The 542,416-nt window shown below is 58.0% G+C and overlaps 25 protein-coding genes and 12 long non-coding RNA genes across 112 annotated transcripts; 24 read left to right on the top strand and 13 right to left on the bottom strand.

Annotated features, from left to right (window-relative positions):
* The first annotated feature begins 522 nt into the window (after window positions 1-522).
* Window positions 523-57,408, top strand: MARK2 (microtubule affinity regulating kinase 2). Of its 24 annotated transcripts, none has more exons than XM_070565236.1 (19): window positions 530-664; window positions 41,765-41,944; window positions 42,182-42,235; window positions 44,969-45,017; window positions 45,338-45,403; window positions 45,492-45,562; window positions 45,782-45,838; window positions 46,557-46,793; window positions 47,225-47,344; window positions 47,436-47,535; window positions 47,612-47,724; window positions 48,671-48,803; window positions 49,073-49,251; window positions 49,567-49,664; window positions 50,486-50,647; window positions 51,264-51,521; window positions 52,562-52,588; window positions 54,599-54,643; window positions 55,271-57,408. In XM_070565236.1, the coding sequence occupies exons 2-19, from the start codon at window positions 41,810-41,812 to the stop codon at window positions 55,629-55,631; spliced, it is 2,265 nt and encodes a 754-aa protein (XP_070421337.1). In that variant the 5' UTR covers window positions 530-664; window positions 41,765-41,809; the 3' UTR covers window positions 55,632-57,408. The 24 variants fall into 24 exon arrangements, with proteins under 24 accessions (XP_070421346.1, XP_070421337.1, XP_070421339.1 ...); XM_008541275.2 differs by lacking the exon at window positions 530-664 and adding an exon at window positions 2,898-3,355; XM_008541276.2 differs by lacking the exon at window positions 530-664 and adding an exon at window positions 26,099-26,239.
* Window positions 57,409-57,599: 191 nt separating this feature from the next.
* RCOR2 (REST corepressor 2) lies at window positions 57,600-62,758 on the bottom strand. 4 transcript variants are annotated; one of them, XM_070565247.1, is made up of 12 exons: window positions 62,057-62,758; window positions 61,274-61,330; window positions 60,895-60,975; window positions 60,597-60,649; window positions 60,342-60,503; window positions 60,110-60,234; window positions 59,947-60,016; window positions 59,642-59,857; window positions 59,220-59,297; window positions 59,047-59,104; window positions 58,676-58,905; window positions 57,600-58,569 (listed from the first exon to the last, which is right to left on the bottom strand). In XM_070565247.1, the coding sequence occupies exons 1-12, from the start codon at window positions 62,181-62,183 to the stop codon at window positions 58,255-58,257; spliced, it is 1,572 nt and encodes a 523-aa protein (XP_070421348.1). In that variant the 5' UTR covers window positions 62,184-62,758; the 3' UTR covers window positions 57,600-58,254. The 4 variants fall into 4 exon arrangements, with proteins under 4 accessions (XP_070421348.1, XP_070421349.1, XP_070421350.1 ...); XM_070565248.1 differs by having other exon boundaries at window positions 58,676-58,866; window positions 62,057-62,754; XM_070565249.1 differs by having other exon boundaries at window positions 61,274-61,326; window positions 62,057-62,551.
* Window positions 61,370-70,225, top strand: LOC139074478 (uncharacterized). The gene is made up of 2 exons (XR_011524115.1): window positions 61,370-61,786; window positions 69,084-70,225. It is a non-coding gene; the product is annotated as an uncharacterized lncRNA (long non-coding RNA).
* An 8,758-nt stretch (window positions 70,226-78,983) lies between these two features.
* NAA40 (N-alpha-acetyltransferase 40, NatD catalytic subunit) lies at window positions 78,984-91,913 on the top strand. 4 transcript variants are annotated; one of them, XR_011524116.1, is made up of 9 exons: window positions 79,050-79,229; window positions 84,836-84,931; window positions 85,860-85,912; window positions 88,140-88,235; window positions 88,306-88,464; window positions 88,614-88,697; window positions 89,138-89,215; window positions 89,472-90,269; window positions 90,859-91,913. XR_011524116.1 is itself a non-coding variant. In XM_070565257.1 (8 exons), exons 1-8 carry the CDS (start codon window positions 79,224-79,226, stop codon window positions 89,611-89,613), a joined length of 714 nt encoding a protein of 237 aa, XP_070421358.1. In that variant the 5' UTR covers window positions 78,984-79,223; the 3' UTR covers window positions 89,614-91,913. The 4 variants fall into 4 exon arrangements, 2 of the variants coding, with proteins under 2 accessions (XP_070421358.1, XP_070421357.1); XR_011524117.1 differs by lacking the exon at window positions 79,050-79,229 and adding an exon at window positions 79,789-79,847; XM_070565257.1 differs by having other exon boundaries at window positions 78,984-79,229; window positions 89,472-91,913.
* An 11,304-nt stretch (window positions 91,914-103,217) lies between these two features.
* COX8A (cytochrome c oxidase subunit 8A) lies at window positions 103,218-104,928 on the top strand. Its single transcript, XM_008541287.2, has 2 exons — window positions 103,218-103,464; window positions 104,583-104,928. Exons 1-2 carry the CDS (start codon window positions 103,351-103,353, stop codon window positions 104,676-104,678), a joined length of 210 nt encoding a protein of 69 aa, XP_008539509.1. The 5' UTR covers window positions 103,218-103,350; the 3' UTR covers window positions 104,679-104,928.
* A 601-nt stretch (window positions 104,929-105,529) lies between these two features.
* Window positions 105,530-108,478, top strand: LOC139074483 (uncharacterized). Its single transcript, XR_011524121.1, has 2 exons — window positions 105,530-105,696; window positions 107,909-108,478. It is a non-coding gene; the product is annotated as an uncharacterized lncRNA (long non-coding RNA).
* Window positions 108,479-110,779: 2,301 nt separating this feature from the next.
* On the top strand, window positions 110,780-119,372 carry OTUB1 (OTU deubiquitinase, ubiquitin aldehyde binding 1). Its single transcript, XM_070565255.1, has 7 exons — window positions 110,780-111,063; window positions 112,600-112,661; window positions 112,911-113,009; window positions 117,501-117,619; window positions 117,852-117,936; window positions 118,055-118,249; window positions 118,352-119,372. The coding sequence occupies exons 1-7, from the start codon at window positions 111,006-111,008 to the stop codon at window positions 118,547-118,549; spliced, it is 816 nt and encodes a 271-aa protein (XP_070421356.1). The 5' UTR covers window positions 110,780-111,005; the 3' UTR covers window positions 118,550-119,372.
* A 122-nt stretch (window positions 119,373-119,494) lies between these two features.
* MACROD1 (mono-ADP ribosylhydrolase 1) lies at window positions 119,495-265,698 on the bottom strand. Of its 2 annotated transcripts, XM_070565254.1 has the most exons (11): window positions 265,265-265,698; window positions 255,588-255,689; window positions 254,924-255,037; window positions 133,635-133,664; window positions 121,300-121,416; window positions 120,659-120,780; window positions 120,509-120,539; window positions 120,247-120,320; window positions 119,922-120,003; window positions 119,793-119,828; window positions 119,495-119,631 (listed from the first exon to the last, which is right to left on the bottom strand). In XM_070565254.1, exons 1-10 carry the CDS (start codon window positions 265,560-265,562, stop codon window positions 119,824-119,826), a joined length of 975 nt encoding a protein of 324 aa, XP_070421355.1. In that variant the 5' UTR covers window positions 265,563-265,698; the 3' UTR covers window positions 119,495-119,631; window positions 119,793-119,823. The 2 variants fall into 2 exon arrangements, with proteins under 2 accessions (XP_070421355.1, XP_070421354.1); XM_070565253.1 differs by lacking the exon at window positions 119,793-119,828 and having other exon boundaries at window positions 265,265-265,690.
* On the top strand, window positions 119,519-122,687 carry LOC139074479 (uncharacterized). Its single transcript, XR_011524118.1, has 2 exons — window positions 119,519-119,714; window positions 122,543-122,687. It is a non-coding gene; the product is annotated as an uncharacterized lncRNA (long non-coding RNA).
* FLRT1 (fibronectin leucine rich transmembrane protein 1) lies at window positions 151,097-227,206 on the top strand. The gene is made up of 3 exons (XM_070565251.1): window positions 151,097-151,312; window positions 213,720-214,620; window positions 224,468-227,206. The coding sequence occupies exon 3, from the start codon at window positions 224,517-224,519 to the stop codon at window positions 226,539-226,541; it is 2,025 nt and encodes a 674-aa protein (XP_070421352.1). The 5' UTR covers window positions 151,097-151,312; window positions 213,720-214,620; window positions 224,468-224,516; the 3' UTR covers window positions 226,542-227,206.
* A 44-nt stretch (window positions 265,699-265,742) lies between the features above and the next one.
* LOC139074481 (uncharacterized) lies at window positions 265,743-268,810 on the top strand. The gene is made up of 2 exons (XR_011524119.1): window positions 265,743-266,269; window positions 267,471-268,810. It is a non-coding gene; the product is annotated as an uncharacterized lncRNA (long non-coding RNA).
* On the bottom strand, window positions 267,198-269,157 carry LOC139074482 (uncharacterized). The gene is made up of 2 exons (XR_011524120.1): window positions 268,945-269,157; window positions 267,198-267,985 (listed from the first exon to the last, which is right to left on the bottom strand). It is a non-coding gene; the product is annotated as an uncharacterized lncRNA (long non-coding RNA).
* Window positions 269,158-276,538: 7,381 nt separating this feature from the next.
* On the top strand, window positions 276,539-290,406 carry STIP1 (stress induced phosphoprotein 1). The gene is made up of 14 exons (XM_070565252.1): window positions 276,539-277,897; window positions 280,973-281,182; window positions 281,637-281,778; window positions 281,924-282,065; window positions 283,031-283,199; window positions 284,212-284,338; window positions 284,431-284,533; window positions 284,803-284,923; window positions 285,942-286,038; window positions 286,178-286,302; window positions 288,812-288,848; window positions 289,065-289,168; window positions 289,352-289,524; window positions 289,924-290,406. The coding sequence occupies exons 1-14, from the start codon at window positions 277,889-277,891 to the stop codon at window positions 289,994-289,996; spliced, it is 1,632 nt and encodes a 543-aa protein (XP_070421353.1). The 5' UTR covers window positions 276,539-277,888; the 3' UTR covers window positions 289,997-290,406.
* A 1,412-nt stretch (window positions 290,407-291,818) lies between these two features.
* On the top strand, window positions 291,819-309,112 carry FERMT3 (FERM domain containing kindlin 3). Its single transcript, XM_070565375.1, has 15 exons — window positions 291,819-292,743; window positions 293,346-293,515; window positions 295,180-295,413; window positions 295,619-295,738; window positions 295,830-295,998; window positions 296,169-296,271; window positions 305,871-305,978; window positions 306,127-306,261; window positions 306,344-306,393; window positions 306,501-306,625; window positions 306,825-306,931; window positions 307,040-307,273; window positions 307,621-307,745; window positions 308,309-308,450; window positions 308,569-309,112. Exons 2-15 carry the CDS (start codon window positions 293,356-293,358, stop codon window positions 308,746-308,748), a joined length of 1,992 nt encoding a protein of 663 aa, XP_070421476.1. The 5' UTR covers window positions 291,819-292,743; window positions 293,346-293,355; the 3' UTR covers window positions 308,749-309,112.
* On the bottom strand, window positions 308,073-311,647 carry TRPT1 (tRNA phosphotransferase 1). Its single transcript, XM_008509282.2, has 8 exons — window positions 311,476-311,647; window positions 311,032-311,115; window positions 310,732-310,813; window positions 310,015-310,184; window positions 309,752-309,926; window positions 309,505-309,561; window positions 309,319-309,429; window positions 308,073-309,190 (listed from the first exon to the last, which is right to left on the bottom strand). Exons 2-8 carry the CDS (start codon window positions 311,104-311,106, stop codon window positions 309,099-309,101), a joined length of 762 nt encoding a protein of 253 aa, XP_008507504.1. The 5' UTR covers window positions 311,107-311,115; window positions 311,476-311,647; the 3' UTR covers window positions 308,073-309,098.
* On the top strand, window positions 311,410-314,107 carry NUDT22 (nudix hydrolase 22). Of its 3 annotated transcripts, none has more exons than XM_008509283.2 (6): window positions 311,410-311,598; window positions 311,902-312,399; window positions 312,746-312,844; window positions 313,337-313,434; window positions 313,563-313,656; window positions 313,941-314,107. In XM_008509283.2, the coding sequence occupies exons 1-6, from the start codon at window positions 311,524-311,526 to the stop codon at window positions 314,040-314,042; spliced, it is 966 nt and encodes a 321-aa protein (XP_008507505.2). In that variant the 5' UTR covers window positions 311,410-311,523; the 3' UTR covers window positions 314,043-314,107. The 3 variants fall into 3 exon arrangements, with proteins under 3 accessions (XP_008507505.2, XP_008507506.2, XP_008507508.2); XM_008509284.2 differs by having other exon boundaries at window positions 311,593-311,681; XM_008509286.2 differs by having other exon boundaries at window positions 311,596-311,643.
* LOC139074500 (uncharacterized) lies at window positions 312,842-319,659 on the bottom strand. 2 transcript variants are annotated; one of them, XR_011524144.1, is made up of 5 exons: window positions 319,222-319,659; window positions 318,835-319,076; window positions 318,584-318,743; window positions 313,537-314,160; window positions 312,842-313,181 (listed from the first exon to the last, which is right to left on the bottom strand). It is a non-coding gene; the product is annotated as an uncharacterized lncRNA (long non-coding RNA). The 2 variants fall into 2 exon arrangements; XR_011524145.1 differs by lacking the exon at window positions 318,835-319,076 and having other exon boundaries at window positions 319,222-319,359.
* DNAJC4 (DnaJ heat shock protein family (Hsp40) member C4) lies at window positions 314,543-317,726 on the top strand. 6 transcript variants are annotated; one of them, XM_070565399.1, is made up of 7 exons: window positions 314,543-314,741; window positions 314,840-315,022; window positions 315,664-315,757; window positions 316,248-316,432; window positions 316,519-316,680; window positions 317,354-317,440; window positions 317,533-317,726. In XM_070565399.1, exons 2-7 carry the CDS (start codon window positions 314,937-314,939, stop codon window positions 317,639-317,641), a joined length of 723 nt encoding a protein of 240 aa, XP_070421500.1. In that variant the 5' UTR covers window positions 314,543-314,741; window positions 314,840-314,936; the 3' UTR covers window positions 317,642-317,726. The 6 variants fall into 6 exon arrangements, with proteins under 6 accessions (XP_070421500.1, XP_070421499.1, XP_070421501.1 ...); XM_070565398.1 differs by having other exon boundaries at window positions 314,545-314,741; window positions 316,516-316,680; XM_070565400.1 differs by having other exon boundaries at window positions 314,550-314,741; window positions 316,248-316,411; window positions 316,516-316,680.
* On the top strand, window positions 318,019-321,428 carry VEGFB (vascular endothelial growth factor B). 4 transcript variants are annotated; one of them, XM_070565393.1, is made up of 7 exons: window positions 318,019-318,329; window positions 318,846-318,906; window positions 319,243-319,439; window positions 319,615-319,688; window positions 319,872-319,907; window positions 320,227-320,361; window positions 320,991-321,428. In XM_070565393.1, exons 1-7 carry the CDS (start codon window positions 318,270-318,272, stop codon window positions 321,010-321,012), a joined length of 585 nt encoding a protein of 194 aa, XP_070421494.1. In that variant the 5' UTR covers window positions 318,019-318,269; the 3' UTR covers window positions 321,013-321,428. The 4 variants fall into 4 exon arrangements, with proteins under 4 accessions (XP_070421494.1, XP_070421492.1, XP_070421495.1 ...); XM_070565391.1 differs by having other exon boundaries at window positions 318,020-318,329; window positions 320,126-320,361; XM_070565394.1 differs by having other exon boundaries at window positions 318,021-318,329; window positions 318,864-318,906.
* Window positions 320,497-323,012, bottom strand: LOC139074499 (uncharacterized). 2 transcript variants are annotated; one of them, XR_011524143.1, is made up of 3 exons: window positions 322,900-323,012; window positions 322,378-322,573; window positions 320,497-320,662 (listed from the first exon to the last, which is right to left on the bottom strand). It is a non-coding gene; the product is annotated as an uncharacterized lncRNA (long non-coding RNA). The 2 variants fall into 2 exon arrangements; XR_011524142.1 differs by having other exon boundaries at window positions 322,293-322,573.
* On the top strand, window positions 322,985-325,836 carry FKBP2 (FKBP prolyl isomerase 2). Of its 7 annotated transcripts, none has more exons than XM_070565404.1 (6): window positions 322,985-323,172; window positions 324,424-324,592; window positions 324,930-325,042; window positions 325,162-325,208; window positions 325,571-325,606; window positions 325,696-325,836. In XM_070565404.1, exons 1-6 carry the CDS (start codon window positions 323,111-323,113, stop codon window positions 325,755-325,757), a joined length of 489 nt encoding a protein of 162 aa, XP_070421505.1. In that variant the 5' UTR covers window positions 322,985-323,110; the 3' UTR covers window positions 325,758-325,836. The 7 variants fall into 7 exon arrangements, with proteins under 7 accessions (XP_070421505.1, XP_070421508.1, XP_070421507.1 ...); XM_070565407.1 differs by lacking the exon at window positions 322,985-323,172 and adding an exon at window positions 323,198-323,575; XM_070565406.1 differs by lacking the exon at window positions 322,985-323,172 and adding an exon at window positions 323,557-324,254.
* A 377-nt stretch (window positions 325,837-326,213) lies between these two features.
* Window positions 326,214-328,566, bottom strand: PPP1R14B (protein phosphatase 1 regulatory inhibitor subunit 14B). The gene is given in 6 exon segments (XM_008509133.2): window positions 326,214-326,556; window positions 326,653-326,685; window positions 326,961-327,044; window positions 328,126-328,407; window positions 328,409-328,515; window positions 328,518-328,566. Coding segments are annotated over 6 exon segments (609 nt in total). The 5' UTR covers window positions 328,552-328,566; the 3' UTR covers window positions 326,214-326,487.
* Window positions 328,567-329,472: 906 nt separating this feature from the next.
* On the bottom strand, window positions 329,473-330,477 carry LOC103542190 (uncharacterized). 2 transcript variants are annotated; one of them, XR_011524141.1, is made up of 3 exons: window positions 330,336-330,477; window positions 329,817-329,891; window positions 329,473-329,608 (listed from the first exon to the last, which is right to left on the bottom strand). It is a non-coding gene; the product is annotated as an uncharacterized lncRNA (long non-coding RNA). The 2 variants fall into 2 exon arrangements; XR_542654.2 differs by having other exon boundaries at window positions 329,817-329,912; window positions 330,336-330,474.
* Window positions 330,478-333,473: 2,996 nt separating this feature from the next.
* Window positions 333,474-350,871, top strand: PLCB3 (phospholipase C beta 3). Of its 2 annotated transcripts, XM_070565373.1 has the most exons (32): window positions 333,474-333,712; window positions 336,373-336,450; window positions 336,711-336,779; window positions 336,866-337,006; window positions 337,246-337,325; window positions 337,415-337,468; window positions 337,559-337,634; window positions 337,729-337,829; window positions 338,327-338,493; window positions 338,569-338,715; window positions 339,553-339,793; window positions 340,050-340,134; window positions 340,213-340,399; window positions 341,219-341,424; window positions 342,309-342,405; window positions 342,486-342,570; window positions 342,854-342,978; window positions 343,292-343,446; window positions 343,523-343,684; window positions 344,314-344,413; window positions 344,500-344,604; window positions 344,812-344,903; window positions 346,500-346,653; window positions 346,744-346,779; window positions 346,927-347,119; window positions 347,525-347,666; window positions 347,756-347,832; window positions 347,946-348,035; window positions 348,127-348,184; window positions 348,485-348,571; window positions 348,660-348,879; window positions 349,944-350,871. In XM_070565373.1, the coding sequence occupies exons 1-31, from the start codon at window positions 333,614-333,616 to the stop codon at window positions 348,861-348,863; spliced, it is 3,693 nt and encodes a 1,230-aa protein (XP_070421474.1). In that variant the 5' UTR covers window positions 333,474-333,613; the 3' UTR covers window positions 348,864-348,879; window positions 349,944-350,871. The 2 variants fall into 2 exon arrangements, with proteins under 2 accessions (XP_070421474.1, XP_070421473.1); XM_070565372.1 differs by lacking the exon at window positions 349,944-350,871 and having other exon boundaries at window positions 348,660-349,274.
* A 495-nt stretch (window positions 350,872-351,366) lies between these two features.
* BAD (BCL2 associated agonist of cell death) lies at window positions 351,367-360,642 on the bottom strand. Of its 3 annotated transcripts, none has more exons than XM_070565412.1 (4): window positions 360,516-360,642; window positions 360,030-360,224; window positions 352,479-352,669; window positions 351,367-351,864 (listed from the first exon to the last, which is right to left on the bottom strand). In XM_070565412.1, the coding sequence occupies exons 2-4, from the start codon at window positions 360,214-360,216 to the stop codon at window positions 351,739-351,741; spliced, it is 504 nt and encodes a 167-aa protein (XP_070421513.1). In that variant the 5' UTR covers window positions 360,217-360,224; window positions 360,516-360,642; the 3' UTR covers window positions 351,367-351,738. The 3 variants fall into 3 exon arrangements, with proteins under 3 accessions (XP_070421513.1, XP_070421514.1, XP_070421515.1); XM_070565413.1 differs by having other exon boundaries at window positions 360,330-360,573; XM_070565414.1 differs by having other exon boundaries at window positions 360,470-360,562.
* GPR137 (G protein-coupled receptor 137) lies at window positions 354,495-365,294 on the top strand. 12 transcript variants are annotated; one of them, XM_070565381.1, is made up of 8 exons: window positions 354,495-354,774; window positions 362,371-362,749; window positions 362,832-362,881; window positions 363,588-363,813; window positions 363,925-364,074; window positions 364,200-364,328; window positions 364,458-364,576; window positions 364,843-365,294. In XM_070565381.1, exons 2-8 carry the CDS (start codon window positions 362,393-362,395, stop codon window positions 365,000-365,002), a joined length of 1,191 nt encoding a protein of 396 aa, XP_070421482.1. In that variant the 5' UTR covers window positions 354,495-354,774; window positions 362,371-362,392; the 3' UTR covers window positions 365,003-365,294. The 12 variants fall into 12 exon arrangements, with proteins under 12 accessions (XP_070421482.1, XP_070421480.1, XP_070421477.1 ...); XM_070565379.1 differs by lacking the exon at window positions 354,495-354,774 and adding an exon at window positions 360,657-361,275; XM_070565376.1 differs by lacking the exon at window positions 354,495-354,774 and adding an exon at window positions 361,142-361,275 and having other exon boundaries at window positions 364,949-365,294.
* Window positions 365,295-366,595: 1,301 nt separating this feature from the next.
* KCNK4 (potassium two pore domain channel subfamily K member 4) lies at window positions 366,596-374,098 on the top strand. Of its 3 annotated transcripts, none has more exons than XM_070565389.1 (7): window positions 366,596-366,886; window positions 368,351-368,616; window positions 371,507-371,630; window positions 371,758-371,918; window positions 372,069-372,255; window positions 372,743-372,882; window positions 373,427-374,098. In XM_070565389.1, exons 2-7 carry the CDS (start codon window positions 368,428-368,430, stop codon window positions 373,811-373,813), a joined length of 1,188 nt encoding a protein of 395 aa, XP_070421490.1. In that variant the 5' UTR covers window positions 366,596-366,886; window positions 368,351-368,427; the 3' UTR covers window positions 373,814-374,098. The 3 variants fall into 3 exon arrangements, with proteins under 3 accessions (XP_070421490.1, XP_070421489.1, XP_070421491.1); XM_070565388.1 differs by lacking the exon at window positions 366,596-366,886 and adding an exon at window positions 366,998-367,118; XM_070565390.1 differs by lacking the exon at window positions 366,596-366,886 and adding an exon at window positions 367,343-368,146.
* On the top strand, window positions 374,098-377,496 carry CATSPERZ (catsper channel auxiliary subunit zeta). Its single transcript, XM_070565411.1, has 5 exons — window positions 374,098-374,548; window positions 374,783-375,125; window positions 375,973-376,052; window positions 376,269-376,335; window positions 377,258-377,496. Exons 1-5 carry the CDS (start codon window positions 374,528-374,530, stop codon window positions 377,365-377,367), a joined length of 621 nt encoding a protein of 206 aa, XP_070421512.1. The 5' UTR covers window positions 374,098-374,527; the 3' UTR covers window positions 377,368-377,496.
* Window positions 377,497-378,207: 711 nt separating this feature from the next.
* Window positions 378,208-386,663, top strand: ESRRA (estrogen related receptor alpha). Of its 3 annotated transcripts, none has more exons than XM_070565415.1 (7): window positions 378,208-378,424; window positions 379,901-380,237; window positions 383,861-383,977; window positions 384,130-384,258; window positions 384,670-384,837; window positions 384,940-385,209; window positions 385,628-386,663. In XM_070565415.1, the coding sequence occupies exons 2-7, from the start codon at window positions 379,913-379,915 to the stop codon at window positions 385,885-385,887; spliced, it is 1,269 nt and encodes a 422-aa protein (XP_070421516.1). In that variant the 5' UTR covers window positions 378,208-378,424; window positions 379,901-379,912; the 3' UTR covers window positions 385,888-386,663. The 3 variants fall into 3 exon arrangements, with proteins under 3 accessions (XP_070421516.1, XP_070421517.1, XP_070421518.1); XM_070565416.1 differs by lacking the exon at window positions 378,208-378,424 and adding an exon at window positions 378,525-378,985; XM_070565417.1 differs by lacking the exon at window positions 378,208-378,424 and having other exon boundaries at window positions 379,907-380,237; window positions 383,764-383,977.
* On the bottom strand, window positions 386,614-388,848 carry TRMT112 (tRNA methyltransferase activator subunit 11-2). 5 transcript variants are annotated; one of them, XM_070565419.1, is made up of 5 exons: window positions 388,767-388,848; window positions 387,389-387,728; window positions 387,200-387,301; window positions 386,978-387,067; window positions 386,614-386,891 (listed from the first exon to the last, which is right to left on the bottom strand). In XM_070565419.1, the coding sequence occupies exons 1-5, from the start codon at window positions 388,817-388,819 to the stop codon at window positions 386,784-386,786; spliced, it is 693 nt and encodes a 230-aa protein (XP_070421520.1). In that variant the 5' UTR covers window positions 388,820-388,848; the 3' UTR covers window positions 386,614-386,783. The 5 variants fall into 5 exon arrangements, with proteins under 5 accessions (XP_070421520.1, XP_070421521.1, XP_070421522.1 ...); XM_070565420.1 differs by having other exon boundaries at window positions 388,672-388,813; XM_070565421.1 differs by having other exon boundaries at window positions 387,180-387,301; window positions 388,672-388,813.
* PRDX5 (peroxiredoxin 5) lies at window positions 388,003-391,030 on the top strand. The gene is made up of 6 exons (XM_070565418.1): window positions 388,003-388,331; window positions 389,602-389,736; window positions 390,227-390,358; window positions 390,432-390,470; window positions 390,622-390,683; window positions 390,790-391,030. Exons 1-6 carry the CDS (start codon window positions 388,005-388,007, stop codon window positions 390,893-390,895), a joined length of 801 nt encoding a protein of 266 aa, XP_070421519.1. The 5' UTR covers window positions 388,003-388,004; the 3' UTR covers window positions 390,896-391,030.
* A 7,550-nt stretch (window positions 391,031-398,580) lies between these two features.
* Window positions 398,581-412,606, top strand: CCDC88B (coiled-coil domain containing 88B). Of its 4 annotated transcripts, none has more exons than XM_070565423.1 (27): window positions 398,582-398,732; window positions 399,025-399,167; window positions 399,336-399,447; window positions 399,533-399,602; window positions 399,680-399,738; window positions 399,828-399,911; window positions 399,994-400,137; window positions 400,357-400,502; window positions 400,681-400,762; window positions 400,893-401,051; window positions 401,606-401,752; window positions 401,913-402,021; window positions 402,133-402,269; window positions 402,352-403,485; window positions 406,283-406,410; window positions 406,488-406,605; window positions 407,335-407,430; window positions 407,517-407,657; window positions 408,258-408,514; window positions 408,835-408,978; window positions 409,174-409,360; window positions 409,449-409,594; window positions 409,860-409,958; window positions 410,149-410,315; window positions 410,835-411,041; window positions 411,185-411,253; window positions 412,109-412,606. In XM_070565423.1, the coding sequence occupies exons 1-27, from the start codon at window positions 398,673-398,675 to the stop codon at window positions 412,162-412,164; spliced, it is 4,401 nt and encodes a 1,466-aa protein (XP_070421524.1). In that variant the 5' UTR covers window positions 398,582-398,672; the 3' UTR covers window positions 412,165-412,606. The 4 variants fall into 4 exon arrangements, 3 of the variants coding, with proteins under 3 accessions (XP_070421524.1, XP_070421523.1, XP_070421525.1); XM_070565422.1 differs by having other exon boundaries at window positions 410,149-410,173; XR_011524146.1 differs by lacking the exon at window positions 410,149-410,315 and having other exon boundaries at window positions 398,581-398,732.
* Window positions 411,524-414,260, bottom strand: LOC139074503 (uncharacterized). Its single transcript, XR_011524149.1, has 2 exons — window positions 414,040-414,260; window positions 411,524-411,976 (listed from the first exon to the last, which is right to left on the bottom strand). It is a non-coding gene; the product is annotated as an uncharacterized lncRNA (long non-coding RNA).
* On the top strand, window positions 413,690-424,542 carry RPS6KA4 (ribosomal protein S6 kinase A4). Of its 2 annotated transcripts, none has more exons than XM_070565426.1 (18): window positions 413,690-413,765; window positions 414,122-414,462; window positions 414,568-414,593; window positions 415,377-415,595; window positions 415,688-415,803; window positions 416,364-416,471; window positions 416,690-416,770; window positions 416,856-416,959; window positions 417,051-417,201; window positions 419,500-419,664; window positions 420,973-421,101; window positions 421,290-421,423; window positions 421,518-421,611; window positions 422,094-422,267; window positions 422,348-422,542; window positions 422,904-423,063; window positions 423,257-423,420; window positions 423,639-424,542. In XM_070565426.1, exons 4-18 carry the CDS (start codon window positions 415,439-415,441, stop codon window positions 423,831-423,833), a joined length of 2,127 nt encoding a protein of 708 aa, XP_070421527.1. In that variant the 5' UTR covers window positions 413,690-413,765; window positions 414,122-414,462; window positions 414,568-414,593; window positions 415,377-415,438; the 3' UTR covers window positions 423,834-424,542. The 2 variants fall into 2 exon arrangements, with proteins under 2 accessions (XP_070421527.1, XP_070421526.1); XM_070565425.1 differs by having other exon boundaries at window positions 413,714-413,765; window positions 414,568-414,639.
* Window positions 418,557-421,097, bottom strand: LOC139074502 (uncharacterized). The gene is made up of 3 exons (XR_011524148.1): window positions 420,957-421,097; window positions 420,511-420,715; window positions 418,557-418,752 (listed from the first exon to the last, which is right to left on the bottom strand). It is a non-coding gene; the product is annotated as an uncharacterized lncRNA (long non-coding RNA).
* LOC139074501 (uncharacterized) lies at window positions 423,967-429,338 on the bottom strand. The gene is made up of 3 exons (XR_011524147.1): window positions 428,551-429,338; window positions 425,120-425,227; window positions 423,967-425,031 (listed from the first exon to the last, which is right to left on the bottom strand). It is a non-coding gene; the product is annotated as an uncharacterized lncRNA (long non-coding RNA).
* A 19,620-nt stretch (window positions 429,339-448,958) lies between these two features.
* Window positions 448,959-468,179, top strand: LOC103540315 (uncharacterized). The gene is made up of 3 exons (XR_542230.2): window positions 448,959-449,943; window positions 454,973-455,078; window positions 465,086-468,179. It is a non-coding gene; the product is annotated as an uncharacterized lncRNA (long non-coding RNA).
* The last annotated feature ends 74,237 nt before the right edge of the window (window positions 468,180-542,416 follow it).

The following is a 542,416-nucleotide window of genomic DNA, read 5'->3' on the forward strand; positions in this document are numbered from 1 at the left end:
CCCCAAGGGCAGAGATCTTTTTTTGTTCATTGATACACCAGAAGAGCCTAGAAGAGTGCCTTGCACATAGTAGGTCCTCAGTAGAGATTTGTCAATGAATAAATATGCAGATTAGAGAGGGGTAAATGTGTGGCAATAATTAATCTTTGAGGGGAACTAGGAGAGCTCAGGGATTTGAGAAGGTGACATTTGAACTGGATCCTAAAGTACGTCCGGAAGCTGAGGTAGGTGACTGGCAATTGATCGGCCTGAACAAGGGCATGGGGGTGAGAGCTTGGTGGCTGGGCAGGCGCCGAGGGAGGTGTCAACCCGTGGCACCTGGTTGGAGAGGATGTTTGCAAGCTAAATTGGGACCAGATTGTGCAAAAGCTTTGAATGCAGGCTAAAGGCTTTTCCTATCTCCAGGACGGGCTGCGAAATGCGTGGGGCCCATTGCACAATGGAAGGGCGGGGCCCCCTGGGTGAAGGTTTCCAGCGAGTGACCGCAGAGCATGACATCAAGCTCAAGGTCCTCCTAAGCCAGGGCTTTGTGTGACTGCACAGGTCCTGGGCCCGTGAAGCCAGCCCTGCCCGTCCCACAAGGAAGCTGGAGAGAGCCCTGTAGCAGGGCAGAGATGTCCCTGGAGCTGAACTTTAGGAAGATTATTCTGGCCTGTCTGGTGGGGTAGGTTGGAGGGAGTCCAGGCAGGGAGACCAGATAGGCAGCCTTGTGAGGAAGGGAGGGGACAGGTGGGCTGGGGGTGGGGGCTAAGGGGCAGAGGGCAGGCGTGAGAGCTGAGACAAGAGCCTGGGGCTGGGTAGACCCCCCAGCACACCTTCCTTTGCTTTTCCAACCTCTTCCCCTTTTCCCTTCTTTCCAGACCCAAGCCTTGGGGGTGACATCAGGCGCAGGAATCTGTGGTGTATCTCCCTTTGGCCACCAGAGGGCAGATCATTCTCATGGATTTTCTGAGATGAATTTGGGGTTGGGGGAGTGGAATGTCTCCTGTCCCGACCTCCTCCTCTCGTTTTTCCTCCCCTCCTCTCTGTTCCTTCATCAACTTCTTCCGCAAGGGCTGGGTGCCTGGATGGAGCTGGGGCGGGGCATGGGGAGGTGTCCTGGAGTCCCGTACATTTACTAGGACTGTAGGTGGTACCTGTTGCCCCAGGAAGTACTTTCCTACCATCCTCTCCTTGCGTCTGCCTGGCTGCCTGTTTCTCTGGTTGACTTGGCCCAGGGCTCTGCTCAAGATGCTGTGGCTGGGAGTTGGAAGTCAAGCATCGGAGGTCCAACCAACAATTCCCTGCCCTCCCCCCCCCACCCCCCCCACCCCCCCCGCCCCACCGTCCCCCCATCCCTGGGGCCTCTCTGCTCCTGCACCTTGGACTTGTTGCTTGAGCCTGGTCTCTGGCTCCTGGGGGGACTCTGGCTTCTGCCCACCTTAAGCTGCTGTTGAGCCCTGGGGGGGTGGGGTGTCTGGGATACAATGAATGGGAGCCCCTTGGAACCAGAAGAGTCAGACCAGCCTCTCCTGGTGAGACAGTCAAGGGGGCAGTGAAGTGTGGACTCTGGTGGCCACACGCACTTCCTGTTAGTCAGGGGCTCTCCAAAGATGAGAGGGACTTCGGAGCTCATGAGTCCACTGACCTCACTTTACTGATGGGGAAACTGAGGCCCAGGGAAGGAAAGGAACTTCTCCAGGGGCCCATTCTTTGTGCCATCCTGAGGAATCCTCATTTTCAACCAGTTTCTCTCTTTTTCCATGAGTTTTCTTGTCTTAGAAGGGATAACTGAAATGTGAATTAAGATGAGAGTTTCTCTCCTGCCTTACCTTCCAGGGGTATTTAAAAAGGTAACTGGCGTGACTCAACATTGCCATAGTGCCGTGTCGTTTTGTGCTATTTTGGACAACTAAAAGACTTTTTTTGAAATTAAAAAAAGGTAACTGGAATTCAAAGACGTTATTTAGAATGTCATCACTGGAACAAAGGCACGGATTTTCTCAGTATCGGGAGGTCGAGGAGCCTACGCTCAGAGATGTTAGTGATTTTTCCAAGGTCACACAGCACTTTCAGTCCACAGAGCTGGGGCTGGAATGCAGGGCTGGGGGGACCTCTGCAGCCTCCCGCAGCTGGGAGCCAAGGACACGGACCAGGACCTTGAAGAGCCCTGCGGACTAGATGTGGGGTGTATGGATAGATAAATAGAAGCCAAGATAGATGATGGCAGGTGATGAGTAGTAGGTAGACAGGTGATAGACGAACGCAGCATTTGACAGGACACATGTGTTGATAGGTTGGTTGATAAACGAGATGCATTTTATTAGCTGACCGCCAGACGGACGAACGGACGCGCAGACGGGAAGTTGTTTTAGAACCAAAGGATGCCAATCACAGGGACGGCTCACAGCCTTATTTGCTATCTAGTCAAATAACAACACGCACAGGTGATCCACGCTGCCTGTTCAAGGTTTGAAAATATCCGAAAACTGACGGAAAGAAACGAAGAGTCAGACTCCGGCTAGCACCCGAGGGAATGACCCGGGCGCTCAATCGGCCTCGGGTGTTGCCGGAAATGGCCGACGACCGCCGTCGGCTGCGGGGCGGGACGGGGGCGTGGCCGGCTCACGGCACGCGGAGCCGCTTCGGGTGTTCTCCGGAAACTGCCGAGAGCCAGCTTGCAGTGGGCGGGGAAAGGCCTGTGGGCGTGGCTGGAGTACCCGGAGTGGCTTCGTGGATTTCCGTAAACACAGCCGAAACCCGGTCTTCGGAATCGAGGAGGCGCGCGCGTCCCCGGGGTTACCTTCTTCGGGTGTTTCCGGAATTCACCCGTAGTCCGCGGCCGGGAGGAGGAGGCGCGCCCCCCTCCCGTTCCCAGCCGCTTCGGATGTTTCCGGCTGCTGCCGGCGGAAAGAGCCGAGGGCCGGCGGTGGTGGCGGCCATGTTGGGAGCAGCAGGTCCGGCGGCGGTTGCCTGTGTGCCGGGCGCGGAGCAGTGCCGTTGAGGGCAGGGGAGGAGCGAGGCGGGCGGCCGGCTGCGGCGGCAGAGAGTAGGCGGAGCGGCGCGGCCCGGCCGAAAGGCGGCACAGCCCAGCCGGGGGTCGGGGGGGTGCGGTCCGGAGCCGCTCGGAGCCGGCGCGGCCTAGCCCGAGCGGCGCATCCCCGGGCTGGCGTGAGCGGCTGCCCGGCCTCCCCGCACCCCCGGCCGGGGCCCATGCGGCGGGTGCCCCTGCTGTGAGAAGCCCCGCCCGGCCGGGCTCCGCGCCTTCCCTTCCCTCCCTTCCTCCAAGCTTCTCGGTTCCCTCCCCTGAGATACCGGCGCCATGTCCAGCGCCCGGACCCCCCTACCCACGCTGAACGAGAGGGACACGGAGCAGGTAAGGAGCCCCGAGGGCTCCCCGATTCTCTGGCTGGGCCCCTGCACCTTGCGGAGCCTCCTCCCTCCTCTGCTCCCCTCGTGCCCCTGCTGCCTTCCTGCCGGCCTCGGCTGCCCTGTCATCTGGCTCTCGGCCCCGCACATCCCCCTCCGAGTCCCGTCCTGGGACCCACCGAGTCCCGACTGCAAGCTGCACACTCGTCCTCCTGCCGCCCCCTGCTCCCCTCCCCGCCCTCCTGCGCCCTTCCGTGTTACCTCCGCAGCTCCCCCGGCTCTTCCCTTTTTCTCTCGGGGGCCTTTCTGGTCTTCCTCCACCCACGCCTGAAGCAGCCACCCTCCCGCCCCTCGGATGCACCCCGCGATGCGCCCCGCGTCGCCGTCCGCCTCTCCCTCCGGCTCTCTAGCCTGGCTTCCCCTCCGCCGGCACCGGTTCTCCCGGTCCCTGGTTATCACCCTCAGGGTCCCTCCCCGGAGTGTCCTCGGTCCCGGAACCCTGTCCCCTTCCAGTTCCTCCGCTTTTTTTTTACCCTGCTTCCTCCTTCTCCAAATTGTGCTCTCCCTCTTGCTCGCAACCCACCAGCTCCACCCTCGTCACCTTTCCCAGTCGTTCGCCTACTCTGTGCTCATCACTTTCCCTTCTTCTCGCCAGGAGCTCCCTGGTGCCTCGCGCTGGCATTTGTTGCTTCCGTGTTTCCCATACAGCTGTCATGCGCATAGTTTTCCCACAGGTTGTCTTTGGGGTTCCAGCATCACTCCCTTCGGAGTCCTCGGGTCCCTCACGTTCTCTTCCCCCCTGGGATCTGGCTTTTACGTCTCTGGGGCTCCTGCTTCTCCTGTGAGCGCCTTGCCAGCCTTCTCGCTGGGCTCTTCCTACCGAGGGAAGAGACTGTTCCAACCCCACTCCATTAGCGCAACCTGTTGCTCAGTCCTCTCCCGGGCCTCGCTGCGTCGCCGTCCTTGCCCTTCTGGCTACCTACACCGCGGCACAAACCATGATGCCTTCCTGTCGCCTCACTCCCGGATCTGTCACTTTTCGTAGTATCTTCCTCCTTGCTTGTTGCCTTCCGGTTTCGCCACCCTCACCCCGTAATCCCTCCTGTGCCTCTTAATCAGGATCGCCTTTCATCTCCGTGTTAGTCTCCCGCCTTCACCCCGTGTGTGCTTTCCCCACATATGCCCCTCTCCATCCTCTTCCGATTGGCTGGTCTTTGTAACTCCCGGCCCAGGCGTTTTGCATGCTAGTTTCTTGGGCTGCACACGCTCCCCCTCATCCTGGCAATCACGGCTGTCATTTGTCGCCCGAGTCTTAGCCTTTCCTGTGTCATCTCACCTCTGAGCTGAGAGGCGTCCACTTTCCACCCCCCCCCCCTTTCTTTCACCGTCTCCAGTGTCCCTTGCTGACTGCTCTGTGGAGAGTCCCCTGCCTGTCACACCCTTCTTGGTGGAGAACTTCACAGGCCAAAAAAACTCGGCTTAAAAAAGGAGCTCTTCTCCCCTGGGGCTGCAGTGCTTTTTGCGTCCTTTTCCCTCATCACATCCTTTCTGTTTTCCTCTGGTTCCCTTCGTTGTTCTTTGGAGCCCAGTAGAGCTGTTGTTTTAGTCTCCTGCGTGTTAACATCCTTTTCTGAAAAGTCTCCCCTCTTCATTTTTCCTACGTTTTTCTCTTGTTACCTCCTGGTTCTGGCAGTCAGGAACTCAAGAGGAGTTCTGGACCCAGTTTCTCTCTGCAGTGGGTGACCTTTCATTACTGGTGGAATGATTGCTTGTGGGGTGACACGGGTCGAGAGTGAGGTTTGGTTGATTTCCATGTCATCACTGGGCTTGGCAGCTGGTTCTGCCTGGGACTGAGGGCTCTGGAAACCGGAGCGTCGTCTGTATCTCACAGTCTTGCCCTCACTTGCCAGCTGTTTCTCACCTTACTGGGAACCACTTTCTCCAGGCCCTCTTGAGGTCGCCTGTTCCATTCCTTTTCCTATGACAGCCTTTGTTTTAGCAAGTGAACCCTGCTTAACCAGAGAACTTTCCCAGACTGTTGATCAGGAGCTGTAGGAGGAGGCCGAGTGACTGACTGGCACCCTCAGGCATTTGGGGAGTGGCTGGAGTGCCTGCTCTCTGCATGAGGCTGGGGGGCATTGTGTTCAGCGAAGTGGAGTACAGACTGCCTCAGTGTGGTTTCTTTATGCTGTTTACTCAGTGTAAATGTGTTTTTTCTTGTGATGTGTGCGTTGATTTCCCTCTCTTCTGCACATGCCTAGCATACTGCTGCGCGCGTAGTAGGAGGTCAGTGCCCACCCGCTGATTCTGTGATAGCGGTAATCTGTGAACCATTTGGGATTGTAAACTGCTGTTTGATAACTTTGTCCAGAGCAGTGGCTGCATGCATTGGCATCCTGTTCCAAATTATGATTGCCCATCCTGTTTCCATTCTTTATGGACTTAGGCTCCCCTGAGCCACTCCATAGCTGCTGCTGCTGTTCTCAGGGTAGGCGGTCACCCTGTTGACTTGATGTTAAGTGTCATCCTAGTAGAAGCTCAGACTTTGGAAAACCTTGGATACACCTGTTATGGGCAGGTGCCTGTGTTTTTTCAAACAAGAAAATAAACAAGTAGCAGCTCCTCTGGTCATGAGACCAGGGATGCCAGAGTGGTGGCTTCTTTTAGGATACATCACGCTACTGGGGGAGAATAAGGCAGCTCTCCTTGTCCTGTTGCGATTTCAGCTGAAGTATTCCTGGGAGCTCAGTCATTGCAGTAAGCCTTAACGTTATGAAATGAAAAGCACGGGATTTGGTTGGGCTGATTCCTTCTCCCGCAAAGGTCCTCTATCCCCGTATTTAAATTATTTAAACTGGTTTTAACAGAAAATAGGTAAACTTCACTGGTTGTCTTCAAGCTCCAGTCTCCTCTTGCTGTTCCCCTCCCCCTTTCTTTACAACATGTGGCTGATGAGAAGCTGTTTCCAGGAGCTCTTTGATCACATCTGAATTAAACACACACACAGAAAATGTTGAAGAATAAAAATAAACCTTGTGACGCGGGGAGATTGCCTGTTTGCTGTCAGCTCTGCTTCTAATGGCGAAAGTAGGAGATAAAAGAAAGTCAAGCCCTGTCTTTAAGTTGATTTTTGTGACACCTGATTCCGGATGTGCTTGTTCACAGCCCCAGACTCTTCTTCCATTTACAGGAGGAGGATTGTGACCTGGGGCTGGTAGTTTGGGGATTCTTAGTCTGTGAGCTGAGCTTTCTGTTCGCTTCTTTTCCAAATGGCTCTGCTGGCCTGGAGGCTTGGCAGTGGTGAAAGCCATCAGCAGGATGACTGTTTGTCTTCCAGCCCACAGCAGCAGGAATAGGCAAGTGTGGAGGGGGGTCCAGTTTCCAGAGTTCATCTGCCGCTGGTTAGCGCTTTCTGCAACACCTGGTGGAGGGGCTCCATGGCTGCGACCTGCCCCCCGTCTAGTCCTCAGGAACCACGCGAGAGGGCTCCTGAGAGAAAACAGGAGACTTGCACCCCTCACCCCGATTCTGTTGCAGTGGGCAAGGGAGGGTGTTGCTGTCGTTCTTCTAGGGGGTGAGTGGCATTGTTTCTTCTCCCAGGTAGTTCTGGGAGGAGGAGTTGGGAAGTCTGGGTGAAGGGAGCACATCTAACTTACAGGATCCTGGAAAGAGCAACTGGGCCACTCCAAACATGTTTTCCGTGGATCCCGGAGTCGATCCCGGCTGAGTGTTGCACTGGATAATTTGGTTTTAGTGTCATCTAGTAGAGAGCTCTGTTAGCTCTCATGTCACTCCCTGCCCTCCGAGCTGTACGCCGCCATGCTCTGGGTGCTGACTCTGCCCTCCGCCCTCTGCCTCTGACCCAGGGGCTCTTTGGTGGTGCTGCCTTCTGGTCAGGGATGTGGGTGGATGTTGGACCGTCTATTCTCGCTTTCTGCTGGGCCCTAGAAATCAGAAATTGCTGCTGTTAGAGCAAGTGCTCCAGGAGTCCTGGAGTTCATGGTGTCGTCATACCTCTAATCTTTGAACCTAGTAAAGGTAACTACCTAGTAAATTGTAATAATTTCTCCCTCATTTGTGGACTTTGGGAAGTAGCTAAACAGACAGATACAAGGCAGTCATCGAAACTTGGCCTGCTTCAGATTAAAACCAAGTTTGCACAGGGACCACTGAATCTCTCAGATGGTGACCAAAGATCAGGCTTGAGATGTCTCTCCATGTAAATGTCTTAAGCAGAGTTGATGCTCATGAGGCAGGAAAAGATTGAGAATTTGTTTGCCTGAGAGGTTTGCATGGTTTCTTGGGAGTCAAAAACTTCTCAGACTAGACTGTTTCCCCTTTGGACAGAACAACCCACTTCTCATTGGTCATGTGACCAGGACTAAGCCATGCCTTCATGAACTCTTTCCCATTGAGCACTTAGCCACCTGGCTGGCATTTCTTTTCTCCCAGGAGCTTCTATGACTTTCCTACATATGTATTATGTCGACTTGAATAAATATTTTATGCCTAGAGTGCAGCCAAGCCTCAGACTTTGGCCCATTATCAGCAAGTGGGGTGGGGGCTGGGCACCACCTTTGGCCCCATGATAGTGTCTCTGCTAAATGGACTCCTCCTAGCAGCACTTTGGAGCCCTTTAATGGATTGAGATGAAGTAACCTCAGCAGATGGAAAGGGCAAGGAAGATGGTCGTCCTTCCTTCCCTGAGATTGCTTGATGAGGTTTTCCTGCAGTAACCAGGGCCGGACCCAACTCCCTCTGCTTGGTTAAACTGCAGGCTTGGCTTCTAGGCGTCTGCTTTGAGATGTTGTGGAAACAGTTTGATGCTCTCTTAGCCATGCCGGTGCTGCCAGGGTCACCACTTTCCTGTCAAAGCGAAAATTGAGAGGGATGTGGAAAGGGTGGGTGGGGTTTAAACCTGGCCCTTCCTCTTTGAGCGGAAGTTCAGCAAAATGACAAACCAGATAGGTGGCTGCGTTTCCTTCTCTGGATGGGAGATTCCAGTATTTGTACATTTTGCGCTTGAAGCTTGGATTCTCCAGGCTTTCTCCCAGCCTTCATCAAACATGAGTGAGTCACTGTAGTGTTATCTATGCATTTTCCCCTTCTGTCTGAGCAAAGGCGAGAGTAAGCCTTTACAAACCTTGTGGGGGAGGAAACCACCCATTTCCCACTTCTGGCATGGGAAGAGGCCGTCTATCCCCATGTTAACTCTGAAAGTTCTAGCTCTCAGAGTGGAATGTCACTACCCCCCCCCCCCCCCGCACCCCCTTTGGGGCAGGCCATCGAATGTCATTGCTGTCTTTTCGACTTTGAGATGGTACATCTGATTCTGAAACAGCCCCAAGGGAGGGTCTGGCCTCCTGGTTTCCAGTTCTCTCTGAGAAGGAGGGATCCCAGTTCCTTCTCGTGCCCACCCGACCTGCTCCTCCTTTTGGGGGTATAAATATATCCTTCATCTGAATGTCTGCTGTTGTCTAGAGTGTTTGGAGTTTCTCAGTCCCTGTGGAAGGTTCTTTCCACAGATGTCTGTCTTCGCGTTGGCACTCATTTCCCCTATGTCCATTTATTCCTTACATTTCTCATTAGAAAATGGCAAAAAGGGCAAAAACAAATGTATTTCCTCTCGTGCAGCAAATGATTCACTTTAGCCTTAGAAAGCTGTATAACCACCGGTTTGGTAGGAGAGAGGGTGAGATGGACACTGATATTGTGGCTAGGTGAATCCTGTGGGACAGAGTGGGGATGGAGGCCGCAGAGAGCAGAAGGGGAGGAGTGTGTTCAACGACTGGCTCCAAGCCACCTTTTCTTTTTAAACAGAAGGAAGGCGGGGCAGACCAGAGGCTTCTCTGTAGAACCAGTCAAGCTGGTTTTGAGCAGCCTCAGCCTATTTTCCCTTGTGCTCTTTGGGAAGTTGGCAATACAGAGGTCTGCCTCCTCTGGGGCTCTGCTCATTGAGGCAGGAGTTTAAGCAGTGTCTCTGACAACCCCCTCCCCGCTCATACTGAATGCATCTCCGAGCTGGGCCTCTGCACATGAGTGGGCCTTCTCTACGCCTCGCGCAGCTCTAGGCAGCTGGGTCTCACACACCTTTCGTCGGAAGCTCTTAAGATACAGCTCTTTTTCTTGGGCCCCCTTTGCAATTCACAGCTTGGCAGAAGCCCCTCAGCCTTCAGGAGGAAGGGACTGGGTCTGTGGCTGGCTCCTCATTTGTGGATCTGGAAGGGAATCGGGACTCCTGACTCCTGGCTGTTGTGATCTGGCTGCTAAATCCAATGAGACCCCGGAGCTTTTGGCTCAGGACAGCGGGACTGTCTGTCCAGGCCTGCTGGGCAAGGAAAAAGAAGAGAGAATCATTTTTGGTCTTTGGCAGCTCAGCAGGTACTTCAGCCATGGGGGACAGTTTGAGTCTGTCCCTGATTGGGGTACGTGTAGGAAAGGTGGGAGTCATCGGTCCCCACGTGCTGGCCCTTCCTGAACAGCAGTAGGGAATCTTTCTCAGGGGAAGGACACAGCAGGATTCTGAGGCTGCTGGACCATCGGTTTGCCCAGTCGCCTGCTAAGCTGAAAACTCCCAAGTCTCAAACTCCAGCCTGTGCCCTTGGCCTTGGGGGCAGGCTGCTCCTGTTGCTACTACTGATCTACTCAGCGCTTCTTCTGAGCACCATTTTGTTGAGAGTTTGGTTTTGGTTACTGATATCCTGTATGCTGGGTGGCCCTCCTTTCCTCCACCTTCTTTAGGCCCGAGAGTCTGCCGGCCTTGTCTTACCCCATCCCTTCCCCACCTCCCCTCCACAGATGGCCGTCATTCGGCTGTGTGCATCTAGTGTTGGAGGCACTTGTGGCTTGTTGCTTTGTTTTTGCCCACAAGAGTTTGAATTACTGGTTCTCCAGTCACAGGAAGTGGGGCCCCATAGGCCTTCTTGGTGTAGCGTAGCATTCTAATTGAGTTGAGCTCATGGCAGAGTTGAAAGGAGATCCCAGCACTTTTGGACTTTAAATAAGTGGTTTCCTTGTGGTTCGAGCAGGCTCGCAGCTAGATTCCATGTATTGGAATCTTGGGTCAGCCCCTACTGTGACCTTGGGCTTACTTAATCTCTAGGCCTGTTTGCACATCTGTAAAAAAGGAGTAATAAGAGTACCTATCTTATAGTGGTTGTGAGCATTACAGGAGTTAATGAGTATAAAGCACTTAGAATAGTGCCTGGCAGGACTCAATCATCTTCGTCATCATTGTTCCAGTTGAGCCACTTGGTGGATTTTCTTTGCGCGCTGCACAGCTGCAGGTCAGTGTGAGGGATGTACAGTGGAATTTCCCTGTAATCAATGGAAAGAATCTTGGCCGCTTCTAGCCATTGGGTGCCATAGGTGCTTTTTCTAGCGTTTCTGTGTTTTGTTTTGTTTTGTGTTTTTACCAGTCAGCTATCTGAAAGAAAACAGAATGCTGTTGGAGAGGTTTAAGTACTTTTGAGAGCACTTAAAAAGAAAAAAGATAGTTCATTTATTTACAAGATGTCAATATTGGGCAACTTTATTGATTAAAGAAAAAAACCACGCACACGCCACCCTCTGCCCGCCCGTACTCTGTGTGGTGGGTGGTGGATGGTGGTGGTGGATATGCAGCCTCATGGATGACTGCAAGGCCAAATCAACAGTCACCAGGGCGTGGGTTTTCCTGAACGTTGGGGTCAAGGTGTTCGAGGAGCCCCATGGAGGGTAGGGATTTCTTTCATCGAGTTCCTTTCTTCAAGTGCAGTATTTGCCCCAAGAGAAAGCTCCCTGTTTCTCTTAACGACCACATGGGAACTTTGCAGCTAATGATTTTAGGTTCCTTTTTCACTAGCAGAGGGGCCTTCAAGGATAAGTTGTTACCTCTCTTGACTTCTCTAAAGTGAGAAGAAAGCCTCCCTTTGGTGAGGCCTGGAGAGGTCGCAGCCATTTCTCAGCGGCTCCTGTGAATTTGAACGCTGAACGTGGGGCTGAGATTTTGGTCTCATTTGGTTCCTTGTTTGGCTTCATCTCCTGCCCCTTCTAGAGCCTGAACGCCTTGTCAGAACAGCAAGTAAGGTGCTTAGTGTTTTCACAGAGCAACTGTGGCCAGGGAGAAAGGTAACTGTCATCAGAGTTGGGCAGTGAATTTCTTTCACTGTCTTTTCCTCTTCCTTTTGACCCCTCTGCTGACTTGTCTCACTTCCTTTTTTTCTGTTTGGTTTCTTTGAACTCTGTTCCTTCATTATGACTGTCCGTCCCGGGTTTTCGTCTCCATCTCCCAGTCTGCCTTACCTGTTCCTGTGCCTCTTCTGTGGCGGTGGCTCAGGAGAGGGATTTTGGGAGTCGAGATCTCCTTCATGGATGGAATCCCACAGCCACTCAATCCTTTCTCCTATTCCTCTGATTTTGGTAAAGTTAAGGATTCACTACTTTAGAAAGCATTTTCTTTTTATGTCTCCGGGGCCGCCTTCCTAAGTAAAGCCAGGCTTGGCGATGCGACAGCTTATTAGGGACGGCGTCCTAGTTTCCCTGGTGACAGAGTCTAAGCTAGTTGTGGGCTGTTCCTCTGACCTGTCAGGAATGCCATAACTCTAGCCCCTGTCTTGGGAGAGATCTGAGGAGGCACGTGTTAGTTTTGGATAGTACAAGATTGAACTTGGTTCTCAAGGTATAGTCTGGGAACCCTAGGGGTCCCTAAGACCCTTCCGGTGATATAGCAAGTCAGAATTATCCTCGGCGTAACATTAATGCAGCATTTGCCTTTTTCACTCTCGTTCTCTCACAGGATGCAGTGGAGTTTTCCAGAGCTGAATGATGTGTGCTGACATCATCATTCTTGGCTAATGAAATGTATGCTACTGTATTCTTGTGTTTTCTAGAATTTTTAGGGTAGTGCTTTAAGATATAAATATGAAAGTTTTCAGTGATGAACACAGTTTGTTCTCAGTACTTCTCCTGTGCTCCTACTAGCTTTCTTTGGTTGTACCTACTATAATCTCTGTAACCCTCGTTATTCTCCAAAAGATAGTTATTTTGAAGTCCTGGCATTTTCCTGGCACCTTCGAGGAAACACAGTAAGAAGTAAGTACAACTTGTAAAACTTACTTGTAAAAACTTTTGGGGAAACTTCTAATTTAAAAAGCTTTATTTACAACTTATTTTAGCACTTAATACTGTTTTATTCTAAAATAGAAGAAAATTTATAATATTTCTCTTATATTTAAGGATGAATTGTTGGCTTTAAAAAGGCAAATTAGAAGACTTGCGTTCTCAACACATAGCTGCAACCTCTCTTTACTGAAATGGACACGTGAAAGGGAGAAATCTACTCCAAAGAAACTGGGCAAAACTGTAAATAAGAAATGAAAAAAAATAAGAAAAACAAAATTATATTGAAAGCTATCTTCTCCTCAGCTTTATAGATGTTAATAATGTATCTTATTGCATCTTACACAACAGAACCTTTTCATGTAGTGTCACAGTGCCAGTTACGCTGCGGCGTCATTTGAAGACCAGTCATTCAGAGTTTAAAGAAAAAGGAGTTGAATATTTTTAAGTGTAAACACCATGAGCTCTTGAAAAGCCAAAATTTGTTCCAGCTTTTCAGTCTGGAAGTGAAACAGTCACTGAAGCCTCTTACAGGCTAAGTTGTCACATTGCTTTGGCTGGAAAGGCCACCCAATAGCAGAGAGACTAATGGAGTCTTGAACAGCTGACGTTCCTGAGTGCCCACTGGATGAAGAGTCGGTCGAATGCAGGGCAGTGCCACTTCATATGTTCCCGTGACTCGTCAAATTAAAGATTTACCTGCAAATGTGAAGACTGAGTCAGTGTCTTGCTTACCGAATGTTACTTTCACCTTACAAATGAGCAGATTTATAGATGTGGCTTGACTTGTATCGGCACCAGCTCTGCTTTAAAGAATATTTTCTTTATGTGAATGCCCAACAACAGACACGAGTGGTGATAAATATGCAAAGGCTTGAACGACTTTTTTGACTCTCGTGGTTTATCCTGGAATGACTTCATTTGCATTTGCCCTGTTGGTGCAGAAGCAATGGCAGAGAAAACTGCTGGGGCCACAACATGAATCAGAGCAGTGGCACCAAACTCTGCTGGTGGCCATAGTTGTGGACTTCTTTCCTGCTACACACTTGTGGTTAAAAAAAGAAAAAAAAAATCACTTAAGAATGTCCGGGATGAAGCACTAAAAATTATTAATTTTTATTAACTCTGAACCCTTTTATAAAGATCTTAGTATTGTGAGTGAGGAAATGCAGTGTCCGTGGAGCGTTGCTGCTGTGTACCATAGTACAATGACTGTCTTGAGAAAGTGCGCTTGGGTGTTGGAACCCAACCAGCTGCATGGATCATCATTTTTACTTGAAAGAACAACTGATGGGCAAGCTGTAGCTGTTCATACTTGAGTATTTACTGGATGTTTTCTTGAAATTGAACAAAGTGAGTCTGTCATCATTGCCAGTGATAAAATTCAAATTTTCAGGAGAAAATTAGAATTTTGGAAAACTGGTATTTATCAGAGACTTTTTTGATGAAATTACTGGTAAAACTGATGGACTGTGATTTTTTTGATATTGTATGAAATGCCAATATTTGGAAATTCTGCATAATTCTCTGAAGGAATATTCCCCAGATTGCCAGCGGGTAAAAGCCATTCAGAGCACAAGATGACCACTCGGTGTAGACACACGCAGAAGATTCGCTGATAAAATTTCAGATTGCACGTTGCCACTAGCCTTTAAAAATTACGATTTGTTGAGTTTTGGTCTAGCGTCAAAGAATAAAATCCTCAGTATCCGAAAGGCTATTGAACTCCGTTTTCCAAGTACAGACCTGTGTGAAGTAAGATTTTCTCCATATCTTTCAGCCAAAACAACACATCGAAACACGCTGAGTGCAGAAGCAGAAATGAGAAGTCGACTCTCTTCCGTTAAGCCGGACATTCAAGAGATGTACAAGAATGTACAGTGCAACTCCTGTCAGGAATTTCACCTTGTTTTAGAAAATATAGTTTTTTCATAAAAAATAGGTTATCTGTGTAAACATGTAATGGGTTTATGGTTATTTTGAAGGCATTAATAAAAATATTTTCTAAAATTATCAGTTTCGCTTTCTAATAAGGTAACTGTCAGTAGCTGTAACCCGCATGAATGAACTATTCTTTGCAGTCATCAATGATTTTTTTAAGAGTATAAAGAGTTCTTGAGACCAAAAAGTGAGAAAATCTCTGTTGTAGACAAAACTTGAGTTGGTGGTCCCCAGTCTTGGGTCGGTTCCCTGCGCTGACTTCATAAGGAGCCCTAGTTTGCCGTTCCTAGCCCCTCTGGAATTCCTGCCTGGGCCTCAGAGACTTTGACCCCCATTAGCTTATTTCCTTCTTCTCATGCATATAGCGCTGGCCCTGTGAGATTTGTTGTTGTTCTTTTATCTGTGGTTTGTTTGTTTATTCTACTGTCGCCTTTTTTGCTTTATTCATTCATTTGTATTCTTTTTGTCATTTTCTCTTTATTCATTTATTTTTAATTTTTCTCACTTTTTTCCTTTTTTTGTTTCTAATTTAGTTTGTTAGTGTTTGACCCTTAGTTTTTGGTCGGGCGTTGTGTTTTGATTTCATTGTGAGATCGGTTCGTCAGGTGGACTTCCCTTTGGTTTGTGTGAAGTTGTGGTTTGGGAAATACAGTTTTTTCGTTAAAAATAAGTAACCTGTGTTTATATGTAGTGGGTTTATTAAAAGAACTATTAAATTCTTTTAAATGAATGGATACATATTTGTCTTTTCTTGTTAATTTCTAATACAGTAAATAATGATAGATATAATCCATATAAACAAAAGCTTTTGGGGGATTCAGTTATTTCTAACAGTGAAACGGTTTCTGAAACCAGAAAGTGTAAGAGTCATAGTTGTAGACAAAACTTGGGTTAATTCTCCCTAGCTTTGGTTGGTTGATTTCTTGGTAATTTCGTAAAAAACCATTTTGCAATTCCCAGCCCCTATTTAGTCCTGGCTGGGCCTCAGGAAGGCACTTGCTGCCTTGGTTTGCTGTCATTCTAGCCGAGGAAGCTGGTTCTCAGTGACCCAAGGGACTTTGACCAAAGTTGGCTCATTTCCTCCTTCAAATACAGAGCACTGGCCTTGTGAGTTCTTTTAAACAGTGAAATTTTATTTTTTTAAATTTTGAGGTAATTTTAAACTTAGAAGAGTTGCAAAAATAGTCCAGAGAGTTCCTGTACATTCTTTACCCAGCTTCCCCTTATGTTAACATCTTATGCCACCATAAAACATGTATCAAAAGTGAGAATTAATCTTGGTATAATGCAATTAACCAAAGTATAGAATTTATGTAGATTTCATCAGTTTTTCACATAATACAATTAACCAAAGTATAGAATTTATGTAGATTTCATCAGTTTTTCCACTGATGTGCTTTTTCTGTTCCAGGTACAGTTCAGGATCCCCCACTGCACTTAGTTGTCATGTCTCCATAGTCTCAAATCTGTGACCATTTCTTAATCTTTCCATGTCTTTCATGGTGTTGACAATCTTGCAGAATACTGGTCAGTTCTTTTTAGAATATTCCTCACTTATGGTAGTCTGAGATTTTCTCATGGCCTTGTGCTTTAATTTCATTTTTTCATTGTGGTAAAATACACGTAACATAAAATTTACCATTTTAATAATTTTAAGTGTATATTCCAGTGGCAGTAAGCACATTCACATGTTATGTAACCATCACCACTATTTCCAGAACTTTTTCATCATCCCAAACAAAAACTCTGTATCAATGAAACAACTCCCCATCTCCCCCTCCCGCTCCGCCTCTGGTAACCTCTCTTCTACTTTCTCTTTGCATTTGCTTCTTCTCAGTATCTCATATAAGTGGAATCAAACAATATTTGTCCTTTTGTGTCTGGCTCATTTCACTTAGCATAATATTTTCAAGGTTCACCCAATTGAAGCTTTAATTCATTTTAAATTTAACTTAGATTTTACTATGATGATATGTATTAAGTTGATATGTTGGAAAATAAAGTTACTGAGATGTGTAGCTGTAATGGGTTTAGTAATGATATTTTAAGTGAATTAATAGGTAGTTTAACGTTTTCTCAGTTTTAATTATAATGCAGTAGCAATAGCCCACATAAGCAAAACCTATTTGAGGTCCTTAATAATTAAGAGTGAGAAGGGTTTCCAGACAGGGGTGTGAGAATCACTTTTGTAGACAAATACGGGGTTGGTCATCCCTCTCCTTAATTGGTTGGTTCCTTGCTATGACCTCATAATGAGCCTTTGTTTTGCAATTCCCAGAGTCCTGGCTGGGCTGCAGGAAGGCACTTGCTGCCTTGGTTTCAAGACGTTGTAGCTGAGGAAGCTGGTTCTCAGTGACCCAAGGGACTTTTACCAAAGTTGGCTTGTTTCCTCCTTCTAATACAGAGCGTTGGCTGGTTTTTGTTGTTGTTGTTGTTGTTTTATTCCATTAAAAAGATCATTTGGCTTACTTGGATTTCATTATGATACTAGATTTTTTTTTTTTAAGCTTATGTGTTGGTTATTGGTCAATTCCAAATTTGAAAACTGCAAAGCTTGCTTAGCTTATATCCTTGAAGAACTTTGATTCCTACCATAGCTGAAGGCTGGTAGGCTGCAGTCACTAAGGCCAGAACAGCCAACAGTCTGTTCTCTGGGTGGCTGTAGAGCCTACACACTTTGTTCCGCTTTCTTCTGTGCTTAACTCTTCCTTAGCCCTGTTGCTTAATGAAATGTGCCTGCCAAATCCCACACTTACGTAGTACACTTTGTTTTCTTTCTAAGAGGGTTTGGTTTAGCCCCACATGTAGGGTTTGTGAACTTTATCTTTACGAGACAGGTGAAATTGCAGTAGATATATAGTTTCTAAACTACCTTATAATTCTCGACCTGATCTTTGGCTTGTACTCATCCTCCAGGTTCCGTAGCCCCTCTAACTTTTAAAAGCTTCCCTTAGTACCACTAATAGTAGACCTTTGGGCCTCCTCCTGTAGTCCCTTGACTGACTGTAAGCAGATCTTTTTAAACTCATCTCACTTGCTCAGAATCGCTTCTCGGGGGGCCTGGCCCCGTGGCCCAGTGGTTAAGTTCGTGTGCTCTGCTGCAGGCGGCCCAGTGTTTCATTGGTTCGAATCCTGGGCGCAGACATGGCACTGCTCATCAAGCCACGCTGAGGCAGCATCCCACATGCCACAACTAGAAGGACCCACAACGAAGAATATACAGCTATGTACCGGGGGGCTTTGGGGAGAAAAAGGAAAAGAAATAATGATAAAGAAACAAAACAAAACCTGTTTAATCAAGTGCTTAATTTATATCAATTTGAGCCTACATATATAAAAGTAGAGGATTATTGCTCCATTTCCCATCACTCAGCAAGTCCCATAATCCTCTGCTTTTTACGCAAAGCATGTTTCTTTTCAGATTCACATGTGGCTTTCATTTCAATTCCAGAATTGAACGTGATGTGCTTTTTTTTCTCTCTTTGGCCACTGGTCTGTGTGGAAGATAGAGTTTTGCTTTCAAAGGAGATTTGTTCACTCTATCAGCTAAGGCGGTGACTCAGTAACAGTGCCTCTTGGATGGCCCTCTAAGTACATTACTCTGTTCCAAGTGGTTGGGAAACTCTTAAAGGGAATGGCCTCTGAGTACGTGAGGAGGGGACAGTGCCCATACCCATCTGGCTCACAGGGTGGGTTTGCCCCGAGGCTAGTGTCTTTAGCGATTGACAAAATAATAGGCAACATTTATTGAGCACTTATTTTGTCCTAGACACTTGTTTAGCTCTTTTACATTCATTAACTCATTTAATCTTCGTGAGATAGTAGGTCTTACTATTTTCCCATCTTTACAGAGGGAACAGAGGCCCAGAAATGTTGAGTAACTTGTTCAAGGTACAAACCCGAGTGGTCCAGAGTGTGTGTCAGTGTCACAGTGAGACTTTTTTGGCCCTGGCTTCGGTTGTGTACAGGCAGGAGAAGATCCCTTAGGATTAGCCCAATCAGTGAGGGGCTAAACAAATCGCCCAGGTTGGCTTGGGAGTGGTGCGTGGTCCCCTCTGACCTGACTGTTTCCTTCCCCTCCTGTGGCCTGTGTCAGAGCGCGAGGGTGGTGCCGTGCGCGATGCAGCTCTCTGCCCCTACCTCCCTGCTCTTGACTGCCCCGTACAGAAGCTGGGAAACTTTCTTTAAGACCTTATTTAATCCTGGCTTGTGATTCTCCTCTTCATCTCTTCTCATCTTCTGGAGTTTCGAGAACCCCTTTAGAAAAACCACAGTCCTGAGACCTAAAATTGGTAGGCAGCAAGTCAGCACCCCATAGCATAGGGCAGTTTGGTGTCCTAGATTTGACTGTCTTGCTCTGTGGCACTCATGAAATACTGGGATTCTAGAACTCTTTTTTGTGGAGCACTCCTCCTCTCCCCACCCAAAATAGAAGAAAAAAGCTTTTGTGTGTATCTCAGCTGTGTACATTGCATCCTTCTGAAACGAACGTTCTCTCTTTACAACCCTCTACGTGCCACTACAGAGGCAGAGGCCCAGAGCTCCTCGTTTTTAGCCTTGGCTGCCAAGGGCACTGAGCGCTGTAGCTGGTAGTGCCAGGCCTCTGTGTGCGTTTGGGACTTGCCAGTTCAATCCTGGGAGCTGAACTCTGGCCATCCTGCTGTGTCTGTCCCGTTGCTTGTGTAATATGCCACTATTTCCTGTTGCATTTGTTCAGTCTTTCTTTTGATTCCTGTCTCTCTGTTGAGCTTAGCTGGTCCCCATGGCTCTGCATGTGGTCCTCCTAGATGTCTGCAGTTGTGTTTAGTGAGAGTGATTGCTGTGTGCTCCTCTGTAGAATGTTAGTTAACTTGAGTTTATGAGTTTATAGTTTGATTTACTTGCTTGTCTCACCCTGGCAGTAGTGCCTTTTCCTGTATCCTGGTAGAGGTTTTGATTTTTATTAGCTAGGTTCTGAAATCTTGAGCCTATTTGAAGATGCCAGCATGGGGTGAGGGTAAAGGGGTGAGCCGCTACCCCTGCTTCAAGCATCCGTTATCCACTTGTGCCTCTCTGCTGCCTTCACAGAGAAAGAGGGAGTTCAACTATATGATTGTATTTGTGTTCAAACCTGATTCATTCCTCCAAGATCACGGTTATATGCCATTTCTAAATCACTTTAGAACCCTTTCTGTCATACTGGAAAAACCAAGACCCACATAAATGACTTTGAGAAGCACAGCCTGTTGGCTTTCTTAGGAGTGGTTCTCCCCCTCCCCGCTCCCCATCTCCAACATTTTTTTTTTTTTTTTTTGAGGAAGATTAGCCCTGAGCTAACATCGGCCACCAGTCCTCCTCTTTTTCTGAGGAAGACTGGCCCTGAGCTAACATCCGTGCCCACCTTCCTCTACTTTTTACGTGGGATGCCTGCCACAGCATGGCTTGCTGAGCGGTGCCATGTCCACACCCGGGATCCGAACCGGCAAACCCCAGGCCGCCAAAGTGGAACATGCACACTTAACCACTGCGCCACCAGGGCCGGCCCCTCCAACATAGTTTTGTCTCTCCACAGAAGTAGCTGCTGTTCACACACAGGTGTTCTTTAGTGATGCGGGCCACTGCTTCCTTGGAGAGCGCGCGGCAGTGTTTTCTTGCTAATGAAAAGGCTGTCATAATGGGTTAGGTCCGCAGGGGCTCTGCCCTTCTGTACTTGTATTCCCAGGGAGAAAAATCTCTACCTTAATTACCACATCACGCTGGCAGAGAGGTGTGACTGCTAATTGATTAGATGACAGTCTTTTGCATTGATGTGGAAGTGTTGGAGTTGTTTTGTTTTGTTTTTAAATAAACAGATAGGTTTGAGCCAGGTAAGTTGATTTCTGGAGAGATGAAGATCTGTGTAGGGCTTTCTCTTTGTTAATCACATGTCTTTAGTGCCATTTCTGTGTCCTTACTTTCTAACTCGGTAGCAGGGATCGCTCAGCTGCCTTGTCTTGCCGTTTTCGTGCAGGTGGTGCGTGATGTCTTTTCCTCCCCGGCACCTCTGGTGTGCTCCCTTTCTGTTTGGTAGCACCAGATCCCTTTATTTGGTTTGGTTTTCATTCCCTCCTTCTGTCTTGGAATGGTGGAACCCTTTTCTGAAATATATTTTTAAGATAGTGTTTAAAAGCAAACAGCCTGCCTTTCTTGAAACCACAGAAACTGCTTGTGAAACAGCCGATGGGGCAAGCTGCCAAATCCACACTGTTAAAACCAGTCCTAATGACAAAATGTCACCCGCTGATGTTAAACCTTCGTTATGGTTGTGGTGTGAGGATTTTTCTCAATAATGCATGTTTAGGTGCTGAACTCCCAGTTTCACATTCAGAATACTTACACTATAGAATTCTTCATGGTAAACCATTCCAGAAGAGTCTTGCGTAGCTAATCTGCTCTCTTCTGTACAGGAAAGGTTTGAACAAACCAGTTCCCCCTCACCTACTTTTTTTTTTAATTTAAGGAAGTGATTTTCTTTTGAGGTGATTTGGACCAAGCCTTTTCCCATTTTTAAGATAGAACTAGCTTCAGGATTCCTTTTCCCCCAACAGAGGAGGACCTCAGCTTATTCTTTAGCCCCAGGCCCTGAATTAACTGACTTTTTTTTTAGATGGCATAGAATCTTCTCCATTTGTCTGGGGATTTTTATTTCTTTCCAGGCACTTTCAGGAATGAGTATTCGCTCCTTCCTGCTACCTTCCAGAAGAGCTCTGACACTGCTGGAAGCTTGAAGGGGAAGGCTAGATGGGGGCCAGTGTGTAGCCGAGGGGTTAAGTTTGCGCGCTCCGCTTCGGCAGCCCAGGGTTTTGCCGGTTTGGACCCTGGGCACGGACATGGCACTGCTCATCAGGCCATGCTGAGGCGACATCCCACATAGCACAACCAGAGGCACTCACACCTAGAGCATACAACTGTGTACGGGGGGTCTTTGGGGAGAAGGAAAAGAAAAACGAGTATTGGTGTGCACTGAGCTGTAGTACTGATTGTGTGGGAATTAAGGAGGGAGACCAGGCTTGACAAGCAATAATTGGGAAATGAAAGGAAAAATAGATAATCTGCCTCCCTCGTCTCCGCTAGCCCTGAGGTCTGGGGGTTCTGGATGCAGAACTTCAGGAATCCCTTCCAAATCTCCAAGAGCGTCTTCTGCTGTTCTGTTACTCGGGGGGTTTTCTGCCTTCATTTCCGTGAGCTGAGTTGTGAGCAACTTTGACTTTGTGTTTATGTTCTTCCCGTGTCATCTTCGCTTATCTTTTGGGCCTGTGCCCAGTTTCCAGATGGGGATGAGACGAGGAAGGTTAGATGATTGATTCTTACAGTAAGTCTCCCTAGGTGGGCTTCCTCTTATGCCAGCATGGCACGACTCTCACCATAGTGGGCTCACTGGGTGGGCATCCCCGTTCACTGAAGCACTGGGGTTTCGATAGATTCTGGCAGACTCGTGGTCCTAGCTAGAAGCGAGCCCTAGGATCTTCAGATCTCTCAGCCAATGGTTCCCCTGAAAAATAACAGCCACAGACTTCTAGTAAACTGGGAGGAAAGGCAGACTGTAACCTTAGTTCCTGGATTTGGTCCCATGTCAGGTTGTGTGATTTGTGCTTATTTCTCCTGCTATATAACCAACTGTTTTGAAAGCTGGAATTTTATTTTATCTTTCTCTGTATCCCTTCCTCCCTCAGCATCTCTTAGAGTGCTTTGCATGTGGTCATCTCTCAATCAATTATTTGTGAAATAAAAAGTAAGAAAAATTATAACATGGCATTATTTTCCACTTACAACCTCCCCTAGGGAAGTGTTCCATATTGATTTGGAAATCAGACATCTGTCTGTCCAGTTTTTGGCCATATAAGTCACAAGTCTTAATTGGTGTCTTAATAGGTGCAATAAGGACTAAAAAGAACAACTTTTTCAGGATAAAAGGATAAGGGGGAAGGTTTACCCTGTTACTGGATTGTGTTAGGAACTCAGAAAGGAAATCACCGAGGGAGAATGCGCTGCTGAGGAAACCCTGTCTGGCTTCCCAAAGTAGGGACCAGAGCCAGAAAGCCAAGCCCTCCTGGTTTTGCTGAGTCTCTTCTTACCCCTGATACACGGCATCTCTGGCTACATTATTGCTTCTGGTTAAACTGACCTCATCCATCCCTCTTCTGAGGATGGGTGAACAGAGAGAGGTGCGCTGAGTGTTGGGAGTTTTGTCCGGAGTTGGAGAGATCATGTGGTCTGTATCAGAAGGCTGGAGTTATTTATAGTGGGAGAAGAGCTCAGGAGCATGGCACAGGAAAAACTGACTTCACACTGCCTCAGCGCCTGGGGATGACGAGGACCCAGATTTTTCTTTGAGCATCTCAGGGGAGATCCGTGGCTTTTCTGAATTGACCAAGAGCTGTGAGGTCAGGGGCCCTGTTTTCTAAGACCATTGTGGGTAGGGCAAGGGTGAGAAAGATGACCGTTTGCTCCTTCTTGATTCCCTGGCCTTTGTGACTCAGGGTGTGAAAGCTCCACCTGGCTTTTGAATCTCCTGTTTCTGAACCAGTGCAGAAGGCATCAGCTGTGTAGGGTGGTGGAAAAAGGACCTGTTGGACTGGTCTGCTTGGACTTGCCTTCCCCTCCCCCTGCTCTGGGCAGGGAGACTGAAACTGCTGCTTGCTGGGCTTTGCCAAGTCAGTTTCTCCTCATGGATCACCTACCCATGTGGGCAGGCTGGCAGCTCCCCACCCAGGAGCCCTCGGAGGAGCCGAGCTGCTGCAGAGTGGCGCTGCGGTGGGGGCAGGTGCCAGGCACTAGGTGTGCCACATACCCCATGAGGGACTGCACCTACTCAGCTGCTCAGACTAAGGCTGCAGATCCCTGGGGCCTGCTGGAAATAGACTGTCTGTCATGGTGCCTTTCCTTGCGCCTTGTGGCCACATTGATGGTGTGCAGAGAGGCTGGGAGGGGTGAGGAGCTTGTAAATTGTGGGTAAATGGAGCCTAGGGAGGGAGAGCATCCTTCCCTAGGGCACCCTGAGTTCAAGGTTTTAGTGTTTCTAAGTCCAGAGTTGTCACCTAGGTTAACTTTAATTTTTTCAGCCCTAGGCAGAAGAGATTTTCCAAGGTGTGAGCCTGGTGACCAAGGCACCTTAGGTGAGGTTTACTTATGGAGCCAGACTTGTAGGGAGGTTGATGCGATGTAAGCCAAGGTCAAGATGTGTTCAGGATGTGCAGACCTGGCCCACTTCCTGCTGCGGTCTCAGAGGCAGGGCTGGAAGGCTTGTGAGCACGGAGGCACTGAGAGCCCTCCCATTCACACAGCACAGACCCTCAGAGCTCATCTCCAGCCTCATTTTCCAAGCGGGAAACACAGGTCCCAAGAGAGCGAATGACTTGCTCAAGAGTATGACTTTCTGGATGGAGCTGGGTCTAGAATCGCTCTCTCCTGGAGACCTTGGCTGTATACCCCCATTGCTTCCACTTCAGAGGCAGGCCTGCGTGGGGGCTACCTGCAGACTTCACGGCAGAAGGGAGGCTAGGAGAGGACAAGTGGAAGGACAGCAGGCCGCAGCTCCACACCCCAGGGATGAATTCTGAAATCCTGCCAGGGACTCTGTCCACAGAGGCACCAGAAGGCCTAGGGACCAGATGTAAAACAGTGGGCACCAGCACTATAGCCCTGACCCAAGTTGGAGGGGTCACACGGATTGTGCTAAGAGCTATTGGGTAAGGAGTCACTCCGAAAAAAGCAGGAGGACCCTGACTCTGACTTTTTTCATGGATTAGGAAAGCCTCAAGGGAGCCTGTAAAGTGCCAGGCACTGTGCCTCGGTACTGAGGACAGAGATGACTTAAGTCCTGGGAATATCCCTTCCGCCGCTCTGTCTTGTGTAATGGTGAACAGGACCGTCACCATGAGTTGTGAAGACAGGGCCAGCCTGGTGGCACAACGGTTAAGTTCGCACGTTCTGCTTCTCAGCGGGCTGGGGTTCGCCGCTTCAGATCCTGGGTACGGACATGGCACCGCTTGGCAAAAGCCATGCTGTGGTAGGCGTCACACATATAAAGTAGAGGAAGATGGGCGTGGATGTTAGCTCAGGGCCAGTCTTCCTCAGCAGAAAGAGGAGGATTGGTGGTAGTTAGCTCAGGGCTAATCTTCCTAAAAAAAAAAAGAGTTGTGAAGAAAACAGGCCGTTCAGCAAGCAGTGAAGTCCTAGTGCAGGAAGAGCTGACCTCAGGATGCCAGAGGGATGGAGCAGGGAAAGCTTCCTGGAGGAAGTGATGCCTGAGCTGAGGCTCACCAGGAAGAAGAATGGGAGCGGACGATGGAGGTAAAGTGTTCTAGGCAGCAGGAGGCTGAAGCAAAGGCCTGGAGGTCTGAGAGAACGTTCTGCGTTTGAAGACAGGTACCTGGAGCCCAAAATGAGCCTCTAGGAAGGGACAAGGTTGAGGCTGGATCTGCAGGCACAGGAAGGGAGCCAGCCAACTCGTAATGCAGCTGAAGGAAAAACCCGGAAACCATGTGGGTCTAGTACGAAAATCAGCTTTCCATGTATATGTTTATTTACACAGACATTTGCACATATGTCTACACACATAGGTAAAAATCATGTGTGTGCACATGTGTGCTTAAGGGTGCTGGGTTCCTGCTGAGATGATTGTTGGTGAGCCCCCCCCACCCCGCCCATGTTGCAGGGTGAGAGGGACTGGTTTTCCTATGTGCAGATGTAGGAGGAGAGTAGGCTGTCCCAGGTTTCGGTCCTGGGGGTTGGGGGGACTCTGGCCTTTGCTTTGGAGCAGGGCTGGGTTAGGACACTGTGGGGCTTCTTCCGGCCCAGCTAGCAGGATCAGGACCAATTTCCCTCTCCTTGTGGGGAGTGACTCACAGGCCATTGCTGCTCCCGGAGGTCCTGCAGGCTTTTCAGAGGCAGCCTGCGGAGGCTGATGGTGGCACTTGGTGAGAAAGAGGAAGTACCTGGTGTCCATCCCTCTGCCACTTCTGACAGACATTTCTGTCACTAAACAGCACCTCTCTGTGGCAGCCTTGGGCTCTACTCTGGCAAAGGCTCTCTCCCCTCCCCGTGGGAGGGGCTGTCATCTGTGGCTTCTGCTTTGTCCTTGGTCACAGACTAGATTGCACAACACAGCCAGTGAGAGTCCCCCTCCCCTCCCATCATTGGGTGGCGGGGGCACAAGTGCTTGAGGGGCAGCCCTTAGCTTACTGGGTTGTAGAAGTGACCTTGCTCCAAACTGCAGGGCTCAGGGAGCAGCGGGCAAAGCGTGTGAAAATTGACCTAAGGTTAGTGTGGACTGTCGGTCTCAGAAAGGCGTACAGGGACAGAATTTCACTCCTGACTGCGTGTGGACCTTGCGCTGCAGACAGCTGGGCCGTCCCCTCTCCTGCCAGGGAGCGAGTTTTGTTCCCATGCTAGTCTGGCTTTTACTGTTTCCCCTCCTGCCTTTCCCCAGAGACCATAAACCTGCCCACCTCCTGTTATGTTCTAGTTCTGATAGGAGTACCATTCAGAGTTCTTGGCAGGAGACCAACCCACTTCTGCCCGGCTTGGATTCCCCTCCTTTCCCAGGGTGTTTGATGTGCACGCTCCCCAGAGTTCTCCTTGTGCAGCTGGTTGGCTCTGTAGTGCCCAGAGATTGGAGCTCTCCTGCAACGGGAACCCAGCTGCTTCCCTCCCTGATTTCAGGGGCGGGGCTTGAAAATAGAGACTCATAATCTCCCTTCCTCCTCCTCCCCCTCCTGCCCCCAACACTGCCAAGCAAACTGGAGTGACCGGCTCAGAGGCTCAGAGTGGGACTCAGCCCGCCTCACTACTCTGCATGACAGCAGTGATCTGGAGGCAGATTAATGGACGCGTGAGTATCTGAACTCTGGAGCCCGTTACTGTCTCAGGCCGGTCCTCTGGCGGGCGTGGGCTCATTGTGGTAGGGAGACCAGCGCTCCTTAGGGGAGATGATGGCCCAGGTGTGTGTCTGCCTACGGCCACCCTGTTCTCTATGGTGTGGGGAAATGGAAAGCACTTCTAAACACCCCTGCTCTTCAGAGAAGCTTGGTGGGTGGTTTGAGGAGTTTATTCTTGGAATCCCTTGCTGCACAATATCCCTTTTTTCTCCAAACCAGCTTCTTTAGTTCCTAACCTGGACTTAACTACCTTCAGTTTTCATAGGCTAGGTGCATCTTCCCGGGCTTCAGCAAGACTCTGGATGGACGGTTAGGAAAGTGGGAGCTGCTCCTGTGCTAGAAAGGGGATGTTGGCGAGGGAGCACAGGTGGCTGACAGGCCTTTCACCTTCCGCCTCTGGCTGGCTGGAGAAGGGACACCACCCCAGCCCTCTTCTGCTGACCTCACCAGCCAGCCAAGGGAACACCCAAATGGAAACATCCTCTTGCTCCTAAGATTTGAGTGCCCATGGCAGAGATCAGACCAGAGCAGCCCAAGCTTGCTGAGAGGGGAGGATTGGTTATTTAGGGGCTGTGACAAATGGTTTCGCAGAGCAGGGGAGAAAGAATCTAATTTCGCAGAGCCAGGGGCCAGCATCTGCAGCATCGCTGTCGAGAGCCTAGACTGCCTGGAGCCACAGGCTCAGGTGCTGCCTTCCCCTCTTCCTCCCTGTGTCTTGTGGTCAGTGCTGTCATTGTCGGGTTGACCCTCCGGTTAGAGAGGATGCCCCTGCCCTGGTCTCTGGACCTCCTGCTGCCCCAGCCCTCTGCCTTGTCTCCCAGTCCTGACTTTGTGTAGGACAAGAAATGGTCACAGCAAGTTCTGCTTCGGTAGTTTGACTTCTGATTGGGTGTTTAGGCATCTGAGAACTGAGTGCTTGCCTTATTCAAACGTACCCTCAAACTTTCGTTAGCCCCACATCACATACACTTCTTGGTGGCACAGAAAGGCTTTGCTTGGCTGTTAATTTAATTTGGGGCTCTTTATGGGGGCCTGTGTTGTTCATCCCTCTAGTCTCCCCAACCCCCCCCAAAAAAACCCAAACCTTTCACGCACAGAACATTGGAAAAATTGAGCGGTGCCTCAGGGTCACTGTATCGTAAGTGGTATTTGGCATAGTTAGCTGGTTTGGCATTTGGTGAGAGATTTCTGCTTTATATTTGAGCGAAAGATTTCTTGGCGGGAGGCCTCTCTGCTGTGTTCCCAGTGCTTGCCCTGTGCACAGGGTTTGCCCCCTTCCCTCCCCTGACAGGTTGTTTTAATCCTCTTGCCTATAAACAAGTGCAGCGGAACGTGTCGGGCCAGCTCACATGACCTTGGTTATCTCTTCCTGGGGTAACCAGCTTCAACTTTAGATACCGTGGTCACTTGACGGGGTCGAGCTGTCAGGGTAAAGAGGTGGAGACGCTGGGAGGAAGCCTGGGTCTGCCAAGGAAGTAAACGGGAGAGGATGTGCTTCCTTGGCGAGGACCAGGTAGGACAGGTCGGCTCCCGGGGGACAGGAGCGAGAGACAGCTAGACAGTTTATTCCTTCTTGCCTTTATTATCCTTGAATTCCTACTTCTGGCAGCTCATTTATCTTTCTCCTGTGTCTCAAATCCTCTCTGCTGGGGCCCAAGACGTGCAGCTGTTTCAGGAAACTGCCCCTGAGACAGATGCACACTAATTCGTGGGATACAAAACCCAACACCGAAAATCCCGTCTTCCCAAACAGTGCTCTTGTTATGTCGTGTGAAGGACAGCTGGTGGTGGGAGCCTGGCTGCCACCGAAGGCTGCCGAGTCTTCACGCCAGAGACACTCGGGAGCTGAAAGTGCGGCTGAGCATTCACCGCCACCAGCACGCCCACACGCAGGTTTCCCTCATCTCACACCTGAAAAGGCAGCGCTCTCCAGGGCCTCACAGTCAGGGACTCCAGCCATGCTGTGTGTATGTGTGTCTGTGTGTGTGTGTTGTAAATACTAGTCACATATCCCATTGTGACTATTGATTTGCAAAGTTTCCAGGTCCATATATCTGGCAGATTTTGGCAAGCTTGCTGACATTGTATATCTCAGGAGCTGTGGTGTGCACTCCGGATTTTCCTAGGGTGGGATGTGTATGTTTAAAGTGTTTTTTATCAGGGGAAAGTAGAGTGGCCTTTTATGGAAGGGATAGAATGGTTGAGTTGCTGGAGCCTTTTCTGGCTCTGCAGGAAACCCAAGTCCACGTCCAAGCCATGTGAATAGATGACCAGAACTTGGCCTTGACTCGAGAGCTCTCCGGGGCCGGTAGGAAAAGATGCATCTCGTTTTGGAGAGGTAGAGCATTTGCGGAGATCATTGGGTAAGAGAAGTTAAAGCCGAAAGCCATGTCTTTTTCTGGTAACCTGCAGACTAAGTTGGGAGAGCATATGGAATGACAGTAATAATAGCAGGCGTGTCGTGAGCATTTAGGGGATGCCAGGCATTGTTCTAAGTGTTTTGGACGCTATTGGATATTCGGTGACTTCTGACTTAACACCTTCTGTTTTCTCTTGGTAAAGACCCGTTTATGCCTGTGGGGTTTTTGTCTTTGGTGGTCTCATGGACTAGACAGAACAGCAGAATGGGTAGCAGTGGCCTCCTGCTGCCCAGCTAGATTCTTCTGATTGGATGTATCCTGTGTGGGTTTTTCCTCTCAAGCTTCAGGTCTTTATTTAAGCCACTATGCCTGTTGGCAATTAGAGCTGCCCTTCAGGATTTGGTGTGGAGGATCTGTATTCCTTTTGTAGCCATCCTTTCTTCCCTGCCCTCTCTGAGTGGACTCGGAGGTGGAGAGCTACAGACTTGGCTGCTTGCCTCCTTCAAAATAACCGGCATTCTCTTGTCTGCAGTCTGTGTAATAGTACATCTAACAGTGCCCAAAAGTGACCCCCTCCTGCCCACCCCCACCTGTTAACTGGTGGTTCTAGCTCCTGAGGGCTTCCACCACCACGTGAGCTAATCTGCACCAAAGAGCCCTGCTCCTGGGTTCATATCAGAGGGCAGAAAGCTCAGAACCTCCAGATCCCACATCTCCCCGGTGCCATGGCCAGGGCTGAGCTGGCCCTTCTCTGGACCACTCCCTTTTCTTGGAAACCAGTACAGTCAGACTCTCTTCTTAGGATTCTTTCTGAAAAGGTGAATTAACTCTAAAAAGTGCTTTTTAAGAAGGCACTTGTAATGGAAAATGGCTCTCCTCTCCCTTACTGTACTCTCTGCTCCTGGGCCAAATGCACAAACAGCTAGGGCACTAGAGAGTAGAACTGTCCTTGCCACCAGAGAATCAACAGTGTTTGGCTCCGGGGGCAACCTAGGCCGGGAGTCAGAAGCTGACATGTGCTTAGTCTCACTGAGGAGCTTGTGCTTTTCAGTCTTCTCCACCTCACTTCTGACCAGTGAGCCCTCCTGCATTGACCTGGCAGGCTAGCCGAGGCACCTGCCCACGTCATGGCCACTTAGTGGCAGGATCCAGCAGTGTCTGCCCTCCGCTCAGGGTTGAGACTGCAGTGGCAGCGACAGGCCCAGTGAGGTAGATATGAGGCACGCTCTCTGGCTTCAGTTGCCAAACAAGGAGACAGTTCTAAAGAGCATTGCCCCTGATATGTTGGGGGACTGTCTCTCTCTAGCCGAATGTTCTCTCTGGGCTTCCTCCCCTTCTGTAAGGCAGTACCCACTCAAAATTCCTTTCCTCTAGCGTCATTCCTCATCCTCACCTGGGTTCACAGCTCCTTAGACCCTCCCTGTTAGTTGAACACCCCAAATGCTTTGAAGCCCCCTCCCCCATCCCAAGTCCCCTTGTTTCAACCCCTCACCCAGGATTTGTCGGTTAGAGAGCCCCAGTTTCTGCTACCCCTGCTGCTTGGAGAACCAAGATACGTTCCTAGGTCCCACCTTGGAACACTGAATTCATTTCCCTGTTCTGGACTACAGTTTACATCTTAAGTATGGCTAATATACTACTTTAGATACGTGGTGGGCTCTCATGGGCTGGCCTGAGGACACAACCTCCATTTGAAACATATTTCTATGGAAAAATAGTCCCTTCTCAGAACGGAACTTTTGGTAATTTGGGGATTTCTTGACTAATATGCTGCGACAGATTTGCTTGTGGAAGAGTCCTCAGTACTTCTAGTTGCAGCACGATCTATCAGAAAAGTAAGTTGTCCTTCTGGATGACAACGACAAAACACCACTTCCTGCGAGAAATGTTGTTGAGCGCTGTACTCGTCTCCCGTGGGTGTTCTGAGGGACAGGTGAGACTGAATTCTCAGTTTGGGCTGATCTGACCCATTGTCAGGCAGCACCGGAAACGGGGGCACCCCGCACCGCAGAGCTCAGGTGCCCTTGCCTGCTGGGTTTGGAAGACCTGCTGTAGGAGGAAGACAACACTGTGAGCAGGGGCCGCCCAGTGGGGGTCTGCTGATGGAAACAGCAGCCAGTGGATTTTTCATGGCCACTTAGGTGGAGCAGCCACATTGCAGCCTGGCTAGGTGGGGACAGTTCTGAGGCAAGAGTAGTGGGGACAGCCTTAGGTGGTTTCTATTACTACTTCTCCTGCTTGACTCTGATCTCTGCCTTGGTGACTTCTTGGGCAGCAAACTTTGTCCCAGTGTTTCATCTGACATTTCCTCCTCCTCCTTCAACTCCCTCTTTGAAACTGGAGGAGTAGGCAGCTAGTGTTTTTTCCACTCCCAGAGAAAGATGCAGTGGAAAGAGGCACACATCTTATTCAGCACCTTCCCGTGTAGAGCTGGAGCTGGCTAGGACCCCGGCCTTCCCCAGCCTGAAGACCCTTTAAGGAAACCACACTGGAAAGGGTAGAGATAAAGGGTTAAATCTGCACCCAGGTGGAAAGGCTGTTGCATAAATGCTGAGAGAGGATTTTTTTTCTTAAGATCTTGTGCTTCTTTTTCACTTTGTGTTGGCAAAAACCCCAGGAGAAGATGGGAGATTCTGGGAGGAGATGATTATGCTGGGTGAGTCACCTGCGCTCCCCAGCTGCCGTTTTTAGTTCCTTTGCTTTTCTGTACCAGGAGGCACTTGGGGGGAGGTGGTGGATGATGCCGGTTTCTACAGCAGGACAGGAGGCAGGTGTGTATGGGTGAATTCTCTTGGCCCTCTAGGGCTGACAGGGCCTTACAGTCAGTACAGTGGTTCAGGGAGGAAATAGCAAAGCAGAGCTCTCAGTGTGGCAAACAGTAAATAAATGTCTCCTGCAAGTCACTGTCACTTCCCCAAATCAGTAGCTCTTAGAATACTTGCGCTGCATTGCATTGTCACAGCAAGACACAGCGGCTTTGATAGCAAAGCAGTGGAGGGATTGAATGGAAGAGGCAGAGAGAACTGTCTTAAGTTGGAGGGCCAGGTGATTGTTGGGCAGCAGGAAGTTTGGAGGAGAGTGTACCCCCTCTGTGACGAAAGCAGGACGTGGTTGAGAGGGGGCCCAGGGAGCAGGGCTGGGATGGGCCCTGCTGGTCCTGGGTATGCCTGTATTCTGAGTCTGTCTCCAGCCACCTTTGCCTCGAGCTTTGTGTCAGGAGAGAGCACCAAGGGCCTTATCACCACCTGAGAAAGCTTCTCTGTAGAACTGATGCTCTGTAGATGTCATCCATCCTTGGGAGAGGGGATCCTGTGGCCCACTGCCCTCTTGGATGTTGTGTGCAGAACCACTGATGCGGGTTATTGGTGTGGATCCCAGAGATGGTCATGAAGCTGCCCCAGCACATTTCTTGCTTATTTGTTCATACCCATTTATTCATTCAGTACCTTATTGAATACTTCTGCTCTGTGCTGTAGTCATCGTTGTGGGCCGTGAATCCGACAGACCAGGGTCCCTCCCTTTGTAGTGTAGTCTAGTGGGAAGGACGAACAGTAACCAACCAACTTCAAAGGGCAATGAATGCCTTTAAGAGGGGAAAGGGGTCTTGTGGTAAGAGGTGTTCATCTTCCTTCCTCTGCCCTTGGCTTATCTTTTGGGGGCTGGGGGGAGGGCAACTTTAAGTATCAAAAAGTTGTACCACTTTTATTCTGTGTGCACTTTAACATGGGCCAGCTAGGTACAGGCACTAAGGGCATATGAAGATGTCTCCGATATCTCAGAGCTCCAAGGGGTTAAGGCGTGGAGACACAAAGTCAGGAGAGACGAACAGGTACAGATAGTGTGCTGTGAGAGTCCGGAGAAGGGAGGGATCGCTCTCAGCTAAGATGTCTGGATAATTCTTGGAACAAAAGGATTTCGGATAAACAAAGGATAAGAGGGTTTACTTACTTGGATCCCTTAAAAGAAGGCATCATATGATAGCTGGAGCCTTCCTCCTAATATGTGTGTATCTGTGTAGCTCTTCCTACCACAGTTCCCATCCGTTCCCTACACAGCAGCCAGAGTGGTGGAGCTGGGGTCCCCCTGCAGGTCTGTCTAACTCCAGAGTGATGCCCTTGTCTACCACACCATAAACAGCCAGACAATGTGCTAACAACACAAACTACTAGGCAAAGAAAAGGAAGTCAGAGGGAGGCCCAGGCGCCTTGGCTGCACTGGTTAGTCTCCATCAACTCCCCACAGTCCTCTGTAACGTGAGCCAAACCTTCCTGCTGCAGGCTGCCTTCTGCCTCCCCCAGAGCCCTGGGCTGCTGGCAGGCGGGCTCTCCTGTGAGATGGAGGAACTAGTTGGTCTCCATGGCTACAGAACCCACTGGTACAGGGAGGAGCCGAATGGAGTGTCAGGCTGGCAACGCGAGCTTCCCCCAGCCCTTGGCACCATGTGGTACTGGTATGTCGGCTGTTTCTTAGGCCTTTTCTGAGAGGAAGGAGTTAAGGAACCGATGGGAAAGGGCAGAGCAGGCACACTTTCCTCCTCCTCTGGGCTGCTCAGGGGGCAGAGGTGCAGGGCCGCTTTCTCGTTCCCCCGCTCCTCTTGGCAGGAGGGGTTTTATGTTAGGAAGGAGGGTCATTTTTGCCTGACAGCCCAGCCATGGTAGAAATTTGACTTCTCCTTATTCTAGAAGGGATACCAGCTTCGCTACACTGGTACTTGTAGTCAAGTTCTTAGAGATTATAGCTCTTCTCAGGGCTCAGAGAACCCCTTGAGACGGGAAACAAAGGTTCCTACTGAAAGTGAAGAGAGATCGTAGAACCCTCGTCGAGACCTTACTGAGTACCTGGCACCATGGTGAACTCGGGCGTGGATTTCCTTATTTCATCTTCACACTAATCCTGTGAAGTGGGTACAGCTAGTATCCTCATGTCCCAAATGAGGACACTGAGACTTAGAGAAGTGAAGTAATCCTGCTTGTGTTCAGTCGGCTAGTAAGCAGCCAAGGCGGGGGTCGTCTGCCGTGCCCTCCTGCCCCCTCAGTACAGTAAGCAGAGATACTGTCGTGAGTCTCATGTACACTTCCCTCCTCTGAGTTTCTAGAAGGCGGGAACCACATCGCTCTGCACTTTGCAGCTGGCTCTGGCCCCTACCTCTGGATTGACATAGAGACCAGACCCCAGCGAGCAGATTCTCAGGGATGAAGTGGTGCTGGAAGCTCCTGAACAAAGCCCTGGTCGCTCAGGAGAATCCACTGTGTTTGAAGAGGAGCCCAGCGTTTGAGGCGGCTCTGGAGACGGGAGATCGGAGGGGTGTTCGCTGCAGTGTGGCTCCCGTGCATGCAGGGAGTGAGCTGGAGGGGCTCAGTTCTCATCCCACTCCAGGTCGGTTCTTGCCTGCTGGTCTTGCCAGGCGGGCACTTGTTCTGCTGTGGCCGCTATGAGGCCTGCAGGCTCCCCTCGTGGCCCAGGCTGCAGTGCTGGTCTCCCTGCTCGCGGTGAGGCTTGCAACTCAGCGCTAAAGGGCAGCGGACCCCCTTGCTTTCGGCTTTGTGCTTCAGTGGCAGGCTCTGCTGGTCTCTTGTGTCAGGGAGGCAGCTGCCCTGGCGGGAAAAGGGAGCAGCCCTTTGACGGTTTTGTACAGCCCCCACCTCCCCTCTGCAGTGGGGTGTTAAAGGGATGGGGGTCCCCAGGTGGGGCCATCACAGTCAATGTCGGGGACAGAGGTGCATCCAGCCTCCCCACTGATCGGTGCTTACCACAGCTTTGCAAGATCTCTCCCACCTAGAGTGTTCCGCTGGTTTGGCAGTTGAGAGTGACAGTTACCAGGATCAAAGGAGGCAGACAAGGCTCCTGGATGCGGTGAAGGAGGAAGGGTTAAAGAACTAGCAACTTGCCACAGCCATGTGACTTTTCAGCTCAGTCTGACCCCATCTCTCCCCAGCCTGTCTGTTTGAGGTCAGTGCTCAGTACTTCCTCAGTTTACAAAACCCCTTAATGCCTCCCACAAATAGGATTGAGGAAACAATCCTTCTGTCACATTGCAAAATCCTGGGGACTGGAAAAATGAAGCTGTTCCATCCTGCTCTGGCTTCTGAGTGAAGGGGCAAGTGGTCCCAGGCAGGCCTGAGCCCAGGGTCCAGAATAAATCCTGACCTCTTCCGTTGAGATCAGGGCCCACTTTGGGAAGGAGTGAAAGGAGGGATTGTTATGGGACCACCTGGGTCAGCCTTTAAAACAGCCCTCCCCACTGGCCTCAAGCGACCATCGGCATTCTTGTTGTCCCAGGCACCTTCCCGGAGTCTTCACATCTTTCCCCTCCTTGGAGGAAGAGCCAGGGACTTACCTTCTTTTAGAGGAAATAAGAGCAGATTAGGCATCAAGAAGGGTTAATGAGAAGTAGTAAAGGGGACTGTGAGAACAGCAGAGTGCTGAAGCGGGCACAGGGGCCCTGGGCTCCAGTCCCAGCTCTGCACTGCGAGGCTTGGAGACACGTTGGGCAAGTCTCTTAACCTCTGTGCTTCAATTTCTCCTCTGTAAAATGAGGATGCTACCTACCCTGCAGGTCTGTGGTGTGGAGTACATAGGAAGGAAGTGCCGGCAGATGTAGTGTCAGAATGTCGAATCTGTGCACAAGGGCTCGTATGTAAGGTGACCACTGAGTAGCATGGTCTCCCAGGTGTCTGTGCTCCGATGCTGAGGGCACAGAGGAGGCTTGGCCCTTCCCTGGAGGTGTTTAGGGCTTACCAGCACGAGATCTTTAAAGAGTTGCTCAGTGGGACAGACTGTAGCCTGGAGTAGTGGAATGAATGCAAAGTCGATCTGGGAGCCAGAAGAAAGGCCATGACCAGAGCACACAGCATAGGCAAGGGTGGGCTCCACCTTGCCCCGCGTCAGCAGACGCCTAGAGAGCAGGCTTTGCAGGTGGAAGGTGTGCGAACGGCTGCCCCCAGGCCCCCAGGCCCTCAGAGTTCTTCTAGAAAGCAGTGTTGGCGGGTGGGGTGGAGACCTGGAAGGGGGCGGGAAGCTAGGGCTAGACTCCCAGAAGCAGGGCTGGAAGGGACTTAGAAGGGACATTTCGTTTGTTCCCCAGCCTTTGGGCAAACTGTAGGATTAAACATGACATTCTGTATCGGTGACAAAGGTCCTTAATCTAGAACCCACAGACTTCTAAGGTGCTTCACAGGGTCCCTAAACCCCCTGAAACTATGTCCAAAATATTGTCCATGTAAGTAGAATATGCATTTTTAAGGTTAAACACTGCTTTTTGAGAAGTAGGAGGTCCATCTGCCACCATGGGATGCTGGTGTCTTCTCCCCCCACCCACCCTTGTTCTTGAGGGGCGGTTGCTGGTCTTCCCAGCCGCTCTCTGGGTCAGCATGTCTGATTCGAGCCCTTACCCAGGTCCCACCTGCTGCAGGTGAGATAAGGACTTGATGACAGCCCTGGCTGCACTGAGTCTCCTCACCCTGTCCCAGCTGTTACCCAGCAAAGCACCTTGGGGAGGGTGGGGCAGCCCACTTCCGGGGAGGGGGTGGGGGAGGGAGAAGGAAGTTGATCTAAACCCGCCTCTTTCTCTGTCTGTCTCCCTTCCTTCTCCGTCCCCTCCTGCCCCTTTTCTCCCACCTTGCTCCTGCTGTAGTGTCCTGGAACTGCATGCGTTTCCTGGCCACCGGGCCCTGGCCTGTGGGAAGCCGCGGGGCTTGGTCCCCATTGCTCCCCTTGCCAAGCCCGGGTTCTCTCTACTAGTGGTGGTTTCGGTTGCAACACAGTCCAGGTTCCCAGGCAGGAGCCGCTCGGCCTGGCTGCTTCGCTACTTTTCACTGAGGAGGTGGTGGAAGGTGTCGCCTGCGTCGGCTGAGTAAGGGTGGCTGGCGGAGCCAGCAGCCCCCGCCCTGGGCCTGGCTCTTCCCGGCCTCTGTACTTTGCCCTCGCTGCCTGACAGGTTCTGCTGAATGGAAGTCGCTGGTAGTCCTTGTCCCTTTCTCCAGCCGGGTATGTTTTCCCCTTTTTTGCTCTAGGATTACCCTGTCTTCTTTCCTCCCTCCTACCCCGAACACCGGATGTCTAAAAGATTGCTAAATGGAGCCAGGCACCAGCACAGGGCAGTGAAATTCATGGGAAGGGTTTCCAGACGAACAGGCATTGGCTACGGAAGGAAGAGCAAATACCAGGAGGAGTCTCCCTTAGGTGGAGTCAGCGGGCTCAAGCAGAGCGAGAGGGGGTGCTGGTGACAGGCAGGGGCCCAGGGGGGTCTCTGGTGTGAGAGTGAGGGAGACTGGGATCTGGGCAGTCACCCAAGGGTAGTGCCCAAGGGACGCCTTTCTTCCTCCACTCCACAGTGCCCGGGCTTACTCTACCTGTGGCTAGGGAGTGCCTGCCTGTCACCCCTCCCAGCTCGGCCCCTTCTCAGCCCTGGGGAAGCCTCAGGACACTCGAGGCCAGCCCTGAGTGCAGAGCCCCGAAGCGCGAGCCTTTCCGGGGGAGAACTGTTGGAGGAGCCCCCAGCACCAGGGAAGGCGCCCCGCTCCCTGAGTCAGCGCCGGGCCTCGGGGTGGAGGCTGGCTTCCGGCGCACCTGGCAGCGCGCCTCGGCCGGCTCGGAGATCCCAGGTGGAAGGGCCCACCGGATGTCAGGCTCTCTTGTTCTTTTATCCTCCGTGTCCTGCGTTCTCTCCTCCTTTTGGTCGAGGACCCTGAAGCTGTTGAGGCCCTGCTTCTGAATCAGGCCTGCCGTTTGGTTCCAAATACGTCCTCACAGGGGACCCCGTTGTTCTTTCTGAGGGCCGCCCGAGAGCTGTGGCGTGTGCTTTCAGCAGGCTCCCTCAGACCTTTGGGACCTGCCTGGGTGTGAGGTAGGCCAGAGCCCTGGGCCGGCTGGTGTTCCGTATCTTCCTGTGAGCACGGAGGACAGACATGGCTTTAGCCAGATCCTGTTTAGCTGGCCCAGAGGGGCAGCTAGTCCTCGGCCTGGGGAGATCTGGGCCCAGGCTGCACGGGTCTCTCGGAACCAGGGAAGGGACTCTCCATAGCAGCGGCCGCACACCCTTACCTCCTCGTCAGCCTTCGGGGAAGCCGCCTCGCTTGGGGTCTCGGTCCAAGAAACGTTTTCTGTTGGAGCCTTTCTCCTTTCTCTACTCCCGTTCTCCATGCTCTACTTCCTGCTGCGGGCTCTCCTCGCCCTGTCCCACATCCCTGCTGTGGGAACATCTTACGACGTAGAAGAGGGGAGCGGGTAAGAGAAGGGCTGTACGCTTTGAGTCCTGAGAGGTGGGTGGTTCAGTCCTGACAGGGGAGTAGGTGACTTCTGGCGCGGGGGATCAAAGAGCATGTGCCAGCACTCTCTGCTTCTCTGGGTCCCGGACAAGCAGAGCCTTCTCTCTTACAGTCCTAGATACCCGGCTTGGAACGAGCGCTTCACAGCTGGCCTGTCTCGTCCCCTGCTGTGAAGGCCGGCAGCAGCGCTGGAGCAGAGGGCGGCTGACACTCAGCGTGGCCCTCTCTCCCGTGGGGCGGCCCATAGCATCTCTCGTGGGCCTCCATCTGGGCTGCAGCTGGCTTACGAGGGCTCGACTTAGATGCGGAAATCTTGTTGAGATTTCTAGCTTTGCAGACAGTAGTATTTGGGAACCAAAAATAATAGCAATAATGGTTGCTCTTTATTGAGCGTTGGCTAAAACATTTTACAGTGTTCTCTCACCTACCTAGTGTGAAGTAAGGAGTATTTTATCGCCACTTTACACATAAGGAAACCATCGCTAGTAAGTGGGGGAGCCGAGTTCTGTACGACGGAGCTCCTCATCGTCCACTAGACCATCTACCAGACCACAGATGTGTGGGGTCACCCACACCGGTCATCTTTCAGATGGTTTCCTTCCCACTTTGTAATACTCTCTTCTCCTTCTGAAGGATGGTGTTGATAATAAAGTTAGCATGTGGTGAGTAAGTGGCAGATTTAGGGTTTGACCCCTGGCAGTTTGTCTCTGGCATCCACACTCTTAACCACGCCGCTCTACCCCGGTGAGGAGGCGCCCGGATGGCAGAGCCCCGCTTGTGGTTGTGGATGTTCCTTCAAGTTCATCGTGCAGCTGAGCCTGGCAGGGAGTGCTGTCCTGCCGTGCCACACTGACCAGCCCCTGGTGCCAGAAACCCCGAGAGGGATGGGCAGCGCAGAGCTCAGGATAGGCAGTAGGCTTCGCAGCCTTGGCTTCAGAGGGGCAGAGGGCCTAAATCCCCAGGGAGATGCTGAATCCCCTATTCTACATGTTGAGGACTGGAGACTGCCAAGCTCCTGCTGCCCTGGCACCTATCCTCAGAGAAGAGGGGAGTGGCAAGAAACAGGAGGTGAATTAGAGGTTGCCGGGAAGCTTTTCTACCCATCTTCCTCCTGTGGGAGTTGGGGCAGAGGGAAGCTTTGTCCATGGTTTCTCAGGCCGGCTGGTAGGCCAGGAGGCCAGGCCTTCAGGACCCTGAAGGGTGGGGTTCAGGGTGCCGTTCAGTAGACTGACCCAAATGCAGGTACCAGCAGGACCCAGAAATGCCCTTCTCTCCAAGCGTTGTGAACCCTAGAGTTCCTTTTGGAGGGAGAAAAGCTGGTCCAGCAGTACCGCGTCAGGACCGGGCAGGCTCAGGTGCGCTCCAGGGTGTCTGGAGAGCAGAGGGCAGAGAGCTTTGTGGGTGGCAGTGGGCAGGCGTCAGAGGCTTTGGGCACTTGTGGTAGATCTGAGGATTGGTGAGGACTTAAGAAAGAGCACTCCCTGAAGGGCCACGGGGATGGCGGGAACCTCTCCCGCGTCTGCCGCACCCGGGGGGAGGGGGTCTTTTCTCCTCAAGGGTTCAGCCTCATGAGCTTCTGGGATCTGAGTCAATCAGCTGCCCCCAAACCAGGCGGCTGCTGCAGTGTGGAGAGAAAGGGAGGCCGGATATTGACACAGTGAAGAAGGGGACAGTCGGTAGCAGGACACTTACTGTGTGTTACTGTTTTTCTGCTGAAGTCTCTGGTAGGGAAGGCAAGCTCCTTGTCAGGGAACCCTGGGCAGTTCCTTGGGTGGCAGCAAGTCATTCCTTTCCTCTGTGGTTTTTGAGGGCTTCACATACAGACAGAAGGGGCTGTGAGGAACTTTGACGCCCACTCCTCTGGTCAGCCTGCCCCCCTCCAGATCGTTCCCGTGAAGTTTTCAGGGCAGCTCTGAGTGATTCTGGGGTGAGGCTCTGGCAGCAGCTATGTGCAGTCTGCTGGAGCAATGGCGTCAGATAGTCTCTGAGAGGAAAATAAGAACTAGAGTTAGACCAGACTCTCAGCAGTTTGATTGAGATATAATTCACGTATCCATACAATTCACCCATTTGAAGTGTACAGTTCAGAGCCAGCCCCGATGGCCTAGTGGTTAAAGGTGGGTGCTCTCACTGCTTTGGTGACCTAGGATCGCTTCCTGGTCACAGAACCACACCACTTGTCTGTTAGTTGCCATAGTGTGGCAGTGACTCACACAGAAGAACTAGAAGGACTTATAACTAGGTTATACAACCGTGTACTGGGGCTTTGGGGCGGGGGGAAAAATTTTTTTTTAAACTAGGGACCTGTCTGGTCGCATAGTGATTAAGTTTGCATGTTCTGCTTCAGCAGCCCAGGGTTCACAGGTTTGGATCTGGGGCACAGACCTACACACCGCTCATCAAGCCATGCTGTGGTGGCATCCCACATACAAAATAGAGGAAGATGGGCACGGGTGTTAGCTTAGGGCCACTCTTCCTCAGGAAAAAGAGGAAGATTGGCAATGGATGTTAGCTTATGGCTAATCTTCCTCACCAAAAAAAACCAAATAACTAAAGTTACAATTCAGTGGCTTTTAGGAAATTCACAGAGCTGAACATTTTCCTTATCACAGAAAGAAACCCCACACCCCATAGTTGTCACTCCCAAATCCCCCGCTCTCCTCAGCCCTCCCAGCCCTAGACTAATCTCCTTTCTGTCTCTATAGATTTGCCCATTCTGGACATTTCATGGAAATGAATCATACAGTATGTCTTCCTTTGTGACTGGTTTCATTCACTCAGCGTAATGTTTTCAAGGTTCATCTGTGTTGTAGCATGTCTCAGTACTTCATTTCTTTTCACAGCTGATGAATATTCCACTGTGTGGATCTTCCGCAGTTTGTTTATCCCATTCACCAGTTGTTGGACATTTGTGTTGTTTCCACTTTTTGGCTATCGTGACTATGGGATATTATGCGTGAACATTGGGATACAAGTTTTTGTGTGGACGTCCATTTCCATTTCTCTTGGGTGTGGACCTAGGAGTGGAATTGCTGGATCACATGGTAACTGTGTGTTTAGCCCTTTGAGGAATGTACAAGTCTTTGTATGCACGTATGTTTTTGTCTGGACCACACCCCGCGTTATGTCTGTATGCCTGCTCAGTGCCGCTGTCATCATTTCTGCTTCCTCGCACCCTTGTTGGAGCTGTCAAGTATCTAGGTAGGGCAGAACATTGCCTTGCTCAAACTCTGTCCTTCACTTCATTCTTTGCACGCATATTCACTTGGCATCCACTATAGTCCACTCTAGGTGCTGGGATGTATCAATGAATAAATGATATATGCCTGCCTTCATGAGCTTCCTTTCTCATTGGGATAGACAGCAAATCAATGCAAAATGATAAATAATGGAGGTAGATGAAAGCGTTGGGTGGCGATGAGTGCTTTGAAGTAGTTCTGATCGTGTTGCACCTGCGACTTTGAGATGCAGCCTTCTCACAGTGTGAACAGGCAGCAGGCAGAACAGTAGGAGACGCTCTCCCACGTGAGGCGGAGGAGCTGTTGGGTTATTAATGGGGGAATGTATTGCCAGGCGGTGGAGCCAGTGATGGAATAGCTCAGGTCCTAAGCTCCAACACCCACAGGATGTTGGCAAGGGACCTTGGGCTGTGCTCTTGAGGGGAAGACTGGCTCACTTCTCATCTCTTTTTTCCTTTCCCTCCTCGCCTTATGATTCTTTGCATGCCCGCCAGCCCCTTGGAATCTGCCCCTACACCCCCAGCCTCTTCGATATTTTGCAGAGGGCTGAAGGGAAGGGTGTGCGGAGCTGGAAGGCCAGTGTGCTCAAAGGTGTGCGTGTTTCCACCCTGCAGCCCACCTTGGGACATCTTGACTCCAAGCCCAGCAGTAAGTCCAACATGCTGCGGGGCCGCAACTCAGCCACCTCTGCTGACGAGCAGCCCCATATTGGCAACTATCGACTCCTCAAGACCATTGGCAAGGGTAACTTCGCTAAGGTGAAGCTGGCTCGGCACATCCTAACTGGGAAAGAGGTGAGCACTGGGGTTGGGACGTGGCAGTGTCTCCCGACTGTTAACGCTCCAGCAGGTAGTAGTGGGGCCTCCACCACAGCCAACTTCTTGTTTATCAGGCAGAAGTGAGATCTGAACAAGTAGGGGTGCTAAGAGGGCAGGGCAGAAAGGAGGCAGAAATGTAAAGGAGGAAGGAGATTTGCGTCCTGGGTTAGCTTGGGCAGAGAGGTAACCTTGGGCTTTTTGTCTCATCTTCAGGTAGCTGTGAAGATCATTGACAAGACTCAGTTGAACTCCTCCAGCCTCCAGAAAGTAAGCACACCGCACCTCCTCTCCCTTTCTAAAGCTCTCTCCAGGGGTCAGTGATCTCCTAACCCCGTTTGGACCTCCTCTTGAATCCCTAGTTGAAAATCTCTGGGCACTTCACTGTCGCACCACCCATCTCCGTGGCTCTGCTACCTTTATGGCCTTGATTGGATCTCCTGTGTTGACTCCTTCCAATTGGACTTCCTGGCCACAGGCACTGGCTCTTTAGAAGTCTTTCTGCCCCTTCCCAGCCACTTGGCCTACCTGTCTGACCTACTTCCTGCATCTTGTTATCTTCTGGCCTGTGGCCAGCCCTATGCAAAAACACATGTTTGTAGCCATTACTAGAAACACATGCAGTTACTCCCAGATCTGGAATAATCCAGGGGAGTGGCTATAGGAGTACAGGGATAAGACGAGGCAGGGAGCCTGCCCCTGGATTCTGTGCCAGCTACGTTTTGGAGATTGAGTGCGGCAGACTGCGGTTTCTGGAGGGTGAGCTCCAGCCCGGGCCTCTGGCAGTGTGCACATGAAGACAGGTTCTCCCAGTCTCCCTTCTCACTTCCAGGCTCTTCTTGACCAGAAGTCGCAACGTCGTTTGCACACAGTCTTCGCTGGTTGAGGTTGAACTTCTCCTTCCCTCTTTGACTTGTGGAGGGAAACTGAGGTCTTACTTGGCAGGTTGGGAGAACGTTCCAAGTAGGAATACATACCTCCCCCCTCTCCCAACTCAAGAAACTATGAAAGCTGGTAGGAGTGAGAAAAGGAGACTTTGATTTGCAGAAGGGGGCAGCGTGCCAGCGCCTGGGGGTTGTAGACCTGGAAGCTCTCTGCGCTTTCCCCCCCCGTGCTGCGCTCCGGCAGTCAGGGGAAGGAGGGAATCTCCCGTCTGGCTCCCGAAAGCTGCCCCCGTTAAGGTCAGTCACATTTCCTTTGTGCCCTCCCGCTCCAGCTGACCCTGGCTCAGATTTCTCACCTTGATTAACCTGGTTCTTCTCATCTCATGGCAGATTGAAGTTTTCTTTTCATGAGCACATTGTGTCATTTGAGTTAGGAGAGGGCACACCTCGTGCTAACAGAGTCAGCTACAGTGAGATGGGGAAGCTTGGGACAGGGTCTGGGGGCTGTTACCGAGAGAGATGCTCTCCGATTCAGAGCGTGTGGGTTGAGGCGCCCTGACACGCTTACACCCAAATCCAAGGTGTTTGTTTTTTGTTACCCCTGAGCTCCTTTCAAGGCTCTTTGATTCAAAGGAAACATTGCTGTCATCACTGGGGCTTCCCTGTTTGGAGCTTTCCAGAAAGAGGAGAAAGAGGGCTACTATTGGCTCAGACCCCACAGAGGAGATGCCAGTCTGGCATGGGCCATTTGGTCTTTGGAACCGTCCAGCCTGCCATCATCATTGCCAGAGTCGACCAGGCCATCTTATTCCACACCTCTTTTTTGCTCCCTGCCTCTTCCCGACTGGCTGGAAGGCACCAGTACCAGACAAATGCAGCCATTTTAAAAGCCTTTTAACACACTCTGTTACCAGGCCAATCTGATTCTGGCCGCATCACTCTGTTTAAATTTAATCCCAGAATGATCCCTAAAGGACTAGCAGTGAGGAAGCTAGCCCCCTCAGGGCTCTGGTCGAGCCCAGGAAGCTCCACACTGTCCCAGGAGAGTGCCCTTTCCAGGCCAAGTGGCTGCCCTCAGCAGCAGAACGCTGGCAGCTGCCTCCGGACCCCATTTCAGTGCTGCCCCCCTTCACCGCCCCGAGGCGGTGTCCAGGATTTTTTGCCTGTTCATCCAAGACAACTGCTGGGCCAGGGAAGAAAGCAAGAGAAACCTGGGCTCTGACAAGAAAAGGGGGCCAAGGTCAGAATCAGGTTCCTGAAGATTTTGGAAAGCCTGTCTCTTCTTCTTTCCAGCTCACGAAAGCTCTGGGACCTCGTTAAAGGAAAAAACAGTGTTCACTTTATGCCATAAACTATACTCCAAACCTCCTCTCCCCGCAAAAACCAAACCAAAACAAACAAACAAAAAACTAGTTCTGCTCTTTGTGCAAGTTGTGAGGCCTGGACGTTACGAAAAACCCCACCTCTAGTGCTCTGGCCCCCGCCGAGGGGATGGAGTTCATTTCTGTCATCTTTCTTTATGGAAATGTATGGTTTGGAGTCCCTGATTTTATTTCTCAAAGAGAGCGTGAGTGTGTGGAGGTGGATTTGATTAAAATTGGCATCAGCTATATATAGGAGTGGCTTCTTCTGTCACCACCCCAGAGGCCCAGGAGAGAAAGGCCTACCCCCAGTGCAGAGCCCTGTGACTTCTGCAAATCAGGAGATGATGGGGTCCCCCTTAGAACGCCCCACCCCTTCATGCAGACCAGGCTGGAGTCTGTCTTGGCACTGAACTTTAGAAGCAGCTCAGCTTCTGAATATTCATATACATGGACTCACACTCCTGCCTTCTGACGTACCCCAAACCCGTGTGCTGTTGGGGGCTGGATTCGGGGAGACGCGCAGGTGCTGAACCTGAGGCTGCAAGGTGTGAGAGCCCAGCTCTCCCCCTCCCCGGCCCTCCTTGTTCTCCTCCCCTCCCCCCTGCTTCCCAGCCACCCGGGACGGGCAGGGATGACCTGGACAACTGTCCTGTTTCCTTTCCTTGCCTGTTTTCTCTTTGGAAAAAGAATGCTGGCAGTGGCTCTGTTTGGGGAGCAGCCTGGGCAGGCATGACCCCTGGTGTTTTATTTTCCAGCTCTTCCGGGAAGTAAGAATAATGAAGGTTTTGAATCACCCCAACATAGGTGAGAACCAGTCATCATTCCATTCTTCCCCCACCTCAGGGCTCCACTTCCCAGCGTGTCATCCTCCCCCCACCCCCCAGGCATGTGGCCTTCTGGAGTCTTCAAGGCCGCCTCTGGGGAAGCCCAGCTCAACGGCCAGCTCTGCCTCCGGCCCACTGGGCTGTCCTTAGGAATGTGGCTGCTCTGAGAGGAGCTTGTCCTTGGGAGGCTGGGCGTGTGAGGGGGGAGCGTTCATCCCTGGGATGCCCCTGTACGTGTTGGGGCTCGATGTGTTGTCCCTCCCGCTTCTCTGACTCATGGCTTGGCCTTTTCTCTTGTAGTTAAATTATTTGAAGTGATCGAAACTGAAAAAACTCTCTACCTTGTCATGGAGTACGCCAGTGGAGGTAGGTGTGGAACTGCCTCTTCCTGCCGTGTCCCCATGCCCCCCAGACCCCACAAGCTCTGACCTAGACTCTGCCCCGTCTCTTGCAGGAGAGGTGTTTGACTACCTAGTGGCTCATGGCAGGATGAAAGAAAAAGAGGCTCGAGCCAAATTCCGCCAGGTGGGTGCGAGTCCCTCCATGGAGTATGGGCCCGACCTCTGCCTTCTGGGGTTTGGCATACATGGAGGAGCTGCCTGTCTGTAAGTGGCCTTTGGAGGGTCCTCTGGGCTTTGCTTATCTATGTGGCAGCTGAGAACTAGGTCACGGGGTCACAGTTCTGCCAGCCCCTGTGGCCTACCCTCAGGTGCCACTGGACTGACCCTTCTTCCTTCCTTTCAGATAGTGTCTGCTGTGCAGTACTGTCACCAGAAGTTTATTGTTCATAGAGACCTAAAGGTAAGGTGTGCCCTTACCCCCGCGTCTCAGTCTGGGCTGGGTTCTTGGCCTTCCATTCACCATGACGTACAGAACCATCAGGCCCCAGGTGTTCGAGGAAACCCCAGCCTTTAATTTCTTTGGAGATGGTGAGGAAGCCTCTAGGGCTGCTTTTGATAGAGGCCTTACGACTGGACTTAGGATCCCACTCCAGCTGGCCGGCAGCGGGTCTCTGCCATTTCACCTTCCAGGCAGCCAGGCCTGGCAGGAGCGCTCCAGGCTTTGCTGGTCCTTCAGGCAGCCTGGCGGCTGAGCGAGGAAAGAACGTTGGCTGTTCCCACAGCTGTGTCACAGCTGCTGTGCCGGCGTACACGCTCACTCACCTCTTTCACTGAGATGTTAGGGCGTGAGGCTGCCTATGAGTCTCCTGGCCCCTGCATCCTCAGAGCTGTGACCATGATTAACCTTGGGCCTGACGCAGACGCTTTGCACAGCTCGCAGCCTCTCTGAGCCTTCGCATCCCAGCTCTCTCAGGGCTGCCTGTGTGAGGAGTGGCCTGCACTGCCCTCCTCAGCCCAGCCTCCTCACAGCGATTGAAGAGCTGCCCTGGAGTTGGTGGAGAAAGTTCTAAGACTGGAGATGACTTCCTGTTTGTTCTCCCGTTCCCCTCAGCTCCCTCCTGCCCCGGGCCTTAGTGGAGTCCACTTGGTTCCCTGACATGTTCCACCTTACCTTCCAGGCAGAAAACCTGCTTTTGGATGCTGATATGAACATCAAGATTGCAGACTTTGGCTTCAGCAACGAGTTCACCTTTGGGAACAAGCTGGACACCTTCTGTGGCAGCCCTCCTTATGCCGCCCCGGAGCTCTTCCAGGGCAAAAAGTACGATGGCCCCGAGGTGGACGTGTGGAGCCTGGGTGTTATCCTGTATACACTGGTCAGCGGATCCCTGCCTTTTGACGGACAGAACCTCAAGGTGGAGTGCAGCGCAGACTCAGGCCGCTTGTGTTACTTCTCGTTTCCTCTCTCGGCCTCTCGCCTTGTCCCTGGTCTCCCCTTCGCCACCTCTCTACGTTCTTCCCCAGCCAGGGCTTCAGAGAAGGGCTTGCAAAAGGTAGCAGCAGTTGAAAGGTCTTCTGCGCCCGGTGTCATAATCGCAGTTGTTTCCTCGAGGGATGGGATAGATCACGTGTCCCTTCACCCTCCAAGGCACTCAGGACTTCTGGCCTCGGGCAAGCCACAGGGCACAGGGTACTTGACCGCTTCTCGGGCGAGGTGCCTTGTCCTGGGCTCTCTGCCTCCTGCTGTATTTCATGTATACCTGCCTGGCCTGTCTTAAGCTCTCAAGAGCCTGAATATTAGGTTTCTTCCCTGGGCCGTGGGGTGATGTAAATTTCCCTCCTACAGGAGCTGCGGGAGCGGGTACTGAGGGGAAAATACCGTATTCCGTTCTACATGTCCACGGACTGTGAAAACCTGCTTAAGAAATTTCTCATTCTCAATCCCAGCAAGAGAGGCACTTTAGAGGTGAGCAGCCTGAGCCCAGCTGGCTGGGAGGCCCTGGGTTCCCGAGGAAGCCTCCAAGCTGAGTCTCCTTCCCTTTCCCTTTGTTCCCCAGCAAATCATGAAAGATCGATGGATGAACGTGGGTCACGAAGATGATGAATTAAAGCCTTATGTGGAGCCACTCCCTGACTACAAGGACCCCCGGCGGACAGGTGAGGCTGTGCTGGGCCAGGAAGCTGAGCCTGCCAGGACTCAGGACCAGCCTTAACTGTGTGTCCCCCCTTGCAGAGTTGATGGTGTCCATGGGTTACACACGGGAAGAGATCCAGGACTCGCTGGTGGGCCAGAGGTACAACGAGGTGATGGCCACCTATCTGCTCCTGGGCTACAAGAGCTCCGAGGTGTGTGCCCCCTGCTCCCCTCCCTGACCGGCCACCTTCCCCGTCAGTAGCTCCCCCATGCTTCTGGCAGCCGTGGAGGGCAGACGCTTGTCTCTGAATAGGTGTGCTCTCTGCTGACAAATTTTAAGCTCTGCTCTGGTGGCCGAGGGCCTCCGGCCTTTGCTTTCACGTGTCTGCAGGAGGGAAGGAGTAGGGAAGCCTCTGGGGCCGGGGCCTGGGGCTGGGTTTTCACGTGGGCAAGCCAGATGTGGCTCGCTCTCTGTTGGCTAGACTGGGTCTGGGTCAGTCTGACTGGATTAGTTTTGTGTTGATCTAGCAATCTTTGTGTCCGTTCCATGTGTTGGTGTCTCTCTGTTTCTGGAAGTGCACATCTCGGTTTGTGGGTCTGTGGGCCTGTGTGTCTTTCTTATGGGGTCTTGAGTCTGTGTGTTGCTTCTGCCTGGTGCTGGCGTCTGGGTATGTGCATCTGTGTGCACGTGTGTCCACGGGAGTCTGTGCATCTGGAGGCTTCGTGATTGTCCTTCTGCCCGTCTGGGTGATCATGTTTGTGTCTGAGTCCGTGGGTTTCTGTGGGAGTGGAGTCTTGCTCATCATCTGTGTGTCCCCACATGTGCCACGGCCTCCCCACCCTGCTGGCCCCTGGTAGTGTTGGGCTCCTTCTCTGGGTTCTCACCTTTGCGGGCTCAGGCGTTATCTGGGGCGGAGGGTCTCTGAGTATGTTCTCGTGGACATGGACATCCCTCTCTCAGGGTGGGGGTCTTGAGGGGGTGTCTTTGGCTGTGCCTGTCAGTATCTGTGTCGGGACGTGTTTTGATGCACATTGGCCTTGCAGGGCTCTGTCTCCTGTGAGCCCGGGGCGGGTTCGGGGGAGGCAGAGTGACAGGTATGAGCGAGTCCCTCTGTAGGCACCGCTGGAGGATCAGCCCTCCCTCTTCTGTTCTTACAGCTGGAGGGCGACACCATCACCTTGAAGCCCCGGCCTCCAGCTGATCTGACCAATAGCAGCGCCCCTTCCCCCTCCCACAAGGTACAGCGCAGCGTCTCAGCCAACCCCAAGCAGCGGCGCTTCAGTGACCAGGGTAAGTGCAGCAGGAGTTGCAGCTGGGGGCTCACCCCTCTCCTGAGAGGTCACAGGTCCTGGGGGCTTCAGGTGACACCGCAGAGATTCAGTCCCCATTCAGCCGCTTGCTAGTAGCATGGCCTTGGGCAAGTCACAGAACTTCTCTTGGCCCCGGTGAGGTGGGGTTTGCTGGGCTGCTGCAAGACTATAGGAAAGCACCGTGTATGTGGCGGGCACTCAGCGGGCCCCCGGCCCTCACCCATTCCCACCGTCCCTCTGGCCCAACAGCTGGTCCTGCCATTCCCACCTCGAATTCCTACTCTAAGAAGACTCAGAGTAACAACGCAGAAAATAAGCGGCCGGAGGAGGACCGGGAGTCAGGGCGGAAGGCCAGCAGCACAGCCAAAGTGCCTGCCAGCCCCCTGCCCGGCCTGGAGAGGAAGAAGACCACCCCCACCCCCTCCACGGTGAGCCATGCCATCCCTTCCCTGCTCCTGGCCAGCCCCACTCTCTCCCTCCCATTCTCTCCCCTCCTGCAGTGGGGCCTGCCCTCTCCAGGCAGCTCTTAATCCAGACCCAGCTCCCTTTTGCTGCCTCCCTGACTTCCCTCCGGGGCCACGTCTGCTTACTGTGGACAGCCTTGCCCTCAAGAGTAAAAGCAAAATCCTTTCTTTTCCCTACCCCATCTGCCCCCGGTGAAAGGGGGAGGGGAAGCAGGTCCTACAAACCTGCCAGTAGAACACTGATTTTCTGAGTACAACTCTGTCTTTTATTCCCCACAGAACAGTGTCCTCTCCACCAGCACAAATCGAAGCAGGAATTCCCCACTTTTGGAGAGGGCCAGCCTTGGCCAGGCCTCCATCCAGAATGGCAAAGACAGGTAAGCAGGCCTGGCCTTGCCTGCCCCGCTCCCTGGAACCTCTTCTTGCGGTGGTGACGTCCGTCAGCAGCACCGCCTCCCTCCCTGCTCCCTGGAATTCCGTCCCGGCTCTGTCCAGTCCAGCCTCCCACACACCAGCGCCTCCTCCCTGCTCTCCACTCCCCCCACCCGTCTCCTCTTCCCTGTGCTCCTGTGGCCGCCCCTGCGGTGCCCCAAGTGTGACTCCATGATCATCTCAGCTGCCTTCTCACTTCCTGACTGCAGCCGGGCATGGCAGCTGCGCTCCTCGAGGCATCACTCCCTGAGGCTTTGTTTTGGGGGCCCCAGCTCAGGGCAGAACTGAGATGCCCACCTGAGGGGCATACACATTGTGGGTGACTCCAGCTGTGCCCGTGAGAGCAGCGCTCCCCCAGCCTTGGCCGTCAGCATCTCCCCGTGTGTTGCATTCCTGGCTCCGCCTCTTCTGAGCTTAATGAAAATTCCCCTTAGCAACACCCTGCTCTTTCTGTCAACGAAGCATCCTTGTTCTTAGAATTCCTAGGAGACCAGTGCAGCTGGAGGCAGTTGCCTCCTGTCGGCTTCCCTGCACTTTTGGTTTCCTCTCCCAGGCTCGGGCCTGCCTCGCCTTCCTCACCCTGCCCTCCGCCTCCCAGCCCTGCTTCTCAGCTCTGACTTGCATCCCATTGCTGCTCTGGGGCCTGCTCTGCATCCTGCCGAGGCTCCTAGCTCTGGCCTTCCTGCCCTGCCCTTGCTTCCTAACCCGAACCTCCCTGCCCCCACCTGCCCCTAACCCAGGCCTCTCCGCTGCTTTTGTCTCCTAGCCTAACCATGCCAGGGTCCCGGGCCTCCACGGCTTCTGCTTCCGCCGCAGTCTCTGCGGCCCGGCCCCGCCAGCACCAGAAATCCATGTCGGCCTCCGTGCACCCCAACAAGGCCACTGGGCTGCCCCCCACGGACAGTAACTGTGAGGTGCCGCGGCCCAGGCAAGTGTGCTGTGGCAGCTGGTGCACCTGCTGCCCTCGGCCTGCCCCACCCCTGCCCCTACGATTTCTTCCCACCTGAGGGTCCTGCTCTGTTCTTGTCATCTTAGCCACAAGAAATGGCTCTGTCCCCTGCAGCCAGGAAGTGGAGAGAACCAAAAATAGCTTACTGCCCCCTTTTTCCTCCAGTTCTCCCTCTCAGAACAGGTATGCCAGAAGCCGTCCTGGGGCTCCAGAAGGAAGCCTTTTTGTTCTGAGCCTTCCTGGACGTCCTTAGGACCCTGGGGACAGTCAGCATCACAGGGACTCAACCCTTGAGGGCTGGTCAACATTGTCCCCTTGAGGTTCCAGTCTGCCCAGCTCCCACGGAGCCACTTCTCTCCAGCCTGTGCTGCTCTCCACACACGTGTCCTTCCTTCCTCCCTCCCCGCCACCATTTCCTTCCACCTCCACCCGGACGTCCTCACCAGTGTCCTCAGTGGTCACACCCCTTCCTTCTGTGTCCTCTGTGATGGCTGTCTCTGCCCTGTTCCCACCCTAGGATGGTCCATTTGGTTGGCGATGACAGCTTTCTCATGCCCTCACGCATTTCTCCCACCCCTCACCTCTTTTCCCACAGCACAGCCCCCCAGCGTGTCCCTGTCGCCTCCCCCTCCGCCCACAACATCAGCAGCAGTGGTGGAGCCCCAGACCGAACTAATTTCCCCCGGGGTGTGTCCAGTCGAAGCACCTTCCACGCTGGGCAGCTCCGGCAGGTGCGGGACCAGCAGAATTTGCCCTACGGTGTGACCCCAGCCTCTCCCTCGGGCAACAGCCAGGGCCGGCGGGGCGCCTCTGGGAGCATCTTCAGCAAATTCACCTCCAAGTTTGTACGCAGGTGAGTAGGGGGCTTAGGGTGGCAGAGAGGCTGAGGCCAGGCCTTCCTACCTGCCTGGTGGTGGGGACAGGGACACCCAGAACTGCACTTGGGTCCTGGGGTTAGAAGAGGCCTCGGGAAGCCTAAGAAATTGGGTCTTTGTCAGCACCTCAGGTGCCCAAACCCGTCCATCCCTCTGAGGCCTTCCCAGCTCCTTATACACACCCCTCGTTCTCTGGCCCCAGAGCAGATGGCCGATGCCGCCTCCTCCCTCGGAGAGTGTGAACTCAGATGCTAAAATAAAAGCCCCCTCTTCTCTCCTGGGTTCCCATGGAAACTTATATTTGGTGACGCAGCTGCAAAGTCATGAGGCCTGAGCCAGGCTGGGCCGGCAAGGAGAGTTTTTCCTAGTCTCTTGCCTCGCCCCCTCTGACCTCCTTTCCCCCGACCCACTTGGTTAGGTCTGGCTGCAGCCACTCCCCTCTGCCACTGGGAGTTGCCAAGATGAAGCCATCAATGAAGTAGCCCGGGGCGGGGGTGGGGGTGGGCCGCGCCAAGGGTGGCCTCCTCCGTTGCAGACCGATGCTCTGATGCCTCCCTGTGTGGAAACCGGGTGGGAATTCTCTTCACGAGGGTTCTCACCCGGCCCCGACCACCCCAAAGGGAAGTTTTGATTCTTGAGGGGCATCCAGCAATCTGGCCTCTTGGGATGCTGTCTCTCCATCCCACCGCTTCCTCTAAGCACCTTAGTGTAGCTCCAGAAGCAGCAGGGGGTTCAGAGAGAGCAGGGTTGCTGGCCCTACTCCTGCACTCCACTCCACTCACTGGAGCGGCCCGAAGCCAGGCCCCTTTGGGCCCTGGAACGGGGTCCAGGGCGGCGGGGCGGCCGGGAGCAGATCGGGATGTCTGGGACTCTAGTCTCGCTGAGCGGCTCTTCCACAGATGGGGCGACCCTTGGACCCTGTAAAGCCCACTCCTCACCTGCTTATCCACATACCGTCTTGTTGGTTTTTTTCTTTTATTTCTTTTTTTATTTTGTCTTTTTTTGTTTGTTTTTTTAGAAATCTGTCTTTCAGGTTTGCCAGAAGGTAGGCGTTGAGCCCGCTGTGTGTGTGTGTCTGTGTCCTGTGTCCTGCCTCCGTCACTAACTCCCCTTTTCTGGCTCTCGCTCCCTCCTCCATCTGCTAACCACGTCTGTGTGGCCCTCTCTCTGCCATCTTAAAGGGACGAAGACTGCCTCTGACCAGGCGGCGGCACGAGGCCACGTTTGCCCACTCAGGGCAGATGGCTTCGAAAATGATGGGTCTGTCCCCAAGCAAGGGGGACCTTCTCAGGGAGTTCTCCCTTTAAGATTGTCTCCTCCCCCCACCCCCAGCCCGGGTTTTGGTACAAGCATTGGGTTCCCTTTCTGGCCCTCGCCCATCTGTGCATGCGCTGTGAAGAGGCTCCACGGGGGTCGAAAGTGCGTCTGGGATGGGATCTCATTCCGGGTCTCCTGGGGGCTCCGCCTTCTCTGGTCCTTGGAACTTTGTGACCTGTTGCCCCCGTCCTACAGGATGGTAGGACTTTGGAGGTACTCCAGGGACCCTGGGATCCCAGGACTTCACTCTGAGCCTCCAGGCCCAAGGAGCCTTTGCCTCACGAGTGGGGCACAGCACCCCCTTCTGGCAGCTCCTGCAGAACTAGGCCCACCCCGCTCTCCCCCGGCACACCTCCTGCCTCCCCCAGTATCTGGACGAATGAGCCACCTCTCTGGGCTAGGTGCTCCTGATATGGCCTGTGGCTTCCGAAGAGCCAGGAGCTGGGATGTTCTAGGTCTGGGCTGCTTACCCCTAAGCTCTGGCGAAACGATGGGAGATCCCACCTCAGGCATCTCCCTTCGTAGGCCAGATTCTGGCTTTGCCACCCCTGGCCCTACCCTCCTCCTCTCTGGAGGCCTGAGTGGGCCAAATACCAAGTTGAAGACCAGCGGCCAGGTTGGGAGCCCTGGTTCCCCAAGGCTGTCAGCCCAGGCCCTGTGCTTGGGCGGGGACACCTCGCCAGGCACGTTGGTGTCCTAGCTGACAGAGGAGGGGCCAAGACAGGGTCTTCAGGCTTTCCCCCTTCCGCCCACTGCTCCCCACCCAGCCCTTCACTGCATGGCTGACTGTTGACTCACAAGGCCCCAGTGGGGGCCTGCCCTGCAGGGCGCCTCCACCCACAGGGCAGGAGCCAGGTGGGGCTGGAGAGAGCAGCCAGGCTCCTTCCCCTGCACAGCCCGGGCTCGCTGCTCGCGGTGCGCTGGTTTGCAGTTGTGCGTCTGTTGTGTCTTTGTGTTCCTTTTACATGTGCTGCTGCTGCTCTCTCTCACTCCTCCTCACATCCCTGCCCTCTTGCAATCCCCAGTTTCCCGGCTCCAGGCACCCATCTTCCAGCCAGGAGCTGGAGAAGCCGCTCAGCGGGGCCAGACCTGTTCCCCACCCACCCTCTCAAGCAAGGTGTCTGCCCTGCCCTGCCCTCCATCCTCCATTCTCTACAAGCAGAGGGCCTGGCAGGCAGGGAGTTATAAAAGAATGGGCGAGGCAGGCTGGCACAGCTGGCCTCAGGGCCCTTCTCCTCCCCGCCCAGCCCCGGGTGTCCTCAGAGCAGTTCCGGCTCTTGAGCCTGTGAGCTTCTGGACAGAGACCTCTGTCTCCCCCCTGCCCCTTCCGTCCCAGAGGACTGCGGTTCAGAGACCCGCTCACAGCGTGAGCCCTGGCTGTGGGCTGGTGGGGGAAGCTGCCTCGTGCTGTGGCTGTGTGCTGATGCGTGTGCCTGCACATCCACACCCTCTTCCTCCCCCAGAGCAGAGGCTCCTTCTCCCCAGCACAGATATCTGGGAGTGTGGGGAGGGACAGCCCCCCTGTGCTGGGCTCCCTGTTGGAAAGGGACAGTCGAGCTGCCAGTGTGAGGTGCTGCAGAGCCACGTTGGCCTGCCAGGTGACAGGCAAATGGCCTTTGGGCTTGGGTCCTGCCCACCCGCCAGTGGCGCCTCCCCGGACCCACCCTCACCTGGGTCTGCGGCGGCGGAAGGAGCGAGAGGTCCCAGCACTAAACTCTCCCTCGCTCTATTTTTTGAGGAACCTGAATGAACCTGAAAGCAAAGACCGAGTGGAGACGCTCAGGTGAGAGGGCGGGAGCAGCACTGGCCCTGCCCGGGCCGCCGGGCTCGCCACACGCCGCCTGCTCCTCCTTCCTTCTGCCACCTGGCTCTTCCCCCGGTGGTTCTGCCCTGTCCTCACCCTCTTGGGGCCTCCCTTTCCTCAGAGAATCCCCACAGCCCAGCTGTAGTCGGTGTGGGCCCTTCCCCTCAGATCTGGTATATTCTAGAAGCAGGGGCCCTGGGCTGGGCGGTCGGGGCTACAGATTCCTACCCATTGACTGGCTCACTTCTGTGCCTCAGCTGCTTCTTTCTGTCCAGGCTGTGAACTGCTCAGGGCTGTTGAACACTGCTCCCCTTTCTTCCCTGGCTCTCCTCCCCTCTTCAGAGCAAAGCATGGAACTGTCACCCCCCCACCCCCCATCAGGGCCTGGCCTCCCCTCGCCTTCTCCGCCCCAAGAGCCGGAGGGGCAGGCCTGCCCACCTGTCGCACCCTCCCTGCTCCCCCGGACCAGGGCTCGCATTCCCTCTTGCAGTGTCGCCTCCCGGGCACCCTCCGCTCCCCCATCGTCTCAGGGTCTGTCTGCCAGGGTGGCTGTCCCTCGGGGGGTGCCTCAGCCCCCGCCTGACTCTGCCTCTGCCCTCTCCGCAGACCTCACGTAGTGGGCAGCGGAGGTAATGACAAAGAAAAGGAGGAGTTTCGGGAGGCCAAGCCCCGCTCCCTGCGCTTCACGTGGAGTATGAAGACCACGAGCTCCATGGAGCCGAACGAGATGATGCGGGAGATCCGCAAGGTGCTGGACGCAAACAGCTGCCAGAGCGAGCTGCACGAGAAGTACATGCTGCTGTGCATGCACGGCACGCCGGGCCACGAGAACTTCGTGCAGTGGGAGATGGAGGTGTGCAAACTGCCGCGGCTCTCTCTCAACGGTGTTCGATTTAAGCGGATATCGGGCACCTCCATGGCCTTCAAAAACATTGCCTCCAAAATAGCCAACGAGCTGAAGCTTTAACAGGCTGCCAGGAGTGGGGGGCCACGGAGGCGGGCCAGCTGGACTTCGCTGCTGGGGCCGGCCGCTCCGCCCCACCTGGGCGAGACTGCAGAGATGGATCGGTGTGTCTCCCCCTGCTGGCACATCTCCCCTCCCCGCCCTTCTCAGTTTTTTCTTCCATGTTTGTGGGGGATGGGAGATGGCTCTTTCCCCCCCACATTTACCCCTGCCCAGAAGTCCCCCCCTTCCCCCCTCGCTCCCACAGGAGGCAAAGGAAGGGGAGGGAGGGTGGGGGGGCAGGGCTCCCCCTCGGTACTGCGGTTGCACAGAGTATTTCGCCTAAACCAAGAAATTTTTTAATACCAAAAAGAAAAAAGAAAAAAAAAAAAAATCCCAGCGGCCACCTTTCCTCCCTGCCCCATCGGGACAGTTGAGACTGGATCTGTGGGGTTTCCCGGGAGGGTGGCTCAGGGCTGGAACACTCTCAGGCAAGAGTGGTGGAGTTCCCTGTCAGGCCCTCCGCCAGGCCCACTTTGGGCTTCTCCCCTCTCCCCCTCGTTCCCCTCCAAGCAAACCACCAGAGGTGGCCTTCCCCTGACCTCAGGCCCCTGGGCTGGAGGCCTGGGCGGCTGGGGGCTGGGGCGGGGGTGCTGCGCAGCCCTGAAGCAGGTGGGGCTGGCGGCGAGGATGGGGCTCGGCCTCCCTCCACACTGTATCCTCTGCCCCTCCTTCCCCCGAGCTGGGCATTTCCTTCCACGAGCTGCTGTGGGGACTTTTGTCCCCCTCCTCAAAAGTCTGTGCCATCTTCTCCCATCCCCTCCCGGGTAGAAGGCGGGGCTGACCCCAGGGCTGGGAGAGGGGAGGGGACTGCAGGGCAGATGGGCTCCTCGGCCCCCAGGGGGCCGCCTGGGCTGCTAGTCTCCGGAACAGGGACGCTGGGCATTCTCCGTTATGGGAGAGCCTTTGTCTGAAAGCACAGCCCCCGCCTTTCCTCCCCCACTGCTCCCCGTCATTGGCATTAATCTAGGCACCAGCTAGTTCCATAGCAGTGACTTCCCTCACCACTCATCTCGGCCTTGCCTCTTCTTCCTGACACTGTCGCCCCTCCTCTCAGGAGACACTGCCCAGGGCCGCCTGGCGGGGCTGGATGGGGCAGCGGGGGCCGGGAGCCTCTGCCCTCCACGGGGTGGGGGGACAGCTAGGCCAAGTGATGCCCAGCTTGCCAACCTCCACGGCCAGTGTGGGAGTGGCTGGTGACGGGCGCTTGGCTGGTGGCGGCCGCTGCATCCCTTAATTTATTTCTCTGCTGTTTCTGTTCTTGAGAAATTGGGGGAGGGGGTCCTGCACAGAGGCTGCCCCCACCCTCACCTGAGTTGTACATTTTTTTGTGATGGGTTTTATTTTTTATTTTATTATTTTATTTTTTTTGATTTATGATGACTCCACCCCTACTCATCACCCCCACTCCCAGGCCAGGCTCCGTGGCAAGTCGAGCCCTTGGGTCCCAGGAAGGGGCCTCGCCAACCTCAGCCCTCCTGCCCCAAGCCCCGACTGGACTGCGGGCTGCTCCGGCTCCGACCAAGGGCTCCCCCTCCCTTCCACCCTCCCTCCCTCCCCGCTCCTGCCCTATGGAACAGCCCGGGTGCTCCGAGGGGCCCGGAGGGCATGGCTTGGCTCCCAAAGGGGGTGGTGGCCGGGGGGGCTCCCAGGCAAGGTGGCCCCTCCCCACCCAGCCCCCCCCTGCACTTAGTTTCTCCTCTGGATCAAACACGTAATAAAGAGAATGTTTGGAATCTGAGCTGCCTCCTGTTTCTTCTCCCAGCTGGGCAGGGACCCAGTCCCCGTGGGCAAGATGTGGCCCAGCCCGCCTGCCTCGCAGGAGAGAACTGATTCCTGTCTGGGGCCTGGGGGAGAGGCCTATGCTGGGTGGCCTTCGCTCCCACTCTCATGGCATTGACAGGTCCTTACACCAGGGAAAGAGGACTCAGCGAGCTTGGAAGGTTTTATTTATTTTTTAAAAACATTGAAAAATAAACCCATGTCTGCATATGTTCCCAGTCCTCCTTTCTCCAGGCTTGTGGGTGGGGGGCACAGTGGGCACCCTCAGAGCTCCTCGGCACTCCCCAGGGGCCCCTGAAGACAGACAGGAGAGCTGCCCCTCCAGCCCTGCTCACCTCAGGCCCCGAGGAACCTCTGCCCACCAACCCCCTGCGGGCCCCTCCCCAGCTCACCCCAGACTTATTGCTGAAAGAAGGGACGGAGGGAGAACAGCCCACACGCCGAACTGTCCTCTCCCCTACCCGCCAAGCTAGAGTCACTACCCCCTCTACACAACGGGCATGGCCCAGAGGCCAAGCCCGAGCTGACTCGGAGACAGCCATTCCAGTCCCAGCCAGGAAGAAAGTACCCTCAGGCCAGCTCAGAAGCCACTGAGTCCCAGCTGCTGGCTGGGATGGGGGCAGAGACAGGCTCAGCTGCCAGAGATGTGCAGAACCCGCGGGCCAGGCTGTGCCCATCGGCTGCTCGGGTCTTCAAAAGGGCTGGCAAGAGCTCTAGTCCCTTCTGGCCTCAGGGAAGCCAGAGGTGTCTGAGGATGTCCAGCAAAGGGGTTCTGGAGCCTCTGGTTGGTAGAGGGCCTCAGGGCTCAGAGTGAGGGTGCTGGAGGCTCCAGAGGGGCTCCAATCAGGGTGGGTGGGGGCTGAGGGCCAGGGCGGGCACTGTGGCGGGAGGCAGCCAGAGCAGGGCGGATGAGGGGTGGTGGGGGCTGGTTGGGGGCCAGCCGGGGCTGGAGGAAGCGGCCCTGCTGGAGTGGGGGTGGCTGACGAAGCAGAGTGGGAGCCGTGGGCAAAGGTGGCCTCAGCAGCGGGGGCGGCTGGGACAGCGAGGTGGGAGGTGGAGGAGGGGGTGGTGCAGGGGGCACCGATCGGGGCACCGACGTTGAGACAGATGTGATCTGGACCTGAGAGGAGAGAAAAGAGCGAGAGACCAGGCTCTTTCCCGCCCTCGGCCCAGTCCCCGCGGTTCCTCTCCTCTCTTCTCTGAAGGGTGTCCTCACCCCTTCTCACCTCGTCATCTTCCTCTAGGGCTGGGGCTGGCAAGGGAGCCCCTCTCCTAGCCTCCTCCATGGGGCCCGGGGCTCCAGGGGCCCCATCCTGCTCGGCCTCCCATTCCTGCAGCACCTCCTCCAGATTGAAGCGGCGCCGGTAGCTCACAAAGAAGGTCTTCACTTGGGTCAGAGTCTTGTTCCCAATCACCTCTGCAATAGCCCCAAAGTCTTTGCCATACCTACGGATGGCTGCAAGGGTCAAAAGGGCAGCAGACTGTGAACACCCCTGAGAACTAGTTACTTCCCTGCTCCTCCCCCTCCACCCCAGCTCCTCGGAGGGTGGGAAGACTCTGGGGGCCCTCTACTCCCCCCATAGGCGATCGAACCTACCTTGCACAGCCAAAAGCTGCTCATCCGTGGTCCAGCGGGAGTTGAACTTGGTGTTGGCCTGGAGAGCAAACAATATATCCTTGAGACTCAAAAATACAGAAGTGGAGGCCTTGCTCTCCCTTTCTGCTCCACCTGCAAGAAAACCCCCTTCTGCACTCGAAGAGCAGCCTTACCTCGGGGGGGCGGAGTGGATCAATGCCCCCCTCCAGGGCTTGGCGGAGGCTGCTGTTTGTCTGCTTCATGCTCTGCACCTGGGAAGGTCAGAAATGAAGGGATGTCAAACTCTCCGTGCCAGGATGGCCATCAATACCCAGCCCTCGCCAGGGGCCTCCTTCCCAGCCAAGCTCTTTCCCACCCATCATCTAGCTCATTCCTCCCTCACAACCACTCAGTAGGGGTGATGCTAGGGTTCACCTCTCTTTACGAACCAGTTGTTCTAAAGGCCCAGAAAAGAATGCCGAGTTACCCGGAAGCCCAGAGGATAGGGCAGAGGAAGCCTTGGCGCCTGCACCGCCTCCCTTCCATCGCAGCTGCCCCCACTCATAGTTCCCCGCTGCTGACTGCCCCCTCTGCATGGCCCCTTCTTGGGCCCCACCTGGCGCTTGAGGGAGATGAGCTGGGAGTCAAGGCCTCGAAGCGTGAGGTTGGCAAGATCCGGGCTTCCTGACACGGCAGTGAGGCCCTCTGGGCTCAGGTACATGCCCTTGGGTGGGCGCCGTCGGGTTCGCAGCGGGTGGTGGCGGTACTGAGACCCCTGCGCCTCCTTCTTCCCCGGACCTGGGCGGGCATTCAGGGGCCGAGAGGGCACAGGCTGCCAGGGAAAGGAGAGGGGCTGGGTGGTGCAGAGCCCAGAGAGAAGGCAGGCGGGCAGGCAGGGCCTACCCAGCTCTGGGACCTCACCTCTCTCTTGGGGTCTCCGGCATCTGGCTCTCCCTCACTCACGGCTCCTCGTCCTTCTTCAAGCTCATCGCTGTTGACACAGGGCCAGGGAGGGAGTGAGGCGGGAGCAAGGGGCCCCCAGGAGCTCGGCTTGCCCCCACCCAGAGCTTCCCTGGGCCCCTACCTGTCTTCTTTGTCCTTTCGGCCCCCCAGCCGCCGAGCCTGTCTGTCCATCACACTGGTCCGGCTACGGGTCTTCTTCCAAGAGTAATAATACTTCACCAGGCTGGGGATCAGCTTGTCGGGCAGCTGAAGGGGCAACGCCAGAGGCTGGGGCCCACCCAAGACTCGGGCCCCAGGCAGGCTCGTCAGGAAGGAGGGGCTAAGGAGCCGCGGTGGGGGTGGAGGGGCTTTACCATCTGCTGGATCCGCTGGAAGCACTTGCCGTGGAAGCCGAAGGCCTGTTCAAACAACACCTTGTCCTCCACAGTCCACTCGTCGGGGAAGGGGGTGAAGTTGGCCAGGTCGGCCAGCGACTTCTCCACGTCATGCTTATGCCACAGGAGCATGCCCAGTGCCTGGCCCGGGAGAGGGGACAACTCGGGCTCAGGCTCAGCCGCCCCCTGCACTGTCCCGTGCCCACCCCAAACCCCTGCGGGGCCAGGGCTCACCTGCTCAATGTTGTAGCCGTGCTTCTCCTTGGCCATGGCGATGTACTTGTCAACTGCAGGGGCGGGAGGGGCCAGAGTTTGAAGGAGGGGTTCCAACTCCTAACCCAGGCCTGTCCAGACAGAGGGACACCCCCAGGGACCAGGCCCCTGAGCCTGAGCCCCCCCTGGCAGGGGCTGAACCCACACACCTCACTCAGCCTCCAGCCCATTTCTGAGAAGAGCTGGCCACCGGCTGGCACGACCTCAAGGCGCCAGCTCCCAGGGACGTGCATGAACCCAGGGTCCTGACCCCACTCACGCTTGGCATCTGACACACAGTGGTTGGGCGACCACACCAGCATCCCCTTCAGCTCCTTGTTGCTGTAGCGTGCGGGGCTCTCTGAAAGGCACAGAAGCAGAGGAGGGAAGACATTCAGACCAGCCTGGTGGCGCTGGCCTGAACCCACGGCCAAAGGGCCGCAGAGGAGTGGGGCCTGGGAGGTGAGGCCCAGAGGGAAGGAGGGGCAGAGACCCAGACAGGAAGGCAGAGCAGGAAAACTAACCACGCCACGGGGCCACCCCCCCCCCCCCCGCCTGTCCTTCCAGTGGGCGCCAGCCAAGGGCTCCCCCAGGTGGGGCTCAGGGCCAAGCCATGGGCCCTCCGCTCCCCTCCCTTCGCAGCCTGCCCTGCCACTCACCAGGCTTGCACTCCGGAATTACGGCCTGGTAATTGGTTCCAACGCGGATCATGCTGTCTGTGAAGCCAGGGGGAGGCAGTCAGGACTCCAGGGAGGGAGGGAGGATGGGAGGATGTGGCGGGGGAGGTGGCTGGCCTAGAGTTCTCCTTCCTGACCACCCAGGGCCCCCACCTTCCAGGAGGCTCACTTTTCGCTATCTTCCCTCTTAGTTACCCTCAGCCACAGAAGGAACTGGAAGAGGGAGAGACCCTGCCTAGTCATAGCCATAGGGGGTGGGGGGGTGGGGGGGGAACGACACCAGACGGACAAGGGGCCAATTTTAGAGGCCAGGCCAAGCAGAGCCCTTTGTTCCGGCTGCGGGGGTAAGGGGGTTGGAGGGCTGCCCCTAGACCTGGACCACAGCCCTGCAGGGAATCCAAGCTCCTCCCTACCACATGAGCCTCACAGCTCGCTATGGAGGTGTCTTTCCAGCCCCTGCCCCAGCCAGACCTCAGACCCCTGCAAGGTGGCAAGGTATGAGGGACCCAATCAGGGGAAGGGAGGGGCGCCTGAGTCCCTCAGGGACTGAGGGCAGGGCGGGGGAGGGCAGGACCGCCTCCTGAGCAGCTAGGGGCCCAGCCTTCAGATTCCCTGAGCCGGCCTAGGCGAGAAGCAAGGCAGAGGTTCCAACCCAGGGAGCTGGAACCATCAGTATAACACGCCCGCGGTCGGCAACTCCCCCGCCCGACTCCGCGCCCTCCGGGCTGGTGCGGTGCGCCTTTAACCCCAGGCCGCCGGGCTCACCGTGCGAGTGCTCCTCCTCGCTGCTGTCATCCTCCGAGTGGGGCTGTCCGCCGTTGGGCGCCGTCTTGGACCGGCTGCGGGACAGGATCCCGGAGCCCGCGCTCGGCTTCTCCATCACCGAGGGCATTACCGCGCCCAGCTGCCCCCGGGGGCGCGGGAGCCTTCGGAGAGCTGCGGTGGTTGCCGCGCTCGCCTCGGGTGCCGTGCCCGGCCCGGCCTGGAGAGGTCGCCACTGAGGCTACGAGAGGCAGGAGGTCAGCGTGGCTAGGGTCCGGCGGGGCGGGAGGCCAGCGGGCAGCCCAGCGCTCCCCGCGACCCCCAGGGGCGAGGGCGTCAGAAAAGTTTGTGCAGAAGTGGGGTACGCGGGGAATGCGCGCAAGGTCCGGTGCGGCTGGGGCGCGCTCGCGCCGTGCGCTCCACCGGGTATGGGCTCCCCCGGAGAAGTCGGGGCGCCCTGCCCTCGGGGCGCCCCTGAGCCCCAGCGCCCGCGTGCCCACGCAGTTCAGCGGGCGGACGCTGCCGTGCAACTGGCGCCCCCCGCGGGCTCCGCACCTCTCGGCTGCACCGGGATGCCCCGGTCCCCGGGTGGGGACCCCTGTCCCGACCAGACCCCTGCCTGCGACGGCAGGCGGCGGGGCCCCGGCGGTGGCGGGACTGCGCGCACGGCGCGGGGCGCTGGGGCAGAGTTGCCGGGAGGCGGGCGCAGCGCAGCCGCGGGCGCCGCCTCGCACCCTCCCCGGCGCGCTCGCTCTCCCCGCCGCGCTCGGGCGCCGCTCGCTCGCCCGCTCTCCGCCGCCGCTCGCTCCTCGCGCACACAATGAAGCTGCTGGCAGGGAAGTAGTGCCGGCTGCGGCCTCAGCACCCCTCCCCCAGCCGATGCCTCCGCCAGCTGAACATCTGGCCCTGGGGTGGGAGGGAGGGCCCGGGGGGCGGGGCCTGGGGGCCGGGGCTAGACCTCCAGGGGGTGGGGTCAGGACCAGGGTGGAGAGCGCTTCCCTCGGCCGGCCCCCCGGGCTCCCAGACTTGTCCCTGGGGAAGACCCCGCTGCCCGCCAGGAGTAGCCGGGGGTCAGCCCCACCCGCGCGCACAGCAGCCCCACGCACCAGTGGGCTCGGGTTACTGCCGCCTGCCCCGGGGGCCCTGAGGCCGCCTGCCCGCCCGCCCGGGTGGAGCCCAGCTTTTCCTTCCATTTCCCTTCCTGCCAAGGAACTCCCCGCCCCCCCTTCCGCAGGGGGGACCCCCCCCCCCGTCATGCGCCCTTGGGGGCTAGAGCGGATGGGAGGCCGGACAGGCGAGGAATGAATTCCTCCAAGAGCTCCCGGGCCAAAGCCTGGCTTCTGGTGCATCTGTGGGTCCCCAGGGGTCGCCCCAATTCCCTTTAACTGCTGCAGTGTGCATCCCAAAACAGTGGCATAAGGGGCTGAGGGATGGGGAGTGGGAGGTGTAGGGAAAAGTCTGGACGGCAAAGAGAGGGAGGAGCTGGGTCTCCTCCCTACTGGGTTCACTGTCACCCCAGCTGGGATCAGCATCCCCCTCCCCCAGGACAAGCACGGGCAGAGTGACAGACCGGGAAGCGGGTAGAGCGGCACAGACGGAGATGGGGGAGGGGGGTGGGCAGAGACTTTCAAAGCCAGACCCAGCCACCCTGCCAGGCACACAAAGAGCCAGCGCGCACACCGGCGGCGGCTCCGAGCCTGCGAGCCGCGCCGGTGCCCGTCCCCGCCACCCGGGGCACGTGCTGCAGCGCACACAAGCCGAAGCCCCCGCCCGCCGCCCCTCCCACCCGGAGCCCCGGACTCCTAGACACACCTCCACCCGGGCACACCCCGCTGTGCCCAGACAGAGCCGAGCCTGCGTTCGCCCCCTCCTCTCCCTTCCCTTCCTCGGCCACTCTGTAATCAGATTCCTAAATTTAGAAGCAACCCAGGGCCCAGCCAGGGATCCCCGCCCCCACCCACTGCCTGCGGCCAGCCGGCCGGGGTCCTGCGGTCGGGCCGCGACCCGGCTGGGACCGCCTGGTCCTAGGGCTCCTGCGGGCGGCCGGGCAAAGTCAGGCACCACCCCGCCCGGCTGCGGCACTGTCGGGCCACATGGGGCCACCCAACCCGCGGCCACGTTGCCCGCCACACCTCGGGCCAGAGCTACGGGGCCTTTTTCCTCCTCTTAAATCATGGATTGGGCACCAAGCCCCAGGGTGGGGAAGTCTGGACAAAGGAGGAGAATGGATGGGCCAAGGGCAGGTCTGAGCTAAGGGGTCTGCTACAAGATGAAGAGAGCCTCTCCAGCCACCCCTCCTGCGGGGCAGGGTGCCACACCCGCCCCCAGCACCTCCAGTCCTTAGGGAGGCTCCCATAGCTGTCCCCTCCTGCCTGGCAGGCAGCCATCACTGCACACAGCCCGCTCCTAGGAGGGAGTCCATCTTGCCCGCTCCGGCCCACGTTAGGCAGGGCCTCAGTTGGGTCTCCCGCCTCTCCTTGCTTCCATTTGGCACTCATACCCAGGGTCCAGGGCCCCAGCTGCTCCCCTGCGCCCCCAGGCCTCAGCATCATGCTTGTTCTGGCCTCCCTTCTCCAGGGGTGCCCCAGGTACCCCCAGCCACTAGTGTCACTCCTTCTTCCATACCCCTCCCAGAAGGAGCTCATTCTGCTCTCCCTTCTCCCGAGAGCCTGGAGCTCAGGGCAGGAGGAAGATTCTGCTGGGGGAGGGGGCAGGGAGGGTAGGTTTATTCCTTGGAGCTGGGGGTGGCGGGAGTCCCTAGGCCTGGGTGTGATGAAGCTTCTACCTAGGAGGTGTGACATGACACTGGAGGGGTATCCTAGGAGTTTGGGGGCGACTGTGGGGACCACAGTGCCCGTAAAGGAGGCACATTCCTAGTGAGCAACCCCCTCCCCAAGGGCAATGGCACAGGGCTAGGAGGGGGAGGGGCAAGGCCCCACCCTCCCACCTGCTGCAGCCGCCCCCTCCCCAGCTGGCCCCCTCTTTTGTGCAAAGCCACACAAAGGACAAGGGGCCCCGGCCGGCCTGGCCATCTGCTCCCAGCAGCCTGAAGGCTCTTAAAGAGACAGCACCCCTCCCTGCCACCCTGGGGCTGTGGGGCGGGGCGGAGCCAGCACGCCACAGACCTGCTCTCTGCGGTACCCCAAACCCACTTGTCCCTGGCTCCCCCAGCCCCAGGTCAGGAATCAGCCTCCCCCAGGCGGGGGGCCGCAGAGGTGCCACGTGGCCAGGAACATGGGGGCACGGAAGGGAAAGAAGGAGAGACAGCCCCGGGGACCAGCCCCTCCTCTCCTCCAGCCTCAGGCAGCGAGGGGCCAGCGAAGCTCGGTAGCGCAGCGGCTGTAGGACTGGGCTCCCTCACCTCCTTGAGGCCACCTCTGAGCTTTGTGAGAGCTGCTGGTCTCCAGGAATGCCCTCCCCGCCATTTTCCTGATGAGCTCCCTCACCCTTCCTCAGGGACGGTGACAGCGCCTTCTTTTTGAGGGCTGCAGGCCAGGATGCAGCAGCCCCTGATCAGGGCCATTTATTTTCCCCGTTTTCCAGTTGAGGAAACTGAGGCTGTGCTCAGCCCCGCCCCCCGGCCTCCGCAAAGCCCTTGGCCGCGTCTGAAGTCAGCCTCCCTGCCCTGGGCCAGATAAGACGCCTCACTCCCAGGTCCCCAGGGAGGCGAGACCACAGCCCCGCTCAGGGCCCTTGCCACACTGCTGGGGACACAAGTTTACACAGTTTGTGTGATTGTTTATTTCTGGTCTGTCTCCCCACTGGGCTGTGGGCACGGACTGCGTCCACGGTGTTCCCTGCTGTGTTCTCAGTGCCTGGCATATAGTGGGCACTCAATATTTGCTGAATGAATAAACGCCAGGAGCCCAAAAAGCCTGCCTCTTCCCTGGGCTCCTCTGTCCTCTGCCTGTGGGGCCTCTTGCCTCCTCCCCTCCTCCAGGTGAGGCAGAAGGGACAAAGGTTGAACAGGGATGCTGGGAGAGAAAAGGAGGGTGACCTTGAGCGAGCCACCTCCGGGCCTCTCTCACGGCTGCCTCCTCCCAAAGGCGGGGGCAGCTCCAGCCAATCCTGAACCCGCAGCCCTGCCAGACAGACTGGGACTGTCCCGAGCGCGCTGGCCGCTGCGGTGTGCTGCCTGGGCCCCCGGCCAGGCCCTCAGTGGCCACAGCCAAGGGGCGAAGCGTGGGGGGGGGAGGGAGGGAAGCGGGCCGGCGGGGGGACGGTGGCAGGATCTAAGCAGAAACCTGACTGAGCAGTAGGGGGGGCTGGAGGGAGGTGCTCCCCTGGACTCCCCTGGACTGGAGGCCCTGGGGGAAGATGAAGCTGGGGGAATGGAGGAGATGGGCTGCAGCCGGAAGGAGCCTGGGCCCCCACCCTCCCAATCCTGCCTAGGCAGGAATTCGATTCCTCCCTCCCCCACACCCCTGGGGCCCACTGGCAGGCTGTGTGGCCCAGAGCGCTGCCCTCCCCCTCTCTGGGCCCAGTTAGTAATCCCCGGGCCTGGCCCGCACTCCCACCCAGGGCTGTGAAGAGGCTGAGAGGAGGTGACAGAGGTGACAATCCGGTGCTTGGCACGGCCTCAGCACTGTTTCCGCGTGAGGGGGGAGCCAGGCACATCTGGGACTGGCGCCCGGGGGAGGGCAGCGCGACGACCCCAGGCTTCCGACACCCACACCGAGGAAATGTGACTCCCTGCGCAAAGCAGAAGTGGGGAGGAAGGGTCAGCAAGCCCAAGGCTGAGACAGAGGGGGGAAGGCGACAGGGGCTCCCCGGACCCACGAGGGGGCAGCTTCCAGCCCCAGGAGCCCGCTCTGTTGTTCCGGAAGCCGGGCAGGGGCCTCCCCGCGCCCTCACCTGGGCGACAGCTGGCGCCCTCTGGCGGTGACCGCGTGAACCAAGGGGTCCCGCCTCCGCCTGGCCACACACGTCCTCCCTGGGAGGTCGACCTCCTGGCGTAAGGGCGTGGGATCCAGGTCGCCCTGCGACGTTTAGAGTTACTAAGCTTTAGATCCGGTCCCCAACAAGTCTCCTAGGCCCAGAGCCACCCAGAACCTCCCAGAACAAGGTCAGATGGAGCAGAAAGCTCTAGAGAAATGGCAGAGGAGATTAGGAACAGGCCAGGGAAGCCCAAAAGCAGTGCAGGTCAAAGATCTCAGACCTGGGGTAAGTCCTGGCTCTGCTTCTCCCTTGCTGTGTGGCCCGAGGTGAGTAACTTGGCCTCTCTGATCCTCAGCCCTCCATCTCTCAAAGGGAACAATAATTCTGACCTCATCTGATTGTTGGGAGACGATCCAGCATCATCTCAGCTGGAACATAAGTAGAGCCGCGGTCAATGCTGGTTTCCTTCTAAAGCAGGGGTCCCCTCTTGGATACCCCCACCCAGCTGGAAACCCCTTCATTGCTCTGTGAGGCAGCCCCTGCTCTGTGGACCAGCTGAAGGTCATCGCCACCCAGGGCTCCTGGGTCTGACCTCTGGTGCTAAAAAGCTCTTCCTCTGTGACATTTGACGCTTGACATCCTCCCTTCAGACTTGTCCAGTGCTCCAGAGTCCTGCCTTCAGTCTGATTTCTCCAGTCCCTCGTGCACACGGAGCTGGATACAGATTCTTAAATACTGCTTTGATCAGGTCCCCTTCCTGCTCCATAATCTTCCGTGGCTCTCTATTGCCTTCCGGGCAAAGTTGGAACTTCTCCTCTCCTAGCCCAGTACCGAGGGCTTTCTAACCTGTTTCTGATCCAGCCAAAGAGATCTGCTCACCATCTGCTGAGCCCTAGCTGGTGGCCCAGAATTTCCCATCCACCCTGCAAATGCTGACCAGCCCACTACGGAATGCCCCATGCCCTGCTGTCCCTTGGGACTGCTGGCTCCTGCAGGCGAGCTCTGCTCTGGCAGCACTCAGCCGGGGCTCCTGGCCTGGTCCCCTCTATCCTGGCCCTTCATGCTCCTCCTCCACCCCACCTGGTGCTTGGCTCTTAGCCCGTGACCTTGCCTCCCACTTCCAGACAGAAGTGAGGCCATCTGGGAGGAAGCCTGCCCCCACATCCAGAGATTCGGCTCCGTCCCTCTCACCTCCAGTTGTAGCCGCACCTTCCCCCTTCAAGGCCACCTCGCTCCCAGGCTCCACATCTCCCCCCTCCACGTGCACACACACCCCTTCCTGAGGGCCTTGGTCCTCCTTTACCTCTCCTCCCCCATTCCTGTCTGTCCCCTCAGCACGTCAGCCTGCTTCAGTCCCTCCATCCTCACACGCCCCCAGCCCACCCCCAGCCGCCACCTCCACTGACACGCCAACACGCACATGCACCCCGCCGGCCCTCTGTCCCACGCTCATCTTTGGCTCCGCCTTTCAGCTGAAGCTACTGCTGCCTTTCCTCTTTTTTTTTCAAGCTGGGCTTCTTAAAAGAGTTGTTCACACCCTTTATCCTTGTCCTCACCTCCCACTCACTGCAATGACACCTCACCCTCAGCTGCTCCTCGGAGACTGTTCCTGCCAAGGTCACCAGTGGCTGTTATCTCTGAACCCAAAACCCTGGTGGGCCCGGTCTCGCTCCTCTGCCTCTGGACGGGCAGGACTGGACAGAGAGGGCCAGCCGTGCTCCCGGACATGAGCTCCCGGCCGGCTCCCCTCGTGCCTGCTTCAGGGCCAGTCCACATCCTGAACTCCCCCGCCATGGACGCTCCAGCCTCCCTCCCCAGCCCAGACCCCCACCCCGGGCTCGGGAGCCCCATGTCCAACCAAGTGCCTTCTGGACGGCTGTGCTCGCTTATTTCTCAGACACCCCCATGCCAGCCTTTCCAAGTCAGACCTCAGCCTCTTGATGGCCCATTCGCACTGCCTACCCCACTCCTGATTCCCCTGCCCGCCAGGACCCAAAGTAGAAACGGGCGTTGCCCTGGACTCCTCCTCCCTTTGCTTCACTTCCGTGTCCACGAGTCTCCCGTTTCTGTCAGTCCCCTCCCTCTCACCCCATTACTGAAACAGCTCCCTTCTTGCCTCCTCTGAGCTCCTTCTTTTTTTTTTTTTTTACAGATTTTATTTTATTTTTATTTTTTGAGGAAGGTTAGCCCTGAGCTAACTGCTGCCAATCCTCCTCTTTTTGCTGAGGAAGACTGGCCCTGAGCTAACATCCGTGCCCATCTTCCTTTACTTTGTATGTGGGATGCCTGCCACAGCATGGCTTGACAAGCGGTGCCATGTCCGCACCCGGGATCGGAATCGGCAAACCCTGGGCCGCCGAAACAGAACGTGGGAACTTAACTGCTGCGCCACCAGGCCAGCTCCTCGGCCTCCATCTTTGATCCTCAAAGAAAGTCAACACTGGAGGGCACAACGAAGAGAGGGAAGAAAATTGGTTTCCCAGTGACATCTTTGAGTTGCTGGATCAACCGCACCTGAAGCCGCTTAACCTCTGAACATTTTAGTCGTATGAGCCAGCAGGTTCCTCGGACTGCTTGCGCCTGGTTGATTTCAGTTTCCTGTCACTTGCAAGCACAGCCTCTGAAACAACACATCCCTGAACACTGCTCCTCTTGAACTGATGCTTCTTCGGCCACGCTGAACCACCTGCCGTTCCTCCCTGGGGAAGCCGCCGCCGCTGCTCCTTTCCTGTTGACTAATCCTCATTGACTTTGCAAAATGAAGCTCAGACAGCGCCTTGTCTGGGACCGCTCCCTCCCTCCCCATCTCAGCCCCGATCACACTCCAGTGTAACCACCTGCTTGTTTACCTGTCTGTCCCCCCATTGAGGCTGTGAGCCCAGAGAGGGCGGGGCCTGTCTGATTCACCTGTGCATCCCCAGCTCCTCCTGTAGCAGCTGGCACACAGTAGGTACGCAACAAATGGCTGCTGAGTGAATCAGCTCGGGGGCGTCCCAAGTCCCACTTCACTGCCCCTCCCCTCTGTAACGGCCCCAGCCTCACCACGTCCAGGGAAATCCTCCTGCCCAATCTCCCTCGATTTTACCAACAGATTACGGGCTCCTGGTAGGTAAAGACTTACAATAATAATAGAAAGAGCCAACGTCTTTGAGTTCCTGTTATTAATTTTTTCATAGCTACATCTTCTGACTCTAGATTAGTCCATACTATGTCCAAGTACATAGTAGATGTTCAAGAATTACTGCTGAATAAATTCATGGATGAATAAACAAATTGAATTTTGAGATGGACCAACCACTGTGTGCAAAATGCCTGCCTAAATTTTCTCTTCTCGTTTCCCCCCACAGGAGCCCTGTGAGGTGGGTATCCCAGTTAGCTTCATTTTTACAGGCGGGGAGCTGAGATTTCAGAACAGGACCTCCTAAGGCCACACAGCCTGAAAGTGGCGGAGCCGGGACTGATCTCAACCCGGCTGATGCCAGAGCCCTGTGTTTCGAATCCCTATGTCCACGCCCTTTCAGTGAAGATGCATTTGGCTGTTCCTCCTGTAAGAGAACAGCTGCTCAGTGGTGGTTTGAGCAAAGCAGACATTTTATGATCTCTCCTAAGAAGTGTGAAGGTTGATGGTCACCACGGACAGCTCTCCGTGGTCATCAAGGCCTCTTCCTTGTTTCTCTTCTCTCAGTTCTGCCTCTTCCACGCATCAGAAGTTTTCCCCTCATGGTCGCTAAATGGCTGCAGCTGCTCCGAGCCTCCCATCCTTGAAGGACAATTTCTAGATTAGGAGGGGAGAGGTGTGGGCCTTTCTCCGTGGCATCTCTCTTTTTTCAGGGAAAATAACTTTTGCCAGGAATCCCTGAGCAGGCCCAGGCCCCTTTACCAACCCCTAGCAAAGGAGCATAGGGTGCCCACGCTTGGGTTGGACCCATCACGTCTGTGCTCCAGCACACCTGCCGTGACACCCAGGGATCTCCACGCATCACCCCAGCAGAGCTGGGGCTCTGTTTGCAAGAAAGAAGGAAGCATGGCTGTTGGGTAGACAGGCAACCCTGCCCCCTACTGCCCACCCCCTGCCCCCTCCCTGCATTACAGCATTCAGAAATACTTGGGGCCGACCCGGTGGCGCAGAGGTTAAGTGTGCACGTTCCACTTTGGTGGCCTGGGGTTCGCTGGTTCGGATCCCGGGTGCAGACATGGCACCATTTGGCAGGTCATGCTGTGGTAGGCGTCCCACGTATAAAGTAGAGGAAGATGGGCACGTATGTTAGCTCAGGGCCAAGGGCCAGTCTTCCTCAGCAAAAAGAGGAGGATTGGCGGCAGATGTTAGCTCAGGGTTAATCTTCCTCAAAAAAAAAAAAAAAAGAAAGAAAAAAAAACCGTACTGCTTGACCTACAAACAACAGAAGGACGCAGAAGGGTTCTCTTCCCTGGCAGCCATGGGCTCTGGCCCTGAAGTCAGGGCCCCCAGGTGCCCACCTTCCCCAGGATGAAAACCAGCAAAGAGGGCCACAGCTCCTGATGGGGATCAGCCTCATTGGGCCCAGTGGTAAGCCTTCAGAGACAGACGGACAAGTTGATGGATTTTGAACTGTTTGTAGGTTAGAGGTATGCAGTCATACATTCAATAAGAGCTTATCATGCATAGTCTCCTCTGACTCCTCCCTCTCCTCCACAAAGTCCTCTTTCTTTTTTTTTTTTTTTTTTTTTGCTGAGGAAGACTGGCCCTGACCTAACATCTGGTGCCAATCTTCCTCTTTTTTTGCTTGAGGAAGATTAGCCCTGAGCTAACATCTATACCAATCTTCCTCTATTTTATACATGGGTCGTGGTCACCGTGTGGCTGATGAGTGGTGTAGGTCCCCACCCAAGATCTAAACCTGTGAACCCCAGCCACTGAAGTGGAGTGCACTGAACTTAACCACTATGCCACGGGGCTGACCCCTCTCCGCAAAGTCTTACCCAGCCCATATTGGTGGGCAGATGGCCTGGAGACTGCTGATGAGGACTCTGAGTCTGCTTCCTGCTTCAGCAGAGAGGATGCTGGGAGGGATCAGATACGTCTCCCAAGGGCACAAAATGGGCGGGGGGAGGCAGAGAGAAGGAAAGAGGCCGGGAAACAGAATGAATTATGGGCAGAAAGACCATGACCCTAAAAAGGGGGTCCTGGGGTGTTACAGATTGAATTGTGTTCCCCCCAAAATTCATATGTCGCAGTCCCATCCCGCAGTAGCTCAGAATGAGACCTTATTTGGAGACAGGGTCTTTCCAGAGGTATGAACTTAAAGTGAGGTCATTCGGGTGGGCCCTAGTCCAATAGGACTGGTGTCCTTGTAAGAAGGGGCAATTTGGACACAGACAGCCGTGTAGGGAGAACACCATGTGACCATGAAAATGGTCATCTCCAAGCCAAGGAGGGAGGCCTGGAGTAGCTCCTTTGTTCACAGCCCTCAGAAGGAACCAACCTGGGCTGGCCCCGTGGCCGAGTGGTTAAGTTCACGCGTTCCGCTGCAGGCGGCCCAGTGTTTCGTTGGTTCGAATCCTGGGCGCGGACATGGCACTGCTCATTGAACCACGCTGAGGTGGCGTCCCACATGCCACAACTAGAAGGACCCACAACTAAGAATAGACAACTATGTACCGGGGGGCTTTGGGGAGAAAAAGGGGAAAAAAATAAATTAAAAAAAAAAATCTTTAAAAAAAAAAAAAAGAAGGAACCAACCTTGCTGGCACCTTGATTTTGGACTTCTGGCCTCCAGAACCGTGAGACGCTAAGCTTCTGTTGGTTAAGCCACCCGATCTGGGGTGCTTTGTTACAGTAGCCCCAGGAAATGGGTCAATGGCCTCCAGGCACAGGAGTCTATTCAGACTGGGCGTGACTTTCCCGGACAAGGACCTGAAGCGGCTTCCGGGCTGTCAAGGAGGGTTAGACTAGAAGACCAGCCGGCCCCCTCCCAGCTCTGATCCTCCTGAGGCCAGTAGGGCCAGCTGTCACCATTAAATCCAGCCACCAATTGTTGCCTCCTGTCGACTTCCAGTGCCAAGGGTGGGGCCCGAGGACCTTGAAGTTGAGAGAAACAAGCATGAAATTTAACTGGGGCCCTGTGTCAGTTATGCAGGATCAGTGCTGCATAACAAACGACCCCGAAGCTGCTATGAGTCCGACCCTCAGGCAGGATTTGGACTCGAGGTCTCCCATGGGGTTGCCGAGGCTTCAGTCACCAGAAGGCTGGACCAGTGTGGGACAGTGGTCTTCCCAGGGGCTCGCTCACTTGGTCAGCAAGTTGGGGCTGGCTGTGGGGGACAAGCCTCTGCTCCTCACCCCGTGGACATGGCGGCTGGCTTCCCCCAGAGGGAGCAGTCCGAGAGGCCAGGGCAGAAGCTGGATCTTGACATTTATAACCTCGCCTTGGGAGCCACACCCTGTCACTCGTGCAGTATTTCACTGTCACACTCGTCAGCCCTGTTCAGTGTGGGAGGGACTAGATAAGAGCATGCATACCAGCGGCGAGGGTCACTGGGGCCATTTTGGTGGCTGGCTGCCGCAGGCTGGATAAGAGACCTGGTCCTCTAAGGGGTCCTGGGGACAAGGGGTCATGAAGGAAGGGGCTTACAGATGGAGCTTGAGAAAGACGGCCCCTTGGGCGTGTGTCGGTTCCGAGGGGCTGCCATAACAAAGGACCACAGGCTGGGTGCCTTCAAACAACAGCGATTTATTTCCTCACAGTTCTAGAGGCCAGAAGTCCAAAAACCAAGGTGTTGGCAGAGGTGGTTCCTTCTAGAAGCTCTGAGGGAGAGTCCTTTCCAGGCCTCTCTCCCAGCTTGTGATGGCTGCCGGAAATCCTTGGCGTCCCTTGGCTTGTAGCTGCCTCACTCCGACCCCCGTCTCTGTCTGCATCTTCCCGCGGGATGTGCGTCTCAAATCTCCCTCTCCTTCCTCTTATAAGGACACCAGTCAACCCTAAATCCGGATGATCTCATCCTGAGATCCTCAACTTAATTCCATCTGCAAAGTCCCCATTTCCAAATAAGGCCACATGCACAGGTACCAGGGCCTTGGCTGGGGCGTATCTCTTTGGGGACACTATTCAAACCTACAGGAGGCATCCTCATAGAGGGGCTGGTTCATGCCGTGGCCTAATAGCTCCCTCTGCTTTGGCTCAGGTGTCACCTCTGCTAGGGAGCTTGCTACATGTCTTTTGTGCCGCACAGCATCTGTGCCTGCCACCATCACTGCCACCATTACTATGTCAGGCGCCAAGCTGGGTCCCAGGGGTACGGCTGTAAGGGTTGTCAAGTTTAGCATACGAAAATACGGGACACCCAGTTAAGTCTGAATTGCAGATAGAGTGTAAGTTTGGCCCACGTCTTGTGTCTGGCAACCCAACCTGCAGTGTGGGGCCAGGGGGGCGAGCAGGGCCCCCAGCTGCAGGGGGCCTAGAGCCTGAAAGGAGAGACAGCAGGGCCGAGTGACCTCGCTGCTGTGTGACAGGGGGAGGGCAAGGCATCGGGGGACCCCAGAAAGTGTGCCTGGGCCAGCTACAGCAAAGGCTTCCCACTTCTGAGCTGGGACCCCAGGGGTGAGGAGGAAAGTGGGTTTCTGGTGAAGGGAACAGCAGGGCCGAAGGCAGGGTGTGAAGAGGGGGGCCAGCCCGCAGCCCCTAACCCCTAATGACGTCTGGGACCTCCGAGGGCTTTAACTGGGCCCAGCAGAAGTGCATTTTAGGAAAAGGGGTTAGTTGGGCCAGCCCGGTGGTGCAGCGGTTAAGTGTGCATGTTCCACTTTGGCGGCCCTGGGTTCACCGGTTCGGATCCCGGGTGTGGATATGGCATCACTTGGCATGTTATGCTGTGGTAGGCATCCCACATATAAAGTAGAGGAAGATGAGCATGGATGTTAGCTCAGGGCCAGTCTTCCTCAGCAAAAAGAGGAGGATTGGCAGCAGTTAGCTCAGGGCTAATCTTCCTCAAAAAAAAAAAGGAAAAAGAGAAAGGGGTTAGGGGCCGGCTCGGTGGCATAGTGGTTAAGTTCACGTGCTCTGCTTTGGTGGCCTAGGGTTTGCTGGTTCAGATCCTGGGTGCAGACCTATGCTCATAAAGCCTTGCTGTGGTGGCGTCCCACATGGAAGAACTACAAGGACCTGCAACTAGGATATACAACTATGTACTGGGGCTTTGGGGAGAAAACAAAAGAGGAATATTGACAACAGATGTTAGCTCAGGGCCAATCTTCCTCACACACACACAAAAAAACCCACAAAACCTTTAACAAAGAAAAAGGGGGGGTATGTGGTATCACAAATGCCAAGGAAAGAACAGCATTTCAAAGAAGAGGGAGCGAATAACAGAGCAGATGTCACAGGGAGATCCAGAAAGATAGGGACTGAAAGAAAAAAAAAGGAAAAAAAGGGGCTGGCCCAGTGCCATAGTGGTTAAGTTCGTATGCTCTACTCCAGCGGCCCTGGTTTCACAGGTTTGGATCTCAGGCACAGACCTACACACGGCTTGTCAAGCTATGCTATGGCAGCATCCCACATACAAAATAAAGGAAGATTGGCACAGATATTAGCTCAGGGCCAATCTTCCTCACCAAAAAAAAAAAAAAAAGAGGACTGAGACGCATCCCTTGGAGTTACAAAAACTGCTGGAGGACTCAGGGGAGGCTTCGTCAGGGCAGTGGGAAGAACAGGAGCCAGGTTGCAGAGGGTTGAGAGTGAGCGGCATGAGAAGCAAGGAAGTAGAGACGGGGTAGGACAGTTTCCCCAAAGCTTTTGAGCCAGGCGGGAGGCTCGAGAGCAGGCAGGAGACAGAGAGGGCCAGCACTGAGAAAGGCTGGGGGTGGGGGGGACTGAAGGGAGGGACCCTGAGGGGGTGAGGCCCAGGGTGGTCTGGCCCCAGAGGAGGCTCAGCTCCCCAGGTGACAGGAAGAGGAGGGTGGGGCCCATTCAGATTCTTTTTGGGACATCAAGGGACCCTCATCTGCCAGCTGATCACACAGTGCAAAGTCTGCCTCCCGCTAGCTGTGCTGGGACACGCCCACCCCTGGGCAGGGGTTGTCTCCCAGGCCTGTTCCCCAGCACAGAGGACAACACGGAGCAGACAGCAGCCCCCAGGCCTCGCCAAGCAAAGGAGTGAATGAAGAGTTGGGAGAAGTGGAGGGCTGTAGAGTGAGAGGAGGGCAAAGCACAGAGTTTGGGGGAGTGGCTGTCCTGGGAGGAAGAGGGGTCCAGGGAGGGGGGAAGGCTGCAGGGCTGGGGAGAGAGGGGGACAGTGTCCCTGTCTGGAGGGGTCAGAGGGTAGGAGAGTGGAGAATGGGGGCGGGGGTGGGGGAGCTGCGTGGGAGCTGGAGAGAGTGGCTAAGGAGGCAGTGTAGACAGCCCGGTCAATAGGGGCAGAGGGTTGGCAGGGAAGAAGGGGCGAGGATGGGGTGGGGAGGGTGCAGAGATGTCCTTGTGTGCCATGGGAGGGCATTCCTTTCCTGCCCCAGACCGTGTCAGTGCCTTCCATCCTTACCTCTCATTGTATCTCATTTAATTCTCACGACCCCCCTGGAGGATGCTGCTGCTGCTGGAGATGATTGCTCCTGGTGATCTCCCTTTATCAGTAAGGAAACTGAGCCTCAGAGACTTGAGGCTCACTGCCTGAAGTCACAAAGCCTGTAAGCAGCAGAGAGGGAGTTGAAACCCAGGCTGCCCTGCCTCCACAGCAGGCTCTGTCCACCACCCCGGGAGACCGAAGAAGCCCTGAGCACGAGACAGCCCACAATCAGGGGTAGCCCCCAGGGAGAAGGACTCGCTGTGGGGTGGGAATAGGGTCTTGATGAGCTCACCTCCCATCGGGACTGCTGGGCTCACCTCCCAAGCCTTGTCTGGTACCCAGCCAATTCCAGCATCCTGGGGGAGGGCAGACCCAAGAGTGGGGAGCAGTAGAAGAGAAAGGGCACAAGGTGTCACGGTGACAGGCATTTGTTCCCTGAAACAGCTGACTATGAAGTTCAATGTGGGTAACAAGATGAGAGAAGCCCAAACAGGGCGGGGGACTGGGCTGGGCGTGGGGGACCTCAGCCTCACCTTGCTCCGCCCCTTCATGCTTCCCCACACTCTGCAAATACTGTTCCCTCCGTCTGGAATCTCCTTGCCTCCTCCTCCTTCAAGGGCAAATTCAGATGTCCCCTCTTCCCACCTTGGTCACCCTCCTCCCACCCTTAGCTCCCTCTTCTGGTGCCCACAGCGCCAGCAACCAGATCGTCTGACGGAGGAAGAAGACGCAGGCTGAAGATGCATGCATTGTAGTCGGCCTACATTCCCTCCGAGGTCTCATCCAACTTTAAATACCATCCATACACTGACTGTGCCAAAATTTGCACCCCTGGCCTGGACCTCTCCCCTAAGTTCCAGACTCTCATGACTCCACGTCTCCACGTGAATGTCTAAAAGACATCGCAGCCAAAACTGAATTCCTGATCGTCCCCACTCCACCCCATCTTGCTCCTTCCAGAGTCATCCACATCGCTCCATTTTTCCAGCAGCACAAGCTAAAAACCCTGAAGGTATCTTGACTCTTCTCCCTTCCTCACGCCCCACCTCCACTCTGCTCCAGCCACACTGTGCTTCCTTCTGGCAGCTCCTCAAACATTCCAGTCACCTCCTGCGTGGGGATTTTGCACTAGCTTCACCCCCAGCCTGGTCTGCCCTTCCCCGATTCCTCATGACTTGCTCCCTCACCTCCTTCAGATCTTGACTCACATGTCGCCTCCAGTTTGCCTTCCCTGAGCATCCTAGTTAAAACCATAAACCTGACCCTCCCCATTCTCCTTGCCTGCTTTGTTTTCCTCCATAGAACCTATCTCATCTGCCGTCTTCTGTATTTTGTGTTTATTACCCGCCTCCTCCTCCTAGAACACAAGATCTACGAGGGCAGTGCGTTTTCTGTTTGTTATTGTGGTTTTCTTTGCTGCCGGCAAGAGTGCCCAGCATATGGTACACGCTCAACAAACGTTGCTTGAGCGCCTGTTTCGGGGCCACCCCTAGGGGCAGCCCCTTGCCCTAGTGGTTAAGTTCCCAGTTCTCGCTTCCGAGGCCCGGGTTCCGCACAGGCGCAGACCTACATCGCTCCTCCGCAGCCATCCTGGGACGGGTACCCACGTACAAAATAGAGGAAGACTGGCACAGATGTTAGTTCAGGGACTATCTTCCTCAGCAAAAAAAAAAAAGGAGTCCTGGACCACCACTGCGCTGAGCACTGAAGATGGGATAATGAGCAAAACCTGACGAAGTCTATGAAGATTAAGTGTCGGGCAGCGGGTCTCTAATTTTCGTGTGTAGGGCCTCCCTGGGAAGCTTTTAGAAGCAAAGACCCTGGCTCCATCCCTGGAGATTCTAGGACAGGCCCCAGGGGTGTGCACTGTGCAGAAGCGCCCCAGCTGGTTCTGCCGCAGGTCGTGTGGGGGTCACAGTCTGGTCTGCTGGGACAGACTGAAATCAATACTGCACGGGACACCTGGGGTCTCATGTTCACAGCGCCACCCCTTCTCCATTAAACAGTTGTCACACGCCTGTCTCCCCTCTAAACAGGAAGTTGTGGGCCCCCGCTGCACCTTGCTCTTCTCTGTGCCCCCTGGGCTCAGCGCAGCGCAGGTGCCAGTAAATTTTGACGGGGAGAGCTAATGAATGAAGGGTGAATGAATGGGTAGAGGATGGATGAACGGACAACGGGACTCTGGTTAGAAAAGGAATTCCTGGAGTTCAAGGTCCAGAGGGTGGGAGCGTTTCCAAAGACTTCCGTGCCCGAGGGCTGCAGGAGGGGCTGGCGTCTCAGAGGGGACGCATTTGGCCGTCTGTGAAGGTGACTGCTCCGCGGGCCGCTCGGGCGGGCGGGGAGAGGCGGGACGCCCGGCGGGCGCTGCCACCCACCCGGCGACCCGGAGGCGCGGGGCCCCGGGCGAGCGCGGCCGTTGCCATAGCAACAGACACAGCCCGGCGAGGAGGGGCGGGGCCGGGCATACGTCATCCCCAGCGCGACGCCGCTCGGCGCCGCCTCCCGCCCCTTTCGCGGGCGAGACCCTCGGCCCGCCCCCCGGGCCCTCCACCTGCACGCCCGCCCCGCCCGCCCTCTCCTCCGGGCTCTGCGCCGGCGCGGTGCCCGCCGGGGCGCGCGGGGGAGCCCGCGAGGCGCATGCGCGTTGCGGGGCCCGCCGCCGCTCTGGTGTCGCCGCCGCCGCCGCCGCCGCCGTTGCCGCCTCCCCGCCGGCAAGTGTGGGAAGGAGGAGTCGAGGGCCGCTACCGCCGCTGCCGCCATGGGGGTGAGTGAGGCGGGGAGAGGAGACGCGAGGGCCGGGAGCGCTCCCCGCTCCCCTCGCCCCCTGCGCCCCCATTGTTCCCTGAAGCCCCTCTCACGTGACTCCGACCCCCTCCGGCCTCACGTGACCCCCAGCCCCCACATGACCCCACTCCCCCATTTAAGGGTCCCCACGCCTGGCCCAGCCCGGGAATCCCCGGAGAGACCCCTTCTCCGGGCCCCACCCCCTCGGGGGCCCCCGCGTCGCGCCCGCCCTGCTTTCCTGGGGGACCTGTTACCCTCTTGGCCTCCCCGCAGGCCCTGGGATATCCCCCCATCCCCAGGGGTCCCCTGTCCCCTAGCTGTCACCGGCTTTGGGGCTTCCCACGTCAGGGGCCAGGCCTGGCGTGGAGGGAGCTGAGGCCCAGAGGAAAGAAGGCCCCCAGCCAAGGTCACGCTGGCGGTGACGGGGGGCCGGCCCCGACTCGGGTCTCCCGGATCCCCGGCCGCCGCGCTTCCCGCTACTCGGATTCTCAGCGAAGCCAGTTCCCCTCCTCTCTTTCGAAACCTCTCCTCCAGGTTCCTCCTGCTCCTGAAACATCCTCTTCCCTTCCAGCAGAGGCCGGCCTTCACGGCCTCCTAGGTGCGAGCAAGTGGTTCTCGTTGTTACTGGGGTGCTTCGTGGTCTCAGCACTACAGGTGGCTTTGCGTGGGGAAGCTGTGCAGAGGGGGAGCGGGGCGCTGATGGGGAGGCCACTGGTGACGGCCCCAGCCGCTGGTGGGTGGTGACCACCTGTTCTGTGCCAGGCCGCCTGGTGGTGCGTTTTGTGCCCTTCTCTGGCATGTGCTGATAGAGGATTGGGCAGAAGTCGTTCACATGTTCCTGTGAGTTCACCCTCCTAAGTCCCAATTAGAGTAGCATCAGCCACTCTCCTAAAAATGGAACTGGCCCTCCCCCTCCCCTCCGGTATTGTGTATATTAGTTTTTCCGTGGAATTTCCACTGCCTTTGGGGAGCCTAACTTTGGAGCTGGATAGATCAGCTCCAGCCTCATCTTCGCTGGCTGGCCTTTCTGAATTTGAATTTCCTCCTCTGTGTGAGGAGGCTGATGACACCTCCCCCTTAGGATAGATGTGAGGATCCAATGAGATAGTGGATGTGGATAGCCGAATAGGGGCCTCTGAAATAGTGGCTGTTATTTTTGCTTCTATTCTCAGCCTTTAGTTATCTAAAATGGATTTGTGCTATTTTTAACCCATTGGGTTTGTCCCTACTGTTATTAACCTAGATTTTTTTTTCCTCTCACTCAAATAGTTATTGACTGAACGAATCAACTTGTTAGACAGAAATAGTGGTCTCATCCATATCAAAGTACTTTATGTAATCCGTGTCAAAACACAGTCACCCTGTTTCAGCAGGAATTTGGGATGCTACATGCTTCATAGGGAGCAAAGCGAGTCTAGAGACCCGAGGCGTATTTAACCTAGATTTTGGTGAAAGGGCCCAGACCCCAGCTCTTGTTGAAACTAAATGAAACCTGTGTCTGCGGTATCTCTGGGTAAGTGTCTGCCCAGCACCAGCCACTGCAGGCAGAGTGAAAACAAGCAGCCTAACATGCCAGTCTGGCTCCACACTTCCTCATTGGTCGAGTCGAAGCAGCAGGCCTCAGAGATACTGCCATCCTTGCTTCCTTTAGGGCCCCAATCTTATTACTCATACTTTACAGATGTGTTTCTCGGAACGGCCCCCACCTTGTCTCTTCTGGCCTGAAACTCGCTGCAAAGCAGACGCTTGAGTTTTTCTCCCTGAACCCCTCTCATTAACCTCATTCTTCATGGGTGGGAGCCTTGGGCGCCCCGCTTTGGCGTCAGGAAGGTCATCACAGTGGCCGCCCTCCAGCGAGGGCCCTGCTGCATTTGACAGCCTGGCCCCAGGCTGAGAGAGCGGCCTCGCTGGAGCCCCGTTCTTCTCACAGTTCTTGCGCCCTTCCTGCTACATGGGTGTTGTCTTTTAGAGTTAGAATTTAGTTCTCTATCTGCGTTCGCCAAAAACAGAGGTTCTTTTAGGATCCTGGGGAGTTTGTGGGTTGGAGGCGTTGAACCTGCAAATCTGGGGGATGCCTACCCCTTTTCTGAAAGGTGCCTCCTGCCCCCATCTGGGTGGTTTGTGTTTCCTGATTTCTCTGTGTGACCCCTAGCTGTCTTAGAACTGCCGTAGGAATAGGAAGGGGAGGGGTGTGACAGCTGCATGTGAAAACGACATTTCTGTCACATTTCTTCATGACAAGTGCTGTGTAAATGTAGTTGACGTCCTGGAAGGAGCATGGTCTTTAGGGTTGAGGCCTGGGTTTGAATCTGGGATGACCCATTTGGCAGGGAGAGCCCGAGTGCCTCCTGTTTGCTGAGCACTAGGTATACACTGGCGCATAAAGCAGACGTGACCTCTGTCTCAGGGCGTCTGCAGTCTGCTGGGAGCAGAGGGAGGGTCGTGGGAAGGCCTCTGAGAATTCTCTTCCCTGGCTCTGTGACCCTGAAAGCTGTGTAACCTCAGTTTTCTCATCAAAGAAGTGGGCGCACATACTTTGCTGGGTTACTGTAAAGATTGAAATAAGTCATCCTTGTTGAAGTGCTGGCAGGCTGTCTGACCCTAGCGGGCCCTTGTAAAGAGAAGTCCCTGCTGCGAAGAACTTTTCTATCTCTTAGAGTGTATCATTTCGTCCTCACGACAGTCCTGCGACATGGAGGCATCATTAGCCCCATTTTAAGGATGAGGAAATTGAGGTTCCGAGAAACTGAGTAACTTGCTGAAAAGAGATTAAATGATTTGCTCAAAGTCACACAGCTATTAAGTAGAAGAGCTGAGAATCCAACACAGATCTCTTGACTCAAAATCCCACACTCTTTTATCATATAAAGCTCCCTTGGGAAAGACACTTAACCACAATGAGCTTTCCTGTTCACTGTGCTTATTTCCCATTTAATTAGGAGAATTTTCCTGGGTCCCTGCAGAATCGCCTTACCTCCACAAGGCAGGGCAGAGCTAATTGGAACACTGGGCGCCCACTTGTCCTAGAGCGTGCGGGGTTGAGGGAGAGCCAGTCTGCCAGCCCAAAGCAGCCTCCTCGGACCCGGGCACAGGCCGTGGGGCTCCCGGGCTCTTTCATTATCGGCGGGCTCTGGCCATGGCAGCCCGAAGCCTCACTCTGAGCATCGCCTGGCTTGCCTGTCCCTTCGCGTGAGTGAGCCCATGCATCTCTGGGAGGCCCGGGCTTGGCCCTCCAGCTGCTTGTGCTTAGAAAAGAGATGCTGTGGAGGGATCCCACGGTGCAGGGCTGCCTGGGTCCCGGGAGGCACGCTTTCCTCCCAGCACCTTTGACCCTCCAGCTCTGTACCGTGCTGGAGAGAGCTGGCACGCAGGCCGGAGGAAGGGGCCTCTACTGCAAAGGTGTGCTGGCCTCTGTCCTCTCCTCCTAGCTGTTCTCTGAGGTCAGCGTTTGCGTCCCCGTTCTCCTGGAGATGGAGTTCCTCTCACAAGTCATGCAGGGAGTGTGGCAGGAGGAGCACTGGCCTGGCCTGATCAATGCCACAACTCGTGCTTTTTCTGCCCCGTGGCACGGCCCTGGGGACCTCTCGCCTTGGCTTTCCCTGTTCGTCACCCCTGCCTCAGTGTGGAGGTAGGGCAGGGGTGGTGCTGTGTTGGCGTGTCGTATCAGCCACTGCCAAAGTGGGTAAGAAGGGTAATGAGAAATGCATTGCCGAGTGGCTGCCTGAGGGCTCTGAGGCCCCAGGCCTGATCTTGGCCGGGCTCAAGCGGGAGACAGCGTGGCTGGTGGAACAAACCCTGGGTCTGTGGCCCAGCCCCTGGGACTGAGTCTCCCCTCTCCCGTTTCCTCTCCAGGGAATTCTCAACGAGCCCTGGCGTCTCTTTGAGCCTCAGTTTCCTTACGTGTAAAGGGAGGTGATGGTTTTTGCCCCGAGAATGGAACCAGATGATGTTTGTGAAAGTACTTTGTAAGCTGAGTGTATCAATGTTGTCTTGAAATCCAGATTCCCAGAGAAAAAGATGGATGCCCCGAAACCTCTGTGTGGTAGGCAGGCGGACGCTGGCCCCGGTCCCAGCGTGATGAAGTGCTCTGTTCTTTAGTGTTTGGTCCTCCTCTAGGCAAGGGATGTGCTCTAGCCTGGCTCGAGCACAGCCTGCGGGTGGTGAGTAGCTGGCAGTGGGCGAGTTCTTACCCAGAAGAGAGATCCCTGTGAGTTCCTGGTGTCTCTGCGCTCTTGCCTCCTGCCTGCTTGGAGAGGAGGACTTGAGCAGTGCCATTCCTTGGGGGCCAAGGGCAGAATTCACCGTGAGTGACTTTCCCAGCAGCTGGTTTCTCCGCTCACCCGTCCTTGGGGCCAGCCAGTGTCTGACTGAGGTGTGAGTGGAGGTAGTGAGACCTCTCTGGTGAGCTCAGGGCTTGCGGGGTGGGCTCACAGAGGCCTGCAGTTCGTAAAAATCAGAGCCGTCCCACCAGTGCCTTTGGGATGCCTTCTGGACTTGGGCTGGGTGGGCGAGCACGTCCCGGTGCGGGTGCTGCCCTGGTCCTCCTGGGAGTTGAGAATGGGAACTGCCCTTTAGTGAGCATGTGCGGTATTGACCCTCCTGGGCTTTCTCCCTCTAAGGTAGTAAGGGCCCGGGGCAACTGAGCAGGAGAGGAGGTCAGAGAAGGTCTGTGTCCTGCCCAGGGACCCGCAGGGCCTGAGGAGCAAAGAAAGGCTGTGGCTGCGGGCCGTCAGGCTCCAGCCCTGGCTCTTTTCCCTGTTCCCAGCCTTTTACAAGAGGGTCCGTTCACGCCTGCGAGAGCCCCACATGGGCCTCCCAATAGGATCTGCTCTATGTGGTTGTGGGCGGTTTGCTGCTGGCCCCACTGTGCAAGGACAGCCTCTGTTTGCTCCTCCTCTGCTGCCTGTGTGCCCTGCAACGTGGCCTTGCTGACCACGTGTCAGCATGGCCTGTGTCCCCAGGTGAACCCCTGGGGCCCTTCACTCTTCCCTTGTTGCTCCTAGATGCGTGACGTGCCTGCCACTCACTGGCCTTGGCTGAGCAGCGCTTCTGGGGAGCAGCTCCCTCTCCCTAGGCCAGAAAGGGGACCCAGCTCCCAGAGGGGCTGCCCCCAGCCCAGATGTTTGTCTCCGGAGGCTGGGAGACACTGAAAAGGCTTTGAATAAGCTTATACTTAGGAACAGCTGTCAGTGGCTACCTCAGATGCCAGCTCTTCCCTGAAACCTGCCCTGAATGTGTCTAAAACTAGTTGTTCCCTCCTTAGGAGGGAAGGGATGTGTGAATATTCCTTAGGCACCTGCTGGGGGCCTGGCTCTGCCACAGGCATTGTCACGTGCTCTTGCTGGGTCCTCACAGTGACTCGGTGGTCTGAGGGTCAGTGCTCTCCCTTCTAGTGATGCTCGCATGGCCTCAGGACTGGAAAACGCTTGGGTCTTTCCCACCCCTCAAGGGTGCAGCAGCCACGATTGGAAGTTCCTGCCGCTGAGGCCAGGCTGGGGATGCAGGGGACTGACCATTCGGTTCCTCAGAGGGAAAGTTGGGTCTGGCCTCAGCCCTTCCAGCCAGCTTTGCTTTTCCCTCTTGCAGAGGAAGTCGAGCAAAGCCAAGGAGAAGAAGCAGAAGCGGTTGGAAGAACGAGCAGCCATGGATGCCGTCTGTGCCAAAGTGGACGCTGCCAACAGGGTGACTCTCCCCTCCTTGCAGACCCTTCCTCCTGGAGCCTCAGCTTGGGCTCTGATTTGACTTCTTTTGGCGCCACCCTGTGGCGGAGTTGTGTTACTACCCACCCACGCTCCGCTGCCTCCTTGCTCCCGAGGGAAATGCGCCCAGCCCAGCCCAGAGTTGCTGGGGCCCAGGCTGGGGGAAGAGTGGATTCACATCTCTCTGTGGTCTCCTTCCTGACCAGTAGAAGCGGGTGTGGAGATGTTTCTGTTAGGATTTTGCCTGCTGGGGAGGAGACCTCCCTCATGAAAGGTGGTACGCTTCCTTCCTTCAAACTTTTATTGGCTGCCCGAGAAGTACCAGAGGTGGCGCTGGGGCCAGGAGGATGCGGCAGCCCGGTGGCAGGGGGCCACAGTCAGGGGAAGAGTAGCCGTGAATTTGAGCACCACGTGGCCCAGCTGGGAGTGGGACTGGCTTTCAAACTGGACTGGAGAGATTCTGGTCGTCCTTTCTGACCCCATTCCATGTCCCATTTTTTGTTATTCTTTTAGCCCACTCAGTAAACAGTCCAGATTTATGAGGATGTGGCTCAGGGACGTGGTGGTTCCGTTTAGGGTTTGACCAGTGAGGTTGGTTGGGGTTTCCTAGAAATGTGCAGGTGGCTTGTGGGTCCTCGCTTCTTCCCTGGGTGGTGAGCGTGAGCAGGTTTCGTGCCCCAGGCCGGCATTACTGTGAGGCTGGTAAAGCCTCTTCTTCCTTTGTCGATGGAGCTCACTTTGCTGTCCTGGGCCTCCCTCCTGCCGTGATGTCGGAGCTGAGGCAGGGGGAGGGTCCATGGAAGGGCTGCTCATGGCCCAGAGCGAGGCCCCGACGTGGGTGCGCCCCATGTCGCGCCTGGGGCAGAGCCTGCGAGTGCCTGCGTGTGTGCCACCCTGTTCTCCCTCCACAGCTCGGAGACCCTCTGGAGGCTTTCCCGGTGTTCAAGAAGTACGACCGCAATGGGTGAGCGTCCCACATCCCCGGCTCTCTGCTCCTCGAGTCTTTAGGAGCTCCCCTCCCAGGGCAGGCCTCTTCAGGCCCAGGTGTCCTGGTTGTTTCTCTTACGAGAAAGCAGAAACTATGGGTGGTGCCCTCTTGATATAAAATCCCCCGGTTAGGGTGACAGAGGAGTCCACGAGTGAGCAAAGCGTGCACGTGCTCAGACAATAGCTCATTAGAACTTGGTATTCTCTCCAGACGAAGAATCAGAGAGCTAAAACAAACTTGGAAAACCATCTAGGCGGATTCCTGTTTTATACAGGGAGACACTGAGGCTCAGAGAGATTGAAGGAGATTTCTGAGCTTACAGAGTTTCTCCCTGGCAGTTCAGGGGGCTCTTAATTCCCAATCCACTGCTCTTTCCTTGAGTGTATAGTATAATTGTTAAAAGCCACTTGCTGGCTGTGTGACCATGGACACATTACTTAACCTCTCTGTGCGTCAATTTTCTAGTCAGAAGCGGATATAATAATAGTACCTTCCTCATGGAGTCGTCAGGAGGATTAGATGTGAAGCGTGAGTGCCTGGAGCAGACTGCAGGCTGGATCAGTGTTAGCTGTTGCTACTACAGTTTTTATTACTAATCCAGTTTCCTATGGAATCTGGATTAAAGGCCCCCTTCCCTGTCTGTCTTTTTGGTTTATAAAATAGGAAGCATAACCTGACAGAGATGCTGTTGGCTTAGGGAAAAACAGGAGCGATTGTCTTAGAGAATCACAGCTGCGGGTCTGAATTGAAACTGCGCCTGTTATTAACTACCTTCGGACGAGTCACTCACACCGCTCAGGCCTCGCTGTGTGTCTGTGAAACGGAGTGACGGTGCCAGACTCCCGGGGTGGGTTCAGGAGGAAGGAGAATACGTCCAGTTCTGTAAGGAGCGGCTGGTATGAGTATCTTGATGAAGCAAATAGATAAATGCGAATATGAAGCAGACTTTGTAGGTGACACTGTCTTTGCCTTGCGTGGCTCTGTCTGAATTTCATGATGTCACAGTAACGTCTTCTTGCTCCTGTCTGTGATCAGGTGCGTTACAGTCCGTCTGGTAGCTTTGTCACTCAACTGCTGGGAAGTCCTCTGACATAGTTTTGAGATCCCTTCCTGTGATGTGTCTCAGTGTTCCATATTCCACATTTCTGCTGACTTCCAAAAATATGGAGCGGCTCTGAAGCAGTCATTGCCAGCTGACGCTGGGCTCCTTTGGTGCCTGGAATTTTGTGTGATTTCTGTGTCTGATCCTCTTTTCATGTACTAAAGAACTCAGATTAGCAGAGAATGTATACCTGCAGACCGCCTTTGGAAAATATAAAGCTAAGACGGATGCAGTGTTGTGTTTGGGGGTTTCTGACTACCACATGGTCAGTACTTACAAAGAAAGGAAGACTTCAGAGCCAGGAAGTTCCGAGTTTACTAGGCTGAGCACATGGAGCGCTCACACGACGTGCCAGTCAGCAGAGGGGACGCGGATTCCAGCGGGAGTGTCCTCTGAGGGGTCATGGCCAACAAATTTAAGTGATTTACTTCAATTTCATTTAGCAGTAGATAGCAGATTGAGATCCCTTAATGCCTTCAGCTTGTGTTAGTTTAGGACAACAGCGTGGGGTTGGACCCTGGGCCACCCTCTTTGATCAGCTGTGAGCACCCTCTGGGTCCTCAGAGGAAGCGGCAGGCGGGGCTCCTCACGGGGTGTGGGCCGTAGTCCTCTTGAAGGGCCTGAGGTCACCCAGCCACCTTCAAAGGTGAGATTGGTGGATAAGAAGGAAGAGTCCTGTGGGAGCCCAGGAAGGAGCCAGTGCCAAAATTAAAGTGACAGGGAAAATGCCAAAGGGCCGGAACTAAGGGAACAGAGAAGACAAGAGTGTTTATTACAAAGAACAGAAGAGAGGGTGGAGAGAGCAAAGAGGTGGCAGAGAGGGACAGGAGCTGACAAAGTGCTGAGTCTGATAAGGCGAGCAGGGGAGGCAGGAAGTGGGCCTGAGGTCAGGGTGGCGGGTGGTGATGACAGTTGTTAATCTCGGTCCGAAAGCCTTGGCTCCTTCACAGGCGCCTTCTGGAGTCACATCCGGGAGGACAAGGCTTGGCTTGCTGTTCTCTGTGGCTTAGCTGAGGCCGGGCGAGCCTCACGGCAGGCTCTGAGGGCAGTGGGCAGTGCCGGGCGGGAGCCGGCGCCAGACGCCTCCTTTCCTCTCTGCAGGTTAAACGTGTCCATTGAGTGTAAGCGAGTGTCGGGACTGGAGCCGGCCACTGTGGACTGGGCCTTTGACCTGACCAAGACCAACATGCAGACTATGTAAGCTCGCTGGCCGGGGGAGCCCTCCTCACCCCCGAGCGCCCCGCCCTGACTGCCCCCACGTCCCCAGGTATGAGCAGAGCGAGTGGGGCTGGAAGGACCGAGAGAAACGCGAGGAGATGACGGACGACCGAGCCTGGTACCTCATTGCCTGGGAAAGCAGTTCCGTCCCCGTGGCCTTTTCTCACTTCCGGTTCGACGTGGAGTGTGGGGACGAAGTCTTGTACTGGTAGGAGCCCCAGCAGGGGGGTGCAGCCGAGTGGGGGCACGTGCTGCTCTGGGCACCCCAGCTGGTGGCAGGGTCCACAGTGCCTGTCTGGGTCTGCGGCTGCCAGGGCCCGCGGCCTCCGCGCTCACCTGCCTGCTGTCTCCACCCAGCTACGAGGTGCAGCTGGAAAGCAAGGTGCGGCGGAAAGGCCTGGGCAAGTTCCTCATCCAGATCCTGCAGCTCATGGCCAATAGGTAAGGTCACCCCAGATGTCGCCCGGGTCGCAGCAGCTGCCTCTGTGGCCTCTGCTCTTCTTTGAGGCTCCTTGGAGGATGAGGCTCATAAGAGTGTTTGGGAAGAAAGGCGTCTAGGACCGTCTCAGTGAGATACTCCCTGTCCTGCTGAGACTCCAGTTTATATTTGGGCCAGTGGAGTGAGCCCATCTGAGCTCCTGCTCTAGCCTGAGTGGTGGGGTACAGAGAGGAGGAGGGGGAGGAGAAGCCAGTTGGGGGGGTGCCTCAGGTCGTGCGGTGAGGGAGGCGCTGGGGGTGGTCACACCCAAGACCGAGGCTTCAGTTGGGGCCCAGGAGTGCGGCTCAGGAGCAGGTGGGAGACAGCAGGCAGGCACGAGAGCGGAGGCGTCACTTCGCATCGGGTCTCCTTCTAGAAGGTGTTCTCTCTGCTTTCTTCTCAGCACACAGATGAAGAAAGTTATGTTAACAGTATTTAAGCACAATCATGGCGCCTATCAGTTCTTCAGAGAAGCGCTGCAGTAAGGAGCTGGGCCTGGGCTGGGGCGCTCTGGGTGGTGGGGGTGCCTGCCCCAGTGCCTTTGCCCTGGCCCCCTTCATCCTCTGCCTGAGCGCCCCGTGCAGTGGTCCATGGGGAGGGGCTTGGTGAGACGGCATGCCCTGTCCCTGTGCCCTCGCTCGTAGGGGTCTCGTGTGTGTGGTTGGTGGAAGAGTCCTCGGGCTGGGGAGGAGGGCAGGCAGCTCCCTGCAGCCAGCCCTTCCCTGCCTGCCTTGCAGATTTGAGATCGACGACTCTTCCCCGAGCATGTCCGGTTGCTGTGGGGAGGACTGCTCCTATGAGATCCTGAGCCGGAGGACCAAGTTTGGGGACAGCCAGCACTCACATGCGGGCGGGCACTGTGGCGGCTGCTGCCACTGAACTCCCAAGCCAGAACGCCCTCTCCAAGGCCTGTTCTCTCCCCAGTCTCACGCCACTTGCCAGGTGCCCTCAGAGCTGTGGCCTCCTCAGCCCTGCACATGCCAGGCTGCGCCCTGAGAGCACAGAGCCCTGGGGAGGAGTGGTCCGAGCTGCCCCTCCCCCTCTCCTAGAAGAGCAGAGCGCCGGGAGGGAGCAGAGAGGAGAGGATGCTGAGGAGGCGCACGTCCTTGCACGGTGCCTGCCTTCTGTCTCGGCTCTTGCGCCCTTGAGCGTAAGGTTCCCCGACTTCTCTGCAGCTGGATTGCTGACAAGCACCCACACTTGCACACACTTGGACAAATGGAGTGTTTATAGCCACCTTTATGAAAGTCCTGGAGCTCTGGGTCGGGGTCTGGCTGGTCCCCAAAGAGAAACGGACTCAGTGTAAGATCTGGGCGTAGAGAGGCTTCGGAGATACTCGCTTTGTGGACGGAATGCTCCGATGGAGACCGTGGGCAGGTCTTCTGTGCCACGACACGGGGAAGTGAGGGCGCTCCTTCTGGCTGTGCTTCTCTGCAGCCACAGAGTGGAGTCTCCCAGGGGACCAGCCGACTGCGGGACGAGGGCTCTCTCCATCACGCAGTGAGGGGCCGAGAGGACCAGGAGCAGGGCGGCAGGTGGGGCCCGCTGTGGGGACGGTTGCTTCTCTGGGCTTTTGGACTTCGCTGCATTCTAAGCTTCACCTCTGGATCTCCTGGCGGTGACTCGAGGTTTTCAGGCATAGCAGAAAGCAGAGGTCCTGCCTGTTTCTCTCCATCGCCCCGCGCCACTCTCCCCCACCCCAGATACCTCTGTTCTTACTCCCAAGGGGGATAACATCAGGGAGCCCTCGTCTTCCCCCAGAAGGACCCCTCGTTCCCGGCTCACTGAAGGCCATTTCCTCTCTGTCTTGGTGCTGATAGCTGTCTGAGCGTGGGGCACCCCTCTCCACACCACCCCGCTCCTCAGAGAGCCCCAGCCAGCAGCAGGCTGCTCTGCCTGCGCTCCCCCTGCCCCTTGCCGCCTCAGTGAGGCGCTAGTGCCGCTGCCCTGCCCGCAGCTCAGGGTGCAGCAGGAACGCCTCTTGGGGCCGACTCAGCTGCTTTTCTCTCTCTGGGATCACCCTGCGGTAGCGGGCTGGAGCTGGGACAAGCACGCCCTCCTCTTCTCTGGGATAGAGAGGGTGTGCGGGCGCAGAGCTCACACTCGCCTTTGTTCCCTTTCCAGGGAAGAAAATGACCAAATCCTTACCCAGGAAAAAGCACTCAGCGCCTCCCCTTGAGCTCTGCTTTAGGGAGTGTCTTAAAGGTTCCAGCCTTCATGAAATTGCTCTCTTGGAGGGCCTTGGTCCCTCTGACCTCAGAGTCTGCTCACCCCCCACCCTCTGCCCTGACTCAGGCAGATCTCCCCAGAGCTGTTCTCGCTTCTCCCCCGCTCCCTGCTCATGCGGGGGCCTGTGCACCCGGCCTCCCTCACCCAGCCCAGCCCAGCCCTCCGCCCAAGGCTCGACCCCGCCACCAGTGGGACGGGCGCTCCTTGGAGAGGACCTCTGCCCTGCCTGCTGGCTCCGAGGGGAGCGTTTGAGAACCATGGAATGACAAGCATGTTAGAAAGAGTTTTCTCTGACCTCTGTCTCAGAGGATGCAGAAAGATAAGTATTTATTGTCTTATATCATGGATTTCTGATACCTCCCCCTCAGGGGGACCAAAAGGGACCCTCAGTGTAAATCCAACATAAGGTGAGTTCCGTGTATGCTGTCTCTCCAGTCATTGGATGCCTGGCACTGGGGCCCTTGGTCCCACACCCCGCTTGCCAGCTTCTGCCGGCCCTTCCCACAGGCCTGCCAGGGGCGCGGGGCTGGGGCGGGAGGCGCCGCCTGAGACACAGGTCGGCTGTGTTGTCGGTGTCAGTCAGTTTGCAAACATCACTCTTTCTCCATTTCCCCCAGGTCTTGGTTTGAGAAACAGAAGGCCTTTTGTACCAGGCTTTTTTGTTTGTTGTTTGTTTGGGGCATGTTAAAATATTTTTTAAGATTTTTTTTTTCTAGTTGTATCCATCCTATTTCAGGTTATTTTTGTTGATGTCAGATGTGTCTATGACATGTGTATGGTTCTTTTTAACCCTTTTTGGTTTTTTTAGAGGAAAGTTTGAAGATAAACTCTTTCTTGGTATATATATATTTTTTCTTTAGCAACTTGTTATCACTGGAATCAAAGGGAAAAAGTGATCTCTTTTTGTGTTGGTTGTATTTGTATGTCACAAATAAAAGATGCTTTGTTCAGCTGCTGGCAGGGCTTCCTGATGCTGGGCTGCCATAAGCAGCATGGTCCCAGAGGACACCCCTGACTGCCCCAGTGTTGCGCCTAAACCCTGGGAGGCCCCATGCCCCTTCCTGTGCAGGAAGCCTCGGGCCTGAGAAAACCTCAGGGTGTCTGGGGCGAGCAGCCAGAGGTGGGACCCAGGCCGAATGCACGCGTGTACCACTTCCCAGAAGCCATGGGTAGAGGTCAAAGGTCTTCTGAGGGGTGCCTGTTTTGCGTCCTTGATAGAGTCCCAAGCCAGGCGTTGTGACATTTGACATCTGCGGTTAAACGTAAATCCCAGTGTGCTTGTGTGGGAGTTGAGTAGATGAGAATGTCGGTGTTTATTTTCTCCCTTTTACTCTATTGGGCTACTCGGAATATTCTTTGTCTCTTAAAAAGACTCCAACTCCCTCTTCCCGCCACTCACAAAAGACAAAGTCTCAGGGGCCGGCCCCGTGGCCGAGTGGTCAAGTTTGTGCGCTCTGCTTTGGCGGCCCAGGGTTTTGTTGGTTCGGATCCTGGGCGTGGACATGGCACCGCTCATCAAGCCATGCTGAGGCAGCGTCCCACGTGCCACAACCAGAGGCACTCACAACTAGAACATACAACTATGTCCTGCAGGACTTTGGGGAGAAAAAGGAAAAATAAAATCTTAAGAAAAAAGAAAAAAGACAAAGGCTCGGAGGAAGGGTAACTTGTGTCAGGCCTGACAGGCAGGAAGGTAGGAGCTGGGGGAGGCTCAGCCCCTTGAGTGTGGCAGATGGAGCCGTGCAGCTTCTCCCCCAGGCGGGACTCCTGCCAGTCCTGGCCCAGCGGGAACTGGGAGGAGACACAGGAAGTGGGCTGGGAGCTCGGGCTCAGAAGCACTTCCTGTGGACACTGGAGGGCCAGCCTCATGGTCCTGCTTGGAGACCAGGTGGAGCCCGAGCCGCGCGGAGTGTTTGCGCTCTGGTGGGGCAGTGATCCGGGGAGAGAGGAACAGGTTGATCTGTCCTTTGGGGGCCAGCATGTTGTGGCCTCAGCCCCCAGGCGATGCTCTGTGCAGCTCTTGTCGCGGAGGCAGGAAGAAAGACATAACAGGCCTCGGGAGGGGAGAGCGTGTTCCTCTGAACGTACAACAGCTCTCCTGTGATGGAATTCTGCCCCCGCAGCTCTTTGTTGCTTGAAGGCTCTTCTAATCCCAGGCAGCAGCTCCTTGGAATGGCCATCCCCTTGCCGCCAGCTAAGCGAAGGGTGTGGGGCCCTTCCGTCATGCTGCTGGCCAGGGACTGCGCCCACCTCCTCCACCACCTTCCTCAGGGGCCTGGGACCCTCTGGTCCTCCACAATGGATGCGTCGTGCTGCTGCCCTCCCTTCCCTCCAGATGCAGCCCAAGCATCTTCACTCAAGTGGCACTCACTGAAACGCCACACCTTCCGCCAGAGGCACAACTGCTGGACGAGAGGTCTTCCGTTTCAGTTGGAGCCTGAGCTGGTTTGAAAGGGATAGTGTTTCCCCAGCGGGGAGCCTGGTCACCGTGTGGACTCTGCTGCCAGGCTTTGAAGGTGGTCACTTCAAACGGGCAGGTGTGTTCCAGTTTCTTCTGCTTCTCCCTCTCCAAGTGTGACAGCGGCCGTTCCTATGCCGCCTGAGGACGAGCGTCTGGGCAGATGGGAAGGTGCTGCAGAGGAGCCTGGTAGATGGGACAGCCCCACACAGACACGTTGGTACTTGGCTGTGATGGGGAAGGAGCTGGCATTTGGGGAGCCCCTGCCGTGCCGGTGACAGCTCACACTTAGAGCTTCCTGTGTGCTTGGCACTGTGGAACGCTGGAGTACTCTCTCATTTACTCCTTACAGCAGCCCTGCTCCGTCGTCGTGGTGGCATTCACAATTTAGAGAGAAATCGAGAGTCTTGGAGTGTAAAGCAACTTGTCCATGATCCTACTACTAAGTGGCAGAGCCGAGATTGGAACCCAGGGTGGGAGGGCTTATGCCCACATAATATTTAGGTGAGTGGAAGGTCAGGAGAGCTGAGGAGGACAGGGCAGCAAGCCCAGGAACACAGCTCTCTGCCTGACTCCGAAGTCCCTCCCTCCCAAGCTGCCTCCCCCGCACAGGCTGTGAGAGGCCGAGTGTCTGGAGGAGCGGCGGGAGCCCCCCCTCGGTCTTCGTGGAGCCGGGGGCCCAGGCAGCGATCTGCATCCGGTCTGCAACGCCCTGGCGCACTTTTGTGCTCCAGACAGGACGTTGTTGGCTCACAGGTCTTTGCGGATGTCCGTGTCACACTGCATGATGGAGTTGTAAATCTACAACTGTTGATCCTGGCGGACTCCATGCCTGGCAAGGCAGGCACCTGTTGGTCTCGAGGCCCTGTCTTCCCTCTCAGGGCATGGCCTAGGGGGACAAAGCTGGCCTGTCGCCGACCAGTAGGGGTGCCCTCTCCTAAGAAAGGGGTTACTTCTGTCCCATGCAGGGGACTGCCGAGAACGATGGGGACTGGAGTTGAGAAGGCTGGTATGAAGAGCGCCGCTTACCCACAGAGGAGGGCTGGGGGAGGCTCATGGGACAGGGAAGCGCTTGTTGCCAGTGGTGACGACCTGCCTGGCAGGCGTCTGTAGTTCATCTCCAGAGAGGAGCAGGAGGCAGCCGTGGCCACCTCAGAGTCCACGGCCACCTACCCCGGCTTTTCCCTGATGTCCCGCATGATCTCCCGCTCGGCTGGGTGGGGAGGAAAGGGTGATGGGTTAGAGGAGAGGTGGGCTGTGTTGCCGACTTCTGCCGGCTGCCCTGGCTCTAGAGCCTGCGGCCCAGCTTAGCTGCCTCTGACCTGGGCCCTCTGAATCCTGTCACCTGCCGAGGGTGGGAGAGCAGCATCCGTCGGAGCCCTCCCACGGCACGGGCACACACACGCACTTCCTCCGTTTCCTGGATTCTGCCTGTGCGGAAGTGGACGAGGCGAACCTGTAAACCTGCACTGGGGCTTCGGGATCCCTGCCGTGGGATCTTAATTATACGGAGATGAACATTCACTGCGAGCTGGCAGGGGAGGACCTGCCCCTGCTGTGGCTGAGGTCAGACCACACGGCCCCGTGCTCCGTGTAGGCCTCCCCAAGGTTGGAGGGCGGAGGCACTGAAGGGACCAGGCTGAGAAGGACTTGGAGCCTCTGGCACAAGGAGGTGGGGGGCTCCGGCTCTGAGCTGAGGCAGGGCAGCAGTGCTGTAGCTGGCTGCAGCTGCCTTGGAGGATTGCGCCCGGCTCTCCTCCCCGGCGGACTGTTAGCGCCAGGGCCCAGAAGCAGGGTTGGTGCACCCGTGGGCCTGTTCTGGTACGGGAGGGCGCTGGTTCAGGGAGTGGGCCTGGGGGTGGCTTACCCACCCCACCCCTCACCAGTGGTGACAAAGAAGTAGCTGCACTCGGTGAGGATCTTTACCTTCAGGTGGTCAGTGTGGTCCCGCCCCACCAGGTGCGGGCGCTGGATGGGAGGGCAGTGCGTAGCCCTCAGAGGGGCACATTTTAGAGCCACCATCCCTGGAGTCCAGCACGATGCCTGAGGAGTGGGCTGCACAGGGGCTTCAGACTGGGAGCTGGGGAGGGGAGCAAGGAAGTGGCCTGCACTCCTGGGGCAGCCTGTGTCCTGAACGTTGGACACTGGGAGTGGGGAGGGTGGGGGTCCAGGGATGGGGCTCTCGGGTGCAGGGCCGTGGCGCCCTCTGGGGGCCTGGCTGCGAGGTGGGGTGTTGAGGACCATGAGAAGGAATAGGGGACTGACCCCAGGCTAGAGGTCGAAGAAGGAGGGAGGGGTCCAGAGCTGGAGAGTGGTCCCCAGGGTGTGGAACTGGGGGCCCAGAAGGTAGGGGGGGTCTGGATATGTGATCACAGCAGATAGAGGTGAGACTGGGGGTGCGGTCCTCACGGTGGTGTGGCCAGAGGCACACAGCGACAGCATCAGCCTGCATGGCCACCTCCATGGCAGGAAGGTTGACAGTCTTGAGCATGACCTGGTTCAGCTTCTTGCTGTTGCCTTGGGGTTGAGTGGGGCCTCTGTGAGCATCACCTGGTGCTCCTCCCGGGCCACGCACAGCTTGTTGTAGAAGCTGTGGTGGCAGATCTCCATGTCATCCCAGTTGGTGATGCCACATTCCACAGGGCACTGAGCATCAGGAGGCGTCGCTTGCTCTGTGTCATCATCCACATGCCCATCCTTCTGGCCCATGCTCACCATGACACCCTGGGGAGACAGGGAAGGGAGGCCTTGGGTGTGCTTGGGGGGTGGTCCAGCCTAGCAGCCCCACCCCTCTCCGGTTTTCTGCTTACCTGTCTGTACCACGGCGGGATGGTGGCGGGTGGGAGGGCAGCAGCTTACACAGACAGAAACCTGACCGCCTGGCCCGCCTGGCTGCCTGATCTCTGTGGGCAGTCAGCTGCGGGGTGTGGGCCAGTCCTCCAGCCCCAGTGAAGCCAGGCTCCTCAAGCCCGAGCTGAGCTGTTGTCCCACATGAGCAAGCACCAAGTGAGCTGATCTCGTCCTGTCACACATGGCTGCTGGCTGAGGGCCGGAAGGGGTTAACCGCTGCCCACCGTCAGCCCACAGTCTTGCTGTGCCTTGGCGGCAGCAGGACACCTGGGGTGCCTGGGCGGGGACAGCTGTGTCTTATGGGCGAGCCACACCCCTGCCCCTCCCCCTGCTTCTGCCCCCGCCAATGTCGCTCCACCCCCAACAGCTGTGTCTGGGCCCACCCCCTGGATGTGTGGTGCCTGGCAACAGCTGTGCCCCAGGAAGAGCAGAGGCCCCCTCTGGGACCCTGTGTCACCTCTGTCCCACCCCCACCCCAGGGGACAGCCCCAGCCAGCAGTGCCAGCTCAGGTTCCCAAACCAGCCCTTTTCTTCTGGTGAGGCCAGGCCCTCCTGCCCCTTTCTCCTGCCGGACTTTGCCTGAAAGCCCCTACTTTGCAGATGGGGAAGCTGAGGCCCAGATAGGGAAAGGAACATTCTCAAGGTAGCCTAGCGAGTCAGTGTTGGACCTGCGCCCCCTCCTTGAACCCTCCTTCTTTGGACACTGGGCCCTGCCCGAGGCTCTGCCAGGGCCTCCTGCTGCTACCCCCACCCGGGGAGACAGTCCCCACAGGCTTAGAGAGGCCGCAGTGCGTCAGTGAGAGCCCTGAGGCGGGCTCCTTCACCCTGCAGCCCTCCCCTGGCCAGCCCGGGGCTCAGTGCCCTGCACCCCCTTGACGTGCCAGGAGGAGAGTCCAGGCCCCGTAAGGAAACTGGAGACCCCTTGCTTAGGCTTGTACCAGCTCCCTGTCAGAGGCTCTGGGAGATGGCAGACTCCAGAAGGTGTGTGGGGGGATCAGCTGAGGGTTTTATTCTTGTTGGTCTCACAGGGTTAGAGTTCATCCCCCCTCAGGACTTACAAGCTCCGTATTTGGACAGAACAGTTGTTGGGTCAGAGCCTTTAAGGGACAGGGGCCCAGGCCTGGGGTGGGGGGCACCCAGTGTTTCTCTAGCCCATGTATGGCCAGAGGGGTCTGGGGGCCAGCTCTGGGATGGGGCATCTGGATCTTCCAGCCCCTATATGACCATCAGGGCCTGGGGGCCTGGACTGTGAAGCTGGTCTCAGGAGGAGGGAACCAGCTCCCCTACCCATCCCCAAGGCTTGGGATCTATTCCTTCTGTCCCATTCAGTGGAGGGGAGTGGGCAGGACAGCTTGGGCCCTTGGATCAGAGCGAGGACACAGCCTGCGACCTTAGGCCTCACCCTGTTGCAGGGAGAGACTCCCAGAAATCAGAGCAGGGTAGACAGGCCCGGGGTGGGATAATGAGCTCCCCAGTCTTGCAAGCAGCACAGCCGTTGCCAGGGTGTTAAGGGAAATCCCAGCCTTGTGGAAGCCTGTCCAAGGTCCCTGCCTCCCAGAGAGTGTCACCCCACAGGACGAACCTCCCTCACTGGACCAGCCACCCCCCTTTCTTTGCTTGTTTATCCTAATGCCACAAGAAGGGCCCAATGTGCAACCTTGGAAAATGCAGCAGAAAAAGACCCAAAATCACCTGTTTTCCCACCACCATCTAGAGAACACTGCTGTTCACAATTTGTGTGTGTCCTTCCAGACTTTTATCTGTGCACGTCTATTTCTCTAGATATTTTTCCTTTGTTTTAGAAAAACAAGATCATATCACACGTTATGTTGTCCTTGTTTTTTTCTTGTCTGTTTCAAAACTTTTGTAACCGAACTGTAACAGGCATACAGGAAAGTGTCCAGCCACTCATGATGGGATCATCACAGAGTGAACACATTCGTGTAACCAGTGCCCAGAAGCCCCATCACGCTTCTTCCGGTCCCTATGTCCTCCCTCCTGCCCCAGGATCCCCGCCACCTGACACCCCTCCAACGGCCCAGTCCTGCCTGCTGTCACACTTTATATAAGTAAGATCACACAGTCTGTGCTCTTCCGTGTCTGGCCTCTTCTACTCAACGTTGTGTTTGTGGGACCTGTCCACGCTGTAGCTGTAATTTGTTCATTTCCACTCCTATGTAGTGTGACGTCATATAAAACACCACACGGGTTCAGTGCTCTCTTGCTGAAGGGCTGTCCCTGGTTCTGGGGAGGGATGGGCGGCTTGGGGTGAATCCAGCGACAAACCAAGTACACACCCTGCCCTGGCATTCGTAGATTCAGCCGCGGGGCTTAACCTCTGCCAGCCTCTTTCCTCCTCTCTGATGGGGGTTCTGAGAGAAGCCACATCACAGGGGCCACGGGGAGAGCCCTGGAACACAGCACAGATGCGCCTGCTCAACAAACATGTACTCCTTCCTCCAGCTGCTGGCGAAGGAGACGAGCGTGCGGTTCCCCAGGGCGTAGCCAGGGAACCACAGAGAGGCCCGTCCTTCCTAAAGTATCTTCAGGCCTCTTGCCTGGCTGTGCTCTGGTCTGAGGGTCATTACTTTGTTCACAGGACAAAGGCCTGACCAAGCTCAGCAGGGAGGTCCCTGTTTCTTCCTTCTCCCAGCGGCAGGCAGCTGGGGCCTGGGCCTCCCAGCCCTGGGCCCCCTTGGATGGGGGGACAGTTTAGAGGCATCTGTCCTGGGCTGTTTGCCAGGGCCCAGGGCAGGGAGAGGGCAGGAGGCCTGGTAGCTGGGGCTGGAACTGTGCCAAGACTGCTGGACATTAACGATACCCATGAATAGGGTGGGGAGATGGGGGAGGGGTGAAGAAGGGCCTGGAGAGCTCAGGGCGTGGGAATGCGTCCATCCAGAAGATGCTCAGGCACAGCCCACTCTTGGGGCACTCTGGGTCCATTGCCACCTTTCTGTGAGCCCCCGCCTCTCTGTCCCCATGGGGCTGAGGTTTCTCCTCCAAAGCTCCCGTTTTCCGAGTCTCTTGCCACTCCACCCCACCCCCACCCCCTGCTGCAGCCTTTGATGCCAGGGCATTTTGACCAGGACGTCAAAACTGGAACTTCTGGAAACTGTCCCTCTCCGCAGTAGCTTGTGCAACAGTTACAAGCCCGAGTTTTGAAGCAGATAGAACTGCCCTGGAATCCTGGCTAGGCAGCCTTATAGCTGTGTGACCTTGAGCATGTCTTCCAGCTCTCCAGGCTTATTTCCTCATTTGTAAAAAATTTGAAATAGTTATAGCATCTCCCTCATGTTGTGGTTGTGAAGATGGAATGAGATCATATGGGTAAGGCCTGGCTCAGTGGCTGGCCTCTCACCCCCTCTCCTGTTTACCTTCTACCTATTTGAATGCTGTTCAGTCTCCTGCAATTCTTACACGTTCTCTGAGTGTCCGATGTGTGCCAGGCCCTTGGGAGACAGTGGTGAACCAGACACAGGCTCTGCCCTCAGGTGGCCCCCAGTCTAGGATGGATACGGATTCTGTGGGTAGTGCCATTGATACGAAACCTCTTAATCTCAAATTCGTGTGCCCACTGAGCAGTAAGCCAATCACTGAGACATTGGTGCTTGGAGATGGAGAAAGGTTTATTCAACTTGGCCAAAATGAGAAGGGGGGCGGGTAGGTTTTCTCAAATCTGCCTTAACAAGAGAAGCAAGCAGGAGGTTTTATAGAGCTACGGGGCTTGGCAGGAGGAGTTTTGGGGAAAAAAGGGGTAATCTGTGTTTCTTTCACTTGGGCAATCTGACTTCTGGGCATCAACATGACAGCTGGGGGTCTGGTTATCTGGTGATTGCAACTTCCTTGAAGGCATTCTTTTTCTCCTGTAAAACAAGCTCATGCGATACATCTTAGGACAGCTGATTTTCAACAAGGGAGCCAAGAACGTAAAATGGAGAAAGGAAAGTTTCTTCAACAAATGGTATTGAAAAAACTGGACAGCCACATGCAAAAGAATGAAAGTAGACCATTATCTTACACCATATGCAATAATTAACTCAAAACGGGTCAAAGACTTGAATGTAAGACCTGAAACCGTGAAACTTCTAGAGGAAAACATAGGCGGTACGTTCTTCGACACGGGTCTTAGCAGCATATTTTCAAGTCCCATGTCTGACCGGGAAAGGGAAGCAATAGAAAAAATAAACAAATGGGACTACCTCAAACTAAAAAGCTTCTGCACAGCAAAGGAAACCATCAACAAAACAAAAACACAACCTAACAATTGGGAGAAGCTATTTGCAAACCATATATCTGATAAGGGGTTAATATCCAAAATATAAAAACTCATACATCTCAACAATAAAAAAACTAATAACCCAATTAAAAAATGGGCAAAAGATCTGAACAGATATTTCTCCAAAGAAGATATACAGATGGCCAAGAGGCACATGAAAAGATGTTCAATCTCATTAACTATCAGGGAAATGAAAATCAAAACTACAATGAGATATCACCTCACTCCCATCAGAATGGCTGTAATTAACAAGACAGGAAACAACAAGTGTTGGGGAGGATGTGGCAAGAAGGGAACCCTCATACACTGCTGGTGGGAATACAAACTGGTGCAGCCACTATGGAAAACAGTATGGAGATTCCTCAAAAAATTAAGAATAGAAATGCCATATGACCCAACTATTCCACTGCTGGGTATTTATCCAAAGAACATGAAAACACGAATGCATCGAGAAACATGCACCCCTATGTTCGTTGCAGCACTATTCACAATAGCCAAGACTTGGAAGCCACCTAGATGCCCATCAAGAGACGAATGGACAAAGAAGATGTGGTTTATATATACAATGGAATACTGCTCAGCCATAAAAAAGGATGAAATCTGACCATTTGTGACAACATGGATGGACCTTGAGGGTATTATGCTAAGTGAAATAAGTCAGAGGCAGAAAGTCAAATATAGTATGATCTCACTCATAAATAGAAGATTAAAACAACAGATAATCAGTGCCAGCCCAGTGGTGCAGCGGTTAAGTTCCCACGTTCTGCTTCTCAGAGGCCTGGGGTTTGCTGGTTCGGATCCCGGGTGCGGACATGGCACCAGTTGGCAAGCCATGCTGTGGCAGGTGTCCCACATATAAAGTAGAGGAAGATGGGCATGGATGTTAGCTCAGGGCCAGTCTTCCTCAGCAAAAAGAGGAGGATTGGCCGTAGTTAGCTCAGGGCTAATCTTCCTCAAACAACAAAACAACAACAAATAATCACATAGAGACAGAGACTGGATTGGTGGTTACCAGGGGGAGGGAGGAGGGTGAAAGGGGTGATAAGGCACATGTGTGTGGTGATGGATTGTAATTAGTCTTGGGTGGTGAACATCATGTAATCTACACAGAAATCAAAATATAACGATGTACACTGAAATTGATATGTTATAAACCAACGTTACTGCAATTAAAAAGAAATTTTTAAAAAGAACAAGCTCATAAATCCTTGTGACCCTTGAGTCACCCCCCCAGTTAAACAAGAAAACAGTAAATTGACAAGATTAACTTCTCTTCATAAGAAGGTTGAAAGGTAATCTTATTGAATATTTACAGTAACCCTCAGGTACCCAGCTTTACCATCACAGTGGCTGCTGGGCATCCGAGGCCGCACAGGCCAGGGGTGCCCAGCAAAGGCTACCTGGTGACTTCTTATCATATCATGGCACTTTTGATAGCTTTTCATTAACCGTCTCCTCTCTGGAATGTCAGTTCTGTGATAAGGGAGCCTGGTCTACCTTGTTTACTATGTGTCTAGGACAGTGCCCGGCACACAGTAGGGGCTAATAAATACCTGCTGAATAGGGGCCAGCCCAGTGGTGTAGTGGTTAAGTTCCCTCCCTCTGCTTCGGTGGCCCAGGGTTCATGGGCTCAGATCCTGGCCATGGACCTACACACTACTCATCAAGCCATGCTGTGGCAGCGTCCCACATACAAAATAGCTGTTAGTTCAGGGCCAATCTTCCTCACCAAAAAAAAAAAAAAATCTGCTGAATAAAGTAAGCTGTACCAGTAAGTGGAGGCCCGGAGGTAGGAGTTGGTGTGATGCAAAAGGAAGGCTAGGTAAGGGTTGAAAAAGTGTTCTAGGTAGAGCATAAAATACAAAGTGGCAAAAGGATCGTGTGTGTGTGTGGGGAGGACCAGAGAGCAAGGAGGAAGGTGTGGAATGGTGTGGAATAGTTAGAGATGAGGCTGGAGAGTGGCGTCCAGGAATTGAGACTGTCTAGTAAGCAATAGGGAGCCACTGAAAGTTTTTTTTCTTTTAAAGATTTTATTTTTCCTTTTTCTCCCCAAAGCCCCTTGGTACATAGTTGTGTATTTTTAGTTGTGGGTCCTTCTAGTTGTGGCATGTGGGATGCCGCCTCAGCATGGCTTGATGAGCAGTGCCGTGTCCGCAGCCGCGATTCGAACTGGCGAATCCCTGGGCCGCCGAAGTGGAGTGCGCAAACTTAACCACTCAGCCACGGGGCCGGCCCCTGAAAGTTTTTTAAGTAGGTGTATGATTTGGGTAGATTTATGTTTAAAAAGGAGGGAGGGGTGGAGGTAGGGGGAGAGGCATGAAGACTGGAATTGGAGAGGGTAATAGTAATGAGGACAGTTCAGCTGCGAGGTTAGTGCCAGTCCTCCCGGCCAGAAGTAACGGAGCCCTGGCGCAGAAGAGGGTATTTCTGAATAAAGAAATTTGAGAATGAATGGAAGGAGGAGTCAATAATGCCGCCTCAGTTTCTGGCTTATATGATTGGATGGCCATAGATGTCACTCATGAAGATAGACCGCCTTAGAGGCGGGGCATAACGGAAAGGAACGCCCCCCCCCCAGGTGTCCCGCCCATCGGTGGTAAGATGGCATCGATTGGCTGTTTCGAGGAACGCGCCAAAAACTGACAGGGGCAGGCGGGAGGCTGGCCCTTCGTCATTTCCGGGAGACTCCCGGGCCGCCCTTTCCCGGCCTCCCCAGCTCCGGAACTTCCGGCCGCTGCCGCCATTTTAATTTCCCGACCTTGGGCTGTAGGCAGCCGCTCTGCGCAGTCTGTCCGGTGCCGTCATGTCCGCGCTGACGCCGCTGCTGCTGAGGGGCCTGACCGGCCCGGCCCGGCGGCTCCCGGTGCAGCGCGCCCAGGTCCACTCCAAGCCGCCGCAGGAGCAGCTCGGGACCATGGTGAGGAGCGGGCAGGGAGGCGCGGGAGATGCGCGGGCCGGAGCGGTTTGGGCGTGTCCGCCGGCGCGAGCGAGGGCGCAGCGCCCGGGGACAGTCGGTGCGCAGTCAGCCGCAGCCCTGTCGCTTACTCGCTGTGAAGCCTCGAGCAAGCCTCCTGAGCCCTCTCTGAACCCCTTCACTCATCGGTCCGCTGCGGGTGCCGGCCGACGGTCAGCGGCGAGGATGCTTATTGGGGCAGGGGGGCCGAGAGGACCCCGACAGCTCCTGTAATTCCCGGAAACGTGGGAGGGCTAACCCTTACTGACAGCCTTCACTGTGTGGCCCGTTTATTCCTTGGCCTCAGCGGCAGGACGCGGCCTTGAAGGCGGGTCTTCAGCGTCCGGGGGAGGGGCCCCGAGTTAGGAGCGGAGCCGGGGGAGCGCTGCGATGGAGGGAACACTAGCGATCCTCGCGGCAGCTGGCGTCCGCTGAGTGTCTGCCGTGTGCCGGGCGCCGTGCCGGGCTCATCCCGTCCTCCCGATGACCCCGAGAAGAGAGGGCCGTGGTCTCCGCTCCGTGGCGGAGGAAACTGAAATTTAGGAGCAGGGCGTTGACTTGTCAAAAGTCACCACTTCAGTGGCAGAGAAGGAATTCGCCCTCAAGGCTGACTGCGGGTTGTCCTGTGATCTCAACTGCTCTAGGGAATATGGAAGTGGCTGTGAAAAGTGTTTTATCCCCAGCTCCAAAGGACGAATAACGGTTCTGGAAAGGAGATGGGAAGGGGGGTGGTCAAGGCAGGGAAGGCGAGATGCGTGTTTAGCGTTCTCTGCCTGTGCAAGCGTCCTGGATCCCAGCGACCAGCTTTAAAGGAGGTCTAAAATCCTGGTTGCTGTCCTTCACGTCATCATCTGGTGGTGGACTCTCCAGGGGTCCTAACCCAGGTTGGCCCCCTGCCCCCATGTATGACCCTTTATCTCAAGGCCTGGAGCCGGCCTTGGATCTGCTGTGTCCCTTCTCTGGAGTGTGAATCTTGGCCCCCTGACGGGGGGCTCTCTGCTGCCTGGGAAGACCTCTCAGACTGCCCGAAGCCTGGGGGAATCCTCACTCTGGGGGCTCCTTCTTCCTTGTGCTCTGTGTAGGATGTCACCATTGGGCTCACCTCCTGCTTCCTGTGTTTCCTCCTGCCGGCGGGCTGGATCCTGTCACACCTGGATGACTACAAGAAGCGGGAGTGAAGGAAGCCGACCTCTCCCTCCCCCTCTGACCTGACCGCCCTCGGCCTGTCCTCATCCTGTCTGCTGCATTCCTGGCCGGCCTCCCCTGGATCATGTCCTTCAGTTACAGTGACCACGTCTGCAATCATGACCTTGATTTCTCCACGGAGACATCCTGGGACCACAGAGACATCCTGGGACCACATGTATCGGCTTATAAGGCCCTGCTCGGTAGGGTCCCCCTGTAACAATAAAGTCTATTTAAACCTTGCTTCCGAAACTTATCGTGCCTTCGGCCTGGGCTCCTGCCTCCACACTTGAGCCGAGGGTGGTGGTGGGTGGGGGTGTGGAGAGGAGGGCCCCGCTGGCGGTGTATCTGCTGGCTCTGTGCCCTGGAGGAGGTCGTGTGTGCTCAGCCGTTCTCCTTGCTGCCTGGAAGTGGCACTTCCTTTGCATGCTTTCCTGTGTTTTCTGGCTTCCTGGGAACACAGATTCTCCTGTCACTGGGCAGCCCTTGCTCATCTCCTCTAGCTCCCGCGGTGGCCCCAAGCTCAAAGCCTTGCATGCATGTCTCTGTGTCTGTCTCTTTCCCACTGGGGCCAGCTCTGCCACCGGAAGCCCCTTCTCTGGGGCCAGCCTCCCCTGTCCTCCTTGGTGGGTGGCTCCAGCCGTTTCTCAGGTGTGAGTTGCTCTTCTTAGTTTGAGGCGGGCACTTCACAGTATCTTGCCTTTTTGTGTCGACCCTGGGCCCCTTTCCTTTTCGCGCTGTATCTGTAAATGCTGGGCACTGGCTGCCTTCCTGTTCTCCCTGCCTGCTTTCCTGCCCCCTCCTCCTTCTTGGCCTGGGCAATTTGCTGTTCCTCCATCCCCAGGGCCCTTGCTCACTGCTGCTTCTGAGGGCTGGGACTGCCTGGGAAGCGCTGCACACTGAGCTGGCCGCCTGACTGCCAGCGTCTGGGAGGGATGATCAGACCTGCCGGCCCCACCCCTGGAGGAAGATGTGCCTTTTGCTCTCCTTTGTGTCCCCTGCTGGTGTGATGTGAGTGACTTCTGAACAGGCATAGGTTCAGTGTTCCCTGGGGACCTGAGGCTACCAGGACGCCTGGGGACGGGACAGTGGGCAAAGATGCCAGGTGAGAGCTGAGGGGCCTTAGGCCCGGGGTGTCAGAACGCACATCTCGCCACCCCTCTTCCCCAGGGCCCTTGGGTCCTGCTCTGTGTTGAGCGAGGCTAGAGGTGGAGCCTGCCTTCCCTCCCTTTGCGTGGTCTTCCCTCCTTCTCATGTGGTGTCCAGTGATGCCTGCAGGACCCCGTGCCTGGCTACTGTGGCCATTCAGCTCATGCCTGTGGCTGCTCCCTGAGGGTAGGGATTGGCTGCCTGCCTCCTGAAAGGCTTGTTTCCTTCCACACAAACCAGCCTTTGTGTCTAGGCCTGCAGGGACACGGCCCAGAATGCTGGGAGGTGTGCGCGGGGTGAGATTGGCCAGGGGAGGCGGGGGGGGGGGGGGGGAGTGGGGCGGGGGGGCCCCCGATGTTGGGTCTGGAGGGCCGGCCGGAGCCTCCGGCCAGGCTGGGCTGCTGAGCCGGGGGCACCTACCTATAACCTGCAGGCACCGCAACTGCTCCCTTGTCTTGGGAGATGGGAGAAGGGGCCTCATAGGCATCTCCTCCCAAACAGCAGGGTGACCCCTGTCCCATGCCTCACTCTGGGAGGCTTTCCTGTTCCCACTTCCTGAGCAGAGGCCTCCGAGCTGCTTGGCCCTTGGTTGGCTCAGCGTTGCTGTAGGCACAGAGTAGGCCATGGGGCTGCCACCAAGCAAGAATGTGACACCAGGAGAGGAGTGTTGTCTTGGTTTTCTATAGTAACTCAACTGCCCTGCCAAGGGTTTTGATTGGGTGTCCCCCATTTTTGTGCCCCTGGAACCCAAAGGGACACAGTGGTCCCCCTGTCCAAGGAGGACTACTCCAGCCCAAAGCTGGGCGTCTTGAGCCCCTCCTCAGGTTGATGGGCAGCCAGCAGTTACAAGTCCTCAGGATCCTGGTCTGAGGAAGCCCTTGGCAAGCCCAACAGCTCCTCCCGCCACACCCTCCACACCCCGCGGGCCCCGCAGCAGGCGTGGAGGTGGCAGGGTCGTACCCTGCGGTGGACGGGAGAGTTCAGGCTGCAAGTGACCTGTCATGCTTGAACCCCAATGTCCCCTTGATCCTCAGTGTGGCCTCTAGGCTGACTCTGGTCACCTTTCAGTGTCCCTCTCTCATCCCTAACCAAATCGGGCCCTGGGGCCATTTCCTGTGGAGAAAACAAGGCTCCTTATACTCCCAAACAGCACGTTATGTGTCCGGGTCTGTCTGATGCTGAGTCTAGAGAGGTGGGTGTCCGCCGGTTGTGCGCCCCGGGTCGGGAGAAGCTGCAGTCAGGGCAGATGCCATAACGTCAAGAACAGTGGACTGGGAGTCAGAAGGCCTGGGTTGGAGGCCTGGCTTGTCTGTTTACTAAATGACCTCTCTCAGTCTCCGTTTTCTGTAAAATGAAGGTGGTATGGCAGGCAGAGTAATGTCCTCCCACAGATGTCCCTGCCCTCACCCCTGGGACCTATGAATATGTTACTTTACGTGGCAATGGGGACTTTGCAGATGGGACTAAAGCTGAGCACGTTGGAACGGGAGATTGTGTGGTGGGCCCGGTGTGATCACACGAGTCCTTAAGGCGGACACGCCAGGCAGGTGATGCGCATCTCAGCGTGCCACCTGAGAATTACTAGCAGCTGTTGCTGGCTTTGAAGATGGAGACAGTGGGCCGTGAGCCAAGGAATGCACTGGCCTCTAGGAGCTGGGAACAGCCCTTGGTTTACAACATGGGGACCTCAGTCCAACAGCTGCAAGGAGCAGAATTCGGCCAACACCCTGCATGACTAGGAAGCAGATTCTCCCTGAGCCTCCTGAAGGGAACACAGCCCGCAGATACCTTGATTTTAGGCCAGTGAAATCCATGCCAGATCTCTGGCCTCCAGCACTGCGAAATTACACAGTTGTGTCATTTTAAGCCACTAGGTTCGTGGTGATGTGTCACGGCAGCAATAAGGAGGCTAATGACTCGTTCTCCTGGTGCTGCGGGGCTCTCCCGGGGACCCGCACCCCTGGATTGGACCCTCACCAGCCTTGAGGGGAGTGGGAACGGGAGGCATTTACAGGAGTGTGGGTGGTGTGAGTCTGGGGGCCCTCTCCCCTCCTCTGCTTGCTTTCTGCCCTAGGTGGCCTGGATCCTGCAGGCAACTATCAACCCCGCCAGCGGCCCGAAGTCCAGTCCCCACGCAGCTTCATCAGTCTGGGTCTGCGCCGTCACAGCCTCGCTAGACCGTGATTTTGGAGCCGGGTGCCTGGGGACCGTCGTGGGTTCCTGCAGCAGCAGCTCCAGAGGTTCCTTTGGGGACGGGCAGGCCCCCTCTTGGGCAGCTGCCTGACAGGCAAGCCTGCCTGGGGAGGGATCACCACGCCTCATCTTTGGCCCACCTTCGAGGCCTTCTGGCCATGGCCTTGCTGTGAGGGTTGTGGCTGTCCCAGGGCCCATGCTGTGTCCTCATTGCCTGGCCCCTTCCCCTGAGAGGTGGAAGAGGTTGGTGGGCTTGCAAGCCAGGTGGCCCCCTAGGGCCCCTGTGCCGTTCTGTAAACTCTTCCTCTGCGGCTGAGGTTTCACAGCCCCTGGGCCGTGCGTGGGGTCTCCTCTCCCTCCGCCTGACACACTCCGGGCCATCAGGGCTGTGAGGAGGCACCTGTGCCGTGTTGGTCCTATGGAAAATAAAGTTCTGGGCTGCTGCCTGTCACCCTGGCGACTGTATCCAACACCAGCCTGAACCCAAGCACCACTGCTGCCCGTCTCCTTGCAGGCCTCGGCAGCCAGGGCCGCCCCCGCTAGGCCATTTCTGGGTTGGCAAGTTGGGAGGCAGAGAGAAAAGTCTAGAGCTATGCTGGTGACTCCAGCAAATGTGCAGTTGGGTTTTCGATGCCTCTGGATAGAAAATCAAAATCCTAAAGTAGTAAAAGTGATAGGAGAGATGGGATGAGAGTAAGAGAACAGTTATTAATGACCAAATAAATTGTCATGGAAAAGAGCAGGGCAGAAGTGGGCCATCCTCGGCTGGATTGAGACCAAAGCTTCCCTCAGCTCATTTCCTTCCCATTCTGCCTGACAAGAGGGGAGGGCTGGGCAGCAGCCAGGAGAGAGGACCCGCAGTCACAGGCCCTTTGTACACTGAGGGTGCGGGTCTGTCTTTCAAGACCGGGACCCTTGTGTGGGAGGGAGGCATTACTTGGCGTTGGTAGCCTGGCTGCAGTCCAGCACTGGGCCCCAAGTGGGATTCCGTCTCACTCTGCAGAGCAGCTGTGTTCCCTGTCCCGGCCATTAGTCCTAACCCCAGCTCCCCCTGTGGACTTCCTAGTCCAAGTATTGGGGGAAGGGGGGTTGTCTTATAGCTATCTGCCAGATTTGGAAAGCCAAATAGAAACCACCTTTTGTCATCAATTATCTCAGCTCTCCATTTTGTAACACCAGGTCTCTTCTGACTGAACATCTGATTGGCGGTTACAGATTTCCTTGTTAAAATTGGGAAAAGGAATGAAGTTTGGTCAGTATGGGGTCCAAACAGGGCAGACCCTTTGCTTTCTTGAGTTTGGAAGCAACCCCAAGGTTCAATGACCCAGTGAATACTAACCCGCAGCGTTGCTGGGACACAGATTTGGCATTTGTAGTGCTGCTATGAGAAGGCCACCGTGGGCTGTGCGGCGAGCCCAGGCGCCAAGTGCCCCTGCTCCAGGACTGGACTCAGCTCATGCAACTTTCGGTCACATTCCACTCCTGTACTGCCACACACCGAGGGATCTCATTGGGGCCCACGGGCAGCCTCCTCAAGGGCTGAAAGGCCACTGTCATGTCATGAAAAAGGCCGTCGATAGTGAAAAGTTGGGGACCAGAGCTCCAGACTATAACTTCTCTAAATAACAGCATCTTTAGCTTTCAAGGCCATGCCATTTTTTTAAACTTTTTATCTTTAGATAACTCACAGGCAATTTTAATAGATTAACACAGAAGGATCCCATGTACTTTTTACCCAGTTTCCTCTATTGGTAACATCTTGCATCGTGCAAAACTATAGTACAGTTTCTATCAGGCTATTCATTTACAGCCAAGATTTCCATCTCCTCAAGGATCTCTCACGTTTCCTTTCTACAAGCACACCCACTTCCCTGGGCCCCCACCAGCTCTTTACTCCTGGCAACTACTAATCTGTTTTCCCTTTTCTTTTAATGGTGAGAAAGATTGGCTCTGAGCCAACATCTGTGCTGATCTTTTCCTTTTTTTCTTAAAGATTGGCACCTGAGCTAACATCTGTTGCCAATCTTCTTTTCTTTTTCTTCTCCCCAAAGCCCCCCAGTACATAGTTGTGTATGCTAGTTGTGGGTCCTTCTGGTTGTGCTATGTGAGATGCCGCCTCAGCATGACCTGATGAGCGGTGCCGTGTCGCCGCCAGGGATCCGAACCAGTGAAACCTTGGGCTGCTGAAGCGGAGCGTGGGAACTTAACCACTCGGCCACCAGGCCGGCCGGATCGTCCGCTATTTTGTATGTGGGACGCTGCCACAGCATGCCTTGATGAGCAGTGTGCAGGTCATCGCCCGGGATCCGAACCCGAATCCCGGCCGAGGAGCAAATGAACTTAACCGCTACGCCACTGGCCCAGTCCTGTTTTCCATTTTTATCAATTCCTTTCTTTTAAAAAGACCCTACTTTTCTCATAAGCCGAAGGGCACAGAGTCCAAAATTAGGTCCCGAGAATTCGGCCTTGACCCTAAGGAACACGTTCTCCCTTTGGAGGCAGGACTCCAAAGCGGCTCAGAACCGCGGCTCAGTGCAGAGGGGCGGTGATGGACGGGGCGGGGGAGTCCGGGCCCCTAGTCAGCACGATCGCCCATCTCCCTTCTCACCGCGCTCGCCTGTCCTGAGTTCTGAGCCCGCCGCAGGCACGCCGCCCTCGGTGATTTTAATTTCATCTCCCCACTTATCTCGGTAACACAATCCGCGCTTCCCACTCCCGTGGGAAGAAAACTGATTGGCTGCAGGAGGCCCTTATCACCCCGGGAACGCTGGGTGACGGAGGACGGAGCCCGGCAGGGGCGCAGGCGGCAGGGGCGGGCCGGGGCGGCCTTCCCGGACGGCGCGCCCCTCGGGTGCGGGCGCCGGAGGGGATCCCGTTGCTAGGGGCGTTGCCAAGGAGGGGCCACGAGGAGGGGCTCCCTTCCGGGAGGAGGGCAACTGGTAACCCGGAAGCGGTCGGCAGTGCGGCGCTGTTTAAAGATGGCGGCGGAGGAACCTCAGCAGCAGAAGCAGGAGTCGCTGGGCAGCGACTCGGAAGGTACAGAGCAGGGGAGGGTCGTCCGGGCCGGGCCAGCGGGGGCCACGCCGGGCTGCCCGTCCCCGAGGAGGCTGGCGCGGGGTGGCCGGCGCCGGGGCGGAGCGCGCGGACAGCCCTGCCGCCGCCGCCTCCCCTCCCCCTCACAATGGAAGGAGCCGCCGCGACCCCCGGCCGGGCGGCGAGCGGGGCGGGCCGGGCCCGCGGCCGTCCCTTCCCCGCGCGCCCGGGGCGGGGCCTGCGCCGCCGCGCCCCGCCCCGCCTCGCCCTGCCCCCCGCGCGGGGGGCCCCGCGCCGGGCCCGGCCCCCGCCCCGGTCCCGCAGTCGGCCGAGGCCTAGGCCGGGCCGGCCGCCTCTCCGGAGCAGCCCGCGCCGGGAGGGCGGCGAGTTCCGCCGGCCGGAGCACAAAGGACGGGGCGGGCCCCTGGGGATGCTGCGGCGGCCGCCGGCGTGTGCCCCCCACGACCGCGCCTTCGTTTCCGGGGAGCCCCCTCTTCTGGCCTGGCAGACCCTTTCCGCCAGCCTGGGCGCTGCTTAGACCCCTGAGGAGTGCCACCCTCTCCTTTTCACCCCTGCGTTAGGCCCTGGGACTGAGTAGGTCACTTGCAGGGGAGGGACAGCCCTGTTGCAGGGCCGCGTGCCGATGGGTCGAGGCCCAGCCGAGGATCCGCGGTGCTCACCCAAAACGATCGGCCTTACGAGTCATTCAGCACACACTCACACCCCATTCTAACCACACACTCCAGGCCCCGAGGAGGGACTTGTTCAGGGTCGCATAAGAAAGAGCCAGGACCAGAATTCGGGTCTTCCGGCTCCTCTGCAGTGGCTGCTCAGAGCCGGGTCCACAGGGTGGACCTGCCCACCTCCCTGCTAAGCAGATAATGGTCTCCCATCTCCTCTGGGACATTTCAAGGAGGGAGGCGGGTGGTGGTATCAGGTCCTCTTTACAGTTGAGGAAAGGCCTTCTGCGGCGAGGGAGCAGAGGAGCCGGATTTGAAGAGCTTAGACTCTGGAATTAGGCAAACATGGGTCTGACCGCAGGTCTTTGCTAGTCTCGACCTTGGGCGGCTTCCTTCACCTGTCTGCATTTGTCTGGTTGTCTGTAAAATGGGCACCATTAGGAATAGCCAGGACGGCGGAGGGGTATGGTGGAGTCAAGCCAGGCTCACAGGAAGCCCTCATCCAGCCCAGCCCTCTGCTCCTCATCTTACTTTCCCCAAGAGACGCTGCCTGCCCCAGCGCATTCCCAGGCTGCTGGGGAGTGATGTTAGAAAGCAGGGGGAAGGGTGTTAGGGCTGGAAGAGCACCCCTTGGGCGTGACCCCCTCCACCCCTTCACTTTAAAGCTGAGGAGGCTAGGGCCCAGGAGGGGAAGGCACTTTGCCGAGATTACACCGTTGGGTGGAGCTGGGTGTGAGACACATGCTCCCAGATGCCAAGTCTAGTCTCCTGCCCTGGGCCGTTCTTGTCCTCTATCCGGCTGCCTGGAGTGGAGAGAGCCGAGGCCCACTGTAATCCGTGGCCTTCTTCCTTCTTCCAGGTGTTAACTGTCTTGCCTATGATGAAGCCATCATGGCTCAGCAGGACCGAATTCAGCAAGAGGTGAGGGGCTGGGGCCGGCGGCCCTGCTGCAGGGATGCAGAGGCTGGGCCTGAGGCCTGTTGTTAATCTCCACTTTGGAAGGCCCTCCCTCTCCATGCTGTGCTAGGTACCGGATGCCTTTTGTTGGGGGGGGGCGGGTCACTGTGCACTGGGTGACTGCCCAGCACCCTTCACGTAGGTGTTCTGGCTGTTAGGAGTGAGTCACTCCATCGGCCTGCCACAGCGTGATGGAGTTCCTGCCCCCTGCAGATTGCTGTGCAGAACCCTCTGGTCTCGGAGCGGCTGGAGCTGTCGGTCCTGTACAAGGAGTATGCTGAGGATGACAACATCTATCAACAGAAGATCAAGGTGGGAGCCTGGCCAGGGGGCAGGAGCAGACGCGTGCCTGCTTCAGATGTGCGCCTCGCTGGCCTGGCCGCGGAGAGGGTAGGGTGTCAGGGGAGGCCTCTGGTTGCCGGTTCCAGAGTCTGGAATCAAAAAGATTTCACTTCAGATCCTGACTGCCACACAGCAGCGGTATCCTCGGCAGGTCTTTCCATGTTTGCGCCGTGGGCTCCTTGTCTGTAAAATCGGGATGAGAAAAGCATCTGCCCCTAGGCAGGCTCGGTGCTCACGGTGGGGCGGAGCTGGGGAGGAGGGTGGCGGCAGGGGCATGGGATCTTTGTGGAGAGGCAGGCAGCGGTGGGGCACAGGGGCCTTGCTGCATCGTTTACAAACTGAGGTAAGTCCCTCAGCACTCACTCTCTTCTCTGAGCCGGGAGGCCGAGGTGTGACAGTGTGTGGACAGTATCCAGTGGAGCAGGCTGGGGATTTAGTAAATGTCACTCCTCCCGCTTCTCCCAAAGATCAGAGATGCTTAGGACCTTCCATCTGAAAGGGGGAGCCCTCGAGGTTACCCACTTCTGGGGTCAGGCAGGTAACCCAGGTGACTGCAGGCGCCAGGGCAGGTGACGAACAGCAGCGCCACAGCTCGGTGTCAGCCAGGAGGAGGGAGGGCAGGCCCCTGGGGTGAATGAATGACCCTGCCTGTCACTCCATTGTCACTGGATCTGTTTTTCCAGGACACGCCAGAAATAATGATTTTGATGTGACATCTGACTTGTAACAGTAGGCAGCTAATTCACATTTAAAAGGTGTGGGCCAAACAGCATACCTGCAGGCCGGATCCAGCTGTGTGTGGCCTGTGGTTTATTCTGACTCCTTGCTCAGGATGTCTCTGATTTCCCCAAAAGGCCAGTGGAGAGATGAAGGCACTGGCTCTGGCGCATGACATACCTGGGTTTGAGTGCTGGCTTCATGGCCAGCTGGGTGATCTTGGGCAGTGCGCTGAACTTCTCGGCGCCTCCGTCGGCCCCACAGGGCGAGTGTGAGGTTGACGTTGACAGTGGTCAGGAGCTGAGCTCAGTGCCTGGGCCACAGCTGGGCCTTAGGAATCTGTGGGTCCCTCTTCCCTACGTGGCAGGTTGGTAGAGTGGGCCTCATTTCAAGGCCTGCGTGTCACTCTAGGCTCCCCTGGTGAAATCAACAGGATGGGCCTCGGGTTCGCCGCCTGAGTCATTCAGTGCATGTTAGAGTGTCCACTACATGCCGTCTGTGCAGGACATCTGCTTCCGTGCCCCCAACACCCCCAGTCTGCGCTGGGCCTGAGCCCGCCTTCTCTCCCAGGGAGGAGCCTGAGCCCGGACACAGCCCAGGCAGAGCTGAGGGACTGTGCTCTGTGCACTAGGCCCCTGACGGTGACTAGGATGGTGGCCTCCGCCCTCACAAAGGGCCTGGCACAGACCAAGTGCTCAGAGCGATTCTGGTTGCGGTTCTGGTGGCCACAGGGAGCTGGGCCCTCTGTTCCTGTTGTGTGCTGTTGGTTTGACACTTAAGAGCACACGCTGTGGGCTGGGCCCTGTCGTAGGGACCGGAGATAGAGTGATGGCCACAGCCGACAGACTGCTGCCCTCCGGAAGCTTCCAGGTCACAGTGGACAGACAGACAGCAAAGCAGAGGTCACTGAAATGCATGTGTCAGAAGGGGTGAGCGCTGTGGGCACAGGTGAAGCGGGACAAGGAGGCAGGGAGCGGGTGGTTTGTGGTGTTAAAGAGGCTGCTCGGCGAACGCTCCCCAGGACGTGCTGGCGTGAACTGAGAGGCAGGGAGCAGGTCTCGGTCCCCTGGGCAGCATGGTGGGGCTGAGGGCCGGGCGGGGGTCAAGGGGCGGCGTGGAGGCCACTGTGGCTGCAGCAGAGTGGCGGAGCAGGAGAGGGGGAGACACGCGGGGGGCTTGTAGCCAGAGAGAGGACGGGAGGGAGAGGCGGAGCAGGGACAGTTGTCTCTGGTGACTGGTGGCCAGGTGGAGCAGGAGCCCCTGGAGGGCCTTTGCAGTGCAGTGGCAGGAGTGAGGGAGCAGGGGGAGGGTCAGGGAGCGGGAAGGGAGGATCCTGGATGTGCTGCAGACGAAGCCTGAAGGAGCCGCGCTGGATCGGACCTGGTGAGGCGTCGGCAGTGACTGGGGCTTGGGCTGGAACAGCTGAGCAGTGGCATTGCAGTTGTAGGGGAGGCCGCAAGGTGCAGGGCGTGGGGAGGTGCAGGCCGCGTGTGGCCCCCTGGTTCAGAGGAGGTGTAGGGAGGCACTTGGCTGTGTGGGGCAAAATTGGAGTCGAGGGCTGAGAAGGGTTACACTTGGGGCTCTTTAAATCCTAAGACCAGTGCCATCAAGAGAGCAAGTCTAGGGGCAGCCCTGGTGGCACAGTGGTTAAGTGTGCACATTGTGCTTCGGCGGCGCAGGGTTCGCCAGTTTGGATCCCGGATGCAGACATGGCTCCACTTGGCAGGCCATGTTGCGGTAGGTATCCCACGTATAAAGCAGAGGAAGATGGGCACGGGTGTTAGCTCAGGGCCAGTCTTCCTCAGCAAAAAGAAGAGGATTGGCGGCAGATGTTAGCTCAGGGCTAATCTTCCTCAAAAAAAATAAATAAATAAGAGTATAAGGGACAAGTGCAAGCTGTCCAGGCCTGAGCAGGGCTGTCCCCTCCCTGTGGCAGGCCCCAGGGAGGGTTGTGTGGCATGGCCGTCTTCTGGCAGGTCACACACGGTGTCTTGGGGAAGGGTGCTGTGTGGTTTGGTGGTGGCCCAGGCCATCACAGGGTAGAGATGAGTGCAGTCGCAGTGAGACAGGAGGAAGACAAGGGGGAGTTGTGCAAGCCCCGCGGAGGAGGAGGGCCTGGTGGGTGGTGTCACGGTGGGGGGGTTGTGGCGTGAGGTGGATGCTGCCAAGGGGCCAGTCTGGGGAGGAGTGGGCTTGACCCTCTGACTTAGGAGGGTGCCCGTGACCTTGAGGAGAGTAAGCACCTGCCTGGATTGAGTTCACGGGAGAGAATGGAGCCCGTGAGCTGGGACAGCTTCTGGAGGACAACTTGCTGTGAAGGCGAGCAGAGCCACTGGGTGGTAGCTGGAAGGGAATTCACGTGAAGCAAAGGATTTTTTTTTTTTTTTTTATTAAAGATTTTATTTTTTCCTTTTTCTCCCCAAAGCCCCCCGGTACATAGTTGTATATTCTTTGTTGTGGGTCCTTCTAGTTGTGGCATGTGGGACGCTGCCTCAGCGTGGTTTGATGAGCAGTGTCATGTCCGCAGCCAGGATTCGAACAAGACACTGGGCCGCCTGCAGCGGAGTGCGCGAACTTAACCGCTCAGCCACGGGGCCAGCCCCAAGCAAAGGATTTTTTCAAAGTGAGAACTAGCGTTGTGTTTACATGCTGATGGGTCTAAACCAGTAGGGAGAGAGAACTGATGCAGGAGGGGGAGACTTCCTGGAGCCATGTCCTTGAGCCCAAGGGAGGGGACGGGCTCTGGTGCCGAGCTGAGGGCGGCTCTGGCAGCCTCAGGCCTTCCACGGATCAGGAGAGAAGGCCGCGGTGGAGGGGTTCTCAGTTCAAGTCCTCGGTCAGGAAGGAAGCCAGGCCATCGGAAGGTGGGTGGGGTTAAGGAGAATGGGGGGGGAGGGGAAGGGGAGGGTGCCTGGGCCAGGGGAGTGAGCCTGCTAGCCAGGCGGCACTCAGGGCCCGCTGTGTGACAGACAGAAGAAATCCTATGGAGTTTGGGGAGGAAACTGGAAAAGATGGGATGGAGATGGCACCTGTGAGCGAACAGGGTAGAGTTCAGAAGGAGGCAAGGGGCTGGCCCAGTGGTGCAGCGGTTAAGTTCGCACGTTCTGCTTCGGCGGCCCGGGGTTCACTGGTTCGGATCCCAGATGCGGACATGGCACTGCTTGGCAAGACATGCTGTGGTAGGCATCCCACGTATAAAGTAGAGGAAGGTGGGCATGGATGTTAGCTCAGGGCCAGGCTTCCTCAGCAAAAAGAGGAGAATTGGCAGCAGATGGTAGCTCAGGGCTACTCTTCCTCAAAAAAAAAAACGAGGCCAGGGAGGCCGTTTCCCACCCTGGGGCTGTGTGGTGGGGGCCTCCGGCCCTGCACCCCCAGCCCTAACTCGCTTGCCCTGGGGCTCTCATGCTTTGGAGGACTTCATTCAGTGGGAAAGCCACGCTGGGCAAGGACCCACTCACTTGCTGGTTTTTATGAACAAACAGGCCTGCAGGCCAGCAGCCTGGCATGCCCAGTGGCTGGAAACTACTTTGGTGTCGCTGCGACCAGTGTGTCCCTAAGTCACAGCTTCCTGAGACCAGGGGCTCTGGGCAGAGGGTTACTGGATCCATCAGCCGAGGATGGCACGTGGCTGCTTGGAGCTCAGCTGCCCCCTGCTGTGGGCTGATCTTTGTTGGAGGTTCCTGGGCGGCCCTGCTTCTGGCCTGGAGTTGATGGGCGCGGGGGCGGGGGGCTGCCTCTCCGCAGGATCTCCACAAAAAGTACTCGTACATCCGCAAGACCAGGCCTGATGGCAACTGCTTCTATCGAGCCTTCGGCTTCTCCCACTTGGAGGCGCTGCTGGACGACAGCAAGGAGCTGCAGCGGTGAGCAGGGTGGCGCGGGTACTGGGTGGCGGGGGAGGCTCTGTGAGGGGCTGGGGGCTCCCTCCGCCGTGGTGACCGGGGCGGGGGGGGGGCACTGCCACCTGGGGCCGGACGGTAGGCTGGGCTCCTGCTCAGGGTTTCTCCTCTGAGCTGGGGGCGGGGCTCCCAGTGCTGCCCAGTCCCGCACGCAGCCCGGGGCCCATGCCCGCCTCCCTCTCTCTCCCGCCGGCAGGTTCAAGGCTGTGTCTGCCAAGAGCAAAGAGGACCTGGTGTCCCAGGGCTTCACCGAGTTCACAATTGAGGATTTCCACAATACGGTGAGCCCAGCCACGCCTGGCGCCCACTCGGCCAGGGTGGAGGGCGGGCGGCCTGGCCGTGGTGGCGTGGACCCGCCTTCTCCTCCCTCACCTCGCCCTCTGTCCCCCGCGGGCGCAGTTCATGGACCTGATCGAGCAGGTGGAGAAGCGGACCTCGGTGGCCGACCTGCTGGCCTCCTTCAACGACCAGAGCACCTCGGACTACCTGGTGGTCTACCTGCGGCTGCTCACCTCGGGCCACCTGCAGCGCGAGAGCACGTTCTTCGAGCACTTCATCGAGGGCGGCCGGACCGTCAAGGAGTTCTGCCAGCAGGTGCCCCCCACTCCTCGGACTTGGGACCCTCTTCCTCAGGGTGGGGGGAAGCACTGGGGACGGGGTGCCCCGCGCTGGCCTTGACCGGCCCCTGTGCCGCAGGAGGTGGAGCCCATGTGCAAGGAGAGCGACCACATCCACATCATCGCGCTGGCCCAGGCCCTCAGCGTCTCCATCCAGGTGGAGTACATGGACCGCGGCGAGGGCGGCACCACCAACCCGCACATCTTCCCCGAGGGCTCGGAGCCCAAGGTCTACCTGCTCTACCGGCCCGGACACTACGACATCCTCTACAAATAGGGCTGGCCCGCCCGCCGCCGCCCTGCCTGCCCCCTCTGCCAGGCGCTAGACACGTACAGGGGGTTTTTTGTGGTTGTAAATGGTCATATTTCACTCCCCCTCCCTGTCACACAACCTTCCATGTTTTATTAAAGGGGATGCTGGTGGTGAGCTGCGTGTGTGCGTGTCCCTGCTCTGCTGCTGCCCGCCTGGCTGCTCTGTGTCTGGCTGTCCCCCTTCCCTCCAGGTGGGTTCCTCTTGGCCTTCCACCTGTCCACCCCCAGGCCTCCCTGCCAGGGGCAGTTCTGAGGGGCTCGGCCTCTTGGGGACCCCTCCTGGTTAGTGGGGTTCTGCTTCCTGCCCTTCAGCCCTCCCCCGTTCCCTCCTTAGCTGGCCCAGGGGCTTCCATGGGAATTTGGAAGTTCCTTGGGGACTTGCCCAGGGACCCAGGACCACCAAGGCTTCAAGCTGCCCCCTCATAGGCCCCACCTCCCCCGTGCTCTCCCGGCCAGGGCCCTAGACCCTATCACAGGTCTGCATGGTCAAGGTGTCAGGGCGGAGAGGGCTGACATGATGGGGGGCGTGGCTCAGGTCGGGTGAAGCAGCTGGGGCACCCAGGTGGTGCCAGCCTTGGGGGAGGAGGGCAGCCTTCAGCCTGTGCTTGGTTCCCGCCCCCTGCCTGGGCCCGCTTCGCACCCCTTTGCTTGGGCCACCTGTCCCTGCGATGCCTGCCTTTTGCCTTCACCTCCCCCCTTACCCCTCCCCAGCACACTTGGGGTCTTGGCCCCCAGGCTGTGAGCTCCTTGGGGGCAGGCCCTCAATAAATGTGCAGTGCTGCCGCCCACCTCTGCTGTCGCCGTGCCTCCCCGCCTGGCTCACCGGGACCTCCCGCCAGCCCCTTTAACCAAGCACCTGTCCCACCCCTGGGCTGCCTCCCTCACCCCAGCCAGGGTCAGACACAGGAGCTGCAACAAGGGTGGTCTTTATTAGGCGCTTCTGAGGGCCGGGTGGAAGTAAAGAATCGAGTGGCCAGGCCCGGGCCCAGCTGCGGCTTCGGCGACCTTCTCAGAGCTGGGAGCGAGGTCCGGCAGGCCCAGGCGAGTCTGCGGGCGGAGCAGAGAGTCAGGCTGCGTGGCCGGCGGGCCGCCCCCAGCCTCCCAGCTGCCCCCGGCCTCCCTGCGTGAGGGTGAGCGGGCCGAGGGTGCGCGGGTGTGTTAGTGGGCAGGTTAGTGGGCAGCCACACGGCGGGCCAGGCCCGGCTTACCAGTCCTGGGCAGGGTGGGCGGCGGGTGCCATCAGGCTGGAAGGCAGAGGACAGTGAGACCCTGCCCGGGGCGGGGGTGGCGGGGGGTGGGGGCGGCTGGCAAGCGGGCAGGGCACCGCCAGTACGTACCCACGGGGAAGTAGTGGGGCAGCCACTGCCGGTAGATGGCTTCGTCCTTCTCCAGGAACACGCAGATGATCAGCCGGTCCACCTGCGCCAGGGCCCCCTCAGCCAGGGCTCGTCGGCCGTGCCGCCCCCGCCCCCCACCCGCTCGCTCCGAGGAGAGCTCACCCGGCTCTCTGCCCAGAAGGGGCCCACAGGCCCCGAGGGGGGAGGAGGGTGCGCAGAGGGCCACACGGCCTTGCTCTCGGCGATGACTGGCGGGGCTGGTCAGCGGGCCAGGATGCGCCCCACCACCCCACCTTGGTCCCCCCCAAATGGGTCCAGGACTCACCTTGTCCTTGTGCTGCTCCAGCCACTCGCGCAGCGTGGCCAGCACTATCTCGGCAGCCGCCTCGTTGGGATAGCCTGGGCACCCGGCGAGGCGGGGCGAGCGTGAGTCCAGGGCCCCGGCCCGCCCCTCGCCGCCGCGCCACCCGCCCAACCCCCATGCCCGCTCCCGGCCCCGCCCCCTGGCCGGCAGCCCACTCCCGCCCCCAGCCTCCATCTGGGCCCGCCCACTGCCCGCGCCTGCCCTTCCTCTAGATCCCACTCACCGAACACGCCGGTGGAGATGCAGGGGAAGGCCTGGGGCGGGGGCGAGAGGGGACTGGGGTCAGCGTCGCTCTCGGTCCCATCCTCCCCGCAACGGGGCCAGCTTCCCTCTGCAGGCCGCCCCGCCCCCCCACGCGGCGCCCGCCCCTCACCGCCGAGCGGAGCCGGTGCTCCAGCAGCAGGTCGAGGCTGCTCAGGTAGCAGCTGCGGAGCTCGTCAGCCTGGCTGGCGCTGGGCTCTCCGTGCGCGATGGGCCCCACCGTGTGGATGACATCTGCGAGAGGCGACGGAGTCAGACCGGCCGGGGTCTCCACGCGGTCCTCGGCTCTCTCCCCCTGCCGGCCTGGGCCCTCTCCCCGCCAAGTTCTGAGACTCCCCAAGGGAGGACCCCGCCCATAGGGGCACGCAGGTGTGCCCTCGAGCCTAAATCCGCACGCGCACACTGACCCGCCAGCCCACACCTCACAGACACAGGCAGGCCCCCGCTGGGCCCCCTCCCCACATCTGTGTGGACCCGGCCGAGACATGGGGCGCCAGCGGGTGCGCGAAGGCGCTGCCCCCTTAGCTCTTCCGCTGCCTTCAGGTCCCTGCTCCTCCCAGCCTCTGCGCATCCCCTCCGCGCGACCTGCTTCCTGGGATGCGCGAGGAGGGACCAGGTCCTGGCACTTCAGGTTAAGAAGCACCCCCTGCGGAGGCCTCTCCCCAGCAATTTGTGGGGGCTGCACCCCTAGCCCCCCAATTACACAAGGCGCCCTGTCTGCGCCCCACAGGGGCGGGGCTGTGGGGCACTCACACTTGGCCGGCAGCCGGTAGCCGCAGGTGATCTTCGCCTTGCCGGTCTCGCAGCTCTGCAGGGTCCGGCACTCCTCGGTGAGCAGGGGGCCGGCGGCCCGGTGAATGCAGCCGTCCACTGCAGGGGGGCGGGCCGTGAGCCGCGGGGCTCCCCGCGTCCCCCGGGGCCCGCTTTACCGAGGAGAAGGCTGAGGCCCACGGGCCGAGTCCTCCAATCCCCTCGGTGGGCTGGGGATCCCCGGCACCGCGCCTTCCACCGCGGCCCCCAGCCGCTCCATCACCCCGCCCCCCACCTGTTTCACATCTGGGGAAACCGAGGCGCCGAGCGCGGCCGCGGCGGGGCCGGGCGGGAAGCGGCGCGGGGCGGCCGGCAGGGGGCGCGCCCGGGCCGCCCTGCTCTTCGCCGGCCGCGCCGCAGGGCCGAGGGCGGCTCCGGGGAGTTCGCGCTCCGCGCTCGGGCCGGACGCGCCGCGGGGCCCGCCACCAGGCGCCGCCTCCGCCCGAGGAGCCCGGGAGCGCCGAGCGGCACCGCGCGCCGACCCCCAGGCCGATCCCGGGCGAGGCCCTGGGGCCGCGGCAAACTCTAGGACCCACTTTACAGATGGGGAGAGCGAGGCCACCTAGTCAACAAGTGGCAGATCGGTCCGGGCCTGGAGCCTGGTCTTCCAGCCCCTTCCCTGCGCCACGCGGGGAGGTGGCCCGGCGGCGCAGGTGTCTCTGGGCGCGCACCCCTGCTCGTTAACGAGCCGCCTCGTTAGCGCATCCGGCTTAATTGGGCCGGGCCTGGGCTTGTTTATCCAAGGGCGGCTCTGGGGCCTCGCCAGCGACCCTGGGGACCCCCGGCCCAGATAAACAACTGGGGCGCTGCGGGAGGCGCGAAGGGGACGCGCCTTAAGCCCGACCGCTCCTCGGCGCCACGGCCCAAGGGGCCTGGCAGGAGAGGCGGCTGGGCCGCAGGCAGGCCCGGGTCAAGTCCGGGCTCGCCCCTCATCGGCTGGGCCAGTGGGGCACATTGGCAAGTCCTTTCCCCTCTCCGAGCGTCCACGGCCTCATCTGGAAGACAGGGTCAGTGACCCCTCCCCCGGGGGGGAGGTGGCATCCTGGCCAGGAGGACGTGACCCACCCCTGGCAGCTCCCTAACTCCGATGGCACCCCGGGCCTGTGCCAGGAGCTGCGTGGGCAGCAGCCGCCGGCGCCCAGAACGCTCCGCAGCAGGAAAGGATCACCATTTCCCCATTTTACAGATGCGCAGACCAGGCCCTTCCTCCTTCGTCATGGCCCCACCCCGACGCCTTGGCACAGCTCCAGGGACACCAGCTGGACCACCCCCTCTTTCTTGTTTTCTTTTGTGCCCTGTGGGGCCCAATTAAACCTAATTTTAAGACTTCACTGGAAGCAGGCACCAGGCGATTTCTCAGAGCATGCCAGGGGTGCGGTGGGTGTTGGGGGAGCCCTGGGAGGGGCCCTGGCACTGGGTCTGGTCCCCTCCTCTCCTGTGCTGGGATGAGGGCACCACAGTCATGGGGGAGGGGGGAGGGCAACCCAGGGTGGGGTCCCTGAGCCGGGGTCCAGGTGCTTGTGCAGTGGGTGTGCTGCCTCTGTGTGCAGCGTGTCCCCTTTGGGTGGGGGTGTCAGGTGACCCCCCAGCACCGTGTACAACAGCAAGGGCTGTGGATCTAGGCAGCCTGGGTTCCAATCCCAGCTCTGCCCGTCACAGATGTGTGACCCAGGGCACATCACTTAACCTCTCTGGACCTCAATTGCCTCATCTGTAAAATGGGACACTAATAGGCAACGCCCTCTGCCCCCCAACGCCCATAGTGCTATTGGAAGGATTAGGCGAGTTAATTCCTAGAAGGTGCTTAAACCACTGCCTGGCGTGAAGGCGTGAAGGCGTGAAGGCGATGTGGGCGGTGGCTGTTAGTAGGACAGTGTGACAGTACAAGGATTGCTCCCTGTGAGAGTGTGATGGAGGCGGGAGTCCAGGTAAGGTGTGCTCAGGGTGTTCAGGCGTATGGGAGTGGACACAGGGCTGTGTCTGAGCTGGCTCTCGGGGGGGGGGCCTCCCAGCCCAACCCCAACAGTGTCGGCCACTTGGCACTGGGCTGCCTGCCATCCCCCAGCACTGTCCGCCCTGCAGGCGACCTCGGCGGGCTGTGGGGCCGGGCGGAAGTGGAGCTGTGTTTCAGGGACTTAATGTTTCCTGCAGGAGTGGACAGGCCCGCAGCCAGGCCCTTGGGGCTGACCTGGGGCATGGAGGCGGGGGAGGACCAGAGCTAGCAGAGGCCTTGGGCTGGAGCCACTCCAGCAGCGTCCAGAACAGGGCCAGGGCCACATGCCTGCTGTGCAGGCGGCGGGAGCAGTCCGCCCACAGCAGAGATGAGGGACGAGCCGAGCCCCACCCCTGCCCCGCCCTCCCGCCACAGCCTGGCCCCCTCTGCCTGCCCCCGTCCCTGTCCAGCCTGGTTGCTCTCCCCACTCTCAGTGCCAGAGGGACCCCGGGCCCTGCTGTCCTCGGCCATAGGCCCCAAGGGCCGCCCCTGCCCCGTCTCCTGCACGACCTGCAGCTCCCCGGGCTCTGGCCCCAGGCGCTGCCCTGGCTCCGAGGCTGGGCTGAGCTGAGCCCTCGAGATGGCAGGCTGAGGCTTCCTGGGGCCCAGCCGAGGGGGACACCCTCTCCCCCACCACCTGACCCTGGGCGGCTAGAAGAAGCCCTTGGCCCTGGCCCCTGGCGGGAAGGAGGTGTCCCCAGTTCATACCAGCTGACCCTCCGTCCCCTCCCTGGGCCCCTCAGCCACGTGCAAACCTCAGTCCTGCAGCCCAGCCCCCACCCCACTCTGAGTCAGCAGAAAACTGGGGGCTTCCTGGGGAGACTGCGCCCCCATGGTGGGGGGGCTTCCTCGGAGGTTCTCCACCAGGTCAGGCTGGAACCCTTCCTCCACCACAAGACTCCCTGAGGCCGCTCTGCCTCCTCCCTCAGCCCCTCCTCCCTCCTCCACCTTTAAGCTCCTGGATCTGGCTCCTTCATTTCTGCCTCAGCCTCTCAGGGAGCACCTGCCAGGCGCTGAGCAGTTTACATCCACTGACTTGTCTGAGCCTCACAGCCACCCTAGGAGGTGCTGTTATTTTTCCTGCTTTAGAGAGGAAGAAATTGAGGCACAGAAAGGGTGAGCCACTTGCCCAAGGGCACACAGCCGGCCGGCGGCTCTCCTTCCTCAAGGACCATGAAAGGGCCTGTCTCTCCCTTCCCACCACAACCTCCCTCCCACCCTGGGCCGCCTGGCTGTTTGCCATCTCTCCAGGCCCTCCTCACTGCCGGGCCCTGCAGCCTGCCTCCTGTGCCCCTCGCCACATCAGCGCAGCCCCCTGCCAACAGAGGGATGCTTTGGGGCCTCCCGTTGCTGAGCGGTCTGGGCCACTCATCTGCCTTGAGTGTAGAGCTACTCCTCCCCACCCCCAGCAGGCTGCCTTCGAGACCCCTGCCCCCCTCCCTCATCTCTCCCCTCTCCTCCCTGAGCTCCTCCAGGCTTCTGCTGTCTGGGGCCCTGTCTGCCTCTCTCTTCTCCAGCCCTGACTCTCTGCCCTGGTCCCAGGCCGCCCCTGCTTGGGAGCCCACCCCAGCCCTTCTGCCCACCACGTGGCTTCACAGCCACCCGCCCCCAGGGGCTTCTGCTCACGCTCAGCCCCTGCCGAGCAGGTCTGGGGCCAGGGGTGGCAGAGAGGGCCGGGGCTGCAGGGGGGCCCTCCCCAGAGCCAGCGGGGGTGGACGACAGGCAGGCTCCTGTGGGGCCATTTGCGAAGGTGCTGAGGCCCGGCTGGCCGCTATTTAGGCTGCTGTAATATTCATGAAGGGAAGATTAGATATTTAAATTTATTCAGCAATAAATGCGTCTCAGTGGGGGAGCATTCCTCACGCTAAACAAACAAGCGAGCAGGGGCTAATTAATTATTTACAGGAACACGAGGAGGCCTGTGGCCAGGGGGAGAGGGGGCCAGCTGTGGCCCTGCCAGAGGGCCCCTGACCGGCCCTGGGGCTGCCCCTCCATCTCCCCCACCCCCCACTCCTCCCTCACTGTCCTGGGGGTCTGGCCCCTGCGCACCCCCTTCTGGGATTTCTCTTCCCAGAAATCTTGCCCACAAGCTGGCTGGTGACTTTGGGCAAGTCACTTAACCTCTCTGAGCCTCACGACTGGCCTCCGAGAGCTGTGGGGAGGACGGAGATATGCTGAGAGGTGGCCAGGGGTGGGAGACTGAGGGCCAGAGTGACAAAGCGGCTCGTCACTCACAGGTGGAGGGACGAAGCTCAGAGCTGCTCTGCTAGCCGCCTTGCACAGCGACACAGACGGAGGCAGAGCCACTCTCTCAGCCAAGCGGAGGTGGCGGGGCCTCGCCTAGGCTGCCCTCAGCCCTGCCCTGGCCTGGGGGGCCCCAGAGCAGGAGCGGGGGAGGGCAGGGCCGTACAGGGCTGTGTGGGAGCCCGGCCCGGGGGACAGAGCTGACCCAGCCCCGTGAGCCCCCGGCTCCTCTACCCTTCGCTAGGTCACTTCACCCCTCTGTGCCTCAGTTTCCTCATCTGTACAAGGTCAGTAACAGTGCTCCCTCCGTGTTTGGCATGACTGTTCAGTGAGAGGCCACCCCAGGTGCCTGCACTTCATGGCACTGTCACCCCCTTTAACAGATGGGGGCACTGAGGCCCAGCCACAGACTCTGTGGGCAGGAGACCCCTCTGCCCCTCGTGCTCTGGGGCCTCCTCCTGGGGGCTGGGAGGCGCCGCCGGGGAGATGTCCGGGAGGAGGCCTGGGGGGGAGCGGCTGGGGGCAGAGGGGGCGCTGGAGGCCTGGGGGCCTGAGGGAGGGTGTGCCAGGCCTGGGCTCTCGGGACCACTGTCTTCCCAGACACGGCGCCCCAGAGGCCCAAGGAGAGCCAGCTGGGTGCGGCCTGCGCTGCTGCCCCGGCCCCGGCCACCGGCACAGACACCAAATGCAGGGCTGAAAGGTGCCAGGCCCCACCGGGCAGATGGGGAAACTGAGTCCCTGAGAGGGTGCCAGCTGGGGCAAGGGCAGAAGCCTGAGCTGCTGCATCCCAGGCCCCTAACCCTGCAGAGGGCAGGCCCAGCCGTAAAGCCTGGATAAATGCCCCCCCCCAGGGCCTTGTGCCCCCTTCCCCAGCCCACCCGATACTCTCCATCGGCCCCGCTGAACCTCGAGAGCTACGACTCCAGGCGATGCCCATGTCAGAACTGCCTGTGCGCTTCTGCCCACACCCTCTGGGTCATGCATTCAATCAACAAACCCGCAGTGGCCTCGGCTCTGTGCTAGGCTCGGGCTCTGCACATTGGCCCTGGGGAGGACGCACAGCCCACCCTTGGCAGGCCCCGCCCCTGCCATGCCAAGGCGGGTGGGCGCCCCGGGGAGAAGACCAATGGCCGACAGCTCTGCGATGTGATCTGAAATTCATTATGGGGTGACATCAGCTCCTTAAATGGAGATTTGAAAACATTAGGGCTTCATTATGTACACAACGGCAGCGCCTCATTCATCACGCTAAAATCACTCCTGTTATTAAAAATCCCCGTGGAAGCTGCACACGGGGGGCAGGGCCCGGGCCCCACAGGCCGGTGGGCTGGCCCAGGACAGAGTCCCCACAGGGGAACCGAGTTCCCGGATCCCTCTTACCCAGGGAGGGCCAGCTGAGGGGTGGGGGCAGGGAGTGCAGTTCAGGTCCAGGGACTTGGTGCCTCAGTTTCCCCATCTGCTAAACGAAGATGCTAATGGTACATTGCACAGCGCTGCAGTAGGGGTGCTGAGATTCTGCTGGGGAGACCCTGCAAGGCCATGGCATCCGCACAGGGAGCGCTCAGTCCACCCAGCTGCTGTCGGCACCGCCATCGTCATCAGCTGGGGTCAGGCAGGATGGTGGAAGGCCCCAGGCCTTTACTTGGGGAGGACAGGTCACTCCCCTGCTCAGAAAACCCCCCATGGCTCCCAGGAGGCCACGACATCAAGTCCTCAGCCCGGAGCCAGGCTGGGGCGCCCCAGCCTCCACCACAGATGACTGTCTGGCCTCCTTTGTCCCCCGACCTGGTCCAGCCACAATGGGTCCCCCCCGTGCCAGGGAGGGGACGCGAGGCTCCAACATCACCGGTTCTAACATCACGGTAGGCCCTGACACGACACAGGACGAGAAATAGAGCTGGACAAGAGGGAAAGGGGGTGGGCGCTGTCTCGAGGATGGGAAGGCCCCTCCGAGGAGGTGGCATCAGAGCAGACTCTTGACAAGAAGGAACTGGCTTCGGGAAGGTCGGGGGAGGGGTCTGGGCAGAGGGCGCAGCAGGCAGCGGCTGGCACAGCCCGGGAGTCCAGGGCGAGAGGGCGCCGGGAGGCAGGACCTGGTGGGCACAGCAGGAACCTGGGCTTGATCGGGCGCAGGGGGAAGCTTTGAGCGGGGAGGGGCGTGGTGTGAGCTGGCCTCTGGGGCCCTTTGCTGTTCCCTCGTCCTGGAATGCCTTTCCCCTCTCTGCAGCCCCCGGCCCTGCCACTCCCTGCCCTGTGCGCCCGCCCAGCCCGAGCCTGGCACACGGGGATGCTCGAGTGAGTGTGTGGCTGGTCAGCTCCTGGCGGACACCTGCTTCCTGGGAGCCCAGCCCAGCCTGGCCTGGAGGTCGGCCACGGGGGCCCCCTCGTCTGCCCGCTGTGCCAGGCCACGGCTAACGGGGAGCTGGAGCAGAGGCTGTCCCCGTGGCCGCGGGAAGCCATCACGGCTCAGGCGGTGAACTGGGTGGACGCCGGGCCTGACCTCCGAGGCCTCGCTGCTCCTCCCGGGTCTGGCCGCCTCTGAACGGAGGAGGAGAGCGAGCAGGAGGGGGAGAGAGAGAGAGGGAGGTGGAGAGAGCGGGCAGGCCAGAGAGACAGCGCCAGAGACAGGGAGAGAAAACCAGGGAGAGAGACAGACACAGGAGCGCGGAGAGCGGGCGATGCAGAAAGGGACAGAGACAGGGAGAGACAGAAAGTGAGAGACCAGGAGAGAGACGAGAGAGGAAATAGGGTGCCCCCACCGCCCCAGGTCACGGCTCCGTGTGTGAAGAGAGGACGTGGTGGGCCGCGGGTGGCGGTGGCGAGGATGCGGGGGGGCGGGATGCGCACATGCAGGTGCCTGGGCTGGGGGCGGGGGGCCTGGACACAGCCGGTCCACACACAGGTCTGTACTGAGCACCTGCTCTGCCAGGACGTGGACAGACAGACGCCTGTGCACGCCCTCAGTGGGTAGTCTGATGGCGAGCAGTTGGTACTTAAATCATTACGCAAACAGGGAGTCTGGTTACTAAGGGCGACAGAAGGCCGGCCCACAAGTGGGCAGGGTCTGCCATGTCCCAGCACCCAGGACAGTGGCAGGCCCTTAATTAATAGAGCAGTGGTGGGTGTGTGGGGTGATGGAAGAGGCTGCCCTGACACGGAGATACCTAGGCAGGAAGTTGGGGTGAGAGGGCTGGGAGCCCTCAGGCACAGGAGCAGCATGTGCAAAGGCCCTGTGCCAGGAGAGGCAGTGATGGAGGCTGAGCCACCCTGGCTTCTCTCAGGTGTGAGATGCCTGGGACACTGAGGGACATGGGACACACACACGAACTTGCAGTGTGGGCATAGGGAGCAGGGGCTGCACAGAGCCCAAGGGGCAGGAGGGCAGAGTGGCTGCACCCCCAGGCAGGAACTGGCTCCCGCAGGTTTGGGTGGAGCCGCTGACCTGTGGAAGGCCCAGGCAGGGAGTGTCTTGGCAGTGGGTGTGTGTGTCGGGGGGGATGGGGCTCCATCCAGGGACCTGCCGAACCCCATCCCTCCCCGCCTCTGGCTGGCGCTTCGGGGTGCTGGCCGGGCGGGAGCAGAGATGGCGGCCACGCCAGTGGAGGGAGGCGGCCCTGAATTAATCTGTCAGTAAAGCGGGGCCGTGGCAGGCGCAGTCATGATTTAGATGAATAATTGAAATGCTCTGATACATTTATTATCCCTTTAGTGCAAAAGTGGCAGTGAAAGACGAGGGGTAATTGAAACAGAGTGTGCAAATCTCCCCAGAAAGCTGGCTTCTTATCGCCGAGTAAACATTTCAGTCCTAATAAACAGGAGAGACGGGCGGGCGGCAGGGCCCGGTCGATTCCCGTCCTGATTTAGGGCCCGCCTCCCTTCTTCCCATACAATAGGGGAGCGTTTTTTTGTTGTTGGTTTTTTAAAAATTTTTATCGAGCCAGTGAAAGGCTCTCCAGGAGGAAGGTGGAGAGCAGGAGTGGGCCTGGCTGGGAGGCAGGGTGGCTGCCCCAGGCCCGCCAGTCTCCCCACCACAGACGCCGAGCCCGCTACCTGGTAGGCCTCTCGATCCCTCTGTACCTGTCGAACTCCTATTCAGCCCTCAGGGCCCAAGTCAAATGCCCCCTCTGCTGGGAAGCCTTCTTTCAAAATAGGTCTCTCTGAGGGTCAAGGCCTATGTCCCAGTGTTTGACACAGGTGGCCCCCTCCTAACACACACACTCAGAAAGAGCCCTGGGAAGGAATGGGGGGCAGAGGGTTTCCCTGAGACTCACTGTGTTGCTACCACCACCTGGCTTGGCCTCAGAGCGTAGTGGGGGCCTGGCCCTAGAATGAGGAAGGCCCAGGAGCCCTGGACCCTTTGGGTTAAGTCCTTCGGGTCCTGGCAGCCCCTAGGGCTCCCCCTGAGGTTGAGGGTTCCCAGCAGACTCCCCTTCCTGCTCCCCAGAGGCCGTGGTCCTCTCCCCCGTGAACCGCCACGCAGTCACAGTAAAAACTGTGCAGACCCCCTTTCGAGGGCCCTCCAGACGCCGATGTTTGTTGCCCACCGTCCGTCCCCTCACCGGACTGGCAGGGGTCCCGGCGCAGAGCTGTTAGACCTGAGGCCCCAGCTCCGAGGGCAGAGCCCAGCACACAGAGGGCGCGACTAACCGCCCCAGCGGGCTGTGCCAGGGGCTCGGAATCCCCGAGAAGCCCGCTCCTGGGAGCAGTCCTGGTGGGAGACAGGCCATAGGGACAGCGGCAAACACAAGCGCATGGAAAGGGGATGGGGCTTTGGAGAAAGCCCCCAGGCAGGGGAGGGGTGGGCCTGGGGGTTGGGGCCAGCTGAGGCAGCCTCATTTTATTTATTATTATTATTTTATTGAGGTCATGTGGCTTTATGGTGTTATGTAAATTTCGGGTGTATTTCGGCTTCTGTACAGACTACGTCCTGTCGGTCGGGCTGGTGCGGCTTCACAGAGTGGCCAGGGCAGCCCAATGGGACCAAGCTTGTTAGACGCATGGACGGGTGGTGGGGGGAGAGACAGGGGGTGATGGGAGGGTGGGGGGAGAGGCCTGAACCCCTGAAGGGCTGGACTCAGGAGAAGAGGGGGGAACCTCAGGGGACGTCTGGGCAGGCAGGTGGGGACCGAGGCCCCCCAGTCGCGGCCACTCCTGTCTGTGCCCCCACCCTGGCAGGTTGGGGGGTTCAAGCTGGATGGACGGGGTCGGGGGGGCAGTGGAACCCATAGGGAGTGGCTGTGAGGGCAGAGGACGTCCTGGGGCCCGGGGCCGCCTCCATTCCAGGCCCCCACCAGCCCCAGCCTCGCCCCTACCGCGGTCCCCTCCCCGCCACATCCACCTTGTTCCAATCACATTAGCGGAGTGACAACCCCAGCGAGCACTTGCGGCGGCTCCATAAATCTCGGCCGGCACTAAAAGGCTGGACTGCCGGCCCACTTCCTCCTGGGGCCCGGCCCCCCATCCATCTCCGCGTCAGCCGGCGCGCTGGGGGCCTGCTGCAGCCTCCTCTCGCCCTCACAGCTGTGGGAGGGGAGCTACAGGGACCCCACGGCCCCCCCCCCGCAGTCTGGCCAGGGCAGGTGCCCTTTGACCTCCCGGAGTGAAGCCGCCAGGCCATCGCCGCCCTGCCTAAAACCTCTGTGGCTCGCACTGCCTTCACCAGCAAGTCCATCACTTAACATGTAGGCCATCCTTCCCTACCTGAAGTTCATTCAGTCATTCAACAACCATTTATTGATCACCTACTACAGGTGCTGGAGATACAGGCGTGCCCTCCAGAGCCTTCATTCCCCAGCAGGGTGGGGAGGTGAAGGGGGTGGGTGGGAGACAGACAACAGACATAAATAAAGAAGGAAGTTATATGGAGCCTTAGGAGAGACTTGCTCTGAGAAAAAGAAGAACGAGGGCACTGTGACAGGCCTGGAGGGCAGGGTGGGCCAGGGGCAGGCGGCTACAATTTCAGTTAAGAGTCAGGCTGGGCCTCACCAAGAAGGTGGCATTCAAGGAAAGACTTGTAAGACGTGAAGGGAGTGGCCACATGGATGTCTGAGGAAGAGCATTCTGAGCAGAGGGAACAGCCAGTGCAAAGGCCCTGGGGCAGGAGTGGGCGGGCCTGTTCCAGGAACTGCAGGGAGGCTGGTGTGGCTGGTGCAGAGTGGGGAGGGCAGGGTGGTGTGGTGGCGAGTCTGACAGGTGGCTGTGGCCCTGTGGACCACAGTAGGGACCTCGGCCTTGGCTCTGAGTGAGGGGAGAGCTCTTCCGAGTTTTGAGCAGAAGAAGGGGGATGACCTGACCTAGGATTTGGAAGGCCCACCCCTCTGTGGGATCCTTTGTCTTCTGGAACTGAATGGCTCTAACTCCAGCTCCTCCCGTGGTCTCTGAGGGTCCCGCATCGTCTCCCGCCTCACCTCCTCCTGGCTGGGCTCTGACCACTTCGATCTTCTACGTCTCCCAGAACGCCCTCACTCTCCCTCACTTCAGGACTTCGCCTGTGCTGTTCCCTCTGTCCAGCACACTCTTCCCACCGCTTTTCATCGGCTCTCTCCTACCCGCCTCTTGAGTCCCAGTGGAGGCACCACCTCCTTCCAGAAGGCTCCCTGCTGCCCAAGCCCGGACAGATGCTCCTTGCTGAGCTCCCACCATGCCTATGAGCCCCCCATGTTGCACAGACCGCCCTGTGTCATGGTAGGTGCTCCCCTCTGGGCTGTGAGCTCAGGGATGGCCAGGACCAGGCCCCTCTGGTGCCCAGCAGATCTGTCTCAGCTCCCAGTTCAGGGCCCCGCACACAGCAGGTGCTCAATCATTGGGTGATTGGACGAAGGAGAGGGCTGGCCGTGGGCACAGGGTGGCGGGAGTCGAATCACCCAGGGCCCCCGAGGGAGGGTCCTCGGTGGGCCTGTCTGAGGGACCCCAGCCCCCAGCGCAGCCCCTCATGCTGGGAGGCCTCCAGGGTGGCTGTGACCTCCACGGGGACAGCTGGCGGAGAAGCGGGGGAGGGAACCACCGCGAGGCACGCGCAGACCCCGTCCCACATCCTGGCCGGTCACAGACAGCTCTTGGCGCTGCTCTTATTTATTCCTGACCTTCGCTGCCCCTTTTATTTTTCCCCCTTTTAAAACCTGGCCTGGGCCCCGCCACCGCCGCCGTAAACACGGCCCCCGGGATTTATCCGACGGCGCATTAACCCCTGGACCCCGGCTCACCAATCATCCTGCTGCCTGTGTAGACAGCGGGCAGCCCAGTCAGCAGGGGACGGAGGAGCTGGGGCGAGGGGCTGGGGGTCCTTGCCGGGACAGGCACTGGGGGCTTAGGGACCACCCCCCCGGGCACCCGCTGACCTTGGCCTGGCTGCAGAGCCCACCCCGACCTCTGACCTCTGGCCCGCCCGGCGCTCAGCCTGGTGGGGTTGTTAACAATGGCGAACACAGCAGTATTCTCAGGGGCTTGACAGTTAGCAGACCCCCCCCCCCACAGCCCGACTTCAGGAGACCCTCTCCTGGTAGCAGAGCCGCCCTGAGAGGTTTTAGGGTGGGGCAGGGACAATAACTTTGTCCTCACAGGTGGGGAAACTGAGGCCAAAGGGACACAGGGCTTGCTGAGGGCATGAGGGCGTTGGGGCAGGGCTGGGCTGTTCCCACCACACCTGCGCCCCCTGTCCCAGGCCCGGTCCCCTTTAAACCTCAGGTGTCCCCCCACCTCCCAGTTACAGAGGAGGCCTCTGCTCAGAAGGTGGGGACCCGCCCGGTCACCCAGCAGAGCGGGAGCCACACGGCTACCCCGGTGTCCGGCCCTTCTGCAGTGATGGCGGGCCGGGCAGGGCCGGGAGGGTGGGAGGCAGACACAAGGGAGAGATGGAGAAATGGGGGGCGGGGCTGTGGGATGACGGGGAGGCTGCGAGGAAGGCAGGGAGCTGGGGACGGCGGGTGAGGGAGCCAGGAGAGGAGAAGCAGATGTGGAAGGAGAGGTGCCACCGACCCCCAACCCCACGCCCCACCCCCCTCCCCACCCCGCGGCCCCCAGAACACAGGAAGGGTCTACTCACCGCCGCCGCCTCCAAGCAGGGAGCTGTTGGCTGCAAGAGAGAGAGAGACAGAGGTGGGTCAGTGGGGGTGGCTGCGGGGGGGACAGAGGGGGAGGTGGGGGCTGCCGCTGGGACAGAGCGGGGCCCTGGGTCCCTGGGTCTTCAGACTCTGGGCACAGGGTTTCCTCGGAGCAGGGCAGACAGGACGAGGTAGATGGGGGCTTGGACCTCCCCTCCCACCGAGGCTCCTGATGGGCCTGCGGTTTGGAGGGTGGCTGGGTGGGGGGCAGGGGAGCCACCGGGGTCCCATCCACTTAGCCCGGAAGCAGCTGCACGTGGCGTCTAGACAGGCAGATGACCCTCAGCCACACGCATCCCGTCATTCATTCTTTCTTTCTTTCTCCCCACAGTGTCTCTGAGGCCCCTCTGGGCCAGGCCTGGTACAGAGATGTGGGGCGAACAGAGCAGCCCCGGTCCCTGCCGTCGGGGCTCACAGGCTGCGCAGGGACACAGACTTGAAGCCACCAGGAAACAAACGGAGTCATCGCAGCCATGGTGAGCGCAGCCCAGGGACAGTGTGCGTGGGGAGAACATGAGGCTGTGAACCTGGGCTGGGGGCGCCTCATGGATGACAGCGACCACGTGCGATGGATGTCAGGGCCCCATCCCGGGACAGCGCAGGGAGGGCCCAGAGCACCGGGACAGGAACCAAAGCAGGGGTCAACCAGAGTCACTTTGCTCTGTGCCTCAGTTTCCCCATATGTAAAATGAGGAGAATAGGGCACCTTGCAGGGTTGGTATGAAGGTCAAGGGAGAGAGAGGCATCCTCAACTCTGGCCCCCTGCCCCTTCCCTGGACGGGAGCTGGACCGTGGCTGCTGTAGCTGCCCTGTCCATCTCGCTCTGCCCGGCCGGCTCCCCCTCCCGCCTCCCCATGAGGCTGACACAAGGGCAGAGTGAAGCCGGCAGCCTCTGGGCCGGGGTGTCGGGGCCATGCAGGTCCATGCGCCCGCCCCGGCCTGAGCTCCAGCTTCTGGCCGCCCAGCTGCATCCTTGGCCACCGCGGGTGGGTCAGGGCGAGCGCTGGGTGCTGCCAGGTGGGGACACCAGCTGTGCCTCAGCCCCTTGGGCCCAGGGTGCCTGGCTCTGGCACCCACCCTACTTCCCAGGTCCTGACGCAGCCCCTCTGGAGGAGGGGGACACGGAGCAGAGCCCGGGCCAGGAGCGGAAGCTGTGGATGCTGCTAAGTGGTGTCGGGCGGCTCCGAGTGGCTGGTCTCCCAGAGCTGACAGCTCTTCGCTCGGGGAATAATTAATTCCACAGCCCGAAAACCCAGGGCTGCAAGTTGCCACGTTACTTGCGAGATTAATACAAGCAGCTAATTAAGATGGAGAGGCGAGGAGCGGCTGGGCGCTCCCAGAGCAGGGGTGGGGGGCCGCGGGGACGAGGGAGGCAGGCCGGGCAGGAGGGGAGGCAGCCAAGCCAGAACCGACAGCAGCGGACGGACCAGGGCCAGACCCCCAGGCAGACGCGGCGGGTTGCTAGGGGGCTGGGCCCCCAGAGGCTCTAGATGTGGCCTCTGCCCCAGGAACGCATATTTCTGAGGACAGAGTGAGGACCATTTGCCAGGCACAGGCTGAGTGTTTTGCACAAACGATCCCATTTACTGTCACAACAAAGCCACAAGCGGGGTGCAATTGTTCCCATTTCACAGATGAGGAAACCGAAGTTCAGAGTGGCACAGTGGCAAGTAGCAGGATGGGAAATGAGTCTGTCTGACTCCAAGGCCAAGCCACAAAGCAGGCCGGCCTCAAGGCAGACTGCCCGAGGGACTGTCACAGGGAGGCTGTCCCCCCACCCCAGCCAGGGTGGGGCCCGCCTCCTCCACGCCCGGGCAGAGCACACAGTAGGCCCTGCAGATGGGGTCTCGACCTGCCCCCATCCCAGCAGGTCTGGTTGCAGAGAGGAGGGCTGGACATCTGGACAGCGTGGGAGGCCCGGGCATCTCAGGTGGGCCCCGGGCCAGCACCCGGCCCCCTCGGCCCTCGGGCAGTCCTGGCAGCTGTCGGGAGCTGCCCTCCGCAGCCCTTCCCTGCCGCCCCCCTCACCTCTCTCTCTTAATTAACACCGGCCGCAAACGAGCTGGCTCCCGCTCACAGAGGGCTCGGTGCCAAATGGGTTGGCAGTGAGCCTCGAAGGGGCGCGAGGGGAGGGGGCCCGACCCGCCGTTCTGCAGGCCCCTGTTGGAAGGAGATGCCAGCCCCCCACTAGCCTGGCACCCCTAAACCCCACCGTGTGTGGCCCTGCCCAGGCAGGGGGACTGGGGTAAACTTGTCCGATGTCCGCCGGGCCGGGAACATCCAGGGGCTGAGGAAGGGAGGGGGCCTGGAGCAGAGGAAGGATTTCTCCAGGCCAAGCTGGGGGAAGGGTGGGCCAGGTGGCGCTACCTGTCACAGGTGGGGAAGGGCAGGTGGGGCTGCTCAGAGGACCTGGTCACTGGCCTGTCCCCAGGCTCAGTGGGCATCCTAGGAGGTTGGTCCAGCAGCGTCCCCTTCCCTCAGCCCACCATGCCTGGCTGTCCCACGGGTGGGGCCCAGGGGGTGGCCCAGTGGTCTGGACCCCGTTCCTCAGCTCCTCTTTCCTCTGGGCCTCTGTCTGGCCTTCTCCCCAGGGGCCTGGCCACCTGGCCACATGGTGCCCCATCAGGCTGCCCAAGGCCCTCCAGCTGGGCCAGGCTGCTCGAGGGAATGGCCTAGAGGCTTGAGGAGGACACGGAAAAAGGGGAGCACCACAGATACCAACAGGCCCTCCCTTCAGTGTGCCACTAGCCTCCCACCGAGGCAGGGTGGCCCCAGGCCTCCCGGCTCCCCAGGTCAGTGCTGACCCTTCCCACCTCACCGAACCCGGCTGTGGGCCTTCAACCTCCGGCTCCTCCCCTTGCTGCCCCCCCATGCTCCCCTCAGTTTGGTTTGAGGCCCTAAATCACAACTGGTCATTAGCCCATTTTTCAGATGAGAAAACTGAGGCTCACAGAGTGCCTGGGGAGTGGGGGAAGGAGCTTGGAGCAGGAAGCTGGTCGTCAGCATCCATTTTCCTCACCCAGGCCCACTCCCTCTGTCTGAGGCACGGCGATGGGTGGGTGGCCACGTGATGTGGGACGAGCACTGGACTTCGAGTCCAAGTGGGGGCTTGTGACCGGCCCCACCCAAGAGATGCAAACTGGCCTGGCAAAGCAGGGGTCTTTGAGCTCCTGCTGGGCGTGGAGAGGGCAGGGGGCTTGTCCTGGCTTTGGTGGCGTGGTTCCCGGGCCAGAGCACCCACCCTGGGGGCTGTGGGGCGCCTGGTCTGAAGCCCGCCATCCGAGTCTGCTTGCCGGCCCCCACACAGGGCCCCCATGTGCCCGCGCCATGCTCCGCTGGCTCCAGACTCCGCTGGGCCTATGACCTTGGGGTGGAATGCAGACCACACCCCTGAAGCCAGTCACTGCCACATCCTCTGTTCCCTGACGGTGGCCCAAGAGGCCAGGGGCTGGGGGCCCTGGGGCCTCGCCCTCCACCTCCACACATCCTGCCGGCCCTGCCCCGCCCCCACGTTGCTGCTCATGCAGTGCCCCCACCTTCACCCCTGCCCACCCCACCCCTTCTCAGGCCCAGGAACCTCCTGTGGGACCCAGCCCCCCGACCCCAGCACTTGTCCGCACAGGCAGGGTGGACCCGCTCCCCAGTTTGTGCCCAGCTCCTGGCCCAGGTCAGGGGCTGGCATGTGGGCACCGCCCGGTGCAAGGGAGAGGCCAGACCCCGAGTGCTTGGCCGCTGTCACTACAGGTCGGAGGAGGCCCCGGGGAAGGCGGAGCTGGCCGGCCTTTTCTTCACCCTCCACGCGAAACATTTTAATTGGGTGCCAACCGTCTGCCAGGTGCCACCAAGCGTACAGAGATGAGCAAGACACAGCCCCTGGGCCTCGGGAGCTCCCAGCCTGGAGGAGCGGGAGGGAGCAGGTGAAGGCCATGGTGTGGGAGGGACAAGAGCCAGTGCAGCCTGCAGACTGGGAGGGCTTCACAGAGGAGGTGGCATGTGTCTGAGGCTGGAGGGAGGGCCGCACAGCTTCAGAGAGACAAGGAAAGAGTGCAGGGAGGGGCCCCTTGGGCAGGGGCACAGAAGCCCCTCAGTGAGGCTGAGGTTCCCAGGATGCAGTGAGGAGCCACTGGATGGGGGGCGGGGGGATGCTGGGCAAGGACAAGGTCGTCTGTGCCTGACTCTCCACGGGCGGGCGGGCGGCAGAATCAAAGGGGACCGAATGGAGTGGGAGCAGGGCGGCTGGACATGGGGCTTGGACCACAAATGGGGAGGAGGGGGTCGGTGGGGGGAGAGCAGAGGCTCCGGGGCACGCAGTCCCCTCTCCCTCTTCTGGTTGTCGCCTCCACCCCGCCCCTGCTGGGCAGACATAGACCTAACCCTAACGCTAACCCTAACTGCCCCCACCCAGGCCCAGGAGGGGCACAGTAGCATGTGCTTGGGGGCCATAATTCTTTTAGGGACCCACGAAAATGTAATTTCTTTTAAAATCAGAAGAAAAATGAACTTTTAGGTTGAGGAAAATGTTTTAATACACAATGTTAATATATCTGTCTTTATGCCAAGAAAATCATCAAATCTAACCTTTCCTATTTTATTACGGAGGAAGGGCCCGCGACGGCAGAGGGCCTGGGCCTGGGCCGGGTCAGCTCCGGACTCACGTGGGCCCATTTGATCCTCACCCCGTGCGGACGGCGCTCTGACGAACCCACTTCACAGGTGACAGGCTGAGGCCTGGAGACGACCTCCTCACAGAGCAGATTTGAGCATCTCCTGTTTATCCCCAGCTTCCCAACTGAATTGTCCCGAAGCCCCTCTTTGCTCGCAGGATCAAGAACCAGCCCCAGCAAACTCCAGGACAATGGGCCCCGCTGACATCACCCCGTCACTTCCCCTCTCCTCTGTCTCTCCCTCGCCATGCTCCAGGTCCTCAAACTTGCCCCATTTCCTCCGGCCCCAGGGCCTTTGCACGGGCTGTTACCTCTGCCTGGAAGAGACCACACCACTGGCGAGCACACCCAGCTACCTACCCGGGGCTAGAGCTGGTCCCTGGTTATGCCCTTCCGTGGGGCCATGAATCACGGCTTCCAGCATCCTCACCTTCCAGTAAGCGCCCATCTTGCTGCCCCGCCCCAGCCCCGTGCGTCCCCAGCATCCAGCACGGAGCCCACCACACCAGGTGCCCACTAACGATTACTGAACGGACCCACCGGGTCACTCAGCCGGGCTGCCCGGGGTCGGAAGCCCAGGCTGTCACCATGGGCCTTGAAGAAAAAAAGCCCACCCCCGGGGGGTGCCCTCTGAGGCAGGACCTGGGGTGGGGCTGTGCAGGCGACAGAGCGGGTCCAAGGGCAGCGGCAGGAGGCGGGGGAGGAGCTGACAGGGACTCAATCTTCCAGCCCAGGGGGGGAGCGAGGGGGGAGGTGAGGGGTGCCCGCAGGGGCCGGGCCGGCCGAGAGGAAACGCAGTGACCGAGGAAAGTGCTGAGCAGGGTACCGGGCCAGGGGAGGGCGGGCGAGCGGGCACAGCGGTGACCTTGAGGCGGCACGGCTCCTCTGGGCTCCCGGAGGCCACTGCCGCCACGGGCCCCTGCACACTGCTCCACACGCGGCGTCAGACGCCCTCGGAGCTGGGGGCTGCTCCCCCAAACCACCCAGCCCCCGGCGGGCCCGCTCCCCTCCACCCTCCCTCGCCAGGCCAGAGCTCAGCTGCCTGTCTTTTGGCAAATAGGCGTCCAGCCCCTAGGAGGTGCCAGGCTCTGAGACACAGATGGGCAAGGCCCTGCTGGCACGCAGTCGAGAATCAACAGAACAAGAATCAACTTGAACTAGAATTGCTGTGAGCACCAGAGGTTGTGAAGGAAATAAAAGGGAGGAGAGAGTGGCAGGCGGGCCGCCGAGGGCCGATCTAGAAGGAGTGTGCGGGGACCTGCTGAAGAGAGGGAGCCATCTGTGAGGGGCACAGCCCCTGCAGGGAACAGCCTGTGCAAAGGCCCTGGGGTAGGAGCCAGCCTAGTGGGTTTGAGGCACAGTGAGGAGGCCGCTGTGGCTGAAGCAGAGTGAGTGGCAGAGAGAAACAGGAGAGAAGGTCGGGGGGCAGTGGGGGCAGCAGCCGCCCACCCCAGGCAGGAGGGGGACCTGCTGGCTACTGCATTGTCCAGGTGCCCTTCCCAGACCTCCATCAGGGAGTGGGAGCCCCTTAGGAACTCCCACGATACCAGTGTCCCCCATTGCAGCTGCCCCATTCCTGGCCTGCCTCCCCACTGGCCGAGCCCCCACTGCTCCTAGCACTCCAGAGTCTGGTACCCGCGAGGTGATGGTTGACTGACCGACTGCTGGACCAATTGGCGGCCCCAGCCCCACTGGGCGGGGGTCGGGGGAGGAACAGGGTGGGGGGTTCCGGGGGTGGGTTTTTCCTGGGAATTCAAGGCCAGTTGCCTCCCCCGCTCCTGCAGGCCGGGTGGGTCTCTGTGTAACTTGAGGGCGAGTCGTTTAAAACACGTTTTAGATTAGAAACACCCCACAGAAGGAATAAAATGTGAAATGTGCTGAATTTTTGAAGATAAAACAAGAGACTTCAAAGGCATCGCAAGCTGTGAGAGCAGTGGCCGTGTTTGACAAGCTCTGTCCCCTCAGGCCAAGGTCACCCTCCCCTGGGTGAGGCCGTCTGGTGGAAAGCGAGAGCCCTACTGGCCGCTCCCCAGCTGCGGGGGTGGTGGGGCGGGGGGGGGGCTCATACGGGAGGGGTCACCTTGATCACCGCCTGCAGGCTCCCACACGGGACCCCAGGGATCACCTGCATGCGTGTGTAGATGGGTCCACACATCCCTTCCCCCCTACTTACAGATGGGGAAACTGAGGCCCAGAGAAGCGAAATGGCTGGTTCAAGGCCACAGCCCTTAGCAGGGAGAGCTTTGCAGGGCCTGGTCCCGAAACCCCCCCTGTGCTCTTGGCGTTGCTCCACCTCCTGGGACCTCGGTCTCTTCATCTGTGGGGTGGGGCGGTCAGTTAACTGAGGCCCTTGCCGGGCATCGAGCACCAAGTTACAGCCTCGTGGAGCCTCACGGCGGCCGTGGCGCAGGAGCTGTGGTCCCTGGGCCCAGAGGGTCCCCGGCTCTCCCGGGTCAGCTGGGAGGAAGGCTGAGACAAGCCCCTGCCAGGCTGGATGAACACCCATGACCACAGCCGCTCCTGCTTCCCGAGGTTTGTCCACCAGCCTCCCAGGGAGACCCACGGGGACCTCACGGGATGTGCACCTCCGTTTGACAGATGGGGAAACTGAGGCTTGCGGAGTTAGCGGGGTGGAGACAGGATTGGAATCCCATCGGTCTGACTCTGGAGCCTGGACCACTGAGCATCCTGCTCAGCCAGATTCGGCTTGTTTGCCTCCAGGACTGAGCCCCTCACTCCATCTTCTCCAAGCGGAGCCCAGGATTCTCCTAGTCTGTCAGGAGTGGTACCCAGCTGGGCCCCCTCTAGGGTCTCCCCCTTGGCCTCCGCCTTCCCATGGGCCCTGTGCTCAGTGCCCCTTCCTCTGCCCGCCTCTGACAGGCTCCCTCACTCTGGCCCCACTCCTCCCAGCTCCCCACTGCCCACACATCCACCCCGCTCTGCACCCCGCCCCGTCTGCCCCGTGTGGGGGGCCCTCAGGCCTCTCCCCACAGCAGCCGACCAGTCAGCCATTCAAGCTCCAAGCAAGCGACGTGGCTGTGGTCCCGCCGGCCCGGGCCTCTCCTTCGTGCCCTCCTGCTCTGCCCCTGGGGACCCAGCCTCCTGGCCGGCAGCTCCCAAGCTGGACCCCAAACCCTTGGGCCCCAATGCCCCTCAACACCCACTCTCCGAGCCGTCCCCCGCCACCTTCTGCGTATTGGCGTTTGTTATGCAAGCAATTCACGTTCCTTGCCCCAAATTGGATAAAATACGTAAACAAAAACCAAGAAACGTGAGTCACCCACTAGCGCATCACGCAGATTCCACGAGCCCCAGCTCACATTTTCCTGTAGGACCTTTCAGACTTTCAACAGAAACGAAAAATAGTTAAGAACTCAGTTATCGAGCAAATTCTCTGTGCCAGGCATCGGGCCAAGTGTTTCTAGTGGTCCTTTCGTTTCGCCCTTCCCTCCCCCCGCCCCCCCGAGAGCCCAAGGAGAGGACACGATTTTACCCACTCCTCCAGGTGAGGAAATAGAGGGTCAGAGAGGTTGAGGGACTTGCCCAAGGTCACACAGCTGGGAAGTGGGGGAGCCGGGGTGTGCACCACACAGTCTGATTTCCAGGGGACTGCTGTGCGCTGCAGGGCTGTGGGACCCTGGTGGCGGCTGCTTGGGCCTCCCCTCCCCCTGGAGTCACAGGGCGGGAGCTCAGTGGCCCACCATTAGCATAACCACGAGCATCTCTGAAACCCAATTACCAGGAGATGACTTGAGCCCCAGCCAGCCGGGCGCAGTCTCCATCCACGCAGGATGAGGGGCTGGGGCCCAAGAGAGCCCTGGCGGGTGGGAGAGGGACAGAGGGGAAACTGTCCTGGGGGGAGGGGCCTGGAGAAGCCCCGGCGGGAGGCCATGGACCCCTCCTCCACTGCTCGGGGTCCGTGTGGGTCCCAAAGGCAGCCTTGACCCCTCTGCTCAGCCCCAGCGGGACAGGCCCAACTCCTTCCAAGGAAGGACCCCAGGTTCCTTTCTGCCCCAGCTTGCTGTGTGACCCCAGGCAGCCCCTTGCCCTCTCTGAGCTTCAGTTTTCTTTCTGAAAGGAGAAAACCAGGGGCTTTATTTGAGCAGGAAACAAACTATGGGTTTGGAGGAGGAAAGAACGCTGGGTCTGCACAGCCACGCAGGCCTGGGCTGCGTTTCTTTCTTCCCCACAAGGTCCAGCCGCCAGCTCCTCCCACCGACGCCCCCGCCCCTCCCCCTCCACTCCATCCTCTCCAGCACCCGGGATCCTCGGCTGCTGATTCCATACGTGTAAAAGCAGGCATATACGTGCACACACACACGCGCGCACACACACACACACACACACACTCATATCCATGGCCCCTTGACCCGCCACTCAGCCCAACAAATACAACAGACAGAAGCATGGGGTCCTCTCCTCCCCCACAGAGGGACCCACCACCCTGAATTCGGCCTGTATCGTCTTGGGGATTTTACCATCGATGCCCCCAACGACCTAGTACCCAGCTCTGCGTGCCTGAGTCTGCCATGGAGTGGATCCTGGGACCGGCTGCTACCGTTCACAGCTACCCGTGGGAGACGCAGCCAGCCGGGCCCGTTCTGCTCCCGTCGGTGTGTTTTCCCTGCTGTGTAATATTCCAGGCTGGGGGGGTGCTGTCCCCACTCACCTGCCCATCCTCCCACTCACTGACCAGCAGTCAAGCGAGCCCGTTTTGTCGCTCGCAAACACAGCTGAGGTGGCATCTTGCACACCCCCCGGGCGTGCACGTGCCAGAATTTCTCTCCGGTTTGTGCCTGGGAGCAGGACCGTGGGCCACGGTATACGAGCATCTTTAACTTTACTAGTTGTTGCCAAATTGCTCTCCAAAGTGGTTGTTCAGATCATCGTTTTAAAATATAAATTAGATCCTATCACTTCTCTGCTTAAAACTCTCAAATGGCTTCCTATTACACTTAGACGAAAATCCACATTCCAGGCCGTGAAGGCATGGCTGCTCCCACACTCCGCTTCCCCGATTTCTTGGCCTCTTTTCTTTTCCTTGAATAGGGCTGGCTTTTTCATGCCCCAGGGCCTTTGCACATATGGCTCCCTCTGCCCAGCACACTTTTCTAGTTTTTTTGCAAACTGGCTCCTTCTCCTCCTTCAGGTCTCAATGAAAATGTCACCTCCTCCGAGAGGCCCCCCTGCACCCCAACCACCCAGCTAAAGTGCCTCCTGCCCTGTTCCTCTGATAGCTCTGTTTATTTCCTTCGGAGCCCACACCCTGGTGCTATAATGATCTCGTCCTCAAATTTGTTTGCTGGTTTACTGCCAGCATGGCAGCTGTGGGAGAGGACCCAGTCCGCTTTGGTCACTTCCGTACCCCAGAGGCCAGCACGGGCCCAGCACCGAAGAGCTATTCTTAGTGCCATTCATTCATTCATTCACTCAACAGAGGTTGCTTCACCCCCCCCTGGCTGAAATGTCCAGAGGGGATCTGCAGAGGACAGTGTGGCCGAGATGAGGGCAGAGGGGCAGCCTTCTGCCACGGCAGTGGGGAGCCATGGCAGGTGCTGGAGTGGGGGAGCGCAGGGTTGGGCTTGCACTTTAGAAAAGCCCTCCTCAGAGCTGAAGGGGTGGACCTGGAGCCAGGGGCTGGGGAGATGGTGGTGGCCAAGGACGGGTTGACAGAAGGCCAAGAGGAGAGGCGAGGCTGAACCCACAGGGACCAATTAGAGGACTGCGGGTGACAGGACGGACCAGGCACGGCATCCGCTTCTGAATGTGGCTCAGTGTGGTGAGTGGAGGGAGCACTTTGTGTGTGAGTAAAATGTGCAGGACGCTGGGAGGGAGCGCCCCGTGGCTTCAGAGCAGGTGGCAGAAATCAGAGGCTCCTCCGTGGACCCCCGCGAGGCAGGCTTGACCTAGTCCAGCCCCTCTGTGCAGGGCACAGAAGGGAAACTGAGGCCCTGAAGGGAAGGCACTGGAAGAAGCCCATGGTGTCGAGTCCCCATCTCGCTGCCTTTGGAACATGAGGTCCTGCATTGCGGCCGAACAGACAGACAGTCCCTTCTTCTCAGTAAGGACAGAAGAAGGGTGGCAACCACTTGCTGTCCAGGGAATTTAAGTCAGACACCACGAAGGACTTGCTCAGAAACTGCCCACTGGACACAGCCTTGTCAGGCCCGTCTCCTCCGGGCAGCCCGTGACCAATGGCTCCTGAGCCCGTCTGGGACTCTGGGGACACAAGGCTGGGGAGGTGGCCAGTTCAAGTTCACTCAGCTAGGAGGGGGCAGTTTCTTCTGGCTCTGAAACTAGTGCTCCTTCATCAGGGGGGCCAGGTGGGGTGGGGGTGAGGAGTCCCGGGTGCTGGGGCTGTGCTGAGGGTCGTGGAGCCCAGGGCGCCCCTGCTCTGAGGCCTCGGGGTGGCCCTCTTACCCTCTCCCAGGCCATGTCCTATGGGGACAAGATAGGACCCCAGCCTGGTCCCTGCTCTGGCTGCTCAGGGTCCCCCTGGCCTGGGTGCCCCACTTCGCTGTCCTCATGCCCTCCCAGCTGGGGCTCCACTCTGAGGAGGGCGGGAGGAGGAGGTGGAGGAAGGAGGAGGGAAGAGACAGGAGGAGGAGGAGGCAATGGGAGCAGCCATTGGTATGCGAGGCCACATCTCGGCCCCTCCAAGGCCCAGCCTTGCTGCTCAGCTCTTTAAGAATCCCTCCTCGGCAGCGAGAGCGTGCTGGTTGCTGGGCAACCCCACCCCCCCTCCACCGCCAGTGCCCTCCCCATCTTCCCATCTTCCCCCTCCCCTGGCTCTGGCTCCTCCCAGGCGGGGTCTCAGCAGTGCACTTAGCTGCGAACCCACCAGGCGTGGCTGCACCTGTGGCTGGCAGGTGAGGGGCCTTGAGGGACCCCACTCACCCAGCGCTGCACCACAGCTCTGCGCCACCAGGACTCGGGGAGGGGGACCCCAGGCTCAGGACACCCCATCCGCAGACTCCCACTGCCCCCCCACACTATCTCCAGTGGCTTCAGCTGCCTGAGTCCCCAAGGAGGTGGCCTGCGTGGGCATCAGGCCTCAGGAGCCCTGGGGGTGGGGGAGACCGAGGGGGTAGACTCGGACTGGGTGGGTGGGAGAGGGAGGAGGCCAGGAGGACAGAGTTCTGAGCCCCTGAAAAGGAGGTCTGCAGGGCTCAGAAGAGGCACAGTGGCGGGGGTGGGGACATCACTGGAGGCTGGGACCCTAGCTGGGGTCTCTGAGTCTCTCATCTCAAAACCTGGACGTCTCCCGCCCGCCATCCTCGGCCCTGCCCTCCCCTCTCCCTCCTCGGACAGTCATGGGGACCCTGCTCTCTGGCTCCCCAATATCTTGGGGCTGTGCCCTCTCTTTGCACTTCTCACCTCACCTCTGCTTCCCTTCTCCACCACCCCCTGCCTGGAGCTGCTCACCATGCACCCCTCGGTGCGTTGGCATGTGTCGGTCCCTCCAGTGAGACTGTCCTTCTAGACACAGGTCACGTGTCCCCTCCTGAACTTGGGATGTGTGTAACAGGTGAATGATAGCCAGAGTCAAAAAATGCCTCAATCACCATGAAAAGCGTCACCTCTGCTGGGAATAAGGCCGGGGAGGGAGTCGGGGAGGGAGGGAACCAGTGATAGGCAGCCTGGGTCTGGAGGAGATGGGGGTGTGGAGGGTGGTGACGTCATTTGTGGGGAGAAGAGAAGGCTCCCAAGGGATAGGAGGGCCCATCAGGGAGCAGTCTGGGCAGCAGCCTCGGTCCTGCCAGGGCCGTGGAAGGCAGCTGGCACGGAGCCCTCGTCCCCAGGGGACCACCCTCCCGCCTGTGTCCAGGCCGGGTTCCAACTCTCTGGTGTCTTTCTTCCACCCACCCAGGGGCTTGGAATGACAGCTGTCACTTGTGATCTCCCTACTTCACCTCCCCATCACCCCCCAGACCTCCTCTGGCACCCTACCCTGCCACTCCCCAGTAGCTGGAAGTGTGTCTGGCCCCCCTGGAGCCCCTGGAATCATTATCTTGGGCAGGTCCCAGTTTTGGAGGTCACGGTTGGCCTTGGGCACTCCGTCCCTGAGGCCTTGCAAGGCTATTTCAGCCTGACGCTAATTAACGTCATCGTCATCATATCCATTCACTCATTGAGCACCGCCCAACGGCTCTCCCCACACGCCGGGACCTGTCGCAAGTGCTGGGGACGTGCAGGGACCATGGCAGACCCTCAAGGTGGTCCCAGTCTGCTGGGAGGGACGGACGCTAACAAAACACACAGCACGGAACATGGTCTCCGTGGATCCCAAGTCTCGCCACTATTTTCTGTACCACCGAGGAAGACGCCGCGCCACCAGCTGCGCCCCGATTTTCAGAGATGTGAACGCGTCATCCAGTAGATGCCCAATGCAGTGGCACAAGTCACACACCATCACAGACGGAGCTAAGTGCCACCGAGGGAAAGCCGAGGGAGCAGAGAGAGCGGGTGACCTCGTTAGGACAGGTGGGGTCAGGGGAGGCCTCTTGGAGGACAAGATGGTCAAGCCCCGGACGGAGAGGTAAGTAGGAGTTGACTCGTCCAGAAAGGAGGGACAGCGCAGGGAAGGGGGACGCCTGTTTCAGTGCTGGGGCAGCAGGGTGCCCAGAGGCAGGCGCCGGAGCAGGCCGAGTGGGTGTGCTCCCTCACTGGCCAGCAGCTTTCTCCAGCCAGCTGCCTGGGGACCCTTCCTGGGTGCTCGGGAGACGCTGGCTTTGTCCCTGCCGTGTGCGCTCCCAAAGCACCCGCTCTGCGACTTCCTCCTGGGCTGGAGGCCTTGCTCCCTTACTCCCCCTGAAATTCAGCGCTGGGACCCACCCCTGCCGTTCCTGTACCCTGATCCTGCGAAGCCCCAACCCTCCGTGATGTGCAGGCGGGAAGCTTTATGCACGGTGGCGGGAGGGGGAGCGTGGTGGCACTGAGACTGGGATCACAGAAGCTGCTGGGACCTTCTGGGGGGGGGCTGGTGTGCTCACTCAGATGTGTGCAGCCAGCCTGCACACAGGCCACACGCCCACGACTCATGGACACATCACAGGGGGCAAGGGACATCGCCGGGGGGCCATGTCTGGGAACCAGACGGGCCAGGGGTTCAGTGACAGTGACCTCTGGGAGCTTTCTCTCAGGTGCCTCCAGACCCAGGGGACCCTGGGGATCTGGGAGGGCAGTGAGATCCAAGACCGAGACCCCAGAGACGGGGCAGGAAGTCCACTAGGAGGCTCTCTGGCTCCAGGTGGGGGGCTGGAGCCCCACCCCCCCCACCAGGAGACGACGCCCACGCTGGGGTCTGTTGGGGAGGCTGTGCTGACTGTCAGGGGCTGGCTGATCCCAGGGTCGCACTCTCTGAACATCTGCTCTGGGCCCCTTTGTTGGTGCTGGCCGCTGACCACTGCCCACGAGGGCTCCACTCCTGGACGCCCAGCACAGAGCCTGGGCCTCAGGGGTCCCTGGGGATGCCCATGGACCATCCCGCCCCACCCTTGAGTCAGGCCACCCCTTCCATTGCCCCCAGCCCAGGACAGGCCCAAGCAGAGCCAAGGGGGGACAACCTTGGTTGACAACAGTATAATATTGGTATGTGGTGGTGTCACAGCACTTCACAGTATACAAAGCACTTTCCTCTCAGGACCTCGTCAGACTGTCACACAAGCCCCAGGAGGTATGTGACGGCCCCATTAAGATAAGAAAGTTGAGCAGCATCGACAGACGCTGGGCTGGTGCCCGGGGTCACCAGTGGGGAAGTGGTCAGGTGGCCAAAAAAATCCACATCTGGGGACTCCTGAGAGGGTAGGGATGGTGGGGGAGGCAGGGGTGCTGCGGGCAGGGCCAGGGTGACCTTGGCTGCCCAGTGGCTGGTCCTCCATATCTGGCTGCCAGACGCTGCCCGTGTTACCGCCGCCCTGGGAGCAGGGGAGCTGGGGCCGGGGAGCCCAGGGTTGAAGCCACAAATTGTGCCTGGGTGACTTCCGCTTCCTCGTGCTGAGAACGTTTCTGTGAGTGCCCAGCTCGAAGACCAGCTCAGTCCTCCTGGGCCAGGGCCCCTCTGTCTTCATCACGCGCCCTTATGGAGCCCCACAGCACACAGGAGTTCAGCAAGTGTTTGTTGAATGAACAAGCGATCTTTGTGAATCTCATAGCTGACAGTGCCCCTGCTGAACTTACTCTCCCTCTCTGGTACCCTACTCCTTTTAAGATACAGTCCGGACTCCCCAGGTTTGTTAAAGGCCCTGGATACCTGGTCTGGCTGACATCAGTCACCTCATCTCCCACCATGGCCAGAGACTCCTATCCCCCAGCTCCAGCCAAGAATTCCTGACCACAAACCTCTGGCTCTTTCACACCGTGAACAAGCCGGGACCAGCTTCTGGTGTCTGCCCAGAACATTCCTCCCGACCCTCCGAGACCCAGCGCAGGGGCCACCTCCCCAGGAAGCTGGCGCAGACGACGTGGCCCCTGTGTCCTGGGGTCACATGGTCATGACGTCTGTCTCAGCAGGATGCCGCCGAGCCATAACCACATAGGTGCCCACCCCCTGCTGGATTTCCAGCTTTGTGCGGGAGGGGAGGGCAGCCCAGCCAGGCCCGATTCACTTTTGGTCTCCGGTGCCCCAGAGCGCCCGGCACACAGAGAACCGCCATAAACATTCCCTGAACTGCGTGCGGCCCCAGGCGCGGCTGAGCGAGCCACGGTCCATCAGCTCGATGGAATATCATGCAGCCATTAAAACCACCATCATGAAGATGGTATTTTGCTATCTAAGGCCGACATGGCGCATAGAGCTATATCCACACCATCCATCCCACTCCAGGCACCGAGAGCCTGCTCTGCGCCAGCCCTGGTCTGGGATGCGAAGGGGTCCCTCCTCCCAGGGCTTCAGTCTAGAAGAGAAAGAAGATGCGCACAGAATTCCTGAGCAACACGCTCAGTGCGACAGAGGGTGACGGAGCCCCAGGGCCCCCACGTCCATCTGGGGGTCTGGGAGGCGGAACAGAAACCGTGGCTCTGTGAGAATTACGGCCGCTGGTGCATGGACAAGCCTGGAAGGGAGCGGAGGCACAGAGGCTGTTGATGCCACAGGGCGGTGGCATTGTGGGTGATTTTTCTCTTTATTGTTGGTATAATGCTGTTTGGGCGATAAATAAAAACTGGGAGGAAAAAATAGCTGTTTGGTGAATTGAGTAGAAAGCAGGGGTGGGGGGAGCAAGAAAGGGAGTGAAGGGAAGGGAAAAGGGAAGGGAGGGGTGAGGCGGGAGAGGCAGGAAGGCAAAGGCAGGGGCATGCACAGCCTCAGGCGAGGCCTCAGTCTGCTCATGGCTGGGGGCAAGAGAGATGGGAGAGAGCAGGAGGTGGGGGACAGAGGGTCCAGTATCCCTCACAGCAACCTTCCCCCAGGGAGAATCTGGGAGGGCCTCCCAGAGAAGGGGTGGCCTGGCCAGGCCTTGAAGGGCAGCAAAGAGCAGCGTAACCTAGACCGATGCACCGGCCTGGAGTTGGGACAGTGGGCGGGAGGTGTGGGGCTGGGCTGGGGGGAGGGGTCCCAGCCGGATTGTGGGGAGTCTGGGCATGGATCTGGGAGCAGTGGGGCCTGGGGAGGTTCTAGGCAGAGGTGGGAACTCACTGGGAGCAGCCTCCAGGGAAAAGAAGGCAGGACACGACGGATGAGCTTGGTGACAAGGTCTGACCAGGGTGAGGCTGGGCGACAGAGAGCTCCTAGGACCCCAGAGAACGCCAAGAGCACGGGGACTTTCCAGATTAAGAGGAGAGAGGTCTGGTCCCCCAACCCAGACCCCACACAGCTGCTGCAGGCATTCCCGGAGTCCGGAGTTGTAATGTGCACCCCGCAGGCCCTCACTCCTTCCCATTCAAGGTCTCTGTCAACCGTCTAGTTAACCCTGGGAGGTAGGTAGTTAATGCTCCCATTTCACAGCACAGGACACTGAGGCTCTGAGAGGTTAAGTAACTCGCTGCTCAAGGTCACAGGGGCTGGAGGGGGTGGGGCGTGGCGGCTGGGATCTGACCCGGGCCCGTGGTGGAGCATCGCGCAGGTGAGGGGACCGCGTGGGGAAGGGGCGCCCGGCAGGAGGAAGGGTTACCTTGACAAGCAGAGTAGGCGCTGGGTATCTGTTTGTGAATGAATGCACGGGTGGACGCACGAATGAATGAATGGATGGTTGGAAGGATAGATGAATGAGTGGGTGCGGAGAGGAGCCGTGTAAGGGGAGGCGGCGCGCGAGCGAGAACCCCTTTCCTCCTCCCCCGCCCCCGCGCTGGAGGCTGTTGGGAACCTCCCTCCTCGCCCCCGCGGGGGGGGCCGGCTCCCCAATCTGCCCCCACCCCCCAGCCATTTTAGCTGAGGGCAAAGGGAGGGGGACGCGGAGGCCGTTTCTCCCGGGCTGGGCCCGAGTCCCCGCGCGGCGGCGCAGCCTCCCGCGCCGGGTCCCGCCGGCCAGTGCGCAGCGCGGCGCCCCCGCCCCCGTCGCCTCCTCCCCGCCCGCCGCCTCCCCCTCTCCTCCCCTCCCTCCCGCTCCGCGCTTGCACGCACGGCCCCCGCCGCCGCCGCCGCTGCCGCGAGGGAGAGGCGGCCGCACAGCCTGGCTCCCCGCGTCCTGCTCGCCGCCGCCGCCGCTCGCGCAAGCACCGCCGCCGGCCCTCGCCCCGCCGAGCGCACCCACCCGGCCACACGCACCCCGGCTGCCGGGCGCACCCCTGCGCACGCCCCCCGCGGCTCCGCCGGGCGCCCGAGCCGGGCAGATGCGCCGCCGCGCGCCCCCCGCCCCGGGCCCGCCGCCGCGTTCCGCCGCGCGCCTGGGGCTCCTCTCCCGGGCCCCCGTGGGCGCCCTCCGGCTCCGGTTCCCGCCCGCTCCTTGGAATAACCCCTGAGGCTCCAGCCGTCGCCGCAAAGTTTCCCGAGGAGACCCGCCTCCTCGGCCGCTGCGCAGGTAAGGAAGGATGCACCGGGCGGGGGTCGGGGTCCGCGCGTGCGGGACGGGGCGCCGGGGCCAGCGGGGCAGGGCCGGGGTGCACGGAGACGCCGCGGGATCCGGCTGCCCGGCTTTGCCCGGGCGCCGCGGGAGCCGCGCAGCCTTTGGGATTTGGGGTGGGGGGCCCCGAGTCGACAGCCGAGCGTCGGCGGCGCTGGCCCCGCCGCGGGGAGGCGCGGGGTGCGCGGCCGGCGGCTCCACTCTCCCGAGCCGAGGCTGGAAAGGGCGGGGGCTCGGCCGGAGCCCCAGCCCGAGCCCTCGCTGCGCCCCCAGGGAGGCGGCCCGGCCCGCGGGGGGCTCCAGGCTGGGCTGGCCAGCTCCAGCTCAGGCCCCGTACCCGGGAACCGGACGGCTAGGGGCGCGCGGCGAGAGGCAGCGGGCCGGCTCGGGCGCCGCGCTCTGTCCCCGCTCGCTGCGTGAGTCACGCTTGGAGCGAGGTTTTATTTTTAAAACGACTTCAAGGGGGACATAAGCAACCTCCGACTTCCCTCCCCGCGCGCGCTGTGGACTGTCAGCTCCGTGCGGAGCAGTGCACCTGGCGCTGGAACCGTGAGATGCCGGCTGGAGGCCGGGGGCCGCGGGGTGCCCCCCACTCCCCCCAGCCGGAGGCCAGGCGCACGCCCCTCCTCGCGGGGACTGGAGGCCCAGGGGCGGAAGGCTGGGGAGTGTTGTTGCCCTGCTGGGGGGAACGCGATGGATCAGAGCTCTCGGAGGAGGAGAAAGTTGTGGAGCAGCGACATCAGGGAGCTGCCCCAGGCTTCCGGGTGCCCCTGAGGGCTGCGGGGCTCTCTGGGGTGTGAGGTTTTAAGAGAATACAGCTCAGCTGGGGTGTGCCAGGCCCCTGGGGCCCAAGCCAGAGCCCTGTTGTGAATAAATAAAGCCTAGGCTGGGGGCAGAGGTGGGGGGCAGCTGGGTCCTGCCCTGCTCCACCCTGGCGCCCCCATGGGCAACCTCAAGGAGGACAGAGACCAGCCCCTCCTGTCCCCCTGCCCAGGTGGCTTAGGAATTGGGGAGGAGGCTGCCTGTGTCAGGGCACAGAGCCACGCAGGATGCAGGATACCGCTGGTAGAGGGACGTGGGAAGGGGCATGCCCCTCTCTGCCCAGCAGCCGAGGGGAAGGCGGCCACGCTCAGGGGTTCCAGGCTCGGGTTTCTGGAGTGACAGCCAACTGCATCTCTTCCTGCCAGCCCCAGGAGGAGAGGCACAACATCACCTGTCAGCTGGTGCCGACTCCGTGGGCGATCGTTCAGGGCTTCCTCAGAGATTTAAAATGGAAACGGCCTGAGCTGCTGGGGCTGGCCTGGAGGGGATGCTGTCCAGCCAGGTGGGCAGCGAGGGGCCCTGGGAGGTCTGAGTGGCAGGAAGAGCCGAGGGGCTGTCACAACCTCGTTGAAGGGGCTGCCACGGGGAGGTCTGAGGGCAGGAGAGCCGAGGGCAGACAGGGGTGTGTGTGTGGGGGGGCTACGTGCACCCCTGGCCCCATGATCTAACGCAGTCACAGATGGACGCTGCTCCCTAGCATGTTTGCCCTGGCACGCCCCTGGCTGTGCAGCCTGCAGCGCGCACCCCTGGACCCGTCTGTGTGCCACGTTCTACCACTTACTGGGTACAACTCCCTCTGCCTCTCTGAGCCTCAGTTTCCCTTGGTGGAATGGAGTTGGCTGTACCCAGCTCCTGAGGCTGAGCTTGGGGGGGACAAGACTGCATTATAAAATGGGATGAGGTAGACAGATGTCCTGCTCCTGGGCCGAAGAGGTCCCCGAGGCCTGAGGGCACCTGCAGAAGCCTTGGAGGGTTGGAGGTCAGATTCCCTCCAGCCAGGGGGCTGTTGGTGGACTTCAGCCTCATGTGGACCCTCAGCAGCAGGGCCCTCCTTTGTGTCCCCCTCACACCTCCTCTGAGGCCTCCCATCGCAAGCCCCTGGGAGGTCCACCCGGCTCGTTTCCAAGGAGGAGGTCGGGAGGGAGGCTGCCTCCCCATCACGTCGCCGCCAGGGCTCTGCGGGGAGGGCGTTAGCCCGCAAGACCCAGCTCTGTGCAGACTGAGGTCTGGTGGCTGAGCCTGTGTCGCCTACTGGGTGACCCCAGGCCGGCAGCCTCTGGGGAGCCCGCTTCCTTGCCTGCCCAGGGGGATACAGTGGCTGTCCCACCCTGTGAGAATGGGAGGGCATCCTGAGTGTGGGAGAGCTGGGAAGAGCAGTGCACGAAAGATGGGCAGGTGGTGTCTGTGCTCGCTTCCAAGTTAGCTGAGAGATGGACTGGAGCTCCAGGTGGACCTGAAACGGCGGGCGTCGAGGGACAGAGAGGCAGGCCTGGGACCAGCTGCCTGCCCGCAGAGGCCCAGTGCAGTGACAGTCGTCAAGAAGCGGCTGCTCTGGTGCAGGGCAGGGTGAGGCCCCTGGGGCACCCTCAGCCAAGTCAGGTGGGACAGAGGCGGCGGGCAGAGGCAGGGGGGTGGCAAGCTCGGTGCTGGGTGGGGCGTGCTTGGCAGGCTCTGGGCCTCTGGGAACAGCTTGCCCCGAGCCAGGGGAAGGGGCAGATGGCACAGGGGTGGCCGTGAACAGGTGAAGTCCCTGCGCTGCAGTGTGGATGGCCCCCCGTGTGTCCTCAGGGAGCTGGGGCCTTGCTGGTAGCCACCTCCCCTGCCAGCCAGGCTGTCTGGGGCTGTGTGAGGGTCTGGCTGGGCCAACTCTCTGCCCCAGGGTCCTAGGGACTTGTGATTCCTGGGAGGGTGGCTCTTCCCGGCCTGCTGACCTCGAGCAAGTGTCTGGATCTTGTTGGGCCTCAACATCCTCATCTGTAAAGTGGGGGAAGAGCTGTACCCACCTTGGGGTACCCGCTATGAGATGATCCATAGGAAGCTTCTAGCACAGAGTTTTTGCCCAGTGATGTGGGGCCCCCCTTGGTCCCCACCCCTGGTTCACACTGGGCTGAGGGCTTCTAGCTTCTTCACACCTTGGAGTAGCAGGAAGGACTGACCTGGCCCCGACCCTAGCCACCAAAGCCCAGTGACATCTCACCCACCTACTGGCCACGGGTGTCAGCTCCAAAGCCTGGCCCTAAGTGACAGTGGGAATGTCCAGGACCAACAGGGATGAGGCTGAGGGGTTTTGCCTTGGGGCCTCATAGGATGGAGTGTGTGGGCTGTGAGCAAGTGTGGGGACAAGGAGGGGTGTGGGCGTGGCTGGAGGTCCTAAATGCCTGCAGTGGGGGTGGGGTGGGCTGGGGTGGGGGGTGGGGCTGCCCCAGGGGCTCACCCTCAGGAGAGGCCACCAGGGCTCTGGAAGGGTGGGGCTGGCGCAGGACTCAGGCCTGCTTACTGTCCTTGATGCACAGCCCTCTGTGTGGGTTTGGGGGGCCCCTCCCCGGAACCTGGGTCCTCCTGGAGACAAGTTCTTGCCTTCTCCGGCTTGTGCCAGGGCAGGAGCCTGCTGCATTCTGTCCTCTGCCTCCGGGCAGTCACCCTGAGAAGGCTGGGGTGGGGGGGAGCGGACGGGATGCCCGGAAGAGACAGGGGGAAGGACAGTGTGACCCCAGGTTGCCCGTGCTGCCCCCCTCCCCCCCCGAGAGCTGGCCTGGCATTTCCTAGCAGCAGCTGGCGTGGAGGAGGTTCCACGGCGGGCCGTGTTCCTGCAGGCCTGTGTTTGCCTGAGCACCGGCGGATGCCTGTTTACGCTGCCCACGGCCCCCAGAGCCCAGCCACTCCCCGGGGTCAGCGGCTCGGTGGATGATGTCAGCAAGGGGGGTCCACCACGTGCGGTGGAGGTTGTTTGCTGGATTCGCTGCCGACCTGGGTTTTGAAACTCTGACTGTGGGCTGGCGTGTGCTGCCTCCCACTCCAGTGATGGGGGTGCGGGGGGGATGGGGGTCAGCCTTAGGCATTGCTACGGCGGGGGTCGGGGGGGATGGTCCCAAGGCACCCTGCCCAGCACCCCTGGCTCCCTTCCTCCTTCCTTCCTTTCCCTCTAATTCATTCATTCATTCATTCATTCATGCATGCATGTGATACATGCTGAGCGCCAGTTATGGGCCAGGCACGGTGCTGGGCTCTGGGAAAAAACGGGTAAATGAAAGCAGCTGTAAGTGTTGTCCTCAGGGAGCCACAGTTGGTATAGGGTCAGACAGCAGTCAGATACTTCCCCTCCCACCAGGGCCTTGGGCTCTGAAGGCGGGAAGGCAGCCCTGTGAGGTTGGGCGACAGAGGAGCCTATGGGGCTGGGGGATGGGGACGGGGGTCCTTGAGACAAAACATGAAGCGGGGACAGGAGTTGGCGAGGAGAAGGGACAGGAACGAGGGGCCGGGTGGGCGGAACCAACAGAAGGGGCTGCATGTGGACCCCTGCAGGTGTGAGAGACATGGGGGGCATGTGGCATCTGCCAGCACCTGGACGGTGGGTCTGTTCGGAGCTTGGGGCGTGTCTGACCCTGGGTCTCTGCTGGCCTGTCCATCTCATCTCTCAGGACTCCTAGGCCTGCCTCAAGGATCAACTGCCCGGGCTCCTGGATGGGCCCCTGGAAGGGTGAGCTTCCTGAGTCCAGGGTCCCTTGTTCCTGAGAACCAAGTACCCCCCTGTGTGGGCAAGCTGACCCAGCATTTGATGGGCCGGGGGGGGTACTACTGGGCTTGTTGGTGATGGAGGCAGTGGGTGGTGTAGACTGAGGGCTCCTAGTGATGAAGGGGGTTCCTTAGACCCCCTCCTGGCTCTGAATGTCCCCCAGCACGGGGATGGGGCACAGGACTCAGGGGATGCGGCGGGGGGAGACGGGAGTGAAGGCCGCGTCTCCCGGAGGCACCACGACCCAGCTGTGTGCCGCTCAGCTAACCACTAGGGGACACTGCCTCCCATGCAGAATGAGGACCCAGGCATCCGGCCGGCCGGGGCCCAGACGCTGCAGACTGCGCTGGGCAGGCGGACTGGCTGGCAGGGAGGCAGCGGCGGGGCTGTCTCGGGGATGGCTTGGTACTTAATTAAAACCGGGATGAAAACTGGGGTCGCCCAGGCGCACGTCCTGGCTGTTCCTGCCTGCACTGCTCGCGGGGAGCAGCTCTGTGGCAGTATTTTTTCTCTCTCTTCCTTCCCTCCTTCCGCCTGAATTAATCGTTGGCACCAGATTACAACAGATTTAGCAAACTGTAAAAAAAAAAAAAAAAGAGAGAGAGAGCGAGGAAGAGAGAAGAGAAAGGGGGAACTGACTAGGGAGAGGAGCCGGCATTTATCTACAGAAGCAAATTGCTCCTGTCGAGCCGTCCGCCTCGCCCCTCCACCCCTCCACCCCTCCACCCTCGCAGCGACGCTTGGGAAATGCGGCCCCGGAACATGTCCTCAGAAACGCTGCCGGGCACTGGCCCTGAATGGGCTTTTCCTGGGGGCGCCTGCCGAGGGCTGCATGGTGGAGGTCCCACCTCCGGGGGCAGAGTGGAGAGCTGAGTTTCCAGGGGCTGTGGGGGTGCCCAGGGCCGCTCTGAGGGGTAGTGGGGGAGATGCCTGGCTGGTCCTGAGTGGCAGGGGCGCTGGGATGAGGGGTCGGAGGCCCTGTGTGCGCAGGGGTGGCCGAGGGCAGGGATGTGTCTGTCTTATGCACTGTGTATCCCAGGGCCTGGAATGGGGCCCAGCGCACAGTAGGTACTCAGGGTCCTGCAGGATGAATGGATGATGAACCCTTGACTGAACGACTGCTCAGGAGCTGGGGTGGGTGGCAGAGGAGGGTCCAGCCTGCCAGCTGGGACTCCTGGGGATGAAATCTGCTGGCCTGAGCTGCCCTCAGGGGACGCGCCCTTCTGGGTCCCGGATCCAGCGTGAACCGAGGTGCCCTGCAGGGCCTGCCCGCAGCCGCCTGCTGCCTTTTCTGAGATGACCTTGATTTCGAACACGCCCCTCCGTGGTCAGTCCTGAGGGGCCTGGTTCTGGCTCAGGGAGCCTGGCTGCTGGTGGGCCAGACGCGGTCCCAGGATGCAGGAGTTTTGCTGTGTTCCTGAGGGCGCCCGTCCCAGTTAAAGCACGGGGTGGGATTCAGTCAGCCCAGGGCCACTGGGAGTCTAGACTGGGCTGGACTGCCCCTGCCCTGAGTGGGGGGCGGGGGGGGGGGTCCCTCACTCTCTCGGAGAAGCTGCCCATGGTGGGCCAGGCTGCAGCTGGCCACAGATGAGCCTCCAGGGCCCCAGTCCTGGCAGGGTCAGCTCCGGACGGGGAGACAGCTCTGCACCATGCTCACACCTCTTGCACGCTCACATGTGCTTTCACATGCGCTGGCATTCCTGCACACACAGCTTACACCTGTCCCTCCTAACCAGGCCTCCGTGAGCCAGCCTGAGCCGGGCTCTGAGGTCGAAGGAGCCCCACGTCCCACCCCCACTCCTGGGATGCCACTGCCAGCAAGAGATTTGAGTGGCCTCCCCCTACCCAGACCCAAGGCCCCTCCTGTGCAGCCCCCTGCCCGTCCCGCCCCCTCAGACAGGCCATCTGTAGCCCTCGCACCTTCCTGGGCCCTCTGTGGGGAAGGGGTGGGTGCAGAGGAATGAGAAGCCGGAGGGATAGCCCCTCCCCAAATTCTGCTCCAACCAGGGAGACCTGGAGATGGCCAGCCCTGCAGCCTGACCTCTGACCCCAGGGAGGGAGCTCAGCAGTCAGGCAGGGCCACCTCCCTGGAGCCAGCAGAGGGCAGGGCCGGGCCGATGCTCAGTGCTGGCCAGCCAGGGACCAGACAGAGGGCTCCTGGGAGGCGGTAGGGGTCTTGGGAGCCCTCCCCCTCCTCACAGAGGCTGTACCCCCTATAGACTTCCCGCCTGTCCCAGGGAGAAAGACCACACACACTCTCCTACCCCCCCAGTCAGAGCCTGGGGCTCTCTGTTCTTCAGTTTCCCCACTTTTGCTGACTACAAGACTCCAAAGGACCCAGCAGCACCATGGCGCTGGGGCCCTGAGCCCTGAGCCCCCCAGCTTGAGCCGTTGAGAGGGCTGGGCAGCAACCCCCCCCCCCGCCCCCAGCTTCCAGGGCTTTGGCCCACCAAGTCAGCCTGGCTTGTCTTCTTCCCCCGTGAGAGTCAGGAGACAGGGCACAGGGTGTGGAGGAGCCTGTCCCAGGCCAGGAGGAAGTCAGGGTCCAGAACGAGGCACTGGGCTGGGGAATGAAAGGGCCCGGCTCTGGCGCCTGGTGGACTTGGATTCAAATCCCATCTCTGTTACTCATCAGCTGGGCGCCCCGGGATGCCTCACCAACCCTCTCTGTGCCTGTCTCTGCCCTGCGAGATGGCAAGACAGAGCGCACTTCCCGGGATCGGTATGAAGACTAAATGCAACAATGTCCATGGAGGGGCTTCTAGGAACCAAGAGCTCCTGCACTTCAGCAAAGAGGACAGGCTCCCCCAGAAGCAAGCCCGGGATGCTGATCCTGCCCTGGGGCCCCAAGGAGCGCACACCAGCCCCGCACCCTCGGGAGCGCCCACCCTTCCTGGCTGGCGGGCTTAGGGGCATTTGCTTAGCTCCTGACTGGCCCCCTTCTTCCACAGTGGTTGGCCCCTGAGGGTAGCAGGTGGACAGATGGAGGAAAGGAGGGGACCCTAGACTGCCCAGTAGTGAGGGGGGGCAGGTGGGAGTGCGCATAATGGGGATTGAGAGAGCCGAGTCCCTGAAGGCTCCAGAAAGAGTAAGGGTTGGGGGTGGCGGGAGCGAGAGGGGTTTGGGGCCAAGTTGTGGAACAGGAGGGCATGGGGCTCTGATGTCCCTTCTGCCCAGGATGGGTCCCCTGGGGTGGGTCAGACAGGACCCCCTTGGGTGTTTACTGGGTACCTCCTGTGTGCCAGGCCTCGGGGTGGAAGCCAGGCATGGGGACAGTGTGACTCGATGCCTCCGGTGAGGCCGGCACAGAGGCCATCACGGCTGCCTTTATTGTGTGTTTGCTGTCTACACCACATGTCATGGAGCGCCGTGCTAAGGACTCTGCCTGTGCAGGATCGACTTGGGGCTCCCCAATAGCCCATTTCACAGAAGAGGAAACTGAGGTACAGACAGAGAAAGTGACCAGACCAAGGTTGCACAGCCAGGACACGGCATCTTGCCCTTTCCCCCCAATATGTGGCCGCACAAGGAGACGGTGGTCATGTCCCATAGTCGCCGACACAGATTGCCCTTGCTGTGTGCCCGCCCGGTGGTATTAACTGGATTAATCTTCCCCCAAGCCTCTGTGGTGGGCATTTCTTATCTTGAGTTGACCCCAGGAAACTGAGACACAGCTGAAGTGGTTTGTCCGGGGTCACAGCGAGCAAGGGCAGCCCTGGAGACACACTGGTTCCAGCCCTGCCAGGGCCCCTACAGACGCCCATGCAGACAGGAATCCGGGGCGCAGAGATGGCGGGTCACCCTGAGGTCTCCGGGCCCGGGCTCGAATTCTCTCACGCTTCCCCTGGACTGTGCCCATCCTCAGTCTGTCTCCTCTGGCTCAGAGCCTCGAGCCTCCTGGAGGGCCCTCCCTCTGCCCCCCACTCCTGAGGCCCCACTGTGTGCAGGGGCGGTGCTGGCCTTGATGAATGGGACTGTTATTTCATATGCATGGGGGGGGGCGGCGTCAGGGAAGGGCTCCCAGCAGAGATGCCATCTGAGCCCCACAGGGAGAGCCGGCAGGGCGGGTCCTCCAGGAGGGGTCCACTGGAGGGGTGGGGCAAGCAGAGGATTGGAGGGTGCACGGTCCGGGTGCAGCAGCGCACGCATCCTCCCTCTGGAGCATCCTTTCCAGGCCCCGCCGCTGGCCCGTGACGTCAGCAGGTGGCCCAGCTGGGCCTGGCTGCCCGCCGGTGCCCCCCGGAGAAACTCGGCGGTGCGGCGGCGCAGGAGGCCCAGGAGGGCGCGCGTGGCCCGCGGTCGCCGAGCAATCTCCATTAGGGCCCGGGAGCTGGGGCTGCAGCTCCTGGAATCCTATTAAAAGCTTTTTCATTGTTCCCTGCGATGTGCTCCGCTCCGCCGGGACCCGGGCATGTTGATAATTTATTTGTGGAAGGGAAAGGGGCGAGGAGCGCAGGAGGGAGGAGGAAATGTCATTATTTACTCAGCCGGCTTTCTGCGGTCCGGGCCCTTCGGTGGGGCAGCCGAGTAGGGGCGCAGTATCCTCCCCCAGGTCAGGAGGTGGTGGGGGGAGCAGGGCCCTGGGAGGGCCAGGGGAGGAGAGAAGCCTTGGGGGAGGTGTCCTCTGGGGTTCTGATGGCAGTGGGCCCCCCCAGGCCCAGACCTGCAGCTGAGGGGGCCTCCCACAAGCTTCGTTCAGCCCTGGACTCTGATATGGACTCGGGACACGGGGTGGCTGGGGCCTCTTGCTGCCCCAGTTTGGGCATAAGTGGGGGCTGGGGCAACCTTGCTGGGTCCTGAGGGTGCAGAGTTGAGAGATGGCTCCTGGGGTCTCTGGGGTTGGGAGGGGGAGCCGGTTGCCAGGCGGGGGTGACTGGGGGGCCCCACATCCCCCCCACCCTGGATGCCATTAAACAGGACAGGCCTCGGCCTCTCTCGGGGACGGGAAGGAATTCAGAGCCAACAGCAATGAAAACGGCAGCGACACCAGCCCCATTTCCTGAGTTCTCACTGGGTGCTGAGTGCTGAGCACCTCACTAAATTCTCACGCCGTCTCTGTGCAGGAACGCTATTATTGCCTTTTTACATGCGAGGAAACTGAGGCACAGAGGGTCACGGGCATGCAGCTTCTAAGTGGCAGGGGTGGGATTTGAACCCGGCCTCCCTCAGCAGGCTTACTGCTTCCAATGGGGGCTCCACAGAGACCCAGCCCCCCTTGGTCCCCAGCCGCCCTCTTCCAAGGTGAGGAAAGCCGGAAGAGGGAGCAGGGGTCTCCTCCCGCAGACACCTCAGTGTCGAGCTTCATTGTCACAGTGGCGCTGCGGGGCACAGGCGTGTCACTCCCTTTACAGACGAGGAAGCAGAGGCTCAGAGAGGTGACGGCATATGTACAAAGGCAAGGCAGAGCTGCATGCGAACCCAGGGTTCTGGAAGTGTCTGCTCTGCTCGGCGAAAGGCTGCCCTCCACACCCTGTGATGTCGGCGCAGCCCCAGGCAGGGTGGGCTCTGAGACTAGGACTCCACAGAGGCTCTGCTTGGCCTGAGTCCTTGGGAAAGATGAGATGCCCGGAGGAAGTCCCCCATCCCCGCCCCTCCCAGTCCTCCAGCACAGATACTGCCAGACGCTTAAAGAATTCACATTTAATCAGGTTACTCCCTGCCTCTGAGATCATCCGTGGCTCCCTATTTCCTGAAAACTCGAGTCCAAAGCCCCTGGCCTGGCATTTCAGACCTTCCCAGCCCAGCCCTGGCTGGCTCACCAGCCTCTCCTCTGGTCCCTCCCCCACTAGGCCTGTGGATGACGCGGCTCACACCTCTGAGCCTTCGACTGTGCTGTTCCTTGTGTCCAGAAGGCCACCCTCACTCCCTACATTGGGTGACTGCCACCTCCTGCATGAAGCCCTCCCTGAATGACCAGAAGAAGCCACCCTTCTTCCTGCCTCCCATCCCCCCAGCACTGGGAAGGTATGAGGGTGTAGGTGGCTGCAGGTACACATGTGCCCCACCGCCACCCCCGTTTATTCCTCCTCGTCTCCTTCCCGAGGCCAGCCAGCGAGGCACTGCTTAACCATGGAGTTGATCTAGGATTCATTAATTCATCCAACCAAGGCTTGCTGAGCCCGAGGCCCACTGATAAATGGCTTTCTCTTTACAGCAGCCCTGGAAGTGGGTGGCATCGGCTCATCTTATGGAGGAGAAACCCGAGACTCAGGCTGGTTCGGTCCCCAGGCTGAGGTCACCCAGCAAGCCTGGGGCTGCACTGGGGATGAAGTGGGTGCCAGGTAGGGTAGTGATGGGGTAGCGACCAGGCTGGCATTCCCTGGGCCCTCCCGCTGCCTGGCACCTAGTGGAGGGTTAAATGTGGTCCCCTTTGAGTCTCACAGATGCCCAGAGCAGGACGTACTTGGGAGCTCTATTTTACAGATGAGGAAACTGAGGCCAAGAGAGGGAGGAAGCAGGGAGGCAGACCCCGGCCCTGTGGCGACATCCCAAGAGCCCAGGGTTGGGAGATAGGGCTCTCCCCACATCCTGAGTGCCAGGCCAGGAGCTATCGCTCTGCGGTGGGCATGTGGGCCTGCAGCCTCCCTGGCCGGCGTCCTCTGGGTGAGAGGAGGCCGGGAGGGGGTGTGCCCTGGAGCAGGGTGGGCACGGCCCTGCCCCCACGGCAGCTGCCTGCCTGGCCCTGTGGTCTCACAGACAGACGGGGCTTGTGAGAGCCGGGGGCCTTCGAGGAGAGGCCGGCAGCTGCTCAAAGGCCTCATTGTGGCAGAAGGGCCCTCCGCGGACAGCTGCCCCCCGTCACAGGCGCAGACAGAGCCCAGCTTTGTGCCAGCGCCCTGCCCCTGCCCTGCCCTGGGGTCAGCAGGACAGAGGCCCTTGTCTGCGGGAGGCTGGAGGGCCCTGCCCTGGACCCTCCGATGGCCTAGGATGGGTGTGGTCTGCGTGGCCAGGACCCAGCTCACAGATCCGGACACGGAGGGGGCTGGCCCCTGGCCTGAGTCAGGCTTGGGGAGGGGGTGTGGCAGCTGGAGGGTTAATAATAATAAGAGTAGCAGCAATAACAACAACGAGGCGTCTGCTGTCAGGCCCTGTGTGTATCAGCTCACTCTTTCCTCATTCAGCACCACAGGCTGTGGACAGCTCCTTGCCCTAGAGGTGAGGAAACTGAGGCCCTGAGCGACGACCGGGGTGGCCAGCACAGCGGGTGAGGCGCAGACTGCATCTTAACTGTGGCTTCCCCACCTGGTCCTGCCTCAGGCTTCCCTTCGGGGCAAGTGGGATGGGTGAGGCACACAGTCTCAGGCCGGGGATGGTGGAGAAGGTGATGGAGCCCCTGGAAGAGCCTGAGGGATTTTGGAGCTGAGCCTCCCCGCGCTGAGACTCACTCCTGGAAGGCCCCTGAGACCATTGTGTTGTTCCGCCATTGTAGTCAGAGAAACTGAGGCACAGAGAGGGGAAAAGGGACAGACCCAGGTCCCACAGCCAAAGGCGATGCTATTCACCCGGATGCCACCCGCTGGTCCTGGCAGGGGTTGGGGGTGGGGGGATCACAGCACACTCTGAGCTCTTCCCGTGTGCCAGGCCCGTGCTGAGCATTTCTCTGCATAACTCATAATGCTCACTAGGACCTTATAAGAAAAGTACTATCCTTATCCTCGTGCTCCAAATGAGGAAACTGAGGCAGCTGCCTGCAGGCCACACCCCTGGGGTCAGATTCCGTGAGCAGTCAAGGACTCCTAGCTCAGCTGGTTCAACCAGCCCCTCCTGCACCTCCCATGCCTCCTGCAGGACCCCCAGCTCGCCTTCTCATCCTGAGCTGGATGGGTTTCTCCATCTGTGAAATGGGCGCCAAGCCCTTCCTACGGGACCCAGAGGTGAAGTCCGTCTGCAGACCCCCTTATTGCTAGGGCTGGGTCCTCCCCGCTTGTTCTGCCCTTGAAAGGTTCTGTCCCAGACCCAGATCCCACAGCCCTGGGGAGGAGGCCGCAGAACCTCGTGGCCTGGGGATCGCTCACGGCCAGCCCGGACCTGGATGTTGGATTGGAAATAATTAATGCTATTAATATTCATCACCAGCAGCCTGGTGAAATGATGAGGCCGATTATCTGCTCTTCCCCTGGGTTCTCTCCCAAGGACTGGAAATCAGGCCCCTGAGCCCTCATGCCCCAGTGCCTTCTGGCCAGGGCGCAGGTGACCCCTGCAGGGCAGCCAGGTGCCAGGCTCCCAGCCCCTTCCTCACTCTGACCCTCATACCAGCCTGGGGGGTGGGTGGGGGCTGGTGGCCCCATTTCCCACACGGGGACCTGAGACCCAGAGAGATTAAGCAGCTCCCCAAGGAGCCCCGAGAACTTGGCCCCAGGCTTGACTCCCAGTCCAGTGCTCTCCCTACCCGCCCTTCTGGAAATGTGCAGGTTGCACGAGGGCAGCGGGATGAGGGCAGCGGGATGAGGCCAGCGACACGGCCTGCCTGCTAGCTGATGGGCGGAGTCTTGTACAGCCCCCGGCAGGACTCCCTGAAGAGCCTGACTTCTGGGCTCTGGTCCCGTGTGGTCCTGGATGCTTCCGTGCCTGCACCCTCTCTGTGCTTCAGTCCCCACGGGTTACCTGGCAGGACAGTCCCCTCACAGGGCTGCGTGCCAGCCTGGCACAGCGAGGGCTACACGGCGGTTGCTTGACATCACCAGCCCACAGACAGGTTCTGAGCACTTTGCTTTTTGGGGGGCACTGTGCCGGGTCCCGGGGGATTCAGCCCCGCCCTGCACCGGAAGATTCTAAGGGGACAGACAGGCAGGTTCTCGTGCCCAGGGTAAACCACACATGCCTGCTGGGGCTCGGTGCACCCAGCAGACGGGCTGCTGGCCCTGGGCGGGGTCGCAGGCGGGGTTCTGACTCGCAGGGGACCAGCGGGCCCTGACTGCCAAGGCGCACTCTCCTACGCCCTGCTGTCCCAGCAGGACCTCCCGCACTTGCAGCCTTGCTGGTCCACATCCGAGGCCTTCTCCTTGTAGGCGGCTTACCTGTCCCCTCGGCCCCCACGCCTGAGTCTTCCTCAGGGGGTCAGCCTGATGTCCCCCATACACTCCAGGGCTTCAGGCCCAAGTACTGTGCTCACCCCCCTGGGTGCAGCTCCCAGGGCCACTCGAGTCCCCCTGGCCACTCATCTAACCACCTCTCCAGGCCTCGGTTTCCTCATCTGTCACATGGGGCCAGCGATGCCATGATAGGATGGTGCAGCAGAAGCCTTGCACCACGTGGGTGCCCCATCAGGGAGGGAAGGGGCTGGTCCCTCTGGGTGAAGCGACTCCTGGAGGACACCAGCGTTCACAGCCCTCCAGGTGCCCAAGTAGATGATGGGGTGGGCACGTGGGTCTGCGATTCAGGCAGGAGCTGGGGTGGGGCAGGGGACTTGGGCGGCTTGGCCTGACACTGTCGGTGGTGACGGCCTCATGGCCGCCCCCCTCTCCCCAGGGGCCTGGTGCTGATGGAGTCTCATCCTGACAGGGCGGGGGCATCCTCGTGGGAACCTCGCTCCTGGTTTCCGGGCGGGCGGCTGAGCTGCCGGACGGGCATGCTAACAGCTGTTTGCACAGAGACTGAATCTATCCTGGTGTGACAGACGGCCAAGCGCCGCCACCAGTGCGGTGTCAGTGTGGAGAAGGCCGCGAGCTGACGGCTGTGTGGACGCTGGCCCTGGGCTGGCCAGACTGCCGAGGTCCCATCCATCAGCTGGGCAGGGCTGGGGCTTGGACCCTCAGGGGTTCCGCCCTCACAAATCCTTCTGTATCCTGAACCCATGGACAGAGTGCCCGTGGGCTCTGGTCTCACTCCCTGCCTGCCTCCCAGGATGCTGGGGCCTAACTGGGCTCCCCTGGATCTTGGGGGCCACCCCCACCCCATCCTGAGTCCTGTCTTTCCTCTCTAGGGGGCTGCGAGAGGCGCAGGGAGTGACTATTCTGAGGCCACTTGGTCCCCGGGCACTGTTATGTGTTTATGCCATTCCTTCTCGGATTAGACGTTGTCCAGGTCAGAGGTGGGGGCCGCTCGTGAACCTGGCTGGCGTCTTGGGCAGCGTTTGGGGGAACTGGAGGGCAGGGTCCTGACACCACAGCTATTCCTTCCTTGGAGGATGCCCCCATCCCCCTCTGTCCAGAGAGAGTGCCCTCAGGGCCAGGATGGCTCTGGATAAGCCCCCTGGAGCTTCAGGTCTAAAATGGGGATGCTCAGGTCCAAAGCTGGAAGGGTGGCGGGAAGCTCAAGTGAATATTGTCTGGAAAAAAATCTTTCTGAGCTGTGAGGCCTTGTAAAGATGTAGGGAGTTGTGAGAATTATTCCCCTTCGGCTGTGGGAGAGGTTTGAGGCATCGAAGCAGAGATGCAGCCTCTTGGGAGGTGGGATCAGAGTGGCACACGAGCCTCCACTCCTTACCCACTGCCCCAGGCAGACATGGCTAATCGATCCCAGCACTCTCTCCTGCTGAGCAGGGGGGAGGGCCCGCCTGGGAAGGGAAGCTGCCTGGCTGCCTCGGCCATCTCACCCTTCCGGCCCCGTTAACCTTTATCAGCTGCAACCTGCCTGTGCCTGGTCTAATTAGGGCTGCTGACATTCTGGGCTCTTAACTGCAGCCAAGCGGTTCAGGTGCATGTGGGATTTCCAATTCTCGCCAGCACGCTCAGCCAGACTGAGGGGGGTGTGGGGCCGGGCAGAGGGTCAGCGGTCACCAGGCCGATGGAGGCCGGGGGCTGCCAGAGCCGAGAGCTGGGCTCAGGGCCCTAGGATAGGCATGCTGGGGGCAGGCGGGCAGGCCCCCTCCTCGGCTCCAGGGCTGCCTCCGCACAGGCTCGTGCCTCATTAGGAGGTAGTTCTGCTGGCTTCCAGGTTACCCTTTTAATTAAGTCAATTAATTAGTGCCTTTAATGAAGCAGATTAACCAGGCCGGGCTCTGCAAACAGGGCTGTCGGAGCTCACAGCTTCCTGCAGGTCGGGGGTTTGGAGGTGGCTGCTAGGCCAGGCCTGCAGTCTTGGGGGCCGAGGGGGTGGGTCAGGCTGGGCCAGGATGTCTGTGTCCCCCACGGGAGTGAGGCCAGGAACCCAGGCCTAGGGGGAGGCAGGGCTGGTCTGAGGCTGCAGGGACCCCTCTGGACCCAGATGCCTCAGCATCAACAGCCCAGAGCTGGAGTGGGCGGTGGCGGGAGGACACAGGGACCCTGCCCTGGGGAGCCACAAGGGACGTTTGCTCAGTGGGGTCCTCAGCAATCACAGTGGGCTGTGATTGCCTCGGGGAGGGGGTTTGGGGGAACTGGAGTTCCTGCCCCCCTTCTCTGGCCCTCCCCTCTCTGGCTGCTCCCAGCCCTGCGGGGCTGTGGGCTGAGCAGGACCCTGGTGGTCCTTGGCTCTGCACAGCCACCCCTTCTAGAGCCCCCCACTCGCCTGCAGATGGGAAGAGACTGGGAGAGGGACTCAGGCTGCTCAGGGCCACCTGGGAGCTAGTGACCGGGCTGAGATGTAAGGCCACGTCCTGGGTTCCTTCCACGCCACCCTGTCCACCACCTCGCTGGCCTGGCGTCGGCCTCCTTACCGAGCGCCTCCTGTGGACTAGGCACCGTGCTCCACTGGGGTGATGCCACTGACTCCCGTCTCTGGCCCCGTTCAGGAAGGGAGGCCGGGCCCGGGGTGGCGGGAGGCGCCCCCACCTGTGAATGGCCCTGAGTTTCTCCCGCCAGGCAGGAGAGAGGAGTGGGTACCAGCCGGAGCTGGAGGTCCCAGCTCAGAGAGGAGCCGCAGGAAGAGGCCAAGGAGGTCCCCAGCTCCCCGGAGACGTCTTTATGACACGGGGACCCACGGGTGTCGTGGACAGGGTGAGGCTCAAACACACTTCTGCCCTTAGTGCACCTGGGAAAGGGCGCGGGAGTGAGCGGGCCTCCCGGGCTGGGACAGACGGCAGCTGCTCTAGGATGGCGGGGCCGCGAGGAGAGAGCTGGCTCAGCCGTGACGGGAAAGACTTAGGTTAGACGGAGGAAGGACTGCCTGACAGTGGAGATTATGAACAACTTAGCAAAGGACGGCGGCGGCCGCTTCCCCGGGAGACCGAGTGCCTCGGCAGAGGGCTGGAGCCCAGCACTTTGGAAAGCACGCTGCCCTGTAAACCCGGCGTGGGGTTTCCAGCAGATGTCCACGAAGTGGGCGCAGGGCTCCCCGTAGGATGCGCTCGGGGCCCTCACCCCCTCCCAGTCCAGAGGAGTGCAGGCTGGCAGCCAGCCAGTGGGCCCGGGAGGGTCTAGGCACCAGAACCCTGCGGGGCCTCAGTTTCCTCATCCTTTAAACGGGCGAGTGCTTCGGGGCGGGGGAGGGGGAGACAACCTCATCTCTCACTGCTCAGAGGAGACAGAAACTGCCTCTGTCTTGCTACCCGCCCTACAGACATTCTTGCTCCTGGCCTCCACCCGCCCTGTCCAGCCCCTTCCTGCCTTGGTGGGTCCTCCCTTTGTCACTCATCCTCCCTCTTCTCGAGGGGCCACCCCATCTCCCGTGGTACTTTCCAGCCAGCTTCTAAGGATGTTTCGTGTGTCCTGTTAAAAACAACCCCCCAAATCTCCTTTCCCCCTCCAGCTTCTGCTCTCTCTCTCTGCCCCCTCATAGCCGAATTTCTAGAAACGGTTGATGAATCTCCTGCCATTTCTCAACCCACAGCAGTCTGGCTCCCACCTGCCTTTTCCATGTTGACATCGCCTCCTCCAGGAAGCCTTCCCTGCTTCCCCCAGCCTGGTCTGGAAGTTGACCCTCATCACGGCCAACTGGTGTGTCCTGAGAGCAGCCCTGGGCCTTGGTTGTCCCCGAATGGGCCCTGCGCAGCACAAGGGCTGGCATGGAGCCCAGCTCGCATGAGGCGCTCCTCTGGGGACAGAGCAGAGTGAGGGCAGCCAGTAGCTTTGTCTCCGATTTACCTTGAGAGGGACACGGTGGGGTGGGTGGGAGACAGGAAGGGGAACAAGTGTCATTGTCACGCTCAGAGACATTTCTTTAAATACCAGCTGGAAGCAGCCAGTTCCTGGGTGGGTGGAGTCACCCTTCATTAGCGGGAACCACAGGGGCCAGGCACCTCGCACAGGCCAGGGTGGGAGTGGGCAGTCACATGGTTCCCCGACATGGGGCCAAGGAGAAGCTGGGGAGCATCTCACCTGGGTCTTTCCCCAGCACTGCGCACAGTGTGACATTCTCTCTATCTATGGATGCGTGGTGGATGGGGGGTGGAGTGCCAGGTGTAGTCCCTGCTTTTCTGCACTGCCTCAGTTTATCCCTCCATACAGAGGGCACTGGTCCGGGTGACATCTTAGCACAGGCCTGGCTGGTGACTGCTGGGTGTGCTCTTGTCCCTCCAGGGCTGCTGGAGCAGGCAGGGCCCAGTGGGGTGGGGACAGAGGCCACGCTGGCTGCTGCTGATGGCCACACAGCAAGGCACCTAGGGAGCTCATGTGAGCCATGGGCCTCCCATCCACAAAATGGGAGCACAGTGTGCCCTGGCTGTGCGGAAGGGTTGGAGGAGGAGGTATTAAGAGAGGAGGAAGAGGAAAAGGAGCTCAGGAGTCTGTTCTGAAGCTCCCCTCAATATGGAGCCAAGGCGGGTGGGACCACAGACCCCTTTGCTCTTGGTCCTCCGGGCCATCCTGGCCTGGATGCTGTTGTCTGTTTGGCTTTGCTGGAGGAGCTGTGGCAGGCGAGCCCATGGGAGAGGCGGAGGGAGCCGGACCTCAGCCCTGCTCTGCAGGGTCCCCGGGGCACAGCCACTCCCACTGCCCAGCTCCCCTCCACTGCTTCCTGCTTCCCCTCCCCCAGGCTCTGCTTCAGCGGCAGAAGGAACAGGCCCTCCCTCCTAGTGGAAATTCACACCCACAGCCCAACCAAGCTGTCTGCAGGGAGGAGGGGTGAGGCGGGGGAGCAGCTGCAGGAACAGGAGGCTCTGGGAGGCAGTGGACAGACTGACGGGGAGACGGAGCCCAGGCCTCCATCTGTGAGTGACAGCCGGGGGCCAGGTGGGTGGCCAGCCCCACCCCGCCCCCAGCCCAGACTTCACGCATGGCCCTGAGGGATGGGGGTGGGTGGTGAGTCCTGAGTCTGGGTGGCGGCTGGCAGGGCTGGCTGTGATGAAGACACACGGCCAACAGGTCGTGGGAGAGATGGAACCCCCAGGGCAGGCTTCACCGGGACAGCTGAGAACCCAGCGGGGGTGCTAGGCCCCAATCCTGGGGTCTCCATGAGGTGGGGCAGGGGTGGTGTGAACCTTGGGCTGAAGTCAGGGGTCCAAGGTACCCGGTGAAGGGCCTGTCCCACCCCTTTGGAAAGACCCCCAGTCTGTTTTATAAATCACGTCTATACCCCCTCGGACTCAAGGCCCCGGGCTCGGGGCTGGTCTACACCCCAGGCTCACTGCCACAAGGATGGCCTTCCTTTTGCCCTCTGCTCCAGCATTACCTCCCCCAGGAAGCCTCCTGTGGCCACCCCAGCCGCCAGGCCTCTCCCTGCTGGCCAGTCTGCGCCACAGCAGTTATCACTAAACACGGCTTTCTGTGTGCTCATCCGAGTCCTTAGCTCTGATGGCCCTGGCGGGCCCCTGTCCACTCTGGGCCTCAGCTAGCCCCAAGTTTACAAGGCTGGGACAAAGGAGAGGAACAAGGTCTCTGGGGTCAGCTGGCTAGGGGCTGGATTTAGGGGAGCGGACAGCCCACTGCCTGCTCCTCCCACTGTGGACTGAGAGCAGGTGGGGTCCCTGTGCTCAGGCCAGAGGGATGGGGACCCCCAGATCTGCCCTGTCCAGCTCCTGCTCGGGCAGCAGTTTCAGGTGCAGAGGTGGAATCAGAACCTTGTGGGCAGGGACCGCTCGGTGCCAGGCTCCGTGTCGGCTCCGAGGACAGAGAGGAGCCAGACAGAGGCAGTCCCGGCCCTCAGGAAGCTCCCAGCTAGTCAGGAAGCCTGTAGTCTCCAGGGCCATGAGGCCACCATGACCCCTTTCCAGATGGAGAGAGAGGGGCAGTGGGCTGACATCCTGAGGCTGTCGGGCTGGTGAATCCTGGAGCAGGACCTTGACCCTGGGGCCTTGACTCCAGGTGCATCTCCTCTCTGCCTGCTTGAAGGGGGTCTTCAAATGGAAGGGGACTCTCATATGTCTCTGTGGTCCCCAGGGGGCACGTAAGTGTGTGTGGTGGGAGGGCGGCCCCGCCCCAGCCCCCATCACCCCTCGGGCCACAGTGGAGGGCTGAGTCAAGAGAGGGAGCTGCAGGGTCCCCCTCTCTCTGTCTACAGACCTAAGGGAGACCTTCCCGGGAAGAGGGGCCTGACAAGGCCCGGGTGCTGGGGCTCCTGCAGGGGGAGGAGGAAGGGGGCAGTCCCTTGTTGAGGATTTACTCTGTGCTCAGCGCCCTGCTGGGCGTTGTGTTCATGAGCCCCGTGAATTCTCACAAGAAGCCTGGGAGCAGGCCCCAGTACCCCACTTTACCGAGGCGAGAGCGGAGGCACGAATCTGAACTCAGGCGGGTCCAAGCTCAGGTGGTTCTCTTTCCACCGTGCCACCCCTGGGTGTGGCTGCCCAGACAGCACTGCCCGGCCTCCCCATCTCTGGTCCAGAAGGGTGGCCCAGCCCCCGCCTCACTTCAGCTCTCCTGGGACACCGGCCCCTCCTGGATCTGTGAGCCACAGAGTGTTCTGGTAATCCGGCTGCCTTAGGTACAAGTGCAACCTCATTACAGTGCTATTTTCCTAATACATGACACCCCATCTCAGCCCCCAGCGGTGCTGCATTTCTGAGTGTTGTCCACCCACGGAATTATTAATCCTCTCATTTGGCGGCCGGTAGAGGGGGCGGGGGATCTGAGCAGGGTGACCTGCTCCTCCTGCCTCGAGAAAGCCCTGAGATGAGGCAGCTGGGGACTACTGCCAGCGGGGTTTCGGTTTAACCATCACCTGTGGGTGCGGCCTGGCACCTGCTCCCTGTCTGCCAGGCCTGGCTGGGGGCACATGCAGCTGCTCACCTGGATCGGGGAGTATGAGAGCAGGCTCTCTCCAGGCAGCAGATGCCCCAGGCCTAGAGATGCTGTGAGGACACGGGGAGAGGGCCACAGCAGAGCCAGCAGCTGCTGGGTGCAGCGGGCATGGCCCTGTAATTGGGCAGCCTGTTCCCAGATAAGGCCGATGACACTGAACAGCTTCCCGCACCACACAGGCTGCGGCCGCTCATTTCCTGCTCCCGCAGCCGGCGATGCCAATTACCTCGCCTCCTGCCCGCCAGCGGCGGCTTCTGGGGCCGCCAGATGATTCCTCTGTCATCAGCCAGGCCTGGATCCTCTCTGGAGGGCGCGCAGGCGTGGAGAGGGCAGCGGGGGGTGAGTAGGACCAGTGATGTCCCCCAAACTCCCGCACTGGGCATGGTCGGAAAGGGGGGTGACACACGGACCCGGGCCACCCTGGGAGGCCCCAGAATGGGCTCGCTGTTTGCTGAATGGGCTGGGGAGCCGGCGAGTGGGCGTGTGAACACGGAGCTTTGCCCACCCCTGATTTTCCAGCAGCGGCGCAGCCTGGCCCTCCCCTCCATCTGCCTGCTTCTCCTCTCCCCTCCCCGGCCGTGCTTTAGACCCAGTGGACCTGAGCCCCCCTGTGAGACCTGGACAAGTCATTGCGCCCCTCGCAAACTTGTCTGTAACCCGGGGTGAGGAGGCAGTGAGGACTGGGGGAGATGAGACCTCAGAGCGGAGGGGATGTGCTCCTACATTAGGACCCGACACTCAAATCTCACTCAATGGATGAGGATGGGCACCCATTTTGCACTGGGGGAAACTGAGGCTCACACATGGGATTGGCCATTGTGAAAGGACGGAACAGCCTCTGGCCCTTCTCCTCCACTGCGACCACCACAGAGACTTGGGGGAGGAGGGGCAAGGGGCAGCCGGTCTGAGGGGGCTTAGGTTGGCTCCAGACTCCTGTCACCCCGCGGGGGAGGGGGAGAAGCACTGGGAGGTGCAGGCTGTGAAGAGGGGACGTGCGGGTCCAGCTCCGCTCAGGGTGGACGTGGCCAGCCCCTGACTGGGGAGGTGGTGACTGGGGAGCACCTATGCCCAGAGGGGTGCAGCAGAGCGGGCTGCCATGCTACCTGGAGGGGCAGTGGGAGAGGTGCCCCCTAGCGTGGGAGGGAAGGTGGGCTCACTTGCTCCACGGGGGCATTCCCAGAGCCTTCCACAGCCCACCCTCAAGGCTCGGGACCCCCAGGCCATCCCGGCCTGCAAGGCAGTCCACACAGAGGCCGTGGGCAGGGAGGTGTCTGGGGGGCCAGAATGGCCTCAGCCCTGTGGTGGTGCACATAGGGAAACTGAGGCCCAGAGAGAGATAGATCACCCAGCCACTCCAGGCCAGTCAAACCCAGCCTTCCCTCCAGGCCTGGGTCGGCTCCCTCTCCAAGGGGTCTCAGAGGCGCATTGGAGGTGGAGCCGGGGAGCTTGACCTCGAGATGCCCGCCCCTAGGCGTTGATTGGTTGCCACGCCCCACCCTGACCCAATAGGAAAAGGACCTCGACCCGGGTGCCCCGCCTCCGCAGGGCCGGGCGCTGGTCCCCTCGCCCGGAAGGCCCCGCGCGCAGGGAAGGGAGGCGCGCGGGCGGCGCACCGACGGCTTGGGACCCCCTCCCACTCGGCGGGGGGAGCAAGCGAACAACTCCCTAAGGGGCAACTAACAGACCAATTAAGCTGCCAATAAAAAATTTAATCAAGTAATAATGCACCTTACTTTGTTTAATTAGTGTTCTGTCAAGTGAATGAATATTTAAGGCGCGGGTGGCGGTGCCAGCATCTGCCCACCGGGCAGAGAGGCCGAGCCCACATTTCAATCGGCCTGACAGCTCCCCACGCGGGCACTGATCGCCACCCAGGAGGCTCGAGAGCGCGGGGCGCAGCGGGGAGCTCTCCGTCATGCGCAGGCCAACCGCCCCCAGCCCCGTCTGGGCCTCAGTTTCCTCATCTGTAAAATGGGGGCAGGAGTCCAGGAGAGCTCTGGCAGTCCTAAAAATCACTTTGGATTGATTTCGTTTCTGGGCCCCAGGCGAGTGCGGAAGGCATTTGGGGCCTGGGAGCCCGGTGCGCTGCATGCGTCCCCAAAGTCTACGCCCCAAGGATGCCCGGAGGCTGTCAGCTCTGTGGCTACAAGGTCAGAGCCGCGTGTGCCTGGGAGGGGGGACCTGGAAAAGACCCCCGCCCGGCGATACCCTGGGAGATGGTCCCTCCACGAGCCCGCAGCCTGGGGACCGAGAGTGGGCCCATCTGGACTATTCTTCCGTTCACTCGTCCTTTCATTCACTCAACAACCTGGGGGCCTGTGCTCTGTGCCGAGTCCAGTGTTTCTTTCCCTGGAAAACGCTGACTTGCGCCGCCTCTGGAAGGCCTGGTCTTGGAACCTTGCAGCCGCCAGGTCGACCCGGTTTCAGCTCGTCTCTCCCCCTGCCGGCGGGTGGGTGGTGGCCAGAGCCCTCGGGCCCGGAGTGTCGGCCCCGCCCCGCGGGCTCATTTGCATATTCATAACCGGGGCGGGCATGCGCACCACGGCGGGGCGGGTGGTGTCTCCCTCCCCGACCCGGGCATCCCTAACCGAGGCCCCTTCCTCCCTTTCCTTCGTGGAAAGGGCCAGGCGCCTCCCGCCGCCCCCCGCAACCACCTGAGAGCCTCGCGCTGGAAGGACTTTGGTAATTATTTGTTTCAGTTGAGCTGTTTTCAGTCTAGGCTAGGCTGAGTCTTGTAATGAGTATGGATTTGCCAGTAAATAAGTCCCCCGCTTCTAACCCCTGTAATAAATGCATTTGGAGTAATCTGGCGATCACGCGGTGTAATTGCTGGCTGTCAGGGCAGATGGATGCGCCGCGCGCTGACTTTGCCGCCGTCCGCCCTTCCTTCACGCTGCGCCTGCGTCCCCGCCCCGCGCCGGAGGTGAGGGCCCTTCTGATGGGGAGAGGAGGGGCCCCGGGGCCCTCGGCTTCCTCCTGAGCCCGACGCCCTGGGCTTTGCAAGTCACCTGCCTCTGACCCCGGAGTCCGCGCTGCGTTCGGCCCTGGGTGCCGCCCCGACTGCTGAATTGGATTATCTGTGGGTGGGGTCCCGAATCTGCATTTGAAAACGCCTCCCTCTGGCCGCAAGTGAGGCAGCCAAGGGATTTTTGTGAGCATCCCTCCCTCAGCGGAACATCAAGTTCAGACGTTATTTTTCAGAGAAATAAATGAGACACTCTTGTACTTAGCACCCCCACCGCCCCACCATTTCCACTTGCTTCTGTTGGTTACTTTTCCAAACAAATATTGCCTTGTTCATGTCTCTGAGACTGTGTCCAAGCCTCTGCCTGGCCTGCCTTGACCCCTTCTCTGCCTGGAGGATGTCCACTGGGCTTTGCTCAAATGCCCCCCTCCTCCAGGAAGCCTTCCGAAACTTCCCCCGGCAGGGGTCCCTCCTCTGCGCTTCCTGGGCTGGGGGTCACAGTTGTCTTTACATGGGGGCCTGGTTCTGCCATACTGTGAGGGGCTGCTCCTCCGCTTGGTTTCTTTGAGCAGCCCCCTGCGCTTTACTGCCTGGTACACAGAAGGTGCTCAATAAATGGGAGGTGCTGAATCAAAGAGCAAGTGATGGGCCCTGGCTGCTTCCTAGAGGGAGCCCCGAGTTTGTGGGCTGACTTATGCAGAGGTCTTCCCAAATCCTGGGGGCCTTTTTCTGCTGGGGGAGCGTGGGATTCTTGTGCTCGGTCAGTGTTTACTGAGCACTCACGGTGTGCAGGCCCCGTTCTAGGAGTGTGTGCATCTGCGTGTGTGGAGCCACACTGCCAGATGCAGACAGTGGACGGGACTGACAGGTCCCCGCTGGGCAGGGAAGGTGCCCAGCTCTGTGGCTCCCGCTCTGAAGGGGCCTTTTGTGCTAAAGGCTTGCAGGGCACCCATCCCTGCCTTCCGGGGCCTGACCCAGGCCAGGGCCCCAGATTGCCACCCCAAAACCAGGCCACAGAGGGCTAGTGTGCCTGGTGGCCTCATGTAGCAGGGGCTCGGGGGAAGGCAGGAGGGGCCCTTCACCCTGGCACCACCTGCCAGGCCAGTCCTTCCCAGCCCTGCACTTCTGCCCGGCCCTTTGTTCCCCAGAACAGCCCCGAGCCACTCCTGGGCTCTCCCCTGGCCTGAGGCTGGGACACCACGACTGCAAAATGACAGGGCTCCTGCCCCGCTCTGGGCTGTGAGGGATTAAATGAGATGACTGGAGGGACAATGCCTAGCCGGTGACAGTATGGGGTGTGGTGTGAGGGCTCAGTCACTGGAGTGCCGTCCCCATACGAATGAAGCCTTTTAGGGAGCAGTGTGGGCAGGGGAGAGGCCACTGGGAAGTGGTCAAGGGCACAGATGCAGGAGCTCGGTGAACTCTGGCTCTGTGTGTCCTTGGGCTGGTTGCTTAACCTCTCTGTGCCTCTGTTTCCTCATCTGAACAGGGTGGAGAGTGATACTAGTGCGTAGGGTTAATACTGGTGACAGGAATTAACGGTTGTCAAACACCTAGAGAATTGCCAGGTGCATGGGAAGCACCACATGTGTGTCAACTAAACACAGCCCACGAGTATATGGGACCCCAGAGAAGTGCAAGGAGGGAAGGAGGGAGAGGAGGTGATAGTGTGCTTTTCTTGAAGGATGAACAGGAGTTCGCTGGGGTAGGGGAAGGGCAGTACCTTCCTCCTCGGTCCCCGGAAGCTCATGTGGGAATAAAACCTCCCCTATAGGACTGAGGTTGGGTGACATGGGTGTGTGTGCTGGCGGGGCCAGAAGGGGGGCTGGGGCAGACCTCGGCGCGTGCCCAGGGCCAGCTCCCGCCGCCTGGGCAGCCGTGGCTGGTTCCAGGCCGGCTGTAGGCAGCAAGCACGTTTAATCAGGGCCCCGGATTAGACAGCCCCGCGGACATCTTCGTCTAACAATGCGATTAGCACCAACAGTGCCTCCCATTTCCTCCCCGCCCCAGAGAGGGTGGCGGAGGGCGGGACCCGCCGGGCCTCCCCAGCGAGAGCGCGAGCTGCAGAGGTTTGAAAAGGAACGGTGATAGAATGAGAGGTGACAATGAATCGTGTTGTCAGGAAGCTTCGGGGAGGGAGCACGTCTTCACTGGATCTTTCTAGGTTATCCGGCTTTGAGCAGCGACACCCACTCATACCTGAGGTCTCCTCTTAGATTCCCTTCATCTCTTTGAGCCCCTCCATCTCTCCCTCTCTCTTTCTGCATCTTCTCTCTGTCTTCTGAGGACAGACGCAGGCTGGGTTGACATGAATTAAACATCACTGAAGGGGAGAAAAATCCTGACCTGCACAGCCCGGGCTCGGGGACAGAAAGCAAGGAAGCCAGGCTGCCGGCTCACTTGCGGCCCTGCTCATGCTGGGGTGGGCGTCTCACCCGGGGGAGAAGCCCCTGGTTCAGGTAGACTCTTCCAATGCCTCTGGCCCCGCAGGGAGGAGGGCGTGGGGTCTCGGCAGCTGAGCAGGGGTCTGTGCTGGGGCCGGGACCCCGGGGTGCTGACCCTTCACCCTTCTCCTCTGGGCACTGGGACAGGCAGCCTCTCTTTTCTCTTGGCCAAAGAGCCGGAGACCTCAGGCCCTGCCTGGCTGGGCACGTGGGGACTGGCTGTGTGTGTGCATGATGCGCGGCCCTCGCCTGAGACTAGCTCTGGTCCTATGAAAACCCAGAGCATGTCCGGACAACATCAGAGCAGGGTGCCGAGCGCAGGGTCTGTGGCCACGCAGCAAACAGCACAGAGTAGGGGCTTTCTCTGAGTTCTCCCCTGCGATCCCAGCAACAGCCAGGCCTGGCACCCACCACTGGCAGAAAGGGGGCTGCCAGCCAACACCCCAGGCACTCGGTGGCCAGGAGCCCAGAGTTTCACAAGGACCATAATCATTCATTTCTTCATTCATTCATTCACTGAGTGCCTCCGGAGCCCACTGACAATGCATCAGGCTGGGGGGACACCACGGTCACTGAGACTGACTCAGGTCCTGCCCCCTCCCTGGGTGCAGTCTAATGGGGGGAGCAGACCAGACTCGGGGCGGTGACGGGGCTGGGACATGAGCTGAGATGGAGCCCGGAGGGGCGCCTGACCCAGACTTGGGGCCTCGGAGGCTGCCCAGAGGACAAAGGGGCAGGACGTGGGCCTGGAGGGGAGGTGGAGGGCTGGGTGGGCAAGGCCCGGGAACAGAGGCGCAGAGGTGAGGAGTGGGGGGTGCTGAGCACGAGAGAGGCCAGGGGAGGGCGGCGGGCACATGCTGGGGGCTGGGCTTCGCTCTGGGGCGGCCGGGGCCAGGAGGGCTTGAAGCCAGGGCCTGATGGCCAGATCCGCCTTTTAGGAGGAGTTCCCGCCTTCTGTCCTTCCTCCTTTCCAAAACCGAACACTCACTGAGGCCGCAGTGAGCGCAGCAGGGTGTGTGCTTGTCCGGAGCTGGAGAAGTTTCAAAAGATGGAACGGAGAGAGCCCACCCTCCCTCGAGGCCCAGCCAGCTGGGTGGGAGAAGGATGCAGCAAAGTTCACCCCGGTACCGAGTGGGTGGGGGCAATGTAGAGGAGAGCACAGCTAATTCTGCTTCAGGAACGCTTCCCAGAGGAGGTGACCTCTGGGTGGGCCTTGATGGATGAATAGGAGTTTGCTAAGTGGCTATTAAGGTGCATCGAAAGAGTTACTCTCCTTAGCAGATGTCTGCCTCCAAGGTGAGAACACGGTAAGGCTTACGACCTTCCAGGAGCTTCTGAGCACTTTACCCGCTTCGTCCCAGCAGTGCCCCTCGGAAGACCCCACTTTACAGAAGGGCTTCCTGACTATGAAGCCAGTGGCCTGCAGTCACCCAGCTGGGAAGCAGCAGAGCCGGGATTTGGACCTGGCGTCCAGCTCCAGCGCCCAGGCTGATGACCAGCATGGCATGCTGCCCCCCAGGGCACAGGAGACATCCGTGCAGAACACCTGCTGTGTGTCAGACCCCTGCCAGGCATGGTGGAGGGGACCAAATGCCACCAGCATCCTGGCCCTCCTCCCTCATGCTGGGTGGTCCTTGGAGAGACCTCATGAGGTGTACAGTGACTCCCAGTGACCGGCGTCCTGGTCCATTTGCCAAGGGCTGGCAGCTTTCCAGGGGATGTGAGGTTTGAAGGGCAGAAGGAAGTGTCCTGTTTCCCCACGGGCCGGGGCTGGCTTGGCCGGGTGCTGCTGGAGGTCAGGCAGGCAGGGCGGGGGGGCAGCGGGAGGCTGGCGTGCCCACCTGTAGGAACGCACCGTTCCAGGGGGCGGCCGGGGAGAGGCACCCACTCCAGCCCGCACAGCACAGCAGCATCATTAACAGGACACCGGCCTCCTTCCCACGGCTCAGTCTCCCCCGGAGAGTGGCGCGGGGGGAGTCCATTATCGGGCAAATAGCAGCTACTGACGTGAAAATGAAATATAGATTCAATACCTGGGCCTCTCGGCTCACAAATCCTGCCCCCGGCCCAGGTGACAGCCAGCACACACGTCTGGCTCAGATAACAGGATGAGGGGGGACCAACCTCACCCCAACTCCCCAGCAATTCTCCCTGGGGCTCAGGCACCCAAAGCAGAGACCAGGCTGTGCCTCTTAGCTGACCCTTAGGGGGTGACAGCACAGATGTGCCCGTGGGTCACAGACACACACCACCTGGGGCCCCAGAGCAGGCAGCTGGGGGGTTGGGGTGCCCAGGGAAAAGGCCGCCCCAGCCTGCGGTAAGCTCAGACGCGCCCTGCGGGGAGCCTGGCAGGCGCATCCCAGCTGGGGGGCCGGGGGTGGCTCCAGAGCTGTTTGCTTTCCGACTGCGGGCGGCTGTGCCACCCCCGCTCGCCCCAAACGGTCAGCTAGGGGGTCTGGGAGGAGCCGATCGGCCCACTTCCTGCTCCCGTCCATTTAGCCAGCGGTTCACCCAGCTTTTATGAGCGGGCTGGCGGCGAACCCATCCCCGTTACGAGGCACCCAGGGACCCCGACAACTAATTTAATTTAAAACAGCCTCGCCATAAAAGCTCAGAACGGAAAACCACCGAGTCTTGGGGGTTATTTAACAAATTGCCTCACAGATAAATACATTAAAATGATTCTCAAACTGAAGTCGAGCGAAGTTGGAGCAAAATTAAGGAAGTCGAATCAAAATGTAAATGAATGGCGTTGGGATCCAGCCTTTGAATTGGCAGGAGCCACGAGCCGGAGCCTTGGCAGGGGCTCTGCCGTCTGTGCAGGTGACGTGGAGCCCACAGGCAGTGCCAGAAACCCCTTCTGTACCAGGCACGGGGAGCCGGGGGCGAGGCTGTCCTGGCCACGCCCAGCACCCGCCGGCCCCCCCTTCCACCTCTGGGGACACTAGCGCCTGCCAGCCCCTGGCAGGGCCCCTGGCTGGCTCGTTCCCTGCCTCTGGCCCAGCTCCCGGCGCGCCCCAGCAGTTGCAAAACGGAGGTGCCCGCTGTACCTGCCTCGCCAGGTGGCAGCCAGAGATCAAAGAGATTGGCACAGACTGGAGCCCATCAGAAGTGTGGGGTCCTAGGATGACCTCGGTTATCACCAGTGCACAGATTCCTGCTGAAGGAACCTTACGGCGGGCGTCCCTGCAAAGCTGGCGGGGCTGCCACTCCCATTTGACTGACAAGTACACTGAGACCAGGGAGGCGGAGGCAGAATGGGAGGGCTCCTGTCCCAGCGCCAACCGGCTTTTGCCTCCACCTCCTCCAGCCAGCACGAGGGGGTCCTGATTCCGCTTCTCTGTCTGTGTCTGCTTCTCTCCCCACCGAGGGCAGAAAAGCCAGGGCTGGGCCGGCTGCCAGCCTGGTGCCCAGGTGAGGGGATGAGAACCCTGCTGCAGCCCTGTGAGCATGCCCCACCCCTACCGTGGGCCTGTGCCCCGCTGCAGCCTCCCACCCTGGCCAGAGTCAGCCCCTCGATTCCTTGGAGGGGCTCAGAGCTGCAGGGGGTTTGGCAGGACATGGGCCCCCACGTGACCCCCCTTCCCTTGGGGCTGGAGTGGCCCCAAGTGCCGACAGACAGGTTGGGAACGTTATCTGGAGCTGCCTTTCTCGATAGCGCCACGCACGATAATCAGTCTGGAGAGAAACGAAGAGGGGATCCCCAGAGAACAGCGGCAGGAAGCGGGGAGGAAGGACGGGGCAGGAGATGGAGCCCAGGACTTGGACCCCCGCCCCGAGCCTGCAACAGCAGGGCGGTCCAGGGAGCTGGAGGGAGGGAGGGCAGGAAGACGTGGCCTATGTGTCGGAGCGGGGGGCACAGTGGATGGTTTCACCTGGAACCACGAGCCCATCTGACACCCGAGACAGCTCTGAGCCAGGAGGGAAGGCCCTGCGGGGACGGGCCAGCGCGGGATGTCAGCCGTCGGCGCCCGATGGGGCAGGCAGCCTCCCGGACTCGCCAGGCCCGCGGGCAGAGGGGCCTGGGGAGCTCGGGGTGAACACAGCCACTGGAGGGCTGGGTGGGATGGGAGGGGCTCTCCCTGAAGGAGCAGTTCCCCCAGATGTGAGTCCAGTTGGGGTGGGGGCGCCCGGGGTGCTAGTTCTGCCCTGCAACGGCCTGCCGCCATCCTGGGCATGGGGGAGCATCCCCTCCCTGCAGGGACACATGCAGAGCTGGGTGCGAGGGTGGGAGGGGGGCGTGGTGACACCCCCGTGGGGGGGGGGCCGGCCCAGGCAGCTGCGTCATCTGAATGCTTGCTTCGCAGGGAACCTCCACAAGCTGCGGCCTTCAGACTCAACAGGCTTCTTATTGACAGTCATTAAGTCTTTAGCAAATGGTTTAGGGAGAAAAAATAGCCATGATGAGGATTTATCTCGGGCGCCCGTCCCAGACCTCAGCGGTGAAGGCACTCTAGCCTGACCCCCCCAGGGTCGATCGATGGCCCCCTGCAGAGGAGCAGCACACAGGGGTCCAGACCTTCGGAAGCTGGGGGGCTGGCGCAGGGAGGTGAGGAGAGGCATGGGCAAGTCCTGAGCTCTGTGCTGCGTGCTGCCTGCCTGCATCTCCATCCTCGGGGCGGCCTAGGAGATGCTGTTATTATTACATCCCTTCCACAGATGTGGCAGCTGAGGCCCTGAGAGGCCGGGTCGTGTGCTCAGGGGGGGAACAGAGATGGGAAGTGAATTCCTGCTGAGCCAAGCGGGGTGACCGAGATCGATGATCAGAGCCCAGCCCGCGCCCCTCTTCAAGGTGGCCAGGCCCAGCCCAGTTCCCTGGGGCCCAGAGAGCTGCGACTGAGGGTTACCATTGTCCTGGCCTCGGCATGTGCTGGAGCCTTTCTGAGCTTGAATTTCCTCTCCTGTGAAATGCAGCCACGAAAGCACGACAGCACGGCTGGGTCTCGGAGGAAATGTGCGGGAAGTGTTTGCAGAACTAAAATGCCAGACAAACAGGAGGCTGGCGGGAAGCTCCCCCACCCTCTTTGTGGGTGATTGGAGCGGATGGCAGGTCAGGGGTGATCCAGCCCCGCCCACCACTCCCAAGGGAGGGGCTGCCGCTGCAGAGGAGGGGGAGCAAACAGCGTGGCCAACAGGGGCCTGCTGGGGCCCAGGGGGCCGCCCAGGCGATCCGGGGGCAGATTTAACAGGACTTTGAAAAATAAAAGAGGGAAAACAGCAAACGCTGCCCGGTCCTCCCGCTGCAATAAAAATGGATTTATTTGTTCGTGGAATGAAATTTAATAACTTTGGTGGGAGATGAGGCGTGAACAATAATAGTTTTTTTGCTCTTTCTCGTTTTGGAAGCCGGGAGCAGAGGGAGGAGGGAGCAGGTCCCCTGTCTGGGACACTGTCCCAGAAGGCCATGCTCCTGGGGCCACGTCCTCCAGGGGTTGGTTAAGGAAACCGAGGAGGGGCCATTGCTCCCAAGGAGCAGGGCACACGGTTCCTCAAACCTTCCCGTCTCCCGTGCTGGCTTGCTCTTCTCTGCTCTGCCCTGGGGACCACGTGGGGCGCCCTCTGCCTGTGCTGGGCTCGCCGCCTGGGGTGCCTTCCTGTCCTTGTTAAAATTCTATTCATCCCTCGGGGCCCTCACACAAAAGACCTCCTCCCGGGTTCCTGTGGTGCCCCCAGCTGGAAGCAGCCTTCCAGGGCCCCCAGCTCCCCCTTAGCACCGCCCTTCTCAGAGAACCCACCCACTTCACGCCCAGGGCACCGCTGGGGGCCTAAGGTGCTCCCCGAGGCTGGGACCCCTGGGGCCAGGTACAGAGCAGCCCTCGGGCACTATGTGTTGAATGAACGAATGAGTGACAGTCACGGACCCCAGTGTCCACCTTTCCCCGTAACCTGGTATGGCCGGGGTCACGGCAGGGCTGAGGCCAAGGGTCCCCTGGCAAGCCTCCCAGGGCTGCCACTGCTCCCGGACCTGGCCGGGGCCTTTCCCAGACCAGGGTCCCGCTCCTGGGAACTCCTGCTTCTCCAACTCCAGCTTATGTTACGTCACCTCTCTGAACCTCAGTTTCCCCATTTGTGAAGTAGCTCTCGTCCCCACGAGACCAGGGCCCTTTGTCAAGCAGGAGGCCCGAGGGTTGAGGCAGGGGGCAGGAGACTGGGTGGCTTGCTCCATCCTCCCTGGGGCCTGTGGGACCTAAGACCGGGAGTGGGGGACACAGGGCTTTAGGGGGTCCCGAGTCCGGAGTCGCCCAGGCCAGGCTGTGCGCAGGGGCTGAGAGTGGCAGGGGGCCTCCAGGAGCCCCCAGACTCGCCCTGGAGGTGGCGCTTCCAGGTCCAGGCTCCGCAGCCCGAAGAGGCCGGAGCGGCGGAGGGGGCGCCGGCTCCTGCGCTGGCCGAGCGGTCGATAGGGAAACAAACGCGCTATTGACCGGCTGCCGGCACTAAATCCCCCGCAGACGGAGGATGCAAGCCCCGATCGACTGCTGAACTTGGACGCTCACCCCGCCCACCGCAGCCGGGGGAGGGGCAGGCGACGGCAGCCGCCTCGCTTCAGCCTCCCCTGCCCTGGGACGCGGGGCTGGCCCCTGCCAGTCAAGCCTGGGGACAGCCCCCTGGTGGGTGGGGCCCTTGAGGGGTTGCCTACGGCCGGCCGAGGCTTTGGAAACCCCAAGTGCTGGATCCCAGAAGCTAAGATTAGGAGGTGAGCTGATCCGCATCGTTTGTTTTTAATTCAAATAATTACATAGCAGCGGATAAATACAAAAAAACACATGTGGCGCCTCTGTGAGTTACCAAGCGGAAGGATAAAGCACACGCTCTGAACCCACCATGCAAATTAAGCCCAGTGGTTAAATGCCCAGACTGCTGGGTTAACATACCGGCGGTGCCACTGCCTGCTGTGTGGCCCTGGGCACGTTACTTCACCTCTCTGTGCTTTGGTATCTATATCCATAAAATGAGGATAATAAAGAGCACCCCCCACTGCCTAGCCTGGTGATACGGCTGTTCTGAGGGTTACTTGAGTTGAGATTTCTGAAACACTGGGAGTGCAGGAGGAGGTACCCCTGAACTGAATGTCTGGGGGGTTCATATTCCAGCAAGAGGATCAGATCTCAAGTGAGCCCCCCAAAAGTGCAGGCCCCCGGTCTGCTCCAACTGCCCCATTCTTTGAAGGGTTCTGTGGTCCAGACAGGAGCAGAGCCCCTCCTGTGGTCAGCCAGAGGCAGAGCCGGCAGGCCCAGCTTCCGGTGGCTCAGAGCCATTTATCCTAGCTCTGGGATGCCCGGCCACGTGCAGGGATGGGGGGCAGAGGTCCAGAGATCCCCAACTCCAGGTTCTGGGGGCCCCAGGGCACCGTGCACAGACCCCCAGGGCAGCCTGATGCTGGGCACCTGCTGTGTGCTGATGGCGTCCGGTTGTGACCAATGAGCTGTCCCCTGGCCGTTGTCCTCTGCCCTCTGCAGATCCCCGCTGTCCCTGTGCCCATCCTCGCTCCCTCTGAGGCAGCCCAGGCCACACTCGGGGTCCCAGAGATCTGCCCTTGAACCCCACGTGCCACTTTCTGGCTTCCGCTCTGACTAGGCTCCTTAGCGGCCCGGAGCCTGAGTTTGGGCACCCGCAAGATGGACAGCAGGACACTGGGAGACTTGGGGAAGGATTAATTGGGGTCATATGTGGCACTTACGAACCTATTAATTCAAATTTAGTGCCAGTCCACTGCCGTGCTGCGGCCGCCCGGCCCTGGCCCGGGGACAGGAGGCGCAGCCCGGGGCACACATCTGCGGCTGGGCTGGGAGCCTGTGTGGTCTGGCGCGTCAGATGGTGCGCGAGTGCATGTGTGCGTGTGGGTTCTCGCCTCCTAAACACACTCCTCAGGGAGCGAAAGCTGGGCCTCGGCGGGGTAAACACTGCGGCTTCCCGTGGAGGAGGCCAGGGAAAAGCCGGCGTCCAGCCCTAAGCTCAGGGAGGGGGTCCCCGCAGCCCCCGGAACCTTGCAGGGGCCAGAGCCGCAGCTGAGACCTGGGTCTGGCCTGGCCACCTCTGGGCTCTGTGGGTGGAGGACTGGCTCGGCTCGGCTGAGAGTCGGGGGAGGTGGCTGGAGCCCTGACCACCAGGGGTGCCTTGGAGGCCCACATTCGAGGGTGCCCACCTTCCCAGCACGTCTGCACCAAGGGCAACATGTCAGCCCAGCCAGCCAGGGGGATGTTGCGGAGGGACTATCCCCTCCCCACCACAGCCTTGCCTCCCCTCAAGGAAGAGTCACCTAGAATGTCACAACTGGATATGAAGCTCAGGGCAATGGTCTCCTTTTATAAATGGGAAACTGAGGCACAGAGAAAGGAAGGGCTTCCCCAAGACCCCAGAATCCCATTTGTGGGGATCTTTCCTCTCCCTACCACGGGTGAGGTTTATGAGGGAGGCTCCCTCACCTTCCCCCCCACACCCCGAACTCCTATGCATCCTTCAAGGCCCCAGCTCTGGGAGAACTTTCCAGACCCCTTGCCCTCTCATCTCTAAGATTTGTAACAGCAGCTTTCTGTGCTGAGCCTTAGTGGTGTGCCCCCTTACCAGGACCCCACAGGACTCTCAGAGCAACCCTGGAAGGGAGGAACTGTCCTCATGTTATAGAGGAGGAAAGGAGGTCAGAGAAGTTGAGTTTCTGGCCCAAGGTCACACAGCAAATAAGGGCGGACAAGCAATCCCTGTGTTACCTCTGTGCCCTCAGCCTCCCTCATAGCCCTTCTCTCATGGCTGAACTGGGCTCTCCTCGAGGGAGGGCCCACACCCTCCCAGTGCATCCGGATAGTCAGACCCCCCCCCCCCCACTTTCTCCCAGGAGCCAGATGCCATTAAACTGCCCTGTGGGGCCTGAGCTGCTGCCCGGAGGCCTGGGGCTGCCCGGGCTCAGGCTCCACTTGCAGCAAGGACGCTATGGAACCAAATCCCTCCCAAGTTCCTGGAGCTGGGGGTCCGGCTGCCCTGGTGGTCTCCAGCCTCACTTTGGGAGCCTGAATGCCCCGTTTTCCATCTGAGAGCCTGCTGTCCTATCCAGGAGATGCCCTGTGACCCCGGGGCCAGAGGGTTACGTCCCCATCAAATCAGGTGGGCTCCTGACTCCCCCAGGGCTGAAAAGGGAGGTTTGGGACCTGAGACCCTGCCCCAGCCACCTGCAGGACAGAGGGAGGGGGTGGGGATGGGGGGCTTGGCCTTGGGGAGGCCTGGTCTCCACTGTGGCCCCAGGAGGCACTTTATCCTCTCCCGGCCTCGTTCTTCCGCGCAGAGAAAGTGGGAGGTGAGGCTGACCCCGCAGGGTGGCTTGTGAGGGCTTGAGGCCACGGGGACTGGGCCAGCCGGTCAACGCGTGCCAGCGCCTCCCTCCCGGGGATCCTGGGCCAGGTCTGGACAGGCTGGGACCTGCGCGGCCGGCCCCTGGCCCCGCCCTCCCGATGAGCCCCCAACCCAGTCACCGTGTCTGGAGAGAACCGGCCCTGCCCTGGGTGGCCCTCCCGGTCTGAACCATTCCCTGGGTACCATCTGAAGCCTGGCCCTTGAAACGCGTCATTTCTTTGGATCCTCATCGCAATCCATTATTGTTCCCATTTTACAGATGGGATCACTGGGCGCAGAGAGGCCAAATAACTTGCCTAGAGCCACCCAGCTGGTAGGTGGCAGAGCCGAGACAGGCTCACGCTGAGGGAACAGGTGGAGGGAGACAGATGATCTGGTCCCGCTGTGACCTCCTCCCCCCAGGTGGCTGGATTCCTGTCCTCTTCCCTCCCGATTTGAAGCAGCAATCGAGGGCTCCTGAGGAGGGGGATGGGGAGACGGTGAACTGGGCCCTGGGGTGGAGGGAAGCTGGAGGGGACAGCCCCGATGGCCCTCTCCACGTTGTTCTCACTCCTTTCGGCCGCCTCCTCACGGGTGCCCCCGCCACCACTAGCAGCATCTCCCTCAAGCATAGTCTGTCCCTCCGGTCACCTGCTGGCCCTGGTGAGGCCACCGAGGGCCTCCACCCTTGGCCCCAGTGACCCTCCCAGCTCCTGACAATCACCTCCCCTCCCTCTGCTCCTTGAGGAAGCCCTGCCCCATGCTGCCTGTGCCCCTTCATCTCACCCTGCAGGCCTCTCCCTCCTCTGCAAGGCCCTCTGACCCCTCATCGGGGGCCCCCATGAGGGGACCCCAGACCCTTCACCTCCTGCCCCCTTGCCTGCACCCCGGTTCAGCAGCTCCGAGGGCAGGGCAGGTCTGGGGCCGCCCCCAGGTGCCCAGAGCACTGCCTGGCACATCACAGGCTGAATGAATGAGTGAGTGAATGAATGAGTGTCTCCTTGCCGTCAGGCCCTGTGCTGACACTGGGGATCTAGAGGCTGACTTTTATGTCACTGCTCTCAGCTCTCAGCCAGGATCAGCTCATTTTATCCTTGCAACAGCCTTATTCGGTGGACACTCTTATTATCTCTATTTTTCAGAGGAGGAAACGGAGGCACAGAGAGGGAAGTGAAATCACCCAAGGTCACACAGCCAAGAAAAGGTGGGCCCTCCCTGTCTTCAGGAGCTGGAGGTCTGGTCTAGAGAAACACTACGACGATCTGGGTGGTTTGTGGCACCAGACCAGAGGGTGTGACAGCTGCCCCAGGGATGGGTGGGGGCAGGACCCAGGACAGAGCTAATGCTGCTGGCCACTCCCCCTTGAGCAGCTGGAATGGCCAAGGCAGGGGGGTGGAGAGGGACTTACTCCAAGGAAATAGAGTTGCCAGATTTAGCAAATAAAATACCAGATGCCCAGTCTAAATCCCCAAGAAGTAGCCAGTAGTTTTTGCAGTATAAGTATATCCCGTGCAATAGTTGGGACTTACACCCAAAAAGAGTATTTGTTGTTGGTCTGAAATACACATGTAAGTGGGTTCCCACATTTTCTCTGGCAGTCACACGAAGAAGAAATAGAAAGGACCCCAGGATTGAGAGCTGGGCTGTAATGTGAGACTGAGGCCCAGAGCAGCCAATAACAAGCCCGAGCGACAGCGGATGCGGGCTCCTCCTCAGGGGGCTGCCCCAGGAGCCAGGCCTGTGACACTGCCAGCCCCACAGCTGCCCCTCTGCCAGGTGCTGCTTCGGGTCACAAACTACGTGGCCCTCGGTCTCCCTCCACCATTCCTCTCCTCATTCTCCCACCCTGGCTCGTCTCCTGGGCGGCTGGGGGGCTAAGACATCTCACATGGAAGGGATCTGCATGGAGTGAATTTTCACAGCTGGGTTATCACCTCCTAAAAATAGGGCAGAGTGATGGATGGGAGCTGTCGCCAGGCCCTCCAGCCGTGGGGAGTCGGGGGGAGTGAGGGAGACGGGTGGGGTGGGGTGAGGGGTCCACAGACCCCAGCCCAGTGCCCTGGACCCCAGGGGGACTCCCTCGCCCCAGGTGGGCCCGACTCCCCTCTCACTGATGAGGGAGAAGCCACTCTGCGCCTGGGGTCTGCAGCGCTGGGTCTGAGCCTCCGGGAGGAGCCACCTGGACAGGCAGCAGCCCCGCCAGGCCCGCATGCGTCTGCCCATCAGGGTCCCCGCAGGCCGGGCAGCCGGAAGTGTCCTCACTCGGGCGAGGTCGGGGCTGTGCCTCAGAGAGCGATGCTGGGGACTCGAGGACCTTGTCACAGGGCTCCCCTGCCCTCTGCTCCTCTCCCGCTCTGTTCTCGACTCTTTTGGCTTCTTGGTTTGTAAAGACCCGTCAGCCTGGCCTCAGGATCCAGGCTGATGGGCATTTGTGGAGAGATGGATGGATTTTAGGCTGCGGATGGGAAGGTGGGGGACACAGGGGTCCTCACTCCCAATGCACATGCACACACGCTCAGCCCAGACACTGATGGACACACAGACACTGACAGACACATACACACCGACACACACGGATGGACACACAGAAACGCCGGCACGCACAGCCCCCTCTCCCCCTTGGTCTCTGGAGGCACTGACATTTACGCACCGGTCTGGGGGACCTCCAGCTGGTGTCACTGCCCATCGCTGCACGGTCACCTAGCACTGGGCTGACATTGCCGAGGGAGTCCCCCTGGCCCATGGCTGGGCCTCTGGCTGCCCGGGAGCCTGAGAGGCTGCTACTCGGCCACTTGGGCCAAGGGCCTCCAGTGGAGATGGGTGGGCTTCACGTGCCCAGGGACCCCAGAAGAGTGGCAACAGCATATATGCTTAGACCCTGGGACCCTCTGGGAACTGTGGCCTGAAGCCGGCTGAGTCTTGTGGGCCCAGCCTGGTCTCCTTTCCCGGTCCCTCCTCAGCCTTGGTGCCAGGCCCATCCCCACACCCCAGGCCTGTGCATGGCCTGCCCCTTCCACAGACATGCTCTTGGTCCACGTGTGTACGGAGTGCCCTCTGTGTGTGCGAGGCGTGTGGGTCACGGAGACAGTCCTTCCCGTCCCTCCTTGCGCCCGGCGCCCTGACCAGCCCAGAGATGCTGGAACAACATGCCTTGCCCCCAGCTCAGAAGGACGTCACTTTCTGGGAGACAGGTGGGCACCCGTGCTCTCTGCACAGGTCGGAGATGTGACACCCCCGCTCCTGGCCTCTTCTCCAGCCCTAAGCCCCCCGCCCAGTCCCGTCTGCGCCCACCCATGCTCTCGGGGAGCAAAGCGGCCTCGGATTTACGATATTAAATGCAGCTGCACCGAAACATGGCCTCAATCCAATTACACCAGGAAGCAAGAGGAGCCGTTTAGGCTAATCTGGTTATTCCGCCCCGGCCTCCCTCGGCAGCCTCGGAGGGATGCCCAGGAGGGGCAGCCGTCTGGGTGGGCATCGACGTGAGCACAGCCCTGTGCCCCCCGGGGCGGACCACCCGTCTCCCACAGCGATCCACCCAGTGCACGCGGCTCCTGCTGGCGGGTGGGGAAGCCAGGGGCTTCGGAGATGCTTCTCAGCATCCAGCCCCCGGTGGGAGAGCCCTGCATCGATCGTCCTACAAACATTTACCGAGCGTGGAGCTTCGAGGTGCCCAGGCCTGATTGGGGCAGGGGGACCCAGCGGTGAGGGGAGAGCTGGGGCTCTGCCGCGGGGAGGGTACCCCGAGTGGGGAGGCAGGGAAATCGGAAAGACGGTTTCAGATGGGGTGTGATGCTGAGCAGAGGCCAGCCGTGCGAGGCTGTCCTGGCAGAGGGAACAGCAAGAACCTAGAGGGTGGGGACTGGGCATAAAGGAAAGCCAGTGTGTGTGTGTGTGTGTGTGTGTGTGTGTGTGTGTGTGTGTGTGTAGGGGGGTGAGTTGGGGAGATGGGGGCCTGGGGACCCTGGTAAAGAGCGCAGTTTTGGGGCCGGCCCGGTGGTGCAGCGGTTAAGTTCCCACGTTCCGCTTCGGCGGCCCGGGGTTCGCCGGTTCAGATCCCAGGTGCGAACATGGCACTGCTCATCAGCTACGCTGTGGCAGGCGTCCCACATATAAAGTAGAGGAAGATGGGCACGGATGTTCGCTCAGGGCCAGTCTTCCTCAGCAAAAAGAGGATTGGCAGCAGTTAGCTCAGGGCTAATCTTCCTCAAAAAACAAAAACAAGCAAAAAAACACAAGAGCATGGATTTGTTCGGAGGGGAGAACTGGGGTTCCTGGAGGCCCTGGCCGCGGGTGGACAGACGGCTATGCGGGGCAGGGGGAGGCCGTTGCTGGCTCCAAGCAGAGGCGGGGCGTAAAGCAGGGTAGGAGCGAGGAGCGGAGAGGAGAGGCTGGATTCAGCTGTTCTGAAAGGACTTGCTGGCGACAGTGAGGGGTGAGGGGTCCAGGGAGGCCCCGTGGCCTCTCCCTGCTTCCGCATGAATAGCCCGCTGGTGCGTGAGGGGCTTTACGATCTAGCAGCCTGTGCCTCGGCCCTGGCGCTGGGGATGTCCCGGGGAGTCAGACAGACGGGGTCTGTCTTCCGGGAGTGATGATCCGAAGAGGAGACAGATTTGGAGCAAGAGCTTACAGGCAGAAAAGGGGGAGTGGGGGTCAGAGCCGAGACCAGAGGGATGAGCAAGTCAGCCAGGCTGGCTGGGGGATGGCAGGCATGAGAAGAGCGTCCCAAGCAGAGGGACCGGCAGGTGCAAAGGCTGAGAGGTGAGAGAGATTGCAGCTGTCACGGAATAGAGAGAAGTTGAGCGAGGTTGGACAGAGAGATGGAGGGATCTGGGGTGGGAGACGGGCTGGACACACAGGCAGAGCCAGGGCCCAGAGGCCCTTGCAGGCCTGACTCAAAGCCTGTGGGAGCTGAGACCCCTGGAGGAAAGGGATGGGTGGAGGGGGTGCGGCTGGGGACAGGAAGGACTGGCCAGTGGATATGGTGTGTGTGTGTGGGGTGCAGCCTCAGGGGAAATGGAGTAGGTGTTAGGAGGGAGAAAATGGAGTAGGTGTCCATCGGGAGGTGTAGCCAGGCCAGGAGGAGCGCCTGGGCCCAAGGAAGGGGCACTAGGGAGCCAGTGAAAGTTCTTGAGTGAGGGAGTAACAAGACTAAAGCTTGTCTTCAGTCATAAATGAGGGAAGCAAGGTGCTATCGAGAGAAGTGCTAAAGTGACACGGGTTCCAGCCTCAGCTCTGCTATATATTCACTTGAGGCCTCGAACACGTTCCTTCCCCTCTCTGAGCCTGGGATGTCTTTTCTTTATAAGCTGAGTTAAAATTCAATTTTTTTTATTGAGCTGTAATTCACATACAATAAAATTCACCCTTTGCAAGTGTAGAATTCAGTGTTTTTTTCACATATTCACAAGGTTGTGCAACCATCGTTTCTGTCTAATTCCAGAACATTCTCATTACCCCCAAAAGAAGCCTTAGGCTTGTCATCTGTAAAATGGGGACAAAAATAAGCACCTGAGTCAAAGGGAGGAGGTGAGGGGTGAACAGGAGACACCCTGCATAGTTAACCAGGAGAGGGTTGTGTGCGTGATGCAGAAATGGGCCCCTCCCTGTGGGACTTCCCTCCTCCTCGTGCCACTGCCCAGGCCCGGACACCTGAGGACCAGGAGTGGGCGTACGGGAAGCAGGAGAGGGCGGGGGACTCCGGGTGGGCCCCTCCGGGGTTGCTTTAGAGCCAGACGTGGGACAGGAGACCTCGGAGTAGGGAAGTGAAGGGGTGTCGTGCGGTCATCGGCGGGCGGGCCCAGCACAGCCTGCAGGGGAGGCGTTGAGGGGCCCCCGACTCTCCTGAAGTCCCCACACTGCCAGAACTAGGTGACTCTGTCGGGGTCTATTTAATGAAAGGACCCTCTGCCATCTTCCCCCGCCAAGCCCTGTGCTTTGTAATCCTTTTAAATGAGTGACCAGGAACCAGTTTCTCCGAGTCGCCCAGCCTGTCAGGCACACTCAAGGACATCACAGTATTGGGGTCCGGAGCCTGGACCGTTCAGGGTGTGGACTGTGTCTGGTGTTCATTCAGGCCCCATCAGTGCTTCTCCACTTGAACCCGGCAGGTGAGGGGGTGGCTGAAGCCTGCTCCTAAGCGGGGCTGGCTGCTCGGCATCCCCAACCTCAGGGTCCCGAGCCGGGCCGGGCCAGCCTGTGCTTCTCCCGTCTGCTTCCTCCTCAAGCAGCTAAGGATCCAGGGAGAGGCACAGGGTCCATTCTCCCAACTCACAGATGGGCAGACTGAGGCCACAGACCCAAGGGCTGCTGGGTGGGGCTGGGGGCTCAGCAGTGGGGAGCCCTCCTGGGCACCGCTTTCTACCTGGTGGGTTCTAATGGGCGTGTGGTCCCCATAGCTGTGTCAACACAGGGGCCATTCGCACAGCCCGCGCCTGCCTCTGAGGCCACAGAGGACAAGGTGTGGGGCCAGGAGCAGTTAGCTGATGGCTGGGGGGACGCCAGGAGGGGATGGAGCCCTGAGCAGCCAGGCCACGCTCAGGGCCTGCTGGGAGTTCCCCCTGGAGGTGGGGTGAAGGGCTTGGGGGCAGTTGGGGGCTGGGCTAAGGGACTGAAGGCCAGGCTGGGGCCAGGAGCTGGTCCTGGGGGCTGGAACAAGGCCTCGGAGTCAGAGCTCAAGGCCGAAGTGGGGTTCAGATGCAGGGTGGGGCTCGGGGTCTGGGGGCTGAAGAGGCCACCTCTAGGTTCAGACCCCAGGTGGGAGGGTGGGGCCTGGAACCCCAGACCTCTGTTCTTCTCCACCCTGCAGGCTCTGAGCACCCCATGGGGGGCAGGCAGAGGGCTATCACCCAAGGTTGGGGTGCCACCGAGAGGAATGTGGGGGGATGCCTGGACCTCGGCCTTTGAGAAGGCGCCAGGACTTGGAGCTGGGCCATGTGGCGCCCGCTCCCCGGCAGTGCCGCCTGCCTCCCCCGCCCATGTGTCCTGCCCGCCTTCTCTCTCCCTACGTCTTCTCTCCCGTGGGCCGACGCCACCATCTTCCCTGGCATTTTCTCATCTTCTCCCATTAACGACCCCCTGGGTGGGTTGGCGTCCATATCCCCATTTTACAGGTGAGAAACCAAGGATCAGAGAGGTGAAGCGATTCCACCGCAAAAACAAGTAAATAAAGAGCAGCATTTGACCCCAGGCCGACCCGCTTTGGAAGCCCGGGGTTGGCCACCCGCCACGCTCCCTCCTCCCTGTCCTCTCCGATTAGGTTGTATTTCTGTAAGCTGCCGCAAATCCCTCAGGACGGGATGGGAATACATAAATAAGTACATAAGTAAATAATGAGAGGCCTCAGCGAGATGCCGACACCAGGTCTGGGGGCGGGAGCCGGGGCGTGGGGCGTGGACGGGATTATTTCTGGGCCCTTCTGATTGTGTGTGTGTGGTGGGTGCTCTTGAGGTACAGCAACTGGGGGCCCCCCTGAGGTCAAGGGTGAGTGAGGATGGCATGAAGCACCTGCTGGGGGCTGGGGAGGGCGCTGGGGGGGGATGAGTGTGAGCCCCGGGTGCAGGGGGGCGTGTGGCAGGCATTGGAAGCGGCCGGCATGCGTGTGCTCCTCACTCGAGGCTCACTTCTAGCCCCTGCCACTCCCGTTATAACGTAAATATGATGACGCTCTGATCGCTCTCCCTCGTGAGCACGCTGGAGGATTAGCCCAGCACTCGCAGGGGACAGAGCTGGCTCCCCAAGCAAGAGGACGCAGGGGGCTCGCCCGGTGGCGCAGTGGTTAAGTGCATACGTTCTGCTTCGGCGGTCCGGGGTTCTCTGGTTCGGATCCCGGGTGCAGACGTGGCACTACTTGGCAAGCCATGCTGTGGGACGTGTCCCACATATAAAGTAGAGGAAGATGGGCACGGATGTGAGCTCAAGGCCAGTCTTCCCCAGCAAAAAAAAGAGGAGGATTGGCAGCAGATGTTAGCTCAGGGCTAACCTTCCTAAAAAAAAAAAAGAGGACGCAGGGCCCTCCAGCCCGGACCGGACTGAGGGTGGAGCAGAGGGTGGGGATGGCTGGGGCACTTGGGGGAGGCTGCGGCTAGGCTCCCAGATCCCAGCGGAGATTCCTGGGGGGACTAAAGGATAAAAGAGACCCCTAAGGGGGCCCTGTACCCCCTCAACACCTTGGCCCAGATCTGAGTTCGAGAGCACTGGGCAGCCCGGCTAAATCCAGCGTTGGCTGGGAGCTGGCAACTGGCCACTCCTCAGTGCAGCAGCCCCACACACAACTGGAGGAGAAATGGGCCAGGGTCCGCGAACATTTACTGGTCCCTCAGGAGGCCCGGCTGGCAATGAGGCCAAGTCTGGCATCTGGAACTTGTCACTCCCCACCCTGCATGCACGTGTTTGTGCATATGTGAGTGCATGTGCGTGGGAGGGTGTGTGCACGCACAGATATGCGTGTGTCAGTGTGCATGGGCACCTGTGCATGGGCACGTGCCTTCTGCAGTCCTGGATTGCTGCAGCCTCCCTGTCCTGTCACCTCCTTCCCAGCCTGGGGCAGAGCAGCGATCGGGACTCAGCCTCCGAAGGTGATGTGGCTATTTCTGGGCCTGGATTCCTGCCAGTGGTGGCACGAGTGTGTGTGTGTGTGTGTGTGTGTGTGCACACGCGCACACACGTGTGCATGCATGCGAGAGTGCTGGAAGGGTCCTCTGTTCCCCAGCAGCACTGGCCCCCTCCTGGCATCTCCCGCCCTGTCCCCGCCCCCCTCTCTCCATAACCTCCCCCTCACCACCCAGGACAGGAGCTGGGAGGCGCAGAGAAGTTGCAGGCAGCAATGGGAGGAACGTGAGTTCTGGGGTCCGAGGAGTTGGATGTGGGTCATCCCTGCTCACCCTCTAGAGAGGCCATGGGCAGTTTCTCACCTCTCCGAGCCTCACTTGCCTGTCTGTGAAATGGGTGGACGGTGCCCACTGGGGAAAGCTCCCAGGAGGATCGCAGCACACGGCAGTGGGCGGAGAACGGCGATGGGTACTCAGGTTGGGGATCAGCCAGGAGGCAGCAGCAGGGTTGTGCACGGGGGCTCAGCCTTGGCCCCCCACCCCAGGCCCTGGAGACCCCAGCATTGTTCCTTACACAACCAGACGGGACAAACCCAAAGCTTCACCCCCAGGTCCAAAGAGGTCATGCCCTGGCCCGGGTGGGGAGCAAGACCACCAGATTATCAGAAAGTCAGAGACCCTCCCTGGCTCTGCGAACCCCTGTTCCCTCCCCCTGGGCTGCCCTCGGACACTGAGGGGGAACTCGTGACATCATTATGTCAGCTGGTCCCATTTTACAGATGAACAAACTGAGGCTCCGAGAGGTTCAGTTGCTTGCACAAGATCCGCAGTGTGTCTGGGATGTGAGCCCACGCACTGAGGCCCCAGGGAGGATGAGGGTGCTCAGTGGACAGAGGGCAGCTGGGCGGGACACTGTGAGTGGACAGGAGGGGTGCCCAGTGAGGGGGCGGTGGGCCTGGCAGGGCCCCTCTGGAGGGCCGTGCTGTCCCTGGGCACCGTGGGGACACAATTCCCGCCCCAAGCCGATTCCGTCCTGTTCGATTTCGAGCTGAAGTGCCAGCAAGGCCGAGCGCCTGCAGCTCCCACCCCAGATCGCATGGGCGCTATGATTTCTCTGCCTTCCGGGGAGTGGCGGGCAGGGAGGCTGGCACAGGGGCCGGGTCCAACCCGGGGCTGGCGGGCGGGAGCCAGCAAGGACGAGGCCATTTGTCTGGGGCAGCCGCTTGGCTGGCTGGGATCTTCCACCCAAATTAAATTTTAACCCAGGTCATAAATCTTCCAAGTCCGTCCCCTGCCACCCGCCGGGTCCACCACAAGCCGCAGCGCGGGCTGGAGCAGGACAGCCTCGTCCGATGCTCCGAGTGGCTTCAGGGCAGGGGGCCTGCCTGCGTTGGGGAGAAGGGACAGTTATGCACAGACAGGCCCGGGGATTCCGCTGGCCAATGGCCACTGGGGCTGACCACGGACCCGGCCTGGCTGTCCCAGGTGGAAGCTCTGTGTCATCAGCTGGAGGCCCGGAAGGCCTGGGCTGGGGTGCCAGTGGGGCCGTGGGTGGGCTCCACAGTCAGAAAGGCCCAGGTTCAAACTGCAGCTCTGCCTCTGCCCAGACCGGCCAGCTCAGGTGGGTTTCCTGACTTTGCGGTGCCTCAGTTTGCTCAGTTGTGCAGTGGGGGGAGAATAGCGTCCCCTGCAGGGATGCAGGGAGGAAGAAGCGAGGTGATGTAGGTGACCCCCTGGGGCAACGACAGTGGGCTCCTCTCCAGGCCACCACCAACCGGGCCCCAGAGAGGGGGGTGGGCCCCTTCCTGTCCCCACAGCTCCTGCCCCCAGCAGAGGGTAAGGGGTCTTGTGTCCGTGGCGGGAGAGCAGGCCCAGGGGACATTTCCCTGGTTTGTTATTTATTTGCCCTCTTATGGAGGTCTGAGGTACACAGGTGAGGTGCACAGCGTGGGAACTTGACACACACGTCCTGTGCACTGGGACCATCCCAGCTCAGAGGATCAACCATTCCGTGTGGCCCCAGGCTCCCTCCCCCACTTTCTACTCTCAAGTCCCAACCAGCCCCTCTCCCCTCCGCTGCTCCCCCTGGCACCCGGCCCGCTGCCCTCAGGATGAAGTCCAGACCCCTTCCCCACGTGGCCCGCAAGCGGGCTGGCCTGCCCCCGGCCCCAGCGCCCACCCACGTGGATGTCTCAGCCCCTCCATGAAGCCGGCCTTCTTCCTGCCTGCGGTCCCTGCACACACCCGCTCAGGCTTCACACCGTGCACGTCCAATCCACGTTTAGGCCAGAGAGAGGGGAAGGAGGGTCCTCAGGCCCACAGTACAGCTGTGCGTCGCCTAACGACGGGGACACGTTCTGTGATGTGTGTTGTTGGGCGATTTGTCGTTGCGCGAACATTGCACTCGCACCAACCTAGACAGTGCAGCTACCGCACACCCTGGCTCTACGGCACTGGTCTGATGGGACCACCGTCGGATATGCGGTTGGCACTAATGGCCACGTCATTATGTGGCACGTGGCTGTACAGGTGGCAGCACTGAGGGGGTTTGTGACACCCCAGATCCCCTGGCAGTCGCTGGAGGAGCAGTTGGGACTCGCCCCTCGCCTTCCAGGTGCCCTGTGACCTTCTACAGCCCGTGCGAGGGAGGGCGTGGGAGGGCGCCTGCCAGCCCCTTGCTGACACGGCAGGAGCTGATGCCACCCTCTCGGCTCCATGGCAAAGGGGTCACCCAGACCCCTTCCCTGGCCCCCCCACCCCCGTCTCCTGGCTGATGCCCTCTTGAACGTGTTGGGTCCTACGCAGGGTGCCTGGGTTTCCCAGGTCCACTCCCCGCCTTTCACAACCCCCTGCCCTGGGCCCGCCCCACTCTGCTGGCCTTTACCCACACAGCGGCCACCCCCCGGCGGCTGGCACACTGATCTACACCCCCCCAAATGCATGTCTGTCTTCCGCGACTGTGCACAATTAACATCCCCACCAGCAAACGACGCGGGCCCGTATTTCACCTGCACCCAAATGTGGACGACGGAGGCATTAAAATAAATGATGGCGCAGTTAAGGGAGGCCGGGCTTTGCGGGTCTGGCAGAAGCGCACCTATGCTGCCCGAAGCCCACGCGGGCCGCCCTCCCGCTTCCCGGGGCCCCAGCCCCATCTCAGTGCCCAGGGAAGAAGGCCCCTTCAACACGGGGGGGACAAGCCTGCTGCTGTCCCCTCCGAGAGCGGGGCCAGATGGGGGATGTTGCTTCTGCTGACCAGGGAGGGACTATGGGGCAGGGGAGGACAGGGGGGTTACCCCTTCTGGGGGCTCGCCACCCACACCTCCATCCTCCCCTTGCACGCCCTGCCTCACCCGCCCGGGCTGAGTGTTGGCCACAACCCAAGTCTTTGTTCTGTCCCGGGCTCCTGCTCAGGGAGACAGGGAGGGCCTAGGCCGAGGGAGGGGCCCCTGGCGGGGTGGGGGGGGGTCTGACTCCCAGCTAGCGAGCCGTGTTCCCTGGGAGCTAGAACCGGCAGGGTCAGGCTGGGCACAGCCCCCACTGTCACCCCTTGATGGAGCTCTGGGCTGGGAGGCAGACACAGGTCCCAGGCTGCCAGGCACTGATGCTGATGCCCCGGGTGACATCCCACGGAACAGGCACAGCCGGTGCTAGGGTCCTGCCAGCCTCACTCCCCGCAGCCTGGAGGTGGATGCTGGAGGCCGGACGCCTGGCCCAGCGTGGCCTTCTCTGCGCTACAGTGGTCACCTGACCACTTTCCCTGGGGTTCAGAAGACGAGGGAGGGCGGACGAGCGCTCAGCTCCTTGTTTCTGGATCACGGGACAGGCCCACAGGGGAGTCCAGGCCTCCTCCTCTCAGGAGGGCCCTCCCAGGTCACCCAGACAGTGTGGCTGGACAGGAGGTGCCCCCTTAGCACCGCCCCCATCACTGTCTGCCTCTCCCTCGCCTCTGGCTCTTCCCAGAGGCACTAGGACCCTGTGTCTCCTGCCCCCACCCCCAGACCCCAGGGACTCTGTTACTCAGAAAGTGCTCAGCAAAAATAAAGTTGAGCTACCTGGGGACTCCTCCAGGTGAGTCATAAAAGCCGCTGCCTTCCCAGGAAGGACCAGGCCGGCGCCCAGGGGCTGCCACCAGGGGATGGAGGGCCCATGTGTCAAGGGGCTCAGCAGCCAGGCAGGGCCGGGGAGGGGAGCGGGGAATTGAGGGCAGACGGGCCAGGCCCAACCCCAGCTCTGCCCCTTCGAGGCCACGAGACCTTGAACGTGGCTGCTCTGGTGGCCTCGGATGCCTGAGCCGTGGACGGAGGCACACGTGTGCTCCTTTAGGGCTGCCGCCAGGGAAGGTGGGCCTTAGCGGGTGCGCAGACCCCGCCAGCCTTCCCCTGCTCGCCGGGACGACAGAAGGTGGACTCTGCTCTCACCTGCACATGGCAGCTGGCCCGCGGTCACCTGCAGGGGGGCCATGTGACACTTGAGTCCCCGGACCCTCCTAGGCAGAGCCCAGCTGAGGGGCTCCTCATGAGGACTCTGCATCTCCCCCCAACCCTGGAGGGCTCAGCACTGCCTCCTGCCTTCATCTTGGCCCCCAGCACCCCCATGCCAGCCTGCTGGCCTCCACATCCAGTCCCCAGGGTCCCTCTCACAGGGCCCAGCACCGTGTCACATGCACTGGGATAGGATGCCAATGAGGGGCTGCACGCTGCTTTCCCGGCAGCCCCCAACAGCACCACCTCTTGTCCCTGTGGCTCCAGGGTGCACAGTCCTTCACAGTTTGTCTCTCCTGGCCTTGAGCAGATCCCTCCTCCCCTCTGGGTTTTAATTCTTCCATCAGCACAGACTCAGAGCCAGGCTGCCCTTCTCACAGCTGTGTGACGCAGGGCAAGTCACTTAACTTCTCTGGGTCTCAGTGGCCTTGTCTATGAAGTGGGGACAATATGCTTCCTCAAAGGGTCATTAAAAGTCTGAAGCGAGCCAATGCAGACAGACTTGAAGGCATACAGAAGGCTCCCTGGAAGCGGCTCTCCTGTTATTACTTGGGTCGGGGGGGGGTCGAGTGTACCGAAGGGGCTCTTCACAAAGTCACAGGTGGGGTCAGGGAAACCAGCAAGGGAAGCAGAGGCTCCCTGGGCTGGTGACAGTGGGGAGCTGTCACCACGCAGGCCGAGGGGGAGGGGAGGCAGTGGTGACCCAACCGAGAGAGAGCAGCCGAAGCCGAGAGGGTCGCCCAACGAGAGAGAGCGCGCGGCTGGGGAATCCACATCCCGCCCGCCCGGCGCTCCTCCCTCCCTCTGAGCTGCTGCTGGGCTCCCCACCGCCAGCCCAGCTGGAAGCCACTGGTGACCTGCAGCCTCCTGGACCCAGAGCTGGCTGGAGGGTGACCTGAAGCGACAGTGTGCACAGCCTATTATAACCCAGTGGGCCCTGGGACGAGACGCAGGGGGTGGTGGTGATGGGGGTGGCATTTCACGGCGGTGAAGAGCACCCGTGGACTCTGGGTCGGAAAGAGCAGGGGCCCGGCCTTGACTCTGCCATTGACCAGCTGTGAGACCAGGTGGCGTGACCAACTGTCCCAGGATTTGTGCTAAAACTGGGAACGTCCTGGGCAAACCAGGAGCTGTGGGTGACTCTGGGCCTGTGCAAAGTACCTAACATCTCCAAGCCTCAGTTTCCTCAGCTGTCACACGAGAAGGGGCCCTTGATCTGATGGAGTGGGGCTGGAGCTCAACACCGTTGTGTGGCCGGCGGGCCCTGGCTCCCCGAGGTCTCTCCATCCCGCTCTTGACAACCGCGGGGCCACCGCGGACTGTAGAAGATGGTTGAGCACTCTGGGAGGATGTTCTTAGCATGAGTGGCCCGGCCCCACTGCTGGGCCAGAGCGAGACAATGTCCTGAGAGAGCCTGGCCAGGGCCTGGGACACGGCGGGGGCTCACGAGGGAGGCCACGGTACAGCTGAACCTGGGGAAGCGGTGGGTCCTGCTGGGGGTAGGGCTGACGGGAGGGGCAGGGCCCCTCAGCCAGGTCTCTGCACCCACTCAGGTGGCCCTGCCACCAGGAGAGAACCAGGAGGAGGATGATGCTGGAGTCGAGACCCAGCTCTGGCCTGTGTGACCTCAGGCCGGGCACTCGATCTCTCTGGGCCTCCGTCTGCCCCTCTGGAAAGTGAGAGGGTTGAATCAGGTGGCGACTTAATTCTTTCCGTGTTTATGACAATACTCTCTGTCCAGGGAACAAAATGAAAGGGAAAGACGATGCTTGCGATTGGGACCCAAGAGTCCTACCATCCTGAGCCCAGAACCTTCTAGAATGGGGCCGGGGGAGGTGAGGACACACACACATGCACCCGGCGCTGGGGACTCATGCCTGCGTGGCCTCCCCAGCCCCGGGTCTCACGCCGCGAATGGCCGAGTCCAGAGGGTGCGAGAGGCTGGGAGAATCAAAGCCGACTAGGAGGGCGGACGGGATGGGCGTGCGCCTCCCGGGAAATGGATCCGAGGGTGTGTTTCCCGTCCAGGAGCCTAATAGTCAGCCGTTATTTATCGCCGCCTTTCCCAGTGGGTAGAAAAGCCGCAAATGAGTAAATCCAGGCAGCAGGGCACAATTATTGAGCCCAGTGCTTTATTTCCCATCTCGTCTCCAGCCCCGGCCACATTGGGTCGATAATAATTTATGACTCAGCCCCCGAGTGGAGGGCGGGGCGGCCCCAAACCAGGTTTGCTCAGAGTCCTCTTCCCCGTAAAGCTCTGCACTCACAGGTGGCTGGGACGGCCAGTGGGGACTGGGAAGGGAGGTCAGCAGTCCAGCACACGGGGAGGAGGGAGGCGGTGGACGCCGTGGGCATCACTGGAGGCCACGAGGGGGCGGGTGGCTGGAGTCCTGTGCAGCCCCAGGCCTTGCTCTGACCACCAGCCAGGCCCGCATCCTGTGGCAGAGGCATCACAGGACTAAAATGGGGTGCAGGGGGGGCCCAGGGGAGGAGACCTGAGAGAGGGGTCAGTGCCTGAGCTCTCAGGGAAAACCAAGGGGAGGAGAGGGCAGGGCAGGGGCGAGCCCAGCGATGGTCTTGGCCGGAGCCTGGTCCACGGGGGACTCCAGACAGAAATCGCAACAGAGTGGCGTCTCACGGAGGCAGGGCCCAGCCGCTGACCGCTGGGCCGTCAGTGGCCTCCCGGACCCTGCAGGGAGGAGGGGGAGAGGGCGTGAGGGGTGGGGCCGCTGGAGCTGCTGGCAGCCAACCCTTACGGGGTTGGTAAAGGGGTTCAGGGTACCCCGCGGCCTCCGCTACACAGTCTTCAGCCGGCAGAGCATTCGCCAGCGCCGCCCCTGCACGGAAGGCTGCGATGTGGGTTTCCTAAGTTACGTAGCCGATTTCATCATCGTTCGTGTTCTGTCAGGTTTCCTGCAGTTGCAATTCCATCCTTCCCTCTGGGGACATAAGGATGTTAAACTGGGAGGTTGGGGCCGGTGGGGTGGGAGAGGCAGTGGCACCAAGCTAAGCTCACATCCCAGGGCCAGGCTGGGGGAGAGGGGCTGCGGGAGGCAGAGGGGTCCCCCAGGCATCCGGCTGCAGGGCAGGGAGGCTGAGTGGAGGGGCTATACTGAGTGCACCTGTCTCGCGGTTACAATAATAGCAGCTGACGTCCGGAGTTGTGCAGGGCGCCAGGCTGGTCCTCAGGGACCTCCTGTGATCCTCACCACAGGCCTCCGAGGGCGCTTCCCTCACTACCCCATCGCGTAGATACGCACCGAGGCTCAGAGACAGAACGCACTGGGTCTAAGTAACACAGCAGTTGAAGCTGCACGAGGGGCCTCGACTCCAACCTCTGACTCCGGGCTGTTAACAGCCGATTCTTCCTGTAACAGCCCTCCTAACCCTGCGGCCACGGCCCAGCGCCCCAAGGAGGCAGCTGAGGCCCCAAGAGGTCAAGGGCTCGTCCAAGGTCACGCAACACTGAAGCCCTTGCCGGCCCCCTTCCCTGTGCCCACGGCCCTCCCAGGCCGAGCCCACTCTGGGCGCCGCCAAGCTGCTCCCGCCTCTCCAGCCCTCCCTCTGCGGCCACTGGGACCCCAGCCCCATTAGGGGAGGCCCAGCCTGCATTTTTGGACAGGAGCTGGGCCGAAACCTAATTTGCGCACAATGGAGAAGAGAGAGGGAGGGTGGCTGCCCACGCTTCATTAAGGGGGCTCCGTCCTGAGGGCCTTGAAAGACCACCCTCCCGAGCCAGGGCCTGTAGCAGGCCCCAGGTGTTCAGAAGGCCAGGCTGGGTCCTTCCATGCCCCCCGCGCCCCGGAAAGCAGGGCCACCCCCTCCTTGGCCTGCATTAGGGCAGCGTGGTGGCCCTGGGGTGGCGGATGTTGCCGCACGGGGCCGACCCCCTCACTGGCCCTCGTCAGGGGCACGTGACCATCCCGGGCGGCTGGTGGCACGGCACGTTCTCAAGGCCGCCCAGTGAAGCTCTGCAAAGAGCCTCAAGCAGGGCGCCAACTCCCACCCGCCAATGCCTCCCCTTTTTCTTGTCTTTTCTTTCTCCCTGGCTCTTAAAAAAAATTAAACACGGATGGTTTCATCTCGGGAGAATTAGTATTCCAGGCAGCGCCGGGGGATGTGATGGGAATGTCAAGGCAGAGCCACGGAGCTGGAAGGGAAGGGAAAGGGTGTGGGCAGAGGGCTCCGACCCACAGTGGGGCATGGGGGGCAGGCTGCTTCCAGCCCCCCCTCAACGCCATCACCCTGGGGAAGCCAGGGCCAGTGTGGCCGGAGCAGCTGGCAGCAGGCCCAGGACCGGAGTAGGAGGAGGTGGGGGCGGCTCAGGGCAGAGGCTGCATCTGGCCAGGGCGTGTGGCCCCAGCCCGGTTCATCTACCCCATCCACTTCCTGTCTCATTTGCTGAATGTGTGGGCCCACTGTGTGCCAGGCACCGAGCTTGGGGCTGCGAGGCAAAGGGCAGGGACATACCTGTCCTCACCACTGCACGTTGCTGGCACCTGGCCACTGCCCTGCACACAGCAGGCACTTAACCAAAGACTGTTAAATGGATGCCTGGACATATATGGCGTCTCCGCATCCCCCAAAGTGTGCTCTGAAGGATGCTGGAATCCTGGGAGGTTAACAGGCACTCGATGGACAAACAGTTGAATTGGTATCTTTGCTGCAGGACTTCTCAGAGCCTTTACCATGCTAATACGGCCAGCTGTGAACCCAGGGAGGGAGCTCTGGCCTGCAGCCTCCCGCCTGTTTAGCACAGCCCTCCCGACCCTGGCCACACAGGGAATGCTGCTGGGAGCGGAGCACCGGCACAGAGCCGGACAGGAACGGGTTTGTGTTCAGGTTCGCGGTGGACCCACTGTGTGACTATGGGCAGGCTCCTGTGTATCTCTGTGTCATCAAGTTGAAACTGAAATGGCGATAACCCCACAGGGGTTCGGCGAGGTGATCGGGCTTAACACGGAGTTGCTCTGTTGTTGTTTTGTGATACTGTTATTGTTATCTATATCGAGCACTTAGCCTTGTGGGCCTGGGCCACCATTGGAACTCAATCAAATTAGCCACGGCTGCTGTCACTGCTGCTGACACGGTCCTCGCCCTTGGGAGCTCACAGGGGCAGGGAGGGGGCACCAAGGAGGAGGACAGAGGCTGAGTGGGGGTTAACCACAGGAAGTGACAGCATGACCACAAGGGCAGGCCCCAGGGGAGGGAACCTGGGTCATCTGGGCCCCCGCCTGATGACTTCATCATTGTCCAACCTCTCTGTCAAGTGGTTGTCCAGCCTGGGCAGCCGGGCCAACTTTGGGCATCGCCACCCGTTACATATTTCTTCCTGAACTGAATCCCTCCCAGCACATCCCCCCTGGTCGTTCTAGAACAGGTCGGTCTTCCTTCTCCGGGCCAGCCGGCCAGAAAATCGAGGGCAGGGGACCACTGTCTTCCCCAAGCAGCCCCACCCCGTCAGTCAGGGCTCCGGCCACTTCTGGCCCCCCGGCCTCCTGCCCTGCCGTGTGGCTGTGTGTCTCGCGGAGCCCAGACTGAGCAGGGCTCCTTTTTGGTCTGACGGGGGCAGATGCAGGGAGGGAGCAGGGCAGAGATGACCTCCTTCAGTGTGCAGTCCGTCCCTCCTATGATGCAGCCCATTCAGCACCCAGGAGCTGGGCCTTCCGTGTCTGATGCTGTCGGCCGCCTTGTCTGCAGACACGGAGAAGGCCAGGCTCATAGACAGCAGGGTGCCAGGGGACCCCAAGAGGCCATTCTAAAGCAGACGGGGATCAGGGAAGGCTTCCCGGAGGAGGGGACAGTGGTCAGCCAGGTCTAAATGGCAGGCTCCCAGAGTGAGGACGCTTTGAGTCATCCAGTCGGCCCCTCTCTGACCGCAGGGAGACAGGCAGCGCCGTGTGGTCACTGACGTCACAGGGCAGACTCCAGAAGCTGAACTCGCAGGTGCAGCAGGAAAGATCATTTATCTCCAGGACGAGTGGCTCTCGGAGGCCATCGCAGAGGCCAGAGGCCTGGCAGTGCTGACCTTCCAGCACCAAGATTCAGAATGTCCCCACCCCCACCACGGCCTTGGCTGTCCCTGGGGCCCACCGCTTCCCCGAGGTCACACCCAGGCTGGGGGCCGGGAACCCCTTTAGCCCAATGCCGGCTGTCTGGGCCTGCATCCCGGGAGGGCAGTACCTGTATTCTGGTGGCTGCAGGTGAGGGAAGCCCCAGGGCCTGTGAGCTCCAGGAGCCAAGGGACCAGGGGCCTCGTCAAGAGCCTCGTTATTAACAAAAATGCGCGTGAATCCTTTCTCCTCCTCCTTCTGTCCTCAAGGCACGCTCCCAAATGGAAAGGAAAACACACAATGAGCGGCCACGAGGAAAGCCAGGCATCTGGAGGCTGGGGAGGGGGAGTCCGTTCACCCCCGCGAGGTGTGGGCTGCCTTTCTTTATTTAAAATCATCTCTCTCTCCTTTTCCCCTTCCTCCCAATTCAGCGGGTCTCTCAGGCTGCGCTTTTGAAGTGTTACAACCCTTTTCTCCTCTTTCAATTAACAACAAGAAAAGGAAGCTAATAGCTTCCTGAGCCACTCGCTGTAAATATTCACCAAGGCCGGCCGCGCGGCCGAGCGTGCCCACAGCCTTGCTCCAGAGCGCACGGGGCCGGAGAGCATGTTTACGGGAAGGAGGGAGAGGGTGGGAGATTTCCAACACGGAGGCGAAAATCCCTTGGCACGGGCTTCTGCTGGTGCAGGAAAACCAGAGAGCCGGGGGCGCCAGGAGAGAGGGCGGTTGTCCCTGGGGGCCGGAGGGCGGCACAGCTGGCGGGAGGGAAGAAGAGGCAGCTTGCATGGCTGCACTGGGTAACTTGGAGGTCGCAGTGCGTGGCCTGGAGTCCCCAGCTCGAGGCTGTGAGTGTGGTCAGTGGCGGAGGTGTAAGGAGTGGTGTTTTGGATATGGCAGCCAGAGGGGGGGTGCTGATGGTCCCCAGGGCGCACATAGGACCCCTGATGCCTGCCTGTGCCCCTTCGGCGTGGGGCTCTTGCAAGACTCTGAGGCTGGGAGAGGGCTGAGGGCAGGGGGCGGTGGAGGAAGGGAGCTGACACCCAGTGAGCAGAGCCTGGCTTCCCAAAGCCCCTAGGCCTTCTCCCTGGGGGGCTTGTAGCCGTGACCCCTCAGGGTCCTCGAGCCTCCCAGACACACTTGCAAAGATCCACTCACGAGCTATAGGGTATAGACCATGTCGGGCCCATTACGTCACCAGGGCGGCCAGGGCCCCCTTGGGAGAGCGCATGAGGCCGGCAGCCAGGAGGGACCAGGTCTTTGGCCTGCCGGTCCCACCACCCGCCTCGGCTCGGGGTCGGGAAGGCATAGCCACTGTTCTGCCTGCAAACGCAGGCCAGTTTCCTGAGAAAGGTCTGGCCTTTGCTGTTAGCACGGGACTTGTCACCCCTGGGTTCCCCCTGGGCTGGCCCTGGACCCTTGTGTGCAGGAGCCGAATGGCAACAAGCCCTGCTGGGGAGAGCCTGGCCAGCAGCCACCACCTTCCTGGGAGCCGCCAGGCAGGGGCAGAGAGCCGCAAGCAGACTCAGCCTGGTGCTCCTGTCCCCTGTCCGGGGTGGGCAGGCTCTGGCCCTGGTACCCCTTCCTGTGGCAGAGGGGCAGGCCCGTGGAGGGTCCTGTGCCTCCACCCCTCCTCATCCCTCAGCAGCAGGGCCACTGGCGGCTGCCTCGAGGGCCTCCCCTGCAGAGGCTGAGAGCAGCGGATAGGACCCAGCCGGGTGCCAGCTGCCCTTGCTGGCCCTGTCCCCTCGCCCGTCTTACTACTCACTGGGCACGGGACTCTCGCCACCCCTGCCTTGCGTGGAGGTGATTTCAAAGGCACAAGAGATGAGGTGGGCCCCGTGGCCAAGTGGCCAAGTTTGTGCGTTTTGCTTCCGCGTCCCAGGGTTTGCCAGTTTGGATCCTGGGCGCAGACCTACCCACGGCCCATTAGGCCATGCTGTGGCAGCATCCCACATAGAAGAACTGGAATGACGTACAACTAGGATATACAACTATGTACTGGGGCTTTGGGGAGGGGGGAAAAAAAGAGGAAGATTGGCAACAGATGTTAGCTCAGGGCCAATCTTCCTCACCAAAAAAAAAAAAAAGAAAGAAAGAAAGAAAGAAAGAAAAGGCACAGGGGTGCTCCAGGTGCAGGATGCCTCTTTGGCTCCTGTCCCCTGTTCTGTCTCGCTGCTGCCCAGGGATGACAGTGCCCACTCTGGGGCCTCTCTAGGTCGTCCACTGCTCAGCCGCATTGTAGGAGCTGCAACCCCAACCGGTAGAGCCAGGTCTCCAGACCCCCAGATGGTGCAGGGGAGGGGCTCCTGGGCCCAGCGGGGCAGGCTGGCAGCAGGTGCCAACAGTCCAGGCCGACTTGGCCCCTGGCTGCCCTGCCGGTCCAGCCACCGGAGATGGGAGTGAATTCCCAGGCCACCTCTGGCCACGGCTGCCCTTGCCCCCAGGTCCCGGCTCCAGCCCACACATGGAGGGAGGGCCATCCCAGGGGTGGCAGTCCCACATTGTTTTCTGGAGATGCTCTGACCTGGCAGAGCACCCCGGGAGCTACTGGCTTCCCTGCTCTGGACCCCCTGGCCCCCCGTGGCCCGTCTGAGCATTGGAGCTCGCAGGAGTCCCGGCCTACTGCCGGGCAGCACGGGCTCCTGCAGCTGCCCATGAACTGGCTCCCACACATGCTCTCGCGCCATCCCCCGAAGTCTGGGTTTTGTCAGGAAACGGTTTAATTAGCAGAACGTAGGCCTGGAGGGTTCGCAACGTGGATGCCGGCTCTCAGCTCCGCCTCTTCTCACCGGCAATGCGGTGCCAACCCCAGGGGCAGAGCCGGGAGAAGGTGGCAGGGAGGGCCCTCAGCGCAGAGGGAGGAGCTGGAGCCGCCACCCCCCCAAGGCCTGCCCGCTGCCCCTGCTCCCGCTCAGGCCAGCTCAGAGCCCACAGCAGGCCAGCCTCGTGCTGCTGCTCTGTAGCACCTCCAGCAGCAGGAGAAGGGGGAGGGGACCCCCAGAGCCCCAAGGCCTGTCTCAGGGAGGCTTCCAAGTCAGCCCCTTCCCCTCGACGCCACTGCTCCCCACCCCCAGCTCTGGGGGCACCGTCCCAGCCTCTCACTGGTCCCTCCCACGAACCCGACCCCCTCCAGGTGTCCACATGCCAGCCAGAGCGACCTCCCTAATTGCAGGTCTGGTCATGCCCCTCGCTGCCTGGGTACCCTCGCCGGCTCCCACTGCCCTCAATATGAAGACCAGGCCCCTCAGCCGAGCATTCTAAACTTCCTCCAAGGCCGGAATCCCATCTCTCACTTCAGCTCAGATCACTGCCCTCACTAACTCAGAGCTTTGGGACCCCAGCCTTCTCATTGCCCTAAGCCCTTCTACCTCTGAGCCTTTGCACATGCTGTTCCCTCAGCCTGAAAAGCCCTTCCTGCCCCACCCCCTACCGTACTGAACTTGGTTGCAGGAGCCGTCCACTCCCAAAAGGAAAAGCTCACCTTGCCCTGTGGCCATGACCTCCAGCTGTAGCCCCCTGGACAGAGGGAATGTGGCTGTGACAGCCCCCAGGGCCCCGCTGGCACGAGAGAGGAGTGACCCCAGTGCAGGAGGCGAGAAGGAACAGGCCCTGCGCTTGGCCGTCCTGGTGGAGGAAGTCAGCGGCCACAGAACAAACTGCTGGTTTGAGTCACAAAGAGCCTTTCATCTACAGAGGTCGGATCCAGAGGCTGACCTCAGCCTAGAAGTCTAAAATGAAAGGAAACCCCGGGTCTCCTCGCTCGCGCCGGCTCCGACCCGCTTACCATGATCTAAACTGTGCCCTCTTTGCCACGGGGCAGCTCTGCCCAGGGAGGGGGCGGGCATGGCGTTCATTTAAAATGCCACTCACCGAAGTCACCAGCCACAGAGCCCACCTGGGTTTCCAGCAGCACAGACAGGCATCTGATTAATGACACACACATAAAAACCCGTCCCTAAGAGCCAGAGGTTGAGACGAAGCAGGAGGCTAATTGCTAATATAGGAATTAATATCAGCAAGTTCCCATCTTCAAGGCAGCTGGGAACCGTAAAGACGAAGAGCGTGTCCACTGTGGTGAAAACGCTGAGGCCCAAAGATGGGGCGGTGGCTCCAGGAGATGGACAGGTGGTCAGGGGGACACCCGGCCACACCTGCCCCACTCTAGCTCACCGCTGAGCTCACAGGTGACCATCATGACGCGGGAGCCTGGAGGACCCCAGAACCACAGCATAGCATCACCCTCCCCAGCAAGCCCCCTGTGATCCATCAGGCCCCCACCCTGCCAGTCTGGGGATGGCGAGGGTTTTGCTCCCATAATGCCCTGTTTCTCACACTGTAGTCCTCTGTAAACCAGTGGCCTCTCTGCTGGACCACAAGATTGTGGAGGATCTTTGGATCCCAGTGTCTTGCACGGTGCCTGGAGCGTGACTGGACTCAGTGCATGTTTGCCAGATGGATGGATGGAATGGAGATGGATGGAGAGATGGATGGAGGAAGGAAGGGAGGCAGGATGCATGGAGGTATGTAGAGAGAGATGGCTGGATGATGGATGGAGAGATGGACAGAAGGAAAGATAGACAGGTAGATGGATAGGTGGAGAGATGGAGGGAGGGAGGGATGGATGCATGGATAGAAAGATCGATGGATAGATGAATGATGGATGGATGGAGAGATGCACAGAAAGATGGACAGGTAGAGAGAGAGGTAGGGATGGATGGAAGGATGGATGGAGAGATGAATGCATAGATGGATGGATGATGGATGGACAGACGGAGGAATGGATGGGTGGAGAGACAGATGGATGATGGATGGACAGACGGAGGAATGGATGGATGGAGAGACAGATGGATGATGGATGGATGGAGAGATGGATGGCTAGATGGATGACCGCATGAGAAGGCCTCAGGAGAAACTTCAGGTCCCTCAGTGCAACGGGCACCGGGCCACCTTGTGTTTGGTTGAAGGTGTGTTTTGTTGCACTGAGACTTGGCGTCATACGGGGAGAAGGGAAGTGGCCTGGAGTTCGAGGCCCTGGCTGTCGTGTAGGTCATATAACCTTGGACAAGCGCCCCCCTCCCCCACGCAGTATCGGTGCATCTGCACATGGGGACGGTCCTCTCTGCCCTGCCAGCCGTGCTGGGTTGTCCCAAGGCTCAGGAGAGATGGCAAAGCAGGCATGACCTGGATAAGGAGAAGGTGCTTCGCCCCTTTGTAAAGGGCGGGTGTGTGTGGGCAGATCCGGCCAAAAGGCAAGGAGTGGCGTAGCGATGTGGGACTGTGCACCTGGCTTTCTTTCCCCCTTTCAGATTTCTTTCATTACAGTTATGATGTTGTTATTTATAACAAAAAGTAAAATCATGTAAGCATCTCAAGTACTTACAAATGGAAGCTTTTATTACGTTGACCCAAAAAAGTGGTTCTTTGGCACCGGAACGCAGAGACCAGACCTGGAGCGTGTAGGAAGAGGGGAGGGCCGAGGCGAGGTGGGGCTGAGCAGAGGCTGTCGGGTGGGGAGAGTGCCTGAGAGCCAGTCACAGAGGCCAGGGGCCAAAGACGGGCCCCTGTTACTGAACCCCTAGGACCCGAGGTTCATTTTGTCCTCGGTCGACTTGGTTGACCGTGTAGAAAGTCCACACGCAGCCGCTAACTTTGCACCGTGTGGTCCAGCCGTGCGCCCGCCGGGGCCTCCACGGCTCTGAGGGCCGGTGTTGGCCAGGAGGGCGCAGTTACACGTTTACTCCAGGCCCAGCGAATGCAGGTGGCTAACAATCGTTATTTTGCACCCACACGTGGAAAGAGCTCACACCTCCCAACACTGCCAGCCAGGCGGACCTGGGAATACAAACGCACCCCCAGGTGCCCGAGAGGCACACCCGCCCAAGGCAGAAAACTCCAGCCTGGTCTCCTCAGTGGGGTCTGGGGCATGGGGTGCCCTGGGGTTCCCAGGACGCTATGCAGGACCACAGGGAAGGCAGTAGGGCGGCGGGGAGGGCAGCAGGGAAGGCGGACCCAGGATGTACAGAGCTGGATGGGCCAAGAGCCTCGCTCGGACCCTTGGTTTTCTAAATGAGGAAGCAGTGTGGGGAATTCACTGTGTGCATTTATTAGGCACCTACTGTGTACAAAGCACTGAGCCAGGTGGTAGGGGATCAGCCTCAGACAAGCAGATGCATCCCTTCCTTGAACCAGAGAGACAGTTCCTTTCAAGATATTATTGTCATTGCCGTCATGGTTTGTGCGACCACACACACAGGGAGGGGGCAACCTGATGCAGGAGGCGAGGGGTGATGTTGCATGGATGCTTGTAGGAGGAGGAACAGCATGGGGAAGGGAAGAGTGTGGGGAGGGGTGTTAAGGGGAAGTGGTGGGAGACGAGGCCGGTGGACGGGGCAGGGCCAAGCCTTACGGGGCCTTGGAGGCTGTTGTAGGAGCAATGCCTTTATCCTGAGGGCTGTGGGAAGGGTCTGATGCCAGCGGGATCCTGGATTCATAATTTCAAAGCAGAACTCAGCCAGCTTCTCTCTGTTATGGGGCATCAGCCGGCCATAGCTGGCTGGAGCCTCTGGGCTCCGAGGACACTGCCGCCATGGTCCCTAAACACGGGGGCCCAGCCGCCCCCACCCCCGCCCCGCGTGGTATAAAACAATTCCCTCGCCCCGGCCAGGGAGGCAGATGACCTTCGCTGGACTCTTTCCATCTCTCGCTTTCATAGAGAAATTACAATTTATAATTGGATGAAATCACGCGGGTGTAATAGCAATGAGAGCCCGCGCTGGAGCCCGGCGTTCACCCCTCCAGCAGGACTCTGTCCTCATCTTCCCTCCTGCCCACCCCCCACCCTGTCCCTTCCCGGGGCCGGCACCCCACCTGCCTGCTCACGCCCTGAGCGTTTTCACCAGGGCCCTGGCCATTCAGGATCCATGTCCCAACGGCCTTGCTGGTGCTTAAATCTCCTAGCTCCTGGGGAAGCTGGTCCCAAGATGGCCCCCCCTTATCCTGTCAACCCCATCAGCCTCAGCCTGCACTCCACCCGGCCAGCAGCCGCCCCTCTCCCCACATGCTCTCCCTGCCGGGCAGGGCGCCCAGTGGGCAGGTGACTCCCCAGTCTGGGTTCTGCGCTTATTAAAACGCACGCCCTAAATATCCTTGGTTTGATTCGTAATAGCCCCAGACAACAAGGCTTTCTCGAATCAGCCACCTTCAGCCCTCCAAAGAAAAGTGCCCAGATGCAGCTGCGTCCATCTGGATCCGATTTCAAACCGGAGCTAACCCTCTCAGATGTGTAATAAAGCTCTTTTCCAGCGAGGGCTCCGCAGGGGGAGCGCGGACACCAGCCGGCGGGCCTTCCACCAGCACGCTAATGAGAGGGCTCCAGGTTCTGCAGGCACCGCCGGCCCTGCGCCCAGGGCCCTGTAAAGGGGAGGGTGGCCGCAGGGGCCAGTCGGGGTGTGGAGCCCTGACCTCCTCCTAGGAAGCGGGGTAGTCACAGGAGAGAGGCCGGGGCCGCCACTTCCCCAGTCCCCTGATGGCCCTGCTTCCCACGGCAGGGAAAGGCTGTGCTCGTTCTGGAAGCCGAGCCGAGCCCGCGGTGGCCCAGTTGGCTCCTTTGAATGACATTTAGCCAGAGGAGCAGGTGCTGGGGGAGTGGAGCCAGCTCTGGGCCGGCGGGCGGCCCCTGCACGGCCAGGAGCTCTCAGAACTGCATTTTTCTCTGCCCACCCTTCCACCCCCAGGAAAAGGGAAACCGGGAGCTGCCTGGCCAGCGGTTGCTTATCTGGACTTGCAAAGCGAAGGGAGATGGCTGAGAATAAGCCCAGCCCCCTCCCAACCCAGGGGATGGTGGCGTTGGAGCAAACAGGTTCCTGAGGGCTGGGAGGAGACGGGGCTGCCGCCAGGCTGCCTGTCCCTCCCTGGGCGGCTCCTCGTTTTCCAGGGCTTAATCACTTGTATTGTCTTTTGGCAGGTAAGGAGGCAGGGAGTGGGTGAGACGAAGGACAGACAGCATCAGGGGATGAAGCAGGAATAACCCATCCCTCGCCTCCCCAGCAAGAAAACCTCTCTCCAAACAGGAGCAGCCAAGCGCGACGGAGCACCCCCCCACCCCCGTGCCCCCAGCATCTTCCCATCGAGGGGCATGTGGGGCCTGACAGCTCGGCGGCACCTGTCAGCTGCCCCAGCCCCGCGGAGAACATCCGAGCCCCTCGGCGGGGCAATGGGCCCCCGCCGGCCCCCCGGAGACGCAGCCTGAGTGGCAGGAATACCAATTCCTTGCAGAGTGGCTCCCTCTCAGCTTGTCACGCAAGAACGCTCGCTGCAAGGCAGTGCATTCTGCCAAGTGACTTAAAGGGATTAAAAAAAACTTGGTAAAGAAAAGGGGGTAAAAGCCACGCAGAAGCCTTTCAGAGGAGGTGGCGGCCAACAGACAAAAGGGCGAAAGTTGAAAGGGGCCACCCTCCCTGGATGGGCGCCCAACCGTAGGGCATGCCCCGGAAGCAGGGGCCCGGAACACCCTCAGGCCGCACTCGGGAGTCCCGGGGCGCCCCTGCAGGCCCCCCACGCACGCCCCTTGCTCCAAGGGACGAGGCCCACAGCGCCAGTGGCCGAGGATGCGGAGGATGCTACCCCGGCCCCGCAGCCACGTCTAAACGCAGGAGCCTGGCAGTCTGAACGCAGGAGCCCGGCAGAGTGAAGCACTTAGTCTCCGTGTCCTGGGACGCCCCCAGGGCCACCCAAAGCCCCACATCTGTGGTCTGTGCCGCCGGGGCCAGAATGTGTGTGCGGCCCAGGCCCACCTCGACCAGAGGCTGACATCCAGAGCGGCGACCCAGCCAGACCCAGCAGGCTCCAGGGCTGCAGCTCAGAAGGTAAGGGGGACGCAGTTGGGCTCAGAGAGGGCGGAGCGTGGGAGATGCCTGGGGCCTTCCCTCTTCCCAGGCTGGTGGCACCGGGGCATCACAGAGCCCCCCAGCTCTGCAGCTCCACCCCACCCAGCCCACACATGCAGTTCAGAGGCAACTAGTGGCTTCTGCTTGCCAGGGGAGGGGTCATTTGCTACCTGGTGGCCCCCCGTGCTGCTGGGCTCTACCCAGGCTGGGTGGTCCCAGGGTGTAAGGCAGTGGCCGTTCCTGGAGTAAGCTGCCCCCACCACGCCCCCTGCCCTGGTTGGGAGGTCTTGCTTCGAGCCACTCTGAGTTCTGCCCAAAGGGGGCAGCAGTGAGGCCTTGGGGAGGCAGGACCTTTAGTGACCTTGGTCACTGGCCATGGCACCTGCTGCCCTCCAACAGGTGGGAGTCCACAAGTCCCCTCCATCTGGCCTGTCTGTCCCTACCCTGGCCAGGAGGACCCAGGGTGGAGTTGATCCAAGGCCCCCCACCCAAGGCCCTGCTCCTGCTGGCCCTTGGGCATCATCTGTTCTGGCTTCCAGTTCAGCCCCTTTGTTGGTGAAAGTGGCCTGAGGAGCCCAGAGACGAGGCAGTGAGTGCCCCAAGGTCACACAGCAGGCCGTGAGCGTTCCCTCCTTCCTCCCTCCCCGTCGGTCCTGGGAACCGCCAGCGCTGGGTCTAGTTGGGGGCAGGGTCCCGCCTGCGGGGCGGGGCCTCCTCCTCCCCGGCTCCCAGGAGGCCAGGAGGGCGGGCTTGCTCCTCCCCAAACACCAATCCCGGGCCGCCTCTAGCGGGCGGCGCCCTGGGCAGGGCAGGGAAGCCCCAATTCATTACCAAGATGGAAAATGACACTTCCGCGCGCGCTTCCCCAGGAGAGGGGCTGATTTATGACTGCGCCAGGGCCCGGGACATTTGTCAGCGCGGCGCGGCGCGCACGCCGTCTGCGGGGGCATTAATAGCCGTGTTATTAGCCACCGGCGTGAAAGATGCCCTGCGGATCGGCTATTTGCTGTTATTTATTATAAAGGCGCGCCAGCCCGGCAGCGGGGCCGCGAGGCGTCGGGAGCGCGGAGCCCGAGCTCTGCCCCTGCTCAGCGGGCGTCCCCTGCCCAGCGGGCGTCCCCTCCCCGTCCCCACCGACGCCACGGGTGCCCACGCCCCTCCCAGCCCCGGGGGGGGTGGGTAATTCCTGGGGCTGAGGCCGAGCTGGAGGGGCTCAGCCGGCTGCTGCTCGCCAGACCTGAGCCCCAAAGATTTACGCAGATCTGCTCGGCGCCCCCTCTCTGCCTCTGATCAGCTTCCTTCCATCCCAAGGGAGGAAAGCAAAGACGGACAAACCGCGCTGTGGGGGCAGATGGAGGGGCAGTGTGACCTTGGGCACGTCCCTCCCCCTGAGCGTGCTCCCCTTTGTGCACTGGGGTCTCGGGCTGCACAGGGCTGTGGCCCCCTGGGAAGGAGCAGCGTGTGAAGGCTCAGCGTGCAGCAGGTACGCGGCCTCGCCAGCTCCGGCCGTGAGGGGCCTGCCCTCAGAGGGCCAGAGCGGCGGGCAGTCAGTGCCCAGGCTGGAGGAGGATGGAGGGTCCTCTGTCCTGGACCCATCCCTTCCCCTCTCTGGACCTCAACTTTCCCTCCTCTGTAAAAAGCGGATGATCCCCGAGGTCCTTTACCGCCCAGATTCCAGGGTCCTGAGGGGGGGTTCCACCCCAGGCATATCTGTGGGGGTGGGAGGGAGGGGGCCTCTCAAAGAAAGTGGGGCCAGCCTCTGTCTCCAGGCGTCAGACCTACGGCTGGGCAGTGCCAGGCTGGCCACCCCCACATCAGAGGAGACGAGCGGGGACAGCCAGGGGTCTCGCCCGGGGTTGCTCCCTCTGGGGCTGGGGATCGATCACCCCACTGGGCAGCTGAGGGGGCAGGTAAGATACCTGGCAGGGGAGGAGCACTGGACAACGAGTCTGAGGCCTGGGTCTGTGTCCAGCCCCTCTTCCACTTCTGCACAATTCAGATCAGTCTCTGTGCCTCTTTGGGCTGGCGTGGCGAGGACACCTGGGTCATCATTACCTCCTAGGGTGCGGCTGAAGGAGGCTAGCCTCCCTCTTTTCTCCCACTGCCCGGTCCTGGGTTTCAGGTTCTGGGGCCTCCCTTTTGGCGTCTCCATTCATTCATTCATTCATTCGCTTATGAGCACCACCTGTGCCAGGCTCTGTGCAGGCCAGTGAGCAGGACAGAACGCATCCTGACTCGTAAGAGTTTACATTTTAGTGGGGGGGGGGGGGGGGTTGGGCAACCAACTCGTGATAAATAAATAGGGGGTCTCGCTGGGAGCAGGGCCTACATGTGGAGGATGCTACACAGCTCCTGGGCACCGCCCCCCCACCACCCCGCCAGCCCCAAGCCTCTGCTTTATTCTCAGTAAGCAGTACCACCCCGAATCTGTCCCAGTCGCCCAGCTCCCCTCTCGGCCCCTGGCTGCCAGGATCTCGCTGGCTGGGAGAAGCCCCCGCCCTCTTCTCTGGGGCTGTCACCAGCCCTGTCACCTAGGGGTGCTGCCCTCTCTCTTCCTTGCTCCCAGCCGTCCCCAGAATAAAGGCCCTCGGGCCGCTCTCCTGCCTTCTGAGATTCCCCTGGCCTCTCCTTTTTCCTTCCCAAAAGGAACTAAGCCTCAGTCTAGGCAGTTTTACTAAAAAATGCACACAGACAGACAGAAATATCAGGGCAGGAACGTCTTATTAAATAATGCCAGAGAGAGAAAGAAACAAAATTACATGTGTCTCCTTTCATCCCCCCACCCCCTCCTGGCCCTGAATAGTTTAATATCGAACACTGTTATCAATATAATTAACCTCCTCAGACGCGATTTTAAAGTCTTGTTTTTTAAAGTGATTTGCATTTCTGAAGTTCAGGACATCCCGCTGCCAGCCCCGCCCAGCCGGCCCACGCGGGGAGGTGAACTCGAGGCACTGTTGTAGTGTATTTGCATACCTGTGTGCAATTACCGCCGGTGATAAAAGCCGATGCATAATGCATGCAGCATGAAATTAGAAAAATAATTAACTTTAGGTTTTAAAAGCATCCCCACCCCACCCCCCACGCATTACAAGTTCTTGATGGCACCAGGAGAGGAGAGGAGAGGCAAAGGTGTGCAGGGCAGGGTTGGAAGGGCCTTGAGGGTCATGGCATCTGGTCCCCTGCCCGTGGAGGTGTCTCCGGTGGGCCCCGACAGGCCAGGGCAAGAGCAGCCCCAGCGGTGGCCTGAACAAGGGCTCGGAGAAGTCCCAAGTCCCTCTCCGGGCCCCCAGTTCACATCTCTCCCCAGGCCTGTCCCTGCCTCTCAACACTCCTCCCTCCCTCTCTCGGCTTGTAGCTGAGCCCCAGAGGTAGTGCTGGCTGCAGGGGTGGGGGAAGATGTGGGGCCCCCTCCTTAATTTAAACACAGGTTTGTGAGGGACCCAGCACGGGTGTGGAGCTCCCTGCCTGATGGGGGAGGCCCCTGCTCCCTGTGGGCCCAGGGTCCCCCTGAGGCTGAGAAATTGCTTCAGCCCCCAGGCTGCCCTGCGCGCCTCGCCCCTGCCCAGGGACCCTGCTCTGCCAGGAAGGGCCTGTGGGCCTGGCACGGTTTAGGGAGAACACAGTGAATTCCTCTCGCTGGAGGGAGGGGCTGGGAGGATGGGCTTCCTTCTGTCTGAGCGAGGCCCAGCTCACCTGTCTCTGGCCTCCCTCTTTCTCAAGCTCAGCCAAGACAGGTGGCTAGCCATCCTGAGTGGGTCACAGGAGGACCCTGGGGTCCCTCCTGGGACAGGGTGGGGCAGCTCCTCTTTCCTAAGCCACTGGGGTCCATGCTGGGCTCTCTGCACAACACCTCCCTTGTCATCCTCCCAGGAGAGTCGGGTTCACGGCAACATGTTACATATGGGGAAACTGAGTCCCAGAGAGGTGTCATGGCGGGTCACACAGCTGGGGGCCGGTGAGGCCAGATTCGAACCTAGCCCTGTTGTCCTTTCTCCCTCTCTAGTCCACATGCCTCCTTCATGGCATCCGGAATTCTCTGATCCCTAAAGTGGGGCTGAGATGGTGCCTGGCACTTTCGGGGACCCGGCCTCAGGATGTCCCCACACGACTGCCTTCACTGATGAACAGGAAGGCAGGCCAGGGCTCAGAGGCCGGGGGAGGCCTGTCCAGTCCTCCCTCTCCTGCCTGGGACCCCCAGCTCCTTCCAGAAATGTGCCCCCTCCCCTGCTCAGCCCCTGGTGTGCTCACATCTAACTGCCCCCCCCACCCAAGGAGCCTGGCGCCATCCCCACCCAGCGTGCCAGGGCCTTGGGTCCTCCAGCTGCCCCCTGCAAGCTGCCGTCACTCCAACTCCCCTGAGAGGACCCCCCCGAGGGCCCTGGGCCTCTGGCAGCCCAGCGTGATGGGAGTTGGGAAGATACCGGGCAGGGCACTGGGAGGCCAGGGGTCTCCACCAGGGAGGCACTGCCATCCAGATGGTAGATATTTACAGATGTTACTTAGCACCTACTACCACCGGTCAGATGGGTGTGGGAACAGAGCTGGACACGGACTTAGCCTTGTGGAGGGTCAGGGAAAGCTTCGCAGAGGGGGCGTCTCAGCTGAGGGTGAGGGAAGGAGTAGAAGCTAGCCTGGAGAGGCATGAGTCGGGGAGGGTGTGTTGGGGTCCAAGGAGCAGCAACAGCACGTGCAAAGGCCCGGAGAAAGCACAAGGGAGTGTGGGGCCTTCAGGAACTGGGAGTGGACTGCGTCTCAGAGTTCCGGGGTGACGGAGGCAAGAGCGGAGTTGTGGGCCCCACCCATTCACATCCCCTCCCTGGGCCTGGATGGCCCCCCATAAGGGAGGGGCTGGAGCAGCCTGGCGTCACACAGGAGGGAGCTGGCGTGGAGGAGCCAGCTTTGTGTGGCCTGGATGTAGGGTCAGTGCTTCCACCCTAGCTGCTTGGAGGTGGGACTCAGCATGTACAATTTGACGGGGGTTGGGGGGGTGGGGGGCCAGCATCCTAGTGACCGACAAGGAGTCCATGCCAGGAAGCAGCTTGGCCTGCAGGCTCCCATCTACCCTGAAGGCACGGCAGGGGCAGGGGCCCGAAAAAGGGGTTCCTGGAGAGCAGAAGAAAGAGACAGGCAGTTAACACAGAGCCTAGACTGGTGTGCCTGGGACAGTCACAGAATTACAGCATCTTTTAAACCTCATGCATCCGGTACATACAGATTGCGCTCATAAGTATTATCTTCATGCATATTATCTCGCTGACTCCTCAATAATAAGTTCCCCTGTAAGGGAAACTATTAAGACCACGTTTATAGATGAGGAAACAGAAGCTCAGAGAGGGCAAGCAACTTGCTCAAGATCGCACAGCCTGGAAGTGGCAGAGGCAGGACTCGAACCCAGGTTTCTCTGTCCTGGAAGCTGGCAGGAGCTAGTGACTGATGGAGAATGCCACGAATGATGGCCCAGGTGCCCCCTCGGCTAATAGGGGTCTGGATACCTTCAGTCTGAGCCAGCTCACTGCTCCCCTCCCCTGCCCCCCGTGGCACATGAAGGTTCCTGCTGTCAGTCACAGAGTTGGCAGGTCATAACTCGCACTGCGCTGAAGTCTGCGGGATCCGGGCAACAGTGACAAGTCACCCCGTAAAAGACGGGCGATTTACCAGGTTTAACTTGATGGCCACATAAACCATCAGACACACAACAAAGGAATAAAAAAGCTGCCTGGCACCCAGGCACTTAAAAGGCTCCCAGTGAGGTATGCTCTCCTCCCACCCCGGCCCCCAGGCCCCGCCCCACTTTCCTGGAGCAGAGGGCTTAGCTTCGTGGCCTTGGGGAGGGGGCGGCCAGGAAGACTGGAGCCAGAGATGGATGAGGCCTGCAGACAGGGGAACGGGGAGGCCTTGGGTCCCTGCCTCCCAGGTGCTTCTTGGTTATCCATCAGGCATCTCTGAAAGGTGCAATTTAGACTCTATTAGGATGCTGGGGCCTCTGGAGGCTGAGGGCTGTGGCCATGAGCAGAGCGGGCACCAGGAACTGAGGTCCATGCTGCAGCACGCCGTGGCTGGCCTTGGTATTGACCTGAACGAGTCTGCCCCCTGCTTGGGGCCCTGCTCTGGGATGGCAAGCCTGGAGGCCACCCACATCCCTTGTGCCAGGACTCAGCAGCTGATAGACCAAGGAGGGTGTGTGGCCTCTGGCCAGATGCTGGGGCCCAGGCAGAGGCTCTCCTGGGCTCATATTTGACCCCCGAGCCCAAGGCAAGGTGGCCTTCGAGCAGGCCTGTGCCTTCCTGTCCCCAGCACCTGCCCTGGCCCTGCCTCTGCTCACGAGCAGCTTGAGACGGGACCTCCAGGCTCCATAACCATGTGGCTCTGGCTCCGTGCAGAGAAAGGGCAGCTGGAAACCTGGGATGGCTGTGACCTTGGACGGGCCCCTCGCCTCTCTGAGCCCCAGGCTGCTCAGCTGTAAAATGAGACTGAGGACCTGTGTGTATGTGACAGGTGGACCCAGGAGAAGCATGTGCCCGTGAAGGGGGATGGGTGAGGCCTGGCTGGAGGGGTCACCCTCACGCCTGGGTTTATTCCTGTCCTCTGAAGGCTGGTGTGTCCGGGTCTGTGTGACCATCCCCTGCCTCAAGCCCGCCTCTGGTGTACTTTGCGCCAGTGCCCTGCCCAGTCCCGGAAGTAATGAGAGGAGGGAGTCAGTGGTCGGATGAGGGCTGGGCAGCCTTGGATGCCCACGTTCCACCTGGATTTACAGGGTGACTCTCTGTGCCGCTGAGGGGAGGAGGGCCTGGCGACCATGCCGCAAGTCTCCGGCTGGGAGATGAGAGGAGAGGAGCGAACAGGGCTGCCTGGTCAGGGAAATGAAGACCACAGCCAGGGCCAGCCCCGTGGCCGAGTGGTTAAAGTTCCGTGCGCTCTGCTTCGGCGGCCTGGGGTTCACGGGTTCGGATCCTGGGTGCAGACCTACTCCACTCATCAGCCATGCTGTGGAGGCATCCCACACACAAAGCAGAGGAAGACTGGCAGGGATGTTAGCTCAGGGCTAATCTCCCACAAGCAAAAAAAAAAAAAAAAAGATTGGCACGGATGTTAGCTCAGGGCTAATCTTCCTCAAGCAAAAAAAAAAGAAAAAGAGGAAGATTGACAATGGATGTTAGCTCAGGGTGAATCTTCCTCACCAAAAAAAAAAGATGACAGCCAAATCCACGGAGAGCCAGGAGCTCATGGGCAGGAAGCAAAAACCCCCTCCGAGTCCCAAGGGGCAGGATGTGGGTGGGCTCGTGGGTGGGCTGGGGCCAGGCTCCAGGAAGCAGTCAAGAATAAGCAGCCCAGTGTCCTCGGTCCCTCAGCCCCTCAGCCAGTGGCCACTGGTGGGAGGGGGCTTGAGCTGCCTTCAGGGGCCCAGAGTGTCCGGCACAGTCCATCAGCCCCCTTCTCCCAGCTTCCAGTAGGACCTCGCCCCCCCCCCCGGCTCCGTGCACAGGCCCTGGGTGCTCTTCCCCCTTGCTCTCATGGCTTCCAGCCAGGTGCCCTCGACCTGCTTGGGTCCACCTCATGGATGAAGCCTCAGGCTGTGCACAGGCTCTGAGCGGGTGAGCGCCTTAACTGCGGGCAGAGCCCCAGCTCGCTCCAGAAGGCCTTGGAGCGGCCCAGCCAGCTGGGCAAAGGCCCTGTAGACAAAAAGGGGCAGAAGTGCATGGAGAGGGGAGCGGCCGGAGGCACCCTGCTTTGTTCAGTCTCTCTGTGCCTGGGTGGTCACAGACGCCAAGCCACACCAGGCCCACGCAGCCCATGGTCCCTGCCCTCAAGTATGCCGTGAGCCTAGTGGTCAGGACTCTGGCCTGTGGCCCAGGCGGCCTGGGTTCCTCCTCACCACTTCTCAGGTGGTCTTGAGTAAGTTAACACTTCTGAGTTTCCATTTTCTCATCTGTTATATGGGAATAAGAAGGGCGCTGATCTCAGGTTTGCTGGGAGGATTAAATGACTTAAATATTTGTAAAGTTCTGGGTGAGGTCTTTATATAGCGCGAGCTACCATCCCACCAGAAGGAATCCTAAGTCGCTAGAACAGGGGCTGGCACGTGGTAGGTGCTCAGTGAAGATCTGTTGAGGGTGCCTGGATGGACAGATGCATGAATGGATGAGTGAGTGGGTGGGTGGGTGGGTGGATGGAATGGATGGATGGGTGAATAGATGGGTGGGTGGGTGGATGGATAAGTGAGTGGGTAGATGGATGGATGAGTGGGTGGGTGGGTGGATGGATGAAGGGATGGATGGATGGATGGGTGGATGGATAGGTAAATAGGTGAGTGGGTGGATGGATGGAGGGGTAGGTGGATGGACAGATGGATGGGTGGGTGGGTGGGTGGATGGATGGATGGATGGATGGGTGGATGGGTAGATGGATGGATGGATAGATGGATGGATAGATGGATGGATGGTTGGATGGGTGGGTAGATGAACGGGTGGAGCAGAGGGAAGCTCCATATCTGGCATCAGAAAATCTGGTAGGGGAGGGGACATCTGAGCCAGGTCCTGGAGGGTGAGGGAAGAGCAGTTTGCTAGATGGAGAGGATCAGTCCAGGAACAGAGAGGGACAGAGAAGGGAGGAGGGTTTAACATGGCTGAGAAACAGAGATGCTTGGTCCCTGGGGCACAGGAGTGAGGTCCCCACTGACTCATTCGGTGAGGGGGGTCCCGATTCTGCTCTGCACACCAGCGCCGCCCTCGGCTCAGACTCCCAGAGGCCATCGTGTGCCACCATCAAAAACCCTTCGTGAACTTAGTTATCGGGCAGACCTTTGCCAGCTGCGTGAAGACGCCGTTTCCACTGAGGTTGAAAAGATAATTTCTCTTTAATTGATTTTTTTTACCACTACGAACAGTAAAATAATGTGAGAAAGATCTATGCTGCAATTTTTCCATTTGTGAGAACCGAAATTACACCTTGCAGACAATCCCCTCAGAGCGTGGATCCCTCCCTTCTTTCATTTGTCCCATTTCTTTAAATGCAAGGAAACAGAAGTTTTTTTCAAAGTAGCTGAAAGTTTGGTGATTCGGGGCGGCGGGGTGGGGCAAGGTGTTGGAATAATTCCCCACACAACACAGAACGCAGAGCTAAGATGGGGACCTCTGACAGCCAGAGACTGCTGTAAATCCACACAAGAAATCCGTTCTGTTGACGCCTCATCCTTCCGTCTATAATATGCAGGAGTGACAAACAGGACGTGTTGTTTTCACACCAGACAATGAAGCTCCTCGCTCTCCCCGGCCCGCCGGTGACGACGGCAGCGGCGGCGGCTTCTTTCTTGCAGGTGCTACTGACGCCTCCCTTTGGAGCTCGCAGGCCTCCCCGAAACAAGCCTTCCCTTCAAACCCTGGGTCTGAGCCAGCTGGGAACGCGTGGTCCCTGTTCCAGTGAGAAACAGTGGCTCTGAATCCATAAAACACGCACTAAATACCTCCCGTCAACAGTGACCGGCCACTTTTAGCATTAGCCATAAAGACGGGCTTAGTGGGTAATCTTGAAAGAAGAAAAAGAAACTTCGGCATGGCGCTCACTAAATAACCTCCCCCAAGGCTCACATCACAGTCTAGGAGGGCGGGCAGCATCTGCTCCTGCGAGATTTAACGTCAGCCAGGTGTCGTTCGAGGCCCACCCCAGCCAGAGCGATCACCTGTGACGTAAGCTGGGCACAGGATGGGTCAAGGTGCACGCACCTCAAGACTCGACCTCTGCTCTGCGGCCCCGGCTGCGGCCACCCCTCGGTGGCAGGAGGGTGGGCCCCACGACTCTCACTGCATGTGTCTTGTTCTCCTTGCAGGTGTCGAGGCTCCAAGTCAGGTGTGGCCGGGCTCCCGCAGCCATCCACCATGGTGGTGGCACATCCCGCCGCCACCGCCACCACCACGCCCGCTGCCACCGTCACAGCCACCGTCGTGATGACCACGGCTACCATGGACCTGCGGGACTGGCTGTTCCTCTGCTACGGGCTCATCGCCTTCCTCACGGAGGTCATCGACAGCACCACCTGCCCCTCCGTGTGCCGCTGCGACAACGGCTTCATCTACTGCAACGACCGGGGGCTCACCGCCATCCCCACCGACATCCCTGACGACGCCACCACCCTCTACCTGCAGAACAACCAGATCAACAACGCCGGCATCCCCCAGGACCTCAAGACCAAGGTCAACGTGCAGGTCATCTACCTGTACGAGAACGACCTGGACGAGTTCCCCGTCAACCTGCCCCGTTCTCTGCGGGAGCTCCACCTGCAGGACAACAACGTGCGCACCATCGCCAGGGACTCGCTGGCCCGCATCCCACTGCTGGAGAAGCTGCACCTGGATGACAACTCCGTGTCCACCGTCAGCATCGAGGAGGACGCCTTCGCCGACAGCAAGCAGCTCAAGTTGCTCTTCCTGAGCCGGAACCACCTGAGCAGCATCCCCTCGGGGCTGCCCCGCACGCTGGAGGAGCTGCGGCTGGACGACAACCGCATCTCCACCATCCCCCTGCACGCCTTCAAGGGCCTCAACAGCCTGCGGCGCCTGGTGCTCGACGGCAACCTGCTGGCCAACCAGCGCATCGCCGACGACACCTTCAGCCGTCTGCAGAACCTCACCGAGCTCTCGCTGGTGCGCAACTCGCTGGCCGCCCCGCCCCTCAACCTGCCCAGCGCCCACCTGCAGAAGCTCTACCTGCAAGACAACGCCATCAGCCACGTCCCCTACAACACGCTGGCCAAGATGCGCGAGCTGGAGCGCCTGGACCTGTCCAACAACAACCTCACCACGCTGCCCCGCGGCCTGTTCGACGACCTGGAGAACCTGGCACAGCTGCTGCTCCGGAACAACCCCTGGTTCTGCGGCTGTAACCTCATGTGGCTGCGGGACTGGGTGAAGGCTCGGGCGGCCGTGGTCAACGTGCGAGGCCTCATGTGCCAGGGCCCCGAGAAGGTGCGGGGCATGGCCATCAAGGACATCACCAGCGAGATGGATGAGTGCTTCGAGACGGGGTCCCAGGGCGGTGCGGCCAACGCCGCCGCCAAGACCACGGCCAGCAACCACGCCTCGGCCACCACACCCCAGGGCTCGCTCTTCACCCTCAAGGCCAAGCGGCCAGGGCTGCGCCTCCCCGACTCCAACCTTGACTACCCCATGGCCACGGGCGATGGGGCCAAGACCCTGGTGATCCACGTGAAGCCCCTGACGGCGGACTCCATCCGCATCACATGGAAGGCCACGCTCCCCGCCTCCTCCTTCCGGCTCAGCTGGCTGCGCCTGGGCCACAGCCCGGCCGTGGGCTCCATCACAGAGACCCTGGTGCAGGGGGACAAGACAGAGTACTTGCTCACGGCCCTGGAGCCCAAGTCCACCTATATCATCTGCATGGTCACCATGGAGACAGGCAACACCTACGTGGCCGACGAGACCCCCGTGTGTGCCAAGGCGGAGACGGCCGACAGCTACGGCCCCACCACCACGCTCAACCAGGAGCAGAACGCAGACCCCATGGCGGGCCTGCCCCTGGCGGGTATCATCGGGGGCGCGGTGGCCCTTGTCTTTCTTTTCCTGGTCCTGGGGGCCATCTGCTGGTACGTGCACCGGGCCGGCGAGCTGCTGACCCAGGAGCGGGCGTACAACCGGAGCAGCCGGAAAAAGGACGACTATATGGAGTCGGGGACCAAGAAAGATAACTCCATCCTGGAAATCCGCGGCCCCGGGCTGCAAATGCTGCCCATCAACCCTTACCACGCCAAAGAGGAGTACGTGGTCCATACCATCTTCCCCTCCAATGGCAGCAGCCTCTGCAAGGGCACGCACACCATCGGCTACGGCACCACGCGAGGCTACAGGGACGGCGGCATCCCTGACATTGACTACTCCTACACATGATGCCAGCCTCCGGGCCGCCCCCGCCCCGGCTCCCGCCGTCCTCCTGGTGTGGTGACGACGTGGCTTTGCCCAGCCTGCTGCCGTCCGACGACAGAGCAAGGAAAAGAAATTCCATGATGACTTTCCCAGCAGAAAGCAGAGTTTGGGGAGGGTTGATGATTTTGTAGAACACGGCCGTGAAAAACGCAATTTTTTTTAAAGCATAGAAGGCAGAAGGGGGATTTGACGCAGCCGAAGACATAATTTATACGGAATTATGCCAGTTGAGGAGGGAAAAACTAAAAATAATATTGCAGGAAGGGTTGGGCCAGGGTTTTATTTTTTTTCCCCGAACTGGAAAGATACTACCTGGACCACATCTGTGTGCGCCTCATGGTCTGTTCAGGGCCGTCACAAAAGAACCGTCAGAGGGAAGCAGCCGCCACCAGAGGCCCCACGCAGCTCTCGCTGCCGGCTGCTCGCTGGCGACGACACGATAGAAGGTTTTCAGGCTCCTCACAAAGGAGACGGGGAAGAAAAGATCTTTCGCTACAGAGATGCTGTCCTGAAACCTCTTCCGCGGTTCTTTCCATCTCGTTTCCCTTCCAGATTTGCAGAAATATCGCGTCTTTCAATGCATCCTTTGAACAACAATGTAGTCGATTAAAAAACACACTTTCTTTTCCCGTGCTGAAGCCCTCTTCGTTTCCACGCACCGTCCTCCGTGGAAGCCCCCTGGGAGCGGTGGCTTTCCTGGGAGGTGCATCTATGCACCTGTCTCTCTCCATGTCACCTCTAAATACAGATGGGTAGATAGAGCCACATATACGGTCCTCACAGTACTTCTTGGGTCAGTTCATCCAATTTCCTGAGATGATAGAGTCGCGAAACCGTTGCTTTCTCCTAGAAATCACTGAGTAAGTAGACGAGGTGTGTTGGGGATGGCAGTGGGAGCGGGGGATCATGCTGTTGCTACAGGTGGAAGTGTGTCTGTCCTGGGCGGGTGGCTAGGGAGACTCCGGGCAAGGATGCTTTCTATCTGATCCTATCTCAGGTTGGCCGGAGCTGGGCCACGCTCCTTTCTGATCCAGAGAAAAGCTTTATTTCACTGCTGGTGTCCTCATCTCTCTCTCCCCCGCACACAGATGCGATCACCCCCATAGCTACTTTCTGAGCGTTTGCTCTGTGCTCTATGCTTCCTCCTGGGATGGGTAATTGGTACAGGGATGGGTTTTTTTTTTTTTTTTCGGGATCAGCTGATTAGACCTAATGGTTTCCATGGCTGCTCAAAACAAAGCCCAGAAAAGACAGGAAATTCTCAGAAGTGCCCTGGGAGATGACACTGCCCCCCAAATGCATGACACCCCACCATGCCCACTCCTGGGCCTCTGCTCCAGAGAAAGAAGCCTAGACCTGTCTCTAAAAATGCCAGCCACCAAAAGGATCCCGACCGGGCCCTCTAAAGAGTTAAGATTTGATTTCCTCCCTCTGGAATCAACGTTGCCATCATTTATCAACCGACAGTGCAGTGTGGCGAGCCATGAGATTAAAACGATGGTGAAATAATGACAGCAAATCTGGAAAGAAGAGAGGCGCGGTGCCCGGGGTTCTCATATCGCCTGCATCCCAGCACTGGGGGGACGCGGGTCAGCGTCTGTCAACATGCCACTTGTCCAGCAGTGGGGAAGAGCCACGTCAAAGGAGAGAGGCTGGTCTGAGAGCAGGGACGATGAGAAGGGGTCCAGCTCCTGGCGGGGGCGTTTTTAAAAGGCCTCGACTGCTTTGACAAAAGCCAAAGGCAGGAAACGAGGCTGAAGAGCAGTCACAGGGCCACCGTGACAGGCCCCGGGGCCGGCCACCCGCCACACATGAAAAGATGCTACTGGTCCTCTCGGTGAAGAGGCAGGGGTTGAAAGAAATGGACACAAGGCCCGTGTGAGAGAGGTGGAGAAGAGGCAGGGCCCCCATCGCCAGGCCGGATGGACGGCCTTGCCAAATGAGGAATCCACTCTCCAGCCCCAGGGAGGGGCCAAGGGGCACGGACACGTTTCATCCTAAACTAAGCCTTTTTTCCCTTTTCCCACTTGAATCGTTTTCTCAAACAATGAGGCCGGGAGAGAAATTTTTCCAAGCCTTAACTCCACGTCTGCATAGAGGTCGCCCTCCTTGGCCGGCAGCGCCCCAGACACAGGCCTGTTCCAGCAGCTGAGGGAGGAGCCGGGGCCCCGCTGGGCGTGGCCAGGAGGAGAAGGTGCACGAGTGTGCAGGGCACTGGTGGGGGGACAGAAGTCCGAGGTCTCTGCTGTTTCTGAAAGGGGGTCTCACCCCTCAAGGCACTACTCCTGCCTCTGCCAGTGTCCCAGGAAAATCGGTCCCCGGCCTCCCCATTGCGGGTCACTAAGTCCGTGCTGCCAATGTGCTCGGCCCTCACCTCACTCCAGGTCCTCCTTTCTCTGAGCCTGGTGGGATTTCAGATCATCCCTTAGAGGCTAGGAAAGAATCTGGGGATCAGCAGGCAGCCCCATACAGTGAGAGTTGCAGGCAGGACAAGCGGGCCAGAGAGCCAGCCTGTGCCAGCAACGCCCTCCAAGACCAGCCCCAGGTGATGAACTTCCCTCCCCTATAGCACAAAGCAGGCCCGGGCCTGCTGGGGCCTGAGGACCACAGGGGTCTCCCGCCCCGGGCTCTGGTACTGATGGAGCTCAGGCAGGGGCGCCCCGCGGCTGGACAGCTCAGGCCCCGCCTGCCTCGCCACAGTCATCCAGCCTCCCGCCAGTGTAAATGCTGAAGATGGCAGAGACATGGCCGAGCCAGGGCCCTGGGGCCCGCTCTTATCTTTCCTGCCTTCAGCATCCCCACATCTTCCCAGGGTCCTCTCTGAGAGCGGGCCCCCAAATGTCTGCTGCCTCGCCTCACCCCAAACCAGGGAGGGGCCTGAAGCCAGGTCCACTCTGAAACCCCATCCCCTCCTGGCCCAAGTCCTCCGAGCTGGCCATGTGACACGAGAGAGAGGACGTTCCAGGGCGCCCAGCCTCCCCCACCCCCTAGAAGCAGGTGAGGACCTGGACCACCACTTCTGTCTAGAATCTCCCTTCTGTGGGCAGCTGACCTGACCGGCGCAGCCTCTAACTAGCCAGAACGACCTCAGTGGCCTCAGCGTTGATGCGCGCATTTTACAGCATTTAAGGCAGATTTCAAGTTAAAAAAAAAAAAAGCCCACGACACTTCTTTGGATAAGTGGTTTACCCTTCGTGGTAATTAGATGTGGTGATTGGGATCTCTTTTCTATTACATGGCAATTTTCCTTTAAATTTCCCCTAAAAAAAAAAAAAAAAAAAGGCAAGAGAAGGCCGGGAAGGCAGGAGGCAGGCGCTCCGAGAGTCATTTGCATTTTGCGAATGAGGCCTCTTGTAAGCTCAGCTCAGGCGTGGGGCCCAACGTATGGAATGCTTAAGAGACTACTAAGAATAAAATCTATTAATTAGTCATACTCAATTCCGCAGACATCATGTGCATCCAAAGCCTCTTTGCTTCCCCTTTCTCCTTCTCTCTTCCTCCATCTTCTCCTCTAAATTGGCTCTGGCTTCCTGGACCGCCTCCCCGGTAACATGGCGGCCACGTGGCTGCCTAGGGGGCCTCCCCACCCAGGGCCGGGATGCTGGGTTTGGGGCAGGAGCTGGGGCACCGGCTCCTTCCTGCTCTGGGGGACACTGGCAGGGGAGGTAACAGCAGCTGGGAAGATGGCAGTGCCTGGGGGGCCTCAGCTTCCCCACCCAAAGCCTGAAGGCCTCGCCTGCCTTGTACCTATCCTCCCTCCCTCCAGCCTCCTCCTCCTACCCCTAGGGTCCCTGGAGGTCCTCCGGCCCCAAGAAGGGGAGAGAGGCCAGGCTGAGAGTGAGGATGGGTCAGGGAGGTGCAGGGAAAGCGCGTTCCGTGAATCCACCTCCTCTATTTCCCCTTCTGTAAAGTGAGGGTGGGGTCTAGCTTCACCCCCAAAAAGCTGGGTGCTCCACTGACTCTGGAAGGTTCTAGATGGTCCAAGGCAGGTGATGGAGGCCCAGAGTGGGAGGGACAGGCCAGGTGACAGATCCCTGAGGGGGCCGCCTGGGGCCAGGTAGCGTGCCCGGGACCACATCGGAGCCCCCCTGCACCCCTTGGAGCCGAGGAGCGAGGGGAGGACGTCATCCCCCCTCCGCCCCCCCACCGCCAACGGCAGCTCCAGTCCCAAAGCCAACCCACTCCATCCAGAAACCCACTTCCTGTGGAATGCGCCGGGGAGGAGCACAGGGCTGCTGAGCATCACGCTTATGAAAAATACAACAAGGAAAATTGGATGCGGCAGACCGCGAGCGCCGGGGCTGGGAAGGCACCCAGGAGGGGGCTGGGGCGTTTGCTGGAAGGAGGGGCCTTGCCGGTCACAGCGGCCCATGCCCCCCAGGGCCAGATGGTGCGCTCAGGGCCAGGACGCGGCCAGGGTCAGCTGTGGGCGTCCCACGCGCCCATGTCCCCTCCCCGCACAGAAATCGGTGCAGGTGATGGGCCGTGATGCCTGGCACTGGCTCAGGGCCAGGGCGGGCGCTAACAAGCAGCGCACAGCCCTGCACAGGCTTCCAGAATGCAGACAGGAGGCATCTTTTTCCTTAAAAAAGGGATAAAAAGGCTCAAAAATGCAAATCATTGCCGTTTACAACCAAAGGAGTCTGCTAAATTGATTAGGAGAGAATAAAGTCCTCGAGGTGAAGGGAAAGGGAATTTTTTTGCATTTTATGAACCTGCCCCCAGTGGCTGTGCGCAAAGCAGGGGTTTTCTGGGCCTAGCTAAGGGCTGCCCCTTTGCAGCCCCCCGGGGGAGCTGGGGGTCTGTGAGGGCCCCCACCACCACGGCCAGAGTCCTCAGGGGTACTCCGGCTCGCCAGGGCCTGGGCTCGAACACTGCCCCCCCGGAGAAAGCAGTTCTGCCTCCATTGAGTGCCTTGTGATGCTGAGGGGGAGGGTTGGTCGCATGGCCCACAGGGGTCATTCAGAAGCTGTCCCAGCCCCCAGCAGAGACTCTGCCCCCGCCCTCCAGATTCCATGGGCCTTCAGGGCTGAAAAGCAAGGGGAAGTTGCTGGTCCAGTCACTTAGAGAGCAGGACTCTAGAACTATGAGCTTTTCTGCTTCCTTTCTGTTCCAGGGCGGGTCTGTCTCTGATCCGTTCTCTGCAGCCAGTGAAAGGGAAGCAGGGCCAACTGTAAAAGGGGAAACTGAGGGTCAACAAAGAGAAACTCTGGCCCAGCAAGGAAATCAAGCAGTGTGCTCTCCGTCACTGGGAGCATTCAAGCACTTGATGTGAATGTGGCAGATATTTTCCTGACTAAGCCAGGGCCAGGTTTTTTGACTAGAAGATCCTGTTTTCCACCCCTACTTTATCATCCCCCAGAACCCTGGAGGAAGATATTAAGAGATGTTCACTCTGCTGCTCAAAATGACCAGTGTCCCCTGAAAATGCCAGGGCAGGGCCATCCCACAGCCAGGCCGCGCAGCCCGTCAAAGAGCTGCCTATGCCACCAGGGATGCTACAAAATCCCCATCCTCACCATCTGTGAGGCACCGGGAGAGGAAGTGCAGATATGCGACCCTCCTGTGCTAGAGTCCGGACAGGGAGGTGGGAGGGTGACCCCCCCACCACCTGCAGCTGGCTCGCCCAGGGCCGCCTCCAGACTGCGCCCTGGACCTGTTCTCAGTGCCAGGGCCCCTGCCCACTGAGCATCCTCCGCCGTCCCACGGGCTGTTTTTCCAACTCAACACGCTCAGCGCTGCTGGCTCCATCCATCCCAGGCGGCGCCCGGCTGACGGCTGCCTGGGGCACTTTTCACTCTGCGTTTTTAAGCATTTACCACTTCTTTTGAAATGTTCCAAGTCGTTGCCTGAAATACCCACATTTGCTTCTTTAAAAACACACAGAAAGATTCCCTAGGCTCTTGACTCCCCCTTCCTTTATTTTTCCCCCTCCCTTTGCATTTTAATATACTGTTTTTCTCTGGTTTCCGAAATTCCATGATTGCGGGGGGCAGGCCTGATTTGTCACCATGAGGGGGATTTGCAGGTGTGCCCAAGAACCCCGATGCCACAGGGCGGATCTCCAGCCTGGGGGCGGCTCTGGCCCTGCTCCCAGCAAAGAGCCCAGGCCCCGGTCTTTTTGAGACCAGTGGCTGCTCCTCCCACCCCTGGTTACTGAAATGCCCAGCTTGTGCCAGGAGGGCAGTGTGGGCACACTGAGGGCACAGGGGGCCCTGTGGGGGCCTCACCAGGCCCCCACTTCCTAGCAAAGCCAGCCCCTGAGAAACGGCAGCCATCAGAGCCACCATGGAGCCCTGGTCCCTGTCCTTCCCATACTCATCCACGCCGCCCACGACACCTGAATGCCCAAAAGGCCCAGCCCAGGGGGTCCTTGCAGGAAGGTGTTTGCCGTCACGGCCCCTAAATCTCTCTATGGCTGTCAGGGTGGATGGCAGCTCAGGCAGGATGCCAGGTCCCCGCGCCCCTCCGTGGGGGTCACTGAGGCCCAGCACAGCCCCTGGCACACAGGGCTGCCCAACCATCCCTTCTCCAGCTCTCCTCTCACTTCCTCGTCCTCCTCGCTGGCCGTCTGCCCCGCCCCCCCGGGGCTTGGTGCAGAGGGCCCAGGCGGGTGTGTTGGCGACAGCCCTCCTCTCGTCCTGCACCTGCCCCGCTGGCAGCCTGGCACAGCGAGGGCTCCCCTGGCAGCTTTTCCTCTGAAGCACCTCATTCTGCTCCCCTTGGACCCACTGATCACCAGCTGTGAGCCTGATGGGGAAATCCAGCCACATGGCGAGATCCGGCAGCAGGCCCAGGTGACTCAGTTTCCCCTCTCTGAGTGAGCCTCAGGTGGGCGACATGGAGGGCAGAGAACTGGGTGTCCTGCCTTGTCTGACGCTCCCACTGGGAGTCCCCAGGCCTGAGCCACCCACGTGGAGGAACTAACCTGGCTTTCTCTTCAAGACAGAGAAAAATAGAGGGACATGAGCTGACAATCAAAGCCATGGGGAACATGGGGCTGCCACACCCCCTGGAGCTGGGCAGTCGAGGGCGCCTCTCACCTGCCCTGGGCTGGCAAGCTCGCAGAGTGTCCCAGAGACCGCCCACCTCTGCCTGGCCTGGCTTTGGAGAGGTTCTGGGTACCCAGGAGGAAGACACAAAACCCTAAACTAGCCTTAGATTTTTCTACCCGACCCAGCACACCACCTGCCAGCAGGCCAGTGGCCCCCGCTGAGGAGCCCGCCTGGCATCCAGGGCCGGGCCCCAGGCTGCAGCATGCGGGGTTTCTTCCAACGACGACCCTGGTGCCTTCCAGCTCATAAAAGGATGCTGAGAGCTGTGGGGAGGAAGCTGGGCAGCCCAGCATTTGAAGTTTGTTATCTGAGAGGGAGGGATGGAGGGAGACGGGGCTGAAGGTTGGGGGAGGCTGCGGGGTCGTGAGCACAGGTGAGCCAGAGAGATGGTGCGATTCCGCTGGCTGGAGGGCTCCGCTAATGATGAACGTCAGGAGGCGGATGTGAACACAGAGGCAGAGGAAAAAAGTAAACTAAAGGAACCCCGCTCAGAAGCACTGCAGCGTGGATGTTTTTTAAGAGCCACCGACAGCAATTTCCTCCCCGACGTTAAAAGGTTATTTGTATCTCCTTTGGATTGTAAAGCGTTTTAGAGTCACCTGGAGCTTCGCTCAGTATAATCTGCTCCTGGTGGTCTGAGGAAGAGGAAGAGGAGGAGGAGGAGGCGTCCTCGGCCAGACCCTGGAGAATGGGGTGGGTCCCTCTGCTACAGAAAGCAGGGCGCCCGGCTAGCCGATGGCACAGGGAGGGCAGGCCTGGTCTCTCGCAAGCCTGTGACCTAGGTCCCGTCTGCCATCCGAGGGACCCCTGCCCGGGCACCCCTGGCTTCCCCTGTGCCTCGGCCCTTCCTTGCCTGCAGAATCAGCCCCACGGGGCCACCCAGCCTCACTCTCCTTGTCTTTTTCCTTTTTCTCAGAAGGGCAAAGCACTCCTGGGGGCCCGAGTGATGGGACCACCCCCACTGCTGCCCGCTGCCCTCTGAGACCTGGCTGGCTGACCCAGCCTGGCCTCAGGCCCTCCTGCCTCACTCCCAACCTCACCACCAGACGCGGGGCGGGGGGGGGTGGGGTCAGAAAAACGAGACACACCAACACCCACCACGACAACACAAACCAAAGTGCTCTGCGAATCGCCCTTCGGCCTCCTTCTTGTAGGTGCCTTGAAACCTCAATGTCGAGATGAATGTGATAAACTCTTTGGTCCTATTTTCTGTTTGTCTGTTTTCATATAAAATGTCCAAGTCCACTTGCCTTGTTCTTTCTTGAAATAAATAGAAAGATTTAACTTTTACAGTCATCTCGGCTGCTGACTCTCAGCTTGGCGGCCCAGCGTGCTGGGGGCCAGGTGTCTATCGCACACAAGCTCTTTGATGCCACCCCCCCTCCCCCGAGGCTTTGCCCCGAGGTCAGCCCTGCTGTGGGGTCCTCTGGCACAGAGGTGGTGGCCGGGGAGGATGGAGAGGGACTCTGGCGTTAGGATGATCCCCGGGGCAGCACTGGAACCAAAATAACGATTCTGCTGCAAGATGAAGGGACCTCTGACCCCATGCCACAGGCCCCGGGGAAGGCGGACCACCAGCTAAAGGCAGACTCTGTGAGGGTTCCCACGTGGAGATGGATTACGAGCTGTGGATTATCCCATAAGAGGCTGCAGCAGCCGTGTGAGCGCCCAGATAAGACTGGGGCTGTGTGGGCCTGGGGATGCGAGCCATTCCCCCCCCAGACGCCCCCCGCCCCCGCCCCCCCTCCCCCTATCCCCTAGCCGCACCCACTGCATTCACAGCTCTCTGGGCTTCAGCTGATCTCTCCCAACCCAAAGAGAGGAGAAAGGAAAAAAATTATTTTCCATGAGAACAATAGCGTTTCTGCTAAATTTAACATAAAACAAGAACTCATTACTTCTGCCTTAGATCTGATGGCACATCTGGATGCGGGTTAATGAGTGCTCCCCGATATTCTAAAGGAGCAAGGTTATTTCTCAACATGCGTTGTGGGCCCGGTGGGGTGACAGGGGCCCTCTGCCCCCACATCTCCTGTCAGGCCTCCTGTCCCGCCCTGCTGGGGGCAGGAGCCAGCCCAGAGAGGCCATTCTGATGGGCAGCACGTGATATGGCCTGCGGGAAAGGACCGAGTCCATTCCTCTGACTTCCCAAGGCCACGCACAGTGGGTGCCCAGGCGGCTGCCTGACTCTCACCCGAGACCCGTTTTCCAGGGCTGCCAAAGTGATCTTTCTAGAACACGGTCAGCTGGCCAGTCAGTGGCTATTTACTGAGGGCCTACTATGTGCTGAGGCTGAGGCATCCTTCCTGGGATGGAGGCCCTGCCCTGGTTGGGCGGGGGGCTGCTATCTGGGGAGGCACATTTCCACTGAGGATGTTTCTGAGGAGGAGGAGGAGGAGAGCAAGGGAGACGTCCTGAGGTGGGGCGGGAAGGCAGGTCGGATTCTGCGTCTCCCCCGTGAGCACAAGACCCACCTGCTGGCCCAGCCCCTGGCCACACCACATATGATGGATTCCCCAGCAGGCCCTGCCCCATCTCGGCTCCAGGTCTGTGCCGATTTCTCAGCTGGGATGCCCTGGAAGGTCCTGGAAAGTTCAACTCAGGCAGCCCTCTGGAGACGCCGCCCTCTCGCCCGGCCCCTGGGCCCCAAGACTCTGCTGGTCTCTCGCCTGCTCAGGTAACTCACCGGGACCCCTGGCTGGCAGGTCTCACCTTCCACCCCTTCCGGTCCCCAGAGGGCAACGTGTGCAGAAGGAGTGACTCAGTAAACCCCAGTAAATCCATCAACCAGTCGATCAATCGATCCATGTTGGGTCCAAGAAGGATGACTTTTAAGAGCGGTGGCCCTTGGCAGCCACAACATCCCCGTAAGGGAGATGGTCCTCTTCTCCCCTCACCCTCTCCCAAGGGCAGAAGGAGTACGGTCAGGGAGGCGGCACGGGTGGGCCTGCCCCCAGCTCCCCTCGCCTTCCACACGCTGGCGGCAGCGCCACCACCAGGTGCCCGCTCGGCTCTCTCCAAGCCGGGGCAGGAGGGCTGCGTTCCCAAACTGTGTTCCTCGGCCCCTAGAGCTAACAGAGGTTGTGCCAGGAGGGTTTCACAGTCACGTGTGTTTGAGAACCAGTGGATTAACGCCACTGCTGTTCTTGAGGGCTCCTCAGGCAGGATCTTGGAGTCCCTCGGAACTGACTTAGACCCACAGGCTCTACCACTTGCTCCCTGTGCCTCAGTTTCCACTTCTGTAGAGTGTGTGCATGGGAATAGTGCCCTGCTATTATTTTTACCATCATGACAGCATCGACCCTGCTAATCTGTGCTGGAACCTCCGAGGAGGGTGTGTGACGCTGGGTGTTCCTCTGATTGTCCAGGGCATGCAGGCCACCATCCCTGGCACAGCCCCCGGGGGTTTATCCAGCATCCCTGGCCCCAGGCACAGACCCACATGCTGAGCCGGCCCGCATGTCTTGCAAGGAGGCCTGGTGTCTCAGCAGAACCCTCGGGGCAGGAAGTGAAGCGCCCCCAAGTCTGGCACAGAGGAGAGGCGTCGGAATGGGATGGGAGCTGTTCCCCAAACCACCGGGACCACAGCCCAGTCTGCGGCCTGCTCTCCGAAACCTGCATAGAGGATCTCAGGCTGACCCAAGCTTCGGCTTCAGGAGGACAGGGGGTGGGGATGGGGCCACCTTAGGTTTTAATGAGTGCCCAAGGTGGGTGGAGGCGCAGACAGGGTTGGGACTCACAGGAGGGAGTCACCAGGACCCTGGAGGAGGTACGGGGGATCTGTACCTCAGGTAAATGGAAGGAAGACCCTCCAAACATAACTGACCCTTTCTGGAGCGGTAGGTGGTCTGAGAGGTAGTGAGCTCCCTGTCCTCAGAAGAAAGCAAAAAGAGCTGGCTGGTCCCTCAAGGAGGAGTGAGTTCTGGGTGATGGAGGGGACTGACTGACCCTGAAGCGCCCTCGCCTCCCTACCATGTCTTCAGATGGACCCCAAGAGACAGGGTGGTCCCCCCACAAACCCAGGACACCCGCTGCTGTAGCTCCTGCCATGCCCCATTCCAGCCCAGCAGCTTCCAGCCCTTTCCTTCCCAAAGAAATCTCAGGATGCACATACCCCTGAGCTTAGGGACAGGTGGGAGGTAAGCCCCCCGAATTGCCGCCCTGCCACCAAGCGGCACCCCCAGGCCCGGGGCTGCTGCTTCTTGTTTCCAATTCCACCTGTTTTGTCAAACTCAGGACTAAAAGTTCCAGCTCAAGCAGGAGAAACAATGAGTGACCGCAACCCCCCTGGACCTGGACCCTGCTCTGACCCAGCTACCACCGAGTTCCAGAAGCTTCCCTCCTCCTGCTCCTGCTTCCCAGGAGGGGCCTCTGGCCTCACCCAGCATCCCAGAGAAGAGGCGACCAACCCTGGGGAGGGTCCAACACCCCAAACCACACCCTCACACCCAAGTTCTGTGGCCGATTCTCAGCGCCCTGCTTGGGAGGTCCAGAGGGTCCGGGGTCCCCCAGCCAGCCCCGAAACGCTGCCTCGGAGTCGCGAGGGAGCTCGCTCATCCCTTCCAGGCACCCAAAGCAAAGTGTGCTCCCCGGCCCCCCTTCCCTCCCCCGCAGCCCTGGTCCTCTTGCCGGCACCTGCTTCCCCACCAGCCCGCCACCCCTCGTCCGGCACCTCTGGAGCACCCTCTCCTCCCGCGGCGGAGGAAAGAGGCTCTCTTGAGCCGCTAACTGACAGCACAAATGAAATCCCGGCGCTCCCCCCCGGAGATTTACAGGGGAAGTGCAATCTTATTTGCACTGCTGCCAAGCCTGGGATGCGATGAAATGATGCCTCGAGAAGAGACCGGCCGCTCCTCGCGGAACCGGCTGCCTCGGAGACGGGCTTATTAAAAGCCACGGCGGCCACATTTCAACCTGTTTCAGGTGTTAAGTAATTTACTGCCACCCAGAATTCAGTGGCAGGTTTTTATCCTTTTTATATTTCTGTGGCGCAGGCGGGGGGGGCCCCCCCGAGAGGTCCCTGCACAGGGAACCGTGGGTCTAAACGCTGCCCCCGCCCCAGCGCTGCGGAGGGACCTTGGGGAGCAGGGCCCTGGGGACAGCAGACACCCCGACTCTCCCCAGGGTTACGCCAGGCTTGGCCAAAGCCCAGAGCAACAGGAGGGAAGATCTAAGATCCCCACCCCACACTGGGGGGCCCGGTCACCCCCGCAAAGACCCTGTGGGCGTTTCCCAAAGGCAGCAGTAGTGTCAGCTCAGTGGGAACAGAGACCAGCTGTCTCTGGACCTGATCACCACCTGCACGATCAGCAAGTCTTTACTGAGCATCTACTGTGTGCCAGGCCCTGCTCAGATGGGGGACACAGCAGCGAACAGGATCCCAAAGACCCCTGCCCTAGGGAGCTCACATTCTGCTGGTAAGTGCCAAATAAGTATCTGTGATTGGTTGATTAAAGTCCCGGAGAGGCAAACAAAATCTTAAAAGAAAAGAGGCAGGCGTGGGGAGCGCTGGGGGCAGGCCAGGAACGGGGAGCCCCCTTTACTGAGCATCTATCTCCTGCTCGCCAGTCGCGGCCAGCGCAAGGAGCAGGGACCTCGCTCCCGTGTCACAGACCCGTGCCATTCACTGCTCCGGAGCACTGGGCGGTGAGGGGCCCACACGCCCTGTGTCTCCCATTCCCCCAGCCCCCAAAACTCTTGGGGGATGCACAGCCCGCCATTCACAGGAAGCTAGGGACAGGGAGCCGTGTGGCCTGGGGCCCACAGGGTCACAGAGGGTCACCAAGGGCCCCACATCCTCAACCTGGAGCCCGTTCCAGCAGTGGGGGGCAGAGGGCTGACTGGCGCCCACCGGCTTTGGGGGGATTAGGCCTATTATGGAGGCTCCGGGGCTAATCTGGCGCCCTTGCTGATGCCCCTTTCCTCCACCTGTTTTCAGATACTCCAGAAGACCGAGGGGAATCTTCAAAGTCCAGGCTGAGCCGAAAGCAGCAATTCTTTAATTGGCTTTCTCCTGGCTCAGGGCCCTGGCGAATGGATTAGTCGTGGCAGGGCGGAAGAAAGGGCTGCGGTCCTTCTCAAAGCTGAGATTACAAGCCCGGGGTGAAGGGCCGAGGGATGGGCAGGTCCACCCCAGGGGGCGGCTCCCAAGGGGCTGGCAGATGGGACCTGTCACCAGGAAGACACGGGAGATGTGCCCTCCGAGAGCCGTGGTCCTCTGGAAACTGGTGCGAGAGGCGCGTGGCATGTCCAGGCTGTGCGCCCAGGGCTCCTAATGAATGTGCTTCCTCCCCATGTGGCTGCCCCAGATCTGGAACTTCATAATTAGGGGGGATTTCCTTAAGGGGCGCCCATCTGTGGGAGGGGAGGCCGCGTGGCCCAATGGTGCCAGGCGCCAGACATCTGTCACTATGTTCCATCTGCACCTAGCCCCATGTTCAAGCAAGCAAACCGAGGCCCAGAGCTAAGGAGCTCGCCCAAGGCCACGGTGTGAGTTAGCATGGAACCGAGTCTGTCCAGACTCCTCCCACAGCCCGAGTCCTGGCCCACGAGGCCTCATGTGGGGGCCTGACTGGGGGGCTGTGAGCCTGGAGAGAAAGGCACAGGGGAGCTCCCACCAGAGATCACTGTGGGGAAGGAGGCCTCCTCAGGCAGGCCTCCTCCAGGAAGCCTTCCCTGATTCGCCCACAGCGCCCCGGATTCCCCATCGAGGCACTTACAGCCCGTGCTGTAAGCCTGCTGCCCCCATGGTACACTGACTGGGTGTCCATTTCACTCTCTGAACGAAGGAAGGAGGGCTGTGCCCACCCCAGTCTGGGGGACCAGAAAGAGAAGCCTGGAGGAGGCGGGGCCTTCGAGCAGGAGTCCCTGAGGCAGGGAGCCAAGAGAAGAGGCAGCTGGGGTCCCGGGAGCTGAGCTCCAGGTTAGCATCTGCCCCAGGCCCGGCCCTCCTGCTGGCTTTGCCCCAGGAGGCCGGTGAAGGGGGGCGGCAGAGGATGACTCAAGGACTTGGAGACCCAGATTCCCCGGACCAGGGCGGTTTGAAGCGTGATTCATGCTCTCCCCCCGCAGCTCTGCATCAAAGGCAGCGCTGCTGTGGTCAAGCCGCACCACTGTCCAGATAAGGGCTGCCCTCGCAGGGCAGGCACGGAAAGGGCGTCTGGGCCCACACAAGCAGCCACCACCACCCGCAGCCTCCCTGTGGCCTCTGCTCCACTGCAGCGGGCCCAGCCACCCCCAGGGCCCCTGACGGCGATGCTCCGCTCGGCTGCCCCCTGCTGACCCTCCAGACCGGTCTGCCCTCAAGGTCAGGTCATTCCAGGTGACCGTGTAGCTCCCTGGGGTGGCCCAGCTGCCTGAGACCCATCTCCCCTGCTCCCGCTGGGAGCCCTAGCTCTCAGCACCTGCTGAACGAATGAACAGGAAGCTGAGTGAATGGCTGTGTCCTGGGGCACACGGGAGGGCCACCTGACAGGGTCAGCGGAGGTTCCCAGAGGAGGTGACATCTAAGCCGGGACCTGGAGCATGACCAGAGTCAGCCAAGTGAAAATGGCTGGAAGGGGTGCTCCTGGCAGGGGGAAGCGCCCGCGCAGAGGCCAGGAGGTGGGAGAGAACACGCAGTTATGGGACCCCAAATCGTTTAGATGGGCTAAAGGAGGGGGGTCCCAGAGGAAACCAGAAAAGGCAGGAGAGGTGCTGGGGCCGGGCAATGTGGCTGTGCCACCAGGACGCCCAGAGAGCCAAGGTCACTACCAGGGCTAGACCTTCCCCAAATGAGGATCCCAGGGATGTCAGAAGGGCCCGGGCTGCCCAGCGCTGGGGGTCCCCCTTTCCACGGTGGTCTTTAGGACTACCCCCACCCCCGAGCTGTGCCACCCTGGCACCAGCCATGAGGTTGCAGAGAGCGAGCTGAATCCCAGAGGCACTGCCGGGCAGCAGGAAACGGCGTCCGCCCCCTAAGAGGCCAGAAAGGCCAGGGCCACAGCCAAGGAAGCGTGCGGACCCCCAGGGCGAGGCTGGGAGCCAAACCCACACCCCCGGAGCATCCCCAGCAGCGGGCACGGCCGGGCAAGCAAGGGACACAAAGGCCGCGGTGACCCTGTGAGAGTCACTGTGAGCACAGAGGAGTTCCGCGAGTCTTCCGGCGTAAAGCAAGTATTTCCAAGCACTTACTACGGCGCCACACCTGTGCGGGTCAAGACTCCAGCCTGCCCCTCCCCAGCGGGGAGGAACATCGGCCTTTATTTCAATGAGCCTCTTCCTGATGACTAGCGAGCTTCCGCATCTTTTCACTTGTTTACCGGCCATTTGTTTCTCTCCTCCGGGAACTGTCGGTCCGCGCTGTCTGCCCGTTTTTCTTATTGATTTGTGGGCACTCTTCGCATATTAAGAGAGGAGCAGAGAAGCAGCCCTCTGGGGCAGATCCTCAGGGCCTCCCATGAGGGGCCTCGGTCCCAGGAAAGGGAGGAGGATTTGCATGGGTTTCTGGATGCTTCCAGGGAATCTCCACACACACAACCCACCCACCACCCCCCCCCCAGCTCCCAACAGGCCAACTCTGCCGGGAGATGAAGTGTCTTCTGCAGGTGGGAACCCCTGCCAGGGCTGCATCTCAGCTGGCAAAGCCCAGAGGGCTTATTTTTTACTTACACTGAGAAGTCTACACTGCCGGTGGCCGCCAGGGTGCCCCTGATGGCACCCCAGGGGGGCCGGCTGGTGAAAATGGGCATCTAGGAGGAAGAGATGCCTTGCACCATCCCCGGGTAGTTCAAGGGTGCCCATCCCACAAAAGGGGTGGCTCCCGAAGCCTCAGGCCCACCCTCCCACCAGAATTCCAGGACCCCTCTGCACCCACCATCCCTGTCCTCCCATCCAGGCCCCCTCTACGCCCCAGCCCCTTGTGCTCTGCCACCTGACCTTTGGGGGCCAGAAGCATCCCACAGTTTATTTTCCCTCTAGCACTTTCTGTATTTCAGTGGACAAACAACGCAGGCCATAAAACTGATTTCCAGAGCCTATAAAGGCAATAACATTTAAGGAGCCAGGAAAAATAAAGCCCCTCCTTTCTTGGAGTAACGGCTGCCGGGAGCCCTCGTGGGCCCCTTCTGCAGCTGGGGCGGCACGGCGCGGGCCAGCCAGCCCGCTTCCTGCGCCAGGTGGTAAATGGCCGCTGGGCACGTGTTCTGAGGGGACCACGGCAGCCGGGGGGCTGCAACTGCCTGCCTACCTCTCCCCTACTCCCCTGCCCTCGCTGCGCTCACCCCCACGCCCACTCCCCACTAAGCTCCCGGCAGAAGAGCCTGATTGCAGATGGCAAGCCACCATCCTGGGGCGAGCAAGGTCACCCCACTGTGGCCAGAGCAGGAGAGACTGGCCATGCCGAAGGCGGCCCAGTGGGCGTCCTGGGCAGCCAAGCCCACGGTCCTGCTCTGCACCAGGCTTGGGTGAGCCCTCAGGAGGGCAACGACACGGCCACAGCGGGGGTCACCGTGACCTCTGGATGCCAGAAGGGGTGTGGGGTCCCAACGGGGCCTGGACAGCTCAGCTCTCCCCCAGGCTCTCCACGAGAGCCCCCCAGCCTGGGCTGACACTATGCCCGCTGAGCAGGAGGACATCTGGAACTACAAGTGGTTGCCACCTGCCCACTCCCCCTCCTTCATTCATTCACTGACTCCCCCACTCATTCATTCATTCAAGGGTGATGTGACATAGTGGAAAGTACCCAGGATACACAGATCTGGTTCAAGCTTCCTGACTTGTCTGGGGACAAGTCACTTAACAGCCCTGCACCATGGCTTCCCCAGCTGAGAAATGGGAATACCAAACGCCACCTCCCAGGTCATCACTATCATGATTATTCTGGGCTCCGAGAGCTGCCACCCGGGACGGCTCTCTCCTGCTGGGCGGCAGGAGGCTGGGCCCGGGATGAGGGCAAAGCGCAGAGGGGAGGGCGTGCCTGGAGGCAGGGGGATGGACCAAATGACCTCAACCATCCTTCCAGGCAAGGATGAAACCAGGTGGGGGACAGGGCACCCAGGCAGGGAAAGTACCACCTTCAGGGCAGATCCATTGTGCGACCCCCCTGCCCCGGGCCTGTGGGGGCCCCTCTCAGAAGTCGCCTCAGCCCCCTTCTCCTCCAGGATTAAAACACATCCTGACATGGAATTAGCCGCGGGCTCAGCCTGAGGCCTAACCACTAAGGGGTGGAGAGAAGCCAGGGTCTTCTAACCAGGGCCACCCCCCCCCCAACAAAGGGGCCCCCAGAGTCTCTGTGGGAACAGGAGGGGTGGGGAAGCGGGGTGCCAGCCGCCAGGAGCACTGGGGTGGGCTCCGAGGGGCTCTCAGGCTGAGCCCCATGTGGGGCTGAGAGTCCGGGACTACCTGGAAAGCGCCCTGAGGCTCTGGAATTTATGCAGCTGCCTGTGTGCCTCTGGGGGCGAGATGGATCTTCAGACCGCTTTTCTCAGCAGGAACGAGTCTTTTCTTCAAATCGATGGTGACACATCTTTAAACTCCAATATTAAGGAGGGAACGATTTGGCCGGCCCCCTGGGGGAACCCTTATTAGTCACCGGCTCATCGGAGAGAAATCGCAGCGGCAGACCCAGTGGGTCTGGGCAAGGCAGGAGGGACACGGGGACCTGCAGTGAAAAACAAGAGGGCAGAGAGGCCTCCCAAGTCGGGAGCAAAGCCATGTGAGGGGAGGTGCACTCAGAGAGTGAGACTAGATGGGGCTCCGGAGCAACGTATGAAGCATCTTAGGGGAAATAAAGAGTTGTCAGGAAGGGTAATGGAGGGAGAAAATGGAAAAAAAGGGAGAGAGGAGAAAGAGAAAGAGGCATTAAGCTCAAGTTTAAATTCATTTCCAAGTGTGGAGACCTAAAATCTTATTTCCCATTTTGCTATGACTTCCAGGAAGCTCAAAGACACATTTCATATTCACTTGCAAAAGACTTGCTCAGCCTAGTTTTGAGGTGCCAGGAGTCAAGCTGCCCCCAAGTAGCCACCAAGAGCATTAAATACAAGGGGGGGCATGAACCGTGGTCCTTCAATGGACCAGCATAAGTGGCAGGTGGCAGGGCTGAGCAGAGGCCACAACCAGGAATGAGGAGAGAGGCGGGCAGGTTGGAGAGCACGTGCCGAGGGTGTCTAGGCCCAAGGTGTCCCAGGTGTGGCCAAGGGCACAGGGCACGTTCTTATTAGATGCCCAGGTTGGCGTCCTGCCTCCTTACTTGAGTCTTTTTATTCCTGTTTTAATGGTTCCCTGGTTTTACGGCACCTCTTTTTCATTGGAAATAGGTGGGTTAAACATTCTAAAAAAATCAATTGCAGCTCAAACGCCCACTTCCCCGGTGACAAGTCACCGTTTATCGAGTTCCAATGACTTCTCAGGCATTTGCAGGCATCGTCTCCATTCTCCCAAACACGTTTAGGGGGATGCCACTCTCCCGGGTTTACGGATGAGGAAACTGAGGCACAGAGGGGAGGGGTACCTTGGTCAAGGTCACAAGAGCTGGTCAGTGGCCACAGCAGCACTGGGACCCAGTCCTGTCCTGTCTGTCCCTGACACACCCCCCAGCCAGCCCCAGAGCCCAGCACCCCACTCTGCGCGCCAGAGGGGGCTCCCACCCCGCTTGTCAGGAGGGAGATGAGGCTGAGTGGAGGGGGTCAGGTGACTCCGAGAATTCCATCGCCCTCTGGCCCTGCCTGCAACACCTTGGTCCCCTCCCTGCCAAACCCCGAGGCTTGGGCTGCAACTGGCCCCATTTTCCGTGACCCTCACCAGGGGAAGGTCCCCGCTCGCCGGCCGCCAGCCGGGATTGAGCTCCTCTGACAGGCAAAGCTGCAAAGCTCCCGTCGCAAATGTCAATTCTGAGCCATTTGGCGCGTGGATTTTAATGTTCCTGTTTCTCCTCAACATCCTCAGCAAGGTAGCTCTCGCTTTTCAAAAGGGACGTGGCGTTTGATGATGTTTGAGCAGAACGTGAAATACAGCCGGGCGGCACTAATGAAACAGACGCGAGCCCGGCTGGCGGGGACGGCTGACAGCAGGCCTCTCCCCGCCCACGCTCGCCCAGCCCCAGCCAAGCGCCTATTTTTATGGCAATTACGAAATCGGAGAGGGGGAGGGGGCGTGATGGAGAGGGGGAGGGAGGGCACCACCGTCCAAGGCCCACTTGTTGCGTGGGGAGCGGGGTGCAGCTGATGGGGTTCTAATGAACCAAAGTGGGCGATGCCAGCCGGGTGTCTCGGGCGTCCCCCACGGCTCAGCCCCTCTGTGCTCGCGGCCTCCCCCACCCACGGTCAAAGCCGGCTCCACATCCCAGGACGTGTCCTCCCCGGGGCTGGGACCCGATACCCATCTGCGGACATAAAGAGCTGTGATCGCTCCCCGCCCCGTGTGCAGGGAGCAGGAGCCCCCACAGCCGTGCCCGCCGGGCAGCTGCTTCACCCGAGGGTCCTCAGCCAGGAGGAGTCGTCAGTTCCCGCACTGCGGTGTCCCTCCCGGGGGCTACTGTGCGGGGGTCCTAGGGCCGAGGATGGGTGCCTGCCTGCGCTGAGCCCTGTCCAGGGGTGCAGACCCAGGGTTCGTGGCCCCTGTCCCCACCCCACAGGCGCTCCGGTCGGGGTAGGGGTTGAAGGGAGATAATTCACTAATTAAGAACAATCGTTTCCTAGCCCCCACCGCGAGTCAGGCATAGCAGGCGCTAATTCACTTTTCCCTCCATCCTCGCACAGGTGTACATGTGGAAACTGAGGCACAGAGAAGCAGGAGTGGGACTAGATTTTACCCCAGTCTGTTTCATGAGCGGCCACGGCCTCCACAGGCCTCCGAGGCTGGCCCCTGCCACACCCCGGGGGCCTCCAGCCTGGGCCTGGCCACCCGTCCCCGGATAGCGGCTCCCTTCCAACGGGCGTTAAATCGAGACTGCAGGCAAAGGGGGCCTGTGATGGAGCCACAGCGGCCAGGTGAGACACGGCTGAGGAAGCACCTGGAAGAATTTGCAAAATACATACGCGAGCCCCAAGGTGAGCTTCTGACACAGAGGAAGAGCCTGCGCAGGGGACAGGAAGGCAGGGCTGGAGGCTGCAGGGGGCTGCAGGGCAGCCTCGGTCTGCCAGCTCGGGCTCCGCAGATGCCCCGAGAGGGACCGCTTCTGTCACCCGGCCCCCCCAGGGAAGGGGAACATCCCCCATCCTGCCACCTCCCGGTCCCGCACAGGCTGTTCCCACATAACACACACACCCTTCCCCACGGAAGGCAGCAGACACTGACAGCCCTGCCGTTATGGGGGGAGGGGGGAGCTCAGCCCGCTTGCCCTGCACCCTCCCTGTCAGGAAACCCCAAATTCAAAGGACTGGCCGACAGGAGGGGGCGCCTCCCTCAGCCACCTCGGGCCCAGCATGGGCTCAGTTCCCCCCAGGGAGGACAGGAACGACGTGCCCTCAGCCTGCCCACCAGATAAAGGGACCATCTCCTGTCCCCAGCCCAACTGGATGCTGGGCGCACAGCAGGCCCCGTTCTGTGGGTCTGAGCGACCCTCCTGGAGAAGCAGCAAGAGCAGCGAGCACAGAGCCTGGCATTTCTGGATGGTTCATTCTGTCCTAGACACGGTGCTGCGCATTTCCCACGAACTGTCTCCTTTCACACTCACCACGACCCCAGGGGGTGGGTCCTAGGGCGCTCTTCTCCCCATTTTACAGACAAGAAAACTGAGGCTCAGAGAGGTTAAGTGACTTGCCGAAGGTCACACAGCTGGGGCACATTGGAGCCGGGACTCACACCCAGGGCTCCAGCTCCCAATCTCCTGGGATGGAGACTCCGGCGCAGGTGGGGCTGTCTGGGGAGTAGGAGGTGAGGACAAGGGGCTGGATCCTTTCGCACTCTTTCTGGGTCATGTTACGTCCTCGGGGCCACCCCAAGCTGGGAGCAGGCCAGGCCTCATGCAGGATGCCCAAGGTCAGGGTGTGACATGTGGGCGAGCCCACCCCAGGGGTCTGGAGAGAGCAGATGCAACGCAACAGCCTCCCAACAGCGACGTCTGCACAGAGCTGGGAGCCGAGAGGAAGGGACCCCAGTTCCTGGCGGGCGTCTGTGGCTCCCACGTGCTTTGCCACGCCCCTCCCCCTTCCAGGACACACGTGTCCATCCGTCACACAGACAGGCAGGCCACAGCCCCCTGGGAGGCCCGAGGGCGGCTGGGCAGCCCTCTGCCAGCGCTGGCGGGTCCTCTGGGAGAGCGAGCCAAGGGCTGCGGATCCAGCCCTTTTCACGCTTGGCCAATTTAATGGTCCCCATTAATTTCAAAACACACACATCCCCGCCAGCTCCAGCCTCCTCAGCCCGGTGCTCGGGGTGGAGAGCACACTGGGGACACGGGCCAGCACACAGGTGTGGGTGCTGAGGCCAGCCGGCCCCAAGGACGGGGAGGAGCGGGACACAGCGTACCCAGGGCCGAGCAGCAGAGGGCAGGCGGGCAGCGGAGCCCTGACAGGTGTTTTCTGACCATGTGTCTCTCATGAGGGAGAGAAAAAGGCTGGGAGTCAGGCCACTTTCCTGCTGTGTGACTCTGAGCAGGTCACTGTCCCTCTCTGGGCTTCAGATACTCTCCTGTCTCCCTCTATAAGACTGTCAAAGCCTTGAGCGCAGGCAGTGGGTCGCTGAGCCTTGTACCCCCACAGCCTCAGAGCCAGGCACCTCACAAGCACCCCACACGTGTCTCCCACTGTCCTCGTCTGTAAAATGGATTAGCCCCTGCCAGCCCCGACTTCTATGACCAATGACGAGGGGCAGGGTGGGGTCTGGGCTGGGGCAGGAGGAGGGGGCCCAGAGGGGGTCCTTGGTTCACCCCGTCCTTCCTGCTGTCTGACCAGCTCTCAAGGGCATACGATCACTCACTCAGTCAACAAACACTTATTGAGACCCAGGACAGAGTCCCCGGAGCCAGGGTCCAGGGCCCACCGGCGCGTTCCTCGTGGAAGGAGGGAGAGGGTCTGGCTAAAACAATGGGAGGCTCTGCAGAGGACCCTGGAGTGGAAGGACCTTGCAGGGTCCTCAGGTCCCGCCCACCAGCCAAAGCTCAACTGGCCGGACCAGGCCGGCGAGCCCCGAGGGAACCTCAATAATTCAGGAGGGATCCATCATTTATGAATTTATGTAACCGCTTCCCAACCTTGTGGACACGAGGCGCCCTCCTCTTGCAATGGTGGAGACGAGGTCCCCTGGGTATTCTGGGCTTTCTAACGTGGGCAGGCGGCCACCTGGACCCCAGGCCTCCCGGGTGGCCCCCCCCCACCCACTCTGCCCCTCCCCCCAGTCTGGACCCAGAGAGCTTCTGAAAAACCAAACCCGGTCACGTCCCTCTTAAGCCCCAAGTGCGACAGGCGAGGGTTTGATTCTTGGCTCTGCCTTTTACCAGCGCTGTGGCCCCGTCCGTGCCTCAGTTTCCCCGTCCGTAAAGTGGGGGAAATATTAGTGCCTGCCTCAGAAATCAGGCCATGTGTACAGTGGGGGGGGGGCAGCGCCTGGCCCTGGGGGGACAGTCAGTAACAAGTGGCCCCCGGCCCAGAAGCTGAGGCTCCATGGGGGGCGCTGGGGGCAGGGGCAGGGGACACAGGAGGATCAAGCGGGCCCCGGGAGCTGGAACCCATCACGAGGCCTCGTGGGGCAACACACTCAGGCCCAGATGTCGGTCCCACCTTTTCTGTGCTGACTACCAGCCACCCCACCCGCCCCACTTCCCAGCTCTCCTGCAGCGAGGCCAGATGACAACACGCCCACTGTGGGGACCCAAAGTTTCCCACCAGAGAAGAAAAGGGAACAAAGAAGAGGTATTGTCACTCACCCGCAAAATAAAAGGATGTCCTGGCGGCTCTGGAGTCTGGTGAACCTCCCCTCCCAGCACCACTACCGGTGAGCTGTGTGGCCTTAAGCAAGTTGCTTCACGTCTCTGAGCCCATTTCCCCATTGACACCGCAGGGCTGATAGAATAAGACCAGGAAGCCAGGAGAGGTGGCCTGGGGTGTGAATACAGCCTAGATCTAGAGGGAGAGCCTCAGCTGAGGACCGGCCACGGCTCATTCCAAGCCCCTCAGAGCTTCCCCGAGTCCCACCTGCCTCGTTCCTCCTTGCCAGCGCTCTCTCTCTCTGCCCCTGGAATGCTCTTGTCCAACTTCTGACTCAGCTCCCCACTTCTCAGCTCCCATGCCACCTCCTCCAGGCAGCCTTCTGGATTGCCTCCCACCTCTGCTGGCAGGACTCCTGTCCATTACAGGCTTTGCTGTCACGTGTCTCACCCCACATTTGGGATTAGAGGTCGTGCCTTTTGCAGCCCAGGGCCTACCCCAATGTCTGGCACACAACAGGCCCGCTGAATACATCTGTCGACAAACAAAGGCCACGCACCCAGTTCAACTCAGTCACCTGCAGAGCTGGGGCCTGTCAACTCTTCCTCTGAGCCTTGGCTTGATCTTGGAAAACGGGGATCAGAGTCAACGCCAGCCTGCCTCTAGGGGTGCCGAGCGGTCAGCACCGAGGGACTGGCGGGTCTCGCCCGTGCTCCCCAGGGCCAGGGCCCAGCGGGTCCTCCACTGCCCAGAGGTGCCCGCCTACCACCCTTCCCGCCCACAGGAGGGGCCGCTGCTGTCGGCGCCAGTAGGCTTCAGCAAACACATTTAAATCGGAAGTGACAGATAAAGCGATTTACGGCGACAGTTAAGCGTCAGATCACTTCCCACAAGGCAGTCGGTGTCCCCCACCCCCTGCCTGCGAGTCCATCAAAACGGTGTCTAAATCACCGACTCCGAGCAGTGGCCCAGGGACAGTGAGGGGCCGGGCTCCTGGGGCCCCCAGGCAGCAGAAGGGGTGAAGCAAGGACTTTGGGGGGAGGAGGGCGCTCAGCGGCCGGCAGATTTTCACAGATCAAAGCCCCACGACTTAAGGCACCAGAGCGCCACTCGATGCCTTCCTTTAAATAAAGAAGCGGCTTAAAGACCTCCCAGCGCGGCCAGCTTGTCACCTTGAAGCCTGGCTTGCCACCTGCTCTGCATGGCCCAGCCCGCGTGCCGCTGACCCGCCTGCCTCCCGCCACCTCCTCGCAGAATTAATTGGTCCCTGTGGTGTCCCATGGCACTTTGTTGGGACCTCACTTCCAGGGCTTTGTCACATTATTTTCCACTCAGTGGCTCCCGCTCGTGACTTCTGGGGGCTCACTGTGTGCCAGACCTGGGCCTGAACTCGTGTCACCATCCTTGCGCCCACCCGGGGTGGGGCGGATGAGAATCCATTTGTCAGATGAGGAAATGGAGGCCCTGGGACGCCTGGCCAGAGGCCACAGCACCGCCAGCAGAAACGCTGGGGTGTCCGCTGGGTCCTGGCCTCTGTGCCCACGGCCCCGACTCGCTGGCCTGGGACAGCTGTGAAGCGAGAGATTCCTTCCATCTTTGCACAAAGCATCACATTCGTCCCCGCTCTGTCCCATTATGCCCTGAAGGCCAAAGCCAGCGGCCAGCCTCCTAGGACATCTTTGTGCTGTGACATTTCCAGCCTGGGACTCAGCTGTCTGTCAGGCGCAGGCCTGGTCAGCTGGGAAACTCAAGGGCACGGAAGTGACACAGTGAAGGTCACATCCCCAGCCTCACCCTGTGGCACAGAGAAGGTGTAAACACACCAGAAGCTGAAGCATCCCCAGGTGGGGACCCCCAGACCTGAGCTTTCTCTGGAGGAGACGCCGGGTGCAGCTCCCCAGACACAGCCTGGGGGTCACAGGCAGAGCTGGAGAGGCAGGCAGTGCCCAGAGAAGCTCCTGCGCCAGGCGGGGGCCTGCAGGGGCTCCCTGGCTATCTCACCAGCGTGGCAGCCCAATTCAATTAAGATGGATGCGGCGTGCCCCGTGGGCAGGAGCCGTGGCCGGAGCAGATGGCGGGAGCGGGCACTCTCCGGGCGCTGCTGAGCAAGCGGCCTCAGCCAGCAGGGCTCGGGAGGGCCCAGGGAGGCCTGGCACCATGCCTGGGGACTGGGGGGTTCGGTCCTACCCCTTGGGACCTCAAGCCCTGCCACCCACCGGCCAGGCATCCCCTGTTCTACTCTCTGCCCCAGCCCCCCTTCCACATACCACCTAACGTGCATCACATCCCACACCCCCATCCCCACATCCTACACACACCACACACCCCAATCACACCTCAGATACCAAGAGAGTGGAGTAAAACCAGTGCCGGACTTCAAATGTGGGGGGACCAGCTGTGAAACGATCTTATTTCCTAAGGTCCTGAGAGAGGCTGTGGGGGGGGGGGGCTCCTGTGTGGGGAGGGAGGGGTGAGGTGGCCGGCAGGGAGGGCACCTGGTCCAGCCCTCTCCAAGGATGCGGGGTGGGGGATGCCCTCAGCCGGGCTGGAAACCCCCCCAAAGCCCAGGGCTCTTTGGGATGGAGGGGGTTCTGGGGGTTCCCCTTTCTCTCCCAGGCCCTTCCAGCTCCCCCGCAGCTCCGTCCCCATAGTCCCTGCAGCTGGAGCCAGGCCCAGGCAGCGACGGCACCCTCCCTGCCCCTCTACATTGGCCGCAGGGACACCAAGACCCCCCAACACCAAATCCAGACCCAGCCTGTCTGACCCATGCCAGCACGACGGGCCACCGACCCCCGCGGGCGGGGCCTACACGGCACCGGCTTCAAAAATAAAAATTGAACAATTCCCCCCGGAGGTAATTGCCGCTCCTTTCGCCCATTGTGGCGCCCGCGCTGAGAAGCAATTATTCACGGCTAATGATTATAATCAAGTCAAATAGAATTTAATGGACACGTATTCGCTTCCTGCCTGAAACTTTACATATGAATTAAGCACATATGGGTTTCACGAGGCACGGGCCAGATTTATGCAGCCCCGAAAAGCCCGCGGCCCGCGACTTTTATTCGGCTCATGAACAGGCTGATTGACGGCTGCGCCGGGAACCGCGATCTCTGCTGCCCCCTGGTGGGCGGCGCGCCCGGCGCAGCCAGCGCCGCGGGACCCCCGGGTGTCGCCCAGTGCCAAGACCCCCGAGGACCCCCGAGGTCTGGCCAGTGCCCAGAGAAGTGCAAACGGCTGCAGGGAGGGCCCCAAGGGGACGCAGGCCGTGTGTGGGAGCCCGCATCCTGGTCTGCCCCAGCCATCCCCTGGGTCCCGGGGCCAGTTCTGGGTCCTCCCTGCTGTGAGACGCTTTCTAGAAAAAAAGGAGATCCCGGGAAAAAAAAAAACGCCAAGAGGTGTTGGGTAAACTGAGGCGAGCAGGGGGAAGTGAGAGCTGCTCCATCTGTGGGAGGGGCCCAGCATCCCTTGGCCTCCTGGGACAGGGTTGACGCCCCCAGTGACGAAGGTGGCATTGATTCTGGCACCGACAGCAGCGGCACATGCTGAGCCCTGGGCTCACGCCACAGTTCGTGAGCATCTCTCCTAACGCCCTCGACAATCTGACGGGTGGGTTTCCTGGCATCCCCATCCTGCAAGGAGGAAACAGAAGCCCAGGCAGGTACCCGGGGGAGGGGAGTCCCCGGAGGGACATGGCAGCTGCTGCCACCCCCGGCCCCAGCACAGTGAAATGAAGCCAGGAGGAGAGTGCTTTTCCGAGCCGCCACACTCAGAGTCTCGCCAGGCACAAGGGCACTTAGCAAGAGCCATCAATCATGCCCGCGGCCACGCACGCCTCCAGAGGCCCCACCTCGCTCCATCTGCGTCCCACTGACTCCACGCCCAGTCCCCATGCCCTCCCTGCTGGCCAGCCAGCCACCCACCAGCGCAGCTGGCAAGGAGTTTCTAAGATGCCCCACTTTTCCTTCTGGCCACTTTGCAGTTCAGCAAGGAAAGTTCCAGCAGGGCGCCTCCCACACCCTTGCCAGTGATCGACAGGGCCGGGGCACTGGGCAGGGCAGCCCCATGGGCCTGCCGGAATGTCCCCTCAGCCAGCGCCCCAAGGCTCGGTCCTTCCACCCCAGCCAGCCCTTCCTGAGTCAGACAGCAAGAATGCCCTTTTCCGCTATGCCGTTATGACATCTGCCAACCCAGCTTGGCCTGACTTAGCCCCATGTCTCCCCAGATGGACTCACAGACGTCGCTGCCACCCACCGTCCCATGGCCCAAGGGAAACACAGCAGAAGCGCCAGCAGAAACCCAAAGGTGACCCGAGCTCCCTCTGCTCCGAGTCAGAACTCCTGCCTTCGTGTGACTGGTCATCTGCGCGAGGAGACTGGCAACGTGGGGGGAGGGGACACCCGTGTGACTGCACCGTTCAGGAGACACGCAGAGCAAGGTCACGGCCAGAAATACCACCAGACCACAAACAAGCAGGCCCGGAGGGGCCGAGCGGCCACCACGCCCCAGGTGGCGTGAGCCCAGTCACTTAGCATCAGCACCACCACGTCCCGGAGTCTCTCGGTGACTCCACTCCTGGCCAGCACGGGGGTCAGACATGATGGCTGCAAGCCCAAGGGTGAATGAAGGAGACGTGACACACTCCCGGGGGTGCCTGAGACACACAGCAGGGGGTTTCCCTGTGAGTCAGCCCAAGACGAAGGGTCTGCCTGGGTCTCCAGACCTTTCTCTGAGAAGGAGGCTCCTTGTGATCTTGGCAGCCACAGCGAGGGATTCGGCCCCCACTCGCCCTTGTCCCATGAACCCCTGTGCACCTGCCCCTGCACACCCCACCCCTGACCTCAGCCAGACAACACCGAAGGGGGGCGGGGGGGAGAGCAGCCACCTTCCTTCCTCCCTCCCCCAAGAGTGGAGAGAAGCAGCAGGCTCGCAGACTCTCCACGATACACCACCAGGCCAGCAGAGCCAGCTAGGATGCTGAGCGTGGGGCACGGGACCTCTATCCCCACCCTTCCCCCAACACCTCCCTCGCCTGCCCCAGGCCCGAAGAGGGCAGGGCAGGCAGGAGGCAGAGGAAGGAGAGCCGCGGTCAGGGGCATCTGCAGCCCCCAGGTCGGACCTCCCCATGCTGGCCTCCGCCTTCCTGGCAGGGCAGCACGGCACCATCCCAGCCAAGCTCTCTCCCTTCCCGGCCGCTAATGGGTCTCAGAGCTGAGACACAGCCTGGCCGAGGGGCCCCCGCCACAGCGGGTCAGGGTTTCACGGGGAGAGGAGTCCATGTGGCCGACACGCTGAGCTCCCGTGGTGCCAGCAGGACATCCTCATCCAGCTGCCCGAGCCTCACGGGAGCCAGGTGGCGTCCACCTGTGCCCGGCTTGGCAGACCACAGCAAAGGCGACGCGGCGGCCACCGGGGCCCTGGCTCAGAGCAGCCAGAAGCCCCCACTCACCGGCGTTGACAATGGCGTCCACCTCCAGCTTGGTGATGTCGCCTCGGAACAGGGAGATCTTCTCATTGAGCTGCTTGTCCTTCTTGTACTTGGGGTCCTCCACCTTCGCAGCCCCTGGAACAAGCAGAGGCGGTGGGGGTCACAGAGAGGCCCCCCTGCAGACTGACGGGCTAGGCAGACCTCTGTCAACCCCTCCACCTCCAGAGGCAGCCGGCCACGTGGGGACCGGGGACACTGGCAATGACAGCTCACACTGATCAGGCACCTACTGTGTGCAGCACACTCTCGGTCTTCTCGAATCTTCACAACATTACGCACAGGTACAGCATTTACGTCATCCATCCCCATTTGACAGACGTGGAAACTGAGGCCCAGGCAGGTTACGCGACTTGCTCCTGTTACCAGTTACCAGGCCTGCGAGTTGCACGCCCCGCAGCTTCAAATCCCAGCTCTGACAACCCTGTGATCGTGGCTCCGGGGCTCAGTTTCCCAAAGGTGCAATGGGGATAAAAATGGAACCCGCCCCAGGCTGTGTCATCACTAAGGAGGTGCCGCAGGCCACGTGCCCTGCACAGAGCAGGCACTCAGTGATGCTGTGGCAATTCTTCTGGACGTTGTCCCTAGGATTCTCCCGAGACATGGGTCTGAGGAGGGCACCGCCTACCTTTCGAGGTCTCCTTCCACGTGGGAATCTTCTTCAGCCTGACGAAGTCCCGGCAGAAGTAATGTTCCTCCCGCTGCTTGTCACTCAGGCCCTTCAGAAACGCTGCAGGGGCGGGGAGGGGCGGGCAGGGAGGAGAGTCAGGGGGCAGGGAGAGGAGCAGTCTGGGGGCTCTCCCACCCCCGCAGTGCTCCCCTCCTCACGGGGACTCTGGCCCCCTCCAAGGATGCAAACCAGCCCTACAGTCCATCCCTCCCACAGGCACATGGGGAGGGGTGCTGAGGGAGGGCCACGCGGCCCCCGCCAGAGCCTGGAGGCCCCCAGAATATCTTGCCCTGCCCTCTTTGTTCAGGAGGGGAAACTGAGGCCCAGGGAGGTGGACGGTGTCTCTCAGGCACCACAGACCTGAGTTCAGAATTCAACTCTGCCACTTTCCAGCTGCATCCACACCTCTGGGTCCCCAGTTTCTTCGACTATCGAATGAGGACTAAGACGGCCCTTACAGAGTAATTTCAAGCTTACTCACGCATGCCAAGGCCACGCAGGTTGGTGGCACTGAATCAGTGACATTATCAATCTGTCACATCATCAATCAGTTAGATTATCAATCATTTATGTCATCATTCGGTTACATCATCAGTCCGTTGCATCAGCATTGTGTTATTTGTAGGCAGCAGGACACAGGGAGCCAGGACAACTGTCCTCAAAGAGCCACAGAACCAAGCGGATCCGGTGCCTGTCCTCGACGTCCCCCCAGCACCGGCAGAGGGCTCCCCACGGAGACATGCCCTGCTGGGGCCTCTCCCGCGTGAACCAAGGGAGCAGCTGGAACTGTCCCCATTTTACAGATGAGAAAACAGGGGCTCAGGGAGGTTACGAGGCCACACACGGTCACGCAGCTGGGGAGTGGCGAGCGCCCATCCGCTCAGGACTCTGGGTCCCCGGGGCTGGCACCCCTGCTCCGCCCGCCCCCCAGGCCTCGCCGTCCCCGTCCCCGAGGGCAGCGCCAGGAGGGGCACTGACCCCCCTCCGAGGCTTCCCGCCCCAGCGGCGGTCCCGGATCGCGGTTCGCGGGCGCCCCCTGCCGGCCCGAGGCCACCGGGGCGCTCGGCCCAGCCTTGCTCCCCTCGGAGGACCACACGCGGCCCAGATGGCGCGGCCCCCGCTGACCCCGCGGTGAGGGCAGCAAACAGCGAAGGCCACAATCAAGGAGCCCCAAACGCGTGAGAAAATGTGCAGAGTGGGGGGCAGTTAGAGGAGCTTGGGGGAGCGGACAGGTTAGCCTTCTGGAGCCTTCCGTGGGGATGGCTGCGAGGGGCAGGGGTGCAAGACGGGTGGGTCCCCGCGCATGCGCTGTGCCTCGACAAAGTCTGACTCCATCCGAGCCGCTGGTCCTCGCCCAGGCTTGAGTAGGATGGAAGGGGCCCATGCCACGGTCCGCTCAGCACCGTGGGGGGCTGTGATAAAGGCTCGCAGCCCCCCCCCCCCCCCACAGTCTGCTTAAGCTGCGGCTCCAGCAGGAGGGCGCTTTGTGGCAGCCACTTCGCACCTCCCTCCACAAACACCTCTGACAGACGTGCAGGCCCTGCCTTCAGTGCGGGGACAACCCCCCACCCCAGCCAAGGGCTCCCGGCCCTCGACATCGCAAAATCCAGCAGGGGAGATGGAGCCCGACCAGGCTTTACTCACTCAAGCAAGTAACCCAAATCCCGAGAAGGGGGGGGGGGGGATGGTCATGGGGCTGGAAGGGGAGGTAACGGGAACCCCAGCCCAGGGGGGCTTACGTGAGACTGGAAGAGGAGTGGGAGGTGACCAGGGCCGGGAAGGGTGTTCCGCCAGCTGGAACAGCATGTTGAGGTCCTGGGTGAGTGAAATTCAGAGTGTGGGGTGGGCAATGGGGGTAGGCATAGGGGGAAATGAGGCTGAGAGGAGGCTGGGCCAACCACGGAGCCACCAAGGCCTGTTAAGGACTGACTTCATCCCAGGGGCCCTGTAAGCAGATCAGACATGCTTTCACCAGATAGAGACTAAGATCTCCCAATCCTGAGCAGTGCCATTTTCATCCTTTCTAAGAGGCCAAGGGTTTCCTGCCATAGATGGCCCCCCGCATGGACACTCACAGCCCCTTTCCCTGCCCGCCCTTCTCAAGGGGCGGCCCTCCCCACTGGGCACGTGAGAAACGGGCCAAGGGCTCCCACTTCAATGCTCCTTTCTTTGTGTGTTGGGGGTGGAAGGTGGCGGGGTGGGGGGGAGTGCTGGGATTTGGGAGGAGCTGAAGCGCTTGTGCGAAACTCGGTTGTCCTCTTCTGCAAAATGGGGGTATAGAGAAATCCCTCCCGTGTTAAATGAGAAGTGGACAGGCTTCGTGGGGCACAGAGCACAGGTACCACCCAGCAAAGAACAGACTGCCACTCGCTGGCAGTTTGCGTGCAGACCAGGCAGCTAATAAATATTCATCGAGCACCCAGCAGGCACCAAGCCTGGAGGCAAGGGGAGGTCCCGGGCCTGACCCAGCCGAGGGGGACGGGGACAGCTTCCTGGAAGAGGTACCCCACTGTCTCTGGTCTGCCCCAGGTGTCGTAAATCGCTAGAGAAAATCCCATCGCCAAGCAGACGGCTCCCTCTGAATTCTGGCTCTCCCCTCGGCGGCCCATCGGCCCGGCCACTCCAGTACAGCTCTGCAGGTGGGACCCCCCAGCTCCCTTCTCCCCTCCCCCAAGCCTCCCCCACTCGTCCTCCAGCCATCAATGCTGCCTCCTCCTCCCACCAAGCCGGGAACCCCTGCCACCTGCCCACACTTCGTCCGTCCTCCCTCCCTTGGGTCACTGGGCACCAAGGTCCTTCCTCCCGGCGAGAGGCTGGCTCACCTTCCAGAGAACTCGCTCCCGTGGCTGCCCCTCCACGGGAATGTCCTCTCTGCCCTCAAACACCCTCTCACGTCCCTGTCTTTTAAAACAAAACCCTCCCTCCACACTGCATTCCACACCCCGCAGCCGTGGCCTCCTTTCTCTGTCCCCCTCCTCCACTGTCTACACTCGCTGTCTCCACCTCCTCCCTCCCTTGTGCACTCAGCACCCCCAGCCCTGTTGCCCCTCGGGATGCCCCCTCCTGGGGCCACCCGGCTGGCTGGCCCTCCTTCCACTGCCGCCCTCTTCCTCAATCTCCACCCTCCCCCAGGGCCGCAGGTCAATCATGTCACAGCCCTGTATGCTGACATCCCAGTTTGTGCCTCCAGCCCATCATCTCTCTTCCAAGCGTCTGCTCCCCCAGGCCCCATGCCTGTGCTCATCCCCCAATTGCGCGTGCACAAAACCGACCTTCTGACTCCATCCCCCCAAAAGGCGTTTTTCATAAAATCCTCCATTCTCCGTCTCAGCGAGCAGCCCCAGACTTTGCTATCATTGCTCCCTAGATCCTTCCAGAAGCCCCCAACTCCCAGCTGACTCCCCACATCCACCCTATCATCTGTGCCTCACACAGCAGCCCAGGGGTCTTAGGAAGATAAGTCAGAAGTGGTCTCCCAGTTTCTAGCTCCGTTCAAGCGCCAAGTCCTTATCAGGGCCCACACGGCAGCCTTGCCTCGCCCTCCCCAACTCCCGTGCACCGCCCCCGTAATCTCACTCTGCCCCCTCTGACCTCTCCAGCAGGCCGCACAGATCACCTTTCAGTTCCTCCAACAGCCAGGCTGTTTCCTGCCTCAGGGCCTTTGCACCTGCTGTGCCCCCGCCTGGTCTTCCTTTGCAATCCCCTCCTCAGTCCTCCTGGCTCGCAGCATAGCCCCCTCCCATACAAGCTGTGCTTTATGCCTTACTTGACCTTGTTCCTTGCTTGACCCTGACACCATGGGATCTGTCGTGCTTACGGTGGATTCCCACCACCTGGCACAGTGTAAGCCATGTGTGAGCATCGCGGGCGTCTGTGGGATGAATCCGGGGATGAATGCGCTGAGACCTGAAGGGCAAGTTTGCTAAGAGAACAGAGCCTTCCAGGTGGAGGGAACAGGGTATGCAAAGCCCTGAGGTAGGAGAGGGCATTTGGGTGGAGAAATGGAGAGAAATCTAGAACAGCTGGACCGAAGAGCAAAAACAGAGCTGGCAGCCACCCCAGCTCGTCTCCCGCCCAAGGAACGGAGATGCTGGAAGGCATGGGCTGGCCCAGCTCCAGGCCAATACTGTGGCTGTGCCTCCTCTCCTGCTCCCTGGTCCCACAGGTTTGGGCTCGTGACCTGCCGACACTGTGTTCACGGGCGAGTCACTCACCCTCTCTGAGCCTTGGTTTTCTCATCCTTAGAATAGGGACACGCAGCCCCTGCCTGGGGCCCAGGCTGGCTGTGAATGCGAAGGGACTGTGAAAATATCTCGTAAGCCGCGAAGTGCAATATACACACCAGATATGCTCGCTCCTTCCTGTGAGTGAAATAAGAGAGCTCGAAGAGAGCAAAGGAAGACCAAATTTGGGAGAGAAAATATTTTTTTTCCAACTTGGGGGCACAGTAGGTAGAGGAGCTTCTTAAGTTATTTGGGTCCCCATATTTGTCATCTCGCACAATTGTGACCAAAGACATCCCCCTTCGAGGCCTGCGTGTGCCCAAGGGCGGGTACCGCCTGCCAGCTGGCCCTGGGGCCAGGAAGTGAAGGCGCCTGCTGTGACGCTGGAAGAACGGGTCCTCCAGGACCCAGACCAACCCTGTAGGACTCCCAGGTGCTGAGTCCAGGGAACTAGGCTGGGGTGCCTGGAGATGGCTCAGGTCCCCTAGCAGACACCATCTGGCAGATGCCACCACCTTCCTTTACAGAAGAAGCAGAGCCATCTGCCCCGGCCACAGGCAAGCTGGTGGCAGGGGACTGACCCAAGGCTCTCTCCTGCACTGTCCCCCCAGTATCCATGGCCTGGTCTGAGTGACCCACAGCCCACACGGTCCCCTCTCTCCAGCAAAGTCCAGAAGATGGCTCTGCTTCCCAGAGACGGAAAAGGAAGACGGCCACAGCTCCCAGCTCTGCCACCAGCCGACCGGGCACCAACCTTGGGGACATCTGTCAGCCTGTCTCTTCCAGCCCGTGGTCCCTAAGCACACACTTCTCAAGGCCAGCGTGCAGGGTGCCGTGTCCTCATCTCCAGAACAAGGTTGTGGCCTGGCTGATCCCTGGGGAGTTACACACTGCATGTCTCTGATTTCTGGCGAAGGAGAAGCCTATGTGACTCTCCCATCAGCTCCGGAGCCAAGCACCATTGTCATGGGTCAGCCGGGGCGCGCCCCCAGGCCCTCCTCCCTGGCTCTGGAAGGAGGAGAAGCAGGCACCTGAAGCTTGGCCCAGGCCCCGTGCGTTTATAACCTGTCCCACCTCCGTCTGCCAGCAGGACAGATGCAGACTTAAAGCCCAAATGAGTTTTATTTTTCTTATAAAAGATGTACAACATACGTTCTAATTTTCTTTCCTTTTTGGAGAGGTGAGAGTATTTCTCGGCTCAGTGAGACAGGTGGTGTAAAGCGATGTTTGCAATAAATTTTGATGGGGAGGCCTGACCCGGGACGAAGCGCTTAGCGGCTCCCGGCAGCAGCGCCGAGCTGGGGGAGCGGGCTGCGCCAGGACCATAAAGTGCAGCGGGCGAACGGGACTCAATGATGGGTTTTAAGAAGTGTCTTTATGGCACTTTGCAAGACGGCCATCGGAAAGGCGAGGGCGGGCTGGCGCGGAGGGAGGGCCCCTCTGGAGAAGGCGGGTGGGCCAGGCTGAGGGGGCGGGGCAGGAATCACCGGGGCTCCCCATCCCCCAAGAGCAGGGGCTGGTCAAAGCCCGGGACACCGGGGAGCTTTTCTGCTCTCCCTAGGCCCCCTCATCCCCGCGCACACTGGGACGGGCCAAGGCTGCTTCCCCAGGAGTCTGGCGGGAAAAGCCCCCCAGTTCCCAGGAGCGCCTGGGGAATCTCCCGGGTCGGCAGTCACATCAGAGAATCATCCGCGGGGGATGAAATGAGTCCTCGTCCCTGCCCAGTGGAAGCCGAGGCTGGAGCGCCTGAGCCCCATCCTGAGCCACCAGGGTGAGGGCACGTGGCTCAGGAGACGCAGGGCAGGGCTCCGCGTTTGGGGGGGGTGGGGGAGACAAGTTTCCCTGAGCCCTGGGTCACTGCAGAGGAGGGTGCGCTGGGACTTGCCCACGTGTGATGACACCAACACCCACTCTCTTTTTAGCACATAGCCCTGCCCCCGCTGCGGGCTGGATGTCGGATCCGCGGCCCTTCTCCTGGAGGCCAGGCCCCTCCTGTGGTGACACAGCCCCCAGACGCCCCCAAGGGCCTGACCTTAAGTCCCCTCATGCCCAATCACCTTTATAGCACGACTATTTCCATAATCCTCTGATGAAAAGGCACTGTGGGGGCAGGAGGGAATGAGGCGCCCCAGAATGCAGGGAATTAAATTAGAGAAATTCAGCCCTGGCCAGTGAAATGCCATACTGCAGAGGTCTCCCCAAAAGGCTGGACTTCTCCTAGGAAGGAAGACCCAGCCCGATGGTATTGACTTACCTAGAGGGAGAATGGGCCCATAGAAGGGGGCAGTCACCTTGAAGACAGAGCAAAGGGAGGTCCAGAATGAGGCAGAATTGGGCCTTCTGTCCAGAGGACTCACTGGGCTGTGGGATCCCGCACCCGGGACCCAAAGCAGGCACTCAACACCGCATACAGACTGAAATGCTGAGCGATGGCCCAGGGGAGGGGATCTGAGCCTACCCAGGGTGGGGGGATCAGCTCCCAAAATCCTTCAACAGCTCACACATATTGCTGAGCAAACTTAAGACAACAATTTGGTTTCTACGTGGCTTTTCCACAGAAAGAGGAGGCCCTGCCCAGGCACACGTGTGTGACTTCCCAGACACCCTGCTATTATAGTTTCCCACCGTCAAATGCACATCAACTTTCTGATCTATACATCGGTCTCTCATGAGTCTGGCTACTGTGTGCCAGTCTTTGAGAGAGGCTCATCGCAGGCACAGATACGCATCTCGAGGCCTCGCTAGATAGATGCCCAAGAGAAGGGAGCACACATGTCCATCAAAGACATGAACAAGAATATTCAGAGCAGCTTTATTCCCAACAGTCCCAAACTGGAAACCCACCTGCCCATCAACAGGAAACTGAGTATCCAAACGGTGGTCCATCCACACCAGGGAATATTACACAGCAATAAAAAAGAGCAACCTGTTGGCACACCCAATAATGCAGACACATTGCACAGATGTTGAAGGAGCCAGGCACACTCTATGCCTCTGTCCATGTGAAGTTCAAGAAAAGATGAAACAAATAGAAGAGAGAGGATCTAGGGGGTACCGACTGGAAAGGGGCTCAAAGGACCCTTCTGGGGTGATGGCGTCTGTTGAGCAGACCCGTGGTTGCACACTTGGATATTCACATACAAGTGCACTGGCTGTGCGCTTAAGGTCGTACACCTGATGTCCTTCACTGGACAGCAGAACTCAGCTCAAAGTGACAGTGGGATGTCATGAAGAAAGGTGTGGGGTCCTCAAGGATTAAAGCTCAGACCCCACTCAGAGGCCGAGTCCAGGTGATCCTTTTCCCTTCCAAAGGGGGAACCTAGTTTCCCTCCCTTAAATCGGGGCCGGATTCCATGACGCGGTCAGAGCCCTGGAACAGAGCGAAGAGATGGTGTGCGACTTTGAAGACTGGGTCCCAAAGAGGCGCTGTGACTTCCATCCCAGTCTCCTCACGCTCCCTCTCTGGGATCACGTGCTTGGGGGAGGCCGGCTGCCATGTCTCGAGGATGCTCAGGCAGCCCCGTGGAGAGGCCTCCGGCCAACAGCCATTTCGGGTGAGTGGGCGCCCTGGGACTCGTGGCTCCCTCCAGCCGTGAGCCTCTGAGAAACCCTGAGCCAGACCCCCAGCTGAGTTAGTCCCAGGTTCCTGACCCGCAGAGACTGTGGGATCATACATGTTTGCTGTTTGAAGCCACCAGATTTGGGGGTAATTTGTCGCTCGATAATAGATAACCAAAACACATGGAGGTCTCTCTCTCTGGGTCTCACCCCCACAAGCTACCATCTGGGGCTCCTGGGGCAAGACCGCCCGCCTCCCACTGTCCCCTAACTGGACACTGGTGCTCAGGTGCCCCCCCGCCCCCACCACGGTTTCTTTGCAGCATTGACCTTGACCTGGCATGGCCCCACTGGCCACATAGAAGGCGCGCGATACAAACGGACTGGAGGAATGAATGGAAACCCAGCTCCAAGAGCAGACACCACAGTGGCCTGGGACACCCCTGGCCCGTCAGCTTCCTGAGGTCTGCAAGTTTTCAGCGGCACCAAGGATTGGATTCTAGAAATAGCAGCAGGTCTGGGAACAGGTGCCCAGCCCACGGCCTCCCTCCGGGCTGCTGTTCCCTGACAGAGAAGGGGAAGCAGCGCTCCTCGTGGGACAGTCCCCCTGCCAGGAGTCTCTGCCAGCCACCCCCCACCCCATCCACGCCCTGACTGTTGTTCTGGGGCCAGGGCTGGGGGCGTGCCTGGCGCTCCGCGTGCTCCGCGAGCAAAGTCAAGTGCTTTCTGCCGGCGCTTTAAGATCCAGGGGAGGCAACGCAATTCCTGACCCCGGGAAGGCCTCTTGAACTCTACCTCCAAGGCCCAGAGGTCGCCTCCCCCGCCCACCGCCAGGCCCGCCCCAAGCTGCCTCCCCAGCGCGATTGGCCGCACCCGCCCCACCGCGGGGCCCAGCCAATGAGCCGCCTCGCCTGCGCATTTGAAAGGGGATCCAGCTGGGATGGCTGCAGGCGCCCGGGGAGCAGCCCTGAAGGGCAGGGGCAGCCGCCGGCGGCCGGGCTATTTGGGGCCCTGCAGGTCGGGTTCCCTCCCCTCCCTGCTCTGTGCAGGGTCCAGAGTCCAGCACTGCGACTCCTGCCCCAACAGGACTCAAGCTGGAGGAAGCGGCTTGATTCTTGGGGGCGGCGGGCTCATCGGTCTCACAGACACAGTGCCCCATTTCTGCCCTGCCCCCCAGCCCCTCTGCCCTGGGTCCCTCAGGAATGGGCAGAGACTGCTCCCAAGTGGCCAGAGGCCAGGGAGGAGGGGAAAATAGCACCAGAGCACGTGCGCAGAGAGGCAGGCCCAGGGGGTAGGGGTGCAGGGGAGGTGGGACAGGCCTGCCCGGGGAGGCCACTCTGGGTGGCTATCTGATCCCACCAGGTGGGACGCCAGACCCAGACCTGTGCCCTCAGCCCATTCCCTGCCACTCTGCCTAAAATGCCACGACTTGAGAAACCATACCAGGCAAAGCTTGGGGAGTTCAGGACCCTAATGGCAGCTCCGCCACAAACTCCGAGTGACCTTGGGCAAATCCGCTCAGGCACCGGGCCTCAGTTTCCCTCCTGCACAACAGGGTAAGGTGGTGGGTCCAGGACGATCTCTGGGGGTGCCCTGCGACCCATTCCAGTGGGGTAAGGGCGCCCTGCTCACACAGCCCCGACGGGGGACCTCGCCCTGGTCTGCGGTGAAGCGGTTTGTGGGGCTGGGCCGGCGGGGGGCGTGGCTGTGAATGGGGGTCCACACCAGGGCCTCCGGGGCTTTAACTTCCCCAGGTCTCTCGGGTGGAAGAGGCTGCTGGTGGGGTGCTGTCCAGCCGGGAAGGCCCACGTGGGGCCGCCCTCGCCCTCGCGCCCCGCTCCTGCTTCCACTTACATTTTGCCTCCTTCCAGTCGGTGGAGGTGCTCAGGTCCACCTTCGCCGCCATGGCCAGGGGGTCCCAGGTGTGCACCCCGGCTCTGCGCCCCACCGCCGCCGCCCCCCAAGTCCCCACTCCCGCTGGAGTCCGCGCGCGGGGGCCGGTGGCGCCCGGGGCCGCCGGGGAGTCGCCCGCTCTGCCGCGGGTCCGCGTGGCCCCCGCCAAGGGGCCGGGCCAGGGGCGCGGGGCGACCAGCAGCTGCCCCGCCGCGCGCAGCTGTGCCAGGCGGCCGGACACTCGGCTCTGCAGAGACATGAGCGGGCGGCGCGGGGCAGCTCCCCGCCCCCTTGGACTCTATTCACGGTGCTCGGGAGAGTCTCTCCCTTATTTACTCGGGGACTGGGTGGCGCGTGCCAGCCCGCGGCGACCTGCTCGGAGCCAGCGGGCCGCGCGGCCAGAAAACCCGGGCGCGCCGCTGGGCACCCTGGAACTTGTAGTCCCGGCCGCCGGATGGGCCCCCGCACTCGTATACACACGTGCGCGCCCCGCCCGGCCTCCGCCGGCGCCCCGTGCCGCGCCGCGCCCGGACCTCCTCTGGTTCTGGGAGGGTCGCGCGGCCGCCTTGCGCCTCCCCTCGGAGCGAGCTTGGCCGCCGCCAGCTTCCTGGTCTGGGGATCCCCCTATCCCCGGCGCGGGCTGGGACACCCCACCCCCCCACCCCCGCAGCCCTCCGGCGCTCGGGGCCCGAACTGGGAGAGCGGGCGCGGCCCCGCGAAGCTGAGCGGTTTGCAGCCATCTCGCCCCCGTCCCCGGGCCGGCCGGCGGTGGGGAGGTGACCAGTGGCGCGGACGGGTACGTCCGGTCCGGCGACTTTCTCCAGGCCGCTGAGCCTCTGAGCCCCGGGGGCGGGCGGGGCGCGGCTGGAACCGAATCCAGAGCAGCCGCGGAGGCGAGGGTGGAAGACGCAGTGGCGTGTGAGGGCGGAAAACTCGAGTGCCGAGCGGTGTTCTCGGGTGGAAGAGGTGGGGTGACCTTTTTCTTTATATTTTTCTGTTTTTCAAGAAAGACTATGAAGATGGATTTTTTAATATGAATATTTTATATCTTCCTATACTATGAATATTATTTGATAAATATCACAGTGCATGTTTTTATAACCTGAGAAGGAGCCAGGGTTCCAGAGAAGGTTCCAGTACCCGCTTTGCCACCCTGGGGTCCACTGGCCCCTTGTGACTTGCTTCTTGAGCTGTAAACTAGAAAGACTGCGGTCCGGTCTGTCTGGGTGCAGACCGGCCCCGGTGCTCCAGGCCCCTCTGGCGCCGCGTGGCCATAACCCTCCACAGGGCTGCGGGGGTGGGAGTGGGGGTCGCGGAATCTGCCTGCATGCAGCTGGCGCCACTGCGATGCGCAGGAGAGGATGCAGCAGACCTGCCCGCGGGGGTGAGGGCAGAGCAGGGAGATGGGAAGGAAGAGCTAAGGCCCCCCAGCATTCCAGGACCATCCGCAAGGCCTGCGCCGTCCCCCGGAAAGGTCACCGAGTCCGTTCAAGATGCGGTGGCTGGGCTGCCCCGCACCCCGCCACTGGCCGCTTCGCCAGTAACTCAGCGGGGCAAGAAGGGCCTGGCCACCTGCAGCCGGGACAGCAGCCGTTTACAGGGCGCCAGGTGCCAGCCAGAGAGGAGCTCAGCGCTCCGGTCTGATGGCTCTGCCCCCATTAACTCCCAGCAGCCCCGGAGGCAGCACCGCCCGGGGCACGGATGAGCAGCTGGGCCACCCCAGCTCAGCACAGCCTGTCCTGTCCAGGTGGAAGCCCAGACTTGGGTCGTGGTGGTTTGGTTCCCGTCTGTGGTCTGGAGAGTGATTACACAGATGTCACTGGTTGAGGAAATGAAGCGTGTGGCGGCCTCCGTGTATGCGTTTGCTACGGCAGCCGTAACAAATTACTGCAAATTTAGTCTTAAACAACACAAATTTATTATCTTTAAGTTCTGTAGGCTAGAAGGCTGCCATGAGTCTGGCTGGGCTAAGATCAAGGTGTGGGCGGGGCTGTGTTCCTTTCTGGAAGCTCTTCCTTGTCTTTTCCAGCTACAGGAGACCACCCACTTTCCTTGGCTTGTGGCCTGCTTCCTCCATCTTCGCAGCCAGCGACTTTGCGTCTCTGACCATTCTTCCGTGGTGGCCTTTCCCTCTGACTCTCTTCTGCTTCTCTCTTCTGTTTTCCAGGACCCTTGTGGTTCCATTGGGCCCACGGGATAACCCACGACCATGTCCCTATTCAGAGTCTGCTCGTTAGCATCCTTAATTCCATCTGCGACCTTAATTCCCCCTTGCCAAGTGATGACACACTCACAGGCTCCAGCGATTAAGACGTGGACATCTTCGGGGTCCATAATTCTGACTCCTTCACCCTTCCTGGAAAGGTGTGGGGAGGATGATACGGGGAGAGGCTGGGACCCCTGTCACAGAAAGTCCCGGTGCCCAATTAGGAGGTGGCCTTTTGCACAGAGCCTGGGATCCGTTCCTCCGGAGCCAGGCCGTTGAAGCCCCCTGGGCATCTGCACCGCCCTGCAGTTTCTTCTTGGTGGGATTCGGCTCTGTTCTCACGTGGCAGCCAGGAGAGAGAAGGACCCAGCTAACAGCCGGCCACCGTCCCGTCTAAGAGAGGCCTGGGCGGATGCGGGCAGGAAGCATCATTCTGACTGGGCAAGGCAGGACTCTTCACAGGGTTCCAGCTGGACCTTTTGGAAAAGATAAAATTTTGTGAGATCTCAAAGGGTGTGTGTGTGGGGGTGTCAGGTGCATTCCAGGCGAGGGGACCCACAAAAGCAAAGGCATGGAAGTCTGTGGAATGCCAAATCTTCCGGTGCGGCCGCAGCCTCGGAGGGGTTGTCAGCTGAGCATTTTTAATGTTGGAGAGGGGCTTTCCTGCAGAAAAAAGCCACCTCCTGCTGCTGGGTTTAAATTAATACTGTATTTATTAAACTTGTAAATTTTTTAAAAACCTAGCTTTTCTTAAACATCCAAATGCAACTTGCAAATCGAGTTTTCTATTTCTAAATCTACTAATTTTGTGTAAAAATAAGAACAATTACTCTTACTTATTCTTTGATGAATACTTAATTAACTCACACGTTCAGATTAAATTCTAAAAATGAATGCCAATTACAAACTTGGGTAATTAAATTCCCTAATAGATTTTAAACTACATTTTACAGAGTTGAAATAACTGATTCTCTCCGACACCTCAACCTCTTAATAGAAGAGACTTGTACATCTAATAAGCAGGTCTTTTTCTTTTCTTTTTTTTCTTTACAAACAGGGAGGGGATGAGGTGTGAGGATGGCTTCAACCCCCCCACCTTTCTCCAGCCCCCCCAAGCCAAGCCTGTTTTTTCCTAATCAGCTAAGCAACTCTTATACACGAATAGATGCAACTTATAAATATGATAAATCAGTTCTGTTAAAAATTCAAACGCTGTTTATGAACTTAGATCCTTTTATGCTGTCTCAGTTGTCTATTGCCTGGTAATAAATCACTGGAAATTTACTGGCTTAAAATAACAACCAGGACTCTGAGTCAGCGGCCTGGGCCAGGATAAGCTGGAAGGTTCATCTACTGGTCTGGCCGGGGTCACCGCTGTGGCTGCGCTCATCTCACAACCCAGCTGGGGCTGGGGGCCCAGGGTGGCCTCGCTCACATGACTGGCAGTGGGTGCTGGCTGTCAGCGGACCCCTCGGTTCTGCTCCACGGGGCCCCGCATCCTCCTGTAGGCTAGCCTGGGCATCCTCCTGGCGTGATGGTCTCCAGGCCCTGCTCCAAGAGGGTGAAGCGAGGCTGCGGTGTCTCTCAAGGCCTGTCTCGGAAGTCACACTACATCACTTCCATCCTCTTCGGTTGCACAGAATCACCTGGTCACATCAGTCAGTGCCGGTCACATGGCCAGCCCAGATGCTAGGCAGTGGAGAAACAAATTCCACTTCTTAATGGGAGAAGCCACCGAATCCCATTGCAAAGGGAGGAGGGGAACTCTTAGAGCCATCCTTGCAGCCAGTCTACGCTCATCCCTCTCTGATTAAAATCACAAATCAAAGAGGGCGGATGGACTCAAGTGTTTCAAAACCTTAAATAAACACTCAGATTTTAGCACAATGATGACACAACTTATTCCTAAACTGGTACCAAGATTCTGGGTTTGCTTTGCCTCTTTCTACACTTTTCAGAGTTGCAAAGCCACCCCGAGCAGCAGAGCCACCGTGTCGGCAGGCTGAAGGTGCAGTGGGGCCGGGACCACCATCTTCCTTATTTCTGCCGCCTCCCTTGGGTGATGAGCTGCGGCACCGCCCGTCCCCCAACAGCTCTGTGTGGTCACAGTTTTGCGGGTTGTAATTCTCTCTTTGTATTTCACTATCACCTGCGTGTGTTTCATTTTACTCTCTGTTTCATGGGCCAATATCGTATGGTCATGAGGTTGAGAGGTGTGAACGGAAGGATGGCTCACGAGGTGTGAACTGCCCAGAAAGTGTAGCTGTAAATCATGGGCCTGGACGGCAGAGGACGGCCCTCCATCTGGTTCCTCTCGGGGTGGGTCCGGGGACCAGGTCGGGGATCTGGAGAGGGCCACACAGCCTTGCCCAGGGGAAGGGCCTCAGAGGAGCTGGCTGGGGCCGGGCAGTGGCTGCCCCTCCTGTGACTTCAGAGAAAGCCTCGGAGGGAGGAGGATGCTCAGGGAACATTTGGTTTGAAATGTACAAAAACCTCGAATAGAAGTGCTTATTGTAACGAATTTTAACAGCATCCTAAAAAGGGAAGGCCCCTACTATGGGCTGAACTGTGTTGCCCCCAAATTCATTCTGAAGTCCTAACCCCCAGGACCGCAGAATGGGACTGTATTTGGAGACGGGGCCTCTAAAGAAGTGATCAAGTTAAAATGAGGCTGTTAGGGTGGGTCCTGATCCGACCCTTATGAGAAGGACGCTCAGAGACACCAGGGATGTGCACACACACAGGAAGGACCATGTGAGGACACAGCAAGAAAGCCTCCATCTGCAGGCCAAGGAGAGAGGCTTGGGAGAAACTAAACCTTCTGACACCTTGATCTTGCACTTCCAGCCTCCAGAACCGTGAGGAAATATATGTCTCTTGTTTAAGCCCCCAAATCTATGGTGTTCAGTTACGGCCGCCCTAGCGAACTAATATAACACCCCTCCCCATTCGCAATCCACAGAGGTAACACCTTTAGCAGTCAGTTGGGTATCCTTCTAGACTTTTTTTCATGTGTATATGATCATATATGAAGATATACACACAATTTTTTTTTTACAAAAATAAGATTTGGCCATACATACTGTTCCACAACTAACTTTCTTCATCCCACAGTACATCGTGAGCATGTTTCCATGTCAATATATACCTGTGTTCTTAGTTTTTTCTTTCTTTCTTTCTTTCTTTTTTGCTGAGGAAGATTTGCCCTGAGCTAACACTGTTGCCAATCTTCCTCTGTTTTGTATGTGGGTCACCACCACAACATGGCCGCTGATGAGTGGTGTAGGTCTGCACCTGGGAAGCAAACCTGGGCTGCCGAAATGGAGCATGCCGAACTTAACCACTAGGTCACGGGGCCAGCCCACCCAAGTGTTCTTTCTAATGCTAATATTCCATTCTAGAGAGCCAGCATCCTGTTTTCCAGTATCCTCCATGAATGCACATGTGGATGGTTGCCTTTCCTTTTGCTGTGATAAACAGGGCTGCAATGTACATCCTGTGCCCCCAGGGTGGGGTCACCTGTGGGATAAATTCCTCAGAGTGGAACTGCGTTGTATTTTAAAGATTTTATTTTTTTCCTTTTTCTCCCCAAAGCCTCCCGGTACATAGTTGTATATTCTTCGTTGTGGGTTCTTCTAGTTGTGGCGTGTGGGACGCTGCCTCAGTGTGGTTTGATGAGCAGTGCGATGTCCGTGCCCAGGATTCGAACCAACGAAACACTGGGCCGCCTGCAGCGGAGCGCACAAACTTAACCACTCGGCAACAGGGCCAGCCCCGAGTTGTATTTTAAGTAGATGTTGCTAAGTGTACCTTTCCACCAACAGGAGGGCCTGTGTCCCCCAGTCTCCACCACTTGGTATTTCTCAAGAAACAGATGCTCGAAAGGAGATGGCGGGGGTTGGGAACTTTGAATCCGAGGGGATCCAACCATTTGGCACAGAGAAGGGTAAGCCATGTGTGGAACAAGGAAGCCCAGAGGGAAGGGGGCCAGAGAGGCGCCCTGGGAGAGGCTGAGGGACCCACAGGAGGGTCAAAGGGTGATGGGCTCCACGCGCTCATTCACCAAACACTTACAAGCATGCACGACGTCCCAGGTCCTGATGCACACGGCAGCGAACGTCAGGGGCCCTGCCCTCGCGCAGGCAGCATCTGCTGTGGGAGACACGCTGTAAGCACATCAGCAGGGACAGGTCGTCTCAGGCCGTGGGAAGAGCTGCCGGGTAAATGAGTTTGCTGGGCAGAAAGGCCCGTGGCTGAAGCACGTGCAGGCATAGGGAAAGGGGTAGAAGCAGAGAGGGGGGCCGGACCTGGTGCCACCGGGACGTGGATTTCACACGCCGCGGGATCTCTGGAGCGTGTCCATCAGGGTTGTGGAGGAGCGGGTTTTTAAGGGTGCCTCTGGCTGCTGGGTGGGGAATACAATACAGCAAGACTGGCGGCTCGGAAGGCGTTAGTTAGCATTGGAGCCAATGGTGCTTGGGCAAGCCATCAGGGCAGAGCGGGAGAGGGTGGATGGAACAAGCACGAGTCGGCATCGCAGGGATTTCTACCGTCAGCCGGAGAGAGGGAAGCACAGGAGAAAGTGTCTGGTTATCTGTCGCTGTGTAACAAACCCCCTTAAGCTCCCCTGTTTGAACGGCTGAAAACAACGCCGTTTAATTACACCTGGTGATTTTGTGGGTCAGGAAGTCGGTCAGGGCTCAGCTGGACGATTCTTCTGCTCCATATGGCCCGGACTGAGGTCACTCAGTGGGATTCAGCCGGCGACCAGACTGGGCTGGAGGGTCCCAGACGTCCTCCCTCACACACCCGGGCTGGGCTGGTGGAGCAGCTGGGGTGCTCCACGCGGCTAGCTTGGGCTTCCTTGCACCATGGCGGCCTTGGGGCAGGCTGACTTCTTACAGGGCAGCACCGGGCTCCCAGAGCGAGCATCCCAAAAGACAGGGAGCTGGCAGTTTTACGATGACACTTCACTGTATTCTATTGGTCAGAGTAGTCCCAGAGCCCACCAAATTCAAGGGGAGGGGACCTGGACCTTCAGCTTTCAACGGGAGGGGTGTCACCGAGTTTGCTCCATCTTTCATCTCCCTCAGTGCCCCTCGCAGCCTCCTCTTGGTGTTGGGTGTCACATTATGTGCTGTGGTCAATTTAAGTCAGCTTGTCGTGTACTCGGTTTTACTCTCCAGCCTGAACCCAGCTCAGGTGTGCACGAAATACGTTTAACATTTCCGGAGATCAGGGCCCAACCTCGGTTGTATGTACCCATGGGGCCAAATAATTGTGGGGAGCCGCCCTGTATGTTGTAGGATGTTCGGCAGCATCCCAGACTCTATAGAACACCCTCCCCCGAATTGTGACAACCAAAAATGTCTCCAGCATTGCCAAATGGCCCCTGGGGCACGATTGGCCCTGGCTGAGAACCACTGCATTGCAATCAACTCCTTCAGACTCCAAGCCTCCATCCTACCCAGCTGTCAGGAAATTTGATCCCAGTTGTGACTGGGGTTCATCCACGTGATCCCAAATTGGGGGACAGCGTGTGCTGCCTTGAACCTTGGGAAGGGCACTAACCTACTAATAGCTGTCCTCATCGATGTCCTCACTGGCCTCACCTAGTGGTCCCCGAATACAGCCGTTCTCCTCCCATCCCCCTCCCCAACCCCGCACTGCTCATAGGATGTGGCCTGGCAGCCCTGGCTGGGGGTCCCCTCCCACGATGTCTGGCCACCTAGCAACTCCAGGAGCCCACACTCCTTTCCCCATCCCGGTCAAAGGAGGAGATGGCCGGGGAGTCGCCGAGCGGTCTATGTCCAGCCGACGGAATTTGCCGATAGGCTAGAGTGGGTGGGGTCACGCATGCTTCCAGAGCTTCCAGCCTGAACCAGCCCAGGAGGAGGGAGGCCATTGATGAGAGGGAAGTCCAGGGAGGCCTGCCCAGGGGAAGAAGATCGGAGCTCCGATCTGGACACGCTGGGAAGTCCATCCTCCATCCAAGCGGAGACAGCAAGGAGGCAGCTGGGCAGACCAGCCTGAAACTTGGGAGCGAGATGGGAGCTGAAGATAGAAATGCAGGAGTCATCGGAGATGCTATTTATAGCCCTGAGATTGGCTGAGATCTCCTGGGAGGGGGGTGGACGACAAGGCCCCCGGCTGGGCCCTGGAGCTCTCTGAGGAATCATTATCAGATAAAAATTGCCATCAGCTGGCACAGCGCTCCGCTCTCTGGACAAAGTCATTGATGGAACAGAACTCTCTGGAACTTCGTCCCCCGCCCCCTTTCCCGGCTAATCAGGACTCAGATTCTGTCTTGGCAGGACAGCTGGGGTGAGGAGCACTCAGCGAAATATTCTTTAGGAATTTCTCAGAACCCAGAATGGAACTTCCTCCCGTGGAGAGGGAAACCCAGGCTGTGGTAAATTCCCGCTCCCGTGGGGAAAATTCTTATAAAATAAAACTTCGCGTTCCACAGACCCCAGAATTCCAATCTGCCCTCCTTCCATCTCGCCCACCTCTCGCCACCATGCTAAGCTTCCTGAGCTCTAGCCGTTTGATTTTTTTGGATCTTGGGAGAACTTTCACCCTGGAGGTTTGCTCTGCAGAGAAGCTGGTCACCCACGTTGATCCCTTCGGGCTGTCATTCGCTGCCGGATCTGTGGCCTCAGAGGCGACTCCAAACACAGCCCTCGCCATCCTGCTCCCCGCCCTGGAGAGCAGCGGCCCCAGAATAGCAGCATGATTCACTCGGGAGCTGTCACGCAATGCATGGGCCAGGACGCTTTCTGTGCCCGAGCTTCTGCTCGTGTTCCAGGGCCCTGGGGACGGGGACACTGGCCAGCCCGCATCACCGCCTCCCTGCCCACCTCGGGAGAGCTCTGAGTTCATGGAGAAACCTGGAGAAGCCCAAGTTCGTGGAAATTATAAAAGCTAACATTTGTCAATGAGCAGAAGTGGCTTTACTGGGTCCCCCATTCACATCCCTTCTAAAGCTACACAGCTCATTTTTTAATTTATTTTTCCTCAAAGAGGGCTCTCGAATTTTTATAAGTTTTGGGTCTAACAAGACTTGAGTATAAGTTATTTTGTTTAATCCTTATAGTAATCTTGGGATGTCATTGGCACTTCATCATCCCCATTTAGAGACACTACAGCATAGAAAAGCCTTCTTTGGGTGCCTTGAAAATTCCAAGCTTGTTTCAGCCTCAGGGCCTTTGCACATTCTGTCACCCAGCCTGGCAGCCTGTCCTGGGCTGGCTTCTCATCACTCCAGGTGTAAGGGGCCTTCACTAACCACCCACCTGTAGGCACTCCCTCCTTCCCTGCCTCCCTGGTTACGCTCATCCCTTACCTTACGCTTTCTTCATAAGGCTCACCACTGTCTAGAGTTATCTCCATTTGTGCATTTATTTCTATTTAAATGCATGTAGTGCTCACTCTGTGGTCAGGCACTGTTCCATGTACTTTACAAATATCAAATAATTTAATCTCACAACTACTCTGACATCGAAACTTTTTCATCCGCATTTTGAAATGGAAGCAACTGAAGCACAGAGAGGTTAAGCAGGTGGCTTGAAGTCACACAGCTGGTGAGTTGAAGTGTTGTGTGTCTCTCTCCCGCTAGAAGATAAGATCCACGCGAGCAGGAGCGCATCCGTGGGCCACCTTGTTCCCTGTCGATCCCCCACACCAAGAGCAGAGTGCCACACACATTAGGGCTATAAAAAAGGTGTGTGGAGATGACGAGACCAGCTCACTCAGGGAGGAATGGGAAGGAAGCCTGGAGAGAGGCTGTGGGGAGGATGACGGAGGCAGAGCTGGTGTGGGGGCCGCAGTGGCATTGGCGGGTGTGGCAGCCTGGAGACAGTGCCCACGAGACCTGCAGGGCTGGTGGGCAGACTGAATTCAGTGGATGAAGAAGAGAGAAGGCCACCAGCCTCGGCGTCACCTCCGTCCTTCGTGCTCTGTGTCCAATGCATCGCCCCATCCTGTCAGCTCTTCCAAAACGCACCCGGGCCCCAACCTTTCTCCCCCGTCCTCTGCTCCCGCCCCGGCCCATGCCACCACCGCAGCAGCCTCCTAAGGTGTGTCCCAGCTCTCACCCCCGCCCTCTCCACCAGCACAGCGAGCACAGGGATCCTGATGAAACCAAGTTGGATCACGTCACTCCTCTGCTCAAACCTCCTGGGATATTCCACAGTGAACACAGCGGCCTCCCACCCTGCAGGACCTGGCCCTGCTTCCTCTCCAACCCGCTTGTCCACTCCCCCTCGGCTCCTGCCATCCTGGCCACCCCAGGGCCTTTGCATTGGCTGTTCCCTCTGCAAGGTTCTTCCCCAGATTTTCCAAAATCTCACTCGCTCAGGATTTTCCTCGAATATTAACTTCTCACTGAGGTCTGCCCTGGCCCCCCTCACCCGATGCTCCTTTAACCTCCCCCCTGCTTTCTTTTTCTCCACTGCACTTAAGCAGAGATACCATAGAAACTTTTTTTAGTTTGTCAGCCTCAAGAGGATGGGGTCCACGCGCACGGGGGTTTTGTCTGTTTACCGCACTGCATTTCCCCAGGGCCCACAATTACTCCTGACACGTCCTAGGGTATCCAGTAACATTTGGCAGATGAACAGATGCCCGCTGTGCCAGACACTGCACGATGCACCTGGAACACCAGGATAAAGAGACCAGGCCCATGTCAACCTCCCGAACGTGGCGCTGATACGAAAGCCACTGGTTTAGCTCGTGATGGAACATAAGTGTCGCCTACTGTGCTGTGACAAGAAGTAACAGGAGGACAGAAATGAGTGTGCTTGCTGGGGGTAGGTGGCCAACGACCCCTGACAGCTCATCTAAGCCTGGAAGAGCTGGTGGAAGGGGGATGCCAGCCCAGGGCACAGCGGGCAGGGAGCCCGCCGGGGCCGAGGAGCAGAGGTGTCGCTGTGGCTGGAGTTTGGCCCTGAAGGTGGGACCGGGAAAGGAGGGGTTGGAAGGGCAGGCCGCCAGATTAGACAGGCCCTGAGCCCCAATCTACAGCCTCCAGGTTTTAAGCGAGGGAGGGGGTTACCAGGCATCTGGATCCAGTGACTCTGGGGCAGAGTCAAGAGCGGATCAGAGACAGCTGGTGTGGAAGAGGCGGCCGTGGAGACAAGCTCCTGGGAGAGAGAGGGCCCTTAGCCTCCGGGAAGGGATGGCATGACCCAGGGACGGGCAAGAACCAGGACAATGCAGGACCCGAGACGGTCACCCAAGCCTCTCCAGCCCCCAGTCATGCGGCTCCTTTGTTCCATGAACCACACACTGATCCAGGCGGAAGGATCAACATTTTAATCTCGCAGGCCCGTCTCTTCCACGCTCACGCAGGTCTTTGTTTCTTTCATCTCTTTACATCCCAATATCGGAGGCAGCTCCCTTTCATTAAGCGCTAAAAACTCTACTGCATGAATAGGAACCCTCCCACGGCCCCGGATCACCAAGTCCGTCACCCGAGAGGTTCAGAGAGGGTGTGCGTCTCCACGGAGGGGACCAGCGAGGGCGCCCCGCCGCGGGGAGAGCCGGTCTGTCCAGCCAGAGCCCCGGCGCCCTCCTCGCCACGCGGAATGTCTGGACACTCGGAAGCTACCGGCGGGGTCCGGAGTCGGGCCAGGAACCTCGCCCCCCGCACGACCAGGACTGTCACTCCACCGGCTGGGACCCCCGAGCCCTCCCCGGCTCTCGGCCCCCAGGGAGCAGCGGGTCGTCTCGGCCGATCTCGCGAGAACCCGAGGGGACGCGACCCATGGGCAGCGTCCCCACAGCCGCCGGAGCCCGAGCGGCAGAGGCTTCTGGGGCCTCAGACGCCCAGAAACCACCGCAGCGGTGAACCCCACGCGCCCTTTGACGGACAGCCCCTTGAACCTATCAGCGCCAAGTGTGGGCAACTCTCCGCCCAATTGAAATTTTTTTTAATCTGAAGGCGGTTCGTTCATGGGTCCGTCAGCCCAATGGGAGAGGTGGAAATTTCCAGAAAGAACAGGACCAATGGGCGCGGCCAGCTCGGCCATAATTGGCGGACCGAGTGACCAATCCCTGTCGCAGAAGTCCGCTCCTCCCTCCAATCGTAGGATGGGAGGGGATTGTCGGCGAGAGACCAATCCTGAGGCGCGGGGAAGGCAGGGCAGAGGGGATTACTCCCCGCGGTCCAATGAGAGAGAAGCAAAGATGATAGGCTAGACTTCAGACCAATAGTAGAGAAGCAGAGACAGCCCCCAAGGGGAGCGCGACCAGTGAGCAGGCGAGGAAGGGGCGGGATCCGGGGCTCCCGGCAGCTTCTAGTAGGTTCCAGGAGGCGGCGCGTGCGGTTGGGAACGCGGAGCGGACGGAGTCGATTCAACGGGGTTCCGTGCCCGGCAATGGAGCAGGTGAAGGGGGAGGGGCGGGCCGAGGCCCCGGGGCCGCGGCGGGAGCGGCCGAGGCCGGGCCGCGGCTGAGGGCGGGGCGGGCGCCCGATCGGGGCCGCGGCGGCGGCGGGTGGGCGGGCTGGCGGGGCCCGGCCGCGGGGGCGCCCGTCGGCTCCGGGCCCGCGAGGAGCCCCGGGGTGGGGAGAGGGCCGCGGCCGGGCCCCGAGGCCTCCCGGAGGCGGTTGCGGGCTGCGCGGGGGACGGCGCCGGGAGGGATGGAGGGGCCTCGGGAGAGCCGGGAGGGAGCGGTCCCCCCGGGGAACTCGCCCCTGGGAGATCGGGGAGCGCCGGCGAGGGCCCGCCCCGGACTGGGCCGCGGTTGACCGGGAGGAATGCGGGGACACGCTGGAAGGGGCGGGGGACCCGGAAGGCGGCCGGGGGACCCTGCCGTCCCGCATCTGGCAAGGCCGCGATGGAGGAGCGTGTGGCCTGTGTGGCTGATGCAGGAGGGCGGCTGCAGCCGGAGTCCTTGGGACGGATCCCATCTCCGCTGGGGTTTCGCGAATAGAGGGGCGGCCTCTCCCGCGGCTCCTCTTTTTATTTTTGTGTCTCGTGCGTGTGGGTGATTGGGGAGTGACTGAGGACTGCTCCTTTTGCAAGGTCGATTGGTCGCTGCGGGGAATTGAGGGTGTGCAGATCGGCAGCAAGAAGCAAGTTGTTTGCCTCCGCTCGGCGTTTTTGGGGGGGCCGAGTCTGAAGCTGCTGCTGGTTACTCGCAGTGGCTTAATTATATCCTCGGCCCGAAGGTTGTGAAAGGCCTAGAGAGGTTTCATTCGGTTGGAAGCTGTCGTTGGGCTGTAATGAATGGTTTGATCTCGGGGTGGGGACAAGAAAACGGCTCCGTTTTTTGGGCGTGATCTATAAAGCAGAACTTTTTGCTATAGTAGAGCGGTTGCTCCTTTAGCCACTTCTGGAACTTTTTTGCAAAGTTAAAAAAAAACATAGAGTAGAAACTTGTTGGTTAATAAAGTTTTGCACTCTTGTGATAATTAAGTTGTATCTGGGATTAAATAGGTTGTAGGATAAACAAAAAGATTTCTAAGGTGAGAAACACGTTCTGTTAAGTTTAAGAAAGGGGCTTGTCCCACGGTTCTCAAAATAGTAAAAAAAAAAATACTTTTGAGGAGAGTCACACTGCCCATTATAAAAGAGGGTGTACAGGTAGACCCTGAATGAAGGTTTGCCTGAACTCAGAACTGCGCATTTACCCAGACGGTGGTACAAACGACCTGGCATCTTACTCCAGGTGACCTGACACGTTTGCTCCAGGTGCGTTAGAATCTGCCACCTGCATGGGCCTTCTCTACCTCAAGTTTTCATTTTCAACTCCAGCATCCATATTTCAGTTTCAGGAGATACTCAAGTTTGACAGATTTAAGTGTCTAAAGTTGTGTTTTTTTGAACTAAGTACTTTTCAAGTAAGTCCCACAGTGATACACCTTTTGCACTGGACCAAGTCTGGGCATACAAGTGTATAACGTGTTTACCAAAACCATGCTTACTGGTACGTGCACTGCGTGCTGGCGTTTTCTGTTCCGCTTGATGTTTTAAAGTGCCGGTCATCACCTGCAGGCATGAGTTCCTGACCTGCTGCAGCTCGGTACTCAGTTTGGAGAATGACGTTCTGGAGGATAGGCGAGAACTTCACCGAGCTGCTCTCAGCTGCCTCTTGGTACTAGCTGAGTTTTTAAACTTTTCGCTTTCTGGGCTCAAAGATTTTTTTTTTTTTAAAGATTTTTTTTTTCTCTTTTTCTCCCCAGAGCCCCCTATTACATAGTTGTATATTCTTCGTTGTGGGTCCTTCTAGTTGTGGCATGTGGGACGCTGCCTCAGCGTGGTCTGATGAGCAGTGCCATGTCCGCGCCCAGCATTCGAACCAACGAAACACTGGGCCACCTGCAGCGGAGCGCGCGAACTTAACCACTTGGCCACGGGGCCAGCCCCTAGGCTCAAAGATTTTTGTCTCTGCCTGCTAAGTTTGGCGGCCGCCTCCTGCCTTTTCTGTCATAGAGGTGGTCTCTGAGATCTCTGGTTGTTGGAGGAGGTTCCCAACTTGGGTGCTTCACAGTTCCCAAGTCATTTCTCTTCACAGGGTGTCGTCTGGTGTCAGTGTCCTGGGGCATGGGTGGATGAGAGAGAGAATAGTTCAGTAACTTGAACGACATGGCTTGGTCTCATGAAGTGTATTTGCCTATGAAGTGGGGCCCTCCCTCTCTTGTAGGGCATCCCTGGTTATGAGAAACCCCTTTCATTAGGACCCTGTTGTAATATGGCTGAGGCCTGCTTCACTTTTTTAAACTCTCTGGTGTGTTCCTGCTTCTTTCATTCTGAATGTTTGAGAGCATGGAGGCTGAAATCACACACAGTGTTTCTTTATCCTCCCCGTCCCCTTTGTAGTATGTTAATGTTTAAGCATGCTAAAAACTGGTTTTGGGGGCTGGCTTTCCTTTACCTGCTAAGGAACAGAGCAGTAATCTACCAGTTGTGACATACCACCGCACCTGTAAATGGGAGTGGATGCTTCTCTCTTCGTGGGTGAGCGTGTGGATGCTCCTGGAGAAGCCGTCCTAAAGCCTTTCGGGCGCGGGAGCGTGTGTCAGCGTGTCTCTGCACACTTGGGACCCTTCCGTCCTGGTGGCTGCCTCCCGCGAGGAGTGACCAGGCCTGTGTTCAGTTGATCGTTTGGACTCTTTGGAAATATACAGCAGATGAATTCATTTTCCCGTGAAAGGAACTCATGAGTATGTCCTTGAGCGGCTTCGTTAGCTCAAAGTGGAGACTTCTGGAAGAGTGGCTGGTGTTGTTACTAATCCATGCAGGAGCCGGTGGAGGGCAAAGTGTGGGCTTCTAATGTCTTTTCTTTTCTCCTTGGCTGTTCCCAAAAATGTGCAAAATGTAAATGAATTAGCCTCTGATTTCTTTCTTCTGATCTGTAAAGTAAGCTGTTTACTGGTAACTAGTGGAAGGAACATTACCTGAAAAGCCGGGACTGAATGAGCACATTCTGGAAACTGCATTGGCTGCTTTTCTGCTCAGGTGAACGAGCTGAAGGAGAAGGGCAACAAAGCCCTGAGCGCCGGCCACATCGACGATGCGCTGCGCTGCTACTCCGAGGCCATTAAGTTAGACCCGCAGAACCACGTGCTGTACAGCAACCGCTCGGCCGCCTACGCCAAGAAAGGGGACTACCAGAAGGCCTACGAGGACGGCTGCAAGACCGTGGACCTGAAGCCTGACTGGGGCAAGGTGAGCTGGGGCCGACTGGGGCTCTGCGGCCTTCCGGGAGCGCCCTTTGCTGTCCGCTCCTTCAATACTGGGCTCTCCTGCCCGGCTGGCTGCCTCTGCCGATGGCAGTTTATTACCCACCATCCCCCCTGTTTGAGTACGGTCCTCTGAGTAATGGCATATGTCGCCGAATCTGAGACGCCGACAGATACGAGAGACATCTTATTTTTTGTACTAGTAAGAGGAAAGTGACACTTGCTCATAAGGCGGGGGTGCGTCTTGGCTGGCTGGCTGGCTGGCTTCTGTGGTTATCATTCCGGGCCGTGCCTCCTGCCCCTCTTCCTGTTTTGTGTTTGGCCTTCGCATGAATACCTGTTTTGTTCCCGAAACATGAAATAAGTTCTTTGGAGTTCGTCTTGTGGATTACGTCTAGGTGTTCTTTATTTTGTTCCGTGTCTGTCCTTGTTGATTTAAGGGCTATTCTCGAAAAGCAGCAGCTCTTGAATTCCTAAACCGATTTGAAGAAGCCAAGCGAACCTATGAAGAGGGTTTAAAACACGAAGCAAATAATGCTCAGCTGAAGGAGGGCTTGCAGAACATGGAGGCGCGGTTGGCAGGTGGGCCCCGTGCACACGGGGTTGTCTTTTTTAAATGAGATTAAATTTGAGGCCCCCCCCCATGTGTCAGTCAGGTAGGCTGTGGGGGCACAGTAACACGAATGAACCCACTTTCTAGTGACGCGCTTCTCTTTGTTCGCAACAGAGAGGAAATTCATGAACCCTTTCAACATGCCCAATCTGTACCAGAAGCTGGAGAGCGACCCCAGGACCCGGACGCTGCTGGCGGATCCCAGCTACCGGGAGCTGATCGAGCAGCTACGGAGCAAGCCGTCCGACCTGGGCACGTAAGTCGAGGCGGCACGCTCTGCGTCTGGAAGTGGGCGAGCACGGCCCCCCTCGTTCAGACTGCAGGCTTTCTGCCCTTGCTTTTTCTCAAAGGAACAGTAGGAGTTTGTTGTTTGGTTTGCTGTTCGTTTGTATTTCTAGAGTCAGGGGAGGCATCCGTCAGAGTGACCTGGAACGTTCATTCTAACCCTCACGTGCCTCTTCACTGCTCTCCTACAATTCTTTTTTTCCCAAAGAGTGGCACCTGAGCTAATATCTCTTGCCAGTCTTCTTTTCTTCTTCTTCTTCCCAAAGCCGCCTGGTACATAGTTGTATGTTCTAGCTGTGAGCGCCTCTGGTTGTGGCATGTGGGACTGGGACGCCACCTCAGCATGGCCTGATGAGCGGGGCCATGTCCGTGCTTGGGATCCGAACCTGTGCAAGCCTGGGCCGCCGGAAGTGGAGCACGTGGACTTAACTCCTTGGCCAAGGGGCCGGCCTTCTCTCCTACAGTTGTGGTCTCGCGCCAGCCCTGTCCTTTCTGTGCACGCAGGCCCCGCTGTCTCTGTGGGTAGACTGGAGTGGAAACTGGAGGTTGTGAGGAAGGTCAGGTGTAAAGCTGTCTCTCTAAACCTTGTCCTGGTGTCTGCGGCCCCTGAACCCCCTGGCTCCTGAGGCGCGACGATGAAGCGGCCCTGTAACTCTTCCACGTTTTCTGAGATTTCTCTCTTCTGAGCTGCAAAGTAGTCTGTTGTCTCCTGGCTTCAAGAAATAAACCTGGCCCCTGTTCCGTCGTTTTAGATGGGTGTTGGAAGGGTGGAGTGCTCCCCGCCTGTGACTCACGGTGCAGAGTCAGGCAGTCTGCTGCTGGGGAGGAGCTTTGTCCCCAGCGTTCCGGGTGCACACTGGGCTCGAGCACTGAGTGGGGTTTAAGGTCAGTTACAGGGAAGAGTAATTGCTGGTGTTCTCTTCTTACCAATCCTAGGAAACTGCAGGACCCCCGGATCATGACCACCCTGAGCGTCCTCCTCGGGGTCGATCTGGGCAGCATGGATGAGGAGGAGGAAGTTGCGACCCCTCCGCCACCGCCGCCTCCTAAAAAGGAGACCAAGCCAGAGCCGATGGAGGAAGATCTTCCAGAGAATAAGAAACAGGTCGCGTGTTTGTTCTCTCCTCACTGCCGTAGGTTCATGAACCATCTGGTCGCTTTCCCTCTGGCAGGTGGGAACCGCCCTAGACGGGGGCTGGCCGTCGCCATCTTTTGAGTGCTTAGTATGTGCTAAGTTTATTATTCATTAGAGTGGTCACCATGCTGAAAGGTCCACTTCACAAGCGATTCCGTAGGAGTCACATACCTCAGAAACTCCGCAGTTCTGTAGCCCCACGGCCGCTGTGGTGGAGCCGGCTGGAGGCATTGGACAGGCCAGGGCAGGAGGCCTGGAGAGAGCCTGTCCTCCGGGAGCTGGGCGCGTGCTGTCTGCGGCAGTCCGCAGGCTTCTCTTGCTGGTTGGACGTGGCATGTAATGGGAAGGTGTCCACGTAGCGACACTGTCTTCCAGAGCTGGAGGCGTGGATTCCCTTGTGAGTAAGACCGTCACGTTGTCGCCTGATTTAGCACCTTTGAAGGGGTGAGCGTTGGTTGGTGAGCGTGTCTCAGCGCTGGAAAAGGGCCTGACATTGTGGGTGGCGGTGAGGACGCTGAGGACTCCTGCCGCCACGCAGCCCCTTCTCCCAGTGCCGTCCCCAGCCCCTCTGCTGTGGTTCCCTACAACTGAGACCCCGAGGTCGCCACCTGACGGAGACCAGACTTGCCGCAGCCTCTCCCAGAAAATCCTGGGACAGAACTATGCTGTCCTCTTTGGAGTGGCTTCACGTTGCAGGGCCATCCTTTCCCCTGAGCTTTCTGACAGCGGTCCAGGCGAGGAGGCGGGGAAGGGGGAGTTTCAGAGGAAGCGGAGACGAAGCTCTTAGCTTTCCCTTCTCACGGCTGGTCCTTCACTGTTGCACGTCCGTAGCTGGTCAGCGAGGAGGCCTGTGGGTGGAGAGCTCGCGTCGGTGCACGCAGCAGCTGCACACGCGCTTGAGTGCTGGTGGCAGCTCACAGGCCCTCACGCTCTGCTGCCAGGGTCGATGGGCTCCGCGCTCATTCTCCCACACCTTTTCTAGGCCCTGAAAGAGAAGGAGCTGGGGAACGAGGCCTACAAGAAGAAGGACTTTGACACAGCCTTGAAGCACTACGACAGAGCCAAGGGCCTGGACCCCACCAACATGACCTACCTGACCAACCAAGCAGGTGAGGCGTGGCCCGAGGGGCAGGTGCGGTGTCGGGCGGGCCTGGGGCAGCGACAGGGCTGACTCTTCCTCCTCGCCCGTCCTGCCTGGCAGCCGTGTACTTCGAAAAGGGCGACTACAGTAAATGCCGGGAGCTTTGTGAGAAGGCCATTGAAGTGGGGCGAGAAAACCGAGAAGACTACAGACAGATTGCCAAGTACGCTCGGGCTTCTGGAATACCTGGAGTGGAGTGGAGGCTTCCGTCTGACCTAAGTTTCCCTGCGTGGGGACGGGGGTGCTGGTTCAGACCTGCCCTGTTGACGGTGGGCTGGGAAGGGGGCTGCAGGAGCAGAGACCACGGGTGCTGGACGGCCACGGTGCCTGGGTGACGGCATGGGGTGGCTTCTGGTGGCAGGTGGTGTTTCTCTGCAGGGCTGAGCTGGGTCTGCTCTGCCCCTAGCAAGTTCTTTGTCCTGTCTTTGTCAGAGCTTACGCTCGAATCGGCAACTCGTACTTCAAAGAGGAGCAGTACAAGGATGCCATCCATTTCTACAACAAGTCCCTGGCAGAGCACCGCACCCCGGACGTGCTCAAGAAGTGCCAGCAGGTGGGCGGGGAGAGGGCGGGCCGTGGGTTCTCGCTTCTGACTTCTTTTATTGTCATTAACATTTAGTAATGAACCTTAGATGTTTTTAAGTAGCGTCCTGGGTCATTTTATGTGGTGTTGCCTCTGTTCCTTGATGATGACAGCATGTAGGGAATAACTCAGTTTTTTTGCCATCCTTTTTTATGGGCCAAGGTTTCAGCCTCACGTAGGTTAATGTTGAGGGTCAGTGTGCTAACAGTGTCATGGTTCTCGTGGTAACATAAGGTTTTTCTTGTCCTATGCAACCAGAGTGTTGTGTATTATGCCGTTTCTCACATTATGTACGGGGACGATTTTTGTCACAAAAAGCTTGATCAGAAAGTTGATTGTGCTGCCTGTACGTGCGTCATGTTCAATAGGGCGCATCTTTGTACCCGACGTTCGGGTATCCCCTGCTTTTCAAAGGTTCGTGTTCTGCCGCTTCTCTTTTATGGAAGACCTACGTTAGCACAGTACCGCCCCGCAGAGTTCTGGGCAGACGTTCTGAGAAATGCGGTGTTAGGCGATTTCGTCATCGTGCGAATGTCACAAGTGCACTTACACACCCCCACGTGGTGTCGTCTGCCGCACACCCAGGCGGAGTGGCGTTAGTCTTATGGGACCACTGTGGTAGACGCAGTGTGTCCTTGGCCGGGCCGTCGGTATGCAGCATACGACTGTACGTACTTTGGGTTGTCGGAATAAATCCAAAAAGCATTTTCCCTTCAACAAGAAAATAGCGTTTTCGCTTTACGCCATTTCGGCTTGCGAAAGTTTTCATAGGAACGCTCTGCTTTTGGACAGCAGAGGAACCTATGTGTCATTGTCGTTTATTCTATTCCGTGGTGTACCTTGATAACGAGGAATATAAAATTCTTAAAATGAAAATTACGTCTTGCCAACAGTAATCTCTGAAAATTAAAATCCTGATCAGGTTTTTTGCCCGACGTTTATGTTTGTGAGAGTTTAAGTGACTATTCAAGAATGATTTTTTTCTTAGGCAGAGAAAATCCTGAAGGAGCAGGAGCGGCTCGCCTACATAAACCCTGACCTGGCTCTGGAGGAGAAGAACAAAGGCAACGAATGTTTCCAGAAAGGTAGCTTTCAGATGGTGGGACTTTCCGCCGAGCGTGGTGTGGACGTTCCCTGCGGGCCTGGGGTGACTGCAGGGAGATAGGCCCTGGGGGACAAGTGGCTGTGTGCTGTTTCTAAGAAGTGTGTCTTTTCTTTATGCAGGGGACTATCCCCAGGCCATGAAGCATTACACAGAAGCCATCAGACGGAACCCCAGAGACGCCAAGTTGTACAGCAATCGGGCGGCCTGCTACACCAAGCTCCTGGAGTTCCCGCTGGCACTCAAGGTGCGCTTGGGCCCGGGGCAGCGTCGCGCGACCTGTGCGGACACAGTGCGCTGTCTCTCTGCCCGTTTTTCCAACGTCAGCTCGATGTCCTTACTTGACTGCAGACTCAGGGTGGTGGTGCGTGAGTGAGGCGTGCAGGACTCGGGAGCTGTCTGCCCGGCCCTGCCCGTGGCCGTGAGTGGCTGGGGGCATTTGGGAAAGTGCATCCTCTCCCGGTTCCCTGATGGCTGGCTGCTTTCCCTCCCTCTTGCCCTTCCTCACGTGTGTGTTCGTTTGTTTTGCCTTTTTAACATTGTACGTGTCCAGGTCAGTGGCATTAGGTACCTTCATGGTGTTGTGCAGCCATCACTGCCATCCGTCTCCAGAACTTTCTCACGTTCCAACGGAAACTCGGCATCCTTTAGACACTCCCCATTTCTGCTCCCCAGCCCCTGGCGATCCCCGTTTACTTTCTGTCTTAGTTTGGCCGCTCTGGGGACCTCGTATAGGTGGAACCGTACAGTGTTGGTTCTTTGTGTCTGGCTTATTGCACTTGGTAGAACATCTTCCGCTTCATGTTGTGGCGTGTGTCAGCGTTTCCTTCCCTTGTAAGGCTGAGGGCTGCTTCGTTGTGTGTATTTTCCACCTTTTGTCTGTCTGTTCGGCCCTCGGTAGACGTTGGGTCGTTTGCGTCTTCTGGCTGTTGCGGATCCTGCTGCTCTGAACCTGGCTGTACGGTATCTGTTCGCGTCTCTAGCTTGCGTTCTTTTGGGTGTTCCGTCCAGCAGTGGATGCTGGGTCTTAGCGTGGTTCTGTGTGTAATCTCTCTGCGGGAACCGCCAGACTGCCTTGCGCAGTAGCGTGGCCGTCCTCCCGCACCTGGATGTTGAGCTCAGCTGGGCAGGGCTGCTCTTCTTAGTTTCGTCCGTGTGGTCAGGTAGGCTGGCCGACCCTCTGCACGAGTTGCTCCCCATTGCTCTCTTGACCACGAGCCGCTCTGCCTCTATGGGCGATTTTTTGACAGTTCTCTAGGAGACAAACCTCGGCCATCTTGTGGCAAGGTGACAAAATGTGATGTTTCTAGAGACACCAGCACCTGAGTCCATCATGGTTTTTTGGGTTGATGCCACTGTGTTCTGGGTCTGTCTGGTCTAGAGACGTCACTGCTGCTGGTAGGACAGTAAGTGTAGTGTCAGAAGCAGTTTCATCTGCAGAGCGACGGGGAGCATGGTCCGTGGCCTGTGAGGCGGAGCCGCGCTGTCCGCTCGTGCGCGTCGGGCGGAGGGCAGTGGAGCCGCCGCTGCTCCAGGGCCGCGGGGCAGAGTTGAGTTCTGCCAGGTGTGCACACAACACTGTGTAGCGTCATTTTCCCCAGAGTTTTGTCTTTTGAATATATTTCAAACGAAACTACACAAGACCTGTGTGTTCTCTCTCTCCATTCAACAGTGAGTTTTGACACACTTTTGCTGAACCATTTGTGGAAGGAAATCGTGTACATTTTGCCACTTGACCTCAATATTCTCTTGCTTGCGTCTCCTGCAATGGTTCTTTCCAGCCAGCTACAGTGTTATTGGCACCTAATAATGGCCCGGCGCAGGCCGTATGCCGCCTGCTGTGTGTCTATAGTGATTGCCTACTTGTCCAAAAATACATTTTTGGGTTCTTTTTCAAAGATTGGCACCTCAGCTAACATCTGTTGCCAGTCTTTTTTTTTTTTTTCTTCTCCTCCCCAAAGCCCCCCAGTACATAGCTGTATATTCCAGTTGTAGGTTCTCTGGTTGTGGCATGTGGGACGCCAACTCAGCATGGCTTGATGAGCGGTGTCATGTCTGCACCCAGGATCCGAACCAGCAAAACCCTGGGCCGCCAAAGCGGAGCGCGTGAACTTAACTGCTTGGCCAGGGGCTGGCCCCCAAAAATATGTGTTAAGGCTGTCAGTGTCAAGGCCCATACATTTCATCTGGTTGTTGTGTCCTCTTCGGTTTCCCAAAGTAAAAGTTTTCCCTTTTGGGGTTTTTCGTAACCTCACCTTGTGAAGAGTTCGGGCCTCTTGGCGGCGGCGGGGTTACGCTGTGATCTGGATTTGTCATTGCTCGTGGTTTTGCTTCCCTTGCTCGTTGGCCCTCCTTTTGCTGGGCCTGCTGTTGAGTGACTCGGGCGGGGGTTGACAGAAGCTCTGGAGGCACAAGTAGACCTTTCTGTAGTGGCTCTGGGTGAAGAGTTAAGATTCGAAGTTCCGGGGCCAGCCCCGCGGCCCAGTGATGAAGTTTGCGCACTCCGCTTCGGTGGCCCAGGGTTTTGCCAGTTCAAATCCTGGTCGCAGACATGGCACCGCCGTCAGGCCATGTGAGGAGGCGTCCCACATGCCACAACTAGAAGGACCTGCAACTAAAAATACGCAACTATGTACTGGGGAGTTTGGGGAGAAAAAGAAAAAAATTAAAAAAAAAAAAAAAAGATTTGGAGTTCCGAATGATGAGTAGTTCGTCGAGAGGGAGGAGCCTGATTCTTTTCTGCCTCTCCTTCCTAGGACTGTGAGGAGTGTATCCAGCTAGAGCCGACCTTCAGTAAGTGCCTTTCCGCCGCCTGTCCCCTCTGCTTGACTCTGGCCAAAAAATTGGAGAGGATGGCGTGTCGTTTGCTTGTGTGTCTTTGGGGCCCGTAGCGTTTAGGAGCTAGCATCGGGGGCATGAGGGATGTTGGCGTTCAGGCGAAGAGGTGGAAGGAGCGGCCTTTGGAGCTGCGTTTTGGGTGACAGCTCCGCTCTCCGTTTCCCTCTGCAGTCAAGGGTTACACACGGAAAGCCGCTGCCCTGGAAGCGATGAAGGACTACACGAAAGCCATGGATGTCTACCAGAAGGCGCTAGAGCTGGACTCCAGCTGTAAGGTGGGCTGCTGTGGCCTGGCCTTCCCCTGCCTCCGTTTCCCTGTGGGTCCTCGTTCACTGTCTTCCCTCTCAGCTGTTTCTACGTCAGTCTCTTCCCTCCTCCATCCCCTTGCCGTGTGGGGCCTGCTGGAGCAGGGAGCCTGGTAGTGCTGACGCCTCCCCTTTGGCTTTGCCGGAATGTAGGAGGCTGCAGACGGGTACCAGCGCTGCATGATGGCCCAGTACAACCGGCACGACAGCCCCGAAGACGTGAAGCGGCGGGCCATGGCCGACCCCGAGGTGCAGCAGATAATGAGTGACCCGGCCATGCGGCTCATCCTGGAACAGATGCAGAAGGACCCGCAGGCCCTGAGCGAGTGAGTTGAGCTGGGGAGACAGCCTTGAAGGAGAGAAGGGAACGAATACGGAACGCGGGCGGGCTGTGGTCGGTCTGGGTGGGACCTTGTCATCGTTCTTACTGAGAACTTCCAGGTGGGCAGTCGGTGGGTGAAGGGGCTCCATCCGTGTGTCAGGGTGGCGTCGGTGGTCACTTGGGAAGGCCAGTTTTGCTGGGGGAAAGGTGTCGGCTTGAAGCCGTGTCTGGGCCTGCTGCTCGGTGGACGGGTCAGGCCCCACCCATGGCCGTCGGCGCGGGGACTCCTCAGCCGCCTCCCGTCGGCGCTGTGCAGGGGTTTGCGTGGGGGCCTGTTCTCAGAGCAGGTCAGGCTGTGTTCGGGTTAAGTCTCATTTCGAGTGTCTTTGCCTCTTCTTCACAGACACTTAAAGAATCCTGTAATAGCGCAGAAGATCCAGAAGCTGATGGATGTGGGTCTGATCGCAATTCGGTGATGACTTGCTCGTCATCCCCCTTCCCTTCGCCCTGGTGTGGAAAGAGGAGCTGGGACCGTGGCAGGCAGCACGGAGCAGAGGGGAGAGCAGGGGAAGGCGAGCGCCCGCCCTCGGTGTTGAGACGGGGCTCCTCACGTCCAAGCCAGAGACTCGTGCACAGCTCCTGGCGCAGCGCCGCCTCGGGCCCTCCCAGCACACGCATGGTCTCCTGCTGCCCTCGTTCCGGTTCCGGGTCCTTCCCCGCCCCAGGCGCTGTCTCGGCTGCTCTCCCATAGTTGGTTATTTTTTATTTGGGGCAGTGGGCATGTGTGTGTTGGGGGTGTTCTTCCAACCTCAGGTCCCAGCTGTCTTCACGGTGTTAACTCCACGTCCCCTTCTCCAATAAAACAAGCCAGTCGGGCGTGGTTCTACGTTGCTATGTCCTGGAGTCGTTTTGTTTTGCCAAAAGACTTTAAAGTGGGCTGTCTTGCAGGGGTCGCCGCCTGCGCCTGTGTTGGGGAGGTGTGAGTGGCTTGACTAGACAGCAGCCAGAGGCCGACTTCTGTTTTCCCTTCCTTTCTATCATGGAGCTGGGCCTGCGTCCACCGCTCTGTCCAGGCGACCACCAGGTGGTGCTGTTGCTCCACGGACAGTGGAGGAGCCTGGAGGCTCCGGGCGCGGAGCGGCCCTGACTGCAGAGGGTTGGAGAAACAGTGCTCCCAGCGGTCACTTCTCCACATTCAGTCTCAACACAACCAGCTAGATCCGGAAAGCGCTGGCTCCCACCCCGAGCCAGAAACTGTTCCCCTCACAAGACAATGCTTCCTACCTCAGAGAGACGAGGTCTACTGTCAGCTGCTAAACGTTAGTTTCAGTTGGCTATTTTTGTTTCTTTAATACTTTTCTTTTTTGAGGAAGGTTAGCCCAGAGCTAATATCTGCCAGTCCTCTTCTTTTTTGCTGAGGAAGACTGGCCCTGAGCTAACATCCATGCCCAACTTCCTCTACTTTATATGTGGGACGCCTGCCACAGCATGGCTTGACAAGCAGTGCCATGTCCGCACCTGGGATCCGAACTGGTGAACCCCGGGCTGCGTAAGTGGAATGTGTGAATTTAACCACTGTGCCACCGGGCCAGCCCTTCGTTTCAGTTTTTAAAGAACTCCCTGGGCCGGCCTCGTGGTACAGCGGTAATTTCACATGTTCGCCTCGGTGGCCCAGGGTTTGCGTGTTCGGATCCCAGGTGCAGACCTGCACACTGATTATCAAGAAGCCATGCTGTGGTAGGTGTCCCACGTAGAAAGTAGAGGAAGATAGGCACAGGTGTTAGCTCAGGGCCAGTCTTCCTCAGCAAAAAGAGGAGGATTGGCAGATGTTAGCTCAGGGCTAATCTTTCTCAAAAAAAAAAATTTTTCTTTTAAATAAATAACCAAATTAAAAATAAAGAGTTCCTGCTGTCACCCGAGCTTAAAGGAGGAGGTTTGTATCACAGTCACGTGTGGCTTAAAGCCGGGCCTGCGTTCTGAGATGGTCGTTAGGTGACTGCGTCGTGAGTGCCGTACACCTCGGCTGCGTGATGCTGATCTGGGGCCACCATAGTGTGCAGTCTGTCGTCAACCGAATCATTGTGTGGTGTGTGACCACACTTGTCCATGGTGGCAGTCAACTGTCTAGATCCCTGTCTGGGCCTGGGCGGCTTCTGGGGCAGGAATAAAACTTCCTCATTTGCTCCCGGAGTGCCGCTTTCTGGGCTAGGAAGCCGCTGAGGCCAGCAGCTGGCTGCACTTCCTGCCGCCTTGACTTTGCATAAGCCTGCGTTCCCCTGGGAGGTCCCGAGGCCCCCTACCCCATCTAGGGGACAGTTCAGAAAGCCTGGCCTCCGCAGGGACTCTGGCACCTTTGGTGTGATAGCCTCCAGGCTCTGTCCCTCCAGCCCCAAACTGGGACGGCTGGATTCCTGCCAGCAGCCAGTCATGTATCTACCAGAGCTTACATCCTGGGGCAGGTGACAGGCACCAGGGAGCTGCCCAGGTCACATTTGAGCAGGGCCTGGGCAGGAGCGAGCCTCGGGTAGAGGGGGCACGCTGCAGGGCAGGGAGGTCAATGATCAGGGGCCAGTTTCGTTCAGGGGACTCTAAGGTTGACAAGTTTGGAAATAGAGACCTTTACTGGGGACTGAGAAGACATAAGAAAGTTGTTTCCTTCGGGGTCTCCCTCAAGGATCTACTTTGTGATAAGGGACATCCGGGGCTTGAGCTGGCTTGATGTACCCAGTTCCTAAATCACCTAGATCCTGTCCCTTTGACCCCATGGCTCTCCCTCTTGGCGGCCCAGTGACGTCTCGTGGCCCCAGGGCCTCCCCTCATGACAAGCTGGAGATGGGAGATGGCTTCGTACAGGGGACCTAGCCCCGAACCGGTGGCTTCTCTGGTTTGAACTGATCCTCCCTCCAAAGCAGGAGACCCTTTCCATAGTGTTGGGTCCCCAGGTCCCGCTCCTCGCCTGCTTCCTGCGCTCCTGGGAGCAGAGGCGGGGCGCCTGGGAGCCTGGGCACACTGGCAGCCTGCTTCCTGCACCCAGCAAGCCCGCCCTGGGAGGGGCCAAGCGCGCCCTGTGCTCGTGATAAGGCGCAAGGGCTCCCCTGTGGAGGAAGCACTGAAGAGAAAGCAGAGGCGAAGGGAGCACAGGGCGGTCGCAGGTGTAGACGCTGGGCCGGGAGTGGCCGACACTCCTACCCCCACCTGCAGCCGCCAACCCCTTGCAGACAAGGTAAGCTGGGGCCTGCGGCTGACGGCCCCAGGACCTTTCTCTCCCTCGCCTTCCTGCAGCCCCTCGGCCCAGCACACCTCTCTCCCTGCGGCAGCCCCGACGGTGCCTTGCCCCCCAGGGGCCTCGGCTGGCTTGGCATGTTTGGAGCTGAGCTTTGGGCCCGGATTGGACCTGCTTTCTGACCTGGCTTCACAGCCATTTCAGGGTGGGCAGCTGCCAGCGTGGGCCTGGGGCTGAACTGGGGCTGGGACAGCAGAGGGAGGTTGGGCCCAGCTCTCGCATGGAGGTGGCTGATCCTGAGCGAGCCCCTTCTCACTCCTACCGGGCCTCAGTCTTCCCGTCTGTAAGATGGGAGCGGGTTGGACGACATGGTCTCTGAGGGTCCCTTCAGCTCGTCCATCAGTGATGTGGGAGGATCTGAGGTTTGCCTGGAACAACTCGGTCCCCTCGGTGTCGTGACTGCCGTGGCGTACTGGCCTGTGGGCTGGCTCTCTGCTCTCGGGCCCGTCCAGGGCACCACAGGGCCACTTCTCCTTGAACACGGGCAGGCCCCCAGGCCCCAGCGCCCTGCCCACCTCACCTCCCTCCCACCCTTGCTATAGAGCCGCAGCCATGGCGGGGATGAAGACGGCCACCGGGGACTACATTGACTCGTCCTGGGAGCTGCAGGTGTTCGTAGGAGAGGAGGAACCCCAGGCCCAGTCGGTCACCCTCCGGGTCACCGGGGAGTCGCACATCGGCGGGGTGCTCCTGAAGATCGTGGAGCAGATCAGTGAGTGCCGGCCGCCCCTGCAGCTGACCTCAGCACCATGGGGCAGCCACAACTGGTGGCCCATGGTACTTCCGGGCCATCCCTGCTGCGCAGCTCTCGATAACCGTGTCGCAGTGACTCAGGCACCAGCTTAATCATTCGGTTCCAAAAAAGACATTTCCCCAACTTCCCCTCCCTCCCACTCTTTCCCTCCCTCCTCCCCCTCCAACTGGTTCTGCTAAGTCCTCAGGGAGCAGACCTGGCCACAGCCCTCTGTTGACCCACTTCTCCGGGCAGGAGAGGCCTTGACTGGGCCGAGGCAGAGGTCACATGCCGGGGGTCTGAAAGGAGACCGGAGGGGCTCCTGGGGACCTGGGGGCCTCTTCCCACCCCCCTCCCCCAGGCGGAAGCCCTTAGTAGGCTGGTGACAGGCCCCTGCTGGGTGGGAAGGCCCTGCCCCCACAGGAAGTTACAGCAGGGAGCCTGTGGTGTCAGCCATGAAGAGGAGCAGGGCGGTGACAAGGGGGCTTCTCATCCACCGCCTTTCCTGCTGGGGGTGGGGGCTGCCCCTTCTCGGGAGGGCAGCAGCTCACTCCGATAGGCAGAGCCGGAAGGCGAGCCCACGATAGTCCCAGCCAGGAGCTGGGGCCCTGCTGCCTGAGGGTGGGTGTGGGCCGGCATCCTCAGACCCAGCCAACCCACCACATGCAGCTTGGGGACAGGACAGGCCCTAGGACAGCCTGGCCACAGGAGGGCTGAGGCGGTGAGGGGAGCTTCCAGAAGGCAGGGCCCAAGGAGGCTGTGAAAGCAGAAGTGGGGAACAGAGGGTCCCTCAGGGACTGGGTGTCAGACCGAGCCTCAGACCGGCCGGGGCCGAGCCAGGGCAGAGGGCGTGGAGACCTGGTGCCTCAAGAGGGGACCTGGTTGGCCCCGGGGCCCAGCACAAGAGCAACGCAAGAGGCCCAGACGAGGAGTGAGGCGGTCAGACAGACGGACCCCACCCCTCCAACCACGGCTGGGCTCCCCAGGGCAAGTCCCTCCAGCCCACGTCCCCTGCGATGGGCAGAAGGGGCAGTGGGGCCGAGGCAGGGCCCTGGATCACTGGCAAGGAAGGGCTGCACACGCTCCAGAGGGCAGCGCTCATCCTTCGTGCTCAGCTCGCGCCAGTTCACACTCCCGGGCGGAGGATGGAGGGGAGATGGCATCTCACCCATCGTAGCTGCATGAGGAGTGAAGCGTTTGTATTGCTAACTGAATACGTGTCCTCATGTGCCTGCAGAAGTATGTCACATGTGCACTGACCACATGGCAGGCATTGTCCCTTGCCCACTGGGTTGGGAGGATTACTACCCACATCTCACCAACTGGAAAACTGAGGCACAGAGAGATTAAGGACTTGGCCAAGGTCACAGAACCAGCAACTGATAACTCTTAGCAGAGCTCCCACTGCTGCGTGCGGGCACAACCCCAGTGCCACAGCCTCTGCCTCGCGGGCTCCCAGGAATGCCAGAGAGAGAGAGCCAGGGAGCCAGGAATGTGGGAGGATGCGGGAGGAGCTTACGGGGGGAGCCAGATGGGCTGGAGAATGTGAGGTGGGGGTAGTAAGACTGGGGCACCCAGATTCTGGGTTGGGGGCAGGGCCCTCCGAGGCTGATGCACACACCCCCTTTCCCGTGGCCCCGCAGACCGCAAGCAGGACTGGTCAGACTACGCCATTTGGTGGGAACAGAAAAAGCAGTGGCTGCTGCAGACCCACTGGACGCTGGACAAGTACGGCATCCTGGCCGACGCCCGCCTCTTCTTCGGGCCCCAGCACCGGCCGGTGGTCCTGCGGCTGCCGAATCGTCGCGCCCTGCGCCTCCGAGCCAGCTTCTCCCAGCCCCTCTTCCAGGCCGTGGCCGCCATCTGCCGCCTCCTCAGTGAGTCCCCAGCTCGTCCATCTCTGCCACCCTGCAAGGGTCCCACAGGGGTGCAGGTCCCCTCCGTTTACAGCCCAGCTATTGTCACGTCATCTTTGCTGTCCTGTTCCCCATCCTGCCTGCAAGGCTGTGACCTGCCCCAAAGTGCCCGCGGGTGGGACGGGAAGTCACAGGACAGCCCCACTGAGGCCCCGGGTCCCCTCAGGTATCCGGCACCCTGAGGAGCTGTCTCTGCTCCGGACTCTGGAGAAGAAGGAGAAGAAAAAGAAGGAGAAGGAGCCGGAGGAGGAGGTGTACGACCTGACCCAGGTCGTCCTGGCTGGGGGTGAGCACGGGCTGGGGGGCCAGGCTGGGCGTGGGGCTGGCAGGAGACAGGGGCTGGGGCCAGGCCTGGCTGACCGTGACCTGCCCTCCAGGGGTGGCACCTGCGCTCTTCCGGGGCATGCCAGCCCACTTCTCAGACAGCGCCCAGACCGAGGCCTGCTACCACATGCTGAGCCGGCCGCAGCCCCCGCCCGACCCCCTCCTGCTGCAGCGCCTGCCCCGGCCCAGCTCCCTCTTGGACAAGACCAAGCTCCACAGCAGGTGCGCCGCCTGCCCACCGCGGTCCCTCGTGTCCCGGCTCCGCTCCCATGGCCTGCTACCCCAACCCGCCTCCTGTTTCCAGGCCTTCCCCATGTATGTGCTTGCCCCCAGCCCCCCGCGCAGCCCCCCGCCCTGGCTCAGCACTCACTCCTGCCTCTGCTGCCGCCCAGGTGGCTGGACTCGTCACGGTGCCTCATGCAGCAGGACGTCAAGGCGGGAGACACGCTCTGGCTACGCTTTAAGTACTACAGCTTCTTCGACCTGGATCCCAAGGTGGGCGGGGTCAGGGAGAGGCGGGGTCTGGGGCATGAGACGTGGGGACCTAGGGTCAGGGGTCTGGGTTCCCGGGATGTTGGAGACTACCAGGGGTCTGTCCATCCGTCCACTTGTCCATCCACACCCCTGTTTATTGACTCCGCCAACACCGTGTTGCACCTGGGCTGATGCCAAAGCCTGTTTCTCAAGGGCCATCGGGGACCTAATGACCACAGATGAGTGTAGACAGTGGTGAGTGCCCCTGGGGAGCCTGCCCCGCTGCAGGAACGAGGTGCCGGCGAGGGACGAGGCTTTACAGGCAGGCGCCAGTGTGCGTCTCTTCTTCTCTGTCCTCCCTCCCCATTGGCAACCCCCGGGCTCGATGCATCCCCCCCACCAGGACCCCACAGGCGCTCCCTCTACGCGTGACCCCACTTCTCTGCCCCCCTTCACTGCGAAACTTCTCAACGCCGCTATCTACAGAGCCCTTGGGGGCCAGTGTCCGTGCTCCCCGGAATCCTGCCTCCTGTTTCCCAGGCTTTCCTGTGGCTGCTGCTCCACTCCCTCTCGCTCCTCAGCTGAGGCCCTCCTGGCGTCTCTGCCCCCCGCCAAACACGGGAAGCTCACCTGCCGAGGTGACCGCGCCCCCACGCCATCTGTCCCCAGCTCACTTCCTGCCCACTTCTTACTTGGCCACTTGTCACCCCCGTGCACTCGGGGTCCCCAGCTGCCCTGCCCTGGCTCCTGGCCTTTGGTGTTGGGGGCCAAGGCTCCGTTCCCCACTCCTTCTCTGCACCCGTTCTCCCAGGAATCTCCAGGCTCATGGATTTGAATATCGCCTCCATGCTCTCTAGCTCCCAGGTTTAGAATCTCAGCCCAGACTCTCCCCTGAGCTCTAGACTCTCGTGTCCAGCTGGCCATCTCTGCTCAGGTACCTAGCAGTGACCTCTGTCTTCTCCTGCCTGAGACAGAGCTCTCCTCCCAGCACACCCTCCCACCGTCCAGGGATTCACCGCAGACGCCCCACGCTCACACCGTTCTGGATCCTTCCCTTTCTCTCCGACCCCATCCCGCATCCTGTCCCGTTGATCCTCTCTCGAACTGAAATCCGAGACCACCCTTTCTTCTCTGTCTCTTCTCTGCAGCCATCAGTCACTGCAGCTATTCCTAAAGGACCTCTTTCCCCTCTGGGCCTCCCAGCCTCCACAGGCACGCAGAACGAATGTTTGCAAACGCACATGAGATCCTGTCACTCCTGCTTAAAAGGCTCCTGTGGCTGCCTATGGCCCAGCCTGGTCTAGCCCTGCTCACCTCTCTGCCACCCGCTCCCTCCCTTCCACCCACACCGGCCTCCTTTCCCTCCCCCAGCACGCATGCTCCTTCCTCTGCTCCAGCTTGTGTCTTCCCTTCTCTCGCCTTTCCCGCCTTCTTTCGGATTGAGTAGTTTTCGCGATTCCACTTTATCTCCTTTTATACGAGCTTTTTAGCTATACTTTTTAAAATTTTTTTGCGGTTGTTTTGGGGGTTATAGTTGACATCCCCTATGACCGTCCAGGATCATTACACCGCTTCACATGACATTCCCTCACCCTCCCGGCCCCCACGCTCCTGTGCAGGCACATTTCACTCCTACCTGTGTCAAAGCCCACAACGTAGGGTCATCCTTGTCGCGGTTTGAATTATTATGACGGCGGTATTGAGAAATAATTCATAAACCATATAATTTTCCCATTTGAAGTGTACAATTCAATGGTGTTTAGTATATTCACAGAGTTGTGCAACCAGGACCACAATCAATTTTAGAACTTTCTTGTCACCCCCAAAAGAAATCCCTCCTGTTGGCAGTTGCTCCCCATTTGTCCCCCACCCCCTCAGCCCCAGGCGACCACTGATCTCCTTTCTGTCTCTATCGATTTGCCTATTCTGGACATTTCTTATGAGTGGAATCATGCAATATGTGGCTTTTTGTGACAGGCTTCATTCACTTAGCACAAAGTTTTCAAGGTTCATCCATCTGGCAGCCTGTGTTGGGGCTTCCTTCCTTTTTCGTGCTGAGTAAGATTCTGTGGTGTGGCTATGCCACATTTTACTTATCTATTCATCAGTTATAGACATTTGGTTTTGTTCCCACTTGTTGGGTATTATGAATAATGCTGACATGAATATTCATGTCTAAGTTTTCAAGTGGACATAGATTTTCATTTCTCTTGTGTGTATACCTAGGAGTACAATTGTCGAGTCGTCATCATTCGTATTTTTCCTATAACCAGTCAATTATTTTATTTTATTTTTTTGAGGAAGATTAGCCCTGAGCTAATATCTGCCACAAATCCTCCTCTTTTCGCTGAGGAAGACTGGCCCTGAGCTAACATATATGCCCATCTTCCTCTACTTTATATGTGGGACGCCTACCACAGCATGGCGTGCCAAGCGGTGCCATGTCCACACCCGGGATCCGAACCGGCGAACCCCGGGCCGCCGAGAAGCAGAACGTGCGCACTTAACCGCTGCGCCACCGGGCCGGCCCCTCAGTTATTTTTTATTAAACTTTTGGTTGTGAAATAACCGTTGATTCACAGCCAGTTGTAAGAAATAACACACAGAGATCCTAGAAACCTGGAAACCCTTTACTTGGTTTCCTGAACCAGTAACACAACCTGGATATTGACGTTGATCGTGTCAAGATATAGAACAGTTCCATCAGCCAATTGTCCTGTAAAAATATTTTTAAAATATGAAAAAATTCTTTTCTCTCTGCCCGCATGTCACCATTTCCTCGCCTCTTTGTTTGTGTGTCTGGATCCGGATGTCCAGCTGGCATCACTTTCTGTCTGTCTGAGGGACTTCCTTTAGGTTTCTTGTGCCGACCTCCTGGTCCTGAGTTCTGTCAGCTTCTCTTTGTCTATGTAGCCATTATTTTGCTTTTGATTTTGAAAGATATTTTGACTCCGCATAAAGTTCTCGGTTGACAGCCTTTTTCTTACCTTTCCCTAAAGATGTGGCTCCACACTCTCGTGGCTTGCACGGCTTCCCAAGACAGGGCTGCTGGCACTCTTTGTTCGTCTGTGTTTAATGTGTCTTTTTCTGACTGCTTTTCCAAATTTCTTTTTTTTAACTTAAAAAATTTTTTTTTAATTTTATCCTGTTTTTTTTTTTTTTTCCCCTGAGGAAGATTAGCCCTGAGCTAACACCCATGCACATCTTCATCTACTTTATATGTGGGACGCCTGCCACAGCATGGCTTGCCAATTGGTGCCACGTCTGCACCCGGGATCCGAACTGGTGAACCCAGGGCCGCCGAAGCGGAACGTGCACACTTAACCGCTGCACCACCGGGCCAGCCCCGTCCAATTTTCTTTTTATTACTGGTTTTAAATAATTTGATTATCGTGTGCCTTGGTTTGCTTCAGGTTTCTCATGCTTGGGGTTCATTGAGCGTCTTGAATCGGAGCGTTCATAGTTTTTATCAAATTTGCACAATTTTGGCAGACATTTTTTCTGCCCCTCGCCCTGTGTGGGATTCCAGTTACATGACTATCAGGCTGCTTGACATCCTCGCATGCCTCTGATGCTTTCTTTAGTTTTTTGGATTTTTTTGTTGTTGTTGTTTGTTTAAGATTTTATTTCTCCTTTTTCTCCCAAAGCCCCCTGGTACATAGTTGTATATTTTTAGTTGTGGGTCCTTCTAGTTGTGGCATGTGGGACGCCACCTCAGCGTGGCCTGATGAGCGGTGCCATCTCCGCGCCCAGGATTCGAACTGGCGAGACCCTGGGCTGAGGAAGTGGAGCGCGAGAACTTAACCACTTGGCCACGGGGCTGGCCCCTTTTTTTGTTTTTTTTTAGTCTTATTTTTCTGTGTTTCATTTTGGAGAGTTCTATTGCTATGTCTTCAAGTTTATTCACATTTCTTTTGCCATGAATCTCATGCCTAGAAGTTCAACTTTGACCTTCTAAAAATTTTCCATATCTCTCCTTAACATGCTCATGCTTTTTTCTACGTTCTTGAACATACAGGATACATGTATAGTAACTTGTTAGTGTTTTTGTCTACTAATTCGATCTTCTGTGTCATTTCTGGATCTATTTCTCCTGACTATTTTTCTCCTCATCACAAGTTGTATTTTTTTTTTTTTGCCTCTTTCCTCTCCTGGTCATTTTTTATCTGATTCTAGACACTACACATTTTCTGTTCTTGGTGCTGGATTTTTTTGGTAGTCCTTTAAAAAAGTATTTTTAAGCCTTGTTTGGGGATGAAGTTAACATGCTTGGAAACAGTTTGATCCTTCCAAGGCTTGCTTTGAATTATCAGGCAGAACGAAAGCATCCTTTCATCTGGGGCTAATTTTCCCCGATACCGAGGCAGTCGCCCTCTGAGCACGCTATCTGATGTGCGATTGATTATGAGGTTTCTAATCTGGCTGTTCGAATGTGAACTATTCCCACGCTTCCGTGAGCTCTGGTCAATGTTCCACCCGCTCCTTTCCAGTGTTTCTTCCGCCCGCCTTGGATCATTTCATGACACACATACACTGACGCATTCTCAGCTAAAGACCCAAGAGGAGCCTCTGGCGACCTCCGGAGCTTTGTCTGAGCAGCTCTCTCGTCTCCAGTACTCTGTCCTGTGAATTCTAGCCGCCTCGGACTCCTCAGATCCTCCGTGACGTCTCCTCAGCTCGGGGAGTAAGCGGGCTCTGACTGGGGTCGTCCTCCCCGTGCTACAGCCTGGACACTCTCGGGGCAGTGAGCTGGGCCACCTTAGGACTCACTGTGTGTGTTTCCTTCTCTCCGAGATCACCGTCCTGCATGGTCTGTGGTCCAGTATCTAAAGACCATTTGGGCTTTGTTGTTCTTTTTCGGTTTTTGGAATTCAATTTTAATTTTAGTCAGAGTAATCAATGATGGCTTAAAGAGTGAAATGGTCCTCGCAGGTTCACAATAAGAACAACAAAAAGAGGTCCCTGCCTGACCTCTCCTTCTCCCAGATTTCTGATCCCAAGAGACTGGTTTTTTTTTTTAACCCTGTAGCTTTTTATTCTAGTGTTTACGTCTACAGGACATGCTGATACATTTCTATGCCTTGGTTTTTCCATTTCACACATTATCTATTAACTTTGTATGAAAGATGATGATTTAGCTGTCTTACACCTGCCCCCCTTCCCCCACAGCGCACACATTTCTTTGCACATTTCCAATTGAATTGCCTTATAGTTTTTGGTTAAAACAATGTGATCATGGCTGTAAACAGTAACACATACAAACAGTGTTCTTAGCTAAGCCACGGAGTAATGATATTTCCTTTCTTGGTCAAATTTTTCTTATAGTTCATACTTGCTCTATTTTTATTTGCTTATTTTTCTATTCATTGTCTGTCTGTGCACAATTAGCAGAGAGACCCCAAAAGGCTATCTGGATGCTCTCTATGGGGCTGAGGCTTGATGGGAGGTCATCCCGTGACAAGGTGGGATGTTCCATAACCAGGACCCTTCGACATTGCGACCCAACCACAAAACTCCTTTCAAAATGATTGATGGCTTTAGGATATCGGTCGGGGTTGTTTCCTTTTCGGAACTGTGCAGCAGGAGCGCTCTGGACCCACTGCAGGACTGTTGTCCTTAGACTTCCCTATTTCCCGGGAATTCCTATATTGGACTTCTTGGTTCCTGGATCTCTTGTGTTCCTCTTTCTTGACTGACTCTCTCATTTTGACGGAGCATGTGTTTCAACAGCTTCCCTTAAAGTGGTAAACGGTTTGAAATCCTGCGTGTCTGAAAAGGTCGATATTCTACCCTCACTCGTCTGATAGTTGGGCTAGGTATAGAATTCTAGGAATTGAATTGAATATAGGAATTCTATATAGGAATATAGAATAGGAAAATGGAAACATTTTCCTGCCAAATTTTGAAGCCACTTTCCCATTATCTTCTGGTTTCCAGTGTTGCTGTTGAGGAGTCTGATGTCATTTTTATTTTCAGTCCTTCCGTATGTGGCATACACTTTTAATTTTTTCTTAGAGGGGGAGGGGAGGTAGCAGGAGCTTTGAGAATCTTCTCATCTCTTGGTGTTCTGTAATCTCTCAGTACTATATCCTAAGATGGATCTTATTTCATTGATCGGCCTGCACATTTGCTGAACCCTCTGAAATCAGAAATCAGTTCTGGAAAAATGCTCCATAAAATCTCTTTAATAAATTAAATAAATTTATTAAATAATAATAATTATTTAATAAATTCTTTAATAAATTTCATCCCACTTGTTTTTCTGTTCCTTTTTTTTCCTGGAACTTAGTAGATATTAGACCTCTTGGATTGATGCTTCAAAGAAAAAACCAGACATTTATCCTTTCTTTCTCATTTTTAAGCTTGTATCTTTTTGTTCAACTTTCTGGAGAATTCCTTGACTTATCTTCTAAATGATCTATTGAATTTTTAATTTCTGCAACTATGGTTTTAAGTTCTAAGAGCTCTTATTTTCTGAGTGTTCCTTTAAAAAAATTTCTTTTTAGTATTACACATATTTAGAAAAATGCACAAAGGTATCCAACACATCAAGTGACAGAACTTTACCAATCTGCAGAAACCCCCTTCTGCCTCTTCCAGGCAATTTCTCCCACACGCGGAGCCACTAAGGTTCCTTCTAACACCGTAGATTAATTTTGCCTGTGTTTGAAATCTCCATCAATGAAATCGCACAGTCTGTGCTCTCTTGTGCCTGGCTTCTTTCACTTAACATTATGCCTGTATGACTCATCCATGTTGCACATAGTGAGTGTATTCTCTCTCAATGATGTATAATATTCCGTTACGTCAATATCCCACAATTAATTAATCTTCCATTCTGCTGCTGATGAGGACTGTGCTGTTTCCAGATTGGGGCTACTATGAATGGAGATGCTATGAACACTCCAGTATATTTCTTTTGCTGAACATACGTACATCCCGTAGGGCATGCACCCAGGGGTGGAATTGCTGCGTTATCGGGCAGGCGTTGGTTTAGCTGTGGTAGAGAACTGTTAAACAGCTTTCCAAAGTGGTTATACCGATTTACACCCCGGTCGGCAGTGCGGGAGAGTTTGGTCGTCCCACGACTTCACCAGCACTTGGTACTTCCTGTCTTTTCCATTGTAGCCATTCTGGTGGGTGCGTAATGGTATCTCAGGGGGCTTTTTAAATTTGTTTTTCTAAACAGTTTTACTGAGATATAACTTACATACGGTAAAAATCACCCATTGTAAGCATTCAGTCAGATTATTCTTAGTAAATTTATACAGTTGTGCAGCCATTGCCACAATCCAGTTTTAGAACATTTCGTCACCCCAGAAAGTTCCCCAGGGCCCGGTTGCAGTGACTCCTCCCTCCTCAAACTCAGACAACCACTGGTGTACTTTTTATGTGGTTTTAATTTACATTTCCTGATGACGAATCAAGTTGAGCCCTTTTTCGTCTGGTTATTAACCATTTGGATAGCTTCTTTTGTGAAGTTTCTGTTCAAGTTTTTTGTCAGTTTTTATATTGAGTAGCTTGTCTTTTTCATGTTGCTTTGTGGAAGTTCTTTATATATTCTGCACATGAATACTTTGTCAGATAAATATATTGTGAATATGCTTTGCCACTCTATGCTTTGCCTTTTCATTCTCTTAATGGTTTATTTTGATAAACAGATGTTCCTAATTTTAATATAATCCAACTTATATATTTTCTTTTATAATGAACATCTTGTGTGTCTTGTTTAAGAAATCTTTTTTATTCCAACATGACAAAGATGTCATCCTATTTTTCTCTAAATGCTTTATTGTTTTAACTGTCATATTTAGATCTGCAGTCCATCTGGAGTTGATATTTGTATATGGTGTGAGGTAGGGGTACAAATACATTTTTCCTACGTATGGGTATTCAATCGACCCAGTGCCATTTATTGAAAAGAACATCCTTTCCCCAGTGGCTGCAGGATCCCCTTTGTCCTAAGTCAGGTGAACACACGTGTGTGGGTCTCTCGCTGAGTCTCTTTGGTTCCGTTGGTCCATTTGTCTCTCTTTGCCAATGCCACACAGTCTTAATTACTCTAACTTTATAATCATATTCTTTTTAAAAATAGCATCCTGTTCTTGTTTTATGAGTGCAGTATTTTGTCTCTGTAAGGATTTTGACTAGTGTCGGAAGTTTCCTTCTGCTCCCCGCATGGTCTTTATTTCCTCCAAGCTCTCTCCTTTTTCCTGTTGGTCTTAGTCTCTGTAGTTCAGGCTAGCAGCTTTCCTTAGATGTGGGTAATCCTTGCCTGTCCTTTCATATGTGGAATCAGGCTCTAAGAAGCCGATTGGAAGCCCTGAGTGAATGGATGGGGATTGGCACTGGTGGCCTCTCGAGGGTGATGGGCAGGGAGGCCACTCTTTGTGGGGGTCTTCTCTTTGGTTCATCAGTTTCTCAGCAGCAAACCCTCTGATCTCCCAACGGGGGACAGAAGGGTCCCTGCCAATGTCTTGGGTGACAAGAGGGGAAGGGCTGGGGTTGTCCCACCTTCCAGAATGCCCATCTTCTCCTAATTCATCTGCTTTCAGCACAGTGCGCCCCCTCACCCGACTGTGCCTGGGGTACCAAATGCAGGCCTACCTCTGGCTCAGCATCTCCAGAGAGTAAATTTCTGGCTTCAGCCGGGTGCCAGCTGGCCGTCACTTGGCTGCAGCGAGCGAGGAGGGACCTGGTCCTTTCGTAGACTGTCTCCAGTTCTCCTTTCAGTCCACCCTCGCCTCTCAGCCAGACGATCCCAGTCCATAGCCTGTCCAGGGGCCACCGTGTGTCCCGGATGCCTGTGTTCAGATCCTTATTCTTTCTGCCTATTTTCAAAACTTGTCAGTGCCTTTACCATCGGACAAGAGAGGGAAAAGGGCACGAGATCGCACCTCTCTCTCCCTGTGACTCAGTTTCCATTCATGGTTTTGCTTTCCATCCTCCAAAGTTTTGCTGGCACCTCTCCCTGCTCTAGGCCCCCCTCTCTCCTTTATCCTCTTGGGTTTACCTTTTTTATTCCTTCATTATCCATTTTGCTGGGTTTCAGAGGGAGCGTGGGCTTGGTCTTCTGTGGGTAACTGGGATCCCCCTTTGAGCTTTGCACTCACTGTTCCTTCTCTCTGGAATGTTCTTCCTACCACCCTTCCCTTTAGTGGCCCCTTGTCATCCTTCAGTGTGGCATGTTGCCTCCTCAGGGAAGCCTTCCCTGATTGCTTCCTCATGTGGCATAGCCCCCTGCACCCCAGTTCCTATCTCTCTCATCACCATCAAATGTGGAATGCTTGCCTGCGGGCATGAGTGAGCCGCCCCATGGAAGCTATTTGCTTTATAGTTTTTATCACACTCCTGAATCTCTTTACTTATTTACTGATTGGTTTACTCAGTCCCCCTTGTGCCCTCAGCAGCTGGAGGGGCATGCAGTAGATATATAGTCAACATCTGTGCAAAATGGTTTAGAGGGAAAAGATGCTGCTTGCCTGGGCAGATGGGGCTGGCGGGCTGGGGTTGGGGCCACAGCACAGAAGGCAGGGCTGAGGGTGGAGGGCTGAGGCTGGCAGGGGCTGGGCACACAGGGCGCCCCTGCCCACCCCAGCCTCCCCTTCCCGCTTATCCAGGCAGACCCGGTGCGGCTGACCCAGCTGTACGAGCAGGCGCGGTGGGACCTGCTGCTGGAGGAGATCGACTGCACCGAGGAGGAGATGATGGTGTTCGCGGCCCTGCAGGTGCCAGGCAGGCCTGGGGACCCGGTGGGGCTGGGGTGCAGGCCGGTCCCAGGGCAGGGAGGCCCCATCTCTGGGGCAGCCCAGCTCCAGGCACTGCTGGGCAGATGGGCTGCCCACTCAGCCCTCCCTGGCCGTGTGCCCCACCCAGTACCACATCAACAAGCTGTCCCAGAGCGGGGAGGTGGGCGAACCGGCTGGCACGGACCCGGGCCTCGACGACCTGGACGCAGCCCTGAACAACCTGGAGGTGAAGCTGGAGGGGTCGGCGCCCACGGACATGCTGGTGAGGAGGCGCTCTGGTTGGGGGGTTGGGGTCAGGGTCAAGTGCAGGGACCGGGCCCCCCTCTGACTCGGCTCCTCCCCAGGACAGCCTCACTACCATCCCAGAACTCAAGGACAATCTCCGGATCTTCCGGTGAGTTTGGGCGCGGAGTGGGTGGCCCTGCTGGAGGGGCCCAGCGTGGCGAGAGAGCGCAAGAGGGAGGGAGGCGGCCTGTCACAAAGCTCCCCCCTCCCCTGCAGGCCCCGGAAGCTGACCCTGAAGGGGTACCGCCAGCACTGGGTGGTGTTCAAGGAGACCACGCTGTCCTACTACAAGAGCCAGGAGGAGGCGCCGGGAGACCCCGTTCAGCAGCTCAACCTCAAGGGTGAGGGAGGGCGGCCCGGCCAGGACAGGGACGAGGGCAGGGGCTGGCTGGGGGCCCACCTGGCCCACCTGTGGGCCGGCCAGGTGAGTGAGAAGATGCCCTCTGTCCTGAGGCAGCTGTGCAGGTTCACTCACCCAAGGACCTCTCAGGCGGGGCTCCCCATCCCTGGCCTCCTAGCCCTCCCTTCTTCCCCCTCCAGGCTGTGAGGTGGTCCCCGATGTCAACGTCTCAGGCCAGAAGTTCTGCATCAAGCTCCTGGTGCCCTCTCCTGAGGGCATGAGCGAGGTCTATCTGCGGTGCCAGGACGTGAGCGAGGGCCGGGCCGGGGCGGGGCCGGGCTGAGGCTGGAGTAAGGATGGGGCCAGGGGCTGGACCACGGCCTGGCTAGCCCCTCCCCTGTCCCTCCCACCCCAGGAGCAGCAGTACGCGCGCTGGATGGCCGGCTGCCGACTGGCCTCCAAGGGCCGCACCATGGCCGACAGCAGCTATGCCAGCGAGGTGCAGGCCATCCTGGCCTTCCTGAGCCTGCAGCGGGCCGGCGGAGGGGGTGCGGGCAACCAACCCCAGGGCCCCGACGCCTCTGCCGAGGGCCTCAACCCCTATGGCCTGGTCAGCCCCCGCTTCCAGCGAAAGTTCAAGGCCAAGCAGGTGCCAGAGGGAGTGGGTGATGGGAATGACCACTGGCCACCCTTGACCCCTGGACCTCCATGGAGCGTTCCTCTGGAAAGCCACGTGCTCATTCATTCCTTTTCCCACCCGTGTCCCTGAGACAGAGCGTGCTTGTCCCCACCCTCTGGGAGGGGTCACAGCCCAGCCGCCCATGTCCACCTCAGGCCTGGCTCAGCTCATATTGGCTGAGTGGTGAGAGGGTGCACGTGGTGGCCCCACATTGGGCTCCACCCCTGCCCCAGGCTCAGCCTCGTGTCTCCCTGATGGGGACAGATAGGCAGGGGGTCTCAGGGACTTGGCGCCCCCTCACCAGTGTGGTCCCGCAGCTCACCCCGCGGATCCTGGAAGCCCACCAGAACGTGGCCCAGCTCTCGCTGTCGGAGGCCCAGCTGCGCTTCCTGCAGGCCTGGCAGTCCCTGCCCGACTTCGGCATCTCCTATTTCACGGTCAGGTATGAGCCACCCCCCAGCCCGATGCCAGGGACCCTCTCTGCCCTCACCTGCCGCCTGGTGGGCCCTCCCTGTCTCTGTGGGCAGATCTTACCAAGGGCACCTCGTGTGTCCCCCCATCCTGTACCCCTAGAGCAAACACAAGAGAGAGATCAAGCCAGGGGAGCGGGAGACCCAGATCCCGTCCCAGCTGTGCCACGGACCGGCCCCTCTCTGGGCCTCGGTCAGCTGGGCTGTAGGACAGGGCTAGTGCTGGCTGCTGTGACAGGGAGTGCCCCTTTGATGGCTCCATTCCAAGCCTGCAGAGATATGAGTGAGGCAACGGATGATGATGATACAAAAATAGTTGTTATTTCAAGGCGTGGATTACGTGCTGATGCTGTTCAGTGTTATTATAATGATTATATCAAGGAATGCCCATTTGCTAGATGAGGAACTCAGGGCCCAGAGAACCTAACTGACTTCTTGCACAGCTGGCTCCAAGCACTGCCCCAGGCTGTCTGGGTGGGCTCCCGGGCCAAGCAGGGTGCGGCCCTTGCTCACACTCTCTCCCCCTGGGGACCAGGTTCAAGGGCAGCAAGAAAGATGAGATCCTGGGCATTGCCAACAACCGACTGATCCGCATCGACTTAGCCGTGGGCGACGTGGTCAAGACCTGGCGCTTCAGCAACATGCGCCAGTGGAATGTCAACTGGGACATCCGGCAGGTGGGCCCAGATGGAGGGTGGGGGCAAGGACAGGGGGCTGGCCAGACCCAGCCTCGGAAGGGACAGGGGCTGCTTCCTTATGCCACCCCCCCAGCCCCTCTGATTGCCTGCCCTGCAGGTGGCCATCGAGTTTGACGAGCATATCAACGTGGCTTTCAGCTGCATGTCCGCCAGCTGCCGCATCGTGCACGAGTATATCGGGGGCTACATTTTCCTGTCAACGCGGGAGCGGGCCCGCGGGGAGGAGCTGGACGAGGATCTCTTCCTGCAGCTCACAGGGGGCCATGAGGCCTTCTGAGGCCTGTCTACTGCCCCCGCGCCACTCACCACCTGCCATGGCCACTCCTAAGCCCACACCCATTTGGACTCACTGCCCACACCCTCTCCACTCATGCACTGAGCTGGGCACGTTCACACGCTGTCACTGGCTTTGTGCAGACCAGGCACCTGGCTGGGCCAGACTCTGCCATCCCCAGGCTAGGGAGGGGGGGCCCTGAGCTCGTACAGCGCCCACCCTTCCCTTGTCCGAGTGGCCGAGACCAACACCCCTGACCTAGCTGTAGTCCTGAGCTGTAGCTATAGGATGGTGACTCATGGTTTCAAACGGGAGTTTCTTTCTTGTTATCTTTTCTTTTTTTAATAAATATTTTATTGTTGGGTCATTCTTCTTCCTCTGGAGCTGTGCTTGGGGCCACTCTGACACTCTGTCTCTTCATCACCAGCCAAGGAGAGGGGCTTTCCTGAGACAGAGACAAGAGCTGGTTAGAGAAAGGGAGATCTAAGTCAGGCTGGGGTTGGGGGCTGGGAGAGAGGTGAGGACAGAGGGCACAAGCTTCAGGCACAAAGAATGGGGGAGGGGGTTTCTCACGGGTCGGGCGCAGCTGCAGGGCCTCCTTGAAGTACTTGGGAAGCAAGAAGCCATCAGCGTCCCCTGGAGTCAGGATCACCCCGTTGGCAGAGCGGAAGAAGGGGATTCCATCTGCAGACAGAACCAGAGAGGTGACTCCCATCCTCCCTGAAGGCCGAGGGCAGTCCCCGCTGTGTCCAGACTCACCTGCCAGGGCCAGGGGCCCGTTGATGAACACGGCCACTTCACAGTTTGGCCGTATGCCTACAGAGACAAGCAGAGTTGAGGCCTGGGATGCCTGGGGCTGCTGCAGTCATCAAAGCTGGGGTCCTGGGCTCGGTGGGGGGTGGGGATGCCACTGTATGCAGGGCCTTGACCAACAGAGGCTGTGACCCTTGGAGGGGGACCTTGGAGGACAGAGTGCATGGGAGTAGCAGGGGGGCAGGGCACTGACCACTGATGACACCAGGGTCCCCAGGCAGTCCGGTGGCCAGGTGGATGTGCGTCCTTCCCCGGCAGGACAGGCCCTTGAGAAGGATGGATGGCCAGTGTTGCCAGAACGTGCCATGGATGAGCATGGGGGGCAGGGCCTGCGGGGTCTCCAGGGGCATCAGCTCCAACTCAGGTACCTGGGATGGGAGCAGAAAAGGACAGCAGTGAGAACCCTCACAGGCAGGGGTCCCACCTGGCTCTCCCACTAGGCCACTTAGCCCCCACCTGCAGGGAGTGACCCTGGTTGGCCCGGATGAGAGGGCCGGTGCTGGGGTCCCCCGGCTGCAGGGCAAACCGCTGCTTCGCGTTGGTGGCCACCACACGCTGCACGTCTTCAGCCGAGAAGCTGCGGAACTGCGGCAGCTGCAGGAGGGCGCCCAGGGGCACGAATCCATCTGCGGGTAGGCCGGAGTGCTCAGGAGCCGACCTTGCTCTGGCCTGGGCACAGGGGCCACAGGCAACCCGGACAGAGCCTGCGCTTGGGGGTCCCTGGGTTTATCTGTGTGACCTTTAGAAAGCCTCGCCTTTCTGGGCCTGAGTCGTCTTAACTTACACGGGAACAGGATCAGCCTCATGGAGGATGGAGGGTCACAAAGATAAAGCGACCCTTTTTAGCACACTATCTAGCCCAGAGTAGACACTCAATAAACGTCAGTTGTCCCAACACCCCCCCCCCGCAGTGTTGCCCACCCTTGAGCTAAGCGTTTATTGGGCCACTGGGCTGGGGGTATCACCAGGCCTGGTCTGGACAAAGCCTCCTCTCCCAGTTTGCCCTGGACATGATATTAGGCTCTGGCCTGCCCTGGACGTGGAGGCGATGTGCCCTCCAGGCTGTCCCCATAGGGCCGTGGACGGAGCCCTGGGGGAGGGCAGTCACAGACAGGCTCACACTGCTCCCTGGGCGGGAGCCACTCCACCCCAGCCTCCGAGACCCTCACTCACCGGCCCCCATGGGAAGCCCCAGCTTCAGGGCCCCGTGGCGCAGGGCGTAGGACAGAGCCTTGGACAGCTGCACGTCTCGGTCCTGAAAGAGCCCAGAGGTGGCCCCTGGTGACCCACCCTGCCCGCCCTGAACTCTGAGTGACCCTCTGCAGAAGGAGACCAGAGGGGGAGGCGTCTCCAGGGACAGTATGGCCCATCACCCCGACTCCCACCCCAGCAGCTCTTCCCAGGGAGCAGGGGCTCAGCGTCCCCCTCCTCTGCCCTCCCACCATGGGAGTAGGGGTGAGGGTGGGGACGCACCTGTTCCCGGGGTCTGCGAGCCTTTCTACCCCTGGGCCCTCCTGCTTCCTGCCTCCTTCCTCCAGAGGTGTCCATGGCCAAGACCTGTGGCAAGCAGTGACATGCGGGGACTGTTAAGGCCCCTCCACGTCCCGACCCTGCCCAGAAAGTCACAACGTCTCAGGATGCCAGAGCTGGGAGACGGATATCCAGCTCATTAAATTCACTCCCCATTCCGGACTCCCTGATGCAGATAGGGAAACTGAGTCCCAGGAGGCCCAAGGTCACAGAGAGTCAGTCCCGGAGCCCAGGAAAGCGGAGCCCCGGCGCCCCTGGCTCCCGGGTCGCCCAGCCAGGCGGGCCTGGGGAGGCGGGGCCGGAGTCCAGGCTAACAGGGCGGAAGCTCGGGGCCCGGGCCGGCGACACATCCAGGTCCCGAAGGCGGAGGAGGACGGGCGGGCTCACCCACTCCCGCCGGCGGCGGCGGACCCGGCCAAGGGCCGGGCCCAGCCAATGAGAGGCCGAGGGAGCAGGGGGCGGGTACTTCCGGTCCGGGGAAGGGGGCGGAGCCTGCCGGCCGAGTCTGCGGTGAGTGCCAGCTGGAGGCCGAGCTTCCGGAACCCGGGGTTGGAGGCAGGAGCCCTGGTTTTGGGAGACATGGGCATTATGGGGTGACTGGCCGCGGGACCTCTGGGTGGTAGGGATGCCCGGGGGTCCCAGGGATGTCTAGCAGCAGGAGTCTCACGGCTTTTGCGGGATGCTAAGACACTTTCCTGCCCAGGGAGTGGTCACGGGGTGCAGAAGCGCTGGGAACACCCTCAGCGGGTCTGTGGCAGGAGGGCCAGCTACCAGGTCCCCCAGGGTGACAGGCCTGGCTGTGTCCTCTCCCAGAGCTGCCCCGTCCAGACCATGGATCCTGAGGTGTCCCTGCTGCTGCAGTGCCCCCCAGGGGGGCTGCCCGAGGAGCAGGTCCAGGTTGAGCTGAGCCCAGCCTACGACCGTCGCCCACTGCCAGGAGGGGACAACGCCATCTCTGCTGCCTGGGAGAGTCGGCTCCAGGCCCAGCCGTGGCTCTTCGACGCCCCCAAGTTCCGCCTGCACTCTGCCACCCTGGCGCCCATTGGCTCCCCGGGGCCACAGCTGCTCCTGCGCCTGGGCCTGACTTCCTACCGAGACTTCCTGGGCACCAACTGGGCCAGCTCAGCTGCCTGGCTGCGGCAGCAGGGGGCCACCGACTGGGGTGACAAGCAAGCCTACCTGGCGGACCCTCTGGGGGTGGGCGCGGCACTGGCCACCGCTGACAACTTCCTAGTCTTCCTTCGCCGCTCTCAGCGGGTGGCCGAGGCACCTGGGCTGGTGGACGTGCCCGGTGGGCACCCTGAGCCTCAGGTGAGATGCCGGGCTGGGTGCAAAGGCACAAAGACGCAGACAGTTCAGCTTTGTTTTCCTCGTCCCTTAAAGGGGGAATTGGCACATCTCCGAAAGTCCCTGCTCAGTGCAGCCCCTCAGTCTCCCCACTGACCCCTGCCCCAGCCCTCTGGGGAGCTAGAGGATGGGGAAGGGGTGGCCAGAGGACCTAGCTGGACCTCTGGTTGTCCGTCTGGAAAAGGAAGCCCTGGGCCAGGGGATCACTAAGACTCTTACTCTGTCCAGCCAGGCCCTCAGGGCCAGCGGGTGTGGGGGAAGGCGGGGCGGGAAGAGGTGGGGACCAGGGGCTGAGCCTGACCTCTCACAGGCCCTGTGCCCTGGTGACAGCCCCCTGCACACGGACCTCCCTGGGGAGCTGGTGGTGCATGAGCTCTTCTCCAGCGTCCTCCAGGAGATCTGCGACGAGGTGAGTGGGGGGCAGCCTGGACTGGGTGGTAGGCAAGGAGCGAGGAGGTAGAACATGCTAGAATTCCACAGGTCTGGGATGGCGGGAGCATCTGCAGGCATCTGACATTGAGGGGAGAGCTTGGCTTTGCAGCTAGGCACACTTGGGGTGGGAGTACAACCCTCAGTTCTGTGTGCCTCAGGTTCTTCCGTTCACAGTGCGAACAATGATAAATGTCCTGCCTACTCCCGCCCAGGCTTGTTGAAAAGAGGAGTGAATGGGCGTCCCAGTTACTAATTCGATTTCCCTTGGTGACCCTGGGCAAATTGCTCAGTCTCTCCGGTTCCAGTTTTCCCATCTGTAAAATGAAAATGCCCAAGATTTGACATTCTGTGATTCTGGGCGCTTGAGCTACAAAATGTAAAGTGCTGTACAAGGGTAAGGCGCTGTTCTCAATTGAGAAGGGCAGGAATGTGGGCAGTGGGCACTGACAGGTGGGACCCCCGGCCCCAGGTGAACCTGCCGCTGCTCACCCTGAGCCAGCCGCTGCTATTGGGCATCGCCCGCAACGAGACCAGCGCCGGCCGTGCCAGTGCCGAGTTCTACGTCCAGTGAGTGAACCCGGGGGACAGGGTCCTAGGGAGGTGGGTGGTTGTGGGGCATGGCTGAGGCAGCTGGGGCTCCACAGGGACCCTCCGGGGCGGGGCACCCACCAGGCCACCCTCATGTCCTTGTCCAGGTGCAGCCTGACTTCTGAGCAGGTGAGGGAGCATTACATGAGTGGGGGACCTGAGGCCCACGAGTCCACGGGAATCATCTTTGTGGAGACACAGGTGCGAGGCGGTGAAGTGTGTCTTGCTTGGACAAGGAGCTGGGGTTGGGGCTTGCGGAGGCCAGGTGATGCATGGGGCCCCCAGATCCCTCAGAACTTTCCTCTGGAGCCCCAGGGCCTCACTGGGGATGCCCTCAGCCCAAAGGAGGGCCAGGGACTTGTTCAGCCCCTTTACCATGTCTCCCTAGGGGCGGGGCAGTACAGAGGGCTGCGAAGTTCGGGAACTGTGGGCACAGCTCCTGTGGGAGACCTCAGGGCTGGATGTCTGGGTCTGTCTCCCCACAGAGCGTGCGGAGGTTGCAGGAGACAGAAATGTGGGCTGAGCTCTGCCCCTCGGCCAAAGGCGCCATCTTCCTCTACAACCGGGTCCAGGGAAGTCCCGCCTGAGTCGCCTTAGGGTCCCCAGCCCTATCACCACAGCTCGAAAGACAATAAAGGACTTTATTCTTGGATTCCGTTGGCGTCTGCTCTTTCCGTGAGATCGAGAGGGGCCGCTGGGAGAGCCCTGGGTGGATGAGAGAGACAGCACAAGTGACTTTGAAAAAAAAAAAACTCAGCCTCAGTTTCCCCTTTACAACCTGGGAGGAGGGCCGTTTCCCCGGCCAGCCTCTGGTAAGGTTCTGGGCCGACTATAGGGTGGGAGCTGCTTTGTGTCTCTTGCAGCGCGGACTGACAGCCATGCCTGCGGGACAGCGACGGCGCCCGGGCCGAAAGCCTCACTAAGGGTCAGGCTCGGTGCCGCCCGCCTACCGGGTCGGCGCCCGCACCTTCCCGCACCTCCGCCGGCCTCCGCCAACGGACGTGGGGGGGGGGGGGCGGAGCCCTCGCCGCGACTTCCGGGAAGGCGGGCGTGGTCAGGGTGTCTAAGCCAATGACAACGCGGGGGCGGGGCCTGAATAGAAGCAGGAAATGGCGGCGGCCACGGAGTTCGTGAGGGCGGCGGGGCGGGGCTTGGTTGTGGCTCCTCCTTCGCCCGCCCCCTGAGCTCCCTGTTAGGGGCGGGGGTCTCGGGGTTCGCGGCTGGGTGTCCAGACGCCGAGGCTGGTGTGGAGAAGGGCCCCGCTCGCCGGGGCAGAGGCCGGACAGGTCCGGGACACGGGGGCCTGGCCCTGCACAAGGACGCCCCACCCGCGCCTGGCTCCCCCGGTCTGCTCCAGTTTGCCTTGGCGAGTAACCGCGGCCAGGCCCCTTCCCTCGGCCCCGCAGCGCGTGAAGTCTCGCCCGTCCCGGCCCCAATGCCCTCCTTTGTGGCTTCCTCTCCCCAGCCGCCCGCCCGCCGCCATGCTGCCCCTGCTGCCCCTGCGCCTGTGCCGGCCGTGGCCCCGCAGCCCTCCCGCACGGCTCCTCGCCACGGCCGCCCGGCAGCGGTGAGTCGGGCGCCGGGGGGCCGGCCGGATCGTTCAATGGGTTTTTGCTGAGGGCCTGCCCAGCTCTAGGCCCTCCCGTGGGTGCCGATTTAGTCGGGATCTCTCTGCTCTGTCAGGTGCCTTACAGGCTGTGACAGGTAACCCTCACCTTCACTGCGGAGGACACAGGATCAGAGATTAAGGCACGACCCCTAAGGTCATACAGCGAGTTACGTGGCAGATCTGGAATTTGAGCCCAAATCAAACCCAGTGCACTTTCCACAACTCCAGTCATTGTTAAGCTGTGCATGACCCACCGGGGGAGGTGGAGTTAAAAATGCAGATTCCGGGGCCCTGCTCTGGAGATTCCGATCGGCAGGAATGAGGTGGGGCTCAGGAATCTGCTTTTTTAAACAAGCTTTTCAGGTGTTTCTGGCGCAAGGGGTCTGAGGACTACACTTTGAGATGTCCTGATCTGCACCAGACCCCCGCACACTCAGGGGGAGGGGTGGGTTGGAGTTAGATCTCTCTTGGTGCCTGCTTCAGCCTCTCAGCTCCTGGTTGCTGAGTTGAAGGGTGTGGCCCCGGGGGGCTGGGAGGGGCAGAGAAGGGGTACCCTCTGTGTTTCCTCAGCCCCTACGGGTTTGGGCCTCTCTGCACAGGTCTGGCCCCAGTAACTACTATGAACTGTTGGGGGTGCACCCGGGTGCCAGCGCTGAAGAAGTTAAACGAGCTTTCTTCTCCAAGTCCAAAGAGGTACCAGTGGTCCCAGGTGGGGAGAGGAGCGGGAAGTCTGAGCCAGATGGGGCACACTCCAGCTTCCCAGGAATGGAGCAGGGTGGCTCATTCAGATGGATGCCACATTCCTTCAGCATGCATAGGGAGGGGGAGGCGCCCCAAGGACAGAGGTCTGCCAGGGGGGAGGACAGGTTGGGGGGGGGGGCAGGGGCCCTGTCTGATGGCCTGGGCTTGGTTCTCTTGACTTGCCTGCTCTTAAGAAAGCCTGGACCAGGGCACATAGTGAGAGCCAGAAAGCAGGTGGGGAGGGCTTGCACAAGGGGAGGGGGCAGGAGTCTGTGCTTCCTGACTCTCTGGCCTTCTGGAAGGGTGGGCAGGCCTGAGAGTGAGGGTCCCTGCCCAGGTGGGGCTTCTGAGAATGATTTGAGCCCTTGTGGGTGCACATTACTGGGATGGGGCCTGGGAAGGGGCACAGAAAGGGAGATGAGGGGAGTCCTGCCCCACCCAGCTGCACCCTGACCGGGACCCCGGGAACCCATCCCTGCACTGCCGCTTTGTGGAGCTGAGCGAGGCATACCAGGTGCTCAGCCGCGAGCAGAGCCGCCGCAGCTACGACCACCAGCTCCGCTCAGCAACTCCCACAAAGTCTCCAGGAGCCACAGCCCATCCCAGGTCTGCTCATCAAGCACACAGGTACAGGAGTCCTGCCCCCTTCTTGCCCCTCTATGTCTCCTTGGGAGTGTCATCCCCACCCTGTCCTTTCTTCTCCCTCCCAGCAGCTCCTGGGCACCCCCCAATGCACAATACTGGGCCCAGTTTCATGGCGTGAGGCCTCAGGGACCAGAGTTGAGGCAGCAGCAGCGGAAACACAACCAGCGCGTGCTGGGGTACTGCCTCCTGATCATGCTGGCAGGCATGGGCCTGCACTACGCTGCCTTCAGGTGCGTCCTTGCCTTCCCCTGGGGTGTTGGGGGGAGGGATATGGGTGAGGGAGCCCAGGGCGGTCAGCTGTCCATCCACACCACCCCTGTGGCCCACACTCTCTCGTCTTGTGTCTCTCCGGAGCCTCTCCCTTGGCACAGGCAGCTCTGCACTGAGGGCTAATGTCATTTTCCGTTTTTTATAATTAGAATGTAAATCTTTGCTGTTGGCTGCCAGGGAGTGCTGGAGCCACCCAAAATCACGCACAAGAAGGAAGTGCGTTGGGAAGAGGCCTCACCAGCACTGTCCTCACTCAGTTGTCTCCCCGCCACTCTCATGCACGCATGACACAGGTTCTACAGCAAAGATGCCTAAAGGCCCGTGCCCACTGTTGGCAGCCGGCCTCGTTCAGTGGTTGCGTGAGATGTACAGCCCTTTCTAGTCTCCTGTGAGGACCACCCTGGTGCTCAGAGCAGCTGTCACCACTGTCAGCAGGACAGCCAGGGACCTGGGTGGCCACTGGACCCTGGACAGGCGCCGGCCACTCTGTGCCCCCCTCCCCACCCAGCACAGGCAGTTAGGCTGAGGTCCCCACAGATGCAAAGCTGTAAGACCCTAGAGTGGGGTGGAGGGGGTGGGACTTGGGGACAGCAGGGATTGGGGGCTCCAGGGTTAACGGTAATCCCCTTGCAGGAAGCTGGAGCAGGTGCACCGTAGCTTCATGGATGAAAAGGATCGGATCATCACGGCCATCTACAATGACACGCGGGCCCGGGCCAGGTCTGTCCCTGCTCTGTCCTGCCCTCTCTCCACCGTCCTGGCACCACCCTCCAGGGTCCCTGTCCCGACCACCCGGCTGCTCTCTCCTGCAGGGCCAACAGAGCCAGGCTCCAGCAGGAGTACCGGCAGAGGCAGCAGCTGCAGCCGCCACCTGGGCCTCCCCCAGGCCCGGGGATCGCGCCCCCGAGCACCAGCCCCTGAGGCGCATCCCTGGATGGGACCTCCTGGGCGTCCCCTCCCGGGACTCCCGACTCCCCGAAATGCGTGCAATAAAATGATTCTCAGAGCCCGTGTCCGCCTCCCTCCTTCAGGTCCAGCGCCCCCCGCCCGGGCCTCTCCGCCGGACGCGCCCCGCCCTCCGGGATCTGGCGGCAGCGACCCAGGAGCCCAGCCCCCTGGGCGGCGCGTCCCCTTTCCCCCGCTGCCGCGGGAGGGGGTGTGTGGAGGGGGCGGGCCCCGGCGGCGGCCTCGCCCCCCCTCCCCCGCCCCGCGGCCGGGTGGGGAGCGCGTGTCTGGGTCACATGAGCCGCCCGCCCGCCAGCCCGGGCCCGGCCCCCCACCGCCCCCGCCGTCCCCGCCGTCCCCGCCGCCGCCGCCCGCCGCCGCCAGCGGCCGCCCGCCCGCCCGGCTCCTCCGGCCGCCGCCGCTGCGCTGCGCTGCGCTGCCTGCGCCCAGGGCTCGGGAGGGGGCCGCGGAGGAGCCGCCCCCCGCGCCCGGCCCCCGCCCGCCGCGCCCGGGCCCGCGCCATGGGGCTCTGGCTGCCGCCGCCCCCCGCGCCGCCCGGCTAGGGCGATGCGGGCGCCCCCGGCGCGCGGCCCCCGCGGGCACCATGAGCCCCCTGCTCCGCCGGCTGCTGCTCGCCGCGCTGCTGCAGCTGGCCCCCGCCCAGGTACGTGCGTCCCCGCCCGCCCGCCAGCCGTGCCCTCTCTCAAGGTTGGCGGAAGTGGGGAGGCGCGGGGCCGCCGCGGCCGGGGGACCCGTGGGGTCTGGCCGCGCGCTGGGGCGTCGCGGGGACCTGGCCCGGGCATCCCACGGGAGGTGTCCTTCTCCGCCGGCCGCCAGCCCAGCCCCAGGGCCACTCCCCCGCCCCACCCCGTCCCCTGGGCGCAGCCGGGGGCGGGGCCGCGTTGGTGCCCGCAGGACCTGGTTTGGCTCCCACTGTGCCCCCTGCCGATTGCGGCCCCCTCCAGGGTGGGAGAGTGATGCCACCCGCAGAGCGCGCCTGGCCGATCGGTGCTAGGGCAGGTCCCAGGTGGCCAGGAGAGGACAAGTAAAGCTGGAGCGGCCTCAGGAACACAGCAGTCTGGAAAAATGTCAGAGAGGAGGTGAAGCGTCCTGACCCAAGGGCAGCGCCCCAGGGACAGCGACTGGGACAGCCCCTTCCTGGGATGCACCTTGGGTCCAGGTCTCTTCTCTCCCACAGGCCCCAGTCTCTCAGCCTGATGCCGCTGGCCACCAGAAGAAAGGTAATAGCAACAAGAACTCTGCACTAGCCAGCACTGAGAGCGCCGGTCCCTGCCCTGATCCCAGGCTCCTGTGTCCTTCCACTGTGTAATCGCAGCTGCTCTGTAAGATGCAAGCTCTGATCCTGCCCATTTCACAGCAGAGGACATGGAGGCAGTGGGGTTCCTGGGTTCTGGATGAACAGGGCAGCGGAGGACAGATTGGGAGGGCAGAGGGGGCGGGTGGAGGGGGCTGTGACAGGGGAACTAGGGAGAGCAGCTGCCAGGCCCAGGGTAGGGGAATGAGGGAGCAGCTGCAGGAAGCCCAGTGGGACTTACCCCTCACACATCTGCCCCCAGTGATGTCATGGATAGATGTGTATGCTCGTGCCACCTGCCAGCCGCGGGAGGTGGTGGTGCCCCTGACTGTGGAGCTCATGGGCACTGTGGCCAAGCAACTGGTGCCCAGCTGCGTGACTGTGCAGCGCTGCGGCGGCTGCTGCCCTGACGACGGCCTGGAGTGCGTGCCCACCGGGCAGCACCAAGTCCGGATGCAGGTACTGGGGCATGCCCAGCTGGCGTGGATGCTGGCGCCGCTCTGAGGGCTGAGGGGTGGCAGCCGGAGTCCTGGCTGGTGGGCAGGCTCCTCCCCCTCCAGCCCACAGAGCATCCTTTCCTCTCTCTCTGTCATTGTCTCTCTCACTGTCTCTTTCTCTGTTGTCCCGAGCACAGATCCTCATGATCCGGTACCCGAGCAGCCAGCTGGGGGAGATGTCTCTGGAAGAACACAGCCAATGTGAATGCAGGTGCCAGCCAGGCCCCACTTCTGAGCTCACAGAGACCAGGCTCAGGGGGTTTTGGGCATGGTGGACCCTCAGTGGGGACCAGGTCTCCGAGAGTAGAGCCGGGAGAGGCCTGGAATCTGGGTCAAGAGAGTAGGTGCTTGGCTTTCCTGATTGTCCTTGTTGTCTTTGTCTCTTACTTTTCAGACCAAAAAAAAAAGAGAGTGCTGTGAAGCCGGACAGGTGAGTCTCTTGGGCTCCTGCTGAGGTGGGTTGGAGCCCAGGCCCAGCACCCAGCATGTAAGGTGTGGGTGGCGCAGGGGTGTGTCAGCAGCTGTGTCCCACCCTTCCCCTCCCACTGATGTCCTTCTCTCCCCTTCCTCTGCTGTGTGCTCGGACCCGACCCCAGCTCTCGGGAACATTCTTCCTTCCCGCCCCAGACATGTTGCTTCTCCTCCTAGGGCTTCCACTCCCCACCACCGTCCCCAGCCCCGCTCTGTTCCGGGCTGGGACTCTGCCCCCGGAGCACCCTCCCCAGCTGACATCACCCATCCCACTCCAGTCCCAGGCCCCTCTGCCCACGCTGCACCCAGCGCCGCCAGCGCCCTGACCCCCGGACCTGTCACTGCCGCTGCCGACGCCGCAGCTTCCTCCGTTGCCAAGGGCGGGGCTTAGAGCTCAACCCAGACACCTGCAGGTGAGGAGCTGGGGGAGAGTGAGTTGGTTAGGGAAGGCGTCAGGGCCCTGTCCTGGAGCAGGTCCAGGGCGATCCCACCAGTGGGAGAAGAGCCAGCGAGGGGGGAGCTGTTGAATGTGTTGAACAAATATTTACCAAGCATCTGCTGGCACTGGGATCAGCGCAGACAAGGCTCCCGTGCTGAGGCGGGAGTCAGACACGAGGACATGCGATGGCAGCAGAGGGTGGCAAGGGCTGTGGTAAGGGGCACCTGACAGCATCTTTGAGAGGCCAGAGATGTCCTGGAGGAGGTGACATTGGCCTGGAATAGAAATGAGAGAGGCAGCTTGCCAATTTGCAAAGCTCTGGGCCTTCCCAGAAGCCCCTGTGATAGACATTTGTCCCACCTTATGGGCTCGGAGAGGCCAGGGGACATAGTGGAACCTTGTCCGCCCTTGTCTGAGGTGCTTGTCACCACCCCGCCCTTCCACAGTGAGGCCATGGGGTGGCATCATGTGGGCCGGCCGGTTGGGGCCTCCCAGGAGTGTAAGGAGAGTGGGGTTTCCAGAAGCTAGCAAGGGCGGGGGGAGTCTAGAGGAGCTGGACAGAGCTCCGTCAGCATGAACAGACCCCTCTCCTCTCCTCCGCAGGTGCCGGAAGCTGCGAAGGTGACACATCGCTTTTCAGACTCAGCGGGGCCACTTGCCTCACAGGCCACACCCCAGAGGAGGACAAGAGGGCAGCCTGGTGTGACCGGCCCAGCCCACAAGACCTCAGCCTGGGCGGAAGCTGCTCCAGGCCCTGGGCTTCTCGAAGGGCTTTCCACTTGTCCCTATTTCTCCAAGGCTGCCACCCAACAGGGTGGACAGAGTGGGACGAGGAGACTTGGAGGCAGCAAGAGCGCTCACGTTCCCACTCGGGAGAGAATGGGGTCCCATCTCCGTTTTTAACCACCCTGTGCAAGTGAGCATCTTACAACTGGGTCTGCCCTCCCCTCGCTAAGAAGACCCCGATCCTCTGCACATCAAGGGAGTTGGGCTCTGGGACAAGAACTGTGACCCCCAACCCTGATAAAAGAGATGGAAGGAGCTGTCCCTGCCTGTGTCACTGTTTGTCACTGTCCAGGCTGGCTGGTTTGGACACCAATGTCTGCATCCCACTGCCTCCCAGACCCGGAGCTTGTCTGTCTTACTGATGGAGGAAATGAGGCCTGAGGCCACACACCAGGTCACAGCCAGAATCGTGCGTTCTTCATTCATGCTCTTCTTGCCAGGCCCCAGGGAGTCCCCGCCCCCTGCTATCACAAGGGTTCCTTTTGGAAGGAGACGGCCCCTTATGGCCAGTGAGCTTGAGGTGGGAGCTGGATCTGCTGAATGACCTTGGTTGTCACTGCCCCTCTCTCTGGGCCTCAGTTTCTCCCTGTGCACACGCGGGGAATGGATGATTGCTGTGGTCAGGGCCCTTGGGCTCCAGGGAAGTTTGAGTCTGTCTTCACATGACAGAAAAGAACACCCACCCTCCCTGCCCCCTGTAGCTTAACTCTAAAGTCACGGCTGCCCTGTCCCCACCTCATGCCCACCGCCCTGAAAGGGAAGGGCCGTGGCTGGCGGGTGTGGTTTGGGAGACAGCTCCCGCCGCCCCCAGCTTTTTCTCCATCTTCACCTTCCTGGTGTTGCCCTGCTGAGGCAGGACCTTCAGGGCAGAGGTCAACCCAAAGCGGCTACGCTAAGGGAGGCCTTCTCAGCTTGGAGAGTGTGGTCATGATCTTGTTGGGCCCCAGGCAGGAGTGGGGTTAAGCCAGAAGGGGCAATCTCTGACAGCGATGGCTATTTCCAGATCATCTCTCAGCCACGCTGTCAGTGAAAATGCCGCCGCCCAATCAGAGGGAGACAGGTGAGGGCCAGGGGGCCTGGCGCGCCCGCTTAGCCCTCATAGGCACCCCTCGCGGAGACCTCAGCCCGAGGTGGGCGCTGTGATGGTGTTCCTTTCTCAGTGGAGGAAACAGGCTCAGAAAGGCTGATGGCCCTGGGGGTTGACCTCAAGCCGGCCGTCTTCCCAACACTCAGATTTAGCTGCCTCCCAGCTGCGGGTTCATTACTCCGATGGACAGATGTTTATGGGCACTGCCGGGTGCGCGGGCGTCTGAACATCAGTCTGGTCGGGGAACAGGCCCGGCCCGACCGCTCCAGTCGTGACTCGGTGGTCAGCGCGGCGGCTCGGGCGGGCACGGATGCTGGGGGAGAGAAAGCGGGGAGAGCGTTCGCATGGGCCAGGGCCTGATGCGCATCATCCCCTCATCCCACGGGGGCCCTGCGTTACAGGGACGCCAAATGCCACCAGGCCAAGGAACGGGCTCAAGGTCACATAGCCAGTCAATGAGAGGCACCCCCCAAATTCCAGCCCAGGTCTCACTCTGAAGCCCGGGCTCTTTCCACAGCATCTAACTGGGGATGTGGATCCTGAAGCGGCTCAGGGGCAAACAGGAGGGCAGTGGGAGAGGAGGGGGGCGACGGAAAATGGCGTCTCGAGACCCCCTCTGGGAACTCGCGCCCTCCTGACCTTAAAGTCACGTCGACCGGAAGTGCCTTCGGCCCTTTCGGAAGTCACTTTCACCTAACTTCACGGACTACCGCGCCACCGGAAGGGACGCGTAGGTCACGTGGCGGCGTGGGAGGCGGAGCCAGCAAAGGAGCCGCCCCGGCGGGCGTGTGGCAGCGGGTTTCGCACGGTCCAATGAGGGCGGGCGGCGTGGCCCGGCCTGGTGGCGACGATGACGCGCCTGCGCAGAGGCGGCGGCGCGGCTGGGGTTGACTCCGGGGGCGCGGCGAGGAGGTGAGCGGGGGCCACAGCCCGGGCTGGGGGGAGCCGGGGTGCAAGGGGGCAGGCTGGATCAGGCCGGGCAGGAGCGGGCCGGGGCTCCGGGTGTCAACGAGGGATAGGTTACGAGGAAATTGGGGGTTGGGGTCGGAGCTGTCTGGGGATGCCGCAGGGGGAGGGTTCTCACTCCGCACGGGGCGGGGCCCCGGGACTCGGGGCGGGACGTGGAACGGAGGCGGGTGGGCCCTCTGAGCTGGTGCCAGTGGAAGGCGGAGCTCCGGGGCTGGGGGCGGGGCTAGGGCCGGTGGGGGGCGGGGCCTGGCCCTTGGAGGAGGAGCTGGAACAGGAGGAAGGCGGAGCCCCGGGTTTGGAGACCGAGGGGGACGGAGCCCAGACGCTGGGGGCGGGGCTTCAGCCGGTGAGTGGCGTGGCTACGGTTCAGGAAAGGGGGTCTAGTTCTGTCGAGGGCGGGGCTCCAGGGCAGGGGGCGGAATCACGCCCCCTAAAAGGCGGGGCCAAGGAGCCCAGTGAAGGGGTAGGTCCAGGTAATGGCCCTGGACGTCCACGCGGGGGCGGTCTCCGTGGTGGCCGGGCCTGGGGCCGCGGTAGGCCGAGAACTCCCCCGGGAGAGGTGGTGTGGGTGGAGCGGGCTCGGCGATCACCCGACGCGGGGCCAGTCTGGGTGCCCCGCAGACCCCCGAGGGCTCAGAGCTGGGGCGGCGCCCCGGGCGGAGGCTCAGGGCCGGCCTGGGGGGTACCCCCGGAGGACCGGGGCTCCCCTGAGCCGTCTAGCGGCGATGTGTGGGTGCCTCGGAGCCGGCCCCCTGCAGCGGCCGCAGAGGTGTGGGTGTGCTGGGCGGGGGGCAACTGGGTGTGGCGTGAGTGGGGTCGCCCAGTCGGGGCAACTGCTGTGCAGTCAGATAGGGTCTGGACTTTGCGTAAAGGGACGGGTGGGAATTGAAGAGCGGAATTGGGGACCGGGAGGGAAGGAAGGGCTGGGGGTGAGCCAAGGGGCGGGGCCCTGGCTGCTGTGGCCTCCCCTGACCCCCTCCCCCCGCTGCTGGGGTCCTCGGGCAAGCCCCCTTCTCACTGGACTGGTAAGTGTGGCCGGGGAGTCCCGGGGAGGGGGCGGTGACCCGGGACAAGGGGATCCCCAGGGGCAGGCAAGACATGTTGGGGGTGGAATCTTCCTGGTACCTGCCAGTATTCCATGCCTTCCCCGCCCTCTCCCCCCGTCGGTTGGTCGGTCGGGGTCTGTCCCCGCAGAGACATGAGGCTGAGCTGGGTCCTGACAGTACTGTCCATCTGCCTGAGCGCCCTGGCCACGGCCGCAGGGGCCGAGGGCAAACGGAAGCTGCAGATCGGAGTGAAGAAGCGGGTAGACCACTGTCCTATCAAATCGCGCAAGGGGGACGTGCTGCACATGCACTACACGGTGGGTGCGGGGGCGGAGCTTTGGGGGTGGGTGGGTCTTCTGGAGACCAGGGAGGACTTGGGAGCCAGGTTCCTCTGCCAACAAGGTGGGTGACCTTGGGCAAGTTCCCTGTCCCTTCTACACCAGTTTCCATGGTTTTACTTGCTTTTCCCTGTCTACTCGCTAGAGTGGCATCAGCAAGCAGTGACAATGTACTGTGAGCCACCCAAGGCTCTGTCCCCTTCTAGGACTATGGCTGCCAGTGCTATGGGGGGCCAGCTTGATGGAAAGAGCAGCTGGGGTAGGGGGAGTCCCAGGGAGGCCCCTCTTCCTCACTGGCCTTCCCACGATCCCACAGGGAAAGCTGGAAGATGGGACGGAGTTTGACAGCAGCCTGCCCCAGAACCAGCCCTTTGTGTTCTCCCTGGGCACGGGCCAGGTCATCAAGGGCTGGGACCAGGGGCTGCTGGGGTGAGTCGGGGGGCCATGGCTGTGGGCCAGGAGATGAACTGTGGGGGGCACACACCAGGTTTAAGGTGGGAGGCAGGGAGCCTGGTGCTGCCATGTGCTGAACACGTGTTGTCCTGCAGGATGTGTGAGGGGGAAAAGCGGAAGCTGGTGATCCCGTCAGAGCTGGGTAAGAGGCCCTTCCTGAGTGGGGATGGGGGAGTTCCGGGTTCAGGGTGTGTGTCTGGGGAAGGGTGAAGGTTAATTCAGCCTCCGCATTGGTCTGCACCCCATCCATTCATTACACTACATGCCTCTTCCAAGTCTGACTATGTCCAGCATGGGGGATGGGGCAAGACCCTTGGGGCACCCGCTCTGGTGCCCACCCTCTGCCCTCTCCCAGGCCTTTCACAGCCCCCTCCCATCTCCATTACACCATCTCCATTTCTGGCCTTGCTGAGCTGGGCAGAGGCCTGGCTTCAGCCCGGATGTCTGCGGAACGCCTCTTGGCCTGGCCACAGCTCACTTTGTTTCTCTCTGCATCTTTGACAGGGTACGGAGAGCGGGGAGCTCCCCCCAAGATTCCAGGTAATACTTCTTCCCACCTCCCGTCTCCCGTGCCCATCCCGTCTCCCGGTGGCCCTGGTTCTCAGCCTGACCCCACTTCTCCCCTGCAGGTGGTGCAACCCTGGTGTTTGAAGTGGAGCTCCTCAAAATCGAGCGACGTTCAGAACTGTAGCCACACTGGGGAGGGGCAGCGGCGAGGCCCCCGTCAGGGACCAGACTGTTTAAAAAAACAAAAAAAAACTTAAAGCCCATCAAGTGAGCCTGTGTTTTGTGTGTGGGCCCTGAGAGACTTAGAAGCCACAGCTCCCGCCTCAGCACCGCCCCCATCCCCTCCTTTCCTGGCTGCAGAGCCTTGGGGTCGAGGCTCAGTGTCCTGGGGATCACCATGGCCAGGCCCTGGGTGGCATGGTGGCCTTGCCCGGGGGGGAAAGGAGTGTTCCTGCCCACCAGCAGCAATACCATTCCCCTCCAGCTCCCCAGCCGCTTCCAGCTCTTGGTCTGGGAGTAGCACTGGGCTATCGCCATGGCTACGTGGCCCTCAGGAAGGCTTGTGGTCACCTGGGGAGAGGCTGAGCTGGCAGTAGCTGTGGAGCAGTGTGTCCCCCCTCAAAGAGACCAGCCGAGCCTGTGAGCTGCACCAAAGGCATATCCTAGCTTTATTAAAGGGCCCGCGCTGCAGAGTCAATATAAAAACACAAAAAGTCCCATCAGTTTAATAACAATAAAAAACCCCAAAAATGGAAAACTGAGGGGGCAGGGAAGAGGCCCCTGGGCCAGGGGCACGGGGAGCCCTGCTCATGGCACCAGGCCTGGCCACGGGGCTCCCCGGTATTGCTGTTGCTATGAGGTCGAGGGGCAGCGATTGTCCTGTGGGAGCCACCGTTCCGCTGGGTCAGGGACCCTTACTTCTTCTGGGGTGTGCTCAGCTTCTGCATGCCCCGGATCTTGTCCAGCAGGCCAGAGATGAAGGCCTGGAGAGGAGGAAGGACATTAGGGAGACCAGACCCCAAGAAGACGGGAGCCCAGGCTGTCCTGTCAGCCCGCCCTGGGGGAAACCACTCACTCACCTCAGTGGGTTTGTAACAGTCAACCAGCAGCTCCTAGTGGGGGAATACGTATAACTGGTGAGTTCTCAGGAACAGGCCGAGAGTTTACCTGTACCCACTTCCACGGCACTGGGGCCACCCCGCGGCCCAGGGGAGCCACAGCCACTCAACAGCTAGCCGAGTACCATCAGCCCCATTCGACAGGTGGAAGCTGAGACCCAAGAAGACCTGGCTCCAGAGCCTTGCTTCCCCAAGGGGTACAGCCTCCAGGCAGCCCCCTACTCCCTGCTCCCTGACCTGGCCGCGCTGCCCCCCAGCCCCTCTCTCACCTTGACCCTGGCAGCCCGGGTATCGTCACTCTCCATGTCCAGGAGCTCGTCCACGTCGATCTCCAGCTCGGGGATCTCCTCTTCCTGGGGGGAGGGGGGAGGGTCTGAGAGGGGCTCTCCGGCCGGGGCCCCTGCCCTGCTACAGGGCGAGCCAGCCCTCTTTGCCCAGCAGACAGCAGCAGCTACTCCGAGGAGGAAAACAGCTCAGGCCCGTGCCAAGGCAAACTGCCCGATGCGGGGGGAGCTTCCTGTCCCTGCCAGTGGGCACCCTGGATGCCAGATGAGGCCAGACAGCTAGGGCTGGGGACCCTGGGCTGGGAGCCCTGCAGACGTGTCTCCCCAACTTCCGGGCCCCCCATCTCAACCAGAGCACAGGTGGGGCCAGCTGTCCCAGCTCATCACAGCCCCTTCCCTTCCCCCAAACACCTGTCACAGCTCCCCGGGAGTGAGGAGGAAGTGAAGGGTGAGGGGTCAGTGGGAAGGACCCAGGCCTGGTAAAGGGGGAACAAAGAGCCCACGCTTTGCTGAGGGAGGGGGTGCTTGCCACCCCTCCCCCCCAGGAAGCATCCATGGGTCTGGAGCCAGCGCATTCCACGGCTAGGCTAGGGTAGGCAGTGCGGGGCAAGCCCACTCCTCCGCCCTACCCCCCGGGGCCTGAGTCACCATTTGAGCAAGGAAGGAGTCATGGGGTGGAGAACCAGAACCCAGCGAGCGGGCTAGCCTGCCCCACGTCGGCCAAGATGGAGTTCCAGGCTAGCCCATTAGAATAACCCAGACCCTTTACAGTCCCCCCAACCAACCAGGGTAGCGCCTTTTAACCACTCTATGCTAGCAGGCACTAGGTAGACCTCTTTCCACGGCCAGCCCAGGCTAGCCCCATGCCTCCTGCCCAAGGCCGGGCAATCCTTTGAGGCTTCTAGAGGACCCCAAGCTTGACCAGGGTAGCGGCAGGAGGAAGGCAGAGTCCGAGACAGCGTAGAAGAGAGGAGTGACTTAGGTCAGACAAGAAAGAGCACACATTGGGGGCGGGGAGTACAGAGAGGAGGGGAGGGCGCGGAAGCGGAGCGCCCATTGACTCGGGTGACAGGCGAGTTCAAGGTGGGGTTCCCAGGCGGCCCGACGCGGGACCGATTTTAGGGTGTTGGCGCAGGGAGGGGACACACACCTGGCAGTCGTAGAGGCGAGTGAGCTGCTCCAGGATCCACTCCTCCAGGTTGAGGCGCTTCCGTAGCTCCTTGCGGTCGTACTTGACCGTGACCTTCCCTTGGCGCCTCACTGGGCCCTCGTCGTCCGCGCCGCCCGGGCCCTCGCCTGCAGCCCCAGGGGGGCTCTGAAAGTAGACGCGGGGCCCGGGGCCGCCACCGCCCGGCCGGGGGGCCGGGGCCGCCAACGCCGCGCCCCCCGCGGGGCCGCTGTCCGCCATGGCGGCCGCCGGGGCCACGTGCGCGCGTCGGGCCCCTCCCTGCGCCGCCGCCTCCCGGACGCCCGCCGGCTGGCTCCGGGCCGCTGGCTCGGGTTAGCTCGTGGGCTCGGGTCCGCGCGGCTCCGCGGCGAGGGCGGCGGCGGGGGCGCCCGGGGGCAGCTGCAGCATGCGGAGCCCCCGGGCCTGGCCTGGCCGCGCCCCGCCCCCTCCCCGCCGATCCGCCCGCCCTTTGTCCCCCGCGGCCGCCGCCCGAGCCGCCGCCGCCGAAGCCGCTTTCTCTGTCTCGCTCGCTGCCCCCGCCCCCCGACCACACCCCCTTAAAGGGCCAGTCCCGCCGCAAAACCCTCACCCCTACCCCGCCCCCGCGCGGGGGCTAGGGGAGGGTCTAGGCGTCAGGGGTTTTGCCCTGGATGTCCGCTATCCTTTTTAACCTTCCTGCCCCAAACCCAGGCGCTCTAAGCGCCCAGTACCAGTATTTGCTCTCCCGTCGGGACCCTAGTGTTCTGTCCTCATTGAAGCAAAAACAGGGGCCGTCTGGGAATGGAGGAGAGTGGGCACTGCGACGGAGTGGGACGGAGGTCCGGGGAGGAAACGTAGGAGCCCCCGATGTCTGTCTGGGTCCTCTGGCCCTTGGCCAGCTGGGGGCGAGCCGGCTTCTCCGTGCGGACCGACACGTGGACTGGGCTCCCAGGAGTGGAGGAGTGGAGAAGGTGGGCAGGAGCTGCCCAGGTCCCCGGACGCCCTACCAGGCAGGGTCCCGCGCCCCCCCACGGTGGAAGCCCGGATTGCGGGCGAGCAGAGCCACCCTGGTGGCCTGAAGGGCCAGACCCCAGGCAGCCACCGCCCACCGGCCAAGATGGCGGCGGGGAACGGGATTATGGGAAATGTAGTTCGCTGGGTCCGGTCCCGCATGGCCGCCCCTCCCCCGCAGCGGAGCCCCGGCAGGGGAGCGCAGAACTTGTTTGGGGCGCCCTCCTCGACAGGGCGCCGCCCTCTGCACCCCGCAACCTCTGTGTGTACAAATGAGGAAACTCGAGCGTAAAGAGCTAGGAAGTGGGGGAGCCGGAACTCATGATGATAAAGATAATAATAAGAGCTGACCCATAATAAGCGTTTCTCGAGTAGGTTCCAGCGTGACGGCACCGCGCTCGCTCTCCTGCACATCCTCGCCCTGCGCCTCCTTCCGTGCTGCAGATCTCACAGGCGCCTTACCTGGGCCACCTCTCTGGAGCAGACCGCGTATCTCATTCCCGCACCCACCCCGTGTGATTTCTGTCTCTTTCAGCAGTCTCTCCCATTCGCTTGTTCATTGTCTCCCACTTCTAGACTCCGCGCTCCCCGGAGCCCAGACCTGTCCGGCCCTTCTGTGGTGCTGATGCCCAGGGCTGAGGCAGCCTGCTCGGCCTCAAACCCACGAATATCGGGCAAATTACCTGATTCTTCTTGAACTCTAAGCACCGACGTCAGACTCATAGGAGGTGCACCATAACTATTGGTCCCACGAATGACTAAAAGGAGGAATGAATTTCCTGGAAGGTTATGATGAAGATGAGAGAGGAAAATGCATGGGACGTTCAATGACTGCACCGCAGGGGTTAATGAAGCCGCCACACAGCTGGACTGGACGGAGATGGAGCTCAGCTAGCGAACCCAGGCTGTGTGCTCAAACCCCCTGACTCCAAGTCTCCATTCATCCCCTCTGCCTCCCCTTAGATACCGCCCCAAAAGGCTGGGATGCTTTTGCAGATGGCAGGCTCACCGCCTGCGGTCCCAAGCAGAGTCTCAGGGTCTGAGAGGCAGTAAGTGTTTCTGTCTCAACCCGCCACAGACACCCTCTCTCTGGGGGGCATAGAAGCCCTATGCAGTAGGTGGTTTCAGAGAGGTGTTGAGACTGGCCCAGGGTCACACAGCTGGTGCAGGAGCCAAACTCGAACTTAAGACTTTAGGCTTACCTTGTAGTTGAGGTGAGGAGACAACAAGAAGGCAGAGGCTGGGAATGGTGTGTGTGTGTGCAGGGTGGGTGAGGTGCGCTTCTCACTGAGGGGCTGAGTGGTGGGGGCTCCGTCCAGGGCAGGCAGATGTGGCTGACACCTCTTCCCTCCCCAGCTCCCCTTCTGGCCTTAGCCTCCCTTCAGCCAGCCTGGGGGGCCAGGAAAGGGCTGACCCTTGCTCTTACAGATTAGGCAGGACCCACCCTTTCCCCTGGGAGCCCCGTTCCCAGCCTGGCCTCTGGCTCTGAGCCTGGCCTGATGGGAAGAGCAATTTACCCAAGTCCGAATTCTGCACCACACCCCACCTCACCTCACAAGGCCGTCCGCTTTCTGAGCCCCAGCAGCGAATCGGGCCTTAGGGGTGCTCAAGGTCAAGAGGGGGGTACACTGTAGCTTGCTGTGGGAGTGGGGCCTACAGGCCACCAAGACCTGGGTGCCAGCCCCAGCTCTGCCCCCCCTCCTCCTCTCAGGGCTGGTGTGAAGGTCTCCTGTTGTGTCCAAATTTCAGGGTACCCCCTGGGGGTTCTCTGGGCAGGGCAGGGAGGAGCTGGGGATGCGCTTCCTGACTCTCCCTCCCTCCACCTCCTAGGCCACCCCCAGGGCGCGCCCAGCTTCCTGGGGCCGACTCCCCAGTCCACTAGTCCCTTCCCATGGGCACTCGCCCTGAGAACGGTTAGCACAGATGGCCATGATGGCCTGCGGCCTTCTTGGAGGCTGGGCTGCCCTGCATAGAAGCCTGGAGTGGAAGAACTGGGTTCGAATCCTGGCTCCGCCCAGCAGGCTGAGCGGCCCAGGGAGGGCAAGTCACTTACCTGCCCTGAGCCTCTTCAAGGGGGCTGATTTGACAGACCTCCGGTGGTTGGGGGCCCAGAGCTCCGTGCTCTGGGGCCCACATCCCAGCCCTTGCTCTCCTGTCTGAAGCCTCCTGGGACTGGAGCGGGCGGGTGGCTGCTGCTGCTGCTGCTGCTTCTCATCCTTCCAGCCTCAGGCTGTGCCTCCCCGGCCCCACCCCTCCTGGGGTCCTGGCCCCCCTCCACAAGGCCCCCCTCCACTAGAGCGCAGCTCAGGCTGTTTTCAGCGCCTCCTTGAAGCAGAGGCCCTGAGGAGGGTCCCGTGGGCTGCGACCGCTCCCTTAATAGAGGGTAGAGGCCGGAAAGGCTGCCTTCCTTCCACCATTACTGCTTGCCGAGAAACCCTATCACCATTACCAAGGCTGGAACAAGGAAGGAGCCCCTCTAATGGGGGCTGCCCTGGCCTCAGGGGACATGGTGGGGAGGGAGGCTCAGGCCCGGGAAACAGACTCTCATGCTGTCTTCCAAGGAGAAAAAGCCCTGCCCAAGGCTGAGGGCCCCCAGCTCGGACCCCTCCGCTCAGGCCCTGGATCCCAGCTGCACTAGCCCTCGCCCTGGCCCGCAGGCCCCCTGCCCCAGGGCTAATCTGTGCCCTCTCCTCCTTCCTTTCTGATGCCCCCACAGCCCGTTCGCCATCCTGAGATGTCCAGCTGCCTGCAGCCAGGGGTCATCTTGTACCCGTTTGTTTATTTCATCCTCCAACAACCTACAGCTTCAGGACGAGGTGACCGTGGCACTGAGAGGCTAGGTCTGCCGGTAGACTTGAACCCAGGCCCGTGGGAGCAGAGGCCAGTCTCCACCGTGCGTGGCTCTGCCCAGTGAGACCTCCAGTGAGGTCCCTGGGTCTCTCTGGGATGGCTCTGCTGCTCTGGCGAGGGAGCAGGAGGATCAGAAGTCCTGTCGCCCTTTCTTTGTCTCCTGAAGGGCAAGGAGTGGTGGCAGGATGTGAACCGGCCTTCAAGTCAGAGGGCTGAGATCCTCCTACAAAGCTGTGTGGCCTTGGGAAAGTCCCTTCCCCACTCTGGGCCTCGAGTGGAGATAATAATCACCCCCCACAGGGCCTCAGCCCAAGAAGAGGAGATTCGTTAGGTTACAGTTGGCGTCCAACATGGTGGGGATTTTGAGGATGGCCGTGCCAGACAGGGCTCCCCTCCGGGGCCTGAGAGCCCGGGGCAAAGGAGCCCGCTCCTCCTTTACCGACCCCTCCTCCCCTAGAACCAGCTCCGTCTCTTTCTGGGTTTCTAGGTGACTTGGCTGGCCCCTCTGGATGAGTTCTACTTTAAACCTGCTGCTGCTACTGCCTCTGTATTGGGGGGGGCTCCCACAGGGGCCCGCAGGCAGGAGCCCCCCCAGCCAAGCCCTGCGGGAGGCGCCGCAGCCCCCACCGATCCCACTGCCCATGCGCCCTCCCCCCTCCCCATCCCCGGAACACAGAAGATTTCAGGGCACCTGCTGTGGGCCGGGCCTGGCAGAGCCCCTCCTCAAACCCCTCCCCCCTTTATTCGGGATGCCCACCAGGCTTCTGACCCCTCTGGGCCAACGACTAGCTGTCCCCTTTGCAGTTTGCAGTCGGGAGCCCCACCGGGACAGGCTCCTGGTTCGGTCACGGGGGTCTGCGGAACAAGCAGGGAGCTGTTCCAGGGCTCGCTCTGGAAGGCCAGGATGCTTGGGTCCTCAAAGGAGGCGCAGGCGCCCGGGCTCCCCAGGCTAGCGACGGGGGAGGGGCGCCTGCGGGCGGGAGGCCCATTAGCTAGCTAAGTGCTCCCGGGGAGGGGGGACCGCGCTGCTGCAGGAGGGGGTGAGGCGAAGTGAGGGCAGGGGAGGCAGTGGCTTTTCCTGCACTCCGCTAAGTGCTGCAGGAGTGGGGTGGGGGCAGGGCTCTAAGCCCCCGGCCCAAGCCTGGCCCTCCAGTAGTCCCCTCGTCCCCAACCCTCAGAAACCTTAGTCGGCTGACCCCGGAGGCTCTTCAGCAGCGCCCCCTGCACCCAGTCTCTCCAGCTACACCTCCAATAGCCCCCTTGGGCTCAAGCGCCCTCCCCACCCCCCCAGGAGGGTCCAGCTCAGCGCTCCGCCCCGCAAGTGTCCGGGTACAGGCATGCCCCTGCCCCAGTCCCCCTCTGGCTGCAGTCGCCACCCCGGCCGCCAGGGGGAGCCGACGCGGGGCGGGCGGGCCCGACGCGGTGGGAGGGGGCGGTGCCGCCGCGGCCCCGCCCCCGCCCCGCCCCGCGGGCCCCGCCGATCCCGGGGCCGTCCTGGCCAGACTCGCGGGCGGGCGGGCGCTGACGCCGCGGGGCCGGAGCGGGCCGCGCGGGAGCGCGCCGAGCGAGCAGCGGCGCCGTCGGTCCCCGTCGGGGCTCGGTGGGTCCCCGGCCCGCCCCCGGGCCGGCCATGGCAGGCGCCAGGCCCGGCGTCCACGCGCTGCAGCTGGAGCCGCCCACCGTGGTGGAGACCCTGCGGCGCGGGAGTAAGTTCATCAAATGGGACGAGGTAAGCGCTGGGGGCCCCTGCGTCGCCCGGATCGGGGACACCCTCAGTCAGGCTCGGCCGGACGCCGGGGACCCCCAGACCCGCGTGGCCTGGCCACGGCGCCCCCCGAGCCCAGCCTGGCTGCGCTTTGGAAACTTAAGTTCCCAGTCGTCCCCGTCAGGAAGATTTTGTCCCTCACCCCCCGCCCCAGCCCCTCAGCTACGGAAAATTGGACTTTCCGCTCCTGGACCCCGAGACTTCGAACCCCGATAAATCCCGGCGTCCCCTTTTCACTCGCCATTCCCACCGCTCCCTGCCGGTCTCATGGTGGTTCTCCCAACCCTGGCCTGGTCTCTAGACCCCTGCCCGGCCCTGGCCTCTCTGGCTCGGTGGCCCCCGATCAGGCTCAGCGCACCCCCATTCTGAGTGGGTGCCACCGGGACCCGACTTTTTCTAGTGCCCTGGCCTGAACATTCTTCTCCGTTCATCCCTTCTCCCTCCTGTTCTGGCTGGCACCCCTCTGCCCTGCTTCTGCGCCCTAGCCCAGCTTCTTGCTCAGGTGGGAGCACCGTCACCCCCTATTTGAAACTTTGCCCCCTAAATTCCTCCAGCCCTGGGGAACTTTGCTCTCCACTGTTTAGCATCGGGACTTTGAACCCCCATAAATCCTGACCCCCCCTCATTCTACCTGCCCTGCCCTTGGTGCTTCCCAGATGCCCCGGCCCCCACCTGCGGCTCCCCGCTCGGGCCTGCGCCCCGCTCTCCTTTTCACACGCCCCCTCCTCTGCCCCCTGGGCCCCGCCTTCCCCCGGGCCTCCACCCGGCCTGTCTGAGCTTCCTCGCCGCTCCTTCCCGGTCAGGCCAGAGGCCTGGAAGACTCCGGGCTCCTTTCCGGCTGGGTGGGGCGGGTAGGCGTGGGAGCTGGGGGAGGGGCTGGGGGCGTGGCCGGAGGCAGCAGGTGTGCCGGAGAGGGGTGCCTGGGAGCCCCAGGGGCCAGGGGAGACCCCTTCCCCCAGGCAGGCCTGAAGGGAAAAGTTTCTCCTTTTCCTTCCAGTGTGATAAACCCAAATAAGGAAGTGGAAACAGGGAGAGGGCCCTGGGGGTGGGGTAGGGGTTGCTGACAAGGACTTGGGGCTGGAGAGCAGGGGGCCTGGGCTGCCTTTGAAGGCCAGACCCCTGGGGAGGGGCCGGGGGAGATCCTTGGGACAGGACCCACAGAACTCCCCCCTCCTCACTACTCTGGAGGCCTGAGCCCCAGGGCAGGGAATCTCAGAGAAGGGCTGAGGGTGGGTGGGCGCACAGTGAGGTGGGGAGGCCCAAGCATGCCGAGGTTCTGGGGCCTCCGGTCCCCTCTGCCCCCAGATCAACCTCCTGTCCTTTGTAAGCAAAGCCTGAGATGGGTGGGGCTGATCCAATCTCCATTCTCCCAGAGGAAACTGAGGCTCGAAAGGGGAGACACCTCCAGGCCCCACAGTGGGGTCGTGGCTGAGGCCAGGAGATTGGGAGCCTGGTTCCCTGCGTCCCAGACCACGAGACTCAGGAGCCACGTGGGCTGCATGCAAATCCTGGCACCTCCTCTTGACCTTAGTCAAGCCACGTAACCTCCCTGTGCCTCAGTTTCCTCGTCTGTTAAATGGGAAGAACAGTAGCACAGACTTGCTGAGGTTGTTAGAGGGTAAGCGAGCTCCTGGCTGTGAAGCGCTGGGGGCCGTACCTGGCGCGCTGTCGGCAGCCTGAGGATGAACTGTTGTATTGATCATGTGACAGTCCTTGAGAGCTGCAGTTTGGGGGTGCACCAAGGTGGGATGGGGTCCTCTACTGGCCTGGGGAGCCTGGGGTAGGGGAGTTCTAGCTGTGGCCACTTGGCCACTCGGGCCTCAGCCAGATCTTAGCCCCCGATGACCCCCCCCCCCCCGGCTGCTTGCCCTGAGTCGCACGGGGTGACCCTGGGAGTGCGCCAGGGAGCAGGCCCTTCTCAGAAAATGGGGCCAGTGCGCCTTCCCTGCCCTCCTGCCAGCTGCAGAATTCACCGTCCAGTCCCGGGGGCAGGGTGACTCCCTTTCTGGGGACACTCCGTCCGTGCCCTGTGAAATGGGGTGAGCTGCGAGGCTCTGAGGATGCAGTGGGGTATGGGGTGTAATGGACTTTGAGGGAGCTGTAAGGGTTGCCGGTCGTCATGGGGCCCCGGGGGACACAGAAGGGCTGTGGGGGTCAGACTTCGGAACCCTCTGCTTTCATCCCATAAATATTCCCTAGGGGGCCGAGGGAGGGTTTCGACCGGCAGGGCCCTCTCAGACCTAGAGAAACCAAGCCTGGGGTTGGGGTCTGGCGAAAGCTCCCCAAAGAGGTGGGCCAGACTTCATGGGTAGAGAAGAACAGAAAGGATATCCTGGCAAAGGAACCATGATGCAGAAGCTGGAGGTGGGGAGAGGGTAGTCAGTGGTCCAGGTGACAGCCTTAGGGTGGGAGAGAGGTGAGGCTGGGGGGGACCCCAAATGTCACGCCCAGGACCTTAGCTTTGTCCTGAGGATCTGGGAGCCACACAGGACCTGTGGGCTGGCTGAGGCCTCGTCTTCACTCACTGGCAGAAACAGTGGGGTGGATGGTCCCTGGGGATGCAGGGACCAAGCCTGGGCTGCAGCCCGCCCTCCCTGACCCCTGCTGTCCCCTCCCATCCCCAGGAGGCCTCCAGTCGGAACCTGGTGACCCTGCGCGTGGACGCCAATGGCTTCTTTTTGTACTGGACAGGACCCAACATGGTGAGGGCAGGCACTGTGGCGGCTTGCTCAGGTCTAGGACCCCTACCCCAGACCCCCGACACCCCCGCCAGCCCATGGGTTGGGGCCCGGCTGCTGGCTGACCTCTCCCACGGCTCCCTGGACAGGAAGTGCTAGGGGCGGAGGCTGAGGCTGAGGCTACCGCAGGGGGTGGCCGCTCCCTGGCCTGGCTGGGGAGCTTGGGGGCTCCCAGCTCTGGCCCTGAAGCCTCTCAGACCTCCCCTGGCATCTGGTTTCCCCAGGAAGTGGACACACTGGACATCAGTTCCATCAGGGACACGCGGACAGGCCGTTACGCCCGCCTGCCCAAGGTGAGAGATGGGGCCCAGGCCTCAGGTTGGGGTGAGGCTGTGGGGGATGGGGACATCCCTCCTCACCTTCGGACCCCCCTCTTCAGGACCCCAAGATCCGGGAGGTGCTGGGCTTTGGGGGCCCCGATGCCCGGCTGGAGGAGAAGCTGATGACGGTGGTGGCCGGGCCAGACCCGGTGAACACGACATTCTTGAACTTCATGGCCGTGCAGGACGACACAGCCAAGGTGGGCCGGGGCCGAGGGGTCGTCCCTGGGGAGCCGCCTCCTCCCTTGCCGAGTCGGCCATCACTTAGCGAGCGCCTGTTGTGTGCTGGGCTGTCCCCTGGCCCTATTTCTAATCATCCTCTGACAAAGCAGGATTTAAGCTTTTACTGTGTACCAGACTTGCTTCTGGGCGTGGGCTGCGGCAAGGCCAGCCCTGCTGTCCCCCACTCACCCCCTCCCCCTGGATCCTGACCCCTCAGGTCTGGTCCGAGGAGCTGTTCAAGCTGGCTATGAACATCCTGGCTCAGAATGCCTCCCGGAACACCTTCTTGCGCAAAGCGTGAGCCCGGGGCTGCATCGGGGGGGGGGGGGGCATCGGGGATTCAGGTGGCTGTTCCCAGGGCGTGACCATTCCACCTGCCTCCCCAGATACACGAAGCTGAAGCTGCAGGTGAACCAGGATGGGAGGATCCCGGTGAAGAAGTGAGTGCCCTCTTCCCCCAGCACCTTCTCTCTTGCCCCGCCCTTGGTGACCTTTGCCCCCACTGACCCTAACCCCTCCTGCCTGCTCAGCATCCTGAAGATGTTCTCAGCAGACAAGAAGCGGGTGGAAACTGCGCTGGAATCCTGTGGCCTCAATTTCAATCGGGTGAGGGGGCAGGGCAAGGCGAGGGGTCGCGGTGGGCCCCTGCTCTTTGGGAGCTGGCTGCCCCTGGTTCTCACCCCACACTGCCGGTCCCCAGAGCGAGTCCATCCGGCCCGACGAGTTTTCCTTGGAAATCTTCGAGCGGTTCCTGAACAAGCTGTGTCTGCGGCCGGACATTGACAAGATCCTGCTGGAGATGTGAGCAGGCGGGGCCCACCTCCCAGCCCCCAGGGCTCTGCCTCTGGCCTCTGTTTGGTTCCTGCCAGCCCAGGGAGGGGGTCCCAGCACGCCAGGGCTGTGGTCAAGCTCAGAGCCGTCCTGCCCAGAGTTGTGCTCTGGACAGCGCCATGCTGACCCTGGCCAGAGTTACCTTCATCAGCCCACACTGAGAATGAGGGCCTAGTGGCTCAGATATGTTGTGGGACTTGCTCGAGCTCACAGGGCGAGGGCTGGAGCTGAGATATGGTCCAGGGTCTGGAATCTCAGCATGGCTGGCCAAGAACTCAGTGGTTTCCAAAATCCTTGCTTTGCGATGAGTGGTCATTAGAGCAGATGGGGAAACCGAGGCCCAGAGTGGGCAGCGACTTGCCCAAGTCCCAGTCAGGGGGTGCTGGAGCCAGGCACAGACCTTCCGACACCCTGTCCCGGGGTGAGGGCTTGGAGTGGGGGCTGACGTGGCTTCCCACCACCTCCAGAGGCGCCAAGGGCAAGCCATACCTGACGCTAGAGCAGCTCATGGACTTCATCAACCAGAAGCAGCGGGACCCGAGGCTCAACGAGGTGCTGTACCCGCCCCTGCGGCACTCCCAGGCGAGGCAGCTCATCGAGAAGTACGAACCCAACCAGCAGTTCCTGGAGCGAGGTGAGCGGTGGCCGGGGCCTGGCGGGGGCTGGCGGCAGGGGCCCAGCTGACCCTGCTGATCCCACCCGCCCCCAGACCAGATGTCCATGGAAGGTTTCAGCCGCTACCTGGGAGGTGAGGAGAACGGCATCCTGCCCCTGGAGGCCCTGGACCTGAGCGCCGACATGACGCAGCCGCTCAGTGCTTACTTCATCAACTCTTCCCATAACACCTACCTCACGGGTAAGCGGGAGGGCGGACATCCGCGACCTCTGCCCTCTGGCCCTTGCCCTGCCGCCCTCCTTTTGGTGTGGCCGGTGCTAGACATGCAGGCAGGGAACAGACAGCCTGTCCCGGGAGTGGGTGCATCTCTTGGGTGTTCTGGAAGGCTCCCCAGGGGCAGGGCTCCCGCCCACAGCAGCTGGCTGTCACCTTCTGGGACAGGAGGTGGCTTGGTGCCACAGGTGGGGCAGAGCAGGGCAGGGAGAGGTGAGAAGGGGCCGGGCTAGACCTGGGGGCACAGAGGGAACGTGGGTTGATCCTAAGTGGGCGGGAAGGCCTTCCTGGAGGGTGTTAAGCAGGCGGAGGGGATGCGACCCGGTGTGTCTTTAGAAGGATGACGCCAGGTCCTCTGCGGAGACCGGATGGGAGGCCGGGGGGGGGGGCCTGCTGTCCTCAGGCAGGAGGTTATGGAGGCTATTCCAAAGCAGTGAGGGGCTGTGGGGATGTCGGGGCCGACTCCCTACTTCAGGCTGCGGGGGAGGTGGGTGTTTCTCTGAAAGAGGGTGAGCCCTGGGAAGGGACCAAGCTGCCAGCCAGCACTGGCGGACGCCGACCGGCCCAGCCTGGGTGGGTGCCAGGGGCTGGGAGGCGGGTGCTGAGCTCTGCCCTGGAGACTTTCAGGGGATGGTGCTGGTTCCATAGTGAATTAAGGATTAATTCACTATGTGATTAGGGCTGGGTGAGGCGCCACTGGGGCCGCTGTGCCCCTGGGCTGGCCTGGTCCAGCGCGGGCCCGGGGAGGAGGGCGAGGTACCGGGCTGGCTGGGCGGCCGTGTGGTGATGGAGCCGCGCCTGCAGCGGGGCAGCTGGCCGGGACCTCGTCGGTGGAGATGTACCGGCAGGCGCTGCTGTGGGGCTGCCGCTGCGTGGAGCTGGACGTGTGGAAGGGGCGGCCGCCCGAGGAGGAGCCATTCATCACGCACGGCTTCACCATGACCACCGAGGTGCCGCTGCGGGACGTGCTCGAGGCCATCGCGGAGACCGCCTTCAAGACCTCGCCCTACCCCGTCATCCTCTCCTTCGAGAACCACGTGGACTCGTGAGTGGGCCCCTGACCTGGGGACCCCACACCTGGGCCCTCCGACCCAAGACATCCATCCCAGCAACCTAATATGGAAACCACTGACCTGGGGACCCGCAATTGACCCTGAGACAGTCATCCTCCCATGGCACTGTTGGACTGCTCCTATGACCTCTGACCCTGGGACCTTCTGCTGACCCTGCAGGTCTCTGACCTGCCCTGGGGATTGCAGCTTCACCCCAGGAACCTCTGACCTCTGACCTTGGCCCCACAGGGCAAAGCAGCAGGCCAAGATGGCCGAGTACTGCCGCTCCATCTTTGGGGACGCGCTGCTCATCGACCCACTGGACAAGTACCCGGTACGGGGGTGTGGAGCCGTGGCAGGGTGTGGGGGGCAAGGGCGCCCCTGCAGGCCCTGACCTGTCCCTGCCCACCAGCTGGCCCCAGGCGTCCCCCTGCCCAGCCCCCAGGACCTGATGGGCCGCATCCTGGTGAAGAATAAGAAGCGGCACCAGCCCAGCACGGGCGTCCCCGGCAGCTCCGTGCGCAAGAGGCCGCTGGAGCAGAGCAACTCGGCCCTGAGCGAGAGCTCTGCCGCCACCGAGCCTTCCTCGCCCCAGCTCGGTACGCCCCGGCCCACCTGACCCTCACCCTGACCCTGCCCTCACCTCCCAGCTCGCTGAGCCCAGCCCTCCCCGGGGACGCCCCTTCTGCTCCCGGCCCCTGACCTCCCTGCTCGCCAAGCCATTCACTGCCACTCAGCTGAGTATGGGACCTCTGACCCCTGATCCCATGCTCTCACCTCACTGAATGACACCCCAGTTACATTTGGTTCCATCTGACTCCTGACCCCTCAGCCTCAACCTCCCACCGCACAGAACCCCTCCCCCCAACCAGGTTATGACTCTGAATCTTGACCTCTGACCTCAGGGAACCACATGCCCATGGTTCGGGTGTGACCCAGACCGCTGACCCCTGTCCTGTGGCCCCCACCCAGTTGGTTATAATTCTAGCTGACCCTTTACCTCTCGCTTTGTCGAAGTCCCCCTTACATCTGCCTGCTGACTGTCCCCTCCCTGAGCCCCCTCACTGTGTGTGGCTCCGACTGACCCCTGACTTAGAACCCCACCATGTCAGTCTTCACCCCCACTGTCAAGGCTGTTGTGCCCCAGTTGCTGGCTTCTGACCCTTTTGAGCCACCCTGCCTACTCCCCTGATGGATATAACTCTGGACCCTGACCTTTGACCTGTGACCCCTCTGCACTACCATTGGCTTTAATGTTATCCAACTCCTGACCTCTGCCCTCTCCCCCAGCCGCACTGCCCTGAGAGGACCCCTTCCCCACTGCGTCACCTCCACACGCACTGGGCACAACCCCTCCTGGCTCCTGAGTGTCTCTCTGTGCCCTGACCCCTGACCTCCTGTGGCCCTGTCCTCGGCAGGGTCCCCCAGCTCCGACAGCTGCCCCGGCCTGAGCAACGGGGAGGAGGTGGCCCTCGAGAAGCCCAGCCTGGAGCCTCAGAAGTCTCTGGGGGAGGAGGGGCCGCAGCGGGGCCCCGATGCTCTTGGACCTGTTGACCGCGAGGATGAGGAGGAAGACGAGGAAGAGGAGGAACAGACGGACCCCAAAAAGCCCACCACGGATGAGGTCAGGCCTGCAGGCGGGGAAGAAGGAGAGGCAGTACACATTCATTTCCTAGGCGTTTGCTGAGTGCCTGCTGTGTGCTGGGTCTGGCTGTGATCAGACATTATCCCTGCCCTTCTGAGCGTGTGTGTGGAGAAGGGAGGAGCGGTCTTAGATAAACAGGCATGGAAGCAAGTGTGAAATTATGCTCGTGATGTGGGCCTGGGAGGGGTGAGTCAGGGTGCAGAACTGTGGGGAGGAAGTGGAGTCTGACGTGGGCAGGGATGTTGGGTGAGCAGACCTGAGGAAGAGGGAACAGCAGGTGCATAGGCCCTGTGGCAGGGCCAGAGAATGCAGAAGGAGGAGCAGGGCAGGACAAGGGAGGGTTGAGGAGTGCTGAGGAGTTAGGGTGACAGAAGAGATCCATCATGAGGCCAGACTCAGGAGGAGCCCAGAGTGGGGAAGGGTGTGGGCAAGGGCAGCCGAGCTCAGCATCATGGGTCTTGAGTTCAAGGCTCTTATGAGCCACCTGAGAGGGGATGGCAAGGTGGTAGGTGGAAATGATGGCTGGGGATGGAAATTGGGGGCTCATTTGCATGTGAGTAATTGAACCCCTGGGGTTGGGTGAGGAGTTCTAGTTTCCAACTATGGGGAGGCAGGAAGCCACCCAGGAGGGTGGGGTCCAGGGCACGTCAGTGAGGCTGCAGGGAGAAGGCTGCGGGGCGGATGGGACCAGGACTGACCGAGGCCGTGGAGGGGCCGGGGCCCTTGCCCAGAGCCCCTGGGCAGTGTGATGGCAGCGGTGGGAAGAGGGTCAGCAGCCCCTTTGTGGCAGGGGGCAGGTGAGGGAACTTCCAGCTGATAGCTGGGCGGCATGGCACTGCTGACCCCGTATTCGGGGGTCACAGGGCACCGCCAGCAGCGAGGTCAATGCCACAGAGGAAATGTCGACCCTCGTCAACTACATCGAGCCCGTCAAGTTCAAGTCCTTCGAGGCTGCCCGAAGTGAGTCGGGGGGAGAGGGTGGGAGTGGGAGCCGGCCCGGCCCTGCCAGGCCTGACGCCCTCCCGCCGCCCGCCCCCCAGAGAGGAACAAGTGCTTCGAGATGTCGTCCTTCGTGGAGACCAAGGCCATGGAGCAGCTGACCAAGAGCCCCATGGAGTTCGTGGAGTATCCTTCCGCGTTGCTGGGGCCTACGGGCCAGGGTGGAGGCGCTCGCAGGCCGGCTCATGTCCTCACCCCACTTCTGCCGCCTGCCTGGGGTCCTGACCCTCCAGCACCCGGTGTGGGCTTTGGGCGGGTCTGGGAGACGCACAGGGGCCTGGCTGAGAAGCCGGGGGCCGGAGGGGCAAAGCCCGGGAGGCGGGTTCACAGAGGCCGAGGGTGGGCCCGGAGCCCTGGGCTGGGGGCCGGTGGGGCCAGCCCACCGTGTGGCCCCTGACCGCACCCTCAGATACAACAAGCAGCAGCTGAGCCGTATCTACCCCAAGGGCACCCGCGTGGACTCGTCTAACTACATGCCCCAGCTCTTCTGGAATGTGGGCTGCCAGCTTGTCGCGCTCAACTTCCAGACCCTGGGTGAGCACGAGCCTGCCACAACCCTTAACCTATGGCCTCCGGCCTCCCTGACTTCTGACCCACAGCCCTGCTAATCGGGTCTGAACGGACCTCTGACTCTCTCTGATCCTAGAACCCCACACGGAACAGAGACCTTGGCCAAGCCCCACTCCCGACCTGGGTGACCCTTGAGCCCTCCCCTGTCTGACCTTTCCTGAGTTGGGACCGCTGATGCCATTTGACCTGACCCTAATGATCCCCGGTTCCGCTCTGCGTGGCACGGTCCTGACCCCGTCCAACCTGCTGGCCCTGGCCTCCCCTGTGTCGCCCCCAGATGTGGCGATGCAGCTCAACGCGGGCGTGTTCGAGTACAACGGGCGCAGCGGCTACCTGCTTAAACCCGAGTTCATGCGGCGGCCGGACAAGTCCTTTGACCCCTTCACCGAGGTCATCGTGGATGGCATCGTGGCCAATGCCTTGCGGGTCAAGGTGGGGCTGGCAAGGGCTTGGGCGGGCTGTCCTGGGGGTGCGACTCTCCGCAGCCGCTCACGCTCCCGGCCCCCAGGTGATCTCGGGGCAGTTCCTGTCCGACAGGAAGGTGGGCATCTACGTGGAGGTGGATATGTTCGGCCTCCCTGTGGACACGCGGCGCAAGTACCGCACGCGGACCTCTCAGGGGAACTCGTTCAACCCCGTGTGGGATGAGGAGCCCTTCGACTTCCCCAAGGTGAGCCTGCGCCCCTCCCAGCACAGACCTGCTGGGCTCTTGTGGGGGTGACAGGAACCACGCACACCGGTGGCGGTCGGGGGTCAGAGCTGGGGGTGCCGAAGGCTGGGCCTGTCACCTCCAGGCCCCACTGCAGGTCCTGTGGGTCCCAGGGTCAGGCTCCTTGCCCTCTGTAGGCTGGGAGAAGAGGACGGGTTGGGGGGGTGAGACAGCAGGAGGTCCCATAGTGCCCCGTGAGGAGAGGGTGCAGCTCGTCCCGTCGTCCAGGCAGTAGGGACTTGCCTGAGGTCTCAGCCGCCAGCTCACACCAGCTCTTCCCGCCTCCCAAATGGACTGGACCCCGGCGCCCAGCTGGGGTGGGGCGTGGCCTCAGTCACAGACTCACAGCTCGCTCTGTGGTTTCCAAGCTGGCGATGACCAGACCTGTCCCCCGGGAGCCGTGCCTGGCGGGTCTGCCAGCCTGTCCTCTTAGCTTAGGGCTCTGAGGGTGGCTGGCCACCCCTTTGTCCAGGCCATGCAGGCGCGGGGCAGCTTGTCCGAGGGTCCACTTGAGTGTTGGCCTGGGTGGCTGTGGTCAGCGGGCTCAGTGGCCACCGTGGCCGTGGCTCAGCGTCTGTCTGTGCCCTCAGGTGGTGCTGCCCACGCTGGCTTCACTGCGCATCGCGGCTTTTGAGGAGGGCGGCAAGTTCGTGGGGCACCGGATCCTGCCCGTCTCTGCCATCCGCTCAGGTGAGGCCGTTTGGGCTCTGGATGGCACAGGGGCAGCGTGTGGGGACCCGGTGGGGCGCAGCCACCTTGCCCTCGGGCTCTTCCAGGGTACCACTACATCTGCCTGCGGAACGAGGCCAACCAGCCGCTGTGCCTGCCGGCCCTGCTCATCTACACCGAGGCCTCCGACTACATCCCTGACGACCACCAGGGTGCGCTGGGGGCAGCTGGGGCTGGGCGGGCCTGGCAGGGTGGGGGCGAGGACACCACCAAGGCCTGGGAGAGGCTGAGCTGGTGGCCCGAACTGAGGGTGGTAAACAGATCCGAGGGCGGGTTCTGTGGTCCCTCCTTGAGACCAGAGCTGGCGGGGAAGGTGGGGAGTTCTGTCTCCGAGACCCTCGCCCTCTGCCCCCGCCCAGACTACGCAGAGGCCCTGATCAACCCCATCAAGCATGTCAGCCTGATGGACCAGAGGGCCAAGCAGCTGGCTGCCCTCATTGGGGAGAGCGAGGTGAGCCATGGCAGGTCAGGGGCAGGCGGGAGGCAGCTGGGCTCAGGCCCCCTGGCCCCTGGGGACCCTGGGGTGGGTGGGACGAGGTGATAAGGGCTGACCTCTGGGCCTGGCCCTGGTGGAGAAGCACACTGCGGGCATGGTCCCCCCGACCCCCGCCCCAGCCTGTACCCTCCCATCCCATCCCGCTCCCAGCTGGTGGGCTGGCTCCTCTCCCCGAGTGGGGCTGTTCATGCCTTAGTACAGACACCCACTGTGTGCCCTGGCCCACATCCTTCCCTCTGCCTGGAGAGCCTGTTCCCCTTTCTGGATCCTTCTCTCATCCAAATCAGAATATAAAGACAAGCGAATGCTGGGCGCCGGCTCTCTGCCCGGCTGGGTCTGAGCTCTTTTCACCCACTTGGCTCATATCGTCCTCCCACCACCCGAGTGTGGTACTGCCACCCCCGTGTAAAGATGGGACACTAAGCCTCTGAGTCAAAAGGCCTGGCCTGGGCCTCCAGCCCTCGGCTCTGCCTCGAGTGCTGCCCTTTCGGCACGCTGCACCGGGTGGGCTGCTCAGGAGGCTCAGCGGCCTTGGGTTACTCCTCGTACTTTAAGAAGGTGGGAGCCAGCCCTTTGCATGCTAGAGCCTTCAGGCAGACCTGGGCTGGAAGGCCTCCAGCTACAAGCGGGTCAAAACCAGCCGCTTCATCAGGGCAGTTGGAAGCCACAGAAGCTTTTAAAATGTGGGGTCCTGGGAGCCATGAGCCGAGCAGTGGCTTCTGTGGGGAGGGGTCAGGAGCAGAGGCTGGCCCGCACATCTCGACTTATTCCCCCTGGGGCCTGCGGCAGGCGGGGAAGAGACGCAGGCGGGGAAGAGACACGGCTGCTTGGAGCTGTTAGCGGGAGAGGCTGGTGCCCACTCTGCGGTCATTTCCTTCGTTGATTTAATCAGGAGCTAAGCAACGAGAGAGATGAGCAGCTGTGGGCAAGGGTGGAGGGGAGCTTGGAGCCGGGAGGGAACTTGGGGCTGGGCCAAGGCTTTCCAGAACAATCTGGAAGTTCCTGAGCACATGTAGTGGGGTTTGGCATCCCAGAGATGTGATCTCACATTTTCTCTCCTGCATCCCGTGGGGAAAAGGGTTTTAGAAATGCTTGGTGTTTTTTTTTTTTTGAGGAAGATTAGCCCTGAGCTAACTACTGCCAATCCTCCTCTTTTTGCTGAGGAAGATTGGCCCTGAGCTAACATCCGTGCCCATCTTCCTCTACTTTATACGTGAGATGCCTACCACAGCATGGCTTTTTGCCAAGCGGTGTCATGTCCGCACCCGAGATCTGAACCAGTGAACCCCAGGCCGCTGAGAAGCAGAGCATGCGAACTTAACCACTGCGCCAAGGCGGGCCACCAGGCCGGGCCCAAGAAATGCTTGTTTTACACCTCTTGTTTCTCAGGGACTTGTCCCAACAACCCCACGTTACAGATGAGCAGTCCGGGGCCAGACCGGCTGAGAGATGCTGACCAGGGGCCCTGGGGAGCCCCGGGAGTCTGGGAAGGACAGAAGGGCGTGGAGAGAACAGCATTTCTGGAAGGAGCATCCCGCTTTCTCCCCGCAGGCTCAGGCTGGCCCGGAGACATGCCAGGAGACCCAGTCTCAGCAGCTGGGGTCCCAGCTGACCCCAAACCCCACACCCAGCACACTGGACACCTCCCCCCGCCGGCCCCCAGGCACTGTCACCTCCCCCACCAGTCCGTCCCTCAGCAGCCCAGGTAAGGGGCGCCTGGGGCCTAGGGGGGGCGCTATGGGGAGCAGCTCGCTGTGCCCTCCTCCAGCTTCTCAGTCCCGCCTCTGTTCTCCAGGCCAACGGGATGATCTCGTCGCCAGCATCCTCGCAGGTAGGGGGCGGGACCTGTTGCAGGGCGGGGCCTATTCTGGAGGCGGGGCCACCACGGGAGGTAGGGCCGCTCCTGGCTAGCGTGTGGTGCTCCTGCTGGGTTGGCGCCCCGCCCCCGCCCAGCCTGCCTTTGCTCTGCTGCTCACAGAGGTGGCCCCAGCCCCACTGGACGAGCTCCGAGGCCACAAGGCTCTGGTGAAGCTCCGGAGCCGGCAGGAGCGAGACCTGCGGGAGCTGCGCAAGAAGCATCAGCGGAAGGCCGTAGCCCTCACTCGCCGCCTGCTCGACGGCCTGGCCCAGGCTCGGGCCGAGGGCAGGTGCCGGCCCCGGCCAGGTGGCCTGTGAGTGTCCAGCCTGCCTGTGTGTGAGTGTGCTGTGTGTGTTGATGTGAATACAGGGTGTGTGCGCATGTGGGGTTCGGCACTCGGTGGGCGCGGAGGGACGGGGGGGTTGCCGCTCGACCCCCAGGGGGGAGGGTATAGTACAAGGAAGAAAGGAGGCTTCCCACACTGGGTCCCACCGTCTTTCTGCCAGGGAGTGACACCTCTTTTGAAGTCCCCTGGGAGAGACTGATGCCCAAACAGGCTCCCATCATTCGGGCGGAGCGAACGGGCCTCCTGGTTGGCATAACAGACCCTGCCCCCCCGGCTGGTGTCTGCTACTGCCTGATGGGATACGCCCTGTCCCCCACTGCCCCCCAAGTCCATGTGATGACCCAAGCATCACCCAGAGGGTCCTTCTGACAGAGGCGGGGAGGACGAGAAGGAGGAGGAGAAAGAGGTGAAGCACTATCAGGAGTTCCAGAAAAGACAGGTGCAGAGTCTGCTGGAGCTGAGGGAGGCCCAGGCCGACACAGAGAGCAAGTGGAGGCTGGAGCACCTGCGACAGGTGAGGGGGGCATGTGGTGGTGAGGGAGAGCCACCTCCTGGACAGACCCGTCATCCTCCTGTGTCACCTTTGGCCACCTGTGTCCACAGGCTCAGCAGCGGCTCAGGGAGGTTGTCCTGGATGCACACACAACCCAGTTAAAGAGGCTGAAGGAGACGAACGACAGGTGACAGCCAAGGATCCTGTGTGGGTGGGGCCAGGGCCTCCCTGCTGCCAGGAAGAGGGTAGAGCCCCCTGTCCTGCCACTGACCCTTCCTCTTCCCCCACTGGCTCCTCCAGGGAGAAGAAGGAACTGCAGAAGATCCTGGACAGGAAGCGCCACAACAGTATCTCGGAGGCCAAGACAAGGGAGAAACATAAGAAGGAGGCGTAAGGGCGTCGGGGCCGGGAGCCATTTGGGCGCTGGGCAGGCAGGGCTGGGTGCCTGGGCACTGAGCCCATCCTGCCTTCTCCTCTGTAGGGAACTGACCGAGATCAACCGTCGGCACATCACTGAGTCGGTCAACTCCATCCGTCGGGTGAGTGAGGCTTGGGCGTGACTGTAGCCTACCCTTCTTTCCTGGGTCCTGAGATACCCACCTCGGGGCCTGGACTGGAGCTACACTGCCCCAAGGGGCTTCTAGAGTCTTTCCCTTTGGGCCCCACTGCCCCCTGGCTTTGGAGTTTGAGCCTGGGACGTTTGCTCTAAGGGTCATCTCAGAACCCTGGCCACACACCCTGGGTGCCTGCACCTGCCTGATACTCTGCCCAGCCAGAGCCGCAGGGCCCCAGCCCCTCCCTTAGAGACCCTCAGCTGAGCCCCTCCCCGTCCCCCACAGCTGGAGGAGGCCCAGAAGCAGCGGCAGGAGCGCCTTGTGGCCGGGCAGCAGCAGGTCCTGCAGCAGCTGGCAGAAGAGGAGCCCAAGGTGAGGCCTTGGTGAGGCGGGCGGGCGGGCGGGCAGCAGCAGGGTGCTGGTGGCCTGGCCTCGCTGTGATCTCCTCCTCCCCCCGCAGCTGCTGGCCCAGCTGGCCCAGGAGTGTCAGGAGCAGCGGGCAAGGCTGCCCCAGGAGGTCCGCCGGAGCCTGCTGGGCGAGACGCCGGAGGGGCTGGGGGACGGGCATCTGGTGGCCTGTGCCAGCAACGGTCACGCGCCCGGGAGCAGCGGGCACCTGTCTGGTGCTGACTCGGAGAGCCAAGAGGAGAATACGAAGCTCTGAACGGACTGAGCAAGAGGTGGCCACAGGGCCGGGGTGGGGCACTGGGCGGAGGGCAGGCGGCTAAGACACTAATGCTTTTTTTTTTTTTTGAGTTTTTATCTTTAGAAATTTTATTTTTTTAAATTGGGGCGAGCACCCATGCTAACTGCCTTCCTTCACCCTCCTGGGTCCCTTTAGTCCCCAGCCCCTCCGTCCTGCCCTCAGTCCTCGGAGGATACTGGCTCACTCCAGGCCAGCCGGGCCGTGGTCGGGGCCTCGCTCCCCATGACACCCACAGCCCAGAGTGGGAGTGGTCTCCCTCACTTCCCCAGGGAACACTGGGTGGAGACTTGGAGCTCTGGGAAGTAGGGGTCACTTTCTTTCTCTGTTCGTTGGGGATTTTTTTACATGAATAAAAGTGGATTTCAGGGACCCTGTGTGACGCGTGGTTGGGGTGGGGCAGTGCCGGAGAGGACTGGGGGCCCTAGGTCTGGCTCCACCACTTCTGGGGCCTCAGTTTCCTCGTCTGTAAAATGGGCTTGTGGGCATTGTGGGGTTGAGGTCAGGCCCCCAGCGGAGGGTTGCTGGGTTTGAACCTTGAGACCTCGTAGCCCGCGGCCCCCAGATCTTCCCAGCGGCACACCTGACACCTGACGTCAGCGGCCTCTGGCCTCCCCAGGCTTTCCTGCCTCTGTGCCCTCTGTCCCTGGGCTGTCACTCCCCCTGCCCCCTCCCCCATTACTTTCCTCCCTCCTGGGCTCTTGTCCTCCCTTCTCGGAGGTTCAGGCCTCTGCTTCAGGAAACCTTCCCTGCCCCCCCTTCCTGTTGCCTGATATGACCCGAGGCCCAGCACCTTCCGCCGAGGCTGCCCTGGGCCCCACACAGGCAGTTGACTCTGTTGGGGGCTGGATTGGCTAAGGATGGAGCTGGGCAGCTCACCACCTGCTCAGCATCAGGGACCTGGGCTCTCAGTGACAGGTGGGAATTGGGTAGGCCTGGCAGTGACCCTTGGGAGAAGGGAAGCTGACAGCCACAGACACGGGGCTGGGAGGCCCAGCAGCCCCTCATCCCTGTGAGGGAGATGTTCTGCCTGTTTTACAGATGAGGAAACTGAGGCCCAGAGCAGAAGTCATGACGTCCTGACGTGGAGGCAGGTGGGCCTGGACCCTCCATGGCAGACTCCGCGGCCCGCCTGGAAGACCTGCTCTGTGCCCCACTCCTGCCTCAGGACCCCGAGGAGAGGCAGAGACCCCGCGGCGAGGCTGCGGCGGGCTTGGTGGCTGGGTCAGGCTGGCACTCCTTCAAGGCCTCTCCCAGCTTCCTGGTGCTTCCCGGGCTGCCTGCCGGCCTTCCTCCTCCAGAGGAAGGCAGCCTCTTATCTGGGCTTATCTCCTGCCAATTGACTGTTTTCTTTCTTTGTTTTTGCTGCAGCCTCAGGCAAACAGATGGGGTGGGGAGGCCTCGAGTAGGGCGGTCCCAGGGCTGGGGACCTCTGCCCTGGGCCCTACTTCCTCAGGGTTAATTCTGGGGCCAGGCTTTGTCCTACCCCCAAATCGGCCCATTGCATTCCGGGTCCAGGCCTCTCAGCAGCCAGCTCCTGTCTTCCTGACTCCACTCCCGTCCACTTAGGGGAAACACTGTATGTCAGTCCCCGGGTGCTCAAAGACCAGGCTCAAGTCCAAACTCCTGCGTTTGACATTCGAGCCCCTCAGAAGCCTGGCCTTTGCTGCTCCCCCATCCTTCCATGGGACCACTCTCCCCTCTGCCCGGAATGACACCCCCTGCCCCATTTCTCCCTTCAAGTCCCAGCTCTAACTCACCTCCTCCCTGAAGCCCTCCTGACTTTCCCCTGCCGGGGGAAGCCCCGGTTCCGTCCCCCCCCGTTATAGCACCCATCTGCCGGTAACCCTACTCTCCCCTTGTCAGGAAGCTCAGGAGGGCAGGGGCCGTGGCGGATTTCATCCCTGTACGCCCAGTACAAAGCACTGGCTGGTCTATAGGGGGCGCCAATAAATCTTTGTGGACGTGAGCTCCGAGCGGCTCCCGGGTCCTGGTGAAGCTTCCCCGGCCCCCTGGTGACGCCTCCCAGCCCTCGGCCGAGCCTTCCGCCGCCCCCTCCCCCGCCCCGCGCGCCCTGCCAACTCCCTGAGCGGCGCTGGCCCCAGGCCGGCCGCACAGTAGCTGCTCCAAAGGACTGACCCACATAGGAACAAATGACCCTCCCTGGGGGCCGGCGGCGCCGTTTGCCCAGCGCGGAATTCCGGCGGCCGGCCTGCGGCTCCCAATTACCCTATTAGCGATAAGGACCCGGAGGTCCCCGGGGCCGGCCGCGCGCCGCCTCCCGAGGTCCAGCAGCCCCGGCTCTGTCCGTCGCCTCCCCGCTTGCTGGTCTCCGTCCCAGCGTAAGTCACTCAGAGAGAGCCTCAGTTTCCCTTATGTGTAGAACGGGGGCATCTCTGAAACTGTCGGTGCCAGCACGCCCTCGCCGCCGCAAAGTCCCCGGCGACGACAGAGGAGACGCGGCCACACGGACGAGAACTTTATTGGCACGTTCGGGCGCGTCGGCCCACAGCTCCCGCGCGGAGGGAAGGGCTCCGGGGAGGTCGGGGTTAACCCCGGCTCGCAACCTGGCGCAGGCGCCTGGGGCAGCCCGGCGCGGGGGCGGGGTCACGGGGCCACTTCCGGCGGGTAAGGGCGGAAAAGCTTCCGACGGGGTCGCACCCTCCGTGGTCCTCGCACGCTCGGAAGGGAGTCGGCCTCGGGTCAGACCGCCTCCTTCCAAAGGAGACAGAATGGATCCTCTCTTTGCTTAGGGCCTGCGGAAGGGACTTCCGCCCACACCCAGGATGGCCGCCAGCGGCGGCGGGAGCGGGGGTTTCGGGGTGTGGATGGAAGGTCACTGGGAGGGGGCGGAGCCTCCTCTCCCCAAGTTCCGATCCCACCAGGACTGGATGGCGCGCGTCCAGCTGGGGCTTTGCCGCATCTGCGTCGCTGTGCCCGCGCTCTTCGGGCGAGGAAGTGCCTTCGGGGTGGGAGGAGGAAAGGATTAAATACGTTAGCGTCTCCCGGGGAGATAAAAGACCACAGCTCCCGGCATGCACTGTACCCGGACCCTTTCCTAGGCACGGGAGGTCGCTTGCTTGGGCCTTTAGGAATGGGACTGCTTAGGCCCCAGACACTCCGCGCCGGGAGCGGGGGCAGAGCCTACGACCCTGTATGTTAGCACCAGAGCTGGAGACCTAGCACCTGGAAAATGGGACCGCCACTCGAGAATTAAAGAAGTGGTTCTGAAGTTGAGGCCAAGGGCCCCAGATACCCGAAAGGGGCGGGTGGGGAGCACAGATGCCAGCATTCCTCGCGCTGCAAGGATTTGGGGACCCCAGGAGCTTTGGCCTTCTATGGAGCGGTCTGGACTACAGATCCCGGCATGCCCTGGGACTCGGGGACAGGCCGGTGGGAGGGGAGGGGTCCTGGAACTACAGATCCCAGCATGCCCTGGGACTTGGGGACAGGCCCATGGGAGGGGAAGGGTCCTGAGACGTCAGTCCCGACGTGCACTGGGACTCGGATGGGACAGCCCAGTGGGAGGTGACCTGGGAGAACAGGTCCGGGCGTGTGCGCCGCGCCGGCGCTCACCTGGAAGGAGACCTGGAACTCGTCGCTCATCCTCCGGAGCTCGCGGCCGTAGCGTCGTGCAGCCCAGAGGTTGGGGGGCGCCGAGCTCGAGCGGCCCCGGAAGGGGCCGGGCTCCTCCCCTTCCATCCCTTCATCCTCGGTCCCCTCGGGGTACGAGCTATGGCGACTCCGGGTCTCCACCGCCCCAGCGCCTGCGGAGAGGGTCGGGGGTAGGGCGCCGGGCGTCTCAGCGCCAGTGGCCCGCTGATGTGTGTGGGCACGTCGCTGTACCTCTCGGAGCCCCGGTTCCCTCGGGTGGATCCAGGGAAGCTCATGGGGCCTTTGTGAAGATTTGAATTAACTTCTCATTAATCCCACAAATCTTAATTGAGCCCCAATAATGGGCCAGGCCCTTAGTGTATAAAATGACCTTCCTCTGTGCCTGGCACAAAATAAGGGCATAAGAACGAGTTATTAGTGCCAGACCATGAGGCCTCCCAGCAGCCCCTGGGTGGTTAGCTCTTTCATTGTCCCCACTTTCCAGCAGAGGAAACCGTCCCCTGGATGAGGAGGTGCCCTGCCCCAGCCGGACAGGCCTCAACTCCAGCTCTGCAGGGGACCTGGGGGGCCCATTAGTCTCACCCTGGTGGTCCCAAGAGACCTTGGGCCCCTGGAGAACAAGCATCTGGCAGCCACATGTCTGCACCGCCCACAGCACTCACTTTGGAGAAAATATCCCCAACGGTCTGTTGACTTTTTTAGGTGGCACTCACTCTGTGCTGGGCCCCAGGCATGACCTCATTACCCTCCTAAGCATCTGGGAGGGGAGCACTAACATCACTTCCATTTTACCGATGAGAAGCCAGAGGTGAGAGAGGCTGAGGCTTGCCCAGGGCGGCACAGCTGTGCAGCTTTGCAGCTGGAAGCCCCTGGAGGTTTGTTGGAATCCAGAGCCCAAGATGAGTCATTAAGCTCCGCTGTCCAGCCCCCCTTCGACTCTGAGCCCATGTCCTCACCTCTGTGGGATAAGCCTGGACCTCACTCCCAGTCACACAAAATAAAGAGTGTGGAAGTGCTTTGTCGGTTGCGGGGCATGATGGGTCCCTATTCAGAGAGGCCCCTCCCCTGTCCCCTGAGTTTGTCTGACCTTTGTACTGCATGCCGGGCCCCCTCTCCTCCTAAGCCCACCCCCCTACCCAGACCACCCAAGACCTAGAACCACTCCCAGGAGCACAAACCCAGAGCTGAGTAATAGAGGGAAAGACAGTGCGGAGCGAGTGCAGGGGGCCTGCTCGGCGGCCATCAGGGAAGCCGTCTGGGAGGAAGTAAGATTTAGGCCAGGTTCTGAAGTCAGGGGATAACGGTGCCTCGTCCTCCCCCAGAGGACCTTCCGCAGAGCCCTGTGGGCCCGCTCCAGGGGCTGCAGGGTCTCCCTGGGTCCCAGCTCCAGAGAAGTAACTTGCCCAAGGTCACAAGAAGGGAAGAGAGGGCTGGATGGCGAAAGGCCTGGGCTGAGAGTGGGCAGAGCGCCGGGCTGCTCTGAGCTTCGCCGAAGCCCAGGCCTGAGGTCAGGCAGGGACACCATGAAGTCCTGAGGAACGGGGCGGCCGTGGGGACATGCAGCCAGGTCAGGAGCCGGGATTGGGGCTTGGGGCTGGAGGAGCCGGGAACAGAAGGAGCCCTGGTAAGAAGAGGCCTGTCTGCAGGCTTTCCAGGTCTGTGGGGCCTGGGCCGTGAGGCAGGGGTCCGTAGCCAGGCGGCCCCCTTGACTCAGTTCCTGCTTGGTGACCTTGGGCTCTTTCTCTAACCCGTTGGGGCCTCAGTGTCTTCCTTTATGAAATGGGGGCAGCCCCCATCTCCCAGGACCCCCTGGGAACCAAGGAGGCAAGGAGAGCATCCTCCTCTGCCCCTTTCACCTCCTAAAGCCTCGAAGCTCTCAGTGGGGTGGACACCAAGTTCTCCCTGTTTCACGGATAAGGTCGGGAACTTTCCCAAGGTCACAGAGCTGGCACACCCTTCCTGGCCACTTAAGTGCTTAGGCAACGTCAGCTATTACCCTCCTGCAATAGCTCTAAGGATCCACACACCCACTGCACCTGACAGGCAAGGCCCAAGAGTTGGAAGGTGAGTGACGTGCAGATGGGCATTTGGTCCGGAAACGGCCCCATCGCCCAGGAATCGGAACAAGGAGAAGAGCAGTCACCGTGTCAGGGTGGAAGTGCTTCCCGTGTGTTAATTCATTACGTCCTCATCGCACCCTATGAGGGGTTACTCACCATCCCCATTTTGCAGAGGAGAAAACTGAGGCACAGAGGGGGTAAGTAACTTGCCCGAGGTCACACAGCTGGTAGGCAGTAGAGCTGGGATCCAAACCCAACCTGTCTGGCTCCGGGGCCTGTGTGTTAACTCTCATGCCCCAAGCTCCCTCCAGCAGCACCACGGGCCACCTTGGGGGCCCAGGTTGGGGAGGGCACCCCTGGGCCTTCTGTGAGTGCCAGCCCTCCCAGGAGCCTATCCTGGGGGGTGGAGGATTTTCACCAAAGCCTGGATTTGGCGATACCAAGCCAGCCATTGTCTAAATGACACTCATTTTTGTAAACTGAACTTTTAAAAGTGTCCTTCTATTTACTGGAAAAAACCTGAGGGATTTTCTGTGAACTCCCTGGGGGAGGCAGACATCCCCAACCGGAACCACCCTCAATGAGCTCTCAGCCCCAGGGGCCCTGGGCAGGGCAGAGGTGGCCTCCCAACTCTGGGAGGGGCGGGGGCGGAGGGGGCGTGGCTCCGGTCTGGGTGTGAGCACGGGTGGGTGCCCACTCGGCCATCCTCCCACAGAGCCGCCAGGCCCCAGCACAGCTTTGCCTTCTTACCCACTGGGCTTCTGGGTCAGCGGGTGGGGCTGGACACACGCACGCTCAGGCCTCCGTGAGCATCTTTGCACACTTCATGAAAACGGTGGTGCTCCAGCCTGTTCGAGGCAGTGGCGCTTGGCCCCCAGGCGGGGCTGGGTCTGGATCCTACCATATGCAGGTGTTCGCACTGCCTGCCCCCAGCCTGGTGGCTGTGCGGCCCCTGCCCTGAGCAGGCCTGGCTGCCTGTCAGCGTCAGGCACCTGCAGGCCTCTGCCCGGACTCCCTGTGCACCCTAAAACCATTTGGGGTACAAAAGCCCCTTAGCGGCCTGCAAAAACATACCCCATCTTGCTCAGAGCTGACGAGGTCAGAAAACGCTCTCCAGCAGCGGCCAGAGACTGTCTTCTGTCAAGAACCAGACAGTAAATATTTTGGGCACTGCAGGCCACAAAGTCTGCCAGTCACTCAACTTTGTGGTTAGAACTTGAAAGAAACTATAAACAAGACAGCAATGACTGTGTGTTGCTATATCCCACTAAAATTGTATTTAGGGACACTAAAATCTGAATTTCATAGAATTTTCATGTGTTAGGAAATAGTGTTCTTTGGAATTTTGACAACTATTTAAAAATGTCAAAACCGATCTTAGCTCATGGGCTGTACAAAAAAAGAGGGATTTAGCTTGTGGCTGTGGTTTGACAACCCCTTCTCTAAACTCAACCATGTCTGTCCTCTGCCTGAAACCTTCAATGGCTCCCCATTGCCTATAAGATAAAGCCCAAACTCCTCGGCGTGGTCTGCAAGGCCCTTCCATTCTGGTTCTAACCTATACTTCACTTGTCCGCCATGAGGGGGCATTGGTTTTTCACGTCCCTGTCCCCGCTGAATGAGTGGCAGTCCGCAGGACTGCTCAGAGCCTGGGCCAATTCATAGAAACAATAACAACGACAGTCGCAGTAATAGTAACAGCGAAGATTCCCTGTGCCAGGCACTGTTCCTCTATCGACTCACCAGATCCTCACTGTAACCCTAGGAAGTGGGACTGGTTCTATGCCCGTTTTACAGATAAGGAAACTGAGGCAAAGAGCGTTAACTAACTTGCTCAAGCTAAAGCTGCTAACAGGGTGGAGTGGCGTCTGAACCCTGCAGCCTGGCGCAGAGCCGGCGCTGGGCTGCTTCTCCCACTGGGTGTCCTTCCCCCCTCGCTGCCATCCACGCCCCGCAGCTCACCACGCACCTGCCCGCCCCACAGGCACTGGGCTCTGCGCTGGGGCTGCCACGGCACACAGGGTGGCCACAGTCCCTGCCCTGGGGACCCCTGCAGTCCAGTCCAGAAGGGGCCAGGCGGCAGGGGCCCTGCCCATCTGGAGGGGACAATGGCCCTGTGGCTCTGGCAGGCCATTGGCACTTGTGGATCTTTTATGGAAAAGTGACTTGCTTTTTAGACCTTGAAAACTAAGTCAAAAGTTTAAGAAATCTTGTGCGGTCCTCTTGAATGGTGGCTCTGCCCCGTGCAGCCCTCCTCATGGCTGGGTCTGGGGCTGCGAGAGACGTCCCCATGGCTCCTTATTGCTGCTCCAGACCATCCTTCCCCCCCGTTCCCAAATCTAGTTTCTCAGCTGTGCCACCAGCCCCTGCCCAGGTCGCACCCCCAGTTTGTGCAGGAGGTTACTCAGCTCCCTGCCACTCTCCCCATCACCTTTCCTGTCCTACTTCATTCAGGGGACCAGAGTGGTCCCTCCTACCTCCTAGCCTTTCGTCCCTCGCCCTCCTTCTCCACCCCTCCCCTCACTCTCATTCCCATGGGCAGGACCTAGGCCTGTCACCATCAATAACCATCCCAAGCCTCCCACGGGCTCGCCGCCATCTCCTACCTGTCCGGCTCCCTCCCTTGGTACCCTGACTCTACAACGCTCCCACTCACACCCCGCACCAGCTGTTTGCTCCCTTGCACTCACCCTCACGCCCCCACCCCTCTCACGGCGCCGAGACAAACACAGCCCTGGCTGACGCCCACCCACTGGCTCCCACTGGCCCCGGTGTGGCCAGTGTGCTGGAGAGAAGCGCAGCCGTGCCCCCAGTTCAAATTCACAGCCACAGACCCAGTGGCGCCCTTGACGTTGCTGGCACTCCCGCGCTTCAGAGCAACGACCACTTCCCACCTGCTCCTCTCTCCCCTTGGCCCCCACCCTCACCCCTGGCTCATGACCTGGCTTCCTTTTACCGAGAAATTGGAAGCACCCACGACAGAAACTTCTAGTTTCCACGAGGTCTCTCCCCCCCATGTCCACTGCCCTGCCCCTAGCTGAGCCGCCCCTCCGCTGGGCACCAGACCCCTCTCTCACTCAAGGACATCTCTCCAGCAAGTCTCCCCTCTCTCCTGCATCATCTGTATTTCCCTCCCTCCCAGGTGACTCCCATCAGCTTATCAAGATGCTCTTTTCTTTTCCCTTTCTATCCTAAAAAAAATAATAAACCCACCCTTCCTTGCCTCTCCTTGGGCCTTCGGCTGCCGCCCACCCCTCAGCTCCTCCTTACCGGAGCAGCTGCCAAGAGTGGGCTCTCCTTCTGTCTCCCGCTCACCTCCCCATCAAAACGGCAGTGGCTCCAACTTGTCAACTCCAGCGCTCCGCTGCGAGCCCGCCTCCAACGAGCGGCCCTCGCAGGACCATCTCCGGGTTCAGCGCTCCACTCCTGACCAGGCTGGCCCTGCAGGCTCTGGGTCCCTCTCTCCTCCCTGCTCGCACCTTCTCAGACCCCAGGGCTGGCGCCTCCCCTTCTGCCACCCTCTGAAGCCTAGAGCCCCAGGCTCAGCCCAGGTCCCCTCCTGTCCACACTGGCTCCCTGGGCCTCAGAGAACACTATACCAGTGAGTGACAACTCGCATGTGCCTGAATCCTGCGCAGACCCATCCCTTCTAGAAATCTCCATGTGGATGCCACAAGGCACCTCTAACCTGGCTGGCCCAGCTGGGCTCCTGATCCTCCCCGTCCCCCTTAGCTCCATGTCACTTAGGAGCAACCCTGTCCTTCTGAGCGTCCAGGCCAGGTTCCTTGTGGCCATCCTCAACTCCTCGCTTTCCCTCACCCCCACATCCAGTCCAGCAGCAAATCCTGCCAGCTCTACCTTCAGAATAAACCCAGAGTCCAGCTCCTTACCACCTGGACTGCCACCGCCCCAGCACAAGCCGTCCTCCCTCGCAGGGACTCTCACACAGGCTGCGGCCCTGCCACTGCTTTTGCCTATTGCAGACTCAACACAGAGGCCCTGAGGATTCTCTTGAGGCCAAACTCAGATCACCCTGCAGCTGCTCAAAGCCCTATGTTTTCCCTCAAAGTAAAGCCAAAGTCCTTACCTCGGCCTTCAAGGCCTTGCTTGGCTGCCCCCCCCCCCCCATTAACTCAATGCATCTCCAGCTTCCCTCCCCTGCCCTCACTGGCCTGGATGGGTGTATCCTGCCCCCAGGGCCTTTGCATGCACCCTTCCCTCCCCACAGATATCTGCGTGGCTCGCCCCACCCATCCCCCTGGTCACTTCCAGCCTTTGCCTAAATACTGCCTCTTAGCAAGGCGACCCTGACCACCTCCTTTAAAGTCACTCCCCCAGGCCCCCGGTACCCCGAATTCAAATGAGAAAGTCCAGACTGGCGTGCTGCCCCCAGCCGTGTCATCCGTGTCATCTTCTAACGCGCTATGTCATTTTCTGGTTTATGGCTTGCCAGCCCCCCCCACCCCCACCGGCGACAGTGTAGGCACCACGAGAGCAAGGACTTTTATCTCTTCTGTTACTGATGTGCCCCTGGCAGCTGCACCAGCACGTGGCACGTATTAAGCACGTGATACAGAGGATGAGGAGGAACAGTCAGGTGGGGGCAGGGGGGCAGAAAACAGCAAGTGCAAAGATCTGGAAGTTAAGGCTGGTGGAGTTCCTCCGACAGTGTGGGAGAGGCCTGGGGAGGAGGCCTCAGGAGGGGGCCATCTAGGCTTCAGCAGGCCAGGGCCATGATTTTTCTTCCCAGAAGATCTCTCTGGTGGTTCCAGGGGCCAAGGCTGGTGCTGGGCACTGGGGAGGTGGGATCCCCAAGAAATGCCCACTGCCCTCCCGGGCCAGTGCCCATCCTGCCATCTTGGCGCTGGGCCTCCCTGGGGAGCTTGGAGGGCGGCCTGTGCTTCCCCACCCCCACACAGACCCACTGCCCTGGAGGGCTGTCTGCCTCTTGAGCTCACCCGCCCCTGGCAACCTGCGAGGATAGGCCCGGCTTGGCTGTGAGCCACAGGGCGGGAAGGAACATTCTAGGGACTAGGAGGCCCATCCCAGGGAAAGCACCAGCCCGGGACCTCGCAATGTGGAGCCTTCCAGCCCTGCTTCTTAGCAAAGGAAACGCCAAGCAAGTGTGACCTTAGGCAAGTCACTTCCCATTTCTGGCTCACTGCCTGCCTCTCAGATTTCTGTCCTGGCCCTTCACTAACAGCCACATTCTTTGAGCATTTACTCAGCACCGGCGCTATAATTGCTTCCTATATATTCCTGCTAATCATCCCAACAGCCCTGCAATGGCGCTGATTAACTGCTCTGTTTTAACAGAAGAGGAAACTGAGGCACAGAGAGGTTAGGGACTTACTCAAAGTCACCCAGTGAGTGTGGAGGTGGCCGGGGTGCGGGGAGCTCCTGGCCTGAGGGCAAGGTGGGCAGGCAAGTGGTTGTGTTTGGGGGTGCCTACCTCCATGGTGGCTGCTGCTGGCCGGCTGCCCCTGCTGGTGACCAGCTTCCCCCAGGAGGCCTGGGGCTGTCCGCTGGTGCCTGACCGGGTCTGAGGGCCAGTCCCCCGTAGGGCTGGGGCCCAGGCCCCTATCTGCAGGGCTGGAGTCTTCTGGCTCACTCTGCTCAAACTCTGGGATCTGGAACATGCTCTGGGCTGTAGGGGCAAGATGGTAGGTAGTTAGGCCACGCTCTCGGGCAAACGGTGGCCGGTGGGGGTGGTAGGAGGGTAAAGGCAGTCTCCTTTGGCCCCCTCTCCCACCTTAGAGCCCCAGGTCAGCCCTGCCTCCCAGGCCCCCATTTGGCCGCTGAATCTGGCCGGGCAGGAAGCTCAGATTGTCCACCCAGGACCTAAATCTCCTCTCGGAGCCCTGGTGCGGTGGCGCAGCCCCAGGCCCCTACCCAGGCCCAGGCCTGACCCGCCCGTGTGACCGCACACAGGTCTCACCCCAAGCCCGAGCTGGAGGCCCTGACCCGGGCCAGCCGCCGCCGCCTCCCTCTAACACAGAGGGAGCCCGGCCCTAGTTGCCTGGGCAACGGAAACTGTCACCGACCCGGCCCAATGAGCTCTCGAAATGTCACTAGGGCTGGCCGGGAGGCGGGGCCGCTCCCGGCCCGGGCCCCGCCCCCGCCGCCGGACCGGCTCTCCGCCCCCCGCCTTCCTTCCTGGGTCCCCTCCTCGTCTCCGGATGCTCGGCTGTCGACTTCCTCGTGCCCTGGGCGTGTGTGGGAGCAGGGGAGGGGTTCTCTGGGGTCCCCATGGGGAACCTGGAGACCAGCTTCTGCTGACAAGTCCTTCGGCCCCTCTGGGCCTTAGTCCCTACCCCTGTAAAAGGGGGACAATGACACCTCCCTCAGGAGGCAGTGAGCGTTATAAACCGAGTGGTGATTCCTGTGGGTGAAAGCACTTGGCAAAGCCGTCACTGAAGCTCAGCCGCCAGATGCGACTGTCGTTGCTACTGTCACTGTTCCATCTAGAAGGGTGGCCGGGTCGGGAAGTCCCGCGCCCTCCGCCTCCCCCCGTGGGAGCCTCCCACCGCCCGCAGCAGGGGCACCCCTCCCCGTGCCAGCGCGGGAGCCCTGGAGATAAGCGAGGGAGCCTCCTCCCTGGCGGGATGGCTGCCCCGGCGCAGGAGAGGGGACAGGGTCCCCTGTGCGGGTGACCGTAGACCTCGCGGGGGCTTGCCGCCTGGCAGGCGGCCGGCCAGGTGAGCGGGAGCCGCGGCCGGCCAGGGCGTGGGGCGGCGGGCAGCGAGGGGACTGCGGGGACAGCGGCGAGGCCCAGGGGGCGGGGCCCGGGGGCCATCTTGGCTGTGGGCGGAAGTTTCCTTCAGGGACCGGGTGAGGGGAAGTCGTTGCCGCCCCCAGCCGGGAGGCGCGAACTCGGTTTGAGGATGAGGAAGAGCAGCATGGGGACTGGCGGCCCCCGAGACCAGCACGGGCCGCTGGCCCCGGGCACGGCCCACCCGGGCGCCCGCCGGATGTGGCGCGGCCCCAGCGTCCCGGCCGCCCGCCGCCTCTCGTAACCCCGGGCGCCCGCCGGCGGCGTAGCCCGCGCCCATTCTCGAACGGCTCCGCGCCGGGCGCGGCGCCCGGCTGCGCAGCCGGGGCCAGACCCTGCGCAATTTGCGTAGCGAACGGCGCCCGCGCAGGCGCAAGAGGGGGCGGAGCAGCGGGAGCCGGGGAGCCGGAGCCCCGGGTCCCAGCGACCGGAGCCGGCTCCCCCAGCGGCGGCCTGAGGACCCGGCGTCGGCCTCCTCCCGCCCCCCGCGGCTGGAGCGTGGACGCAGTGGGGGTGGGGTGGAGGCAGCGTCTGGAATCCCGAAGACTGAAGGCAGAGGCCCTCCCCATCCGGATCATTGGAGGGGAGAGAGCCCCCCTTTGGGGAGGGGGAGAGCCGGGCGTTGAACGCCCACTGCAGCGGCCGCTGCCCTGAGCCCACGGGCATCGGCCGGCTCTCCCCCTCCTGTCGGGACGACTCGAGCGACCGGGGACCTCTTTCCTTCAGGCTCTGCGCTCCCCCACCCCGACTCTGGGGTGGCCCAGGGGAGACACCCCCCACCTCCCTCCACTACCCTGGAGAGGAGAGACTGTCCTTCCATGCCCCTGAGTGAGGGGCGCACGCTCCAGGCTGCCCGTGCCCCGCTGCAAGGGCAAGGGCCCCTCTGCTGAGGGGGGAGGGCCCGGTGAGGCGCAACTTCGTCCCTCCTGAGCTCCCCATCTCCGTCTCTGCACCCCGCACCTCCCACCCCTCCGTATTTATTTCCCTGGCCCCCTGCCAGCTCCTCCATCTCTGTCCCCAGGATTCAGGCCTCCCTCCCTGACATGGAGAGTAACCTGTCTGGCCTGGTGCCTGCGGCTGGGCTGGTGCCGGCGCTGCCCCCGGCCGTGACCCTGGGGCTGACTGCGGCCTACACCACGCTCTACGCCCTCCTCTTCTTCTCCGTCTATGCCCAGCTCTGGCTGGTGCTGCTGTATGGGCACAAACGTCTCAGCTACCAGACGGTGTTCCTGGCGCTCTGTCTGCTCTGGGCTGCCCTGCGTACCACCCTCTTCTCCTTCTACTTCCGAGACACCCCCCGTGCCAACCGCCTGGGGCCCCTGCCCTTCTGGCTTCTCTACTGCTGCCCTGTCTGCCTCCAGTTCTTCACACTGACGCTTATGAACCTCTACTTTGCCCAGGTAACCGTGGTCACGGGTCGGGGTGCGCGGTGGGTGGCAAGCTCCAGGAGCCCAGAGGAATGATGGGCATCTCTGCTCCCAGGTGGTGTTCAAGGCCAAGGCGAAGCGTCGGCCAGAGATGAGCCGAGGCTTGTAAGTACTTGGGACACTGGTGGGCTCAGCCCCCAGGCCAGGGGCGGGGAGCAGCCTGGTGTCCATCCCTTCCCCCTCGTAGGGCTGAGGCAAGGACAGCCCTAGGAGCGTTTGTGAAAGAGTTTGGAGAAGTTAGGCACCTGGGGCGATGGCTCAGCAGAGGCGTTGCATGCGTGAAGGGCAATTATAATAGAAACAGTCGTGACGGACTGAGGGGAGAGGGTGCCAGTGCCATCCATGATGGAGGAAAAGCCGGAGGCTGTAGCCCTTGGAAGCTCCAAAGTCAGGCTGCACTTCTGGGTGACCTTGGGCAGCGAGTCTCCTGTCATTTGTATAAGGTTTTCCAGTTTATGAAGAGCTTGCACAAACGTCTTTAATTTTTACAACTTACCCCTGAGGCTATTACTATCGGCATTTGAGAGATGAAGAAACTGAGGCCCCGCAGGGTAAAGCAACACATTGAAGCTCAGAGATCTGGCAGAAGGCAGAGCCAGGGCTTAAACCCAGATTTCTGACTCCCAGTCCAGTGCTCCTTCAGCGGTCAGTCACCATCTGACCTCGTTGGGCCTCAGTTTCCCCATCTGTAAGACTGGAGGGGCAGTCTTCAGACTGAATTGGTTCTGATTGGCCGAGGACCTCCTGGGGGAGGTGGGGTGGTTGAGCACCCAGGGCCGTCGTCTGGGGCTGACTGTCCTGTGGGCCGCAGGCTGGCCGTCCGAGGGGCCTTCGTGGGGGCCTCGCTGCTCTTTCTGCTGGTGAATGTGCTCTGTGCTGTGCTGTCGCGCCGGCGCCGGGCACAGCCCTGGGCCCTCCTGCTGGTGCGAGTCCTGGTGAGCGACTCCCTCTTTGTCATCTGCGCCCTCTCTCTGGCCGCCTGCCTCTGCCTTGTCGCCCGGCGGGCCCCCACCACCAGCATCTACCTGGAGGCCAAGGTAGGGCCACAAGTGCTGGGTGTCCTCTGGGGTCTCTGGGCAGGGTCTTCAGGTTAGAGAGGAGGCTAGAGCCTCCCCTCCCTGAGGGTCCCCTGTTGTCATCCGTGCCAGGGGACCAGTGTGTGTCAGGCGGCCGCGATGGGTGGCGCCATGGTCCTGCTCTATGCCAGCCGGGCCTGCTATAACCTAGCGGCCCTAGCCCTGGCCCCCCGGAGCCGGCTGGACGCCTTTGATTACGACTGGTACAACGTCTCTGACCAGGTGGGCATTTGGCACATCTGCTGCCTCCTTAGTAGCCGTGTCTCCTGGCCCCCTGCTGGCCTGGGCCCTGTCCGGGTGCCCCACCGCACCACTGCGGACTGGCACCAGGCCCTGCCTTCCCACAGGCGGACCTGGTGAATGACCTGGGGAACAAGGGCTACCTGGTGTTTGGCCTCATCCTCTTTGTGTGGGAGCTGCTGCCCACCACCCTGCTGGTGGGCTTCTTCCGGGTGCACCGGCCCCCGCAGGACCTGGTGAGGGCCAGTGGAGAGAAGTGGCTCTGGGAATCCTGGGCTGGCCCCCGGGGCGGGCGGGGGGTGGGGGGGTTTGTGGGAAGCCAGTCGGGGGCAGGAGGAAGCATCCATGGCGGCTTCCTCCCCCAGAGCACCAGCCGCATCCTCAACGGGCAGGTCTTTGGCTCCCGTTCCTATTTCTTCGACCGGGCCGGGCACTGCGAGGATGAGGGCTGCTCCTGGGAGCACAGCCGGGGCGAGAGCACCAGGTAGGAGCCCTGGCCCCGCCTCGGGACCCCTGGGCTCCCCCCACCCCCCATTATAGGTTTCAGTTCCCTTCTGTACCAGGTGAGTTCCCCTCTGGTTTCTTTCTACGTCTTGCCCCAAGATGCAGTTTGCCACGGTCTCAAGGGCTCAAGCTGTGGTCCTGGAGGGCTGGGTCACTGGGCTCTCTTCTAAGGCCCTCCCTCCCCCAGCTCTTGTGAATGTGGCCCTGGTCACTGCCCTGGGGCTGACCCTGTTTCTCTGCCTGCAGCATGTCGGGCAGCCTAGGCTCCGGCAGCTGGTACGGCGCCATCGGGCGGGAGCCAGGCTGGTGCGGGGGCAGCCAGACGCGGACCACTCCTCTGCTCTTCTCCCAGGTGCTGGGACCAGGCAGCCACCACCACAGTCTCTACTCCACCCCACAGACGTGATCCCCCTCCGTTTCCCCCCAGAACACCCACACCCCAGTCCTCCCACCCTAGGCCTCTGTGCCAAGTTCATCTGCCGCTTCTTGCCCAGGATTCTGGGGGCTGTGGCTGCCTCCTCCCCTGGCCGGCTCCTTGCTACTCCTGTCGTAGTGAGCTTCTGCCGTCCCCTAGGATGGGGGCGTGGCCCTGGTTGCCAGATGCCCACAGCACCCTGGCATGACCTGCCACCTCTGCTTCGACACTGGAGCCACCTACCTCTCCTGCATTTGCCACTCAATAAAGTGTCTGTGCCCCACGTCCTTTCATTGGCTGTCAGTTGTCTGCTGTGCATTTCTCACCCTGTCACCTGTTTAGCTGAAGGCTGATCAGACACTGGCCCTTGGAGGGGGCTGCTGGGTAGGGAGAGGGAGGACCCTGCCGGCTGAGGGGGAGGAAGGGCCCTGCTCCCACTCCAGCGCCTCCCGCTTGAACACTTTCTACTCTTTCCTCAAGATCTGTTCCAAATGTCACTTCCTTTAGGAAGCCTTCCATCTCCAGGTCCGGGAACCGTGTCCACCCTTTTGGGTCCCATGGCCCCGTGGTTATGTGGCTATTACACCTCTTGCCCCCCTGTGGACTGGGACTTCTGGAGACCCTGTTTCCTTATCATCATGTCCAACCTGGCCTTCAGGTCCAGGGGCTGGTCCAGGGCCTGTGGAGGAGGAGCTGGCCGGTGACTGAGCAACCCCTATCTCCCCACCAGGTGTGGATTTGGCCAGATGGGTGGGCTGCCCCCACACAGTCTGCCTGGTGGTCCTGGGAGCCTCTAATAGCACAGTCACCGCCCTCTACTGCCACAGCCCTGGCAGATCTGTGCCATGGCTGGGAGTCCTTTATCAGGGGGTCTGTCTCCTGCCCACACACCTGGCTGTCCCAGCTCCTCGGAGTCCCTGGGGCCTAGCACTGAGCCTGTCTTGAAACCTTTAACTTGGAACTCTCCTGGGCAGCAGGCCTTCAGGGCTACTGGAGAGGGACCTGAGACTCAGAGAATCAGCTCGAAGCTGGACAATCACTTTGTCGAAAGGAAAACTGCTAACATTTGTAGGGCACTTTATTGTGGGTGCCAGGCTCTGTGTTGAGCGTTTGCAAATACCGACCTCTTTAATGCCTAGAACCGCACCCTGAGGTGACAATTAATCATCCCTTTTCTGTGAGTGAGAAAGGGCTGACTCCAGAGAGTCTGGTAAGCTGCCTAGGCCCCCTACTGGCAAGGGTGGTCAGCCCTAGAGCCCAGCTTAAAACCACCCACCTAGGGCGGAGGACCCTAGGCAAGAGGAGGGTCTTTGGAGAGATGGGGTCCAAAGTGGGTAAGGGCAGAGAGGGGTGAAGTTCAGGACCCACCAGGGCCCTGGCTCTTCAGGCAGTCGGGGAGGGAGTGCTGGCACCAGTTCCATGCTGGGATGGGCGCAGGGGTGAAGACAAGGGATGGGGAACAGGAGTCGGCGCAGGAGGAGCCCCAGCATGACTTCCCAGAGCTGCGTCCCAACCCCACCTGGGCCACTTCCAGGTTGCCTCAGTGGATCCTCCACCCTTCTGTCCCACGGGGTCTCGTCTCTCATAAGTGCTGCGCCCAAAGGCCAGGCTGTCCCCAGGGGCGGGGAGTTGAGGGCCCTTCCGTCCGGCAGTGGGCCTGGGAGATGCTGAGAGCTTAGCGTGGCGCCTGGCCGGAGAGGTGAGCCGGCTGATGTCCAGGCCGGGGCCTTACCGCTGGCCACGCTGGCTGGCCGGCGGGGCAGTGCCAGGGCTCTGGTCTGAGACTCCAGGCCCACCCAAGCGGCGACCCCTCTCGGATTCCTCTGACACTCACCTCCCGGGACCGGCCGGGACTGGGGGGCTGGGCGGCCGCAGGTAAGAGGCTGGGGGGGCGGCGCCGGCGGCGAGGGCGCGGCACCTAGGGAGGCGCGGCGCTGGAGGGGTTAAACGCCGGAGGAGGGGGGCTTCTGGCGGCGGGAGGGGGGGGTCCCAGCCCCGGCGGCCGCCCGCTCCGCCCCTGCCGCCGCCGCCGCCTCCGCGGCCCAGCCGGCACCGGCGAGGCCGCGCGGGAGCCCGGGCCGCAGCCGCAGCCGCAGCGGAGCCGACAGTGAGTGCGGGGCGGAGAGGGCGGGCGCGCGGAGACGGGCGCGGGGAGGCGGGCAGGAGTCCGGGCAGGGGCGCGCGGGGGGCCGCCGGCCGGGCGGGGCGCCCCCCTCCCGCGCGTGGGCGCCTCCGGGAGTGATGCGGCCGCGCGTCCCGCCGCCCGTCACGCTCCGAGGCGTCTGCGTGAAGACGCGGGGAGGCGGTGGGAGCGAGCGGCGGCTGTGCAGTGCGTCTGGGCGGCAGGCGCTGCGCGGTGGCCCGCGGTCTGTGTGTACGCGAGGGGGTGCACACGTGTGCGTGGACCTCTGGGTTGCCTCGGCCCGGCGCGCACGCCCCTGGGGGTCCGGTGTGGCCGGGAGTCTGGAGAGCGTGCAGGTGGAGTGTGTGCGTGCTGCCTGGGCAGCGGGCTGGAGCCGCAGGGTGGAGCACGGGCGCGCGGGTCTTTGTGCCCGCGTGTGTGCGCGTGGGCACGGCCGCCGGCTGTCCCGGGGGCTGACAGCTGTCCCGGGGGATGCTGCACTGGTCCAGCCTTTGTCGCCCCCGCCCTGCTCCTTCTTAGAACCCAGCACCCTCCCTTCCCCCCGCCCTGCCTCGCCCCTGCGCAGCGACCGGGACCGCCCCTGGGTTCCTCGAAAGCCCAGCGGGGAGCTGGGGGACCATGGAGGGTCCCCACCCGGCCCAACGGGGCTAGCAGCGGATCGGGGAGAGCAGGAGGGGAGGGAGAAGCCGCGAAGATGCTGCCGCAGCCGCCGCGGACGAGCCGGACCCGCCATCCCCATCCTCACCCGGCGCGGTCCGAGTCCGGCCTCTCTGCCCGCTTTCCCTTCGCGCGTCTCCGCGCCCCCCTGCCTCCTCCTGGAAGGCTGGTTCCCCACGCCCCCTCCAGGCCCCGGCTTCTCCTTGCTCGCCCTGCCTCTCCCTCAGCAGGCTCAGTCTCTCTCCCTTCCACTCTCCTTCCTTCCCTTTCTGGTGCCCTCTTCTCTTCTCACACCCTGGAGTCCCCGCACAGGGGCTGAGGGCCGGGCAGTGGAGGTAAGGGGGAGGACAAAGGTGGGGTGGGGGGGACTGGGTGTGTCCTAGTACCCAGTGTCCAACCGGAGGGATGTGAGAAGAAGACGTCTGTGGGCGGCAGGGCTGGGGGCTCCAAGGACCTTTGGGTGTGTAGGGGTTGGAGAAAGAGGGTGTAGGGGTGTCAGGCCAGGTGACTGATCACAGCATCCCTGGTTCTGCCCGCAGTGACCGCAGCTCCCCAGGAGCCCCCTGCCCGGCCTCCCCAGGCGGGCAGTGGAACTGGCCGGGCTCCTGGGCGCGCCATGCGCAGCACCACACTACTGGCCCTGCTGGCGCTGGTCCTGCTGTACTTGGTGTCCGGTGCCCTGGTGTTCCAGGCCCTGGAGCAGCCCCACGAGCAGCAGGCTCAGAGGGAGCTGGGGGAGGTCCGAGAGAAGTTCCTGAGAGCCCATCCCTGTGTGAGCGACCCGGACCTGGGGCTCTTCATCAAGGTGCGTGGGTGGGCCAGAGCCCCTTTGCCGTCACCCATGACCCCCTGGCACTAGCTGCATGCCGGTGGGGCCGTGTGCTGGGGTGCTGCTTCCAGATCGGCACCCCTGAGGGCAGGCTGCAGGGCAGACGCCGGGATCCAGGCCTCTGTTTTCAATATGGCGGCCATGGGGCCATTTATTTCCTTGCTGTGCCTGGCTTCGGCCTGTCCTCCTGGCCCATCTCCTTCCGCGTGTGATGATCGTTCCATAAAGGAACGCCTGATGGAGGAAATGAATAAATCGCTGTAGCACATGAAATATGTTACATTTTCGCAGATCTAACTCACGGGCTTAGGATTGCCAGATGAAATCCAGGACACCCAGTGAAATGTGAATTTCAGCAGAACAACCAATACTTTTTAAATATAAATATGTCCCATGAAATATTTTTAGTTGCTAAATCTGGCAACCCTACACTGCTTCCTATACTTCTTTGAAGTCACAGATGCCTTAGAGAAGCCCAAGAACACTGTGAACACTCCCCTACCGGCAAGGAAAAGTGCGCATATAAACATGTACAGATGATTCCAGAGAGTTCCAAGACGCCCTAAAGGCGGTCCATGCCACCATGGATGCCAGGTTAAGCAACCTTTCCCCCCAGAACACGTGCTTATGATGTGGAGGCTAGAGTGAGGGCAAGATGGGGTCTGCTTTGGTCCAGTGACTAAAGAAAGTGCTAAGCTTCAGCCTTCTGGGGGACTCTCAGGGAAGCCCCTCTGTGGCTGTCTCTGATTTCTGAGTCACCGTCACATTAAAAAAAACAAGATTCAACTTTAATAAATTAACGTTCATTACTTTATTAAAGAGTACCCCTCTTTTCTGCCTGTTCTTTTGGAGGGAGGAGCCATCACTGTGGAGGTCTCGGTGACCCAGCAGACTCCCAAGGGGGCAGGAACAGGAGCAGAGATGAGGGTGGGTGGGGTCAGGACACAGGCCACTTGACTTTGCCTCTGACACTTCCAGAATGCCAAGCAAGTCTCAGAGAGGCCTGGGCAGGAGAGTGTGTGTGGCCAGACCACAGGGCAGAGGGAGGGAAGGAATCTGACCTATTTTATCTTCACAATGGAATTGCTTTTTTCTTGGATAGAAAGCTAGAAGGGTGGGTGACACCTGCTTTATTTCTCTTCCCCAGTTGGTCCTGCAGCAATTATGCCCCTACTGTGTGCTAGGTGCTGTGTTATCCAACATAGGGTAAGCAGGAAAGTTGATATCGGGGTGGAACAGATGCAGGCTCTGCCTTGGAGGATGTCACATCTTAGGCGAGGGGACAGATCAATGGAGAGAAAGATCACTGTAGGATGCAGCAGGAAAAAAAAAGAGCTTTCCTTACTCCCTGCTGGGTTAAACATCTATTTGGGGTTGGGCTCTGGGGCTAGGTGCTGGGGGCAAGGGGGGAGATGCCGGGGGCCTTTGAGAAGAGCTGGCGATTGAAATGAGGCAGGTGAGATGGGTAGAAATTAAAGATGTGTGATTGGGTTGCAAGAGGCTTGCAGGCAGAGGAGCAGCATGAGCAAAGCTGGAAGCTGGAAAGCTCAGTGTTGTGCAGAATTCGGATTTCGCAGATGCCTAGTCATTTGAAGTAAAAATTAGAACACACAGGATGACAAAGTATTTTTTTTTTGCCCTTAAGTAGTGAATTTATTGGAAAAGTGTTGCAAAATAAAATCACTTTTAAGCATACATTTCACTTTTTGGCTTTATTAAAAAAAATCACAGGCAATGGGATCGTCTCGGAGAATCTGGGGATGAGGTCACTGTCACTTGGCTTCCCAAATGGGAGTCCCTGGAGAGAAGACTGGGGAAAGTGAGGTTGGGGCCAGATTGGAAAATGGCTTCAACACTGGGCTGGGGAGTTTGGAGCCTGTCCTGCAGACGGCTGGAGGCTCTGAGCAGTCATTCTAGGCAGATTAATCTTGCTAATGAGGGCTGCAGTCAAAGAGAGGGGAGGTGCTTTATGGCTCCCACCACACCCACTACCTTTGTGCCTTCACTCAGTGCTCCTGGGGGAAGGGCCCCTCTGCACCCCCTCCTCCTTATCCCCTCACCTCTGTCACTGTGGACAGGCTCTCTCAAAACACAGACTCTGCCCGTAAGGGACCTGCAGGCTGGCAAGAGAGGCAGGCGCGTGGCCGTCTCATTAATTTAATCATCTTTATTGAGTACCTACTATATAACACAGGGTTTGGCTTGGACTTCAGTGGGGCAGGCAGGGGTTCAGGTGTCCATGAACCTCGGTAAAATTGGATGCAAAATTTATTGATGGTGTATGAACCTTCCTGGAGGGAGGGTCCCTGACTTCCACCAGATTTCCTAAGGCAAGGGACTCAGACAGCTTTCACAGGGGCAGTGGGAGTGGTGGGATCTGTGGAAAGCTGGAAATCACCGAGCTAGGTGGGGAGCGACCTAACAAATGTGCACTGCAGACTATGCTGTAAGAGACTGACTTCTTCCCAACCGCTCTGTGAGGTCGCTGCTGTGATCATGGGCCCCATTTGACAGATGAAGCTGAGGCACGGAGGGACCTTGCCCAAGGTCACCTAGCACCCAGATTTGAACCCGGGCAATTTGGACCCAGAGTCTGTGCTCATGACCACTGTAAAACTGGAATTCTGTTGTGCGAAATTTGGGGGCCCCCGAGAAGTCCAATGTTTCTAAGACAGTGCGGAGGTCAAACAAAAGTGGGCCACCCAGTCGGCAAGGTCTGCTCTGAGGGACTGCCTTCAGGGAGGCCAGAGGGAAAGGGAGAGATGGGAGGGGTAGGAAGGGAAGCACCCTGGAGACTGGAGGGCCGGGAGGTGGCCAGAACAGGAGGGAAGGGCTGAGGTTCCTCCTTTTGCGCCTTGTCCTGCAGGAAGTGGCTGATGCCCTGGGAGGGGGTGCGAACCCTGACACCAACTCAACCAGTAACAGCAACCACTCAGCCTGGGACCTGGGCAGCGCTTTCTTCTTCTCAGGCACCATCATCACCACCATCGGTGGGGGAGGAGGCTGGGCATGCAGAGGGGGTCGAAGGGCAGCGGGGCTGTCTCCTGGGGGAAGGCACAGCGGGAAGAGGGGGGTGTCAGGCTGCCCCTAGACCTCCTGCACGGCCCCTCTGCCCAGGCTACGGCAACGCGGCCCTGCGCACGGATGCCGGGCGCATCTTCTGCATCTTTTATGCTCTGGTGGGGATCCCGCTGTTCGGGATCCTGCTGGCAGGGGTCGGGGACCGGCTGGGCTCCTCCCTGCGCCGCGGCATTGGTCACATCGAAGCCATCTTCCTGGTGAGCTGCCCCTCGCCCTTACGTTGGGCTGGCACGTGAACGCGGCCCGAGATCGCAGGAGCCTGGCGCTCAGGCTCCTGGACGAGGGGGTGGGGGTGAGAGTGGAGGTTTTGGCGACTCCTCTGTCCTGCCTACTGCCCCTCCCTGCAGAAGTGGCATGTGCCACCAGAGCTGGTGCGAGTGCTCTCCGCGGTGCTCTTCCTGCTGGTCGGCTGCCTGCTCTTTGTCCTCACGCCCACCTTTGTGTTCTGCTACGTGGAGGGCTGGAGCAAGCTGGAGGCCATCTACTTTGTCGTAGTGACGCTCACTACCGTGGGCTTCGGGGACTATGTGGCCGGTGAGGCCACCTTTCTCGTGCTGCACTTCCTTACCCACTTCATTCCTGCCAGGGGCTGAGCACGCCTGCATCTCCCTCCAAATTCCACATGGCAACTGTGCGCTTACACGCACAGTCGGATGGCTCCAACCCCTACCTCCACTCACGGAATGCACCCTCACATTTTTGCACGGATGCAACACCTCATGCACACCTACATTCTTGCATGGCTGCGCCCCCATGCATGCTCCCACATATATTAAGTGCACCGCTCACGTACACTCACATTCTTGCACTTGAGCAACCCCACTTGCATGTTCTTATCTTGCACAACTTCAAGTCATGCACACTCATCTTCTTGCATGCTTTTACAGGCTCTTTCACACACATTGCCCTGGGGAGGGTGGTTCCTCTCAATGATCTGGGAAGTGGGCAGCCAACTAGCGGCTCACCGGCTCCCCGCCTGCCCCACACTCAGCTTCTTTCTGTGCTCCCCGTGGTACCCCAGGCGCCAGCCCCAACCAGAACTCAGCAGCCTACCAGCCGCTGGTGTGGTTCTGGATCCTGCTCGGCCTGGCATACTTCGCCTCCGTGCTCACCACCATCGGGAACTGGCTGCGAGTAGTGTCCCGGCGCACCCGGGCAGAGGTAGGCGCCCCCGGTAGTCACCGGGCCTGGGCCGTGATGCTGCCGCGCGGTACCTGGCAGCTGGTTGACCAGCCTGCCTCCCTTCCAGAGTGTGGGCTCCGCCAGGAAGGGACTGAATGAGCCCCACTGTGCACAGGGCGGGCGAGAAAGGGATAAACTCAGGTTTGCAGGTGACTCCATCTCTGCTGTCAGATAGGGTTGTCAGATTTAGCAAATAAAAATGCAGGAAGCCCATTTTGTCGCCGTGCTCGTTGCGACCGTCTGAGGAGCTGGATGGAGGCGTAAAGGTCTCTGGGGCGCCGGAGGGAGAGCTGAAATAAAACTGGCTCTTTCCTGAAAAGGTCCTGAAGAAGAGGGCGCTTCGGGGCCATGGAGGAGGGGAGAGCATGAGGCTGGGTGATGAGCCTGTCCCTCCTCGGGCGGGCTGAGGCAGTAGGACCAGGTGGAAAAGAGGGGCGATGCTTGATTGGCGAAGGGGCGGGCTTCCGGGGTTGCGGACGCAGTGGAGACCCCGGGTCGAGGACGGCCTTTCTTCCTCGCGCAGATGGGTGGCCTCACGGCGCAGGCCGCCAGCTGGACCGGCACCGTGACGGCGCGGGTGACCCAGCGAGCCGGGCCCGCCGCCCCACCGCCGCCGGAGAAGGAGCGGCCACCGCTGCCTCCACTGCCGTGCCCAGCGCAGCCCGCCGGCAGGCCCCTGTCCCCCGCGCCCCCGGAGAAGGCCGAGCCGCCCTCCCCGCCCACGGCCTCGGCGCTGGATTACCCCAGCGAGAACCTGGCCTTCATCGACGAGTCATCGGACACGCAGAGCGAGCGCGGCTGCGCGCTGCCCCGCGCGCCACGGGGTCGCCGCCGCCCCCCCAATCCTCCGAGGAAGCCTGCGCGGCCCCGGGGCCCCGGGCGCGCCCGGGACAAAGGCGTATCCGACTAGGGGCAGGACCCCAGGCCCGGGCCTCTCAAAGGGCTTCGTTCGTGCTCTCTCCCTGGCATGCTCTGCTTGTTTGACCAAAGAGCCCTCTCGAGCGGACTGAAGCCTGGGGAGGAGGCTGCGGGTTGCTTGTCGGCCGCCTCCCCCTGCTCCCGGCCCTCTCCTCACTTCCTCCATTTCCAGACCCCCAAGGCTTTGTGTCTCGCTGTCCTGGCTGGGCCCGTCCCTCATCACACCTCACGCCTGTGCCTCAAAGCCTGCATCAATAAATGAAAACAGTCTGCACCACTGCGGGCGTGCCGGCTCCGGGGGACGCGTGGGTGTGGGAGTGCTAGCGTCTGGTCACCTCCGGGGCGAGTCAGGCCTCCCGTGACCCCCACGCCGAGCCCCCGCTCCTGCACCCACGTCGTTCAAGGCGTAGCCCTCTTGGCCGTGCTCCGGCCGGCGTCTCTGCCTGGAGGCCACCGGGTAGGGTCCGGCATGGGAATCTGCGAAGATGGGCTGTGCATCTCCAAGCTCAGCACAGCTCTTAGGGGGCTGGGGGGCGGGGTGGGGCAAAGAAACGCATCTGGTGTGGGGGTCTGTAGCTTGAACTTTCCCTGCGCGAGACACCCATCGCCATTCCGGAGCGGGACCCTGCCCCTCCCCCTTCCTGGAGCGTGACCCCCTCCTCCTCGCCCCGAGGCCTCTGGCGACTGGGTCCGTTGGGGCAGAACCATGGAGGACAAGCCTTTGAAAGTAAGAACTCTTCGCGGGCCCCCTCACCCTGTCAGCCCGCAGACTCACCCTAGGTCCAACCTGGGCCCCTGGCTATCCTCCCGCTCAGCCTTGGCTCCGGGCAGCCCCCAACAATCCCCACGCCCCACGGAGTCCTGGCCCTGGCAGGGCTCAGGATCCCCGCCCCCAGCCTGCTCCTCCTCCCCTCCCAACTCCCCGCGACCCTCGGCTTCCCTTGTTGTATGTGGCCCACAGGCCTTGGACAAGTCTTCGGGCCACCGTGCCTCAGGCAAGTCGAGCCAGCAGGACATCCGGAATCTATGGACCACGGCCACGCTGTCGCAGCCGAAGCTGAACGTGGCGCTGTCCGATGTCTGCGAGGACTCGGAGGGCAGCAGCGTGAGCAGCAGGACCCGCCGGTGGCGCAAGCAGACGGCCGGCCACGACTGGGACGCCAGCTGGGAAGCGTTGGAGGACAGAAAGGACAAGGACAGCTTCAAGCAAGAGGAGCTGGATGAGCACTCCTTGCTGGAGCTGGAGATGCGCCTCGACAGCTCCGTGGGAAGCCATGTAGAGGACGACGACGAGTCCAGGACCGGTCAGTGTGGCCTCACTGGGCGGTGGGCGCCCTCAGCCCAGGGGCCTGGCCAGGGCCTCAATTTGTGTTGCTGTAAAATGAGGGGCAGCTGTAGGATCCGATTTTCCAGGATTCCCTGGGAGGGGTTCATCACCAGCGCTCATCTCGCAAACTTTAAGTCAACCGGACATTCTTGGAGCGCCCCCTACCGGGCAGGCGTCATACAATGGTCTGTGGTCTGGAGAGACGCGCCAAAAAACTGGCAAAGGCTGCGCGCTAGGACCCGGGCTTTTAATGGAATCACCGGGAGAGTTGAGAGGAGGGAGTTAATTCCTTGTCTATGGATTTGAGCTGGTTGAGGAGGTGCTTGTCCTTCATTCATTTAACCATTGGTTACAATTTATAAGTACTTCGTGCTGGGCACTGTTTTGAACTCGCCGCCCCCCCCCCCCCCGCCCCGCCCCGCCCCGCCCTCCCCCGTCCTTCGTCACGGAACTGGAGCCGATAACAATATAATAACTGCCATTTATTGAGTCCTTGCTGTGTACCAGGCATGGGCTTCCCTTGCACGATCACCTTTGAACTTCACAACCTCCACAAGGGGCCATTCTGATGACCCCATTTTATAGATGAAGAACTTGAGGGTCAGAAAGTTTGTCACTGTCCCTAAGCCTCCCACAGTGGGGCAGTGTGGAACCTTGGTGGGTGGGACAATAAAGCCCAGGGTTGTAAACCACTGTCCTATGTTTCCCACTAAGGTGGCAGCTGGAGCTGGTCTCCCCCCCTCCCCCATGCCTACCTATCTCCTCTGCTCCTAGGAAGACCCAGCAGTCTGCTGATGACCCATCTCTCTTCTCTCTTCTCCCAGAAAAGCCTTCCTCAGTGTCATCGTTCAATATTGCGAAGCACACACACCATCGAGCCTACTGGATGGAGCAGCACAACAGGGTTGGAGGCACCTGGGGGGGGGGGAGACTAGGGGTTTCAGTGGGGTGGGGGACGGGCAAGCTGGGAGTTGCAGGGGTGAAGGGGTGGAGGTGATTTGTAGGGTGGAGGCAGGTTGGTTGGGGGTCTTGGGGCTGGAGGGAGAAGGTGGGGCAGGCACTTCAGCTGTGAGCACAGCTGGGGTCCCTTGGACATCTGAACTTCTTGCTGCCTCTCCAGCTGCCACTGCCCCTGATAGAACTCATGGAGAATGAAGCTCTGGAAATCCTCACCAAAGCCTTCCGGAGTGAGCCCTACCCCCAGCTCCCGCTACAGACCCTGGGGGACTGTGCAGGGCTTGGGTCTGTGGGAGTGGGGTTTCGGGCTGTGTCAGCTTCGTGAGATTCCCTGACCACCCACAAAGTTTCCAGGAGCCCCACGAAAAGTAAAAAAGTCAGGGGACCGCCCGGGGCATAGTGGTTAAGTTCACGTGCTCTGCTTCAGTGGCCTAGGGTTTGAGGGTTCATATCCTAGGTGTGGACCTACACCACTTGTCAAGTCAGGCTGTGGTGGCGACCCGCACACAAAATACAGGAAGACTGGCACAGATGTTAGCTCAGGGCTAATCTTCTCCACCAAAAAAAAAGTAAAATGTTGGAGACCCATTGGGGAGAGCATGGGGTGACCATCAAGGGTGTAGCTCCAGCCTTAGTGCAGCCCCTCTCTAGCTGATATGGCTTTTCTAAGGCTGTTTCTCCACCTGCCCTTTGGGCCTTTGTGTGGCCTTGGCCCCCTCCCTGGGTGCTGTGACGAGCCTTTGGACAGTGGATTATTTGAGTAAACCTCCCCTGGTTTGCCCTGCTTATGATATGAAGGGGGAGGGGACCTGGCTAATGGCTTAGAGTAGGCGGTCCAGGAGGTGTCTGCAAGGTTCAGGCCTGCAACATCTTCTCTAACCATGCCCTCATCCATTCTCCACCTCAACATCCCTATCCTGCTCTGCATCCCCGTTTGGAGCACAGATCTATGACTTGACCGTTTGAAATAAACAAAACCGGCCAAGGCTCAGTACTTTGGAGATCCAAAGTTCCCCAAACTAACACAGACCCGAGCGCCAAGCGCCCCTGCTACCCCAAATCACCCGCGGTTCCTCGAATCACACATGAGGCACCCGCTGCTGGGGAGGTCATGCCCCTGCTCCCTGCCCTGAACGGAGCTCTGCCCTCCAGGCTACCGGTCGGGGATTGGCCGGGACCACTTCCTGACCAAGCAGCTGCAGCGACAGATCGAGGGGCTCAAGAGGCGCCAGAACAAGAGGCTGCACGTCTCGGCGCACTGAGAGCACCGCCTCGGGCTCGAGTGACGGCCCGACTCCGGCCCCGGTCCCTGTCCCGTTCCCAGACCCAAGCTCGACCCTGTCCACGTGGAATTTGGGCCCTAGAGAAATAAAAGAGTCTGTGCATGGTCAGCGAGTCAGTGCGTGGCTGCCCGCGTGAGGCGGACGCACGCGGCCCCGCCTTTCCCCGTGACCTTCACTCAGTCACCGCAGTGACCTTGAGCGTTCTCCGTCCGGGCCGTTTCGGCTCCGCCTTCCCGGGACTCGAAATCCAGGACTTCTTGCACGTTTTAGGTCTGCTTCTCCCAATCAGCAGCTTTGTGGGGAGGGATACTGGGTCTGCGGTCCAAGTGCCCCGATGATGATCTCTTGGGGGAAGGGGAGAAAGAGAAAGGGGCAGCGCCTCCCCTCAAGCTTGAGCAACCTAGGCCCCGCCCCTCATGCATATGCAGATATCCTAGCCTCCCCGCTCGTCCCGCCCCCTAATTTACATATGTATATCTTCTTCCAGTCCCGCAGCTGCGGCCACTGAGCGACCTCGCCCCCTCCTCTCGCGCACAGCGCGCCCCGCCCCCCTCGTTACGAAAGAGCGCTCCTGGCCCCACCCCCTCCCGGAGCCTCTCCGAGCCTCCTCTGGCCACGCCCCCCGGCGGCGCGTACGCAAGTGCGCCGCGGAGGCTCGGCGGCGGCGGGGCGGGACCTTCGTTGGGGCCGGCCCTCTGGCTTCGCCCGCTCCGCCCCGGCTCGTCCGCGCACGCAGGCGCTGCCCACCCCACTTGTCGGATTAGCATAGGCCGCCGGGCCCCGCCCCCTGCTTTGCATGCGCACGGCCGGCCCCGCCCCCGCTGTCAGCTGGAGGAAGCAGAGTAGGAAGCGGCCGCGATGTCCTTTTGTGTCCTACAAGCCGCCGGCGGCGCCGCCGAGTGAGGGGACGCGGCGCGGCGGGGCGGCGCGGCCCGAGGAGGCGGCGGAGGAGGGGCCGCCCGCGGCCCCCGGCTCACCCCGGCGCTCCGTGCCGCTCGGCCCCCATGCCTGCCCGCCCGCCCTGCCGGAGCCCCAGGTCCGGGGGCGGAGGGGAGCGCCGCTGGGGGGTGGGCGGGCGGGGCGCGGGGGCCATGTGCGAGCGCTGCGGGGAAGCGGGCGGGGGCGGGCTCCAGGCGGGGTCCGGCTCTAGGACCGCCCCGGGTCACGGTCGGGACCCTGTCGAGAGCCAGAGGGCGTCAGGGTCCGGGTGGGCTCCGGCGTCCAGGTCGTAGTGCGCCAGCCTGGGGCAGGGGCCGGCTCTGGTTCGGGCTGCAGGTCCTGGCCAGGGTCAGGCTGGGGCCTCGGATCGAGTCCCAGGGCAGGGTTCAATCCGGCACCTGGCGCATGCCGGAGTCCCAGGGGCTGGCCGGGGCGGAAGATGGGGAGGGTCCTCTGCGGGGAAGGGGCTTTGAGGACCACGTGGGGGCGCTCCAAGGGGCCTTGGGCCACCCTCCTCTGTGGGTCAAAGGTCATCGAACCGGCTGGGGAGAACTTCCTTCTCCTTGGAGCTCCCCATTTACTTCCTGATAACCTGATAGAGGTCCCCCGCGGGCGGCGGGGGAGGGGAGGCGCAGCAACTTTAGACAACTTCCCGTAGGTGTGCGCAGGTTGGGGGGGCGGGGCGCCTCGGAGGTGGACGATTCTGCGGCAGCGGGAGTGTAAGAGTGAATGTGCTGGCGGGGGGTGCAAGGAGGTGGAGCCGCGCCTGTGTGCCTGGGATTGGGCGGGCTGGGGCAGGAGGGGGCGGTGTGTCAGGTGTGAAAGGCTCTGAATGTGTTTCCACGAGGGTCTGTGCCTGAGTGTGAGTGTGGGGGCATGGCAAGAATGTAGGAGTGAGTGAGAGTGTGTGTGAGATTATGAGCCTTGAGTGTGACTTTGTTTACCGGGTGTGCACTTTGGGAGGAGTGTGCAAAGACAGATGGGAGCATGGGTGAGAAGTGGGGTGTGGGAAAGGCCATGTGAGAGTAAAGTGCCCAGGAGTGAGCATGTGTGTGCATATGAGGCACCTGGGAACCCAGGCGAATGGGAGTGTGTGAACACACATGTGAGTGCATCAACTGCCCTTGGGTTTGTGTGCCTCAGTTTGTGCTCTTGATTGGAGGATACCCAGGTGAGGGGGAGATCTCCGAGTTCCCCAACATCTGGAGAAAATGGAGAGGTATCTTGCCCCGCTGGGCATTTCAGATGGGGATGAAGGTCACCTGGGGGCTAAGGTTATCTTGCTCCCTGGCCCTGGTGGGAGTAGGGGGTTTCCAGGCCTCCCCAAGGTTCCCAAAAGGGAGACCTGCTGTCAGTTACTGGCCCTGGAGGCTCTGGAGACTCTGTTCCCATGGCAACAGCTAGGGAGGGCCCTCTTCGTGGGCAGCCCTTCCTTGGACTCTGTCCCCCTTCCCTCCCCTGCTGAGCCTGGAGGCCTGGCCCCAGGCCCAGGGTTGGGCAACCAGGGTGGCAGGGTGTCTCTCCATCCCCCATCCCAGTGCCTCCCTGTGACCTCACAGGTCTCTCCCCGCAGGTGACCAGCGCCATGTCCAGCCAGGTGGTGGGCATTGAGCCTCTCTACATCAAGGCAGAGCCAGCCAGCCCCGACAGCCCAAAGGGTTCCTCGGAGACCGAGACCGAGCCCCCCGTGGCCCTGGCCTCTGGCCCAGCTCCCACCCGCTGCCTCCCAGGCCACAAGGAGGAGGAGGATGGGGAGGGCGCTGGGCCTGGCGAGCAGGGTGGTGGGAAGCTGGTACTCAGCTCCCTGCCCAAGCGCCTCTGCCTGGTCTGTGGGGACGTGGCCTCTGGCTACCACTATGGTGTGGCATCCTGTGAGGCCTGCAAAGCCTTCTTCAAGAGGACCATCCAGGGTGAGCCCCCACCCCACTCCTGTGCCCTTTGCCCTCTGGGTCTGGCGCTACCCAGTTGGCACACTGCTGGGTGGCACCAGGCTGCCGTGGTGCCACTGGGTCTTGGCAGCCTGGAGTTTCCAGGCTCTCCTGCCTCCCAGGAATGCCCTTTCCCTTCAAAGTTAAGTAAAGCCACTGGGATGCGTCGATGGATTGGATGTAGGATGCTAGAGACGCCTCCTAGGTCTCTGGGCACTGGAGGCCCAGCCCCTTCCACAGTGGCTCTGAAGAATTCAAAGCAGCCTCTGCTTGCTCCTAAACTTTTCCTGGCAGCTGCTGGCCTCTCACCGGCATAGAACTTGCCCCCCTTTTTGTTGATTTCCCCAAAGCAGCACCAGCACGAGGCAGATTTTTATGGGTAACTGAGAGAGGCCTCATCCTATTTCAGCACCAACCTTTAAAAAGACTCTCAGGCCTCCTGCTAATAGTGCTCACTGAATTTTTCTCACTCAGGAAAGCATATCATGTGATCAAGATGGTGGTGGAATAAGCGTTACTTGGCATGTACCCGTTACTCGTATTTCTGTGTAGACCGTTGGTTACTTTGGGGCTACAACACGTATAATTGTTGAAAACATTTCTTGAGTGCTTACACAGAGCCAGGCACTGTGCCGCTTACGTTTACGATCTCTGTTACCCCCCATCGCACCCTCTAAGGTGCCAGCACCACTATCGTAACTGAGGCCCAGAGAGGGTTTTAAAACTTTGTTCAAATCTCACAGGTAGAAAATGGCAGAACCAGGATTGGAACTTGGGTCAATTTAGGTGCAGGGCTGAGCTCTTAAAAATGCCAGGCTGCCGCCTCTGCTTACTACTAATAACTGAACTTTGGACGGATATCTCACGGCCGATTGTGACATTCGAGCGAGTTTTGACTTGGCCGAGACGTGCTGGTCTAAACCCTCTGTGTTCCCTTCTGGCTCTGAAGACCAGTGAGCCAATGGTCTGGGGCCAGGTGTCTCCTGGAACCCTTCATTCTCTGTTGACTCAGTTGACAAATATTTGTTAAGCACTAGCCATAAATAGTGAGCATTTTTTGAGGTCCTTTGAACCACGCTAAACATGTTACCTTGATTTCTCCTTAAATTCTGATAACCCGCCTTTGTAAGAAAAGAAGTACTGTATTTTTTTTTTTTTGAGGAAGATTAGCCCTGAGCTAACTATTGCTAATCCTCCTCTTTTTGCTGAGGAAGACTGGCCCTGAGCTAACATCCATGCCCATCTTCCTCTACTTTATATGTGGGGTGCCTACCACAGCATGGCTTGCCAAGTGGTGCCATGTTCGCACCCGGGATCCGAACTGGCGAACCCTGGGCTGCCGAGAAGCGGAATGTGAGAACTTAACTGCTGCGCCACTGGGCCGGCCCCAGAAGTACTCTTTTTTATCATCCCAGTTTTACAGATGGGAAAACTGAGGGTTTGAGCACTGGCATAGGGGACTTCAGCAAGGTCAGACAGTTGGTAAGTGGTAGTGTCAGGATGGGCCCCAGGCAGCCTGCAGGGTCTTGCTCTTCCTAAACTTGTGCCTTGCTGTCCTGGCCACTGTTCCAGGCATGGGGACATAGCTGGGACTAAGGCAGGAGCACTCCTGTCCTCAAGCAGTATACATTCTAGCAGAGAGAGAAGAGAAAAAACAATGGATGGCACAAGATTGTTACATGGCAGCTGTGGTAAGTGGAAGGCGAGGAGCAGGGTGTGTGCCAGGGAACCTGGCAGGCTCTGGGGCACCGGAGGGCTTCCCTGAGGAGGTGTCTCAAGCTGAGCTCTGAAGCCCGGGTAGGGTGTAGGAGAAAGCACCCCGGGAGGGATGTGCGCTTAGGTCATGTTGGCTGGTTGTGTCCTTCAGCCCTTGCCGTAGCCCGTGAGGCTGGGAGGGCCACCTCGCACTCCTTCAGCCAGTTATTATGAGCGCCCACTATGTGCCAGGCCCTGTTATAGTGCTGGGGACAGTGCTGGCCCTCGTGGAGCTGACACTAGGGTGGGAGTCTGATAATACAGGAGATAAGTAAGTACATATGTAGCACATTAGATGGTGCTAAGAGCTGATGAGAAACTATGAAGCAGGGCAAGTGGCCCGGAATGTCTGTGGAGGGGCATTTGGCATTCTTGCCGGGTGGCCGGGGAAGGCCTCCCTGAGGTGACAAGGGCCAGAGATGTGAAGGAGGTAAGGCAGCAGCATGCCCTGAGGCAGGGGCCTGTTGGAGGAATGCTGAGGAGGCCCATGGAGCCAGAGCAGAGGGCAACCGGGGGGTGAGGTCAGAAAGGGGGCGCAGAGCAGGGCGTAGGCCTCACAGGCCTCCCTTGGGCTTTTACTTTGAGAGGGGAAGTCACCAGAGGGTTTTGAGCAGAGGAGGGACAGTATCTGACTTCGGTGTTTTTTGGTTTTTTTTTTTGAGTAAGATTAGCCCTGAGCTAACTGCTGCCAACCCTCCTCTTTTTGCTGAGGAAGATTGGCCCTGAGCTAACATCCGTGCCCATCTTCCTCTACTTTATATGTGGGACGCCTGCCACAGCATGGCTTGCCATGCAGTGCCATGTCTACACCCAGGATCTGAACTGGTGAATCCCGCGCCACCGAAGCAGAACGTGTGAACTTAACCGCTGCGCCACCGGGCCGGCCTCTGACTTCGGTTTAATAGGGTTCCCTGGCGCTGTGTTGAGAGCAGGGGCAGAGCAGGAGATGAAGTGACAGTGACTTGCGTTCAGGGTGGAAGCAGTTGCCAAGGACAGAAGGGATCGGCTTCTGAAGCTGCTGGGAGTGAAGCCCACTAGGATTTGCTGATGAGGTGGATTGAGGGGGGAGAGGAATGGAAGATGCCTCCTAGATTTCTGCTTGAGCAACTGGACAGATGGAGTTGCAGGTTTGGAGGGTCGATGGGGGGCTCCATCCGGATGTGTTAAGTTTGCGATGCTTCCAGACCTGCGAGATGTCGAGGAGGCAGAGGATGTGAATCTAGAGCTCGGGCATGTCTAGGCTAGAGAGAGAAATTTGAAAGCCCGTGACTGGGTAATATCAGCCAGGATGCTAACTCAGCCGGGAGGGAGTCCGTGGAGATGAGGTCCGAGGGCAGCCCCGGGTTCCCCATTGGGAGGAGTGTGGAGAGGTGCACAGACACCACAAAGTGGCCAGTGAGCTGGGAGGGAAATCAGGAGTGTGTCCTAGAAATGAAAGAAGAAAAGTGCTTTCAGTGTCTCTAGGAGTCGGACATGATCAACAGTGTTAGATGCTTCTCTAGGCCAAGGGAGACGAGGACAAGAATTGACCACTGGGTGTAGCAACGTAGAGGCCACTGTGGCCCTTGATGAGAGCAGATGAGGGCAGCAGAGCCCGGAGACGTGGCCTGACAAGAGGCTTGGGGCAGTGATGCCGCCTGACTCCCGTGGCCCCGGTGCTTCCCTTCCCCAGCCAGGGGCCCCCAGCCCAGCGGCCATGCCCCTCGCAGCCCCGGGCTTCCCTGTACACTCACGGCGCTCCTGCTCTCCCCAGACCGGTGCTTGCCCGGGGCGAGGCGGGGCTCTCCTGTCTGCTGGGCCCCCTCTGGGCCCTGGGAGGCGGCCACTGGAGCCCTGCCTCTTCCTGGCAGGGAGCATCGAGTACAGCTGTCCGGCCTCCAATGAGTGCGAGATCACCAAGCGGAGACGCAAGGCCTGCCAGGCCTGTCGCTTCACCAAGTGCCTGCGGGTGGGCATGCTCAAGGAGGGTGAGCACTGGGCAGGGCCTGGGCCAGGGCTGGGGGAGCTGGGCGCATGGGGCTGGGGGCCAAGGCCAGGGAAGTCCCGGTGGAATGGACTGGGCAGGAGGGCTCTGCAGCCACCCGCAGCCCATGGACACGGTCCTGTCCTACAATTCCAGGGGTACGTCTGGACCGTGTCCGGGGTGGGCGACAGAAGTACAAGCGGCGGCCAGAGGTGGACCCGCTGCCCTTCCCTGGCCCCTTCCCTGCTGGACCCCTGGCAGTAGCTGGAGGCCCTCGGAAGACAGGTGAGAGCGTCGTGAGTCCCTGGAGCTCGAGGGGTGGGGTGGGGTGGGGCTAGGACGCGGGAGGCCTGTGTGGCTTCATTCACCCAGGAAAGTAGTTATCTTGGACACTGAGACCCAAATGTCCCCTTTATCTATTCACTTCCCCCAAGAAGTATTTACGAAAGGACCTCTTTGTGCGTCAGCCCCCTGAGTAGTACAGCTGGGAACACGGCAGGGTTTTCTAACACCCAGCACCTGTGTGCATCAGTGCTCTCCCTGGGAGATAGTGTGAACCCTTCCTGGAGAGGGGGCTGAGCCTGGCTGGCCAGTGGCTCTTGAGGGCCACCCGGAGCCTGGCTCTGGGAAGATGCTTGACCCTCGAAGGGCCTGCAAGGTGATGAGTTCAAGGGCTTCTTTCAACTGTCACTGCAGCCCCAGTGAACGCACTGGTGTCCCACCTGCTGGTGGTTGAGCCTGAGAAGCTGTATGCCATGCCCGACCCAGCGGGCCCTGATGGACAGCTCCCAGCCGTGGCTACCCTCTGTGACCTCTTTGACCGAGAGATCGTGGTCACCATCAGCTGGGCTAAGAGCATCCCAGGTAAAGGGCTGGCCCAGGTGATGAGGGGCTTCCTGGGTAAGCCAGGCCGTGCCTGGCTCTGGCCCACTTGCTTAGCCAGGTCTCCTCCCCACTGCCCTCCAGGCTTCTCGTCACTGTCGCTATCCGACCAGATGTCAGTCCTGCAGAGCGTGTGGATGGAGGTACTGGTGTTGGGCGTGGCCCAGCGCTCACTGCCACTGCAGGATGAGCTGGCCTTTGCTGAGGACCTGGTCCTGGACGAAGAGGGGGCGCGAGCAGCTGGCCTGGGGGAACTGGGGGCCGCCCTGCTGCAGCTGGTGCGGCGGCTGCAGGCCCTGCGGCTGGAGCGTGAGGAGTACGTCCTGCTGAAGGCCCTGGCCCTTGCCAATTCAGGTGAGCCTGTGGCAGTCTCTGACAGGTCTCTCCATAAGGCTTTCTGGTCTTTAACTCTGTGATGGTGGCACAGTCCCATTTTGCAGGCAAGGAAAACTGAGGCATAGGGAGGAACAGTGACTTGCTAAAAGTCACAAAGCAAGCCAAGGGCAGGGATTTTGAGCCCTTGCGCCACACTTACGTGGAAAGGCCAACAATTTAGTGAGGGGGGGTGGGGAGGACAAGAGGTGGCCGTAGTTGAAGGAGAAAAGGTGGACCCTGGCTCATGAGCAGGGGCAGTGAGTGGGGGCTTCAATTAGCCAATGAACAATCTGGGTCTGGTTCTTCCTTAAGGCCCCATGCAGTGCTGCCTGAGCAGCTGGGGGCTCAGTCCTTTGTGGAGACTGCCCGTGTCAACAGCTCTCTGCTTTCTTTGTAGACTCTGTACACATTGAAGATGCTGAGGCTGTGGAGCAGCTGCGGGAAGCTTTGCACGAGGCCCTGCTGGAGTATGAGGCGGGCCGGGCGGGCCCCGGAGGGGGTGCTGAGCGGCGGCGGGCAGGCAGGCTGCTGCTCACACTACCGCTCCTTCGCCAGACAGCGGGCAAAGTGCTGGCCCATTTCTATGGGGTGAAGCTGGAGGGCAAGGTGCCCATGCACAAGCTGTTCTTGGAGATGCTCGAGGCCATGATGGACTGAGGCAAGGGGTGGGCACGGGTGGGGGTGCTGGCAGGACCCGCCCAGCAGAGGGTCAGCCCCAAGGGGGCAGAGCTGGGGTCTGGGCAGTGCCACAGCCTGCTGGCAGGGCCAGGGCAATACCATCAGCCCCTGGGAGCAGGCCCTACGTCCTCCCCTCCCCCCTCCTAGGAGGTGTTAGAAGCTGGGAACGTGTGCGCCCATGCCCTGGGCACAGTGCTGCCCCTTGCAAGCCATAACGTGCCCCCAGAGTGTAGGGGGCCTTGCGGAAGCCATAGGGGGCTGCAGGGGATGAGCAGGGGGGGCAGAAGCCTGATCTTGGGGAGAGAAGGGAGTGGAGGCCACAGGCTCCCAGTGGGTGATGCTTTTGCTGCTGCTTAACCCAACCTCCTCTCCAGAGCAGAGGGGGATTTGGAGAGCAAAGGCCCCTGCCCCCTTCGCTCCTGTCCTCATCATTTGCATTGGGCATTACTGCCCCCCCTTGAAGCAATAACTCCAAGCAGGCTCCAGCCCCTGGACCCCTGGGCTGGCCAGGGCCCCCCATCAGCTCCCACCCAGCCTCCTCCGGGGGTAGGGAGTGCACCGCCTCTATGCCCTGCAGAGCAATAACACTATATTTATTTTTGGGTTTGGCCAGGGAGGTGCAGGGACATGGGGCAAGCCGGGGCCCAGAGCCCTTGCTGTACAGAGACTCTATTTTAATGTATATTTGCTGCAAAGAGAAACCGCTTTTGGTTTTGAACCTTTAATGAGAAAAAAATATATCGAGCTCAAGAACACTGTGTGTCTGGCGTGTCACTGGGTCAAGGGTTGGGAATACACACGATAGAAGTAGCGAACGAGATATACATAAAACAAGGACACATGGTCACAGAATGAAAAGCTGGCGTCCGGCACGATTAGGTCTCCGTCTCCTCATCGCTCAGCAGCATGTTGGGGATGCCGCGGCTGATGGGGAACACACGTCCAGACTCCGGGCATTGCAGGGTGCCCTCCAACACGTCCACCTGCGGGGAAGGGGGACAGAGCTAAGTCCTGGCAGCCTCCGGGCATGGGGGTGTGGCCGGGGAGGCCAGCGATGGGCGGTTCTCACCTCCAGCAGCACGTGGTGCATCTTCCTCAGAAACTCCTCATCACGCTCATAGCCCTGAATTGGCTCTCTGGGCACCTCGGCCAGATGCAACTGTGGGCAACAGGGCTAAGTCGTCCCTGGGCATCCCCGACCCTCGCCCAGAGGCCAGGCCGCCCTGCCTGGTGCAAGGGGCGGCGGGGAGACCACCCCCCAGGGCGCGCACGGGCTGGGGAGGCTCCTCACGGTGTCCGCCGCCTCTAGAAGCGCCGCCCATTCCACCTTGGGGATCATCCGCGCCACGAAGTCAGGGTTGAACTCCACCGGGCTGACGCGGACCTCGGTGGCCTGCGGAGCGAAGGGCATCAGTGAGGCAGGGCCGGACCCGATTCCCCTACCCCGCCCCGGAGGGGGGCAAGACCGCCCGGCCCCTACCTGGAGGCGCAGGGGGAAGCCACGGGGCCCCACCCCCCGCACGTGCGAGCTCAGCAGGTTGTGGGTGAGCAGCTTCATGTTGCCCCAGAGCGCTCTCGCTAGGCAGGAACCGGAAGGAGGCCGGGATTCCGTCTGCGTCACCTCCGGAGCCGCTCCCCTCCGTAGCCTATTGGACGGCCGGGCGAAGCGGAAGCGGCGAAGTTGCTGGAACTTCTCGCGCTCGGCGAAGGCAAGGTATTTGAAAGGCCTGGTTGGATCGGGCCCTGGCGCTGGAGGCATCGCGGCAGGAGGTGACTGCGGCGCAGGCCTGGTGCTTTGGGCTGAGCCGAACCTCCGCTGGCTGCCAATGATGTACAATGCAAATTATATGTAAAAGAGCTGCCATGCAGGGGCCTTCGTGGAACGCCAAATAAACATGTTTTATTAACGCCTACACAGGCGCCTGACACCGCCGTCTCCCGCTCCTCCCTTTCGGTTAAGAAACGGAAACACTGCCCCAATCCGTAAATCAGGCCCATCAAACAGCGGCGCCCCAACCTCGCATGCAAATAAGCTGCTCGGATGCCGAAAGCCCCGCCCCTTCGCCGGCGCGCCAGTGGTCCAGCCCCTAATGCAAATGAGCCCCGCGTCCCGGAAGCCCCGCCCCCGCGCGCACGCCTGCGCAGTGCAGGGGCCCCGCCTCCGGAGAGTCCTGCCGCGGCCCCTAGCGCCGGGCCCGCCTCCTGAGCGGCCGAGGGGCGGGGCGGCTGTGGCCCCGGGCGGCGTGATGCTGTCGCGGCTGTGCCTCCTGGGCCGCCCAACCGGTTCGGCGGTGGCGCGGGCGGCCGCCGTCCAGTGTGCCGCAGCGGCGAGAGCAGGAGGGTGCTTGGAAGGAGGCAGGGAGTGGACGCTTGGCGCGACCCGCGGTTTCAGAAGCGCCTTCGCAGCCATGGCCCCAATCAAGGTGACTGCTGGCCCGGCCAGGCCTGTCCCCCGCCCCCCGCCCATCGACCCAAGGCCACCCTCCGTCCCGTTTGCCTGGGGGAGAGTCACCCTCTTTCCTGCCCTCCAGTCTCCGCCCTGCCACCCCACAGGCTCCTCCCGCTGTCTGTCCCACTCATCTCTTCGACAAGACCCCGTGGCCGCCCCCTCGTTCTTGCCGATTTTAGGGGTCTGCCCCATCTGCTGGGCCAGACCGCGAGGCTCCCGAGCCTTCCCCTCGTCTCCATTCCACAGCCACTCTGCGACACCCTGTGACGGCTCTCCGTTATTTTCAGACCATTGAGTTCCCTGGCCTCCCCCACCTTCTGGAACCATCTCCGTTGCCCCAGGGTCCGTTTTCAGTCCCCATCCATCCGTCCCCCCATGCTCTTGTCAAGTTTTGGAGCGTCACTCTCACCGCGTCTTCTGAAACAAGTGTTGTCTCTTAGAGTCCCCGTTCTGTCTGCCCATCCACAGCACCCGTGGCCAACTCCCACCGTCTGCTGAGTCTTCACCCCTCTCATCTTCTGGAACCATCCCCAGCTCCTTGGAACAAACCCCTTCCCCTCCCACACTCTTCTGAGACCCCCTCTTCCTTCTGCTTCATCCTACTGCTACCACAGTTTCTCGGAGACTCTCCTCCCGTGCCTGAGCTTCTGTCGCCTGGTCTACTCCTCCGGGCCTGCAAAGCCCTCACGCACTCCCAGGTGGCCTGATCCTGCCCCCCGGGAGAGTCCGTCTTTTGTTCCATACCCCCTGGATGTGGGGACCTGCATCCCCCCCGACTCTCCCACTTTCTGCTGCCCTCCTTTTTCCTCTTTTCGAGGGTGGGACACTGACACCTGGGTCCTCTCCCTCCCTGTTGTGAGGACCTTGTCCTCACCCCCAAATACAGCCCCTGCCCCTCCTCCCCCTGCCCGTCTATCTCGCTCCTTTCCCACAACTCAGCCTGCTTACTCAACCTCTTGCGACACCTTGGGAGGCTTTCTCTCCCTTTTTCTGTTGTCACCCATGGGCCCTTAAGAGGAATAGGGCCACCTTGAAACCTGGAGGATGTGGGGTAACCAGGCGGTGGTGGGAGAAGGGAGGGCGACAGGGAGGGGCTCTGGAAACTCTGACAGGGTTGAGCTTTCCTGCTGGGCGTCAACTCCGGCTCCACCAGGCACAGCCGCCAGGCCCTCTGGTGCCCTGGCTCTTGTGCTGCCCTTCCCTCCCCACTCCTTGACTCCTGACCTCGGAACCATTCCCTCTAGGTGGGAGACGCCATTCCGTCAGTGGTGGTGTTTGAAGGGGACCCTGCGAACAAGGTCAACCTGGCGGAGCTGTTCAAGGGCAAGAAGGGGGTGCTGTTTGGAGTCCCGGGGGCCTTTACCCCCGGCTGTTCCAAGGTGAGGCCCTGCACTTCTGGGCTCCGCAGTTGGGATCTTGCGTACATGTTTGGATTGTTCATAAATCTTCCCCATAGTCATGAGGCCGTTTGCAACAAAAGTATGTAGGTGATATGACAGATGAAAAGCTTATCAGAGCCTTTAGAACATAAGTGGAGGTTGTGAAATGGTAGCAGAATCCAGGAATATGGGTGAAGAGGGTTTTGAAATGAAATCCAACACCTCATATTGACCTGGCTGGCTGACAGGTGCGAATGGAAGGTACTTGGGACTCGAACAAATAAGACATGGTTCCCCCCTGGGAGGTTCATGGTCTTGACCATAGACTGCTTAAGTTTGGATCTGAGCTTCCTAGTGGCCAAGGCAAAAAGGGACTGTGGCTTACATAGTTCTCATTGTCTGATCAAAGGTGTTGAAGCAGGGAAGTGGGGACGGCCTGGAGATAAAGGGTAGGCTGTGGCTTTGCTGACCCTTTGTTTCCCCTCCCCAGACCCACCTGCCAGGGTTTGTAGAGCAGGCTGCGGCCCTGAAGGCCAAAGGGGTCGAGGTGGTGGCGTGTCTGACTGTTAACGATGTCTTTGTGACTGAAGAGTGGGGACGAGCCCACAACACGAAAGGCAAGGTGAGGAGTGGGTCCTGCAGGGGGTTGGGGACCACGCAGGAGATCTTTCTCGTGACCTTTACCTTGCCTTTAGGTTCGGCTCCTGGCTGACCCCACTGGGGCCTTTGGAAAGGTGAGTGCACCCCCAGCCCCCACCCTCCAGCGCAGTCCCTGTGCCAGGCCTTGGACTCAGGGCCTTGGAGGGACGTGCCCAGGGTGGGGAGCACCTGGGGGGCTTGGCCTGTTCTGAGCTTCCTGACCCCTGTCTTGGCCTCTCTTCTTAGGAGACAGATTTGTTACTAGATGATTCCTTGGTGTCCCTCTTTGGGAACCGACGGCTCAAGAGGTAAAAGTGGGAGGGTCCTCCGTGGGGTTCCCCTGCCCAGCCCCTGTCTCCATTCCCAGCCTCCAGGCCCAGGCTGTTGCAACTGGGCCCCTCCTCTTTCTGGCAGGTTCTCCATGGTGATAGAGGATGGCATAGTGAAGTCCCTGAACGTGGAACCGGACGGCACCGGCCTCACCTGCAGCCTCGCCCCCAACATCATCTCCCAGCTCTGAGGTCCAGGCCCGGACGTCCTCCTTTGCGTTTTCCTGTTTCCCCCACCCAGTTCTGGGCAGAGGCCCAGCCCCCCTCATGTGGGGCCACCTGGCTGAAACCTTGGCCAGATTTCTGCAATAAACACTTTTGGTTCATGTCTGTCTCCTTAATTTTGAGTCGCTGATTCGCTGAGGGCCAGGTCTCATCACAGTCACAGCCGGGAGAGGAGTGGGCAGGGGCTGAAGGGGGACGGACGGGGGACCCTGGATTAACACAGGAGGCAGGCAGGGAGGGCCCTTGAAGGCAGTGTTGCGAAGCATCACTGTGCAAGCTGAGAAAGGGCCAGTGGTCCGAAGAGCAAGGCACAGAGCAGTCCGGGCAGAGGGCGTGTGTCCAGAAAGTTCCTAGGCAGACATGAACTTAGCTCGCTCCCATGACCTTTTGCGTTTGATCTCCGGGTGGTGGCTGAGCTCATTTAGACCATAACCCCAGGGTAGGAACTTTGGCTGTAACCAGCACCCCACCTGGGCCGAACCCCAGCCCCACCATTCTTTCAGACTCTGCTGAACACCTCCTGGGAGCACCCATACCCCAAGAAGGGCCCCCAGCACCTTGGGACCAGCTGGCAGAAAGGGATCCATCTGGAGCAGTGCTGGTTCAGTCCAGGAGGGCTTCCTGGGAGAGGATCTGTGAGGGGAGAAGATGCCCATGAGGCCTGACCAGTGGTGGGTCTAGAGTGGGGAGCTGGGGTTGGGGAGGCTCGGCGGGGTTTGGGGCTGGGGGTCATCGCCATCTGCAGGCCCTGCCCTCGGGCCTCTGCCTTTTGTCCCTGGGAAGCCATGTGCTGGGCAGCAGGCAGCGATTATTAGGCCCCTGCTGTGTTTAGGAGCTCCCAGCCTAAGGGGGGCAGACACTGGGGTGGAGTAAAACTCACTGACCATGTCGGGTATGAACTGTTACAGCCGTCACATCGGTCAAGTCAACAGCCTGGCTCATTCAGCCACTCAAGAGGGGTTTGGATTCGAGCCAGTCAGGCAGCCCCAGGGCTGGTTGTGGGTGTGGGCTCTACTCCCTGTGTGCGCCGTGTTCCCCGTCAGCACCGGGCCTGAGGGGCCCTCCCTGCCCGGCCATCTGCAAGGGCTCAGCCTCCAGAGCCGGCGATGGCAGCTGCCCTCCCTGAGAGGCCTCTTGGAGGACACGACCCTGGAGGCAGTGGGAGTGGTGCTCTTGGCAGAAGGAACAGTGTGGCCGTAGGAATGGAGGGTGGAACAGCCTCACGTTGCTGCAGCACACAGCAGCTGAGAGAAAGAGAGAAAGAGAGAGAGACAGGATGCCGAGAGGGCAGGGGGCCCTTTGAAGCCCCAGTGAAGGATTTCCACAGGGTAATGACAGGTCAGATTTATAGGTGGGCTCCTTTGTGGGGACCGAGCAGAAGCTGGGCGTGTGGCGGATAGAATAGGCTGGGTGAGTTGTGGGCAGCGTGGGGAAGGACTGATGCCCAAGAGGTGGGGGCTGGACATGGAGACCGTCAGGTGTTGGCGGGGAGGGAAGGTGAGTCCAGGGGGCCCCTCAGCTGGGGGCCTAAGGGACTGGGTGGTTGGGGTGGTGGTCACGTGGATGGGGCTCAGGGCTCCCCTTCCCACCCCCCCCCCCCCACCGCCCAAAGCACTGTGACCTTCGAGGCCCCGGGGCAGTCCCGTTTGCTGTGGGTAACAGCATGCTCCTGCGTCCTTCCCTGAACTAGTCCATGTGGGCCACACCCTCAGCTCCATCAAAGACGGAGTTTTTTGATGCATAATTCACATAAAATTCGCCCTTTAAAAGCAAACGGTTGAGTGGTTTTAGGCTATTAACCAAATTGTGCAACCTTCCGCCCTTAAAGATTACAGGGGCCGGCCCGGTGGTGCAGCGGTTAAGTGCGCATGTTCCGCTTCGACAGCCCAGGGTTCGCCGGTTCGGATCCCGGGTGCGGACAAGGCAACCCTTGGCAAGCCATGCTGTGGCAGGCGTCCCACGTGTAAAGTAGAGGAAGATGGGCACAGATGTGAGCTCAGGGCCAGTCTTCCTCAGCAAAAAGAGGAGGATTGGCAGCAGATGTTAGCTCAGGGCTAATCTTCCTCAAAAAAAAAAAAAAATACAGATTACAGATGGATCTTCCACCTCAGAGACTTCTCCTGGGATAAAGCTGCTGTCTCTCCCAGCATTGTGACACGAGTCTGCACCTCCCGACGGAGTTACAAAAGATGTGTTCAGACTTGCGGGGGTTCTGCTCGCCCCAGGTACCCCTGCGGTCACATCACATGCCTTGCGTCCAGCGGCTGTTTACTGAGTCATCTCTGCTCCAGGCACCGTGCTGGGCTCCGAGGACACAGTGTGGACAGGCTGGCATGGCCCTGGGGCCCCATTGCAGGGTGTAGCCCAGGCACGGAGTGCGTGCTCCCATGGGACTGTCAGAGCATCTCGGCTGGGTGGGGGCGCATGTCAGACCTGGAGGGTACTTGCGATCAGTGCAGCGGGGCTAGGAAAAGAAGCACAGGTCGGGATGTTGGGGGAATTAGAGGACTCTGCCCACCACCCCACCTCCCCATGGGCGTAGGGACAGAGAAGATGACTCCTAGCTGTGGCTGGAAAATGAACAGCCAATAACCAGGGGAACAGAGGTGGGAAGGGTGTTCCAGGCGGCGGGAACAGCCTGTGCTAAGACCAAAAGGTCAGGAAGAGGAGAGAGGTCTGGGCTGAGCAGACCAGGTGAGGGCAGAGACGGGATTCTGCCCACAGGCCACAGCTTGCTTGGGTTCTCTGGGTGAACATCTGGGTGTCTCCAGGATTTGGCTTGGGGCAGCTTCAGACACAGTTTTATTTTTGTTTCCTCTCGGGCTCCTTCCTCGGGGCGTCCTCCCAAATGCTGGAGTGCTGGGTCAAAGGGCCCTGGTGGTTTTACTAGTCTCTGGAAACTCTGAGGCTGTCAGTGATGGGCGGGTGTGCTGGCCCGAGTTTTGCCTTCGGGACTGACTTCTGTTAGCTTAATGGCTATTTAATGGTACCTTGGAGCTGTCTTTAACGTGTGTCTTTAATTACGAGGGAGGCTGGCAGCCGCTGGGCCGCTGTGTCTCCCCGTGCTTGCAATGTGGGCCCAGGGCTCCGGCCTCGCTCTCCCACAGACAAGCAGCCAGGACGATTGCAAATGCAGCTCTCAGGCCTCCAGAGGCCTTGGGAGTACCCTCCTCAGTCACCCTACTCACCCCCCTGCCCCTTTGAGCCTCCCTTTCCTTGTCTCTGAAATAGGAATTCATTTGTTCGAAAACATTAATTCAGCTGTCTTCTGTATCTTGGCTCCACCACTTTCTGGCTGTGTGGGCTTAAGCAAGTGACTGAACCTTTCTGTGCATCAGTTTCTTCATCGAAAGCAGGGGATGATAACAACGGCACCTGCATTGTACGGCTGTGGAGGGGATTCAGTGATTGATACACATGAGGAACAAGGGGAGACGCAGTGTGGAATAGGACTGCAAGGGGGAAGGCCTGGGGTCTGCTTTAGAAAGGGAAAGTCTTAGGGCCTGTCCGGTGGCACAGCGGTTAAGTGCGCACGTTCCGCTTCAGCGGCCTGGGGTTCACTGGTTCAGATCCCGGGTGCCAACATGGCACCACTTGGCAAAAGCCATGCTGTGGCAGGCGTCCCACGTATAAAGTAGAGGAAGATGGGCACGGATGTTAGCTCAGGGCCAGTCTTCCTCAGCAAAAAGAGGAAGATTGGTAGTAGTTAGCTCAGGGCTAATCTTCCTCAAAAAAAAAAAAAGAAAGAAAGGGAAAGTCTTTTCTGAGAAGGAGGCCGTTTGGCAAGCCCAGGGCTAGAGGAGCGGGACAGGCGGAGAGGGAGGGTGTGTTGGGGGCTTGGACAGGGAGTTCCGGTGAACTCAGAGTGGGAGAGAGATTGAGGAAGTGGGAGAGGGCCTGTGAGCAGAGGAGGGGGAGGAGCAAGGGACGAGGTCCCTCGGGGCCACTCCGCAGGGCCTCAGAGATCAGGTGAGAAGGGCTGGCCCAGTGGCGTAGTAGTTAAGCTCACGTACTCTGCTTCGGGGGCCCGGGGTTCGTGGGTTTGGGTCCCTGGTGTGGACCTACACACTGCTCATCAAGCCGCATTGTGATGGCATCCTACATACAAAGTAGAGGAAGGTTGGCACAGATGTTAACTTAGGGGCAATCTTCCTCACCAAAAAAAAAAAAAAAAAAAAAGGGCATAGTGAGAGGTTGGAATTCCATTCAAAGGACAGGGAGAAGCCACTGGAGGGTTTTAAGCAGAGAAGGGTCATGAGTCAGTTCGTGTTTCCAAACGACTTTTCAGGCACTGGGTGGAGGCCACCTGGAGGAGGGTTGGTGGCAGCGTTCCACTTTGATAAGAGGCTCTGGGCAAGGCAGGGCAGGTTCCCTCTGGAAGCGTGGGGTTCTGGGAGGAGCAGGGAAGAGAGCTGGCCAAGCCTCAGGTAGTGGGGGCTGGGCTGGGCCGAGCTCTCTTCAGCCCAGGCCTTGCAGGCCCCACTTTGAGTCCCTGGGCACCCGGCCCAGCACTGGGCAGGTGGCGCTGAGCCCTGCCCTCCCCGGGCTCTGCTTCCTTGAGCCCCAGAGGCCTCCTGCCTCTGGCCTCTGGGGTTGGACCAGGGCTCTCCAGGGAATTCACAACTAGAGGGGACCCGGGAGATGGAGTCCTTGCCACTGCCACCCTGTGCCGACGGGGAGGCTGAGCCCCGAGGGAGGAGGCCGCGGGGAGACAGCGGCAGGCGACTTTGTTGTCCATTAGTCTGTCTTTCTCTGCTTCTGGCCCGCCTCCTGGATCCCCATGCTGGCGGCAGCGGGCACTGAACCCCCTTAAAAACGGCTAGAGAAAGCTATCTGAGGAGAGCGGTCATTAGGGCGCTGTAGAGTAAGACAAGATGCAAATATTGAAAGTATTTGTCAACAAGACACAGTTTAATACTATGTAGAACACGACGTAGCCGTTAAAAAGGCCAAGGCCAGCGGTTCTGACCCGACACGAAACAGATTGCAAAACATACTGCAAAGCATGGAGATGCACAATGGCGCGTGTGGCTGCAACCACACGGACACGGGCAGCGCATCTCAGGAAGGACACGGAAAGCGCTGACCGGGGGTTGGGACAGGGGCCGGGGGTTGGGAACGCTGAGGAGGAGATTTTGTCTATAGCCTTATGCATCTTGACATTTTGGGTCATGCATCTGAAAAATTTCCCAGGGTCTCTGTGTCAGCTGACGAGGGAGCCCCTCCCCAGCCTCCCGTCAACCTGACTCAGCTGAACCGAGCCTGAGAACCACACTGAGGGGCAGCCGGGCGTGTCTGCAGTGACAGGGCTGACAGCAATCGGCTACACGGCCCCGTGCCTCTGAGGCTTGAGGGAGGGTGTGACCGAGATGTTGAGCAAGGCAGGGACCTTTGGCTGCTGGGAGGTGAGGCCCAGTCATCATGCTTGGCTGACCTGGAGCAGGCGCTTCTGAGCACTTCCTGGGCTGGAATCTTCGGAGGGTGCAAATAGGAACAAGATTTGCAGAGGGTCAAATCTGATGGACCCTTGATATTATTAATACTAAAGATAATAACCATGCCAGGGGCCAATTAATGAACCTTTAAGCCGGGCACCAGCTCCTCGAATCCTCCTGAGAGGATTACTGGCATTTCCAGATGCATCTAGGGAGGTTGAGCAACTAGACGTACTCTGAGCCCGCACAGCTTCCGGTTGCCTGGTGAGACCTAGCTCACCTTGACCATGAGCCCCTTGCTCTTTGCACCCTGGCCGCGCTGCCTTCTTGCAGTCGCTTCTACCACTTAAGAGCTGTGTGACTTAGGGCAAGTTATTAACCTCTCTGAGTCTCTGTTTCCCTCTCTGTAAAATGCAGATAATCCACTTAGTCCTTATTTCATAGACTAGTCCAACGCGAGTAAATTAATAACTGTGAAGTACTTGTAACCATGACAGACTTGTGGAAAGCTAGTGTTTGCCAGGATTGTTACTATTATTGCCTTATATTTCATCAAATCTGAGATGTCATCGATTGTAAAAGATGCCACTAAGGAAAAAAAGCATGCTGCCAGTTAACTATGCCCCAAGGCTCTTTCATCACTAGAATCTTTATTTTATACTTCCCAAAGGAGCTCTTTCGGACTTAGGCAGAGACTGTCATCATATATAATTCTCATGCACACATAAACACGAAAATGGAAGCAAAATAAATTGTGTACGGTGTTCGGAAAACTCCCTCACATTTCGAGTCCGACGGAGGGGTGGCGTCTGTGTTTCGCTGCCCCCGCCTCCCGTGAGCCATGAAAGAGCTGCAGAGCAGCCATGCAGGCGGCTCTTAAACCAGCTTTGCAATCGGCTTTTGCTTTGGGAGCGTCTGGGTCCCCTCTCCAGGGGCTCCCACCATTTGGCTCCTGGGATTAAGATGGCTCCGCTCTTGCCTCTGGGGTTTTCTTCCAAGCTGCTGATTTTCTGCAGGGTTTGAGGCTTTTGAAGTGTGGGCAAGTGCAGGCAATGACAACTGTGTCAGGACTGCAGGCAGCCAGCCAGCAACTTGACCATGTCACCTGACTTCAGAGATTTAAAGGTGAGAAATTAAGTGTCTTGGAATCGATGAACCATGAATAATTTCTGAACTTTACACCGGCCATGCTTCCAGCTGCCACAGAGCCCTCGCACATTCTGTTCCCTCTGCCTGAAATGCCTTTCCTTTCTCCCTTCTTTGCCTAGTTAACCACTCATCCTTGATCTCAGCTCCACCGTCTAGGCCCCTCGGGGATGCCTCCCTGGACCATCCTACTGAAGTCAAGTCCCTTCCCCATCAATGCACGTAGTACAGCTGGAATGTTACATTTTGAGGATGCGTGTGATTTTGGGGGTCGCTGTCTCCCCAGTGTCCCGTGCATCCCATGAGGGCAGGGACTACGTGGCTTTTTACTACATCCCAGTACCCAGCACACAGTCCCACCCAGAGCCAGTGAAGGAGAGGATGAATGGAGGCCTGGAGTGAGCAGAGGGGAGGCAGGGATGTCCCTCCCCCCCCCACGCCTGTGTGGTACGGACCCATGCTGCTGGTCTCCGCAGGGGATCTGCTTCCCTCCAAGGCCACAGTCCAACCCCCTTCTTTTACAGATGGGAAACTGAGGCTCCACAAGGTCACTTGCCCACGGCCCAGAGGTCCTGTCTCAGTTCGGTGTGATGGGGGGCAGGGGCAGGGTCAGAGGAGGGGCGCTCACTTCTGGCTGGGGTCAGAGGCGGCTGGCTGTGGGAGGCGGCACCTGACCAGGCTTCACAGGTCGGGGGCCGTTTGGGTAAATCAAGGGGAAACATCAAGGGGAAAGAGAAGATGGGCAAATTGGAAGACGCATGTGTGGACACCAGTCTTACTGCGCAAGGCCTGGAGCCCCTGCAGGAGCCCTGGAGGTGCGAGGCTGAGGAGCCCGTTTCGAGTTGGGAAAGCGAGACCCAGAGGGGCTGAGGACTCACCCGCCATTGTCTGTCGAGCGAGGAGAGCTGTGGGCCTTGCTGCTGAGTGGCCCTGACCCCACCATCCCCTGCTAAGTTCCGGGCCCTCTGGGAGATGCTGCAAGGATGCGTGTGGCGAGGTGTGGGTTAGGCAGGACTCTGGGGGTGCACAGGCCGGCCTGTACCCGGAAGGAGGAAGCAGCTCGGGGTGTCTGTGGCTGGCTCGGGATCCCCCACCCCGGGACTTCCTCTTCCTCTCAGGGCAGGTGTAGCTGCCACAGCGGGACCAACACCCTGACCCCGTCATGGATGGGGGCAAGGGGCCCAGACTCAGAGACTTCCTGAGTGGGAGCCTGGCCACCTGGGTGAGGGGGCAGGTGGGAGGGGTCTGGGGAGGGGAAGTGAGCAGCTGAGAGGGGCTGGTTTGGGGGTGGGGGGGTTGGGGGGCAGAGCTGGTGCCTGAGGGGAGGGTTGGGCTCAAGTATGGGCCTGGAACAATTCAGGCAGCTGCGGGTCCAGAAAAGGGGTCCAGAGGCATCCAGGGAATTGGTGACGAGGGGGTTGCGTGGGCTCAGGGGGCAGGACAGAGGGGCTCAGGAGTCATTCTGCCGGTAGGGTCTCCCACCCAGGCCAGCTGATCCATCTCTGCTCCAACAGGCCCTCGGACTGGCTGGGCTGGTGGGGGAGGCGGAAGAGCCAGAGGAGGAAGAGGAGGAGGAAGGAGAGAGGCCCCTTTGTCCGGAGAAGAGGTTCTTGCGTCTCAGCGATGGCGCCCTGCTCCTCCGGGTGCTGGGCATCATGTAAGGGGCATCAGCGGGGGGCCTGGGGGTGCTGGCAAAGGGGCTTGAAGGGAGGGGGCTGGGCAGTCAGCTGGAAGGAGCCTGAGGGGGTAGTGGGCGGAGCCTGGCTGAGAGGACGTGCGCAGGTCTTCGATTACCCCTCCCACCTATCGCCCCCCGTGCCCGCAGTGCCCCTACTTCCCGAGGGGACCCTCGGATGATCAGGGGCCACGGTGGTCCCGCAGCCTGGCGGGTGCGGAACCTGAACCAGCTGTGGTGCCGACTACGGGACTTCTACCAGGTGAGGGGTCGGGACGGGGGAGGCTGACCCTGGGACCCGCCTGCGGGAAGGCCGCTGTCATATCTCCTGCCCTCTCCACGCCCAGGAGGAGCTGCAGCTGCTGATCCTGTCGCCACCCCCAGACTTCCAGACGTTGGGATTTGACCCCTTCTCAGGTGCTCTCTCCCACCACCCCTTCCTGCTTCTGCCCCCTCCCCCCACCCGTTAACCCCTTATGGCTTGTGCCCTGCAGAGGAGGCGGTGGAGGAGCTGGAAGGCATCCTTCGGCTGTTGCTGGGGGCGTCAGTGCAGGTGAGGTGGGGGAGGAAGGGCTGGGTCCACCTTCAGCCCCGGAGGCGGGAGGCTTCTGCGTCAGCCACCCCGCCCTTGTCTCCCTGCAGTGTGAGCACCGTGAGCTCTTCATCCGGCATATCCAGGGCCTCAGCCTCGAGGTCCAGAGTGAGCTGGCTGCTGCCATCCAGGAGGTACGGCTCTGGACGGGCCTCCTACCTGGGGACACCCTGCCCCCCACCTTCTCAGGCTGAACTGCTCTCCCTGCCCACCCAGGTGACCCAGCCCGGGGCGGGCATGGTGCTGGCCCTGGCTGGGCCTGAGCCTGGGGAGCTGGCACCTCCGGAGCTGGAGATGCTGTCCCGGAGCCTGATGGGGACACTACTGAGACTGGCGAGGGAGCGTGACGTGGGGGCCCAGGTAGGGGTAGCAGGGGCATCGAGGACCAGGAGGAACGCGAGGACCACGGGGACCCAGATATGTAGGGGAGATGGGGTTAGGGTCCAGGTGTGGGGTTGGAGTCGAGGGTCTTGGGGCCAGCAGGGCTGCAAGAGCCAGATTCAGCTCATGGTGGTTGGGGCCAGATGTGGGGGGCATGGGATGGATTACTTCTGACTCCTGACCCTTGACCTCCCACAGCGGTTGGCTGAACTGCTGCTGGAGCGAGACTCGGCCCCCTTATTGCCTGAGGCTCCTTCTAGGACTGCCCCGGAGGGCCCGTCACACCACCTGGCCCTGCAGCTGGCCAACAGCAAGGCACAGCTGCGGCGCCTGCGGCAGGAGCTGTGAGTGCGACCCGCTGGGAAGGGGACGGGGGGGTGTGGGTGGGGGTGGGGCGGGGGGGGGAGAGGGGCAGATCAGGCCCGGAGCTGGGGGCCCAGCGCCATGGGTACGGCTGGGATCAGGCCTGGGAAGGGCTGAGGGTGGCGGAACCCAGACCCCTCCAGCGTCCCTTTCCTCCAGGGAGGAGAAGGCCGAGCTGCTGCTAGACTCCCAGGCGGAGGTGCAGGGCTTGGAGGCTGAAATTCGCAGGCTCCACCAGGAGGTGCGCACAGGTGCTCCCCGCCGCGTTCCCTAACCCTCTCTCCGCTCCTCTCCCGTCCCATCGCTTCTCCCCAACCCTAACCCCTCTGGCCCGCGGCTGGCCGTTTCCAGCCCCGCGTCGTCTGGTCCAGGCCCAGGCGCTGTCGGGACAGGCCAAGCGGGCCGAGCTGTACCGCGAGGAGGCGGAGGCGCTGCGGGAGCGGGTGGGCCGCCTGCCCCGCCTGCAGGAGGAGCTGCGGCGCTGCCGGGAGCGGCTGCAGGCGGCCGAGGCCTGCAAGGGCCAGCTAGAGGTGAGCGGGGGGCGGGGCCACGGGGGCGGGGCCTGGGGAGGGCGGGGCCTGCGGGGAGGGGCGGGACCCACTGGGGAGGGGGTGGGCCGTGAGGAGCAGCGAGCTGGGGTCCAGAAAAGATGGGATCAGGCCTTACGGAGGCCACAGTGACCGCTGGGAGAAATGGGTGAGGCGGTGTCTGGGGAAACGCTCTCTGGAGGATGGGGACGATGTGGGGAGAGGTGGGGCTGTAGGTAAGGTTAGGCCCCCGAGAGGAAGGTGGGCCAGGTGTAGGGGAGGTGGTGTCTGGAGAGAGCAACCAGCAGTAGAGCTGCTAAGCAGAGTCTAGAGAGATGCCGCCTCGAAGGGTAGTTTCTGGGAAGAAGGGGCGGAGCCTCCATAGGAGAAGGGCGGAGCCAGGTGCTAGGGAAGTGGTACCCAGAGAGACCCTGGAGAGGGAGGAGGGGCCTAGAGAGCTCCAGCGGCGCAGGGTCCCATGGTGGGGGGAGGCAGGGTCTGTGGCCCTGGCGTGCTGGGGGTCAGCATCCCAGCACGGTTCTTTGCCCCCCCACCAGGAGGAGCGGGTGCTCTCAGGGGCTCTGGAGGCCTCGAAGGCGCTGCTGGAGGAGCAGCTGGAGGCCGCTCAGGAGCGCTGTGCTCGGCTGCATGAGACTCAGCGCGAGAACCTGCTGCTGCGGACCCGGCTGGGGGAGGCCCACGTGGTGAGACTGCCAGAGAGACCCCCGGTGACCCCAGTGGTCCCCCAGGGTTCCCTAGTGATCCCTGTGACCCCAACTCCTTGTGACCTCTAGTGACCTTCTGGCCCACACACTTGGCCTGGCCGTGGTGGGGAGGGCTTGCCTGACCCTGCCCCCCCTCCAGGAGGTGGACTCTCTGCGGCATCAGGTGGACCAGCTGGCAGAGGAGAACGTGGAGCTGGAACTGGAGCTTCAGCGGAGCCTGGAGCCCCACCCAGGCTCTCCTGGGGAGGGTGAGTGGGGCCCCAGTGGAGGGGTCGGGGATGGGGGGTTGCCTGTATTGTCCTGCAGCTCTAGTGGGGGCGGCTTCTGACTTCATCCCCTTCCCCCGGCTGTCGCCCCAGCACCCCTGCCAGGAGTGACCCTCTCGCTGCATGATGAAGTGAGGGAGGCAGAGGCTGGGCGGCTGCGGACCCTGGAGCGGGAGAACCAGGAACTCCGAGGCCTGCTACGGGTGCTGCAGGGGCAGCCAAGGGGCCAGGTGAGTCCCGCCCCCTACCATCCTGGCAGGTCCTTCCTGGCATCCTCCTCTGGTTCTGACCGTCCCTCTCTTGTGCCCTCAGCCCCCCCTGCTGGAGGAGCAGAGTGAGGACTCCATGGATCCAGAGCTGGATGCTGCTCCCCAGTCTCGTCCGGGCTCAGACCACGGCCCCGAGGGCTTGGTTGGCCAGGGAGGGGATGAAGGCCCCCAGGCCTTGGACCTGGCTCCCCCGGCATCAGACTCAGCCCTCGAGGGCTTAGCCGAGTGTCCCCAGGCATCTGATTCGGACCCACTGGTGATGGAGAGGCCCCTCCAGACAGCTGCCATGGCCCCCCAGACCCCAGACTTGACGCCCCAGGAGTCAGGCCCCGCTGCAGAGACACAGGAGTACCTGGAGAAGGCTGGCTGTGGAGCTCCTCTCCAGACCCCTGCCTCTGTGGCCCCACCTCAGGGTCCAGAGATGGAAGTTCAGGCCCAGCTGTTGCTGGGAGGAGAGACTGAGGAGTTGGTGCCCGAAGCCCAGGGGCCGAGACAGGAGGGCAAGCCCGGCCCCTCGGACCCCAGCCTCTGTGTGCAGTTGGAGGAGCAGGAGACCTCAGGCCTGGGGCTGGACCTACCCCAGGAGCAAAGAGAGGCCGGAGAGCAGGAACAGAGGCTGGAGGGGACAGTTGGAGACCCAGCCCAGCCAAGACCACAGCAGAAGCAGGAAGGGGCCCCTGAGGCCCAGGCCTGGGAGGGGCCGATCCCGGAGGAGATGTTGGTCAGTCGTGTCACAGAGCAGGAGGCCCTCAAGGAGGAGGTGGTGCGGCGAAGGAGAGAGGCCGAGGCTCTGCGAGCTGAGCTGGAGGCCCAGGCCCGGAGGCTGGAGGCCCGAGGCGCGGAGGCCGCCCGCCTCTCCGAGGAGCTGGCTCGGGCGCAGAGGGCAGAGGCCGAGGCCCACCGGGAGGCGGAGGCTCAGGCCCGGGAGCAGGCCCGGCTGCGGGAGGCCGTGGAGGCGGCTGGCCGAGAGCTGGAGGCCGCCTCTCGGGAGCGTGAGGCGCTGGCCGAGGCGCTGGCCGCTGCGGGCCGCGAGCGGAGGCAGTGGGAGCGCGAGGGGCCCCGGCTGCGGGCCCGGGCCGAGGCCGCCGAGGCGCGGCTGCATGTGCTGGAGGGCGAGGGCCGCGGGCACCTGGAGGAGGCTGAGCGGGAGCGCCAGCAGAAGGAGGCTCTCCAGGAGGTACGTGGGGCTTGTGGCCGGGCCAGGAAACGGGGTTCCGGGCGGTCGCTGGGGTGTGGGTTCTTCCTTCCAGCAGCAGCCACGGAGAGCCCAGCACCGAGCTGGGCCTGGAGACGAACAGACCAAGCGCATTCCTGCCTTCCCAAGGCGGGCCTGGCCTGGGACCCGGGGCAGATGTCCCCTGCCTCGGATGGGGTGGCTGTAGGAGTAGAGAAGAGTGTGGGCATGGAGCCAGACTGCCCGGGCGCGTCTCCTGCTCTCTGACCATGCACTTGCCTCCACCCCAGAGCCTCCTTCTGGAAAATGGGAGGACTCTTCACAGCTGCCTCCGCGGGTCTTTCTGAAGACCCAGGGAGACGAAGGAGTGAAGAGCCCAGTTCGTGCTGGGCAAAGGCTCCAGACACATTGGTTATTAAGGGCCAAGTGCTGTGGGAGCCCGTGGGAGAGGGAGCTGATGCCGGGGTGGGGTTGGGGGGGCGGCTGTGGGGAGGGTTCTGAGGAGTGGTCAAGATTTCACGAGGTGGGGAAACGTACTTCATCCAGAGAGAACGGCATGTGCAAACACTTGGAGGCGCTAAAGATGCTCAGGGCCCTGGGAGGAGTGGGGGACAGGGGCTGGAGAGGTGTGCTGGGCCAGCTCTGTAAGTGTTCTGTAAGTGCACCAGGCAGGAAGGCCACCCAGGGGTGTGGGCAGACCTATGGGAGGCTGGGTTTGGGGAGGGTCACCTTGGTGTGCAGGGGAACCTGGGGCCATTCAGAGGCCGTGCCAGTGGTCCAGGTGGCAGGTGAGGCTGGCTGGGGCTGGAGCGGGGGATGGAGGAGAGAGGGCGCCTGGCACCTCCGTTATGCCTTCATTCAAGTGTGTTTATGGGCATCTCCTTGGCACCAGGCCCTGTACCAGCCTGTAGGCACTGACAGTCTGGGGTGGAGACAGCACGGTGCAGAGAGCCATGGGGTCCAGGAAGCACATTGCACTCAGGCTGAGGCATGTCAGGGAGGGCCTCCTGGAGGAGAGGAGAGGATGGCAGTGAGCCAGGAGGAGGCGCAGGCACCAGTTTGTAGGGGTGGGAGGAGGCGACGAGGCAATGGGGAGGGTTTTCTGGCCAATGGGGCCCAGCGCTGGGGGGAGGGTGTGCTGCAGGCGAGGAATAGAATCTTCCAGCTGAGCACAGCTCCCAGTTCCATCCCTGTTGTACAGACGAGGATACTGAGGTTCAGAGAGGAGGAGAGATTTGCTTAGAGACCCTTCCCGATGGAGAGGAGGGGGAACCCACTGTTGGCTTGAGCGGGGTTAGGTGTCGTGCAGGGCAGCCCTGGGGAATGTGAGAATTGGGAGTGCCGGTAGGAGGGTAAGGCCGAGAGGCTGTCTTTGGGGTCCACTCTGTAGGATGTGACTGAGAGATGCTGTCAGGCAGACCTGGGTTATATCCCAGATCCCCTACTTTCCCAGCTGTGCGACTTGGGGCAAGTTACTTAACCTCTCTGAGTCTCGGTTTCATTACCTGTAAAACTGGAATGAAAACGACCTGCCTCACAGGAGCCTGTGATCTAAGGAGTGGAGAGAGCTTGGGGCAGCACGGGGCACTGAGCATGGGCTTAATCCGAGGAGACGGAATGCCATCAGGTGGGCAGTAGAGGGGATGGGAGGGCTGGCTGGCTGGAAGAGCCGGCTCTGAGGACAGAGAGGGGAAGAGGATGAGGACAAAGGGGAATTTCACGAGATTTCCCGGTTGGAGCAGTTCCTGCTGACTACTGGGTGTGACACAGGAGGAGGTGGCTGGCTGGGGACGTCAGGGAACCAGGGGCTGAGGGGGTTGGCCCCGTGGGCTGCGGGGAGGGCAGGAGGTGCAGCGGAGGGGACACTGAGGGCTGTGGCCAGGGCCTGGAGGGGGGCAGGGCAGGGGTCTGGCCTGGGATTCTAGTCTCTTTCATCTGCACCACCATTCTTCCTACCCTCAGCCTTGGACTCTGGTGGCTGCTGGCCCACAGGCAGCAGGGCCTCATGGGACTTGTAGTTTTTCAGCAAGGGGTGTCGGGAAGTGCAGTGACCCTGGGAGGAGGCCTGCGTGGGGTTGCTAAGCCAGGAAGATCAGATCAAAGCCTTGTCGACTTGGTTTCCAGAGGCAGGATTTAGAAGGAGGTTGGTCAGAGTTGGCCATTCCCCATGGCTTCATCCTGCCAGGGCCCCCGCACCTGAGAATGGTTTGACCTCCCGCCCTCTGGGGCCCACAGGCCAGAGGGGGCCTCCTGCCCCCTTCTATAATGGTGCGGCCCAACCGCCACAGGACACAGGCCGGCAGCATCCCAGCCCTCCCCCTCCCGGCCCCCCACTGTGGTTAGGCCTGGCCTTCACAAGTTCCTGTCCTCTGTGGCTGAGGGCGCCCCCCAGACCCACCTCCGTCGAGCCCCTCTTTCCCTCACATGACCAGTGTGGCCTCAGCATGGAGGGTGCGACCAGCTGTCGCTCAGCACGTGAGGACCCGTGGCCTCAGAGAGGTGAAGACACTTGCCCAGAGAGTGTCTCTGGCTCCTGGCCCCGGGGCCCCCCTCACACCCTGCCAGGCTCTCAGTCCACAGCTCTTTCCTATTCCCTCTGCAAGGCGACCAGGCTTTGCTCCCGTTTTACAGATGGGGGAGTAGAGGCCCAAAGGGCTAAAGATACGTGTCCAGGGTGACAGAGCAAGGACAGAAAGCGAGGTCCCCTGATTCTCAAGCCTCTGTGTCCGGCCCTCTCCTGGCCCCTGAGAGAGACTGGTGTCTGTCCTTCTGGCCCCGACCCTACTTTCCCTGCCCTTAGGAGCTGGAGAAGGCCGTGGTGCGGGGCCAGGAGCTGGGGACCCGGCTGGAGTGTCTGCAGAAAGAGCTGGAACATGCGGCTCTGGAGCGCCAGGAATTTCTGCGGGAACAAAAGTTCCAGCACGAGAGGTGGGGCTTTGCGTGAGGGGCAGAGGGGGGCAGGCAGGGGCTTGGGGAGACATGGGTGCCGAGGCTTCTCCTGGCAGGTACCAGGGCCTGGAGCAGCGGCTGGAAGCTGAGCTGCGGGCGGCCGCCACCAGCAAGGAGGAGGCGCTGATGGAACTCAAGTCGAGGGCCCTGCAGTTGGAAGAGGAGCTGTTCCAGGTGAGGCTGTCCCTGGGAGCCGTCCCAGCCCTCCCTCCATCCCACCAGCAGACATCCAGGGCTGTGTGTGCTCCCGGCCCTCCAGCGCCCCCTCTGGTCATGCCCCTCGATTCTTGGCCAGTTGCTCGCCTTGTGCCTCCCCTCGGGGCCTGTTGGAAGGAGCACTGTGCCGAGAGTCACGCTGACTCTGCCCAGACCGTGTGGTCTTCTTGGGGCCGGCTCCCTCATTCCTTAAATGGACAGAACCCGGTGGCTCTGCTCTGGGTGACTGCTGTGTCTCTCCTGCGCAGGCCCCACCACTTCCTGGTGAGCTCAGTTACTGTCGTGGGAAGTTGGTAATGGTTTCTGATGCCCCTGCTCTGTGTGGCTCAGGGCTCAGTGCTGGCGTGCGGTGGGGCCCTGTGTCAGGCCACCGCCCTCAGAGGGCTCACAGTCCACTGGGACAGAGGCAAGAAAACAGGCGACCGTAACCCAGGGTGCCGGGGCCACTGGGCACCCATAGGCTGCCTGGCTGGCACGCATGGGGTTGGCCAGAGGAGGTTTTCTGGAGAAAGCGGTGTCAAAGAACCTGGGGAGCAAAGTTGCGGGATCTTGGGGAGGGAGTGGGGTGGAGGGGTGGGCAGCGTTAAATGCTGCTGAAGGGGGAAAGGTCCACTGGTTTAGGTCCCTGTGCCCATCCCTAAGCCGCCACCACTCCCCTGAGTGACCGCCCAGGGCCTCTGCTTGCAGCTGCGCCAGGGCCCTGTGGGGCCGGGGCCCAAGGATGGTGGTGAGCCGAGGAGTGTGGAGGCCCAGAGGGGGCGGCTCATCGAGGTGGAGCGCAGCGTGAGTGCGGGAGCTCGGTGGGCATGGGCGGGGGAGGGGTGCCCCAGCAGGCTGGCCACTCCTAACCCTGCTCTCCTTCCGGGCAGAATGCAACGCTGGTGGCCGAGAAGGCGGCTCTGCAGGGGCAGCTGCAGCACCTGGAGGGGCAGCTGGGCAGCCTGCAGGGGCGGGCCCAGGAGCTGCTGCTACAGAGCCAGCGGGCGCAGGAGCACAGCAGCCGCCTGCAGGTGGGTGGTGGCCTGGGCGCCCCGTCCCTGGCCCCTTATCACTGCCCCTTGACCCCTTGGCATCATTTCCTGTCCTTTTCCCTGCCCCAGCTCCCAGCCAGCTGCCCCAACCTGTTCCTGGTCATGTGGATCGTGCCCTCTGACCCCAGCCACCCTGTTCTGCACCCCTCCTCCCCATCCCTGCCCTCTTCCGCTTGCCCCTCCCCCGACCCTGCCTCCTTCCCCTGTTCCTACCCCCTTCTCCGTCGTCTGGTCCCCACGGCTGTGCCCATTTCATCCCGTCTCCAGTCCTCTCCTGCACACCCAGCCATTAGTCCCTTCGCTTTCTCTGCCCTGTCGCAGCCCCTTCCATCCCATCCCTGCCTTGTGCCTCTTTCGCTGCCCTCCACGCCCTGGCGCCAGCACCTGCCTCCCAGACCCCCTCCCCTCTCCTTGCTGATTAGCTTCTGCCTCGGCTCCCTGCTGCCCCTACCCCAGCCCCTGCCTCCTCTGCAGCTCTCTCCTTGTCCTCTGCCCAGCCTCAGCCTTTTGCTCCCTGTCCCTTACTGCCTGTCTGGCCAGTGATTCCACCCCAGCGGCCCTGCTCGCTCCTCTGCCCAGGCCGAGAAGTCTGTCCTGGAGGTACAGGGCCAGGAGCTGCACAGGAAGCTGGGGGTGCTGGAGGAGGAGGTGCGGGCGGCCCGCCAGTCCCAGGAGGAGGCCCGAGGGCAGCAGCAGGCCCTGCTGCGGGACCACGAGGCCCTGACTCAGCTGCAGCGGCGGCAGGAGGCTGAGCTGGAAGGGCTGCTGGCCCGGCACCGCGACCTCAAGGCCAACATGCGGGCATTGGAGCTGGCCCACCGGGAGCTGCAGGGCCGGTGAGCCTCTCCTGGTACCTCCTGCCCGGGGCAGACTCCTTTGGTGGGTGTGGCCCCACCCGGGAAGCACCACCACCCAGCAGACCCACCTTCACTGCTGTGCCCACTCTGGCATGGCGGGGCCCACGCTCTTCTGGGGTGGCTCACCTTGGGGTTCCTCTGTCATCGGGAGTGCTGGGCGCCTGGCAGGCATCTTGCCTCATGGCTTTGCCCGGGGACCTATGCTTAGGAGAAGGCAGACCCCCAGGTCCAGACAGTCCGGCTGCTTGCTTGCCCCAGCCCCAGGTCCCTGCCGCTCTCTCAGCCCCTGTCCGTCCCAGGCATGAGCAGCTGCAGGCCCAGAGGGCCAACGTGGAGGCCCAGGAGCTGGCCCTGCTGGCAGAGCGTGAGCGCCTGGTGCAGGATGGGCATCGGCAGCGGGGCCTGGAGGAGGAGCTGAGAAGGCTGCAGAGTGAGCACGACAGGTACTGGCCTTGGCTCCGCCCCTCCCCTCTCATGCCGGTTCTCAGTGTTCCCCTCTGTGAAGTGGGCTGGTGGTGAGTTCGTCACTGTCCTTGTGGGGTCCTGCTGTGCCTTCTTGCCCCAGCACGGCTCCTCGGCCCTCATGAAGGGTCTAGGGGGTGAGACCTCTTGGACAGCAGCTCTCCTTTTCTCCGCAGAGCTCAGACGCTGCTGGCGGAGGTGTCACGGGAGCGAGGGGAGCTGCAGGGTGAGCGCGGGGAGCTCCGGAGCCGGCTGGCCCGGCTGGAGCTGGAGCGGGCACAGCTGGAGGTGCAGAGCCAGCGACTGCGCGAGTCCAACCAGCAGCTGGACCTGAGCGCCTGCCGGCTGACCACGCAGTGCGAGGTGTGCTGAGGGACGGGTGGGGAGCGGGGAGAGAGTGGAGGGGGCGAACCCGTTACACCCCCACCTGCCCTGCCCCCGGCCCTGACAGCTGCTGACGGAGCTGCGGAGCGCCCAGGAAGAGGAGAACCGGCAGCTGCTGGCCGAGGTGCAGGCCCTGAGCCGGGAAAACCGGGAGCTCCTGGAGCGCAGCCTGGAGAGCCGGGACCACCTGCACCGCGAGCAGCGCGAGTACCTGTGAGCGGGCTGCGGGCGGGCCCTGCCTAGCTGCTGGGAGCCGGAGGGGTCCTGAGACGCCTTTGGTTGTTCACGGGGAGATGCCAAGGGAGGTCCTGGGAAAAGGGCTGGGGCTGACCGCCCTGGGCTCAGGGCAGCGGCAGTTTATCAAGCCACACGGGAGTTGGTCAGTGTGTTAACAACCAGCTGTACCAGCGCGCACCTGCTGAAACCTCAGCCACCTCCTCCCAGCCTCATGCCGGCCTCCTCCTCCCCATCCTCCCAGGGACCAGCTCAACGCCCTGCGCCGCGAGAAGCAGAAGCTGGTGGAGAAGATCATGGACCAGTACCGCGTGCTGGAGCCGGTGCCCCTGCCCCGGACCAAGTGAGCGGCCCCTCCACCCGCCCAGGGCCCGGGACCCTCCCAACCTAGCCTTGCCCTGCCCTCAGACCCCTGGCCCAGCTCAGGTCCAGGCCCCAGCTCGGGTTGGCCTGGCCTTTGCCATCCCTGACGTGGCCCTCTCGTTCCTCCTTCCTCCCTGGCCTTACCCCTTCTTGTGCCCTCTTGCCCCCAGGAAGGGCAGCTGGCTGGCAGACAAGGTGAAGAGGCTGATGCGGCCCCGGCGGGAGGGGGGCCCCCATGGGGGGCTGCGCCTGGGGGCCGATGGGTCTGGCAGCACCGAGAGCCTGGGGGGCCCCCCAGAGCTGGAGCTCTCCGAGGGCAGGGAGGCGAATGGGACAGGTGGGTTTGGGGGGCCCGGTGACCAGGATGGCTCCTACCCCATGTCCCCTACTCCCACTTGGCATCTCCCAACACCTGTCTCTCCTTTTCTGTGTAGCTTGCATAGTGCCCCCCTTCCTGCTGTACTCCCCCCTCCCCCTAGATGCTTCCAGTAGCTCTTTGCCCTGAGTTCCTGCCATGTTCCCCTCGGCTGGCACCTCCCTTCTGCCTGCACGGCCACCCAGCCATCCACAGCAGTGCTGAGGACCTCAGAGAAGCAGGGGTCTTTAGTGAGAGGTCACTTATCCTAGTTAGCAGATGACGAAACCGAGGCCCAGGGAGGGGAGGCGCCTTGCCCACGGTCATACAGTGAGTGAGTGTCAGAGCCAGCACAGGGTCCAGCCTCCTGTCGTCACCTTTCTTCACCCAGACCCTCCCCCTGCCTCTGCAGCCTCCTCTCCTTGCCCCTGTGCAGCCTCCCCTGCTCTGCTGGCCCCTCCCTGTGCTGCGCTACACCCTCCCTGCCTGTACTTCCTGTAGGGTCCCCATCACTGGCACCCATGCGCCGGGCCCAGAGCTCCCTCTGCCTGCGGGACGAGACCCTGGCAGGTGGGCAGCGGCGAAAGCTCAGCTCACGATTCCCTGTGGCACGAAGCTCTGAGTCATTCAGCCCCGGGGATACCCCCCGGCAGAGGTTCCGACAGCGCCGACCAGGCCCTCTGGGGGCCCCCAGCTCCCATGGCAAAGGTGAGGGACAAGAGCCCTGCCCCCAGTACCCCCTAACTCCTTCGGGGAGGGGTGCTTCCCTCCTGTCCTCTGTGTCTCCCCACGAACCCTGCCCACCTCTGCCCTGGTCCCCGTGGCCCAGTGGCTGCCTTGTGCCTCCCCAGGACCCGGCGTGGGATGGGATGGCTCCATCGAGACCCTGGCGGAACACGAAGCAGATGCCAACCGAGAGGGTGAGTGGGGGCCTGGGAGGCAGTGGGGCCCCTGGCAGACCTCATTCTTCATTCACTCATTTGACCACGGGCCTTTACCAAGTGCCGGGCAGGGTGCGAGCTGGGGATACAGGAGGGCACATTCTGGTATGGGAGGCAGACAGTAAACAATATGCATAAAAATAATGATTATCGATCGTAGCCCTGTCCAATAGAAGTATGGTGGGGGAGCTACATGTGTGATTTAAAATTTTCTAGTAGCTTCATCACAAAAAGTAAAAAGAGAGGAAATTAATTTTAATAGTATATTTTATTTCATTTAATATGCCCGAGCTGTTGCCATTTCAACGTGTAGTTGATGTGAAAAATCACGAATGAGATATTTTATATATTTTTTTCATACTAAGTCTTTGAAGTCCAGGGGCATCTTACGCCCGAGCACGTGCGGTTCAGACCAGCCCCATCTCGCGTGCTTGGTCCCAATTTGGGGAGCGCCACCCTAGAAGCTCAGGAGGCAATAATGTTCTGGGGCAAAAAGGAGACGAGAACGAGGGAGGTCGAGAGTGCTGGGGAGGGGGTTGCGGTTTTAATCAGGGTGCTCAGGGTCTCTGCAGAGAGGAGGTGAGTTGGAACAAAGACTTGGAGCTGAGAGTTTGTCGTGTCGACGTCTCTGGGGAATGGCGTTCCAGGTGGAGGGAACAGCAGAAGCAAAGGCCTGGCATGTTCGAGGACTGGCTGGTGCTGCTGGGGGAGGAAGGGGAGAGCTGAGAGGCGGTTAGAGGGGCGGAGGGTGGGCAGAAGGGTGTGGCCTTCGGGGCGCCTGGGATGCTGGGAGGCCCCCGGGGGAGCCTGCCTGAGCTGAGCCTTTGTCTCCAGGCCTCGAGGTGCAGGAACCGGAGAAACGTCCTCTCACCCCTTCCCTCAGCCAGTGACGCCATGTGGATGGGGCGCCCGGCAGGGCAGTCTTCTCACCGCTGCAGTCTCAGCGGGGACCCCAGGCAGCCCAAGAACTTGGGGAGCCAGGGCACCCGGGGCAAGTCCTGGGACAAGGAGGCCTGGGCCCCCGGATCCTGTGCGGCGTGCACTGGGGCCCGGAGATGGAGCCGGGATGAGCTCGAGGACAGGGGACATGGCCGGCCCCCGCGAGCTGCTCCTTGCTGGGGCTCTGGCTCTGCCACGCGGCCCACGCTGAGGAGGCAGTCTCTGGGGGACCCCCCAGCTGAAGGAGGCAGGCCGGAGTGGGCAAGAGAGCCCCCTGCCCGTTCCAGGTGGGGAGTCAAGGACCATGACCTGAGGACTGTGGCCTGGGACCCTCTCTGAGCCTGAGCTGGGACTGAGGGACCTGAGAATAAAACTGGGATGCAACCGCCGGAATCTGCACTCTGCATCTGCTGGCTGCATCAGAAGCCGCGAGGCCCAGGACACGTGTGGCCTGGAGCCTGCTCTGCTGGGGCTGGGGAGGGAGGTGTCTGTGGCCGTAGGTCTCCTTGCCCTGCACGGGGCAGCAAAGGGCTTTCTTCAGGGGAGGGGACCGTGGGGTGGGGGTTCTGGTAGCCAGCAGTGGGTGGGGCCTGAGTCTGGGCTCAGCCTTTGCTTTCAAGGGGGGTCTGGGCTCCAGGATGTGGGGCACTGAGGCCCCAGAGGCCCTGCCCCCTTCCTTCCCTCCCTCTTCTCTCCTCATCCTCTCCCCCCACTCCTTTGGGGGTGAGCCCCTCCCCAGGGAGTTCCCAGCCAGGTAGGGTGTCGCCTGGAGCCAGGGGCTGTCATGGAGGGACAAGAGAGGCAGGAGGGACACAGGGTCTCTGCCCGGGGCCTCTGGGACGCCGCCCGGGAACAGGGCAATTAGGCTGGGTGGCAGGACGTGAGTCAGGGCAGCTGGGCGGCCCCCGGTTGGGCGGGCTGCCCGTCTGAGGTGAGGCAGCCTGAGCCTGAGGGTGGGCTGAGCTGGGAGGGGTGCCAGGCCAGCCTCTCCAGGGTGACCTGCAGCAGCCGCTCACCGGGTTTCCACAGCCTCCTGGGGACAACCCACGGCCCTGCCTGCCTCTCAGCCAGAGCTCCAGAGGCCGGAAGGGTGGGAATGGAACCCCCAGGCCCCGGCTTGGCCAGCAGCTGAAAGCTCCCTCCCGGGCCTTCAGCCTGGGGGCTCTGATGGCCGCCCCACCCTGCTTGGTGGCTCCTGTCAGGGAGGGGGATGAGGCTCTGGAGGCCAGCCAGGGTCTCCCGGCCTGACCCCTGTGTGGCTCTGGCACCCCTTTTTGAGGCCTACTCCAGGCTCTGTGCTAGCACCATGCTAGGCTTGGGGACAGCAGGGCACAGAACCAGGTGGGGTGTGTGGCTCTGGGCGGGCTGTGCCGGTTGGCTGGGACCTGCGGTGCTTTTACAGGTCGGCTAAAAATCGACTGTCCCTCCCTGCTCTAGGGCGGGCTGTGCCGCAGCCCCCCTCGCAGCGCCCCCTGCAGGCGCTCCCTGGTAGGGGAGCCCGGGGACAGAGCTTGGTGCTGCGCGCGGGAGCCCCAGGCCCTCCCCTGCAAAGGCAAGTCCACGCCGAGTGGGAGGTGCTGGACCAGGGCGGCCGTGAGACCCTCAGATCCCCTCCCCTATTTGCGGCGGTCAAGGACTGATCAAGAACGAGGCGACAGGACAGTGATTTTTATGAAATCCCTCTCTCTAGCTGGTGGCTGAGAACTGGACAGAGATGGTTGGCGGCCCTTAAGGCTGGCCCCCGGGGCAAGGGGTGGGGGTGGGGAGGGCTCCAAAGCGCCTGGGTGGGCCCCTCCCGCCTTGGGGCACAGGCTGGAGTGTCTCACCACTGGCTTCAGCAGGCACCCTGGGGCAGACACCTGGCTGGGGGGTGTACGCCCAGCAGAGGCTCCCAACCGGTGTCCGCAGGTCCCCAGGAGGGTCGCGTGGGGTCCCGGAGTGCGCAGTCCTGACACTCGCCCCGTGCGCCTGCGGGAGCCAGGGTCTCCTCCGCCCGCCCACCCATCCACCCGCAGCCCGGCGCTGTCACGTTCCAGCCGCCTGACTCAGGCCGCGGGGCGGGGAGCCGGGAGGTGGCGCCGGCGCCCGCCTCGGCCCCGGAGGCGGCACCAGGAAGCGCCCGCCCCGGCCGGAGCCGCCATGTAACCGGCGCCGCCCGGAGCCGAGTCTCGCTGGCCCCAGCGACCTGCCCGCCATGGGGGACGAGGACGAGGACGAGGGCTGCGCGGTGGAGCTGCGGATCACGGAAGGTGGGGCAGGGGCGGCCGGAGGTGCGGGGCGGAGGGATGGCTACCCGGGCCAGGCCAGGAGGGGTCCGTGCACTGGCTGGGCTCATTCACCCCCTGTGCTCACAGCCAACCTGACCGGGCACGAGGAGAAGGTGAGCGTGGACAACTTCGAGCTGCTCAAGGTGCTGGGCACGGGAGGTGAGGATCCCCACTGGGCAGGTGTCCCAGGAACGGTGCCCTGGGCCTCCCGCCTGCACCCCCGCCTGGGCCTGGGCCAGGCCACCAGCAATGCCCCCAACCCTTTCCCGGCACAGTCCGCCTGGCCTGCCCCACCCTGCCCTGACAGGGTGTGCATGCCCACTCCCGGGGCCGGTCCACGTTGACATCGCTCCTCCCCGCACCATCCTCCCGGACTTGCCAACACGGATTTGCCAACACCCTGGTGCGGGGGGGTGGGGGGGGCAGTGGGGGGTTTGCAGCCCTCCCGAGTGACCTGCACAGCTCCTCCCCTTGCGCCGATATGAGAGCCCTCTCCCCCACTTTGCAAACTCTCCAGCTCGGGTTTGCACATCCCTCCGCTGCCCGCATGTACCTCTGCCTCCCTTCCTGGGATCTGCATCTTCTCGCATCTTTCTGATCTGCCAGAGGTTTGCACACGCAAACCACCCCCCCAGCCCCAGGGCTGCAGGGCTCCTGGAGTTGCATGCCCCCCCAGTCTACTTTGCACATCCCCTCCCTGGTTTGCTCGAGCACCCTCCAGGGGCGTGCACCCCCTCTTCTTAGAGGGCTCTGCCAGCTTTTGGCACCTCTGCCTCTCACCCCGGCTCCTTCCCCCGATTTGCACACCCTCCTGGGTTGCCAGCACTCCCACCCCCACCAGTCTGCACCACCCTCCTGCTCACGGCCTGCCCTGCGCTCACTCACTGCTCCCACAGCCTACGGGAAGGTGTTCCTGGTGCGGAAGGCGGGCGGGCACGACGCGGGGAAGCTGTATGCCATGAAGGTGCTGCGCAAGGCGGCGCTGGTGCAGCGCGCCAAGACGCAGGAGCACACGCGCACCGAGCGCTCGGTGCTGGAGCTGGTGCGCCAGGCGCCCTTCCTGGTCACGCTGCACTACGCCTTCCAGACTGATGCCAAGCTGCACCTCATTCTGGGTAAGGGCGGCCCATGCTAACCTTGGGGGTCATGGAGGCGGGGGGCGCCCCATGGAGGCTGCTTCTTAACCTCCACGCCCCCCCCCCCCCAGACTACGTGAATGGCGGCGAGATGTTCACGCACCTCTACCAGCGCCAGCACTTCAAGGAGGCCGAGGTGCGCGTGTACGGGGGTGAGATCGTGCTGGCCCTGGAACACCTGCACAAGGTGGGTGGGGACCTGGCCGCCTGGCTGCGACCAGAGGGTCTGGGTCTCGGCCCTCAGACATGGCAGCCTCAGGTCTCTCTGTCCCTGGGCCTCCGGGGGTGGGGGGCTGGCCTCAGTGAGGACAGGAGTTGCTTCCTAGACCTCCTGGAAGGAAGGTGGGGTCCCCTGCCCTGTGGCTCCCCGTAGGGGCTTTCCTCGAACAGGGAACTCTGGGCTGCCTCCTGGGGCCACGTCCACAGCACTTCCTCAAATGGAAACCTCATGCCTCGGCTCCCCAGGCCTTGAAATGGGGCTGTGCACACAGGCTTGCCTCTCTGGGACCTTGGGGCCTGTTCCCAGGGGGCCTCCCTGTGGGGTTCTCCTTCCTCGATTTAACATCTTAAATGGGCTTTCCTAGCGAGTGGCCCAGTTCTGCCCAGGGCCCACTCCTGGGCTGGAGATCCCCTTCTCCCGGGGCGGGGGGTCCCCTTCTCCCGAGAGGGACCCGGTGCAGGGACACGAGCTGGAGGAGCTGAGGGTGGCGGGGGAGGAAGCCTCAGCGGCCCTCTTGCTCCTGCCAGCTGGGCATCATCTACCGAGATCTGAAGCTGGAGAACGTGCTGCTGGACTCCGACGGCCACATCGTCCTCACGGACTTCGGGCTGAGCAAGGAGTTCCTGACGGAGGAGGTGAGTGAGGGGCGGTCTCTTGGCCAACGACGCCCCGTCCCAGGCTTCTCCGTCCTGTCTCCTCTGGCTCCGTGCCTGGCCCTGCGTGTCTCGGAGGTCGATCGATCCAGGCCCGGCCTTCAGGAAGTCCCCCTGCTCCAGCCCTCACAAGTCCAACGAGTCCTACTCGGAGCCTTGGGGGCTGCTGGGTGTCCAAACGGGTCCTCTCGTCCTCCCAGAAAGAGCGAACCTTCTCCTTCTGTGGCACCATCGAGTACATGGCCCCCGAAATCATCCGCAGCAAGTCGGGGCACGGCAAGGTGAGTGGGCAGGGGGCAGGGGAGGGGGGGTGGGGTGGGGTGGGGTGGGGCGGCCGCAGGCCCTCACCCCGGCTCTGCCCGGCAGGCCGTAGACTGGTGGAGCCTTGGCATCTTGCTCTTCGAGCTGCTGACGGGGGCCTCGCCATTCACGCTGGAGGGCGAGAGGAACACGCAGGCTGAGGTGTCCCGGTGAGTGGGGCTGGACGCGGAGGGTGGCCGGGGGACCTGGGCAGGGCTGGGGGGGGGCTCACTGCCCCTGACGCCCCCCCAATCCCCCCAGACGGATCCTGAAGTGCTCCCCTCCCTTCCCCCCCCGGATCGGGCCCGTGGCGCAGGACCTGCTGCAGCGGCTACTTTGCAAGGACCCCAAGAAGCGTCTGGGCGCGGGGCCCCAGGGGGCACAGGAAGTCAAGAACCACCCGTTCTTCCAGGTGAGGCTCCTGACTCGCCCCCACATCCCTCCACACACACCTGGGCTGGACTGCTGCTCTGCTGAGGGGCACCGGGGTGGGGTGGCTCCGAGACTGGCCAATTCCACTTGACTTAGAAACCCCCCCAGGTGAAGGAAGCTCGTCTTCTCATCCATCTCTCTTGAAACCCAGAAGCTGTGCTTGTCGGGGAGAGAATTCCAGGCTCATTGACTGTCAGGGCTGGCAGGGACCTGAGAATGGGTTTGCCAGTGCTTTCATTGGACAGGTTCAGAGAAGGGAGGTGACCCACTCAGGATGGCACAGTAAGTGGGGTAGAGCTGGGAACAGACCCCAGGTCTCCTGTCGGCCCAAATCAGCACTAAAAGCCACACTTCTGGCTCTTAGGGTTCACCCAGGTGTTTTATTCTTTGTCCCCGTTGAGTCTGTGTGCCTGTCATTCAGATGGACAGTCGATCAGCCACGTGGGTTCTGTTCACTTAAGAGCACACACAGTAGGAATGCCGTGTCCAGAGAGTTCCGTGTCCTTGTGAGAACTTGCTGGCTCGGGCACCAGACGTGGCCAGTATTGCTGCCTAGCAGGACCCTGTAAGAGTGAACACCTACTATGTGTCAGCCCTGTGATTCGAGTTCTTTCATGTCACCCTCAGAACCATCCTGATTATTATCTTCATCTTTACAGAGGAGGAAACTGAGGTTCAGAGAGGTTAAGTAATTTGCCCAAGGTTGCCCAGCCAGGAAGTGATGGAGCTCAGATTCAAAGCCAGGTCTGGGCGACTTCAAGGCCCACGCTCTTAACCACTGCGTGCTGTTTACACGTGGGCATCGGATTTGCCGCCTGTCTGACATCGTGACAAAAACGCCCATTTAGGGTCATTTATTGTGGGCCAGGCACTCGTTTCCTCTGCTACGAGTGCCCTCTCCTGGAACCTTCCCAGCAAATACCCCCCTGGAAGGGCCCTCAGAGATGCCTTCTCAGGCAGGATCTATGTCTCTGCAGCAAACATGTCCCTTTGTGGGGGGAGGTGAGCAGTGTCACTTTCCTTAAGTGAATTCCACCCTGAGGGCATGCTGGGCCCTGGGCATGGGGAGCAGGTTGACCAGTAGTCTTACTGGAGAGGCACCCCCCCCCCCAGCCCCGCCCAAGGTCTTTGAGGCCTGACACTCGGAAGGTACCCCCCTCAAAGAGACAGTCTCTTTGATGACAGCAATGCTGAAGTCCCTGGTGTCAGAACCCAGGCCTTCAAGTCTAGGTCAGGCTTCTTGGCTGCAAGCGACAAAAAGGCCAACTCAAAATGGCGATACCCACGGAATAGAGTTTGGCTGCTAACAGAGATCAGAATGAACAGTGGTCTAAACAAGATGGAGGTTTCTTTATTTCTTTCTCACATAAAAGAAGTCCAGAGGTTGGCAGGCCAGGGCTGCTGTGATGTTTTCATGAATCCAAGCTCCTTTTTTCTTTTTTAATGCTCCTCCATTCTTAGCATGGAGCCTCCATCCCCATGGTTGCCTCATGGTCCAAGATGACTGCTGGAGCTCTTGCCATCGAGGCTGCTGTCCAGGCAGGAAGCAGGAAGAAGGAGGGGAAGGGGAAAAAGAGCACTTGCCAACTGTTCACCCTCCTCTTGAGGCTCTTTTCCCGGATTCCTATCTCACAGTTTTTGCTTACAAGTTATTGGTCACCCATAACTGCAAGGAAGTTTGTAAAATAGTCTTTTAGTTGTGTACATTGCTTCCTGGCATACAGTTGGGGTTATGCTACTAAGGAAGACTAAGGGAGAATGGTACTAAAGGAGAATGCATGTTGGGCAGGCAGTGAACAGGCTCTCCCACACTAGCTTAAACATAAAAAGGCATGTTTTAGCTCCTGTAAGTGAAAAGTCCAAGGAAATGTGGTCTGACTTCAGGCAAGGCTGCATCCAGGTGCAGAATCAATGTCATGTAGGAATTTCCTTGTCTCTTAGTTCTGCTTTTCTGCACAGGGATTTCATCATTAGACCCTGAGCAGTTCCAGGCCAGTGTCCTCCCAGATTTAAGTCACCTAGGATAAGTAGATTTGTTTGTTTTGCGTGCCGATTCTATTAAAAGTCTCAGGATTGACTGAGTGTGGAGGAGGAAAATAAGGATTGTGTTATCAGAGGCGGGGAAATAGAAGCTGGGGAGGCAGGAAGAACACCTTGCCACCCCAAATGCCAGAGAGACCCTTGCCTCCCTGAGGAGCTGCCCAGTGAAGGTGGCCTGAGCAGAGAGGGGTCCCCACTTGCTGCCCTTTGGTCCCCCATTTCTCATCCCTTTTTCCAGGGCCTGGACTGGGCTGCTTTGGCCGCCAGGAAGATCCCAGCCCCATTCCGACCCCAGATCCGCTCAGAGCTGGATGTGGGCAACTTCGCAGAGGAATTTACTAGGCTGGAGCCTGTCTACTCACCCCCTGGCAGCCCCCCGCCTGGGGACCCTCGCATCTTCCAGGTGAGTGAGAGCTCACGGGACCCCAGATGCAGGCAGGCAGGATGCTGCCAGCCTCGGCCTGGCTGAGCACGGGCACTGCATTGGCCCTGTGTCCTCATCAGGACTCAGCATCTCCCCCAGACCATTCCATTCGTGGGGTACCCAGAGCTACTGGTTCTGGAGACCACCATGGCAGGACACATCTTTAAATTTCATCTTAATTTTCCTTCTAGTCCGTCATATCTCTTTATTGTTATATTACCATATTGTTTTAAATTATTCACTTGCTTAAGTGGACAACTAGGAAGAGATGCCCTGTCTCTATCATGGCTGTGCATGCCCTTGGCACACCACATCACATTCCTGGAGGCACAGGACCCCCCGCCCCCTCCCAGTTTTGGAAGCTTAGGCCTGTTGGACAAGTCCAAACTCCTTTGCTCGGCCTTCAAGGCCCTGCAGGATGTGGTCCTGGCTCAGCGCCCTAGCCTCAGCGCTCACTATTGCCCCCCTTGGTGTTCCAGCAGCACTGAACTGCTCAGAGCTTCCAGAACACACCTCTGTACCTTTGCACACGCAGTTCCCTCCACCTGGAGGGCGCTCCCTACAGCTGCCCACCTGGCAAGCTCCCGCTCATCTTTCAAGCCGTTTGTTGTCCAGCGCTGCCCCTGTGTGACGTCCTCCCTGCTCCCCTGGCCCTGGGTGCCCTCTCCTTGATCGCCCCTCCACCCACAGTCTCACAGTCCTAACGAGAAAGTTCTTTCTTGTGACTTGGTTACTTTCATTCATTCATTTAATGATTCAAAAACATGTGTGAGTGCCAGGCACTGGTCTGGGCACCAGCGATGATTAACTTTGGTTTCTCCTTACCTTTCCTCAGTAGCCCCCCGGCAGAGGAGGCCAAAGTTTGATTTGACAGGAAGGAATAAAGATGTTTTGTCCTCAGTGGGGAGAGGTGAATTCTCATAAGCTAGGTGTGTGATGCCAGGCCACCGTCCTTTCGTGCATTTGGCGCATCATTTTCTGGGCTACTCCATTGTGTCAGATGATGTCCTTGGCATTTGGGGGGGAGTCACTGTGATGAGAAAGGTGGCGTCACAGACTGGCGGGGGGACAGACACAGCCCCAAGTGATCACAGAGCAAGGTGGAATAAAATGTCCACATATGCCGTGTGCACCAGGATGCCAAAGCGACACCCCCAGTGCCCCTTATTCCCAGTCCCCGGATTCCGTGCCCCCCGTCCTCGCGGCCAGGTCTGGGCCTTCCAGGGACTCCAACCCGTACCTGCAGCCCCCGATGCGCATGCGCCCCTTACTGCCCCCTCTCCGTAGGGATACTCCTTCGTGGCGCCGTCCATCCTGTTTGACCACAACAACGCAGTGATGACCGACGTGCTCGAAGCATCTGGCGCTGGAGACCGGCCAGGCCGGGCAGCGGTGGCCAGGAGCGCCATGATGCAGGTGAGTTTGGCCAGCGTGGGGAGAAGTTGGCTGGGGGGGGCGGGGGTCTGGGCCCAGGGACTCCAGACCTGGCTCCTCCGTGCGCCTGCGGTGTGACTTTGGTGAGGTCTGGAGCATCTATGAGGTGGGGCGTGGCGCGGCCGCAAGGCTCTCAGGTAGGACCTCTGACGCTCCCCCTTTGCCCCCAGGACTCGCCCTTCTTCCAGCAGTACGAGCTGGACCTGCGGGAGCCCGCGCTGGGCCAGGGCAGCTTCTCCGTGTGTCGCCGCTGCCGCCAGCGCCAGAGCGGCCAGGAGTTTGCGGTCAAGATCCTCAGCCGCAGGTGGGCGGGCCCGGGGTGGGCGGGGCCGGCGGAGCAGAGTCGGGGGGCGGGGCCGGAGGGGAGCCGTCCTGACCCCGCCTGTCCCGCCCCCCAGGCTAGAGGCGAACACGCAGCGCGAAGTGGCCGCTCTGCGGCTGTGCCAATCGCACCCCAACGTGGTGAAGCTGCACGAGGTGCATCACGACCAGGTGACGCCTTCCGGGCCGGGGCGGAGCGCGGGGACGCAGGAGGCTGCCCGCGGAGGGCGTGACGGGGGTGGATAGGAGGCGGGGCCCGAAGGCGCGTGGGAGGGGCCTGAGGATCGGGTGTGGGGGCTCGAGGGGATCCTGAGAGGCCAGGGAGGTGGGATTTGAGGGGAGGAGGGCCCGAGGGCGGCAAGGCGGAGCTGAGGATGGCCAAGGGGACGGAATTTGAGGAGGGCGTGCAGTGGCGGGGATAGAATTTAGGGGGGTGGGGTTTTAAGGTGGCCAGCGGGGCGGGTGGCCTGGAAGGCGGTAGGGGTAGAACCTGACGCGGGGCCTAAAAGCAGTTCTTGGGGTCGGGGCTCGGACACGGGCGGGGCCTGAGCTGGGGGTGGGGCTTGGTCGTGGCCGCGGGGCGGGGCCTCACTGGTGGGCGGGGCCCGTCCGGGGTCGGTGGCTGGTGACCGTGGCCCGCGCGCCGCCCGCAGCTGCACACGTACCTGGTCCTGGAGCTGCTGCGGGGCGGGGAGCTGCTGGAGCACATCCGCAAGAAGCGGCACTTCAGCGAGTCCGAGGCGAGCCAGATCCTGCGCAGCCTCGTGTCGGCCGTGAGCTTCATGCACGAGGAGGCGGGCGTGGTGCACCGCGACCTCAAGCCCGAGGTGGGCGCAGGGCCTCGGCGGCCGGGGAGGGCTGCGGCGCGCAGGGCCCGGCTCTCACGGCCACCCCGCTGTCCTCACAGAACATCCTGTACGCCGACGACACGCCCGGAGCCCCGGTGAAGATCATCGACTTCGGGTTCGCGCGCCTGCGCCCGCAGAGCCCCGCGGGGCCCATGCAGACGCCTTGTTTCACGCTGCAGTACGCGGCCCCCGAGCTGCTGGCCCGGCAGGGCTACGACGAGTCCTGCGACCTCTGGAGCCTCGGCGTCATTCTGGTATGGGACGGGGCCCCGGAGGACGGTGCAAGGTCGCCCGAGCCTGGGGTCAGAGGTCTTCCTGATGCGGGGCAACAGGGACGCCCGAGGCAGGGGAGAGGGCTCATCTTGTTGGGGGTGGCAGGGTTTGGTCTGAGGCTGGGGTCCGAGGTCGTCCTAATACAGAGGCAGCGTCGCTCTGGTACTGGGGGCTGGGCATCCGAGTATTAGGGGTCGGAGGTCAGGGTTCATCACGCATGGGCCTGAGGAGTTACCCTCGCGGAGAGGGTGAATGGTCCTGTGGGTGGGCTGAGAGGTCAGGCTCCTGGCCTCCCTTGGCCCCGCCGCCCGGGCCGGTCTCACTTTTCTCCCCACCCCCCAGTACATGATGCTGTCGGGGCAGGTCCCCTTCCAGGGGGCCTCAGGCCAGGGCGGGCAGAGCCAGGCGGCCGAGATCATGTGCAAGATCCGCGAGGGGCGCTTCTCCCTTGACGGGGAGGCCTGGCAGGGCGTGTCCGAGGAGGCCAAGGAGCTGGTCCGAGGTGCGGAGCCGGAGGTCACAGATGATGGTTGGGTAGGGGGAGGCCATGGGGTCATGGTGGGGCAGCGATCGTCACTGGACCAGGTGTCCTGGTTGGGGGACTCGCTGGGGAGGTGAGCGGGGCTGTTAGGATCTCTCTGCCGTGCAGCCTCCACGCACGGCCCCTCCCCAACACTCCCTCGCCCCGCCTCCAGGGCTCCTGACTGTGGACCCCGCCAAGCGGCTGAAGCTCGAGGGGCTGCGGGACAGCTCGTGGCTGCAGGACGGCAGCGCGCGCTCCTCGCCCCCGCTCCGGACGCCGGATGTGCTGGAATCCTCGGGGCCGGCCGTGCGCTCGGGGCTCAACGCCACCTTCATGGTGAGGGGCGGGGCCTGTGGGAGGGGGTGGAGCGAGCCTGGGAGGCGGGGTCTCCGGGAGCCCAGAGAGGTGAGGCCTCTGACCTTCCCGGAGACTGGAGGCCGGGGACCTGTTGGCCTTGACCTAGTGGGATGGGAGGGAGGGTCTGGGATGGGGACCAAAGCTCGGATCTGGAGGTCGAGGCTGGGCGTGGGGACTCACCCCCTCCCTTCCGACAGGCGTTCAACCGGGGCAAGCGCGAGGGCTTCTTCCTGAAGAGCGTGGAGAACGCGCCGCTCGCCAAGCGGCGGAAACAGAAGCTGCGGAGCGCCGCCGCCTCCCGCCGCGTGTCCCCCGCGCCCGCCGCCCCGGGCCGGGCCCCCGCCGCCAAGGGCGCCCCCCGCCGAGCCAACGGTCCCCTGCCCCCCTCCTAGCCCCCGCCACTAGGACCCCCGTCCCCCATGGGGGCTGTGACCTGGGAGCCTCGGGCAGCGGGCAGCGGCCGCCTCATCCCCAGGGATCGCCCTCCCCTCCCCTCCCCACCCGCTCCCAGACAGAGCAGAAATATTTTTATAAGCAGAGAATTTTTTATGTCTTACCAGATAGAGTTAGAGATGCAGGGAGGGAGGGGGCCTGCTGGGAACTTGGGCGTGGGGGGGCCTCTGCCAAGTCGCTGCCGCATCTGGTGGACGGCTCTCCTCCCAGGGCCTGCTCCTGCAGGGAAGGGCTCCTCCCCAATTTCTAAGCACTGAGTTGCCACGGGAGAAACTGGGACCTCTCCCCCGCCCTCCCCTGAGGCCCTGCTCTTGGGAGGGGGCACCCCTCAAGCTGTCACTTTATGGGCTGTCTGTGCAATTACGTCCACCAAAGACCTGTGTTGGGGGGTTCAGGGAGAGGCCCTGGGGCACCCCCTGAAGCATTTCTGCCTCACTTTATGTCACCTGCTTCTCCCCTATTGGGGCTAAGGAAGGAGGTAGGCGACCCCCCAAAAGGGGAGGCCCCCTTCTCACCCACCCCCTCCCCTTGGCACAGCTGCCCCTGGCTGGGGGAGGGGCCTGGGGGGGCTGGGCTGGGCGTCCACGGTCACTGCCTCAGCCCATCCAGGCTGTGCCTTTGACTTTAAAATAAAAGTCCAGCCAGTGCCGTGTGTGGCATCTGTTTGTGTGTGTGTGTGTGTATGTGTGTGGGGGTGAGGGGCGGGGCGGGGTGGGGGAGACAAACTTGCAGCCAGGGGGGCGCGGGGCCTCAGAGAGGAGGGACAGGGCAGACTCTTACGGGATCAGACAGCACCCTTTGTCTGTAGCTTTTGACGTGAGCAGTAGGAGGCCCAGTCAGTCATCCGGGGGTGTATCTGGACAGCCCTGCCGTGTATCACTTAGGATTCTCTTGGTTGTAAGTAATAGAAAACCCAACCCAACGTTGCTTCAGCAGAACAGGAATTTTAGGCTTTCATAACTACACAGTCCAGGGGTTGCTTCAGGCAAGGCCTGATCCAGATGCGAACACGTGATCAGGACTCCCCTTCTCAGCCTCGGCCTTTTATTCTGTTTTCTTGGAGTTGTGGCAGTCTAAAGGACTCTCCTTTCGGCCCGGAGATGGGTGCTGGGCGCTCCAGGGGCTCCAGATTGAAATCTGGGGAAGAAGGGAGCCTTTGTTTTAGCCTTCCCCGGGGACATCCCAAGACGTGCTCTAATTGGATGCACTTAGGTAATGTGCTCACCTTGAACCAATCACTGTGGCCAGGAATGCAGCGTGCTGATTGGCCGAGAGCTGGATCGTGGCCTCCCCTCTGGAAGCTCATTGGGTGGAGAGCATGAGGAGGGTGGGCCTAGAGAGAGGTGAGGGGGACAGGGCTTGGTGGCCGTGCCTGTCAAGGAGGGAGAGTGGGTGTCCTACTCATACGGCTGTCACTGCGATCAGTGTGCCGCCCTCCCGGGGGGCGGCTGAGACTCCCCGCTGTGTGATCCCTGCTGGTGGTTGTGGCCTGAGCGCCTGCGTGGGCACCCCAGGTCCGGGCCCTTGGTCGACATGGTGTGGATGTCCTGACAGCCCCCTGCGGGCCTGGGCTGCCTCCAGGCCTTCTCTCCTCATAGCTCCCCTCGTGGTGGGCCTTCCCCTCCTGTTCTGAGGTTTGCCTCTTAGAGGAGAAGGTACCCGGAGGCCTGGGGCTCTGAGCTGGAGCCCCAGAGATGCCGAGGTCAGGGCAAAGCCAGGTGGGCCTTGTGGACAGGTGGGGTCCTGTGGATGTGGACCAAAAGAAGTTGTGTGGTGCAGGGACACCCAGCTGTGTCCCATCCTGGGGGTCTGAAGGGAGGGAGGGGACCAGGAGAAGCCCCCCCGCCCCCCAGGAGGGGAGAGGGAAAATCTTCCTTAATTCTGACCCCTGTTTTACTGATAGTTACTTGAGCAAAGTCCCCTACCAGCGCAGGCTTCCTCAAGGTCAGAAGGGCGTCACGTGGCTGCAGGATGAACTCGAGAGGGCACAGATGTGAGTGTGGTCATTCGGTCACCAAGTACTTTCTGAGATCCTCTAGGTCTTACAATGGGCAGGGGCCACCCTCAGCACTCGGCCTGTGTTCTCTCATTGACCCCTTACACCTGCTTATGAGAAAACCATTGTCTCCACTCAAGAGATGCGACAGGAGAGCCCGGTGAAGATCGGCATTGTGTCTAAGGTCGCTCAGCTGGCAGTGCGTTCGGTCCCTGTGGTCTGAGTCCAGACTCCCCTCAACCACAAGAGTTCCACTGGGAGGACGGGCTTTCATTTTACCCTAAAGCTGGATGTTTGGGTTGCTTAAAACTTCGTTTCTGTCACAAACAATGCTGAAACAAATGAGTTTGTACCTAAATGTGTGCATTTAAAAAATAGCTTTATTGACATATAATTCATATACCATATTACTCACCCATTTAAGAGTACCATTCGATGATTTTTAGCATATTTGGAATTGTGCAACCACCACCACAATCTGATTTTAGAGCACTTTTTTTTACCCCCAAAAAGAAACTCTACCCGTTCGCAGTCACTCCCCAATTGTCCTCAACCCCACAGCCCTGGCAACCCCTCCTCTAAGTCCAATCTCTGTGGATTCCCTGCTTCCTTTGAAATAGACTTTCAGATAACCCCACGTCAATATTGTGCTGACATGCGGTCTCAGAAGCAGGGGATGAAAATGTCCCATTCCATCCTATGCCCACAAGCACTGAGTGTTATCATTTTAAAACCTTTGCTAATTGGAGGGATAAAAGACAGTCTATCTTCGATTTCCTCACCCTTCATCCCCTTAACTCACAGCCACCCTAGGGAAGAGGTGTTCCTAGCCTCGTCTCACAGGTGAAGGAACTGGGGCTCAGGATGGAAGTGACCCCAAGGAGGGGGCCTGTTGGGGTGGAAAGGGCCAGGGCTTAGAGGAAAGAGCCAGCCTCCGCCCTGTGCGGTCAGGGAGCCTTCAGGGGGAGGCAGATGTGACTTGGGCTGAAGGCTGGGCAGGGTGGGAGGGAGGCCGGAGGAAGTGATGGGGGCCTGGGGTCTGGCAGCCCGTTCCACACCTTGACTTTGGCCCTGACCAGTGCAGCCTTACATAGAGGCTGTCTGTTTCGGGAGAGTTGGGAGGTCTCCCCTGTCTGCGCTGGGCCTCTGATCTCACTCTTAAAATGGCCTCAGAGAGCAAGCTCAGGCTCCCGGCTCTGTTAAGAGGACCTGTAAACATTCACCTCCTCTGAGTCACTGTTAACTAACTGCTGATAGAGCTGAAGTCGGGGGACCGGGAGGGGGGAGGGCTGGCTCTTAGTCTGTGCTCTATGCAACGCTGTTTGACCCTGGCCAAGTTGCCCCTCCTTAATGTTCCCTGGGTCTCTCAACAAGAAGATTCCACAGTCATGCAGCAGAGATTGCAAACTGGCTGCCTGTGCCAGGCCTATAGAGACTTGTTTTGGGGAGGCCAGTACGTGTCTCAAAATGAGAACATGCACATGAAAGTCTGGATGTTTGACTTTTATTGATAAGTTGGAAGAGCTGACAGCCCTGGGGCCATCTTCCTGTGTGGCCTAATCAGTCAGAGCAGAATCATGCTACCTCCATAGAGAAGGCCTCTGCTTTCCAATTTGCTGCAGTCCCCACCATGCCCTATTGCCCATACCAGCTCTGTCTCTCCTACCTCCCTGATTCCTCTAGGTGTTTGAGTTTGCAACTCTGATATAAACAGTCTCACATTCACTGCTGCACAAAAATGGAGTTTGTGAAACGTCAAAGATGCTCCTGGAATCTTTTTTGTTTATTTCAAATTTAAATTTAGCCTGTATTTGTGAAAAGATATAAACTCATATGATTCAAAATTCCAAGGATACAAAAGAGTACATAATGAAAAATCTCTTCCACGTGCCCTGACCCTTAGCCAACGACCTTTCGTTACCAGGGGCACCAATGTCACCAGTTCTTGTAGTTTTCTTACACATATTTTATGTGTAGTCAAACCGATATAATGAAATGTATATGTAATTGAAAAAATTCACCCTCACTGAAAGTTAATTTTAGAAAAAAATCGGAAAATACAAAAAGGAAATAATGAAAAATAATCCGTGGTATTACTCTCCATAGAGAATCTGTGTTAGTTAACATTTTGATGCATCCTTCCAGATTTTTCTTTATGGATAGAGATTTTTAAAGGAAATGGCATCAAAATGTAAATGGGTTATGATAGCCTCTCTCAAACTCAGAAATGGATTGTGAATATGTCTGTCAATGACTGTTAAAATCTTTTTGTAGCTGCATAATATTCCATTGTATGGGTGCATCATGATTTCTTTAGACTGTTCTCTGTTTGGGGCTCCTTGGACTGTTTTCAAATCCGTGCGTTCGCGGGGCCCCCCACCCCAGGAAGATTAGCCCTGAGCTAACGTCTGCTGCCAATCCTCCTTTTTTTGCTGGGGAAGACTGGCCCTGAGCTAACATTCATGCCCATCTTCCTCTACTATATATGTGGGACGCCTGCCACAGCATGGCTTTTGCCAAGGGGTGCCATGTCCGCACCCGGGATCCGAACCAGTGAACCGGAACGTGTACGCTTAACGGCTGCGCCACCCGGCCGGCCCTATTCCATGCTATTTTAAACAGCACTGGAAGAAACATCGTGTGCCCACATCTTTGCTCACCTGTCTGAATAGTTCCTCGGGATACATTTCCTGGAGGTGGAATTCCTGGGCTGGAGGATACACCCCAGCGTGCACGTTTGAAAGGCGTTTGAAAGATCTGATCACGCCGCCCTTCAGAAAGATCCTCTCATTTTATGACTTGCAGCCGCACGGGCAAGAGCCGATTCGGGCCGTCTCCTTGAAAACGCAGCTCCCGGTCTCACCAGCCAGGGTGTCCTTGCCGGCCTGCGTTGTTCTTGGCCGAGATCCTGGAGGTCGCGCGGGGTGGTGGGGGGAGGGGCCCTTCTTTCTCCTGCGCTGGAGTCAGTCTGGGCCGTGCCGTTTGGGGGGGCGTGTGGCCCGTGAGTACGGATGACGGGGAGCCCCCGTCCTCTCTGCGCAGGGCTGGGCTGGGGCGTGTGTGCGGAGGAGGGGGAGGGTGAGCCCCTGGCGTCCCCAGGAACAGGCGTGCGGGGCGGCCGCCGGGCGCAGCTTGGAGCCGGCAGAGCCTGGGAGCCGGGCGGCGGAGCAGGGCCCAGCAGAGCGATCGCGACCAGGCCACCGGGGCCTGAGTCTCCGTTGGCTCTCCAGCGAAGCGGGGTACCCGCCTCGGAGAGCTGGGAGGGGGCCCAGCGGGGCTCCTGGCGAGGCGCCCGCACGCTGTGAGCCCTCCCCAAACGGCAGCTTAAATTACAAACAAAAAGAGAAGCTGGGGAAGTCAGGATGGGCCCAGGCTGCTTGTGACAGGGACCCACATCCAGGCAGGAGGGAGGCCTGCTCTTCCCACCTTCCAGCTCTCGGAGCCACATGCCCCGCAGCCCGCAGGCCTCCGTCCAGCTGCGCCTGGGCCGACAGTGTCCCCATCTTCCCGGCGGGGCGAGGACCAGAGGGGCGCCTGCCATCCTGCTCTCACCATTGGGGTGAGCCCCTCTCTCAGCTCCCCCCGCCCGACGCTGTGTCAGCAGCTTGAGAACAAACCCCCCGGGAGTGGGTGCTGCTGGGAACACACCCTCATGCGTGTGAGTACACAAGTGTGCGTGTGTGAGTAGATACGTGAGTGTGAGCATGTGTGTGAGCATATGAGTGTGTGAGGATGTGTGAGAGTGAGGATGCGAGTGTGAGGATGTGTGCACTGAGAGCATATGAATGTGTGCAAGTGTGTCAGCACAGATGTGTGGGTGTGTGTTGAGTGTTGTGCATCATGAATGTGTTGTGTGAGTGTGTTTGAGTGAGGATGTGTGTGAGTTTGTGCATGTGAGAGTGTGGATGCGTATGAGTGTGTGTGAGCAGGTGTGTTGTGTGTGAGTATATTTGAGTGAGAGTACTCATACATGAGTGTGTGCGTGTGAGTATATGAGTGAGAACGTGCATATGTGAGTGTGTGCATGTGAGTATATGTGAGTGATGGCGTGCATACATGAGTGTATGTGTGTGTGAGTATACGTCAATGGGAGTGCACATACATGACTGTGCATGTGACCGTACGTGAGTGAGAGCGTGCATAAAAGTGTGTGCATGTGAGTGCGTGTGAGTATACATGAGTAAGAGCATGCATACATGCGTGTGTGAGTATCCATGAGTGAGGGTGTGCATACATGGGTGTGTGCGTGTGAGTGTGTGTGAGTATCCGTGAGTGAGGGCGTGCACACGCTGCTGTGTGAGGACGCTCTCCCGGGCACTTGGCAGGCACAGCGCACGGTGGCGGCTTTGCAGCGAATCCTTTCTTTTTCCCGGCACCCCCTCCGCTGGAGGACCAGGCTCCCGCTGCGCCTTGTTACCCGCAGGGGATGTGGGTCAGCCGGGACTGGGGGCCGGAGCCCAGGCCTAGGTGGGTCGGTGGCCTGGAGGCCGCAGAAGGGAGCGGGAAGACCAGCCGTCTCAGAGCTCAGCCTCGGGGAGCCTCGCTGCCCTTGTGCGAAGCCCGGCTCCACCAATTCTTAGCTGGGTCATCTGGGGCACATTACTCAACCTCTCTGTGCCTCTGTGAGCTGAGGACACTGATGCTGGCTACCTCGTGGGGCTGCTGTGAGCATTAGATGGGTGACACCTGCAGAGTGCTGGCACCCCACCCAGCTGTCCCTAAAGGCTGATGGTGGAGCAGAGAGGGGTTGGGGAGGCAGTAGAGGGCAGGGGGCCCCTGCGGTGAGGCAGGGAGGTCACTACCACGCAACCAGGGGACCCGGCTGGCTCCAGCCGGATGATGCGCCCGTGCGCATGCGCGATGGTGTTTCGCCACGTCTTCCGAGAACGAACCCTCGCTTCCTTGCTTACAGGGTGCACGGCGTCCAGACTGTCATTCCTTTCGGATTTCTGGAAACCTCGAAGCTGAGGACTTTCCAGCAGGAAAGGCCGGGAGACCAGTCTCCACCAGGGGCATCTCCCAGCAGCGTCCGATTTGGCCGCTGCCCTTCTGGGTCCGGGGAGGCAGCAGGTGGCACCCAGCAGGCCTGTGCGGGTTTGCCGCGGGTGGCGTGCAGACAGCAGACACCGGGCCACGGCCCCTGGGGTCCCCTGCCTCCCGCCTGCTCCCCTCTAGGACCCTCTACTCTCTTGACTCTCCCTGGGGCCCGGGAGACAGTGGTGGCTCAGGGTGAGATTCTGGGACACCTAAAACCACCAGCTGAGTGGCAGCCGGGGGTGCGGCGTCCCCGGGGGGTTCCTGAGCCCTCTATGTCCAGCTACTTCTGAATTTCCGGCGGTGGGTCTGGGAATCTGCCTTTGTGACAACCGTCCCCGATGCACGTGCAGTGTTTCCTGGTGGGGAGATGGTCGCACACGGAGGGGAAGGGACTTACCCACAGCTGAGAGGCTGCAGGACGCAAAGCCAGGTCTCCTGATGTCCCCAGCACACGTTTCCCACCTCATCGGGACACACTTTCTGGAATGTGGAATTTTCCGTAGGGACACGGATCCAATTTTACAATAGGAGCTCTCCGAAGCCAGTATCTTCTGTCAGAAATTCAGGCCATCGCCACTTTACCGGAGGAAGGGTGTTCCAGGGAGCAAGGGGTGTCTGCCGTCTCCCTGTCCCCATGCCCAGATCCTCTGCGTGTTACTTTCCTGCCCAGCGGGGGCCAAGAGGTCCTGGCAGGGCCTGCTTGCCGGCAGATGTCCCTGCAAACCTGTCCCAAGGCTGCTAGGAGTACACCGGACACAGAGGGAGCGGGGGGAGGCGGCCCCTGAGCCCGAGAGCCGAGATGGGCACTGAGCGGTCAGTGGGGTGCGGTGGGGGGTGTGGCATTTCTCCCCCAAGGGAGTCACAGGCACAAGGCCGACTCTGTCGCGACGGGGGTCTTCAAGGCTTTCTTCTCCACTGCCTGAGGCTTGGAGAAAGTTCTTCTTGTTCCAGGGAGCCAGACCCAGAGGGAGCGTCATTAGCTGCCTATGGAAAGAGGAAACGCCTTCTGGATATTTCTTTCCCCACCAGCAAGGATAATCATGCTGTTGAAGCCATTTATTGAGTGTTATTATGTGCTAAACCCCTTCTGTGCCCTACAGACACAGTCCACTCCACTGTGATCACTAGGTTGTTAGACAAATAGTAGCAGTGGCTAATGTTTTGGGCACGTCCCCTGTGCCAGGAGCCAGGCACTGGGCCACGTGCTCTCCACAGATGATGTCGTTTGGCGAATAGGTTCTGTGTTATTATTATCTGTTATGGGCCCATTTTACGGAAGAGGAAAATAAGGCTCAGACGGGTGAATTGTCCAAGGTCACACACTAGCATCCGGGGATGCCGGCCCCGGAACCCAGGTCTCCCTGCTCCTGACCGGAAGCTTTTAATCACAACACTCTGCTGTCCGTCAGTTTCTCCCTTTACGTCGTTTCCCCGTCCCGGGTGCGTGGTTACTTGCTTCGTCTGCCGTAAGTTTTAGCTTTCTGTGCACCGAGGGTCGGGTTCTCGCCTCCACGTGTGGGGCCTGAAGCGCCGTAAACGCCAGCTCTGGGCTTTCTTTATTGGAGGTAGACGTGCCAGCTTAAAAAGGCGTGTCAGCGGCCATTTTTGAAATACATTGCACCCGTCATCAGGTGACATCGCAGTGTCCTTCATCTTAGCTCGGCTCTCTGCTCTGATCAACAGCTCGGTACCACAATACAAAGACGAGTCCAGAAAGAGGAGAAACAGGGTTCTAGAGAAAATTGTTTCAAGGAGAAAAGCAAGCAACGCGAACAAAGGGTGGAGGAACAACTGTGAAAATTCAGGAGACAAAGACTCCGGGGTCCTAGTAGATGGCCAGCTGAGCATTAGTCGGTCAGCTGCTGTTTGAAATAGCTCCTTAGCCGTGGACTAGATAGTAGCCTTGTTAAGGTGAGCACCACAAAACACTGTCCCGTCTCGGGTGTAGGATGTGCTGGGAATACCTGACCCTCTGTCTCTTTTTCGGGTCCCATAATCACTGTTTATGAACTTGTATCCTTCTCGTCTGTGGCCCCCACAGGAAACCAGGTGAGAAAGTTCGAGACTCTATTCCCTTACTCTCCTTCAGCTCCCGACAAAGAGTATCGAAGGCTGCTCTTTGCTTACCCCATATCCACAACCCTGTCTTCCTCGGCAACAGAAAGCCCATAGTGTTGGGTGTATCAGTGGGCTTTTTATGATACCACAGTTCCTAGCCAATAGGATGTAAGCAAAAGTTATTGGGTGGGATTCCTGGGAAAGTACCTCAAGGAAGGCTGACTCAGCAGGGAGGCATGCCCTTTCAACCTTGCCCCTTTCTCCTTCCCACTGCCTGGAATGTGAATGTGATGTCTGGAGCTGCAGTAATGATTTTGGGATCATGAGGTGACCTCAAGGATGGGAGCCTCACATGGGTGACGGCAGAGAGCAGGATGGAGGAGCCTGGGCCGCTGATGGGTTTGGAGCTGCTGTATTAATCCTGGACCGGCTGCCTCTAGACTTTTCTATGTGAGAGAAAAATTGAACCTCTAACTTATTCTAGCCACCGTTCTTTTGGTTCTGTTCACCGTGGCCAGGTGCAATTCTTAACCAATACCAAAAGCTTTGGAGCACATCCAGTGCATCATTTCCCATGGCTATTCATAAATAAAGAGGAATTTGATGTGGACGTGGCAGGGAGTCCCTGAGGTGACACCGGGAGGCGCAGCCTGCTGTTTGCAGACCTGGGGACTTGTGTTGGCCTGGCCTTCTCTGCAGGAATGGACGTGACAAGAGATCTTCACATATCGGGGTATATGGCATCGCTCTTCTTGTTCCAAGTGCATTCAACTTGAACTAAAGAAGCCCGACTCATCGGCTGTCACACGTACATGGTACGTCTGCATTAGCCGTTAAAGTAAAGAGTGCTTTAAACATTATCTCAGCATAAAAGAACGCACACTCTTTAAGATAAGAGCGCCTACTTCCAGGATCCACAAAGCCCTTTGGTGACAGCTACTAGTCCTCCTGCAGGTAAGTCCCCTTTCTGGGACATCAGCATCCTGTTGACCTGCTGATTTGCAACTGAATATCCCTTTGACACTTTGATGAATGTGTGTCCTGGGTGTCATTCCTGTGTGTTCTTTGTTGTGAAAAGGTGTAAGACTAGGCTGAAACCGTGCTTCTCTGCAACACTTTCTTCCTTTGTGGAGGCCGCCTTCCCGGGTTATAGTCCCCAGCCTGGCTCAAGCGAAATGCGCCTTGTCTCTCTTATCAATAGAAGGGTTATTGGTTCCTTTGCGTCGACAGACACGTCTGGTTCCGTATCTCAGGGTTGGAGGAGCAGAATGAAAATGGTGGGGCAGACGTTGCCCGGGAGAGGAAGGGGAGGCAGGAATGGTGGAGCAGCCGCGCAGAGCGAGGGCTCGGGGCTGGAGTCCTAGGGAGCTGTTGCTGCGAAAGGTGGTGAGCACCTTCCAGGCCTGGATGACAAAGGACAGGACAGCTCTGGGGAGGGCACAGAGCCTTGCATTTCTGCCCTAACCCCAGCCTGAGCCTGACTCTCTAGGGTCAGTGGCCTGGGAACACCAGGGGCAGCCCTGATGGCCGGGGCGGGGGGGGGGGGGGGAGGGTGGTGGGAGCATGAGGGGGTGGGAGTGCGACGGGGGGCTGCTGTCATGGAAGGCGGGTCAGCAGAAGATGGGGACGCATAAGGGACGAGATCAGGATGGAAGAAAGGTTTGGGCTCGTGCCTGAGCACACGGGAAACCCCCTAGAATGTCCTGAGGTGGGCCGCGGTCCTGTGGGTGTGCACTGGGTGCTGGGAAGCTTGGCAGTGTAGACGTGGGGATGGATGAGACCTCCCAGGCAGCCGAGTGGGTTAACCAGGGCATCGGGGGCTGAGGAACTCAGTGAGCATCGTCAATCCCCCTGGGCTCCCTTTATTATCCCGAGGAGACCTCTCTCTTCACGCACCCCCCCCCCCCGCAGTTCACAGCTCTCTCTGCCGTCTTGGAGCTCACGCCAAATTTTCTCAGTCTGTCCAATATTGGCTTATCGAATCAGCAATTCAGCCCAGTGGATTTAAAGGCAAATACAACTTTTTTCTTTTTTTTTAAAGCAAAACCTTCTACCCCAGTCTAAGCAGCTCTGCCTGGCCCACCATTTGCCAAAGGACTCTGTTCTCAGAAATACTCCTTTGCCCAGTGCTGCTCGCGATAAAGACCAGAAACACACACTGCGGGTCAGAAGCGTGACAGCCGCCATCTCTGCGGTTCATAGTCGGTCTCTCCTCCGAGGCAGGTGGAAGGAGATTTTAATCTTCATTTTACAGACAGGGAAGCGAAGGGGGCGTCTTGCTCGTGATGACGCGGCCAGGAATTCGTGGAGGATCCGGGCTCCTTATGTTCTTCCAACGCCCTCCAAACTATTAGCATCAAAGGAAGAGGGGCTCATTATTAGCCAGAATACTTGTTTAAATAGAATAAAAGAGCTACTGATCCGTGAGCGTCCACTCTGAGCCTTCCCAGTACCAAGTGCCCTATAACGTGATTTCACTTAATGTGCACAGTTTACCCAGCGGCCGTCCCTCCCGCTTGCACCTTCTTAAAAACTTCCGATTTTCTTGCAAGTGTCTGCCCGGTCCCTCCAGAGTGCAAGCACAAGCCAGGTCGCACTTCGGCCACAGTCACTGGAGTGCGTGGAATACACACTCCTTGTTTCCGCCAGCTGTGGACCAGGAAGCACACAGCCCAAGAGTCGCCTGCCTGTCAGCTCAGGGCAACGCTATGTCGGTTAACGGAAAGCCGCATCTGGGCAGATGTGTGTAGCCGGGGAGGGAGCCGGCTCAGCGATGGCAGAGCTTCCGGGGAGGCCTGGCCCAGCTGTGGGAGGGACGTGGGCCCAGAGTGCCAGCAGAAAGGACATGCAGAGAGTGGATGGGGCTGTGCTCCTTTGGCCACGCCCCGCCCGTCCTCAGCTGCCACGAGCCTGGCCAAGCTGTTGCGACTTCTGAGGGGCCTGAGGGCTTCAGTGACCAGCTTTCCCTGGCTGCTACCCGAGGGCCTTCCTGTGTCCTGCAGGGGGCAGGGCAAGGGTGGGAGTGCGGACTTGGCTGGGAGGAGGGGAAGGTTGACAGGCGGCCATGGACCCTGGCGCTGTGCGCCTCACTGGTCTCACTGGAGCTAAGGGGGCGCCAAGGAGAGGGACCCCCAATAAGGAGGCTGAGGCTTGGTCTCTTTACACCCCACGTCTGTGTTTTGGCTCAAAAGGTTCAGAAATTCCATGCCTGAGCACGGGGAGGATAGAGTGGCTCCCCACTGCTCCCAGCAGGAGGTGGCACCTCAGTGCCCTCAATGGACAGTAGAGGGGAGCTGCCCTAAAGGAGCATTTTGCAGACGTGTTCCTTAGAGCTCAAGGTGTTTGTAAGACATAACAGACGCTCTGTAAAAAGATTTTGTAATCAGCTGTCTCCTTTGCCCCCTCTTGGAAAGTCATACAGCCCTTTAGTGTATTAAAGGCTCTGAGAAGTCCTGCATCCTTGTGCCTGTTTGACTCAGGGTTCCCAGCACACACCCAGGGACACCTGTGGAGGACCAGGTTCCCTGGAGTGTGGTTTGGGAAACTGCACTGGCTGTGGTCCTCTCTGAGGCTGGCCATTCTCTTGAGAACAGGCCAGGCTTGTCACAGAGGTGATTTATGAGTTGGAGAGCCAATTCATTAACTTGCAGGGAAACCATCTTCGCCGGCCTAATCGATCGACGGATGGCAGCAATTTGCCGAGGCGGTCCCTCCTGGTGCGGGAAGTGAATGCAGAGGCCGACAATGGCTTGGAAGTCGATTGAAGGAGCCCGAGGAGGAGAAAGGGGTTGGTGTTCTTGGGAATAGTCCATTTCTCCCCACACCGGCAGCGGCTAAACAGACCATTCCTGGCAGGATTTTCCTACATATCTTTCTTCGTGTGCCACCATCTGGGAACCTCACGATGACCTGCTGGCAAAAAGCAGTGAGACCACCTACTGTGTGCTAAGCATCTCGCAGGTCTCATTTTCTCTAAGCCTGTGGTGGGTCTCACGGGAGCCCCACTGACCGATGAGAAAACTGAGGACAGGGGGGTTTCGTCTCCTGCAGCACGGGTCAGGGCTGGGGCTCAAGCCAGGTCTGTTGGAAACCCGGGGCGCGTGTACACGGCCATCCTGTGCCACTCAGGCCCTGGCCAGCCCCCTACGCTCCCCGCCAAGCCTGGGAAGCCAGCCTTTCCTTTTAAAGCATTTGCCACCACTCTGCTTCTAGGATTTCTTTTCGAGAGAGAGACTGTTGTCCCAGAACTCTTGCTTCTGTGTGGTTCTGGCGGGTCACGGGACGATGGGGAGGGTCAGAGAGCCCTGAATCCCAGATGGCGATTGGAAATTCCATCCCTGATCTGGTTCCTGATTTCCTGTAGGGGGCCGTTCTCCACGTCGCCTCTGTAGTGCTGGGCGCTGTTGGATCCAGGGGTTCTCAAACCTGCAGACCCCATTTCTTGAGTCTCCCTGCGGTGGGGGGGTGGCTTTGGGTCAGCCCCCTCCCAGACTGTTTCTGTTTCCAAAGAATCATTCATTCCTTCAACAACAGGAGCCTTTCTACGCAGAAGGCTTGGGCTGGGGTAGAGAAGCGGACACGGCCCCTGCCTTGGGGGCTGCTAGTTTGGTGGGGGGACAAAGACATCAGCAGAGAAGGCAGGGAAGGAAGTGGTACTAGCACTAAGGGGGGGGTCACCTGACCTCGTCCGTGGGGCTGGAAGGGATTCTCACAGGTGGAAGTGCCCGGAGGCAAGGGGGACACTCTTGTCTTCCTGGGTAAGTTAAAATCTGCTGTGGAGTCACCCCTGGCCTCCAGAACTTACCCAAGCCTCCCGCCCACGCTCTCTCCTGTGCCTCTGGGGGGTCTTCACGACCTCTTTCTTCTCTGAGAGGCCCCTCCTCTGAGCGGTGGCCCGGCTTCTCTGCAGTCCCGGTGTCCCGGCAGCTGCAGCTGGTCGGGATCTCCAGCAGCTGCGCTCGCTCAGGAACGCCCCAGGCCCGAGCACTCCCCTTGGGGGGCCCCCTTGTCCCACGGGGGTCTCAGGTGGGGAAGCATCACGGAATATTCCTCATCCAAAGCAGCCGCTGATGCTTTCGAAGCCTGGTGTTCCCAGAGGCCCAGGGGCAGGAACGTGTCTTTTTCCGTGGGCTTCTGAATTTTCTAGGACTTGAGTGATGTGTTATTTCTCCAGCGGCAGCAGAAGCCTTCTGTTCTTCCCCGCCCGTGTCTGCAGCAGCAGGTCTGGCTTCCAGTGTCCATCTCCACCCATGGTTCCTTCCTTGCGGACCCCCAACTCTGTCACTGATGCTCAGGCTCGGCTCCCGGCGACTCTGGTGAATGGATGCAGGGAGGGCGTCGGGGAGGGGCATGCATCAGCATCTCAATAAGGTTTCCAGATGATTCCAGCAGCTGGAATGGACATCTTGGGCTTTTCTGTGGGTCCAGTGAGATTTTTAGCATAAACCCCCACCTTGGTCCTTTCTTTTCTTCTGTATGTCGTCTTACACTGTTTGCTGTATTCTAGAGCCTGACTTTTTTCTTTTTATCTTTTCTTTATTATAGACCACCAGTGAAAGTAGGCCTTTTGGTGGTCGAGTGATAAATGGAATTTTGGCCTGAGTTCCAACCACGGCGGGCCCAGCAGGTCTGTGGCCTCCCCCTGTGGCTATGTCCCCAGCTCCTCAGTGCACAGCGGGCACAGACGCTCTTGGCGACAGGCAGACTCTCCGCCTTGGCCATCCGAGCTGTAGGGGAGAGCCATGAGGACAGGGAGGGCTGCGTGGGGGTGTCTGGAGCGTCCCCTCCCTCTGAAATAGAAAATCAGAGCAATGCCGGATCCCTGGGCAGCTTTCCAAGGTCAAAGACTTAAGGGTTGCAGGGGAGGTGACTCCCAGCACAGCCCCGTTTAGCTCGGCCGTCTGTCCGTGCAGAGGTGGAAGGACCTTGGAGAATGACCGCGTGCTGCAGTAAACTGCATGGGGTCGGGGGTGACTCCCACTGCCGCTGCTGTTGCCGGTGCAGGATGCTCCCGGAGTGAACAGCGCCCCTCGGCACCCGCATGCTGTACTCCATCTGCCCCACGCGCTTTTCTCTACCCCGATTTTCAAGGACCCCTCGGAGCAGTTTGCTTTCAACTGCTGCCTTCCCAGTCAGCCCTCTGCTTTCTGCCACAGTGTAGTCGGCAGAGACCCCCCCCCCCCATCCCTGACCACCCACCGAGCATCACGCTGGTCTGCTGTCCCGGTGACAGCGGGCTGATTAGGCCTGAGGGAAGAGTGCTTTTTAAACGCATTAGGAAGATATATGCAAATGAGAGGGAGGAGATTAACCCCACAAAAATTCAGGGGCTTGTGGCCTGGGCCAGGTTTCCGGGAGTCCAAGGGTCTGGAGCATGTCACCGTATCCCCCCGAGGTGTGAAACAAGTGGCTGCACCTTGTGTCACCAACCACAGGAAGAATGGAGGTTTTCCTTGTCGACTGGAGGCAACACTGGCCACGGTAGAGTGTGTCCTTCCAATCTGTTCCCTGAGTAACCCGGAAGGTGCCAGTTTTGAGCGGGGACCAGGTCAAGAGAAGACTCCGCGGCAAGTCCCGATGGCGCGGCAAGCTGCTCTTCCTCGGGCCTGAAGACCCAGCCGACCAGTGATGCCCGGGGGGCCGGGTGGATAGGGAGGCTGCGTGGAGCTGCTGGCAAGCACCAGCAGGAGAGTCGCGGGGCGGACCTCCAGGCCGGGGGAGCAACCCATGCCCTCTGGTGCCGCTCGCTGTTTGCCTTGTGAGAAGCATCCCCTGGCTGGCTGGTGCCTGGCAGAGACTGAACGCCGGGCGTCAAGTGACCACGCAGCCTGAGTTTCTGTCTCAGGTCGGGTGCCCCCTAAAGAGACTCTGGGGGCGGTGATTTGTGGGCGGGAGGTTTCTTGGGGAATACTCTTGGGAATAACACCCGTAGGAGTGAAGGAGACGGTGTGGGGGAGAGCTGAGCTGTGATGAAGCTGCAACAGAGGGTCTGGCAGTCCCAAGGGAGCTCGGGAACCGGGTTAACGCTTCAATGAGGTCCCAGACGGAGGCGGGGGGAGCCGGGCCCTTGTACTCCTGCATTGGCCTGCCATCGGATGCTGGCTTCCTCCAGGGTGGGGTGACATCCTGGGCAAGGCAGCTCCTGGCTGCTCAGGGCCGGTCCCAGAGTGACTCAGCTCTGAGCCATCAGCAGACACTCCCAGTGCTGGGGAATGAGAGGGTCAGTCCTGGAGGTGGGGACCTCGCCGGACACCTCAGCATCCTCAGAGCGTCCACTCAGAAATTGGGTGTCATCAGACCCATCCAACCAGGAGGTGGCATGCACAGCAGCATCTGTCATCGAGTGGGGACGTGCTGGAGCACAACGAAGTTCCACCAACAGCTGGCTCAGGTTCCTTCCACACTGACCCCGGGTACGGTCTCCCTTGGTGCACCCTATGGCCTTACGAACATTTGATCAGAAGAAAACACCACGGGCCTGGTTTCCAGATGATTCTCCATAATATCTTGGCATCGACTAGAAGCGGATGCCTGCAGCATTGCGGCCCATTCAGAGGCCGCCCTAAGGAACACGGGTGAAGGGAAATCCTTCCAGCGGGCAGACATTCAAGCAAAACACTGGGTTCCCCACTTTGTTTGGACAGATGGAAGACCAGACCTCCAGATCTGCAGTAATTCACGGGAAGCTCCTAAGGGCTTTGCTCAGGGGTCAGCACAGGAGAGCTCCCAGGCCAAATCTGATTCTGTAAATCCCGTTTCGTTGGAACACGGCCACACCCATTTGTCGGTTTATTGTCTCTGCTGCTTTCATGTTACAATGACACAGTTGAGTAGTTGTGACAGAGAACATAACGGCTCACAAAGGGGAAAAAGCTCAAAAGGGGGAAAAAAAGGGGTTTGGAAAGAACAGGAGTGGAAGATGGGTGACAAAGAGGTGACAAAGACGGGGCCGGCCCCGTGGCCGAGTGGTTAAGTTCACACACTCCGCTTCGGTGGCCCGGGTTTTCGCCTGTTCGGATCCTGGGCGCGGACATGGCACTTCTCATCAGGCCACGCTGAGGCGGCGTCCCACGTGCCACAACTGCAAGGACCCACAACTGAAAATACACAACTAGGTGCCGGGGGGCTTTGGGGAGAAAAAGGAAAAATAAAATCTTAAAAAAAAAGAAGAAGTGACAAAGAGTTGTGGGTGAGAAATAAGCGGCGGGAGTTCTCAGAATGGGCCGGGAAGGTGGAGATGTTTGTTTCCGAGTGAATCCTCCCCAAAGGACATCCCCTTAATAATCTCTTAATAATCAAGTGGATGGAAGGATGAAGGAGCCAAGGCAGAGAATTTCTCTGTGGCTGTTAGTCTGTCTCTTTCCCCAGCCAACCCAACGCTTGTTTGATGAATCCACGTTCGAAGTGGCCATGGTGGCAGAGATGGAGGTCAAGCAGGGGCTCAGCCACCAAAGTGTTCTTCCCTCCACCAAGGCTGCGCTGGATGAATAACGCTACTGGCTGAGTGCCTGGGCTGCCGAGAGCCGAGACCAACACCAAGCCCCTGACGCAGTGTCACCCACGGACCAGCCAAGATGGGAGCTGATTGATCCCTTGGACCCCTTCTATTGTGGGAGGACAGAGATTTATTTTCACTGGAAGAGACACCTATTCTGGAGATGGATTTGCCTTCCCTGGCCAGAATTCCTCTGCCGGGACCATCACGCGTGGGTGCTGTGAGGGCCTGATTCACCGCCACGGTACAACATTGCTTCTGATCCAGGAATTCATTTCACGGCAAAAGAAGTATGGTGATGGCTTTATGCTCGTGGGCTTCTCTGGTCCCAGCAAATACATCAGCACCCAGGAGCAGCTGGCCTCGCAGAATGGAGGAATGGCCTGCTGAAGAGTTGGGACACTATTGGGAGACAGCATCCCAAAGGGATGGGGTTCCAGCTCAAGGATTCCAGTATGTGCTTTGAACCCGTGTCTGATTTATGGTGTTGCTTCTCTAGGGCCAGAATACACGGGTCCAAGAATCAAGGGCTGGAACAAGAGTGGCTTCTCTCATTCCACCTAATAGCCCACTCGTAGGTTCTTTTCTTCTCCTCCCAGCAGCTTTGAACCCCACTGGTTTGGAGGTTTTAGATCTCAAGGAGGAAATGCTTCCCCTGGGGACGCCATGATTTAACTGAACTGACCTTGCCCCCAGGCCACGTTGGACTAACAGGCAGAGAAGGGGGTTTTTGACTCTTGGGGTTAGGGATCCCTGTTACCAAGGGGAAATTGGGGTCCTGCTCTGTAATGCGTGCTTTCTTTCTACTCTCTCTTTTCCCTGATTTTATTATTATATTAATTTATAGAAGCTGGACGTTAACTTTACAGTTTAGGTAGCAGAATTTTCAGGTGGGCTGGTGACTGAATTTTGGGAGGAATCAGCCCGTCCTGGAGAGGGATGCTGGGCTCGCCTCCCAGGAGGAACGCAAAGGCTCTTGGGACTGTGCATCTCCTCATTTGGGGAGGGCAGAGAGCATCTTTGCAGGAAGGATCGCTTTATCGTGTTAGGTTAACACAGAGTTATTTTTGTCACTGTACGGAAGTTCAGATGTGCGCAGAACGGTGTACGTGGATGCCGTGTGGGCCAAGGGTGGACTTTGCCCAGAATCAATTTACCGTTTTCCGGCTTCAAATCCACTCTTCCACACTCTTCTATATAGTGACATTCCAGCGAACCATATTTCTGCTTTGCCCGCTGTCTTCTTGCCGGGCTCTGACAACAGCAGACGTTGGAGAGAGTGACGGTGAGGCTGGAGGAGGATGGAGGGGCTTGTTCCCTCCTGTCCCTGGGAGCATCACCCCCACGAAACCCCTTCACCCCAGCAGCAGCCCTCTGGACACACTTTGCGGTTTTCCCAGCAGGCGGGACCAGCTCCATCGTGCCCCCCCCGCCGCCAGAGGTGTTGGCCCAGCCAGCAGTGTCTGCTGCTCAGAGGTCTGCTTCCAGGCCCCCTGGGCCGCTCCTCCAAGCTTCTGGGTTATATCGTCTAACCCTACATTTGTCCCCTCAGCTTTGGGATGACTCTGCTTCCTGACGAGCCAACTCCCTGACACCTCGGACTTCTCTTTTTGGTCTTTTCAATTCTTTAATGCTGAGTTAGGAATTGTTTATGTTAAATGTCGTCTGTTAAAATGGCGTGTGGCTTCTGTCTCCTGTTGGGACCTGACTGATGGGGACCTGGAACACTGCCCGTTCTGCTGTGTGGAGTCCATGTGGTGAGAGATGTGAAATCACCATGGTCTGATTACGCCAAAAATTTCTGTTGTTCCAACATGCACGCCCCCCCTCCCCCCAACCCCCTACGCCAGCCCAATGCCTCCTCTTTGTCCAACGTCTAAGCTGGTGGCAAGTCTATCCGTTCCTGCCCAGCTTGCCTCTGGACCCTCAGCTCCAGGTACGTGGTCCCAGGTCTCCGACCACGCCTGTCTCCCCATCTAAGGTCACAGGGTCCCTGTGAAACTCTGCAACGATCCTAAAGGGTCAGGGCCTCTTCTTCTGTGCATGTCTTCCCGCCTTCCTCTCAACACTGTCGTTTTCCGTAACCACGCGTGGGGCCTCCCGCTCCTTGCAGGAAGCTCCCTCACTGCCACTTCAGGAGGCCAGAGCCCTCAGGCCTCCACCTCTCCCTCCGCTTCAGCCAGGGGACCTTCATTTTCCCGCCATTTTCTCACAATCCTGTTCTGGCAGTCAGACCTGTTTCTGAGCCAATTCCATTTCTCCTAGAGTCTGCACGCACAGCTGGCAGCTGGTGACAGAGTCCCGCAGGAATGGCTTTTATGCATTCCTCTCAGCTTTTGGGCTTACAATAATTCCATTAATTTGTCTTTTGAGAGGCGGCGGGAGATAGTGGTGAAGAGGCAGACCTCAGAGCTAGGCAGCCTAGGTTAACGCCACGGATCCTTCTGCCAACCGGCGGTGTGACCTTGGGCACGGTATTTAAGCTCTCCGTGTCTCAGTTTCCCCATCTGTAAATGCACACACTCTATGACCCTATCTCAGAGGGCGAGGGAGAGGGTGAGAATCCAGTGGGCTCATGCAGGTGAAGCACAGGAAGATGCCTGGCGCAAGGTGGCACCCACGGAGCGTTGTTACTATTCTTTACTTCGCTCCAAGAAGACGGTCCACTCCTTGGAGGGGAGTTGCATCAACGTACATGTTGCTTATGCAAGTCGTATTAAATGCACTTGGCAAAAAGAGAGAGAGGATAATTTAGATACTGCTGAGGTCCTGATGGAGGCAGTTGCCCTCGGTGGGCCTGAGCCGCAGGGTGGGTACCAGAAGACCCCCTGGGGATGCGGCTCCCAGGCCCACCTCATGCCAGTCTAGGGCTGCAGACTCGTGTTTCCACACCACGTGGCCTCCGTGTAAGACGCCTACAGCCCTGGAGGGAAGCCCGGCTGTGCTGGCCTTCCTGAGAGAGGAGGGCTCCGAAATGGCATCTTCCAGAGGGATTTTCAAGAGTAACCAATTCCGTGTGATTTGTCCCTGCACTTCAGAATATAACTCTGTGGTCCTTCACCTGCTCCTGGGAGTTCTCTCTGGGTCCTGGAAACATCCTGTCCGAGAGAGCGACTTTGTACAGCTGAGGCCTCGGGCCACACCTGCTGGTTTGTGTGGCAGTGGGGTTTATGGGGAACGCCTGTTTTTGTCCACCTGGGGCCCTGGCCACACTGTGTCTGTCTGAGCTCTAGAAAGGATGCAGACTGAGTGGTTAACATCATGTGAGTGCCGCATGCCATCAAGACTGACCCCCGGCGGCTGGCCCTGTGGTGCAGCGGTTAAGTACGCACATTCGGCTTCGGTGGCCTGGGGTTCACTGGTTTGGATCCCGGGTGCCAACATGGCACCATTTGGCAAGCCATGCTGTGGTAGGCATCCCACGTATAAAAGTAGAGGAAGATGGGCGTGTCTGTTAGCTCAGGGCCAGTCTTCCTCAGCAAAAAGAGGAGGATTGGCAGTAGTTAGCTCAGGGCTAATCTTCCTCAAGAAAAAAAAAAAGACTGACCCGGGACACGGAGGCTCGGGTGAACTCCTCTGGTTGTCACGTGCTGTTGCTGGCAGAGCGAAACACTGTGCCTGTGACTCCAGGGGGACAGGACAACCAGAAGCTGCGTCTGCTCTCTCCTCCACTCTGCCCTGTTCACCTTCTTCCTGTGCTGATTTCAATCTGCATCTCTTTTTCTTTAACAAACCACAACTGTAGGCATAGTAGCTTTTCTGAGTTCTGTGAACCCTTCTAGCAAACCAACAACCCCGCGGGTGGTCCTGGAGACCCCTGAAAGAGGCCCTTATTCCTTTTTATCTGCTCTTTGATAAGATACCCCAGCTCTGTGGTTGAGTCCAAGCAGAGTCTCAGAAATCCACCGCCACCATCAAGATGTAGGCACAATCAGTCCAGAGCACCACGTGAGCCCGTGCGGCGAGGACAGGCTGCCTGAAACCCTGTTCCTCCTTGGCCTGGGTGCAGAGAGCAACAGGCGCGCAGCCAGGCCTGTCAGGCCAAACCCTAGCAATGTGCACTCACCCTTCTGCATTCTTTTTTTTTTTTTTTTTCATTTTTCTTCTCAAAGCCCCCTGGTACACAGTTGTGTATTTTTAGTTGTGGGTCCTTCTAGTTGTGGCATGTGGGATACCGACTCAATGTGGCCTGATGAGTGGTGCCATGTCCACACCCAGGATCAGAACCAGTGAAACCCTGGGCCGCTGCAGCGGAGCACGAGAACTCAACCACTCGGCCACGGGACGGCCCCTACATTCTTTTACTAGGGAACACGCCCACTCCCATACTGACTTAGATTTCCCTGCCACAAACCCACCACGAGCCCCTCGCTGGCCCTTGGAAGGGGCCCACCCAAGCGAGGAGCCCATCGGATTCAGGGGAAACCCTGCCCCCACTATAGGTCAAGGTCATAGCCCTGGGGGTTTTGCAATTTGAATCCCAGGTTTGCTGAGCTGGCTTAGAAATCCAGTGAAGAGAAAAAACAAATATGTAAGTGAAAATCCGCTTTATTCCCCAAACCTCCAAGGGCCTGGCCCTCCACCGAGCTTTGCCTCTGGTGGTCAGCTCCCCTCACCCAAGCCTGAGCTCCTACTCAGCTCAGGGTCCTGTCCGTGCTGGCGTCGTGGGAGCAGCTGGACGAGACTTGGCTTGTCCTAAGATGAAACCCTTCCCCCGCCTGTGGGTTTTTCCTCCGAAATCCTTCCTTGTTCCACCTGACTTTATCTGCTGCGCACACACCCTTCCCTACCAGCAGCGACTGCGATAAAAGCCAGTCACATCCTGTGGGGACTCAAGGCCTCTGGGTGGCCAGAAACATAGCTCCTTCCACCTGGCGCCTGGGGCCCTGAAAGCCAGTCCCTACAATGGTTCTCAAGGGGTTTCTCTGTCATTCTGCCGAGAGGCAGAGGTCCAGGGTGGCCGTCCCTCAGCATCCCCTCCTCCCTGAGAATGGACACAGAGACCCACACTAGAGTCCCAGCTTATTAATAGGAGCTTGGTAGCTTCTGGAATGGCAGACCGCTGGGTTGTCCAACCTGGGGTCTCTGCCAGCCGCTCTGAATCGAGGCTCCTGTTCGCAGGCAGATGGTGCTGACTGCCCTCCTGGAGCTCAGGCAGGTCCAAGGACGTGCGAGAGCAGATCCGGACTTTCAATGTGGTGGTGCTGGCCCTGGGGAACCGGGTCCCGTGCAGCCAGACTCCCAACCTGTTGTCAGATAAATCATTGCCTCTGTCTGGGGTGGAGGGAATGAGGGGCTGAGAAGCCAAGCCAAAGGGGGTCCCCCAAGACTTTGTGAGAAGGGAGGGCGGTGGGAATCTTCTCGCCTTCGGCTGAGGCACCACCCGCACCTCCCCACCCCTGACCCACGGGGCTCTCTCTCAGTCACTCCCATCCTGGCCTATGACACTCCCGCTGACCCTTCAAGAGTCTGCCAGGGTACCGCCTCCTCTGGGAAGCCTTCCCCGCTTCCAGGCTGGTTCTCTGGTCTGGCCCCTCTCTGTTCTTACACACTCCTCTGGGCTTCCGGTGGCTCGTTCCGTGTAGTTCCCATTTATTTTATTTCTTCTTTCACAGCCTTTTCCAGTTTATGTTCTCTTGCTGTGTTTTATGCATCCACACCAAGCCGCCTCCAGTCCCATCTGGAGGAGGTGGGATGGGGTCGGGTGCTGCTGCCCTCTGACCACTGGGCTGCGGATGAGACGTCTAGAGCCCTGTCCTTGGACAGACGGCAGATCTCAGGATTGGCTCTCTGGGCTCCGCGCGGCCCCACACGGCCCCGACCCCTCTGGGGCTTGTTGGGGACGTCTGAGGAGGCAGGGAGGACCAGCTGCCTAAACAAGGTGAGTCTTCTCGAGCTGTCCATGAAGACATCTTTTATGGGGAGTCCTGCTGCTGTGAAACGAAATGGACGCCTGAGCCTTGTCCTCAGGCACAGCGCACGGGGACTGGCGGTAGGGCCCAGGCTAAGGTGGGGCAGGTGAGGCGCCCAGGGCAGGAAGGAGGCTCACTCTGGCGCCCTGCCAGAGTCCTGCCCCACAGGGGGTCCCCGCCCTCCGAGTGGCCTCCCCCGAGCGAAGCCCCTCCCCTCCTTCTCGGGGTGTTGGCAGGTGAGAGCAGGTGAGAACATGTGCTCCCTTCCAGGCAGATGCTGTGAGCAGACGTGACCTGCATGGAATGTTCTCCATCAGAGTTTCTTGCTTTGGAGTAACACCCGGCGGGGCACCCTCCAGTCCAGTGCCGTCCGTTTCACGCAGCCTCCCGTCCTCGGTGGCAAATCTTCCCAGTCGTCTTTGCGATCTTGGCTTCCCACCTTCCACAGGCAACCATTTGAACACACACACACACACACACACACCTGTGCTGAACAAGTACAAATATCCGGGCTTAGAGGACTTTGAGCCCATTCCTTCATTTGACAACCATTTATCGGGTGTGCTCCCATGTGTTGAGGATATGGCAGGGGACCGAAAGGGAAAATCCTGCTCTTGTGGGGCTTATATTTTAGTGGGGAGACATGCTACATACTAAGTGAAGGGGCAAACCGTATAGCAGGGGGGACAATAGTAAGTGATAGAGATCAACCACAGCAGCGAAGGGGGTCGGGGTGCTGGGCGCGGGGCTGAAATTTTAGCAGGGGACACCAAGGAAGGCCTGGGGACGTGAGGGAGGTGAGGGGTGAGCCACGCAGGGGTCGGGAGGAGTGTCCCAGGAAGGGAGCGGAGCCGCTGCAGAGAGCAGGGGAGGGAGGGACCCGGAGTTGGAGGGGCAAGCAGGAGGCCAGCGTGGCGGGAGAGAGAGGAGACAGGTGGATGGGGACAGGAAGAGGTGAGGCCTTGGGGGCCCTGGCATGGACTTCAGCTGTGACTCCGAGGGTAATGCCGGCCCCTGGAGGGTTTAGAGCAGAGTCAAGACGTGGTCTGCCTTGCGTTTTAAGGGGATCCCCTGTTGGCTGTAAGGAGCCCAGGACTGAGCGGGGAGAGGCTGGAAGCCTGGGGACCCGTTAGGAGGACCCTACAATCCTCTGGTGAGAGGTGACTGTGACGAGGACCGGGTGGCGGCAGCAAGGTGGTGGAAATGACAGATCTTCACAGCAGAGCCGACAGAATTGGCCGACTGGTTGGATGTGGGGTGCAAAGGAGGAGAGGGGTTTGTGTGTTTATCGAGGCAAAATTCACATCGTATAGAATTAACCATTTTAAAGTATACAATTCAACGGGCTTTAGTAAAGTCACTATATCTAGTTCCAAAACATTTTCATCACCCCAAGGAGAACCCTGGATGCATTCAGCAATTGCTCCCCATTCTCTACCCACCCCCGCCTCTGGCCCCACCGAACAACCACTAACCTACTTTCTGTCTCTATGGGTTTACCTATTCTGGATGTTTCATATAAATGGAATCAATATGTTGTCTTTTGTGTCTGGCTTATTTCTTTTAGCACAACCTTTTCAAGTTTCATCCATGTTGGAGCAAGTGTCAGCATTTCCTTCCTCTTTAAGGCTGAGTGATATTCCATCGTGTGGATAGACCACATTTTCTTTATCCATGCATCTGGTGGACATCTGGGTTGCTTCCACTTTTCGGCTATTGTGAAGAGTGCTGCTATGGACCAATTTTTGTTTGAAAACCTGTTTTCAATTCTTTTGGATATAAACCTAGGAGTGGAATTTCTGGGTTATGTGGAAATGCCAAACTGTTTTCCACAGTGGCTGCACTGTTTGACATTCCCACCAGCAATGTATTCGGGTTCCACTTCCTCTGCAGCTTTGCCAACACTTATCATTATCTGTTTTTTGTTTAAATTATAGCCACTCTCATGGGTGTGAAGTGGCACCTCATTGTGCCCTTGATTTGCATTTCCCTGATGACTAATGACGTTTGAGCATCTTTTCATGTGCTTGTTGGCCATTTATGGAGCCAAGGTGTCCGGCCTGAGCAACCATAGGCTGGAGCTGTCAATGAATGAAGGGGAGATGATGGGAGAGGCGCTCAGCTTGACGTGGTAAATGCGATGTCCGTGTTGGACGTCCCAGTGGAGACGTGGAACTGGCGGTCGGTGGTGAGTCAGGAGGGCAGAGTGAGGCCTGGGCTGAGGTGTAAACTTGGTGTCATCAGCAATGGCAACATTTAAACCACAAGGTGCAAGGAGTGCCTGGCACACGCACGGCAGAGGCTGGACCCTGAGGAAGGAGACGGGGAAGGCGTGGCCAGTGGGGAAGAAGGAAAACCGGGTGAGGCGCCCGGAGGCCCAGCGGAGGCGGTGTTTCGGGGGACGGGAGAGGAGCACCTGTGTCAGCTGCTGCTGGTGGGAAGCACACAGCGCTGACAATCCACTTGCTAAGGTGGGATTGAGGCGACCCTGACTTCACTTGCAAGCCTGCCTGGAGCGAGTTTACGAGAGCGGGAGCAAAAGTGGAAAGAGGGTAGGGACCACTCTTCAGAGGGGCTTGAAGGGGTTTTGCTGGAAAAGGAAGGAGAGAAATAGGATGGCATTTGAAGGGGAATGCGATCAAGAGGGAGGTTTTAAAATGTAAAGTGGGAGAACGAAGAGCTGATGGGAACGCTTGAACAGAGAGGAAAAACATCATTATGCAGGAAGCGGGGGCTTACCAGAAGGATGTCCTTGAGCCCAAGAGAGGGGACAGGCTCTGGCACGGACTGGAGGGTGGGCGGCTTGGGACAGATCCTCCAGGGATCAGGAGAGAAGACGAGGGCGGGCGGGCGGGTGGGGGTTGAGGAAACTCTCCGTGAACAGGAAGCAAGGACACAGGCGAGAGGGAGCGGAGGAAGGCAGGGCGAGCGGAGGGCCGGGGGAGGGATGACAGGCCGTGGGGCGAGAGACAGGCTGCCCCGCCAGGGGAGGGAGGCCTGCTCGCCAGGCAGCACTAACGGCTCGCTTGAGGTTAGCCACGAACCAGATTTAGAAAAGACACATTTGGCTTAAGGCAGCATAACGTGCAGAGACGCGGCCCTGGCCACTGTCGAGTCAACTGTTGACATGTGTAAACGGAACGCTTTGACTCCTTAGAAAAGCCACTAAACCTGTCCATTCTAGAAGGACTTTGGGCCACATCTTCCTAACTCAAGTTTTCTAACCCGGGGTCCACGGACTCCCTGGGGTCCTCAGACATATTTCCAAGATTGATGAGTTCTCTACAAGAATTCTTAAATTTGGGGGTTTCATGTCAACAATAACGTGAGCATTTCATTCTGCGCCCCGCCCCCCCCCCCCCCCCGCCATGGTTGTGTGCTCACACGTATGTGCGTTTGTGTTTGCGATCACATTGGAGGATTAAATGTTTCAGCTCATGGGAACAGAACAGAGGCAGACCAGTGAGAGACAGCTGTATTCAGGCAGCGGTTCCAATGGGAGCCCTGGGGGACAATCCGTGGAGTCTGCCACCGCGGAGCAGCGGGGGACTCAGTTTCTGCCAAAGAAAATCATCCTTGATGTTAATTTAATGCTCTTTGAATTTTACTGGCCGTTTGTTTCATTTGTGTTTAATTCCTGTGTTCATTTTGGTTTATGGTTCCGTAAGAACTACAAACACAGCCTTTGTGTTTGTCCCTATAAAAAGTAATTTGTTCGACAAGTGCTGCTGGGGAAACTGGATCTCCACGTGCAAAGGAATGAAGCTGGACTCTCACCTTACACCATATATAAAAATTAACTCAAAATAGACCAAAGACCTAAACTTAAAAGAGAAAACTGTAAAACCCTTAGAGGAAAACTTGGGGAGAAAAGCTCCAGGCCACTGGATATGGCAATGATTTCTTGGCTGTGACACCAAAGGCGCAGGCAACAAAAGAAGAAATAGCCAAATTGGACTACATCAAAATTAGAGACTTTCGTGTTTCAAAGGACACTGTCAATAGAGTGAAAAGGCAACTCTCTGAATAAGAGAAAATGTTTGCAGACCATATTCTGATGGGGGTTAATATCCAGAATATATAAAGAATTCCTACAACTCAACACCCAAAAACAAATGACCCAATTCAAAAATGGGCAAGGGACTGGAAGAGACGTTTCTCTGAGGAAAATACACAAACGGCTAATAAGCACATGAAAAGATGTTCAATATCACTAATCATTAGGAAAATGCAAATCCAACCCACAATTGCATACCAGTTCACATCCATTAGGATGCTTATTATTATTTAAAAAAAAAAAGCCCAGAAAACAACACCTGCTGGCGAGGATGTGGAGAAATTGGAACTCTTGTGCATTGCTGATGCGAACATAAATGATGCAGCCACTGTGGAAAATGGTTTAGCGGTTCCGCAAAAAATTAAACACAGAATTACACGAGATCCTGGAATTGCACTTGTGGATATGGATCCAAAAGGATTGAAAGCAGGGTCTCAAAGAGATAATTGTACACCAGTGTTTGGCTATTCACAACAGCCCAAACGTGCAAGCGACCCCAGGGGCCATCAACAGATGAACGGATAAACCAAATGTGGTCCATCCATACAATGCAATATTATTCAGCCTTAAAAAGGAAGGAAATTCTGACACATGCTACAATATGGATGAACTTTGAAGCCAATAAACTAAGTGAAATAGGCCAGTCATAAAAAGACAAATACTACGTATATAATTCCACGTATTGGGGGTCCCTAGAGTAGTCAAATTTATAGAGACAGGAAATAGGATGGTGGTGATGATTGCACAACAGCGTGAATGTAACGCTACCGAGCTGTACATTTCACAATACTTACAATGGTAAATTTAATGTCATGTATATTTTACCACAATAAAAAAAAAAATCAACCCTGGAGGGGAGTTCTTCCAGGTTTCCAAAATCCTGGGGTGGTTCTGATATTAGCCAGGGTCTCCGCGCTGCCTGACTCCAGCCCCCTCCTCCCGGCTCAGTGCCCACTGCATGTTGCTCCCTGCGTCACCTCTCCTGAGAGGGGACGTGGATCCCGTGGGCCTCCCTGGAGAGGGAGCCTCTCTGCTCCTCCTCAGGCCAGGGGACGGGACTCAGGTCGTTGCTGAGACTGGAGGAAACGTTGGGAGCAGCGGGTCACCAGCCTCCGGCTCTGTGTCTCTTGGGCCCTCCTGTGTGCGGGCTGCACCTCTTCTCTTCTGCCCCATCGGGCAGCCCCCAGGGACCCCTCATCATGGGGCCTGCAGCTGTCCAGGTCTTCTGCCTGGGCCTTGACTGGGGGAATGAGAGCGCTCCAGCCCGGCTTTCCCAGCAGTGAACCCAGCACTGGATGTCCATCCTGGTCCTGTATCAGTGGCTCCTTGGGTGGTCCAGGCCCCTCCATCTCAGCGAGCAGTGCCGAGAGAGCCCCAGGCCTGTGTGAGCCCAGGCGAGGTGGTGCTGTGTCCGTCCTGCCGGCCAGGCTGGGGCTCGGGTCTCTGGGGGAGAGCAGGAAGCGAGCAGCCTGTCCAAAGAAGGTCCTGGCTGAGGGGGGGATGGCTGTCCTGGGGTCCCTGTGCTCTCAGGTGCCCCCTCCTCCCTGTGCCCTGCTCTTCACATGATCCTCCCTCCACCTGGGACCTCATCCCACCGAAAATCTCCCATCACCCTCTTGCCTCTCCTTTCCCGCTGGTTCTTTGTTTTACTCGCAAACAACACCAAAGCCAAAATCAGCACCCGGAGCTCTGTTCACAGGGTATCTACTATATGCCATTCGATCCCTCACTGACAAGCTTGTGACTTTTGGCAAATTGCTAACCTATCTGGGGCTCAGTTCCCTCTCCTGTAAAATGGGCAAGTTAACACCGATCCTGCAGTGCGGCTGTGGGTTGCGCGGTGCCTGCCATCATTCAGCATTCAGCCGTCCATCGTCTCTCTCCCGGATTCTGCCTCCTTGCTCAGCGTGTCGACTGGTTCCGAATCTGCTGTGGACTCAGCAGCCACATCACCAGGCTCGTTAGACTGCAGGTGAAGACGTTTAATTAGGTTCCAAGGAAGTTAGAAGGCTGTCCTAAGGCCAAGTTCCCAAGCCTCGGAGTGTGGACTCATGACGTCTTTTCGGTCCCCAGAGACATTCTTCTCCAGCTGTGTGGGAGGTTTCTGTGTCCCAGACTGAGAGGTCGCCAGAGAGCAAAGTTTCCCGAGTTTCAGGGAGCTGTGGAGTGACTGCGTGACACCCGATCTGGAGGGACTAGGCTGCTGTGCTCCGGGCTGCTCGGACTCCGTTGTGTTGAGCCCTGGGGAGAGCAGTGACGAGCCAGGAAGCATCCTGAGGTGGAAAGCCAGGACAGAAGGCTCAGAAAACAGCAGCCCACAAGGCGTGGATGTCGTGTGATGGTGTCAGTCAGCTTTTGCTGGGTAATGCTGAACAACAAGCAACCAGCAACACGTAGTGGTTATAACAACACGGGTTTGTTATTGCTGATGGTACATGTTGCCCATGGTGGCTGCAGCCCTGCTCCACGTCCTCTTTATTCCAGGATCCAGGCTGAAGGATCAGCTAGGAAATTGCTTTTTTTAAAGCAGAGGGAAGGGGCCGGCTCTGTGGTGTAGTGGTTAAGTTTGTGCGCTCTGCTTCGGCGGCCTGGGGTTCGCTGGTGCAGATCATGGGTGCGGACCTATGCACTGCTCATCAAGCCATGCTGTGGTGGGGTCCCATATAGAAGAACCAGAAGGACTTACAACTAGGCTATACAACTACGTACTTGGGCTTTGGGAGGGAAAAAAAAGGAAAATTGGCAACAGATGTTAGCTCAGGGCCAGTCTTCCTCACCAAAAAAAAAAAAAAAAAAAATTACTAAAGCAGAGGGAACAGTGATGGTAGAACCATGAAATGGCTCTAAAGCCTCTGCTCAGAGTGACATATATCACTGCTGTTCACACTTTATTGGTCAAAGCAAGTCATTTGACCAAGTTCATCATCACTGGGGTAGGGAGATATAATGCTCCCACAAGGAGGGGTGGTGACTATTTGGCTGGTACAGAGTAGATGCTTGAAAACTATTTGTTGAATGAATGTATAAATGAATTCTCTGATCCTGGAAGGATTTAAGCAAAGGATGGATGCCCACTTGTATTAGTTATCTGTTGCTGCGTAACAAATGAGTCACAAACTTAGTGGCTCAAAGCAACAATAAACATTTATCATCTCACGTAGTTTCTGTGGGTCAGAAATTCAGGGGTAGCTTAGCCACTCAGCTTTTGAGGTTTGTCATTACGTCGTAGCCAAGAGGTTGGCGAAGGCTGCAGGCACCTGTAGGTTTGACTGGGCTGGAGGCTCTGCTTTCAAGGTGGGTCAGTAACACGGAGGGTGAAGCGGGGCTGGCTGTTGGCAGGAGGCCTCAGTGCCTCACCATGTGGGCCTGTCCACAGGGCTGCTTGAGAGTTCTTACAACACGGCAGCCGGATTCCTACAGAGTGGGTGGTCCAAGAAAGGGTAAGGCAGAAGCCACAGTGTCTTTTATGGCCTAGACTCAGAAGACACACGTCATCGTTTCTACAATATCTGTTGGTTCCACAGGTCTTCCTATTCAACGTGGGAGGAAGTATGAACACCAGGAGGGAAATCATAAGGGCGTCTACCGTGGTTTGCCCCCTGGTCTCCAATAAGCCACGTTCTTTCACATGTGAGTATTCTTACCTTCTCCCAAGGTCTCCCCAAAATCTCATATTATAGCTCAAAGTCTAGAATCTCGTCATCTAAATCAGGTACAGATGGGGCTTCTGGGTAAATTTCCTCAAGTATTGCTCTTAGAGCACAGTTCCTCTTGATCTGAAGGCGTGTGAACTAAAGAGACAGTTATCTGTCCCCTCCCCCCACAGCATACAATGGTGTGAGAAGCATAAGATAACTATTACAGACACTCCAATTTGAAAAAGGAGGCACATAGGAGTCACTGGTCAATAGACATTCTGAAATCTATCAGAACTTCCAGTGTTGGGGGTTCCTTCATTAGGACATAAGGGCTGGAAATAGTTCTCCACAGCTCTTGGCTCTGCCCTAGGGGCTTTTGGTATTGGTTTCTGAGTCATCTTTCCTTTTCCATGAAAGGTAGCTTACGTTAGCAGATGATTGGTTTTCTCACCCTTCCTCCTGTAGAAGTTCGGAAGTCCGAAGACTTCCTTTCATTTTGTACGGTCTCTCTTTCAGTTCCAGCTGGCAGTGTTTCTGTCAATACAATTCTTCTAAAACTTTTTTGGATCTCCTATGAATCTTATTGGGGCATTTGCTCCATTAGACAAAGCTCTTTGAGACACATTCTTCTCTCCTCTGAGAGTCTGCTGAGGCCGCTGAAGGATAACACCTTTAAATTTTTTAGAAGCCTTATTATCTAAGTGAGTGGTTCTCTGCAGCACCCTCTTACATTTTCTGAGGACTTAACAAATTTTACAGCCACACCGTCAACTTCATCTTCAGGTTGTATTTTCGTGATATTTCCCTGGATTTGATCTTTTCCCAGAAACTATATCTTAATTTTATCTTCTGCCATCTAGAGAAGCTGGGAATTTTCAAAACCAGAAAGTCCTCGTTCCTTTTGTTTAACAGTATTTCTTTTAGCTTATTTCTCTCTTATCTCATTTTACTAAAAGAGGCAAGAAGAAATGAGGCGGGATCTTCAATACTCTATTCGGAAATCTCCTTAGCTGGACCATCTGGCTCATTAGGTACATTTTCTCCTTTCCGCATTACCACAGGTGACAGCGCTGCTAAACTTTCTGACACTGCATACGAGAATCTTCTTTCCTCCAGTTTCCAATCACATTTTTCTCATTTTCCTTTAAGCCCTCACTGACAGCATCTTCCAAGCCCACGAGACTTCATCTAACAATTGAAGCTCCTGGCTAGACACCAGAATTGCGAGGGGCCAGGGTCTCCTTCGTGTCCCAATTTCCCCACCTTCCTTGAATAAGGAAGCCCACTTCCTACTCAGGGCATTTGGATTTGCTTTTCTCTCTGTCTACACTGCTCCTCTTCCAGATATCCTCAATGTACATTTCTCCAAATATACATTGCAAGAAGCTTGTTCTCTTGTTTAATTCAGATGGCCACTTAAACGTTACCCCATTAGAGAGGCTGTCTGTGACTACTCTAGCTAAAATAGCACCCCCATTCTCTATTTATATCCTTGCCCTGCTCCTTTTTTTTTCACGGCACTTTTCACCACCTGACATTATATTATACATCTATCTATTTATTTTCTGTCACCCCCATTAGAGCGCAAGCTCAAGTGGAGGGGACCTTGGCTGTTTTATTCACTGGTAAAACCCTAGTGCCTGGAACAGTGCCTGACATGTAGTAGGTGTCCAATAACTAGTTGTTGAATGAACGAATGAAGTGGCCTTTGCAGAGGCTCCTAGCATGTGGGTAGACAAGGGCCATCCTTGTATTCAGGAGGCATATCTCTTAAGGCCACTCTGAGGAGGAGGGTCATTAGAAATAACAGGCAACGTGGAGTCACAGCAGGTTCTGGAGCAGGGACGTGGATGGCAGGTGTCAGACTCAAAACAGGGCCTGCTCTGCAAAATCTGGCCTTTGTTTTCCCAGAAGAGGTGAAACCTTGAGTGGGTCAGAGGATCTGAGCCTTTTTCCTGAGGTGGGGGCAAAGGGGTATTTCCTTTTTCAAAACATCACATGGATGTCCATTTGGTCCTTGGCTCAGCCTAAACAAGGTTTGTACGTGCAAAGAGCTTCCTGAGCAGGGGTTGTTCGGAAGGTTAGAGAGAGCCTCCAAGCATCAGACTTCTTCAGTCCCCCGGGGGCTGGGGACGGAGGTTGGGGCCACAGAATACGGCAAAGACAGGCTTCTGTATGGAAAGATGGGAGAGGGAAATGGATGTGGCTGAAGTTTCAGAAGTGTATGTCAGGAGGGGTCAGTGGAGGGCTGAGGGCAGGGGCCTCAAAGCAGACAGCCCTGGTTAGAGACTAGACTCTGCAAAACGTGACCCAAGCTGACGAAAGGCTATTTATAGTTTTCATTATTTCACTCAATGTGAATATTCATACGCCTCGCTGTAGACATATTAATAAGTTTGATTACAGGGTCCTGCTTCAGACCCACTGGGGGTGTTACACAGCACACAGTGTACGCAGCACATTGCCTTTCCGAAATGTGAAGAAATCGGATTTCAGCAGCACATCTGGCCTCAGGGGGTTGGAGATCTGTGGATCTATAAAAACACCAACCTCCTAGGGTTGCTGTAGGAGCGCGTGAGAAAATAGGTATCAGGTGCCAAGTACAGATGCAGGGAAAGGCTGTGCAGGGAGAGGCCAGGCTGAGCGGTGACAGAAGGAAAAATGACATCAGCCTCAGGGAGAGTCTGGGAGAAGCGAGGAGTTAATTCTCAAAGAATGGATGTTCTCCTCTAGAAGCCAAAGGGAAAAGATCTGGCACGTTCTTGGAATTGCCAGTCTCTTCCTGTTTGCAGCTTTAAGCCATTCTTCCTAGATCTCTGGCCTTTTTGGGATTTTTAGGGTTGGGTGAGGCTGTATCTAGAAATCCAAGCACCGGGCTGGCTGGCATTGCCCTCTGAAAGGGAAGCTATACGCTTTCACTTCTTGCGGGTATGCACTTAGTAGTGGAATGGCTGGATTATATGTTTACTCTATGTTTAACCTTTTGAGGAGCTGCCACACGATTTCCTGAAGTAGCTGCATCAGTTTGCATTTCCACCAGTGGGGTACAATGGTTCCAGTTTCTCCACATCTTTGTCAACTCTTGTTATCGTCTTTTTGAAGACAGCCATCCTAGTGGGTGTGAAGTGGTAGCTCATGGTGATTTTATTAGTATTTCCCAGTGGCTAATGAGGTCGAGTATCTTTTCATATGTTTATTGGCCGTGTGCATATCTTCTTTGGAGAAATGTACGTTGAGACCCTTTGCTCACTTTTCAATTGGGTTACTTGTCTTTTTATTATTAAGTTGTAAGAGCTCTTTATATATTCCGGATATCAGCTCTGTATCAGATATGTGATCTGCAAACATCCTCTCCCATTATGTGGACTGTCTTTTTACTTGCTTGATGGTGTCCTTTGAAGCATAAAAGCTTTTTTCTTTTTTTGAGGAAGATTAGCCCTGAGCTAACATCTGCTGCCAATCCTCCTCTTTTTGCTGAGGAAGACTGGCCCTGAGCTAACATCCATGCCCATCTTCCTCTACTTTATATGTGAGACACCTACCACAGCATGGCCTGACAAGTCATGCCATGTCCGTACCTGGGATCCGAACTGGCGAACCACGGGCCATGGAAGCTGAACGTGGGCACTTAACCACTGTGCCGCCAGGCCGGCCCCCATAAAAGCTTTTGATTTTGGTGATGTCTAATGTATTTTTTTCTCTTTTGATGCTTTACTTTTGTGTCATATCTAAGAAATCACTGCCTAATCCAAGGTGATGAAGATTTATGCTTGTTTTTTCTTCTAAAGGTTTAATAGTTTTAGCTCTTATGTTTAGGTCTTTGATCCGTTTTGAGTAAATCTTTGTGTATGGTGTAAGGTAGGGGTTCAACTGAACTTTTGCAAGTGGACATCCAGTTGTCCCAGCACCATTTGTTGAAAAGACTGTTTTTTCCCCATTGAATTGTATTGGCACCGTGGTTGAAAATCAGTTGACCATAAATGTGAGGATTTATTTCTGGACTCTCAGTTCTATGCCGTTACTCTGTGTGTCTGTCCTTATGTGAGTACCACACTGTCTTGATTACTGTTGCTTTGTAGTAAGTTTAGAAATTGGGAAGTGCTAGTCCTCCAACTTTTTCTTCTTTTTAAAGATTGTTTCAGATATTCCGGGTCCTTTGAGTTTCCATATGCGTTTTAGAATCAACTTATTGATTTTTGAAAATATACCAGCTGGGGTTTTGATAAAGATTGCATTGAATCTGAAGACCAATTTGGGGAGTATTGCCGTCTTAACAACATTCAGTCTTCCAACCCGTGAACAAGGATGTCTTTCCATTTATTTAGGTCTTCTTTAATTTCTTTCAACAATATTTTGTAGTTTTCAAAGCATAAGTTTTGTCCTTCCTTTGCTAAATTTATTACAAAGTGTTTTATTCTTTTTGATGCTATTGTAAATGGAATTGTGTTTTAAAATTCAGTTTTGGATGGTTTATTGCAAATGTATAGAAATACAGTTGACTTTTATAGATGATGATGTGTTCTTCAACCTTGGTAAACTTGTCTATTAGCTCTAATCGTTTTTATTAGTGGATTTCATAGGATTTTTTAATATACAAAATCATTTCATCCTCAAATAGAAATAGTTTTCTTTCTTTCTTTCCCATATAGATGCCTTTTATTTCATTTTCTTGCCTAATTGCCCTGGCCGGAACTCCCGTACACTGTTGAATAGAAGTGGAGAGAGCAGACATCCTTGTCCTGTCACTGGTCTTGGGGGAAAGCATCCAGTCTCTCACAATTAGTATGATGTTAGCCGTGGGATTATCATAGATACCCTTTGTTAGGCTAAGACAATCTGCTTTATTCCAAGTTTGTTGGGTGTTTTCATCATGAAGTCATGTTGAATTTTGTCAATGGCTTTTTCTTTGTCTATTTAGATGATCATGTGGCTTTTGTCCTTTATTCTACTCACAGGCTGTACTGAATTAATTGATTTTCAGATGTAAAAACCACCCTGCATTCCTGGGATAAACCTCACTCGGTCATGGCGTATAATCCTTTCTATATGTTGCTGGATTTGGTTTGCTAGTATTTTGTCGAGGATTTTTGCGTTTCTATTCATAAGAAATCTTGCTCTGTGGTTTCTTTTCTTGTGATGTTTTTATACAGTTTTGGTATCAGGGTAATACTGACCTCCTAGAATGAGTTTGTAAGTGTTCTCTCCTCTTCTATGTTTTGGAAGAATTTGTGAAGAACCGGTGGTAATTCTTTAAGAATCTGGTGGAAGTCACCAGTGAAGGCATCCGGGTCTGGACTTGTCTTTGAGGGTAGTATTCTCATGACTCATTCAACCTCTTTACTTGTTGTAGGTGTGTTTAGGTTTTCTATTTCTTCTAGAGTCAGTTTAGCTAGTTTGTGTCTTTCTAAGAATTTGTCCATTTCACTCAAGTTATCTAATTTGTTGTTGTACCACTTATATTCATTTTAAAGAGCATCTTACAGTCTTTGACTGCTGATGGCTCCTTTCTTTTTCTTCTTCTTTTTTTTTTTTTTTTGAGGAGAACCAGCCCTGAGCTAACATCTGCTGCCAATCCTCCTCTTTTTGCTGAGGAAGACTGGCCCTGAGCTAACATTCAGGCCCATCTTCCTCTACTTTATATGTGGGATGCCTGCCACAGCATGGCTTGCCAAGCGGCACCGTGTCCGCACCTGGGATCCGAACCAGCGAACCCCGGGCCTCTGAGAAGCGGATGCGCACTTAACTGCTGCACCACTGAGCCAGCTCCTCCTTTCTTCCTGAAACTCATTCCTCCTGGTTTTCACGACGCTCTCTCTTCATAGCTGTATGACTTCGGACAAGTCATTCAGCCTCTCTGGGATGGGGATGGTCAGAGGGCTTTCTCATTGAATTCTTGTGGAAATTAGATGAGGTGACACCTGGAAAGTGTGGTGCATGGTACCTGGCACTTGGAAAACACTGAATACCTGCTAATTATTGTCTTTACTCTCTCCCGGTCTTCCTTTAGCTCTCTAACTACCCAACCTCAGTCTTAGTAGGTCTAAGTTCAAGCAAAACTTCCCAACTGGAGGTGATTCTGTCTTCCAGGAGCCATCTGACAATGACTGGAGACATTTTTGGTTGTCACAACTGGGGGGATGCTCCCGGCAGCTAGCGGGTAGAGACCAAGATGCTGCTAAACGTCCTGCAGCACATAGGATGGTGCCAAGCGGCAAAGCATTATCTGGCCCCAAATGGAAATAGTGCTGCAGTCTCTATGGAGACAGCGCTGCATGGTTATTGTAAAAAGAGTTGAAAATACAGATAAGCAAAAAAAAAAAAAAAAAAAAAAGGGAGGAGAAGAACAAAATGTATAATCCTGCCACACTGAAAGAACTTCAGTTAGGAAAGAATATTTTTTTAAAAACAGAAAAGTCTGGGGCTGGCCCAGTGGCGTAGTGGTTAAGTTTTGTGTGCTCCACTTCAGTAGCCTGGGGTTCGCTGGTTTGGATCTTGGGTGCTTGACCCACACACCACTCATCAAGCCATGCTATGGTGGCATCCCACACACAAAATAGAGGAAGACTGGTATAGATGTTAGCTCAGCGACAATCTTCCTCAAGCAAAAAAAGGAAGACTGGCAATAGATGTTAGCTCAGGCCCAATCTTCCTCACCAAAAAAAAAAAAAAAGAAGAAGAAGAAGAATTTGTATAGCAAGAATATTCTGGCACTTTTGAATTTCTCCTCAGCTATACCACCTGCCTAGTTAGGTAACATAAAGCATTCAGTGCCCAGCAGGTCTTGGTCAGTCTGTGGATGTGTCTTCCCTTCCTCCTATGAGAGAGAGAGGGACAGGGGAATGCCCAGTATCCGTGGGGTGGTCCTCAGAAGGTGGGGTTAGTCAGGTGAGGGTGGAGCAGGGCACAGGGTTGTCTGTAGGCGGGACCTACCTGCAAAAACCCCATTCTCTGGGTGACTTGATGTCTTTCCATTGAACTCTGTGTGTGCCTGAGTGTGTGCACAAGTGTGTTCCCATGTCATCATCCATCTGGAAGGTAGACAGGTGTACTACAGGCTCTGTAACCTCGTTAATTACAGGAAAGAAGAAAACTCCGGTTAATTTGGATATATTCATTTGGGCTGAATTCTTTGATTACATAGAGTTTTTCTGGGACCAAGGGCTTCGCAGGCTAGGCATGTGGGTTTCCTCTGGCTGAACACACACGCACAGACCCCTCCATGCTGTCACATCTTGAACCCACGTGCCTTCTTTGTAAAGATCCCTCTCTTGAGTGCTAGGTGAGACCTGGGGCTCAGATGACATCACCCAGGGGAGACACAGGCCTAAGATTCAGACCCGCCTGTGAGAAATCAAACACACGTCAAACAAGCCGTCAGCCCTGGCTGGGGGAAGAGGTGACCAGGTGCTCAATATTTTGCCTCCCACCCTTTTACAGTGTGCAGGATCTCAAAGCTCGGGGCCTCGGCGCAGCATCAGGCCCAGCTCCCGGCTTACAGATGAGGCCCAGAGAAGGGTGACTCCCCAGGCGGTGCTCAGCTGGAGCTGGTCCCGGGGTTCCTGGTCCCCAGGCTGGCAATCTTCCCTCCATCCTCCTTTCCCTCTGAGTCAGCCCCTCTGAGCCCAGGGAGGCCACAGACTCCATATATTCAGGCCTCGGGGTCTCCACAGTGCAGATCTAAAGACCATGAAATGAGCGGGGAATTGCAAAAACAGGCAGGTTCCTAACCTGCGGAAGAGACATCTGTTGGCGGTGGGCCAGGAGTGGGCACTGCTGATCTAGCCTCTCTTTTTACAAGGAAGAGGCGACTTCTGGCCCGAAGGAGGACTGGCCATGGCCGATGAATCCCCAGTGAGTCAGCGATGGCGGACACTCGTTCTCTCTCACACACGTGTGATGTGAGGGGAACATGCACACGTGGGCTTGTACGCGCTGTGTATTTGACCATCTTCCTTTTGTTTGCTTTAAATCTTCTCTGATGCGGCATGTGGTCCATGGGGTCCATTTGATGTGATGTCACCCCTCCCCCCCCAAAAGGGGACAGAACGCTGGGGAGGGGCGATCCAGAGGTGGGGGGCCCGCTGTTCTCCAGGAGCTAAAACCTGCCGTCTCGCTGAGCAGAACCCCCACTTAACAACAGGCGGGGCGGAAGGCGACAGCTTGCAGAGCCGGCTTCTGGCTCTGCCAAAGGTGACTTTGAAAGGCTGTGTTTGTTCTTGATGAGGTCTGGGTAGCCGAGCTTCACGGTGACAAACGATTCCAGCGCGAGGCTGCGCTGTCAGGCGCAGTGGGGGACAAAAGGTTCCTTCTCAGTGGCTCCCCTTTCAAATTTTTCTTTTCATTACGAACTATTTCCAACACACACACGAGTGGAAAGAAGAGCACAATAAAGACCCATCAGCCCATCGCCCACCTCGGTTTGACAATTACCAAGATTTCCCACACTTGCTTCCTCTTCTCTCTCTCTCTCTTTTATTTCCTTCTGTTGCAGTATTTAAAATAAAATCTCGATCATAATGCAACTTCACTTCCATATATTTCTGTAAACACACACACACATTTCCTTACGTACCCACAAAGCTGCCATTGATCACACCTAACAGAATAAATAATAATCTCTTGGGATCATCTAATGCCCAGTCCGTAATCAATTTCCCTGTTTGCCTCAAAAGTGTCTTTTTATGCCATGGTTGGTTTGGTGGAGTCTGGACCCAGAAAGGGCCTGAGTGTGGGGGTTTTGTCTTAAGATCTCTTAAGGCCTTTCCAATCTAGAGGTGGTCCCCTCCATTCTCATTTTTCTTTTTTTTTTTGAGGAGGATTAGCCCTGAGCTAACATCTGCTGCAAATCCTCTTCTTTTTGCTGAGCAAGACTGGCCCTGAGCTCACATCCGTGCCCATCTTCCTCCACTTTATATGTGGGATGCCTGCCACAGCATGGCTTGCCAAGTGGTCCCATGTCCGCACCCAGGATCCGAACCAGCGAATCCTGGGCCACTGAACCGGAACATGCACACTTAACCGCTGCACCACCGGGCTGGCCCCTCCCTTCTCATTTCTAATTTAATGCCATTGACTTAAGTAGAAATCTAGTCATGGCTCCTGAGGATGGCTCCACATTCTGGAATCCTCCTTCCCCTGTACTTTCTGGAAATGGACGTTAGCCTCAGAGGCTCAGTTAGAATTAGATTCAATTTTTCTTTTTTCAAGAACACTCCGTGGGTGGCGCTGGGGCTTCCCGCTGCACCGTATCAAGAGACACACACAGTCAGCTTGTCCCTCTCCTAGCGATGCTAAAAATGATCTGTGGGTTCCGATAGCGACGGTCCCCTCCGTGCTAAGTTCCTCATTTGGTAGCTGGTCTCCACAGATGTTCCTCCAAGGGACCAGGCCTCCCAGGGTTCATGCCCGTCTGTGGTCCCCGCCCCTTGAATCTGATTGGCTCAGTGACTTGCCTTCCACCCTAGAATGTGGTGGGAGTGACCCTGTGATTTCCAAGGTTGGGTCATAAGAAGCCTTGTAGCTTCTGCCTTCGTCTTTTAGAACTCTCACTCTGTGGGAAGCCGGGTGCCATGTAAAGTCTGCTACCCTGAGACCGCCATGCTGGGAGGAAGCCCAAGCTGGCCATGTGGGGAGGCCCACGACGAGAGAGTCCTGCCAGTCCCGCTGTTCGTGTCATCTCAGCTGAGGCATCAGACGTGATAATGATGGATGGAGATGACGATTAAACGACTCCAGCCCCCGCCTCCACCTGACTCGGACTCTCAGAGAGACCCCGGATGACACTGCCCAGCCGAGCCTGGTCAGTTCAGACTGTATGTAGGATGTCATCTGAAGTCGTTGGCCACTGCACTTTGAGGTGGCTTGTTATGGACCGGAACCCCTATCAACTTTTCCTCTAAATGTTTCAACCATCGGTGATCATTGCCTGAATCAATATTTTTATTAGAAGTTACAAAATGGTGCTTTTCCAATTTTATCATTCCTCTCATTTATTTGCAGGAATTCTTTAGGGTTCCCTGGTGACCCTGAAGTATGGTGCCCTAGAGGAAAGACAGGGGAATGGTGAGTCCTTTCCTCTTCACTGGTGGCCTCCGTTACAGCAGCGACCTGGCCCTTCCTGGATTTGTGGCCCACATCAAGGCAGGAGAGAGAGAAGAAGGCTGAGGAAGCTGACAGCAGACGTGGTTTCCAAGGAAACAGGAAGTAATCGCCAGGCCCTCTGAGGATCATTATTTCTTTGTCCTGCTAAAAGCCAGATGCTCCCACCTTCTAAGCCAGCTCAGACGGTTGAGCAGGCACCAAAATGGGTCCCCAGGGAGGAGACGAGGGGCTGGGGGAGCCTATGGAGGGGGCGCTGCTCCCTCTGCTGGACCCCCTTCCTCTCACGAGGCCTCCCCTTCCTCGCAAAGACATGCCCTTCCCCCAAATCTCCTTAGGCCGCGATGGGAGCCTAGTGTTTGATGAGGAATACACGGGAAGTTGTCTTCCCTGGAGCTCCAAGCACAGGACGCCTTTGCTCGGAGTCTGTCCCGGGATTCATCCGCGAGGATTCCAGCCTGTGGACCCGCCTGGTCCCGGGTGGAGGGATGGCGGGCCTGAGTGCCGAATGCTCCAGAAATAAACCGAGCAATGACACTGTGTCCAGCGCTCAGACACCGTGATCTGAGGTGGCCGAGGTGCAAGACCTCCCTGGAGCCGTCAAGAATCAGCATCTAAGGGGCACTTCTTTGGGGCCACACGTGACACGGGGCGGGCTGGAGCTGTAGGCACGGGTTCTCACAACCCCTCAGAGAACCCCCTGAAGCGGACGCTGTTTTCACTCGCATTTCCCAGATGTGGGAATGGAGGCCCAGCTGGGTTGGGTCACTTGTCCACGGTCGTCCAAAGCTCCCCCTGCTGTCTGCCTGCAGAATCGGCCCCAGATTGTCTGTCCTTGCCCGGCCACTGGGAGATGATCTACTGATGGGTATAAACTTGTATTATATCATTATTCGCCTCTAGCCATGTGTATCTGACTTTTTCAGTGGACCTAAATGTGTATAAAGGGTCCACTCATGTTGTACCCCAGGGTAGCTCCCGAGTTCCGACTGTGGCCCAGGTGGACGCCAGCGGGAGCTGGGCGGTGGGGATGAGGATGCTGAGGCCTGGCTGCTGCAGAGCTGGCCTCCAGACGCATGAGTGCTGGGCTCAGTACCGCTGGGCAGCGGAGCCGGCCTGAGTCTGACATTTTCCTCGATGCTGGACAGACTTCATTGGTTCCAGAAGAGTGTTCAACGGCGTCAATGGATCCATGGAGGAAATGCCCCTAAAAGCAACGTCCCCCTCACCAGAAAAAGTGGCTGAACGCACATGAGCACTGAAGTGGTGCTGCTTGAGCAAATCGGGCTCTCATGGATGTGGGAGGGGACGTCACACCCACAACGATCGTGCTTCCCAGCTCTCTGGTTAGGACGGCAGGGGTCCAGCGTCGCCTGGGTCACGTTAAGGCAGGGTCGTCTCTGCCCCACCGTGGATGGGGGGATCCTGGGCATCTTCCTGTGGCCTGCCCATGCTGGCTTCCTGGGGAGTTCTGTCGTTTCCACAACATTCCCGGCCCCCCGGCCCCCATTGCAAATGGAAGACGAATGACTTCTGGGGAAACCTGCTACCTTGTTGGTTTCCTCTTCTGGGGCAGCACAGCCCTGAGAGTGGCCTTGCTGTGGGCCAGAGGGTGTTTTGGAGCCATTTTCCCTCATCTTTACATCTCCGGAAATGAGCTCTTCCTGGGGGCAGCAGGAGCTCCACGGGGGGTGCTGGTGGGGGCAGCCCCTGTGGGCGAGGGGCCTCTGAGGGTGGTGTGGGAGGAGCCGGGACGTGAAGCATCACCTAGAGGTGGCCTCCTTGGGGCTGGAGACACCACAGCCTCGGGTTGTGTGGTCAGGAAGGGCCTGCTCCGTGTATGACATGGGGTGAGGTGCCTGGCTCTGAGAGTCTCACTTTGTCATCTGTAAAATGGGCACAATGATTCCTCCCCCAGGGGATGGCATGCTTGTGTAACAGGTAAGAATCCGGTTTCACAAACTTAAGTCAGTGTCAACCCTGACGCGGCTTTACTTACATCCCATTGAGTCTGACTGTGGGATGGGAAGGAATCCTATCCCAGCCATCGGTGGCTTCTCCTCTCCAAACCCTGCCGCAGGGACGTCACAGCTCTGGGGACCAGTCTCTGGTCTACGTGGTCACCATGGGGATGCCCTTTGCCGTGCCCTGTGGTCCCCATGGCCCCTTGGGGTCAGGGTGCAGCCTCTCTGTGGACGCCATGGCCATCCCCTTCCTTGGGTTGGTTCTATGAATCCGGGGCTCTGGGACCTCACTCCCCAGAGGCCCTGTGGACTCTGCTCTTCCCTGGCTGTGGGGATCTTTGCTTTCTTCTCCCCGCCCCTCCAACACTCCCAGCGTCATCGCTCCCTGTGTTTGAGTTTTCATAGAAAGAGACCGTTTGGGGAAAGCTTCAGCTTTGGTCCAATCACAATGGGCTCCAAGAAGCAAGAGAGCTAAGCTGGCTTCCTTCCTGGACTCGGGAGCTGGAGAGACAGGAGGACGAAACCCAGCTGACCTCATCCAGCAGCCCTGCCCTCGTGGGGTGGGAGCTGCCCTCCTCTTCTCCAGCGACTCTTCCTGTCCCCAGCCGCCTCCCGTTCACACCACCCCAGGGACAGGAACTTCCCGCTCGCCTCCCAGGAACCCGGAACGGCTCTAGCGCTTTTGCCTGTGATGTTTCATCTCATCCCCCAATGAACATGAGGGAGAGGACCATCCTCACGCCCACTCCCCAGGCGAGCAAGCTGATGCCCCCAGCACCTCGCTCGCTAGTTCAAGGCCACACAGCTTGTTTGTTAAATTGAGTCGGGATTTACATGCGGGTCTTGGAACCTCCTTTTCTCTTCCCGCCTGACAAGGAAACCTTGGCATCGCTGGTTAATCAAGACCTTAGATTATAGTTTGATCACAAAGGTAATACCAGCTTAAACACAGAGGTTCTAGAAACTACAGAGAAAAAGAAAACCGTAAAAGTCACTGTCCCCCATCTATTGATAAAACATGTGCGTTCTTAGACCTGTGCTTTCAAACCGGAGCGAGCCCCTGGAGGCCTGTGAGGACCCCCCATCTCTGGGCCCCCACGGTGTCTGACTCAGTGGGTCTGGGGCGGGGGGCAGGAGGAGGCAAGAATTTGCATTTCTAACAAGTTCCCATGTGACGCTGATGCTGCTTCTCCGAGGACCCCACTTTGGGACCAGAGCCCCTCAACCTTGGCACTATTGGCACCTGGGCTGACGTTCTCTGCTGTGGGGCTGTCCTGTGCACTGTAGGGTGTCTGGCAGCATCCCTGGGCTCCACCCGTTGGATGCTAGTAGCACCGCCACCCCCGGCCCCAGGATGACAACCAAGAATGTCTCCAGATATCGTCAAATGTCCCCTGGGAGACAAAATTGCCCCCCATGAGAACCCCTGCTCAGTTCTCATCTCCTATGTCCATTTGCATTTGCACAGACACCCCTCCAACACCCTCGCACTCACACACACACACATTTCCTTTTCCTCAAGAATATTGTGAAACCATAAATACAGTTTTAGAACTCGCTCTTTTTCACCTAACAGCACACTGCCCATTAACTCAGCAATTAGCTCTGCTGGCAGCAAAGAGAAACAGGTTTCTGCACAGACGATGGGGGAGCATCGCTTCCAGCCACCGCGCGGCTCCGGCCAGGAATCGGGTGGTGGAGGGGCCTTCCAGGTCTTCAGTCACAGCCCAGAGCTGGAACCTCTGACTTCGAGGGCTGTGTTAAGGCCGGGATGCCAACATCTTACCAAGCTGTCAGGCTTCCCAAAGCGCCGGGCAGAGCGTGTAAGAAAAATGAGCCACCTGACAACACGATCGTGAACTACAACAGAGGTGGTCAGGGATCCCGGTCTTGAACCTTCTTCCACCCTCAGTGGGTTTTGGAGATGGACCAAGAGAGCCAGAGCTTGCAGACTGGGAGTGAGGGGTCCTGGCTGTCTCCTTTGCCTGGATGGAGGTCACCAGACTGCTGCTGTTGTCCAGTAGGCAGGCTGCTCGCCACACGGCCATGATGAAGGCCTGTGAGGTGGTTCCTGGGACCTTTTATGGGATGTTGGCTTTTGCTGCCCCTGCTTACCCATGAGGTCCTTTGGTCTTCCAGCCTCATGACTGCACTGTCCCCCAAACCAGGAATTGGTCACTGCCCACCATCGCCCTGTTGGGGGGGCCTACTGGCCAGTGTCAGGGCTGCTGCTGGAAGCTGCAAGATGCCGACTGGGCAGGCATGCTGGGAAGGGAATACCAGGAAGGGCAGTCGTGTCCATCACGTCTGCCTCTCCCAGCATCCGCTCCTCCCTCCTCCCGCCCGTGCTGTGCAGCTGCCCAATGGTTTGGGTGGAATCGACCTTGCTCCCAGCCCATGGCTGGGCCCTGATTGGTCTAAATCAGTCCATCTTGTCCCATCCTCTGTTCCATGGGGATTTTATGGTCTAGAGAAGGATGCTTCTGTACCCCCAGTGGTGTGCTGGAGCTGCTCAGAACTGGCTTTGAGAAGCTATCGTGTGTGGGTCTTTCCAACTGTGATGTCAAGTTGTAGCTGGAAATCAGCTGCGGTGGGAGTATTTACCCAACAGAAATTGGCGACTGCTAGCAATCGGAGCCCCACTCCCGCCCAGCTGCCTTACCAGCCCACCCAGATCCTCTCCCACTAATTGTGATCAAGGAGCCAGGCGGCCCCCTCTGCTGCTGGTGGCCACCCGATGGCCATAAGAGGGCCTGATGTAGGAAGAGGCTAAGAGCATCGTTTTTGATGACATTGTCTGATCATGCCTCGCCTCTGGACTTTTGGGTTGCATTTTCCCCTTTTTCTTGAGAGCATCCTAAATGATACAGCCTGGCAGGTGGGGTGGGATGTCACCACGTAAGGCCCTTTAGCCCTCTGGCCGCTGTGGAACAACGAGGGCTCGTTTTTGTCAAAGAGGAAACTTGTCCAGTGTGAGTGCTGCCGGCTGGTCCTGCCCCTCTTCCTGCCACCTCGGGACTTCAGTGCTGGCTGGGCTGACTTCTCCACCCCTGGCTTTTGAGATGAGCTTTGTCTCTGCCGGGTCGTTTCCCAGACTCCACAGTGCAAAATTGGGAGGGTAGGAAAGAGAGTCGAGGACAGGGTGGGAGCTGCCCCAGAGGTTGGGGGGATTTTTGGTGGACTGGAGAGGAGAAGAGACAGAGAGACTGAGAGAAAGGCAGGCCTGGGACACCCACAGACCATGAGAGAATAGGAGAGGCGATTTCACGCAGCGCAATTGAGGTTCCTTTGTCGTTTTCTGAGAACCATTAGTCGAGGATATTTTAGCACCTTCTGGAATACGACAAGCCTGGCCCTGCACAGAGACTGCACTGGACACTGCGTCTTGTCCTACTTTTGGCTCCGCTGGTGTCCTTGCTCCCCAAGGGGCTCCGATATCTGGGGCAGAGGAGTCTGAGCAGCATTTTGGTCTCTTCTTCTGGGATTTGCCCCGATAAGAAACAATGGACCCAGGTACTTAAGGAGCAACGATCCCGCAGCTACGGAAGCCAAAGACTAAAGCGCCTTTTTTTTTTCTGGGAAACCTCCCGACCCTATTCATGGACCTCGGCCTCTTTTGTACAAAAGAATGTGGAGCAAAGCAGACTGTAGTGACTTGGGGAAAAGTGGAGGAAACAACCCAATTTGAGGAAATTTCTGGAAGGAATGGAGAACCCACTTTCTGTGCTGTATTTCCGGGTGTACACAAGTCGGCACCAGGACAAAGCCGGAAGTGCCACCACGCGGCCTTCACGCTCCTGGTTTTGAGCCATCAGGAGCTGTTTCTGGTCTTTTAAAAAAGCCCTTAGCCCTGGGGCTGGCCCCGTGGCCGAGTGGTTAAGTTCGCGCGCTCCGCTGCAGGCGGCCCAGTGTTTCGTCGGTTCGAATCCTGGGCGCGGACATGGCACTGCTCGTCAGACCACGCTGAGGCAGCGTCCCACATGCCACAACTAGAGGAACCCACAACGAAGAATACGCAACTATGTACCGGGGGCTTTGGGGAGAAAAAGGAAAAAAAAAATAAATAAAATCTTTTAAAAAAAAAAAAAAAGCCCTTAGCCCCATTTACCACTGCAACAAAAAGAATAAAACATCTAGGAATAAATTTTACCAAGGAGGTGAAAGCCCTGTACACTGAAAACTTTAAGACATTATTGAAAGAAATCAAAGAAGACGTAAATAAATGGAAAGAGATTCCATGCTCATGGATCAGAAGAATAAACATAGGTAAAATGTCCATATTACCTAAAGCAATCTGCAGATTCAATGCAATCCCAATTAGAATCCCAATGACATTCTTCATGGAGATAGAACAAAGAATCCTAAAATTTGTATGCAATAGCAAAAGACCCCGAGTAGCCAAAGCAATCCTGAGAAAAAAAGAACAAAGCTGGATGCGTCACAATCCCTGACTTCAAAACATACTACTAAGCTGCAGTAATCAAAACAGCATGGTACTGGTACAAAAACAGGTGCACAGATCAATGGAACAGAATTGAAGGCCGAGAAATAAAACCACACACCTGTGGACAGCTAATCTTTGACAAAGAAGCTGAGGGCATACAATGGAGAAAGGAAAGTCTCTCCAATAAATGGTGTTGGGAAAACTGGACAGCCACATGCAAAAGAATGAAAGTAGACCGTTATCTTACACCATACACAAAAATAAACTCAAAGTGGATTAAAGACTTGGATTAAAGACCTGAAACCATAAACTCCTAGAAGGAAATATAGGCAGTGCACTAATTTTTTTTTTCTTTGAGGAAGATTAGCCCTGAGCTAACATCTGCCAATCCTCTTTTTTCTGAGGGAGACTGGCCCTCAGCTAACATCCGTGCCCATCTTCCTCTGCTTTATATGTGGGATGCCTGCCACAGTGTGGCTTGCCAAGCGGTGCCATGTCCACACCCGGGATCCGAACTGGTGAACCCCAGGCTGCCAAAGCGGAACATGTGCACTTGACCCCTGCGCTACCAGGCCGGTCCCTACAGCGCACTCTTTGACATCAGTCTTAGCAGCATCTTTTCAAATACCATGTCTACTCAGGCAAGGCAAACAGAAAAAATAAACAACTGGGACTACATCAGATTAAAAAGCTCTGCAAGGCAAAAGAAAGCACGAACAAAATGAAAAGACAACCCATCAATAGGAGAAAATATTTGCAAATCACGTATCCGACAAGGGGTTAATCTCCAAAACATATAATGAACTCATACAACTCGACAACAAAACATCAAACAACTTGATCAAAAAATGGGCAGAGGATGTGAACAGACATTTCTCCAAAGAAGATATACAGATGGCCAACAGACACATGAGAAGATGTTCAATATCACTAATTATTAGGGAAATGCAAATCAAAACTACAATGAGATATCACCTCACACCTGTCAGAATGGCTGTAATTAACAAGACAAAAAATAACAAACGTTGGAGAGGATGTGGAGAGAAGGGAACCCTCATACACTGCTGGTGGGAATGCAAACTGGTGCAGCCACTATGGAAAACAGTATGGAGATTCCTCAAAAACTTAAAAATAGAAACACCATATGACCCAGCCACCCCACTACTGGGTATTTGTCCAAACAACTTGAAATCAACACTTCAAAGAGATCCATGACCCCTATGTTCATTGCAGCATCATTTACAATAGCCAAGGTGTGGAAGCAACCTAAGTGCCCATCGACTGATGGATGGATACAGAAGATGTGGTGTATATAAACAATAGAATATTCAGCCATAAAAAAGGACAAAATTGTGGGGCAGCCCGATGGCATAGTGGTTAAGTTCATGTACTCTGCTTTGGTGGCCCGGGGTTCACAGGTTCAGATCTCAGGTGTGGACTTACACACTGCTCATCAAGCCTTGTGTGGTGGTGTCCCACATACAAAATAGAGGAAGATTAACACGGATGTTCGCTCAGGGACAATATTCCTCAAGCAAAAAGAGGAAGATTGGCAATGGATGTTAGCTCAGGGCCAATTTTCCTCATCAAAAAAAAAAAAAAAAAAAGATAAAATTGTCCCATTTGCAACAACATGGGTGGACCTTGAGGGTATTATGTTAAGTGAGATAAGCCAGACAGAGAAAGACAAACACCATATGATTTCACTCATATGTAGAAGATAAACACAGAGAACAGATTAATGGTTACCAGAAAAGGGAGTTGGGGGTGGGCGAAAGGGGTAAAGGGGCACATATATATGGTGATGGGTGAAAATTAGACTTTTGGTGGTGTTCACAATGCGGTTTATACAGGAAGTGAATTATAATAATGTACGTCTGAAATTACACAATGTTATAAACCAATATGACCTCAATAAAATAATTGAAAACATAAATAAATAAAGGCCCTTAGTAGCCTGGCTTCTCGCTGTGCTGTGGAAGCAGTTGTGCCAAAGGTCATGGCCCCGTCCTGCTGGCAGAGGAAGGGTCTTGCTGGCTATCCTCTGCTTGGCCCCTGGGCAGCACCTGCTGACATACCGCCCTCTGGAGACAGGGCATCTCCTGGCCTCTGGGACATTCCTGTCTGTCTCCTGGGGGGCTGGGGGTTCACTTCCTCCCTTTGGAGTCCCCGCTCCAACCTGCCATTGGCCCTCTTGTCTTCTAGCCGCGTTCCCTCTGCCGTTTCTCCTGTTCCCCAGTTCAGCTTTCTGGTCTCTCTGGAGAGAGGACGGGCAGCCTTGGGGAGTTGTCCCCCTCAAAAGACAGAGAGACACTTGCTGCGGGGCTGGTAGAGGTTCAGGGACCCTGTAGAACAGGGATCTCAAACTCCAGGGCCGGAAAGGGCCAGGCAGATGGCGTAGAGGAGTGGCCGGTGGTGAGGTGACAGGGAGGGGGAGGGGGCTGTGGTGAACGGCACAGAGGATGCCCCTCGGAACAGTCATGGGACACAGCTCGACTCTAGCTGCCTGCTGTCACGTGGGAATGAAGAGGCTCAGCATCGCCAGATCCCAGCATCTACCCTGCAGGGACATCGATGAGGGTAACGAGAGACGGTGTGCACAGCGCCTGACATACAATAGCCCGCCAGCGTATGGAGCTACCGCGTCCGGGATGCTTCCTGACACCTCTTTCCACATCACCTCGCCCTCCTCTGTGTGGCTGTAATAGCTCCTATGCCCTCACGTGGTCCCTATCACGTGGTTCTTGAGTGACCGGATGTATCGGTTAGCTATTGCCACCATAGTGTAGTGTAACAGGTCATCCCTAAACTCAGCGACTTAGAACAGTGATTTCTTCCCCTGACTTCATGGGTCGGTTGAGGCTTGGCTGTGGCCTCTGGGCCAGCTCAGCCCACGTGTCTCTCATCCTCCTTGGCTAACGGGCTAACTGGGGCGTGCGTCTCTGTGACAGAGGCACCAGAGGGTGAGCAGAGCATATGGGGCCCCTCGGGACCCGGCCGACTGTCACCTCTGCTCATACACCATTGGCTAAATCAGATCACAAGGACAACCTCAAGGTCAAGGAGCAGGAAAGCGCCTCCCACCCCCGGCCAGGCCACAGCAAGGGTGTGAAAGCACAAGAGGTGGCGTGGGCCCGACACTTCAGTCTGCAGAGTGGGCACAGCCTGTTTTGAGCCCGTGCCTCTTTGCAGTGGCTGACTCACTGGGGCCAGACCCTTCCCAAGTGGCCCTGGGACCCCGTTGGGAGACATCGCTGAGGGAGGGGTTCAAGCGGCCAAAGGGAAATGCATCAGCAGATGGTTAGACCAGCTTCTGTGTGCAGAGTGGTGGGGAGGGGAGGGAAGGACTCACCTGGGCGGTGTGGTGCATACAGTAGGTGCCTACTCAGTGTTCAATGAAGGAACTTAGACTGTCTTCTGTTCAGGTGTGAGGAGAGTAGATTTTCCCTGGATGGAGGCGGGAGGAGCCTGGAATCGGGGCCCAGGTGCGGGAATTTTGACATTTTTGACACCCGCTCTTAAGGATCTGCCGATAACTCCCCCGGAGTGCGGAAGTGCTGTCCAAAAGAGCAGGTAACAAAGGGAGGCTCTATTTGGTCTTGAAATGTATTTCTTTAGGGTTTTCTTTTTTTCTCAAGCAAGTTGGTTTCTTTTCAGCATTTCTTTTCCTATTGTTTTAGATGTGTCTTTTTTAATAAATAGTATAACTGGTTTAAAACATTTATTGAGGTGTAATTAACATCCAGAATAGTGGGCAAAGTGCACTAATCTTAAGTGGACGACTCGATCACGTTCTTTGCAGATCCACACCCATGCAACCCCCACTCGAATAGAGCACTTCTTGCCCCCTCCCCCAGGAGGCTCCCTCATGCCCCTCCGAGAGTTACCCGATATTTCTGACTTCTGCTGTTCTTGAACCTCATGTAAATTGAATCCCGCAATATGTGTGCTTTTGTATCTGTTTTTTTTCTCCTAATAATATGTTTGAGAGATTCATCCATATTTTTTGTTCTTTTTTCTTTGCTCTGTAGCAGTCTACTGCATGAATTATTGATCCATTCTACCAATGATGGACATTGGGGTTGTTTCTAGTCTGGGGCTATCTTGGATAACCCTGCTATGAGCATTCTTATACACGCCTTTTGGTGGAAACATGTGTTCATTTTTCTTGGGTGCTCACCCAGGAGTGGAACTGCTGGACCATAGAGGAGGCATTTATTTAGCTTTAGTAGATAGAGAGAGCCAAGTGGTTTTCCTAAGTGGTTGTATAAAGCAAGATTTTCTCTCTTCCTTCTTTCCTCTTTCCTTCCCTCCCTTCCTCTCTCTCTCTCTCTCTCCTTCTTTCTTCTCCAATTTGAACTTCAAAGTTAATAGGGGAATTTAGCCCATTCACATTTATTGTGGTAATTGCCATATTTGTTTTTTATCCTTTCCATCTTATTTTATGTTCACTATTTGTTCTAGTAACAGTTCAGTCACAAGTCACAACAGAAATCACCTGGTTTGAGCAGAGAGACCTTTAGACAAGGAACTGGGTGCCTATAAAAACCTGCTAGAGGAGCAGGTTTCAGGCTAGGCTTTCAGGAGACTGTCTGAGCAGCACCGCAGAACTGGCCTGAAAGGGAGCTGCTATTTCTGGCTTGACCAGGAAGCTGGGGACTCAGCCCGCCACCACCCCAGATGCTGGCCCAGGGCCACACCATCCTTGCTGGACACAGGATGCTGCCGCCACAACCGTGGGTGCCGGGAAGGCATGACCCGGCCATGATTCTCCCCAGCAGACAATGCTCTATGTTGCCTGTGCCCTGAGGACATTGGTGCCCTCCCCCTGCAAACCACTCCCGTTTGCCTGAAAGCAGGGCCCGGCCTCACTTTTGCCCTCAGATCTCACCCAGGTGCGGCTGCTTGGTGCAAGCAAGGTCATGAGCAGAACTGAGCTGCAAGGGCATCTGGGAAATGCATTTTACTTTCCAACTTCCAGCGAGCAGCATGGTGCTCAGTAAGGGGCTGGAATACTACGGCTTTTTAAATCATTCGACTGCGTTGTTTTCTTTTTTCCTTTGTTCACTTTTACCGGCTTGAACAACTTCATTTTTATTTCTGGCCTCCCCTACCCCCTCCACTCCCGGTTTAGAAGTTCCACTGGGCTCCTGGATTCTACTAGTGGTTAACTTTCCATCCTAAATAACCGTATTTAAACCTCTAACTTCCTCTTACCTTATCCAAGTTAAGTATTAAAATACCCTACCCCCTAATGTTTTACTTGTCCACTCTGCCCACACCCCCCCCAAAAAGAAAACCCTGGAGCACTCCGCCTCCCTTGCTCCCTCTTGTCACTGCCCCCAACTCAACTCATGGGTTTTGCCGACGTCATTTAAAAATTTTAGTTCCAGTCTCAGGCCACTTATGATAAGTTTTCTCCTATAGCGTGTTTCCTGGGTGTCAATAATGCCCCTGGGTGATTACCCCTATTTCTCAGGTACACCATCATCCACTGAATGTGTGATAAGCTGTATGGCTCACCGCTGTTTCTTGTACTCTCTGTTCTCTTCTCTTTTAAGACTTTTGTTCCAATTTCATTTTCCTCTTGTCAGAGTGCTTTCTGGTCTGTTTTCCTTGTTATTTGCGAAGGAGCCTTTCTTCTCCTGGGTGGCTGCCTTCTCTCACCAGTTTGTGAATCGGTTCCTCCTCTCCCACTTACAGGATGCTGCTGAGAGGACAGCCTGTCTGTGTGTCAGGGGCCTGTCTGTCTGGAAGCTCCAAAGACCTTGCCTCTCTCTGCCCAGCTCCGACGTCCCCCAGGCCATGTCTAGCTGTGGGTTCCTGATTCATCTCCTGCCTGCAGCCCTGTCAGGTCTCAAGATTCCCGTCTCAATTCTACTGCACTATTTCTTAAATTACCGCATCTCCTTTTGCTCATTTTTTTTTTTCCTTCTAGAAGCCTATTCCCCACAATGTGGGGTCCTGGATCTGATTTTGCAGCCTCTTATCTTTTTATTCGTGCTTTTATTCCTCTGTGTTTTGGTCTATGCCGGGAGCGAGCTGTTCCATCGAATCTTCCGGAATGTAGCTTTTGTTCTCAGAGGATCTTTCCTTTTTTCACTTCCTCTATTGAATTTTAATTCTAGAAACGGTGTGGGTGCCTGTTCTGAGTTCTCAAAAGTCTTCTCCCTGTGAGCTGTGTGCACCCCCCTGACGGTTCTCATCCGTATCACCGAGGCCTCGTCCCTTCGTGCTGAGCGCTCTTCTTTGCTCGCCCAAGAAAGCAGCGCCCTGGGATCTATCAGGCCCAGCAGCGGGCATCTTGTGGGCAGAACAAGGGCGGGAGGCAACCCACCCGGCCAGACTGGGACCCTCACAAAGACATGCTGTGGGAGGGCACTATGTACTCCCAGGTCTCCACAGACGGAGCAGAAAGCCAGAGGCAAAAGCTGTGCAGACCCCAAGGAGGGCATGAACCCCCAACACCCACTTCAGTCATGGGCAAGGAGGTTAATGCAAAAGGAGGCCGCAGAGAGTAACACAAAGGGAGCTTTGCTAAGAGAGGAGGATTCAGGCCCCATCAAGGAGGGTCCTTTAGGTGGGAGGAGGAGCCAAGTGGATACGTGCTGACCAAAGGGGAAATTGTGGCAAGGACAGGGCTCGCTGTTCCCTAAATTCGTCTAATTTTCTTCCTGGCACACAGCTAAACTACAGTTCCCAGCTTCCCCTGCAGCTGGGTGGGTCCTGGTGACCATGTGACCTGTTCTGGCCAATGGAATGTGAGCAGACGGCACCATGGGCAGTAATCTGGGGGACCATATCTTGAGGATGGCAGAACCCACGATGGGCAGATCTTAGGTTTCTGAGTCACTGCCTGGAGGAGAACTGCACCCAGTGGGGCATCCCCATGTTAGACTTTGCATGAGCAAGACATAAACTTTGTTGTGTTAGCCATAGAGATTCGGAGCAAGTTTGTTACAGCAGCTAGCTGGTGCTGCCTAATGCATAGCTTATTGGCCAGAACCGACCACATGCTGCCCCCTGACTTGTCTGCAGGTGAGGCTCATAGACACCATCAGGATTTTGCCAGCAAAGAAGCAGGTGAGAATTGTTGTGGAGAAGGCAACTGCCAGTGGCTGCTATATCAGTGAGGCTGAGCAGCTTTTTATATATTTATTGGCTAATTATACTTGTTTTTTCAGTTTCCTCTTTATGTCTTTTGCCTATTTTTTCAAGTTTTGCCTCTTTTATTTAATGGATAGTAAGGTCTTCTGGTGTGTTAGGGATTGTAATGCACATCTGCCATTCGTTTTGTCTGCCCCAAATCCAAATCTCCTTCCTCTCTTTGGGGCATCCCCTGACTTCTGCTCTGGAAGCTGGAAATGTCGGGGCTCGTTTTCCAGACTCCCTTGCAGCTAGGATACAGGCCTGTGATTGAAGCTCTGCCATTCAGATGTTCCAGCCTCAGAGATGCAATTGGAAGCTAATGATCAGAGGTAGCAGGAACCGTGCAGACTTTATTCTGGTGCCCTGCCTGGGAGCAGCAATGGGGTCTCTACCTGACCAGCTGTAGCACAGTTGTGATTGCTGTCTGGAGGCCTCTGGACTGGTTCTCCAGCGCCCCTGGAGTCTGCACCATACTCAATGTTCATCCCTTCTCTGCTTAAATCAGCTAAGGTCAGTTTCTGTTGCTTGGAACAACAGCTACAAAACTGTGCTATTAGCCCTTTCTCTGTATTATCTGCTACAAATCTTTTTTCCAGTTGTCATCTGTCTTGCAACTTTATATGTAAAACAGCTTTTCCTATAAAGATTCTTATCCGGTCAAATAGATCAACTATTTCCTTAGTTGTTTCTGATTTTCAGGTCATATTTAGAAAGCCCTTCCATAATCCAAGATTATAAAAATATTCATCCATATATTAAATTTTTAAAATTTTAAGTTATTTCAAATATTTATATTTTAGTATTTTATGTTGAAACAGAGACAGTTAAAAAAGTCAAATACTACCACAAGACTTAAAAGATTTCGTCTCTGCTCCATTTCTGATTCCTGAAACCCCCTCTCCAGAGGTCACCACATTCAGCTTTTAGTTTTTTAAATTTTTTTAAAGATTTTATTTTTCCTTTTTCTCCCAAAGCCCCTCCCCCCATACATAGTTGTGTATTTTTGGATGTGGGTCCTTCTAGTTGTGACATGTGGGATGCCGCCTCAGCATGGCTTGACAAGTGGTGCCATGTCCGCGCCAGGATTCGAACTGGTGAAACCCTGGGCCACCAAAGCAGAGCGCGAGAATCCAACCACTTGGCCATGGGGCCGGCCCCTCACATTCAGCTTTTTAATAGATGGTTCTTCTGTTTTTATCTCCATTTCTAAATGAAATGGTTCATACTTTAATTCCTGGTTTTCAGTTTTAGAGGTCTGTCTCCAATTCCTCGCACGGAAAATGAGTTTTGTTTTCTTACTGTCCACACTTCTTTCATCTGTCACTGCCCAGCCCCTTTTCAATCTACAAGCCTCTCCGTTTTTGTTGTTGTTGTCAACTGCGTACTGAAGACACTGCACTTTGTCCTAGAGCTTCTCGCCATCTGGATTTTGCTGGTTGCATGCCCTTGGCCTTGTTGAACGTTTTCCCCATCCCCTGTATTTCTTGTAATTCGGTGGTGGATCTAGAGAAGGGGTTGGCAAGCTCTTTCTGCCCAAAGCCAGACAGTAAATATTTTAGGCTTTGTGGGCCATAGGGTTTCTGTCATTATTCCTCACTTCTGCCACTGTGGTGTGAAAGCAATCACGCACAATATGTGAATGAACGAGCAGGCATGTGTTCCCTTCACGCTTGACTCGGGGCCCTGGTTTACAGACCCTGATCTAAGACTTGGTCAAGTTCAGGTTTGACTTGGCCCCTCGTTGGCGGTGCTGTGTTCTCAAGAAGGTGCTTCATGCCCCATTGTTCCTAATTCCTTTTCTTCGTTTTTTATTGTGGTAAAATACGCATAACGTGAAATAAGACCTACTGTCTTAACAATTTTTAGGTGCACCTTTCAGTGCCATTAAATGCATTCACATCGTTGTGCAACCGTCACCACCGTCCACCCCCAGGGCTCTTTTCATCGTGTAAAACGGAAACCCTGTCCTGGTTCAACACTAATTCGCCGTCTGCCCCTCCCCCAGCCCCTGGAAACCTTCACGATACTTTCTGTCTTTGTGATCCAATTGCTTTTTAACTTGAAAAAGAGGTCAAAGCTGAAAGCAAAGTTCACCCCTGCTCCCACCACAGTTTTGGGGAAGTGTGTAAATTAAGAAGTGAAAGTTCTGTCTTCGCTCCCCTCCACACCACCCCCCTCCCCCCGGGGAGCCTCTACCAGCAGCTGGGGACAGTTCCTTCCAGACCTTTTAATGTGTTTGTAAGAGCATCTATCTATACATAGAAAGATGCATGCAACCCGTCTAGTCGCTGCCGCCTTTCTGTCCCCAAGGGCGGGTCTGGAGAGGGGAAGGGTGGAGTGCCGATCCCCTGTCTCCACATCCGGGTGCAGCTGGCCCTCACCGCCTGTGGCTCCGGCAGCCGAGGGCACTTCTCCAGAGCACAGGGGCGGGGCACACCAGCCTGGGAAGGGGGAGCCGGGCGGGACTCCACCGGCAGCTACCAGAACCGCAACCCTGTCTTCTGCTACCTCTGGCTGAATCATTACTCAGCCACCATTTCATTGTCTCTGGTGGGAGTCAGTCGCTCCCCACGGTGTCCCCGAGCTGAGAGACCATGCTGAGGGAGTGGGCCAACGCCCCCCCAGCCGCTATGGAGAGTGGACACCCTCTCCCCTTTCTGAATTTTTCCTTACCCTTTTTCTTAGAATAAAGCAAATGGATTTTAAGTGAGTCTTTCTTGGAATGTTCAGGAAATTTCCCTCAACAGTCAGAGGAGGAGACAGAGACTGGATAAGTGTCGGTGTTGGAATTTGCTCCCTTATGTGGGCAGAGGCAGGCTGGGGTGGGGCTCAGGGCGCCCCCATTTGGTTCCTCCACTTTCCCAAGCCCTGTCCCTTTATACCCTTTGCCCTCCAGCCCCTTGACCCCACCCTCCCTGGGACGCCGTCCTCAAGTTTGTCGCCTTCAACCCCTTGCAGATTCCCGCGCCGTTGCCGTCCACCAGGTGGCGCTCTCCTCCGCCGCGTTGCTCCTGGCTTCCATGTGGGGGTGCAGGGGTAGAGCTCTGGCCTCTGTTTCCGCTGATTTTGGGGGGTGAGGGTGGGGGTTAGCCCTCGTGCCGAGGATAATCAGATGCAGCTCACACCCTGAGATGACGGACAGTTAAGGTCTGACTTTCTGGCTCCTTTTGGGGGAGACTGTAAGAAAACCGAGGCCAGCGGTCCCCATCCTTGCAAAGTGGGTGATGGAGAACCGGCTTCTGAACTCCCAGACGACCACCCCCCTCCAGCCCATCAAAGAAGTCAGAGAGGCCACGAGTGGAGGCGGAATTTGGGGGGTTTCCAGAGAAAGTGGTAGTGGCACGTACCGGCCCCCACTCCTCAAGTCGGCATGGAGAGGCATCTACAGAGCCACTGGGAGAGCTCGCTCTGTGTCCCCTGCAGCTTGGGGGACACGTTGGGCGGGTGGCTGACTCCCACTAGAGACAGTGAAACAGAAGTTGGCTAGGGATTCAGCCCGAGTAGCTGCTGGTGGCGTCCCGCCCGACCACCCCCCTTTCCGCCCCCTGCTCTGGAGAAGTGCCCTCGGCTGCCGGAGCCACAGGCCTGGAAGGTTCCGGGGACAGCCCGTAGCCAACGGCTGACTGATGCAGCATGTAAGAGGCTGTCCCCTCGCCTCCAGACGTGGTTGAGTCTGTGGGGCAACTTGGGCCTCAGGCCAAGGCTGGGCTGAGCCTGAGACCACATCCTTGCTCTGCTCGGCCTTTCCTCTTCCTCCTGCTTCCTTCTCCCTCTGAGGGGTTTGTCCCTGACGAAATCCCTGCTGGGAGGTCCCTGCTCCCAAACCCTGCCTCAGGTGCTGCTTCCGAAGGCAGGGAGTCTCCGGAGCGGTCCCAGAAGCCGCCTCCAAGGATGGGCGTCTGGTGTTGGATGCCGTGCTGGCCAGTTGTGATGAGGCCCCGCCACTGGTGGGGGCTGGCGTGCGGGCGGTCCCAGCTGCTCAGCTTCCACCTTGGTCACCTGGGGCAGGGCTCAGGTGGACGGGGGTGCCCTGGCTTGTGCAATACCTCTGGTGTTTGGGAGACAATGGGGACAATTTTAACCATAAGGGCTGTGGAGCGGAGTGGCTGTTCCTGAGTACCCTCTCGACCAAGGTCAGGAGGGTTCCCTGGCAGCATTTAAGGGAAGCTTCTCTTCCACAGCCGGAGGGCAGACGGCTGGAGACCGGCTCAGGACTTAACTGTAACAGCATTTCAGAGAAGGCTGAATTCCCAGCCTGGGGGAGCCTCCCCTCCAAAGCTGGGGCCCCAAGGGGAAGAGTGGGGGCTCTGAGACCTGAGTTGGAGCCACTGGGGAGATGCTCTCGAGACCCTTGAGCCCCACCCTCCTGTCCTCTCTGGCCTGCAGAAGTGTCCCATTCCCTCTGGTTGGAAGACAGAGGTCCCCCTGCTTTCCTTAAAAACTATGCAGGATCCTCAGATAAGCGGCAGCGCCCTGCGAGACCCTCGCCAGATCTGCCCCGCCTCTCCCTTGGCCACCATACGTCTAAGTGCAATTACATCTCAACACGGCCTGACCGGGAGAGTTTTGCCTGCTAAGAGACAAGAGGAATTCCTCACCAGAGGAGCCACAGGAGCAAACCAGCAGGGACTGGCGGAGAAGGGGAGAATATTTCTAGGAGTGGACTCTGAAGCTTCCTGATCACGGGAAGCTGGCTACAAGCTGGATATGGAAGGGTTCAGCAATGCAGAAAGATTCTCAGGTCTGCCACTGGAAGGGCCCTTGGAGATGGTTCTCAGAACCTTGGAGGAAGTGATGGTGGACATTCAGTGAAGGAGATGCTGGAACAGCTGTAGCCGACCGTGGAGGAAGGTGTGCAAAGGTTTGGAGAAGTGGGCAAGCTAGAATGGGTCTTCTCTGGTATATTGGAACCCCCCCAGCTGACTAAGTTCCTCAAGAGGGCCCACCTCTTTAACACGGTGATAAGGAATTGACTGGGGAGGACCCAGCAGCGTCGTCGAGAAGCCCGGGGGTGGCTGTCCTCTGTAAGCTGGGCCTGACAATGGGAGATGTTGCTACAGAACTGAGCTCCTGAGTAGCAATGGAGATAATGGGATTCTGCCATAGCAGAGACCAGAGGATAGCACTTATCTGTCACAAGCAGGGTGGGTGCAATTTCTGGAAAGGACAGCAAGGTTGGGAGGGCAGCCAGGGGCCCTGACTCGTGGCAGGTTCTCTCCTGAAGAGAGAGACGAGTGGCACATTCCACAGCAGGCTACCCAGATTTTTCAAGGGCTGTCGCATGGAGGGTCCAAATTGACATTGATAGCCAGGGATCCAAGGACCATCAAGTTACGGTAGAGGAAGGGTGCGTGTGGACCAGGTCATAAGTGGGGTCCTGGCCTGGGTCCATCTCACAATGGGCCTATTGTAGCCAGGGACCCACTTGGTGGTCATTTTCCCAGCCCCTGAGTGTACAAAGGGAAGAAAATACTTAGCGGTTGGCAGAATCTTCGAGCTGGTTCCAGGAGCTGCAGAGCCTGCTATTGTACTAGCAAAGGCCAGGTGGAAGCCCCTGATACAGTCCCTCGATAGATAGCCCTCCGCCCGTCCCGTCCCAGCCAAGGTCGTAAGTCAACATCAATGTTGCATTTCTGGAGGAATGACAGAGACTAGCGCCATCTTCAGAGACTTGAAGGAGGCAGGAGTGGGGTCCTTATCACAGGCCCATTGAATTTACCAGTCTGGCCCCTGCAAAAACTGGATGGGTCACAGCAGATGACCGTGGACAACTGGAGACTCAACCAACCAGGGCAGCCTCTAAGAAGGACGTGGCATCTTTGCCGGAGTGGGTTAATACCATCCTGGGTGTATGGGATGTGGCTGTTGATCTGGCCGACATGTACATCCACGGCCTTCCCCCAGGCTGTGTTAATTTTCCAGCGTGTTAATCAGACTGATGAGCAAGAAGCAGCAGGCGTGTTGGAAGCCTTGGTGGAATGTGTCTGCTCTGAAGGCTGGAGACAGGCAAACTGAAAGATTCAGGGCTCCGCCACATTGGGGGAGTTTTAAAAGGTCCAGTGGTGTGGGCATGTCGGGTCATCTCCTCTGACGTAAAGGGCAGCTCATTGCACCCTGTCCCTTCCACCATCAGGAAAGAAGCACAACTCTCAGTGGCGTCTCTGGGTTTGGGGAACAGCGCATTCAACACTGGGGACTCCTGCTTTGGCCCATTTCTTGGGTGACACAGAAGGCTGCAAGTTTGGAGCGTCTATGATGCATGCATCCGTGCTTGGTACACGTGACCCGCCAGACCCTGGGGTCCTAGAGGTATCTGTAGGAGAAAAGCTCCCATAGGAAAGCCGTAGTGCAGGTCCCGAGGTGCTGGAACAAGGCCATGCCATTTGCAGAAGAGAAGGGCTCCTGAGATGCCACCAGGCCCCATTAGAAACTAAGCATCTGACTGGGGGACATCCAGTGGCCAAGTGGCCACAACTTTTCATCATGAGCTGATGAGCCACCTGCCAGCTCACAAGGCCAGGCCTCTGTCACAACACAGAAGGGCACATCAGGGATGGGCTCACAAAGGTCCCGAAGCTGCATGAACAGGAGGCCTAGATCCCATGCCACCTACCACTGTTGCACCAATGCCCCTCTCAGCTCACACCTCGTGGGGGTCTCCCCGTGACCAGCTGAGAGGACGGACAAGGCTGAGGTTGGTTCGTGCATGGATCGGGCTCAGTGTTGGTGTGCGCTGAAGACAATTGCGGTTGCACTCACTTCCTGCTGGGGGCGTGGCCTCAAAGACAGTGGGCGGAGCTTTGGGTGGACCCCTGGCCACCTATGTGTGTAAAGAGAGAAGTGGCCTGAGGTCAGGGTATGCGTGGGCTCAGGGGCAGTGGCTGAACTGGTCGGGAGAGTCTGCAAGGAGCAAGACAGGAAGAATGGGAAGATGTGGGGGAGGCGTGTGCGTGGACTGGGGGAGGGGCACACCGCGTGAGGATCCTCGTCTCCCACGTTAACCCCTGGGAGCATCCGGTGCACAGGGACACTAAACAACCAGGTGGACGGGATGACCCTGCCAGCCTTTGTCCTGGGCGGCCACCGCACTTGGGCCACAGGCTCATGAAGTGGAACAGTTACGGTGGCAGAGCTGGACGCCACTCCTGGGCCCGAGAGAAGGTGTTTCTACTCATCGAGGCTGCTGTGGTTGCTGCACCTCTGCGTGTCTGACCTGTCAGCTACTGAGGCCGACTCTAAGCTCCCGAGATGGTACCATCCCCTTGAGGCGGCCAACCAGCCAGGCACTTGGTGGCAAGTTAATTTCATTGGACCCCCTTCCATCTTGGAAAAGGCAGTGAGTCACCGGGATCCATTGACGTGATTCTGGATATGGGCTTGCATTTCCTGATTTTAGAGTCTGGGCCAACCCCGCTGTCTATGGGCTCACAGGGTGGCTGATTCACTGGCGTGGATCCTGAGCAACACCACCCATGGCCAAGGGATTGACCTTCTGGGAAAAGTGCAGCAGCAGGCACGTGGCCACGGGACCCACCCCTCCACTGTAGACTGCACGTCCAGGGCTGCCCGCCTGTGAGAGCGGTGGCGCGGCTCTCAGTGCACGGCTGGATGACACCCTGGAATCACCCTTCAGGGAGCAATTGCTCCTTCAGCTAAGCGATCGTGTGGCACTGTGTCCGCTCGAGACAGCATACGGGGTAGAAAGAGGAGTGGCTCCCCTCGCTCTTACTCCTGGGACCCACATGGGGAATTTGTGGCTCCGGTCCTGGTTTTGGGTGTGAGAGTGTGCGTGCATGTGCTTCCACAGGGGACGTGGTAAGGGTTCCACCCAACTTCAAGCTGCCGTTCTGCCTGTCTCTCTGGGCCCCCGTGCCAGTGGCGCAGCAGGCACAGAAAGGCGACTCCATGCGGGCAGGATGCGAGGTCCCGGCCATCATGAGGAACCAGTGCTGCTGGATGGTGGGGACAGGGAGGGTGTGACGGGCACTCAGGTGTCCACCCAGGTGGGTCTTGGTACTCCCGTGCCCAGTGTTACCGTAAATGGCACATACAGCAACCATGGCCTGATGAGGGCGTGGGAAGCGGGGCCTCAGACCCCTCAGGGGTGGGAGCCTGGGTCACCCCACCGGGCACGACACCCAGCCCAGCAGTGGGGGAGGAGGCAGAGGAGGGCGATGGTGAGTATCAGGTAAGGCCTCAGGATCAACTGCAGCAAGAGTGACTCTGGTTTGTCTCACTAACCCGCCTCTTGGAATTTCCCCAGCGATTGTGACCAAGTGTGCTGGAGAAGATGTGCCTGGATGGAGGAGTGGATGCACGAAGCAGGTGCGCCTGAGTGATGGAAGGGGTGAGCTGCAGTCGATGCCCCATCCAGATCCTGGTCCCCAGCCGGCGCACACGTCCGTCGGCAGCAGCGAGAGCGGCTGCTGGTGGCTCATTGCTTCCCCTCCTCTCTGCACAGCTGACCTCAGCTAACGGCGCTGCCCGCCCTGGGAAGTTCTGCTCCGTCCCTGCCCCGTGGCGGCCCACAGCCATGGCTGGTTAAAAAAGGGTTCCAGGGGCCAGCCCCATTGCTCCAGCTTGGCATAACTCGGTAGTGCCCGTTTTCTCTGGAACCTCTCCCTTGGGTCAGAGCCAGGCTGCCCTTAGCCGGACCCACACACCCTGCTCTGCCCTGTCCCCTGCCCTCACTCCCCTCGGCTTTCGTGTGGCTTGCTCCCTGATAAGTTACTGTCCTCCGCTCTCTGCCTCAGTCTTATCTGGTATGGGGTTTCCTTTTGGGTAATGATGGAAAGTCACATTATTATCTGGTCTTGGGGGGAATAATTACCTAAGCAAGACTGTCCTTGGATCTAGAAGTGGGGAGATTGGTTACTTTATCTAAGAGCCACAGCCCCGCCTGAGATGTTTATCTCAGGGGGCAGAGAGAAAGGAGCTGACAGAGGCTGTGCTCCTGCGTCTTGTGCTCCGCGGCGGAGACACGGGGGTATTGATCTCCTTCTGGAACCCTCCATGCAGTTTCCGTGACTGCCTCTTTCTCCTCATTAATGTAACACCTACTTTCTTTCTTGTGCCCACTACCCTCTAAATGTCTCCCCACTTTCTAAACCCCGGGTTTCTCTGCAAGTTTCCCTTCCTTGATGACAAGTGTGACTTCTGGAGAAGATTCACCTTCTGGGAATCCAGGGGTTTCTCCCGGCCCACGTGGACGGGGAGACGGGATACAGAGTGTTGGGAGGTGAGAAGCAAGAAGGAACGTTCTGGAAACATTATCACCGCTCAGCCCTCAGTCCGACCCGCCTTCCCCAGGAGGCCCTGAGCTCTCCTCACGGGCTCCTGCTTCATCTTCTGTATTTTCTCCTTAACACCTAAGACTTGACGTGATCTCCGGTCTGTGCCTGTTTGTTTATTAGCTGTTTCTTCCACTGGAAGTCGGCCCCAGTATTCACTGAGCAAACGGACAACCCTTCCTGGGTCAATACATGTTATCTGCCCCTTGCCTTTAAAAAAACATGGGGTAAAATAGCCATGACATAAAATTTACCATTTTGACCACTTTTAAGCATACTGTTCGGTGGCATTAAGCACATTCATGTTGTCGTGCAACCGTGACCACCGTCCACGTCCAGAGCGTTTCCGTCTTCCCCAGCTGAAGCTCTGGCCCCGTTAAACACTGACTCCCCATCCCACTCCCTCCACCCCTGGCACCCGCCCCTGTTCTGCTTTCTGTCCCTAGGCACTTGACCCCTCTGGGGGCCTCGTGGAAGAGGAATCATACCGCACTTGTCTGTGTCTGGCTTCTTTCACTTAGCAGAATGTCTTTCAGGTCACTCAATGTGACACGTGTCAGAATTTCCTCCCTTTTTTAAGGCTGAATAATATTCCATTGTCTGGATAGGTCACACTTCAGCCTTTTCTTTTAATGACTGAGTAGGATAGCTTCATTTAGTTGAAAATTCTGTATTGAGAGACATTTAGCTTTCCTTTTTTATTTTTCTATCTACTAACGATGCAGGAAAACATACCCTTTAATATGTTTTTTATATACTCATGCTATGACTTCTGTAGGACACATTTCTCAAAGTGGGATGGCTGGGTCGTTGGGTAGAAGCATTTCAAATGTTTTTAGACACCAGCAAATTGTTCTCCCGAAATGTTATACTAATTTCTGCTTGCAGCAAAAGCATTTGAGCGAGTCCTTTCTCTCACCCTAAGTTTCTATCTTCTAAAATGTTGCCAATCTGGTAGATAAAATATGATTAGCTCATTGTTTTTTTTTTCTTTGTTTTTATTGAGGTAACATTGGTTTATAACATTATAGAAATTTCAGATGTACATCAGTATATTTCAGTTTCTGTGTAGATTACATCATGTTCACCACCCAAAGACTAATTACCATCTCTCACCACATACGTGTACCCTCTCACCCTTTCTACCCTCCCCCCTCTGCCTGCCCCCTCTGGTGACCACCAATCTAATCTCTGTATCTATGTGTTTGTTGTTGCTTTTATCTTCAATTTATCAGTGAAATCATACGGTATTTGATTTCTCTGTCTTATTTATTTTGCTTTTGGCATAATACCCTCAAAGTCCACCCACATTGTCGCAAATGGCAAGATTTCATCTTTTTTCTGGCTGAGTGGTATTCCACTGTGTGTATACACCACACCTTCCTTATCCACTCATCCATTGATGGGGGCTTAGGTTGTTTCCACGTCTTGGCTATTGTGAATAATGCTGTAACGAACATAGGGCTGCATATATCTTTTCAAATTAGTGTTCTCATGTTCTTTGGATAAATCCCCAGCAGTGGAATAGATGGATCATATGGTATTTCTATTCTTAACTTTTTGAGGAATCTCCACACTGTTTTCCATAGTGGCTGCACCTGTTTGCACTCTCACCATCAGTGTACGAGGGTCCCCTTTTCTCCGCATCCTCTCCAGCACTTGCTGTTTCCTGTCTTGTTAATTATAGTGATTCTGACTGGAGTGAGGTGATACCTCATTGTAGTTTTGATTGGCATTTCCCTAATAATTAGTGATGATGAACATCTTTTCATGTGCCTGTTGGCCATCTGTAAATCTTTGGAGAAATGTCTGTTCATATCTTTTGCCCGTTTTTTAACTGGGTTGTTGGTTTTTTTGTTGTTGAGATGTATGAGTACTTTATATATTTTGGATATCAGCCCCTTATCAGATGTATGATTTGCAAATATCTTCTCCCAATTGTCAGGTTATCTTTTTGTTTTGTTGATGGTTTCCTTTGCTGTGCAGAAACTTTTTAGTCTGATGTAGTCCCATTTGTTTATTTTTTCTTTTGTTTCCCTTGCCTGGTTGGACACAGTATTTGAAAATATGCTGCCAAGACCTATGTCACAGAATGTACTGCCTACGTTTTCCTCTAGGAGTTTTATGGTTTCAGGTCTTACATTCAAGCCTTTGATCCATTTTGAGTTGATTTTTGTGCATGGTGTAAGGTAATGGTCTGCTTTCATTCTTTTACATGTGGCTGCCCAGTTTTCCCAACACCATTTGTTGAAGAAACTTTCCTTTCTCCATTGTATGCCCTCAGCTCCCTTGTCGAATATTAGCTGTCGGTAGATGTACGGGTTTATTTCTGGGGTCTCGATTCTGTTCCATTGATCTGTGTGCCTGTTTTTATGCCAGTACCGTGCTGTTTTGATAACTATGGCTTTGTAGTATATTTTGAAGTCAGGGATTGTGATGCCTCTAGCTTTGTTCTTTCATCTCATCATTTTCATTTGCATTTCTTTAGGTATTATTGAGGTAGAACATATTTTTATGTTTCTTGGTCATTTATAATTTTTATTTTGTGGATTTTCTACTTCCACCCTTAGTTCATTTTCCCATTTTGTCTTATTCTTTGTAGGGTGTTCATACATATTCTGGTCACGATCCTTTAGTGCAGTTCAAATATCTTTTCCTAATCCAGAGTTTGTTTTTTCACTTTGTTTATGGTATCTTTTTTTAAAGTTGAGTTCATAACAGTTTACAACATTGAGAAATTTCCGTTGTGCACTATTTCTTGTCCATCACCATAAAGGTGCTCCCCTTTACCCCATGCCCACCCCACCCCCTTAACTGTTTTCTTTGTGTTTATGGTTTTTTGATGAACAGAAATACTACATTCCAATGTAGTCACATTTACCAGTCTTCTCCTTTATAATGTGCGTTTCCCACCTTCCTTAAGAAATCCTTCCCGTCTGCAGGGATTATAAACAGGTTCTCCTGTGTCTTCTTATAAATGTTTTCGAGCTTTGCTTTTCGTCCTTTCCTATATGAGACTCTTGTGACCCTTGTTGATTTTTTTGGTATGGCGTTGTCTTAAGTTTGGTTCCTCCAGGACAGACCTGAGACAGAGATTTGGGTGCAGGCAATGAGAGGGGAAGAGAAGGCAGCCAAGGAGGGGTTTGCTGATGAGCAGGTCCCACTGTGGGCAACTGAGGCTTGGTCCCTCTGGGGACCTCGGGAGATGGTATAGAACACGTTTCACAATTGTCCCGCTTAAGGGGCGAGGAAGTGGTGGCATTTATCCTTCCGTTCCGCCCGTCGCCGTCTGAGCGCCATTCCCGGGGCCTTCTCTTAGCCTGCTCTTCTAGCCTGCTGTTCTCGCTGGGTGAGTGGGAGCCTGTGGGTCTCAGAGATGTTGCAGGTGGATGTCTTTGTACATCTGCATAGGGAGTGTGAAGGGGGGCTGGGCAGGGCGCCCGTGTCCACCACAGTGTGAGGCTGGAATTTACGTTTACTACATTCCAATGGGACGACCAGTTGACCCAGCACAGTTTGTTAAATAGTCCATCCATTTTCTTATTGATTTTATTATGTCAAATTTCCGGGTTCTCATTCTGGGTGTATTTGTCTATCCCTGTATTACTATCACGTGGTTTTGGTTATTATAGCTTTTTAAGTCTTGATACCTGGTAGGCAAAATCCAGGTATTGTCATTATTCTCCTTCAAAATTATTTGGATTATTCCAGATCTTTTACTATTCCATTTGCATTTTAGGATTATATTGTCGAGCTCCCTGGAGAGGCCCATTCAGAATTTGATTGAGATTGCATTAATTTTGTGGATTAACTTGGGGAGCACTGTTGTGTTTGTGATGTTGAGTCTTTCCATCCGTGAACGTGCTGGATATCTTCGTGTGCTCACGTCTCCTGTGATCGCAGTAAGATTTTGCAATTTCCTCCACGAAGGTCCTGCACATCACTCTCTCTTTTAATCTCAATTTCTAATAGTTTTTGCTGCTATTGTAAGTGATGCCTTTTTATATCGTGTTTTCTAATTGGTTACTGCTGAGCACAGGATATTGTTGACTTTTTACATTAATCTTGTATCCAGCAACCCTGTTGGACCTTTATTACTTTTCTTTCTTTTTAACATTTTTTTCTTTTTTCTTTTTTTTTAAGATTGGCCCTGAGCTAACATCTATTGCCAATCCTTTTTTTTCTTCTTCTCCCCAAAGCCCCCCAGTACATAGTTTATATTCTAGTTGTAGGTCCTTCTGGCTCTGCTGTGTGGGACACTGCCCCAGCATGGCTTGATGAGCAGTGCCACGTCTGCACCCAGGATCTGAACCATTGAAACCCTGGGCTGCTGATGTGGAGCATGCAAACTTAACCACTCAGCCATGGGGTTGGCCCCCCTTTTACTTTTCACTTTTTGAAGTTTGTAGAAGCTCTTGGATTTTCTACGTAGACAATCATATTATCAGCAGAGAACCACAGTGCTTTGGCTCTTTCTTCTGTAATATGACAGAATTTATTTCTTTTTCTTGTCTTATTGAATTGGCTAGGATCTCCAATACAATGTTGAATAGAGGAATCGTTGCTGGCATCTTTATTTTATTCCTGGATTTTAATGGTAATACTTTTAATGTTTCAACATGAAGTATGATAATCTGCTATGAGTTACTGGTGGATATCTTTGATTGAAGGGAATCCCTTTCTATTTTTAGTTTATATTATGAATAAGCGTTGAATTTTATTACCTTTTTCTGCATCTACTGAGATGGTGATGTTTTTTCTCCTTTAGTCTGTTAATGTGGCAAATTCTATCTACATATTCTTTGAAAATTGACCATTACCTGCCTGGCATAATCCCAAGTTGGTCATGATGCAAATATTTAAAAAGTACACTACTGAATTTGTCTTGCTTTTATTTTAATTAGGATTTTTACATGGACGTATAAAAGCAAGATTAGTTTATAATTTTCTTTCTTTCTTTTTTTTGGTGAGGAAGATTGGCCCTGAGCTAATATCTGTGCCAATCTTGCTCTGTTCTGTATATGGGACGCCTCCACAGCATGGCTTGATGAGTGGTGTGTAGGTCTGTGCCCAGATCTGAACCTGCAAACCCCTGGCTGCCAAACTGGAGTGCACAAAATTAACCACTAAGCCACTGGGCTGGCCCCTATAATTTTCTTTTTTTGTGCAGTCTTTTCCAACTGGTATATCAGTTATGCTATCTTCCTAGAATAGGTGAAGTCTGTCTTTTATATTATTTTTAAACTTTGTATGCAATTTCATCTAAAGTTTAACATTTATTGGCATAAAATTGTTCGTCATCTGCTGTAATGGTTTTAAAAATCCCTACTGTATCAGTGGTCAGGATCTCTCTTCTGTTCCTAATGTTTATGCCTTCACCCTCTGAGTTGATGGGACTTGGTGGACGTTTGTTTGTCTTTTTGGTCTTTTCAAGGAATCGGCCTTTGCTGCTGTTCACTGTGGGGGGGGAGGGCGGGGCTTTAGGGGAGCCAATCAATCTCATTTGTCTTTCTCACGGAATTTGAGAAATAAGACAGAAAGGGAAGCATTATCATCTTTATTATGAAGAGGTGGATATGGGAGAAGGAAACTTGTATATGGGGGCTAACACACTTCCGGGACTAAACCCCGGAGTGAGACAGACTCATGCGCCCACTGACTCACAGGATGGAGAAACGGCGACCCACCATCGTTCCTTGGGGACAGGTTTTTACGCTCAACTTACTCTATGGTCAAGAACAAGAACAATGGCAAACATGTCTTTGGCTGGAGTAGGGAGAGAAAGAGGAACAAAAAGAGACAGAGAGTGAGAGAAGAGGAAAAGGGAAGAGGCAGGCTCGTACAGGCTTAGTTTCCATGTCCAATCAGGGGAGCCCTGTCGTCTGCGGGGAGGTATGAGGTGGAGGAGGGAGAGGGGAGAGGCCACCGTGCTCCTCCCCCCACTCGGAAGGAAGCCTCAGGAGTAGGGAATAAGGGGCTGGCCCGTGGCCGAGTGGTTAAGTTCCTGGGCGCTGCTTCGGTGGCCCAGGGTTTCGCAGGTTCTGATCTTGGGGACGGACCTAGCACCACTCATCAAGCCATGCTGAGGCGGCGTCCCACATGCCACAACCAAAAGGACCTACAACTAGAATATACAACTATGTACTGGGGGGGCTTTGGGGAGAAGAATGAAAAAAAAAACAAACAAAAAGAAGTAGGGAATAAACAATCTCCCTGGACACTATCTCCAATCTGTACAAGTTCCTATTTCATTAGGTTTTCTTTTACCATTTTTATTTCATTCCTTCTACTTCCTTTGGTTTGCTCTTTAAAATTTTTCTAGCTTCTTGAGTTGAATGCTTTAGTCATTGTTTTTAATCTGCTTTATTTTTAAAAAAAATATAATGCAGTTAAGGGTATAAATTAGGACTAAGCCAGGCACTGTAGTTGCCTACACATGTCTACCCTGACACCAGTGTCACCGACCTTGATTATGGTAGCTTTATAGTGAGCCTTTTTGTCAGTAGTATCCATTTTCCAAATTTGTTCTTCTTTTTCAAAATTGTTTTTGCTATTCCAGGTCCTCTGTGTTTCCATGCAAACTTTAGAACCACCTTATACATTTTTCCGGAAAGCCTGCTGGGTTTCTGATTGGGACTACATTAGTCCTAAACTCTGTTTGGGTCGAGTCGCCATCTTGACATTATCCAGTCTCCCTGTCTGTGCACGGGGTGTCTCTCTCCATGTCCTCAGGTCCTCTGCAATGTGGCACAGTTTTCAGCGTATAGGCCTTGTACCTATTTTGTTAACTCTATCCCTAACTGCCTCGTATTTTCGATGCTATTGTAAATTGCATTTTAAAAATTTCGTTCTCCAATTCATTATTGCTATAAGAGATACACATTGATTTTTGTCTGTTGACTGTGTATCTTGTAACGCCGCTCAATTAACTTCTTAGTGAAACAGGCTGGCCCCTGGGCTCACCCCTGGGCACTGGAGACACACCCAGCCCCACAGATGTGTTGCAGATGGAAGGATGGTCTCAGGGTCACCCAGAGAGTCATTCCATCCCAATCCCATCACACTTGACAAAGAAACGAAGATAAACTTCCAAGCAGGGCCAGGACTAGGGTGAAGTGAGAGAGGCCCTCAAGGCATAAAATTTAAGGAGGCACCCGCTCTCCGGGTCATGCAAGTGTGGGGTGGGCCTTAAGAAAGAGTGGGCGCCTCCTTAAATACTGTGCCCCAGGAGTGCTGCTCCCAGGTCATCGTTGTGAAACCCAAATGAAATTTGACTGTCTGAAAACTCCTTTTTCCATATACTTATTTAAAATTAATTACAAGATCTAAATAAAGCAAGCAAGCAAGGAGAACCGTTCAAATTTAAAAGTAGTTCTTTCATTTTTTAATCTTGCGTGCCCACGGGCATTGGTGGCACATGGACACGGCCTGTGGCAGCTCTGAAAGCTGTCAGATCCCAGCTGGAAGCCGAGACTCTCCGTGTGTCAGAGCAGGGCCTGCTGCCCAGATTCCTGGCCCCCGCATGGCTGCCCTTCTGCTGGGCTCGGCTGAGGGACGCTGGCTTTCCTGACCAGCTCCTCCACCCCAGCTGCTCCCCCACCTCCTGGAGGCCCAGGTGTCTGACGCACCGAACTCCCCTGCTTGGATCCACATGCATTGTTTTGGGGCCAAAGAAACCTTCTCCTAGCTCCTTCTGGACCACCAAGTACCTGTGAGGGCTTTTCACTATACCAGGGGCTCCAGGAGGGGACGGGGGGTGGCTGGGATTCCCTGGATGCCATGTGTCCAGCACCAAGCCAGCCCCTTTCATTCAGTCCTCACCAGCTCTGTGAGGCAAGTGTTCATTGACTCAGTGTTTGTTTACGGATCCAGGCCCAGGGATCCAGCAGTGAGGGAATCAGACAAGCTCCCTGCCCACAGGGGTGTTATGTTCCAGTGTGTGTGTGTGTTGGGGGGTGGGGGGAGAAGGACGGACCATAAGCAGGGAGGGGAAGTAACGAGCATCACCAGCTAGATCCTGGCAGGAAATAGGCCAGGGCTGAGGGGCAGGGAGTGCTGGGCTGGACTGGGGATCAGGGAAGGCTGCACGGGTATTTGAGAGAAGAGCTGAAGGAAGTGAGAGTGTGAGATGTGAGGAAATCTCATGTGGGTGAAGAAAGTTCTAGAAAGGAAGGAAGGGCTGGTGCAAAGGCCCTGAGGCAGGAGTGTGCCTGGCACACTGGAGGAGCAGCAACAGGCCGGTGTGACAGTAGCAGAATAGGAAAGCAGGGAGAATGAAGAGGCAGGGTGGGGAGGTAACCAGCTATGCATGGGCCTTGAGCGTGGGCGCGGGGGTGGGGAGGCATGACCTGGCTTACTTTTCATAACAGTGTCTTCAATAAGCTTAGACCCAGGGGGTCCCCTTCCCAACAGATGTTTTGTGATACCCTCTCTGCCATCTGGATCTGAGATTTAGAGACAATATACTCTACCTGCACATATAGCTTTTACAAAAGCCACACAATCTCCTAACCATCACATAAAGGGGAGAAACGCAAATTACAATAAAATGGTAATTATTCTTTTTCAAAATGTGACTGCTCCACCCACCCACCCTAGAGGTTGGAGGGGCCTGATCACCGTGAGGGATTTCCTTATGGCTGGAGGGCCCGCTCCTACTTGTAAGGGACAAGTGTGAATTTCAGAGAAGGGTGAGATTGGAAGTCACCACCTCCGGGAGGGAGAAAGGGGGACCCGAGGAACAGCGGACCCCAGGATGGGACAGGAGTTTGGGAAGTGAGGGATGAGAGAGGGAGGGAAATAGCCTTAACAGCAGTGGGGACACAATGACAGTTACAGACTCTCAGGGGGGAGAAAATGTAGCAGCGTGTCGTGCATGAAAATGAGCTGGGCCTTTTTCTCACGACAGGAACAGGGCAGTAGAGGGACATCCCAGAGACAGAACCTGCCCCACTCCTGGAACACCGCCGCCTGGGGAGGGGGGCGTCCATCCTCATACTTAAAAAGGCCTGGAGAGGGGCTGGCCTGGTGGCGCAGCGGTGAAGTACCCACGTTAGTCTTCGGTGGCCCGGGGTTCACCGGTTCAGATCCCGGGCGTGGACATGGCACCGCTTGGCAAGCCATGCTGTGGCAGGTGTCCCACATATAAAGTAGAGGAAGATGGGCATGGATGTGAGCTCAGGGCCAGTCTTCCTCAGGAAAAAGAGGAGGATCGGCAGCAGTTAGCTCAGGGCTAATCTTCCTCAAAAAAAAAAAAAAGAAAAGAAAGGCCTGGAGACCACAGACCAGCGCCTCAGATGGGCCACAGGAGAGTGCATGAGCTGCTGAGAACCAGGGGGAGCTCGGGGAGAGGGTCAGAGGATGGTGGCAAACCCTGGGCAAACCAAAGCAGACAGATAACTTCATGACGTCCCTTCCCACAGCACAGATTTCTTTTCATTGTGCCATAGGACATTAAAAAAATATATCAAACAGCCTTTTGTAATGAATTCAGTGAAATCCTTGTGTTTTGCATGCCTAGTAACCTAATAACATTTGTTCCTAAACACCAGGCTGTGGCACGTGTTCAACGGGGACAGTGACAGGAGCCGGCTGACACGCCGGTGTCACCAGTGCTCTGAGGCTCTGCCGTGGCGAACGATTCGCAAAGTCCCAACCACAAAGTATAACCTCCCCCCGCTTTGTGTGGTGGTTGTGTTCCTGGAAAAGCCAGTGGATATTAAACATGCAGAAAAGAAGCTTTGGTTTTATATGTAAAACAGAATCAGGTTCCAGGCCGAGTGCCGGCCGGCAGTTTGCACACTCGTGAACGTCCTGCAGAACATTGGAACTGCAGCGGGCAGCAGGAGCGCCCTCCACTGCTCGGGCCGACCCAGTGCTGGGGGCTGCTTGGGCCCCGTCACTAAAGGCCAGACACAATCGTTGCAACTAGCAAAGTGGCTCCCACCAGTTTCCAAACGTCCCCTCAGCGGGGTCCCTGTCCCTGGTGAGAAATCCTGTTTCAGTAGGGTCACTGGGCTGCTGGATGGCCTATGGGGACGTGGGGGTGAGGGTGGAGACAGGGAGGACCGTGATGCATTGAATGGATGCCCCGATGGTGGAGGCCGGGTCCGAGGTGGTAGCTGGGGAGGGAGGGAGGGCAATGCCGCTGGAGACTGGTTTATTCAGAAGGTGGAGCTGACAGGACTTGCTAGTGGGTTGGACGTGGAACGTGAGAGAGAGGGAAGAACCAAGGATGCCTCCAGGGATTTCCGTCTGAGCCACGGGCAGGACACAGTTGCCAGTCACGTGGGGGAGACCTGGGGGGGACCAGATAGGGTTCATTTTGGGTGTGTTAACCTGAGATGCCTCCACGACATTCAAGTGGACGTGTTCAGTAGAAAGCTGGACGCGAGGGAGTTACAGGGAGAAGTCAGGACTGGAGGGGGGATCTGGCAACAACCACGAGACTGGCTGTGCCCCCGGGGTGGGTGTGCAGAAAGCAGGGGCCGTAGCAGGCTGGGGAGGGCGGCGAGGGAGGCAGCAGGACCGCAGTGCGGGGGCCCGAGCCGAGAGAACGTTTCAAGAAGGAATGGTTGGCTGTGTCAGGTGCTACAAAAAAGTCCCGTCACTGGGATCTGAGAGTTGACCTCTGGATGCAGCAAGAGGGATGTCACTGGTGCTCTTGACAAAGGAGGACACATTGATAATGCGAGAGAGGAAGAGGAGGGTAGCTGGCGTGAGACGGGAGGGCCCACGCACGGCGCCAGGGGACAGGTGCAGTATGTGCAGGCGGCGGGCGGTGGGCAGGCGGGCACTCTCGGGGGTTCTGCACTGACCCCTGTTCTCAGTGAGGCAGGAGCAGTGTCATCAGCTGAGGGTGGGGGAGGGAGAAGCCATCCCCATGGGGAGCTGAGGGGAGGGGCAGAGGCATGCACCTCCCTGCCGGGGCGGGGTACAGCGGGCAGGTGGTGACTGTGCATCTACACCCACATTTAGAGGAGACAAGGCACCTGGGTGAGGCTTCTCCCAGCTGTGCCGGCGCGGGGAGGAAAGGCTGACTTACCCTGAGCCGAGGTTTTGCAAAGTCAGAAGCAAGGGCAGGGCAAGGGAGCCGAGAACACGTGCAAGGGGCTGGTTATGGAGCTGAGGTGGGTGGGGATACAAAGGAGGGCGGCAGGGGGCCAAGGGGCAGTGAGAAGGGGGCGCTGTGGGTCCCAGGGTGGCGGGGTTGTTGGGGTTTTGGTCCTGGAAAGGGAAAGCTGGTGGCGAGAGGGTGGGAGGTGTGCAGTGGAGGTGACCGAGGGCTCCTGTTACATCTGGAGTGACGAGGTCAAGGGCGCACTCTGGGAGAGAGTGGAGGATGGCATCCCCACCTCAATGATGGAGAAACCAAGGCTGATGATTGACGGCACTCAGTCAAGGGAAGGCTAACAGTCTACTCGCTGTTTTTTTTGACTGAGAGGGAAAAGAAAGGGGGCGTGTCTGAAAACAGGACCCACCCACCAAGCTCATCACTGTTGGGGGAGGCAGTGAGGGGGAGTGGTTAGCACAGAATCAGGAGGTGCCCCCGGGGGTTCATCCCGGCCCGGCGGCTTCCAGCCGTGTGACCCGGACTGCTTGGTTTGCCTCCTTGAGCCTCAGTGTCCTCATCCGCAGAACGGGGCTGAGCCCTGGATGCATTGGGGCTGGAATGGGTTGAGGCCTGGGAAGCACGCACACAGGCTCTCACGGGTTTGTCGTTGTATTCGTCATGAGGGACGCTTCTCCCAGCCCCTTTCCCCATCACCGCGTGCCCCTTACGGTTCTGACACCAATTCCCAAAGTGGGTTTTTTTCCCCACACCAACCAAGCAACTCTCCGACACCAGCTGGCTGTCCTATGATTCAACACAGTTCTGACACAGTCTACCCGGCGACAGTGTCAGATCCCTGAGGGTAAGGGCTCCGTCCCACAAGACTGCCCCCCACTTCAGAGGCCCATGAGTCCAGGCTGTCACTCATGGTCCTGACAGACTGGCTGTCGCTCAGAGGGTCCCACGACCCGCTCCGTGGGCTTGATTACTCGGTTAGAGCAGCTCACAGAACTGAGAAAACTGGTTAGCTCCCTAGATTACCGGTTTATTACAAGGGATGCGAAAGGATATGGGTCAGGGGCCTGTCTGGTGGCGTAGTGGGCGAGTTCGCGAGCTCCGTTTTGGCGCCGCTGCTGTTGTGATGTCATGACCGGGGGTGGAGTGTGGGATGGGCTGCAATGTGGGGTGGGGTGGGTTGGCCTCGGAGAGGGATGGGAGGAAAGGGCGGGAGATCAAGATGCACGATCAGAACCAAACACAGGAACTGTTGGCGCGTGCCAAGTCTCGGTCGCGGTCACCGGTCGGTGCGACTCTCTGCCGTCTTCTGCGTGTTTGAAACTTCGCTTAGGAAGAGAGTGAAGGTGAGTGAGGAGGTGGGGGCGGTGGGCGGATGCCCTTCTGGGGGGTCTGGCTCTGAAAGGGGGCAGAGAGGTGGGGGGTGGCTAGAAAGAAAAGTCCAGGGAAAAGATTTTTCAGTTCAGTTTTTTTGGTTTTAACTTGAACTGGCAGATGGGGAGAGGCCGCTGCTCGGAGCTCGGAGACGCACACGTCCTCCACCGCGACACCGCGACACAGGGAAAGGAGCGTCCTCCACCGCGACACAGTGACACAGGGAAAGGAGCGTGCGGGGCGGTGGCAGAGCTGGCGCGGTGCTTCAAGGAAGCGCTTCCTTCTTCTCCGTGAAGACAGAGCATTTGCTGAGAGGACAGACGTGGGACAAGGGCTGGCAGCCCTGGCACTGAACCCCTTTCCTGATCCCACAGGTCGCGCCCCATTTGCCTGGTGCCACCAGGGGTGCTGGGAGTTGAGAGGACGTGTCCAGCCCACCTCCCTGTCGCTGCTTGGCGTCACCTTTCACTCATTCAAATGGTTTTTAGTGCCTTGATCACAGAAGCCACCTTAAACCCACTTCGGAAGTAGGTAGGGCATCAATCTGTCAGTCAATCAACAAACAGCCTTGAAGAGTAGCTCAGTTACCAGTTACCCTCCCTTGTCCCAGGAGCCTCCTCCGGTGAGCTCTCCTCCTCCTCCCCGCTCCCCACTCCTGGGTAGACCAGGTCTGTTAACTGCGTCAGGATCTGAACCTGAATGGGGGTATGGGTAGGTGGTAAAGGGACCGTCTACAAAGCCAGGGCAGGTTAGGGAAACTGGCGGGGAACAGCACCCAGGGCTAGTGACAGAGGGAGGCCCGAGGTGACGGGCGGGCTGGGGAGCGGACAAGGGGAACGAGTGGCCCAGAGCTATAGGTTTGCCCCCGGGAGCTGGGACCCTCAAAGCCGGTGGAGCCAACCTCGGGCAACTTGGCAGGCAGGGAGCTGGGATAACAGACACCCTCACCCTACTCCCCTCCTGCCCTCCGCCCTCCTGCCAGTGCCCCACGGGTGGAAGCCACGAGAAGGCCAGGGTCCTGTGCATACATCTGTGATTGCTCCTGTCACGTTTTGTGGCTTTATGCCTCCCAGTGACCCCTGCTCCTCGAAGGGGACCAGCCTGACTTTGAATCACCCGCTCCCTGGACAGCACCTCCAGATCCGCGGTGTCCGCCTCCTTTCACCCCGAGGGCCCCGCACAGTGTTTGCAGGAGCTAAGGGCGCTCCTCCCTCCGGCTGACTCCTTTGGCGCAGTCTCAGTGATGAGCTGCGCAGGCCCGTCCTGAGTCCCTCCGTGGGCGCACTGGGCCACATCGCCATCATCCTCTCTCCGGGGCCGTGCCCACCGAGTCAGGCCTCATGGTCCTCCTCCTGCTGGAGACCCAGAACCCGCCCCTGCCCTGCCCTGCCCCGTGCCATCTGTGGGTGGAGCCTGCCGGTGGCCCTGGGAAATGGATGCAGGGTGCTGACCAAGGCAGCAAGGACCACCAGGACGGTAGGGGTGGCAGAAGGGCCTGGGGGACCGGGGCTTTGAGGCAGGGCCCCGCACTGAGACAGGCCCCACACTTGGTCTAATGCTCTGCTGTCGCTGTCTTGAAATTCTTAGTAATTTTGAGCTGGGGGCCCTGCATTTTCATTTGCACTGGGTCCTACAGATTACGCAGCTGGTCCCGCTGTGATGAGTCAGCTGGGGAGGGTGCCGGGAGCTGTTTAGAAGAAGCTCCGAGCAGGGGGTGGGGCTGCAGGGGATTGGGGCTTGGCTGGCACGCTCTCTGCTCCGGATCAGGGAGCAATGACCCCCAGGTGATTGGGGACCAGTAGCCCCGGTCGATCTCTCTCTCGAACGTGGATGAGCGCAGACCCCAGAGGTGAAGTTCAGTCTCTTTTTATTGCTTTTTTCATTAGAGAGAAAATGAAAGAGCGCAGACCTAGGATTGAAGATCACCCAAATGTAGAGACAAAAGGAAAGTCGAGTTCTTGGTGCTCCACCGTGGCTCTGCCAAGGTTGACGTGGGCCTGGAGCAAGCCTGCTCCTGAGTGACCCGAGGAGAAGCCAAGGGTCACCCAGGGTCCCAGCCCAGGCAGCAGCCCCCACCCCACGCATCCGACAGCTGCAAAGTGCTCAGTGATCTGAATAAATGACAGCTGGGGAGCATGGAGAACCCAAATTGCAGATACGGTTGATCCTCACTATTCGCGGATTCTGTATTTGCAAATTCGCCTACTTGCTAAAATTTAGGTGTAATCCAAGGTCACTGCTCGCAGTTCTTTCGCAGCAAAGCTTTGAGCCCCATGAGGTGCACCTTCCCAGCTGAGGTGGAACAAGGTTGAGGACCCGCCTTCCTGTTTTCAGTCTCGCACTGTAAACGTGTGTCCTTTTCGGAGTCTGTTTAGTGCCACGTTTTCTGCATGTTTGTGCTTTTTCTTGGCGATTTTATTGTTAAAATGGCCCTCCAGCGTGGTGCTGAAGTGCTGTCTGGGGTCCCTAAGCACGAGAAGGCTGCGACGTGATTTACGGAGGAAAGATGTGTGTTAGATAAACTTCAGGCATAAGCTGTTGGCTGTGAGGTCAATATTAACGAATCAACAATGTATATCAAATAAAGTGATTTTGAACAGAAACACATACAAAACAAGGTTATGTACTGATGGGTTGACAAATGTGACCAGAGGCTGGCCCGACCCTGACCCTGTATTTGCCCTATGGCGATGGTTTGGTATTCGATAATTCAGTATTCGCGGTGGCTTTATAGAAGAACGTAACTACCTCAAATGAGGAGAATCGATTGCGATCTGAAATTCCTAAGAGGTTTAGGAATGTCTTTAAGGTTTCTTTGCCTTGTGGGAAATAGATATCATCTCCATTTTATAGATGAGGCCACAGGCTCAGAGAGATCAAGCAGCTCACCTGGCGCCACACAGCTGGGTGTAAGCTGAGCTGAGACTTGAACCCGGATCTTTCTGATTCTGCAGCCCGTGCTTCACTTTTCAAAGGCTTCCACAGAAGCATCCTCAACACAGAAGAGTCACGTGTATCTCTGGGAGTATGGTCCAGAGAAGATGCTGGAAATGACCCGCCCAAGTGTAGAATTTCTTAAAAGTCTCCTGTTTTCCCTTAAATATTCTTGCACCTTGTTCATGCTACTCCATGAACTCTCTGCTTTTGTTTTACTCTAAAAATGTGCAATGACTAGTTGAATGGTTTCCCTCCATGGGACGAGGCACACTCGCTGGGTGCCGCCCACGTTCCTCGAGGGAAGGGTCTCGGCGAGCCTTGCTTGTGCCTGCGTCCCCTGGGCCAGTGAGCAGGGGGCTCCACGCTCTACAGGACGAAGGAACACGCAAAGCCATAGTGTGACTCAGTGCCGATGCCCAGGTGGCACCGGGCGGGGTCCTGCAGTGTGGCTAACTCCCTTCCCCGTGGCGCGTGCTTGGGAAAAGCCCTGCTTTGGCCACTTTACTAGAATCCCCCAGGCTTGGTCTCCAGGACACTCATGCGCCTCTGCCATGACTGGCCACTTGGGGGTGCCCCTCACAAGTTGGACTCACCTTCCCGTCGGGCTTGTTTCCAGGGAGGCCTGCACCCTCCTCTGTGGCCCACCACGGTCGCTGCGGGTCCCCGGGGACTGCCAGCCAGCGCGGGGTCCCGGGGCTGAGGGGCTTTGCTGGTCTAGCCTTCAGCTCAGCTTCAGCCATTCAGGAAACTTCTATTAATAAACACAGCCCCAGAGGGACCCCGGATGTCAATGGATGGAGCCCTTTCCTGGCACAACCTCTACAGAGATGCCCGACAGCCTCGCTGGGCCGTCCTCCGGGTTAGCCTCCCTTCCTCAGGGCTGTCATGGGCGCGCCGAGGGTCTCTCCCAAGCAGGGGGTGGCAAGTGCCCACTCACGGGGATTCAGAGCCAGCCTGCGGCCCTGCGGGCTCCACGGTCGCGGGAGGACCTCCTTTTCGTCCCCTTGTCCTTTCCTGTTGGCTCACCCTGGCGTCTTGGTGCTGGGGTCTTCCCCCGCCCTCACACCAACCTCACTCAGACCGGTATCTGACACCGTGGACGTCTGGTGAAGACACCCGGAGAACCCGGTGTTTTCATAAATGACTGTCACATCTCTGGGTGACTTTCAAGGCTCCTGATGGGCGTTACCTTCTTCCATCCTCTTCTGGAAACTACACACACACACACACACACACACACACGAGCTCTCTTTCTGTCTCACACACATTCGCACACTTACATCGCTCATACAAACCCGCAGGCCTCAGTTCCCACGATTCCTCTGACTGGTCTGTTCCGTGTTCGACAACCATGGACATTCCAGTCAGTGACAGCGGTGCAGCGTTTGTGGCTCTGAGGGAGTCATCTGTGGGATCTTGTGGAGAAACACAAACTCAGGATCCCACCTGAGTCCTACGGAATCAGATTCTCTGGGAGCCGTCACGAGAATGGCTGCACAGCCCAGCAGTGGCCCACTGGGACCACCTGACTGCCATCCTCGTGGTCACGACTTGCCTGGGCCCCTCAGCGACCTTGCGTATCCCTGTGCATCGCCCCCTCCAGTGCACTCGCCACCTGCAGCCAGAGCCGTTTTTGAGGAAATACCCTCTGGTCACATTGCTCTGTTCAGTGGCTTCTCTGTGCCCCCAGGGTCAGGAAGAATCTGAAACACGGCCTGAAGCCCAGCACCCACGGGCCCTGTGACTTCTCCCTGCCATCGATGTCACCCTTCACCTTTGTTCATTTCCTCTCTTGGTTTCTTTGGAGTAATTTTGTTTTCCATTCCTAATTTCTTATGATGACTATAAGATATTAGTTCTTTTATTCTTCATCTTTCTACTCTAATAGCAAAAACAATTAAAGTAATACAATTTCCTCTAAGTGTCGTTGTTTGAGGATTCGTATAGATTTTGGGATCAAATGTCCTCTATTTCTTTGTTTTCAAGAGAGTATGTCATTGACTTTTTTAATTTCCTCTTGAGCTAAGTGTAAGCTAGGAATGTGTCTCTGTTTCAAAGTCGTGGTCATGTCTGTATTCGTTTTTTCGGTCATCTCTGCATTAATTTTTCTTAATCCTTTTGGATTATGTTTAGAGGATGTGGTCTGTAAAGTCTCTACTTTTGAAATATTCTCGAAGTTTTCTTTATGGCCCAGAACAGGAGCATGTTCCATGAACATGAAAAAATGAATGTCTCTATTCAAGTGGTATAAAGTTCCAAGCGTATTTCTTTCTTTTTTTTTTTTTAAGATTTTATTTTATTTTTTTCCTTTTTCTCCCCAAAGCCCCTCGGTACATAGTTGTATATTCTTCATTGCGCGTCCTTCTAGTTGTGGCGTGTGGGACGCCGCCTCAGCGTGGCTTGACGAGCAGTGTCATGTCCGCGCCCAGGATTCAAACCAACGAAACACTGGGCCGCCTGCAGCGGAGCGCGCGAACTTAACCACTCGGCCACGGGGCCCGCCCCCAAAGTGTATTTCTATTAAATGAAGATCTTTATTGTATTTTACTATGTATATTGAATGGCTTCCTACCATTTCGAATAGTTTTGTATTATGCAGTCACGTGCCGCATAACGATGTTTCGGTCAACGATGGACCGCACGCGTGTCTGACGGCGGTCCCATGAGATTAGTACCATACAGCCCAGGTGTGTCGTAGGCTGTGCCATCTGGGTTTGTGTAAGTGCACTCTGGGATGCTCGCCCAGCAACAAAATCACCTAATGACGCATTTCTCAGCACGTGGCCCCGTCGTTAAGCGACTCCTGACTTCTTCAGCTGCTGCGCTGTTTCATGGACGTAGGTTCATAACTCGTCTATTTTCTTCATAAATGGTAACTTTTATTGTTACATAGCGTCCATTTTTTTCGAGTCAGTGCCTTTAACCGAAATCCCGCCTTCTCCCTTATTAATATCACCCCCGTGTTTGCTTCTAGTTTCTCCCTGCCTGCATTCATCGTTCACATCTTATGTGGGGGTCTGGCTTTTCCCTCCTTCCTCTTTCTTGCCTTCTTTTGAGTTAATTTTTGCTTTTCTTTCTTTTTTTCTCATTATTTGTTTACCCTTTTTGTAGTAACCCTAGATTTTTTCATATGTATTGTTAAATTAACGAAGTCTAAATTTAATAAATACCTCGCTCTTCTTAATAATAAAGAGCCTTAGAAAGACTTAATTCCTATCAGAACCCATCTGACTATATATTAGCGTTGTCTGGTCTTTCAGTGTATCTTTTTTAACTCCTGAAATTAGACATTACTGTTGTTTCATAGTCACTATTTGGATTTTCCCATTTATTCACCAATTTATTTGCTTATCAGTCCTTCTTATTTTTTAATGCTAAAGGTAACTTTAATTTTGAAATGACTTCATACTCCTAGAAAATTATAAGAATAGTACGAATAGCATTTTCCCCTCTCTGAAGCAGTTGAGAGTACATTGCCAAATTGATGCCCCATGTTCTTAAATAGTTTATAGTGTATTTCCTACAACCAAGGACATCCTCCTACGAAACTGGAATGCAACATTGGAATCGGGACGTTAACATTCATACATTATTGCCACGTAATCCACAGAACCCCGTTCAAGTTTTGGCCATTTCCAATGATGTCCTTTATAGCATCCAACCCAGGATTATAAATTCTATTTAGTCTCCTTCAATCTGTGACGGTTTCTCAGTCTTTCCTTGACCTTTGTGACTCTGACACTTTGGGAGAGCGGAGGTCAGCTCTTCTGTAGAACGACCCTCCAGTAAAGTTGGTTGGATTTTTCCTTTTGACTCGATTCACTTGTCATGGTTTTGGCAGGAATCGTGTTTTTCTCATGCATCTTATCAAAACGAACACCGTTTGGATTCTTCCCATGACCAGGGAAGTGACATTGTGACTTGGGTCACCTGATGAAGGTGGTACCCGCCAGCCTTCTCCGTGGCAAAGTTATTCATTTTCCTTTGTAATTAATCAGTGTTTTGTGGGGAAGGACTCTGAGAATCTGTCACATCCCCGGCCCTCCAAACCTTCGTCCACTGGATTTAGAATCTATCGCTATTTCGTGGCTAAGTGATTAATAACTATGATGGTTGTCAAGTGATGATTTTTATAATCCCACCATTCCGTTTACATTTATTCGTTGGCGTTTTAGTATAAGAAAAGTTTTTCCTTCTCCTTATTATGTTTATTCATTTATAGCTATACGTTTTCTGTTTTATTCAATAGGTTATAATCTGTAATCATCATTATTTATTTTAGTGTTCAAATTATCTCAGAGCCCGTGGGAGCCCCTGAGAGCTGGCTCCTCTCTTCTTTTGGTTTGTCTCCATCAATTTCTGAGCACATCCTTACTTTCTGGCACAAAAGATGTTCCAGGCTTGGGGCCGGCCCAGTGGCACAGCGGTTAAGTTCGCACGTTCTGCTTCAGCGGCCCAGGGTTTGCTGGTTCGGATCCTGGGTGCAGACTGGGCACTGTGTGGCAAAAGCCATGCTGTGGTAGGCGTCCCACATATAAAGCAGTGGAAGATGGGCACGAATGTTAGCTCAGGGCCAGTCTTCCTCATCAAAAAGAGGAGGATTGGCAGTAGTTAGCTCAGGGCTAATCTTCCTCAAAGAAAAAAAAAAGATGTTCCAGGCTCATCTTGTACTTTTCCTGCCTCAATCCTGAAATTGGCCATTTCCCCAAGAAGCCCTGGTTCCTTTTAGGGGAGAAACCATGATCTGGGTGCTGTGTGTGCTCATTGTTATCCTCCCAGGCCACCTCAGTGGATGAAGCTGGGAAGGCGTGCATGTCTACACACATTCATATCTATATTCCTTTCTGTATCTGTCCATGAACATCGAAACCATCAGTGAATTTAGTTCCCGCTTCTCCATTCTTTGGCCATTGAATAAAGCTTGTCTGTTGAACGCTCAGCTTTGGCTTCACGTCAAATCTACGACGCTGAACAGGAAAGAACTCTCCGAGGAAGGGATGGACTGTGGGGACCAGGCCCACCCCTGGGCCCCTCCTCAGAACTCCTCCGAGTGTGGGTTCGAGTCCCACTGGAGTGAGATGAAACTGGTACCCAGCTCACCTCTGCAGTCAGAATCCAGCACACAGCGCTCAGGTCAGTTTTCTCCCATTCCATGTTGTAACTCCCTTCTCTGATGGTGAGAAAACCCGGCCTCCGTTATCCTCAGTATTTACATGTTTGATCCATCTCGTCTAGGTAACCATCCTACCCTCTTGTTGCCACATGCCCCCCAGAGGCTACACATGCTCACGACACAGGTGTGCTGTACCGATGACACAAATATCAAAAGTGGTGTCACTGCTGGGCTGACACCATCTTCCACACCGATGACACTCTCAGCAAAGATCGGAACACGGCAAAGTACAATTTTCCCTCCTTTCACGTGACAGTTGCAGTCCCGAAAAATTTGGTGTTTAGTAAAAACTCATGTAAAATGATGTTTTAGGTGTTGAAGGATTTTAAACAGGGTCTTATAATAAAAATTAATTTCAGACTTATCATAACCTTGTTCAAATAAACACCCAACCCCACGGAACTCTGACACTCCACCCCTGCTTGCAGCAGTAATGGGATGAATGGCTCACTCAAAATGGCGCCTGGGGCCCAGCCCTCTACTGATGGACTTGGTCAAATGGCCCCAACCAGGTCCTTCATGACTGATCCCGTAGCCAAAATAGTGCCCAGAGGCTGGCCCAGCATTGTGGGGGCTGCACTGCATTGTCGTAATGCCCCAGGGTCCCAGATCGTCGATTCTTGAAAAGGCAGAAGGGAAGACAATTCTAGAACTTTCTTTATTGTAAAAGGACTTCTTTATCCAAGCTTTAACAACTTTTGAAATGTAAGGTTTTAAAAACAGGTTAAAAAGTACTCCTTAAAGAAATTTGGAAAATAGACCAAAAGGGAAAAGGTGAATTAAGTATTTGTGTCTGTTTATGGCACTCGAGTCTAGACTCCACAATCTTGTCTCCTACGACTCCCCATGACTTCTTCACCTCCTACCTGTCTCCTTGCTCTCCATCAACCGCGTCTCCCACCTCAGGACCTTTGCACAGGCTCTTTCCTCTGCCTGGAATGCATTTTCCCGACATCTGCATGGCTGACTCCCTTACCTCTAAGTCTGTTCACACAACACCTCCTTAATGACGCCGACCTTGGCCACCCTGCTTAAGGCTGCATCTCTGACCCCTTCTAGTCCCCCTGCAGTGCTCTGCTTCTTCTTGTTTCTCTAGTGCTCACCACCTTCCGTGTGCCAGGTAATTTTTAAATTTATTGTATTTGTTGTTTATTGCCTGCTCCCCCTGCTGGGCCGGAAGCTCCAGGAGGGCAGGGATCTTGACTGTTTTCTTCGCAGGTCCATCCCAAGCATCTGGAACAGTCCCTGTCACACAGCTGATGCTCAGGACATCTTCGCTTGATGAATTACGTGAACGAAGACGGGCTAATGTTTACTGAGTATTGACTCTGTGCCAGGCACTGTTCTAAGTGCTTAACACCCTTCCAACAGCTCATGAAGAAAGTTGGAGCTTTCAAATCCGTTTGACAAATGAGCAACCCTGTGCACAGAGAGGCTAAGCAACTTGCCTAAGGTCACACAGCTAGTAAATGTCAGCGCAGGGCAATTCATCCTTGCCAGGCGCTGGGCAGCGATGGTGACAGGCCAGACCCTGCCCTGGCAGGGTGGGAGGGAGCCTGAGCAGAGCCTCCTGGCTGACCCACGAGGAGAGGATGGTTTTCCTCAGGCAGCAACATGATTTGGATGGAAAATGTGGAGGCAAGAGAGAGCTCAGGGAGACAGCTGGGAGGCCACTGTGCTTGTTGACTTGAGAGCTGATGGTCCTCTGCATCGGGGGGTGGCCGTGGTGATGGGAGGCGGGCTGGAGATGGACCACAGCAGGTGGTGATGGGTTGAGCCAGGGGGGCTTAAATGGGTTTTCACAGATGCAGACGGGAGACGGGGCCTCACGCGTGGAGGGTTTGTTAAGAAAGTGCTACAGGAGAAGCTAAAGGGAGAGCGGGGAGCAGATGACGGAGACGAGGCTCAGAGAAGCTGCAGCCTCTGGGGTATCAGTTAAAGCGGCTCCAGGAGCCCGAGAGAGGGGCAGGAGCCAGCTTAGGAGGGAGGCGCGCAGTGGCTGGGGGAGGGGCACACGACCAGTAAAGAGGGTGCGAGGGGGTCTGGGTGCGCCGACAGGTCCGCGACAAGGGGAGGAGGGGAAGGAGGGATTAAGGATGACCCGGGTGACCTGTGGCTGGGTGACGACGCTGCCATTCCTGAGACAGAGGAGGACCGGGGAGGATCAAGGATGGGACGTGTTAAGTTGGAGAGGCCTGTTCGTCCCCCCAGTGGCAATGTCAAGTAGACAGCTGGTGTGAGTTTGGTGCCTGGGCTGGAGGTACACATCTGGGGGGTCACCAGGGTGTGGCAGGTGTCTGAGGCCATGGGATCATCCAGAGGCAACTGGACAGATAAATCATGGTGCATCTTGTATATAACGGCCCCACTTCCTCCCCTTATCCTGCTCTAGCCACACTCCTCCTCCCAGAAGGCCCTGCGCCCTGCCCCAGGGCCTTGGCATGTGCTGCTCCTCCGCTGGCAGCCTCCACTCTCCTCCTCACCTGGCTGATTTCTCCTTGTGCTGATGCCCTTGACTGTGCGAGGCTTCCTCATGGGGTCTCGCCTCCGTGGCCACACCACAGCCCCCTGTGTACCCTGTCCTGCGACCGTGTATGTCTCCTTGGGGACAGTGGCCACCGTCATCAGTTTCCATCCATGTGTGTGACTTTGTGGGTTTTGTCCACCTGGCCCCTTGGCCCCTGTCCTCCCTCCCTAACGGGCTCCCGACAGCACCCCTCTGACTGTGACATTTCTGCCACGGGAACTTGTTCCTTGGCTCCCATTGCTCCCCGACAAAGCCCGGGGCCCTCAGCCAGGGGTTGGGTCCCCGGCCTGGAACCGCCTTATTTGTCCAGGTCTGCCCCTCGCTGAGCCATTCTGTGCCCTCTGCAGATGCAGCAGCTTGCCCTCCCCGAGCAGGCTGCGTGCCTTTCTGCCCGGGTGCTGGGTGACCCGGTTATCAGGCCTCCCTGTGCCCATTGCTGACTGCTGGCGCCAGCGTTCCTGTCTCAAGGGCCCTTCCAAAAGCCCCCCCTCGTGGGTGGCCCCAGCCCTGCTGCCTGGAAGTGCCGCATTTCTCCTGTGTTCCCCCTGCTCTGTGTACCCACCCCGGGAGCCCTCAGCACGTCTGACCCTCCTGGAGTACTTCTTGGCAAATCTACCTTGTGCCCTTTGTCCTCTGAGGGCACCAGCCAGGCCCAAGTCCACCTCACTGTCCCCTGGAGCAGAGTCCAGCCCTGATGTGCGCTGGTTGGTGTTGGTGGAACGGACTCCAGCTGACACTGAGCGTTTCTGTGTGTGGGTGCTCCCCACAGCCTGAACACTGACAGCACGTCCCCAGCTGGGGTCCAGAAGATGCCCTGGTTAAGAAAAAGGTAGGAAATCAAAACCTCAGCGTCTGCTTCCGGGATCCTGGATCAGACGGGTCACCCCGACCTGAGGAATGAGGCCTGCAAATCACTGTGCTGTTTTATCTAACGTGTTCTGAAAATTTTGGTAATCTCAGAAAATACACCGGTTACATGTAAAAAAGTCAAGCTGAGAATAACTGCAAAGAATCGCATATATTCGTGTGTGTGAAAGAACTCTTTTAACGCTTAGTGGGGTTTTTGTCGGGGTAAAATATACATAACGTTATATTTACCATTTTAACCATTCAGTGGCATTAAATACATTCACATAATTACACAACCATCACCGCTCTCCATCTCTAGGACTTTCTCTCATCATCCCCAACAGAAACCCTGTCCCCATTAAACACCAACTCCCCATCCTTCTCTCCCCCCAGTCACTGACACCACCACTTGACTTCCTGTCCCTGTGAATTTTTTTTTCTTTTTGAGGATGATTAGCCCTGAGCTAACATCTGCCAATCCTCCTCTTTTTGCTGAGGAAGACTGGCCCTGAGCTAACATCCGTGCCCATCTTCCTCCACTTTATATGTGGGACGTCTGCCACAACATGGCTTGCCAAGTGGTGCCATGTCCGCGCCTGGGATCTGATCCGGCGAACCCCAGGCCACTAAAGCAGGAACTTGCGAACTTAACCGCTGCGCCACTGGGCCGGCCCCTGTCCCTGTGAATCTGACGACTCTAGGGACCTCACATGACTGGAATCACACAGTATTTGTCCTTTTGTGACTGGCTGATTTCACTTAGAACAATGTCTTCAAGGTTCGTCCACATTGTAGCAAGTGTCAGAACGTCCTTCCTTTTCAAGGCTGAAGAATATTCCATTGTCTGGATAGACCGCCGTATTGACTATCATTTCATATTTTCTGCGTTCTTAATGCCCTGGAATTTGGGGCCTTGATACTGGAGAGACTGCCTCTCCCCGGGCGAGCTAATTCCTAGGGAAAGCTAATGACTCCCCTGTGGGTGCACCGTTTGGTTACGAGCCATCGATCCAGAGCGCACAGCCTCAACCATCCCCTTTGTCAAACTCACACACCAAGCCAGTGTCCCCCGTCCTAAATCACCCCAGGGCCAGGCACTGGGCAACTGCAGACCGCCACTATAGCCCCAAGCCCACCGAAATCTTTCAAACTATCCAGTTCACAATTCCCCCATTCCTTCCCACAAAAACCCCAATAACGGCTCTGGGCTCTCGCCTCTCTGGCGCCTCCTGTTTAGGGATCTGTGAGTATAACGTTCTTCCTTGGTGACAATCATGTCTGAGTCTGGATATAACCAGACCTGATTAAAACAAATCCCAGGTACATTTCAACACAACCACATTTCATTTATCCATTCATCCACCAATGGCCATTTGGGGACATTTGGGTTGTTTCCACCTTTAGGCTGTTGTTGTTTGTTCATGAAATATTTCAAGCTAGGAAAAAGAAGTAGCAAGAATAATACAATGAATGTCCACGGATAGCCCTCTGACTTAAGACACGAGCCGTTACAACTTCTCCTGAAGCCCCGGGTGCCCCCACCTGCCACCCACCCCCACCCGCCACAGTAGTTCTCGCTCCTCCCAGGGATCCGTGCCAGGCAGGGGTACAACTTTCACTCCATATGGATGCCTTCATAAACAGTGCACAGGAGATCCGCCTGGTGGTGCAGCGGTTAAGTGCGCGTGTTCTGCTTCGGCGGCCCTGGGTTCGCCAGTTCAGATCCCGGGTGCGGACGTGGCACTGCTTGGCAAGCCATGCTGTGGTAGGCGTCCCACGTATAAAGTAGAGGAAGATGGGCACGGATGTTAGCTCAGGGCCAGTCTTCCTCAGCAAAAAGAGGAGGATTGGCAGCAGTTAGCTCAGGGCTAATCTTCCTAAAAAACAAAACAAAACGATGCACAGCATTGTCCTGTATATTTTTGAATTTTATAGAAACAGCCGTATACCATGCCTTCAGCAATGTGCTTTTTTCACTCAGTATCACGGGTTTGAGCTCTATCCATGTTGAGACATACGGCTTCAGTTCTTTCATTTTACCTGGCTGTTTAGCATTCCACTGTTCGTATCTACCGTAATTTCTGTATCCATTCTCCACTTGATGGGCGTTCTGGATGTTCCCAGTTTTTTCACTAAAACATGAACATTTGTGTGTGTGTGTGTGTGTGTGTGGCCATCTCTAGGGAACAGACCCAGGAGACGAAGTGAGGGATGAGATATACACGTCTTCTTTTCCTCAGATACTGCCAAACCATTCTCCAAACTGAGATGCCAGTTTGCATCCTCACCAGAGGGAAGAAGGATCAACCCCGAACCCTCAAATTCACCCTCGCACCCGACACCCCCTCGGCCTCGCTGTCCTCTCGGAAGGGAGCATCCTCTGCAGGGGGTGTTGGCATTAGGGGAGAGCCGTTTCCTCTGCAGCTGCTTTCAGACAAAGAGGCAGCCTCGTCTGGCCAGGCTGTTTCTGGAGGGGGCCCTCTTGCTTCTGTTGCCGGGAGCCCGAGTGGTGCATAAAGGCCACAGAGAGAGTCTGGCTGACCAGCGAATTGTTCCTGCTTGTGAGAGAGTCCTCAGGGTCCCTGAGGTCCCCGAGGTCCCCTCGGCTGTCTGTGGATGTGCACGCCCACCCCCTACCTGCCCCTGGGAGTCAGACCCGCCCCAGACCCGGCTTTGACCTGGAGTGGTGGGACCCGGCTGACCTCAGGCGAGAATTTCCCCATCAATTTGCTGCAGTCTGCTGGGCAGACGCACAAGCATCAAACCAAAAAAATATTTGCCTAATAGCGTGCTTGTTGTGATGCGTCTTTGTGCTCGCGTGCTCTCACAATGCAAAGTGTTTCTGCAAAGAGGAGGCAAATTTCTTTGAAATTAGGATATTCAAAGTAACTACTCAACTCAGCCCTTCTGATATTGCTTTAAGAAATCTGTTTTGCCCATAAAATCATGGCTCTGCTGTTTGCGCCATTCCGTTGCCGTTTATCCCAATTTTCAGACAGCAGCTCCTTCCACTTTACCTTCTGTAATTCAAAATCAGAATCTTTAAGTCCTCGGGAAATTGTTTTTGTAATATTCTAAAGTGAAAATACTTGCAAATGTGTACTTTTTAGAACGGTGTAAATTTTAAATTCAGAACAAAAGTAACCTTTTATGTGCCATCTCGTCTGCGCCGTAAATCACAAAGTGTTTTATTTTCTGTTCTTTGAGCGTGTCTCAATTGCCCCGTGTTTTCATGAGGCTGGAATTGCTGGTGACGCGGGTTGAGACGGGCTCAAAAGCTGTTCTCTTGCTTTTTATGCTTTGAGCGTTTGCTCGTGGAGCTGGCGCTACCCTAGGCCTCCCCAGCTGCGGGCACAAATGGTGCCTTGGGGTGGCGGGGGTCACAGGTCCAGGAAACTTGTAGTGGGTTCTTGCATCATCTTTGTGGGGGTTTCAGCTCCCTGCAAAGTTTTCTCAATCTGCCTCCACCCCCAATATTCCTGGGCGCCTCACTTGTGCTCATGCCCCAGGCAGCGACCAGCTGGCATCTGCCAGGCACCAACGCCACCATCCACCTCTGCTGGGCCAGGCTGTCCCTTCCCTTGGCCCAGCCTCCTGGCTTCTGCCCTCCCGGTGCCCCAGGCCCCTCTCCCTGGGGTTACGCCGTGCCCCTGAGCCCTCTGCGCCTGGAAGATTTCCAGAACAGCATTTTCAGCTCTCTTCTCTAGGACCAGACAAGCCCAGGCTGGGCAGGGGACTGGGCTGATGGGTAGACGCCTGGCTGTGATCTTGGGCTCCTCCACCCTGTGACGCACGCCACTTGTTGATGGATCGGCCGCTCCTGCCTGCTTCTGCTTCCTGTTTCTTGAGAAAACAGACCTCTGGGGCTGCCTCACTATTGCCAGAAACTTCTCCATCCCAGCATGAGCTCATCATACTTGGGATATAGTTTCCTCGAGGCCAGCAACGCATACCGTCTGGTTCACCGTATTCCTGCATGTCGATTACCCCGGACCATTCCACGGAGCATCATTGTGATGCCGCTTCCCGCTGGGTGCAGCTGAGCTTGGGAGGGGCACTGGGGCCACCTTCAGAGGGCCCATCACAGAGGTCAGGAGAAGGAGGGGCCACGAGGAGTAAGAGTCTCCAAATCTCTCTTGGCCTTAGCTCTCCACCCAGGAAAAGGGCGGGCTGCCCTAGCTGACCTCTGAGGACATTTCAAGCTCTTTAAACTACTTAGGGATAGAATCAAAAGTAAATTTGTTTGTTTGCTTATTATTATGTTTTAAAACAGTGGTTAATGGAGAGATTCAACAAACATCCGAGGCACCTCTCTCTTCGGTGACCTCGGTTGACACGCTCGTCCATTTCTGCCTTTCTTCCTTGCTAATATATGCGTTTATGGTGAGGAATTTCACTGCAATTCTGCTTTAGTTGCATTCCATGTGTTTTGATAGATAGTGTTTCCACCTCTGTTCAGTTCTATTTATTTTTAATTTAACTTTATTATCATTTTTTTTGCTTAAGGAAGATTGGCCCTGAGCTAACATCTGTACCAGTCTTCCTCTACTTTATATGTGGGCCGCTGCCACAGCGTGGCTGACAGGTCATGTCGGTCCGAGCCCGGGATGTGAACCCACGAACTGGGGCCACCAAAGTGGACCGTGCCAAACTTAACCACTACACCACGGGTCTAGCCCCAGTTCTACTTATTTTTAAATTTCCATTATGATTTCTCAATTGACTCAAGAATAATTTGGTTGGGGAACAGGTAATACCTTCAAAAGTTTCAAAATCCCAAAATCCTAAAAAGTCTATAAGGAAAAATATTCCTTTTATCCCATCCCACAGTTAGCCACCCACAGGCAACTAATATTAGTCATTAACTGGATGTCCTTCCACAGACAGTTTATGTACACAGAGCAGAATGTGTACGGAAGAGTATATAGACATATATCGTGTGTATATGTAAATATGAATATAGTCCCTTCCCTCTTCTTAGACAAACCCGACTCCTTTAGTTCTGAATTTTGTTTTGGTTTATCTTTAATAACATATCTTAGAGGTCATTCCACGTCAGTATGTAAAGAGCATCTTCCTTTTGTTTTTACAGCTGTGTAGTATTCCATCGAATGGATGTACCATCATCAAAACACCCAACTCTCTACTGATGAACACTTATGTTGTCTATGGTTTTTCAAATTTACAAACAATGGTGCCATAAAAAACCCTTTATGTCATTTCATAGGTAGTCAAGCATATCACTAGAAGTGGAACGCTGGGTCAACTGTGTGTGTATATGAATTTCAAGAGCTGTTATCGAATGCCTTCCATCGATGGTGCCAATTCACACGTCCAGCACTGCAGTATGAGAAGGTGTTTGCCCCTCAGCTTTGCCAACAGCGCCCCATCAAATTTTGCTTCTTTGTTGATCTTTCAGTGAATAACTGTATCATTTTAGCTGTAATTGGCATTTCTCTCAGTATGAGTGAGGTCAAGCATCTTTTCACATGTTTTAAAGTCATTCATACAGACCTTGGTTTCTAAATGCCATTTTCCAATAAAAGGAACTAGGATTTCTTGGAGAAATGGCTGAGTCCCTGGGGCAGGAAAAATGCAAGATGAGCCAGGAGCAGAATTAGGAAGTACTAAAAGAACCTCAAAAACAACCCCCAGCAATAGAGGTATGTCAAGGGCCCACAGGAGCCGACTGAAAAAGCCCCCGATGGCCAGAGCTGGAGCTATTTGAACAGCGAAATAAATGTGGCATTGGACTATAGCCCCAAATAGAAAATAAATATACATGAATCCACATGAATGTAAATAAGTGAATAAATAAATAAGTAGGGAGAAGGGACAAATCTTCCCTATAAAAAATTCTAAATAATATATGTAGATACTCTCTCCTCCAGAAGGCAAAGTTTAATTTCCCTCCCCTTGGGTGTGGGCTGGATTTCACAATAGGGTCTTGACAGTGGAGGAATCAGGCAGGTACCAGTTTGATGAGGGTTAACATGACCGGTGATGTCATCTGGCTGTCACGTACCCCGTGACGTGACAAGAAGGGCATATCACTTCTGGGTATGCATCCCCCAAACTCATAACCCCAGTCTAATCATGAAAAAACAAACCAAACAAACAGGAGACAACCCTAAACGGAGGGACAGCCTATAAAAGACCTCATTACTACTCTTTAAAACCATCAAGGTCGTGAGGAACAGTGAAAGATCAAGAAACTTCCACAGACCGGGGGAGACTCAGGAGGCATGTAAATGTGCCCTGGACTGGATCCTGGAACAGAAAAAGGACATTAGTGGAAAAATAGGTAAAATCTGAACAAAGTCTGTAGTTTAGTTAGTAGTAAAGTACTAATGTTAATACTTTACTTTGGGCAAATATATCACAGTTATGTAAGATGTTAACGTTAGAGCAAACTTGAAGAAGGGTATATAGAAACTGCCGTAGTAGTTGCAATTTTTCTATAAATGTAAAATTATTCCTAAATAAAAGTTTATTTTTAAAATTTATTTGTATTTATTTATTTTTTAAAAGATTTTATTTTTCCTGTTTCTCCCCAAATCCCCCCAGTTCATAGTTGTGTATTTTTAGTTGTGGGTCCTTCTGGTTGTGGCATGTGGGACGCCGCCTCAGCATGGCTTGATGAGCGGTGCCATGTCCACGCCCAGGATCTGAAACGGCGAAACCCTGGGCCGAGGAAATGGAACGTTCGAACGTAACCACTTGGCCACAGGACCAGCCCCTGTATTTCTTTCTTTTTTTTTTTTTTTATGAATAGTTTCGTTCTCTCCTGTGCCAATTTTTTCTAACAATTTTGGTTGTTAGTCTTTCTTGTTTATTTGTAGAAGCTCTTTATATATTAAGCTGTGACTATAACATGAATTATACACATTTTCCCCAGTTTGACTTGACTTACAGTCGTTTTTTCCCTTTCAGAAATGTTTCAATTTATATAGTCAAATTCATTAATTTTTTTGTTTCTTTCATGGCTTTTACATTTATGTTATGGTTGGAAAGTCTTCCCCCCTCCAATATTATAAAATAATTCTCCCATGGTTTGCTTGAGTGCTTTTACTTAAGAACTGTGTTTTTTAAATGTCAACATAGTCTGTAGGACACCAACTTTTAGAAATTCCTAGAAGTTTGTTAATTTCTAAAGTTAGATCAGTTAGAGCTGTCAGGTGACAGAAACCATCCCAGTTATGTGAACAGAGAGGATTTAATACAAAGAATTATTAACTAGGTATACAGTTTTTAACTAGGTAACAGAAAAGGCAGACAGAGAACTCTGAGGTGTCAGGCGTTGGCAACCACGGGAAGCAGCTGCCTCCCCGGGGCTGAGGGGGCAAAGGGAAGAGGCTGGAATTACTGAAGCTTAAAAACTTAGAGCCTGGGACCCCTGCCTCTGAGGAGGGGCGCTGGCTGCGCCCGTATCTCCCAGGGGTGGAGTGAGCACATGATGAAGTTGGTTTGCAAGTGTTGGAAAAACTGCAAACTCATCAATCAACGTGACCCACCACATTAACAAAATGAGGAGCAAAAACTACATGATCATCTCAATAGATGCGGAGAAAGCATTCGACAAGCCCCAACAGCCATTTATGATAAAAAATGCTCAATAAAATGAGTATAGAAGGAAAGTATCTCAACATAATAAAGGTCATATGTGACAAACCCACAGCCAACATCACACTCAACGGGGAAAAACTGAAAGCCATCCCTCTGAGAACAGGAACAAGACAAGGGTGCCCACTCTCACCACTCCTGTTCAACATAGTACCGGAGGTTTGGGCCAGAGCAATTAGGCAAGAGAAAGGAATAAAAGGAATCCAAATAGGCAATGAAGAAGTGAAACTCTCGCTGTTAGCAGACGACATGATTTTATACATAGAAAACCCTGAAGAATCCACCGGAAAGCTACTAGAAGTAATCAACAACTACAGCAAAGTTGCAGGGTACAAAGTCAATGTACAAAAATCAGTTGCATTTCTATACACTAATAATCAACTAACAGAAAGAGAACTCAAGACTACAATCCCATTCACAATCATAACAAAAAGAATAACATATCTTGGAATAAATTTAACCAAGGAAGTGAAAGACCTATACAATGAAAACTACGAGACTTTCCTGAAAGAAATTGATGATGACATAAAGAGATGGAAAGACATTCCATGCACATGGATTGGAAGGATAAACATAGTTAAAATGTCCATACTACCTAAAGCAACCTACAAATTCAACACTGTCCCAATCAGAATCCCAATGCCATTCTTCATGGAAATAGAACAAAGAATCCTAAAATTCACAACAAAAGACCCAGAATAGCGAAAGCAATCCTGAGAAAAAAGAACAAAGCTGGAGGCATCACAATCCCTGACTTCAAAATATACTACACAGCTACAGTAATCAAAACAGCATGGTACTGATACAAAAACAGACACACAGACCAACGGAACAGAATTGAAAGCCCAGAAATAAACCCACACATCTATAGACAGCTAATCTTCGACAAGGGAGCTGAGAACATTCAATGGAGAAAGGAAAGGCTCTTCAATAAATGGTGTTGGGAAAACTGGACAGCCACACGCAAAAGAATGAAACTAGACCATTCTCTTACGCCATTCACAAAAATAAACTCAAAATGGATGAACGACTTGAAGGTAAGACCTGAAAACATAAGTCTTCCAGAAGAAAATAGAGGCAGTACACTCTTTGACATCAGTCAAGAAAGGATCTTTTTGGACACCATGTCTTCTGGGACAAGGGAAACAAAGAATAAACAAGTGGGACTTCATCAGACTAAGGAGTTTCTACAAGGCAAGGGAAAACGGAATTGAAACAAAAAGACAACCCACCAACTGGGAAAAAATGTTTGCAAATCGTATATCTGACAAAGGGTTAATCTCCATAATATATAAAGAACTCACACAACTCAGCAACAAAAAATCAAACAACCAGATCAAAAAATGGGCAGGGGATATGAATAGACATCTGTTTTCGACCTAATTGTCTTTCTTTTCTTGATAAGCTATCTTTTCTCTATGAATATTTTAAGACCTTCCTACCTATAGTCAGATAACTTGGTATCTAAGTGGAAAGGCAATACAATATATTCAAAAGGACATTGAGGGGCCAGCCCCACAGCCTAGTCATCAAGTTTGGGGTGCTCCACTTTGGTGGCCCGAGTTCAGTTCCCAGGTGCAGACCAACACCACTCCTCAGTGGCCATGCTGTGGCCATGTCCCACAAACAAAATAGAGGAAGATTGGCACAGACGTTAGCTCAGGGCCAATCTTCCTCAGCAAAAAAAAAAAAAAAGGCACATTGATTTGGAGAGAGACTAATAACAGTAGAACCCTTGTCCCATCTCTGAGGTCTTAGGTAAGTTTCTTAACCTCTGAGTCTCTGGACTTCATGTTAAGAAGGATGTGTACTCTGCATGGTGGTTGTGGAAGTCAGAGAAGCCACATGCACGGAGCCTGGGCAAGTAGAGACACTCCACGGACATGGTAGTGGCCATCCCCATTGATTCCATCTCTTCTTACATTGTTAGGACACTTGAAGATTAAACTCAAGTCCGTCAATCATGACGCTTGGTGTTTATTTCGAAATGTCAAACATACTTCCAACTATGGCTCATTTTAGTGTTTCCTGTTACAGGAAATTTTCTTTTAAACCAACTTAATAAGGAAAGCTGCAAGCTTCTGCTAATTAACTTCTCAGGACAGACTATAGCGGCTCAAACTCAGGATATCATCACGCCAAAAGTGGACAAAAGAAGAAAGGGAGTTTTGGGTCCTCCTTTAGGCAAGAGACTGTTAATTATTTTCTATTTCTATCCACGTAGCACCGCCCTGGTCCTGTTCACAGCCAGGTCACAGTCAGAACAAGGAAAGCAAATATTCTCAGGCTTGACATCCTTTGGTACAGTTTTGTCTTAATCACAAATTTTGATTTAGAAGTTTTCCTAAAATCGTGGTCATACTTGTACATTCTTTGGACAACTTGACATTAAAAACAAGCAGTTTCCCTTTGAATTAAAAGTGGACGATTCATCCGGGGAGTGATCTCCGTTCCTAATTCCCTCCCTCACATTTTCACTCAGCAGAGTCTTTGCCGCTTGCTCTTCTAGGCTTTTAAACAACCCAGCCGTCTCCTGGCTCATCTGTTCCTCTGCCAAGGTCACCGTTCTCACTGTCACCCTCGTCACTCTGCAGTTGCACTCATTTTTATTTTATATTTTTATTATTGTTATTTTTTAGGAAGACTGGCCCCAAGCTAACATCCGTGCCCGTCTTCCTCTACTTTATATGTGGGACGCCTACCACAGCATGGCTTGCCAAGCTGTGCCGTGTCTGCACCCGGGATCCGAACCGGCGAACCCCGGGCCACCGAAGCAGAACGTGTGCAGTTAACCGCTGCGCCACCGGGCCAGCCCCCGCACTCATTTTTAAATCACACCTTTCTCATCTATTTTAATGTATTGAAGTTGTACAAGGAGAACAGACGAGACATCAAGGAGAAGCAAATTGTATGAATGGGTTAATAAGTCCTAAACTATTACCTAGGAAGACTAGTAAAGAGAACACCTCCTTTTTCCTTCAAAGCGTGGCTACTAAGAGGTATTATTCTACGTTGGAAAAAAACCCCACCGCCTCCCACATCGGTCCTCTACAAGCAGATAATCTGATCTTGGCCCGAACGTCACTCACCAAATGTGACACTATGCGCCCATGTCAATGATCCCCAAAACCTCTTTGCTTTGAGTTCTCAAGTTGTCTCTGTGGGTGATGTCAATCTGCCCACTCGGGAGGCATATGGGGCTCAGCCTCCCTCTGAATCACTCAGACAGTGGTCAGATCGCTGGGCTGCAAGAATGTTCTATGATTGACCTAGTGGACGCTCAAATCCTGTGTGCCTTGGGATCTTCGGGCACATTTTCTGAGTTTATGATTATTACGATTGAAAATCACTCGGGCTATATCTGAAGAGATAGCTGGAGAACTAAAGAGATGCCCAACGGGATGACGTGAGTCACGATGCTTTGTGTGTATGTTTCCTAAGTGTCTACACGGAGACCTAAGTGAGCGGGCCACAAGGGGCAACACTGCAGACTCGGTGGTCTGGGTCGGGGCCGTTCTCCCACCAACTCTTTCAAACCCTCCTCCTCCCACCTCCTGGGGCTTTGCTCCCCATTTCTTGTCCCGGCATCCTGAGAACTCCGATGCCCCGGGGCAGCTCTTTTCCTCTGGCCTCACTCCTCAATGTGTCAACCATGTGAAATGTCCCTGCATCTGAGAGCATCTTTCCTCGACCCCAGTCAAGTCCTATCCTGGTGTCTCTGCATTTAGGCAGGCTGTTGAGAGGAATTTACATAGGAAATGGCCAAAATGATTAACCCTTCAAGATCCCTTACATTGTCTGACAGAAATTTAGAAATCCAAAGGCATCTCTATGTAGGGAATATTTTTTATGCTGGAGCGTCTGAAATGGCGTGAGTCAACCAGCTGGATATTTTCAACCATTCTCTTCCTGGCCTCAACCTGGCATTCTATTTTTTAAAAATTTCGTCTCTCTTCTTGCAACTGGCATCTGAAGTCCAAGGAGGGGGTCGTTGGAACCTCCATCTCTCACCAGTTGGTCAGAAGCACAGGTGACAGCCTGGGCTTGCAAATGGCGTCCGAATGGAGGGCATCCAGGTGGGACCGAGCCCTCCGTCGGTGGAATCTGACACTACCTCCAGGTAGACAGTGTCAGAATTGAGTGGAATTGCAGGACACCCAGCTGGTGTCTGCAGAATTGCTTGGTGGTGTGGGGGTACCTCCTCCCACCGGACGCATTGGGTTCAGAGCCCTTTATCTTGTGATTTCTTCTTGGATCCATTGGTTGTTTAAGAGTGTTGTTTAATTTCCCCAGTTTGGGGAATTTCCCAGTTGTGCTTCTGTTATGGTTTTCTAACTTCTTTCCATTGTGGTCAGAGAAGATTTTTTACATATCTATCTTTTAAAATCTTTTGAGACAATCTGTCACCTAATATATGGCCTACCTTGGAAAAGGTCCTGTGTGCACTTGAGAAGAATGTGTGTTCTGTTGTTGTCGGGGTGAGTGCTATGTATGTGGCTGTCAGATGGAGACGGTTTATTGCAGTGTGCACGTCCTGTTTCCTTACTTATCCTCCGTCTGGTTGTTCTATCCGTTATTGAGAGGGGAGTGTCGAGGTCTCCAACTGTTACTGTAGAACCGTCTGTTTCTGGTTTTGCTTTCTGTATTTTGATGGCGTGTTATTAGGTGTATGAGTGTTCATTCTTGTAGGGGGTGAGGTCATATTCACACGGGCTGAAAAACCACTGTGATGCAGTGGGGGGCTCATGTCTCCTGCGCCCTCCCAACCACCAAATATAGTCTGCTTGATTGTGCTTTATCTTTAATTTTTGCTTCCCATTTGTAAATATTTACTTTTGTTTTCTTCTAGATTTCTGTGGTTTCTTTTTTTCCTCTTCTTTACTACTTGCTCAATTGTTTTCTTGTGTGGTGTGAGGTACGGATCCTACTTTCCTCCCCTCGTTGCTTGCTAGCCAATTGTGTTGGCACTATTTCTAAAGACACTCCTCCTCCTGTCCCTGTCTTGAGCATGATGCATCCATTATTTCTGGTGGGCTGTTCTGTTCCATTGACCTGCTGTTCCTCCACGAACAGAATCAGTACGAGTGTGTTTGGCTGCAAAAAAACCCAACCAGCTATGCCCTAGACAGATGAGGATTTCTCTTTCATGTGGAATTGTAAGTCCAGAATGGACTGTCGCTGGCATTGGTTTGGTTACCTAACAACACCATCCAGGACCAGGATCTTCTCTCTTTGGACCCCTCATCTTAACCATGTCTGTCATCTCCTGGCTACAAAATGGCCACCATAGCTCCAGCCTTCATCTTTGCTTTCAGACTGGGAAGAATGGAGCAGAGAAGGGGTGCCAGCAGCACATGCCCCTTTTTCTCAGGAAGCACTCGGTTCTCAGGAGCCCCAGCAGGCGTCTGCTTGTGTGTTGTTGGTCAGTGTTGAGTTGCGTTCTGCTTCCTCTAACTGTAAGGGAAGCTGGGACAGTGGGCAACTGGACTGTCCTAAGTGGCTTAGAATAATCATGATCACCGTGGGCTGGGTATAAAAGTGGGGACTCGAGTCACCCCACAGACCAGCCTCTGGATATAGTTACTGTGGCGTTATAGCCCCCTGAGAGAATATCATCAGGGACACTTGTGCAGGAGAAAAACCAAACAAACGTAAGCTGCAACTCCCAGATGTGTCTAATTGTTCCCACACAGAACTTACTATTTCAGCCTGTGGGGCCGTGTCCAGCCTTCCCCAGCAGGACCAGATGACCCGTTTAAGCCACGCGCCCATCTGGCCCCACAGAGAGCAGGTAGATGGTAGGAAGTAGGAGTCTCATTTCCTCGAGAAGCCCAGCCAGCCCAGCAGAACGAGAGAGGTAGAGAAGGACGGTCCTTGCCCATTGGCGGAGACCAGCTGCTTCTGTTACTCTGGCGTATGAGTTTCCTGTGGCTGCTGGAACAAATCACCCCAAATTTAGTGGCTTAAAAGCAACAGGAATTTATTATCTTACAGTCCTGGCGGTCAAAAGTCTGGAATCGGTCTCACAGGGCTAAAATCAGGGTGCCGAAAGGGCTGGCTCCTTCTGGAGGCCCCGGGGAGAATCCACTCCTTGCCTCTGCCAGCTTCTGGAGGCTGCCCCTGCGTCTTCAGTGCCAGCGGTGTGGCCTCTCCAAATCTCTCTCTGCTTCTGTCTTCACAGCGACTTCTCTCTTATAAGGACCTTTGGGGTTACATCGGGCCCACCGGGATAATCCAGGAGAATCTCCCTGTCTCGAGATCCTTAGTTTAGTCACTTCTGCAAAGTGTTTTTTGCAAGTAAGGTAACATTTACAGGCTCTGAGGATTGGGACCAAATACGACTCCTTGTTGTCCCAGGTGAAGGGCAGCGGCTGATTCTCCTTGTTGGACGGCGAGGAGGGAGGGAGGGATCTGGGGGCAGCAGAGCTGGGAACCTTCAGGAAAGGCCATGGGTTGTTGGGCTCATGTCACGGCTGTCAGCTCAGCTCTGTGGGGACTGGGTCTGGAGCGTCCTCAGCCTGGTTCCCATTTAAAGTCTACCCAGGGCTCCAGTCTGAAACCCATCTGCCTTCCCCCCTCACCGCTCACGTCGATCAGCCCGACACAGGAGAGTTCAGCGCCCTGGTGTCAGGCCTCTCCCCGCCACCAATCCGCCTGGCCCCAGTCCATCCCAACTCTGGACTGGTCTCCCGCCTCCATCTGGCCCAAACATCGTGGCTGGAATGAGCTTCCCAAGGTGGAACTCTGAGCAAGTCGCTCCTCCTTTGCTTAAAATCCTGTGACATTCAGACTCCTTTCAGGATGAACTCCCACGTCCCCTTCAAAGCTTGGTGCCGATTCTCCCTTCACCTCCAGGAGTGTGGAGCAATTTGGATTTCCTGCGTTGTTTCAGGCCGCTGCTTGACCCTTCGCCCTCACAAGTCTGTCCCTTCTGCCTAATGCCCTTCCTCCCATCCCTTATCTGCCAACTCCTATTCATCCTTCAGGACCCAGCTTGGTTGTCACCTTCCCTGGGAAATCTTCGGGATTAGCCAGGATCCTGTGGATGCAACAGAAACTGATTCAGGCAGGACCACACAAATGAGGGAGGGGCGGTCCCCAAAGGGCTGTTGTTAGCACAGGGGGAAAGGACGCTGGATGCTTGGGGACACTGCCTAAGTCCACGCCGCCCTCTCTGACACGCTGGCGTGGCCTGGTGCCCTGTGGGCAACCACAGCCCTCGGCCTGTGCATTAGTCCCTGGCACCGTCCGCGCCATGTCCTTGAGGGCCGGTTGCCTGCCTGCCTCACCGCCCCGGAGCTCCTGATGAGGACCTTGCTGTGCTCGGTTGCAGGCTCCAGGTCAACACGGTGCCGGGCAACAACCGCTCAGACACTGGAATGAGGCAGGAAATTCAAAACACGGTGAACTGAGAGATCTGTGAGCTGTGGGAGGGCACCGACGCAAGGCAGACGGAGGGGAAACTGAGGCTGGGAAACTGAGTCCTTTCTGGTCCAGGCTTTCTTTCTGAAGAACAGGGCGATTCATGGTGCACACTTTGGAAGAGTGTTTGGCAATGTCTAGGAAAGCTGAACAGACGCTCACTCTCTGGCCCCCGGGGTGTATACCCTACGGCAACGAGTGCGCATGCCCACGTAGACAGCCCATGAGCAGCCAGGGCCACTTTATTGAAGACGGCGCCAAACCGGAAACAGCCCACCCGTCCTTCCCCAGCAGGATGGATAAATAGGGTGGGCTATTCACAAATGGAAAGAAAATTCATGTCGGAGTTGACTCGCCGACCCCAGTTGGGGGTTGCAACAGAACATTAAGAACGCACAACCAGCCCAGAAGGAATGTGCTTGAGAAGGACACCCTGCATCTGTTTGGGATGCAATTTTAATCGAGGAAAATTTAAAATTGAGTCGAGTGATGATGAAACACACCAAAACTATAGGCTTTATCTTTGTGTGTTAAGCTGAGAACTACTTTATATCTTTGGCATTTTCAGAACTTATAACGTGTAAGAGAATTGGGCATATTTGAGTGTTAACATCAGACTTACGATTCTAATTTTAAATGTGTTCTTGAGTCATTGATTTCGACCTGTGATTGTAAGGTGAAATCTTACCAAGTTGGTAAACAGTTTTTGAATATTTAAAAATCACCATAATTGTGAGTTTCATGTATCTGATTGACGAGAATCACCCACGGCCGCGGGAAGATTCGTTCGTCTGATAATTGAAAAACTTAGAAGGCTGAATATAATAAACTTTGATTGCAGCTTAAGATGTTTAAAAGAGTTTAATTAACTAAGTAGGTAAATGGTACAAACAGTCATCAAAGTTCGCCTTAAAAATGATTGTTAAAATTGGCTGGATCTATTCATAGAAAAAATTATAAACTGCATTTAAAAGCTCAATGAAGAATTAGGACTTAAAAACCAACTTTAAAAACCAAAGTATTTCTGAAAAGTCTTTTTTTCTGCCCAAAAGCTGCCATCAAGAACACCAGAAAAATCCTTGAAGTCGGACCAGAAGGAGGTTTGACCGAGGATGATCCCCAGCCTCCCTCCTGGAGGGTGCCCAGGACAAACGGGGCAATAGGCATGGCAGGTGGTGCCCACCAGGGGGCGATGTGAGCGCTGGCCCCAGGTTCCCACCCTCTGTCCACGCCCCAACTTGGAGGTGCTCCCCTAAGCAGCCATGGGGTTACTGCAGAAAACTGAGGGTCACCAAAGGTCCTGGCCTCTGTGCCTTGAAGCCCCTGGGACGTGTGAACATGGACACCCCCCCCCCCAAAAACATCCCCCTCCCCCATCTTCAGAGCCTCTTGTCTGCATGACCTTGCCCTCTGGGGTCAGCAGAATAATGGCCCCCAAAGATACCCAGGTCCTCATCCTGCGAATGTCACCTTACCCGGCAAAAGAGCCTTGGCAGATGCAATTAAGTCCAAGTTCTTGAGATGAAGGGAGATTATCCTGGATTATCTGCGTCGGTCTTAAATGCGATCCCAGGGTCCTCATGAGAGAAAGACAGAGCGAGATCTGATGAAAGAAGGCTGCAGTGTGAGCACCGGGGCTGGCGGCTACGCTGCTGAAGGCGAGGAACACGGTTCTAGAAACTGGAAGAAGTGAGGAAGCAGACTGCAGCCTGTGGCATCTGGAGGGAGCGAGTCCCTGCCACCGCCTTGGTTTCAGCCCCCAGAAGCCGGCTGTGGACCTCCGGACTCCAGACCGTCAGAGAAGGAATGTGTGATGTTTTAAGCCACGATGTTGGCGCCCATTGTCGCAGCAGCAACAGGAAACTGGTGCATCTGCACAGATCGTTTCCTTGCTCTTGGCTCATGGCAATGCTCCAGCTCTGGGGCCCCAGGGCCTTCGCTGACCTCTGGGACCGAGTGGGGCAGGCAGGTGTCTGGGGACATTTCAGGCCATCATCTTCCCTAGGGGAGGCTGACCTCTCACCTTTTGGTGGAGAACTTCTCTGCATCCACCCTCAGTCATCGGGGACGGTTCCTGAACTTGACATCGGCACCATTGTCAGTGGCTGTGGCTGGCGTGATAACGACCTCCAGGCCTCTCTGTAAGCCTGCAGGTGTCACACCCTGTGGCCTGGCATAGGGGTTGTCAGTCCTTTTCCTTGCTCACATGTCCCTAACTTGGCGCTCCCCTGCAGGCTTCTTTGCAGTGGTGGAGCAGATTGCAAACTGAGCCTCGACCGCCATGGTGGCCGTCATCGCCTGTCACTACCAGTGGGCCTCACACTGCTGGGGGCCCCGGGCTTCTGCACCCCAGACTGGCACCTCCTGGACCTCACTTTCTCCACCCGCCACCCTGGCGCCCTCTTCCTGTGCTCTTGGCAGTTGTGGTCTGGGTTCCTGTGACAGTTCAGAGATGCCTGCTGTTAGACAAGCCAACGTTTCACACGAACCCTCAGGGAACAGCGTGGGTCCGGGCATGCGATCCACAGGTCTCCATAGGGGGGCGGTCTGCATATGGGGGAGATGCAAGACAATTTGTTGGGGTGCGGGAAGAAATGTCAGAACTGCCATTTGTATTTATTCTTAGCTCATTCTTTTAAAGATCCATTTCTTGAACATCTTTTATATTATATTTAACATATTAGAACAGGAGTATGAGTATATATTCATAGCTAACTAAACATAAAATGGTAGGGGTAACACTTCAAATCATCTTTATGAAGACGATGAGTAACGAAAGTTTTGACACCATTCAGCTAATCAATGAGCATTTATTGATCACCTACTATGTGCAAAGAACTGTGCTGGATGCAGTGGGAATTTTCTTTTTATTGAAGTTATGATAGTTTACATCATTGTGAAATTTCAGTTGTACGTTATTATTTGTCCGCCACCATATACGTGCTCCCCTCCCCCCTCATGCCCATTCCCCCAGCCCCCTCCCGCCGGTAACCAGTGAACTGTTCTCTTTTTTTGTTTATCTTTCACATATAAGAAAAATCCTACGGTGTTTGTCTTTCTCTATCTGGCTTATTTCACTTAACATAATACCCTCAAAGTCCATCCATGTTGTTGTGAATGGGATGATCGTGTCTTTTTTCTGGCTGAGTAGTATTCCATGTGTGTGTGTGTGTGTGTGTGTGTGTGTGTGTGTGTATAGATAGATAGATAGATAGATAGATAGATAGATAGATCTCACATCTTCTGTATCCAATCATCAGTTGATGGGCACTTGGGGTGCTTCCACGTCTTGGCTATTGTGAATAATGCTGCAATGAACATAGGGGTACATGAGTCTCCTTGAATTGCTGATTTCAAATTCTTTGGATAGATACCCAGTAGTGGGATGGCTGGGTCGTATTGTATTTCTACTTTTAATCTTTTGAGGAATCTCCATACTGTTTTCCATAATGGCTGCACCAGTTTGCATTCCCACCAGCTGTGTATGAGGGTTCCCTTCTCTCCACACCCTCTCTGGCATCTGTTATTTTCAGTCTTAGTGATTACAGCCATTTTAATGGGTATAAGGTGGTATCTTAATGTAGTTTTGATTTGCATTTCCCCGATGATTAGTGATGTTGAACATCTTTTCATGTGTCTGTGGGCCATCTGTATATCTTCTTTGAAAAATTCTGTTCGTATCCTCTGCCCATTTTTTTTATCGGGTTGTTTGTTTTTTTGTTGTTGAGTTGTGTGAGTTCTTTATATATTATGGAGATTAACTCCATGTCGGATATATGATTTGCAAACATTTTCTCCCAGCTAGTGGGTTGTCTTTCATTTTGATCCTGGTTTCCATTGCCTTGCAGAAGCTCCTTAGTCTGATGAAGTCCCACAGTGGGAATCTTTAAGAAGAGAGAGCGCATAGGGTGTGGTCCTTAGCAGAAAGCTTAGAAGTGCTTCTCTGAATGACAAACCGGGGGAATATCTGTAACTCATGTCACAGACAAGGGCTAATTTTCCTACAATAAAAGGACATTTACAAATTAACAAGAAAATGACCAACAGCCTAATTGGGGGAGAAATGGGCAGAAGAGATTCACAGAAATGAACTACGAATGGCTGTTAAACACATCAAATGCTCACTCATCACAGGCAAGATGTACGTTACAAGAACAAAGACACCAGCTTTGCCTGTCGGGTTGGCCAAGCTCCACAAGCGTGAAAATACGCTGTGTGGACGGTGAGGTGAGGGAGGCGGATGGTCTATCGTAACAGCAACAGCTTCAGAATTACAACCACGAGTGTCCTCCAACTGGGCCACTCAACTTCTGGGAATTTACCTACCAATATACTACCTGTAGGAGATAAATTACACACATCCACACAGTGGGTACCATCCGGGCTTAAAGAAGAATCAGAAAGCTCTGTATGTACTGAAATGGAGTGAGTTCCAAGAAATATTGGTAGTGGAAACGGCCAGGGGCTACGATTTGTGCAACAAAGAAGAAAAAGGATACACACAGGCACAGAGACAAATCTGTGGAAGGCAGGATGCAGGCGGGAGAGGCAGGACCAGAGGCGTCTCTAGGGGGCTGCTATCCAGAATAGGACAGACCCCCAGACAGGTCAAGAGGAGAGCTGGAAAAGGCTCCAGGTGGGACCCGTAGAGCCCTGCTCCAGGTCTCCCGGGAGCCACATTAAGCTCTCCAGCCTCGGTTTCCCCATTGGGAACAAACACCACCCACCCTTAAGCCCTGGGCTTGCTGGATGTCAGGTTAACACAGACCCACCGGCGTTCGCTGTCGTCCTTGGGGGTTTTCCGGGCGCCAGGCTCTGTGTTCCAGGCATCACACATATTATCTCCTGGAAACCTTGCAACCACTCCGGGAGGGGACTACTTTTTGCATCTCAGTTTCCAAGTTCTGAAAGTGAGGCTTAAAGAGCTTAAATAATCGGCACCATGTCACACGGCTCTCTTTCCAAAGCTGAGCCATATTCCTTGACTTGTGGACTGCCAGTCGGTAAACACACATCCAGGCTGGTGCTTTGTGGTGTTTCATAAACCAATCTAGGGACCCCCCAAAGCACCCGGGTCCTGGGGGGCTGCTGCCTCATGTCCTCTCTTTGTCCCCATGGGTTGATGCCCAGCTGCCTGTCTGTCCTTCTGGTGCCTCGAGAACACAGTGCATGGCTGATGGGGGCAACGTGGGGCAGTGCTGGATGCGACAGGGGATGGCTGCTGGCACCAGGGAAGGAGAGGGGGGCTGCCGCGCAGCCTCAGAGGGTAAAGCCCCCTGGTTCTCAGGAGTCACCTTAGCCGCAGAGGAAGAAAGCCACAGCTGTCCTTCAGAGAGGGTTCCCTCACCACCTGAGTTAGAGGAAGTCCCCCCTCCGCTGTATCCAGCACCCCCCCAACCCGGCCTCTTTTCTCTATCTGAGTGTTTATTGCTTGTTGTCTCTCTTCCTCTGCAGAATGCAGGCTCCGTACCCCAGGGGCTTGGTGTCGCATCCTCGGGAACTGTCACACCACAGGCACTCAGGAACTATTTGCCAAATGAATGAATGAATGAATGAGGATAGAGTTCATCCCAAGGGCTCTGCATGCTCCCAGGGATGAGGGTCGTTCAGGGACCCGAGGGCCACCATCTAGGGGACAGACCTGGGGCCTGGAGCCCTGAGTCTCACGCCACCTGCTTCCTCCCACAGGTGCTTCGTAGTGGAAAAAGGCGGAGGCCTCAGGTGTGCCCGGACTGGTGGTCCTCAGCACAGGGACGCTGGAGGCGGGGACCAGAAGGGCGCGTCTGTGTGGTTGGTCAGGGAGCCGACTTGGCTTTCTCTGGTTGGCCCTAGGTTGGAAGGGAGACGAAAGTTAGGGAAGCTGGCGGTTAAGTTCGAGTCCTGGTGCTCGCGGCGCTGGCTGCAGCGGTGCGTTTGGCTGCGAGGCTGGTTTGCGGCACCTTGCAGAGTTCGGCTTTGCCCTGTGGTCTGGCCTCGGTCCTTTGTCCGTTCAGGCTGTCACCGTCCACGGTGCTCCGGGCTTGCCCCGCGCGCCGCTCCTCCCTTTCTGTGCGGTACCGTTGCGGGGGCGCCCTGAGGCTGTCTGCACCCCAGGCAGCTTCCCTGGCGCTGGGCGGACGCTCCCCCTCGGCTTCCGCCCCCTAGATTTGCACGTTCCCGAGTCCTCCTGCGGGCCGGGCCCTGCGCCCGGCGCAGTTCGGCGCAGTGCACACGCCCGTCAATCGCGGGCGCGCGCGCGCGCGGGCGCAGGGCCTGCGCCAGGGCGGAGCCAGAGCGCTCATCACCACCTGGGCGCGCAGGTGAGAGCGCAGAGCCGGCAGGGGCGCCATCGCTTAAGCAGCTGCTGCTGCTTTCAGAGCTCAGTTCCTTCCTCCTCTTCCAGCTGGCTAACGGGTCACATCCGTAGGTGCTACTTGGTGGGGAAGGACGGCTCGTGATGCCAAGGGGCAGAGAGCCAGGGTGACGCGTGCTGCGAGAGGCGAGGTGTCTCCGCAGACCCCGAGGGGGTCTGGGCGCCTGCGGGTCTGCCCCACTCTGGCTGTGGCGCCGAGGCGACAACAGGAGGAGGAGGGCCAGGCGGAGCCGGGCACCCCCCCATGGGTGCTGGATGACTTCATCTCCTGGGCTGCCCAGCGGGTCCAGCGCGGGACCCGGCTGTTTTACCAGGTCCTCCCCAGATACCCCGAGCGTGTGTGCTCCTGCCCAAAGGCAGCAGGAGGCCGGGCCTGCAGCCCACAGGGCCCCAAGTTAGACAAATGCAGCCCCTGACCTGCGGCTCCCGGGCTCCTCCGCCTCACCCCATCCGGGTGGACGCCCTGCGCGCAGCTAGTGACAGCATCTGTTAAAGCATCACCCAGGGCCTGGCCCGCGGTGAACGCTCTCTCCTGCGCAGCCAGGCTGAGTTCCCCGGGGGCAGGGGGGCGCACACTGGGTGGGACAGGGATCACACCAGGCAGCGTCCCAGGGGAGTTACATACCCGCCTTCATTAGGCACAAAGTTTACTCCCTGGTCACTTCTCTGTCAGCCCCCCTGATGGGCTGTCCTGGGAGAGTTTTCCTAACCGTTGGTAAGACCTTGTTCTTAAAAACAAAGAGAAAGGGGCCGGCCCAGTGGTGCAGCGGTTAAGTTCGCACGTTCTACTTCAGTGGCCCAGGGCTCGCTGGTTTGGATCCTGGGTGCGGACATGGCATCGCTTGGAAAGCCATGCTGTGGCAGGCGTCCCACATATAAAGTAGAGGAAGATGGGCACGGATGTTAGCTCAGGGTCAGTCTTTCTCAGCAAATAAAAAAAAGAAGAGGATTGGCAGCAGATGTTAGCTCAGAGCTAATCTTCCTCAAAAAAACAAAACAAAACAAAAACAAAGAGAAAGCAGGCCTCACGCTCAGGCCCTGGGTAGGCCCGGGATCCAGCCAGAGCATCAGAATGTTTTTTCCTTTCCACGGGATGTCTCTTTACAGTTTCCTTCTCTTTGTGACAAGTGATACTGGTTTTCCAGTTATGGTAGTTGACAAACCTTCTGCGGAAGCTAAATTATTTAGAAGTCAGTTGACCGAAAGAAAAGCATGAATTAAATAATTGAAGGAGCGCTCTGAAGACCCGAAGAGTCAGGAAGACGCGTGAGCGGCGGGAGTTTGGAAAACGCGGCTCTGAGGCAGCTTGTCTCCTGCTGGGTCAGGAGCATCATTTGATTCCTGTGTCTTCTTGGGCTTTTCTGATGCCTTGAACCTGGGCCCAGAGGATTCCGGAAACCTGGAACAAGTGTTTCTTTGTGAAATATGTACCTGGCACTTTCCGTGTGGCCACGCCCTCTTCTAAATGTTTTACTAATAGCATCTCATTTCATCCTAGAAAACTATGAGGTCGGTACCATTGTCCCCACTTTACAGATGAGGAAACTGAGGCACAGTGAGGTTAGCCAGCTGCCCGGAGGTCAGAGCCGGGATTTGGACCCAGGCGGGCCCCAGAGTCTGTGCCGTGAGCTCCCACCGTGGTCCCGGCTTCCTAGCCCCCGTGCCCAGCGGCTCAGTGCAGTTTTGTTCCCACGTGGCCTCTGCAAAGTGCCTTTCCAGGCAGAGGGGACTCTATAGAAATGCGGACCGTCCGCCAGGCCCCCGCCGTGGCTGGCTGCCTCGGGGCCTCTCGGGGCTGCATCCTCCTTTAGCGCAGAGGTAACCTGGGGCCACCGCATCAAGAGGGGCTCCTGCATTTGGGGGACTGAGGGAGGCGCGAAGTCCTTGGGGTGGAAATCCTCTCTCTAGGCTACAGTAACTGCTTCCTCGGCTCGTGTCCCTGGTTGGGGGAGGCTGACAGCACAGAGAGTGGCGGTCATTGTCCTTCCAGGGCAGAGTTAGGGGGGTACTGGTCGCTGAAGTGTGAAATGGGCACCACAGGCTCCCCTCCAGGATGGGGGTGTTTGGAGAATGTTCCGACTCTCGGTGGCGGGCGTGGGGGTGGACCGCGCATCTGCTCACCCAGGGAGCAGCCTGGCCTGGGTCCTGGGGACCACAGGAGGACCCTTTACCTCCCTCCCTCCCACCATCCACCGTGTCCTCCCTGGCACGGCCAGCCTGGGACATCTTCTCCTTCTCCTCGGAACTGAGGCCTGACACCACCGGGACATGGAGGATGGTGAGTGGGTCCTGGGGGAAATAGGGGTGACTCCTGCTGTTGAGATCATGAGGAGGGGGAGCTCCCTGGTGGCCACAGAGAAAGCCCACAGATGCTGGAGTCCCCATGGGCTGGGACGTCCCATCCTCAGTGTCCGCAGTCTGCCCCAGGCTCCAGTGTGGTCTGGCTGCATTGCGAGCACAGGAGCCCCCTAACCCCCAGGGAGCCCTGGGGGGCTGCAGTCAGAGACCCAGGGCCGCCGTGGGGGAGCTGACAGGGTGGCCTCAGGGCATCCCGTACATGATGGGACCCACGCTCCCTGTACTAGCCCAAAGCCTCAAAGCCTGACCTGCTGGTCCCCTGGCCACACGCCCAGCCCTCGTCTTTCATATTCATTCCAGAAGCAGGAAGCAGAACCCTTCAAGAGAAGAAGGGAATCGTCAAGTCAATCCAGTTTTTGTCCTCCTGGGGCGTCGCGGAGACCCAGGTTCGAGCCTCCCCACCTCCAGAGACCCTGCCCAGAGGTGGCACATCCCCCTACCCCACCCTGTGTCCCTGAGGGGGGAACGTGGCGGGAAGCCCCTTCTGGCTGCCTGGGCCCGGACGCCCTGTCTCTCTTTCTCTTTCCGCTGAGGGTCCAAGAGGCAGCTCATCTCACAGGCCGTCTCCCTGTCACGCTTCCAGAAGGATGTGGCAGCCCCCGCACCCCCTCCCTTTGTCCGTCAGGGCCGTCCCCGCCCACAAATTGGCCCTGGCCCCTGGCCTTGGAGCTGAGGACGTGTGACCTGCCAAAAAGAAATCAGCTTGTGGGTGAGCAAAAGTATCTAATAGAATGTGAAACATCTAGAGGGCCAGGGCTGCTTCCTTCAGGCGCTGGTGACACTGCAGTCCTCATCAGCGTCATGCAGACAGAGTATGACAAGCCTGGGGCCCTGGGCAGCAGGCCCGATGTCCTGACATGAGCTGGGTGGACAGCAGCGGCCCCAGTCTCGAGGAAGAAGCAGGGACTAAAACCTTCTGATGGCAAAGCCGTCCCCAGGCCTGGCTGGGTGACTGCTGCTCACCATCCAGACCCCCCGGATCCCACAGGGAGGGTTGGGCACCTCCTTTATGTTCCCTTTTCCTTGATCTTTAGCATTTTCCACCAGCTTCACGTCTTTATCAAACATTTATATGGTGCTTACTTTACTGTGTGGAAATCACTGTTCTGAACGCCTTATTTGTGGCCTCAAAGCAACCCCTGCCACAGGAACGACTATTTTAATTCCCATTTTACAGAGAAGGAAACTGAGGCACAGAGAGGTTAAGTCACTGAGCTGGTAAGAGACAGAGCCGGATTCGAGCCCGGGTGGTCTGGCTCCAGAGCCCCCCGTGTTCTTAACCGCTGGGCGATGCTGCTGCCTCTGCTGTGGCTGCCTGTCTTCCTGTCTGTGCCCCTGGACGGTCAGCTTTGTGAGGTCAAGGTCTGTGTCTGTTTCATTCACCTTTATTCATACTCGGCATAGTGCCCAGGTCCTCGATAAAGGTTTGCGATTGAAATGACGGACGGATGGAGGGAGGGATGAAGGCCAGGGCCACCTGCATCTTATGAGACTCATGGCAGGAACTGTGTGTATGAACCCATCTCCGTTCTTGGAGTTTAGACGTTTCACCAAGTGTGTCATTTTTTTTCATCATTCCTGCTCGGCAATTTTGGGACCTTGCCAGCTAAACAATCCAGCGGAGATATTTTCTCGTCCAATTTTTTTCTATTTCAACTCCCGCATTCAATATTTTCTCCAACCTCTATAGATAGATGTGGAAAACCCCATCCAACTTCCACGTCTTGTAACTTTTTGTTTCTACTTTTCATCTCTTCGGCCTTTTGCACTGGATTCTGGGAAATTCCCTGATTGTGAACTTCCGGGTCATGGTACCCACTTCGTTGTTCCACCTCTTAATTGACAGTTTCAGAATTTGTCAGTTATTTTTGCAATTTCCCAAATGCGGAGAATGTTGGCTTTTCACAGTAGCCTGTTTTTAAAAAATAGATATCCTCTCAAATTTCTCTGAAAATATAAACGACAGTGGATGGAACCTTTTCTTCTGCTTATTGCATTACTTCCCTTCCCTCGTGAGGTGGTTCTTCTGTGTGTTGATTTGCTCTCTCTCTCTCAGCGCACTGGAATTCCTGAGAGTGTTGGTGTTTCTTGGTCGTCTATTCATATTTGAAGATGAGGGGGCTCTGGACAAAATCATTAGTTTCCGGAACATTCTTCCTCAGGCCAAGTGGGATTTCCTGTCACCTCGTTGTGAGTGACATCTCTGACTGCAAGAGCCCTGGCTGTAGTCACTGTCAGGTGGGGGCCAGCAGGCGAGGCCCGTGGCCTGGTGAAGGGAGTGGCTGCGATTTTCTGAGCAGAGGGCTGCACTCCGATGTGGGACCCTCACATTCCTGAGGTTCTGCCCTTTTTCTCCGACACTAGCTGAATTTTGGAATTCCGTTTAGCTGTGCTCGGGCCCTTGGCCCCTGGGCAGACTTTGGAGTCGGTGGCTAAGGGGCGGTTTGGGGGAGGGCTGGCATGACCAGTCTGCTGACACCCCTCCTGTTAATTACCCAGACGCCCTTGGCCTGCTCCTTCCATCCCCCACAGCCTCCCAGCCTCTGTCCAGGTTTCCTTGTCCATCTGTCTGTACCGTGATCTTTATGTCTTGTGTGTATTCCTTTCCCACCTTCCTTTTCTCTGCTTTTTCAATCCACTTGGATTCGGGGAGGGAGGAGGGTACCTGAGTGCTCCCTCTGCCGTCCTGAACCCCACCCCCACCTTCCTGCTGCAGGGAACCAGATGACAAGTCTCAGGAGATCCTGTGAAGTAGGGCCTCCTGCATCCCGCAGGCCACATCACTGGCACGTTCCTTGAGGCAGGCTCCTTCGTTGGGGGAGAAGTGGCTGAGTGGGGTCTGTCCAATGAAGAGGAGCGTTTGGGATCTGCCTACTGCAGGGGCGAAAGGGATGAGTGTCGGGAGAATGGGGAGGGGACAGCCGGGAACATGTGTCCCCAGGCATGTGTCTCTATGGCTCTCCATGCAAAGGTCAAATTCTAGCTCAGCTCTGGCAGGGGTGGCTCCGCTTACCCCCTCACGTGCCATCCAGGCTCCTTGCACCACGGTCTGATGAGGCAGGAAATAAAAACTGACACAGCGCCGTCCTCTGCGAGCATGTTTCCCGACACACTGTTCCCTCATCTCTTCCACAAGCCCTGAGCAGGCGCCTCCCGTGAACCAGCAGGGCTGGGGGTGGGGAGTTTCCGGATGAGGTGAGTTTCCCATTCATGAGGAGCTTACATTTTGATGAGGAGGCAGTGATCTAGATAACAACCAGACAGACTCCTCCTGGAGCCCCACTCCGAGGAGGTAGAAGGGGCGGAACAATGGTGGCTGTGGAGGAGGGGGGTGCAGGCGTGGCTACCCTGAGTGGGCACACAAATTCCTCAGGATCTCGCTACATGCAGATGCTCATTCAGGAGGTCCCGGCGGGGGGCGGGGCCTGAGACTCTGCATTTCTAACAAGCTCCTGGCTGGTGCTGATGCTGCTGGTCCACGGACCACACTTTGAGTAGCAAGGGGAGAGGGAAGCCACAGCTCCCTGCTGCACCTTTGCTGCCATGCTGTGGGCACCCCTCCAGGAACAGAGCTGCCCCCGTGGCCTCTGAGGGCGGCCCTGTGCCCACCCCCGGGCCCACGGCAGCCTGAGTCTCATTGGCGGGTTGGCCAAGCCGCAGGTCCCTACTGCCTGGCATCTCGCTGCCCAGAACTCCATGCCACTCTGGATGGAAGGTGCTGAGGGGTGGGTTTGCCTGGATGGGATAGCACCCCTCAGCCTGGTGAGACCCCTCTTCAGAACTTGGGGGGCGTGCTGTGTTCCAGGTGGAAGCATGGGTCAGACGAGGTCCTGCAGCTGTCCACACATCCCTGGGGATTCAGAGTTTCTCCATGAGCACTGAGTGAGACAGGCATGTCAAGCAAGCACACGTGGCAGGTGCCCAGGGCCCCTTGGTTATCTCAGGGCCGAGTGACTCAGCGGCATTCACGGCCACTGCCTTGGCACTTGGCTCCCTTGGGTTCACTCCAGGTCGAGGTGAAGGCTCCTGGGCCCCTGCAGAGTCTGACTCCGCCACGAGCTGCCTGTGACACTGGCTCAGGGCCAGGGCAGGGGTGGTCCATCCTGGGGCCCAGCCAGAGACCCCTCCACATCCACGGAGCCCTGAGGGCTTTAAGGCAGAAGATGCACCTCGGAGGGGCTGCCCACCCGTGGTTAATAGGCTTACAGGGTAACCCGGCATGTGACCGGGACAGGCTCACGCCGTGGGGCAGGAGGTCAGGCGCTGCCCGTTACCGAAAAGGGACGCCTCAAAATTCCAACATTCTTTATACACCCTCGAGATCTTCAAAAGTGCCGTCATTGTAATTCTTACCTGGAGGGGTTTTGCTAGAGCGAGCACGTCATTCTGTGGGGGGTTTGTGTCAATTAACTTCTCTAACATTTGTCGAGTCTACACACTCCTTACCATCCTCAGCCCCGGCCTGGTCTGGGCCTGGCAAAGCCTCCTGCTGGTTTTCCTCTTTCTAGCGCCGTCTCGTCTGAGTCCATCCCCACACTGCGGCCAAGAAGATATTTCAAAACTGGACACATAACTGTGTCACTTCCTCACTCAAGACTCTGCTCATCACCCCTGGGCCCAGGCCCAGGCCTGTGGGCTCTGGGCTCAGGGCCCCCACCTGCTGCAGTCCTGTTGTCCTCCACCCCACACATGCTTCTGGGACTCAGACTCTCTTCTCCCTTCTTTCCTTCCCCAGCCTCAGGACCTTTGCACATGCTGTTCTTCCTAGAATACTCTTCCCACCTCGTCTACCTTACCCTCAGAACTGTGCTCTCCTTCGGTTCTCCCCTGAGCCCCCCATACAGTTAATGTTTTCCACTTTGCCCCTCTGTGTGTCGTGTCGAGCTGACACTGTGTGATCAGACTGTGTTGTGACAACTTTTTACGTCTGTCTCCCACCAGATGTACCTTCCTGCTGATTTCCCTTGGGTGCCCAGGGCCAGCGTGGGGCCTGACACCTGCTAGACATTTAATATATGTTTGTGGAGCTGAAATAATGGTGGATTCTTTCACAGCCTTCGGGATCTGAGTCTTGGAAGGTGGCGGGAAATTGCTGGAAAACAATTCCGAGAACTGAGTGGAAGAAATAAACGTGTGCATTCCTGTCCGAGGGTCACAGAGTAGCCCAGATGGGGTGGCTAACAACAACACACATTCATCCTCTCACAGCCCTGAAGGCCAGGACTCCAAAATCAAGGCAGCGCCAGGCTCCCTCTGAAAGCTCCAGGGGACAGCCTTTCCGCGTGTCGTCCCGTTTCTGGCGGCTGCAGGTGCTCCTCAGCTGGTGGTTGCATAACTCCCATCTCTGCCTCTGTCCTCGTGTGACCTTCCGCTCTCCTCCTCCTGCCTCTCCTCCGCGTGTCTCTTATAAGGCCACTCGTCATTGGATTTAGAACCCACCTGGAGGATCTAGAACGTTCTCATTCTCTAGATCCTTAACGTCATCCCATCTGCAAAGACCCTTTCTCCAAATAAGGTCACATTTGCAGGTTCTGGAGGTTGGGGTGTGGACGTGTCATTTTTGGCGCCACCATTGCACCCATTACAATGTGCAACAAATGCAAGAGCAAGTCCACCAACAGCTGGGAGTGGGTCAGTCCAGGCAGGAACGGGCCCGGGGTGACCGATGGACGTCACGACCATCCTCTGGTGGCCACAGGCAGTGTGGAGAGGACACAGTCAGGACACCTGGACTCTGGTCCCTCCCCTGTCACCCCCATCCCTGGCCAGCACTGCACATCTCTGAGCCTCTTTTCCTCTGGGGCGAGACGAGAGGTGGGGACACATCTCGGGGTCCTTCTGTCTCGAAGCCTCCATCCTGGGGCCCCTTCAGTGTATTGATGAAGGCACAAAGGGGAACCAGCAGGACCAGGCCCCTGATGGAGGGTGGTGTGGGGGTCTGACAGCCTAGGTTTTGCTCACTGCCCCCATGGCATTAACTGTGAGGCCTGAGGAAATCGTTTCACCTCTCTGAGCCTCATTTCCTCATCCGTCACCCACCTGCGTGACCAACCCTGACGCCAGGGGTCAACCTGGTGGCCACATGTGGTCCAGAGGCTGCTGTTCACCAGCTGTCATGCCTCACCTGCCTTAGGTGGGGTCCCCCCAAAGATGTGAATGTAAACTGTTTCCTTGGGAGGTGATCCCAGGAAGGGGAGTGAGACAGGAAAGGGAAGGAAGTCCATGAGGGGATGCTATCCGGCCAGTGGCCATCAAGGCACTGGATCCACCAGCTCTGAGGGGCGGCCACTGGTCAGAGGCTGCTCTGGGGGCGTGGACCGCCAGCTCCTGCAGCCACAGAACGCCCTCGAGTACTTGGAGTAGGTGCCGTCAGAAGGCAGCAGAAAAGAAAGCTGTGGACGCCGTGCCCCCAAAACCAGAGGAAATACACAGAAGGGAAATAGCGAGGGCCGAGCCCTCGCAGCTGGGGCTGAGGAAGAGCCGGCCTCAGGCCGCCATCTGGAGAAGGGCCGGCCGGACGACGTCGGGGGCTGTGGTATAATGCCACCAGAGCTCCAGACGTGATGATCTGGCATCTGGTCAAAGCTCACACAGGCGCCTGGTGATGAGCACATGCCTGAGAAAGAGAACAAACCTCCGTCCATGAGCTCTTGGCAGCCTGGACCCATCTGAGGAAATAAAGCTCAGATACGAGGCTGTCTG

This window comes from Equus przewalskii, chromosome 11 (assembly GCF_037783145.1).
Source record: "Equus przewalskii isolate Varuska chromosome 11, EquPr2, whole genome shotgun sequence".
Taxonomy (NCBI): Eukaryota; Metazoa; Chordata; class Mammalia; order Perissodactyla; family Equidae; genus Equus; species Equus przewalskii.

Bases quoted from the DNA above. Each gene is read 5' to 3' on its own strand.
- RCOR2 (XM_070565247.1), bottom strand. From the start codon at position 62,183: ATGCCCTCGGTGATGGAGAAGCCGAGCGCGGGCTCCGGGATCCTGTCC. The intron at 61,331-62,056 runs GTGAGCCCGGCG...CTGGCTTCACAG, and splicing joins CGAGGAGGAGCACTCGCACG to ACAGCATGATCCGCGTTGGA. The intron at 58,906-59,046 runs GTAGGTTCGATC...TGACCCTTGCAG, and splicing joins GCAGCTTTTGGCTGTGCAAG to CCATCCGTAGGTATGGCAAA.
- PRDX5 (XM_070565418.1), top strand. From the start codon at position 388,005: ATGAGCCCCGCGTCCCGGAAGCCCCGCCCCCGCGCGCACGCCTGCGCA. The intron at 390,359-390,431 runs GTGAGGAGTGGG...CCTTGCCTTTAG, and splicing joins CCCACAACACGAAAGGCAAG to GTTCGGCTCCTGGCTGACCC. The intron at 390,471-390,621 runs GTGAGTGCACCC...CTCTCTTCTTAG, and splicing joins CCACTGGGGCCTTTGGAAAG to GAGACAGATTTGTTACTAGA.
- STIP1 (XM_070565252.1), top strand. The intron at 284,534-284,802 runs GTACGCTCGGGC...TGTCTTTGTCAG, and splicing joins GACTACAGACAGATTGCCAA to AGCTTACGCTCGAATCGGCA. The intron at 289,525-289,923 runs GTGAGTTGAGCT...TCTTCTTCACAG, and splicing joins GACCCGCAGGCCCTGAGCGA to ACACTTAAAGAATCCTGTAA.
- VEGFB (XM_070565391.1), top strand. From the start codon at position 318,270: ATGAGCCCCCTGCTCCGCCGGCTGCTGCTCGCCGCGCTGCTGCAGCTG. The intron at 318,907-319,242 runs GTAATAGCAACA...ATCTGCCCCCAG, and splicing joins CGCTGGCCACCAGAAGAAAG to TGATGTCATGGATAGATGTG. The intron at 319,440-319,614 runs GTACTGGGGCAT...TCCCGAGCACAG, and splicing joins AGCACCAAGTCCGGATGCAG to ATCCTCATGATCCGGTACCC.
- TRMT112 (XM_070565419.1), bottom strand. From the start codon at position 388,819: ATGGGCAGACAGAACGGGGACTCTAAGAGACAACACTTGTTTCAGAAG. The intron at 387,068-387,199 runs GTGAGGAGCCTC...TGTTGCCCACAG, and splicing joins TTCTAGAGGCGGCGGACACC to TTGCATCTGGCCGAGGTGCC. The intron at 386,892-386,977 runs GTGAGAACCGCC...CCTTCCCCGCAG, and splicing joins TGCACCACGTGCTGCTGGAG to GTGGACGTGTTGGAGGGCAC.
- RPS6KA4 (XM_070565425.1), top strand. From the start codon at position 414,408: ATGGGGGACGAGGACGAGGACGAGGGCTGCGCGGTGGAGCTGCGGATC. The intron at 421,424-421,517 runs GTGGGCGGGCCC...CCCGCCCCCCAG, and splicing joins GTCAAGATCCTCAGCCGCAG to GCTAGAGGCGAACACGCAGC. The intron at 422,268-422,347 runs GTGGGCGCAGGG...CTGTCCTCACAG, and splicing joins ACCGCGACCTCAAGCCCGAG to AACATCCTGTACGCCGACGA.
- ESRRA (XM_070565415.1), top strand. From the start codon at position 379,913: ATGTCCAGCCAGGTGGTGGGCATTGAGCCTCTCTACATCAAGGCAGAG. The intron at 384,838-384,939 runs GTAAAGGGCTGG...ACTGCCCTCCAG, and splicing joins CTGGGCTAAGAGCATCCCAG to GCTTCTCGTCACTGTCGCTA. The intron at 385,210-385,627 runs GTGAGCCTGTGG...CTTTCTTTGTAG, and splicing joins CCTGGCCCTTGCCAATTCAG to ACTCTGTACACATTGAAGAT.
- COX8A (XM_008541287.2), top strand. From the start codon at position 103,351: ATGTCCGCGCTGACGCCGCTGCTGCTGAGGGGCCTGACCGGCCCGGCC. The intron at 103,465-104,582 runs GTGAGGAGCGGG...TGCTCTGTGTAG, and splicing joins AGGAGCAGCTCGGGACCATG to GATGTCACCATTGGGCTCAC.
- TRPT1 (XM_008509282.2), bottom strand. From the start codon at position 311,106: ATGGACACCTCTGGAGGAAGGAGGCAGGAAGCAGGAGGGCCCAGGGGT. The intron at 310,814-311,031 runs GTGCGTCCCCAC...GGGCTCTTTCAG, and splicing joins CTCGCAGACCCCGGGAACAG to GACCGAGACGTGCAGCTGTC. The intron at 310,185-310,731 runs GTGAGTGAGGGT...GCCTACCCGCAG, and splicing joins GGGGCTTCCCATGGGGGCCG to ATGGATTCGTGCCCCTGGGC.
- MACROD1 (XM_070565253.1), bottom strand. From the start codon at position 265,562: ATGTCTCTGCAGAGCCGAGTGTCCGGCCGCCTGGCACAGCTGCGCGCG. The intron at 120,540-120,658 runs GTGAGGGGCGGG...CCCCCGCCCCAG, and splicing joins AGCACCGGCTCCGCTCGGCG to GCCTTCCCCTGCATCTCCAC. The intron at 119,632-119,921 runs GTACGTACTGGC...CTCCGCCCGCAG, and splicing joins GCCCCACTACTTCCCCGTGG to ACTCGCCTGGGCCTGCCGGA.
- BAD (XM_070565412.1), bottom strand. From the start codon at position 360,216: ATGTTCCAGATCCCAGAGTTTGAGCAGAGTGAGCCAGAAGACTCCAGC. The intron at 352,670-360,029 runs GTAGGCACCCCC...CCCTCTCCGCAG, and splicing joins CAGCAGCAGCCACCATGGAG to GCGCTGGGGCGGTGGAGACC. The intron at 351,865-352,478 runs GTGAGCGCCGGC...CCCACCCCGAAG, and splicing joins AGTTCCAGGTCTCCTTCCAG to GCACTTCCTCGCCCGAAGAG.
- FERMT3 (XM_070565375.1), top strand. From the start codon at position 293,356: ATGGCGGGGATGAAGACGGCCACCGGGGACTACATTGACTCGTCCTGG. The intron at 295,414-295,618 runs GTGAGTCCCCAG...GGGTCCCCTCAG, and splicing joins CGCCATCTGCCGCCTCCTCA to GTATCCGGCACCCTGAGGAG. The intron at 295,739-295,829 runs GTGAGCACGGGC...CCTGCCCTCCAG, and splicing joins CCAGGTCGTCCTGGCTGGGG to GGGTGGCACCTGCGCTCTTC.
- NUDT22 (XM_008509283.2), top strand. From the start codon at position 311,524: ATGAGAGGCCGAGGGAGCAGGGGGCGGGTACTTCCGGTCCGGGGAAGG. The intron at 311,599-311,901 runs GTGAGTGCCAGC...GTCCTCTCCCAG, and splicing joins GCCTGCCGGCCGAGTCTGCG to AGCTGCCCCGTCCAGACCAT. The intron at 313,435-313,562 runs GTGAGTGAACCC...GTCCTTGTCCAG, and splicing joins AGTGCCGAGTTCTACGTCCA to GTGCAGCCTGACTTCTGAGC.
- CATSPERZ (XM_070565411.1), top strand. From the start codon at position 374,528: ATGGAGGACAAGCCTTTGAAA. The intron at 375,126-375,972 runs GTCAGTGTGGCC...CTCTTCTCCCAG, and splicing joins CGACGACGAGTCCAGGACCG to AAAAGCCTTCCTCAGTGTCA. The intron at 376,053-376,268 runs GTTGGAGGCACC...CTGCCTCTCCAG, and splicing joins GGATGGAGCAGCACAACAGG to CTGCCACTGCCCCTGATAGA.
- FKBP2 (XM_070565403.1), top strand. From the start codon at position 323,706: ATGGCCCTGGACGTCCACGCGGGGGCGGTCTCCGTGGTGGCCGGGCCT. The intron at 323,999-324,423 runs GTGTGGGTGTGC...CTGTCCCCGCAG, and splicing joins CCCCTGCAGCGGCCGCAGAG to AGACATGAGGCTGAGCTGGG. The intron at 325,209-325,570 runs GTAAGAGGCCCT...CATCTTTGACAG, and splicing joins GGTGATCCCGTCAGAGCTGG to GGTACGGAGAGCGGGGAGCT.
- MARK2 (XM_008541275.2), top strand. From the start codon at position 3,302: ATGTCCAGCGCCCGGACCCCCCTACCCACGCTGAACGAGAGGGACACG. The intron at 45,563-45,781 runs GTGGGTGCGAGT...CCTTCCTTTCAG, and splicing joins CTCGAGCCAAATTCCGCCAG to ATAGTGTCTGCTGTGCAGTA. The intron at 49,252-49,566 runs GTGAGCCATGCC...TATTCCCCACAG, and splicing joins CCACCCCCACCCCCTCCACG to AACAGTGTCCTCTCCACCAG.
- DNAJC4 (XM_070565398.1), top strand. From the start codon at position 314,937: ATGCTGCCCCTGCTGCCCCTGCGCCTGTGCCGGCCGTGGCCCCGCAGC. The intron at 315,758-316,247 runs GTACCAGTGGTC...TGCCCCACCCAG, and splicing joins TCTTCTCCAAGTCCAAAGAG to CTGCACCCTGACCGGGACCC. The intron at 316,681-317,353 runs GTGCGTCCTTGC...ATCCCCTTGCAG, and splicing joins CTGCACTACGCTGCCTTCAG to GAAGCTGGAGCAGGTGCACC.
- KCNK4 (XM_070565388.1), top strand. The intron at 368,617-371,506 runs GTGCGTGGGTGG...CTTGTCCTGCAG, and splicing joins ACCTGGGGCTCTTCATCAAG to GAAGTGGCTGATGCCCTGGG. The intron at 372,256-372,742 runs GTGAGGCCACCT...GTGGTACCCCAG, and splicing joins CTTCGGGGACTATGTGGCCG to GCGCCAGCCCCAACCAGAAC.
- PLCB3 (XM_070565373.1), top strand. From the start codon at position 333,614: ATGGCAGGCGCCAGGCCCGGCGTCCACGCGCTGCAGCTGGAGCCGCCC. The intron at 336,780-336,865 runs GTGAGAGATGGG...CCCCCTCTTCAG, and splicing joins GTTACGCCCGCCTGCCCAAG to GACCCCAAGATCCGGGAGGT. The intron at 341,425-342,308 runs GTCAGGCCTGCA...CGGGGGTCACAG, and splicing joins AAAAGCCCACCACGGATGAG to GGCACCGCCAGCAGCGAGGT.
- CCDC88B (XM_070565422.1), top strand. From the start codon at position 398,673: ATGGATGGGGGCAAGGGGCCCAGACTCAGAGACTTCCTGAGTGGGAGC. The intron at 407,658-408,257 runs GTGGGTGGTGGC...TCCTCTGCCCAG, and splicing joins AGCACAGCAGCCGCCTGCAG to GCCGAGAAGTCTGTCCTGGA. The intron at 410,174-410,834 runs GTGAAGAGGCTG...TACTTCCTGTAG, and splicing joins GCAGCTGGCTGGCAGACAAG to GGTCCCCATCACTGGCACCC.
- FLRT1 (XM_070565251.1), top strand. From the start codon at position 224,517: ATGGTGGTGGCACATCCCGCCGCCACCGCCACCACCACGCCCGCTGCC.
- NAA40 (XM_070565257.1), top strand. The intron at 84,932-85,859 runs GTGACTCTCCCC...CTCCCTCCACAG, and splicing joins AAGTGGACGCTGCCAACAGG to CTCGGAGACCCTCTGGAGGC. The intron at 88,465-88,613 runs GTAGGAGCCCCA...GTCTCCACCCAG, and splicing joins GGGGACGAAGTCTTGTACTG to CTACGAGGTGCAGCTGGAAA.
- GPR137 (XM_070565376.1), top strand. From the start codon at position 362,393: ATGGAGAGTAACCTGTCTGGCCTGGTGCCTGCGGCTGGGCTGGTGCCG. The intron at 362,750-362,831 runs GTAACCGTGGTC...CTCTGCTCCCAG, and splicing joins TGAACCTCTACTTTGCCCAG to GTGGTGTTCAAGGCCAAGGC. The intron at 363,814-363,924 runs GTAGGGCCACAA...CATCCGTGCCAG, and splicing joins GCATCTACCTGGAGGCCAAG to GGGACCAGTGTGTGTCAGGC.
- OTUB1 (XM_070565255.1), top strand. From the start codon at position 111,006: ATGGCGGCGGAGGAACCTCAGCAGCAGAAGCAGGAGTCGCTGGGCAGC. The intron at 111,064-112,599 runs GTACAGAGCAGG...TCCTTCTTCCAG, and splicing joins GCTGGGCAGCGACTCGGAAG to GTGTTAACTGTCTTGCCTAT. The intron at 117,620-117,851 runs GTGAGCAGGGTG...TCCCGCCGGCAG, and splicing joins GACAGCAAGGAGCTGCAGCG to GTTCAAGGCTGTGTCTGCCA.